The following is a 576,716-nucleotide window of genomic DNA, read 5'->3' as shown; positions in this document are numbered from 1 at the left end:
ATGTATAACTGAATCACTTTGCTGTACACCAGAAATTAACACAACATTGTAAATCAACTACACTTCATATACTTCAATAAAAAAATTTTTTTAAAGGCAAGGTTTTCATTATATATCTAATTATGTGAAAAATATGCCTCTATAAAGATAGGCCCTAAAGAGAAACATGGACCAATTAACGTGATTGACTTGTTGGGAAGCAGTATCATGGTTGAGCTCTCTTCTTGAGATTTTCTCTTCTCACACACAGGTGATGTCAAGGGCTCAGAGGAAGGTTCCAATGCCAACACGTGGGCATTCCATCCCTGGAACCGCGTTTCAAACACCTCGGCCTTCAAAAGGACGAGGCACTGGCTTTTGGAGGTGTGGCTTGTAAAACTTCACAATCACTTATCTACTCACTTCACTGAGTTTAGTCAGTTCTCAACAAAAATTTTTTTTCTCATCATGGAGAGAGTCACATTTTGTGGACTCCTTAATTCCATTTGAGTATCGGTCTTCAGAAAATTCAGCTCTGGGAGAAGTCACATGGAGGGGCATTCCCAAGGAAGTAGTGTGGCTTCTCACCTACTTCCTCCTCTGCTTGCCAATTTTGGGGAGGTTTTATGAAGGCCAGAAAGCTCTCTCCTGGCCACACACTGTAATTCAGCTTTCCTCCTAGAGGAAGTGGGTGGTTCTAGAAATTACAGCACTGCTCTCAGGGATGCCAGCCTTGGGCCTGGGCTTGTTGCTCTTTGAGAGGAAAATGGTCACAATGAACGGGAGTAGGTTTGCACCTGTTTGGAGTTGCAGTTGTTTCTGGTTTGCACCTGTCGGCCTCCCCCAGCCAGTTCTTCCTAAAGTGAGATGCGAGGCAATGAGGGCTGTGCCTTTTGGAGTATGTGCCCTGGACCAGCAGCACCAGCATGGCCTGAGCACTTTTTAGAAATGCACATTCCCTGGTGGCGCAGTGGTTAAGAATCCGCCTGCCAATGCAGGGGACACGGGTTTGAGCCCTGGTTCAGGAAGATCCCACATGCCGCGGAGCAGCAAAGCCTGCGAGCCACAACTACTGAGTCTGCATGCTGCAGCTACTGAAGCCCGCGTGCCTAGAGCCCGTGCGCTGCAACAAGAGAAGCCACTGCAATGAGAAGTACGCACACCACAACAAAGAGAAGAGTAGCTCCCGCTCGCTGCAACTAGAGAAAGCCGGCGCACAGCAATGAAGACCCAACGCAGCAAGAAAGAAAGAAAGGAGGGAGGGAGGGAGGGAGAAAGAAATGCACATTTCAAGCCCTAGCCCAGACTTACTGAATCGGTGATCTGTGTTTTAACAAGACTCCAGGAAATGCTGCTGCACGCTCAGGTGTGAGAGCCACTGTGCTCATGGCACACAGACAATTTTAAGTGGTCCGTGGACACAGCATTCGAGAATACTGGTTCACTTAGAAGGGGAAGTTAATTGCAATTTCAAACTTATTTCAGTCATTCTGATTGTAAAATCTCATTTACGGCTAATATATCTTTAACTGTTCTCTTTCTTGCGTTATTTCCCACTACAAGGAAGAGAACTGCTCAAAGAGCCTTTTGTAATCACAGATACCAACCTAGAATCCAATCACACTTCATTTTTATTGTATTTATTTTATGGTGACTTTCTTTTCATGGAAAATGAAACTAGTGTTTTATTTGAGGTGATGATGTAAAGTTTATTTTAAAAGTAAATTCATTTAGGTCTTGAAAAAATGTCGATATCAAGAAAACAAATTATGGAAGAAAAGAGTAGAGACGATATATGGTTTGTCAAGAATCCTGTATGGAAAACACGATGTTAGGACACATCATTGGGTGGATGTTGAGGAGGAGGGCTTTTAAAAGCATGGGGGCGGGGGAAACAAACAGGTAAATAGAAATAAGTAAACAGAAATATGAAATATCAACAACATGACAAATGTCACATGAAAGTAGTAAAAGAGAAAATTGAACCAAGCCTGTGTTGGAGCTGAACTCTGAGTTATTTTCTGATAACTGAATTATTCTCAGATAAGCACCTGTTCCTGGGAAGTTGCCCCCCACTGCCAGCTTACTGTCAGTCTGTGGAGAGTGTAATGACATTTAACTTGACATTCAAGGCTCCAACTCGACCTGCAACTTTCCCAATGATCTTTAACCAGACATTCTTTCTGGTTGCTGTTGTTCTTCATTACCTATAAAATGTCTCTTCCAAGAAGGAATCTTTGATCTGGCTATCTCAGGAACTATTTTCTTTATGACAAATTTGAAATAAAACTTTGGCATGCATTCATAAGCAATCTCCTGAGAGGCTGCATAGCATCAGGAGTCAGTTAGATGCTCTGATTATGGGCCTATTTTACTGAGAAGATGAAAAGAATGACAATGCTTGCTGAAGACAATGGTGTGTGGGAAACAGCCCTCATACACAGCCTTTGGGGGAAGGGACATTTGGCGATATGCATCACAGGCCTCTAACAGTGGACCTACCACTCGACCCAGCAATTCCATTCTAGGAATTTATCCTAAGGAAACAGTCAGACCTGTGCTCAAAAACATCTATACAAGGATGTATTATTCTTTATAGGAAAAAAATTTAAACTATGAAAATGTCCAAAAGCTAGAGCTTGGTCAAGACAAATTTATTGAGTTCGTGAGAAGAATATTACATAGTCACTATGACAAAGGAAATTTTCAGCAATACTGTATTTACTAAGTATAAATAAACTACAAAACAATAGATACAGTGAGGTGCTACGCGTGGGTTCCACCAGCCAGTGTCAAGTCTAGGTGTTTTCCTTCACTCACCGAACACTTTAGCACATCTACAACTGCCAGATGCTGTTCCAGGCTCTGCAGAGCAATGACCTGAAATTAGCGTTTCTGCGATAACTGTGAAGGTGCTATGCAGGGCACACGCAGGGTGGGGTGGGAGCACGTAATGGGAAGACCTCACCTTGAAACCCTCTCTGCAAAGTGCACCTGATAAGCACAACACCCAGCAGAGGCCAGCGCACATAGGCAAGCAATAAACCGCCCCCGATTGGCAGGCTTCCTTTGGAGGCAAATATCCTAATCTCTGCTCCACTCTGGGTGGCAGCTGTCATACAGGGCAGGACCAGAAACCACCCTTCCCTCTGATCTCCTGCCGTGAGGGGAGGTCTGCCTCCTCAGGGAGACTCCCCCTTCCTTTCTGGGAATTCTCTCCCACCGGCCCTGGTCCCTCTCCCCAGAAGACTCCTTGGTGTCTCTGGAAATCACAAGGATGGGGAGTGGGTGGTGGGAGGTAGGGCTGGGCAGTAGTGTCTACAGAACTTCTCTCTAGAAGTGATCTTGTCCTGGCTCCTGCTGAGTCAAGATGCCTTGTAATAATCTGCCCTGTAACTATTTGTAGTCCCTTGAAAAATATTTCTTCATCTCCCAATAATGCTTACTTAGAGGGTAGTATAAATGTGTGGGTTTGTGAATTGAAAACTAATTACCAATGGGGCACAATCTCTGGGAATCTTTTCTCCTCTGAGAAAAAGTTACGTTTTAGTGCAAATACCCTGAAGCTCTTGCAGGGCTGGGCCCCCAGGGTGTTGTTCCCACACGGACCCAGTGTGGAGTGGTGGGAAGAGTAGTTTTCCCCAGTACATCATCCCAGACAATTGAAAGTGAGCTGGATATCACTTTATCGTCACTAAGATGGCTATAAGCAAAAAGACAGATAATTGCAAGTATTGGTGAGGATGTGGGGAATTGGAATCCTCATATACTTCTGGTAGGGATGCAAAATGGTACAGCCACTCTAGACAAAAGTCTGGTAATTCCTCAAAAAGTTAGTGTTCCCATTTCACCCAGCAATTCCACCTCCAGATATATTCCTAAGGGAAGTGAAAAAAAATGTCCACACAAAAATTTGTACATGAAAGTTCATTATTCACAATAGCCAAAAGATAGAAAGAACCCAATGTCTATCAACTGATGAATGGATTAACAGAATGTGGTATATTCATACAGTGGAACATTATTCCACCATAAAAAGGAATAAAGTACAATGTGGATAAAGCTTGAAAATAATAGGCTAAGTGAAACAAACCAGTCACAAAGACCACATATCGTATAATTCCATTTATATTAAATGTCCAGAATAGGCAAATCTGTAGAGACAGAAAGTGGATCAGTTGTTGCCTAGGGCTAGGGGGAAGCGGGAGGATTAGGGGATGATGGCTAAGAAGTATGGGCTTCTTTCTGGGATGATGGAAATATTCTAAAATTGGCTGTGATGATGCATTGAATTTAAATCAGTGAACTGTATGGTATGTGAATTATATCTCAATAAACCTGCCACCAAAAAGTAAAAAATTTAAAATGCAATCTGGGATGGATTAGATGGAAATCCCTCCAGCAATTTTAAAGAGGACTGTCTTGGGCTTCCCTGGTGGCGCAGTGGTTGAGAGTCTGCCTGCCGATGCAGGGGACACGGGTTCGAGCCCTGGTCTGGGAGGATCCCACATGCCACGGAGCAACTGGGCCTGTGAGCCACAACTACTGAGCCTGCGCGTCTGGAGCCTGTGCTCCGCAACGAGAGGCCGCGACAGTGAGAGGCCCGCACACTGCGATGAAGAGTGGTCCCCGCTTGCCGCAACTAGAGAAAGCCCTTGCTCAGAAACGAAGACCCAACACAGCCAAAAATAAATAAATAAATAAATAAATAAATTTATAAAAAAAAAAAAAAAGAGAACTGTCTTAAAGGAAATTTTTATTCACCAGAGGCCTCCCTCTGCCTACAGATAACCTTTTGTAATGACCACATCTCTGCATAGTTAAGAAGTTATAGAAATATAGTTATTAATAACAACTTACACTTAAAAAGCACCTACCATGTGCCACCATTCTACACTCTTCACTTCACACTTATTAACTCAAAATCATAAAGAAGATTTACTATTATAATACATATATTATAGCTAGGAATCTGAAGCACAGGTAGAACTGTGACTTAGATCTGGGTCAGCAAACTTGTTCAATAAAAGGCTAGATAGGAAGATCTTCCTTCTCATTTTAAATTTTGACTGCAGGGGAAGTATAGAAAGTAGCTTGACATTACTTGTGAAGTATACAACATTATTAAATTGTTGTTAAAATGACTTAACCATAGTATAAAATTTGCATGTAGTGCTGTTTTACCTTGTAATTGTAAGTTGAATTCATTAAGAAGCATTACCAAGTCTTTAGCAAAAGATACCTTCAAAAGCCATTCTTGTTTGTTGACAGTGTTTGAGAGTAGTTCTTCTCACTCAGAAAGATTTTAATCTTAGCCCTGTGCTTAAAAACTTGCAATAAAACTTTACTACTGCTCGGCCATGAAACCGCTTTATAGTAGGATAAGTCAGGATGTTAGCTTCTGTATTAGACAAAGATTCACAGAACCAGCGACGGTTAAGTCCACTGACAGTGAATGACGTTCATCGTTAACAGTACCGGCTCTATAACACAGGGTATATTCAAATATTCTCCACAAAATTCTCACTCATAAATAATATAATGAATAACCATAGGCTTTAAATGTCTAACATTTTCACGAGCTTTGTAAATGAATCCAACTATAGCTTTTTCTGCTCCACACATATTTCTACCACCTTCAGTTGTAACATATCTTAGCAGATTCTACTTCAATTTATACTGAAAATAGTGTTCTCACAATTTCTTTGAAAATATTTTTTTACCAAATAGCTTTATAGAGATTTAATTTATATATCATATATTTACCCATTTAAAGTGGATAATTTCATTTTGAAAATATTATTTCTTATAGTTGTTCCACAGAAGCTATTCATAGAGGCTAATTATTCATCACTTCAAACTTGTCACTGGCTCCTTGAATAAACCACAACTGAGTAGTACTGGTAACATCTATCACCTCATCAAGAGCCAAGGAAAACCACTCAAAATTATTTGCCTTGTTTATTAATTGACCATTGACACTGAACAACTATTCTTGCTGAAACAGTCTTAAATAAATTTCTTTCATCTGGACACATTTCTTTGGCTGCTGCAATCAAAAACAATTTAATTAACTCATCCCTAATTGGCTTTCCTCGCTTGGCTAACAAATGAGCCACTTGAAAACTTGCTTTGACTGCAGCCTCATTTTCATTATTTAATTTTATGGGGAAATTTTGCTGCAATGAGATAATTCATTTAAAATTTTCTATTTTTCCTGATGGCCACTTTCCTGTGAGTTGGGAATACTGTGATACATCCTTAGTCGGGTAAAGTAACATAATCTATTAGTTTAGCCCACCAATAGTGTCGTTGCATAATAAATAATGCTTTGCCATCGAATTTGATGACAAAATAATCCATACTCCATACTACAAAATAATCCATACTGGGATTTAAAAGCATGGCACTTGAAGTCCACTTTTCTCTCCTTTTTTGACATGATGGGTATGCACTGGCCTGACTTCAGACTATACTACAAAGCTACAGTAATCAAGACAGTATGGTACTGGCACAAAAACAGAAACATAGATCAATGGAACAGGATAGAAAGCCCAGAGATAAACTCACGCACATATGGTCATCTTATCTTTGATAAAGGAGGCAAGCATATACAGTGGAGAAAAGACAGACTCTTCAATAAGAGGTGCTGGGAAAACTGGACAGGTAAATGTAAAAGTATGAAATTAGAACACTCCCTAACACCATACACAAAAATAAACTCAAAATGGATTAAAGACCTAAATGTAAGGCCAGACACTATCAAACTCTTAGAGGAAAACATAGGCAGAACACTCTCTGACATACATCACAGCAAGATTCTTTTTGACCCAGCTCCCAGAGAAATGGAAATAAGAACACAAATAAACAAATGGGACCTAATGAAACTTAAAAGCTTTTGCACAGCAAAGGAAACCATAAACAAGACCAAAAGACAACCATCAGAATGGGAGAAAATATTTGCAAATGAAGCAACTGACAAAGGATTAATCTCCAAGATTTACAAGCAGCTCATGCAGCTCAATAACAAAAAAACGAACAACCCAATCCAAAAATGGGCAGAAGACCTAAATAGACATTTCTCCAAAGAAGATATACAGATTGCCAACAGACACATGAAAGAATGCTCAACATCATTAATCATTAGAGAAATGCAAATCAAAACTACAATGAGATATCATCTCACACCGGTCAGAACGGCCATCATCAAAAAATCTATAAACAATAAATGCTGGAGAGGGTGTGGAGAAAAGGGAACACTCTTGCACTGTTGGTGGGAATGTAAATTGATACAGCCACTATGGAGAACAGTATGGAGGTTCCTTAAAAAACTAAAAATAGAACTACCATATGACCCAGCAATCCCACTACTGGACATATACCCTGAGAAAACCATAATTCAAAAAGAGTCATGTACCAAAGTGTTCATTGCAGCTCTATTTACAATAGCCAGGACATGGAAGCAACCTAAGTGTCCATCATCGGATGAATGGATAAAGAAGATGTGGCACATATATACAATGGAATATTACTCAGCCATAAAAAGAAACGAAATTGAGTTATTTGTAGTGAGGTGGATGGAGTTAGAGTCTGTCACACAGAGTGAAGTAAGTCAGAAAGAGAAAAACAAATACAGTATGCTAACACATATATACGGAATCTAAGGGAAAAAAAAAAGGTCATGAAAAACCTAGTGGCAAGACGGGAATAAAGACACAGACCTACTAGAGAATGGACATGAGGATATGGGGAGGGGGAAGGGTAAGATGTGATAAAGTGAGAGAGTGGCATGGACATATATACACTACCAAACGTAAAATAGATAGCTAGTGGGAAGCAACTGCATAGTACAGGGAGATCAGCTCTGTGATTTGTGACCACATAGAGGGGTGGGATAGGGAGGGTGGGAGGGAGGGAGATGCAAGAGGGAAGAGATATGGGAACATACGTATATGTATAACTGATTCACTTTGTTATAAAGCAGAAACTAACACACCATTGTAAAGCAATTATACTCCAATAAAGATGTTAAAAAAAAAGAAAAAAAGAAACAAAGAAAATGTTGAAGCATTGGCATTTCCTCAGGGACAAGAGATGGGACATAAAATTCATTTCCTATTGCTAATACAAAGTCTGCTATTAGGTGTGGCCAAGATGGTGGAGTAGGAAAACCCTGGGCTCACCTCCTCCCATGGACACACCAAAATTACAACTAGTTACAAAGCAACTATCGATGAGAACAACCTGAAGACCAGCAGACATAATTTTCCACAACGAAAGATATAAAGAAGGAACCACAATGAGATGGGTAGGAGGGGCGGGGAGGCAATATACTCAAGACTCACACCCTAGAGAGACAACCCACAAACAGGAGGATAATCACAATTGCTGAGGTCCTTCCCAAGCAGCAAGGGGTCTGAGCCCCACACTGGGTTACCCAGCCTAGGGGTCTGGCATGGGAAGACAAGTCCTCAGAATGTCTGGCTTGGAAGACCAGCAGGGCTTATGTTCAGGAGAGCTGGAGGGCTGTAGGAAACAGAAACTCCACTCTTAAAGAGCTCACACAAAATCTCAGATGCTCCAAGTCTCAGCATAGAGGCAATAAATTAAAATGAGCCTGGGTCATACAAACTTGTTGATCTTAGAGCACCTCCCCAAGAGGCAGGAAGCAAAGGGGAAATGCCCTGGGGACATAGATGCTGGCAGAAGCCATTTTGGGGAACTCCTTCTACCATGAGGACACCGGTGCTAGCAAGTGCAATATTGGAGTCCTCTCCCTAGCTTATTAGCACCACAGGTTTACCTACCCACCAGTGGACTGACAACAGCCCTGGGACCCGGCCCTGCCCATCAGTGGACCAGGACCAGCCCTGGGGCTCCCTGGATCCTGCAGCCAGCTGCTCCAGGAATCAGTCCCCCTCACCAGCAGGCCAGCAGCCACTGCATGAGGCAAGGCCTGGCAGAACCAGGCTGAGGGCCAGGCTTGCCTTCCATGTGCCCATGGCAGTTCACCCCTCTACAACAAATGGGCTCAGGCAGTCCACATACGGGGCACCCCTAGAGCATATAACTCTGGTGCCCAGAGGGAAGTGTGCTGCTGGGCCCCACAGGATGTCTCCTACATAAGGTCACTTCTCGATTTTGGAGAAGTGACCTACCTAATACATACAAATAAACACAGAGAGTTAGGCAAAATGGGGAGACAGAGGAATATGTTACAAATGAAGAAACAAGACAAAACCTCAGTAAAAGAACTAAGTGAAGAGGAGCTATGCAATCTACCTGATAAAGAGTTCAAGCTAATGATCATAAAGATGCTCAATGAACTCGGGATAAGAATGGATGAACACAATGAGATTTCAACAAAGAGTTAGAAGATACAAAGAAGAAACAAACAGAGCTGAGGAATATAATAACTGAAAAAAAAACCACACTGGAAGGAATCAACGGTAGATTAGATGGTACAGAGGAACAGATCAGTGGAAGACAAAGTAGTGGATATCACACACACACACAAAAATTTTTTTTAAATGAGGAACACTTAAGAGCTCTCTGGGACAACATAAAGCATACTAAAATTTGCACTGTAGAGGTCTTAGAAGGAGAAGAGAGAGAGAAAGGGGTAGAGAACTTACTTGAAGAAACAGTAACTGAAAACTTCCCTAACCTGGGAAAGGAAAAAAAATTCAGGTCCAGGAAGCACAGGCAGTTCCAAACAAGAGGAACCCAAAGAGGTCCACACCAAAACATACTGTAATTAAAATGGCAAAAATTAAAGAGAGAATCTTAAAAGCAGCAAGAGAAAAGTAACTAGTTATGTATAAAGGAACTCCCATAAGACAATAAGCTGACTTTTCAGCAGAACCTTTGCAGGCCAGAAGGAAGTGCACAGTATATTTAAAGTGACGAAAGGAAAAAAACCTATAACCAAGATCATTCCACCTGGCAGGGCTGTCATTCAAAGTTGGAGGAGAGTTTTACAAGAGTCTGTCTTGTTTTACAGACAAGCAAAACCTAAAAGAGTTCAGCACCACTAAGCTGGCTTTGCAGGAATGTTAAAGGGACTTCTCTAAGTAGAAAAGGCCACAACCAGAAATATGAAAATTACAAAGTGAAAAATTCTCATTGGTAAAAGCAAACATACAGTAAAGGTGGTAGATCAACCACTTATAAAGCTAGTAGTAAGGTTAAAAGACGAAAGTAATACAATCATTTATATCCCAATAAGTAGTAAATGGATATACAAAACAAAAAGATGTAAAATATGACACCAAAATATTAAACGTTGTGGGGAAGGAGTAAAAATGCAGGGTTGTTACAATGCATTTGAACCTAAGAGATCATCAACTTAAAAAAAAATGATATGTTGTTATATATGAATCTCATGGTAACTGCAAACCAAAAGTCTATAATAGATACACATACACAAAAGAGAAAGGAATCCAAACATAACACTAAAGATAGTCATCAAATCACAAGGGAAAAGAGCAAAAGAAGAAGAAAGGAACAAAAAAGAACTACAAAAACAAAAAGAAAACAATGAACAAAATGGCAATAAGTACGAACCTATCAATGATTACTTTAATGTAAATAGACTAAATGCTCCAATCAAGACATAGAGTGGCTGGTTAGAGGGGAAAAAAAAAAAAAAAAAAAGAACCATATAAGAGTGGCTGGTTAGATGGAAAAAAAAAAAACAACCATATATGCCTACAAGGGACTTACTTAAGATCTAAAGACACACACAGACAAAGTGAGGGGATTGAAAAGGTATTCTATGCAAACAGAAACCCAAAGAAAGCCAGGGTTGCAATATTTATGTCAGTCAAAATAGACTTTAAAACAAAGACTGTAACAAGAGACAAAGAAGGACAATACATAATGACAAAGAGACCAATCCAAAAAAAGTGGGAGCACCTCAATACATAAAGCAAATATTAACAAACCCAAAGGGAAAAATTAACAGTAGCACGATAATAGTAGGGGACTTTAACACCCCACTTACATCAAGGGACAGATCATCCAGACAGAAAATCAATAAGGAAACAGTGGCCTTAAATGATACGCTATACCAGACGGATTCCATAGATATATATAGAACATTCCATCCAAAAGTAACAGAACAGGAAAGACTTGAGGGGGCTGGATCAAGATGGAGGCATAGAAGGATGTGGAACTCACTCACCTCCTCCCACAAATATACATCAAAAATACATCTACATGTGGAACAATTCTCACAGAATAACTGCTGAATGCTGGCAGAAGTTCTCATAAAACCAAAATTGCAAAAAAGATCACCACATAACTGGGTAGCATGAAAGAAAAGGAAAAAGGAATCAGGATGGGACCTGCACCCCTGGGAGGGAGCTGTGAAAGAGGAAAGGTTCCTTTACCCTGGGAACCCCTTTCAACAGTTGGGAGATCAGTCGGAACTGAAAGGGAGCTTCAGAGGCTCAGAGGAGAGCACAGCAGCCAGCTTGTAGCAGGCAGAACAGAGAGAGGCTAGCAGAGGGTCCTGCCACATTCCTGCACCCTTCAGCCCAAGATGTGCATTTACTTGTGTGTGCAGGGGCTGGGTGCCAAAACTTGGGCTTCAGAGGACAGAACCAGGGAGAGGACTGGGGTTGGCTGTGTGGAGACAGCCTGAAGGGGCTGGAATGTGGTCCAAACCGCAACTGGGGATGGGCACAGGAAGGAGCCCGGGTCCGCCATTGAAATCTCATTGGTAACGCACACACTCGAAGGGAGGGTTGGGGCCCGTCATAGCAGACTCATTCTCACAGCAGGCGCAGCTCCACCTCCACGAGCTCTGGGAGCACTCAAGTGCTGGCGGGTTGTCCACACATGGAGGTGGAGCGAAAATCCAAGCCAATCCCTAGGGGCCTCGTGACTTCAGAAGCAGGGCTGAAATCTGAGCTGTGTCCCAGCAGCTATGTAATCTGTAGATTTATGTTCTGCTGGTGGGTTTGTAAACTCAGTGCCTGAGGGACATATGAGCATATTACTGGTGCTCCAGTCGGTGGGGCAGGTCCAGCAATAGCAGCTGCAGGCTCTGTGGGTACACATGGAGGTAGGGCTGGGGTCTGGGCTGACTCAGTAGCTACCAAACATTTAGAGAAGACTTGACACCCGTATTTCTCAGACTACTGCAAAAAACTGAAGTGGAAGGAATGTTTCTGAATGCATTCTATGAGGCCAGCATCACCCTGACACCAAAACCAGATAAAGATTCCGCACAAAAAAGAACATTACAGGCCAATATCACTGATGAACGTAGAGGCAAAAATCCTCAACAGAATATTAGCAAATTGAATTCAACAATACATTAAAAGAATCATACACCGTGATTAAGTGGGATTTTCCCAGGGATGGAAGGATGGTTCAATATCTGCAAATCAATCAGTGTGATACACCACATTAACAAACTGAAGAATAATAATCATATGATCATCTCAATAGATGCAGAAAAAGCTTTTGACAAAATTCAACATCCATTTATGATAAAAACTCTCAACCAAGTGGGTATAGAAGGAACATACCTCAACATAATAAAGCCTGTATACGACAAACCTAGATCCAACATCATACTCAATGGTGAAAAGCTGAAAGCCTTTCCACTAAAATCAGGAACAAGACAAAGATGCCCACTGTCGCTATCTTATTCAACACAATATTGGCAATTCTAGCCATAGCAATCAGGCAAGAAAAAGAAATAAAAGGAATCCAAATTTGAAAGGAAGAAGTAAAACTGTCACTATTTGCAGATGACATAATAATATATATAGAAAATCCTAAGGACGCCATCAAAAAACTATTAGAACTATTAAATAAATTCAGTAAGTTGCAGGATACAAAATTAATATACAGAAATCTGTTGTTTTTTTTCCTTTTATTTGTTGAGTGGTATTTCATTTTATAGTTGTTCCGTAATTCATCAGGTGAAGGGCTTTCTAGTATGTCTTTAAATTGTTTGGTACACAAATGCTTGATTGAACTTTGCTACAAGAGATCTTTGCTAAAGGTCCCTGTTCAGTTACATGTCATAGCTACATATTTATCTACTGTCAGCTAGTCATCAGCCTGCAGCTACTGGAGGGGGTAGATCTCCAGGAACTTTAACTTCAAAACAATATACTTCTTCTGTTGGATGATTCATCCACCCACTCACCTAGTCTTTGTTTTAGTGAATACCTGCTAGGTGCCAGGTACTGAGCATATCACGTTGAGCAGGACAGACTTGGTTCCTACCTGGACAGAGCTTACGATTTTTAACCCATTAATCCCTTCATGATATGGGGAGCAGGTTGGAGAAGGAGGGAAGGGGAAATGACAGGAAAGCTTGGATGGCAAGTCCGAGGTCTTCAGGACCAGTTACTAGTGAAATGACACATTAATCCTGTACTTGTCTGTCTTCCTTTTGGTGACAGGATGGCCCTATTGAAGAGAACCCATCTGTGTTCCGTTTCTTTGTAGTTTACAGAGTGTTTGCATATGAATTCTCCCTTTTCATCCTCACAACAACTCTGGGAGGCAACACTTATTATCCCCACTTCCCTGATCAGGACACTGAGGCTGAGAGAGCTGAGCAGACTCTTAGGCCTCACATCATGATCGGGGAAAAAGAGCCAGGAAACTGTTAGGGAGTGTCTCGTACCAGCTGTTAGAGCCCAGGCCTTCTGATGACGCTATAAGTTTTTATGATGTCAATAAAAATCCACCTGCATTTCTTTCCCCTGGCCTCTCCCTTGTATCTTTCTTATCTGAAGTCCATGCTTGCTGCGTCAGGTGGCTTCATGTCGATACCATCCAGTTCTGGGGGTTTAAAGTTGTCCTGGCTGATCAATATCCAAGACAGGAGGACACTTCCCTATATAATCTATATATTGTGCCCCTTACCTTTCATTACTTCTCAAACAATTGGAAAATGACTGTGCACTGCTGGAGTCCTTTAAGTCCAAGGGTCTAAAAATATTTTTTAGATTTTTACTTACTGGCAAATCACCTCCGGAGGTGGAGGCTGCACATTGCCAGGTGAGATGCACACGAAGGACAAGCACTAGGGCCAGCTTGTGGGTGGACAGCAGAAGGTCCTCCCGTTTTCAGTCCTAAACAGTTCCCAGGGGAGAGTGGGTATGGAAATGCTGTGATGTGTACAATGTCTAGATGAGCTTGGCAGGAACAAGAAATATTCATTGCAGCATTATTTACAATAGCCAAGATATGGAAGCAACCTAAGTGTCCTATTGATATATGAATAAAGAAGATGTGGTATATATATGGAGTGGAGTATTACTCAGCCATAAAAAACAAATGTTGCCATTTGTGACAACATGGATGGATCTAAAGGGTATTATGCTAAGTGAAATAAGCCCGAGAAAGACAAATACCGCCTTATCTCACTTATATGTGGAGTCTAAAAAGCAAAGCAATCACACAAATAAAACAAAATGAAAAGAGACTTATAGATACTGAGAATTAATGGGTGGTTGCCAGAAGGGAACGGGGTGGGGGTGAAGGAAACAGGTAAAGGGGATGAAGTGTTGTAAAACTCCAGTTATGTAATGAATAAGTCACGAGGATGTAACATACAGCATAAGGAATATGGTTAAGAATATTGTAATAACTTTGTATGAGGACAAATGATTGCTTATTTGTGGACTTATCGTGGTGGTCCTTTTATAATGTATGTAAATATCAAATCGTTATGAGGTACTCCTGAAACTAACATAATGTTGTACATCAACTATATGTCACAAAATGTCATGGTATTACTACGCATGGCATTTGAAACACTGTTGGGTTAAAACTGTACCACTGTGGTGTGTAGTGTGCTGAGCAGCAGTGTGAAGTGATCAGGGTGTCATGTCATGTCACCCATAATCTGTTATGACTGATCGACCCTGCAATGGTAGCATGAAAGCTGCTGTAGACAACATGCAAACAAATGAGTGTAGCTGTGTCCCAATAAGACTTCTTTTGTGACACTGAAATCTGGATTCCACATAATTTTCACATTTCACAAAATATGATTCTTCTTTTGATTTTTTCCAGTTAAAAAAAAAATGTAGGACTTCTCTGATGGCACAGTGGTTAAGAATCTGCCTGCCAATGCAGGGGACACGGGTTTGATCCCTGGTCTGGGAAGATCCCACATGCCACAGAGCAACTAAGCCCGTGCGCCACAACTACTGAGCCTGTGCTCTAGAGCCTGCAAGCCACAACTACTGTAGCCCGAGCACTCTAGAGCCCGTGCTCTGCAACAAGAGAAACCACCACAATGGGAAGCCCCGCTCGCCACAACTAGAGAAAGCCTGTGCACAGCAGTGAAGACCCAACACAGCCAAAAATAAATAAATAAATATTTTTTAAATGTAAAAATCACTCTTAGCTTGTGGGCCCTACAAAACAGGCAGCCGACTGTAGTTGGCCAGCCCATGCTCATGAGTGCAGTCAGACCAATGGGGACAGGTCCTCCCTCACCAAGGTAGGAGCTGTCCAGAAGCATTCTGAAGACGGACGGGGGGATGGGTGCTCACTTTTAACGTCCTAGAAGGACCCCAAGAGTTGACCTCCAAGAGGATAGCACCAATCACCATCTTCCAGAGCTCTTTCCTGGTGTTGAGTTGAAATTACATCCATTGTCTCCTTTAACTCAATTCTGAGAAGTCAGTTCTGTGAGGAAGTTTCTACAGACTGAAAACTTGGATATTAGGGAAGTAACGTAACAAGGGGACGTGTGGCAGCCCAGGGATTGAATTCCAAGTTTCAAAGGCCATGCTCGACTCACCATACCACACTGTTTTTATTTCATCCACACACTTGTCCAGATCTGCCCCACAACCCTGTCCATGCTCTCCAACCAAGCCTTCTCACAGAATCCCTGCTGACTCTGCCTTCACTATGTCAGTCGCCATGGCTGGGCATGCTGGCCTCACCATCCCCCATACACTTTTTTTTTTTTTTTTTTTAATTTTTCACATGAGAACATGGTTTCTTTTATTTATTTATTTCTTTATGGCTATGTTGGGTCTTCGTTTCTGTGCGAGGGCTTTCGCTAGTTGCAGCAAGCGGGGGCCACTCTTCATCGCGGTGCACAGGCCTCTCACTATCGCGGCCTCTCTTGTTGCGGAGCACAGGCTCCAGACGCACAGGCTCAGTAGTTGTGGCTCACGGGCCTAGTTGCTCCGTGGCATGTGGGATCTTCCCAGACCAGGGCTCGAACCCGTGTCCCCTGCATTGGCAGGCAGATTCTCAACCACTGCGCCACCAGGGAAGCCCCCCATACGCTTTTGATGACAACATGTGCCCTGGAAATCCAATGAGCTGGCTGCCTAGACCTTGGACCCTTATCCCAACCCTTCCATTAACCAGCTGTGTCACCTTGGGAAAATTTCCTCTCTCTGGTCTTCAGTTTCCTTATACGTAAAGTCAGAGTAGAGGTTGAGCCACACCACCATTTCGTGAGCTCCTTTCCAGTTTTAACTTTCTATGAGTCAACTGATTCCCCACCATGTTTTATTACCCACTTGTTACCACATCCCTCTGTTAGTGATAGTAATAGAAAGCAATTATTGTTAATAGGCCCAGAGAGGAATGGATTTTGAACCTTGCTTTAAGGTACATGACAGAAGAGTCCTTTAATAAACATAGCACCCCTGAAATGCAGACTGGTTGGCACATAAACAAGGACATTTATGAATAAATCAACTGAACAAAGATGCCAATTTTGAGACTTCCCCAGTGGTACAGTGGTTAGGAATCTGCCTGCCAATGCAGGGGACACAGGTTTGATCCCTGGTCCAGGAAGATCTCACATGCCACGGAGCAACGAAGCCCATGCGCCACAACTACTGAGCCTGCGCTCTAGAGCCCGTGAGCCACAACTACTGAGCCCGCGTGCCACAACTACTGAGCCTGTGTGCCTAGACCCCATGCTCCACAACAAGAGAAGCCACCACAATGAGAAGCCCATGCACCACAACGAAGAGTAGCCCCCACTTGCCACAACTAGAGAAAGCCCGCACGCAGCAACGAAGACCCAACACAGCCAAAAATAAATTAAAAAAAAAAAAGATGCCAACTTCAGCCAAATGCACAGATTAAAAAGGGTAGACAATGGGGCACAATGGAGTGGGATTAGCTGAAATGACAGCCAATTTTATAAATATCTATGAGGCATCTACTATATGAGTGTTAGTCATAAGGAGTAGAGGTGGATACAAAACAAAGAGATAAATAAGACTGAGGTCCCCGCCCTTGTAGAGTTCACAGTCTAGTGGGTAATAACCAAGGCACTAATAATAGAAACTTAGGATAATAGAAATGTAGAAATCAATGGCACTGAAGTTAGGGGGCCTTTGACCTACATGCCTCTGTAGAGGAGTAGGCTGAGAAAACTTGCTTTACTGTGATACCTATTAATCGGAGGACAGAGAGCTTCAGGGGACATTAATGGCCTCAAAGTTCCATTATTGCTGAAGGTTAACTGACTTAGTTCTTTGGATACAAGCCTAGTGCTGGGGGGCAAGGGAGCGAGAAGGATGTGTCTTTCTCTTTTTTTGTTTTCATTTTGTATTGTTTCCTTAGTGTAAATTCCAGGGAGTAAAACTACTAATTCAAGAATAAAAATTTTGAGGCTTCTAGAAATTGTTGCCAGATTATCTTCTTAACGATTTATATTAATTTACTCCTCTGCAGCTTTCTTTTCATCCATCAGCATAATGTATTTTCATTTTTAAAAAGTAGGCTTTTTTCCTACCATGGTAGCTGAAAAATGATACCTCAGTATTTAAATGCTCATTTCTTTGACCACTAACGAGATTGAACATTCTCCATATATTTGCTAGGTTATTTGTAGTTGCTGTTCATGATTTTTGTCTGTTGTTTCATGGGAAGGGTTATTCATAATGTTCTAAGAAAGTGTATGAGCTTTTAACATATTTTACAGATTAAAGATATGAACGTTTGTTGGCCCTTAATTTTCTGTTTTTTTTTAAATTAATTAATTAATTAATTAATTTTTGGCTGCACTGGGTCTTCATTGCTGCACGCGGGCTTTCTCTAGTTGTGGCGAGCGGGGGTTACTCTTCTTTGTGGTGCGTGGGCTTCTCATTGCAGTGGCTTCTCTTGGTGCAGAGCATGGGCTCTAGGCGTGTGGGCTTCAGTAGTTGTGGCACACGGGCTCAGTAGTTGTGACATGCAGGCTCAGTAGTTGTGGCTTGCGGGCTCTAGAGCGCAGGCTCGGTAGTTGTGGCGCACGGGCTTAGTCGCTCTGCAGCATGTGGGATCTTCCTGGACCAGGGCTCGAACCTGTGTCCCCTGCACTGGCAGGCAGATTCTTAACCACTGCGCCACCAGGGAAGTCCCAGCCCTTCATTTTCATCAAGCCTTTCCTTCTTCTAAGTCCAGACCCACAGGCATCACTCACAGTAAAGTCCTCTAGCCAGTATCCTCCCACCTGGTGCCACCTGCCAAAAACTCAATTCTGGGTCAACCCGTTGGCCCCCTTCTCTGCTCTAGTACCTACTGCTGGGTTCTGCCAGAGTAAAATTATTTCATGTGAGGGTTGCTGCTACCACAAGCCCACTGTTCTCCCTGTCTGTCCAATGCTACTCCATGTCCTGCATCAGCTTCCTCTCATTTCCCAAACAGCTACTTCAGATGCTTTCTCTCCTCCCTGCCTTTCAACACCACCACACACTTTCTTTCTCTTTCAGGAGAAGACCTTGCTTTTTTTTCCCAACTGATATATAATTGACATATAACATTGTATTAGTTTTAGGTACACAACATAATGATTTGACATGTGTTTATACTGTGAAATGACTGCTACGATAAATGTAGTTCACATCCGTCACCACACACAGTTACAAAATAATTTTTTTTCCTTGCAATGAGAACTTTTAAAATTTATTCTCTTAACAGCTTTTGTTAGAATACCTCTCTCATTATAATGTGATTCTCAACTAGTTTCATAGTTTAGGAGGTTGTCAGGAATATAATAATCAAAAAAGTAACCTGGCAGTATACGAAATCAGCTATATAAATTGTGAAATCCAAGTCATGGTTTCATAAATTTGTTCACAGTTTGAACCCAAAATGTTTTATGTTCAACAAACACTTATATAACACTTACTACATGTAAAATACTGGTGTAAACGTTTTATAGCTATTGACCCATTTAATACTTAAGACAACTCTAAGAGGTAGATTCTATTATGATTCCACCTGAGGAAACTGAGGCACAGAGCAATTAAAAATAACTTGCCCAGGACCTGAAACTAACACAGCATTATAAATCAACTATACTTCAATTAAAAAATAATAACATAAATCGCAGCAAGATCTTCTTTGACCCACCTCCTAGAGTAATGAAAATAAAAACAAAAATAAACAAATGGGACCTAATTAAACTTAAAGGCTTTTGCACAGCAAAGGAAACCATAAACAAAATGAAAAGACAACCCACAGAATGGGAGAAAATATTTGCAAATGAAGAGACCAACAAGGGATTAATCTCCAAAATACACAAACAGCTCATACAACTCAGTAACATAAAAACACAAAAACCCAATTAAAAAATGGGCAGAAGATCTAAATAGACATTTCTCCAAAGAAGACATACAGATGGCCAAAAAGCACATGAAAAGATGCTCAACATCACTAATTATTAGAGAAATGCAAATCAAAAGTATAATAAGGTATCACCTCACACCTGTCAGAATGGCCATCATCAAAAAATCTACAAACAAAAAATGCTGGCGAGGGTATGGAGAAAAGGGAACCCTCTTGCACTGTTGGTGGGAATGTAAATTGATACAGCCACTATGGAGAACAGTATGGAGGCTCCTTAAAAAACTAAAGATAGAGCTACCATACGATCCAGCATTCCCACTCCTGGGCACATATCTGCAGAAAACCATAATTTGAAAAGATACACGCATCTCAGTGTTCATTGCAGCACTATTTACAATATCCAAGACATGAAATCAACCTAAACGTCCATCAACAGATGAATGGATAAAGAAGATGTGGAATATAAATACAATGGAATATTACTCAGCCATAAGAAAGAACTAAACGATGCCATTTGCAGCAACATGGATGGACATAGAGATTGTCATACTGAGTGAAGTAAGTCAGACAGAGAAAGACAAATATCATATGATGTCACTTATATGTGGAATCTAAAAAAAAGTGTACAAATGAACTTATCTACAAAACAGATATAGAGTTATAGATGTAGAAAATAAACTTATGGTTACCAGGGGGTAAAGGGGGGGAGGGATAAACTGGAAGACTGGGATTGACATATATGCTCTACTATATATGAAATAGATAACTAATAAGGACCTACTGTATAGCACAGGAAACTCTACTCAATACACTGTAATGGCCTATATGGGAAAAGACTAAAAAACAGTGGATATATGTATAACAGATTCACTTTTCTGTACACCTGAAACTAACACAACATTGTAAATCAACTACACTCCAAATGAAAAAAAACAACAACAACAATTTGCCCAGGGTCACAGAGCTAGTAAGTAAGGATGTAACCCCAGGAAGTCTGCATGAGTGGCCAGGGTCATCTCCCCTGTCCCACTATCTTGTCAACCTCTACCCTCCCCGCACACGTCTGCAGGGATGGCTGGAGAGAAGGTTGCAGAGGTGAGCAGGAAACTCTTTCTCCCTCACATATGTTCCAAGTACTCCTGGGAGGTTGGCTGTGGTTCACCCAGAGCAGAGGAACCTGTGTGCCCAATCACTGGTATCTCTCTGCACCTGGAGCCCACCCTGCCTTCATGGAGACCTTCCTCCCCAGCCTCACTCGCCTCGTCTCTCCTGCTCAGCTCTGCTCAAATCTGTCCCTATACAGCCCTAACCTAAATTCAGTTCCTCCACCCCTGCAAGCTCCTTGCCACTCCCAAGACGACTCTCTCATCCAAGAAGGATGAAATAACTGGGTTGACAGTAGGGAGGAGCTTTCTAGCAGTTGGAGTTATTGAGATATGCAGGGGCTTCCTCAAAGCAAGGGAGCTCCCTGTTCCTGGGACATCTACTCAGATGAGACGAATTGAAGCACTTTTTTAGAGTAGCTGGAATAAACAATGGCTAAAATCGTTTTCTAACCTGAGATTCTGGGATTCCATATTTTATGTTTTCTAGCATTGTTTTAATTTGTATTTAATATTTTTTAAAGCAGAATGTCTCCTCTCTGATGTCCTGAAACACCTCTCTTCTCCAGCTGTATTAGTCCTACCTGTAGTACTGATGCTTATCACAAAGAAGGATGCTGCTGGGATACCCACTTCATTTGGAGAGGTGTCCCTGTATCTTGCTTCTCCCATAACCACCCTCTTCAAAAATCCTGAATGCCCTACTTCCTCTCAGGCTAAGGCTCGTTTTTGACATATTATTTTTCTCATCATGTCCAGGTCAATATCAACCATTAATAATTTTGCCTCGGTCACCACATGCCACTGATTTCCAGGAAGCTGAATCATAGATCTTCATCATTCAAGGGCTTCCTTCTGGCCCAGAGCTTCAACTGGGGTGGGTCCTGAGGGCAGACTGAAGGCACACAAAGGTAGGAGTCACACAGGTCAAGGCTTAATTCTAAGTGGCTGGAAATTTACTCAGCTTCCTGGAGGTTCAGTTCACTCATCTGTGACATGGAGAAAATGACCTCCTCTCAGAGACAATAAATTGCAACTATGTTTTTTTTTTTTTTTTTTTTTTTTACTGAAACCATACTTTCATTTTAGAATGACATGTTTTTCTATTATAAAACTACATCTTTAGTAATACATTACAAAGAAAATTTTAAAATAAAATGAGGGGAAAAACCCATAGTCCTTCTACTCTAATACTGTTCATATTTTGGTACGGTTATTTTCAAGCTTTTATCCTACATATTTTGCTTATTTTTTTTTTGAATTTAATTTTATTTTTATACAGCAGGTTCTTATTAGTCATCCATCTTATACACATCAGTGTATACATGTCAATCCCAATTTCCCAATTCATCACACCACCACGCCCAGCCCCCCCCCGCTTTCCCCCCTGAGTGTCCATATGCTTGTTCTCTACATCTGTGTCTCAATTTCTGTCCTGCAAACTGGTTCATCTGTACCATTTTTCTAGGTTCCACATATATGCGTTAATATATGATATTTGTTTTTCTCTTTCTGACTTACTTCACTCTGTATGACAGTCTCTGGATGCATCCACGTCTCTGCAAATGACCCAATTTCGTTTCTTTTTATGGCTGAGTAATATTCCATTGTATATAGGTACCACATCTTCTTTATCCATTCGTCTGTCGATGGGCATTTAGGTTGCTTCCATGACCTGGCTATTGTAAATAGTGCTGCAATGAACATTGGGGTGCATGTGTCTTTTTGAATTATGGTTTTCTCTGGGTGTATGCCCAGTAGTGGGATTGCTGGGTCATATGGTAATTCTGTTTTTAGTTTTTTAAGGAACCTCCATACTGTTCTCCATAGTGGCTGTATCAATTTACATTCCCACCAACAGTGCAAGAGGGTTCCCTTTTCTCCAACCCTCTCCAGCATTTGTTGCTTGTAGATTTTCTGATGATGCCCATTCTAACTGGTGTGAGGTGATACCTCATTGTAGTTTTGATTTGCATTTCTCTAATAATTAGTGATGTTGAGCATCTTTTCATGTGCTTCTTGGCCATCTGTATGTCTCCATTGGAGAAATGTCTATTTAGGTCTTCTGCCCATTTTTAGATTGGGTTGTATGTTTCTTTAATATTGAGCTGCATGAGCTGTTTATATATTTTGGAGATTAATCCTTTGTCCGTTGATTCATTTGCAAATATTTTCTCCCATTCTGAGGGTTGTCTTTTCGTCTTGTTTATGGTTTCCTTTGCTGTGCAAAAGCTTTTAAGTTTCATTAGGTCCCATTTTTTTATTTTTATTTCCATTACTCTAGGAGATGGATCAAAAAAGATCTTGCTGTGATTTATGTCAAAGAGGGTTCTTCCTATGTTTTCCTCTAAGAGTTTTATAGTGTCCAGTCTTACATTTAGGTCTCGAATCCATTTTGAGTTTATTTCTGTGTATGGTGTTAGGGAGCATTCTAATTTCATTCTTTTATATGTAGCTGTCCAGTTTTCCCAGCACCACTTATTGAAGACACTGTCTTTTGTCCATTATATACCCTTGCCTCCTTTGTCATAGATTAGTTGACCATAGGTGTGTGGGTTTATCTCTGGGCTTTCTATCTTGTTCCATTGATCTATGTTTCTGTTTCTGTGCCAGTACCATGTTGTCTTGATTACTGTAGCTTTGTAGTATAGTCTGAAGTCAGGGAGTCTGATTCCTCCAGCTCCATTTTTTTGCCTCAAGACTGCTTTGGCTATTCGGGGTCTTTTGTGTCTCCATACAAATTTAAGACTTTTTGTTCTAGTTCTGTAAAAAATGCCATTGGTAATTTGATAGGGATTGCATTGAATCTGTAGATTGCTTTGGGTAGTATACTCATTTTCAGAATATTGATTCTTCCAATCCAAGAACTTGGTATATCTCTCCTTCTGTTGGTATCATCTTTAATTTCTTTCATCAGTGGCTTATAGTTTTCTGCATACAGGTCTTTTGTCTCCTTAGGTAGGTTTATTCCTAGGTATTTTATTGTTTTTGTTGCAATGGTAAATGGGAGTGTTTCCTTAATTTCTCTTTCAGATTTTTCATCATTAGTGTATAGGAATGCAAGAGATTTCTGTGCATTAATTTTGTATCCTGCTACTTTACCAGATTCATTGATTAGCTCTAGAAGTTTTCTGGTGGCATCTTTAGGATTCTCTATGTATAGTATCATGTCATCTGCAAACAGTGACAGTTTTACTTCTTCTTTTCCAATTTGTATTCCTTTTACTTCTTTTTCTTCTCTGATTGCCGTGGCAAGGACTTCCAAAGCTATGTTGAATAATAGCGGCGAGAGGGGACATCCTTGTCTTGTTCCTGATCTTAGAGAAAATGCTTTCAGTTTTTCATCACTGAGAATGATGTTTGCTGTGGGTTTGTCATATATGGCCTTTATTATGTTGAGGTAGGTTCCTTCTATGCCCACTTTCTGGAGAGTGTTTATCATAAATGGGTGTTGAATTTTGTCAAAAGCTTTTTCTGCATCTATTGAGATCATCATATGGTTTTTATTCTTCAATTTGTTAATATGGTGTATCACATTGATTGATTTGCATATATTGAAGAATCCTTGCATCCCTGGGATAAATCCCACTTGATCGTGGTATATGATCCTTTTAATGTGTTGTTGGATTCTGTTTGCTAGTATTTTGTTGAGGATTTTTGCATCTATATTCATCAGTGATGTTGGTCTGTCATTTTCTTTTTTTATAGTATCTTTGTCTGGTTTTGGTGTCAGGGTGATGGTGGCCTCATAGAATGAGTTTGGGAGTGTTCCTTCCTCTGCAATTTTTTGGAAGAGTTTGAGAAGGATGGGTGTTAGCTCTTCTCTAAATGTTTGACAGAAGTCACCTGTGAAGCCATCTGGTCCTGGACTTTTGTTTGTTGGAAGATTTTTCATCACAGTTTCAATTTCATTACTTGTGATTGGTCTGTTCATATTTTCTATTTCTTCCTGGTTCAGTCCTGGGAGGTTATACCTTTCTAAGAATTTGTCCATTTCTTCCAGGTGGTCCATTTTATTGGCATAGAGTTGCTTGTAGTAGTCTCTTAGGATGCTTTGTATTTCTGCGGTGTCTGTTGTAACTTCTCCTTTTTCATTTCTGATTTTATTGATTTGAGTCCTCTCCCTCTTTTTCTTGATGAGTCTGGCTAATGGCTTATCAATTTTGTTTATCTTCTCAAAGAACCAGCTTTTAGTTTTGTTGATCTTGGCTATTGTTTTCTTTGTTTCTATTTCATTTATTTCTGCTCTGATCTTTATGATTTCTTTCCTTCTGCTAACTTTGAGTTTTGTTTCTTCTTCTTTCTCTAGTTCCTTTAGGTGTAAGCTTAGATTGTTTATTTGAGATTTTTCTCGTTTCTTGAGGTAGGCTTGTATAGCTATAAACTTCCCTCTTAGAACTGCTTTTGCTGCATCCCATAGGTTTTGGATTGTCGTGTTTTCATTGTCATTTGTCTCTAGGTATTTTTTGATTACCTCTTTGGTTTCTTCAGTGATCTCTTGGTTATTTAGTAACGTATTGTGTAGCCTCCATGTGTTTGTGTTTTTTACGTGTTTTTCCCTGTAATTGATTTCTAATCTCACAGCGTTGTGGTCAGAAAAGATACTTGATATGATTTCAATTTTCTTAAATTTACTGAGGCTTGATTTGTGACCCAAGATGTGATCTATCCTGGAGAATGTTCCGTTCGCACTTCCGAAGAAAGTGTAATCTGCTCTTTTTTGGATGGAATGTCCTATAAATATCAATTAAATCTATCTGGTCTATTGTGTCATTTAAAGCTTCTGTTTCCTTATTAATTTTCTGTTTGGAGGATCTGTCCATTGGTGTTAAGTGAGGTGTTAATGTCCCCCACTATTATTGTGTCACTGTCGATTTCCTCTTTTAGAGCTGTTAGCAGTTGCCTCATGTATTGAGGTGCTCCTATGTTGGGTGCATATATATTTATAATTGTTATATCTTCTTCTTGGATTGATCCCTTGATCATCATGTAGTGTCCTTCCTTGTCTCTTGTAACATTCTTTATTTTAAAGTCTATTTTATCTGATACGAGTATTGCTACTCCAGCTTTCTTTTGATTTCCATTTGCATGGAATATCTTTTTCCATCCCCTCGCTTTTAGTCTGTATGTGTCCCTTGGTGTGAAGTGGGTCTCTTGTAGACAGCATATATATGGGTCTTGTTTTTGTATCCATTCAGCGAGCCTGTGTCTTTTGGTTGGAGCATTTAATCCATTCACGTTTAAGGTAATTATCGATATGTATGTTCCTATGACCATTTTCTTAATTGTTTTGGGTTTGTTTTTGTAGGTCCTTTTCTTCTCTTGTGTTTCCCACTTAGAGAAGTTCCTTTAGCATTTGTTGTAGAGCTGGTTTGGTGGTGCTGAATTCTCTTAGCTTTTGCTTGTCTGTAAAGCTTTTGATTTCTCCATCAAATCTAAATGAGATCCTTGCTGGGTAGAGTAATCTTGGTTGTAGGTTCTTCCCTTTCATCACTTTAAGTATATCATGCCACTCCCTTCTGGCTTGCAGAGTTTCTGCTGAGAAATCAGCTGTTAACCTTATGGGAGTTCCCTTGTATGTTATTTGTCGTTTTTCCCTTGCTGCTTTCAGTAATTTTTCTTTGCCTTTAATTTTTGCCAATTTGATTACTATGTGTCTCGGTGTGTTTCTCCTTAGGTTTATCCTGTATGGCACTCTCTGTGCTTCCTGGACTTGGGTGGCTATTTCCTTTCCCATGTTAAGGAAGTTTTTGACTATAATCTCTTCAAATATTTTCTCAGGTCCTTTCTCTCTCTCTTCTCCTTCTGGGACCCCTATAATGTGAATGTTGTTGCGTTTAATGTTGTCCCAGAGCTTTCTTAGGCTGTCTTCATTTCTTTTCATTCTTTTTTCTTTATTCTGTTCTGTGGCAGTGAATTCCACCATTCTGTCTTCCAGGTCATTTATCCATTCTTCTGCCTCAGTTATTCTGCTATTGATTTCTTCTAGTGTATTTTTCATTTCAATTATTGTATTGTTAATCTCTGTTTGTTTGTTCTTTAATTCTTCTAGGCCTTTGTTAAACATTTTTTGCATCTTCTCGATCTTTGCCTCCATTCTTTTTCCGAGGTCCTGGATCATCTTCGCTATTATTATTCTGAATTCTTTTTCTGGAAGGTTGCTTATCTCCACTTCATTTAGTTGTTTTTCTGGGGTTTTTTCTTGTTCCTTCATCTGGTACATAGCCCTCTGCCTTTTCATCTTGTCTATCTTTCTATGAATGTGGTTTTTGTTCCACAGGCTGCAGGATTGTAGTTCTTCTTGCTTCTGCTGTCTGCCCTCTGGTGGATGAGGTTATCTAAAAGGCTTGTGCAGGTTTCCTGATGGGAGGGACTGGTGGTGGGTAGCTGGCTGTTGCTCTGGTAGGCAGAGCTCAGTAAAACTTTAATCCGCTTGTCTGCTGATGGGTGGGGCTGGGTCCCCTCCCTGTTGGTTGTTTGGCCTGAGGCGACCTAACACTGGAGCCTACCCGGGCTCTTTGGTGGGGCTAATGGCAGACTCTGGGAGGGCTCACGCCAAGGAGTACTTCCCAGAACTTCTGCTGCCAGTGTCCTTGTCCTCACTGTGAGACAGAGCCACTCCCCGCCTCGGCAGGAGACACCCAACACTAGCAGGTAGGTCTGGTTCAGTATCTATGGGGTCACTGCTCCTTCCCCTGGGTCCCGATGTGCACACTACTTTGTGTGTGCCCTCCAAGAGTGGAGTCTCTGTTTCCCCCAGTCCTGTTGAAGTCCTGCAATCAAATCCCGCTAGCCTTCAAAGTCTGATTCTCTAGGAATTCCTCCTCCCATGGCCAGACCCCCAGGTTCGGAAGCCTGATGTGGGGCTCAGAAACTTCACTCCAGTGGGTGGACTTCTGTGGTATAAATCTGTTCTCCAGTTTGTGGGTCACCCACCCAGCAGTTATGGGATTTGATTTTATTGTGATTGCACCCCTCCTACCGTCCCATTGTGGCTTCTCCTTTGTCTTTGGATGTGGGGTATCTTTTTTGGTGAGTTCCAGTGTCTTCCTGTCGATGATTGTTCAGCAGTTAGTTGTGATTCCAGTGTTCTTGCAAGAGGGAGTGAGAGCACGTCCTTCTACTCCGCCATCTTGAACCCCTTATTTTTTTAAATTATAAAATATTTAATTAAAAAATTCCAAGGGGAGCTCTACCCACCACCAGAGCCTCCCATCAAGCCTCTTAGATAGCCTCAACCACCAGAGTGCAGACAGCAGAAGCAAGAAAAACTACAATCCTGCAGCCTGTGGACCAAAAACCACAGTTACAGAAAGACAGAGAAGATGAAAAGGCAGAGGGCTATGTACCAGATGAAGGAACAAGAAAAAACCCCAGAAAAACAACTAAATGAAGTGGAGATAGGCAACCTTCCAGAAAAAGAATTCAGAATAATGATAGTGAAGATGATCCAGGACCTCGGAATAAGAATGGAGGCAAAGATTGAGAAGATGCAAGAAATGATTAACAAAGACCTAGAAGAATTAAAGAACAAACAAACAGAGATGACCAATACAATAACTGAAATGAAAACTACACTAGAAGGAATCAATAGCAGAATAACTGAGGCAGAAGAATGGATAAATGACCTGGAAGACAGAATGGTGGAATTCACTGCCACAGAACAGAATAAAGAAAAAAGAATGAAAAGAAATGAAGACAGCCTAAGAGACCTCTGGGACAACATTAAACGCAACAACATTCGCATTATAGGGGTCCCAGAAGGAGAAGAGAGAGAGAAAGGACCAGAGAAAATATTTGAAGAGATTATAGTCGAAAACTTCTCAAACATGGGAAAGGAAATAGCCACCCAAGTCCAGGAAGCGCAGAGAGTCCCATACAGAATAAACCCAAGGAGAAACACGCCGAGACACATAGTAATCAAAGTGGCAAAAATTAAAGACAAAGAAAAATTACTGAAAGCAGCAAGGGAAAAACGACAAATAACATACAAGGGAACTCCCATAAGGTTAACAGCTGACTTCTCAGCAGAAACTCTGCAAGCCAGAAGGGAGTGGCATGATATACTTAAAGTGATGAAAGGGAAGAACCTACAACCAAGATTACTCTACCCAGCAAGGATCTCATTTAGATTTGATGGAGAAATCAAAAGCTTTACAGACAAGCAAAAGCTAAGAGAATTCAGCACCACCAAACCAGCTCTACAACAAATGCTAAAGGAACTTCTCTAAGTGGGAAACACAAGAGAAGAAAAGGACCTACAAAAACAAACCCAAAACAATTAAGAAAATGGTCATAGGAACATACATATCGATAATTACCTTAAACATGAATGGATTAAATGCCCCAACCAAAAGACATAGACTGGCTGAATGGATCCAAAAACAAGACCCATATATATGCTGTCTACAAGAGACCCACTTCAGACTTAGGGACACATACAGACTGAAAGTGAGGGGATGGAAAAAGATATTCCATGCAAATGGAAATCAAAAGAAAGCTGGAGTAGCTATACTCGTATCAGATAAAATAGACTTTAAAATAAAGAATGTTACAAGAGACAAGGAAGGACACTACATAATGATGCAGGGATCAGTCCAAGAAGAAGATATAACAATTATAAATATATATGCACCCAACATAGGAGCACCTCAATACATAAGGCAACTGCTAACAGCTATAAAAGAGGAAATCGACAGTAACACAATAATAGTGGGGGACTTTAACACCTCACTTACACCAATGGACAGATCATCCAAAATGAAAATAAATAAGGAAACAGAAGCTTTAAATGACACAATAGACCAGATAGATTTAATTGATATATATAGGACATTCCATCCAAAAACGGCAGATTACACATTCTTCTCAAGTGCGCGTGGAACATTCTCCAGGATAGATCACATCTTGGGTCACAAATCAAGCCTCAGTAAATTTAAGAAAGTTGAAATCATATCAAGCATCTTTTCTGACCACAACGCTATGAGATTAGAAATGAATTACAGGGAAAAAAACGTAAAAAAGGCAAACACATGGAGGCTAAACAATACGGTACTAAATAACCAAGAGATCACTGAAGAAATCAAACAGGAAATAAAAAAATACCTAGAGACAAATGACAATGAAAACACGACGACCCAAAACCTATGGGATGCAGCAAAAGCAGTTCTAAGAGGGAAGTTTATAGCTATACAAGCCTACCTAAAGAAACAAGAAAAATCTCAAGTAAACAATCTAACCTTACACCTAAAGAAACTAGAGAAAGAAGAACAAACAAAACCCAAAGTTAGCAGAAGGAAAGAAATCATAAAGATCAGAGCAGAAATAAATGAAATAGAAACAAAGAAAACAATAGCCAAGATCAATAAAACTAAAAGTTGGTTCTTTGAGAAGATAAACAAAATTGATAAGCCATTAGCCAGACTCATCAAGAAAAAGAGGGAGAGGACTCAAATCAATAAAATCAGAAATGAAAAAGGAGAAGTTACAACAGACACCGCAGAAATACAAAACATCCTAAGAGACTACTACAAGCAACTCTATGCCAATAAAATGGACCACCTGGAAGAAATGGACAAATTCTTACAAAGGTATAACCTCCCAGGACTGAACCAGGAAGAAATAGAAAATATGAACAGACCAATCACAAGTAATGAAATTGAAACTGTGATGAAAAATCTTCCAACAAACAAAAGTCCAGGACCAGATGGCTTCACAGGTGAATTCTATCAAACATTTAGAGAAGAGCTAACACCCATCCTTCTCAAACTCTTCCAAAAAATTGCAGAGGGAGGAACTCTCCCAAACTCATTCTATGAGGCCACCATCACCCTGATACCAAAACCAGACAAAGACACTAAAAAAAAAAAAAATTACAGACCAATATCCCTGATGAATATAGATGCAAAAATCCTCAACAAAATACTAGCAAACAGAATCCAACAACACATTAAAAGGATCATACACCACGATCAAGTGGGATTTATCCCAGGGATGCAAGGATTCTTCAATATACGCAAATCAATCAATGTGATACACCATATTAACAAATTGAAGAATAAAAACCATATGATGATCTCAATAGATGCAGAAAAAGCTTTTGACAAAATTCAACACCCATTTATGATAAACACTCTCCAGAAAGTGGGCATAGAGGGAACCTACCTCAACATAATAAAGGCCATATATGACAAACCCACAGCAAACATCATTCTCAATGGTGAAAAACTGAAAGCATTTCCTCTAAGATCAGGAACGAGACAAGGATGTCCACTCTCACCACTATTATTCAACATAGTTCTGGAAGTCCTTGCCACGGCAATCAGAGAAGAAAAAGAAATAAAAGGAATACAAATTGGAAAAGAAGAAGTAAAACTGTCACTGTTTGCGGATGACATGATACTATACATAGAGAATCCTAAAACTGCCACCAGAAAACTGCTAGAGCTAATTAATGAATATGGTAAAGTTGCAGGTTACAAAATTAATGCACAGAAATCTCTTGCATTCCTATACACTAATGATGAAAAATCTGAAAGAGAAATTATGGAAACACTCCCATTTACCATTGCAACAAAAAGAATAAAATACCTAGGAATAAACCTACCTAGGGAGACAAAAGACCTGTATGCAGAAAACTATAAGACACTGATGAAAGAAATTAAAGATGATACCAACAGATGGAGAGATATACCATGTTCTTGGACTGGAAGAATCAACATTGTGAAAATGAGTATACTACCCAAAGCAATCTACAGATTCAATGCAATCCCTATTAAATTACCAATGGCATTTTTTACGGAGCTAGAACAAATCATCTTAAAATTTGTATGGAGACACAAAAGACCCCGAATAGCCAAAGCAGTCTTGAGGCAAAAAAATGGAGCTGGAGGAATCAGACTCCCTGACTTCAGACTATACTACAAAGCTACAGTAATCAAGACAATATGGTACTGGCACAAAAACAGAAACATAGATCAATGGAACAAGATAGAAAGCCCAGAGATTAACCCACGCACCTATGGTCAACTAATCTATGACAAAGGAGGCAAAGATATACAATGGAGAAAAGACAGTCTCTTCAATAAGTGGTGCTGGGAAAACTGGACAGCTACATGTAAAAGAATGAAATTAAAATACTCCCTAACACCATACACAAAAATAAACTCAAAATGGATTAGAGACCTAAATATAAGACTGGCCACTATAAAACTCTTAGAGGAAAACATAGGAAGAACACTCTTTGACATAAATCACAGCAAGATCTTTTTTGATCCACCTCCTAGAGTAATGGAAATAAAAACAAAAATAAACAAGTGGGACCTAATGAAACTTCAAAGCTTTTGCACAGCAAAGGAAACCATAAACAAGACCAAAAGACAACCCTCAGAATGGGAGAAAATATTTGCAAATGAATCAACGGACAAAGGATTAATCTCCAAAATATATAAACAGCTCATTCAGCTCAATATCAAAGAAACAAACACCCCAATCCAAAAATGGGCAGAAGACCTAAATAGACATTTCTCCAAAGAAGACATACAGATAGCCAAGAAGCACAAGAAAAGCTGCTCAACATCACTAATTATTAGAGAAATGCAAATCAAAACTACAATGAGGTATCACCTCACTCCTGTTAGAATGGGCATCATCAGAAAATCTACAAACAACAAATGCTGGAGAGGGTGTGGAGAAAAGGGAACCCTCTTGCACTGTTGGTGGGAATGTAAATTGATACAGCCACTATGGAGAACAATATGGAGGTTCCTTAAAAAACTAAAAATAGAATTACCATATGACCCAGCAATCCCACTACTGGGCATATACCCAGAGAAAACCGTAATTCAAAAAGACACATGCACCCGAATGTTCATTGCAGCACTATTTACAATAGCCAGGTCATGGAAGCAACCTAAATGCCCATCAACAGACGAATGGATAAAGAAGAGGTGGTACATATATACAATGGAATATTACTCAGCCATAAAAAGGAACGAAATTGAGTCATTTGTTGAGACGTGGATGGATCTAGAGACTGTCATACAGAGTGAAGTAAGTCAGAAAGAGAAAAACAAATATCGTATATTAATGCATGTATGTGGAACCTAGAAAAATGGTACAGATGAGCCAGTTTGCAGGGCAGAAGTTGAGACACAGATGTAGAGAATGGACATATGGACACCAAGGGGGGAAAACTGCGGTGAGGTGGGGATGCTGGTGTGCTGAATTGGGCGATTGGGATTGACATGTATACACTGATGTGTATAAAACTGATGCCTAATAAGAACCTGCAGTATAAAAAAACAAACAAAACAACTAATACTAAACTTTCATTGGGTTATTTGTATGGAAATATGTTAATATAAATGTTTCAGACATTACATGAAATTTCTAAAAATCTTATATTTGTATTTGTATGGAAATATGTATGGAAAAAAAAAATTCCAAGGGGAAAAAAAGAATTCCAGGGACTTCCTGGTGGCGCAGTGGTTAAGAATCTGCCCGCCAATGCTGGGGACACAGGTTCAATCCCTGGTCCGGGAAGATCCCACATGCCACGGAGCAACTAAGCCCATGCACCACAAATACTGAAGCCCGCACGCCTAGAGCCTGTGCTCCACAACAAGAGAAGCCACCATAATGAGAAGCCTACGCACCACAACGAAGAGTAGCCTCACCGCAACTAGAGAAAAGCCTGTGCACAGCAACAAAGACCCAACGTAGCCAAAAAAATAAATAAATAAAATAAAATTTTAATATTCCAGGAATATATAAATATAAAAAGTGGAAGCTCCCTCATTTCTTCACTTCTTAATCCTGATATCAAGGGGTTTATTTTAAAAACTATTTGAAAGAATTGTTTTCCTTTTTACTTCATAATATAACAAATGTTTATAATAGCTATTTAATATTCTATTAAGTGGAAAGTAAACATTTACCAGTTTAGTTAGACAATTCTCGATATTTAGGTTGTTTCCAATTGTTCACGCTTATAAATCCGTGATGAACATCTTTTTGCCCACAACTCTTTCCACATATTGAATTATTCCCTGAGAGAAGATTCCCCCAAAGTGAATGATTGGGTCAACGGAAATCAACATTTTTATGACTCTTAATAAGTCTTGACAGATTTCAAAGGGTTTTGTTAATTTACTAACCCACCCATAATCTCTTATGAGAAGGACTCTTCCATCATACTCTCATCAGCATTGGATTTTGATAATAGGTGAAAAGAGTTTGCTTCGATTCACAACAATCAATAGAGAGGCAGCTTGGTGAGTGGAAAGACCCTAGTCTTTGGAGCCTGACAGTCGTCATGGGGTCAGTTTCAGCTTTGCCAGTTGATATTGGTCAACAAGCTACCCGACTCTTCTGAACCTCAAGTTTCCTCATTTATAACTTAGATTATGGCATCTAACATGACTATGGTTGTGAGGATGAAATAAAAATGTATGCAAGATGCTTGGTGCCAAGGCAGGGGTAGTCTCCCTTCCTCTCCAGCTACAAGTGTTAATATTTTTCAGACCATGTGTCTTCTTGCACTTTCTCTTTTGTCAATCATCTGTGCATGTCCTTTGCCCGTGTACCTCTTGGATTCTTAGTGGTTTCCTTTCTTTTTAAAATTAATTTGTATGGGTTTAGGAACATCAAGATATATTAACCCTCATTCTGTCATATTTGCTGTAAATCCTTATTCTTTGATTTTTAATATTTTTCTTTATACACAGTTTATATTTTTATAAAAACTCTATCCCTAGGGGTGGGATAGGGAGGGTGGCAGGGAGATGCAAGAGGGAGGGGATATGGGGATATATGTATATGTACAGCTGATTCACTTTGTTATACAGCAGCAACTAACACAACAATGTAAAGCAATTATATTCCAATAAAGATGCTAAAAAAAAATGAAAACAAAACAAAACAAAAAACCTCTCTCCCTTTTTCAGCTAAGAATTGAGAGGTCTCTGATAACACTGTTTACATTGGATAAGGAGCCCCTTCACTGAGGTTTTAGAATTTTATAGTGGTCCTTTGGTATCTCTGGGGGGTTGGTTTGAGGACCCCACCCCCCATAGGTACCAAAATCTGAGAATGCTCAAGTTCCTTATATAAAATAATGTAATATTTTCACGTAACCTATAAGCATCCTCCTATATACTTTTTAAAATTTTTTTATTTTATTTTTTGGCCGTGCTGCACAGCTTGAGGGATCTTAGTTCCCTGACCAGGGATTGAACCCAGGCCCATGGCAGTGAAAGCGCCGAGTCCTAACCACTGGACCGCCAGGGAATTCCCCCCTCTCATATACTTTAAATCATCTCTAGATTACTTATAATACCTAATACAATGTAAATGCTATGAAAATAGCTGTAAATGCTATACGTATTGTATTTATATAAATAGTTGTCAGTGAGCAGCAAATTCAAGTTTTGCTCTTTGGAACTTTATGGAATTAAAAAAAATTTTTTTCAGTCCATGGTTGGTTGAATTCCTGGATATGAAGGGCCTACTGTACATAAATATATTTCAATGAATTAGCAGAACCTTTGAGTGAGTAAAGAACCAATATACCATAATTTTCAAGTGCTCTTGGAATCCTTTTGGTCTTTGTCTCACCAAGCTTTGTAAGGGATACTTAGGAGGTACGATCAATACTTAGGAGTGTTTGCCCTGTTTGAGACCACTCAGCACCTTGGACGACACTTCCTGTACTTGGGGATCTCCCCCATCTCAAGTCCTGCCACACCAAGATTGAGGCCAAGACCTTGCTTTCACAGCCTCTCTTGTCTGTGGGGTGCAGGCCTATGACTTAGCACCATAAACCAGTGGCACCCGCACACGACTTGTATTTAGAAGAGGAAATAAAAGGTAGCAGCACCAGATGGTCTCTACTTTTGTGTCTTTCAGACGCAGAAACCTGAGGTGCCAGTATCATGCCTGGGGGCAGTGGTGTAAGCTGTGGGGTCTGGGTGGAGCAGTGGTGGCAGAGGGGTTGTCTTTGCTGGAGGGCTCATTCCCGCAAGGTGATCTGGCCATTGTTCTCCTCTGGGGATCTTCCAAGTCCCTCCTGGAGATTCTGTGAGACATCTGATGTCCTTTAATAAGACAGAGTGGATGCTCATCTCTGCAACCAAGAACCCCAACTAACACAGGAGATTACTTCAGTCAGGATTTAACGCTTTTCTCTCCCCAAGAAAGCAATAACAATAGTGCCTCGGACCTACTGAGTGCCTACAGTATGCCAAGAACTCTGTTAGGATATCTATATCTGTATGTCTATATCCACACATATACATATATATACACATATACATACACACATATACGTTCCTTTGACAGTTCTGAAAGTTACATATTATTGTCCTCATTTCATTTTTTAAATGAATAATTTTATTGCTCTTACTAAAATAACTCATGTTTGTTAAGATAAATTCAAGCAACATGGAAAAGCATAAAGAAGAAAGGAAAAGTACCCACGATCCAGTAACCAGCGTTAACATTTAGAGGACGCCAGGTGAGACAGCTCTCTCCGTGCTTGTAGACGGACAGTGGGGGAGAGAGAGAATAGGCGGAGATAGATAGGTGAGTAGGTATAATTTTTTAAGCATGAGATCACAACATAGAAACTATTTTTCAATTGGAACAAGACATTTAGTTTTTAATTTGAATTAACAGAAGAAAAATCAGCCAAAGTGAAAATGAAATGATTGCTAAACTTCAAAAGAATGTCTTTAAGAGATATTAATTCCAAGGACACTGATCCAAGATCAAGAAAAAAATACTGTGAAAATCCATAATAGATATGTTATTTTAAAAAGCTTATTATTTAACTTTAAACAGTATGGATTGATCTACCAGCTATGAATAACAAGGGAAAGAGCACCTTATTCTCCTATACCTTCTGTTTTTGTTATTTATATTATTTTTACTTTGTCAGGGTTTTGTAACATTCATATTCTATTTCCAAATCTTAATTCTTTCATTTTCTTAATTCCATGTCTTAATTCTCTATCTAACCAGATCCAACACATATCCCTCATAGCTTCTCCATTCCCCAATTCAGTGTTTTGGTTCCTCTCTTGGTTGGCAGGACTTCACTATGGAGTGGTTTTTCTTGGGTGCTGGGTTCCCTGAAATCTTTTCTTTTGGGCGATCTCTGCCTACTGCTTTGACTAAGAGGATAACCTTATAGATATTGCTTCATGCCTTCAAGCTTTGCATGTTGCTGTGAAGAAGTGTGAGACCAGCCAGATTCAACCCTCTCACAGGGGACTTCCTTTATATACATGACACTAACCTGGTCTTAAAAATGGAAAAAAGCCAACAACTACTAAGTTGTAGGAATGACATAGCTTTTTCAAGGCATTATCCTAGTGAGTAGTTCACTGGAGCCCAGGACTTGTATCTAGATCTGTCTCTAAAACCTGCATTATTCTATCCCACTGCATGACGATGCTTCTGTCTTGCAAAGTACAACCAGTGACATTGGGAAACGTTGGGAAAAGTGACAGCCTTCAGCCTCACTGGGCCTGTTTCCTCTTTTGTAAAATCCAGGGCTGGACCAGGGCTAGATTTAAAGGTTTTAAAAAACTAGTGATGTGTCCCAAACTAGTGATGTGGAGGGGACTGACAGAGGTGCTTGCTGATGAAGCGTGGGTACTAAAAAATAAACTGCCATCTGCTATTATCATTTTTCCATAAAATAAGGGACATTTTTATAACTCAAAAAAGTAGAAAGGACATTGTCTCATAATAATGAGATTGTATTTACATTGAATAAATTAAGCTTTTTGAAAAACTCACTACTTATTCCATGCATTTGGCCCCCGCCCAGTGATGACTTCTTCCAGGACCAGAACCCCTCCACGGGCAGGATTTGTAAACCACTGCCTAGATGACCTCACTGAAAAGATTCCAGGCCTCACAGTCTATGATACTATGAGTAACAGTGAGACTTGTCCTTATTTTCCCAGGCAGGATGACTATATCCCAGTCCCTTGGTCTTTAGAAAGCAATTAGCCTCAATGTGAAATGGGGATCAACTGATAAGGAAGTGAGGGACAGGATACTCCACATTATTTGATTAATATAGTTATCACTGAGCTAAATATAGATCAAGTTCTACATGGATTATAAAGTTTTAGCATGTTTCCCCAAACAACTTTTATCTTCTTGATGGTACTAGTATTCCTATGATAATGCCTTACAATAAAGTTTGACAACTACTGTGAATTAAGCAGGAAGGAAGGGCAGAGGAATAAATATTCTAGTTTTATATGAACAACAAGACAGCTGCTTCAAGCATGCCTACCACGGAGCCTAACACACATATATTCAATGCCTGCTTCATCCCATGCTCAGAGCTAAATGATGTATTCCATCACTGAGATACACTTTAGAGACATCCTATCATTTAATCTCAGCATATCTCTGAATTAGGAACTATCACTATTGCTATTTTATAGAGGAGTAAACTCAGGATCCACTTGGTTAAGAAATCTATCAAGGGCACACAGCTAATAAGCCGTAGAGATGAGTTTCAAATCTAGGTTATTCTGGTTCAAAAGCTCATTCATACCACAAATTCTCACACAACAGGCTTGGAAAATATTAGCCACTTAATAAGTGTTTCTGATTTGAATTATTATAAAACAACTTAGTTGAAGAATTTTAATGAAATAAATGTTCCATGGTGTTGAACTAGGAATCAAGCAATTCACTCAAGGGTAATAACCAGTGTTAACGTTTTTTCTTGTTCGTGTCTAAGCCCAGTCAGCAATGAGGCTATGTTCCTCTTAGTCACGGGGTCCCAGGCCAATAATGGCTCCATCTCAATAGATATTTCCATGACTGCTGAGGCAAGAGAAATGACCACCACACACAGCTCTTCTAGTGCCTTCCCAGAAACGACACATTTCACTTCCCCTCACATTTCTTTGGCCAAAGCAAGTCACACAGCCATATTTCAAAGCGGGCGGGGAAGTTTGGCTACCAGGTGCCTGACAGGAGAAAAGCTGGAAATATTTGGTGTACAGCAGAAAGCCCCTTCCCAACCTCCAGGGAACCACTCACCTGTTTTCTGCCCCAATGATCTTGTCTTTTCCAGAATGAAATATAAATGGAATCATACAGTGTGTAGCCTTTTATGGCTGGCTCTTGTCACTCAGCACAGTGTTTTTGAGACCCGTCCATGTTGCTGCCTGTTGAGGTAGTTTGTTCCTTCTACTTCCTGAGTGGTATTTCATTGTATAGGTGTTCCATAATTCATCAGGTGAAGGGCTTTATAGTGTACCTTTAGTGTTTGGTCTGCAAATGCCTGCTTGAACTTTGCTACAAGAGATCTTTGCTAAGGGTTCCTGTTCAGTTACATGTCGTAGCTACATATTCATCCACCATCAGCTAGTCGTCAGCCTGCAGTTACTGGAGGGGGTAGGTCTCCAGGAACTTTAACTTCAATATACTTCTACTGTTGGACGATTTATCTACCCACTCACCTATTCTTTGTTTTAGTGAATACCTGCTAGGTGCCAGGTACTGAGCATATCACGTTGAGCAGGACAGACTTGGTTCCTACCTGGACAGAGCTTACGATTTTTAACCCATTAATCCCTTCATGATATGGGGAGCAGGTTGGAGAAGGAGGGAAGGGGAAATGACAAGAAAGCTTGGATGGCAAGTCCGAGGTCTTCAGGACCAGTTACTAGTGAAATGACACATTAATCCTGTACCTGTCTGTCTTCCTTTTGGTGACAGGATGGCCCTATTGAAGAGAACCCATCTGTGTTCCGTTTCTTTGTAGTTTACAGAGTGTTTGCATATGAATTCTCCCTTTTCATCCTCACAACAACTCTGGGAGGCAACACTTATTATCCCCACTTCCCTGATCAGGACACTGAGGCTGAGAGAGCTGAGAAGACTCTTAGGCCTCACATCATGATGGGGGGGGGGGGCGGGAAAAGAGCCAGGAAGCTGTTAGGGAGTGTCTCGTACCAGCCGTTAGAGCCCAGGCCTTCTGATGACGCTGTGTTTTTATGAGGTCAATAAAAATCCACCTGCATTTCTTTTCCCTGGCCTCTCCCTTGTATCTTTCTTATCTGAAGTTCACGCTTGCTGTGTCAGGTGGCTTCATGTCGATACCATCCAGTTCTGGGGGTTTAAAGTTGTCCTGGCTGATCAATATCCAAGACAGGAGGGCTCTTCCCTATATAATCTATATATTGTGCCCCTTACCTTTCATTACTTCTCAAACAATTGGAAAATGACTGTGCACTGCTGGAGTCCTTTAAGTCCAAGGGTCTAAAAATATTTTTTAGATTCTTACTTACTGGCAAATCACCTCCGGAGGTGGAGGCTGCACATTGCCAGGTGAGATGCACACGAAGGACAAGCACTAGGGCCAGCTTGTGGGTGGACAGCAGAAGGTCCTCCCGTTTTCAGTCCTAAACAGTTCCCAGGGGAGAGTGGGTATGGAAATGCTGTGATGTGTACAATGTCTGGCTGAGCTGGGCAGGAACACGAACGAGGTTCAGTACTGGGTCCTGCTAAGGTCTCAGGTGGGGATTAAATGGTGGGACAGAAAGCAGCGTAGGGGGAGCCGGGTCAGGAGAGGAAAGTGCTGCTGCTTATTTCCATTCAGAGATGTCTGATGGGCTGCCACCCCGATCTAATCCGCCAAAAGGTCACCGTCATGTCCTGAGCTGCCATTATTGGCCTCTCCTAGTGCCAAGGTTACTGTCATAAAGCATCTGAAAGGCTCATCCATCCCTGCCACAAAAGGCACTCAAATCTCCAATAAGCAATTAATTAATGAACTAATATCAGCCAAATGGCCACATTCACCGGCCACGTAAGTCTAAGGCCCATGGCCTACCACCTTAAAGTTCTAGATTCTCTCCACCATAGAGCACAGATATGCTTACTCTCCCTTCTCCTGCAAGACATGAAGAGTGATGGTGGGAGGCATTGAGGAGGAAATCTTCCACGTCTGAAAACTGGTTACTGGCTCTCTCCAACCAGCAGAAAGAAAAGTAAACAAAAGCAGGTGCTATGCCTGATCCATCTGCTCATCCATCCATCATCAAAAGCATATTTCCTGGGCTTCCCTGGTGGCGCAGTGGTTGAGAATCCGCCTGCCAATGCAGGGGACATGGGTTCGAGCCCTGGTCTGGGAAGATCCCACATGTCGCAGAGCAACTGGGCCCGTGAGTCACAATTGCTGAGCCTGCGCGTCTGGAGCCTGTGCTCCACAACAAGAGAGGCCGTGATAGTGAGAGGCCCGCGCACTGCGATGAAGAGTGGCCCCCACTTGCCGCAACTGGAGGAAGCCCTCGCACAGAGACGAGGACCCAACACAGCCATAAATGGATAAATAAATTTAAAAAATTAAAAAAAAAAAGCATATTTCCTGGGCTTCCTTGGTGGTGCAGTGGTTGAGAATCCGCCTGCCAATGCAGGGGACATGGGTTCGAGCCCTGGTCTGGGAAGATCTCACATGTCGCAGAGCAACTGGGCCCGTGAGCCACAACTACTAAGCCTGCGCGTCTGGAGCCTGTGCTCCACAACAAGAGAGGCCGCGATAGTGAGAGGCCCGCGCACCGCGATGAGGAGTGGTCCCCGCTTGCCACAACTAGAGAAAGCCCTCGCACAGAAACGAAGACCCAACACAGCCAAAAATAAATAAATAAATAAAGTCAGTTACAGTGTTTTAAATGTGCTTTATAAAAAAAAAAAAAAGCTTCTAAAAATCTTATATTTGTATTTGTATGGAAATATGTATGGAAATATGTTAATATAAATGTTTCAGACATTACAGGAAACGTCTAAAAATCTTATATGTTCTGGTATAATGTTATAAGTAATAATCCTAGTTATTACTTTAAAATGTATATCTCAGAAATAACTAATTTTCTTGTCAACTGCATTATTATGAACTTTCATCAAATCTTTAACCATGGTCATTTTTAAGTCTTTTGTCATTTACAGACAGTTCTGGGTGTACTCTGATGATTTTGCAAATATGTTCCTATAAAAGAGTTTCATCTTCAAGAAATTCATGGAAAAGACTCTGACAAGTACAGGTTTCTGGTAACTGACTGTACTGCTGAACTGAATGAATAAGCATTTTCAGAACTCTAATGAAAAACTGATGAACTCATAAAAGTGCTAACAAAAGATCAAGATGAAAAAAAAGAAATTAATTACATGGGACCGAGTGAACTGATGAGGATGAGTATAATTTTTGTGACTTTCTGTCTGAATTAAAAAAAAAAAAAAATCCCACAAGGACTCAGAGGAAAAGAATATACAAATCAATTTTCACTGCAAAGTAAAGGAGCTGTTACAGTGGAGGATTACTGGACTGAATGTCAATGTTATGACATAGTATAAGTGTGTTTCATGTTTGGTAATTGCAAAAAAAAAAAAAGAAAAAGAAGTTACCAGGTCCAGAAAGTTGCAAAAGAAAATTGAAGAAAGAACAAGAACAGTGCACAGCTGAGTTCACAACCAGAAAGGAAAATTTCCAACTGATCATCATGAAGAAAGAACATAAAAGAAAAGTAGTAAGTGATATGATGACCAAGCAGCTACTCAACTGGATGAGGTGATATTGATATAAGTTTCCAGGGAGTTTGGATTTTAAAGCCCATGTGGGTACAGGAAAGAAGCCCTTGAATCCACCTGCAGTGGAGAGTGGGAAGAGGACGCCTGCATAAAGACAGGACTCTCAAAGGGCAGCACCTTCAGAGAAAGACTAACAATAATGTGCCCATTGGCACAGAGATCAAGGAAGTGTGTCTTCACCCACATTCTGGAGACTACATTAAGATGACACTAAAGACATGAAAAAGGACAAAGTCAACAACAATGAAGAGAATCAGAAGGGACCATGGATGAATGAGAGATTTCAACACATTTACACAAGATGAAAAGTAGATAGAGACATTCACTTCTGGGAGCAGAGCGGCTCAAATATTCTGAAGCTTAAATTAAGTCTCGCATAAATTACAACAAACATGACTCTAAACGTATTGCTGAGATCACAAGAAAGTGAACAAAATCTCTAAAAGCTGAAAGCCAATAAAACATGAACAGAAGAGGAGGAGAGGAAGAGAAAAAGAGAGAGGAAGGAGCAGACAAAGAAAAGAAGTAAGTGAGCCAGACCAGTATAACAAAGCTTCATCCTTCACGCCACTTATGTGCTTGTAAAACCACCAAGCTATGGAATTTTGTGTAATAAAAGGAACAGGATATATAGGAAAGCTAAGATTGGGGAAAATACTCCAAACCTGTACAGTCTCATAAAAAATTTACTGAAATATAATACAAGTAAATAAATACATATATATATGCTAAAAAAAAAAAAAAAAAAGCATATTTCCTCACTTGTTATAGGCACTGAGGATACAGAAATGACTCATCCCCTACGTGTGCCATGTAAGAGTTCACAGTGCAGCTCTGTTGTTTAAATGATGCCCTCATAAAAATGAACTTGTTGCAGTCTGCTGTGGTTTGTTTGTTATGACGAGAAAGACACAGTGAAAATGATATTGATTTTATTGCATCATTTTACTGACTAGAACGCCAGACTTATAGTGGATATAAGTATAAAAATAATCGAATTCTTACAAATACTTTGCTGCTACAGTACTGAATAATTCGTGGAGGTTGCAATTATAATACAACTTTAAATAACATTCTCATAATGGATTTAACACAATCAACCAGGGGCTAAGGTTTAAAGGTCTGCAAGGAGAAATCTGGGACAATGTGAAAACTCAGAAGTTCATCTTCCAGCTACATGCTTCATTTAACCATAAATCCAGCAACACAAACATTAACAAAACTCACAGCAACCCATGATGAGAGATCTTTTAAGAAATAGGCGAAGTAATACAGAAACCTGGGTTAGTTTCCTAGCTAGACAGGTTCCATCCCATCCCTGTCTAGTCCCATCCTTCCTATCCAAGAACTCTGCACCTGAAGTGCATTATTATGTATCCAAGAAAAAAAGGATAAAGCTAGAATCTAATATGCAAATCCTTTTAAATATCCTCTTTAAAATGCCATGAGAACAGAGCCAGTCTAAGATGTCTTTTTTTAGACCTCAATTGTCCCCTTTGGTTTCACAGGGTTTTCTGTGAGCACTTCACACCAAATAGGATGGATTATAACACTCTTGAAAAGATACTTTAGCACAACAAATTAACTGACATTTAAAACTTTAATCTTTCTAGTAGTTTAACCAGGTTCCTTCTCTGGGGAGCCAAGAAAAGAAAAAGAAAAAAGAGCATATACTTAACAGCCAACTCTACAAAACCATATCTATTTCCAAAAATGCACATGAGAACCTCAGAATGACGCTTTGTCAAGAAGAAGGAAATGAAATGTCCCTTCTAATCCCCACAGAAGTTTTCACACAGAAAAAATATCTCTGATACTAAAGGTGGTTTTCAATAAGATACAAAATACTGAGATACTGAACTTTGCTTTCTTCCTCTCTCCAAAGAAGTGCTCTAGTTTTGAAATCAGTGTATCTTAGAACCATGGGTCAAAAACCCTAGTTTGGGGTGTGTTAGGCTAAACTAAGCCAGAAGCAGCTGGCCTGAACATTCTTGCTTCTGCAGGCAGCATTCATGGAGTTACAGGCACCCACCTGGGTGTACCACCAGTGGGCAAGATGGCTTAATGGAGGCCCCAAGAAGCCACATGTGAGGAGTGACCCTGACGTGTCTGCTCTGGGAACTTTCACATCTGAATGAATATCATCCTTCAATGACATTTTCATGGGCAGCCATCCAGCCTCATCTTGCAAAGATGTTGCCCTCCCATTGGGGCCAACATTAAGAACGACCTCTTCAAGAACTTAACGGTTACATCTTAGTTTTTGACCTCAAATGCTATCAGCCAGCTTGATTACAATATCCACTCAGCAATTTTGGCTCTAAATGACTTAGCTGCTTCTGAAAACAAACTTTTGTCAAAGGAGGAAGATTTGTCGGCATTTAAGACATTTCAACTGAATATGTTCCAGACTCGGATCATGTTCACAAAAACACGCTTCCAGTACGTGGGAAACATGGCTTCACCGCGGGAGCAGGGCAAGGCAGCCCTCAGATAGATGTCTAAGTCTGGCTGTGTCTGTCAAGCACCCAGGTCATCACCATACACCTCCCTCAACCAAAGCCACGTACCAATATGCTTCTTGCTAACAAGCATGAGCCAGCCACTGTTACCTTGATGACGACCGCAAGCATCCAAGAAATACATGTAACAACAGACCTGAAAGGACTGTTTCAACATTTTGCTTTTGTACTTCATGGCATTAGTTTAGTTACTGTTTAATAATATTAAAGTTCTTAAAATAAACAACTTTTATTTTAAGCCCGCTCTCTCCAGCTCTCTTTGACACTGGATGCTGAGGCATCTGCCAGGGAGGTGAGGCAAGAGGTACAGCGAGAAGAACAAGCCAGGCAGAAGGGTTTGAGTCCTGGCCCTCCAAGGCAAGGTACTTATCCCCTCTGAAGGGTCCCATGTCCGAGAAATGGGCTCTCTCACACCCACCTTACAAGGGTGTGGTAAGGCCACGTACGCTGCACAGAGCCGGGGTGTGGTGGGAACACATGAGATGCCCGTTGGGACTATTCAGGCTTTCTAAATTGTCTCTAGTGCCCTGGGCTGGTTCATGGGGCAAGAGGAAAAGACACCAGAAATAAGACCCTCTGGAGCTTCGACAAAACCTGCAGATGCTGGGAGGCCCCAGTGAGCATCCCCCTGCCTTGAGAGTCACCGTGCTCCGCCTGCTGCGGGACATGGGGTTCCACGTGGCCTCACTCTTCCCTGCAGACGTCTGAGTGTCTCATGGGCAGCTTCCTCCACCGCCCCCAGCTGTAGGGCTCCCACGCAGGACCCAGGCATTTCTGTGCACAGGGCTCGCACACGCCAGGTACAGGGACTGACACAGCACCTGTGCCGGAGGCGAGGGCTTCTGCTCACCAGGGGTGCAGCCAGCCTGTCCCCCATCCCAGGGGCTGCCGCCCCACCAGCTGTGTCTCGGCTCAGGGAGGACCTTCTAGAGGTATTTAACCCCAAGCAGGAACAAAGCCAGCCTCTGCCTTCCTTACCCAGGCAAGCAGCCGGCACTGGCACGGCCACCCGCCCCCAACCCTGCAAGCCTCCTAGAAACTGCAGATACGATGTGAATTCAACCTTGCACGGGGCCTCCCTTTTTCACAGTAAAAGGAAAAACAGCACTCTTAATCCACTTCACATGCACAAAAGCCACTCCCAGGAAAGCATTCTTGGAACTCACAGCACACCCTTTTCTGGATCTTGAGATTCTGCTCCAGGACGCTTTGGGGACAGAATGCTTCACGTTGTGAAGCATATAGCTTCCGGCCCTGGCACAGGCGATGATCTGTCAGCTGGAGGCGCTGGAGGCGGCAGGCGTGTATGCCTGGGGACAGCCCCCATTGTGGCTCCGGGTCCCGGGGGCAAGCGAGGCTCTGCGGCCAAAGCCCGGAAGCAGCCGCCTCCCTCAGGCCCCAGCCTGCTGGCTCACGTGTGCTGAGGGCAGGAGCTCGAGCTCTCCAGTTAGATGGGAGATCACGAGGCACAGACGGCCGTTCGGTTGCACGGAGAGAGGCCAGACCCGAGATTTCCAAAAGGGGATGCTCTGAAATTTTAAGTTGGCACCCACTAACAAAACAGAATTCTATTTGTATGTATCTCATGAGATGAATGCAATTTAAACTACTAAGTGGTATCACAGCTGACTAGTACTCCTGCTGCAGCAGGGAAATGGTGACTCGTGGAGACCACGGGACTCAGGAGTTTGCACTTAAAACTGTTTGGACGAGGATTACGTAAGACTAATGATTAGATTCATTCTGAGGAGCTTAGAGAACCTTGAAGAAACAACCATGCCCGGGACAGAACCGTCTCCAAAGGCTGCACCATTTCCAGAAGTGTGGGTGCCGCTGAGCTCCGAGCTTCAGGGTGGGAACAATTCTTTTACCTCTGTGTTCTCTTCACTTCATCCCGAACCAGGATGTTCAAAGGCAGGTGAGAACGATCACAGGTCCACAAGCAGCAGTTAAAGGCACAGCACTGGATATGCCCCCCTCGCAGGACCCACGTTTCAGCCACCGTAAGTAAGACGCGTGGAATTTCCTTCCCCAAGGCAAACACTCAACTCCCTAACTGGCCAGAAGTCTTTAGTTCTCCAATGCTGACTTGAATTATACCCATGTTTCCGGAGGGAACTCCGTAGTAGTACAAAGAGTTACAAATTACTGTTTGAGAGAAAATAAGTTATTTCTTCAATGAATAAATAGCTTTGAGTGGTTGGCTGAACCACTCAACCGACACTGAGTTTGCGGACGAGATCGGTGCTACTGGCAAAGATGCCGCACTGGTGGGTAAGCAGGCTCACGTGTAGCTCCAGCCCAGCTCCCTATTCTTCCTCAGGAACCGCACGCCCGGCTTCCCAAAGCATTGGTGTTTCAGAAAATCGAATACGCCTATTCAGCCCGTTTCCCTAACCATGTTCAGCTGCAGCAACAACAAAAGCTGCTTCTCCATTAGTGGTGAAGTACCAGCTCAGACCCAACCCGCACTGAGCTCTCCACTTCTACTCCACATGTAGCAGCCTCGGCCTCAAGGATGGAGGTCAGAGCCCACGCACCATGCACTGCCCTCAGGGACGGCACCCTTCCGCCAGGGCCTTCGTCCAGCGCTTGCTGGGCCTCACTATGGGGCAGCTGGATGCGTCTAACTAGAACCAAATGCAAGTTGTTTTGCCCTGATCCAGATGTAACTGCAAAGGGAAAAAAGATAATCCTAGATAAATGCGTCACCTTGACTAAAGAAAACAAACTGGAATTGTGTGCTGTGCCTCACAAATTTCAGTTCCTCATTTTGGGGGTTTGTTTGCAGAACGTAGCACGAGACGACGTAAGAGGGTGTGTTAACCTCCAGCATCTCCAAACACTAGTGGTGTGTCCATCGGCAACTGTCGTTCAGCACGTAGCTACTGGGCAGGAAAACAACAAAAGAGCCGGTATTTTGCTGTAAATGAATCACCAAATTGAGGCCTATGGAAGTGCCCGAGTAGAAGAGGCCTTCTTTCTGGAGCAGTCTTGAGAAACATCCAAAAGGAGACCTCCCTCCCTACTTTTGCATTTACTAAAGTGCAAACTAAGGAAAACCTGGGTCCTTGCACTGATGCCTGATGATCAGCCCTAATTAACAGTCACCCCGAAGCCACGGCCAAGCTGCAGTTATGCGGGGACTCTACCGTACTGGCCCGTGTTCACATTCACAGCAGCAATGAAGGTGCCGGATGAGCAGCCTGCAGCTCCACGTCCACGGGCTCCAGCTGTCCCCTTCCACTGTGGTCACACCCCCCCTACGCCCGTCCCCTCTCCAATGGCCGCTCAGGTGTGGCTGCACAAGTCCTGGGCGCGGCCGGCGGGAGGTGCTCCGCTGGTGCAGTCGCAGCAACGGGCCCGCTCTCTGCTGCGCTTAGAAGTAGTCTCTTCTCCTGCTCTCATCGCTGATGAAAGATGGGTTATACCGTCCGGGGAAAATGCAAGAATGCCGTGATCCTGGCAATCCAGTGTAGGCCGGGTAGAGTCCATTTCGTTCAAGTTCAGGATTCCTTACACTTGTAGGCTGGTGGCCAAAGAGAAAAGAAGAAAAGTCAGTTTATTATTCTTGGGTTTAAATTTAATAGTTAAGAAAAAAGAAACAATGAATGCTATATTTTGACGAATTTAAGATGGAGGCAGCTATACATAGCAGAGCAAGGTCTGACCTAGAAGTCAGGACCTCCCAGGTCGTCTCTTTATGGAACCTGGGATCCCTTTGCCCATATTTTAAAAGGGTTTTTTTAGAAACATTACATAATCAAGAGCAGCCCAGTCATTTTTATTTTATTTTATTAAATTTTATTTATTTATTTATTTATTTTTGGCTGTGTTGGGTCTTCGTTGTTGCGTGTGGACTTTCTCTGGTTGAGGCGAGCGGGGCTACTCTTCATTGCGGTGCGTGGGCTTCTCATTGCGGTGGCTTCTCTTGTTGCAGAGCTCGGGCTCTAGGCGTGTGGGCTTCAGCAGTTGTGGCTCGCAGGCTCTAGAGAACAGGCTCAGTAGTTGTGGCTTGCATGCTTAGTTGCTCCGCGGCATGTGGGATCTTCCCGGCCCAGGGCTCGAACCTGTGTCCCCTGCATTGGCAGGCGGATTCTTAACCACTGAGCCACCAGGGAAGTCCCAAGAGCAGCCCAGTGATTTTAGACCAACGTAGGAAAAGACCTGGGTTAATTATTATCTTGATTATTATCAAGAGTAATTATTATCTGATTATCATTTTGACTTTTAAAAAAGAGTTTCTCTGCGAAGCACAATGGCTTTAAACCCTCTCTGGTATTTAGCAGAACGCTGTTGTCCCTGCCGAGAATGGGGGACTGACCTTCACAAGGCCACCTGTCGGAGGTGGAGTTAGGACCCCAAAGCAGGAGGCCAGCTGATTCTCAGGTGTCTCTGACCAGATCCCAGCTTAGTGGGTTGTGACTACCTACCTAACACAAAAGGAGCCCCTGGGGAAGGCCCTGGCTACTTTGAGGAGGCCCTCCTTCAGGGAGAAATGTCAGCTTATAGAAACAAAACACTAGTTTCTGCTTATTATAATGTGGATCCCAGGAGAGCCCAGTGTACACCTGAGACCACTGTGAGGGACAGCCCACTCCCTCAGGTGACAGCTTAGGCTCTGCTTCTACAGACTGCTCAGCCTACTGTCTGAAATGAAAATGCACCCACTTAGATTCCCACCGCCTTGTCCCGTAACACAGCAGGTCCTGCCTCATTGAGGGGGAACAGGCCCCTTTACACTTAGTCCAGCCAAAATGACAAAAATAGTACAAAAAGGAAAGAAAGAAAAAAAAAAACTGATCGATCTTCTTCAGGCATAAGAAAATCCTAAATCAGGTAGTGTCGCACCAAATCCACAGTGTACCAAAAGAAGCCAGCACAGCCCTTAAAGAAGAATACATCCCAGGAATACAATGTCAGCTTAGGATATGGGAAATCCATTAATTCAATATATCCACTAGTAGGTCAAGTAAGAAAAAAGCATATCACCTCAGGAGGTAATAAAAAGGCATTTGATCAAATTCAAAATCCATCCCTGATATTTAAATAAAATCAGAAACTAAGATTAGAAGGAAACTTCTTTATTGCTATAAACGTCACTTATTTCAAGCCCAGGCCAGTACCTCCTCCACCCCGTCCCTGTGCCATTCATCTGGGGAGGGGCCTCCCGAGGCAGGCTCAACTGTGGTACTGAGGTTAAAGCCCTTGTCCCCTCTCCTCCCCCACCTCCCTACCTCACTCTATCCCCCCTCCAGCTCCCACCCCAACAGCAAAGACATTCTTTGTGAAACTTAGCATCCAGTTCTTTTTCTTCCTTTCTGAAACATCCCGGACAGATTTCTTTTGACCAAGAGCAGAACTGGTTGGTTTTTCTCTGAATAGAAATAACTTTATTTGGTCCTCACAGCACTAACAGACCCACTGGTCTCTTCTGGTTATTGCCTAGGGGCACAGCAGATAAATAGAAGAAAGAAAAACCCAGGGCCACCAGCCCTAGGAAGAAGGGCTTAGACCATAAAGGGGAAAAAAAGAGTCAACGAGATTAACAAGAGAGAGTAGAGGAGAAAACACCGGGAGGTGGAGACTATTCCCTAGCTCCACAAAACAACATAATATTGGTTGTAAGACATCTTAAAACTGTAACATTTCCCTAATTTGCTAATTTTAACTCTCTGCTTCTTCTTTGTCACTAGCAGTGAAAAGCCACAGAAATTGGGTGACACAGGAAGCTGCACTGTGTCACCCCACAGTAGAGGGAACAAATACCATTTGGGATAAGAATGGCAGCTGGGATGGAACCCGAGGTGCTAGGAAGAAAGGCAGGGCAGCTTTGGGAGCCCACAGAGGGCGAGAATGATGGTTTTCCCCAGCCAGACCCCATCCTGAACCCTCCCCACCAGCCATCGCCCTGTTGGGACCCCTGCCTCATACCCCTGGAGCTGGGGGACCACAATCTCATTGCCAGGCCTACAGCAGGACCTCCTGGGTGCAGTGCTGGACCCAGAACACACTTTCCAGGAGAAACAAGCTGGAACCAACCACCGTGCACACCTCATTTCAGAAGGAAGAGTCCTTTCCAGGTCCCAAACACTCACAAAGGAGGTCTTAGAATCCAGCCCATGGGGAAGTTGGGCTTGCCTGCCTCCTGCCTGCCTTGACAACCTCCTTTCTCATTTTAAAATGAATCCACTCACTTGGAGACTTTCAGATAGGAACTTTTTTTTTTTAATTGAAGGCAAGCTTTTTTTTTTTTAATTTATTTTATTTATTTATTTATGGCTGTGTTGAGTCCTCATTTCTGTGTGAGGGCTTTCTCTAGTTGTGGCAAGCGGGGGCCACTCTTCATCGCGGTGCACGGGCCGCGGCTTCACTTGTTGCGGACCACAGGCTCCAGACGCACAGGCTCAGTATTTGTGGCTCACGGGCCCAGCCGCTCTGCGGCATGCGGGATCCTCCCAGACCAGGGCTCAAACCCGTGTCCCCTGCATTGGCAGGCAGACTCTCAACCACTGCACCACCAGGGAAGCCCCAGATAGGAACTTTTTAAAACACCTTTTAAATAATGCCATTTGCAGCAACATGGATGGTCCTAGAGATTGTCATACTGAGTAAAGTAAGTCAGACAGAGAAAGACAAATATCATATGATATCGCTTATATATGGAATCTAAAAAAAGGCTACAAATGAACTTATCTACAAAACAGAAATAGAGTTACAGATGTAGAAAATAAACTTATAGTTACCGAGGGATAAGGGGGGAGGGGAGGGATAATAAATAAATAAATAAATAGAATTAAAACATAATAAAATAAAAAAGCCTTTTAAAAAAGAGAATGATGGCAGGAAAAGTTTCAAAATGCCAGTTCCATGTTTTGGTCAAAGCTCCTTACCTGAATCACTTTGCTGTACAGCAGAAATAAACACAACATTGTAAATCAACTATACTTCAATTAAAAAAAAAAAAATTCCCCAGAATACTTAGCTGGAAGTATTGACATTAAATAAATAGATGTGGATAACTGAAAAAAAAAAAAAAATCTCCTTACCTGTCAGAAACCACTACCTGAGGGGGTGAAAAAAATCAAAACTAGAATGAAAGTGACTTTTCTCCTGCTCTCCTCAACCTTATCAAGTACACACTCAGGCCCTCGTGGCATGTCATTTGCTTTGATGTATAAAATCATTTCTATAAAAATAATGGAATTGCAGAACCTTGGAGCTAGAAATGCTTTAGCATGAGCTCATCAAGTCACCTCATTTTACAGTTGAAAACATGAGAAAACAAGAGTGACTTGAAAGAAGGAGCCCAGTCTACAAGTAAGAGGTCAGAAGGGGCACTGGCCGGCAAGTGCTCACATAGGGTACCTGCCTGGGGATCCCTGCACCATCCCAGACGCAGGCCATGTGACCAGTGAGCTCCCAGGTCCTCCGGAGAAGAGAAGTCCAACAGGCCCTCAGTCAGAAAGGAATTTGAGATTGGATGTCTCATTTATGTTTCTGCCCTAATCAACATAAATTCACAAACACCACTTTCTAAATACCAGGGGCTCATCACTGAGCTCTGGGACCTTGGGTCGGGGGTCTCGGGTTCACAGCATTAAGGGCTCCTCCGTTCTGACCCATATCAGACTGGGCTCTGGTCTTCTGCTTTGTCAGCCTGAAAGACCTTGGACATAATCCTGAAGATGCTCCAAGGATGTGACAGGCATCTGGTATGAAAACATACTGAACAACTGTAAAATATTTGTCATCCTTAATTGTTTCTGTTACTCTTACATATTCACATGCAATAGTAAAGTAGCTTCCCTGCACTCAAAATGATTCCTCTAAAATCACACTGCTATAATTTGTAATAACTGTAAATGGAAAGTAACCTTGAAAAATTGTATAAAAATTTATTTTAAATATAAAAATAAAATTAGGCTGCTGTTGGGACACATTAAAATTCAGGAAACCCTGTTCTAAGCATGTCCCAAACGCCAAGCACTGGACTAGGGGATGCTAGAGATACAGAGATGAATGACCCAGGCCTTGCTCCCCAGGAGCTCACAGTCTGCCAGGGACCAGGTAGCAGCCAGGAACTCAGGGAACCAGAAGCATAGACTGTGTGCTGATATGAGCCACAGTGCCAGCCTTACTCCCTCTGGCATCTCTCCTCTTTCCACCTATTAATATTTCAGTAAGCTTGGATTTGGCTGGATGAGTCACTTGGCACCAATAGCATTTTGAAAGGAAGGAAGCAATGAAAAAAACATTAAACAGCTGCAGTTCACAAATGTCAGAGTGTTGTGTCTAGGTCGTGGTAATAGGTGCTAGCGGCCCAGACAGTGGCCACAACTTTTCTTGGTTACTGTTTGCACAGTGACCATTCCAGCTCAACGTCAACTGCCTGCAGCCCTTAATGTCTCTGAAGCCGGGGGTTTACTGCAAACCATCATCTAAAAACATGCTCTCCTTCCAAAACTCATTGACTCATCCTTGCCTGTCATCAATCATATCCAGGCAGCCGTCATGTCCGGCCGATCCTTCCTTCAAGATGCATGAAATGTTTCTCCTAATCCAACCATTCCTGTCTGTACCCTCCTCCAGCCAGGTGAGAGAAACACAATCCCGAATTACATTTTACTCATTGTTTTCCAAGACAACAGAAAATAAAAACATTTCATCATTCTTGTTTGGGGGCGGTGGGGGGGGGGGGAGTGTTAAGGCACTGGAGTGCCTCTCCCCACGCCCTGAACCACAATCCCCACGTGTGACAAAGTCTTTCCAGTGCTGATTCTAGCAATTAAAGAGTCATCAGTCTAAAGATGTTACCATGAAGTGTAAATACGCCCTAGGAAGGATCTGTATTGTTTATATCTTTACTGCCTTTCTGAACAGCAGACATCTGCAAAACACACGACAACGTGGGCTTTACAGATATGACTTGTTTTTTTAAAACACCAATTCAAACACTAGAATACTACATGGCTTTAAAAAAGAATGTGCATGCTCCCTATTCCCTGCATACTGATACGAAGCTCACTCTGATTTACTTATCGCTAAGTTAACATAAAAGGCAAGGTACAGAACAGTGTGTTTAGTGCTGCGTTTCAATAAAACTGGGGGAGGGAGATTTGTAATAAATGTACAGAAAACACTATGAATCCATAAGAAACTGACAGGGATGGTCTGAGCAGGCAAGGGGGTCGGGGCAATGTCCCAGACTAACAGGCAACAAGAATGGAAGAGAGATCTCTCACCCTACACTTGTTATGCTTTAAAAAAGTATGTGAATATATTACCTATTCAAAAATTTATTTTTAAAAAGACAACTGGGGACTTTTCTGGTGGCACAGTGGTTAAGAATCTGCCTTCCAATGCAGGGGATGTGGATTCGATCCCTGGTCAGGGAGCTAGATCCCACATGCCGCAACTAAGGAGCCCTGGATTTTAGTTTATAATAACATATTGATGTGGTTCATTAATTGTAACAAATATGCCATATGAATGCAAGATGTAAATAACAGGCAAAACTGGAAGTGGGGCATATGGGAACTCTCTATACTACCTTCTCAATTTTTCTGTAACTAAAATTGTTTTACATGTTTAGAAAGTTGAGGTTTTTGTTTTTAAGGTCATTGAAACCACGGTAGGAGTGGCCGGGCGGGGAGGACTCAACTGAGTACCAATCATTGTGTCCGTATCAGGGACCTAAAGGTAAGTGAGACCCGGCAATTCACCACGTAGCACATGAGGCAGCCCCCAGTCTCTCTAACAGACAGAATATGCTATGAGAGCAAGGGAAGGAGAGGCCAACTCTGCTCCACCCAAGGGATGCAGACAAGGCTTCACAGAGGACGGGACATTTGGGCTGGAGTCATGGGTTGAGGAAAGGATATCCTGGCACGAAAGATCCAAGTACTTGTTGTGTCACTTATTGGCTACAAGTCATTTAACCTTTCCTGGCCTCAGCATCTTCCTGCAAACAATTCCGGGGGTGGACTAAATGGCCTCTATCATAGATTCCAGCTCAAAAAATCTTGACCCACTCAAATGAGTTCTCTCCCTCGCACGATGAATGTTTCCTCCTAATAAGTTACATGCATAGTCCCTGACCTCAAAGCTAGTTGTAGAAGGAGGCAAGGAGGTGAGGATGGGACACTCCGCCTCCAGCACACACACACACTACCAAGACTCGTGTTCATCCATTCATTCAACAAGTATGAGTCAGGCACTGTTCTAGGCACAGAGGATACAGTGTCAAAGAGAACGGACAAAACTCCCTGCCCTCACGGAGCTTACGTCCTGGTGAGGGGCAGAATGCTCAGAAGAGAAGATGGACAATAAGCCAGATACGGAAGTACATTAGATGGTGATAAGTGCCAGGTAGAAAACTCAAAGAAGGCAAGGAGACAGGAAGAACGTGGGGCGGGAGGCTGCAGCTCTGGCTGAGCTGGAGACACTGAGAAAAGGCTGGTGAGGGGGGAGGGAGGGGGGGAGGCAGCCCACCGTGCAGAGATCTGCAGGGAGAGCATTCCAGGCAGAGGGAAGGCCTGCAGCTGAGCTCAAAGACAACGAGGCCCTCGGTGCTGGACTGAAGTGCATGAGGGGAAGTGGTGAGAGGCAAGGGGGGCAGGGGGCGTTCATGGAGAGCCTGGCAGGACACTGGCAGGACTTCTGGAAGCCACTAGAGGGTTTGAAGCAGAGCGACACGATCTAACTTGAGTTTTAACAGGATCACTCTGAGCGAGAGTTGAGAATAACTCTCCAAGAGACAAGCAACCATCTTTGAAAAACTCGGGGGGGGGGGGAGGACGGGGGGGGGGAGGGAACTAGCCTGGAGGTGGGGAGGGGCACTCTACAGCCCTGCCTCAAGCATCCATCACAGGGCAGGTGTCAAGGCCTGTCTGGGAGCAAACTTTTCACCATGTGGCCCAGGAATCAAACCCTGCATTCAATAGAAGCAGCAGCCTCACAAACAAATGGGCACCTATAAATAAAGTGTTCCTTTACATTTATAAAGGCCATTAATCCCATTCCAACTAGAAAGAAAGAGAACACACCACAGCCCTCCACCCCGGCCAACTGAAAATACCTGTGAAGCGACCCCACCCCATTAACACAGCTCCACACGGCCACGTGAAAGGGGCACTATCATTTAAGTACTGTGTAATCGTCCCACACGATGTTAAAACTTCTCAGAATGTTTCCATGAGCTGGCTGGAGGAGAAAAAGTAGTTACCAGGGTAGGCAGGCACAAAGGGCCTTCTGCCAACTACTTAGATATTTTAATTCTCCGTTGCCTCAGTAGCTACATAAGCATGGAGAACAAGCAGGAGAGGAATACTAATTAGAGCTAATTAGGCCCTGCCCTCTTCTGCCTCAATCCCCTTTATTGAAAGTCCCCCTAATTCAAGGATGATGGCCCTAAAGTGTAAATACCTAGGGTAAACAGCAGCCGACACACCAAACCCACTGTTTGCATTTCTGAACCTTTGCCTGGTTACCTGAGGAGGGCTGCAAACCCAAGGCCAAATTCCAACAGCCCCAGCAGAGACCACGGAATCATGGGGGGAGGGAGTGCTGCCAACAGGAGTGCAGTAAATAGGATAAAGGGCTCTCCTAGGATTTCGAGCATTCTAACGTGCAGGACATTCACCAGAAGAACATTTGATTTTTTTCCTTTTAATAAACAATGATAGCAAACATGACTCCAGTTCCGCAGCCCGATCAATGCCACACTCCTCCCTCCTTCTTAGTAGAGATCAAGGGCCTCACCCCAGAGAAACCCTTTCCTGGTTATGCGGGAAGACCATATCTTCGGGTCCTGTCTGGAGGCCCTCGGCAAGGGGATAATAAGGAGAGCAGATAACCCTGGGATGGGGGTTGTCAGCCTGCCAGGGACTTGTTTGAAGTGAGCCCCCTTAAATTAGAAGTCTGTTTCCTGCTGGATTAAACACACAGATGAAAGATGTATACAAACTTTGAAAAACAGAAATCACAACGCAAATGGAAAATAATGTATTGAAAGAATTATTTGCAACTGGAAGTATTTAAGGTTTTACTAAAATCAGAATGTCAAACTGTAAGGAAACTAAGAAGTCATCTCCTTCAGCAGTTCCCAAACTTTTGGATTTCACAGATCATTAGGGTCATTATGATTTAAAAAGAAAACAAAAAGAGAAGGTAAAATGTATATAGGATTACCAGATTTTTTCTTTTGCTCAAAATGAAAATCTACTCTCTATTATCATTACAAAATATATATTAAAAGAAGTTTTCCCACCAAAAATAAAAAAGACATAATTTCAAATTAAAGGACAGTCCTTGGGAAGCAGGGGGCTGTTGGCAATGATATACTCCTGTGTGTGACACAGGATACATCCTTCTCTTTGCCTTTCCCTGGGGACCCAGGAAAACATCAGCAATGGGCACTGGTTGCCAGATGGGTGTTTGGAAACCGGTGATCTACCCCAAGCTCTGGAGTGAAAAAAGAAACCTGCTACAGTAATAAGTTTGAATTAGGCCCTGAAGAAAGTTTTTGTTTGCCCACACCTCTCCTCTCTGACAGAAACCTCCACTGCCTTCATGTAAATGAGACACGGCAGGGGACAGTCCTTCCCTCCCTCGCAGCCAGACATTTGCTTCACGAGAGCAATCAAGAATCTCGGGCTTGAAAGTGAATTGAGCACCCCAACACAATTATCTCCTACGGGAAAGGAGAAAGTTTGGAGCTTCCTGCTTTTAGGGGGGGGGAAGGGATGGCGGTAGCTCATCTGCCTGGCAGCCCCAGCGCCCAACAGAGCATCCCTCCGCTGCGGCCTCCCAGCTGCCACATCCAGCCCCCTCCCAACTCCGAAAACCTAAAGCAGGTAACGGAGGGCTCCTCACGCAGCCGCCGGCCCCGGGCAGTATCGCGCGAGTGCAACTGCACACCCCCTGCCCTCCGTTCCAGAATCAATCCTCCAGAATTAAGGCAGTGTGCTGCACGGGGTGTTTGTAAACTCCGGGATAAAGCCAGGCAGAAGGAATCAGATCGGGATGTTCCAGCTGGGACTTGGTTCCCAGCTGGAGCTTGGTTCCCAGGTGGGGCTGTGGTTTGGGACGCGGGTCTCCCCTCGGGTATGCGAGGGCTTGGGGGAGGAAAGAGGGGGTTACATCTTTAAAGGAAGGCGGCTGGCCTAGGCACGGTGAAACTCTAGGATTCGCTACGAGGGCCTGAACACCCGCGCTTCCAGGAGACTAGCCCCCTCGGGAGTAGCCCTGGCCCCCACGCTTTGACTCCAGCGAAAACTCCGGGTCACGCGCCTCCAGCTGCCCTTCGTCTCCCCGGGACCAGGGTACCGGCGGCATCACTCGGCGCCTCCCAGCAGCCAGGCCGCCCCCGGCCGGCCACAAGGGCCGCTTTGTGCCGGGAGTGCAGAGCCCCGATCCCGACGCGGGGCTGGCGGCGGCCCTCCCCGCGCAATGGGCGCGGGCGCTCGCAGGCTGGGTCAGCAGACGGGCAGGGCTGTTTACACAGGAAGGCTCCTCCTCGCCCGGGAGGGGACCGGAGGCCGACGACAGCCCTGCGGGGCTGCCGCGGGCCGCGTGCAGGGTGGCGCCCGCAGTACGGAAGCCCCCCACCAGGCCGTCCCCAGCGGCTCGCCACCTGGGAGTGCCCCGAGGATGCCTCCCACCTTCAGACAACGGCCCGGGGCCCTGCGCCTCCGAGACGCCAAGGGCGGCTCCGTGCGCCACAAAGTTTCTTTGCACCGCCAGCGGCACGGCTTACCTGGGAGCCGGGGCACGAGCGCGCAGAGCCCGAGGAGGCAGGCGTACAGGGGCGCGGGGGCCCGCGGCATGGTGGGGCGCCCGGCTCAGCTGCGGCGCGGGCGGCGGACTCCGCGGGGGCGTGCGGCCGGGGGCCGCGGCCTGGCGGGAGGCGGGGGCGGCTGCGCTGGCCCGCGCCCCGCCGCCACCATCCTTCCCGCAGCGCTTGCCGCCGAGTCCCGGGGCCGCCGCTGCGCCGGCTCCCCGGCCGGGACGCCCGGGGTGTCGCCGCTCGGGACGGTCCCGGCGGGCGGCTCTGTGCAGGGAGGACTCCGGCTCCGGGACGCACCGCGGGCTGAGGCTCCCCCGCGCGCCGGTACACTGTGCCCGTTGCCTCCGCCCCTTCCCTTTTCTTCCTCCCTCCAGCCCGCGGGGCTCCACTTTCCTCCTCTCCTTACTCCTCCCCTTCTCTCCCCGTCCCGGCCCCCGCCCCGCTGCCACAAGGTCAGTTTACGGCGAGGCGGGGCGGGCCGAGCTCCGCCCCTCCCGGGGACCGGCCGGCAAGGGAGGCCGAGGGCATCCAGGTGGAAGTTGCTTCCGGCGCACCTGGCGGCCAGGGCAGGGGTCGAAATCCTGGGGTAGCGTCTGGCCCGGCTTCCCTAGCAGCTGGGGGCTACGGGAAGGGGGAGGGGCACGCTGCACGGGCGAGCCGAGATTATACTTGGGGTTGCTGGATTTAAGGAGAGAGAGCGGGTCCGCGGCGGGGAGCGGGGAATCGTGCCGTGGCAGTCTAGTCCTCCCGAAGCCGCGCTCGCCGGAGGGACGGAGCACCGGCGAGTGTTACCGCGAGGCGACGCGCTCTGTGGGGGAGTGAGGGCACGTGGGGCGTGGAGGCACACACAAAACGCACTTTTCCTTCATTAAAGTTTTGCCCCTTACGCGGATTCGAGACTGGCCAATATGTCACTATTCTGCGTTTTTCTTATCTCAATACGCTGGCGGTTTCCGTGAAGCCGAACAAATAAACTGAAGAACAGATGCTCAGACTTTCACCTTATCCTTTACACCTGAGCTGGTTCTAAAATTGACTGTAAGGAGCGGGGGTGGGGAGCTTCCCCTAACAGCACGTGCAAAGGACCAGGTGGGCTTGGGCTGGGCCACGATGAGTGGGTTAAGACTGGAATGGTTAGGCAGGAGAAGAGGCAGCCTTCACGTACCAATAGAAGGAAATAATAGTAGGATGCCTAACACGTACAGTACAGAAAGCACACAGCTAGCCAGGCACTGAAATGTAAATACTTACCTTGTTAATTCACGAAATCCTCCCCACAACCCTACTGTTATCCAGCTGAGAAAACTGAGGCACAAAGGGGTTAACTTGCCAGAAGTGACAGAGCTGGATTCATTGTCCAAAAGTTCAGAATGCCTCGACTGAAAACAGAAGCAGTAAGAAGTAAAGAGCAAAGTGATCTGAACTTTGCAGATCAGGAACCAGTTGGCGAGATGGCTCTGAGTGGGCCAGCAGTTCTAACTGCCCAGGTTAGGGAGCTGCAGTTTAACTGTGCACTCCCACCCCACACTCTACCAGGGTGGTGCCCTAATGCCAGAGAAAATAAACTTATTCTTGTGGTATCGTGTGCATAGAGGCCAAGCTCCAACTTCCACTTGAAGGACAGTGTTTTATGCTTAAACTCCATGGAAAATATCATCGTACTCTAAATATTCCCCATGTTTATTGTGATGTAAGAGTTATGCTTGTCCCCAAACATTTTCCAGTAAAATTTGTGCTGCAGGGGCTGCCCCAGGTTTATCTTGGGTCTTTCTGCCTCAGTAGAATGGCCTTGGGGCTACTTTTATCCAAGCTTGAGAGGCAATGATTATAAATAATGGGCAGCCAGTGAAAGAGTTTGAACTGCGAGGTGTCAGTGCCAAGTGGTGATTTTAAGATTTTTCTCGTAGGGATGTGATGGATGGATTAGATGCAAGGAAAGTTAAGTTGCAGAAACTGGGTAAATATTGCATTGATAAGTACCAAAAAAATCTTGCATTTATCAAGCATCCTCTAAGTTTAGGCCCTGTGTTGTCTGATCTGTGCATCACCTTCCCCAGCCCAACATGGCGCTTTACTGTTCAGACCCAACACACACCCCTGTTTACCTGGACTGCACCTGGAAAGTGCTGCAACCCAATCTGCCCTCCTCCTGTCCCACCTGGCAGTTTCCAACCTGCCCAGACCTGCCATAAACAGCTGAATCCCAAGTGATGACAACATTCTTCCACATTCCATTATCTCAGAACTAGGTTGGAGATGATAGACGGCTCTTCTAATTCCTCCCAAGCTTTTGTTTTCTGGTTTGTGGCTTTTTCTTGTCCAGTCATCCTTCATTCTTTGTACTAAGCTGGAGAGTGGAAGTGCCTTTTAAATGCTTTGACTTCCTCTGACTGGCAAAGTCAGCGTGCACTGATGGCCTCCGTCGGTGCTTCTCACAGCCGCTGGAACAGTTCCCTTTGTGGCTGCCTCCACAGCATCCCATTTCTGATCATTGCTGAGCTTCTGGGCCCAAAGGAGGCTGCTGCTTGCATTGAGTTTGCGTCTCAAGGTTTGAACACAGATAACCCAGAGGAATTTTATGTTTCTTATTAGTTTTAAAATAAGATGAATTCCTCAAGAAGTTAAATATAGAATTACCATATGATCCACAAACTCCATCTCCCAACTCCCAAAAGAATTGAAAGCAGGGCCTCAAACAGATGGTTATATACCCACGTTCACAGTGGCATTATTCACAGTCACCAAAAGGTGGAAATAACTCAAACATCCATCAACAGATGAATGGATAAATAAAATGCAGTATGTACATACAATGGAATATTATCCAGTCTTAAAAAGGAATTAAATACTGACACATGTTACAACACATATGAACCTTGAAAACATTAAGCTAAGTGAAATAAGCAAGACACAAAAGGACAAATATTGTATGATTCTACTTGTATAAGCAAATTCATAGAGTCAGAAAGGATAAAAGAGGTTACCAGGGGCTGGACAGAGGGGCAAACAGAAAGTTATTAATTAATGGGTACAGAGTTTCAGTTTGGGATAATGGAAAAGTTCTGAAAATGGATCATGGTGATGTTTGCAAAACATTGTGAGAATACTTAATGCCACTGACCTGTACACTTAAAAATTATTAAAATGGTAACTTTTGTGTTATGTGTATTTTACCATAATTTAAAAAAACTTGAAATCGGATTAGTTAAAACTTTTCTATTTCATAATTCAGATTTGCATGCTAATTCACTCCCACGGTGAGTTGCCATATTGTGCAACTCAATCTATAATCCAAGTCAAAAATATTTTACTGAGGGGCTTCCCTGGTGGCGCAGTGGTTGAGAGTCTGGCTGCCAATGCAGGGTTCACGGGTTCGAGCCCTGGTCTGGGAAGATCCCACATGCCGCGGAGCAACTGGGCCCGTGAGCCACAACTACTGAGCCTGCGCGTCTGGAGCCTGTGCTCCGCAACAAGAGGCCGCGATAGTGAGAGGCCCGCACATCGCGATGAAGAGTGGCCCCCGCTTGCCGCAACTAGAGAAAGCCCTCGCACAGAAACGAAGACCCAACACAGCCATAAATAAATAAATAAATAAATAAATAATATTTTACTGATATATAGTTGCAATGTTATATGCAGGGGAAAAAAAGTTGGAGGGGGAAAAGACAACAACCCTACAGTATTCACCTTCGTTTAGGTAATATGCTTAATTTACTCTGCTTTTAATAGTCATGCCTGGGGTTTGTCACAGTGCCAGAAATGAATGACCCTGATGACAGAATATTATAAAATTCTTTTGCAGCAATTGATAGGGCTATGAAACATGTATACAATTTTCTTTAATGTTAATTTTCACTTTTTTTTTTTTTTTTGGCCACACCGCACGGCTTGTGGGATCTCAGTCTTTGACCGGGATTGAACCTGGGCCACGGCAGTGAAAGCCCGGAATCCTAACCACTGGGCCACCAGGGAACTCCCTAACTTTTTATTTTAAAAATATAAAATTATATTCTTTTTTATAGGAAAATGTTCTTTATAGGTTTTTCTCCCCCTATGTGACATGGTGTTGGTTAGGAAAAAATACTCCCCATGACAGCCCTCAGAGTTTGCAGCCCATACAGGACGGCCAAGGACAGACCTAAAGGCACCATCCACATAATGGATGAACACAGGAGATGGGCAGATGACAGGCCATGGTGAGCACAGCGGGTTCCATTTTGGTGAAAATAGCCTATTATGTTAACTGGCATATAGTAGATCTCTCAGCAATTTTTGTTTGTTTATTTTGGGGTTAAGCATGGACATCGTGGTCACGCCACAGCTGAGACGGCTGGAATTTCATATTGAGAGACGGATACAAAACAAGTCTTGATGGAAATTTTCAACAATGAGGAAAGGTGTTTCTCTTTGTTGTTGTTGCTTTTAATGTACAAATGTGTCATAGAAATGTACCATTTCTCTGAAGCTGAGAAGCACATACAAACATTTTAACCTTATTTATGGAACAGCTAGCACACCCTCGATAAATAAGTCGTGTGCTTTCAACCTCTCTATTCATAGAATTATCAATTCTGAAAACGCTCGTGAATTATTATATCTTTCTGTAACCAATTTTCAAAGGTTAGTTTTGAAAATATTTTTAAGATTATATATTCCAGAGGGAATGTATGTTTTCCAGCTTTCATGAACTGAAATATTTTAAAACAGTGTCCATTAATAAAATTACAGTAAAAGTTGTGATATTTTTCAATGAATTTTGGCATATGTTTCCTTTTTTTTTTTTTTCCTTTTTAGAAAACTTTTCTTTAAAATTGTCTGTAGAGGGGATTCCCTGGTGGCGCAGTGGTTGAGAATCTGCCTGCCAATGCAGGGGACACGGGTTCGAGCCCTGGTCTGGGAAGATCCCACATGTCGCGGAGCAACTATGCCCGTGAGCCACAACTACTGAGCCTGCGCTCTAGAGCCTGTGCTCCGCAACAAGAGAGGCCGTGATAGTGAGAGGCCCACGCACCGCGATGAAGAGTGGCCCCCGCTTGCCGCAACTAGAGAAAGCCCTCACACAGAAACGAAGACCCAACACAGCCAAAGATAAAAATAACAAATAAATCAAAAAAAAAAAAAAAAGATGTCATCTTTAAAAAAAAGAAAATTGTCTGTAGAGCTTAGACCCAGAGGAGACTGCTAGAGTCTTTCTCTAAATGCCCCTTTTCCACTCTGGCAAAGCCATTACAATTTGTTTCTCTTTTCCTAGAAGTTATCTCACACCACCTAAAGGGCACAGATGCTTTTCCAGTTATTTAAATAAAAAGTACAATGAATGAAGACAAGTACACAGACACACACAGACACACTCACACATGCATACCCCTTTTTAATCATATCTAGATACTTCTAGCGTAAATACCAGGAAACAAGGAGTGAGTAGGGAATGGGGAAGGAGCACAGAACAGGTATGGTCCATGCAGATGTGGCCTGGGAAGAAATGCCACAGAATGAGGGGGGTGTGATGGGATAGAGGGAAGTGAACACCATAGACGCTGGCAAGAATGGAGATATCTGAAGAGCAGAGGAAGCGGCGGGAACTTGGGAATGCTCTTGGAGGCTGAGCCAGCATTCTGCCTCGGCCACTTGAGTACCACTTTTTTTTAATCCTCCTTTTCACCTACAATCCCCTCTGTGCCAACCCCCACTTTCGTCTTGCCTTTCTCTTCTGCCTTGTCTTAGCTCTATCAGTGGTCCTTCAGACAACGCTGGAGCTAGGAATTCAACAGCTTTTCAAAAGGTAGGACAAGCTTCTGACCCTTACCCCTTTCTGGGGGCCAGGTTTGGGGATATGATGGGGGGGTGGAGGCTGAGCAGCTTGCTGAAGGACCAGGTCTACAGAAGTCAAGGGCCAACAGCCCTGCAAAAAGCCTCCAGCCCAGGACCCAACTTTGGCCTGTGTACAGGGGCTACTGCACCTTTTGTAGACTATAGCTCTTCATATTTGATTGCTAGCAGAGGAAAACTATAAATCTGGACTCAGAAGAATTCAGTTCTGGTCCTCAGTGCTATCAACTAGCTGAGCAACCATGCAATTACCTGCCCCGCTCTGGACCTCAGTTTGCTCAGCTGGAAAGCAAAGGATCTGGTCCATGCCAGAGCTGGCTCTATAATTACTTCTTGTGAACTCAAATGTGTTTGGCACTTGGCAGCAGGCTCTGGTTTACATAACCTGTTCTACCAACTAAAAATTGTCCTTCGAAAAACTACTGCCCTTTAATAGGATACAGGACTTGGTTGAACACATTTGCTATTTGGGAAGATTGTGAGGGCCTGTCTTGAGAGTAGACTCTGAAAATGACCATTTCACCTCTTTAAGGGATGTCCCAAGGAGCCTCCATCAGCTCCCTGGCTAATCTACTCCGATTATTTAATCATCAATCAGAGCAAGTTCTTCATTCCATGTAACCCAAGTTCCTTCTTTGGTAGTTTCCGCTTCCCCAGCCTCACTGGAGATAGGCCACTATCTGCTCCAACATTTCAGAGACGATACAATAAAACATGATGGCTGCAGTACCCACCAGAGGTTCCTCCGAGGGTCAACTCAATATTCAGACTCACAAGCCTTCTAGAGGTCACACTTGGCTTTAAAAGTCAAGACAATGTAGGGAGGAACCACAGCTGGCCAGCCTGGCAGCATTGAGAGTTCATCTCATGGGAGCTCTGCTCTCAGTCTAGCATAGCAGTCAGCTCAGGTGCAGGAGCTAAGAGCCTCATTGCTCAGGTGTAGGCCCCTCCCCAGCTTAGAAGCCATCATATTTTGTAATAACTCTAGGAGTAGAGTTTCCAGGTTCCTCACAAAGACAAGCACAGCTCAAAAAGTCCCCACACTCAGAGAGAATGGAGCCCAGCCAAGTATTTATAGCTCAGTCAGGTATTTACAGTACAAATCAATGCTGTAAAACATACCTCATTCTCCCCATTTGGACGCTGGGGCTTAGAGAAGGGATAAGTGATAGAGCCAAGATCTCCTGACTCCAAGGTCCACAGTTCTTTCTGTTCTATCACAGCTGCCTCATTTTGAATGGAACTCTGATCTTCACTATGACTATGACATAGTCTTGATTCGAGTGTACTTAAAAGAAATATATCTTAATATGTTCGAAAGTGCAATGTTATCTCATAATTGGGCTTATTTGTGATCATTTCAGAAAATATTTACATGCAAATTAGCAAATACATCTGAAAATACCTGGCACACAGTAGGCATTCAATAACTATTTATTGAATCTGCCTTGTACTTCCTAAATTGGGTCCCCACCTGATTTCTTAGGGTGACAGCTTTGACCCACTATTCTTCGGAGCCATGTTATGTTATACAGGGTGGCCATCCAGGGGGACAGCGGACCTTTCATGACATGGAGCCCCATGCTTTATAACTACCCATGTAACATTCATCCCCAAACCACAATTAACAGCAAACACAGGGCCTTTTACCCTTAGGTCAATAGGCTGAAGTGTAGTTAGCTGTGGAGATCTGTGACTCCCCAGACTAGGGCACCCAAATCATGTTTTCCAAATGCAGCTGAAGGACAAAGCCAAGCCAGACCCAAAGCAGGATGCCTGCAAACTATAACTTGAGGTAGCTGGGCTCCCTCCTTCCAAAGAGACCAGGGAGGGCATTGCAATTGTCTCCACACAAGAAGGCAGGACTTGAGTGAATGCCTTATTAGGTATAGTTGTTCAGCCTTCTCTTCAGAAAAAGCAGGTAGGGCACATAGTTGGTATAACTGAAAGATCAGCACACCAGGAATCAGATGATTATGCAACACACAAGGCCCTTCAGAGCCTGGCCCCGACACCCACCCTCACAAACACATTCCCACCTTTGCACATCATGTTTCTTCTCCATAGATGGTCATGTTCCTGCTCTTTCCAGCTAGTAAACTTGACTCTTCTTTCCATACCCAGCTCAAGCCTTCCAGAACTGATGTTCATAGAACGTTTTCCTCCATGTTCTCAAACGGCTTGGTCCTTGCTCTATCAGATGAGTTGAATTTGAAATTACTTGCTTAGGGCACAACTGACTCTCTGACTTAATTGAGAATTAAGAGAGTAGGCACTTAAGTATCTGTGGGATAAACAACAAGGTCCTACTGTATCGCATAGGGAACTATTAATATGTTCAATATCCTGTAACAAACCATAATGGAAAAGAATATGAAAAAGAATATATATGTATATGTATAACTGAATCACTTTGCTGTACAGCAGAAACTAACCCAACATTGTAAATCAACTATACTTCAATAAAATAAATTTTTAAAAAAGTATTTGTGGAATGCCTCATTTTTTAAACAAATATTTATTGAGTGTATACTCTGTGCTAGATACTGCTCTAGGTTAGGGATGGGATTGTGATATTTATGCAGAATCTTGAAGGGTGAGATAATGTTGTAAGGTAGAGGGAGGGAGAGGAACAGAGACGGGATAGATGTTCACAAAGCACCCATTTCCTGGTCTTCCTGGACATGGAGCTCTCCTATATTCCTCTGTCTCCCTGGGTGTGTTGGGTGTAGTTATGTGACTACGTTCTAAGCCAACGTGATGTGGGAAAAAATGAGAGGTATTAACACCAGACCTGACCCATAAAAATCTCTCTTGCATGATCCTCCATGCTTTTTCCCTTTCCAGTAGATTGATGCGGATGAGTACAGTGTGACCTTGGGAAACATGTTCAAAATGAGGAAGCCGTAGCAGGAAGGAGCCTGGATCACCACTTAGAGGAGAGCAGAGGGCTCATGAGGAGCACCCAGGAGCAAGAATAGACGTCTCTGGACTATAATGCAGTCCACTGTCCAAATGTCTATTTGTGTTGACCCTTTTGAGGTGTGCGTTTTGTTTTAAGCTTGAGACTTAGAATAATAACAATAGAAAATTTTAAAAGATTAGTTTAAAATGATAGACATTCTATTATGGAATAAGAATTACGTACAATTTAGAGGGTATTGTATAAGTTAATTCCTCTCAAGAAAATGGTAAAGCTGGTTAGTTAGGGCTGGCTAAGAGAGGCTTTCTGTTATGGACTAAGCTTAAAAAAAAAAAAAATACTTCAGAGGTGTCATTACAAATAGACATTTGGACAATTGACCCTATTATAATCCAGAGACTTCTCCTCTTGTTTTGCCCTAATTCTATTCTTTGCTTCCATAGTCCAGGATATTCCTTGCTCGAGGATGTTACTTCACTGAAATAGGGCCTTCATTCTTTCTTGTTTTGTTGAGGACCTTCTACATACCAGAGAAATAAGACAGAGGGTTTTTCTCCAGAAGCTCAGGAGCAGAGAAGGACTGGCTGATAAAGGTGGTACTAAGCAGGGGTGGGGGTTGGAGGTGTTCAGTGTCAACCCAGCGGGGCCTTGGACCCTGTCAGGAGGTTATTGTTTCCAGCATAAGGAAAGAAGCCTCAAAGATTCCTCTGTTGCCACATACGGGCAGGATGCCACAGCTGGGCCGAGAGAGAATGGAGAGACTTTTCATTAGAGAGAAGCTGGAGGCCCCACACCCAAACAGAGAGGGAAGCCACAGCCACAGCTGGGGCCATCAGTAATGCACAGCAGGCATTTTGCAGATGATTTTAGATGAATTACTTTAACGGAGAGAGTATGTTCTGAAATCTGAACAATTACATAAGGACAGAATTTTTCATTTTTGGTAATAAAGGCCCATTAAGCTATACACTCCAGGAAGATCTGTTTGTATCTGGCCCCAGGCCTAGTAAATATAGGCCACTCTCAGTTTCAAATATACGTCTCATAGTCTCTACGAACCATTGAAATATCCTGCATGTGTTAATATTTTGGCATTAAATGACAGAGAGCTGTGCTAATTACTACCCACAAAACTTTGGGCAAGTTTCTTGCCTCTATCTCCCCAACTATTGAACAAGGGTAATAAGAGTATTACTTCACAATTATTGTGAGAATGAAAGGAAGAGTTGTGCCTGGCCTATATTAAATACTCCGTAATATATTGACTATTACTATTGTTGTTTTTTCAATCTGGCTCTCATCTGGAAGCAGGAGAGAATTCTTTCATTAGACCACATGTTCTGATTGTGGGCTCAGAAAATGTTACTGAGCCTGCAGGAATAATGAAGCCTTCGATGGTTTGCTCCAAGCTTTGTCTTTGAATAAAAGTGCACACGTGTCACAACCTGGAGGTTGAAGAAAAGTTCCCCATACAGTGCTCCAGGGCTCTTCGCAACCTCATTCTCTAAAAAATCCAGCCAGACCTTGCTCACCTCGTAAAAGCTGATGAAAGACAGAAATCTCCCACTGTTGGCATTTTTTTTTAAACCTAAAATGAAGAATTTTTCAATGCAAATTGATTTATCTTCTTTTTTATTTTGGAAAGCCATTAAATAAAACATTGATTATCCGAGTAATTGTACCAAATTGTATGCATCATTAAGATGACATTAACATTACTTCAATTCTTAAGTTATTATAGGACCACTGGAAAGAAACAATGTATGATTCTAATGATCCAGTAAAAATTATGCAAATGTGCCACAAGAGTGAACTGATAACATTCATGTTTCCCTGGCACAAGAGCAAGGAATGAAGAGACCAAGAAAAAGTCAAGGGGGAATTGTTTAGAATTGTTGCATTAAAAGTGAATGATTTCCAACAAGGCTTTTAAAACAACTGTCCCACCGGAAGTTGGGTTTTTGCAAGCCATAGGAGACAGCACCACCTACTGGCTGCAGAATTTGCCCAGCGGCTAGGAAGAAGGAAGAGGGTGGTGGGTAGTTCAGGGGTAAAATTGCCCCAAAGATTTAAGTTTCAAGCTGTTTTGGTGTTGATGCCACCTGGACGATTGACCTCCTCCTCCATAAGGAAGCTCAGAGACCACTGAAGCTTCTTATGCATAATAGATTCCTGGTTTCTAGAATCTCTGGGGAAGGAATGGGAAATGATGTGATCTGGGGCTTGACCTCAAGGAGCCAAACCGCTGGTCGAGAGTAGTGATTCTCAAACTCCCCTGCACATGCGAATCACTTGCGGAGCTTAACCCAGCCGGATGCTCTAGACCAATGAAGTGCTCTGGGATGGGACCCAGGCATCAGTGATTTTTAAATCTTCTCCAGTGACTCCAGTGTACAGCCAAGACCTGCTGCTGTCAGGGCAATGGTCCATCCCCAGCTGGTTTTACCCAATGCTGACCTCAGAGAGCCTTCAGGCTGAAGCAGAGATCAGCAGAATATGTATGTGCTCCTGTGCTGTCTGAGGGCAGTGATCAGAGGATGCCTCCCTCAAGGTCAGAGAGGCTCCCGCAGGAGTGTCCACACCCCACTTAAAAAAAAAACAAAAACAGCTCAATTGAGGTATATATACAATAAACTGTACATATGTAACGTTTGTACTTTAAGTTTTGCTATACCTGTGGTAACCTTCACCACCATCAAGATAATGAACATACCCTTCATGATTGAGCTGGAAGAGTCCCGCTTTATACTGTTTCATAACTATTTAATATCCTATGCCAGGCATTGTGCTGGGTGAGAAAGAAACACAGACTTACCATGCAGGACCTCTTTACCAGGGAAATGAGTTCCAGGACCCGGCTGACATGAAAGAGGCGATACTTCTGCTTGAGAGGGCTGTGTGGAGAAGGGGAGGATTCAAAAAAGCTGGTCAGAAGAGATGGTGTTTTAGCTGATCTAGACAGTTGGAGATGTTTATTAGGCAGTTGAAGGAAAGGGGCATTTCAAGTGCAGGGCACAGCACAGGCAAAAAAATGGAGGTAGTATAAAATAGATAACTAATAAGAACCTGCTGTATAAAAAAAATAAAATAAAATGAATTCAAAAATTCAGAAAAAAATGGCAGTAGGAGGAGGTGGCATGTTTAGGGAATAGCAGGTATGCCAGTGTTAGTGCACTGCGGGGGGTGGGGGGATGGGGACGGGGGAGGAGAGGCAACTCTGGAGCACTTGAGCCACAAGGAGTCTGGCTTGAATCTCTGAGCTTGATTCTCTCAGTGGAGAACCCCTGAGAGCCTTAAGCAAGGGAGTGTCATGATCAGATTCACATCTTAGAAAGTTCATTCTGACAGCCCTCCAAGGTTGCAGGACAGTCAGTTAGAAAACCTTTGCAAAGGTCCCAGTGAGTGGAAGCAAATGAATTACACGTCCTATTATGTAAGATCAAAAGCAACTTTGGAGGCAAAAGCCATTTTCATAAATATTACACATATACATATTTGGAGCATTATTTTTATTCAAACAATAGCAATGAAATTCTCCCAAGAATGGATGTACTCTGGTCCATGAAACCCAGAGTTTTGTATGGCCCAGGACCTTTGAGAAGTGACGGAAACTGACATGGTGTAGTGCAGAGGGGCACGAGAAAGGAGGGACTCTTTAGAAAAGAGGTTCAGGGACTTCCCTGGAGGCGCAGTGGATAAGACACTGCGCTCCCAATGCAGGGGGCCCGGGTTTGATCCCTGGTCAGGGAACTAGATCCCACAGGCATGCTGCAACTAAAAGTTTGCATGCCACAACTAAGGAGCCAGTGAGCCGCAACTAAGGAGCCCACGAGCCGCAACTAAGGAGCCCACCTACCGCAACTAAGGAGCCCACCTGCTGCAACTAAGACCCGGTGCAACCAAATAAATAAATAAATAAATATTTTTTTTAAAAAAAGAAAGAAAAAAGAAAAGAGGTTCAAATAGCCTACTTTTAGCGCTAAATCCAGAATCATCTTCAAATGTAAAGAAGGTAACATGCAGGTCAGAACTAGAGTCTGTGATGTCAAGTTACAGTGGTCAGCCAATTTTAAGTTATGTCTTCATTAATTCTGTTAACCTATTGATTGCTGACTAATATTTTTACTGTGGGCATTAAAAGGTCATACGAGTTTCTTTTATTACGTTCACCAGCTAGCCTTGAGAACACAAGAGTAATCACAAGCTGTATCAGTGAGGATGCTCTCACCTGCAAAAACAGAAGCAACTACTCAAACTGTCCTAACAGTAAAGTCCAGAGCCTTCAGGGATGGTCTGATCAGAGCACCAGCTCCATTTTTCCATGGTTCTCTCAGCTTTGCCCTCCTCTATGTGTCAGCTCAGCAAAACTGAAGCAGTTCGAGGCCTCACATCCTCAACCCCACTCTCCAGAACAACGAGTTTCTCCTCCTCCAAGCCTCCTACCAACATTTGAGATTTATTCTAATCGTATCCACTTGTGCCATGTGCTTGCTAAGTCAATCACTGTGGCAAGAGGGCATGGGATTCCACTGATTGGCTTGGGCCAACCAAGGCCTACATTTGGAGCTAGGGGTTGGATCAATCCCACCCAAAATGCTTGGTTGCTTCATAATGGAAGAGTTGTGGGATATGCATGGGGAAGCAGCCAAAAATGTCTATTCCATGATAAAAAAAAATTACCTTGGGTAATCCAACAGCCCCCAATGAGCAGATGTTAATCAATTCGGTTTACCATGTGTCATGTTTGCTATTGAAAGTGAAATTTAACTGCTACGTGCATCACCCAAAGTCCCAAACACAAGGGAGGACACCATCTATTAAAGACACTTTATTTGTTACTGTTTATAGTTAACAGTCAAGGACAAATAATAACAACAAATAACAATAACTTGCAAAAGACCAGATATTAGACATAAACAAGGATACTACTAACATTAAAGAAAGCTGTGCCGGAGGTGCTGCCCCCATGCTTGGCTGTGTGTGTCAGTGACCACGGCTAAGGCTCTGTCCCCAGGGAAGGCTGAGGTTTTGGTGGAATACCTCTGGAGTCTGTATCACGAGGCTGAACATTTGGATCCAGAGCACAAGCTCCCTCACTCACCATCAGCCAGTCAGAATGTCTACAATTTCAAAGTGACTTCAAGCTCTTGCTCTGGGGGGTTTGTCTTCACATCCTCTCCTAGGTTCTAAATCTTGGGTAGGGCATGAGTTAGAGGAAATGCCCATTTGCTCATTGAGGATGAAGGTGGGCCCTGGGAACCTTCTCCCTTACTCAGCCTACCAGCCCAGCTTCCTTCTACCTCTGTTCCTCCTACTCCTGGTCACATTTGTCCCCACTGACCCCCCTACCTACCGGCATTTCAAAACCTCTAGAATGTACCCCCGCAGAGGACATTTCTAGTTCAGGCCTTCCAGTTGACATTAAGAAGGCCCTGGGTTGCCAGTAACTGCTCCCAAAAAGCTAAGAGACCTGTCTCTTTTTATCTGTCCTCTTGATTTGAGCCCAGGTCACAAGCTCCTGGCAGTTCAAGGGTAATGAAATCCCTACATTTGAGGAAAAGAAGCAGCTTCCCTGTTTTTTTTCTTTTTTTAAAATACCATTCTTTTGACATAAAGTGTAACACACCACTTCTTTTTTTTTTTTAATTTATTTATTTTTTATTTTCATTTTTGGCTGTGTTGGGTCTCCATTGCTGTGCGCAGGCTTTCTCTAGTTGCGGTGAGCGGGGGCCACTCTTCGCTGCGGTGCGCGGGCTTCTCATTGCGGTGGCTTCTCTCGTTGAGGAGCATGGGCTCTAGGCGCGCGGGCTTCAGTAGTTGTGGCGCACAGGCTTAGTTGCTCCGCGGCATGTGGGATCTTCCCGGGCCAGGGCTTGAACCCGTGTCCCCTGCATTGGCAGGCGGATTCTTAACCACTGCGCCACCAGGGAAGCCCCAGCTTCCCTGTTTTAACTTGCCAGAGAATGAACCTGAGCATCTTCAAGGATGGTATCTCCTCCCATCTCCTGGGACGTCCACAGCTGATGTGTAAGAGTCTCCCAGAATACGTCAATTATCTACAGGGTATCAACTCAAAGCAACAGTCTTCTAGACTCTTTCAGGAGTGAAAAATCCTGGGGAGCTTCCCTCTAGATAGATAGAATGATTACTGTTGCACGGCCAGGAAAAACAAACCTAACCATTGTACTGATTGGAGTAAATCAACTATCTTAAGTATAGATGCTTACTAATAGCATCTATGTGCATTTAATGTCATAGGTACTTAGTTAGCAAACAAGCTGTATTCATTGCAAACAGTCACAACTCCCATTCAGAGAGGCTGGATGGAAGAGAAATACCAAAGGCCAGATCTTCATGGCTGCTCCCTTCTCCATCAGTCTTTGAAACACTCAAAATAAAAGCTCATATGTTGGGTTGAGGGGGTGGATGGTTCCAAATTTTTACCGTTCTAGACAAAACGAGAGAGAGAGAAAGAGAGGGGGAAAAACTCTTAGAAAAGAAGTATTCCAACAGAAACATATGAGAAAATTTAGATTCATAAATGATTAACATTACTGTAATTAACACAATTTGAATACTATTATTCAAATTAGAACCCATCGTGCTGTGTTCTTTATGCATTTTGACTTATTTGATCTTTACCCTCTGAGGTAGGCTTCATTTTAACCATTTCACAGATGAGAAAACAAACCCAGAGAAGTCAAATAACTTGTCTGAGATCACACAGCTCGTAGCAGGAAGGGCCAGGCTGTGAACACAGGTCTGTCCGATTCTAAATCCCATGCCTGCTCAGCCACTAAAGAGCTTTCTTCAGAGGTTATACTTGAAGTAAGGGCTCCACTGTGGGGAAAGGGAGGTTTGAAATGAGTTCCATGGTTAAGGTTCACCTCAGGTAGGACCAAAGGGAGGTCCATTCTCGGCTCTTGCTGGCTAGACCCTGTGTCCGACCCTACATGGTGCATTTTGTGCAAGTCATCCCTTCGTGCATGCATGGAACACTTAGATTCCATGACTGAAGGAAACTTGATATGTAAAATCAACCGTGGGATTTCAAACGAAAAATAAGTCAGATTTTCCCAGAATATTCAAAGTGCGTTAAGATCCGCAAAGGATGACCCGCTCACCTGGGCCGCCTGCAGAAGCAAAGCTCACACACAGGGAGTGGGGATACTGTTCTCCCCTTCCCCGGCCCCTCTACCACCCTCCAGGGTCCCCCTTCTCTTTCAGCCTCTTTATTTTTCTTCTCTCCTGGGGATAACTTACTCCTCCTTCTTTCCCTTTCTCCCCACTCTTCCTCTTTTAAACAAGTCATTTCTCTCCTTTCCTCTCTTCTTCCCCCTCTCTCTTCTCTGGCCACTTTTCCTCTTCCTTCTGTCTTGTCACTCCTCCCCGAGGGAGTCCTCTCTGACAGGCTTTCTCCTTTCAGCATTTCATTTGGTCACACTGAGCAATGCCAGCTACGATTCTCCAAAACAAATCTAACAAGGACAAGCTACTTGCCTTGAAAGTCCTCCCAAGGGAAAGAAAATATTATCAGCCTCACTTGCCTTGTCGCTTTAGAAATTGATCGGGTGGCCTTGTGGTCTGGGGTGGGGCGGGGAGGAAAGGAGAGATTTGCCTTCATGTGGGCTGGCTGGAAAGGATCCATGTAAACAGAACCATGTTTACATCCAACAGTCCTCCCCGGGCCTGACCTAGGTCCTAGGCCCTTCAGTCTGGGAATTGTCATCACAACCACTGGAGTTGTATCCCAAGAAACATATAATTTAAGGAGACCTTAAGGGCATCTGAATTAAGCTTCCTTTTTTATAGCTGAGGAAATAGATGAATAGAGAAATTAAGTGGTGTGTCTAAAGTCACATAGATGGTCAGTGTTAGGGACCAAGTGGTGGCTATTTTCAATAGCTTTCGATTAAAAAAAAAAAGTCTACTGGGCAGCCAGGGCTGCTGATGATACAACAGTCAGGTCCCAAGTCGGCCCTGGGAAATTTCACTCTGCAAAGGCAAACAGAAAGCATGCAAAGACTCACCTAATAGTCTGCGCGGGGTAGACCACCCTGGACTATGTAGGGATTCTGTGGCTGACTCTCTTTGGGTAGGTTCACCCTGATCTTAGGGAAGATGCTCCCATCTGCTCCTAGATTGCTAAAGCCGGTCTCCCACAGTTTCAGATTTCGAAAATCGTTCTCAATCAAGTTCTCTTCTTCTGCATTCCTGCTTTTGTTCTTTGATCTGTAATCAGTAACAGGAATTAGGATCTGACAATGGCGGCAAGTTCCTTGAAGCAAATGTTAATATTCTTTCTTCAAAATGTTTTAAATTTTTGAAATAATTTCAAATTTACATGTAAGTTACCAAAAAAAAAAAAAAAATTACACAGAGCTCCCATACATCTATCACCCAGATTCCCTGACTGTTAACATTTCTGAACCATTTAAGAATAAGCTGCAGACCTGATGTCCATTACTGGTAATACTTCATTACTTCATTCAGTGTAGATTCCCTAAGTCTCCTCATAAGCTCCATGTAACCATCAAAACCAGAATGTTAACCCTGATCCAACATTACCATCTAATTCCTCCAGTCCCATTTACATTTTGCTAATAATGTTAGAATTTTTCAGTGTGCCTTTGCATTATTTATGGAAATGATAATAAAAGTCAAAGAAAAAGATGATTTGTGATACAATTTTTCATTCAGGCAAAGTCAATGTCTACAGAAGCACCTCAATGAATAAAATGAGTTCAAGGCATAAAGGTCTTAAGGAGAAATAGGAGTTTCCCAGGTTGTTCTGTGGGCCCTCAAGGATCTCAGGTGTAAGCATTCAAAGGCAAGTGGGAGGACTTGCAGGTGAGGGAGGCACCTGTCCCCCAATTAACTCTGATCATGACCCTTCTCTCCTTCTGGCCTGCAGCGACAGTCCTGCCCTGTTAGAATATGGGTAATGGGGCCAGAGGCATCTATTATGGCCACAGGGCAGTTCTGGGGTGACTTTCAGACACTGGAATGTCAGAAAGGAAGACCCACTCACCTGGTGACCCTGATGGTCAGCCCAGCCCACCACTGAGTTCCTGCCCTGTGACAGCACTCCCATCTAAGGTAACTGACAAGAGGCTTCCTTCCCTTTGGAATGGGCAAGAAATTATAATTCTTGGAGAGCTCCCAAGAGTCATGAATCTGTGGCTGAGCAAAGAGCAAATGGGGCTCTGCAGCAGGAAGGGGAACCGAGAACCGAGGCTCTCAAGGGGCACAAGCTCTATCACAGTCCCTGAGGACCCTGGAGACTGGGGCGGTGAGCCGGTCCACTGTGGAGGAAGCAGCCTTGCTCCAGAGTCGAAATGTCCTGTCCCCCATACCCCCACCCCTGGAAAAGGGGAAGTCGTGTTCTCAGTTCCCAGCTTGGCATCCTTATAATCAAGTCTCTGGGGAAGAGTTAATATCAAAATGGAGTAAAAGAAGAAAAAAAAAAGAAACAAAATATTTTAGGAATGTAAACTCTATCCTTTCACATTACAGTGCAAAAAAACCTATTTTGCCAAAATATAAGATATTAGCTAAAGGTAATTTTCAAAAAGTAGCTTTTTTTAAAATCAGAGTGGTTCCTCACTTGGCACATTTAGAATGGAGTAGATGATAGTATTCCATCTCTATTAATGGAGGGAACTTTATCTAAATGTTTGTAGAATAAATGAATGGACCCTACTTAATTTTTAAGAAGGTCACTTAAGGCACAAGCTGAGAAAAGGCCATGCAGAGATAACGTTTCTACTTAAAACCCAGGCGGCTCAGTTGAGGTGGACGTTAGGCTATTTGCAGCGAGGTCCTGGGCAGGGGAGTGACTTAATGAAAATTATATCTGACAACATCAGTGGAGTTAAATACTGCTAACAAAAGAGTGTTTTGTTTTGTTTTGTTTTGTTTTTGAGCAGATAAAGGTTTATTGCAGGGCCAAGCAAGGAGAATGGGTGGCTTGTGCTCAAAAAAAAAAAAAACCTGAACTCTCAAAAGAGTTTTTAATGACATCAGAAAATGGTTGCTATGTCACTTTATAGTATTAAGCAAAAACAAACCTCAACAAAAAAAATTTTAAAGCACAAAAGATACTAAATTACATATATAACATCATTTTAAAAAGTAGCGAAAAACCTGGAAGGATGTATGCCAAAATGTTGGTTGCTTCAGGGTGGTGGGTTTTGTGGATGACTTTTTAGTCTGCTCCTTTACACATTTTCTATTTTCTTCAGTGATCATGTGTAGCTTATAGAATCAGAAGAAAATTCAGGTAAGACAACAAGGGCAATGGTATTAGAGAGGCCTCGCCCTATTTTTCTTCTCTTGCCCAGGAAAGGCTGGGCGTGTTTGGAAACCAGAGTGTAATGCCAGTGGCACTGTGCCCCAGGAAAGGGACACTTCACCCCGTACCTCACTGAGAAGATGAGTGCAATCACCATGCCGAGAAAGAGGATGCCAGCAACGGTGCCCACGATCGTGAGGATCAGCTGAAATGCTGAAAGGGAAAAGAGAAGAGTAGGAACGGCTTCCCCCAAGCAGACTCCCACTGTCTACTGCACAGGTACGTGTGTTCCCAGTGGTTCCTGGCCAAGAGGACAATTGGGCTCTGGTTTCTGACCCTCTTCCAGGACCAGGATGGGTGGGTGGCTCACCTCCTTTAGCCCTCTATCTGCCCACCCCCAACTGTGTCTTCAGAACCCAATCAAAAGAGGCAACCTTGCCAGATAAAAGAAGTCCATAGCACAGAGGAGGCCATGGTGGCAGGACCTTCCTGGGCTTTGTGGGGGGTGAGATCTCATCAGAGGTCCACACTACCTCCTTACCTCTGCTGCCTTTGCCTGCCTGCCATAACGGACTTTGCTGATAAACCAGGGGAACTAGGTTGGAGTTAAATTTGTCACTAACAGAGGAGCTTGATGGAATTGATGAGGGAAGAGTCTGGAGGTTCATTACCACCCACTCTCCTCTAGATCTGCTTGTTTAACGCTCTTGAGCACTTGAAATATGGCTATGGGGTGGCATGTAAGTGCAATTTTAACATACACAGCAGATTTCAAACACACAGTATAAAAAAATGTAAAATATCTCATTAATCATGCTTGTATTGATTGCCTATTGAAATGATATTATTTTCTATATGTTGAATGAAATAAAATGTTATTAAAATCAATTTCACCTATTCCTCTTTACTTTTTAAATTTTACTTAGAGCTTTTAAAATCTGAAATTAAATCTGAAGCTCGTGTTACATTTCTATTGGACAGTGCTGCTCTAGATCCCTTTGATTCTTTCTGCTACATGACTGCCATATATGCCACCTCTAACCAGGATGCAAGGGGTCATCGACTATTAAGTCTGGAAAATCCCTCAAAGGTTAGCTGATCCAAACTTCTCATTTTATAGGTGTAGACACTGAAAGCCCAGAAGAAAGAAATGTCTTAACAAATCCAGCCTTACAACAAAATACAGTAGAAATTAAAAGCATTTCTTATCACTAACTTTGTGGCTGGCTGGGAGGCTAACAGGAATACTCCCTTCATCTTGGATCATTGATCTTTTAGTTCATTATATAAAATTTAAAATATGAAATCATTTAAAATATACAGTTAGTATTGTCCCAATCTGGTGGGGGTAGGGCCTGGGAGGGAACCAAGCAACTGAATTTATGACAACACATCCCAAATTAGTAAATAGCTCTGAGACAAAAAGATGATTTGAGTATTTGAACGTCTGGTTTCTAGTTCTGCTCTACTGTGAACATAAACATTTTTGGAATATACTGGTCTTTATCCTTTTTAGTAACAGACAATGCATATTTAATCTAATGTAGGAAATGAATATAATGTTGGGACAACCTTCTTTGGCCTGGGACAAGTCCAGAGGCACCAGCCCACCTCTTGGGCTGAGTTCTATTATTTCCCATAACAGAGAGGCTCTGCCCACAACCTAAGTGTGAGCATGGAGTGGCCTGACCCAGAAGACAAACTCCCAGGTAGATTTTCTCTCTCTTTATGAAACAAGCCAGAGACTTTGGGGAACTGGACAGAATTTTGAATGTGGTCAATGTCTGTTTCTTAGAAGCTTATTAACAAAGCAAGACTCTTCTACTCACAGTCTTCACAATCAACTCCGCTGTAGCCAAACGCACACCTAAAATACAAGGAGTAGGAGACCATGGTAAGGAGCCTTGTGGGAGCAGGTCAGAGTTCCCACCCAACCTCCATGTCTTCCTTGCATCTTTCTTTCATTCTCTCCTCCCCGTTCTGTCTCCCCTTTCTCTTTTCTTCCTTACGCTCCCATTCTTCCAGGTGAGCGCCTTTCATGGCACTCTGGAAGGTTGAGGGGGTACACAATCCCGTGTGGTTCTATTTGCTAGCAACTGAATGCTCCATCTTCTGAGCGCCAGGAGGATTCAGCAGTTTGGGCGAAGCCGAGTCCCAGAGGCATGGAGCTTAGTGGGACCCCCTCGGGCTGCGAGACCACCTGCCTCGGCCATTTATTTGCTGCCCTGTGAGTGGGGACATGTCATTTATATTCTCCGAGCTTCAGTTTCCTCACTTGAAAATGGGGAATAAATACATTCCTGACTGTTGTTGTATGAGAAGCATTACCTGCTGTGGTTCCCAGCACACGGAGAATGTTCAGAAACTGATGATGATGATGATGGTGGTGATGGTGATGCTCTGTACCTACCAACTTATGCCAGCGAACCAACTTCCAGACCCTAAACTCACACATATGTGACAAGCGCTATCCTTTTTGCCTAGCTTCAGCTATGACAAGATGAAAAAGGAGTGATTTCTCTTACGGTTGACAGATCCCACGATTATCTTCCTTGTAGCCTGGCAGGCACACGCATTTAGCTTCCCTGCTGTTCTTCACTAGGCATTGCTTCTTGTTCTCTGTGTTGCAGTTACCAGGACACTTTGGATCCAAAGCTTCAAAAGAGAGTGATTTCTGGGTAATTTTCAGAAACAACCCCTTCAACACCAAAGTGACACATCACAGAATACAATTTTTTCACGTTGCTTTTTCTGGGTAAAACAAGGTGCTCAGTGGCTCTGCACTTGACGTGCGCCCTGTGAAGTGGCACGTGGGCCTCCTCACCAGCTCTTAGCCAAGGCCCTATCCAGGCCCACAGGACTAAAGCCAAAATTTACATCCCTCGGACTCTGAAATGCACATGGAAACCTGAGCAGGAAAGTGTGTACTTTGCAAATGCAAAAGGAGAGAGTGGAGGAGGCATGAAGAACATTTAGAAGCAGGTGGAACACTTACCAACACACAGAGGGATCTGTGGTCTCGGTCTCTGCAGCCCCGGTTTGCACTGACATAGTAAACCACTGGCGCAGTCATCTTGTGCATCCTTTTTCTTACAACCATAATAATCACACCGATCTTGCTCTAAGAGGTACAAATAATTCAAAGACATATTTAGCAAGACAATATGGATAAGGTAACTTGTGAAAGCACCCCATTCCATTGTGGTTATTGTTGCCTTTTAACACATTTTGGGATTCAACCAATGAAAATCTGAGATTCTGAAATTCAACTCCCCAGGGGATCTCTTCTATAACTATTTCCTTATATTATTCAATTAAAATTAATTCAATCCAGTGCAATGCAATGATGTTCCAAATCTCTTTTGCACCTACCTCTTTGCTAGGTTCCACAAAGGACACAGTAGCTGCATAAGTTTTGGACCCCATCTTTGGAGACTTACCTGTTTACACCCTTAGAGAGTTGCATCCAGCAACTCATAATACAGACTTTAAGTACAGTGGGAATTCAGGGGCTCAGGTAGCTAAAGGTAACATCGTGGAGGAGGTGGAAATTGGGCTAAGTCTTGAAAGATAGGAAAGATTTGAACAGTCAAAGGAGAGGCAAGGTCTAAGTGGAGTAAACAAGGCATGAAAAGAAGTAAGGATTCTTATCCGGGAGTGATGGAGTTGTACTTGGGCAGGGGAGAGGCAGTGTGGTGAGGAGGAACAAAAGTGAGAACTCTTGGCTCTACCGTTGTTTGGCCGTGGGCTTTTTGTTCAATCTTTTAATTTGTGGTGGGTCCAAGTTCCCTCCATCTATGAAATGGGCTAATGATTCTTGTTTCACATGATTGTTGTGAGAACTGAATGAACTAATGTAAATGCAATTGTCCACTATAAGATACTCAACAAGTAATCGTTCTTTTGTTCACTCATTGGTATAGCAGGGTTTGAATGTCAGGTTACGGACACTGACTTTTATCCTACAAGCCTGAGAATCCATTGATAGATTCTGAACAGCATGAGAAGCATGGCATGAGAAAGCCATCTTTTAAGAATGTTAGTCTAGAAGCAGATTGGAAGACATTAGGGACAAAAAGATGAATCTGAGAATAGATTAGGGGGAGAGAATAGGAGCAGGTAGAACAGATATGTGGTTACTCTCTTCTAAACATCCCAAACCTGTAACTAACCTTCCTTCATTACCTGCCATTTGAAAATGCCTCTAAATAAAAAACAGAGAAAGAGATTCTACAACTTTTGACACAGAAAAGAGAATCTGTCTTTGCAGCAGAAGCAAGAGAGCAGGAAAAGGTGTTTTTCTCTAAAAGTTCTGAGCTCTCCCTTCCATGTGCTGGGCAGCTCATGCTCCTGTGGCCATCTCTAGCTGGCATCATTTGGTAATCTGTTAATGTACCTAAGAGCACATGCCTGGTGTCAGAGTGGAGAGATGTTGAGAAGAGTTGTCCAAAAACAGAGCAATTCTCAGCACTGAGACCAGATGGTTTCAAGTCTTCCAGGGCTCAGAACCAAGGCAGTTACTAAGTAGAGCCAAATGAGAGAATTGCAAGGGTCCCCAACTTTATTTTGAAGAATGCACTGGTTATTTTCATCTGACAACCACTTGGAGTGGTCAGTCCCCATGCTGATGGGGATCCTCAACTTCCTCACACTTGCCAGAAGTCTCATTCAGCCAAAAGCAGAGCATATGATAAGGTTTTTGTCTTGCCTTGCTGACAATTTCATCTTCCGGGGATAGAGGTTCTGACGGCATGAATTGCTACTCTGGACCAAATTCTGACCCTGAGGAGAAATTTATTGGCAGGTAGAAGTGATGAGTCCCTTGGAAGACAAGGACCAAGTGATAGCCAGAAAGAGGAGTATGACTTTGAGAGAGTAAATATTGAAATGTTCAAAAAGGATAAGGTGTAGTTCCATGGCATGAGACTCTGGAAGATGAAAACAGTTCAGGAAAGTAAGAAGCTCTGAAAATGTAATTCTAACTGTGCAGCTGCAGATGATCCCAACAAGCTATAAAGAAAAAAAAAAAATGGGAGAGGGCCAGGTAATATAAGAAACTGGCATAGTTTGCACAGGAAGCTCTCAGATGAGAGACATAAAATATAAAAAGAAGGTCCCATAACCAAAAATGGAATATTAAAAGTGTGACAGAGACAGTCTAGAGTCCCAAATGAGCTCAGGCTTGCCACAAACAAAACCCAAAACAACAACAAAAATCCAACAACAAAGAGCAAAGGGTTAAAAATTAAAAATGGGCAAATGAGAAATGAAAAAGGAGAAGTAACCACTGACACTGCAGAAATACAAAAGATCATGAGAGATTACTACAAGCAACTCTATGCCAATAAAATGGACAACCTGGAAGAAACGGACAGATTCTTAGAAATGCACAAACTGCCGAGACTGAACCAGGAAGAAATAGAAAATATGAACAGACCAATCACAAGCACTGAAATTGAAACTGTGATTAAAAACCTTCCAACAAACAAAAGCCCAGGACCAGATGGCTTCACAGGTGAATTCTATCAAACATTTAGAGAAGAGCTAACACCTATCCTTCTCAAACTCTTCCAAAATATTGCAGAGGGAGGAACACTCCCAAACTCATTCTACGAGGCCACCATCACCCTGATACCAAAACCAGACAAAGATGTCACAAAGAAAGAAAACTACAGGCCAATATCACTGATGAACATAGATGCAAAAATCCTCAAGAAAATACTAGCAAACAGAATCCAACAGCACATTAAAAGGATCATACACCATGATCAAGTGGGGTTTATCCCAGGAATGCAAGGATTCTTCAATATACGCAAATCAATCAATGAGATACACCATATTAACAAATTGAAGGAGAAAAACCATATGATCATCTCAATAGATGCAGAGAAAGCTTTCGACAAAATTCAACACCCATTTATGATAAAAGCCCTGCAGAGAGTAGGCATAGAGGGAACTTTCCTCAACATAATAAAGGCCATATATGACAAACCCACAGCCAACATTGTCCTCAATGGTGAAAAACTGAAACCATTTCCACTAAGATCAGGAACAAGACAAGGATGCCCACTCTCACCACTATTACTCAACATAGTTTTGGAATTGTTAGCCACAGCAATCAGAGAAGACAAAGAAATAAAAGGAATCCAAATCGGAAAAGAAGAAGTAAAGCTGTCACTGTTTGCAGATGACATGATACTATACATAGAGAATCCTAAAGATGCTACCAGAAAACTCCTAGAGCTAATCAATGAATTTGGTAAAGTAGCAGGATACAAAATTAATGCACAGAAATCTCTTGCATTTCTATACACTAATGACGAAAAATCTGAAAGTGAAATTAAGAAAACACTCCTGTTTACCATTGCAACAAAAAGAATAAAATATCTAGGAATAAACCTACCTAAGGAGACAAAAGACCTGTATGCAGAAAATTATAAGACACTGATGAAAGAAATTAAAGATGATACAAATAGATGGAGAGATATACCATGTTCCTGGATTGGAAGAATCAACATTGTGAAAATGACTCTACTACCCAAAGCAATCTACAGATTCAATGCAATCCCTATCAAACTACCACTGGCATTTTTCACAGAACTAGAACAAAAAATTTCACAATTTGTATGGAAACACAAAAGACCTCGAATAGCCAAAGCAATCTTGAGAACGAAAAATGGAGCTGGGGGAATCAGTCTCCCTGACTTCAGACTATATTACAAAGCTACAGTAATCAAGACAGTTTGGTACTGGTACAAAAACAGAAATATAGATCAATGGAACAGGATAGAAAGCCCAGAGATAAACCCACGCACATATGGTCACCTTATCTTTGATAAAGGAGGCAAGCAAATACAGTGGAGAAAAGACAGCCTCTTCAATAAGTGGTGCTGGGAAAATTGGACGGATACATGTAAAAGTATGAAATTAGAACACTCCCTGACACCATGCACAAAAATAAACTCAAAATGGATTAAAGACCTAAGTGTAAGGCCAGACACTATCAAACTCTTAGAGGAAAACATAGGCAGAACACTCTATGACATACATCACAGCAAGATTCTTTTTGACCCAGCTCCCAGAGAAATGGAAATAAGAACACAAATAAACAAATGGGACCTAATGAAACTTAAAAGCTTTTGCACAGCAAAGGAAACCATAAACAAGACCAAAAGACAACCATCAGAATGGGAGAAAATATTTGCAAATGAAGCAACTGACAAAGGATTAATCTCGAAGATTTACAAGCAGCTCATGCAGCTCAATAACAAAAAAACGAACAACCCAATCCAAAAATGGGCAGAAGACCTAAATAGACATTTCTCCAAAGAAGATATACAGATTGCCAACAGACACATGAAAGAATGCTCAACATCATTAATCATTAGAGAAATGCAAATCAAAACTACAATGAGGGGCTTCCCTGGTGGCGCAGTGGTTGAGAATCTGCCTGCCAATGCAGGGGAGACGGGTTCGAGCCCCGGTCTGGGAAGATCCCACATGCCACGGAGCAACTGGGCCCGTGAGCCACAATTACTGAGCCTGAGAGTCTGGAGCCTGTGCTCCGCAACAAGAGAGGCCGCGATAGTGAGAGGCCCGCGCACCGCGATGAAGAGTGGACCCCACTTGCCGCAACTGGAGAAAGCCCTCGCACAGAAACGAAGACCCAACACAGCCAAAAATAAATAAATTAAAAAAAAAAAAAAAAACTACAATGAGATATCATCTCATACCGGTCAGAATGGCCATCATCAAAAAATCTAGAAACAATAAATGCTGGAGAGGGTGTGGAGGAAAGGGAACACTCTTGCGCTGTTCGTGGGAATGTAAATTGATACAGCCACTATGGAGAACAGTATGGAGGTTCCTTAAAAAACTAAAAATAGAACTACCATACGACCCAGCAATCCCACTACTGGGCATATACCCTGAGAAAATCATAGTTCAAAAAGAGTCATGTACCAAAATGTTCATTGCAGCTCTATCTACAATAGCCAGGGCATGGAAGCAACCTAAATGTCCATCGACAGATGAATGGGTAAAGAAGATGTGGCACATATATACAATGGAATATTACTCAGCCATAAAAAGAAATGAAATGGAGGTATTTGTAATGAGGTGGATGGAGTTAGAGTCTGTCATACAGAGTGAAGTAAGTCAGAAAGAGAAAAACAAATACAGTATGCTAACACATATATACGGAATCTAAGGGAAAAAAAAAAAAGGTCATGAAGAACCTAGTGGCAAGACGGGAATAAAGACACAGACCTACTAGAGAATGGACTTGAGGATATGGGGAGGGGGTGGGGTGAGATGTGACAGGGTGAGAGAGTGTCATGGACATATATACACTACCAAATGTAAAAGAGATAGCTAGTGGGAAGCAGCCGCATAGCACAGGGAGATCAGCTCGGTGCTTTGTGACCACCTAGAGGGGTGGGATGGGGAGGATGGGAGGGAGGGAGATGCAAGAGGGAAGAGATATGGGAACATATTGTATATGTATAACTGATTCACTTTGTTATAAAGCAGAAGCTAACACACCATTGTAAGGCAATTATACTTCAATAAAGATGTTTAAAAAAAAAAAAGATAAAAAAATGGGCAAATGAATGAAAGGGTGTGTATGTTTTCCATGTTACAGGGGCTCATGGAAAGGCCAGGCCTGGTTGGTGTAATGTTGATGAATGACATGAAAAAAACAGAATGGCTTCAGAACAATTTTTCTCCAGTCTCTTCTGCCAGGAAATAATACTTGGATGGAAAAGAGTTGAATGGACATTGCTAAAGGGACCACAGCCCATGGAGAGGGTACAGTGCAGGGGAGCCCCCATCCTTTCTGATAGAATTTTAAGTGTTTTATTCCAGAGCATTTACATTCCAGGTCCTGAGAGAACAGTGAGCATCTGTGAAATCTCGAAAAAGAGAGAAGGTGCTAGAAAACTATAAATGAACAGAATTTGATTATATTTTCAAAAAGAGAAATACGTTTTGCAAACTAGGACATGGAGGTTACAATAAGCCAAAAGCAAAAATTTAAGAGACTAAAGAAGGAGTCGTAGAAGGATCAAAAGGAAAGATGAAGAAGGCAGAATGGGATCAGGAGAATGGTGAGTGGAGGTCCAGAGAGAAGAGGACTTCAGGAATGGGAGGATACTAGTATCAAATGCTACAGAAAAGTCAGATAAGTTGTGTCTCAACAGAGGCCTTTGGGTTTGGCAACCAGGACTGAGAACCAGTTGCACAGAGCTGCCTCCAGGGCTGGCGCTGGACACCTCTGAGATGAGGAACTCCTGATGACTGCTGTGGTGACTGCAGTAATAGTGCCAGTTTATTCCTGCCTTCCTGTGTCCATGCCCCTTGGTAGGGCCTGCCACACTGTGCTTTGTCATGTGAATTGCTTTGGCCATCAGGACAGTTGTAAATATAACATTAGCAGAGAGTGAGAAGCACCTGTGTACTGAAATGTGCCCTCTTGCTGCTCTTGAAACCCTTTTGGACTAACCTGCTGGAGGATGAGAGATCATGCGGAGCAGAGACAAACCATCCAGCTGAGCCATTTTAGATCAGTCTGCCCTCAGCTGACCTACCTGGCAGCTAATGGCTGATGCCTAAGTGAGCCCAGCAGAGATCAGCCGAGCCCCACCTAGATGAGCAGAACCGCCCAGGTAAGCCCAGCCCAAATTCTGACCCACAGAATTATAGCATTATAATAAATAAATGGTTGTTGTTTAGGCCACTAAGATTTGGGGTGTTTGTAACACAGTAAAAATGAACTGTTAACAGCTGTCCTGTGGGGGGGGTGTGTCTGCCTAAAGGGGAAACAGTATAGATAAAACTTTCTATAGTATTTGGAAAGCTAAAACTTGGTATAGAGCCCTCTTGTTTCTCCTTTCTTCATCTTTCCTGGTTCAGAGGCTATTTGTCCAAGACTACCTTCCAAGAAGAGGAACAAACTAGTCAGTCTGACGACTTGGGGGATGGTTATAAAGGAGCAGAATCCAAATGACAGGGGAAAGGGAGGGAGGAAGAAAGGACAGATTCAAAGGAAACTGGGAAATGTCCGTGGATTCAATTATCCAGTGCTTCTGGCCCCCTTCAAACATATAATAGAAAAATTTATGAAAAAGTAGATAGGTCTTCAGGTAATCATTGTATAAAATTATTTCATACTTACTGGTGTATCCTGTAAACTCAGTTGTGCTGTTTGCAATTGCTTTTTTAATGGCACATGTTATGTTTTCTTCAGTTTCTTTTGTAGTATCTGTAAAAATGTTTACTACTTCTACGCCAACAGTACGAATTTCAGATCTTGCTGAAGGAGATGGGCTAAAAATGAAATGAATCCATCACTTGATGAATTGAACTGAAGCATCAACAAATTAGTCTTCACAGCAGAAGCAAGAAGAAATACAATTCTGCAGCCTGTGGAAGGAAAACCACATTCACAGAAAGATAGACAAAATGAAAAGGCAGAGGACTTTGTACCAGATGAAAGAACAAGATAAAACCCCAGAAAAACAACTAAATGAAGTGGAAATAGGCAACCTTCCAGAAAAAGAATTCAGAATAATGATAGTGAAGATGATCCAGGACCTAGGAAAAAGAATGGAGGCAAAGATCAAGAAGATGCAAGAAATGTTTAACAAAGACCTAGAAGAATTACAGAACAAAAACCTAGAAGAATTATAGAACAAACAAAGTGAGGTGAACAATACAATAACTGAAATGAAAAATACACTAGAAGGAATCAATAGCAGAATAACTGAGGCAGAAGAACAGATAAGTGACCTGGAAGACAGAATGATGGAATTCACTGCTGCAGAACAGAATAAAGAAAAAAGAATGAAAAGAAATGAAGGCAGCCCAAGAGACCTCTGAGACATTAAACACAACAACATTTGCATTATAGGGGTTCCAGAAGAAGAGAGAGAGAAAGGACCAGAGAAAATATTTGAAGAGATTATAGTCAAAAACTTCCCTAACATGGGAAAGGAAAGAGCCACCCAAGTCCAGGAAGTGCAGAGAGTCCCATAGAGGATAAACACAAGAAGAAACATGCTGAGACACATAGTAATCAAATTGACAAAAATTAAAGACAAAGAAAAATTATTGAAAGCAAAAAGGGAAAAACGACAAATAACATACAAGGGAACTCCCATAAGGTTAACAGCTGATTTCTCAGCAGAAACTCTACAAGCCAGAAGGGAGTGGCATGATATATTTAAAGTGATGAAACGGAAGAACCTACAACCAAGATTACTCTACCCAGCAAGGATCTCATTCAGATTCAATGGAGAAGTCAAAAGCTTTACAGACAAACAAAAGCTAAGAGAACTCAGCACCACCAAACCAGCTCTACAACAAATGCTAAAGGAACTTCTCTAAGTGGGAAACACAAGAGAAGAAAAGGACCTACAAAAACAAACCCAAAACAATTAAGAAAATGGTCATAGGAACATACATAATTAGCTTAAACATGAATGGATTAAATGCTTCAACCAAAAGATACAGGCTTGCTGAATGGATACAAAAACAAGACCCATATATATGCTGTCTACAAGAGACCCACTTCACACCAAGGGACACATACAGACTGAAAGCGAGGGAATGGAAAAAGATATTCCATGCAAATGGAAATCAAAAGAAAGCTGGAGTAGCAATACTTGTATCAGATAAAATAGACTTTAAAATAAAGAATGTTACAAGAGACAAGGAAGGACACTACATAATGATCAAGGGATCAATCCAAGAAGAAGATATAACAATTATAAATATATATGCACCCAACATAGGAGCACCTCAATACATAAGGCAACTGCTAACAGCTCTAAAAGAGGAAATCGACAGTAACACAATCATAGTGGGGAACTTTAACATCTCACTTACACCAATGGACAGATCATCCAGACAGAAAATTAATAAGGAAACATAAGTTTTAAATGACACAATAGACCAGATAGATTTAATTGATATTTATAGGACATTCCATCCAAAAAAGAGCAGATTACACTTTCTTCTCAAGTGCACCAGAATATTCTCCAGGATAGATCACATCTTGGGTCACAAATCAAGCTTCGGTAAATTTAAGAAAATTGAAATCATATCAAGCATCTTTCGTGACCACAATGCTATGAGATTAGAAATCAATTACAGGGGGAAAAAAATGTAAAAAACACAAACACATGGAGGCTAAACAATATGTTACTAAATAACCAAGAGATCACTGAAGAAACCAAAGAGGAAATCAAAAAATACCTAGAGACAAATGACAATGAAAACACGATGATCCAAAACCTATGGGATGCAGCAAAAGCAGTTCTAAGAGGGAAGCTTATAACTATAAAAGCCTACCTCAAGAAACGAGAAAAATCTCAAATAAACAATCTAAGCTTACACCTACAGGAACTAGAGAAAGAAGAACAAACAAAACTCAAAGTTAGCAGAAGGAAAGAAATCATAAAGATCAGAGCAGAAATAAATGAAATAGAAACAAAGAAAACAATAGCCAAGATCAACAAAACTAAAAGCTGGTTCTTTGAGAACATAAAAAAAATTGATAAACCATTAGCCAGACTCATCAAGAAAAAGAAGGAGAGTACTCAAATCAATAAAATTAGAAATGAAAAAGGAGAAGTTACAACAGACACCACAGAAATACAAAGCATCCTAAGAGACTACTACAAGCAACTCTATGCCAATAAAATGGACCACCTGGAAGAAATGGACAAATTCTTAGGAAGGTATAACCTCCCAGGACTGAACCAGGAAGAAATAGAAAATATGAACAGACCAATCACAAGTAATGAAATTGAAACTGTGATTAAAAATCTTCCAACAAACAAAAGTCCAGGAGCAGATGGCTTCACAGGTGACTTCTGTCAAACATTTAGAGAAGAGCTAACACCCATCCTTCTCAAACTCTTCCAAAAAATTCAGAGGAAGGAGCACTCCCAAACTCATTCTATGAGGCCACCATCACCCTGATACCAAAACCAGACAAAGACACTACAAAAAAAGAAAATGACAGACCAATATCACTGATGAATATAGATGCAAAAATCCTCAACAAAATACTAGCAAACAGTATCCAACAACACATTAAAAGGATCATACACCATGATCAAGTGGGATTTATCCCAGGGGTGCAAGGATTCTTCAATATATGCAAATCAATCAATGTGATACACCATATTAACAAATTGAAGAAGAAAAACCATATGATCATCTCAATAGATGCAGAAAAAGCTTTTGACAAAATTCAACACCCATTTATGATAAACACTCTCCAGAAAGTGGGCATAGAGGGAACCTACCTCAACATAATAAAGGCCATATATGACAAACCCACAGCAAACATCATTCTCAATGGTGAAAAACTGAAAACATTTCCTCTAAGATCAGGAGCAAGACAAGGATGTCCACTCTCACTGCTATTATTCAGCATAGCTTTGGAAGTCCTAGCCACAGCAATCAGAGAAGAAAAAGAAATAAAAGGAATACAAATTGGAAAAGAAGAAGTAGAACTGTCACTGTTTGCAGATGACATGATACTATACATAGAGAATCCTAAAGATGCCACCAGAAAACTCCTGGAGCTAATCCATGAATTTGGTAAAGTTGCAGGATACAAAATTAATGCAAAGAAATCTCTTGCATTCCTATACACTAATGATGAAAAATCTGAAAGAGAAATTAAGGAAACACTCCCATTAAACACTGCAACAAAAAGAATAAAATACCTAGGAATAAACCTACCTAGGGAGACAAAAGACCTGTATGCAGAAAACTATAAGACACTGATGAAAGAAATTAAAGATGATACAAATAGATGGAGAGATATACCATGTTCCTGGATTGGAAGAATCAATATTGTGAAAATGACTCTACTACCCAAAGCAATCTACAGATTCAGTGCAATCCCTATCAAATTACCAGTGGCATTTTTTACAGAACTAGAACAAAAAATCTTAAAATTTGTATGGAAACACAAAAGACCCTGAATAGCCAAAGCAGTCTCGAGGGAAAAAAACGGAGCTGGAGGAATCAGACTCCCTGACTTCAGACTATACTACAAAGCTACAGTAATCAAGACAATATGGTACTGGCACAAAAACAGAAATATAGATCAATGGAACAGGATAGAAAGCCCAGAGATAAACCTACGCACCTATGGTCAACTAATCTATGACAAAGGAGGCAAGGATATACAATGGAGAAAAGACAGTCTCTTCAATAAGTGGTGCTGGGGAAACTGGACAGTTACATGTAAAAGAATGAAATTAGAACACTCCCTAACACCATACACAAAAATAAACTCAAAGTAGATTAGAGACCTAAATGTAAGACTGGACACTATAAAACTCTTAGAGGAAAACATAGGAAGAACACTCTTTGACATAAGTCACAGCAAGATTTTTTTTGATCTATCTCCTAGAGTAATGGAAATAAAATCAAAAATAATCAAATGGGACCTAATGAAACTTAAAAGCTTTTGCAAAGCAAAGGAAACTACAAACAAGATGAAAAGACAACCCTCAGAATGGGAGAAAATATTTGCAAATGAATCAACAGAAAAAGGATTAATCTCCAAAATATATAAACAGCTCATGCAGCTTAATATTAAAAACACAAACAACCCAATCAAAAAATGGGCAGAAGATCTAAACAGACATTTCTCCAAAGAAGACGTACAGATAGCCAAGAAGCACAAGAAAAGCTGCTCAACATCACTAATTATTAGAGAAATGCAAATCAAAACTACAATGAGGTATCACCTCACACCAGTTAGAATGGGCATCATCAGAAAATCTACAAACAACAAATGCTGGAGAGGGTGTGGAGAAAAGGGAACCCTCTTGCACTGTTGGTGGGAATGTAAATTGATACAGCCACTATGGAGAACAATATGGAGGTTCCTTAAAAAACTAAAAATAGAATTACCATATGACCCAGCAATCCCACTACTGGGCATATACCCTGAGAAAACCATAATTCAAAAAGACACATGCACCCCAATGTTCATTGCAGCACTATTTACAATAGCCAGGTCATGGAAGCAACCTAAATGCCCATCGACAGATGAATGGATAAAGAAGAGGTGGTACATATATACAATGGAATATTACTCAGCCATAGAAAGGAACTAAATTGGGTCATTTGTAGAGACGTGGATGGATCTAGAGACTGTCATACAGAGTGAAGTAAGTCAGAAAGAGAAAAGCAAATATCGCATATTAACGCATATATGTGGAACCTAGAAAAATGGTACAGATTAAGCAGTTTGCAGGGCAGAAATAGAGACACAGATGTAGAGAACAAACGTATGGACACCAAGGGGGAAACTGGAGGGGTGGGGGGTGGTGGTGGTGGGATGAATTGGGAGATTTTGATTGACATATATACACTAGTATGTATAAAATAGATAACTAATAAGAACCTGCTGTATATAAAATAAATAAAATTCCAAAAAGAAAAAAAAATTGGTCTTCAGACCTCCCAGACTCTCAGATCTCCCAGCACTAGTCCCTACCCATTGTTTTATATCCACCGTTGAGGCTCACATAGGGAGGCATGGGGTTGCCATAAGATGGCCATTTATAGGCCTAGAGATCTCTATTCGGCATGCATTTGGAGGAAATCTAGGGCTATAGCAAGGTCTTGTTGGAAGATACTCAGAAAAATTGTGGACAATCATTCTTAGGATTGAGGAGCCTGGAGTGAACCAGAAGTAGAATAAGTGACATCTGAAATAGTAAGCTGTCACTTTCTGCAGAAAGTCAAGAGTAGGTCTCTTGATGAGCTGTAAAATCTCAGATTTGTGCTTTGAGACAGAGGGGTGTGTGTTCCTCCCTGTGCACAAAGAGAGCAGTAATCAACCATACAGAGTCTGGATCATTCCCAGAAGGGGCCCAGGAAGCCAGAAGTCAGCTTCAAAGTGTGTGTGTGTGTGTGTGTGTGTGTGTGTGTGTGTGTGTGATTGGACCTGGGCACACCTGACCCAGAAGAGAACTGATCCCAACGAGGGATGGGATGGTGAGAAGCATCAGAATATAATACCAAATCATTTCACCAGATACTAAGTGCTTGCTATGAGCAAGACATCATAAGAATCTCTCTAATCAGCGCTGCAACTTGGGGCCCTGAGATCAGCTGTACCAAGTTCTAATTCTTTCATTATCCAAAAAAGAATCAAGTGATACAACCACTGAGAGAAAAAAAAGGACTTTAAAAAACTTCTTCCCGCCATTCGCCCCACGATGGGCGGTTACCACAGCTGGTTTAGGGCCCCGACCACTGGGGCCCCCTGTCAGGAGGAGGCAGCCTCCGGGCTGGGGAGAAGCCGCTGCCACCTCGGGCGGCCGACGTGGTGCCCTGGGACAGTGCACTTCCTGGCCTCGGTTCCCGGCCGAGTTCGGTCTCCGGGGTTCAGGCCCGGCTCCCCTTCCTGGTCTCTCTTCTCTCGCTGGGCCAGTTTATCAGGAGAAGACTGTTTTCCAGGGCTAGAAATTGGACTTCTGATGATGTTTGACCCAGCGGAAGCAATATCAGGCAACGTGATTTCAAAGCTGGGCTCAGCTTTTGTTTCTTCCCTCTTGTAATCACAAAACCCATTTTGGACCAGGAATTCCAATCATGTCTGTGATGGTGGTGAGAAAGAAGGTGACACGGAAATGGGAGAAACTCCTAGGCAGGAACACCTTCTGTTGTGATGGCCGCGTGATGATGGCCTGGCAAAAGGGCATCTTCTATTTGACCCTCTTCCTCATCCTGGGGACACGTACGTACACTCTTCTTCGCCTTCGAATGCCGCTACCTGGCTATCTAGCTGTCTCCTGCCATCCCTGTGTTTGCTGCCATGCTCTTCCTTTTCTCCATGGCTACACTGTTGAGGACCAGCTTCAGTGATCCTGGAGTGATCCCTTGGGCCCTACCAGATGAAGCAACTTTCATAGAAATGGAGATAGAAGGAAAAGGACTTCCCTGGTGGCACAGTGGTTAAGAATCCGCCTGCCAATGCAGGGGACACGGGTTCAAGCCCTGGTCCGGGAAGATCCCACATGCCGTGGAGCAACTAAGCCCGTGAGCCACAACTACTGAGCCTGCGCTCTACAGCCCGCGAGCCACAACTACTGAAGCCCACGCGACTAGAACCCATGCTCTGCAACAAGAGAAGCCACTGCAATGAGAAGCCCATGTACCGCAACAAAGAGTAGCCCCTGCTCGCTGCAACTAGAGAAAGCCTGCACACAGCAACGAAGACCCAATGCAGCCAAAAATAAATAAATAAATAAATAAAAATTTATTTAAAAAAAAAAAAGAGTAGAAGGAAATATACCAAAATGCATAAATATCCCTGAGTTGAGAGACCGTCAGTGATTTTTTTTTTTTTTTTTTTTTAAATACTTTCTATTTTTTTTTAAATTTATTTATGGCTGTGTTGGGTCTTCGTTTCTATGTGAGGGCTTTCTCTAGTTGCGGCAAGTGGGGGCCACTCTTCATCGCAGTGCGCGGGCCTCTCACTATCGCGGCCTCTCTTGTTGCGGGGCACAGGCTCCAGACGCGCAGGCTCAGTAATTGTGGCTCACGGGCCCAGTTGCTCCGCGGCATGTGGGATCTTCCCAGACCAGGGCTCGAACCCGTGTCCCCTGCATTGGCAGGCAGATTCTCAACCACTGCACCACCAGGGAAGCCCCCGTCAGTGATTTTTTTGTCTTCTATTCATATTTTCTGTTTTTTCCAAATTTTTTTACAATAAGCGTATATTACTCTTATTTTTAAATAATTGTTTTTCTGATTCTAAATATTACCAGTCTTTTTTCATGCATATATTTTACTTTTGCAAGGTAAAATCCTTTATACAAGCTTCTTTTTAGCATACATTTTCATTTTTTGGTACGTTGTGAATATCTTCCTGTCATCATTTAAAATGTGTACATCATTTGAAATGGCTACATAATATTCCATCCCATGCATGTATCATAATGTACTTAACCAACCTCCTATTATGATATTGAGGTTATTTTCAGTCTTTCACTAGTAAAAGGGACTCTGTGACAAAAACAAAAACAAAAAACCACCACAACAAAAAAAACTTCCCTCTCTGATTTGTGGCTGTGTGTTTTTAAGACTCAGGATATATTTTTCCTGTCCAATTGTTTTCCGATACTCCTTTCTGACTTTTAAAGAAATAGAGAAGCTTGAAAACATAGCCAGCCTACTTAGAAAATGTTCACAGCCATGTGGGTTCTGCAGAACAATCCAGAAAATCCAAAACACGAACCAAATTCTGTTTTTAGGAATGATCACCTCAAAAGGGAGTCTAAAAAGCAAAATGGGCTTCAGAATTCTAATTTAACATTTCCTATCATGATTTGTTCGTGATGGGATTAGGAGGTGACAGTGGAAGGTATAGGGCAGTGAGAAAGGGGTACTTGATACAAGCTTTCTTTATCAGTTGAAAGATGACCAGAGATCTATGGTATAATTTTGCAGTGGGGCTAGGAAAGAAATGCCATCCATAATTCATTCATTTAAAGAACCTGCTAGCATACTCTCAATTCAGGAGACAAGACATGACACTTACAGAACAGTTCAAGAAATGATGGAGCGGCCGTGTTCTTAAGTGACAAAAAGCTGTAGTATAAATGACTAGAGCACTAGCCTCTGAGTTAAGAGCCCAGAGATCTAGACCCAGGATAGCCACCATCTTTTGTGGTCCAAGACCAGTCCCAGCTTCCCTCAGCCTGAGTGTCCTCCTCTGTCCAAAGAGAGGTTTGAGTGTTAGAGAAATTCTGAGGATCCTTCCAATTCCAACATTTGGATGGTAAATAAAGAGCTTGGGGATTCAGAGGAGAGGGCACTGGTATGGAGCCTAAGAAATGCCTTCTGAGGTGAGACTGAGGTCTATCTGACTGCCATGGCCCCCCTGCTGGGGGAGTCCCTCCTGTCAGGACACTGAGCTCACAGGTAAGGGGTTGCCTCCAAACTCCCCTTTCAGTAACTCCTTAAGAATGCAAGGAGTGCCACAGTTTCCCCAAGTGACTCTGTGGGACCAGCTCTCCATCATACATGCAGGGTCCCATATTCTGGAAGGGAAACAAAAGGGGAACTAACTTGTTGAAACTGATTATGTGCCAGGCACTTTGCGCAGGGAATCTTTCCAAAGGTATCTCATTTGCTCCTCCCAGGGTTCTGGGAAGGTTGATCAGATTATCCCAGTTACAGAGATGAGGCAACAAAAGTTCAGAGAGGTTAAAATGCCTACCCAGTCACACAGCAATAATGTGCCAAGGCAGGGATCCAAGCACAGATTTACACCTCACTGTTACTGTTTTTATCCAGTCATCCCGACGCATGAACTCCCTGTTGTCCCCTAAATCAAACCTGATGCCCTTCAACAATGCATAGACCTTCAGCAGTCTGCTGTACCTCCAGCTTCCAGCCTCTGCGTTGGGGCCCAGCCTCTCTGCCTGCTGCTTGCACCGTGCCTCCCATTAAGCTGCCTGCTGGCCTTCTGGCTACCCATCACATGTGCACCTTGCTCACCGCCAAGATCAAAACTCACCACTTTTAGGAGCTCTTCTCTGAATTCACATATCTAAATATATATAGTATGTTTTTCCACAAAGGACTTGACAAAGTTTATAAAGATAGATGCAATAGTAAAGCCATAAAATATAAATACATTAAAGCTGCTCTTTCTGCATGGTTCTGTTCACCTTAGAGCCGCGGTCCCCAGCGTTTTTGGCACCAGGCACCGGTTTCATGGAAGACAATTTTTCCACCGATGGGGCGGGGATGGTTCAGACGGTAATTCGAGCCATGGGGAGCCATGGGGAGCAATGGGGAGCGATGGGGAGCGATGGGGAGCGGCAGATGAAGCTTTGCTCGCTTGCCGCTCACCTTCTGCTGTGCTGCCCCCGGGGGGTTGGGGACCCCTGCCTTAGAGCATTCTTTCCTCAGCCTGTAGCACACGTGTATCAATACGTTTCAGAGAAGGCCAAGATGGAATCACTAACTTCTTGAGAATCCTCTGCCTCTTTGGGTTCCCAAATAGCATGCAACCCTGGTCACTGCATGTTGATAAGCTCACTGTATGCTTGTTCTTACTGTAGAAAGAGCTCACGACAGGCCCTTCAGTAGCCAGGTGCATGACTGGGGTCTTCCTGTCTGCCTCATTCCCCCCTATGAGGGAAGAGATGGCCGTGAGCCATTCATTCTCCTCCTGACCCCCTGGAATGCACATTCCAGGGATTGACCAGGTGTGGTTTGTAGCCAAGGCATCAAACCAAACAAACAGAACCAGGTAATACCCTGGACTATATGTGCAAGTTGCTGAGTAGCCAATCACAGGCAGCATCTTGCTATCCCCAGGTTACACCCTGCCCACCCAGGCCAGGGTCAATGTGACATCAGAGGCAGGGCCCTCCGTGGTACTCAGACTAATCATCTCTTCTTGATCTGTGACTAGCCATCCTAGGGCCTCAGTGCCACATGGGGTATGCAAGAGAACACAGAAGTTAGGCAAACACAACCTGCTTCCAAAGTACCCCATCGGTCCACAGCAAACTTACCTTAATTTACCAATTACAGTCTGTCCGTAATCAGTATTGTTAAATGCATTTTTAAACTGTGGAGAAGAAGAACAGAATTAAGAACAACTACAAAGGGGGAGGACAAGTGATATTACATCTAGGTTTTAACATAAATCCATTTCTAAACTCATTATGTAACTATAACACAACAAATTATTTATTCTTTCCACGCGCTCTAATACCTTTCAGTAATTTTTGCTCTAACATAGGAAGATTCTGATATAATTCAGAGCCACCCAGGAAGAAGATGGAAACCTGAAGCACCCAGCCAAATCAATATTCTTAAAAATAACGTGACTGACTTGTTTTGTCTTTTCAAAGTTACTGTTAGACTTACCTATATGCATACTTTATACACTCATCAATTTACCTAAGGAAGACTTAAATGCCTACCTTACCAAGGCATCATGCCTGAGACATAGAGATTACCAAGATGGGCAGACCCAGCCTCTGATCAAATAAGAGGTTACACCATGAAGTTGAGAGAGGTAAGTGCCAGAGAGAGTAGAATCTACCGTGGAAGTGCAAAGAAACTCTCATCTAGTCGCAGAGAACCAGAGAGGGCTTCATAGAGGAGATGGGCTGTAAAGCATTTCAGTAGGTAGTGCGGGGCCAGGAAGTGGAAGAAGGAGCAGCCCACACCAATGCTCAGAAGCAGTGCGGCTCAGAAGGCAGCAGGCTGAAGTGCCAAACTTCTCCGCTTAGCTTTTGCAAAATTTAACTGCTTTGAACCTCACTTTCTCATTGGAAAATTTGAGATAGCAGTAATTCCCACCACATATTGCTATCATGTGGAGAAAGTGAGATAGAATATATGATACATGGCTTTGTGAGCTGGAAGGGGCTCCAGCACAGGTAGATCTTCTTAGGCCTGAGTTGCGTTCTAAGAGCAGAAACAATTCTAGACACTTGTTAACATGTGGCCAGAGATTAAGCTGGGACCTCTGGCAGGGGTGAGGTGGAGGTAGGATGGGGGTCTCAATTAGAACATAAGTTCTTTGATGCCAAGAATGGGGTTCGTTTTCTCTTTCTTATGACACCCCCTACCGCCTGCCCATCCCCATCCCTATTCCATAGCACTCAGCACAGGGCAATCCCTAGGAAACACTCATCAAACACCAGTTGACCGATGATTGAATGACTTAACTGTGAAAGACATGACCTTGGACATGTCTTCCTCTCTTTGGACCCCATCTCCATATTTATTACATGAATGTTGAATTGGGTTGGTGCAAATGTTTTTATTATATAATCCAAAAATTTTATTATTTTTCTCCCATGGGGACCCCACATTTTAAAAAATCATGGCAACCAATGTCATTTAAAAAGATGTTAAATCATTTCTCTTTTATTCTGGTCAAATTCAAATATATTGATGCTCTAGTTAGTCTGGGCAACCTTGTATCCAGAATATGTCCATATTCCTTTTAATTCTTTTAAATATCAGGAAGAGCAGGTATTTCTGTAAACCATCAGGGCCCTGGGAATCTACTTAGGAACAAGTTCACTGGATGACCTCCAAGGTTCTATCCAGCTCCCCTACTGACCATTGCACTTTTAATTTTCTGAATCCCAAAAAATGAGATTGCAAAATTAGCATCTGGCATAGGAAAAAGGTTTTCCATTTTTCTTCTTCTATCAGGTCACCCTTTGAGGATTTGGGGATATACACCTCTCAGTCTGAAGGGCTGCAAGACTGGGCAGGAGGGCATGAACTATGCTAACAGGCCTGCCCGGACCTCATTGCACAACGGAGCCAGCAGGGAAGGAGAAGCAGCCCTGAGGTCAGGCAGGTCTGGGTTCAAATCCCCCATCCTCACTCATCAGCTGGATGACCTTCGGTCAGTTACTTAGCCTTCCTGATCCTTGACTGTTATTCTGTACTTTCTGGTCCATTTTCATGGCCACCGTGCTTCCTAGGCCCCCATTAAGATGTTAGTTTTTTAAAGTGTTTCTCCAAGAGAACCCTCTTGCACTGTTGGTGGGAATGTAAATTGATAGAGCCACTATGGAGAACAGTATGCAGGTTCCTTAAAAAACTAGAAATAGAACTACCCATACCACCCAGCAATCCCACTACTGGGCATATACCCTGAGAAAACCATAATTCAAAAAGAGGCATGTACCAAAGTGTTCATTGCAGCTCTATTTACAATAGCCAGGACATGGAAGCAACCTAAGTGTCCATCGACAGATGAATGGATAAAGAAAATGTGGCACATATATACAATGGAATATTCCTCAGCCATAAAAAGAACCGAAATTGAGTTATCCATAGTGAGGTGGATGGACCTAGAGTCTGTCATACAGAGTGAAGTAAGTCAGAAAGAGAAAAACAAATACAGTATGCTAACACACATATATGGAATCTAAAAAAAAAAAAAAAAAAGGTCATGAAGAACCTAGGAGCAGGACGGGAATAAAGATGCAGATGTAGAGAATGGACTTGAGGACGTGGGGAGGGGGAAGGGTAAGCTGGGACGAAGTGAGAGAGTGGCACGGACATATATACACTACCAAATGTAAAATAGATAGCTAGTGGGAAGCAGCCGCATAGCACAGGGAATCAGCTCGGTGCTTTGTGACCACCTAGAGGGGTGGGATAGGGAGGGTGGGAGGGAGACGCAAGAGGGAGGAGATATGGGGATATATGTATATGTATAGCTGATTCACTTTGTTATAAAGCAGAAACTAACACACCATTGTAAAGCAATTATACTCCAATAAAGATGTTAAAACAAAAATAAAGTGTTTCTCCACCTAGAGTTCTAAGACATATTTCCAAGCTAACATTTTTCCCTTCAAAACTAAATTTTGAGAAACACTGGCTGGACACCCTCTCTAAGACCTTCCAGGTCTGACATCTGTGGTTCCAGAATAGAGATCTCCATCTCTTTCATGTCGACACACTCACAATAATCAAAATGACATGAAGCTGTTGTTCATTTTGACATTTTTGACAGTGGGAAAAAGAAGTAACATATTAATTCAGATGGAGTTCCTCTTCCAGACATGAAAAAAGCCAGACTAGTATGCAAATTTGATTGTAAAAAGGAAAAAAAAATCATCATCTTTAATTTTTTTTTCTCTTCAATTCTATGGAAGTAATTTATTTTAAAACAGCATTACCTTTCTCTGTCCACTTACAAATATTTAAGAATATTTCTGTATGAATGAGTATGGCATGGCTGGAGGTGGCTTCTAAAGGCCTTCTGCTGTGCCAGGTGTTACCCCTCTAGGTGCAGGATCACGGTGAGGACCCAGGGCCCCAGAGGAGGAGCCTGGGCAACCAGGAAGCAGTGGCCCCCAGGAGTCTGGAACAGCTACTGTTTACAAACCAATAAGCATGCATTTCACTACTTGAACCACCGGATCAGCTGTACCAGCATGTACCACCTGAACACCGGTCTACACTCTACAAGTCAGTGTTAGAATAAAGAATATTTATAGAGGAAGGATGTTTGGAAAATACTTACAAATGTAGTAATATTAAGGTATAATTCCTGATAGGCCACAGAATTTTCATCTTCCAAGATGGATGTAGATGATATTTTGACCGTAATTGTACCAGGGAATATCGTTCCTGAAATTCAAGCAGAATCTCTCTGTGATATTTAATGTAAAGAGGGTCATTTCCATTTTGTTTAAAACATAGTTTATTTTTAAAAATTCTAAACGTATGATGATACTACAGGAAATCTGGAAATACGAAAAACATTACCCCAAACCTGACCTAACCTACCACAACTATTCTCATTTTGGTATATTTCTCCCAGCTGTGTGTGTGTGTGTGTGTGTGCTTAATTTACATCGTTATAATTCCAAGTTTGTATCATGAGTCTTCTTTACTTATTATTAATAGTAAACATTTTTCCAAATCATTACTTAGTCTTCATAATTAACTTAAATGCTACATAATATTCTGTGAAATACATCTTTCCTTCATTGATGCAGTCATTTTTTTGTTTTCAGTGCTTTAATCATTTAAGAGGGAAAAAAACAGTTGCAATGAACATCTTCATGCACAAACCTTTCTACATATGGAGTCATTTATTTAGAGTGGATCCCCAGAAATGAGAGTATTAGTGCTAAAAACAGGAACATTCTTTTGGCTTTGGGGATATCTCTAATTTCTGTGGCCAACACAATGCATTCATTTCCTGTACAGTTGGTCTGTTCTGGCAAGGAGGGATAGTTCTCATTCATAAAACAGACAAAAACATGTAACTCAGGAAACAGCCTTGGACTTTCATAGCACCCAGCTGATATAACCAAAAAAGTATAGGGTCGATTTGCTCTTAAAGTTCATTTCCAGAGCTGAGAGGCTCTTAAGTCTCCAAAAATAGGGTTTGCTGTTATAGAACAAGCAAATCCTATGACAGAGAACTGAACCAAGGTCAGAGACCAGGTTCCTGGTTTGTCTGACTCTGTGGTTTTAGGAAATCACCTTATGCTGCATCAGTGTCCCCATGTAACAGCACCACTTTGTATTTATGCAGCCTGTGTACTTTTCCAGGGACTCCGACATCTCTCATTCTCATTCTGACCCCATGGCACCCTTCCCTTGAACAGTTTAAGTGAAGGGACCCATCTACTCCCGTACCTCTAGGACTAGCTCACAAATCTGAATTGGTCTATTGCCTCTCCCACTGGGTTCCACTGAGATAAAGACAGGAACCTTTTTTCTACTTGGCTGGCCTTTGTTGCCTCTAAATTTTCCTCTAACTTTAGTTATTATGGAAGCTCTTTTTGCCATTATTTTAAGTTTTCTATTCCACTCAGGTCTGAGGTACAGCTCTCCATGATTCATCCTTTGTAACTCACCTTTATTGCATGTAGAAGAGTTATAGTAATACCCTTCTGAACACAGGCAAAAATGTCTATCATGCAGATTAACACATGAAGAACCACCCTCACAGGGATCCACTTGGCAAGGTTTGCTGGGACCTGAGATACAGTAGAAAGAGATTAAAAATCCATAGGATGACAACAAAAAACACCAAGAAACATACTTTTTTTTTTTTCCCCCCTACTTTATTTATTTATTTATTTATTTTTGGCTGTGTTGGGTCTTCGGTTCGTGCGAGGGCTTTCTCTAGTTGCGGCAAGTGGGGGCCACTCTTCATCGCGGTGCGGGGACCGCTCTTCATCGCGGTGCGCGGGCCTCTCACTATCGCGGCCCCTCCCGTTGCGGGGCACAGGCTCCAGACGCGCAGGCTCAGCAGCTGTGGCTCACGGGCCCAGCCGCTCCGCGGCATGTGGGATCTTCCCAGACCAGGGCTCGAACCCGTGTCCCCTGCATTAGCAGGCAGACTCTCAACCACTGCGCCACCAGGGAAGCCCAAGAAACATACTTTTAAATCTCCCGGGCACTTTCTATTCCTTGGCTGTGTTACTCCATGGCACACCCTTCGAACAGCTGAAACAAATACATATTTTCTTATGTTTCTAGGAAGCTTGTTGCTAAAATTCTGGAGCCAAGCACCTGTCAACAGTAAAGGTCAGAGGTTGGTGGGTAAGAGTCTGCTCAGAGAGAGACAGCAGTCTTCTAACTCCAAGGAGTAAAGAAACACTTTGGACCTCAAGGATCCTCCAGAACCTTGATGTCTGGTTCTCTAACACTAGGTAGAGCTCTCCAAAACCATTTTAGAGAAAGCATCATATTTGTTTTTGGAAGATATGAATAATTGACTTATAGGGAAGACCATGCCAAAAGCTCCCCAAAGAAACTAGATATTCTGGTTAGCATACCTGGTATACAGACCCACGAGGAAAGGCAAGGGAGAGTAAGGGAACAACGTGGATTAACTCAGTGAAAATTCTAAGAGGAAGTGATGAAGGGCCACTCTACTCTCTGGCTTTCTGAGTGGATGACCTGAATAAATGGAGAGAAGAATATTACAATGGTTTCTATACCACTGGCCAGGACTCCTAGAGCAGGCAGGGTGAAGCATCTTTCTTATCTTTGGAGAACTGATGGGATCCAAGAAGGGAAGTTAGGTCAGTGGCCAAATGGTGATCTTGGCTAGCCATTTCCTTTATCTCTGTCAAATGAAATGATCCTGAGCTTTGATTTCAGAATAGATCAAGTAACTGACAACCTTCAGAACTGTCTTAAGATTCTAATAATCCTGCAAATCGTTGCTTAAAAAAAAAAAAAAGAGACTACATATGAGGTACAATGTGTATAACATGGTCTCTTTTTTTTTGAAGTATAGTTGATTTACAATATTACATTAGTTTCAAGTATACAGTACAGTGATTCAGTATTTTTGGAGATTATACTACATTATAAGTTATGACAAGATAATGGCTATAATTCCCTGTGCTATATAATATATATAATATATCATTGTTGCTTATCTATTTTATACATAGTAGTTTGTATCTGTTAATCCCATACCCCTAATTTGTCCCTCTCCCCTTTGGTAACCATAAGTTTGTTTTCTCTATCTGTGAGTCGTTTTTTGTTTTGCATATACACTCATTTGTATTATTTTTTAGATTCCACATATAAGTGATATCATACAGTATTTGTCTTTCTCTGACTTATTTCACTAAGCGTAATATTCTCTAGGTCCGTCCACAATGCTGCAAAAGGCAGAATTTCATTCTTTTTATGGCTGAGTAATATTCTATCATGGGCATGTATCTTTTCAAATTGGTGTTTTCGTTTCTCTGGATATATACCCGGGAATGGAATTGCTGGATCATGTGGTAAAAATTGAAAATAGAACTACCATATGATCCAGCAATTCCATTCCTGGGTATATAGCCAGAAATAACATGCTCTCTCTTATGATAAAAAAAAAAAGGCGGGGGGACTTTCCTGGTGGCACAGTGGTTAAGAATCCGCCTGCCAATGCAGGGGACACGGGTTCGAGCCCTGGTCTGGGAAGATTCCACATGCCGCAGATCAACTAAGCCCGTGCGCCATAACTACTGAGCCTGTGCTCTAGAGCCCGCAAGCCACAACTACTGAGCCCGCATGCCACAACTACTGAAGCCCACGCGCCTAGAGCCCGTGCTCCACAATAAGAGAAGCCACCGCAATGAGAAGCCCGCGCACCATAACAAAGAGTAGCCCCTGCTCACCGCAACTAGAGAAAAGCCTGCATGCAGCAACGAAGACCCAATGCAGCCAAAGCTAACTAACTAACTAAATAAATATTTTTTAAAAAGGAGGGAATACATAGAAACATATAAGTCTATGTGTTTGTATTTGCACAAACACAAAAAACTGGCCACAGAAGTTGCCTCTGGGGAAGAAAACTGGGGGTCTGGGTCCTAGGGGTCTAGGATAGGAGGGATACTTAGTTTTTACTGCATATACTTTTGCCCCATTTAAGCTTCTTTTTCCATAACTATGGGCCTAATTGACTTTTATAAAAAATAAATAAAACAGTACTGGTGAGGAGCTCTGATACCGGTTGGGAGTGTAAAATGGTGCAGCCACTTTAGAAGACAGGCAGGCAGTTTCCTACAGAACTAAACATACTCTTAACTATAGGACCCCACAAGTGCACGCTTTAGTATTTACTCAGTGTAAATGCTAAGTAATCACTTATTATTTATCAACTTACATCCACTCAAAACCCTACAAACGAATACTTATAGCCGTTTTCTTCATGACTGCCAAAACCTGGAAGCAACCAACATGTCCTTCAGTAGGTGAGTGGATAAACAAACTGGTACAGCCAGACAGTGGAATATTATTCAGTGTTCAAGCCTTGAAAATCGACATGGAGGAATCTTAAATGCATATTACTAAATGAAAGAAGCCAATCTGAAAACGCTACATACTGTGTGATTCCAACTACATGACGTTCTGAAAAAGGCAAAACTATGGCAACAGTAAAAAGATCAGGGGTTGCCAGGGGTTAGCAGGGAGGAAGGGATGAATGGGCAGAGTACAGTAGATTGTTAGGAAGGTGAAAATAGTCTTTATGATACCATAATGATGGATACATGTCATTATACGTTTGTCCAAACCTACAGAATATACAACACCAACAGTAAACCCTAATGTAAACTGGACTTGGGGGTGATTATTATGTGTCAATGTAGATTCATCAATTGTCACAAATGTACCCTCTGGTGAGGAAAGTTGATAATAAGGGAGGCTATGCAGCTGTGGGGGTAGGGAAATATGCGAACTCTACCTTCCTTTTGATTTTGCTGTGAATCTAAAACTGCTCTAAAAACAAAGTCTATTGAAAATAAAATTTTTAAGAGTGAAAAAAACAGTCTACATGGGACACAGGAGGCGTAGTGCAGTACCTCATAAACAACAGTAAGGGTCACCTCTCTGAGAAGGTGTAAACCAATATTCTAAGTAAAGTAAATGGCTTTTTAAAAAGCCTCAGCCACATTGCAAGGATGATTTGGCAAATCCTAGGGAAGAAATTGAGGGCAGCTCCATTCTGGATATACTGGTCAGATAACTCCTGGTGTGCTTTCTCCCTGGCAATAGAGGACAGACTTGTTAGTTTTTCTGTGTGCCAGGAATAAAATCACAGGATGTTACAGTGGGAAAAGGATTTTGGTGGCTATTTAGTTCAATCACATCTTATTACCATTGAGTATGTTGAAGCCAAGAGAGAAGTGATTTGGCCCATGCCCCATAGTTAGTGTAGGGTCAGAGCACAAGAAGACTGCCTTACTCTGAGAGAGTGTCTGGGGAAGCAGAAATAGCTTAGAAAAGCTCCCTTTCCTGACTGCAGGAGAACTGATTGTGTAGCTGTGTCCCTCTTGACCTAGCCTTCAGAGCGGCCCCTGCAAACATGAAAGAAGATTGGGAACCAGGTTTTGATACAGGCTCTGGCTCCATTTGCTTAATCATCCATTTCTTAGATCTATTGCAGAACACTGGGGAAGCCAAAAGAAGAAAGTATAGGGAAACATCAACTTGCTCTTTGACCCTGGGCAAGTTGCTGCCCTCACTGGGCCTCAGTTTCCCTAACTGAGAATAACAGGGTTTATCTAGACCCTTTAAGCCTAGGTTTGAGGATTCTTTAAGACCAGGGGTTGGCAAACTATAACTTGTGAGCCAATTCTGGCCAGTCCTCTGTTTTTGTAAATAAAGTTTTATTGATACACAATCAGGCACATTCATTTGTATATTGTCCATGGCTGCTTTGATGCTAATATGTCAGAGTGGAGTAGTTTTAAGAGAGACCTTATCATGGCCCACAAAACCTGAAATATTTATTAGTTTGCCTTCACTGATAAGGTTTACTGACCCCTGCTCTAAACTTTGGTAAATGAGGCAAGTGCTTTCTGTTTCAGTAACTTGGGCTTGAGGTCAATCGTCATCTCTTAGATAGTATCCCCAAACATCTGTCCTTTGGACCATGGCTCTGATCATGTCTAGGACTGTTTGAGTACTGCTGTTGTTTGGCTTTTTAATCTCTCAGGCTCAAATTCCATGAATTAACTCAAATTCTAAATTGTAATCAGCTACCTTTGTAATGTCATATTTTTCCATAACATTTGATGAAGAATCAGGGTAGAAGTGACTCTTTCCTTCAGTAGACCAGGGATCTAGACCAGTGGGGCTGGAGAATCAGTGCTTATTTGCACCTGACCTCAGAGAAGCTGAAACTATTTGCAAAAATCTACTAGGGAGAGGGAAGCTGGAAAAGTAGCTTTTATAAAGTCCAAGTTCATAAAAATATTCCACATCTGGCAAATAACTTGAGGAAAGGAGAATGGAACTTCAGGTAATCTTTTAGCATGTCTGCCATTACTATTAGCCTGTGCGACCCAGACTTTTTAATTCCAGGGGTTCATATCCAAGGACACCTTGGGTCTCTTTATACGCACTTCCCTACGCTGGTAGAACAAACTTACCTACCATCCTCCACAATACTGTGACTCCTCAGTGAGAAGCTCTGAGGGAATTGCTCTTACCTGGGATACTTGTGGAGGGAGTAGGTGTACTCGTTTTGGTGGTAGGAGGGGTGGTGCCTGTGGTAGAAGCAGTTGCGCTCGTGGCGGCGGCGGGAGGGGTGGTGCCTGTTGCGGTAGAAGCAGTTGCGCTCGTGGCGGCGGCGGGAGGGGTGGTGCCTGTTGCGGTAGAAGCAGTTGCGCTCGTGGCGGCGGCGGGAGGGGTGGTGCCTGTTGCGGTAGAAGCAGTTGCGCTCGTGGCGGCGGCGGGAGGGGTGGTGCCTGTTGCGGTAGAAGCAGTTGCGCTCGTGGCGGCGGCGGGAGGGGTGGTGCCTGTTGCGGTAGAAGCAGTTGCGCTCGTGGCGGCGGCGGGAGGGGTGGTGCCTGTTGCGGTAGAAGCAGTTGCGCTCGTGGCGGCGGCGGGAGGGGTGGTGCCTGTTGCGGTAGAAGCAGTTGCGCTCGTGGCGGCGGCGGGACGGGTGGTGCCTGCGGTAGAAGCAGTTGCGCTCGTGGCGGCGGCGGGACGGGTGGTGCCTGCGGTAGAAGCAGTTGCGCTCGTGGCGGCGGCGGGAGGGGTGGTGCCTGTTGCGGTAGAAGCAGTTGCGCTCGTGGCGGCGGCGGGAGGGGTGGTGCCTGTTGCGGTAGAAGCAGTTGCGCTCGTGGCGGCGGCGGGAGGGGTGGTGCCTGCGGTAGAAGCAGTTGCGCTCGTGGCGGCGGCGGGACGGGTGGTGCCTGCGGTAGAAGCAGTTGCGCTCGTGGCGGCGGCGGGAGGGGTGGTGCCTGCGGTAGAAGCAGTTGCGCTCGTGGCGGCGGCGGGAGGGGTGGTGCCTGCGGTAGAAGCAGTTGCGCTCGTGGCGGCGGCGGGAGGGGTGGTGCCTGCGGTAGAAGCAGTTGCGCTCGTGGCGGTGGCGGGAGGGGTGGTGCCTGCGGTAGAAGCAGTTGCGCTCGTGGCGGTGGTAGCAGCTGTAGGAACACCTGTGGCAGAAAAGGCAGCTGAGGTTGAAACAGTTTGGTTCTCGGCCGGAGGAACAAAGATATTAAGTTTCAGAAGACATAACATTGAATATATAATGACAGTTGCTATTATTTAATACTAATTAGTACCTAATCCGTTTTTTTTTCTGAAAAATAAATGTAGTGGATTACATTAACAATGAAAATACATGACTACTTCTTAAAAAAAAACCCACAATAAATGAAATTAAAAATTAAACAGACAGAACTGGAAAAATGTTACTAGGGAGTTCCCTGGTGGCCTAGTGGTTAGGATTCCAGGCTTTCACTGCCGTGGCCCAGGTTCCATTCCTGGTCAGGGAATTGAGATCCCGCAAGCCGCGAGACACGGCAAAAAAAAAAAGTTACTGAAAAATATGATGGTATCTGGCCTGTTAGCTCAACTTGTAGAAAAATATGATGGAAGAGTTAATATTATTTATTGTATTATTATTAATTATAATAGATTAATATAATTTGTAATATGAAATATTAATTATATATTAATATCAACATGTCATATTATTACAAGATGTAATATCATTTATGCCTGTAGTTGCAGAACTGTCAATCTGAGTTTAATATTCCTCAGAGCAGTTCTCAGTGAGGGCAATTGAAAATGCCACCAGGTGGAGCTGTTTACTACCTCACATGGCCTCCTTTTGTCTTCTTACAGTTTATAGCAATTGCCCCAATTTTCCATTACATTGCTTATTAGCTGAGGGATGGTAGGGAAGGGGTTGTGTTTAAAGAATGATGAAATAAAAATACCTCATTAAGGTATTTAATGTATTAAACTTCTTCAAAATGTTTTCTAGTGATGCTTACCCATTCATAATTCTAGAGACATGAACTTTTTAAAGAATAAGATGAATATAGATGGTTTTTGCCTTAAGGGCTATGCTGATCATCAAAGCTGCCTTTTTTCAAATCTTAGGAACCCCTGGACACATGGGGTAGTGTACTCTTAGTGATCCTATAATCACTTTTCTAGAACGCTTAATTGTCTCTAAGAGCTCTAACAATGATAATCGGTTAAAAAAATTAAAAGGAAAAGTTTTAGTGAGGAAGCTATTCGTAAACCTTTGGATATAGAAAACTGCTGAAGATGTTACCTAATTACCCCTTGGGTCTGGAAGCCCCTGGATGACAGAATCTGGCTCTTCACCTTGAACAGGGCTGGGCTTAACCAGTCATTCATAGGCAAATGCTCTCCCAGGAGCAAGAAAATAGTTCACCAGCTGGCCATCTCGACAGCTGCTACCCCGTTCCTCCTACTACTCTCACTTATCAAGGGCTTACCCTGTGCCCAGCAGGCCTGTGGAATAGATATGAGCATCCACATTTGACAGGAATGCCCACCAATACTCAAAGGGATTAAGGGATTTGCCCAGAGGTAAGCCTTGACCCCCATGAGTAAGGGGCAAAAAAGAACTCTTGATGCCACATTCAGGGATTAAACCAGGTCCCTGCTCTGCATTAGGACCCAAATGACATCTGGAGGTTAAAGAGAAGGAGATTCTAGGGCACTGAGCCCTTGGAACTACCAAGTTGTTCTTGTCTGGCCTCAGGATTCTCAGGGACAAATCTCTGGCTTGCTGAACCCCAAATCTTAGTCCAGAAGCCTCTTTTACTACTCTTCTATCTGCCTTCATCACAGACTGAAATGCCTTGTGTCTTTGAGCCCAGTTGGAGAGGAAACTTCATCCACAAAATAGTCCACCTAATGGGGCCGTGGGAATTAAGCTTAAGCCTGCTGATTCTATCCCAGAGACAACAAACATGATTAAAAGAATTTTAAAATTTTAAATGTTCCTTACCTGAGATTAGAGAAAGGAGGAGGGCAAGAAGACTGAGGTGAGTGAAGGCTTTCATTTGAGATGTTCTTGCTAGGTAATCCAGGGAGAAAATGATTTCCCTCCAGCTATCTTTCTTTTTAACTCTCTCTCAGGTTCAAAGTCCAGTAATTAACTGACGTCAAACCAGACAAAGGCAATTACTAGTTAGGGTTTGGTCATATAGCGTAGGTCCCTTCCGAGCTTTTGAGATAGAAGAGGCGAACCAGGAGTTACGGATTATTTTTGTCTCATAGCCCAAAATAACTCAGGACAGTCCAAACATCCTTGGGAGATTGGGGGGCAGAGGAGGGGTGTCAGTTAATCTCTTTATATTCCAAACATCCCCAAGCTACCACCTTTTAGGAGGTCACCATTCCTTTAAACACCCAGTAATATAGTCTGTGCTCTTCTCACTCCACTGGAGTGCAGGAAATCCATAGTTTCCTCCAACTATAGTTCTGAGAATCCCTGAGGAGTCCTCATGTGTTTCTCCAGACTGTTTGTTGCTGAGCTTTTATCACCTTTCGCTGTGGACCACCACTCTGGGCCTCTCTGACGGTCACTTCTAGCAACTTTGTATTCATGTCTCCAAGCTTCCCTGGCTCCCCACATATCACTGTACCTGGACATGACCCCCCATTAATGTCCTCAAAAGCAGTGAATATCAAATTGTAACCTTTAACCTAACTTTACTGAGAGTTTGTGTGTGACAGATCAAGGAGGGGAAAATACAGTGCAGAAAGAGAATACCTTAAAACAGATGACTTGATCTCTTGACTCGTGGTTGTTCATGGGCCAGGTCCCCCCTCGCAGGTCCTCTACTCACCTCTTATTCCTCAGCCCCTGACCTCTCACCACGTTTCCGGAACCAGCTTTATTACTTGGATGAAGGTCTTCTTAATCCAGTCCTCCCTCTTTAAAATCCAGGACCCCCACCCCCCTGCATTTGGCCCCAGGCAGAGGAATGAAGCCAATAACACCTCGTGAATATTAGCCAGAGTTTTCACTCTAACCTTAGTGAAAACAAAAATTTTTATATTACACAGCAGGCGAGTTCCCTGTTGTCCCAAAAATCTTCATTCAGGAATAGGATTTGGGATTTACTCTTCACAGCTGAGAGGCTCATTTAAATATTTTTCCCGAGCAAAGACACCTCTTGGGCCCATACGTGGTACATTATTCTCAGCTTGAATGATTCCTGGCAGCAAGAGTTAAACAAAGGCCTTTTAAAATTCTTTTTGTCTTTTTTTTTTTTTTTTTTTAATTTATTTATTTATGGCTGTGTTGGGTCTTCATTTCTGTGCGAGGGCTTTCTCTAGTTGTGGTAAGTGGGGGCCACTCTTCATCGCGGTGCGCAGGCCTTTCACTGTCGTGGCCTCTCTTATTGCGGAGCACAGGCTCCAGATGCGCAGGCTCAGTAGTTGTGGCTCACGGGCCTAGTTGCTCCGTGGCACGTGGGATCCTCCCAGACCAGGGCTCGAACCTGTGTCTCCTGCATTAGCAGGCAGATTCTCAACCACTGCGCCACCAGGGAAGCCCCTCTTTTTGTCTTTTAAAACTCACTTTATTTAGGTAGGTATAATTTACTTCAATAAATCAATCCATTTGAAATGTAAAACTCAATGAGCTTTGATAGATGTATATTCATGTCAAACCACCATTACAATCAAGATACAGAACATTTCTATCACACCCAAAAGTTTCCTCTTGCCCTTTTGCAGTCTATTCTTTCCTCCACCCCCAACCCCAGGCAACTGCCAACCTGCTTTCTGTCACTAGAGATTAGTTTGCTTTTTCTAGAATTGTATATAAACGGAGTCGTACAGTATGTGTTATTTTATGTCCAGCTTATCTCCCTCAGCACGATGTTTTGTGAAATCCATCCGTGTTACTGTGTCAGTTCTTCCTCCTTCCCTGCTTCCTTTCTTTATTTTTCCCTTCTTTTGCAACTTTATTGAGGTACAATTTATGTAAACTCACATATTTAAAGCGTTGACACGTACACACACCCATGAAACCATCACCATAATCAAGATATCAAATGTTCTCATAACTCCCCAAAGTTTTCTTGTGTTCATCCTTCCCCACACCTCCAGTCTAAGGTAACCACTGATTGCTTTCTGTCACTACAGATTAATTTGTATTTTCTAGAATTTGATACAAATGGAGTCATACAGATGCACTGCATTTGGGACGGGGTTATTCTTTGGTCTGGCTTCTTTGACTCAGCACAATTATTTTGAGAGTCATCCATGTTATTGTATATATTAATAGTTTGTTTTTTCCTATTTCTGAAGAGTATTCCATTGTATAGATATGGTGAACATACTATGGTTTGTTTATCTAGTCATCTGTTGATGGACATTTGGGTTGTTTCCAGGTTTTAACTATTACAAAGGTGCTATGAATATTCATGCACAGGCCTTTGTGTGGTCATATGCTTTCATTTCTCTTGAGTAAGTACTTAGGTGTGGAATGGCTGTAGCATATGACAGGTATGTGTTTAACTTTTAACAAACTCTCAAACTGTTTTCCAAAGCTGTTCCATTTTACATTCCCATCAGCAACATATGAGTTCCAGTTGCTACCCATCCTTGCCAACACTTGGTTACTCTCAGTCTTTATAATATTAACCATTCTAAAGGGTATGTAGTGGTATCTCACTTTGGTTTTAATTTGCATCTCCTGATGACAAATGATATGGAGCACCTTATCATGTGCTTCTTAGCCACTCATATCGCTTCTTTTTAAAAATATTTGTTTCAAATCATTTGTCCATTTTTAGTGGAGTTGTCTCCTTATTTTTGAGTTGTCAAGTGTTCTTTATATACGTGTTGCAAATATGTTCTCCCTTTCTGCCATTTTTACATGGCATTTCAACCTAGTGCATTCATTTTATAAAAGGCTAACCAGGAATTTAGGAAAATTGAGAAAGTGGCCTGAGGTCACATAATTAGCTGCAGGGTCTCAAATCCTGTCTCCTAAACCAGGAAGAGCCCACTGCTCTACCTTTTTCTGGTTTCAAGATATCAAGAGAGTAGTATCCACAGAGCACTACCGCCAGTGTCCGCTAATGCCACTCTATTACAACAGTGTCGATATCTACTGTGGTTTTCTACTCCACTTCTCTGCTGAGGACGCAAGGAAGTATGACCAGGAAGGGATGGAGGTCTGCTAGGCACATGCTTTCCTGACTCTTCCCTGGCCTTACCTGGCAAAACGTGTGCAACAAGAAGGTCAGGTAGTCCTGAACGTATGAATCCACAGTCATCTTTTCTTAGGCCTCTTTGAACCCAGGCCACACCAGACTGTAACACGCCAGGACTATAGAGACAAGTACATAGAGCTTCTCAGTTGTGGAAATGCTTCTTCCTCATTGCTGATGTTTCCTTCCCTGTGGAGCAGCTCAGTGAGCGCCACGCTCCTGGCCTCTCAGTGCCTTTACTGACTCTGCCCTAAGTGAGGTGTGCTGACTTATTTCAGAAGCATAAACTGGGAATACTAATCTCCAATCCTGCTTTACCCTTCTGGGAGAGAACCTGGGTATTCAGGACTGTTGTAGCTGGGAGGTAAGGATTCAATATTAGAAAGCCCTAAATCACATTCTCCAAAATAAGCTCCTGTTGAAAGTGATATTTTGTCTCCATCTGCCATATTCTTTGCCTCAATTCTCACATGATTCAAAATGTGGGCAAGGAAAAGGGGTGATATTTATTAGCACCACACCAGCTATATTCTAGATACCTGTAAGTGGAAAACACAGACTCCATTTTCCCATAGAAACAACGGCCTGTTTAGGTGACTTTGTCACAGAATCATCTAAAAAGAGCTAAGTTTACCCACAATTACCTGGTCACCAGAGAACTACACTTCAGCAGGGACCTTATCAATGATCTACTGGCTATGGAGAGGGACAGGACGGGCCCATTAATTTAAATTATATCCGACTATCCAGACATAGGGTAAACAGAAGAGAGCTGTGTCAAAGCCATTTAGGATTGGAATTTGATTTGCCAAGAGCCCCTCTTCAGCTACTTTGATTCTGCAACATGGTGGTATCATCATAAGGCTCCAAGGCTTTGGAGAATCATTAGAAACCTAAAATCTCTATCGAGATTAAATAACTAGGCCCACAGAATTTTTTGTCTACAGAATCAAATGTTGCAAGAAATTTCAACTGCCCTTAACTGCTTCTCATTAATTCTAGTCCCTTGATACATAGTCTTCTCAGATTCACTAATACTGATTATCAATATCATGCTTGGATAATAAATGAAGCTGATCAGTTATTTTCCTCTCTAATTCAGTAAACCATTCCCAGAGAAATGGCTGTGGGAAAGCGATATTCCCAACTCAAGTGCTGAACTGGTGACACTTTGACAAAACCATTTCCAATCCTGGCATTCATATCTACTGAAATTAACTTTTCACCTAATGGATACTTTACAGGAATGAAGTTCAGGTGGCTGCGCAATTGATATCAGATGTTTGAGGCACTTCTGTACATCTGTCAGGCACATCTATGAAGCAGTGAACAAGATGGTGGTGGTCTCTATTCTCCTGGACCTTACAGGGGCCAAGGGCTGGGTAGAAAACAAAATAATTTCAGAGCGTGATAAATGCTATGAAGAAAATAAAACATAACGGGATAGTGACCTGTGGGGTAGAAGGTACTTCTTTATTATATAAAGGATGGTAAGCAGAATCTTCTCATGGGAGCTGATGTCTGAACTCAGACCTGATATTAAGAAAGAGGCTACCATTCAAACATCGGAGAAGAACATTGAAGGCAGAGGGAACAATGAGTACAACTTTGGTGTTTGAGGAGCACTGTCATTTTGGAGGAGATTGGAAGGAGGTAACGTCAGAGAGGCACACTGTGGCCTGATCCTGCAGGGAATGCGTATTTTATCCTACGTGCAAAACCAGGAAGCTTTGGGGACATTTAAGCAGGAGAATGACAGGAGGGTTCTTCTTGGTGGTCTCGTCTAAAAGAGACACCTGACTATCCAAGCCCAGTTCATTTCCTCGATGGCCTCAATATGTATGAAATGACTTTGTCTCTTTGTTGTTTTGGTTGTCTATTGCCCATGAGAGCCATCTCATGCCACATCTCCCATGAGAGCTTCCCTGCCACGTTCACTCCTCCGTCCCCAGCACCCAGAACACCTGGCACATAGCAGGTGCTCAGGAAATGTTTATGGATTAAAGGAAAGAATGGACGAACGACATCCAGTTTGTTGAAGGTGCAGGGAGCAGGGAATGCAAGTAAGTAAGATATCGTTCTGGGTCTTCAGACTCACCATGCATTTGGATAATTTCTTTTCCAGAAGTTGATTGTCATAATCAAATTATTCACAGAGAGAAAATAAAGTTAGTAAAGAAATACGGGATAAAGTGGATAACTAATAAGAACCTGCTGTATAAAAAAATAAATAAAATAACATTTAAAAAAAAAGAAATATGGGGAAAATACTCAACTTTTCACTCATTTTAAAGACATGCTACTAACTAGAACAAAAAAGAAATGACATTTTACATCTGTTAAAAGTGTTCACACTGATGATGTTCAGTTCTGGTGAGGGTGCAGATAATTTAACATGCTTGCAAATGCTACACCACCCCCCTCCAAAAGGCAATTCAGCAACAAGTATTAAGAGCCATAAAAATGTTCTTACCTTTTGACTGAGAAATTCACTTCTAAGACTGTATCCTAAGGAAATGTTTTCAGTTCAAGGGAAAAGTATATGTACAAATACATTTGCTGCACTATTATGTATATTATAAAAAGTTTAAGACAACTTTTAATATTCAAGAACAGAGCAATAAATGTGGTGACTATCCTTGATGAAACACATGACAGCATTGCACAAGGGAAGCCTAGATACAGCAATAAGGGAGAGTGCTTCTTCTACTGTGACAGTGTGTGAAAAAGGCAGGGTTCTCTCTCCTACACTGACTGTTGGTGGGAATGTAAATTGGTGCAGCCACTATGGAGAACAGTATGGAGGTTCCTTAAAACACCAGAAATAGAGTTGCCATATGATCCAACAAATCCCACTCCTGGGCATATGTCTGGAGAAAACTCTAATTCGAAAATATAAATGCATCCCAATGTTCATAGCAGCACTAGTTACAGTAGCCAAGACATGGAAGCAACCTAAATGTCCATCAACAGATGAATGGATAAAGAAGAAGTGGTACATATCTACAATGGAATATTACTTAGCCATAAAAATGAATGAAATAATGTCATTTGCAGCAACTGGGATGGACCTAGAGATTATAATGCTAAGTGAAGTAAGTCAGACAGAGAAAGACAAATACCAGATGATATCATTTACATGTGGAATCTAAAATATGATACATATGACCGTATTTACAAAACAGAAACAGACTCACAGACATAGAGAACAAACTTATGTTTACCAAAGGGGAAAGGGGGAGGAGGAGGGATAAATTAGGAGTTTGGGATTAGCAGATACAAACTACTATATATAAAATAGGCAAACAACAACGTCCTACTGCATAGCACAGGGAACATCAACACATACACATAGCACAGGGAATAGTCAACATCCTGTGATAAAACATAATGGGAAAGAATAAATATGTATAACTGAATCACTTTGCTGTACACCAGAAATTAACACAACATTGTAAATCAACTACACTTCATATACTTCAATAAAAAAATTTTTTTAAAGGCAAGGTTTTCATTATATATCTAATTATGTGAAAAATATGCCTCTATAAAGATAGGCCCTAAAGAGAAACATGGACCAATTAACGTGATTGACTTGTTGGGAAGCAGTATCATGGTTGAGCTCTCTTCTTGAGATTTTCTCTTCTCACACACAGGTGATGTCAAGGGCTCAGAGGAAGGTTCCAATGCCAACACGTGGGCATTCCATCCCTGGAACCGCGTTTCAAACACCTCGGCCTTCAAAAGGACGAGGCACTGGCTTTTGGAGGTGTGGCTTGTAAAACTTCACAATCACTTATCTACTCACTTCACTGAGTTTAGTCAGTTCTCAACAAAAATTTTTTTTCTCATCATGGAGAGAGTCACATTTTGTGGACTCCTTAATTCCATTTGAGTATCGGTCTTCAGAAAATTCAGCTCTGGGAGAAGTCACATGGAGGGGCATTCCCAAGGAAGTAGTGTGGCTTCTCACCTACTTCCTCCTCTGCTTGCCAATTTTGGGGAGGTTTTATGAAGGCCAGAAAGCTCTCTCCTGGCCACACACTGTAATTCAGCTTTCCTCCTAGAGGAAGTGGGTGGTTCTAGAAATTACAGCACTGCTCTCAGGGATGCCAGCCTTGGGCCTGGGCTTGTTGCTCTTTGAGAGGAAAATGGTCACAATGAACGGGAGTAGGTTTGCACCTGTTTGGAGTTGCAGTTGTTTCTGGTTTGCACCTGTCGGCCTCCCCCAGCCAGTTCTTCCTAAAGTGAGATGCGAGGCAATGAGGGCTGTGCCTTTTGGAGTATGTGCCCTGGACCAGCAGCACCAGCATGGCCTGAGCACTTTTTAGAAATGCACATTCCCTGGTGGCGCAGTGGTTAAGAATCCGCCTGCCAATGCAGGGGACACGGGTTTGAGCCCTGGTTCAGGAAGATCCCACATGCCGCGGAGCAGCAAAGCCTGCGAGCCACAACTACTGAGTCTGCATGCTGCAGCTACTGAAGCCCGCGTGCCTAGAGCCCGTGCGCTGCAACAAGAGAAGCCACTGCAATGAGAAGTACGCACACCACAACAAAGAGAAGAGTAGCTCCCGCTCGCTGCAACTAGAGAAAGCCGGCGCACAGCAATGAAGACCCAACGCAGCAAGAAAGAAAGAAAGGAGGGAGGGAGGGAGGGAGAAAGAAATGCACATTTCAAGCCCTAGCCCAGACTTACTGAATCGGTGATCTGTGTTTTAACAAGACTCCAGGAAATGCTGCTGCACGCTCAGGTGTGAGAGCCACTGTGCTCATGGCACACAGACAATTTTAAGTGGTCCGTGGACACAGCATTCGAGAATACTGGTTCACTTAGAAGGGGAAGTTAATTGCAATTTCAAACTTATTTCAGTCATTCTGATTGTAAAATCTCATTTACGGCTAATATATCTTTAACTGTTCTCTTTCTTGCGTTATTTCCCACTACAAGGAAGAGAACTGCTCAAAGAGCCTTTTGTAATCACAGATACCAACCTAGAATCCAATCACACTTCATTTTTATTGTATTTATTTTATGGTGACTTTCTTTTCATGGAAAATGAAACTAGTGTTTTATTTGAGGTGATGATGTAAAGTTTATTTTAAAAGTAAATTCATTTAGGTCTTGAAAAAATGTCGATATCAAGAAAACAAATTATGGAAGAAAAGAGTAGAGACGATATATGGTTTGTCAAGAATCCTGTATGGAAAACACGATGTTAGGACACATCATTGGGTGGATGTTGAGGAGGAGGGCTTTTAAAAGCATGGGGGCGGGGGAAACAAACAGGTAAATAGAAATAAGTAAACAGAAATATGAAATATCAACAACATGACAAATGTCACATGAAAGTAGTAAAAGAGAAAATTGAACCAAGCCTGTGTTGGAGCTGAACTCTGAGTTATTTTCTGATAACTGAATTATTCTCAGATAAGCACCTGTTCCTGGGAAGTTGCCCCCCACTGCCAGCTTACTGTCAGTCTGTGGAGAGTGTAATGACATTTAACTTGACATTCAAGGCTCTAACTCGACCTGCAACTTTCCCAATGATCTTTAACCAGACATTCTTTCTGGTTGCTGTTGTTCTTCATTACCTATAAAATGTCTCTTCCAAGAAGGAATCTTTGATCTGGCTATCTCAGGAACTATTTTCTTTATGACAAATTTGAAATAAAACTTTGGCATGCATTCATAAGCAATCTCCTGAGAGGCTGCATAGCATCAGGAGTCAGTTAGATGCTCTGATTATGGGCCTATTTTACTGAGAAGATGAAAAGAATGACAATGCTTGCTGAAGACAATGGTGTGTGGGAAACAGCCCTCATACACAGCCTTTGGGGGAAGGGACATTTGGCGATATGCATCACAGGCCTCTAACAGTGGACCTACCACTCGACCCAGCAATTCCATTCTAGGAATTTATCCTAAGGAAACAGTCAGACCTGTGCTCAAAAACATCTATACAAGGATGTATTATTCTTTATAGGAAAAAAATTTAAACTATGAAAATGTCCAAAAGCTAGAGCTTGGTCAAGACAAATTTATTGAGTTCGTGAGAAGAATATTACATAGTCACTATGACAAAGGAAATTTTCAGCAATACTGTATTTACTAAGTATAAATAAACTACAAAACAATAGATACAGTGAGGTGCTACGCGTGGGTTCCACCAGCCAGTGTCAAGTCTAGGTGTTTTCCTTCACTCACCGAACACTTTAGCACATCTACAACTGCCAGATGCTGTTCCAGGCTCTGCGGAGCAATGACCTGAAATTAGCGTTTCTGCGATAACTGTGAAGGTGCTATGCAGGGCACACGCAGGGTGGGGTGGGAGCACGTAATGGGAAGACCTCACCTTGAAACCCTCTCTGCAAAGTGCACCTGATAAGCACAACACCCAGCAGAGGCCAGCGCACATAGGCAAGCAATAAACCGCCCCCGATTGGCAGGCTTCCTTTGGAGGCAAATATCCTAATCTCTGCTCCACTCTGGGTGGCAGCTGTCATACAGGGCAGGACCAGAAACCACCCTTCCCTCTGATCTCCTGCCGTGAGGGGAGGTCTGCCTCCTCAGGGAGACTCCCCCTTCCTTTCTGGGAATTCTCTCCCACCGGCCCTGGTCCCTCTCCCCAGAAGACTCCTTGGTGTCTCTGGAAATCACAAGGATGGGGAGTGGGTGGTGGGAGGTAGGGCTGGGCAGTAGTGTCTACAGAACTTCTCTCTAGAAGTGATCTTGTCCTGGCTCCTGCTGAGTCAAGATGCCTTGTAATAATCTGCCCTGTAACTATTTGTAGTCCCTTGAAAAATATTTCTTCATCTCCCAATAATGCTTACTTAGAGGGTAGTATAAATGTGTGGGTTTGTGAATTGAAAACTAATTACCAATGGGGCACAATCTCTGGGAATCTTTTCTCCTCTGAGAAAAAGTTACGTTTTAGTGCAAATACCCTGAAGCTCTTGCAGGGCTGGGCCCCCAGGGTGTTGTTCCCACACGGACCCAGTGTGGAGTGGTGGGAAGAGTAGTTTTCCCCAGTACATCATCCCAGACAATTGAAAGTGAGCTGGATATCACTTTATCGTCACTAAGATGGCTATAAGCAAAAAGACAGATAATTGCAAGTATTGGTGAGGATGTGGGGAATTGGAATCCTCATATACTTCTGGTAGGGATGCAAAATGGTACAGCCACTCTAGACAAAAGTCTGGTAATTCCTCAAAAAGTTAGTGTTCCCATTTCACCCAGCAATTCCACCTCCAGATATATTCCTAAGGGAAGTGAAAAAAAATGTCCACACAAAAATTTGTACATGAAAGTTCATTATTCACAATAGCCAAAAGATAGAAAGAACCCAATGTCTATCAACTGATGAATGGATTAACAGAATGTGGTATATTCATACAGTGGAACATTATTCCACCATAAAAAGGAATAAAGTACAATGTGGATAAAGCTTGAAAATAATAGGCTAAGTGAAACAAACCAGTCACAAAGACCACATATCGTATAATTCCATTTATATTAAATGTCCAGAATAGGCAAATCTGTAGAGACAGAAAGTGGATCAGTTGTTGCCTAGGGCTAGGGGGAAGCGGGAGGATTAGGGGATGATGGCTAAGAAGTATGGGCTTCTTTCTGGGATGATGGAAATATTCTAAAATTGGCTGTGATGATGCATTGAATTTAAATCAGTGAACTGTATGGTATGTGAATTATATCTCAATAAACCTGCCACCAAAAAGTAAAAAATTTAAAATGCAATCTGGGATGGATTAGATGGAAATCCCTCCAGCAATTTTAAAGAGGACTGTCTTGGGCTTCCCTGGTGGCGCAGTGGTTGAGAGTCTGCCTGCCGATGCAGGGGACACGGGTTCGAGCCCTGGTCTGGGAGGATCCCACATGCCACGGAGCAACTGGGCCTGTGAGCCACAACTACTGAGCCTGCGCGTCTGGAGCCTGTGCTCCGCAACGAGAGGCCGCGACAGTGAGAGGCCCGCACACTGCGATGAAGAGTGGTCCCCGCTTGCCGCAACTAGAGAAAGCCCTTGCTCAGAAACGAAGACCCAACACAGCCAAAAATAAATAAATAAATAAATAAATAAATTTATAAAAAAAAAAAAAAAGAGAACTGTCTTAAAGGAAATTTTTATTCACCAGAGGCCTCCCTCTGCCTACAGATAACCTTTTGTAATGACCACATCTCTGCATAGTTAAGAAGTTATAGAAATATAGTTATTAATAACAACTTACACTTAAAAAGCACCTACCATGTGCCACCATTCTACACTCTTCACTTCACACTTATTAACTCAAAATCATAAAGAAGATTTACTATTATAATACATATATTATAGCTAGGAATCTGAAGCACAGGTAGAACTGTGACTTAGATCTGGGTCAGCAAACTTGTTCAATAAAAGGCTAGATAGGAAGATCTTCCTTCTCATTTTAAATTTTGACTGCAGGGGAAGTATAGAAAGTAGCTTGACATTACTTGTGAAGTATACAACATTATTAAATTGTTGTTAAAATGACTTAACCATAGTATAAAATTTGCATGTAGTGCTGTTTTACCTTGTAATTGTAAGTTGAATTCATTAAGAAGCATTACCAAGTCTTTAGCAAAAGATACCTTCAAAAGCCATTCTTGTTTGTTGACAGTGTTTGAGAGTAGTTCTTCTCACTCAGAAAGATTTTAATCTTAGCCCTGTGCTTAAAAACTTGCAATAAAACTTTACTACTGCTCGGCCATGAAACCGCTTTATAGTAGGATAAGTCAGGATGTTAGCTTCTGTATTAGACAAAGATTCACAGAACCAGCGACGGTTAAGTCCACTGACAGTGAATGACGTTCATCGTTAACAGTACCGGCTCTATAACACAGGGTATATTCAAATATTCTCCACAAAATTCTCACTCATAAATAATATAATGAATAACCATAGGCTTTAAATGTCTAACATTTTCACGAGCTTTGTAAATGAATCCAACTATAGCTTTTTCTGCTCCACACATATTTCTACCACCTTCAGTTGTAACATATCTTAGCAGATTCTACTTCAATTTATACTGAAAATAGTGTTCTCACAATTTCTTTGAAAATATTTTTTTACCAAATAGCTTTATAGAGATTTAATTTATATATCATATATTTACCCATTTAAAGTGGATAATTTCATTTTGAAAATATTATTTCTTATAGTTGTTCCACAGAAGCTATTCATAGAGGCTAATTATTCATCACTTCAAACTTGTCACTGGCTCCTTGAATAAACCACAACTGAGTAGTACTGGTAACATCTATCACCTCATCAAGAGCCAAGGAAAACCACTCAAAATTATTTGCCTTGTTTATTAATTGACCATTGACACTGAACAACTATTCTTGCTGAAACAGTCTTAAATAAATTTCTTTCATCTGGACACATTTCTTTGGCTGCTGCAATCAAAAACAATTTAATTAACTCATCCCTAATTGGCTTTCCTCGCTTGGCTAACAAATGAGCCACTTGAAAACTTGCTTTGACTGCAGCCTCATTTTCATTATTTAATTTTATGGGGAAATTTTGCTGCAATGAGATAATTCATTTAAAATTTTCTATTTTTCCTGATGGCCACTTTCCTGTGAGTTGGGAATACTGTGATACATCCTTAGTCGGGTAAAGTAACATAATCTATTAGTTTAGCCCACCAATAGTGTCGTTGCATAATAAATAATGCTTTGCCATCGAATTTGATGACAAAATAATCCATACTCCATACTACAAAATAATCCATACTGGGATTTAAAAGCATGGCACTTGAAGTCCACTTTTCTCTCCTTTTTTGACATGATGGGTATGCACTGGCCTGACTTCAGACTATACTACAAAGCTACAGTAATCAAGACAGTATGGTACTGGCACAAAAACAGAAACATAGATCAATGGAACAGGATAGAAAGCCCAGAGATAAACTCACGCACATATGGTCATCTTATCTTTGATAAAGGAGGCAAGCATATACAGTGGAGAAAAGACAGACTCTTCAATAAGAGGTGCTGGGAAAACTGGACAGGTAAATGTAAAAGTATGAAATTAGAACACTCCCTAACACCATACACAAAAATAAACTCAAAATGGATTAAAGACCTAAATGTAAGGCCAGACACTATCAAACTCTTAGAGGAAAACATAGGCAGAACACTCTCTGACATACATCACAGCAAGATTCTTTTTGACCCAGCTCCCAGAGAAATGGAAATAAGAACACAAATAAACAAATGGGACCTAATGAAACTTAAAAGCTTTTGCACAGCAAAGGAAACCATAAACAAGACCAAAAGACAACCATCAGAATGGGAGAAAATATTTGCAAATGAAGCAACTGACAAAGGATTAATCTCCAAGATTTACAAGCAGCTCATGCAGCTCAATAACAAAAAAACGAACAACCCAATCCAAAAATGGGCAGAAGACCTAAATAGACATTTCTCCAAAGAAGATATACAGATTGCCAACAGACACATGAAAGAATGCTCAACATCATTAATCATTAGAGAAATGCAAATCAAAACTACAATGAGATATCATCTCACACCGGTCAGAACGGCCATCATCAAAAAATCTATAAACAATAAATGCTGGAGAGGGTGTGGAGAAAAGGGAACACTCTTGCACTGTTGGTGGGAATGTAAATTGATACAGCCACTATGGAGAACAGTATGGAGGTTCCTTAAAAAACTAAAAATAGAACTACCATATGACCCAGCAATCCCACTACTGGACATATACCCTGAGAAAACCATAATTCAAAAAGAGGCATGTACCAAAGTGTTCATTGCAGCTCTATTTACAATAGCCAGGACATGGAAGCAACCTAAGTGTCCATCATCGGATGAATGGATAAAGAAGATGTGGCACATATATACAATGGAATATTACTCAGCCATAAAAAGAAACGAAATTGAGTTATTTGTAGTGAGGTGGATGGAGTTAGAGTCTGTCACACAGAGTGAAGTAAGTCAGAAAGAGAAAAACAAATACAGTATGCTAACACATATATACGGAATCTAAGGGAAAAAAAAAAGGTCATGAAAAACCTAGTGGCAAGACGGGAATAAAGACACAGACCTACTAGAGAATGGACATGAGGATATGGGGAGGGGGAAGGGTAAGATGTGATAAAGTGAGAGAGTGGCATGGACATATATACACTACCAAACGTAAAATAGATAGCTAGTGGGAAGCAACTGCATAGTACAGGGAGATCAGCTCTGTGATTTGTGACCACGTAGAGGGGTGGGATAGGGAGGGTGGGAGGGAGGGAGATGCAAGAGGGAAGAGATATGGGAACATACGTATATGTATAACTGATTCACTTTGTTATAAAGCAGGAACTAACACACCATTGTAAAGCAATTATACTCCAATAAAGATGTTAAAAAAAAAGAAAAATGAAACAAAGAAAATGTTGAAGCATTGGCATTTCCTCAGGGACAAGAGATGGGACATAAAATTCATTTCCTATTGCTAATACAAAGTCTGCTATTAGGTGTGGCCAAGATGGTGGAGTAGGAAAACCCTGGGCTCACCTCCTCCCATGGACACACCAAAATTACAACTAGTTACAAAGCAACTATCGATGAGAACAACCTGAAGACCAGCAGACATAATTTTCCACAACGAAAGATATAAAGAAGGAACCACAATGAGATGGGTAGGAGGGGCGGGGAGGCAATATACTCAAGACTCACACCCTAGAGAGACAACCCACAAACAGGAGGATAATCACAATTGCTGAGGTCCTTCCCAAGCAGCAAGGGGTCTGAGCCCCACACTGGGTTACCCAGCCTAGGGGTCTGGCATGGGAAGACAAGTCCTCAGAATGTCTGGCTTGGAAGACCAGCAGGGCTTATGTTCAGGAGAGCTGGAGGGCTGTAGGAAACAGAAACTCCACTCTTAAAGAGCTCACACAAAATCTCAGATGCTCCAAGTCTCAGCATAGAGGCAATAAATTAAAATGAGCCTGGGTCATACAAACTTGTTGATCTTAGAGCACCTCCCCAAGAGGCAGGAAGCAAAGGGGAAATGCCCTGGGGACATAGATGCTGGCAGAAGCCATTTTGGGGAACTCCTTCTACCATGAGGACACCGGTGCTAGCAAGTGCAATATTGGAGTCCTCTCCCTAGCTTATTAGCACCACAGGTTTACCTACCCACCAGTGGACTGACAACAGCCCTGGGACCCGGCCCTGCCCATCAGTGGACCAGGACCAGCCCTGGGGCTCCCTGGATCCTGCAGCCAGCTGCTCCAGGAATCAGTCCCCCTCACCAGCAGGCCAGCAGCCACTGCATGAGGCAAGGCCTGGCAGAACCAGGCTGAGGGCCAGGCTTGCCTTCCATGTGCCCATGGCAGTTCACCCCTCTACAACAAATGGGCTCAGGCAGTCCACATACGGGGCACCCCTAGAGCATATAACTCTGGTGCCCAGAGGGAAGTGTGCTGCTGGGCCCCACAGGATGTCTCCTACATAAGGTCACTTCTCGATTTTGGAGAAGTGACCTACCTAATACATACAAATAAACACAGAGAGTTAGGCAAAATGGGGAGACAGAGGAATATGTTACAAATGAAGAAACAAGACAAAACCTCAGTAAAAGAACTAAGTGAAGAGGAGCTATGCAATCTACCTGATAAAGAGTTCAAGCTAATGATCATAAAGATGCTCAATGAACTCGGGATAAGAATGGATGAACACAATGAGATTTCAACAAAGAGTTAGAAGATACAAAGAAGAAACAAACAGAGCTGAGGAATATAATAACTGAAAAAAAAACCACACTGGAAGGAATCAACGGTAGATTAGATGGTACAGAGGAACAGATCAGTGGAAGACAAAGTAGTGGATATCACACACACACACAAAAATTTTTTTTAAATGAGGAACACTTAAGAGCTCTCTGGGACAACATAAAGCATACTAAAATTTGCACTGTAGAGGTCTTAGAAGGAGAAGAGAGAGAGAAAGGGGTAGAGAACTTACTTGAAGAAACAGTAACTGAAAACTTCCCTAACCTGGGAAAGGAAAAAAAATTCAGGTCCAGGAAGCACAGGCAGTTCCAAACAAGAGGAACCCAAAGAGGTCCACACCAAAACATACTGTAATTAAAATGGCAAAAATTAAAGAGAGAATCTTAAAAGCAGCAAGAGAAAAGTAACTAGTTATGTATAAAGGAACTCCCATAAGACAATAAGCTGACTTTTCAGCAGAACCTTTGCAGGCCAGAAGGAAGTGCACAGTATATTTAAAGTGACGAAAGGAAAAAAACCTATAACCAAGATCATTCCACCTGGCAGGGCTGTCATTCAAAGTTGGAGGAGAGTTTTACAAGAGTCTGTCTTGTTTTACAGACAAGCAAAACCTAAAAGAGTTCAGCACCACTAAGCTGGCTTTGCAGGAATGTTAAAGGGACTTCTCTAAGTAGAAAAGGCCACAACCAGAAATATGAAAATTACAAAGTGAAAAATTCTCATTGGTAAAAGCAAACATACAGTAAAGGTGGTAGATCAACCACTTATAAAGCTAGTAGTAAGGTTAAAAGACGAAAGTAATACAATCATTTATATCCCAATAAGTAGTAAATGGATATACAAAACAAAAAGATGTAAAATATGACACCAAAATATTAAACGTTGTGGGGAAGGAGTAAAAATGCAGGGTTGTTACAATGCATTTGAACCTAAGAGATCATCAACTTAAAAAAAAATGATATGTTGTTATATATGAATCTCATGGTAACTGCAAACCAAAAGTCTATAATAGATACACATACACAAAAGAGAAAGGAATCCAAACATAACACTAAAGATAGTCATCAAATCACAAGGGAAAAGAGCAAAAGAAGAAGAAAGGAACAAAAAAGAACTACAAAAACAAAAAGAAAACAATGAACAAAATGGCAATAAGTACGAACCTATCAATGATTACTTTAATGTAAATAGACTAAATGCTCCAATCAAGACATAGAGTGGCTGGTTAGAGGGGAAAAAAAAAAAAAAAAAGAACCATATAAGAGTGGCTGGTTAGATGGAAAAAAAAAAAACAACCATATATGCCTACAAGGGACTTACTTAAGATCTAAAGACACACACAGACAAAGTGAGGGGATTGAAAAGGTATTCTATGCAAACAGAAACCCAAAGAAAGCCAGGGTTGCAATATTTATGTCAGTCAAAATAGACTTTAAAACAAAGACTGTAACAAGAGACAAAGAAGGACAATACATAATGACAAAGAGACCAATCCAAAAAAAGTGGGAGCACCTCAATACATAAAGCAAATATTAACAAACCCAAAGGGAAAAATTAACAGTAGCACGATAATAGTAGGGGACTTTAACACCCCACTTACATCAAGGGACAGATCATCCAGACAGAAAATCAATAAGGAAACAGTGGCCTTAAATGATACGCTATACCAGACGGATTCCATAGATATATATAGAACATTCCATCCAAAAGTAACAGAACAGGAAAGACTTGAGGGGGCTGGATCAAGATGGAGGCATAGAAGGATGTGGAACTCACTCACCTCCTCCCACAAATATACATCAAAAATACATCTACATGTGGAACAATTCTCACAGAATAACTGCTGAATGCTGGCAGAAGTTCTCATAAAACCAAAATTGCAAAAAAGATCACCACATAACTGGGTAGCATGAAAGAAAAGGAAAAAGGAATCAGGATGGGACCTGCACCCCTGGGAGGGAGCTGTGAAAGAGGAAAGGTTCCTTTACCCTGGGAACCCCTTTCAACAGTTGGGAGATCAGTCGGAACTGAAAGGGAGCTTCAGAGGCTCAGAGGAGAGCACAGCAGCCAGCTTGTAGCAGGCAGAACAGAGAGAGGCTAGCAGAGGGTCCTGCCACATTCCTGCACCCTTCAGCCCAAGATGTGCATTTACTTGTGTGTGCAGGGGCTGGGTGCCAAAACTTGGGCTTCAGAGGACAGAACCAGGGAGAGGACTGGGGTTGGCTGTGTGGAGACAGCCTGAAGGGGCTGGAATGTGGTCCAAACCGCAACTGGGGATGGGCACAGGAAGGAGCCCGGGTCCGCCATTGAAATCTCATTGGTAACGCACACACTCGAAGGGAGGGTTGGGGCCCGTCATAGCAGACTCATTCTCACAGCAGGCGCAGCTCCACCTCCACGAGCTCTGGGAGCACTCAAGTGCTGGCGGGTTGTCCACACATGGAGGTGGAGCGAAAATCCAAGCCAATCCCTAGGGGCCTCGTGACTTCAGAAGCAGGGCTGAAATCTGAGCTGTGTCCCAGCAGCTATGTAATCTGTAGATTTATGTTCTGCTGGTGGGTTTGTAAACTCAGTGCCTGAGGGACATATGAGCATATTACTGGTGCTCCAGTCGGTGGGGCAGGTCCAGCAATAGCAGCTGCAGGCTCTGTGGGTACACATGGAGGTAGGGCTGGGGTCTGGGCTGACTCAGTAGCTACCAAACATTTAGAGAAGACTTGACACCCGTATTTCTCAGACTACTGCAAAAAACTGAAGTGGAAGGAATGTTTCTGAATGCATTCTATGAGGCCAGCATCACCCTGACACCAAAACCAGATAAAGATTCCGCACAAAAAAGAACATTACAGGCCAATATCACTGATGAACGTAGAGGCAAAAATCCTCAACAGAATATTAGCAAATTGAATTCAACAATACATTAAAAGAATCATACACCGTGATTAAGTGGGATTTTCCCAGGGATGGAAGGATGGTTCAATATCTGCAAATCAATCAGTGTGATACACCACATTAACAAACTGAAGAATAATAATCATATGATCATCTCAATAGATGCAGAAAAAGCTTTTGACAAAATTCAACATCCATTTATGATAAAAACTCTCAACCAAGTGGGTATAGAAGGAACATACCTCAACATAATAAAGCCTGTATACGACAAACCTAGATCCAACATCATACTCAATGGTGAAAAGCTGAAAGCCTTTCCACTAAAATCAGGAACAAGACAAAGATGCCCACTGTCGCTATCTTATTCAACACAATATTGGAAATTCTAGCCATAGCAATCAGGCAAGAAAAAGAAATAAAAGGAATCCAAATTTGAAAGGAAGAAGTAAAACTGTCACTATTTGCAGATGACATAATAATATATATAGAAAATCCTAAGGACGCCATCAAAAAACTATTAGAACTATTAAATAAATTCAGTAAGTTGCAGGATACAAAATTAATATACAGAAATCTGTTGTTTTTTTTCCTTTTATTTGTTGAGTGGTATTTCATTTTATAGTTGTTCTGTAATTCATCAGGTGAAGGGCTTTCTAGTATGTCTTTAAATTGTTTGGTACACAAATGCTTGCTTGAACTTTGCTACAAGAGATCTTTGCTAAAGGTCCCTGTTCAGTTACATGTCATAGCTACATATTTATCTACTGTCAGCTAGTCATCAGCCTGCAGCTACTGGAGGGGGTAGATCTCCAGGAACTTTAACTTCAATATACTTCTTCTGTTGGATGATTCATCCACCCACTCACCTAGTCTTTGTTTTAGTGAATACCTGCTAGGTGCCAGGTACTGAGCATATCACGTTGAGCAGGACAGACTTGGTTCCTACCTGGACAGAGCTTACGATTTTTAACCCATTAATCCCTTCATGATATGGGGAGCAGGTTGGAGAAGGAGGGAAGGGGAAATGACAGGAAAGCTTGGATGGCAAGTCCGAGGTCTTCAGGACCAGTTACTAGTGAAATGACACATTAATCCTGTACCTGTCTGTCTTCCTTTTGGTGACAGGATGGCCCTATTGAAGAGAACCCATCTGTGTTCCGTTTCTTTGTAGTTTACAGAGTGTTTGCATATGAATTCTCCCTTTTCATCCTCACAACAACTCTGGGAGGCAACACTTATTATCCCCACTTCCCTGATCAGGACACTGAGGCTGAGAGAGCTGAGCAGACTCTTAGGCCTCACATCATGATCGGGGAAAAAGAGCCAGGAAACTGTTAGGGAGTGTCTCGTACCAGCTGTTAGAGCCCAGGCCTTCTGATGACGCTATAAGTTTTTATGATGTCAATAAAAATCCACCTGCATTTCTTTCCCCTGGCCTCTCCCTTGTATCTTTCTTATCTGAAGTCCATGCTTGCTGCGTCAGGTGGCTTCATGTCGATACCATCCAGTTCTGGGGGTTTAAAGTTGTCCTGGCTGATCAATATCCAAGACAGGAGGACACTTCCCTATATAATCTATATATTGTGCCCCTTACCTTTCATTACTTCTCAAACAATTGGAAAATGACTGTGCACTGCTGGAGTCCTTTAAGTCCAAGGGTCTAAAAATATTTTTTAGATTTTTACTTACTGGCAAATCACCTCCGGAGGTGGAGGCTGCACATTGCCAGGTGAGATGCACACGAAGGACAAGCACTAGGGCCAGCTTGTGGGTGGACAGCAGAAGGTCCTCCCGTTTTCAGTCCTAAACAGTTCCCAGGGGAGAGTGGGTATGGAAATGCTGTGATGTGTACAATGTCTAGATGAGCTTGGCAGGAACAAGAAATATTCATTGCAGCATTATTTACAATAGCCAAGATATGGAAGCAACCTAAGTGTCCTATTGATATATGAATAAAGAAGATGTGGTATATATATGGAGTGGAGTATTACTCAGCCATAAAAAACAAATGTTGCCATTTGTGACAACATGGATGGATCTAAAGGGTATTATGCTAAGTGAAATAAGCCCGAGAAAGACAAATACCGCCTTATCTCACTTATATGTGGAGTCTAAAAAGCAAAGCAATCACACAAATAAAACAAAATGAAAAGAGACTTATAGATACTGAGAATTAATGGGTGGTTGCCAGAAGGGAACGGGGTGGGGGTGAAGGAAACAGGTAAAGGGGATGAAGTGTTGTAAAACTCCAGTTATGTAATGAATAAGTCACGAGGATGTAACATACAGCATAAGGAATATGGTTAAGAATATTGTAATAACTTTGTATGAGGACAAATGATTGCTTATTTGTGGACTTATCGTGGTGGTCCTTTTATAATGTATGTAAATATCAAATCGTTATGAGGTACTCCTGAAACTAACATAATGTTGTACATCAACTATATGTCACAAAATGTCATGGTATTACTACGCATGGCATTTGAAACACTGTTGGGTTAAAACTGTACCACTGTGGTGTGTAGTGTGCTGAGCAGCAGTGTGAAGTGATCAGGGTGTCATGTCATGTCACCCATAATCTGTTATGACTGATCGACCCTGCAATGGTAGCATGAAAGCTGCTGTAGACAACATGCAAACAAATGAGTGTAGCTGTGTCCCAATAAGACTTCTTTTGTGACACTGAAATCTGGATTCCACATAATTTTCACATTTCACAAAATATGATTCTTCTTTTGATTTTTTCCAGTTAAAAAAAAAATGTAGGACTTCTCTGATGGCACAGTGGTTAAGAATCTGCCTGCCAATGCAGGGGACACGGGTTTGATCCCTGGTCTGGGAAGATCCCACATGCCACAGAGCAACTAAGCCCGTGCGCCACAACTACTGAGCCTGTGCTCTAGAGCCTGCAAGCCACAACTACTGTAGCCCGAGCACTCTAGAGCCCGTGCTCTGCAACAAGAGAAACCACCACAATGGGAAGCCCCGCTCGCCACAACTAGAGAAAGCCTGTGCACAGCAGTGAAGACCCAACACAGCCAAAAATAAATAAATAAATATTTTTTAAATGTAAAAATCACTCTTAGCTTGTGGGCCCTACAAAACAGGCAGCCGACTGTAGTTGGCCAGCCCATGCTCATGAGTGCAGTCAGACCAATGGGGACAGGTCCTCCCTCACCAAGGTAGGAGCTGTCCAGAAGCATTCTGAAGACGGACGGGGGGATGGGTGCTCACTTTTAACGTCCTAGAAGGACCCCAAGAGTTGACCTCCAAGAGGATAGCACCAATCACCATCTTCCAGAGCTCTTTCCTGGTGTTGAGTTGAAATTACATCCATTGTCTCCTTTAACTCAATTCTGAGAAGTCAGTTCTGTGAGGAAGTTTCTACAGACTGAAAACTTGGATATTAGGGAAGTAACGTAACAAGGGGACGTGTGGCAGCCCAGGGATTGAATTCCAAGTTTCAAAGGCCATGCTCGACTCACCATACCACACTGTTTTTATTTCATCCACACACTTGTCCAGATCTGCCCCACAACCCTGTCCATGCTCTCCAACCAAGCCTTCTCACAGAATCCCTGCTGACTCTGCCTTCACTATGTCAGTCGCCATGGCTGGGCATGCTGGCCTCACCATCCCCCATACACTTTTTTTTTTTTTTTTTTTAATTTTTCACATGAGAACATGGTTTCTTTTATTTATTTATTTCTTTATGGCTATGTTGGGTCTTCGTTTCTGTGCGAGGGCTTTCGCTAGTTGCAGCAAGCGGGGGCCACTCTTCATCGCGGTGCACAGGCCTCTCACTATCGCGGCCTCTCTTGTTGCGGAGCACAGGCTCCAGACGCACAGGCTCAGTAGTTGTGGCTCACGGGCCTAGTTGCTCCGTGGCATGTGGGATCTTCCCAGACCAGGGCTCGAACCCGTGTCCCCTGCATTGGCAGGCAGATTCTCAACCACTGCGCCACCAGGGAAGCCCCCCATACGCTTTTGATGACAACATGTGCCCTGGAAATCCAATGAGCTGGCTGCCTAGACCTTGGACCCTTATCCCAACCCTTCCATTAACCAGCTGTGTCACCTTGGGAAAATTTCCTCTCTCTGGTCTTCAGTTTCCTTATACGTAAAGTCAGAGTAGAGGTTGAGCCACACCACCATTTCGTGAGCTCCTTTCCAGTTTTAACTTTCTATGAGTCAACTGATTCCCCACCATGTTTTATTACCCACTTGTTACCACATCCCTCTGTTAGTGATAGTAATAGAAAGCAATTATTGTTAATAGGCCCAGAGAGGAATGGATTTTGAACCTTGCTTTAAGGTACATGACAGAAGAGTCCTTTAATAAACATAGCACCCCTGAAATGCAGACTGGTTGGCACATAAACAAGGACATTTATGAATAAATCAACTGAACAAAGATGCCAATTTTGAGACTTCCCCAGTGGTGCAGTGGTTAGGAATCTGCCTGCCAATGCAGGGGACACAGGTTTGATCCCTGGTCCAGGAAGATCTCACATGCCACGGAGCAACGAAGCCCATGCGCCACAACTACTGAGCCTGCGCTCTAGAGCCCGTGAGCCACAACTACTGAGCCCGCGTGCCACAACTACTGAGCCTGTGTGCCTAGACCGCATGCTCCACAACAAGAGAAGCCACCACAATGAGAAGCCCATGCACCACAACGAAGAGTAGCCCCCACTTGCCACAACTAGAGAAAGCCCGCACGCAGCAACGAAGACCCAACACAGCCAAAAATAAATTAAAAAAAAAAAAGATGCCAACTTCAGCCAAATGCACAGATTAAAAAGGGTAGACAATGGGGCACAATGGAGTGGGATTAGCTGAAATGACAGCCAATTTTATAAATATCTATGAGGCATCTACTATATGAGTGTTAGTCATAAGGAGTAGAGGTGGATACAAAACAAAGAGATAAATAAGACTGAGGTCCCCGCCCTTGAAGAGTTCACAGTCTAGTGGGTAATAACCAAGGCACTAATAATAGAAACTTAGGATAATAGAAATGTAGAAATCAATGGCAATGAAGTTAGGGGGCCTTTGACCTACATGCCTCTGTAGAGGAGTAGGCTGAGAAAACTTGCTTTACTGTGATACCTATTAATCGGAGGACAGAGAGCTTCAGGGGACATTAATGGCCTCAAAGTTCCATTATTGCTGAAGGTTAACTGACTTAGTTCTTTGGATACAAGCCTAGTGCTGGGGGGCAAGGGAGCGAGAAGGATGTGTCTTTCTCTTTTTTTGTTTTCATTTTGTATTGTTTCCTTAGTGTAAATTCCAGGGAGTAAAACTACTAATTCAAGAATAAAAATTTTGAGGCTTCTAGAAATTGTTGCCAGATTATCTTCTTAACGATTTATATTAATTTACTCCTCTGCAGCTTTCTTTTCATCCATCAGCATAATGTATTTTCATTTTTAAAAAGTAGGCTTTTTTCCTACCATGGTAGCTGAAAAATGATACCTCAGTATTTAAATGCTCATTTCTTTGACCACTAATGAGATTGAACATTCTCCATATATTTGCTAGGTTATTTGTAGTTGCTGTTCATGATTTTTGTCTGTTGTTTCATGGGAAGGGTTATTCATAATGTTCTAAGAAAGTGTATGAGCTTTTAACATATTTTACAGATTAAAGATATGAACGTTTGTTGGCCCTTAATTTTCTGTTTTTTTTTAAATTAATTAATTAATTAATTTTTGGCTGCACTGGGTCTTCATTGCTGCATGCGGGCTTTCTCTAGTTGTGGCGAGCGGGCGTTACTCTTCTTTGTGGTGCGTGGGCTTCTCATTGCAGTGGCTTCTCTTGTTGCAGAGCACGGGCTCTAGGCGTGTGGGCTTCAGTAGTTGTGGCACACGGGCTCAGTAGTTGTGACATGCAGGCTCAGTAGTTGTGGCTTGCGGGCTCTAGAGCGCAGGCTCGGTAGTTGTGGCGCACGGGCTTAGTCGCTCTGCGGCATGTGGGATCTTCCTGGACCAGGGCTCGAACCTGTGTCCCCTGCACTGGCAGGCAGATTCTTAACCACTGCGCCACCAGGGAAGTCCCAGCCCTTCATTTTCATCAAGCCTTTCCTTCTTCTAAGTCCAGACCCACAGGCATCACTCACAGTAAAGTCCTCTAGCCAGTATCCTCCCACCTGGTGCCACCTGCCAAAAACTCAATTCTGGGTCAACCCGTTGGCCCCCTTCTCTGCTCTAGTACCTACTGCTGGGTTCTGCTAGAGTAAAATTATTTCATGTGAGGGTTGCTGCTACCACAAGCCCACTGTTCTCCCTGTCTGTCCAATGCTACTCCATGTCCTGCATCAGCTTCCTCTCATTTCCCAAACAGCTACTTCAGATGCTTTCTCTCCTCCCTGCCTTTCAACACCACCACACACTTTCTTTCTCTTTCAGGAGAAGACCTTGCTTTTTTTCCCCAACTGATATATAATTGACATATAACATTGTATTAGTTTTAGGTACACAACATAATGATTTGACATGTGTTTATACTGTGAAATGACTGCTACGATAAATGTAGTTCACATCCGTCACCACACACAGTTACAAAATAATTTTTTTTCCTTGCAATGAGAACTTTTAAAATTTATTCTCTTAACAGCTTTTGTTAGAATACCTCTCTCATTATAATGTGATTCTCAACTAGTTTCATAGTTTAGGAGGTTGTCAGGAATATAATAATCAAAAAAGTAACCTGGCAGTATACGAAATCAGCTATATAAATTGTGAAATCCAAGTCATGGTTTCATAAATTTGTTCACAGTTTGAACCCAAAATGTTTTATGTTCAACAAACACTTATATAACACTTACTACATGTAAAATACTGGTGTAAACGTTTTATAGATATTGACCCATTTAATACTTAAGACAACTCTAAGAGGTAGATTCTATTATGATTCCACCTGAGGAAACTGAGGCACAGAGCAATTAAAAATAACTTGCCCAGGACCTGAAACTAACACAGCATTATAAATCAACTATACTTCAATTAAAAAATAATAACATAAATCGCAGCAAGATCTTCTTTGACCCACCTCCTAGAGTAATGAAAATAAAAACAAAAATAAACAAATGGGACCTAATTAAACTTAAAGGCTTTTGCACAGCAAAGGAAACCATAAACAAAATGAAAAGACAACCCACAGAATGGGAGAAAATATTTGCAAATGAAGAGACCAACAAGGGATTAATCTCCAAAATACACAAACAGCTCATACAACTCAGTAACATAAAAACACAAAAACCCAATTAAAAAATGGGCAGAAGATCTAAATAGACATTTCTCCAAAGAAGACACACAGATGGCCAAAAAGCACATGAAAAGATGCTCAACATCACTAATTATTAGAGAAATGCAAATCAAAAGTATAATAAGGTATCACCTCACACCTGTCAGAATGGCCATCATCAAAAAATCTACAAACAAAAAATGCTGGCGAGGGTATGGAGAAAAGGGAACCCTCTTGCACTGTTGGTGGGAATGTAAATTGATACAGCCACTATGGAGAACAGTATGGAGGCTCCTTAAAAAACTAAAGATAGAGCTACCATACGATCCAGCATTCCCACTCCTGGGCACATATCTGCAGAAAACCATAATTTGAAAAGATACACGCATCTCAGTGTTCATTGCAGCACTATTTACAATATCCAAGACATGAAATCAACCTAAACGTCCATCAACAGATGAATGGATAAAGAAGATGTGGAATATAAATACAATGGAATATTACTCAGCCATAAGAAAGAACTAAACGATGCCATTTGCAGCAACATGGATGGACATAGAGATTGTCATACTGAGTGAAGTAAGTCAGACAGAGAAAGACAAATATCATATGATGTCACTTATATGTGGAATCTAAAAAAAAGTGTACAAATGAACTTATCTACAAAACAGATATAGAGTTATAGATGTAGAAAATAAACTTATGGTTACCAGGGGGTAAAGGGGGGGAGGGATAAACTGGAAGACTGGGATTGACATATATGCTCTACTATATATGAAATAGATAACTAATAAGGACCTACTGTATAGCACAGGAAACTCTACTCAATACACTGTAATGGCCTATATGGGAAAAGACTAAAAAACAGTGGATATATGTATAACAGATTCACTTTTCTGTACATCTGAAACTAACACAACATTGTAAATCAACTACACTCCAAATGAAAAACAACAACAACAACAATTTGCCCAGGGTCACAGAGCTAGTAAGTAAGGATGTAACCCCAGGAAGTCTGCATGAGTGGCCAGGGTCATCTCCCCTGTCCCACTATCTTGTCAACCTCTACCCTCCCCGCACACGTCTGCAGGGATGGCTGGAGAGAAGGTTGCAGAGGTGAGCAGGAAACTCTTTCTCCCTCACACATGTTCCAAGTACTCCTGGGAGGTTGGCTGTGGTTCACCCAGAGCAGAGGAACCTGTGTGCCCAATCACTGGTATCTCTCTGCACCTGGAGCCCACCCTGCCTTCATGGAGACCTTCCTCCCCAGCCTCACTCGCCTCGTCTCTCCTGCTCAGCTCTGCTCAAATCTGTCCCTATACAGCCCTAACCTAAATTCAGTTCCTCCACCCCTGCAAGCTCCTTGCCACTCCCAAGACGACTCTCTCATCCAAGAAGGATGAAATAACTGGGTTGACAGTAGGGAGGAGCTTTCTAGCAGTTGGAGTTATTGAGATATGCAGGGGCTTCCTCAAAGCAAGGGAGCTCCCTGTTCCTGGGACATCTACTCAGATGAGACGAATTGAAGCACTTTTTTAGAGTAGCTGGAATAAACAATGGCTAAAATCGTTTTCTAACCTGAGATTCTGGGATTCCATATTTTATGTTTTCTAGCATTGTTTTAATTTGTATTTAATATTTTTTAAAGCAGAATGTCTCCTCTCTGATGTCCTGAAACACCTCTCTTCTCCAGCTGTATTAGTCCTACCTGTAGTACTGATGCTTATCACAAAGAAGGATGCTGCTGGGATACCCACTTCATTTGGAGAGGTGTCCCTGTATCTTGCTTCTCCCATAACCACCCTCTTCAAAAATCCTGAATGCCCTACTTCCTCTCAGGCTAAGGCTCGTTTTTGACATATTATTTTTCTCATCATGTCCAGGTCAATATCAACCATTAATAATTTTGCCTCGGTCACCACATGCCACTGATTTCCAGGAAGCTGAATCATAGATCTTCATCATTCAAGGGCTTCCTTCTGGCCCAGAGCTTCAACTGGGGTGGGTCCTGAGGGCAGACTGAAGGCACACAAAGGTAGGAGTCACACAGGTCAAGGCTTAATTCTAAGTGGCTGGAAATTTACTCAGCTTCCTGGAGGTTCAGTTCACTCATCTGTGACATGGAGAAAATGACCTCCTCTCAGAGACAATAAATTGCAACTATGTTTTTTTTTTTTTTTTTTTTTTTTTTTACTGAAACCATACTTTCATTTTAGAATGACATGTTTTTCTATTATAAAACTACATCTTTAGTAATACATTACAAAGAAAATTTTAAAATAAAATGAGGGGAAAAACCCATAGTCCTTCTACTCTAATACTGTTCATATTTTGGTACGGTTATTTTCAAGCTTTTATCCTACATATTTTGCTTATTTTTTTTTTGAATTTAATTTTATTTTTATACAGCAGGTTCTTATTAGTCATCCATCTTATACACATCAGTGTATACATGTCAATCCCAATTTCCCAATTCATCACACCACCACGCCCAGCCCCCCCCCCCCCCCGCTTTCCCCCCTGAGTGTCCATATGCTTGTTCTCTACATCTGTGTCTCAATTTCTGTCCTGCAAACTGGTTCATCTGTACCATTTTTCTAGGTTCCACATATATGCGTTAATATATGATATTTGTTTTTCTCTTTCTGACTTACTTCACTCTGTATGACAGTCTCTGGATGCATCCACGTCTCTGCAAATGACCCAATTTCGTTTCTTTTTATGGCTGAGTAATATTCCATTGTATATAGGTACCACATCTTCTTTATCCATTCGTCTGTCGATGGGCATTTAGGTTGCTTCCATGACCTGGCTATTGTAAATAGTGCTGCAATGAACATTGGGGTGCATGTGTCTTTTTGAATTATGGTTTTCTCTGGGTGTATGCCCAGTAGTGGGATTGCTGGGTCATATGGTAATTCTGTTTTTAGTTTTTTAAGGAACCTCCATACTGTTCTCCATAGTGGCTGTATCAATTTACATTCCCACCAACAGTGCAAGAGGGTTCCCTTTTCTCCAACCCTCTCCAGCATTTGTTGCTTGTAGATTTTCTGATGATGCCCATTCTAACTGGTGTGAGGTGATACCTCATTGTAGTTTTGATTTGCATTTCTCTAATAATTAGTGATGTTCAGCAGCTTTTCATGTGCTTCTTGGCCATCTGTATGTCTCCATTGGAGAAATGTCTATTTAGGTCTTCTGCCCATTTTTAGATTGGGTTGTATGTTTCTTTAATATTGAGCTGCATGAGCTGTTTATATATTTTGGAGATTAATCCTTTGTCCGTTGATTCATTTGCAAATATTTTCTCCCATTCTGAGGGTTGTCTTTTCGTCTTGTTTATGGTTTCCTTTGCTGTGCAAAAGCTTTTAAGTTTCATTAGGTCCCATTTTTTTATTTTTATTTCCATTACTCTAGGAGATGGATCAAAAAAGATCTTGCTGTGATTTATGTCAAAGAGGGTTCTTCCTATGTTTTCCTCTAAGAGTTTTATAGTGTCCAGTCTTACATTTAGGTCTCGAATCCATTTTGAGTTTATTTCTGTGTATGGTGTTAGGGAGCATTCTAATTTCATTCTTTTATATGTAGCTGTCCAGTTTTCCCAGCACCACTTATTGAAGACACTGTCTTTTGTCCATTATATACCCTTGCCTCCTTTGTCATAGATTAGTTGACCATAGGTGTGTGGGTTTATCTCTGGGCTTTCTATCTTGTTCCATTGATCTATGTTTCTGTTTCTGTGCCAGTACCATGTTGTCTTGATTACTGTAGCTTTGTAGTATAGTCTGAAGTCAGGGAGTCTGATTCCTCCAGCTCCATTTTTTTGCCTCAAGACTGCTTTGGCTATTCGGGGTCTTTTGTGTCTCCATACAAATTTAAGACTTTTTGTTCTAGTTCTGTAAAAAATGCCATTGGTAATTTGATAGGGATTGCATTGAATCTGTAGATTGCTTTGGGTAGTATACTCATTTTCAGAATATTGATTCTTCCAATCCAAGAACTTGGTATATCTCTCCTTCTGTTGGTATCATCTTTAATTTCTTTCATCAGTGGCTTATAGTTTTCTGCATACAGGTCTTTTGTCTCCTTAGGTAGGTTTATTCCTAGGTATTTTATTGTTTTTGTTGCAATGGTAAATGGGAGTGTTTCCTTAATTTCTCTTTCAGATTTTTCATCATTAGTGTATAGGAATGCAAGAGATTTCTGTGCATTAATTTTGTATCCTGCTACTTTACCAGATTCATTGATTAGCTCTAGAAGTTTTCTGGTGGCATCTTTAGGATTCTCTATGTATAGTATCATGTCATCTGCAAACAGTGACAGTTTTACTTCTTCTTTTCCAATTTGTATTCCTTTTACTTCTTTTTCTTCTCTGATTGCCGTGGCAAGGACTTCCAAAGCTATGTTGAATAATAGCGGCGAGAGGGGACATCCTTGTCTTGTTCCTGATCTTAGAGAAAATGCTTTCAGTTTTTCATCACTGAGAATGATGTTTGCTGTGGGTTTGTCATATATGGCCTTTATTATGTTGAGGTAGGTTCCTTCTATGCCCACTTTCTGGAGAGTGTTTATCATAAATGGGTGTTGAATTTTGTCAAAAGCTTTTTCTGCATCTATTGAGATCATCATATGGTTTTTATTCTTCAATTTGTTAATATGGTGTATCACATTGATTGATTTGCATATATTGAAGAATCCTTGCATCCCTGGGATAAATCCCACTTGATCGTGGTATATGATCCTTTTAATGTGTTGTTGGATTCTGTTTGCTAGTATTTTGTTGAGGATTTTTGCATCTATATTCATCAGTGATGTTGGTCTGTCATTTTCTTTTTTTATAGTATCTTTGTCTGGTTTTGGTGTCAGGGTGATGGTGGCCTCATAGAATGAGTTTGGGAGTGTTCCTTCCTCTGCAATTTTTTGGAAGAGTTTGAGAAGGATGGGTGTTAGCTCTTCTCTAAATGTTTGACAGAAGTCACCTGTGAAGCCATCTGGTCCTGGACTTTTGTTTGTTGGAAGATTTTTCATCACAGTTTCAATTTCATTACTTGTGATTGGTCTGTTCATATTTTCTATTTCTTCCTGGTTCAGTCCTGGGAGGTTATACCTTTGTAAGAATTTGTCCATTTCTTCCAGGTGGTCCATTTTATTGGCATAGAGGTGCTTGTAGTAGTCTCTTAGGATGTTTTGTATTTCTGCGGTGTCTGTTGTAACTTCTCCTTTTTCATTTCTGATTTTATTGATTTGAGTCCTCTCCCTCTTTTTCTTGATGAGTCTGGCTAATGGCTTATCAATTTTGTTTATCTTCTCAAAGAACCAGCTTTCAGTTTTGTTGATCTTGGCTATTGTTTTCTTTGTTTCTATTTCATTTATTTCTGCTCTGATCTTTATGATTTCTTTCCTTCTGCTAACTTTGAGTTTTGTTTCTTCTTCTTTCTCTAGTTCCTTTAGGTGTAAGCTTAGATTGTTTATTTGAGATTTTTCTCGTTTCTTGAGGTAGGCTTGTATAGCTATAAACTTCCCTCTTAGAACTGCTTTTGCTGCATCCCATAGGTTTTGGATTGTCGTGTTTTCATTGTCATTTGTCTCTAGGTATTTTTTGATTACCTCTTTGGTTTCTTCAGTGATCTCTTGGTTATTTAGTAACGTATTGTGTAGCCTCCATGTGTTTGTGTTTTTTACGTGTTTTTCCCTGTAATTGATTTCTAATCTCACAGCGTTGTGGTCAGAAAAGATACTTGATATGATTTCAATTTTCTTAAATTTACTGAGGCTTGATTTGTGACCCAAGATGTGATCTATCCTGGAGAATGTTCCGTTCGCACTTCCGAAGAAAGTGTAATCTGCTCTTTCTTGGATGGAATGTCCTATAAATATCAATTAAATCTATCTGGTCTATTGTGTCATTTAAAGCTTCTGTTTCCTTATTAATTTTCTGTTTGGAGGATCTGTCCATTGGTGTTAAGTGAGGTGTTAATGTCCCCCACTATTATTGTGTCACTGTCGATTTCCTCTTTTAGAGCTGTTAGCAGTTGCCTCATGTATTGAGGTGCTCCTATGTTGGGTGCATATATATTTATAATTGTTATATCTTCTTCTTGGATTGATCCCTTGATCATCATGTAGTGTCCTTCCTTGTCTCTTGTAACATTCTTTATTTTAAAGTCTATTTTATCTGATACGAGTATTGCTACTCCAGCTTTCTTTTGATTTCCATTTGCATGGAATATCTTTTTCCATCCCCTCGCTTTTAGTCTGTATGTGTCCCTTGGTGTGAAGTGGGTCTCTTGTAGACAGCATATATATGGGTCTTGTTTTTGTATCCATTCAGCGAGCCTGTGTCTTTTGGTTGGAGCATTTAATCCATTCACGTTTAAGGTAATTATCGATATGTATGTTCCTATGACCATTTTCTTAATTGTTTTGGGTTTGTTTTTGTAGGTCCTTTTCTTCTCTTGTGTTTCCCACTTAGAGAAGTTCCTTTAGCATTTGTTGTAGAGCTGGTTTGGTGGTGCTGAATTCTCTTAGCTTTTGCTTGTCTGTAAAGCTTTTGATTTCTCCATCAAATCTAAATGAGATCCTTGCTGGGTAGAGTAATCTTGGTTGTAGGTTCTTCCCTTTCATCACTTTAAGTATATCATGCCACTCCCTTCTGGCTTGCAGAGTTTCTGCTGAGAAATCAGCTGTTAACCTTATGGGAGTTCCCTTGTATGTTATTTGTCGTTTTTCCCTTGCTGCTTTCAGTAATTTTTCTTTGCCTTTAATTTTTGCCAATTTGATTACTATGTGTCTCGGTGTGTTTCTCCTTAGGTTTATCCTGTATGGCACTCTCTGTGCTTCCTGGACTTGGGTGGCTATTTCCTTTCCCATGTTAAGGAAGTTTTTGACTATAATCTCTTCAAATATTTTCTCAGGTCCTTTCTCTCTCTCTTCTCCTTCTGGGACCCCTATAATGTGAATGTTGTTGCGTTTAATGTTGTCCCAGAGCTTTCTTAGGCTGTCTTCATTTCTTTTCATTCTTTTTTCTTTATTCTGTTCTGTGGCAGTGAATTCCACCATTCTGTCTTCCAGGTCATTTATCCATTCTTCTGCCTCAGTTATTCTGCTATTGATTTCTTCTAGTGTATTTTTCATTTCAATTATTGTATTGTTAATCTCTGTTTGTTTGTTCTTTAATTCTTCTAGGCCTTTGTTAAACATTTTTTGCATCTTCTCGATCTTTGCCTCCATTCTTTTTCCGAGGTCCTGGATCATCTTCGCTATTATTATTCTGAATTCTTTTTCTGGAAGGTTGCTTATCTCCACTTCATTTAGTTGTTTTTCTGGGGTTTTTTCTTGTTCCTTCATCTGGTACATAGCCCTCTGCCTTTTCATCTTGTCTATCTTTCTATGAATGTGGTTTTTGTTCCACAGGCTGCAGGATTGTAGTTCTTCTTGCTTCTGCTGTCTGCCCTCTGGTGGATGAGGTTATCTAAAAGGCTTGTGCAGGTTTCCTGATGGGAGGGACTGGTGGTGGGTAGCTGGCTGTTGCTCTGGTAGGCAGAGCTCAGTAAAACTTTAATCCGCTTGTCTGCTGATGGGTGGGGCTGGGTCCCCTCCCTGTTGGTTGTTTGGCCTGAGGCGACCTAACACTGGAGCCTACCCGGGCTCTTTGGTGGGGCTAATGGCAGACTCTGGGAGGGCTCACGCCAAGGAGTACTTCCCAGAACTTCTGCTGCCAGTGTCCTTGTCCTCACTGTGAGACAGAGCCACTCCCCGCCTCGGCAGGAGACACCCAACACTAGCAGGTAGGTCTGGTTCAGTATCTATGGGGTCACTGCTCCTTCCCCTGGGTCCCGATGTGCACACTACTTTGTGTGTGCCCTCCAAGAGTGGAGTCTCTGTTTCCCCCAGTCCTGTTGAAGTCCTGCAATCAAATCCCGCTAGCCTTCAAAGTCTGATTCTCTAGGAATTCCTCCTCCCATGGCCAGACCCCCAGGTTCGGAAGCCTGATGTGGGGCTCAGAAACTTCACTCCAGTGGGTGGACTTCTGTGGTATAAATCTGTTCTCCAGTTTGTGGGTCACCCACCCAGCAGTTATGGGATTTGATTTTATTGTGATTGCACCCCTCCTACCGTCCCATTGTGGCTTCTCCTTTGTCTTTGGATGTGGGGTATCTTTTTTGGTGAGTTCCAGTGTCTTCCTGTCGATGATTGTTCAGCAGTTAGTTGTGATTCCAGTGTTCTTGCAAGAGGGAGTGAGAGCACGTCCTTCTACTCCGCCATCTTGAACCCCTTATTTTTTTAAATTATAAAATATTTAATTAAAAAATTCCAAGGGGAGCTCTACCCACCACCAGAGCCTCCCATCAAGCCTCTTAGATAGCCTCAACCACCAGAGTGCAGACAGCAGAAGCAAGAAAAACTACAATCCTGCAGCCTGTGGACCAAAAACCACAGTTACAGAAAGACAGAGAAGATGAAAAGGCAGAGGGCTATGTACCAGATGAAGGAACAAGAAAAAACCCCAGAAAAACAACTAAATGAAGTGGAGATAGGCAACCTTCCAGAAAAAGAATTCAGAATAATGATAGTGAAGATGATCCAGGACCTCGGAATAAGAATGGAGGCAAAGATTGAGAAGATGCAAGAAATGATTAACAAAGACCTAGAAGAATTAAAGAACAAACAAACAGAGATGACCAATACAATAACTGAAATGAAAACTACACTAGAAGGAATCAATAGCAGAATAACTGAGGCAGAAGAATGGATAAATGACCTGGAAGACAGAATGGTGGAATTCACTGCCACAGAACAGAATAAAGAAAAAAGAATGAAAAGAAATGAAGAGGGGCTTCCCTAGTGGCACAGCGGTTGAGAGTCTGCCTGCCAATGCAGGGGACACAGGTTCGAGCCCTGGTCTGGGAAGATCCCACATGCCGCGGAGCAACTAGGCCCGTGAGCCACAACTACTGAGCCTGCGCGTCTGGAGCCTGTGCTCCGCAACAAGAGAGGCTGCGATAGTGAGAGGCCCGCGCACCGCGATGAGGAGTGGCCCCCGCTTGCCGCAACTAGAGAAAGCCCTCGCACAGAAACGAAGACCCAACACAGCCAAAAATAAATAAATAAATAAAAAAAAAAAAAAAAAAAAAAAAAAAAAAGAAATGAAGACAGCCTAAGAGACCTCTGGGACAACATTAAACGCAACAACATTCGCATTATAGGGGTCCCAGAAGGAGAAGAGAGAGAGAAAGGACCAGAGAAAATATTTGAAGAGATTATAGTCGAAAACTTCTCAAACATGGGAAAGGAAATAGCCACCCAAGTCCAGGAAGCGCAGAGAGTCCCATACAGAATAAACCCAAGGAGAAACACGCCGAGACACATAGTAATCAAAGTGGCAAAAATTAAAGACAAAGAAAAATTACTGAAAGCAGCAAGGGAAAAACGACAAATAACATACAAGGGAACTCCCATAAGGTTAACAGCTGACTTCTCAGCAGAAACTCTGCAAGCCAGAAGGGAGTGGCATGATATACTTAAAGTGATGAAAGGGAAGAACCTACAACCAAGATTACTCTACCCAGCAAGGATCTCATTTAGATTTGATGGAGAAATCAAAAGCTTTACAGACAAGCAAAAGCTAAGAGAATTCAGCACCACCAAACCAGCTCTACAACAAATGCTAAAGGAACTTCTCTAAGTGGGAAACACAAGAGAAGAAAAGGACCTACAAAAACAAACCCAAAACAATTAAGAAAATGGTCATAGGAACATACATATCGATAATTACCTTAAACATGAATGGATTAAATGCCCCAACCAAAAGACATAGACTGGCTGAATGGATCCAAAAACAAGACCCATATATATGCTGTCTACAAGAGACCCACTTCAGACTTAGGGACACATACAGACTGAAAGTGAGGGGATGGAAAAAGATATTCCATGCAAATGGAAATCAAAAGAAAGCTGGAGTAGCTATACTCGTATCAGATAAAATAGACTTTAAAATAAAGAATGTTACAAGAGACAAGGAAGGACACTACATAATGATGCAGGGATCAGTCCAAGAAGAAGATATAACAATTATAAATATATATGCACCCAACATAGGAGCACCTCAATACATAAGGCAACTGCTAACAGCTATAAAAGAGGAAATCGACAGTAACACAATAATAGTGGGGGACTTTAACACCTCACTTACACCAATGGACAGATCATCCAAAATGAAAATAAATAAGGAAACAGAAGCTTTAAATGACACAATAGACCAGATAGATTTAATTGATATATATAGGACATTCCATCCAAAAACGGCAGATTACACATTCTTCTCAAGTGCGCGTGGAACATTCTCCAGGATAGATCACATCTTGGGTCACAAATCAAGCCTCAGTAAATTTAAGAAAGTTGAAATCATATCAAGCATCTTTTCTGACCACAACGCTATGAGATTAGAAATGAATTACAGGGAAAAAAACGTAAAAAAGGCAAACACATGGAGGCTAAACAATACGGTACTAAATAACCAAGAGATCACTGAAGAAATCAAACAGGAAATAAAAAAATACCTAGAGACAAATGACAATGAAAACACGACGACCCAAAACCTATGGGATGCAGCAAAAGCAGTTCTAAGAGGGAAGTTTATAGCTATACAAGCCTACCTAAAGAAACAAGAAAAATCTCAAGTAAACAATCTAACCTTACACCTAAAGAAACTAGAGAAAGAAGAACAAACAAAACCCAAAGTTAGCAGAAGGAAAGAAATCATAAAGATCAGAGCAGAAATAAATGAAATAGAAACAAAGAAAACAATAGCCAAGATCAATAAAACTAAAAGTTGGTTCTTTGAGAAGATAAACAAAATTGATAAGCCATTAGCCAGACTCATCAAGAAAAAGAGGGAGAGGACTCAAATCAATAAAATCAGAAATGAAAAAGGAGAAGTTACAACAGACACCGCAGAAATACAAAACATCCTAAGAGACTACTACAAGCAACTCTATGCCAATAAAATGGACCACCTGGAAGAAATGGACAAATTCTTACAAAGGTATAACCTCCCAGGACTGAACCAGGAAGAAATAGAAAATATGAACAGACCAATCACAAGTAATGAAATTGAAACTGTGATGAAAAATCTTCCAACAAACAAAAGTCCAGGACCAGATGGCTTCACAGGTGAATTCTATCAAACATTTAGAGAAGAGCTAACACCCATCCTTCTCAAACTCTTCCAAAAAATTGCAGAGGGAGGAACTCTCCCAAACTCATTCTATGAGGCCACCATCACCCTGATACCAAAACCAGACAAAGACACTAAAAAAAAAAAAAATTACAGACCAATATCCCTGATGAATATAGATGCAAAAATCCTCAACAAAATACTAGCAAACAGAATCCAACAACACATTAAAAGGATCATACACCACGATCAAGTGGGATTTATCCCAGGGATGCAAGGATTCTTCAATATACGCAAATCAATCAATGTGATACACCATATTAACAAATTGAAGAATAAAAACCATATGATGATCTCAATAGATGCAGAAAAAGCTTTTGACAAAATTCAACACCCATTTATGATAAACACTCTCCAGAAAGTGGGCATAGAAGGAACCTACCTCAACATAATAAAGGCCATATATGACAAACCCACAGCAAACATCATTCTCAATGGTGAAAAACTGAAAGCATTTCCTCTAAGATCAGGAACGAGACAAGGATGTCCACTCTCACCACTATTATTCAACATAGTTCTGGAAGTCCTTGCCACGGCAATCAGAGAAGAAAAAGAAATAAAAGGAATACAAATTGGAAAAGAAGAAGTAAAACTGTCACTGTTTGCGGATGACATGATACTATACATAGAGAATCCTAAAACTGCCACCAGAAAACTGCTAGAGCTAATTAATGAATATGGTAAAGTTGCAGGTTACAAAATTAATGCACAGAAATCTCTTGCATTCCTATACACTAATGATGAAAAATCTGAAAGAGAAATTATGGAAACACTCCCATTTACCATTGCAACAAAAAGAATAAAATACCTAGGAATAAACCTACCTAGGGAGACAAAAGACCTGTATGCAGAAAACTATAAGACACTGATGAAAGAAATTAAAGATGATACCAACAGATGGAGAGATATACCATGTTCTTGGACTGGAAGAATCAACATTGTGAAAATGAGTATACTACCCAAAGCAATCTACAGATTCAATGCAATCCCTATTAAATTACCAATGGCATTTTTTACGGAGCTAGAACAAATCATCTTAAAATTTGTATGGAGACACAAAAGACCCCGAATAGCCAAAGCAGTCTTGAGGCAAAAAAATGGAGCTGGAGGAATCAGACTCCCTGACTTCAGACTATACTACAAAGCTACAGTAATCAAGACAATATGGTACTGGCACAAAAACAGAAACATAGATCAATGGAACAAGATAGAAAGCCCAGAGATTAACCCACGCACCTATGGTCAACTAATCTATGACAAAGGAGGCAAAGATATACAATGGAGAAAAGACAGTCTCTTCAATAAGTGGTGCTGGGAAAACTGGACAGCTACATGTAAAAGAATGAAATTAAAATACTCCCTAACACCATACACAAAAATAAACTCAAAATGGATTAGAGACCTAAATATAAGACTGGCCACTATAAAACTCTTAGAGGAAAACATAGGAAGAACACTCTTTGACATAAATCACAGCAAGATCTTTTTTGATCCACCTCCTAGAGTAATGGAAATAAAAACAAAAATAAACAAGTGGGACCTAATGAAACTTCAAAGCTTTTGCACAGCAAAGGAAACCATAAACAAGACGAAAAGACAACCCTCAGAATGGGAGAAAATATTTGCAAATGAATCAACGGACAAAGGATTAATCTCCAAAATATATAAACAGCTCATTCAGCTCAATATCAAAGAAACAAACACCCCAATCCAAAAATGGGCAGAAGACCTAAATAGACATTTCTCCAAAGAAGACATACAGATAGCCAAGAAGCACAAGAAAAGCTGCTCAACATCACTAATTATTAGAGAAATGCAAATCAAAACTACAATGAGGTATCACCTCACTCCTGTTAGAATGGGCTCATCAGAAAATCTACAAACAACAAATGCTGGAGAGGGTGTGGAGAAAAGGGAACCCTCTTGCACTGTTGGTGGGAATGTAAATTGATACAGCCACTATGGAGAACAATATGGAGGTTCCTTAAAAAACTAAAAATAGAATTACCATATGACCCAGCAATCCCACTACTGGGCATATACCCAGAGAAAACCGTAATTCAAAAAGACACATGCACCCGAATGTTCATTGCAGCACTATTTACAATAGCCAGGTCATGGAAGCAACCTAAATGCCCATCAACAGACGAATGGATAAAGAAGAGGTGGTACATATATACAATGGAATATTACTCAGCCATAAAAAGGAACGAAATTGAGTCATTTGTTGAGACGTGGATGGATCTAGAGACTGTCATACAGAGTGAAGTAAGTCAGAAAGAGAAAAACAAATATCGTATATTAATGCATGTATGTGGAACCTAGAAAAATGGTACAGATGAGCCAGTTTGCAGGGCAGAAGTTGAGACACAGATGTAGAGAATGGACATATGGACACCAAGGGGGGAAAACTGCGGTGAGGTGGGGATGCTGGTGTGCTGAATTGGGCGATTGGGATTGACATGTATACACTGATGTGTATAAAACTGATGCCTAATAAGAACCTGCAGTATAAAAAAACAAACAAAACAACTAATACTAAACTTTCATTGGGTTATTTGTATGGAAATATGTTAATATAAATGTTTCAGACATTACATGAAATTTCTAAAAATCTTATATTTGTATTTGTATGGAAATATGTATGGAAAAAAAAAATTCCAAGGGGAAAAAAAGAATTCCAGGGACTTCCTGGTGGCGCAGTGGTTAAGAATCTGCCCGCCAATGCTGGGGACACAGGTTCAATCCCTGGTCCGGGAAGATCCCACATGCCACGGAGCAACTAAGCCCATGCACCACAAATACTGAAGCCCGCACGCCTAGAGCCTGTGCTCCACAACAAGAGAAGCCACCATAATGAGAAGCCTACGCACCACAACGAAGAGTAGCCTCACCGCAACTAGAGAAAAGCCTGTGCACAGCAACAAAGACCCAACGTAGCCAAAAAAATAAATAAATAAAATAAAATTTTAATATTCCAGGAATATATAAATATAAAAAGTGGAAGCTCCCTCATTTCTTCACTTCTTAATCCTGATATCAAGGGGTTTATTTTAAAAACTATTTGAAAGAATTGTTTTCCTTTTTACTTCATAATATAACAAATGTTTATAATAGCTATTTAATATTCTATTAAGTGGAAAGTAAACATTTACCAGTTTAGTTAGACAATTCTCGATATTTAGGTTGTTTCCAATTGTTCACGCTTATAAATCCGTGATGAACATCTTTTTGCCCACAACTCTTTCCACATATTGAATTATTCCCTGAGAGAAGATTCCCCCAAAGTGAATGATTGGGTCAACGGAAATCAACATTTTTATGACTCTTAATAAGTCTTGACAGATTTCAAAGGGTTTTGTTAATTTACTAACCCACCCATAATCTCTTATGAGAAGGACTCTTCCATCATACTCTCATCAGCATTGGATTTTGATAATAGGTGAAAAGAGTTTGCTTCGATTCACAACAATCAATAGAGAGGCAGCTTGGTGAGTGGAAAGACCCTAGTCTTTGGAGCCTGACAGTCGTCATGGGGTCAGTTTCAGCTTTGCCAGTTGATATTGGTCAACAAGCTACCCGACTCTTCTGAACCTCAAGTTTCCTCATTTATAACTTAGATTATGGCATCTAACATGACTATGGTTGTGAGGATGAAATAAAAATGTATGCAAGATGCTTGGTGCCAAGGCAGGGGTAGTCTCCCTTCCTCTCCAGCTACAAGTGTTAATATTTTTCAGACCATGTGTCTTCTTGCACTTTCTCTTTTGTCAATCATCTGTGCATGTCCTTTGCCCGTGTACCTCTTGGATTCTTAGTGGTTTCCTTTCTTTTTAAAATTAATTTGTATGGGTTTAGGAACATCAAGATATATTAACCCTCATTCTGTCATATTTGCTGTAAATCCTTATTCTTTGATTTTTAATATTTTTCTTTATACACAGTTTATATTTTTATAAAAACTCTATCCCTAGGGGTGGGATAGGGAGGGTGGCAGGGAGATGCAAGAGGGAGGGGATATGGGGATATATGTATATGTACAGCTGATTCACTTTGTTATACAGCAGCAACTAACACAACAATGTAAAGCAATTATATTCCAATAAAGATGCTAAAAAAAAATGAAAACAAAACAAAACAAAAAACCTCTCTCCCTTTTTCAGCTAAGAATTGAGAGGTCTCTGATAACACTGTTTACATTGGATAAGGAGCCCCTTCACTGAGGTTTTAGAATTTTATAGTGGTCCTTTGGTATCTCTGGGGGGTTGGTTTGAGGACCCCACCCCCCATAGGTACCAAAATCTGAGAATGCTCAAGTTCCTTATATAAAATAATGTAATATTTTCACGTAACCTATAAGCATCCTCCTATATACTTTTTAAAATTTTTTTATTTTATTTTTTGGCCGTGCTGCACAGCTTGAGGGATCTTAGTTCCCTGACCAGGGATTGAACCCAGGCCCATGGCAGTGAAAGCGCCGAGTCCTAACCACTGGACCGCCAGGGAATTCCCCCCTCTCATATACTTTAAATCATCTCTAGATTACTTATAATACCTAATACAATGTAAATGCTATGAAAATAGCTGTAAATGCTATACGTATTGTATTTATATAAATAGTTGTCAGTGAGCAGCAAATTCAAGTTTTGCTCTTTGGAACTTTATGGAATTAAAAAAAATTTTTTTCAGTCCATGGTTGGTTGAATTCCTGGATATGAAGGGCCTACTGTACATAAATATATTTCAATGAATTAGCAGAACCTTTGAGTGAGTAAAGAACCAATATACCATAATTTTCAAGTGCTCTTGGAATCCTTTTGGTCTTTGTCTCACCAAGCTTTGTAAGGGATACTTAGGAGGTACGATCAATACTTAGGAGTGTTTGCCCTGTTTGAGACCACTCAGCACCTTGGACGACACTTCCTGTACTTGGGGATCTCCCCCATCTCAAGTCCTGCCACACCAAGATTGAGGCCAAGACCTTGCTTTCACAGCCTCTCTTGTCTGTGGGGTGCAGGCCTATGACTTAGCACCATAAACCAGTGGCACCCGCACACGACTTGTATTTAGAAGAGGAAATAAAAGGTAGCAGCACCAGATGGTCTCTACTTTTGTGTCTTTCAGACGCAGAAACCTGAGGTGCCAGTATCATGCCTGGGGGCAGTGGTGTAAGCTGTGGGGTCTGGGTGGAGCAGTGGTGGCAGAGGGGTTGTCTTTGCTGGAGGGCTCATTCCCGCAAGGTGATCTGGCCATTGTTCTCCTCTGGGGATCTTCCAAGTCCCTCCTGGAGATTCTGTGAGACATCTGATGTCCTTTAATAAGACAGAGTGGATGCTCATCTCTGCAACCAAGAACCCCAACTAACACAGGAGATTACTTCAGTCAGGATTTAACGCTTTTCTCTCCCCAAGAAAGCAATAACAATAGTGCCTCGGACCTACTGAGTGCCTACAGTATGCCAAGAACTCTGTTAGGATATCTATATCTGTATGTCTATATCCACACATATACATATATATACACATATACATACACACATATACGTTCCTTTGACAGTTCTGAAAGTTACATATTATTGTCCTCATTTCATTTTTTAAATGAATAATTTTATTGCTCTTACTAAAATAACTCATGTTTGTTAAGATAAATTCAAGCAACATGGAAAAGCATAAAGAAGAAAGGAAAAGTACCCACGATCCAGTAACCAGCGTTAACATTTAGAGGACGCCAGGTGAGACAGCTCTCTCCGTGCTTGTAGACGGACAGTGGGGGAGAGAGAGAATAGGCGGAGATAGATAGGTGAGTAGGTATAATTTTTTAAGCATGAGATCACAACATAGAAACTATTTTTCAATTGGAACAAGACATTTAGTTTTTAATTTGAATTAACAGAAGAAAAATCAGCCAAAGTGAAAATGAAATGATTGCTAAACTTCAAAAGAATGTCTTTAAGAGATATTAATTCCAAGGACACTGATCCAAGATCAAGAAAAAAATACTGTGAAAATCCATAATAGATATGTTATTTTAAAAAGCTTATTATTTAACTTTAAACAGTATGGATTGATCTACCAGCTATGAATAACAAGGGAAAGAGCACCTTATTCTCCTATACCTTCTGTTTTTGTTATTTATATTATTTTTACTTTGTCAGGGTTTTGTAACATTCATATTCTATTTCCAAATCTTAATTCTTTCATTTTCTTAATTCCATGTCTTAATTCTCTATCTAACCAGATCCAACACATATCCCTCATAGCTTCTCCATTCCCCAATTCAGTGTTTTGGTTCCTCTCTTGGTTAGCAGGACTTCACTATGGAGTGGTTTTTCTTGGGTGCTGGGTTCCCTGAAATCTTTTCTTTTGGGCGATCTCTGCCTACTGCTTTGACTAAGAGGATAACCTTATAGATATTGCTTCATGCCTTCAAGCTTTGCATGTTGCTGTGAAGAAGTGTGAGACCAGCCAGATTCAACCCTCTCACAGGGGACTTCCTTTATATACATGACACTAACCTGGTCTTAAAAATGGAAAAAAGCCAACAACTACTAAGTTGTAGGAATGACATAGCTTTTTCAAGGCATTATCCTAGTGAGTAGTTCACTGGAGCCCAGGACTTGTATCTAGATCTGTCTCTAAAACCTGCATTATTCTATCCCACTGCATGACGATGCTTCTGTCTTGCAAAGTACAACCAGTGACATTGGGAAACGTTGGGAAAAGTGACAGCCTTCAGCCTCACTGGGCCTGTTTCCTCTTTTGTAAAATCCAGGGCTGGACCAGGGCTAGATTTAAAGGTTTTAAAAAACTAGTGATGTGTCCCAAACTAGTGATGTGGAGGGGACTGACAGAGGTGCTTGCTGATGAAGCGTGGGTACTAAAAAATAAACTGCCATCTGCTATTATCATTTTTCCATAAAATAAGGGACATTTTTATAACTCAAAAAAGTAGAAAGGACATTGTCTCATAATAATGAGATTGTATTTACATTGAATAAATTAAGCTTTTTGAAAAACTCACTACTTATTCCATGCATTTGGCCCCCGCCCAGTGATGACTTCTTCCAGGACCAGAACCCCTCCACGGGCAGGATTTGTAAACCACTGCCTAGATGACCTCACTGAAAAGATTCCAGGCCTCACAGTCTATGATACTATGAGTAACAGTGAGACTTGTCCTTATTTTCCCAGGCAGGATGACTATATCCCAGTCCCTTGGTCTTTAGAAAGCAATTAGCCTCAATGTGAAATGGGGATCAACTGATAAGGAAGTGAGGGACAGGATACTCCACATTATTTGATTAATATAGTTATCACTGAGCTAAATATAGATCAAGTTCTACATGGATTATAAAGTTTTAGCATGTTTCCCCAAACAACTTTTATCTTCTTGATGGTACTAGTATTCCTATGATAATGCCTTACAATAAAGTTTGACAACTACTGTGAATTAAGCAGGAAGGAAGGGCAGAGGAATAAATATTCTAGTTTTATATGAACAACAAGACAGCTGCTTCAAGCATGCCTACCACGGAGCCTAACACACATATATTCAATGCCTGCTTCATCCCATGCTCAGAGCTAAATGATGTATTCCATCACTGAGATACACTTTAGAGACATCCTATCATTTAATCTCAGCATATCTCTGAATTAGGAACTATCACTATTGCTATTTTATAGAGGAGTAAACTCAGGATCCACTTGGTTAAGAAATCTATCAAGGGCACACAGCTAATAAGCCGTAGAGATGAGTTTCAAATCTAGGTTATTCTGGTTCAAAAGCTCATTCATACCACAAATTCTCACACAACAGGCTTGGAAAATATTAGCCACTTAATAAGTGTTTCTGATTTGAATTATTATAAAACAACTTAGTTGAAGAATTTTAATGAAATAAATGTTCCATGGTGTTGAACTAGGAATCAAGCAATTCACTCAAGGGTAATAACCAGTGTTAACGTTTTTTCTTGTTCGTGTCTAAGCCCAGTCAGCAATGAGGCTATGTTCCTCTTAGTCACGGGGTCCCAGGCCAATAATGGCTCCATCTCAATAGATATTTCCATGACTGCTGAGGCAAGAGAAATGACCACCACACACAGCTCTTCTAGTGCCTTCCCAGAAACGACACATTTCACTTCCCCTCACATTTCTTTGGCCAAAGCAAGTCACACAGCCATATTTCAAAGCGGGCGGGGAAGTTTGGCTACCAGGTGCCTGACAGGAGAAAAGCTGGAAATATTTGGTGTACAGCAGAAAGCCCCTTCCCAACCTCCAGGGAACCACTCACCTGTTTTCTGCCCCAATGATCTTGTCTTTTCCAGAATGAAATATAAATGGAATCATACAGTGTGTAGCCTTTTATGGCTGGCTCTTGTCACTCAGCACAGTGTTTTTGAGACCCGTCCATGTTGCTGCCTGTTGAGGTAGTTTGTTCCTTCTACTTCCTGAGTGGTATTTCATTGTATAGGTGTTCCATAATTCATCAGGTGAAGGGCTTTATAGTGTACCTTTAGTGTTTGGTCTGCAAATGCCTGCTTGAACTTTGCTACAAGAGATCTTTGCTAAGGGTTCCTGTTCAGTTACATGTCGTAGCTACATATTCATCCACCATCAGCTAGTCGTCAGCCTGCAGTTACTGGAGGGGGTAGGTCTCCAGGAACTTTAACTTCAATATACTTCTACTGTTGGACGATTTATCTACCCACTCACCTATTCTTTGTTTTAGTGAATACCTGCTAGGTGCCAGGTACTGAGCATATCACGTTGAGCAGGACAGACTTGGTTCCTACCTGGACAGAGCTTACGATTTTTAACCCATTAATCCCTTCATGATATGGGGAGCAGGTTGGAGAAGGAGGGAAGGGGAAATGACAAGAAAGCTTGGATGGCAAGTCCGAGGTCTTCAGGACCAGTTACTAGTGAAATGACACATTAATCCTGTACCTGTCTGTCTTCCTTTTGGTGACAGGATGGCCCTATTGAAGAGAACCCATCTGTGTTCCGTTTCTTTGTAGTTTACAGAGTGTTTGCATATGAATTCTCCCTTTTCATCCTCACAACAACTCTGGGAGGCAACACTTATTATCCCCACTTCCCTGATCAGGACACTGAGGCTGAGAGAGCTGAGAAGACTCTTAGGCCTCACATCATGATGGGGGGGGGGGCGGGAAAAGAGCCAGGAAGCTGTTAGGGAGTGTCTCGTACCAGCCGTTAGAGCCCAGGCCTTCTGATGACGCTGTGTTTTTATGAGGTCAATAAAAATCCACCTGCATTTCTTTTCCCTGGCCTCTCCCTTGTATCTTTCTTATCTGAAGTTCACGCTTGCTGTGTCAGGTGGCTTCATGTCGATACCATCCAGTTCTGGGGGTTTAAAGTTGTCCTGGCTGATCAATATCCAAGACAGGAGGGCTCTTCCCTATATAATCTATATATTGTGCCCCTTACCTTTCATTACTTCTCAAACAATTGGAAAATGACTGTGCACTGCTGGAGTCCTTTAAGTCCAAGGGTCTAAAAATATTTTTTAGATTCTTACTTACTGGCAAATCACCTCCGGAGGTGGAGGCTGCACATTGCCAGGTGAGATGCACACGAAGGACAAGCACTAGGGCCAGCTTGTGGGTGGACAGCAGAAGGTCCTCCCGTTTTCAGTCCTAAACAGTTCCCAGGGGAGAGTGGGTATGGAAATGCTGTGATGTGTACAATGTCTGGCTGAGCTGGGCAGGAACACGAACGAGGTTCAGTACTGGGTCCTGCTAAGGTCTCAGGTGGGGATTAAATGGTGGGACAGAAAGCAGCGTAGGGGGAGCCGGGTCAGGAGAGGAAAGTGCTGCTGCTTATTTCCATTCAGAGATGTCTGATGGGCTGCCACCCCGATCTAATCCGCCAAAAGGTCACCGTCATGTCCTGAGCTGCCATTATTGGCCTCTCCTAGTGCCAAGGTTACTGTCATAAAGCATCTGAAAGGCTCATCCATCCCTGCCACAAAAGGCACTCAAATCTCCAATAAGCAATTAATTAATGAACTAATATCAGCCAAATGGCCACATTCACCGGCCACGTAAGTCTAAGGCCCATGGCCTACCACCTTAAAGTTCTAGATTCTCTCCACCATAGAGCACAGATATGCTTACTCTCCCTTCTCCTGCAAGACATGAAGAGTGATGGTGGGAGGCATTGAGGAGGAAATCTTCCACGTCTGAAAACTGGTTACTGGCTCTCTCCAACCAGCAGAAAGAAAAGTAAACAAAAGCAGGTGCTATGCCTGATCCATCTGCTCATCCATCCATCATCAAAAGCATATTTCCTGGGCTTCCCTGGTGGCGCAGTGGTTGAGAATCCGCCTGCCAATGCAGGGGACATGGGTTCGAGCCCTGGTCTGGGAAGATCCCACATGTCGCAGAGCAACTGGGCCCGTGAGTCACAATTGCTGAGCCTGCGCGTCTGGAGCCTGTGCTCCACAACAAGAGAGGCCGTGATAGTGAGAGGCCCGCGCACTGCGATGAAGAGTGGCCCCCACTTGCCGCAACTGGAGGAAGCCCTCGCACAGAGACGAGGACCCAACACAGCCATAAATGGATAAATAAATTAAAAAAATTAAAAAAAAAAAGCATATTTCCTGGGCTTCCTTGGTGGTGCAGTGGTTGAGAATCCGCCTGCCAATGCAGGGGACATGGGTTCGAGCCCTGGTCTGGGAAGATCTCACATGTCGCAGAGCAACTGGGCCCGTGAGCCACAACTACTAAGCCTGCGCGTCTGGAGCCTGTGCTCCACAACAAGAGAGGCCGCGATAGTGAGAGGCCCGCGCACCGCGATGAGGAGTGGTCCCCGCTTGCCACAACTAGAGAAAGCCCTCGCACAGAAACGAAGACCCAACACAGCCAAAAATAAATAAATAAATAAAGTCAGTTACAGTGTTTTAAATGTGCTTTATAAAAAAAAAAAAAGCATATTTCCTCACTTGTTATAGGCACTGAGGATACAGAAATGACTCATCCCCTACGTGTGCCATGTAAGAGTTCACAGTGCAGCTCTGTTGTTTAAATGATGCCCTCATAAAAATGAACTTGTTGCAGTCTGCTGTGGTTTGTTTGTTATGACGAGAAAGACACAGTGAAAATGATATTGATTTTATTGCATCATTTTACTGACTAGAACGCCAGACTTATAGTGGATATAAGTATAAAAATAATCGAATTCTTACAAATACTTTGCTGCTACAGTACTGAATAATTCGTGGAGGTTGCAATTATAATACAACTTTAAATAACATTCTCATAATGGATTTAACACAATCAACCAGGGGCTAAGGTTTAAAGGTCTGCAAGGAGAAATCTGGGACAATGTGAAAACTCAGAAGTTCATCTTCCAGCTACATGCTTCATTTAACCATAAATCCAGCAACACAAACATTAACAAAACTCACAGCAACCCATGATGAGAGATCTTTTAAGAAATAGGCGAAGTAATACAGAAACCTGGGTTAGTTTCCCAGCTAGACAGGTTCCATCCCATCCCTGTCTAGTCCCATCCTTCCTATCCAAGAACTCTGCACCTGAAGTGCATTATTATGTATCCAAGAAAAAAAGGATAAAGCTAGAATCTAATATGCAAATCCTTTTAAATATCCTCTTTAAAATGCCATGAGAACAGAGCCAGTCTAAGATGTCTTTTTTTAGACCTCAATTGTCCCCTTTGGTTTCACAGGGTTTTCTGTGAGCACTTCACACCAAATAGGATGGATTATAACACTCTTGAAAAGATACTTTAGCACAACAAATTAACTGACATTTAAAACTTTAATCTTTCTAGTAGTTTAACCAGGTTCCTTCTCTGGGGAGCCAAGAAAAGAAAAAGAAAAAAGAGCATATACTTAACAGCCAACTCTACAAAACCATATCTATTTCCAAAAATGCACATGAGAACCTCAGAATGACGCTTTGTCAAGAAGAAGGAAATGAAATGTCCCTTCTAATCCCCACAGAAGTTTTCACACAGAAAAAATATCTCTGATACTAAAGGTGGTTTTCAATAAGATACAAAATACTGAGATACTGAACTTTGCTTTCTTCCTCTCTCCAAAGAAGTGCTCTAGTTTTGAAATCAGTGTATCTTAGAACCATGGGTCAAAACCCTAGTTTGGGGTGTGTTAGGCTAAACTAAGCCAGAAGCAGCTGGCCTGAACATTCTTGCTTCTGCAGGCAGCATTCATGGAGTTACAGGCACCCACCTGGGTGTACCACCAGTGGGCAAGATGGCTTAATGGAGGCCCCAAGAAGCCACATGTGAGGAGTGACCCTGACGTGTCTGCTCTGGGAACTTTCACATCTGAATGAATATCATCCTTCAATGACATTTTCATGGGCAGCCATCCAGCCTCATCTTGCAAAGATGTTGCCCTCCCATTGGGGCCAACATTAAGAACGACCTCTTCAAGAACTTAACGGTTACATCTTAGTTTTTGACCTCAAATGCTATCAGCGAGCTTGATTACACTATCCACTCAGCAATTTTGGCTCTAAATGACTTAGCTGCTTCTGAAAACAAACTTTTGTCAAAGGAGGAAGATTTGTCAGCATTTAAGACATTTCAACTGAATATGTTCCAGACTCGGATCATGTTCACAAAAACATGCTTCCAGTACGTGGGAAACATGGCTTCACCGCGGGAGCAGGGCAAGGCAGCCCTCAGATAGATGTCTAAGTCTGGCCGTGTCTGTCAAGCACCCAGGTCATCACCATACACCTCCCTCAACCAAAGCCACGTACCAATATGCTTCTTGCTAACAAGCATGAGCCAGCCACTGTTACCTTGATGACGACCGCAAGCATCCAAGAAATACATGTAACAACAGACCTGAAAGGACTGTTTCAACATTTTGCTTTTGTACTTCATGGCATTAGTTTAGTTACTGTTTAATAATATTAAAGTTCTTAAAATAAACAACTTTTATTTTAAGCCCGCTCTCTCCAGCTCTCTTTGACACTGGATGCTGAGGCATCTGCCAGGGAGGTGAGGCAAGAGGTACAGCGAGAAGAACAAGCCAGGCAGAAGGGTTTGAGTCCTGGCCCTCCAAGGCAAGGTACTTATCCCCTCTGAAGGGTCCCATGTCCGAGAAATGGGCTCTCTCACACCCACCTTACAAGGGTGCGGTAAGGCCACGTACGCTGCACAGAGCCGGGGTGTGGTGGGAACACATGAGATGCCCGTTGGGACTATTCAGGCTTTCTAAATTGTCTCTAGTGCCCTGGGCTGGCTCATGGGGCAAGAGGAAAAGACACCAGAAATAAGACCCTCTGGAGCTTCGACAAAACCTGCAGATGCTGGGAGGCCCCAGTGAGCATCCCCCTGCCTTGAGAGTCACCGTGCTCCGCCTGCTGCAGGACATGGGGTTCCACGCGGCCTCACTCTTCCCTGCAGACGTCTGAGTGTCTCATGGGCAGCTTCCTCCACCGCCCCCAGCTGTGGGGCTCCCACGCAGGACCCAGGCATTTCTGTGCACAGGGCTCGCACATGCCAGGTACAGGGACTGACACAGCACCTGTGCCGGAGGCGAGGGCTTCTGCTCACCAGGGGTGCAGCCCGCCTGCCCCCATCCCAGGGGCTGCTGCCCCACCAGCTGTGTCTCGGCTCAGGGAGGACCCTCTATAGAGGTATTTAACCCCAAGCAGGAACAAAGCCAGCCTCTGCCTTCCTTACCCAGGCGAGCAGCCGGCACTGGCACGGCCCCCCAACCCTGCAAGCCTCCTAGAAACTGCAGATACGATGTGAACTCAACCTTGCAGGGGGCCTCCCTTTTTCACAGTAAAAGGAAAAACAGCACTCTTAATCCACTTCACATGCACAAAAGCCACTCCCAGGAAAGCATTCTTGGAACTCACAGCACACTCTTTTCTGGATCTTGAGATTCTGCTCCAGGACGCTTTGGGGACAGAATGCTTCACGTCGTGAAGCATATAGCTTCCCGCCCTGGCACAGGCGATGATCTGTCAGCTGGAGGCGCTGGAGGCGGCAGGCGTGTATGCCTGGGGACAGCCCCCATTGTGGCTCCGGGTCCCGGGGGCAAGCGAGGCTCTGCGGCCAAAGCCCGGAAGCAGCCGCCTCCCTCAGGCCCCAGCCTGCTGGCTCAGGTGTGCTGAGGGCAGGAGCTCGAGCTCTCCAGTTAGATGGGAGATCACGAGGCACAGACGGCCGTTCGGTTGCACGGAGAGAGGCCAGACCCGAGATTTCCAAAAGGGGATGCTCTGAAATTTTAAGTTGGCACCCACTAACAAAACAGAATTCTATTTGTATGTATCTCATGAGATGAATGCAATTTAAACTACTAAGTGGTATCACAGCTGACTAGTACTCCTGCTGCAGCAGGGAAATGGTGACTCGTGGAGACCACGGGACTCAGGAGTTTGCACTTAAAACTGTTTGGACGAGGATTACGTAAGACTAATGATTAGATTCATTCTGAGGAGCTTAGAGAACCTTGAAGAAACAACCATGCCCGGGACAGAACCGTCTCCAAAGGCTGCACCATTTCCAGAAGTGTGGGTGCCGCTGAGCTCCGAGCTTCAGGGTGGGAACAATTCTTTTACCTCTGTGTTCTCTTCACTTCATCCCGAACCAGGATGTTCAAAGGCAGGTGAGAACGATCACAGGTCCACAAGCAGCAGTTAAAGGCACAGCACTGGATATGCCCCCCTCGCAGGACCCACGTTTCAGCCACCGTAAGTAAGACGCGTGGAATTTCCTTCCCCAAGGCAAACACTCAACTCCCTAACTGGCCAGAAGTCTTTAGTTCTCCAATGCTGACTTGAATTATACCCATGTTTCTGGAGGGAACTCCGTAGTAGTACAAAGAGTTACAAATTACTGTTTGAGAGAAAATAAGTTATTTCTTCAATGAATAAATAGCTTTGAGTGGTTGGCTGAACCACTCAACCGACACTGAGTTTGCGGACGAGATCGGTGCTACTGGCAAAGATGCCGCACTGGTGGGTAAGCAGGCTCACGTGTAGCTCCAGCCCAGCTCCCTATTCTTCCTCAGGAACCGCACGCCCGGCTTCCCAAAGCATTGGTGTTTCAGAAAATCGAATACGCCTATTCAGCCCGTTTCCCTAACCATGTTCAGCTGCAGCAACAACAAAAGCTGCTTCTCCATTAGTGGTGAAGTACCAGCTCAGACCCAACCCGCACTGAGCTCTCCACTTCTACTCCACATGTAGCAGCCTCGGCCTCAAGGATGGAGGTCAGAGCCCACGCACCATGCACTGCCCTCAGGGACGGCACCCTTCCGCCAGGGCCTTCGTCCAGCGCTTGCTGGGCCTCACTATGGGGCAGCTGGATGCGTCTAACTAGAACCAAATGCAAGTTGTTTTGCCCTGATCCAGATGTAACTGCAAAGGGAAAAAAGATAATCCTAGATAAATGCGTCACCTTGACTAAAGAAAACAAACTGGAATTGTGTGCTGTGCCTCACAAATTTCAGTTCCTCACTTTGGGGGTTTGTTTGGAGAATGTAGCATGAGACGACGTAAGAGGGTGTGTTAACCTCCAGCATCTCCAAACACTAGTGGTGTGTCCATCGGCATCTGTCGTTCAGCACGTAGCTACTGGGCAGGAAAACAACAAAAGAGCCGGTATTTTGCTGTAAATGAATCACCAAATTGAGGCCTATGGAAGTGCCCGAGTAGAAGAGGCCTTCTTTCTGGAGCAGTCTTGAGAAACATCCAAAAGGAGACCTCCCTCCCTACTTTTGCATTTACTAAAGTGCAAACTAAGGAAAACCTGGGTCCTTGCACTGATGCCTGATGATCAGCCCTAATTAACAGTCACCCCGAAGCCACGGCCAAGCTGCAGTCATGCGGGGACTCTACCGTACTGGCCCGTGTTCACATTCACAGCAGCAATGAAGGTGCCGGATGAGCAGCCTGCAGCTGCACGTCCACGGGCTCCAGCTGTCCCCTTCCACTGTGGTCACACCCCACCCCACGCCCGTCCCCTCTCCGCTGGCCGCTCAGGTGTGGCTGCACAAGTCCTGGGCGCGGCCGGCGGGAGGTGCTCCGCTGGTGCAGTCGCAGCAACGGGCCCGCTCTCTGCTGCGCTTAGAAGTAGTCTCTTCTCCTGCTCTCATCGCTGATGAAAGATGGGTTATACTGTCCGGGGAAAATGCAAGAATGCCGTGATCCTGGCAATCCAGTGTAGGCCGGGTAGAGTCCATTTCGTTCAAGTTCAGGATTCCTTACACTTGTAGGCTGGTGGCCAAAGAGAAAAGAAGAAAAGTCAGTTTATTATTCTTGGGTTTAAATTTAATAGTTAAGAAACAAGAAACAATGAATGCTATATTTTGACGAATTTAAGATGGAGGCAGCTATACATAGCAGAGCAAGGTCTGACCTAGAAGTCAGGACCTCCCAGGTCGTCTCTCTATGGAACCTGGGATCTCTTTGCCCATATTTTAAAAGGGGGTTTTTAGAAACATTACATAATCAAGAGCAGCCCAGCCATTTTTATTTTATTTTATTTTATTAAATTTTATTTATTTATTTATTTATTTTTGGCTGTGTTGGGTCTTCGTTGCTGCGTGCGGGCTTTCTCTGGTTGCGGCGAGCGGGGCTGCTCTTCGTTGCGGTGCGTGGGCTTCTCATTGCGGTGGCTTCTCTTGTTGCGGAGCACGGGCTCTAGGCGTGTGGGCTTCAGTAGTTGTGGCTCGCAGGCTCTACAGAACAGGCTCAGTAGTTGTGGCTTGCATGCTTAGTTGCTCCACGGCATGTGGGATCTTCCCGGCCCAGGGCTCGAACCCGTGTCCCCTGCATTGGCAGGCGGATTCTTAACCACTGCGCCACCAGGGAAGTCCCAAGAGCAGCCCAGTGATTTTGGACCAACGTAGGAAAAGACCTGGGTTAATTATTATCTTGATTATTATCAAGAGTAATTATTATCTGATTATCATTTTGACTTTTAAAAAAGAGTTTCTCTGCGAAGCACAATGGCTTTAAACCCTCTCTGGTATTTAGCAGAACGCTATTGTCCCTGCCGAGAATGGGGGACTGACCTTCACAAGGCCACCTGTCGGAGGTGGAGTTAGGACCCCAAAGCAGGAGGCCAGCTGATTCTCAGGTGTCTCTGACCAGATCCCAGCTTAGTGGGTTGTGACTACCTACCTAACGCAAAAGGAGCCCCTGGGGAAGGCCCTGGCTACTTTGAGGAGGCCCTCCTTCAGGGAGAAATGTCGGCTTATAGAAACAAAACACTAATTTCTGCTTATTATAATGTGGATCCTAGGAGAGCCCAGTGTACACCTGAGACCACTGTGAGGGACAGCCCACTCCCTCAGGTGACAGCTTAGGCTCTGCTTCTGCAGAGTGCTCAGCCTACTGTCTGAAATGAAAATGGGGTTCGTGTAAGTTTGTGAGTGCATCTACTTAAGACAACTCTTCAGCTAATGGCCTGGGAATACGCAGCAAAGGTGGGTCCTGTGATGCTGTAGGCCTGTCAGTTGCTCTGTCCTGGTGCTGCCTGGGGGCTGAGGAGGGCCTAGTGAAGGTTGTAAGTGTGCAGGTACCCCTGGGAGAGATACCTGCTTAGTTACGGCTGCAGTTATCAGAGGAAAAAGACTTTCCTGACAAACAGAGGGTAAGGCAAAGCCCCTATGCAAAAATATCAACGGAAACATTCAAACTAGATCTATCTTTGTATGTACATTTATCTTTCCCCTTATTTCTTTTTGTTCTTCCTCCAAGCCAGGTTCAAATTTTTCAGAGTCCATTGAAACTACAGCTTCCTTAGCATGAATGCCCCTCCCATCCAAAGTCTGAACATGCAGGTTAATCTCCATAGCAACCAGAGTGGTTGTTCAGTCTGTTAACAGGATTGCCTAAAGCTATTAAGTCCCTTGAAACCTTAGGGCAAGGTTTCACGTTTACTGCTATACTTCTAACAGCTCCGCAAGGCAGGAGAAGTCACTTGACAGCTGTTTATTTTTCAGCTCAGGTATCACCGCCTGTGTTTGCGTTATGGCTGATGCAGTATAACATGAAAGAACTGAGCAGGCATGGGAATATGACATGGGTTATTCAATGTGGGACAGAAGAAGCAAGGGTTCAAGGTGGTCTTCCATCTTTCCAAATGATGCACTCCAGGGCTGGACATAGCAAATTATTAAAGACCTATTGAATCTTCCAAACCTCTGACAAGTGCTGGTTGAGGATGACACTGAATTGTTCTCTTTATACCTTTTCCCAATCCCTCAGTTTCAACTACCCAACCACATGATGTAAAGCATGGCAGACAAGAGATAAAAATGAAAGGGCCAAAGGCTAAATATCACTAAATTCTTTGTCTATCTTTTACCTTCCAATCCTGTAACTTAAAAGCAAGTTCAGTGTGACAAGAGGGTTACTGCTACAACCTCATAAAGTATATACTGTGCTCTGTGGAAATACTCTTCATATCTCAATGTTGAAACTAATAAATCTCATGCAAATAGATAGTAAGTAAATTGAATATTAAACTATGTGAATAAGAGGCGTACGCCACCATTCTTTTTAACCCTTAATGAGCTGGAGTGCTTTTACTACAGCAAAATAGAATCCCTTGGGAGTTCTCTGGTTGCCTAGTGGTTAGGACTCCGGGCTTTCACTGCTGTGGCCCGGATTTAATCCCAGGTCAGGGAACTGAGATCCCGAAAGCCACGTGTCAAGACCAGAAAAACAAAACCAAGAAAAACCCAGAACAAACAGAAAAAACAGAATCCCTTTAATTCTCCGAGGAAACTGGAGCCGAGAGGTCACCTGGGCGTGGGAATACACACCGAGTAATAGACATCCGTCATCTGGAGGAGGTTTTTGGTGCTTCCATTCTCATGCATTTCAATAGCTTCTCGGCCCCATTCTTGTGAGCGAGGGTTCTTGGGGTACTCAGCATATGGGGACATTTGGAAATCCCCACTTTTGAAGATGAGCTTGCTTATGTCGTTTTTATTCTTTCTGCAAGGTAAAAAAATTTTGAAAACTGAAATAAGTTCTGTGAAGAAATGCTATCTGTGAAAGCACCATCTAGTTTTTGGCAAGGAAAATTAGACCTAAAGATACCACTGTATTTTTTTGTAGCTGCCCACTGAGGAATGTTATTATTGTTGCTATTATTTTTAGTATTTGCCTATAAAAATGCAATTAGGTGCAAAAAAAAGATGCAAAAAATCTTCCAACCCAAAGGGTCAGGTTATCGGGGGTAGAGAGGACAAAGACAGCTGCAGTGGAGCAGATTTAGACTGTTCTGGGGGACAGAGATCGCTGCACCGTGGGGTCAGCCAGGGAAACAAGAGTCATAAATTCATAAGATGTTGCAGCGGGAAGGGCCTTTAGGGTTCTTTAGTCCAGCAGTTCCCAACCTGCTTGAGGAGCTCTGGGGATGGGGCAACTCTGGCTTTGTGAAGGATGTGACTTGTCCTGGGGTCACAGTTTGCTACTAGTAAAGCTGGGGCCAGAATTCAGGCCTCCCAACTCCCCGGCCAGTGCTGTTCCACTACATGAAGCTACTTCATGAACCATGAAAATAGTATGTTTTGTTTGCAGAAATGCCCACCTGTGTATATACCCATACAGATTCTCATGTCAGCAGGGCAGGGAAACCCTAGGACAAGTTCCCTAGTGGTGAGAGTTCTCTGACTGGAAACTGTTGGAGGATGTGTTATTCACCTTCTGTAATGGGCCTCGAATCAGACATTTTTAGTGATATTTGTCCTGGGTAAGATAATCTGGAGTTTCCTGCCTCTACACCTGGCTTTCCTGTAAATAAACGTTCTAGGGAAGGCACCAAATCATTCAGGATCTTAAAACCAAACGTCCAGCATGGGGCTTAGGCGTTGTCCCTTCTTACGAGTTGAGAACAGACCTGCCATTGTGTTGCTCCCTGGGGGCTGGAGCATCTTGTCTCAAACAATGACTTATGATCCACAGCCACCTTCTCCCAGGGACCAATAGTCACAGGCTCTCTTTCCCCAGACGGCTATACTACCTGGTACAGGACACTGAGCAGATAGGAGGCTTCTGTCTCCTGGAGCGCTCAAAGTCTATCTCTCTAGCTCCTAGTCTCATACCCAGATTTTTCTTTCCACTCACACAGTTTATCTCTGATGCTTTGATTGCAATGTTGTAAGTGACAGGCATGGGCTGAACCATGAGGCCTGCATCCCTGGATGGGCAGTTGGAGCAGCTTGCTCTCTGCAGCATTCCTGGAGATAGAGGATACCTTAAAATGTCCTTCAGGTCAATGGTTGAAAAGATCACTTGCTATTTTGTAGGTCCCCTCCATCTGCTATGTTAGGATAATTCCTGCCATTTATTATCATCTAAATCAAAAGTCTGAGTTTTCCCTTATCTGAATAACCACAGAGAAGGGAACCAATTCCTTTCTTTTTCTTCCTTTTCCAATCAAAACCCAATCCCACTGCTGTCCAGGAAGCCTAGAGCCAAGTTTACTACTGTCTGCCCATCCACATGCCTGCCACCTCTCCACTGTTAAATATTCCAGGCAATCCCTTTCGTCTTTGTTTGCTTCTTAATTTTCCCATTTAAAGTGTAAAAGTCGGGCTTCCCTGGTGGCGCAGCGGTTAGGAATCTGCCTGCCAATGCAGGGGACACGGGTTAGAGCCCTGGTCCTGGAAGGTCCCACATGCCGCGGAGCAACTAAGCCCATGTGCCACAACTACTGAACCTGTGCTCTGGAGCCCACGAGCCATAGCTACCGAGCCCGCGTGCCGCAACTACTGAAGCCCGCGCACCCTAGAGGCCGTGCTCCGCAACAGGAAAGGCCACCGCAATGAGAAGCCCGCACACCGCAGCGAAGAGTGGCCCACGCTCGCCGCAACTAGAGAACAGCCTGCGTGCGGCAATGAAGACTCAACGCAGTCAAAAATTTTATTTAAAAAGTGTAGAAGTCAATGGCTTTTAGTATATTCAGAGTTGTGCAACCGTCAGTTGTGCAACTTTGGAACAATTTCATCACCCCAGAAAGAAACCCCACACGCCTTAGCCATTACTCCCCAGTTCTCCCCCTGCCCATCCAGGCCTAGGCAACTGACAATCTACTTTCTGTCTCTATTTGATTTGCCTATTTTGGACATTCAAATAAATGGAACCATACATGTGTGGTCTTTTGTGACTGGCTTAATTCACATAGCATACTATTTTCAAGGTTCATGCATGTTACAGCGCGTTTCAGTATTTCATTCCTTTTTATGGCAAATAATATTCCATTGTATGGATATATCACGTTTTGTTTAGCTATCCATCAGTTGATGGATATTGGGGTTATTTTCACCTTTTGGCTGTTACGAACAATGCTGCTGTGAATACTTGTGTACATGGTTCTGTGTGAACACCCGTTTTCATTTCTCTTGGTAGAAGAGTGGAAATGCTGGGTCGGATGGCAATTCTGCTTAACGTTCTGAGGAACTGCCAGACTTTTTCGAAGTGACTACACCATTTTATGTTTCCACCAGCAGTGTCTGAGCGTTCTACTTTTCCCACATTCTCACCAACACTTGTTATTTTCTGGTTTTTGTTGGTTTGCTTTAGTAGCCATCTCAGTGGGTGTGAAGTGGTATCTGAGGTTAGTTTTGACAGCACTTCCCTGACGGATAATGACATTGAACATCTTTGCATATATTTATTGGGCATTTGTGTATCTTCTTTGGAGGAATGACTATTCAAGTTCTTTGCCCACTTTTAATTGGGTTGCCTTTGATAGGGACAGAGTAAAGGGACAAAATAGGTGATTAAATAGTTGATCCCACTAAGGGATAAGTAAAGAAAAAAGCATGGGAGACCCCTGTAAGTTAATGATCACTCAAGAAAGCAGGTTTACTTAACCACAAAACGAAGCTGGCTTGCTTAGCAACAGACGTGTGAGGCATGCCCCCAAACAGTAAAACAATGGTCAAATGAGACCCACATCCTGCCCAGTAAGGTCAGTAAGTTAATAATTCCTAGGACATGCTCCTTTGCATGCACTAAAAACAAACATACAGGGCAAAGATGACATTGTACTAAAACCTGAGATGATGTACCATTTTTAGCATATGTTACCACCCTTCTGCTTATTTAAATAGTGCCATGACAGTCCCGGCTTCACCATGTAGGGACAAGAAAACTCCCCCGCCTGATGTGGAGGAGGAGCTGATGATGGAAGCTTGACATCCACCCAACAGTGGTCTTCTCCCCCTCCCCATTCTTCCTTTGATTATAAAACTGTAGCCCACTAAGTTCTTAGTGTGGCGCCCTCTTGCCCGCCGGCTTGTAAACCTCACAAGCATCCTATTCTGATAAATCACTTCTTATCTATCACTTTGCTGAATTCTTTCTGCACCAAGACAGAAGAACCTACGCTCTACTAAGTCCCAAAATGCGTTCTGCGGTTTCACCTTTTTATTACTGAGTTGTAAGGATTCCTTATATATTTTAGATACAAGTCTTTTATTAGACATATGATTTGCAAATAGTTTCTCCCCTTCTGTGGGTTGTCTTTTTCACTTTCTTGATAGTGTTCTTTGAAGCAGAGAAGTTTTAATTTTGATGAAGTCCAATCTATCTTTCTTTTGTTGCTTGTGCTTTTGTGCTTTTTAGTAAAAATCCCATTTGCTGTCCTTTTCTTTCCCAGATGGTACTACCTATCATGAATTTCCCTTTTTCCTTCTTTTAAATGGTTCAGTCATTCATTACGATTTAATACTGTAAACCACCCCAGAAAATTCTTTAAAAGGGGTAAAAATGACCCTTGCTTAGCACAGGCAAAGAAGGAGAATTAAAATGTGGACTCTTGCCACTCACCTGCAACAGGTAACAATCAGTGCGATGCCCAGGATGAGTAGAAGCCCACCTCCCGCTGCCGCGATCACCACAGTGATAAGCTGATAGGCTAAACAGGTTTAAAAAGGAAAAAAGTGGACTGGTAAGAGGTAATGAATGAATAAAGGAATACCAAAAAATGGTCCCCTTCCCCGCCCCACGGCTACCCCATGCCTCAGCTGGTGACCACTTTTCATTTTCTGGGCCCCCAGCAAAGGCTGCTTGGGACTAGCTCTGCATTCTCTCAGTTGAAGGGGAGCAGAATGCACCATCCCCAAATATGCCTCTTTGGTATATTTATTATTTTGAGCTGATATTTTTGAGAAACTGCAGACACAGGAGAAACTCTGAAAACTGAGTATTAATTACCCTTTTGTAAGGGAAATTTACATTAGAAAGAGGCTTGTACCAGGAAGAGAGCTAATACCAGAGATAACTTTTTTCACCTGAGAGACTTATCTGCTTGGCACGCAACCTTTGTGTCCCAAACATTTCCTCTTCTCACTTTCCTGTAAATTGCATCTTCCCCTTTGAAGCCCTAGATCCCTGGCCCTTTCCTTAGCTCAGGAGGGTATATGAGCCTCAATCATCTGGCTGCCTTTTGAGTCTCATATCTTTGTGGGGCTCCCGTGTGTATGCGCATAACTAAAATTGTTTTTTCTCCTGTTACTCTGGCTTTTAATGGGAGTGGGGGGGTGTCAGCCAAGAATCTAGAAGGGTAGAGGGAAAATGATTATCCCTCCCCTATACTATTTTGAGCAGAGTTTCTCTTTCTCAGCCACTCCTAGAATGGGGGCTCCCAAATTCTACCTGCAGACCAGCCCGATGACATTGTTACCAATCCATGATCAGAAGAGAAAAATAAAAGAAACGCATACATTTTTCAAAAACTAAACTCGTTTGGGTTGTTTTTTCCCTAGTTTTAATACCTTCTAAAATTTGGTCCTTCCTACTTTTTTTCCTCACTTAATACAGATGCATTTTATCATGTGTAAATTATGCCTCCAGTAAAGCTGCTTTTGAAAAAGTAATTGGAAAAAAAGAGAATATTTTCTTGGCTACTTCCCACCCTTGGTGGTTAATTGTTTTTTAAATTTTTTGAATTGATGGTGATAGTAGATGTAAAATTTTTTTAATTTGGTTTTAGGTTCTTACTTGATAAAATAAAAAGAAGGCAACCCTAGGCTAGATTTCACAATTTTATAAGAAATGTTACCCAGAGTCTGGGAATCACTGCATAACCCATGCTAGAAACTGGGTAGTCTCAGCACATACACATTGAATTTAATTACCAGAAATTAGCAGTCACATAAGCAAGCACATATCATTATATAATAAACAATATTAAAATTTTAATTAATTGGTTTTATACCTATATATTTCTGGAAAACATATTTTCAATAAAATCTATTAAATATTCAGATTGTTTTTTGCTGTGGAAATATGATTATAATTGTGCTCTCAGGTTGTAAGGTCCAGGATGAAAAAAAAAAAAAGAGCCAATAACCAGGTTTCCTATAGTAAATTAGGATGGAACCATACTCTCTAGGTATTCAGGTAAAGTCAAAGGATAATGCACAGAGCTGACAATGAGCAGACTGTGAGAGAAGAGCAAATACAAGTCATGCGACCATTTACCTGTCCTTTCTTGAAATAAATGGCACAGAAACCTGATTACTATGAAAAACCATCAGTATTAAGATATCCAGGAAACAAAGCCAAACCAAGGAATGAGTTAATTCTCTCCCTCACCTCCTGACACATCTACTCAAGCTTCATTTTTTTTTTTATAAAGGTTTTACTCTTTTTTTTTTTTTTAATTTTATTTATTTATTTATTTATTTATGGCTGTGTTGGGTCTTCGTTTCTGTGCAAGGGCTTTCTCTAGTTGCGGCGAGCGGGGGCCACTCTTCATCGTGGTGCGCGGGCCTCTCACTATCGCGGCCTCTCTTGTTGCGGAGCACAGGCTCCAGACGCGCAGGCTCAGTAATTGTGGCTCACGGGCCTAGTTGCTCCGCTGCTCCGCGGCATGTGGGATCTTCCCAGACCAGGGCTCGAACCCGTGTCCTCTGCATTGGCAGGAGGATTCTCAACCACTGCGCCACCAAGGAAGCCCTCAAGCTTCATTTTTTAAAAAGTGAGGACAAAAGACAAATCTCTTGAATTTGTCGACTTCCCTTTATCTCCACCAACGCTACCCTAAGCCACCATCGACTGCTGACCAGACAACTGTAATCACCTCCTAACTCATGCTCCCATGCCCAGTCTTGCCCACTCACTGCAAAAACCGAATCTGACCGTGCCATTTCCCTGCCTCAAAAAACCTACAGTAGCTGCCTTTGTCCCTAACCAGAGACCAAAGTCTAGTTCTTGCTTATTCCTCCACACCAAGTTCATGTTTTGTCGCTTCCGGCAAAACAAACGAGCACTCATTTTAGAAGTGACCCTTGCAAGTTGCTGCAGCTGTGGCAGGTTTCCCTTTGAAACAAGCACCTGTGTTGTGTCTAAAAAGAGACAAAGGCAGTGTAGACCAGTGCTTTCCAAACTATCTGTGGTCAAGGACCAGTTCTTCTTGGCCTGTGCTTTTGGATATTATTTTTAAATGAAGAAAATAAAGTCTCATTTGTTTCTCTTGTCTTTCCCCCCAGGCACCAACTATCATGAATTTCCTTCTCTCCTTTTTTCAAGGCATCTACTTCAGACCGATACTTCCGTAAAATACAACAAAGCTATTTATTTTACAAAGGATCCCATGCTTGGGTGTCACAGCCATGTTGGCGTAAACGATTCTAAGTGCTTACTCTCCGTTTCTGTATCATCTTGTCGCTGTCCTGTCCCAGTTCACAGCTCCCACACTTTAAGGGGTGCCGTGTTATGAGGTGGTTTTATATGATTTCAGGTCCCCTTGTTTGTGACAAGAATGAAGTTGTTTTTAAGAATGAAGTTATTGGGGAACTCCCTGGCAGTCCAGTGGTTAGAACTTGGCACTTTCACTGCTGGGGCCAGGGTTCAATCGCTGGTTGGGGAACTAAGATCCCGCAAGCCACTGGGCACGGCCAAAAAAAAAAAAAAAAAAAAAATGAATGAAGTTATTGTTTTGATATAAAAGTGAAAATGTATTTCAGGATGTCAGCATCCACATCTGTGGCTGCCGACAGCACTTACTAGTGCGGCTGGGGGCTTAATAAGAACCTATGAAGAAGCAACATGAGCAAGGGGACATTTAGACTCTAAATACTCAGAGTTTGTGGGGACTCTTGTGAGTGTTCGGTCTGGACAAGACTATCCTTTGCTGATCTAAATAGCTCTCCGAAGACCCTGGGGCACCAGCTCCTCCCACGGTAAAGGGGGCTCTTCTACCAGTAGTGGTAGAAGCCGGGCAGCGCGGTGGCCTCACAAAGATCATCTTGCCTGTCAACACGAGTGTCCTGATTCCCTAGCAACATGCTCTGGAAACAAGGATTGTGGTTTTTGCACTGACAGTTGGAAATCTGCTGAACCGTCTCTCCTGAGAACCAACTTGTTGAAAGGTACACCTCAATTAAGTTTGGACTTTATTCCTTCCATCTCCCCTTTCCTGGAACAACAGTGTGATAAGTATGTCATTAGTTTGGACTGTTATTTCTTTATTGACTTATTAAGAGACATCCTGTATGTTACTGCCCTGTGAAATAGTTCCCACAGTCAACCTGTGTTTAAATAAAATGTTGGTAAAGATCACCTCTTGGTTTCTGAGCATAATTTGCCCCCTTGAAACAAAACACACTGATATAGACAAGTGCTTCTCAAACTTTTCCTGCACATCTGACTCACCCAGAGGACTTGTTAAAACTCAGATGCCTGGTCCCCACCCCAAGAGATTTGATTCAGCAGGTCTGGGCTAGGCCAAGAAGTTGTATCTCCAGTAAGCTTCTGGGGGATGGAGACACTGCCAACTGGAAGGCCAGACCTTGGCTGGCACTGGCTTAAATTATGTAGGAGAGAAAAGAATGCTGGACTGCAAGCCGAAGACCTCTGTGCACATGAGCACAGAGAAAGCGCCTGGGAGGGAACTCACAAAAATGTTCACAAACTTTAGCACTGCCTCAGGTAATAATGGACTGGTACTTTCTTCTTCATGTTTTTCTCTATTTCCCAAATTTTATTCATGTGTTTATATAAACACGCAGATACACACAACCTCCTCTAAAACTAGAAATTGTATGTGTATATATGTACATATATAATTTACTTTATACACATACATTTTTTAAAGAGTCGTTTGTTGTTCTTTGGCAGCCAGGTCACTGGAAACTTGTAATAAGCTTGTGGACAATATAACCCACAGATCTTTTTTCTCATACCTATGGTCAAGTCAGCTCATGAACTACAACTGATCTTTCACACTTGAGGACTGACTTTAGATTTATTATGAGGCCACATGATGATGTACAGTGCATGGGACTGTAAATCAACCCCTACTGTAACGTTCACTAGTCCTGTAGGTTCCCTGAATGTTTGTTTATTAAGGTGAGAACGAAGGCCATGTGTGCTGTCTTAGGTTCATCTGTCCTATCCTTCCTACTTTGAAGAGATCCTGCAGAATGATGAACCTGGAATTCTTCACTTACTTTGTCTTGGACATTTGCTGACATTTCACAGTCTTTCCCAAGCAATGGCTCTATCTTTACGTTATTCTTCCTGTGGTTTGATCATAGGTTGATGTTGCTGTCGTCGCTGTTGCCGTTTTTCATTAAACCAACCCATTCTGGGCCTTAGTCTATCCCGGAGGCTATATCTGTCCTTGCTTATATGCTTATTTGGATGGAATCTACAGGACTGTCTGCTTAGTCAACCCCCTTGTGGGAACTGTCCACCCCCCTCCACATGCAGGGTACAGTGGGGTGGTCATGCTTATACATGTAACACCATCCCCAGCCATAGGGGTTTGGTCTGGGAGTAAGCACAAGATCCAAACTGGATCAATTCGTTCCTTCCCAGGAATCTCATTCTGGGAGAGAGACAGAACCTTCTATTTCAAAATGACTAAGCCAGTGACACGCACTCGAAGCTCTTTGGTGAGCCTATTTTCCATTGTGAGGCAGAAAGCCTGTGCACAGACCCAGAGCACGAGTAGAGACAGGGATGAAGACGGATCCATGTTAACGTGTGCTCTGAAAAGAAGGCGCCAATCTCCTGTTGCTGTGACTCTCCACAACTCCCTGATTCTTGCCATTCCTGATGCTGGAATTCCATGACTTACGCCAGGAGCCTTCCAATAAACCATCTTTGTTGTTCAAGCCAGCTAGGTTTACTTACTCCAGAATAACCTTAGTCAACTGTGATACTGATTTATAAGAAATACGTTTCTGTTCCTGGTCCTTGTTCCAAGCACAGCTCCTAAAACCCTGGGAATTTCCTAAGCCTGGAGAGCAGAGGTGTCTTTTGTTATGTTAATGAGGTGACTTTTGGAAAGCCCTTAGGAAACCTTTGGATGGAGATTGGTTGCCAGGGAAACCAAACTCATGATTAGCTGGTTAGAACTGTTGGTCCTACCCCCCTAACCTCCTGGGAGGGGAGAGGGGCTGGAGACTGACTTCAGTCACCAATGGCCAATGATTTAATCAACCGAGCCTGTGTCATGAAGCTGCCATGAAAAGCCAGAAGGACGGGGTTCAGAGAGCTCCAGGTTGGTGAACGCTGGGAGATGAGGGGAAGGTGCTGCGCTGGGAGAGGGCATGGACATTCCGGGCCCTTCCCCCAACCTGGCCCTGAGTATCTCTTCCATCCGGATGTTCCTGAGTTCTATCCTTTCATAATAAACTGGTAATCTACTAAAATGTTTCCTGAGTTCTGCGAGCCAGTACAGCAAATTAATGGAACGCAGGGAGGGGGGTCACTGGAACCTCCATCTACAGCCCGTTGGTCAGAAGCACAGGTGACAACCTGGACGTGGGATTGGCGTCCGTTGGGGGAGTGGGGTGGGGAAGTCTTGTGGACCGAGCCCTTAAGCTGTGGGATCTACCTGGAGATAGTGTCAGAACTGAGATAACTGACTTAGTGATGTGGAAAAACACACATTGGAATTGGTGTCAGGATCGTACTAACCGGTAGGCTGTAGGCCTTCCTTTAAAACTCTTGAACTCATTACAGACCTTTCCAGGTGGCCACATTCATTTTATTTTAAAATTCATTTAGTTCTCTTCCCTTCCCCCTCACTGTGTTCATTAGTGATGTGTGGTTAGAATTCTGCCTTTTAAATCTTTCCACTCCTCTTGCATCATCTTTCCTTTAGAACCCTGTTCACAGCATTCTTTTTTTTGTTTGTTTTTTCCTCTGTACCTCTTGAAATTTGCCTTTCGCACATCTACAGGCTGTAGTGCGGCCATAACACTCAAGAGTAGGGACAGGGCAGCATTCCCCTCTCCCAAGGCTGCTTCCTTTCAGTTCCGGCACAAAGTGAGTTGTTTGCTTTTAGCTGCATGAGACTTCCAGCTGACTGCTGGATAATTAATGATCTCTTCGTCCTCCTAAGCAGTTTGTTACGAGTGACTCTTGCCAACACATAGCATTTCCACTGGTTTGAGTTCTAAGCCCAATGTAACAACAAGGTGAAGACCATTAAAGGACACTTTCTACACCTGCCACCAGACTGTGGGGTGGGAAGACATGGCAGGAGGACCTTTAAGGTGAATGTCTGCTTTCACTGGAAGAGGAGGAAGAGGTCCAGCCACGGGGAAAGAGACTCCACATCCCCACTGGAGAGACGCAGGACACCCGAATGGAAAGGATGACCTGCAGAGGACGTGGTGTGGATAAGAAGGAGGGATGGATAAAAATGTCTGCGGCCAGAAGAAGGTAATCTGGGAAAATTATGTGTGTTCTATCATCACAAAGTGACACTAACCACAAACAGAAGAACGGCTTAGAGGATGGGACTGTAAAGAAAGATGTAAAATTGATCATAAGAGGGGAGTGGTTATGTAAATTAGGACATATCCAGAGAGTAGAACTCCACAGAACTATCAAAAGTGGCCTTATAAAATTATGTAAATGAAAACCCTGCACAGTTGACTAGGTTTAAAGGCAGGTTACAAAACAGTTTATTCTGTGAGACCCGATTTCCATTAAAAAGACACACACATACATACCTCTGGTATACTGCTTCCTAAACTTTGATATGTATACAAATCTGCATATTAACCAAATCTAGGGGTCTGGTTAAAATTCAGATTCTGATTCAGTAGGTCTGGAGTGGAGAGGCCTGAAATGCTGCATCTCTAACAAGGTCCTAGGTGCTGTGGCTTTTGCTGGTCCTACTGACCAGCGTTAGTAGCAAGGATATACACCAGGGTATTGAGTGATGTGTTTAATGGGTGATAAGGCTTGGTTTTAGTTTTCTTCTTCCCTTGTATCTATTTTCTAATTAATTTGGGTTAAAGAAGGAAAATTAATGGGCATGTGTTGTTTTTACGTTATGAAAAGACAAAATTCACTTACTTTAAAAAGAGAAAAAAGGTGAAGCAAACCACAAGGTCATGAGAGATATAATAAAACTGTGAGGAGGAACCTCTATAAAATTCAAGCCAAGGAGGAAACACGCACACCTAAAAAAGGCTGGAGGGGCAAGGTGAAGTGAGGGGCATTGTGACAACAAGTCTGTAAGAATTCTGGGGCCATCGGACGAGTGGTATCAGAGGACAGGATTGTTGGAATCTGCGGCATAAAGAGGCATATTTTACATGGAAAGAAAATTAAAACGAGCAGTGATAAGACAGGTGCAGCCCTGCTCTGCCTGGTGTGGGCAGCCCTGCCAGGTGCACAGAGGGGTCCAGCTAGGCCCGCACCACCTCAGGGACTCAGGGACTTGAGAGGAGAGCTTGTCCTGCCGGCTCCAGTTTGAAGGATGTTCTCTATGAGGAGCGACGAGTGAAATCTGGGCACCACTAGAAAGCGAATAGGGACTTTTAGAAAGGCAGGTCAGAGGTTATGCCTGCCGCCAGAATGTATTAGAGCTGGCTGACTCCCAGGAATGTAGGCGTGAGGGAATCGCAGGGCCACGTGCGTGGCTGGACAGAGCTGGGCTCCCCGTCTCACGGGGCTTGGGCAGCAGAGTGTGTGTCCCCAGAAGCCTGCAGAGAGCAGTGTTTCTTTTCTATAAAAGATCCAGCCTGAGCCAGACCTCTAAGAAGGCACTTACTGTCTCTGGTGGTGACAGCAGAAGGGACAGGGGTGGGTGGTAGAGCTCTGCTATTTGGCACAAAACACTGAGTGACAAGCCACAGAACTCACACGGTGTTATTGCCATAGGTGGGGATGAAATCAGGTGCTCCGGATTCCTTAACCCACACCAGGGCTGATATGAGACTGCAGAGAAAGGGGCTGTTGGCAGGTGCTATTTATTATCAGTGACTATTAATTGCTTTGCAACACTGACACTAAGACTGATATCAAAGTCATAAAGTGGTATTCACACCCTCAGAGTTAACCAGAGTCACCCACAAAAGGTGGCCGGGAGCTAGCCCTGCAGGCTGGAGTCTGCCCTCTGCTGGACATCATCGTGATGACTCGGATAAAAGGGAGCAAAAAGAAGTCTCAGGAACAGAGAGAAATTCTGCTGCTTCCAAGACCCCGACCCACATAACGCGGAGACACAGGAACTCACAGAACAGTCAGTGGATGTAGTGGTATATCCTCTCCACATATACAGTAGTTAACGATCTCTGAAAAGCAAATCACTCACTGCCACTTAGAACAACGCCCGGCAGCTCACTCCCCTTTCCTTCAACCCTTTCTAGGGCTTTTCCCTGTATCCATTTTCACTCTTCCATTTCCTGAGAAATATGAAGCATTTTCTAGTAAAACCTATTTAGGGAGCTGTTTGACTACAAGCAGGTTAGAAGTACTGCCTCATCCTATGAGAGGCCTGTCAGGGCCAAGGGGCCCCGGGAGGACTGGCAGGTGGGCTCTCTCACCTCCTGCTCCCTACCCCGAGATGGTCACATCTCCACACGCGTCACCCTGTCTCACTCACGCTCTTATAAAACCAAGTACACCTGTGATATTGTGCCATAATAAGAAATATCTAGGGCTTCCCTGGTGGTGCAGTGGTTAAGAATCCGCCTGCCAATGCAGGGGATGTGGGTTCGAGCCCTGGTCCGGGAAGATCCCACATGCCGCAGAGCAACTAAGCCCGTGCACCACAACTACTGAGCCTGAGCTCTAGAGCCTGTGTGCCACAACTACTGAAGCCCGCGTGCCCTAGAGCCTGTGCTCCGCAACAAGAGAAGCCAGTGCGATGAGAAGCCCGCGCACCGCAACGTAGAGTGGCCCCCGCTCGCTGCAACTAGAGAAAGCCTGCGCGCAGCAATGAAGACCCAACACAGCCAAATAAATTAATTAATTTAAATAAATAAATAAAATCAATAATTAAAAAAAAAAAGAAATATCTATCTAGTCTTCACCCCCCACCCCATTTCTGGCATAAGAGCTTTTAAAACACTTGGAATTTCTGACTGATGGGGTGAGAGGAGCATCTCTTGTTAAATAAAGTCATGTCTACTTGTGGTCTAGTAAACTTAGAATATGGACTGTTGGCAGATTCTATGGAATGAGGGACAAAGCTGTCCTAAAATAGTGAGTGTTACTATTCCTGCTACATCCTGTATCCCAGAATTTCTTTCAACAATTTTGAGGGTGACTGTAATTTCTCAGGTCTCAGTATAAGAAAATGTCAGTGAAAGTGATCTGGAATGAATCCCAACCGCTTCTCTCAAGGAAGTGAATTAACTGTGAAACTCGCCACGGGCACAGTCACCGCCACTCAACCCTCTTGTACCCAGGAGCACTGACGTCAGCTAGCAGCAGGGGACCCCCCCAAGTCTGCGTCCAGCCCTGACCCCCGCCCCAACGATACTGGTCTAAACGGCCCCACGTTCTCCTCTGTCCTCTGTCCTCCTCACGGCAGCCCGACTTGATTTTCTTGATCAAACTGCTTTCTTGCTCTAAGACTCTTGCTAGTGCCACAGTGGCTACTGATTAAAACCGAAACTCTCAGACTCCATCGAAAGTCCCAACAGTTTGGTCCCCACATACTCTGCCAACCTAATCCCCCATTCTCCGCCTTCCTCTCTTTCTGTCCTCAGCCACACCCACTTACACACTGTCCCTGAAAACCACGGGCCCAAGCTGCCCCAAGACCTTTGTTTAGGTTGTTCCCTCTGCCTGGATTCCTTCTCCCTCCATACCTGCCAGTCAAAGTCTTCCCAAACCTCCAATTCCATCCCCTCCAAGAAACTACCCAGGAGGCTCTTCTATTCTCCTTGGGTGTGGTCCATCCCTCTCTGCCTCAAACCTCATGCCTAATGTACTGATTAACACTCCACAGTCAGGCTATTTAGGAAAGTGTTTATCTCCCCTACAAACCTCCCGCCCCTGGAGAGCGCTCTGCTTTCCTCCCAGCACAGGAGCTGGGAAGACAGCAGATGTGAACTGAGGACAAGAGGAGGGGACAGACACCCTGTGTGCCAACAGCCGTGCTAGCCCTGCCCACGCAGAACTCGGGACTTCTGCATACTTACGGTTTCCACAGTTGAGACCACCAAGGCCGAATGGGCAACTGCAAGTCAACAAAGAAAAAGAATAAGGATTAGTTTCAAATATCAAAAGAAATAACTGAGGCAATTTACCTAAGTAACTTCTAAATAAGGTTTGGAACAAATTCATCAGAATAAATGAACACAGAGCCTACCTCATGCAGGTTTCATTTTCAAGCCTATATCCATCTTCACAGGCTGAAAGAGAAAAGGAAAATCCAGGAACATGTCTATTGACTTCCCTTGGTCCAAACTGACAGTTAATAAAACCAGCCACCCTAAAGGCCACAACAGTATTCTAGATCCAGCAGGCTACAAACAGCTTTAGAATTACCTAAAACCTGGCCTAAATACTGTTGCCAGCTCAACTCAATTTTATCAAGAAAATTCTTAACCTCTTAGTGATTCTCAGTTTCCCAGCTATAAAAAAGAGGATAATAATAATATCTGTTTTATAGTTTCTTGGTTAAATTAACCAAGATTAAGTAAAATAAGGCATGCAAATGACTTAGCGCAGCACCTAGCACATAGTAACCGCTAACTGTTTGTAGCTGTAATTATTATCCAACATATGCAATTATTTTTGGAAGTTCTCCGTGGCCCCTGTGTAACATCCTTCCGTAAACACAAAGACAACTGCTTTACCTTCTTTAACGTAAGTCAAACCTTTAACCAGCTGTTGGCTCCATCAACCCCCTTCCATGAGGAAGTGAGAGCTGTGACACCTTCAGAGCCATGGTCCTGGTGGGGGCCTCAGTTTCCATAAGAGAACGCTCACCTTGTGGTCTGTGTAGTGGATTCTAGACATACCTAGATGAGCCCTGATCGGCACATCACGCAAGACCATAGCTTTGAACCCTCTGGCAGTGCGGCTCATGGACCACTGCTTCACTGAAGGCCTGTGGGCCAGCCATTCCCCTAGATCAGCAGTTCCTGAATTGATCTGATCACAGAACATTTTCAGCATTACAATAAGCTGACAGAACACCATGAGCTGTAATGCATGCTTGGATGAAAGTAGACAATAAAAAATCTCCTCTCGGACAAATTCACTGCTGCAAGGAATGACAGAAATTTGATTCATGATTAATGTATGCCATGCGCTGCATACAAGAATCACAGGTAAGAAAAGGTACATAGCGTAGAGCAGCGATCTCTGGACAGATAGCACACACGCTGATGGTGAGACGTGAGTGCCAGCAGCACACGTGGCTCAGAGGCTGCACGCCCTGCAGGCTGGGATGGGAGATCTCTCACAGACCTCCCGCATCCTCCTTTAAGGATCAGTGCATAATAATATTAACTACATAGATGTGCTTAACTTTTTTCTTCCTTCTATTTTTTAATGTTAGACACTAAATGTTTCTAGTATCTATTTCGTTGTCATAGACGATCGATATATCACTAGAGTTTTGTGGAATGGTTTGGAAAACACTGTTCTAAATGATCTAAATTCTCTCACAGCAGATCATGAGAGCTGTGAGCCAGCACTGCATTGTTTGGCCCCCTGGAATCACTGTTCCTGAGCTCTGCCCTCTTTATTAAGGGCAATCTATTACTAGCAGCAGCCCCAGGCAAGCCCCCAGGGTATTTATCACAGGCTGTCATGGACCACATTGCCACAATACCACTCAGTAACCTCAACCTCGTGATGTGGATGCTGCAGAGAAACTTCTCTTGGGCCCTGGGGCCTAGAAAAGTGCGGATGGGCCTAAAGAACTGTACTTTATTTGATGGTCGCCACTTCTTTCAAAATCATGTTGCTCTCTGCCTCAGTGTCCAGGAAGCTCAGAACTTGAGTGAGTGGCCTATCTTTAGGAAACATGCGGGAACTTAAGGTATATCTTTCTGCATATTCATTTTCCTTCTAGTCTCAACAAAGTAGTCATTTTATTTCTCCTTCAACCTGATTTACCTTTTAAATTAAATCTCATTTTGTTACCATGAATTTTCATTAGGCACTTCAAATCTTTTTTGCAACAAGGTAGAGCATAATCATATCCCACTTCAGGAAACAGTAATGAGGCCCCTCTCCCAAATCTTTGATACCTTTGAGTTCTCTGAGTTCTCTAAGCTGGCCTTACTCAGCTGGGGCCTTGTCTAAGGAACAAGCTGAGACCTCCTGTCTCCCTGGCGTGGAAAGCACCACGCCCTGGCAGTCCCTGTGCTATGGCCGGGTCGTGGGAGCAGGGGAAGCCGCCCCTGGGTAAGCCATGGCTCTGTCTGCAGGGCCGCTACACGGGGACTGCTGGCATCCCAGTGACTCTTCCCCACCCATCTCAGCACTGAGGCAGGCTGATGTCACACTAGTCTGTTCTATTCTGAACACTTCTTCCTGGAAATATTTTTACATCAGATCTACCCACCCAACCCTCATCTGCTGGGTGGGAGCTTTCCACCCTGTGGCTGTCATCCAGCCAGACGTAAGGTCCATCTCTTGTCCTGCCTGTGAGCTGATGGGCTGGGCTGTTTTCACTTAGCTTCAGAAGTGGCCCGGCTCCCTGGTGTAATGATATTTCCTTATTTCAGATGGGTTCATTCAGTCATTCATCAAAGACTGAGTGCTACCGTGGGCCTGGTGCTGCTCTAGGGGCTCTTGGAGGGAAACCTTGTCATAAGGCACTCCAGTGCGCCTTGGGATCCAGCTCCTCATCTCCATGCCCTAGAGGGACCCTGACCCGCAGAACACTGAAGATGAAATGAATGTGGCAACAGCCAGCATATACACCCAAAGTGGGCTTCCCCTATTGATATGGAACACAAGCAAATTTGAGCCTTCTGGTCTTTTAAATAAAAGACCAGAAGTACATGGTGGAGACCTGCCAATCTTGTCCTATCATATATGCTGCCCTATCATCCAATTGTTCATTCAACAGACATTTATGGAATCCCATAATGTGCAAGCATATTCTAGAGACAGGCACCCAAGGTATCTGCAGTCTAGTCAGAGAAAGAGACCTGCAAACAGGTGGCTGGAATTCATCAGGATATCTGCATGATGGAAGGAAGCTAAGACATCTACGGGAAGGACACCTACTTTAATTTTACATGATGCTTTGAAAGTCTGGTGAAGACATTTTATGTGAGACACTGAGAAGCTGTGTGTGTGCATACAATAAAGAACAATATACAGTTGCTAATGTACAACTGCTAACTGCAGAGATTTAGAAAACACACACCCACATGCCGTTATCCTCGAGTTACACCAGGGACTGACCCCGGATTTGAGGTGTCCGAGAGGGTACTTCTTTTAACTATCCCCGTGCTCCAGCACCAATGGCCAGAAGATGTCACTGTAACCCCTCAGAACCCAGCTGACCGGGCTGTGGCCCAGGGAGCTCCGGGATCCATTCATGGAGCTCTGATGGCCATGGGTGAAAATCTAACCAACAGGATACCGCAGAAAGCAGGCTGCACAGGGCCTCAGCCACAAGCCCAAAAGCTAACCACGGTTTTCTTATGCCGATTCTCCGGTCATTACTTGATAGACATAAGGTTTCCGGTGCCTGTGTCACTGCATCTGGTAAATCTTTGACAGCTGCTATTGCTAATGCTAGTCTGTAAGCGACACAATTATAGAACTACTGACTTGGAAAGAGAGGGAAATGACTCATGCCAGCCAGAAGCAAAGGTGGCAGGGCTGCTCTTGAGGCCGCCTGAAATTGCAGAGGCACTGCGTACAGAAAGGACTGCTACTCTACCCCGCGTAGCCACACAGCCTCCAGCACACATGGACGTCAGCAGAGGTTACCTTCACACATGAAGTGGGCTCAGTGTCCCAGTTTCTAAGACGGGCCAGGAGCACTTTGCATGAAACCAGATAAGAGGGAACTAAGAAGCATCACCTCGGTATCAAAGCGGCAGACTGACAGGGCACTGAGAAGCGCTGTGAGCTTCAGAATCAGGCCTGTTGCCCCACAGAGTTGGTCCCCCTCTTTAAACCCCACCCAGGGCCTGTGTGCAGAGCTGAGGAGGTGCACTTTCAAAGCACCTAAGTCAGAGGGTCTGAAGCTCAGGATGAGAGCACTGCCCTGAAATGTATTTTTATCCTCTCCTCTAATGGGAAGTCCTGACAGAAATAAGTGGCATGTCATCTTTCCCCAGGATGCCATTTTAACTCAGATTCCAGTACATCTGTCACCAGCAGGCATTGACTGAGCAGGAAAACTGGGCCATACACGTTCTCATGTGATGCGAGGCCTAAGGCTACGTGATGCCTTTATGTTGCTAGTTTTCCTGTGATCATGAATTGCAGCAGGGTTTCGTAAGTCAGGGTACCCAGTGCTCTGGACTTGAATTCATTTTATTTTAAAGCAGTATTCTTGCACTGCACTCACTGACCAGCCTTCGTCTCAAACTGGATGAAGTTAATCCTCACCTAAGAGATTAGCAGAACTAGGTTTCTGCCTTGAAACCTTTAAAACCAGAACTCATTGGTTCAACAACCACCTGGGTAAAATACAAGAGCAAAGGCTGATGGCTTACAAAGTACCTCCATAACCACTGCCCTCTTTAATTCTTAGAATATCCAATGAAGTATCACTGCACCCATTTCACAGAAGAGGAAACTCAAGCTCAGCGAAGCAAAGTGACTTGCCCGAGATGATACAGGACGGGCAGGCAGAGTGGGGCTCTGACTCAGCCCCACTGGCAGCTGGGCTGCCGGCTACCACTAAAAGGTACAGCCCTGCTTCCGTGCTGGTTATTTTCATTTTAAAAGATTAGCAAACAATATAATAAAGCGTTGGGAATTAAAACAGTAATTTTTCTAATTTCCTCTAATTAGGAGAAAAAAAAAAAAAGGCCTGGCCACCCCAGGCATTCCATTCTCTTTTCTTTTCCTTTGAATCTGGTTGGCCAGACCAGTGTGCACCAGTCAGAGATAATGCTATTATTCCAGGGAGATAACGTATTCAACTCTGCTGGGAGCCAAATAACTAGGACCGGTTACCCCCAGATTAGAACAGTCACCCCTAGAGCAGAGAGAGTGCCCCGGGCAGAGAAAAGCACCTTCCCCGCCCCCTGGGCCACAGAGCCCCAGACCTGCCGGTACCTCGGCAGGAGTGGTCCATCTTGTTGAACTGGAAGTAGCCAGACTTGCACTGGCACAGCGCGACCCCGTCCAGATCGGTGCAGATGGAGGTCTCTTTGTCGCATTCTGGAGTCTTCCGCTTGCACAAGCTGCCCGCTAGAATGGAAAAACAAGACAGTGAAACAGAACAAAACCTCTTCCACCTCGAGCATTAAGATGCGTGAACTTTCTATTTCAAGAGGCTCGGAGAACAGTTTCCAAAAGAGCCTGCGTGGTGCGCCGCCCCTCCCGGAGGGCACTTCGCACCGCCTTCTGCCGCTCCTCCCCCGAGTCGGCCCCCCCGGGTCTGTTAGTAAAAGTTCACAGGGCAGAAAACAAACCCAGAAGAAACGGGGTGCCGTCGCCACCTCCAGCGTCCCCTGCAAACACAACCCTCAACAGGTGGGATCCTCTGCACCTTCACGCTCTAGGGCTGCAGGGGAGAATCTGCACAAACCCAGAAAACGTGACCCGCCCTCTTAGGAGGAAGGCCTGTCACGGCTGAGGTGTGTCCCGGCTCTGTGTCCATCTGGCCTCAAGGGACGCAGCGCCTGCTGTGGCGGGTAGCCTGCTGCCGGGCGGACTGTCTCCGAGGAGAGGTGTGGAAGGTAAGCCGGGCTCTATGTGTTCTGTCACTGCCTGCCTGCACACTATACTGACGCCCGCCTGGGGCTTGCTTGGCTCTGGGTCGTCAGCACCTGGCCATGTGGGCCATGCTCATTTCATGGATGACAAAGAACTCTTTCATTATTATCAGAAAGCATTCATTGTTGGGCATGTGGCCCTGTCTGAGGTTGTACACAGTGAACCCTCTCTCGGGTTGTATACAGCAGGCCCGCTCTGAGTTTGTATGCAGTGGGCTCTCTTTGAGGTTATGTACAGCAGACCCTCTCTGAAGTTGTAAACAGTGAACCCTCTCTCAGGTTGTATACAGCAGGCCCTCTCTGAGATTGTATACAGTGGACACAACGAGGGTGCTTTTTACCATCTAAGGTAGGTCTAACAAAAAAACATACGTAATTGGGGTATACAGACAATAGAACAAAAATATGAAATCACTTGGATGGTGGACAGTAGCTTATTTACACTATGTACAGGGTGAGACTGATCTACGCCGCTGTTTTTGGCGGGCGTGAGCAAGGTCAGCGTGAGGAGAGAGCCGAGGAAGGGCCACGTGTACACTGGGCAGTGAGGTGTGGGCTCCCTTCTCCCACCTTAAGGAAAACACCAACCAGTTCAGAAACCAGGTGCCAGCTCTTAACACAGCAAAGCTATACCCCCACCCCACCCCAGGCAGGTTCTGGTGACAGGGACCCCGGCATCTGCCTCCTTGTCTGAGTCTCGAGAGCTCGGGGCCAGTGGGTGGCTTGGTCACAGGAGGTTAGTTTAGGACACAACTTCAGCTCTCAGAGCTGAATTTCCTGCCTTTATCAGTGGAGGCTGGCATGCTAAATCAGAACCTATTGGTGTGTGTGATACAATTTCCTTTGTTTATTGTGAAAGGTTTGTATTTAAGGGAGAAAAATGAAAAATGGAAAATCTCACCAGGCAAACACGGTGAAGCTGGCACAGAGGGGCACTAAACGGCCACAATCTCTCATCTAAAGCCGTAATATAAAGAAATATCTCCAGCACAGAAGGCCGTCCAGACTGGTACTAGTTGGTGCAGCCGCCAGCCTGAGTTGCCTGGCCTGATTAGATATTTTCTGGAAGCCAATGTCATGTTTTCCCTCCACCCTGCCCACGAATCCCGCCTGCTGGCAAATACTGCTCGCCCTGCTGAAGCAACTCTTCCCCGCACAGAAGCAGATTCACTTGAAGGCAGGGAGAGCTGGCCCCGCCTTTGCGATGGAGGGGTTGCTATCCTCAAAATTCTTAAAGAACATTCTGTCATCAGTCCATCCAATGGAACCACGTATAATGATGCCGTGTTCATTTTAAGCCTGGCGATGTGATTTTTCTGCATCTACAATTCCCATGGTCCTTCCTGGGCATAACATCCGCCAAACAGACAATGAGAATTTATGTGAATCTAAGGCTGGGACGCTCCCTGGGGGATTTCCAAGGACTCTAAACCTCTGGAGAGATGAGAGCTACAGTTCTCTGAAAGGCGAGGAAGTAGATGTTTTGTGAATTGAAGGGGAAAAACCTGCCCTTGCAAGGGCAGCGTCCAGAGTGGCCCGGCGCCTCCCACGTGTTGGGAACACGCAGATGTCAGAAGCTGACAGCTCCCCCTGGTCCACCCTGCCTCTCTAGCACTCAGAGGGGTGAGTGAGAGACCAAGCAGTGTGTTGGCAAAACCTGGAGAAGCCCTGGGAGGGAAAACAGAGAGGTGAGGCTGTTTTCAGCCAAGACGCGTGGCCGTCTTTGTCCTCAGGGGCTTGGAAAGCAGAGGCAAAGAATGGGCACCAGAACACGTGGGGACAGGAGGTCTGTGGGAAATCTCTGTACCTGCTTCTTAATTTTGCTGGGAACCTAACACTGCTCTAGAAAAAAGTCTTTAAAAAAAAAAAAAAAAAAAGGGACCTTGGCAAGGAAGACAGGAGCTTTCCCGTAAGCTACATCTGAGCAGTTGGAAGAATGGGGGTCAGAGAGTGGGCAGGGCTGCCACGGGCATGGCCCTTAAAATCCAAATATCTTGCCACTTGATTTGCAAAACATGAAATACGTTTACTAAGGACAAAAAAGTAACCTAATATAATGCTGACCACGTAGCATGTATTCCACACGTGTTTAGTGAACTGCAAGGTCCCCTTCCTACTTTCTGGGGAGGAAAAATTGGAACCTTTAAATCACTGGCAAGAGAAAGAAACTAAAATCAAAGCAGAGTACAGTGTGATGGGGCAGGAATTTTTTAACCATTTCCCCATTGAAGCTGAATGATAGCAACTTGAACTCCAGAATGCTTAGCTCCCTTTTTTTTTTCTTCAAGTGAATAGCCCTTAAATGGGCAAAGCTCTAGCATTTATCCCTGAGCAAAAGGTTAACTGCCAGCTCTGTAATGCACGGTCCACAAGGAGGGCTCTCCAGACCTGCTCTTACAAAGCTCTGGCTCATCGGGAACGTCCTGGATCTCCAGCAGGCAGAGCACCAAACCTGCCACCTACAACTTAGTCTAGCATCTGGGCACCAGATGGGGAGGTTCCCTCCGACTCTGCATCCCTCACCAGTCCTATGTGTAGTAAAATGAGCCAACCAGAGCCAGCTCTGACCACTTATGAGACACAGCAGGGGCAAGGCCCCCTGCATGAGGAAGCACTTTTGATTCCAGCAGAGTTTTCCCATCCCAGAGGCGAAACCTCCCCTCCAAGACCCGAATTTGCCTTCCAAACTTGTTTCTAATCCCTTACTTCAGCTGCTTCACATCAGATGCACTGTAGAAGCTTTCAACAAAAACAGATAAAGAACAAGAAAAGAGAAATCACAGACTGTGAGCAGTTTGGCCTCTAATCTTCTAGTCTTGTTTCTGTGCATTTAGAATTTGCAAACAAATACACAGAAAGACGGGTGATTCTGCACATGCTTTTTTTTTTAACCAAATGGTATGTCATGATCAAGGTTTGGAGCCATTGACAAGCATGTACATTCTGTGTGTGAATTTCTATCTCCCCAGATAGAGTAGGAACGTTTCAAGGGAAAGAAGAGTGGTTTTTGCTCCATTACATCAGCTCCTACATCCCTTCCAATACTAATGCTGTAGAGAAGAAATAGAAACAGTATGCCAAGGACTGGGGGCCTTCAAGGCTGTGTGTACAGGACTCCGTGTGTGTGTGTGTGTGTGTGTGCGCGCGCGCGTGCCCACGTATGTATGTGTGTGTGTCCGTTCATGTGTACACAAAGATGCACACACACAAAGGCCTTGTGCTAAACGCCCATTTCAAAGACAGGCTGGTTCTGTGACAAGTTTCTTGGACCTGAGCCCTGAATGCCTTACACTTCTACCCTCGGTCTGTGCCTAACTGAATGGGTGGGGTTCTCCCAGAGGGCCTCTTACCTCTAAAGATCCGCCTCTGAGACCCCAAGAGCTGGCAGACCTCAGCAGAGGCCCTGCAGGAGTTGACACATTTCTGCATCCCATCGGCCAGGTCGAACAGCGTCACGTTGGAGGCCAGGGAAAAGGTGGTTTGCAGTGATATCACCACCACGCTGGGCTCCCTACAGGCAAAATATGTAGGTTTTAATTGTCCTAAGATGACATGTGGGCCCCAGGGCTTCTGGAAAATGAGTGTCCTCCCCATTCTCCAGTGAGGGCCTGGGAGAGCATGAAGTTCCAGTGACCTTGGCCCTGGATCACCCTATGGCCCAATCAAAACAAGGCCCAGTTTTGTTGCCATCACCCATGTTAGAACATCCTTCCCTTTCTATAGACTGGTTCACAAACTAATATAATCCTGTTACTTACCTAGAAGCATGAGCTGTGGATCGGGTATAACCAGGTAATGTTGAAAAACACACATTTAACTGAAAGGAAGAACAGGTTTATCGTTAACTGTGAGTCAGACAAAAGCCTTGAACCTAGAACGAATTTCCTATTTTCAGGATCAAATAGGCGTTTTCCAGCCATCAAGTTGTCAGCAGGCGGCCTTACGCAGGAGTGGTGTCTTTTTTGTTCCTTTCTTAAATGCCTTTCTGCTCTTATTCTGTTGTTCCATGAGTACAAAGGGAGAGAGGCAGATAGTAAATCAGTGGGGAAAATCTTGGCAGGAAATGATGTTCGGAACAGCACCCTTGGATGCAAAACATCTTCAAAGGAGCAGATCTCTTCTAAGACCCAGGGTTTCAAAAACCTCAGAGGCAACTGTTTATTTGGACTTTGCATAGTGAACAAGCCTCACTGAAAAGGCTGGGTTCCTTTCAGCTACCCCAGGTCTGGCAGGCCTGACACAGACCCCTCATAATCTACAATGAGTTGACCTAACTCACAGATAGGTCCTCTTCAATAAGGCTCTCCATAGGAAATTACATTACATGGGTCAAGAGCCCTTTTGTTGAGAGCAAATTAAGAGCGACTCTCCCTGTGTTTGCCTTGTGCCCTCGGAAAGAGCAGAAAATCCCTGTGGGGCATGAAGTACATGCCTGCTTCTCCACTCCCCCCCACAGTAGGGGCTGGGGATTCCTTTTATGCAGCAGAGGGTCTCAATACCTTGACCAATGCAACCCACCTGTCTTCAAAGCCTGTGTGTCAGACACATCTCACCCTTCACAAGGTGGATTCAAACACGGGATGCTATCAAACCCTTTTTTGGCTTTGTATGACATTGCTTTATATTCACAAGGTAATGATTTATTATTATTATTACTTAAACTTTTTTTCCCACGAAGAAACAGAAATAGCACATTTCAGAACAGAACGGCACCTTGGGAAAGGCTACTTGAGTCATAGCCTAAATCTTCTCTAGTCATAACCAAATCTTCACTATATCCTGGGGGTGGGGATGTCACATCACTAATAAATTATATGTTGATACCGGGTAAAAATCAGCAAATCTGATAAGTCACTGAGCACCATGTAATGGGAAGGACTGTACCTCTGCACGAGTTTCTGAGCCCCTGTACTATCTTAGAAGGAAATACTGACCTACAACCGAACTAAGAGGCAGCTGCGGTGCAGTGCCAAGAACACCAGGAACAGGGTTAGTAGACGTAAAACCCTGTCATATAGTAAGGAATTTGACCTTATGCAAAGAGAGGTCTGGCCCTTGACTACTGGGAGGTAATTTCTAAGCCTTTGGAATGTCCTGCCTTTGTTTACCTGGAGACCCTGGGCTGCTCCAGATAATCTAACAGTGTGATTTATGGTGGGGTTTGGGGTTACAAGGTAACCCAAAGGGTTACCTGTCCAGAGGGGCTGGAGACTGAGGTCAGCCATATGGGCAGCTGATTCTCTGTGTTTTGGCTCTAGACACCAAGGCTCGGGTGAATCTCCCTGGTTGGTGATACTCTATGAATATTGTACACATCATTGCTGAGAGGAGTTAACCCTGTCCATGACCCCATGGGGAGAGGACGGCTGGGAGCCCTGAATTTGAATCCCTCCTGGACTCTGCCCCATGCATCTCTTCCCTTAGCTGACTGTAACCTGGATCTTTTCACTGCAATAAACCGTAACCACAAGTAGAACAGCTTTCAGTGAGATCTGTGAGTCCTTCTAGTGCATTATCAAAACTGAGGGTTTCTTGGGGACCCCCAAACTCGCAATTGGTGTCAGAAGTGAGAGTGGTCTCTAACTTTGCACCTGCTCTGTGTAAACTCAGGCAATGTCACTCACTTCCAGAGCCTGCCAGTTTTCCCTCTGTAAAAGTGTTGGCAATACCTCTTATAAGAGTGACGCATCTGGTAAAGTGCCTGTCAAAGAGTAGATGCTCAGTAGATACAGAAATGGAATTGGAATCTACATGTTACACAGATAAAACCCATGGTCCCATAAAATCCTATAGGTGTTGGCTAATATACTCTTACCCATAAAGAACAAGTAAAATTAAAATCAGAAAGCAATCTCTAAAACTTATTTTGATGGCAAATTTCAATTTTCTGAGCACCAAATCTTAGACTATGGTAGCAGCTGAGAGGCAAAATTTACTATCTGAGCTTCATTTCTATCTCTTCTTCTTTCCTCTCCATTTTTCTTTCTTGCCTTTTTCCTGGCAAAAAGCAGGCAAGGAGGGAAAGAAGAAGAATCAAAGGCCCCTAGATAATCTACTCAGTGAATTCTCAACCCTGGATAATAGGATTAACTGTTCCACCTTTGGCATTCCCTTGAGAAAAAAGCATCATTCTCTCCAGGTTCCAAAACACAGACAGAAAAATCACACAGCATGTCAACAGCAGATGGGACCGTAGGATTTTCTGGGTCTTTCCGCTTCACCAACAGCTCTTATTGGTGCATGTCACCTAAATGTCTGTAACTATGAGTCTGAACATGGAAAAGAAATGCCAAGGCACCGATAAAGGCTGCATGGGAAGACACATTAGAAGAAATGCTCCTACCGGCATCACTGGTTCTCAACACCTCCCTTCTATTTCTGAGAGGCCTTTAATTTTACCCTAAAGTTCACCTTCCAAGTATAATAGAAATGAACTGCCCAGGAGATACAGCTGATCCCCAGGAGGTTCCCGATTCTGAATAAAATCTGTTCTAGAAAACAAAGGACTAGCAGGAAGATGCCTTTCGGGAAACCTACCGTTTTGGTGATCTCATTTTCAACTTCACGGAGGTCTGAATGTTTTTCCACGGTGGTATTAAGAAACATTTTCTTTAATTTAAATTCTGTCACGAAGGTTCTAACTGAAAATGAAAACATAACCTGTTAGACCTCACAAGGTCCACCTACGCAAGGCTGAGTGTCTGTAAATCTCAAGGCACCCAGCTTTCCTCCACCTCCCAGGATGCTCTCTGTGCATTTCTTTCTCCTGGAGGGTGGAGACCACTCCTCCCTCTTTGGGGCTCCTCTAGCAATGGGAGCACCGACTGAGCTGAGCTGAAGACTCAGTCTGAGCAGACCTTTGGGTGAGAGGCTCCAAAGGGCCCTTTGCGTATGTGCGAGGGCTCTGAGAGAGGGAGCTTTCCTCGTCTCTCCAGTGGCCTCCCACATCTTAGATGCTCAGTGAAGCCGTAACAGAGAAGAGAGATGAGCTGGTCTAAAGAACGCATTTCCAGGAAGAGGGGAGGGAGACGTGGGTTGGAAAGACAAATGCTCGTGGGCCCCTATAAAGCTTCGGATGGAGGAAAGCTCTTTCTCTCTAGGTCTTTTACCAAGTTAGTCAGCCCTCCACTTCAAGGGCGTGCTCTGGTTTCCTCTTCTCATGAGAGTCACCTCCATCCATTCCCCATTCCTCTTGCTCAGAGGAAATGCCTGTTCTATCATTGATAAAAGAGGCTTCCAGAAGCCAGGTTACTTCCCAAGATCACCCAGCTCCCAAGGGCCAAAATTAACATTTAACGTCATGTGTGTCCATCTTCCAAGTTCTTCTTTCCCCCTAAACCCCCAGTCCCCTGAGGAATCTCATAGTCTAAGGACAACCAAGTGGCTACAGAGAAAGGTGTCAAACATCTGTAGCAGGACTCCGCTCAGGGGGCTGCCAGACTCCACGACTACAAGCCACATAATGAAAACAACCCATATTCAAGATACTGTTGGGTTCAGACATGAAAGAAAGTAGCCCCATTTTCACGGCCCATTTCACTCATAAAATAAAATTCTAGTTAACATCAACTTGTGCTGATTGGGCATGAGAGTGATAGAACTTACAAATGGGCAGGCAATCAAAAATTAGGACAGCCTGCTTTATACCTGGCTCTTATCTTCCTTTAGATTCAATTCTTATCTTTCCCTCTGGACAAGAAAAAAATATAAATAAACCCAAACACAGAAACACATGAAGCTGCTCTTTCATAGAAAGCTTGCCTGCTGAATTAAGAAAAAGGCCCACAAATGAGCCAGGGAAAACATTTAACATCTTATACTTATTGTCTAAAGCCCTTAATCCTTATTTAACATCTTTTTGCTTGTTCTACAGTTCAGTGAAGCCAGCTGCTTAGGACTCTTTCTGAGAAGCAGGGAGCTCTTTGAAAACATTCCTGGCCAAATGAAAGCGTTTCAGCATGCTCTAATTTGCATATTCCTCTGATGTTTATGAACAATGAAGCTAAATGACTTGAAAAGGGAAAGATGATTGTTAACACAATAAGTGGCTCTCCTCCTGATGCATGGTGCCTGTGGGACCCTCCACACACAGGCTTCCAGAACAGTCACCCCACCCCTTCGTCCTCCCATCTCACAGGTCTAGGTCTGTGCCCAGACTCTGTGCAGAAACATATATATGGTAACCATCAGGTACACAGATCTCTTCTGAACCAGGACAGTAAATGTGGCCTCTGCATCTGTGAGAATACGAATAAGGCACCGCAGTGTCCCCCCCAGCCCTGCCCTCTCCCAGACACATTCCCATCTTCACGCTGCAGTTACATCATCTGGCTTTAGGGCAATTTTTAACTGTTGATTTACACAGGTTATCTAAATGATTTTTTAAAGATCCAAAATTATTGTTTTATATTCAAAGTAGTTTATCATTTTCATTGCTTTCAGCTCTGGTCCAAGAGATTAGAAGACTAATGTCAAAGGATACCTCCCATCTGGAGACCCCTACCATTTTCCAAGCTTGCTCAAATATATTATTTATTTGATCTTCATAATAACCCTGAGTGGGAAGCAGAGCAGGTGGTAATCTGATTTTACAGATGAGGAAATTGATGCTCAGGGGTCAGTGAGCTGTAGGTGCGGGACATGGAGCTGGAAGCCTGGCATTTGAGTCCCTGGCAAGTGTACTTTCATACTGTTTCAAAATAAAATCATTTCCATCATCTCCATTCTCAAACTGAAAACTCCTTGCTGATTTCTTACAGGGTGTAGCTAAATGGAATAGGTGACCCAACTGCAAATAATCTATTAGAATATGAGGACTTCTCAACTTTGACTGATGTCTATATTCCCAGATTTTTCTTCCTTAAAAATAACGCTTTTGGTGAGGGACGACTTGAATTCCGTTTGGAGGCACCTTTGAGCTCCTCGAGTAGACATCATGAGCAAAGCTCACCCTCCCGAGTTGAAGAAATTTATGGACAAGAAGTTATCATTGAAATTAAATGGTGGCAGACATGTCCAAGGAATATTGAAGGGATTTGATCCCTTTATGAATCTTGTGATAGATGAATGTGTGGAGATGGCAACTAGTGGGCAACAGAACAATATTGGAATGGTGGTAATACGAGGAAATAGTATCATCTTGTTAGAAGCTTTGGAACGAGTGTGAACAATGGCTGTCTTCACCAGAGAAATCAACTGCTTCCACATGTCCCCTCTCCACATTTTACTACGATGAAAATTGGGTTGTGTACATTTTCTTACTGAACTTTTTTGTTAAATAAACTTCTGTAATAGTCAAAAAAAAAATAATGCTTTGACTTGATCCTTGTATTTTAAACAATTTTCTAAATTCTACCACTATTTTAGTAGGGTACCAACTATTGAAATACATTTCTAGCCCCAAGATGGAGCTGCACCTGCCTGGGGTGCCACGTCAGCAAGTCAAACTTTAGAGTTCCTGTAAACCCTCCCCTTGACCAGTAATGCAGCATATCAGTCAGCCAATCCCCAACAGCGAAGCCAACTCTGGGCTCTATACTTATTTCCTTGTTCCTTGATCTTTCTAAATAAGGTCAGATATGCAACCCCAGCCAATCATGCCCTGTGTCCGCGTTGCTGCTTCTACGCGCTATAAATCTCACTCTTGCCCATAGTGGCTCAGAAAGAGTGTTCCTTCCACTGCTGTGAGGCCCTGTACTTCCCCAGTCCATGGACTGCTTTCCCTTGAGTAAAGGACATCAAACTCATTACCAAATTGTTTTAGTTTTGTCATTTGACACCACCTTCTTAAAAACTCTGATTATTCCCCTCAGCCTATGGGCAATGCAAGTCATGCAAATAACACTTTCAAAGGACACAGACATTTGCTCTCTCAAAAAAACATTTACTGAGCACTTTTTCTGTGTTGAGTATGACACTGGGCAATATAAGATGATTCCAAGTTGAGTCACTGTACCCACCAGCGCCCTATCCAGCTTAGATAACTCTATCTCCCTCACTTGTAATTTCTTCAAGTTCTTCATTGACCTCGGCACTCTAACACAGATTACACACCCTGTGTGCAAGAAAGCTCCCAGAACGAACACTGCATTGTGTGATGGAAGGACTGTGGGCTGCAAACCTGGCGTCTCACCAAGCGGTTGTACAAGCTGGGCCACTTAGTACTTTGTCAGGGCCTTAGTTTTCATTTGGGTTGTTTGCTTTTTAACCTGTAAAATGGAGATTATATCTAAAACCAACCATCTTCATAAAATCTATTAAATTCGGGATCAAAATGTGACAAATTGTATGATACAATTATGGCAGTAGCTTTGTAAAAACTGTATCTTGCCTGTGGACAAGAACATGAAGATCGTTTTTTTTTAAATTAATTAATTAATTTATTTATTTTTGGCTGAGTTGGGTCTTCGTTGCCGTGTGCAGGCTTCTCATTGTGGTGGCTTCTCTTGTTGCGGAGCGCGGGCTCTAGGCACGCGGGCTTCAGTAGTTGTGGCTCACGGGCTCTAGAGCGCAGGCTAAGTAGTTGTGGCGCACGGGCTTAGTCGCTCCATGGCCTGTGGGATCTTCCTGGCCCAGGGCTCGAACCTGTGTCCCCTGCACTGGCAGGTAGATTCTTAACCACTGCGCCACCAGGGAAGCCCATGAAGATTGTTTTTAAAAATGAAAAGAATGTGTGAATGTGGTAGGATAATCAGGGTTTTATTCTCTTTTTTCTCTCCCTAAATTTTTTTTTTTTACTCTTTGGTTAGAATATTCTTTTGATTTTTTTCCCCCTAACTATAGGGTGGAATGGTTAAGCAAATAGTGTTATACACAGATAATGGCATATTTATGCAGTCATTACAAAGTTTGTATAATAGTTTCAATAACATGGAAAAATGTTTAAGGTATAAAGTTTGTACAAATACCGTATGACTTCAACTATATCAAAATATAATACACACTAAAAAAGACTGCAAATAAGGTGCTACATCTCTGAGTGGTGGAATAATAGGCAGTGTCTTCCACTCCCTTCTATATTCCTTAAATTTATTCCTTGGGCAAATACTGATTTTGATTAGGGAGAAAATCAATAAATGTTATTTTGCAAAATACATTGTGGTGCAGAGAAAATTCCAAGATAGACAAACTCTCTTACCCAAATTGCATATCCCTTTTTCCAGCTGGTACCCCACTGGGCATCTGCAGGTGAAGGATCCCTGAGTATTGTTGCACATGGCCAGGGGTGGGCAGGGGTTTGAGAGGCATTCATTCACATCTGCGGAGAAGGGAACACAAGGTCACAGTGAATCTGCAGGAGGCAGCACAATCATAATCCAGTACAAGGGGCACTTCTAAGGGCCAAATGGCACTGGGCGTGATGGGGCCTGGAAACGAGTAGACACTACCCTTGTTCTCAAGGCGCTACCAGTCTACTGAGGGTGGGGGCAGCCATAAGTACAACTAACTATAAATATAAGGCAGGATTTGAAAGTAAAGAGAAAGTAGTGATTTTGATGGAAGGGAGAATTAAGGACTATTTCAAATAACATCTGGACTAAGATTGGAAGAATTTTAATCAGCAGATGTGGGTAGGGGGATTCTAGGCTGGGGCACCAGCACAGTGAAGGTCTGGAGCAGGAAAGCATAGGGGTTTTCAGGGAGTGGTGGGTGGTCCAGCGTGGCAGGGATGGAGGGAGCCCGCATAAGGGAGCCAGATCGTGGAGGCTCGTCAATGTCATTGTCTGACGACGTTGCTCTGCAGACAACACATAAGCATGCTAATTCTCAAGTAAGCAGGGTATGAATTTTAAAATCTTACTCCCCTACCTTTTGGAGGAAAAGGGAGTTTACTGCCTATCTCAATGTGATACTGTATTGTAGACCATTGCAGATGACTCTTCCTCTTACCCACGTTGCAGTCATCTCCTTGCCAGGAAGGTGAGCACACACACTGGTACCCACGGCTGGTGGGGTCCACAACGCATTTCCCATCATGAAGACAAGGGTTAGTGGCACAGCTGTTAACTGAAAACACATTGCAGATATAGAGCAGTTAATCACACAGGAAAGGTAAGGGCAGTGCTAGGTAAATATTTAATTCTCCCAGCTAATATTTGATTCTTGCTTATTTCTGTGTACTTGCCCTGAGAGGCCACACTATGAAACAGAATGGGTTCCCAGAGGTGCAGAAGAGATGTATTGGGACTGGATGTTGGCACTAGCTGTGTACATACACATGTGTTAGACAGTTGGATCCCTAAATGCAGGAGCTGGTTCAAATCCAAATACTGCTTACAAGTCCCTCGGCTCGGGAATGATGATTACATTGCCTTGGGATACTTAAATTCTACTTGAATCAATGCCAATTTAAAACACACGTTAAGGAGAAAATGATGCCTGATCAACCATCCTCCCTGCTCCAAGTTTTCTCTTTTCTAAAGGTCTCACACTGTAACCGGGCCGCCACACAACATGCAATCATTCAGAACAATGCCTGCAGGTGAGCACTACGACACCCTCTCTTTACGCGGTGTGACCATGAGCCTGTCTAATTCATCCAGGCCCTGGCGATGCACAAGCTCCACTGAACTCTTGGACTCCCAGCTCCCAGGTGCAGTGAGCACACTCTCTGTTTGGGTCTGTATAACTGGCCTTGTCATGCTACAGTTATACAATAACTGCCTAATAAAGGTTTCTAAAGCACATTTAGAAAAGCCAAAACTCATAACAGAAGGAGAAAAATCATCTCCAAGGAGAAAAGTCAGTGGTAGAATGAGAAAGAGAAGGCAGAAGTCAAGAGTTCTTACTCCAGAATAACCCTGAAGACAAATGGGCTAAACCTGAAGATGGTGTCCCTGCTCCTCATTGCTACTTCATATCTACCTAAGATCACCTGCATGAGCATAGCACCTATATGTACAAACACTGCACCCATGGACTCTGTCACAAAACACACAGCAACAGCCAGTAACAATGTTCCTAATACTCACCTATAGTTATCACTGCAATGGCTATAATTGGCTTTAAGGGACACTTGTGAATTATGTTCTACCTGGTATTGGAGTATATTTGGCAGCTGGAAATGAAGCCTGTGAGTCCTGAAGCAGGGATCCCAAACTTGCCAGAAGAAGGAGCCAGTTTCCATTTCCCAGCAATGCTCGGACCACTGGCATGAAGGGGGCACCAATGCATCAGGGCTCTGCGGGGCTGCGTGGGGTCCATGGCCCTCCAACCACGAGCTGGATGATGGCTGCCTGGTTGGAACTCTGCTTCTAACTCCCTTCCCTTCTCCCCTCCTCCCTTCAGTCCCCATTTCACCCCTTCACCAACAGGAGTTTTCCTTTCCTGAGTCTGGACAAGCTAAATATCCAGCAAATTTTGACCCTGACATCAAAGGAGGTATCATCCTACTTCCTTCTACCTTTCCTTAAGTGATAAAGAATCATGTGGATGGCTTTATTTCCCTTGTCCCAGCAACTTCAACATGGATATAAAGATATATAACCTCAAGGGAAATGTCACACAGTCACTATGGGAAAGGTTAGTTCATCATCCTCTCACTGAACACATCTCTCCACCCACATTTATCCACTGACATCATAATCTTAGGGAGACAAAGGAGCCTGGGCTCCCCTGGATCAAGAGAAGTTTCCCCAGTGACTGGGGGGCTGGCTGACTAACTCAGAAGCTCGTGGCCCTGATCCGGGAGCAGGCACCCGCTCACTCTGTGTCTCAGACAGGCCACCTAAAGCCTCTTGACTCCAGTTTTCCACCCTTCAGGCCTGCTTCACTACCCCACTCTGGCCTTGCTAGAGTTAAAGGCATGCTTGAAAAGCTCTTGCAATTACAGGGCATTACAAGTTACAATGGCACTACTACTGATGTCACACATGGCCAACGGCATCCTCTCCTCTTTCTCCAGGAAGAATTCTGAAACTCAGGGGTGAGGAAACTGTCACCGTGACATTCTTTTCTGATTTAAGTGCTTCAACAGAAAGTATCTGAGATCACAAAGCAGACCCTGTCCTATGGCGGATACCAGCCACCCCGAGCCCCGTGCGGTCTCAGTGTGCTTGTGTGACTGTGTCCTACCTGAGGCTGGAGATGACGGGGCTGTGGACGACTGGGTGCTGCTCTGAGCAGTGAAGGTGGTCGATGTAGATGTCAACACCTTAGCTGTAGAAACAGGTGTGCTTTGGGGGGAAGGAGATGTTCTGAGAAAACGTGAAGCCAGGCTGTGCTCTTCTGTAGGGGCAAGCCCCGTGGTCCATTCTTCTGCTGACGTGGGCGCACTGGGCAGGGCGATCGATCCGGTGGCAGCATCTCTATTCACTGGGTTCCTTTCTGTGGTGACGGCACCTTCTGTTGAGGTGCGTACCACTAGAATTTCAGGACTGGTTGGCGGGAGCCGTTTTCCAGCCACTGTCTGTACTGTGGTAGGACCACCCGTCAGAGATGCTGTGCTTGACGGGGGTTGGGGGCTGGGCGCGGGGGGATGAGAGGTCTGGAGAGTGGTAGCTACCAAAGCTGGAGACGTCTGGGCTAAGCTGGTGCTCGTGGCTGGAAGGGTTTGCTCAGCGGAGGACTCCGTTAAGGCCAGGGGCGAACGGATCCCCAGAGTAGACCTCACTGTTACAGTTTCCGTGGCCTCCACGGGCACAGTCTCCAGGCTCTGTGGCTTTGATTCCGTAACGATCTTCTCAAGGTGTGGGCTGCTCTGGTTCTTAGGATCTGCTGTTTGACTGCTGGGGAGCGTTGCCACGGATGATGCCATTATCGACGTCCAAGCTGAAGTCACAGGAGTGTCCCTTGCCTTGGGCAGGACCAGGGTAGAAGATGAAGGTGGGAGGACTGTCTGTGAGACAGACGGCGAGACAGGGGCAGATGCTGTCAGGGATACTAGTGAGGGTGGTGGCGAGGAAGACGAAGGTGTGGGCACATCAGGGGCGGACTGCGGTGGGTGAGTGGAGGCCCTGGCCGATGGCAAGGATGACGAGAACCGGTAGGGCTGTGACACTGAGGGCTGGGGCAAGGGGGGCCCTGACGAAGAAGACAATGACGTATCACCAACAGATTCAGCATCCGGGTCCAGAAGAACCAGAGTGGTCAGCATATTAACGGTGGGTGTGCGGGATGGAGGGCTGGCCGTGCGCAGAACTAGTGCCTCAGTGGAAGACTGAGCGTATTCCCCACCGTGGGATGAGACGTTGCTTCTCTCTGTCTGAGCCTGAGAAGGGGAAGAAGAGTCTGAATGCAAAGAGCCTGAGATCTTAACAGAAGAGGTGGAACTCTCCCTTACGTCCAAGGATGAGCTGTGGTCTGCAATGGACAGCAGTGCCCGCTCCCCTTTGGTGAAAGGAGCCGAGACGTAGGTGTGGGCTGTGTAGTCACTGGACGCCCCATGTTCAGGGTGGGTGCCACTCACTGCATCGTAGCTCATTCCAGTGACTGCAAAGGGAAAAACCAAAGTTAGGTCAAACTGAACGGACATCTGTGAACCTGCACTATGAGACAGACTTTCAGCGTCCCACCCTTGAACGCCTGGGGGTGACACACTTTCTCTGGATAGAGACAGTACGGGGAGGCAGGCAGGGTTTGAGTCCGCAGTGAGCGGACCTGCCCTCCTGTGAGGAGCACAGCGGCAGCAGGGGAAACGGTAATAAAAGAGAAGAGGGGCCAGGGGCCGAAGAATAGGGAACAGGTCCGGATTCCTTCCACAGGCCTTTTTTGATGAAAGCAAATTAGTATCTGAAAAGCTCTTAAGACCCCAAATAGAACAATTGTTATGCCTAAATGGAAAAAGGAAAACCCTCCCAACTTTCCATTCTGTACAATGAGATATTTCTTTCCCAGGAGACTGGCCTAAGCCACAACATGGCCAGGTTTCTTTATTGCAAGCATCCTGGCAGACAGCACCGCAAATGCCTGGGGCAAGTGTTGGGGAGGTGGGAGAACCCGGAAAGTCCTCTTCTCAGGGAGCCGGTAAGGCACTTTCTGGGTCGACAGCAAACTCAATCACTCTAGGATCACAAGCAAATTGACAGATGAGCTGAGGGAATGTGGCAAGAGATCCTGCCCCTCACCTCCGTCACCTCCGAGGACTCGCGAGGCTGCCAGTGAACCCGAGACCGGGTGGGCATCCCAGGTCGCCGCCACGTTCCCCCGCTGAGTGGGGCGCTCCGCGTCTCTGGGCGTCGCTGCTGAGCGCCCCACATCCCCAGGAGTCGTGCTGCCCTTGGTGAGAGATCGCAGCGTGCGCTCTCCGACTCCAGTGAAAGTAGCCCAGGTGTGCGGGCTGTGAGCGCGGGCTCCGGGCGCCCCCTCAGAAGCGCCCTCCTCCACTTCGGAACTGACGGCCAGCTCAGGACTGTCTTCGGTGGCTGCGAGAGGGCCAAGAAGGGGAGGGCCGGTCACTCGGGGCGTGGAGCTGGGCTGTGTGAGCCAGACGCTTCCCTACGCTTTCTCAGTGTTTTTATTTGAAACTGACAAGGTGAAAACCCAAAATGTGTGTTGTTCTTGCAAAGGTACCAGCGACCGAAACCTCAGGAAGCAGTGTGGGGGTCAGCGTTGCTGTTCAGGTGGCTTGGATTTATGGGAAGGTTTATTACTTAGTGAACAGGATTGATACGGTATTTCTGCTCGGTGATAACATAATAAATAGTGTTTATGTCAGGGAAATTGGTGGTGGCAGTGGGAGAGGTGAACAGTGGGCAAAAGACTAACAACCCTGCTGGGGCTTTAGACCCGACAAGGCCTGGGAGGGAGGCCAGTATCACCTGGAAGGCTTTTACCTCCTGGTAGGACCAGCGATACACGACCGACACAGGGCCTGTCGCTCTATAGTGTCTGTCATTCTATAGTGTAGTTCTTCACCCTAGCACATCAGTGAGAAATGGCATTGTGGTCGGAGGTTACGGGTGGGCTTGTTTTTTTTTTTTTTTAAATGTATATGTTTTATTTCCTTGGTAGGGATGGAACACGGACAGGTGACACATGAATAAGTATCCTTTTCCTCCTTTCTTGGGTATATGTTTTATGCTATAAACTTAAAGAATCTTAGATTATTATATTAAATTATCAAATAAATCCTTCTTTTCAGAAATGATGGAAATGAGGTCCAATTCTTCTTGGCCTACATATCTGGATCTAATGAGACAAACAGGCTCTTTTCTGATTCTTATTCCCAGACCAGTCTAGCCCTTGACACCCCATGGACCTACCTTGGTGGAAAATGGATACAAAGCTGAGTGTAGGTTCTCTTCATGATAGGTTTGCATTAACTGACAGACAGGAATGGGGACAGGGACACACAGTGACCTGGGGCAGCACTGAGAAAGCCAGGACCCAGTCACAGATGTGGTCTGACCCAGGCAGCAGGACTTAAGAGACCCACAGAAAGTCCGCCAGGAGAGGCTGGAGAGTTGAGTGTACCCGAGCACAATTTCCCTGGCAAAGAGGACAGGGCTGGGACGGACAATGATGGTTGGGGCTCTGTTACACAAGACTTAGGCCAACAACCCTGTCAGGCTGACAGACTTAACACAGGGGAAAGTCATGCCCTGAAACAGAGGGGCTGCATTTGAACCCAGAAAAAGGAACGAACCAAGAACTCTGAAAGCTGGATGGCAGAATCAGTCAGCTGTGGGCTATTCAGAGGAAAAGAGAGAAAGCATTATGTTAACCCAGAGTGAGGTAGTTTCAGGAACGAGGCTGTTCCTTATCTGGTGCTTTAGAACTGAACCCCAAGGTCCACTCACACTGAGATCACATTTTCCACACCAATCAACTGCACTCTGACTGCAGAGTGCAGGGTACTGAAGAGATGGAAGAGGTAAAGGCTATGAGACATGAGCTCCTGGTCTGAGATGGCAAAAATTCTGAGTGCCACAGGGGTAGGGCGGAAAGGATTCCTTGTGCTTAGGAGACAGATAGTGTGTTTTCCATTCACAGACATAAAAGAACACAAATAGCCTCCACCCATACATGTGGTATTCTTTACGATAAAGTGTACGCTTTTCCACATCACATCAGTAGTGATAAATGTTAATTTTCCTCATCAATTAGGGTACTAATAGCGGGGGAAAAGAGCTGCTATTATGAATGGTGGAGAAGTAAGAATTTAAACCTATTATAAGCTTATATGAAAAGTTACTGCATTTTTGCTTTAGTCAGCATACAATTACATTGATAAGGCTGTTGAGAATTGTTTTTAAATATTTTCCAAAAACATTATTAAAAAGGAGTATCAAAGGAAAAGCTTTCTCAAATTGATAGATTGGACTTCATCAAAATTAAAAAATTTGTGCTGCAGATGACAACATCAAGGAAGTGAAAAGACAACCCACAGAATGGGAGAAAATGTCTGCAAATCGTATCTCTGATAAAGGACGAGTACCCAGAATATACAAAGAACTCTTACAGTGCAATTAAAGAAAGAAAAATAACCCAATTTAAAAGCCGTCAAAAGATCTAAATAGACTTTTCCAAAGAAGATATACAAATGGTCAATGAGCACATGAAAAGATGCTCACCATCATTAGTTAGCGGGGAAAACTGCACACCAACACCACTTGAGACACCAGTTCACACCCACTAAGATGGTTAGAATCAAAAAAGCTGGACGATAACAAGTGGTGGTAAAGGTGTTAAGAAACTGGAACCCTCGTACTTTGCTGGTGGGAATATAAAACGGTGCAGTCACTCTGGAAAACAGTTTGGCAGTTCCTCAAAGGTCAGAAATAGAGCTACCATATAACCTGGCAATTCCAGGAGCACACAAAAACTTGTACCTGAATGTTCACAACAGTACTATTCATAATAGCCAGAAGGTGGGAACAACCCACCCATCCAATAATGGATAAAAGCATAAACAAAATGTGGTACATCCATACGATGGAATAGTATTTGGCTATACAAAGGAACGAAGCACTGACATGCTGCAATGTGGATGAACCTTGAAAACATGATGCTAAGTGAAAAATACAAAAGGCCACATATTGTATGATTCCATGTATAAGAAACGTCTAGAAGAGGCAAGTCCATAAAGACAAAAAGTAAATTAGTGGATGTCAGAGGCTGGGCATAGCAGAGAATGGGGAGAGACTGCTCATGAGCTCAGAGTTTTTTGGGGGTGATGAAAATGTTCTGGCATTAGATAGTGGTGATGGTTGCCCAACTTTGTCAATATACTAAAACCCACTGAACTGTACACTTTAAGTGGGTGAATTGTATAGAATGTGCATTATATCTCAATAAAGCCGTTTAAAAGGGGGTGAAAGGAGAATTTCTCTCGATGAAAGCCCAGACCTGGGGTGAACAACCACTCACGAGAAGGTGATACTTTCACCTTCCAGAAGCTGTGTGATCGCGGCAGGCATGGGGGTACGGCGGGGGGCGGGGGCGCTATACCGTGTGGAAGGACACGGCAGAGAAGTCCCCGAGCTGTGCGTGGGAGGGGCACGTGCCAACAGCAGCATCTTGGAGATGGAACAGAAGAACTGGGGGATATACAGGGATATCGGTATCAACCAGCTAGAAGGATGGCCCGGGAACAATGAGGGGCCCACGGAGCTATTTCATTAACGCGGCAGAAGATCGCAGCCCAGGCACCCCTCCACCGTCCGCGGGGTGCGGTTCCGTGAACGGAGACTCACTGGAGCGCTCTCCGCGTGGTGCCGAGGAGCCCAGGCTTTCTGAGGAGGATGAAGACAAGGAGTCGGTGGCCGGTTCAGAGTAGTTCCTCTCACCAGGCGCTGGGTCACTTCCTCGAGACTGTGGGGCGGAGGCTGAAAACCGGGTCAAATCTGAAGCGTTCACAACCTCAGGATGGGAAGTGGAGCTTCCGGTCGCGTTTGCGAACGGCTCGCTGTCGGTCAAGAACCAGCGAGCAGTGCTCCCTCCACCTCTTGCCGGCGGGACTGACCGAGACACAGTCGCTGTCTGAGACACGGGGCTGCCACTCCCCGCACCAGAGCTGCTGGCGAGTTGGTGTCCTCTGGAGGCTGAAAGGTCAGAGAGAAAAGGCCATCACATGGATGCAAGAGAGATCCCTCCACAACCGAGACACGAGTCCTCCCTAGGAGAAGGTACCCTTTGCAAGGACCTTGTATAGTATTTACTGTACGTGCAACCTGACGTGCATTTTCAGGTTCTAAATAATTATTTCAAAACTCTTCAGTGTCAGTAAGAGATCAATACTAAAAACAAAAATTGGTGAAGACAGGAGCTTTTAAACAGTATGTGCAAAGCAGAGTAACTTATAGGCTTGAGTGTTTTATTCTCTTTCCCCAAAAACATGGGGTGGTATGAGCCAGTGAGTATGCTGTTATGTCCATCAAATACAATGTGCCCAAATATTGTGCTTAGAGCATTTTTCTAAGACAGTTCTATTATTAATAAAACTAATTTGGGGGACTTCCCTGGTGGTCCAGCAGTTAAGACTCTGTGCTCCCAGTGCAGGGGGCCTGGGTTCCATCCCTGGTCAGGGAACTAGATCCCGCATGCCGCAACTAAAAAGATCCCGCACACCACAACGAAGATCTCACATGCTGCAACTAAGACCCGGTGCGGCCAAATAAATAAATAGATTTTTTTTTTTAAAAAAGATTATTCTAATTTTGAAGTAGAGCAAACAAAAAATCAACTATAGGCAGTACACTAAAACCATGAATTTAGGGAGTATGTTTATATCTGCACATTTTCTTTGTAAAGATGATCTGTACGTAAGATAACTGAAGCTAGCTTTAAAGAACAGGCCAGCTCTCAGTTTGAAGATATGCTGCAGAGTGACAAGATGCACCAGCAGTGGGAGCTCAAGGCGGGGGTCTCAACTCTGTGGTGAGTGAGCTAAAGACCACGCACTCACTACTTAAACCCGCTGAACCTCAGTTTCCTCATCTACAAGAACGCAGGAGGAATGACACCTGTTTGACTAATTTCACAACATTGTCATGAGGATGAAAATCAAAATGAGATAATGTGGTATACCAGATAAAGGAGATGGTGTTATTCAAGAACACAGTGGTTTTTTTTTTTAAAGGTTGCAAATGGTCTTAAAGTGATTCCTTGAGAAAATGCAACAATTTAAAAATGTCCATAATAAATCAAATAAAGATCAAAGACTTACTTGGGGAATCATTCTGCCAAAATTCCCCTGAGACCTTGGAAGACGTAAGGTCAACTCCATTTTCCGTGGATGGCTCAGTGAGTTCCCCATCCCCTGGGCTCCTGACTACTCCACTGTTTCTTCTCCACCCTGCCTCAGAGGGTGAAGAATGGACTGATGCTGAAGTTGTGGTCATTTCAGAGTCCTCAGGGAAACGCTCTGTCTCATTTAGAGGTCCTGGACTGATGGCTAAAGACTGGAGCGTCCTTGGGACACCGTCGGGGAACGTGGCAGCAACATGGACACTCTTTGTCCCACTGACCGAGGGGCTGTGGACAGCAGTGGAGTTGTTTAAATCCTCCGTACTTCCAGAAGCTAAAATGGAAGAAAATATGCTTCAAGATTAGTTGGGGTGTATCTGGATACAAATGATGTTAATTACATTTCAGTAGATGAATATAGATAAGGTGGATCTAATAGATAAACACACATAACACACTCGTCCGCCCTCTCCTCACAGAGCTAAGTGGAGAAGCATGAGGTCCTTCACCGAGCACGATAAAAGCTTCAGATCAAGCTAAGAGGAAGACAGGAGAAAGCCTCTAGACATGATTTGCATTTGTCTTTATAGAGGAAGCTAAAGACTTCTGCTCTTGAATCCCACTTTATTACTTACACAGGACAGACCATTGTAACAAGGTGCAGGATTTGTTTTCTTTTGTTTTAGCAGTGTAACCCTTTTGTTCAAATGCTATTATAGATTAAAACCCACACATATGGGCTTCCCTGGTGGCGCAGTGGTTGAGAATCCACCTGCCAATGCAGGGGACACGGGTTCAAGCCCTGGTCCGGGAAGATCCCACATGCTGCGGAGCAACTAAGCCCGTACGCCACAACTACTGAGCCTGCGCTCTAGAGCCCGCGAGCCACAACTACTGAGCCCGCATGCCATGACTACTGAAGCCCGTGCGCCTAGAGCCCGTGCTCCGCAACAAGAGAAGCCACCGCAATGAGAAGCCTGCGCAGTGCAACGAAGAGTAGCCCCTGCTCGTTGCAACTAGAGAAAGCCCACAGCAAGAAGACCCAATGCAGCCAAACATAAATAAATAAAATAAATAATTTAAAAAAAAAACCCATACATAAAAATGAATCAAAGTGGGTGCCTTGCAGGGGGCCCAGTCACCACTGAGGAGGCCTAGGGATCTGCAGACCACAGTCAGAACAATGCTGGCCTAGAATAGTAATTCCCAGCCTTGCCACCATCAAGTGTTCTTTATTATTCCCCACCTCATGGCCATAGTAAACCTTATGTTTTGAAAGACTATTAACCGAGCTGCATTTATTAAGTAACAGAGCTTCTAATCAGCAGGAGATACTGATTGTTACCCCACTGATTTGATTTAATTCCATCCAAAAGCAACAGGCTCCATTACTATAGTTAGCTCATTAGGCTTGGGAGACCAGCTCTCGAGCTCACATACTACTCCAGGAGGTCAGGGACTCCAGGTCGAGACAGCTTTTCTGATGAAATGGATGGCAGACACTGGATCAATTGTCAAGAACCTCAAGAACTGAAATACACCACTGGTCAAAATGTGCAGTGTGCTCTGCAGAAGTACTGTGGCTTGCTGGTGGCTCCCTTCCACAAAGAACCTTCCAAAGGACACCCTGAGAAATGACCTCCAGAAGGGCACATTGAAATCTTCATTCCAAACAGGAATAAACTGCGGGAAAGCTTGGTGAGTGGGCAAGATCCAAAGGTAAGAAGGAAGAGTGCTTTTTTTTCTTTTTAAGCCAAAATTTTTTTAAAAAGTACTCTCTATACTTATATAATGAAAGGTTTCAAATTGTTAATTATGACTCAGGAAAGTAAAAAATAAAGTTCTCATTATAAACGGTTCCCTGAAGATAAGTCCAATGTGCAGTCATGACCAAAAGCACAAATAAATATCAAATATACACATATAGGGAGAGCACAGGAAACAGAAAGGTTCTTTTCACCTTTGCACAAAACCATAGAACCAGGTGTACCTAGAACATAGGCCGCAGGTCTGGTCACTGGACCTTCATGGAGACAAGGAAGATGCAGGCAATCCATAAAACTAGTAATTAAAACATGGGAATATGGGCTTCCCTGGTGGCGCAGTGGTTGGGAAATCAGCCTGCTAATGCAGGGGACATGGGTTCGAGCCCTGGTCCAGGAGGATCCCACATGCCGCAGAGCAACTAAGCCCGTGCGCCACAACTACTGAGCCTGCGCTCTAGAGCCCGTGCTCCGAAACAAGGAAAGCCACCGCAATGAGAGACCCGCGCACCTCAACAAAGAGTGGCCCCCGCTCGCCGCAACTGGAGAAAGCCCGCGCGCAGCAACGAAGACCTAACGCAGCCAAAAATAAATAAATAAATAAATTTAAAAAAAAAACAAAAAACAAAAAAACATGGGAATATAAAGACCTGGACACAAAAATAGTTTCATCCTATAGCCATACCTACTTAAAAACAAAAACAAATGGACCTGGAGTTTTTGAGCACAAGCCACCCATTCTCCTTGCTTGACCCTGCGATAAACCTTTCTCTGCTCCAAACAAACAAACAAACAAAAAAGTTTCAGTATAAAAAAAGGAAAGCACAACACAAACATGCCCCAAATCCTCACTTGCCCGCTTAGCTTCTCAGGCCTAACTTCATCAGAGTCACCATCTATATCCACCAATTACAGCCTCATCAGATTGCTGAGTGCTCTTTCAAAACACTTTTATGCCCAGTAAATTGCATTATTTCATCAATTCAATGCACAGTGAGGTTTTATTGGACTCGGCATGAACACCCGTCCAGCAGAGCAATGGCCTCAGAAATACAATTGTAAAAGTCACAACTGCTGGAAGTCACAAAAGGAAAACGGCTAGGTTTTCCCTGACCCTGAGGGCTCTGTGGAACACTGCTTCACCATCTCATTATCATCAGTATTAAAAGCTCTGCCTTTTACTAACCAATTACGATATGCCACTACTTCATGTACACCTCCATATATTGTGCTAAGTAAGTACTTTATATCTATAATCTTGTTCAGTCCTCACAGTAAAGCTAGGAAGCAGTGTGAATACTTCTGCAGAGCTGGTGCTTCTTAATAAAAAGAGAAAATGCTTGCTCAAACTAACCTACAGTCACCACTTACGTTACTAAATGAGCGCCTGCTAAATACATCTAGGGTGAAATGTACCATGTTTCTAATCAGCAGACCAGCACTATTGATTATTTAATAATTGCCTTTCCTTGCTCATTTTCTACCCTTGAAGCAGCCATTCAAAAATGGGAAGACCATCCATTAGGGAGCAGAAAAAAACTAAATTCCCTAATCTTTATAATAGGAGGTGAAAAGAACGCCTACTCCTCTGAGAAAACTATATGGGTCACTTTCCCATCACAACACAACATACTGGAGCCTCAGGCATGCATCACAGAGCTCACCCTTGGCTTGGCTGCTATCCAGAACTTGCCAAAAATCTGGCAGGAGCGGCTGATATTTGGGAAAGATATGCTAAATCTACAACCTTCTGAGTTATTTATATCCGCTTCCTTTACAAAGTGAAATCACCGCGAAGCAATTTACCTGGACCACATTAGCTCAGCTACCCATAGAAACACTTCCATGAGTTGAGATCCATTATTACGCCCTCAGCTCCTATTGAGCATCGACAGAAAATATCACCTTTTAAAGAACATCAGCACAGTTTCCACAAAACAGCAATTGAAGGCATTTTCCGTTATGAGCCTCAACATTCCTTATATAAATACTCCTCTTAGAATGTACTGCCCCCAAAACACTGAAGCCTATGGATGAAATTGTATACTCACTTTATCTGACAATAATATCATGCCTCACCTGGTTTCCCTTTGTGCCCTGGCTTCCAGGAAGCTCAGTACTAAATTCAGTGCTCAATTGTAGCCATTTTCACATAATTCAACATACACATATCTCTTTTTGCCTTTAAAAGATAACTTTTTTCCCTATTAGTTGCTTTGCTTACTTTTCCCCCTAATTATCAAATAGTACATGGTCATTATAGAAAATGTAAAAAGTACAGAAGGGAAAAAAGCAACAAAAGATCTAAAGCAGCAAGCAAAATAATTTCAAACAGCTTCCGATCTCTTTTTTTAAAATCTGAGTTAGCTGTCTGGGCTTTTACCTGCTTTAACACATACATTTATTAGCATGCAATTTATTTTTGGAAGCAGGTAACCCTGACTACCTGAGCCTCAGAAGAGGTTGTGCTGTGTGTATGTTTCTATGTAGCAGAATGAGAAGTGAAAGGAGTCACCGAATACAAAGGCTGATGTGTCTGGAATAACAGATGCTGGAACTAGAAAGGATCTTTAGGATCAACTGGTCTAATCCCTTCATGTTTCAAATAAGGACTCCCATCCTCCCCAGGCCAGGCTCCTGGCTGGAATCCTAGCGCTCACCTAGTGAGAAGCATCACTCATCTGACTGGTCCAAGTGCCAGGACTTTCACTGGGTCACGTTTACTACTGGACAGAGCAGCCAAGTGTCACAAAGCACGTGCCCCTACCCCACTCCCTCTTGGCTTCGATTCCCTACAGAGAGGCCAGTTGGGCTGGGTGACTCCCGGTCTGCCTCGGGCAAGTCCTGCTGGCTTTCTCAGCACTCTTGCCTGCATGCCTAGCGCTCCTAGATCCTGTGCTCAGAAAATCTAAATCTCAAGATTTGGATTTTAGGGGAGGTAGGAGGTACACCAGAGCTCTGGTTAACAGGGTAGAAGGTACCGGCCCAGCATTAAAAGTAAAGCAGAGCTTCGTTTCCCATGTGGCTTCGGATCCTCGTTCATGTCCCCTCTGCATCCCTGCAGGGAGGAGAGCAGGGGCTGTCAGGCTAGATCCAGACAGTCCTGGATGCCTGGCTATCCCCTCATTTAACAGCACACAAAGCGCCCTCCAGTATCTAAGAGGGAGGTGGGACCCTACCTAGCACAGGACATCCAGTTCACTAAGAAGAAATAGAAATGCTCAGTGAAACTCAAGGAAGAGGAGCGATATGGTAGAACTCTTCAAAAATTAAAAGTATAAGGTTCTAAAAGAATGAATGCTCAAGGAATGGGAGGGCTAATTATTTTTTTCATGTTAAAAAGTATAGGTGACTACAGAGTCAAGGCCGGTAGTTGGAAACGTAGGCTGATTTTCAAATATACCACAGTATATATACCACAGTAGTGGGTTGAATTTAAAGTATAAATATTAAAAAAAAAAAAAAAATAAAGTATAAATATTAAATGACCCTGAGCAGAATCAAGTTTAGCTTCCTAGAAAATGCTTCCTTTCCACCATTTCATAAAGCTGATTATAAACCACTGAACCACAGAACTTTGAAGCTGGAAAGGATCGTAGCTTTTATCCTATCTAACCAATGTTTAATAATCTTAAAAACCAATCTCCTAAAAATATGAATCATAAATTATATATATACCCAGTCAGCAGGAAACTGTATACAGAGTATATGGAAGGGGAATGGGCTGCTTTAAACAGGCATTCCAGAAAGGACCTCTGGGTTCTGTTTTTGCTTTGATGACATAAACCTGAACCCCTAGTCTTGTAAAGTACTTCTAAAAACCTCTGACCTATGAAAATTTTGAAATGGCAATTTCTGAAGCCACCTATTTCCCAAGAATATTTCCAACCCTCTCTGTCCTGCTCCCCATGGCATGGAGATGAAAACACAAGAAGCATGCACAGGCTCGGTATAAAACCTTGGAAAAGAGAAACAGTGGGCAGAGTTTCCAACACTGGCCTGTGGCTGGATGACCCCTGTCATATTTGGGTACATGTTCATCTCCTTACTCATCAACTTTACCTCATTGTGGGGCAGGGGAACCTAAGAGAAGTAATAAACACAATCTGTGTCTTCAGGCAGATTACAGTCTCTCTGGGTAGAAGGCATCAGACAAGCTGGTGTGACAAGGTACATGGCACAGAGGCTCAGAGGGTTGACAAAAGGCTCAGTGGAGATGGAAGGCCTGCGCAGAGACGTAACTGATGACTAGGGGTTGGAACGCAGAGAGGCCAGTGCTCCACTGCTGCAGTCTTGCAAACACCTGCCTGTATAGTTTTTTTGAACTGATGAGACAGAAAAATGTCTATCTATGTTATCTTTGCCATTGAAAGAAACATTTTTGCAATAATGAAGGAATACAAATATAACTCCTCATCAAATGAAACAATGTTCACCATTTCATTCACCCCAGAACGTGGCCCCTTGTGCAAGACCACACACCAGCCGCACTCAGTCTCTGTTATGTGTGTATGTGTGTATGTGTGGGGAGACGGGAAAAGCAGGGGTTGGTGGACGGAAAGGCCTAGAGCAGCCACCAGACCAACTATTATTTTCCTCCTTATACAGTTAAAGAAAATACATTTTAAAATACACTTTAAACATGAACTTCAACACTGAGATAAATTGGGCAGGTTGTACTTTGAACCAACACTTTGCATTGGTGCTTAAAGTCCTTTCCCTTTGGCCCCTGTGATGAGCGGTAACTAGCTGGCGATCCGGGGCCATTTATTTCTATTCCGAATGACTTCAGAGGGTGCAGCTGGGATAGCAGTACTCACATGCGGACTGGTCTGAGGGAGAGAAGTAAGCCGGTGTCCTGGAAAGAGGCAGCCAGGAGAGCTCTGGTCCTGAGGAATTTCTCTGCCTGGGGAGTGTGGTCTCTCCTCCCCCCTCCACAGCAGGAAGAGAAGACTGGGTCAAAACTGAAGTGGCAGCCACTTGGGTGTGCACAGTCACTTCTTCAGGGAGCCCCTGCCCCCTTGCCGGGGAACCCCAGGATGTTCCGCTTTCCGTGTGAGGAGGAGCGGTTCTTCCTCCTGACCCAGAACTGCTGGACGGCGGGTGACGCCTTCCCAAGGCTGAAAGCAGACAGCAACAATTAAAATTCCACCAGCAGACTTCCAAATGTCTGAACAATCTTTGAGTGGGCTCACCTCTGACCTCTATAAAATAGACACGAGAAGAAATTAGGAGCCATTGTTCATTCTATGAAAAATCACCTCCTGAAGGAGAGACCACAAACCAAGACAAAGACTGTTTTCAGAGCTCACAAACAAAGATTCTGCATTTTGTGGTAAAATTATCAGCAAAGGGGCACAATGAAGCTAAGTATCAGAGGATAAAGAACCAGAGGTCGGCTTCTGATCATCATGACTCATCACTCACATTCCACAAAGTTGGTCCCAGAATTTACTTGAATTTAACATAAACAAAATTTCCACTATCTGGATGACCAACAAACCCAGGCCGCATCACGTGCAGTTTCTAAGCTCTATATCCATCATTCACGAATGGAACTTAAAATACTGTCCTATGTACTCTTTACAGAACTGAGTCCCCCAACCAGACCTCCCATCACTAGGGTGTGAAACCATGGGGTTATCTTTGATGGCTTCAGCCTCTACTTTTAGGCCATCACATCACCAAGCTGTATCGATTTTATCAAGTCTTTACCAATCCCTTCCTCTCCATCCCTGAGGCCAGCAGGCCACATGTTAGCACCTGGTATCTGGATTTCTGTGTCTGCCTGGGTGGTCCCCTGGACTCCAGGTTCCTTCTGCCCCATCTCTCACCCCAGACATCTTACACCCACGTGCTAAGTGAACCCTGCCCAAATTCACTTTAATCATGTCACTGCCTGTTCAAAAACCTCCAGTGACTTTTCCCACCACACCGAATCAAAACTGCTTGGTTTTCAAAGTCCTCAGTAATTGTGCCTAACCCCACCCACATGACTGTCCTACCCGCTGCTCCTCTCCTCTGTGTGTGACTTATGTCTGCTCCGAGGGAGGCTGCTGGCCTTGCCACCCACGAAGGGGCCACACTTCTCTTCCTTCCTCTGTATCTTTGCTCATATGGTCCAGGCATCCCACTCCTCAGCCACCCTTCCCACCTCGCTCAGATATACAGGCTTAGGCCAAATCTCAGCTCTGAAACCTGTTTGACCTACACACGTTGGATTGATTAATTTCTCTAGCTTCAGTTTCCCAATTCCTGAAATGAGAGTAATGTGACCTCACCACTTGCTGTGAGAATTGAGAGACATGTTGGTATAGCGTAGGTACCCAGTTGGTGCTAGCTTTCTTTGTCTTCCCTTCCTCAATCAAATCTTGCTCATCCAGCCCCAGCCCCTTCTTGAAATCCTTTGCTGAAAATGGCAAACCACAGAGCTGTGCGGACCGCAGCGAGAACAGCCATCTGAGCTACATTAACACAAACACGCAGCCAAGCAGCCCACCAGACCCGGTACCTAGGAGACTGCAGCGTGTGGCAGGACCGCTGATGTTGTGTGGATTCAGTCTGGCCATGGAATGTAGATTCCATGGCACTGGTCAGGCCACTCAGCAAAACTGCACCCTCACCTGGTCTAGGCTTACAACTCAATTAACCACAGAGAGCCACAGGTGGAGCCCAAGGCACAGGTCTGGTTCACCCCGGCCCAGGACCCTTGGCCGAGCACTGCGGCTCAGGATGGGGGAAGGCAGAGACCAGCAGACATTAGGTTTTCCAGGACTGGACATACATGCATGACATGACTGTCATCAGCATAAACTCACCTAAGGTGCTGCTCTGGGAAGTCAGAGCGGCTGCTCTCTCAGGCCCCACAGGGGAAATGGTGAAATCTGTCCTCCTTGAAGAGTCACTTCTTCCTGTAGCTGCTGTTTCAGTTTGTGGAGTGAAGTTTTCTGGAGCATCTGAAGAAGCGTGGCTCTTCCTGGGGGTCGGAACCATCACATCCTCTTTGGAGACCACTGTTGAAAAGTCCACTTGATTCTGATCAAAGGTAATATTTTCTGTGTGGAGTTGTTCAGTGTTGCTTTCTAGCCAGTGGTTTTTTACAGCAGCTGAAACAATAGGAAAATGGATCAGTGAGGACTTGTTGGCTTCTGAAAAGAGAAGTAAACCTTCAGAAAAGGTATATGAGCAGATATATCAGTGCAGAAGTGGATTCAAGGAGAATGATCTCACCTTTCTTTTTTCCAACAGTAATTATTCTTGCAATCCAGGGGAAGAAATTATGAAGCAACAATACTATATAGGGTTAAGTTTTATAATAAGTGGAATAAGTGAGGAAAATGGATAGAAAGAGACCAATTTGAAGTTATTGCTGATCACATGGGTCCTTGAAAAAACCCGTTTTTATTTTCCCATTTGGGAATGATATTTTTCTTTCTGCTTAGGATCTGGGGCTGTTGAGAAAGCTCTGCAGGGATGAATGAAGTCACTTCTATCTATACGAGTCAGGCAAAAATGGCCAACCATCGGACCAGTAAAGGCTGCAGGCAGAACCTACAGTTCAACTCAAAATATCATACGCACATGCACACGCACACACACACACACACAATCCCAAAGGAGCAAGTTATCTTCTAGATCAGCCCTGTCCAAGAGATGTATAAAGTAAGCCACAAATGCAAGCCACGTAGGTAACTTTAAATTCTGTAGTAGCCACATTTTTAAAAGTAAAAAGAAATGGGTGAAATTAACTTTAATAAATATTTTATTTACTCCAACATATTCAAAATGGTACTTCAATATGTAATTGACATAAAAATTACTGAGATATTTTGCATTCTTTTTTTGGTATTAAACCTTTAAAATCCAGAGAGTATTTTGCTGGCCACACTTCAAGAGCACGCTAGCCACATGTGGCTAGTGGCTGCTATATGGACAGTGCAATTCTAGAGCAATGGTTCTCAACACCGTCCCCAAGCTGGTCCACTCCAACCCGAAGCAGTGGCTCACTTACTGGAGTTGGAGGGGTGGTGATTATAAATTCTTCTGTAAAGAGATTTTGACAAACTTTCCTAAGGGAATCATTTCCTCCACAAGCCCCTTGAGAATTACTGTTTTCATGCTTCCTATTCTGTTTCCTGTAAGTGATAATTAACAGAAGCTTCCTAAGGAGGAGGGAGCTTCCTAGGCATCTGGGCTCCTCTGGGGCCCAGGCCGAGACAGGCAAGGTCCACAGTCAGCTAGAAATGGGATGTGGAGGGGTGTTTCTGGGGCAGCCACCAAGTCCACAAGTTCAACTTGGGACTCTGGGGTTATGGACAGCAGTGAGTGACCCACACAGCATGTAACCTTTGTTCTTCCTCTCTGAGCTGCAAAGGCAAGCTGGCCTCCAAAGAGGAAGGGAAATGATTTGAGGATGCCTTCCCTACCCTCTTGGTCAACTTGGCACAATGAGAGAAGTTATTCTCAAAAGAAGCCTGAAAAAAAGTGATTGTGGGGAGGCAGAAGGGACTTAAAACCCATGCTCCAAAACTGGTAAGCCATGAGCAAAGGGAAGGAAATGGATTTAGCTCTATTACAGCCTCAAGATGAGTGTGAGACTTGGCCAATGGTGAGTGTGGCTGGGCCTCTGGAAGCAGCCATGTCCCCTTCTTCAGGGAACAAAGGATGGATATCCCAAGATCCAGTCTGCTCAAGGAATTCCAGTCTTCAAAAGGAAAAGAATGGCCACATGAAGACAGGACATGGTTAGCACTGAACCATGCTGTCTCCCTGGAGGGTTGACTAAAAATGGAAGGCAGGAAAAATGCACTCTATAAACAAAACTAAAAGGTAGACAATAGTCCTGCAGTATCCTGAATAACCCTGCCACTAACAACAACTAAAAATGCTGAATAAAATGTTTTTTTTTTTTTTAAAAATACTTCTAAATGCATTGCTGAGTTGGCACACAAATCTTGTGAGGTCAAAAATGAACTGAGAGTTGGAATTCAGAGTTGAGCTAACTCTGAAGCTGGCAGCTGCCCTGGGGCATCTGCTCAATATTTGTGACCTTGAACTTCTGTTCTGATGGCCACAGGGATGCAGGAGATAAGAGACAAAATTCTTAAGGAGGGAGTCTGAGAGGAAACTCCTATATGAAGTTAGGACCAGGGCTATACCTTGGATGTAAGGCAAATAGAAACAAACCTGCCCTGCAAAAGAGGACAGCAAGGAAATCTGGAAAAAATAACTCTCACTCAAGAATTTATAACCATAAAGCTAGCCCTCATACGGGGGTGCAGCGCATAGTCACAATACCTGTGTGGTCTAAACCTCAAGCCAAGGGTGTGTTTAAAAGTGGTCCTATAGAGATTACCATACTAAGTGAAGTAAATCAGACAGAGAAAGATAAATATCATATGATATCACTCATATGTGGAATCTAATTTTTTTTTTTTTGGCCATGCCTCACAGCATGTGGGATCTTAGTTCCCCGACCAGGGATCGAACCTGCCTCTGTTGCATTGGAAGTACAGAGTCTTAACCAATGGACCACCAGGGAAGTCCTGGAATCTAATTTTTTAAAAATAATACAAATGTACTTATTTACAAGACAAACAGTCTTACAGATATCGAAAACAAACTTATGGTTGTCAAAGGGGAAATGTAGGGGGGAGGGATAAATCAGGAGCTTGGGATGAACATACACACATTACTATATATAAGATAGATAACCAACAAGGACAACTGTATACCACAGGGAACTCAACTCAATATTCTGTGATAACCTATAAGAGAAAAGAATCTAAAAAAGAATGAATATATGTATATGTATAACTGAATCACTTTGCTGTACACCTGAAACTAACAACACTGTAAATCAACTATACACCAATAAAATTAAAATTTTTTAAAAAGTAGTCCTGAACCTTGTGAATACACTAAAAACAAGTGAATTATATACAGGCATACTTCATTTTATTGTGCCTCACAGATACTGCATTTTTTTACAAATTCAAAGTTTGTGGTAACCCCGTATCAAGCAAGTCTATTGGTACCAACAGCATTATTTTTAACTAAGATATGTACATTGTATCTTTTAGACATCATGCTATTGCACACTTAACATACTACAGTATGGTTTAAACATAACTTTTATATGCACTAGGAAACCAAAAATTTCGTGTGACTTGCTTTATTGTGATATTCGCTTTATTGCAGCCGCCTGGAATTGAACCCACAATATCTCTGAGGTATGCCTGTACTTTAAAAGGCTGAATTTTATGGTATATAAATTATATCGCAAACCACACACACACACACGCATATTCTGTTACTGGGGAGGAAAAGTGGTCCTGATATACAGCACCTCTGGGTACGTGGCAGAAACAAATGTGAATTCTCTCTAGATGAACATACCTTCAATCCAATTTTATTATTTACTGATAAAATCCTAAGGAATAAGAGATCACAGTAAAAAAAAAAAAAATCACAAAATAAACAAGAAAAAGGCATCTGTAGGCAAAAGTCAGCAAACTAGACAAGCAAAGACTTCAACTACTAGAATTATCAAAGAATGTAAGTATATAAAACTCCATGAAAAGAAATAAGAAGAAATTGAAAATGAGAGAAAAAGAGACTATACATAATGGCCAAAAAATTTGAAAGAAATCTGAATGGAAACTCTAGAATTGAAAAAATAATAATAATTAAAATTAGGAAACTTAACAGCAGATTAGATACAGCTGAAAAGAGAATTAAGAATTACAAGACAGGGCTTCCCTGGTGGCGCAGTGGTTGGGAATCCGCCTGCCAATGCAGGGGACACGGGTTCGAGCCCTGGTCTGGGAGGATCCGACATGCCGCAGAGCAGCTGGGCCCGTGAGCCACAGCTGCTGAGCCTGCACGTCTGGAGCCTGTGCTCCGCAACGGGAGAGGCCGCAGAGGTGATGGGCCCACACACCGTGATGAAGAGTGGCCCCTGCTCGCCGCAGCTGGAGAAAGCCCTCGCACAGAGACAAAGACCCAACACAGCCATAAATAAATAAATAAATAAATTTATTAAAAAAAAAAAAAAAGAATTACAAGACAGATGACAAGAGAATGCTGAGATGATATGAAAATACAGAAACTATGAAAAAGAGGTGAAGAGACAAGGAAGATAGAGTGAGAAAGCCCAACATATACCTAATTGGAGTTCTAGGAGGAGAAATGAGAAAAAGGAGAAATGGCTATATTCAAAAAGGTAATGGCGGACTTCCCTGGTGGTGCAGTGTCTAAGAATCTGTCTGCCAATGCAGGGGACATGGGTTCAAGCCCTGGTCCAGGAAGATCCCACATGCCGCAGAGCAACTAAGCCCGTACACCACAACTACTGAGCCTGCACTCTAGACCCCGTGAGCCACAACTACTGAAGCCTGCAAGCCACAACTACTGAGCCCACGTACCACAACTACTGAAGCCCACGTGCCTAGAGCCCATGCTCCACAACAAGAGAAGCCACTACAATGAGAAGGCCGAGCACCGCAACGAAGAGTAGCCCCCGAGCACCGCAACTAAAGTCCACGCACAGCAATGAAGACCCAACACAGCCAAAAATAAATAAAATTAAATTAAAAAAAAAAAAAGAAAGAAAACAAGACAGAGCAAATCCTGGATAACAATAGCACATAAGTTGGGAGGGGATGATCAGAATCATGTTGTATAGGAGATGGTAACTTTAAGCTGTGTCAAAAATGTACTTTAAAGTTCCTCAAGCTGACCCTAAAGAATAAAAGTGGTAGAGCTTGGAATGATATAAAATTTCCATTGAGAGAAATCAATGAACATTACCTAAAACCAAAACCAAAAATAAATAAATAAATAAACAGTCACATAAGCATGTTATTTAGAGATATGGACATAATTCCTAAAAGAATCAGTTGAAAGGGTTGAAAGTGGGAAGCAGAAAATGATAATGGTAGGAGTGGTCAGGGTTTTTATAATAGCCTTATAAAACATATTTGATCTTTAAACCATGCATAAGTTTGATAAAAATAAAAATTAAATTTTACAAGACAAGCCCCTGATGTCACTGGCCTGGTATTCCAAAAGAACAGTATCCCACTGCCCCCTGTTTAGCTCTGGATGTGCCTCTACTCCTTTGATTGCATGTGAACTGTTCCTCAGAAAAGGGATTAACAAACCATGCAGGCTGGGGCAGGCAGCACCCCAGGCCACACTCTCTGCCGTTCAAGGTCTTGTTTGATTGTGAACATCAAGTGCTTTACACCATTCCAGGCTGTATCTCAGGAAGAACAATGAGTCAAACGCTAAAATATTTACTTAAGTCCAAGGACGAGTCCTTGCAGAAGCCCTGAGTTGTCTAGGGCTCCTGTGGCTGAATTTTGTCTGTGGTGTGGCTTCCTATTCAGCGCAGGTGTAAACCCTGAGGGGGAGAGCAATTCAGAGTAAAGTGCACAGGACTGGACAGGGACCTACCACGTGCAGGGGAAGGTATCGGGGAACCTGCTCTTCCTCTTTGTGGAGAAGAGAAATTGGCCCTCGAGAGAGGAGGAGGTATGCCTCAGGCTGTGGAGCCTGGGCCAGCCGGGCAGTGAGGAGAAGAGGCTGTGTGCCAGCAGACACTCAGGGGCAGCCTTGGGGGCAGGAAGGGGCGTCCCGAGGCTCAGGGGAGGCTGGCACTCGTCACCTCATCCATCCCTCTCCCCAGAGGGTCAGAGGCGATTGCTCAAGCCCCACTCACATCCCGTGGCAACTGAGCCACACCGACCAGCCTCATACTGGAGTTTAGATGTCCCAATTTCCCAGGTGTTTTTTGAGCTGGAAATACCATCCTTCCCTCTGCACTCAGCCCCCTGTGTCAGGCCATCACTTTCCCTCGTACCATGAATGGAGATTAAATTAACGAGAGTTTTACTGCTTTGCCTGTTTCTTTTTTTTTTTCCAAGTTGACAACTTCCACTTCTGTAATGTCTTAATGTTCCAAAACATCTGTTTGTGAACCAGCAACATCAGGGATGCTAGCACGGCCCAGGAGGATTTCCTAATTAGCAGCTGCTAGAGAGTCAACTCCTCGCCACCCACCCCGTGATTTGGGGTTTTTCAGCTTGCATTGTTCCTGAGCAGTGTAGTGGGTGTTTGCGGGGAGTGTGCCGTCATCCAAAGAGGCGATTTCTTCCCGGCGGCCCGGCCGCCCCCATGCTGCACCATCTACCGCTGCGGTGGCCCCACGTCAAATGCCGCCAGCTACACTCTCGCTTCTGGGGCACAGTGTTGAAGCACAAGCGCTTTATTTTCGTTTCCCTCCATTGAGATTCAGATCTCACCACCCAGTGCTAAGTGTTTTCACCTGTGTTATCTCATTCGATGCACGTGACAGCTGGTCAAGTAGGTGTCATGGCACATGGAGAGACTGAGGGGCAGAAAGATTGATTGTTCAAGGTCACAGGCTCAACAGCAGAGAGAAAAGAATCTGAATCCAGGTCCCCTTCCATCACACCCCCACTTATTCGGTGACACGGGGCCTCCAAGGCACTAACCAATGAGCAGGGCCAAAGAAAGTCTCACCAGCCTCCAAACTTCAGCCTTAAAACCAACTGCACTCCCTGTTTCTAAGAGGAACGAGATGGTGCCTATCACGTGGGCTTTGGAATCGGACAGACTTGGCTTGACAGCAGCTGCATGTTATTAGCTGGAAGACTGATCAAGAGGACTTCTAAATTAGCTTCTAACTCAGAGATGAATTTCACGGGTAATGAAAAGAATGATAACAAAGAAGTAGTGCCTGGATGGAGAATGAATTTATGGGAGAAGAAAAGTCTGTTTTCAAAATATGAAGTTTGGGGTGATATTATAACTCCCAGGTGGAAATGTCTGACAGGCAGTTAAGATGTGGGCTATTGATCAGGAGGAAGGACAAAGAGGTGGCAGATGAAGGGGAAAGTAGGGGTCAAGGACTGAATTGAGGGGAAAACTTGAATTGGGCGGGAGGACAAGAGCCAGTGAAAGACACACGGATGACAAGGGAAGGATAGGATGACATTAAAAGTAGGAGTCAGGAAGGCTGTGCATGCAGAGATACAGCAGAGAGAGGCCATGCACACCAGGCCTGCAAAAGTCCAGAGATGAGTCAACCAAAGTCCCCAGGACTTTCCCGAGTGTTGCTTGGAAGATGGAAGATGAAGGTCAGATGGCTAGGGGTTAAGGTTCACGAGGGAGAGGTTCTGGAAGGTCAGTAAGACACTGACCCCTAGCTGTGGAATTCCCCATTCCTGTCCCCCCACCCCTTGGAGCTTTCCTGGGATCCTCAACTTGCGAAACACTCTTCAGAGTGCTGTGGAGCTAGGTGCCTTGAATCTGCACGGTTGTATCTTAGAACTATGATCGCAGGTTTCTTTGTAATTTTAAAAGATTTTCCTAAAATTCAATTGCTCACACAGAGAGGGAAGAAAAGAGACTTTAAAAAGAAAGAGAGACTGCAACCCCCCCCCTTTCTTTTTAATCCCTTTGGTGTGACGGATGTGGAAACCACAAGAGGAGGAAGGTACTGTTCACAGGAGCTTTAAGGGAGAAGGAAATTAGGCTCCTCTTCTCAGAGAGGAACTGAAGAAATCCCACCCGTTCACAATCTGCAAAGCACTTTTTACAGGATAATTTCGGGGGGGGGGGGCTAAGTTATCCTGTTAGATCCTGACATTCTGAGTGGCAGGTAGGCTAGGAATTCTTGCCCCATTTTATAGAAGAAAAAACTGAGTGAGGCTCAGTACTGAGGTCACTTGCCCAGAATAACCCAGAAAATAAGTGGCAGAGCAGAGACTAGAGGCCAGCTCTTTCATTCCAGTGCCCTTCCTAATTAACACACCCACATGGACACCAGTATGGACCAAGAGAGAAGCTCAGCCAGCTCTTCCCAAGCTAACGTATGGTGTGTGTGGCCTGCTTCGCTAGCTAGCACCCACAGGGCTTTGCATCATTCATTCTGGGCGGAGTTGGGAAATCGGCTGGGTGGTCTGTGGTGCCCCCATCCCTCTCCAGAGGCGACCTCTGTCCTTAGGGACCCCAGCAACCAACTACTCTGACCCTCACATGACAGGACTGGGGCCCAAAGGGGTAGTAACAGTTCCAAATCCACAATGTGGTCAGTGAGTGGCATTTATAAATTTTTTTTAAATGTTCACTTTCACACTCATTAGGATAGCTATTATCAAAAAAATGAAAAATAAGTAGTGTTAGCAAGGATGTGGAGAAATTGGAACCTTAGTGCTTTGCTGGTGGGAATATAAAATGATGCAGTTACTGTGGAAAACATTTTGGTGGTTCCTCAAAAACTGAGACATAAAATTACCAGATGTTCCGGCAATTCCACTGCTAGGCATATATACAAAAGAACAGACAGCAGGGAATCAGATACTTGTATACCCATGTTCATAGCAGCATTATTCACAATAGCCAAAAGGTGGAAGCAACCCAAGTGCCCGTCAACGGGTAGATGGATAAACAAAATGTGGTATATGCATACAATGGAATATTATTCAGCCTTACAAGGGAAGGAAATTCCGACACATGTTACAACATGGGTGAACCTTGAAAACATTATGGTAAGTGAAGTGAGCCAAACGCAAAAGGAAAAATATTACATAATTCCACTTATCTGAGGTACCTAGAATAGGTAAAGTCATAGAGACAGAAAGTAGAATAGAGGTTAGCAGGGGCCGGAGGGAGGGAGGAATGGGGAATTATTACTTAATGAGTTTCTATTTGGAAAATGAAAAAGTTCTGGAAATGGGTGGTGGTGATGCTTGTATAACATTATGAATGTAATCAATGCCAGTGAACTGTACACTTAAAGTAGTAAAAATGGTAAATGTTATGTTACATATAGTTTACCGCAATAAAAAATACATTTACTGAGCATCAACCACACACAAGACATGGTAGAATCTGCTCCAGGGAGCTTCCTGCTTCCAAGAGAGCTGAACCATGGAAATAAATCCCTATGATGCTGCTGGAGCGAAGGAAGTGGCCCAGCAAGGCAGAGGGGGCGCCCGGGGAGTCTGGAAGGCACAGCGCTAAGACCAGAATCCCATCCTCCCTCCCCCAGCTGCCGCCCCCTCCTCCAAACATCCCCGGCCTTCCATAGCAGAGCCCTCACGGCCTCACTGTCTGCACCCCAGGAATCCTCCAGATGAGGGGGATTTCAGGCCAGATGGCCAGCGGCAGGATATTTTGGGGCAGGCAGGAACCTTGGGCGCTTGGGGGGAGGGTGGCTGCAATCTCACCAGAAAGGCAGCCGCCTACTCAGCTCGGCCACTCTGGGCAGTGTTTTGAAACGCTGCGCTGCTGCGGATGTAATGATTCTGGGTGGAGGACATTTAGGAGCCAAATGAGTTTGTGTGAACAAAAGACTCAGCTCTCGATCTGGACTGTCCAGGGCTCTCGGGGAGTTTCGTTTCCTTCCTTGTTCTTACCCTGAGAGGAGCGGCCCCAAGAAAAAACATACACATTGAGAAGTGTTTGGACTTAAACTCCGATGATGTGATTTTTAAAAAGATTCCCCTGGAACAGCCCCTCGTAATGCAAAGCATGAAGTTTACAAGGCACATTATCCTCCCCTCCCCATGAGAGAGTCAGCTTTTGTCCAGATGACCATCCTCCAGGACAAAGGCTGAGCCGTGACCCAGAGTCGGCTGACCTGGAGCCCCTGGGGGTGGGGTCAGGCTTCCAGAAAGGGAATCAGCCCTGAGGCGGCCTCAGGGGCACTAAGGAAAGAGGCTGCCTATCCAGGCAGGAATGAAAGATGAAGGACCTTGGTGTGACCTCATGCTCCTTGCTTTAAAAATAATTCTATAGGTTTAAGGGGAAAAAAAGACCTTGAGAAACAGCCCTAGGGTCAAAGGTCAGAAGATTCCCATTCAATTAAATAAGTAAACAAAAAGGCTTTCTCTGGGGGGCCTATACCTTGTGCCTCGGTTTTCTTTGCCCCTCTTACCCTCTGAAAAATAAACACCCATGGAGGGGCTGAAGAAGAGGCTCCTTAGCAGAGAGGCAGTCTTGAGAAAGAGGCCGAAGCAAGCGGCGCCAGAGGCGAAGGTTGGGGTTGGGGGGGGGCCCGGGGAGCCAGCCTCCCTGCCTCCCGCGAGGTCACCCTGACATTCGCTCACACCCAAAGAGGAAGCCTGGTGGCAGGGCTCCACCAAAGGAGGCCTGCCAGGTTAGTGAAACAATAAAGAGGCAAGGAAAACATCCTGGTTCCGAGGAGGAAGGGGGAGAGGCGTGGGAAGGGGGCAGGAAGCGCCGCTACCGGGGCGGCGGGCGAACTGAGCCAGACGCCGGTGCCTTTAGACGTTCTGGGGTCCATTTACTCCACTGACTTGTGAGAAGTGGCCCGGGACTTTAAGGAAACCAGAGAAGCATCATTTGTCTGGAAAGTTTACAGCATTAGAAAATGTACACATTGGACTGATGTTGAGGCCTGGACTGGGGAAGGGGAGGAAGGTGGTCGCCAAGGTCACTGCCTCTCAAGGGATGGGGGATGGGGGTCGGGGGTGGGGTAGGGGGGCTCAGCGTGGCAACGCCAGGAGCCCACAGGGGTTTAAGTAAAATCTATTTCAGAAGATACATTAAAGGTTTACTGATAGCCTTTTAAAATTAAGATTGGGAAACATGACACTTTTAAAATTAAGATTGGGAAACATGACACTCTATTCAATCATAACCAATATTTAAAAAATCAGTTGTATGCCATAGACAGTGAAGAGAAAAGATAAAATAGAGGGAGAAGAAAGGAAGACAGGAAGGGGGCTGGAAAGAGAAATAAAACAAAAGGGAGAAATTTACAGAGGGAGGGAGAAATAAAGGTTTTTTAAAAAGATGCCCACCAGAGTAGGGTCATGATTGGCTATTATTATGGCAGCCCAAATGAGGGGAGCACTTGCTCCCTGCAGGCACGCGCTCAGCATTTCACAGGGACTGTCCCAGTTAATCCTCTTGGCAATCCTGGGAGGTAGGCACCATTATTATCCCTATTTTCTGATAAGGACACTGAGGTATAGTGAGGTAAGTAAATTGGCCAAGGTTGCACAGCAAATAGTAGCACTTGGTATCAACCCAGGTCTATCTGACTCCAAAGACCAATTTAAAAAGACAGAAATAAAGAATGAAGGATAGGAAAGGAAGGAGCAAAACAAAGACAGCTTCTGAAAGAGAAAGCAGGGAAGGGCTGAGGAGGACCTCCTGGTGTGCTTCCAGGATGACCTCCAAGGGACTCCAGGGTCCACACTGCGGCTTCACAACCCAAATGGGGTAACACACCTTGACAGCCTAGGTCGCCCACTGTCCAAATGGAATTACGTGTACTTAATTCCATCTGATTAACAAGTGATGGGATTTAGGAGGTGGAAGGAAGAAAGGGAGGAAGTGAGGATGGGAGGAAAGAAGGGAGGGAAGAGTCCACACTTATTACCTGTGAGTGAGAAAAGGCAATGAGACAAAGATGATGGAGGTTTTGAATGTGCAATGGAGAGATTAACAGGACCATTATCAGGCAAAGGGTGGTAGGGTCTAGGGGAGGAAAGGGCGACATGTCTGCGTTTATAACCGCTATCTGTGCTGTTGAAAGTGAAGCAGGATAAACGAATGTGTCAACGTCTGACTGGTGGCTGAAGGCTTGGAACTGGGTTTCTGCAGAGAAGAAAGAGGAGGATCTCCCCCTCCGAGAAAATAGGTGAAGCCCTGCTGTCTTCCCTCCATGCCTTCCTTCCTGCAGTCCTCCTACCTAGAGTGCCCTGCTTCCTTCCCCTTGGCCTTCTGGCAAAATGTGACTCATTTCTCACACCCAGCTCAGAGGCCACCACCTCCAGGAAGCCTTCCCAGAGACAACTCTCTCCCTCAACACCACTGTTTTACCTTGTTATACAATTATAACTTATATGATCCCATTTCTGTGTCCCTTATGAGAGACTGTGGCTCACAGGAGATGCTCAATAAATGTTCACTTCACTGAGTTGGAGGGACAAGGCCAAGGGCAGAGCTGTGAGGAACATCCCATTTGGTGGGAGCGGCAGAGATGGGAAGGAGCTATTTAGCCAGTGCCAGCTGAGAGGACAAAGAGAAGGAGGCTTGAAAAAGGCCACTGAAATTTCCTAGAATGTTCTCCCACTTTCTTCTCACCTCCTGCATCTACCTTCTCCATAGAGCCCCACCTCACTTAGAGTAATGACACTGCCCGATGTGTTCCAGGGAAGCATTCATGACTAACCCATACACAGCACATGCATGTTTACAAAGCTCGTCCATGTGGATTGATTCATGTCACCCCTACAACAACACTGTGAGGTGGACACAACTGGTATTATCCTCTCCATTTTACAGATATGGAAGTTGGCTCAGAGATGAAACTGCTTGCCCAAGGTCACAGTCAGTTCATTGTATTATAACTCATTACTTGCTATGTCTACATTTAAACATGTTTTCACAGTCATAATTATATCTGCTTCTCCTCAAAAGCCTTGTTAAGGAAGCAGAATAGACATTATCATCTTCATTTTTAACATAAGGAAAGGAAGACCCAGAGATGTTAGGCAGCTGCCCAGTGCCACATACCTAGAAAGCAAAGGGGTTAAGAGCAGAAGTCCTCTGACCCCGTCACAGCCCTTGAGCCACCACTGGCATCTGTCTTCCCAGCTCTGCCAGCGGCATTCCATTACCACAAGGCACAAGTATACTATAAATAATTCCTAGCAAACCACAAGAATTCACCTACCCAGTGAGTCTGATCCCCTTCAGGGAGGTCCCATCAAGACCACACTTATTCCAACAATGCTGTCATTGCTCGAGCTGTTTTCTAAAAATCTCTAATTTTCAATAGAGCCTGCAGAATATTATTCTCTTGAGTTTCCTGGATAACGACAATTTTTTCATCCTTTGATAAGGCGTTTAGATTATTTTGGACACAGACACAAATTCAAAGCCCAATCTAGTGACTGATGAAGGCGATCAAAATGAGTGAACCCATTTTGGATCCAGGAGGAGGTTTAACTGCAGAAGTTCAGCAGTGAGTCGCTTGTGCCCCACACACTGGTTCTAAAGGTAGCTCCTAACTCCTTCAAACACTTTGGAGGCGTGTCAATAACCTCCAAAGGTTCTGACCTGGAGGAGAACACTCATTGGCCACAGAGGTCCAACTATGACTGATTTTTCAAAGGCTTATTATTTTGGAGTCACATATACCTCATATTCTGTTTTTGTTGAATCCTAATAGCTTCACGTGTGTTAACTGGGTCTCCTCAGATGATTATAGGCAAGGGCTGTGGCACTGAGTTTTTCTGACTTCAAATCTTGCTCTTTTCTCTGAAGCTAAGGAGAGAGAGAGAGTTCTAGAAGACCACAGGTGAAGTTGGCAGGGGTCCAGGGTAAAAGCGGACTAGGTAACAGAGGTCCTTGGAAGGTGGCCTTGAGCCCTTTGCATTCAGAACTTGTCTCCTGGCCAATGAGCCTGGAGGTGAAGGGTGCGTTGTCACCAATACAATGGTCAGTATTAATAGACACTGGTTTCAGGAGAGTCATTGTGGCCAGTATTTATCAGGCACCTCGCAATCTGCTCCACAGGGGATTACGACACTATATTCCCTGAGCAGGGGCCTATTAATAGCCCATTTGACAGATGAGAACCTGAAGGCGCAAAGAGGCTGAATAACCTACCAGGGTCCCACAGCTGGCCAGTGGCATTGTTAGGGTTTGGACTGAGGCTATCTGACCCCCCAGCCAGGACCTCCCCAGGTCTGTGACTGCAAAGCCAGGAGGGCTCTCATCCACACCTGGCACAAGATGATCCCAGAAAGTCTCACCCATGGCATCAACGAACGTCCTGGTGGCCCCAGAGGCTACAGGAGTGACAACTCATCCCCACGTTGAAGCTGCTTCCATCTCCTCCTACCGCCCGGGGAAGGAAAATGGAGTGGTTTTCAATACTAGCCTAACATATGGTAATCACTAGTCACGACCTTTCCCAAAGAACAAAAATCCCACCAGATTACAACTGGGTGTCCCTCTTCCGTATCCTTGCGACTCCTTCCTCCAACATGACCGCCTCAGTTCAGAGGCCCAGGATGGCGCAGGGCCAGCTGGAGAGCTTGACCTTGGCCTCTGCCCTCTTCTCGTCACCCATCTTCCTCCCTGGTCTTCGCCTCCCAACTTATCAAAGACATCGAGCAGAAACTTGTCAAACTCATCAAATCCATCTCCTTGCCTCCAGCAGCCCAGCTCCCTCCCAGCCCAGGGAGGCAGGGTCTGCTGTTATTCAGGGTCTCCAGTGAGTTGAGAGCCTCCCCTCCAGCACTCCCAACAACTCCAGGAACTGGGAACACAGAGCCTTGCCCGCTTCCTACACCACCTGACCTGCCAGCTTTCCTCACACACTCACATGGCATGAAGTTCACGTCCCCCAAACCAAAATATAGCTCAAAAACAATGTGTGTATTTTGAACAGCCTCTGTAGCCTTGCCGGCTCCTTAAGAGATCTTATACCAGGAGCCCTCGACCACGTGGCGGTGCAGGTGCTTCTGCAGTAGGACCCGGGCAGTGGTGGCCGCAGGCTGGACAGGGTCTGTGCTGGGCGCTAGGGCACAAAGAGGGGTAAAATCTACTGCTTCCTCCCGAGGAGCTGCAGGTCTAGTGGGCTCACAAGTGCACATTCAGAGCCACCGTGCGGCCCTTCCCTGTCCCTCACACAGGCTCCGAAAGCTCCTGGACCTCAAGCTAAGGAGCCTGGTGTTGAACCTCCTCACATTTTATACCAGCATCAGGGAAGTCGAGAGGTGTTCACAGGATAAAGATGGGCCCTCTCAGAAAGGGAGCTTTTAGCATGGGATGGACCATCATTTCATAAAGAAATGGAGGCCCGGGGGGGAGTGATATGCCCAAAGTCACATGGTGACTAAGTGGCAGAGCCAAAACTTGACCCCGGACCTTTTGGACCAGTTTTCACCTCTAGCCACTCCAGTTGCTGGAGCACCATTTCTACCCCCAACTACAGCTCTGTCACTGTGATGGTTGTGAAACTGCTTCACCAGTTTCTAGAACCTTTCCAGGAATACCTATGTCTATGAGCTGCAGCCATCACATCATTCATTGGACGCATCTGGATTTGTCAGATAATCTCCCAATCTAAGGGGACCTCACATCTTGCATCGCACCCTGAACAAAGAGACCAAAAGTTTCTGAGCACAAAGTGAAATTACTGACTCTGGCTGGAAATCAACCAGGGTAGATGAGGCAAAAGAGTGAGAGCCCTAAAACGAAATGGAGAGTCTTCTTTTTCCTCCTTATTTTGGACATAAGCCTATCATTTAATGAATAAAGATGGATCTTCTAAGGTCTTTTCTAATCCTGAGGATGCAGGATTTTCTGAACGTAAAGAGAATTCTCAAAGTGCTGTTATAGACTCCAAACAAAACACTAATTTTGCCCAGTACTCCACAATTTAAGGGATCAATTATTGCCAATGAACTGACTCTAATTTAGAAAGATGCAAAGTCCCTGTGGCATTCTCTTGCCCCATCCCTAATTCTGTATTCTAGTTCCTTCTAAAATACTGTACTTCCCTTCCGTCTGGTCACTTAGCCAAGGCACTGTGCTAGGCTACCTCCCTTCCCAGATGCAGGCTCCCTGGACACAGAGTGGTGGACAGCTTGCCAGCCTGCTCTGGAGGGACCCACTTCCCTCAGCAGCGTCCACCAAACTTCCTGCTTGTCAGATGCCCTGCACAGTCAGTCACCCACAGAAACATCTTCTCCTCAACTGCTGGTGAAAGTATAATTTGGTACAATTCAAAGGGGCCATTTGGTAGTACTGCCAAGGATCTTAAAATTGTCCACATCCAGGAATTAACATGCAGTAAATAATCAGATATAAATGCAAAAATCTTTGCACAAAGATATTTAGTCACAGCATTATTTATGACAATGAAAAACTGAAAACAGTCTACATATCCAATAAAGAAATAGCTAGAAAAAAGTTACCATATAGTGGAATAATATCTTTTCTGGATATTCATACAGCTATACACATGGATTGATATGTAGATAGATAAATGGATAGATATAGTTAGATAACTTTATATTCCATGTAAATGAGAAATAATAACAATTGCTAATATTTTAATACACTTTTAGTAGTTGGAATATAGGTGATAATTTGTTGCTTTTACTTCTCTATAACTTCCAAATGTTATATGATAAACATATATTAACCCTTATAATGAGGAAAAAAAACATTTAAAAAGGAAAGACAAGCATGCAGCTTGGAAGTACTGAATGCTAGCACTTTATCCTGAGCCTAAGTTAAAAATGTCACCTCATGGCCTCACTGTTGACGGACAGCAAGCCAGGCATCTCTGGCCTGAGGGTCCCTGCTCTGGCAGGGGAAACAAACGTCAGGGAGGAGGGGCCCCTGCCTGATGAGAGGGAAGCATCCTCACCCTCTGACAGCTCCTGGGCCAACAAGGGAAGGGGCAACACAATAAGCAAAAGGCGAACACTCTGGGGCTTCCCTGGTGGCGCAGTGGCTGAGAATCTGCCTGCCAATGCAGGGGACACGGGTTCGAGCCCTGGTCTGGGAAGATCCCACATGCCACGGAGCAACTGGGCCCGTGAGCCACAACTGCTGAGCCTGCGCGTCTGGAGCCTGTGCCCCGCAACGGGAGGGGCCGCGATAGTGAAAGGCCCGCGCACCGCGATGAAGAGCGGCCCCCGCACCGCGATGAAGAGTGGCCCCCACTTGCCGCAACTAGAGAAAGCCCTCACACGAAAACTAAGAGACCCAACACAGTCATAAATAAATAAATAAAAAAAAAAAAAAAAAAAAAGGCGAACACTCCCGAAACGTGCATCCAAACCCTTGTCTCCAGAGATCCCGCCGCAGCAGCTCCCCAGCCACGGACCCCGACCACACCCCACCCCACAGAAAGGATGCAGGCCTCTCTGCTCCACCAGCAGCCCCTCTGCCCTCTCCCTCCCCTGGAGAAGACTGTCCAGTCCACTGTCCCACTGCACGGGGGGGGGGTGGGGTAAAGCAGGGGGGAGGTGTTGGCTTGCCGACCCTGTGTTTTGCTGATCCAGGAACGTGAGGACAGCTCCGTCACAGAGACAGTACTGCAAGCATGAGTCCCTCTTCCCACTTCCCACTCTCACATCTGAAGCAATCATTTACTCCACAAATCCATGAGTACTTACCACGTGTCAGGCCCTCAACTAGCCCTGGCTTCCCGCCATCTATTCTCCACATCACTCCTCTGCTTAACACCCCTCCTGGGGCCTAGAAGACAGTCTGCCCTCCTCACCGCCTTCTCCTGGTCCCACATGACCCAGTCACCGTGGCCTTCCTTTCTCCATCCTGAAACCTGCAAGCTCGTTCCAGCCTTGGGGCATTTGCACTGGTTGCTCCCTCTGCCGGCAAGGCTGGTTCCACTACAGCCCGGGGACACCCTGTGCCTCGTCTCCAGGACAGCAAGGAGCTGGGCATGTAGAAACAACAGTCTGGTGGGTGAGGACGGGGAGTGGAGTGAGAAGAGGCCAGAGAGCTAACAGGGTCAGACCTGCGGACCTCGTGTGAGTTTATCTCAGCACAACGGCACAGCCGTCGGAGGGTGTTCAGCCCAAGAGTGAGGTGACCTGAATTACATTTTAAGAAGATCACTCTGGCTCCTGTGAGCATGAAGTAGAGGGAGACCATGAGTGGATGCAAGGAGAACAGAAGAGAGCAGCGGAGATGAAGAGGGCAGATTCGGGATATATTCTGGAAACAGAAGCAACTGGAGTAACCACACATACACACACACACACAAAGATGTAGAGGGTGAGGACAAAAAGCATGGAGGGTGGCTTTTAGGCTTCTCCTTTAAGTAACTAGGTGGATGGTGTTGCCAACTCCTGACATGGGAGGATCTGGGAGTCAACAATGGGTTTGGGGGTGGGAATCAAGGGTTCTAGGTCTCTGACTTTCTTCCTCTTTCACATCACTGTTAAACTTTGCCCAGGGAGACCAACATCTGCCGTCTCCCACACGGTAAACAGGCTCCTTCCTGCTCTCCTAAAGGCTCCCGCGAATTCTCAGAATGAAAGCCAGGGGCCTGCCCTCAGCCTCATTCTCCCCATCCCCCTTTCCTTTCAACTGGGACAGTACCCAGCTGAGACAAGACCCAGCAGATACACCTTAGCTTACACGTTCCTTCACAAACCATCGCCTTTTTTTTTAACATCTTTGTTGGAGTATAATTGCTTTACATTGTTGTGTTAGTTTCTGCTGTATAACAAAGTGAATCAGCTATATGTATACATACATCCCCATATCTCCTCCCTCTTGCGTCTCCCTCCCTCCCACCCTCCCTATCCCACCCCTCTAGGTGGTCACAAAGCACCGAGCTGATCTCCCTGTGCTATGTGGCTGCTTCCCACTAGCTATCTATTTTACATTTGGGAGTGTATATATGTCCATGCCCCTCGCTCACTTCGTCCCAGCTTACCCTTCCCCCTCCCCATGTCCTCAAGTCCATTCTCTACGTCTGCATCTTTATTCCTGTCCTGCCCCTAAGACCGTTGCCTTTTATGCATACACTGTGCACTAACTCTAATCACCTGCGCACCCACAGCCAGCCCCCGAGCTGCCAGGCCCTCACGGCACCCTCAGGCCGGCCTGACCCCCTGCCTGGCACTGCTTCTTCCTCACCATCTATGCTGGATGTTCTCCACCCGGTCAGAGCTGGCTGCCTCTTCTCCCGTGACGTTCCCTGCTGCTGGGGCTCACCCTCCAGGCTGAATCAGCCCTGACCTCGTCCGAGTTCGGTTCTGCATTCTCAACTGGCTTCACTGGGACAGGCTGCAGCCTTTACGGTGAAGGTACCTCACCTGACGCAAACCAGCTCCTCTCCATCCACCGCGCCCCATCGTCCCTGCAGCCAGGTGGTCACCGGGTCCTCCTGCCTGGGCCCCCGCATTGCTCCCTTTCAATTTCCGCTCCCCTACGTTCTCGTCCTGCTCTGTTTTCACCCTTTTCCTCCCAGGGTGTTGATATACTGCCCACCAGCACTCTGATATCTCTGAAATTACTGCTGGGCTGTAGTAAGGGCAGATCTGTATGTGATTCATCCACGAGGCTCCAGCACCAAGCACACTGAACACCGAACAAGAAAACGATACTGCTCCTTTCTCACGAGCCCTCAGGGGCTCCTCAACGCGCATGAGACAAACACGGATGCCTTCCCAATCTGACCCAATCCTCCTTTCTAGTCCCGTCTAATGACTCCCGTTATGCTGCAGCCTAACTAGTCTCCCCAGGTCCTCTCCCCCCACCTTCCTGGCTGTTAACCTGCATTTAAAATATCCTGAGCGGGGCTTCCCTGGTGGCGCAGTGGTTGAGAATCTGCCTGCTAATGCAGGGGACACGGGTTCGAGCCCTGGTCTGGGAGGATCCCACATGCCACGGCGCAGCTGGGCCCGTGAGCCACAATTGCTGAGCCTGCGCGTCTGGAGCCTGTGCCCCGCAACGGGAGGGGCCGCGATGGAGAAAGGCCCGCGCACCGCGATGAAGAGCGGTCCCCGCACCGCGATGAAGAGTGGCCCCCGCTTGCCGCAACTGGAGAAAGCCCTCGCACGAACCGAAGACCCAATACAGACAAAAATAAATTAATTAATTAATTAAAAAGAAAATCCTTAAAAAAAAAAAAAATATCCTGAGCGTTTCAGTATTTGGGATTTTGCTGATGTCAATACCCGCCTCTCTGTCTATCCACATCCAAACAACTCTCTCCTTCTCCCCAACGTGTCTCCCGGGGCTGCCGGCCCCATCCGTCTCTCCATCTCTGCGTGCTGCAGCCCATCTCCAGCCCCGCCATTCCCTGGGTCAGTATGATCTCGTGACACTTCTTCACCGATGAATCACTCGTACATCATCATTTCACTTTTTAGACATTTGGATCTCGTGCTCCAACAAGACTGCATGCTCGCCGGGGGCACGGCAGGCTTGCACCTCACCCTCCCTATCACCTGGCACAGCTCCTCTCACAGAGAAAGAGCTCTGTACAGATTTTCTGATTTACAGATCAGTCAAACGTGATGCAGACAGAGCCATATACCGCACTCCAACAAAAGAAGAGAGAGAAGACAGGACAGAAACATCTGCGTTTCTATCTACTCGAGATGCACGATGAGTGGGTAGAAGAGGGCATAGAAGTTAAAAAGAAAACAATTTTACAGCCTCTGAATAGGGTACCATTTGACGTCTCCTCCTACTGAAGAAGTACTCATAACACTTCCTCAGAATACCAGCCCTGTTCCCAGGAGAGCCCACTGAGAACATCACCAATTCATTTCAGTTTGGTTGCTAATGAATGTAGCTACCTCTGGCATCAATAACCTTATGGATTGGCATAGAAACAGGGCGTAATTCACAATCTCCAAATAAAATACCATCTTACACATGTAGAAAGACTTGCAGTCCCATCTTCTATTAGATCTCTACTCTGCAGGTTGTCCCCACTACTGCTGCCATCTCCTCGTTCTCTCATTCCAATCCTAGTCCTTACTCTCGAAAAAAGGGCAAGAGCAAGGATCCGAGGAAGAGAGGAAGAAGAACGATGCACTGGAGAGGATCTTAGAGATCTAGGCAACTATCACCCCATTTAACCCATGAGAAAACCGAGGCTGCATGATATTGTGGAAAGAGCAAACAGATTTGGTCAAATCGATTTAAATTCCTCCTTCTCCATTTACTGTCTGATCTAACATCACCAGGCTTCAGTTTCCACGACTGTAAAAGGTCAGTAATATCCCTCACAGGGTTGTTCTGAGGGTTAAATGGGACGAGGAATAAGTTCCAACCACACAGGTGCTCAAAGGCTAGAAGCCAAAGAGGGAGCAAAACTGATCTCCTTCCTTGTTGCTTCCTTCCTTAGGATTCTTGAAGGGGGGCACGTTTATTGCAGCTGAAACCTCCCGTTCACACAAAAGGGGGTGGGGACAGAGGGCAGCCACTGAAGGAGGCACTAAGGGCTCAGAAACTTCAACTGCCATCTGTGCTTTGCTTTCTTTCTGAGCAGCTCTGAGACAACAGGCCAATTCTGAGAACACCGTTTTCAGCCAGCTGGGCAGGGCTGCTGGAAGGCAGAGGGGATCACTGGGAGGGCAGAGGCTCCTTCCCCAGCTGTCCAGGACTAGGGGTGCAGTAACTGGCTGGCTGGGCAGCAAACACCTTTCGTTCTCACCCTACCCACACCATTCAGCTCTCGGGCAGGAAATAGCTGTTCAGCATTTGCAAGCATGAAGTTAAAAGGACCTGGCTTTTAAACACACACAGGCCAGGGTGAGTCCCTTTCCCCACATCCCTCCTTCTATTTGGGGCACCCTCCATCAAAGCAAGAGGGCTTCTCAGAAATCCCCACCACCACCGCCGCCAGCCTCGGCCAGGACATGCCCGGAGGAAAGCTCTCTCTCGTGCCAGGGGGCTGCCTCCTGCCCGGCCCAGGTCTTCACTGCACTGTGTAAGGGTTCCCCTTCAGCGAAAGCTAAATGACAAGTTGGCCCACAAAGTTACAGCAATTCAGGGGACAGCTATGTAACAGCCCAGAAGGGGCTGGGCTCACAGCGCTTCCTTTCCTCTAGGGAGCTGCATTTTTCTCAGATTATTATTCCTCGGTCTGGCTGCTCAGCTCCTTAGCGTCATTTCCCCTTTGGGTGGGAAAGTGCTTTCCTTCTGCACTGATTTTCATTATGACTTAGGCCTCCTCCTCCCCACCCCCGCTCATCTGTGGATCTCACAGTGAAAGCACGGACTGAGAAGTACAAAAGTCAAAGCGTATCAACTTAAGCACTCAGAACTGTGGCTCGGAAACCCTGAGTTGTTAAAAAAAAAAACAAAAACAAAAACAGCAAGAAAAAGGAAACCTCGAGGACTTGGCATCCTCTCTACCTCCACTGGCTGAAACACCAGCAACAAGTTTAGCTTAACAGCCCGCGGGTGACAGGTGGGTGCAAAAGCTTAACAAAGGCCAAACAAAGGGGGGCAGTGCTGCCATCCAGGGACTTAAGGTCTAAGGCAGGCAAACAACCCACAGACAGAACACAAGCACGGTTACTTGGGGCTAAAAATGGCCCCAGGGAAGAAAAGGACATTCTCTGGTCCCTGCTGTTGACATCATATTTGGAAGCCCAGGCCATGAGGACCAAGCACTGACCACCAGCATCTCCGCAACACAAGGGGCTACAGGCAGTTTCCCCAACGATCAAACGAAGCACCTTATTTGTAAGACTCAGAGCTCATAACCAGCAGCAAGCACCTCCCCAAACATTAAAAGATTGGTGCAGAGCCTGGGTGGCCATCTGTCAGCGGTGCTGAGAGGGCAGATAACCACATGGGACGCTGTGTGGACCAGAGGGCTTCCGGAAGCCCCTGCAGTGTTGAGACTTGGCCGCCTTGGGAAATAACTGATTGTACCTTGTGATACATGGTGGCCGATCAAAAAGGGTCCAGAGAAAATCTCAGAGGTTATTAGGAAACTTGGACTCACTGAAATCACTTGATGCTGACTTTCTTGTTCATTGTTTCTTCTTCCCTCTAAGTGATGTTATGTGGGCCACCAGAACAGCAGCACAGGTCCTGCCTGAATCCTAAGCCATGTTAGTAGCTTCTAGAAGTTTTCAATAGGTAATCAATTTCCTCTTTTCTCATCTCACCTTCCTAACATCCTACCTGAGATCTCGCCTCAGCTCAGGTGAAGTGCAGACACTCCTTGGGTGGTCTCTGTGCACAGTGCAGGGGAGGGGGTGGTGGTCCCAGGGGAGATCCTCTTAGGTAAGAGAAGTTTTGGACAACCCCAGCTCCTGCCTACCTGCTCTCTGGGACTCTCAAGTGCTTTCCTCCAGAGCCTCACGCACCTGAAACCTCCATTGCTCTCACCTCCCCAGATGAATCTTTGCAACCGGGAAGGTTGCAAAAGCCAAGATTAGCAGTTACCTGCCACACCTGTGAGGAAGTGTGGCTCACATATGGCGGTCGGGGCGGAGGGGTGTCTGTGACCAGCAAGGGAGATCAGCCCCAGCTCTTACCTGCTGAGTCCCTAAGCCAACTGCCTCCACTGTCCCTCTCCCCGTAACACCTAGCTCTCTATGATGTGTGGGGATTCTCAGCCACAAGAGAAGGAGGGAGACTCCTGTACCAGCCTCATCCAGCCAGGCCCCCCACAAGTCAGCATCCCTCCCACCCCTCCACTAACAAGATCAGGCCCTACAGCTAAGAAAGCCTGACTTCCAGCCAGAGAAACTGCTTTTAGTTCCTGAGATGGCCTCAATCCCCTGCACTCCACTTCCCATTTAGAAGACACACAAATTTCTGCACAGTATTCTTTGGTTACTCTTGTAGTGTGAGAAAGCCAGGAAATATTGTCTTTTATGTTTTTGATTCCTTCCTGTGGAACTTAAAATGATGGATGCTGTAAGTCACCTAGAGTTGCAGTCATGGTGACTGTGTCTCTCGTAGGTCTGGAAGCTTCTTTCTCCTCTCTCTTCCCTTACAGTTCCTCAGTGTCTCAATCTTGTGCCAGTGATGGAGAAGTTCACGAGGACAAGGCATTTGCAATGACGGGATTACTACTGAATGTGGAATTGAGTTTTTGCTGGAGGATCTGAGTTTTTTTTTTTTTTTTTAAAGCTTTCTTCTTATTTAATTAGAGGAAGCATCCCTAGGTGCAATGAAGCAAGCTAATTCCTATCCCAGAAAGTTTGTGTGATATGAGAGACTTAAATGAAGTATCCATTAGAAAGATGAAATCTTTTCAGCCTTCACCTAAACTCCAAGACAATACCTACTGTTTCAAGCGACCTGGCTTCTCCGGATAACCCGCGAGAACATATGCCTTGTGTCACTCACAGGAAGGCAGTGGCTTTACACCACCGCATTGCTGGCTTTGTTCAAAGCACTTTCCACTTATTTTTACTTTCATTTTGTCACATCATCACCAGGAGGCTGGGAAGAGCAGGGATCATTACTTCCATTTCACAGATGGACAGACTGAGATCAAAAGAGGTGACATTCCCTAGGTCACAATGGTATTACGGTTGGAATTCCACTCGGTCCTTAGGTCCTTAGCATTTCTTGCAGACCCAAAGAAGGAATTGGATAAAAAGGTCCGGAGGAGAGAGGGCAGGTCCCTCTGAGTGGACAGGCGGGGACTGTGCATGAAGCTGCAGCTCACGGGGAAAGGAAAGGGGAGGAAAGGCTCGGGGACAGCCCTGTGGCAGCGTCTGCCTTGCAGGGCTTCACCTTGGAGCCCCACCTCCACACAGTTCCTGGAGTCTCTCTGCTTTAGAGAGAGCCAGCAGAGTGTTTGGTTTCCAACTACATCCTTTGTCCTTTACAAATATCCTCAGGGCTAGAACCCTTTTTTAAAAATCAGTTATTTACATTTGAAAGTCAGGCTCTGTACCAGAAGAGGCCCATTTCTGTACCTATAGGAAAAGAATGGGATTGGGGAATGGACCCGTCGGACGTTATCACCTCCGAAGTGGGAGAGGTGCTTTGTGAAGGTGTGGATTTTTTTAAAATTTATTTCTTTTAAGGTAGGTGTATATGGGGTCCGGGGTACACCATGGGAGATAAGTTTTCTTCCAAGGGGATGGGGGGAGAACAGGATGGTCACACCCCCAAGTCCAGCCACCCGCGAAAGCGGCTAGGAAACCACTCTCCCGGCTCGCTGCCCTCCCCCCCGCCCGGTCCCAGCGCGCCCCGGGGAAGCGGAGCCCCCTCCGGGGTCGAGCGGCGCCAGGGCCTAGGGCGGGGGATGCGGCCCCGGGCGCGCCCACGCCCCCAGCCCGAGGCTCGCGCGGCGCCAGTCCCCGGCTCTCACTCACCCGCGCTCCTGCCTCCAGGTGCCCGGCCCGAGGGTCCCGGCCGCGTCGCGACGCCCGGCGCAGGGGTCGTCTGGCGGTGGCCGGGGGGCGCGGGCCCGTGGCGCTCCGGGGGCAGCGGCAGCTCGCGCTCGGGGCCGGTCTCGGGCGACCCCGCCGGCCCCGCGCCTCCCGGGGAGGGCGACTGGCCCCGCGTCCCGGGGGCGGCCGGCGGCAGCAGCAGCAGCAGCGGCAGCAGCAGCAGCAGGAGCGGAGGCGGCGGCGAGGCCATGGTGGCGGCGCCCGCCCGCGCTCACATGCCCGGCGCGCGGGGCGGGCGCGGGGCCGGCGCGGGTGCGAGGGAAGCGAGCGGCGGGTGCTGCCCGGGGCCGGGGAAGTGAGCGAAGTGAGACTGCGAGCGCGGTCCCCGCCTCAAAAGTTGTGGGGAGCCGCAGGAGGGAGGCCGAGGGCCGGGCGGGCGCGGCGGAGGCGGCCCCGGCGCCGCTACATGCTGATTAGCCCGGGCGGGTCGCGGGGCGGGCGGCTCCTCCTCGGGTTGACATCACCGGCCGAGCGCGGCCGGGCCGGGGCGGGGAGAGGGCAGGAAGGGGGCGGGGGCCGGGCCCGCGAGCGCCGGCCTGGGACCGTGGAGGGAGGTCCTAGGAGCTGGCAACCTCGGGCACACACACACACATACACACACACACACACACGCACCGCCCCCTCCCCCCGCCCCCAATTAGTATTGCACACACACACACACACACACACACACACACACACACGCCGCCCCCTCCCCCCCCCGCCCCCAATTAGTATTGCCCTGCCATGTGCAGAAAATTTAGAAAATCTGAGTCTTCCGAATCTGGAACCAGAATTTCCCAACTCCTTAAATGCACAGTCCATGGGTGAAAAGCAGGTGCTGGTGAACATAATTAGCACCAACTAGATCATACAAAGCGCTTTGCTATGCGAGAGCAGTGGAACCTGGGGCCCTGCTCCCCACCCTTACTAATCTGACACCCCCCCACCCCTCCCACCACCTCTCCTCCAGTCCCCAGGGCTGGGGCTGAGCTGGCGGTGGCCAAGCCTAACACTTTACCCTGCAGCCAACTCGGGAGTCATCCTATGCCCCTCCCTGCGCCCTCTCAAGCCCGGATTCCATCCGCATCCCCATCCCACCACTGCCTTTGGCTCACACCAGAGTTCTTCAGAAATGTCACCGCCAGGACACCCAAACAGGCTGCAGGGAAAAGAAAACTGTGAATTCAGGCAGGGCTAGGGCAAACTCATATCCGGAAAAGGGCTGCAGATCGCAAATTAAACAGAAGGATGCACAGAGATCCCTGAATTTTAAATGGACACTTCCGGAGGAGAGATTCAGAGATTTCGTGTAAACAGACTTTCTTGGTAAATAAAGGATAAAATGTCTAAATTTTTGGACTGTAAGCCTCTGCATTTCTAGGTGAAGAAAGAAGGGCTCAAAATGAAAGAATAACTTGCTCAAGATTCTGAAGCTAGACCCAAAGATTAAGGGATTTATCTGTGAACGACCATGTGGCATCATTAATTCTGTCCCACAATTATGAATTTGCAATAATCCCGATAAAGTCTCAACTGAAATGAATACTGGAGCTCCTTGGGGATCTCGTCAGTTCCACTGGGGACCATGTCTGACCACCAGATGCTCGGGAAACGATGAGTGTGGACTTCCCTTTCAGGCCTGTCTCCACCCCATTTCTCTGCTCCTCTCAGTTGCTGTCTCTGAGCCCCATGACTTCCCCTTCAGGTTAATGAGCAGATTGTGGTGTCCAGGGCAGCTGCAGATGGACCCAGGCCCACTCTGGTGATTCAGTCCAAGTGAGTCACTTGGCAGAAAACATAAAGGATGCTCTCTATGTACAAGCTCACCTTAAATTGTGGAGTGAGGAGTAACGATTTGGTTTTATTTTGTTTTGTTTTTAAAGAACCACAAAACAAACCCAACTTTCCAGTGCTCTCACATGGAATTTCCAGGTCTTTCCAAGAAAGTACCATACAATAACACCCCTGTAAGAAACCTGGTTTGCGCTCATGGCCCCAGTTCAACTTCTTGGGATCCTGCTCTCATATTAACAGGGCAGGACTGCCCCCAGCTGCCCAGAGGCAGCCAGACAAACCCCAATAAGCCAAGAAACTGTGTTCAGAGGTTCTGGTCACTACTGCTCCCTTCCTTCCTCAGACAACATTTCACATAGCCCAGTTTGCCCTCCTGGGCAACCAGTAATATTTAAGGATTTAATGACCCTTACAGGCTTCTGGTGTGGATTCAGAGATGTCTTCACTACCAAGGCCCAAGGAGCAAACATGCACCTGTCACACGTGCCTCCCCTTTAGGCATAGATTCACCTCTCTGATCTTCTCTCTGCCTCCTAAGAGAAGGACCTATTTCGGGTTAGCTGGGTAGGTGAGGGGAGGGGTGAAGGGAGAAACACAGGAGAACCTGGAAAGATTGATCACAGTGAAGATGGACCCCAGCATATTTTCATCTCCTCCCAGGCAGAACATGAGAAAACAGCAAGGGAGAGTTAGAGGCAGATAGAACCCTGGAAAGAGTAGTCAAATTGATCTTAGGGCCCTTGCTTCCTGTCCTGACTTTGCCACTATTTGTGTGATCTAGGCCTCAGTGTCCTCATCTGTAAAACAAAGATTGTCCTAGATGATTGCTAAGGAATGCTCCAGCTCTGCTGTTTTAGGGTTCAGTAAAGAACCTTCTGACACAGTAGCAAGGAAGTATAAAACAAGTGTCTAAGGAATTTGGAGTGTTTCCTTCCCAGGGATATAAAAATCCAGACAAGATTTTTGGTCATCTCAGATGGCTTAGAAAAGGCCCTGTCGGGAGCCAAGGGGATAAATCAGATGACATTCCCAGGTCCATTCCAGCCCTGGGAGTCTATTGATCTAGAATTAAACAGGTAGGAAGCCAGCTCAGACCAAATTCCTGGATTGAGTGAGTTAGGAGCCAGGTCCCTAGCCTTTCCAGAGGGGCCACTCCAAAGTGGTTGACAGTGAAATCATCAGTGAGCCTCTATCTCCATTACCCAATGCTGTATGTAGTCAGAGCTTTTGCAGGGGCCTTCCTGTCTCTACTTGTATGAGACAGGAAAGCCCCTGCAGTAACAGACAGGCTCCCCAAATGCAGCAACTTTATGTGGTAGATATTTTATTCTCCCTGTTCACTTAACAGCCTTAGGCACTGATGTTCAGGTCAGGGGGTGGCTTTCTCCCATATAGCCTTTCAGGGCTTCGGCATTGTGGCAGCTCTGCCATTCTCTAATGCATAGCTTCCAAAGTTGCCCTTGGAATTGACATCCCAATCAGCCAGAGGTGAAAAAGAATACGGAGATGTGAGGATGGGAGGTTTTGATGGGCCAGGCTTCACTTTCTCATATATCTCACTAGAGAGAACATGGTCTCATGCCTCACCAAACCGCAAAGGAGTCTGGGAAATATAGTCTAGGCATATAGGCTAGAAGGCGAGAAGAGATTTGGGTAAACAGCTAGCAGTCTCTGCCCTACTGCTCAGCATCAGTTGGGCAGGGAAAGGAAAGGGAGGGGAAGGGAGATTCATATCTCTGGCCTCAGTTTCCTCCCTCATTAAACAAGGGTGTCGGATCAGATGATCTCTTAGGGCCCATCTGTTTTAACATTCTGTGGTTCCAAGAGGTGATGAAATGTCCTTCTGCACCAAAGTAAACAAGCCTGCAGGCTCCTGCTACAATGTACGCTCGGTCTGGGGTGTCCTCCTCTGCCAGTTGGTCTGGGGGGCGGACCCCGCAGAGAGGGCCTTGGGTTCTCTCCAAGTTCTCTTCCTGAGCTGTTCTCAGTCCTTGGCCAAGAAAAGTGATCTCTGCTGACCTCAGTCTCCCCAGCTGTACAGTGGGGAGAAAAATCATTACCCTTTGCTGCCTCCCAGGGCTGATCTGAGGCTATGATGAAATCACTGTCTGGAAGGCATCAGGAGCCCATCGGACGCAAATGCTGCACATGATGCTCTTGCTGTAACCAGAGCCTTTAATAACGCTGCCCTTGGAACAGGCCCAAAGTGTGCCCGTTCCTGAGGACAGTGCCCCTGCAGGGTTTGTGGCGGTAGACACGGTGGTGACTGCATATCAGTAACATCACGGGACTAGGGTCCCTGAGGGCTGAGAAACCAGTCAACAGACTCCTGGATTGAGCTTCATCTGGAGGTGGGACACTGGGACCGGCCATCACTGTCTCCTCTGGCCTGCTCCTCTGCTATGTGTTCATCACATTTTTACACCCTGGGTCTGTTTACTCATCCTCTCATCTGCTTGTCCGTTCCCACCCCTCATCAATGAGCTGCTTTCTGGGAAGTCCTGGGCCTTGTTCTTCTTTGTATCTCCAGAACCCAACACAGTGCCTTCTTTCTTTTATTTAGTCATTCAACAAATATTTACTAAGTGACTACTCTGTGCCTAGCACTGTGCTGGGTGTTGGGTGAGTCTCAGACCTCACAGAGCTTAAAGGTTTGGAGGAGACAGATAGTTATCAAAGAATGTAAATGTAAACTTGTCACTGTAGAAAGTGCCCTGAAGGAGGGCGAGAGGGTTGGGTTTCCCTGTACACATGAGATTGAGCTACTATCTGAAAGCTCTGTAGGCCATTAACATGTAGGCTGTTAATCAGGCAAAGGAGAGTGGGGAGCATATGTGCAAAGACCCTGAGGCAGGAAGGATTGGGATAAATGGAAAGGACCACAGAAAGCCAACATGGCTGGAGCACAGAGAGCGAGGAAGAGTGTGGAGGGAAGTGAGGCCAGAGACTTTCAGAGTGACCAGATCAGGCAGACCCTAACAGCCCATTTTTAAGATTTTTGCTTTATCTTAAGAATTTAGAGAAGTCATTTCAAGGTTTTAGCTTAGTGAGGTGGGAATGGAAAGCACCATTCTGGCTATGATAAGGGGAATGATTTAGAAAGAAACAAGCGCTGATGCCTGAACTCTTGGAGTCCACATAAGAAATGATAATTCTTGGATGAAGGTGATAGAAATGAGTTCAGAGAAGAGTGTGGACTTGAGACTGTGCGAGGTAAAATCCACAAGCTATGCGGACAGATATGGAGGGTGAGGAAAAGAGGTCAAAAGTTTCCTGAGTTTCTGGCCTTCATGATTGGATGGATGGTGGTACCATTCACAAGGAAGCGGGAACAGTGAATGAGAATTAGGTCTTTGAGGTCAAGATCATTAACTTTGTCTTGGACTTGGGACGTCTTTGAGCTTGTCCACGTGGCCATGTCACGTGTGCATTTCGATCTGCAGACTTGGAGCTGAGAGGGGAGGTCCAAGTTTGAGGTCTAGATCTGCATAACTGGGAATGAGATCATCTAGAGAGGGCTGTAGGCAGTGAAGGGAGCCTAAGAATGAGCGCTGAGGACACACCATGAGATGGCTGGGGAGGGGGGACTCTGCCAGAAGGGAGACTGGGCAGGAGCCATGGAGATGTGGGACGAAGTCCAGGAGAAAGTTGCGTCACTGGAGCAAAGGGAGGGAGATCGTGGTTAACAGCGTGTAACGTGGCGAAAGGTCCAGCAAGGGGAAGACCCGAAAACCCACTGGTTTTAGCCCCATGGAAGTCACCGGTGACCATACTAAGAAAGGTGTCAGTGGAGCAGAAGGGACAATGGAGCGAGCTGGGAAGAATGGGAAGTGAGGAAACCAAGCCGGTCAAGATAACTTCAAGAGAGCTTGGCTTTGAAGAGGAAGAGTGCGTTAGGACAGGAACTACAGGGGAATTAGGAGTAAGGGAGTTTTTCTCGCTTTTAGTGGGAGAATTTGAACATAGAAAGGGTCTACTTGGGAGAGAGAAAAATCAAAGGTCTAAGAAAGAGAAAAGATGACTGACAGGAAAGGGCTTCTGAGAAGCAGGAGAAGATGGAATCCGTAGCGCAGGTGGAGGGACCGGCCTTGGGAGGAGGGAAAGAGGAGCGGGGTGAGGGGATCTGGATTTCTGCCTGAGGACTTGAATTTTTTTTTTTTTGGTAAGATAGCAAATACAAAGCTATTTGTTAAGAGCGGGGGACTGAAGGGGTGGGACCTCAGGATTTGAAATTTGGAGGAACATGAATATATTCATTTCCTAGGCCTACTGTAAACAAAGTACCTACAAACTTGGTGACTTAAAACAACAGGAGTTTATCCTCTCACAGATCTGGAGGCCGGAAGTCCAAAGTCAAGGTGTCAGCCGGGCCATGCTCCCTCTGAAGGTTCGGAGAGAGAATTCTCCCTTGCCTCTTCCTCAGTCCCAGTGGCTGCCGGCAATCCTCGGTGTTCCTTGGCTTGTAGACATACCACTCCAGTCTCTGCCTCCATTGCCATGTGGGCTTCTTCCTTCCGTGTGTGTCTGTGTCTTCACCTGGCCTTCTTATAAGGACACAGTCATTGGATTTAGAGCCCAGCTTAATTCAGTCTGATCTCATTTTAACTTGATGACATCTACAAAGATCTTTTCAAATAAAGTCACATTCCCAGGCACCAGAGGTTAGGGGTTGAACGTATCTTTCTGGGGACACAATTCTACCCATCAGAATGAAGAAGTTTAGAAAGCTGTGGAGAGTGAGACCAATGTGCTAGCACACCCACCCTGTTCAGGGCTCCCAGAGACTGGCGGGCAGTGTCCAGCAGCTCCAGCTCTTTCCAGTGTGCTCCTCTCCGCTGACCGGCGCCCAGCATCCTTGGCCTGAGCCGGGGCACATCGGCTCTCTCCCATTTCAGGATAGATTCCCTCCTACCAGGTACAAAGACTTCTGCCCTCTCTTGACCCCGCCTCTCTTCCCATCTCAGCCTCGTCTCTGCATCCCACGCCGTCCTTTTCTCTGCGCAATGATACATCAAGAGCCCCTGCAGACAGAAGCTGCTGAGCCAGCCCTGACAGCACCAGGGTTATAACAGAAGAGAGAGGGTGCAGGCCCCCCAGGGAACACCTGCTACACCTGCACTGTTTTGTTCAGAGTTCCAGGAAGCAGAGCGCCTTGGGATTTTGACGAAAGAACTGAAGGAATAAACCCATCTCCCTATTTCTGACCTCCCAGGAGAAGCCTTACAGTCCCTTTCTGGTATGTCACGAATGGTTTTGTTTTGTCCAGGCCAAGCTGGGCTGCTTGCTGGACCCCAGGGCTAGGGAGCTCTTGCTGCTTCTCCGCCCGCTGGCGCAGGGTTCCAGAGGCCTTTGCTTTGGAGGGCCAAGGTGAGAATGTAAACACAGCAAGGCAAGCCCGCTGCAAACAGGCTGGGACCTCCTTCAGGGAGGAAGGCTTGCTCACAGCTTGGCCAAGCTCCCAAGCATCATGTATGGCAACCCTGAGTTCCAACTTCAACAGCTTGGGGTGGGTCCTCAAATGACCTTCCGTTTCTTGCCTGCTCATCTGAGACGACCATTCCTTTCCAAACAACATTCCTTCGATAAAATCAGTTATACACTGTAAACATCAAGGAGCCAGGAACATTCTCCAGTGCAACAGGATTCTGATAAAGTGGTCTGATTTTGCAAAACCTTCTAGTGTGAAAAATCCTTCCCAGAGCAGGCAGGGAAATTCCTGGGATGCCAGGACACCAGGCAAAGCGGCCAGGGCCCTAAGGAAGGAGCAGAAAACCCAGGGTGACGCTCCCACTGTGATCAGAGGGGCCTGGGTTTGCAGGCATCATCTCATTCAATCCATCAGTCAACACATATTTGACAAGACTTTCCAAGTGCTGGGCCCTGATCTGGAGTCACTGGGAAGGCAACTGCTAAGCGTCCCTGTCTTTCAAAAAGCAGTGATCACTTGCTGCCCTCACACAGCCCAGGTCAGCAATCAGGGGCAAGTCCGCGGCTTCACCTCCACACCGACTCCCCCCTACTCCCTCTGGCCATCCTCTCTGCCTCACCCTGTGAGGCTGGAGCCTCCATTTTCTTCTATATCCCATTGGGCCCCCCATTCTTTTGACCTTTATGTCGCTTTCTGCTTGCAGGGGTCTCCTCCATGGGCTGGGCATCACAATCTCCACTTTTCTTCACGTCTCACTTTGCATCAGAGTGCCTCCCAGCCCGCCCCTTTCTCTGCGTCTCCATCAGACTCTCTTTTCCTGCCTTTCCTCTAATCAGCTCATCCCCTTTTTTTTCCTTCATCCCTTTTCTGTTTCTTCTCTCTAACAAACTGTTGCACAGAACTAAATACATTTAAAAATATATATTTGTGGAATAAACTTTTACATTCTCTGTGTTTTATTCTTAAAACTGGCTGAAGAATATGTGTCCTTCTCTGCGTCATCTGCATTTCTTACAAGAGCATGAGTAACTATTTACAACTTTTTATTAAGTGCGATGTGCATAGACGACAGTGCAAGTGTAGCGGCGGTAAGCGCCACGCAGAGCTCATCGCTACCAGAGCGCGGGTAGAGGCAGCACCCACGTGGAGAGAGGCCACGTCCCCTCCACTCATCCTCCCACACAGTCACCACCATCCTGACTTCTTTCAGCAGAGACTAGTAGTTTCTGATAAAATACAGAACACCCGGTTTTATATTTTCTATCAGTGGAGTGCTGTAGGATGTACCCTTTTGTGTCTGGCTTTTATTGCTCAGAATCTGATGGTAGATTCACTCACATCATTACATGTAGTTATAAACCCTTCATTCTCCTTGCTTCATAGCACCCGGGGCGGGGCCATCCCACAATTTGTTTTCCCTTCTATTGTTAATGGGCAACTGAGTGGTTTCCATGAGCAGCTATTACAAATAATGCTGCTATTAACTTTCATGTATGTGTCTTTTGATGGCATCTATTACTTTTATAATCAGGAAAAGAGAGGAAAACTATTTCCGTTTTAAGAGATGGAGGTGGCCAAGTGGGATGTTTTAGAAAAGGGCTCTGGAGTAGGAAGCAGAACACATGAGCCCTTGTTCTGGCTTCTCTATTCTCTATTTCTACAACTTTGAGCCAATCAATTAACCTCAGTGAGTCTCAGTTTTCTCATCCGCAAAAGATGGACAGTAATCTCTGCCATTGGGAGGCATGACCACCTCACAGGGAAACTATGACAATCAAGTAAGATGATGGATACGAGGGAAAGAGTGTCATGGAAAAATAAAATACATTATTATTTCTCGTATTAAAGAAAAAATAACAGATACATTATGAGGCTCTTGATTTACCTGTTTTTAAAATTTGAGAAAACAAATTTGAACCTAGGGCCTTAGACAAAAGGCCCTTATTACCCACTTGGGCAATAAAAGATAAATACATGTCTCAAAGGTAAGAAATAACAAATAAAAGATAATAAATGTCTCAAAATGCCCTGTCTCCAAAAGTCTTTGTTTCACATGAGCGACTGGGAACAGGTGGTCTGTGACATCTTTTGTCCCTTCCAAATGCCCTTGGCTCAGAGCAGATGGGGGTCCCTGGTCTAGACAAACCACAAAAAGCCTCACTGACTGAGCTGTAGGGACCTGGGGATGGACTTAGGACCCGCAGGAGAAGGGATGTGCCCACAGAGTACACACCGAAGGCCAGGACTAGACTTGCCTTCAGATAGCAACCGGTGCCCCGTCCCATCCCCTGCACTGTCCCCTCATAAGGAGAGCATCAGACAAACGTGCGGAGCAGGAAACAGGGCCGCATGTCTGCTGAGCATATCTGAGGCTCTGAGCTCTCTGCCAGCGTGGGGTCATTTGTTGGTGTCAGGCAGCGGGGGCTGTCCACACGCTGGTGTGGATGCAGGCTAGGCACCGCCACCAGCTCCCACCCAGTGCTTCCCCCCCGCCACCCCAAACAAACCCTGTGCTTGAAGCTCCCGCCCTGCAGCGAGCTCTCACAACACTGGCAGCCCTGTGCTTTGTGTCCGAGCATGCAAACCTACAGGGTCTCTGCCCTCGTCTGGGTGGGGAGGGAAGTGTGGCCCAAAGGAGAGAAAGGGATCTGGGAAGGAAGCCACTTGTTCAAGAGGGGTTCTGAGCAGGAACTCCTAAGGAGGTGGAGGAATGAATGAGAGCCATGAAAACTAGGCATTAGACTAATGATTCTCAACCCTGGCTGAATATTAGAATTGCCAAGGGAATTTTTACAAAATGTCGGTGCCTGGAACCCGCCTACCTAGTTAGAATCTCTGGTATGGGGCATCAGTATTCTTTAAAAGCTCCCCAGGTGATCTCATGTACAGCCAGGGTTGAGAACCACTGCCTTAACCTAAGTGCAGTGGGAATACTCACTGTAAGCTTCCAGCAGTAGAGGGACATGATCAAAGTGGTTGCTCAAGAAGCATTTACTGAGTACCTCTGTATACCAGCAGGCACTGTGCTAGGCTCTGGGTACACAGAGATGTGGAAGATGTATATCGTCCCTGCCCTTGACTAGCCAGCAAATTAGGAGAAGAGACAGATCCATAAATAAGTATAATATAAAGGAGGTTGTTTTACATAAGTATGAACCAAGCGCTCTAAGAACACTGAGGATTTGCTAGAGAAAGCTTTCTTAGGGAGGTGACATTAGAATTCTTTCCTGAAGGGTGCTTAGGAGTTTACCAAACACAGGAAACAGAGGAGAACATTCTAAGTGGAAGAAAACGTGTTATACAGGTGCTGAGTCCTATGAAGACTCCCTGTGTTCAGCATAACATGGGGAGTGTGGGGAGAAGAGGCTGGAAAGAAGGACAAAGGGAAGCACCAAGGGCCTGATACTACTTGAGCTCTCAGTATGTGAAAATTGAGCTAGAGACAGCAGATTAGAAAACAGAGAGAGCGAGGTAGGGAGAACAGTCAGGAGCCACTGTAGAGATCCCAGCACGAAGTGATGAAGGCCTGGACCGAGGAATTGATGGTGGGAATGAGGAAGAGAGCAACCCAAGAGATATTGCCCAAAAGGCAACAGAATTTGGGAAGAGAACAGATGTAAGGAAAGAGAAGGGCAAAGATGGCCTCACAGTAACTGATTTGAGACAGCAAGATAACAGGATAACATGACCTTAGCAAAGATGGGATGCCAGGTAGATTACTTGAATTTCATGTAACTCCAAGACATCCATGTGGAGATGTATGCAAAAGGCTAGCTGAAGGGCACAAGTTGGGTTGTAGAGGTAAGGAGGGAAAATATAAGGAGAGAAAGTGGAATGTCCAGGTATAAATCATCTACATCAGGCATTTATCAGGGGAAGAAAGAAAAATGGGATGGCAGCCAGGAAATCAGGCACAAGGTGTGTGTTTGCCAGGACTGACCTGCGTGTGTGTGGAGACAGGAGGAAGAAAGAGGAATCAGCGGTAGCTGAGGAGCTAGGTCCATGAGGTGCATCCAACACAGGAGGAGAGTTTATCCTCAGGAAGGAGAGGCATTCCTTAACGGAGACAGAGATGGAGATAGTGAGGAAACTCACTCCCAAGGGCCTGGATCCAGATCAAAACCCTCTAAAGCAGGTGCCAGGAAACTTCTTCCATAAGGGGCCAGATAGTCAATATTTTAGGCTTTGTGCACCATGTGGCCTCGGTCACAGCTACTCAACTCTGCCATAGACTGTCTAAGGCAGCCATAGACAATGCGTGAATGAATGGGCCTGGCTGTGTGCCAATAAGACTTTATTTTCAAAAACAGGCAGTGGTTATAAGGGTTAATTTTATTTTATATGAATTTCACCTCAATTTAAAAAATAGCAGGCTCTGGGCTTGATTCCGCCCACGGGGCTAGCGTTTGCCAACACCTGCTCTAGAGGTGAAGGAGGAGCTGTTGGGGACTTAGGGTCTAGGCTGGCATCCACAGGACCATGAACAGTGAATGATGTGAGTTCAAATCCAGTATTACCACTTACTAGCTAATAACTTAACTTTCCTGAGCCTCAGTTTCTTCATCTGTAAAACGGAGGAAATAACAGTCCTACCTCACTGAGTTGTTCTGAGGATCAAATGAAACAATGAATATGGGTATCTAGCGTAACACCTGGCTCAGTGAAGATTTTTTTATTTATAAAGATTGACCATGAATTGCAGGATGACACCTGCAGGTGGGACTGGAAGGAAGGAAGGAAGGAGGTGGGGGCTGGGCTGAGAGGTAAGGGGTGGGGCTGCACCACCTGGTGGCAGAGAGAACAAAATCTGTATGGCCAGGGCTACAAACAGACCCACAGGTGCAAACACACACACCTGTGCACACACAGGCACACCAAGGTCATGTAGCCCAACTCCACTGTTCTTAGTGGAACGAGGTTCTGCAGCGCTTTGTCTCTGGCTAAGTGTGCGGCCCATGGACGTGCCCCCCGCAGTTTGGTTTATCAGGCCCCAGCACGGACCAGCATGCCTCGCTAGCACATAGCATACGGAGCTCTGGTCTGGGACCACTGCTGCCCATCACAGAGCCTGGAGCTCATGGAGACCAGAGGCCTCAGACTCAGGTCAGCTCAAAGCCTTTCCACCTGTGCTTCTCAAACTTTAGAAAGTCACCTGCGGGAGGGGTTACTTTAAAATGTATGTCCTGGGGCTTCCCTGGTGGCGCAGTGGTCGAGAATCTGCCTGCTAATGCAGAGGACACGGGTTCGAGCCCAGGTCTGGGAAGATCCCACATGCCGCGGAGCAACTAGGCCCGTGAGGCACAACTACTGAGCCTGCGCGTCTGGAGTCTGTGCTCCGCAACAAGAGAGGCCGCGATAGTGAGAGGCCCATGCACCGCGATGAAGAGTGGCCCCCGCTTGCCGCGACTAGAAAAAGCCCTAGCGCGGAAACGAAGACCCAACACAGCCAAAAATAAATAAATAAATAAATAAATTTAAAATGTATGTCCTAGTTGTAAAGCAACTCTACTCCAATAAAAATTAATAGTAAACAAAGTATGTCCTAGGCCTCACCCAAGAAATTCTGGTTTAGTAAGTCTGAGAAGGGCCCGGGAAACTGCATTTTAGCAAGCATCCCAGGTCATTTTTTACACCAGTGAGCTGAGAACCACGCTTTCAGAAATAAGACTTTGTCATCTCTGAACGCGGCTGCGTGATGAAACAATGGGATCCCCAACTTTGTCCCTAGAACTGCAGCCATAGAACAGGGTCCACCCCTATCCATTAAACTTCCTCCTACTGCTCACGAGGAAAAGAGAAACTCAGGTTGGATGTCTTGGGGTAACATGACTAATTCTAAAACAGATGTGAAGATTTTCCAGGGCACTGTATTTACCCAGGAATTTTTTACCATCACCCAGAGAAGAGGTGATGCATTGTCCTCAGTCCGTGAAAATGTGAATAATTACTCTTCTCAGAACATTTTGGTTGAACCATCCGAGTGCAGTCTATTCCAAGTCCCATTTCCTTTCCTCCTAGCCAGCCAAGAAGTCTGTGCCCATTTCCTGCTTCTTAATCCTAGAATACTCCTAAAAACTGAGCTGCAGGCTACTGGGGGAGCAATTGCTGTCATCTGTTTTCACAGTTTCTGAATCAAAAAAAAAAAACAAACACGTGGCTTTGCACACATAGACATTCAATAAATACTTGCTAAGTGAGTGACTGAATGAATCCGTGATGAGTTGGATGGGTTGACAGGGCACAGAAAAAATACTTAAAGCCATGAATTGGGATGATTTATAACTGAAGATACACCTCTACTACTGAAGGTCTTTCAATCTGGTTGGGCAGAAAAAGACCAACACAGATCATTAATAAAAGATGAGCAGAACCAAAACTACAGAGTCACTCAGTACACACACACACACACACACGTACAGTTTATCTAAATAAATGTTGTTCCTTCAAATCAGCACCTTGAGAGGCCTTATAAAATTATTCCAGTGACACTGTCAGTCCTCAAAACGTGTTGTGTTGGCATCTCATCTTTAGAAATTGCTTCAGGAGTCAGTTTGCTTTATGGTCACACCTCATTTTTGACCCAAAGAGACGATTTAGCTTGATCAGTCCCCTCATTCCCAGATTTGGTTCCAAATGATTTTTGATGCTTCCAGAAATCAAATGAACCCTCAAAGGACAAAAACTTGTCATTCATGAGACTATTCAAAGGCTCAGAAGAGAATATTGAAAATGGAATTCCAAGCATGATTTAAGGAATGGCAGAATCATTGGATCAAATGTGTAAATTCTCACAAAAGACAGAGCTCTGAAGGGGCAAACCTACTCAGGGCAGATCAGGAGACTCACTCCACTGCCATCAGTGAAGAACCCAATCCAGCTGTTCTCATCCTGAGCACAGTGGCACAGACTGGCCAGATGCCCACCAAACCTGGTCCCTTGTCTCCCTGAGCACAGAGCTGGCCCACATTTCCCAGCCAGCCTCTTAATGGAAAGTGGAAGGAAGTGATATGAGCCCTTTTAGCCCCTGAAACTGCCACAGCAGCCTCCCTTTCTTCTCTCACCTGCCAACGGGGTGCTGAGAATTCAGGGGAAGATTCCGAGGGCCTAGAAGATGTTCAACTACAAAACAGAATGACAGTGGTCCCTGAACGACAGTGTGGGGCAGAGCTCCCCTCCCCCTTCTGACTTGTATCAGACTGGAACAGAAGCCAGAAATAAATTTATGAAGTGTCAAGTCACTGAGATTTGAGGGCTGTTTGTTGCAGCAGCAAGCCCACCCTGACCAATACAGACACACAGAGTTACACAGAGTTGCCCGTCTGCCAAGCAGTTCACTTAAAAATTGACACTGCCGTTGCCAGTGTCTGTCCTTGTGATTTTCAGTTTGGGGTTCATATTTGAACCTCAGCCTCTTAACACATATGGTCTATGTCACATTGCACAGATCAGCATTCATCGAGCCCTCTTGCTGGCGGCTGGGGGATGACTGCTAATCCTTTGAAATGCTACTCACCCTCAGGGCTGCCCAAAGTGAATCTGATGTAGACCACATGGCCCATAATTCAAGCCAGTCTTCACATGTGGTAAGTCCAGCTTCTTTTTATAGAGAGGCATCTCTAACAAACACAAACAGTCAGGAAAGTGCACATGCACACACACACATACACGTGTGTGTGTGTTTTCAAAGAAACACAATTTTCCCCTTTTTTCTGTTTTTTTTTTTTTCCTGGAGTAAAACTTGGAAAAAAAGAAACACAATTTAAAAAGGGAGGAAAAAAAAAACAGGCTCTCCATTATTTTAGAGACTCCCATTTAGAGACCCGCCCTGCCTCTTTCAGAAGGAGGCTGTGGCCACCCTCACCTCAATGAATGGTGGTGAGTAGTCAACCACTATCTGCCGTGCACTCACCTAGCCCAGCAGCCTCGGGGACAGGTAAGGGCACCAGCCTTGGTGCTGCGAGATGGGCTGCACACCCAGGACCACAGCCAGCTGCGGACCCCCTGATGCTGGTGGACCTTCCTTGCCGTCTGCTTCACCCTTGACTTGCATGTGACCTTCCCCTCCAAGAAGAGTACCTTGTCAAGAGTCAGGGGCTTACACCTCTACTTCCTTCCTCAGACTGACAAACTGGCATCTATTTTCCTTTGTGAGCGCCTTCGAAGGAGCCCAGGCACACCTCCCCGATGCAGGGATGTTGAGCAGCGTGTGACGAGCACAGACTTCTGCATTTGCCTGTCTGCAGAGAAGTGCAAACAGTATGGACTAACAAGGTCACGCAACCGCCACTTCTGATCCTCTCCTCCAGGGCACCCATGTGGACATGGAGGAGATAAGACATAGCAAAAAGCAGGTTGTCTGCTCTCCAGTAAACCTTGCTTCAAAAGAACTGGAGATGGGATAGGTTTTCTGATGTTTAAGAAAATTCCCCAAGGCTCTGGGAAGGGAATGGAGAAGGCTGAGAGCAGTGGTATAGGGACGTGGCCAAATGGGTCTGATTAGCCAAGGGAGTGGAGGGGGAGGCAGAGCTGAAACGGTGGCCAGCAAGTGGCGACTGCCAGCTCCCCGCGCCCTGACTACGCATGCCGCAGAGAGTGCCTGCTGGTGGCTGGAGAAGAGGTCCCACTTTGTCTGCCACTGACAAGATATAGCGTGGCCTGCTGAAGCAGGAGAACTCCACCCTGCTCTGAAACTTCAGGCTAGCAGATGCCAAGAACCACTACAGTTCCCACTGATTTTTTTTCTTTCTATGTTGTCCACATTAAGTGACATGGAATTAGTAGGGGTGGTGGGAGAACACTTACGACACTGCCTCCACCTTGACTTCCTCCAAAAAAGATGTGAGTCTCACTTTACTAAGTACTCACAAATTCACTTGGAGGCAGGCAGGAATTATAATTCCCATTTTACAGAGAAGGAAATCAAGGCACAGAGAGGTTAAGAAGCCTACCCAAGGTCACGGAGCTAGTAAATGGTGGCGCTAATCCCCAGATCCTATGTAATAGTTACTTATATGGCCAAAGGAACTCTGCAGATGTGATTAAATTAAGGCTCTTGAGGTGGGGATATTATGCTAGATTATCCAGGTGGGCCCATCTAATCACATGGGTCCTTAAAAGCTCGAGGGAGGCAGGAGAGTTAGAGAAGATGTGATGACAGAAGCAGAGGAGGGAGACAATGGGACTGCGGACTGCTGGCTTTGAAGACGGAAGGCGCAACCACCAAGGAATGCAGGCAGCCTCTAGATGCTGGAAAGAGCGAGGAAAGAGATTCTCCCCTAGACCCTGCAGAAAGAACCCAGCTCTGCTGATGCCTTGATTTTAGCCCCGTGAGACCCATTTCGGACTTCTGACCTCCAGAACTGTAGGAGAGTATTTCTGTGTTGTTTTAAGCTACTAAATTTGTGGCAATTTGTTACAGCAGCAATAGGAAAGTAGTACATCAGGACTGCATGTTCTAATTGTTTTGCTCCTATCTCCACCCCGCTCCTCCCACCCAACAACCCACACCCACTAGGCACTGGGACAGCTGGTACTCAGCATACAGGGAGTGATGGGGGGGGGGGCCTCTGGGAACCTCCAACGACCAGTCCCTGCCCCTGCAAAGTTCAGGGTTGGTTCCTCCTCCCCTCCTCCCACGTGCTCTGACCTCAGGAGGGACGCCCCCCACTGGCCCTCTCTCCCCTCCCCAGTAAGGAGAGCAGGAACAGCAACACAATGTCAGCGAAAGAGCAGATCGAAGCTGGATTGTTTCTGAGCCTGGATCACGCCCACTGAATTCTTACAAGGGTCTTCTGGTAAAGCCCTAGAAAAGGCTGAGGATGGATTTTTATGATCATTCTTCAGCTTTACCTCCTCGTTCCCGTAGCACACACAGAGAGGTAGCAAGCCCCTTCCAGACCTGACCCTTGCCTGCCTTTCCAGTACTTCCCCTGCCTTGCACTGCCCCACCCGGACACTCTTGAAATCCTCAATTACCCTTCAGCCCCTAGACACCTTTGATCATGCTGATCTCTCCATTGAGAATGTCCTGCCCCTCCTCTCTGCCCGTGAAGTGCTTGAATGAGGTCAGATATGTCTTCCTCCAGGGAGCCCTCCCTGACTACTGTCAGAATGGCTTAGAGCTCCTCTGTCCACCCACAGACCCTGTGTCTGCCTCTGTCACTACTCTCACTGCTACTGGGGTTCCTTTAGCTCTCCTCACTTTCCTCCTCCATGGAGAGGACGGAGCTACCACCCAAGCTCCCTGCTGCTATACCAGAGGCAGAGGGAACACCTCTGCCCCCACCACCAGTCTATCAGTCAGTATTAGCTCCTCCCCATGGGAGGGGGGAGGCCAGTCTGATTGGTCAGGTCTGGGGCCACAGTTCATTGGCAGGTAGAGCCTGGAGCTGAAAGGTGATCACTTTATGATCTCTGCCCACGTGTTATATTAGGTGATGAGCCCAGCTGGTCATTCTCTCTCTTGATTCCAGCTCCTCATCCAAGGGTCTGAGAGAAGTGGATTCTTAGATTCAAGAGGAAGAAAGTTAGACATTACAGGCTTTGCTTCAACCTTCTGACCTCAGCTGCATTCTCTGCTACCACCCTTGTACCCTTGTCCAGGTATCAATACGTAAACTGGCACAGTGTTTCCCATCCTTAAATATACTTCCTCAATCAGAAACCTGGACGGAAGGTAGGATGATGAAATCCTGAACCTCAAACTTCCACACTGACTTATCATCGTTCGTGCAGGATGCACCCTATTGTGTAGGTCAGAGGACTTGTTAGCGTGACTCCCAGAGACATCTGAGAAAATGACCCCTGTTCTGGTTCCTAGTCCTGAGTTCAAGAATGCTCTAGAACTGGGCGGTACTCACCTTGAAAGTTTGAGGGTGGTGACTGAGGAGTTAGTTCATTTCTGTCTGAATGGCCTGCAATCATATTTTTACATTGTAAAGCTCTGAGATTGGTGAGGTGTACTCGGCTCAGGTGAGGTGGTCTCAGGCACGTGTACAATTGCTCCAGCCATGGAAGGGTGCGTGGATGGGTAGACCAACGGGTGGGTCAGAGGGTGGGTGGATGGCTGAGTGAATGGTTGGATCAATGGGTGAGTGGGTAGATGGTTAGATGGCCTGGTGGATGGATGGATCATTAGACGGATAAATTCGTAAACAGTGTGGCCTGAAGGGAGACATTCGTGGTCCCAGAAGATCTAATATGACCCTCACTCCTTCCGACGTTTTCCCCTACAACTGTGCACGCCTTGGTTAGACCTTTAGTCTAGGGATCCATCCCTTTGTCTTTTTAAGAAAATGTTGCTAGTCTCACTGCCAAATATCCTGACTGTGCTGGCATTTTTAGCATTCTTTAGATAACCGAACTCTCTCTGAATGATCCAGTGTCGTCTGTCTCACTTATCTGACAACCTGAACTTACTGCTGACCTCCGTCATACACGGACAGTACACGATACCTCTTATATGCCACCTCAGGTCCCCTCTGCCCCACCTGATTCTGGAGCTGAGGCTGGTCTATCTCAGCCAACACCACAGCAACCAGTTCTACCGGGCTCCAGTCAATTTAATGCACACAAATCCAACAGTGCCTCATGCCCACAGGGTAGCTGCTTGCAGCAGAACTCGCTAGGTACTCACACAAGTTCAAATCACAAGTGCGGGGTGGCGGGGGGCGCGTGTTAATGCCCCTCAAGGCTAGCCTTTGACTATGGGAAACAGGAACCAGTGGATGAATTCTCATCCCTTCCTCCCTCTGCAAGGGGGTCATGAGACACAGGTATTCCTATCATCTCTCAGAAGGGTCCTCTGAGACTAAGTGTCCCGTTGCACATGATACTAAAGGGTCACTAATCCAATGTCATGCCTCCTCACCTGTACCACTCTTTTCTCTCACTCCTTCCCTGGATGTACACCCCAGTAAAGCAATAGCACATGAACTTCTGCTTTCTGGGGAGCCCAGGCTATGACTCCGTTACTGCTTTACTGATTACTATTACTATTTATACAATATAATTTTGTTTAAATACAAGATATTTGGACCTAAGTAGAGGTTCGACTGTTTAGCGTCTGCCATTTCAGTACCCTCAACACCGAGTCAAATGCTGGAATTCTCTCTCATACCCATTCTTCTCTTACTCTTTTCCATAAAGTTAATCATACTGGGAAAGTTCTCATCTTGGATACTTGAATCTTCTGCTGTATATGGTTTTCAAACTCAGGACCATCTTTTTCAGAGGGGATACTTTTTTAGCTTGTTATCCAGAATTCAAAAAAGCAAAAAGCTGAATCAGTAAAGCCTTCTGTGGCTGGCTGAAAAATGGCTCCCCCCAATATATCCACAACCCAATCTCTGTTACCTAGGAATGTTTCCTCATTTGCCAAGGCCTTTGCAGGCTTCACGAAGTTAAGACTCTTGAGATGAGGAGATTATCCTGGATTATCTGGGTGGACCCTAAATGCAATCACATGTATCCTTATAAGAGGGAGGCAGAGGCCCACGTCAGGGGCACACAGGAGAAGGCAATGTGGTCACACTGAGTGAGATGTGCAGGTGTTGGTCTTAAAGATGGGAGTGATGTGGCCACAAGTCACGGAATGCCAGCAGCCACCAGAAGCTGGGACACGCAAGGACCAAATTCTCCCCTAGAGCCTCTGGAGGGAGCAGAGTCCCGCTAACACCTTGATTTCAGCTCAGTGATACCGATTTTGGACATCTGGTCTCCAGAACTGTGAGTGAATAAATTTCTGTTGATTTAAGCTACTCAGTTTGTATAATTTGTTACAGCAGCTACAGGAAACTAGTGCTGCTTCTTCTTAAAAAGGGCCTTCAGAGAACACCAACTCAGCCCTTCATGAATATTGTCTTTAATGATTTCCCATATGCCTATAGTTAACTCAGTGTTTGCTTTCTTTACATTGTTTCTAATGATGTTTGGAAGTGTGGTATTTAACCCCAAAGGTGCATGAACAGTAATTATAAACTAGATCTCACTGTGAACAGTAAGCATAAACTATCAACAGGTCTCACTTTCTAAGAGAGAAGGGTGAGACCTAACTGGCCCCTAATCATGACGTTCCCACCCCCCACTTGCTTTAAGCCCGTTTCATCCAACAGGTCAGCGTTTTTCAAAATGGTGTCCAAGGGTCACCTGTGTTGAGTCACCTGAGGCACTCATGAAAAATGTAAAGTCCACGACTCGCCCCCAAGCTTTACCTCCAGGATTGAGCTGCAGAAATATGCACTTTTAACAAGCTTCCCAGGTTTCTTAGCACACTGACTTTGAGAAGCTCTATTACAGAAGAAAGAGGTCAGATCTGATCCAACAGTACCTCCCTCCATGGTTCAGTGGTGAAACCACCAACTCTGGACCAGGGCTGAACTCACGCAGGCGCAGCCACGGCCCCGGCCCCCAGACTGGATGCTTGTGATGAATGCCACACTGAGCTCATAGAGGAACCAAAATTGTCCTGTCCCCTCATGTGTTCATACTGCAAAACAGCTGCAAAGGTGTCCAGAGTGCGGGGCACCACACGTGCTTTTGAGAATGTGAGTCACCATTAAGTAATTCATGGTAATTTAACTTTTTAATTAAAAAGTCCTTCACTAAACAATAATAGCTTACAAATGCATGTACCTTTTGATCTTGCAATTCCACTTTTGGGAGTTTATCCTACAGATATTCGTCACGCTTGTACATATGAACACGATTATTCACTGCAGAACTGATTGTAATAGTAAAAGACTGGAAACAATCCAAATGCCATCATTGTGGAACTGATGAAATAAATTATAGCACATTCATATAATGAAAAATAATGAGGACACGGCATGTGTATTGATATGGAAATGTCTCCAAGATAGATTGTTAAGGGGAAAGGCAAGATACAGAACACATGTATGATATGCTACCTTTTGTGGATGAAAAGGGAGTAATAAAAATCCACATTCCTATTTGCTTGTACATTCGTAACGAAATGTGGGGAGCATTAGCTAAGAATAGTGGTTATCTCTGGGGCAGGGGTTGGGAACTGAGCAGATGACAAACAAGGATGGGAGGGAGACTTTTCACTATATATACGATTCTACTTTGGGGTTTGGAACCATGTAAGCATATTATTTATGCAAGGAATAAATAATAAAATAAAATTTAAAATAACCATTTATTGTGGCACTCAGAACAAGCAATCTGGTCTGGACATCTGCAGGTCTTGGTGTCCACATGGAGCTCTTCAGACTGGAGGCGTGTTTCAGGGGCCACCGCCACTGCAGTGGGTCCCCTGGTTAGCCGCGGTGCTCCAGACCAGAATGCACATTTCCATCATCCAAAATGACAGGGGGAGGACAGGTCTTTGAGATTCTTACCGAGGAGAACCAGCTTCACAAAGGTTCTGGGATTTGGGTCCACTGTATCCTGGACAGCTACACGAGGGGAGGGTCCCAGGCTGCCTAGTACTGACGACTCAGTACTCTAGTACCGAGGCATCATCAGCTGTTCCCGGCTCACGAGGGAGGAGTGGTGGTAGCGATCCCGGGTGGCGAAGTCTGCGTTCTCCTGGGTGAGCTGAGTCATCTCCATGTCAACCCTAGCCAGGGACGGCGCCAAAATTATCTGCTCTCGGGGGGATCGCAGGTTCCTTTGGTGAGAGAAACACGGAGGACGGTCAGAAGGAAAGACCAAACGCTAACCAGTGGCAGTAAGTCTCCTCTGGGATGGAGAAATGATTTGCAAAAATGTCATCGTGTTTATTACTAAACATGTATTAAACAACATAACTGTTGAAAGCTATATGTACAATACTTCATGAACCCAAAGTATGAGAAATAAGCATCAAAGAGTGATACTTACCTTCTTTTAGTAGAAATGTAAAAAACTATAAAAATAACCTTCCAAATGCTGTTGTGTTGGGGCTCTGTAGCTTTACTTGGCTTTCTTGTCAAATGAAATAATGGAATGGAGAGGCTGGAAAGCTGAGGTGAGTAGAAAGAGAAACTTTCGCTTTGGTTCACTGGAAAGAAAGTTGAGTGAGGAATGATCTCCAGAGCCGAGGTTTATAGAGCAAGCAGCTACGCGGTAAAGTGCAAACGCTTTTGGCACCAAGCTGGCCTAAGGCAAAGAGCAAGTCCCAATACGGATTCCACTGTCACTGAAGGGTCCACATAAGAGTTGGAGCTGGAATAAACTGGTAAAGAAAAATGTTAGGGATGCGTGAAGAAAGTGCTGACAGCAGAAAGGAGTAAGGAAAGACCATCCTGGCAGCCAGGGTATCTATAGAAGACAGAGACAGTCACAGCTTTGCCACGAATCAGGCTGGTGGCCTCAGGCAAACCTCTTCACCTCCTTGTGCCTCTATTTCCTCACCTTCTCAGGCCCCTTCTAGTTCCTTCCACCTATGCTAGGTCCTGAAATCACACCTTAGGCATAGATTTTCTCTTAAAACTTTACCCTAAGAGAATCATTTGCTTTATAAGTAGCAGCGTTCAACTGTTTAAATAAGGAATATATTTGATACATGTAAAAAACTGGTAGAAACCTTGTTATAAATCTGTGGAACTTAAGCAGAAAGCTTCACTGACTAGAAAAACGTGCTGTTATAGAAGTTTGGATCACACAACTAAGGCTTTGCAGCTGCTTGATGAGAACACATCTAAATTAGGTGGGTTGAGGTTTTCTGAGAAATGAATTAACTTCTATAAAGGTTGAATCTTCAAGAAGTAAGGTTAGGAAGTGACAGAAATGCCATACCAGTCAACATGTGTTTTTGCCAGTGAACTTTCTTGTAAATGCTTTCTTTTTTTTTTTTTTTTTAAGGTAAAACCATCGTATTTTTCTGAGTTCAGGGAAATAGCACACTTCACTTTCTAGTCTAGAATGGCCTAAGAGTTCTCACCTGGGCAGTTGCTAGGACTTCAGGAAAGAAAGCTTTCTTAAGGTCAGGCTTAATTTCACATAATTCTGGGAACTGTAGGTGTAACAAAGGAAGTAACAGCCAAATTCCTTTGCCCACAACACCCTACAATATTATTCTTCTTTGGTTTTGAAGAGCATCTGGGGCAACAGGTGTGAAAAAAACTCAAAATTACAAAAGAGAAAACACAGCTACCAGTTTCTACTTTTAAATGGATCACCATTTCTTGGTCCTTTCACCCCCCTGAACAACTATCACAAAATATCGCTCAGTCACCATGATGAGGCCAGCAAATTTGACACTGAGACTTAGCTGAGGCCTCCACCAACCACCCCACAAGCCCACAGAGCTATGAATAGTGTGGACTAGGTTCTCTTCCAACCAAAGTACTGCCCTTTTCTAAGAATAATCTCCTCCTAATACATTCTTCTTTCCACATTGCACAACAGTGACCTCAGAGGTGAAATTCCAGAAATTCAGAGTCCAAAAAAGAGCAGTGACCTCCCATGGTCATTTGTAGGCTTTCAAAGCCTACAATACCTAAAAATATTCATGTAAAATCAGATAAGGCTAAATATTCTCAACCACACACCAGCTGTAGCTCCAGAATCTGCAGGCAGCTTTCACACAGAATCTATTTCCACTTAAACTCTGCTTGCCCTCAGGCCTAGGAGGCTGGGGAAAGTGGATCAGTGCAGTGATCTCAGATCAGTGCTGTGATCTGAGTCACCCAACCTGGTGCCTCAGCCTGGAAGAGAGGCAGAGAGGTGACACACCCACACCACAGCTCCACACAGGACGTTTAGCCCAGCTTCCAAGCAAACAGCAGGGAATTACCCCCCTACACACCACTCTCCCTGCCAGCCCTCTCCCTGTTGGTTTCCATGGCTCCTGCTCCTTTCATCATCATTTCTCTAGCATCCAGCCTTCATTTCTGGGGCCAACTTGAACAGATTGGCAGCGCTTATAAAGAGTTGTCTTAAGAAGGATTCTTGGGAGGGAGGAATGGGGAGTTATTGTTTGATGGGTATAGAGTTTCCATTTTGCAAGATGAAGAGTTCTGGAGGTGCCTGGAGGTGACGGTTGCATAACAGTATGAATGTACTTAATACCATTAAACTGTATACTTTAAAATGGTTAAGATGATAAGTTTTATGGTATGTGTATTTTACCACAATAAAAAAAATGGGGAAAAAAATTCTGAACTTACATCTGGGATCAATGGGAAAGGGTCCCATAATCCATCAGCAACGTCTGGGCATAGAAGGTGCAAATATTGGCAAGGGCAACCCAGACTTCTAGAGTTTCAAAAACAAACCAACAAAATGAAACCAAATAAACACTTAGTTGGGTTCTGCCTGGATTTTCCCAGCCTGTAGCTTTGGCTCCTCACTGATATTGAAAGGGGAGGGAGGTAATTTCCCAGAGTCTTGAGGCCTTCAAAGGTGAGGAGGCATTGGCACTGGAAGGGTAGAGGAGGAGGAGAGAGATCAGGGCACTCATGAAAGCTTCCCTTCCCTGTGAGGCCTTCTCCTGTTTCTCAGGAAAGTTTGTTCTTCCCTTTCCCTGAATATTTGAACATGGAGGTCCCACAGAAATCCTGCAGGACCGCTACTCTGTTTCTGTACTTGGCCTCTGCACTTTCACCAATACAGTCATGTCAACTACCTCTGACTTGAGATGGAAGAATGGGAGTTCTCTGGGCCTTGGTCTTGTGTGTGAGCACTAATGCTAGTGTGTCTTAGACTGTGAACTCACTGACAGTAACTCTCTTGACTTATATCACTCTGCAACCAGATTCTAAAGAAAGCCTCTGTTCATGATTCCTGAGGATAAGAAGACAAGAAGACATGGGCCAGAGGAAGCTTCTGAGAAGCTAAAGCAGGGAGGCTGGGTGGTGGAGGGCAGTGGGGAGCAGTCTGAGTTTCCCTGAGGTTCTCAATTGTCAGGTATTCACACCGCAATTCACCCAAGCCCAGCTAGAAATGGAACACCCTTAGCACGTCCCAGGCCCCTCATCCAGGCCCCAGATTGGCACAGACCTGTAGGAGGGGATCAGAAGAGACCTCATCCATCTGAAAAGGCTGAAGTTGGAGGCTAAACCTGCAGGGAAGACACAGACATAAATATTTATGAAGGCTCTATGTATGCATCTAGAATCCCAGGTTTAATGGGATAAATATACCTCCCCCGACACACACACACAATAGCACAAAAAATTTTTTTTTCCTTTTTCAGTCTAACCAAACAACATTCATTGTAATACTCTGACAGCAACCTGCTAAGGACTTCATACTTATATGTAGTTTCCAAAAGTTGATTTCTAAACTCCAAAATCCCAAGAAAGAAACTGGATGCATTTATAGAGAAAGAAGCAGAGGACTTGCTAACTTCAGTCTTAGGAATTTAAAATTTTTTTAAATTTTGATACTTTGTTTCCTTAGATTCAAACTGATTATGTGTTTAAGTAGATACTATAAAGTCGCCTACTAGACCATACACTCTTTGAGGACAGGAAGCACATCTTTTTCGCCTGGTAACACTCACAACAGCCACAGGATCTGGCCCTTAGGAAGTTTTCTTCAGGTGCTGGGTGAATCAAATAGCGCCACATGTGGAAATGTTAGTGCTGAAGTTTGAAATGAGATTGTTGTGGATAGTGACCAAATATCCTGACATCAGACACACTGTCTAGAATATGGTTTATCAACTTTTTTTAAAAAGCTTTTTTTTTTAAATCCATTCCTCCTTTGGTGTGAGTTTTTTTTTAAATCTCACAAAATGAATTATATATAACTTTAGGAAAGCAAATTAAATGTAATTTTATAAAATGCTTTTCCAAATTATATATATTCACTCCACCAGATACATATTTTATATATATATGTATGAGTGTGTGTGTGTGTGTATATATATATATGGCTGGTTGAAAATTGGTTAATTAGATCATGTTCAATATATGATCAGGAAGTGAGCATTATTTTAAGAGGCTTATGTTAGAATCTTGACTAATGTCAACAGTATGCTGCTGATAACATGTATGTAGAAAATAAACATAAATATTCTATTCACTGGTCCTACCTATTTATGCTCATTTAGATTCTAAATTATCTAAATTTTAGATGAAGATTGGCCTGAAATTTGATTTCATACTTTCCTGTAAATAAATTTCTGGGAAATATTTAAATTTCTTAGGATCAAACTAACTTCTAAGAAATTCAGAAGCAATCACTGATGTAATCACTATTTTAATTAAAATATATTCTCTCCATTAAATTAGCTGATATAAGGACCCTTAGTATGACTTTTTCTAAAGCATTATTTTTAATGTACATGTGATTCAAGTGTTTGAAGCGCATTTCTTTCAAAAATGTATATCAGAACGAAACTGAGTCATTTGTTGAGACGTGGATGGATCTAGAGACTGTCATACAAAGTGAAGTAAGTCAGAAAGAGAAAAACAAATATCGTATATTAACGCATGTATGTGGAACCTAGAAAAATGGTACAGATGAGCCGGTTTGCAGGGCAGAAGTTGAGACACAGATGTAGAGAACAGACATATGGACACCAAGGGGGGAAAACTGCGGTGGGGTGGGGATGGTGGTGTGCTGAATTGGGCGATTGGGATTGACATGTATACACTGATGTGTATAAAACTGATGACTAATAAGAACCTGCAGTATAAAAAAACAAACAAACAAAACAACTAATACTAAACTTTCATTGGGTTATTTGTATGGAAATATGTTAATATAAATGTTTCAGACATTACATGAAATTTCTAAAAATCTTATATGTTCTGGTATAATGTTATAAGTCATAATTCTAGTTATTACTTTAAAATGTATATCTCAGAAATAACTAAATTTCCTTGTCAATTGCATTATTATGAACTTTCATCAAAAAAAAATGTATATCAGACTATTCTAATTTGGAAGCATTTTTTTCCAGTTTGCCTGGATTGTTACGGTCCATCTGATTTAGTTAGGACTTAAAACTACGTAATTACTTTATTTTAAAAATTGGGACATTGTAGAATTTTGATGAAAAGGGCTCTTGAATGTATTTTAAAAACAGCTTTATTATTGAGGAATAACTGACATACAGTAAACAGAGTATTGATAATATTTTCTTCCTTTCCTTATTCTTTTTTTTTTTTAACATCTTTATTGGAGTATAATTGCTTTACAATGGTGTGTTAGTTTCTGCTTTATAACAAAGTAAATCAGTTATACATATACATATGTCCCCATATCTCCTCCCTCTTGCATCTCCCTCCCTCCCACCCTCCCTATCCCACCCCTCTAGGCGGTCACAAAGCACAGAGCTCATCTCCCTGTGCCATGCGGTTGCTTCCCACTAGCTATCTATTTCACTGGGGTCTTGATCCTAGAGGTGTTAATTCCTAGAGATAGGAAACAACTCCCCTACGAGCACACCTTTGATATACAAACCGACCAATCCAGAGCCCACACCCCCAACCATCTCCTTTATCAAGCTCTCACACATCAAGCCAATATTCCCCTGCCTTAAATCACCCCAGGGCCAAAAACCAGACAACTAGAGACCACCCCTATAACCTAGAGTCTGCTGAAATTATTCAAACTACCTAATCCTAAACTTACTCAGCTACCTACCTGCCTTGTCCATTCTTTCCCACTAAAAGCCTAATAAAGGCTATGGGCCATGCTCTCCCCGCTTCCTCTTTTGCCTCCTGACCAACCCTGGTCCTCTCCGTTGTGGCCCTGCATGATCCTCCTGTTCCTAGGCATGTGAGTATAAACTTCTTTCTTCATGATAATAATTTCTGTGTCTGTGTGTCTTATCATACCTGATTAAAACAAATCCCAGGTACATTTTTAGAACAAACTACATGCATTTAAAGTGTACAATTTGGTAAGTGTTGACACATGCGTATACTGTGAAATCATCACTAAAAGCAAGATAATGAACATATCCATCACCTCCAAAAGCTCCCTCAAGCCACGTCAGAAGACCTCCCTCCCTCGTATCCACCTCCCAACCCTCATCCAAAGGCAACCGCTGATAGTGCTGTCATCAGAGATTAGTTTGCATTTTAATAATTACATATGTATATATGTAAAATATTACATTATGTACTCATTTTGTCTGGTTTCTTTCACTCAGCACAGTTATTTTGAGATTCATGCTATTGCATATATCGATAGTTCATTCTTTTTATTACGAAATAGTATTCCGTTGTATGGCTATACTATACTTATAGAGTAACCTGTTGATGGATTGTGAACTGTTTTCAGTTTTTGACTATTACAAACTAAGCTGCTATAGATATTCATATACACGTTTTTGTATGCCCGTATGCTTTTAATTCTCTTTGGTAAATACCTAGGAGTATAGTGGCTAATTCATATAGCAGATATATATTTTTTTAATACACTGCCAAATGGTTTCACAAAGTGATCGTATTATTTTTACATTTTCATCAGCTATATATGATAGCTCTAGCTGCTCCACATCCTTGCCAACATTTGGCATGATCAGTATTTTTAATTTTAATCACCCTGATAGGTGTATAATAATATTATATTGTGGTTTTAATTTGCATTTCTTAATGACTAATCACAGTGAGTACCTTTTCACGTGCTTATTTGTCAACGATATATGTTCTTTGCTGAAACCTATTTAAAACTTATGCCCATTTAAAATTTTTTGTTTTCTTATTACTGAGTTTTGAGGGTTTTTATATATTCTAGATACAAGTCCTTTTCAAACATGTGATTTGCTAATATTTTCTCATAGTCTATGGCTTGCCTTTGCATTCCTTTACCGGTGTGTTTGGAGGAACAGTCCTTAATTTTGATGAAGTCCAATTTATCAAATGTTTTTCCTGCTTTTGGTGTTATATCTAAGAAATCTTTGTCTCACTCATAGTCACAATTTTTTTCCCTATATTTTCTAGGATCCATTTTGAGCTATTTTTACATTGTATGATGTATGAAGTTTGTTTTTTGCTTGTAGATTTCCAATTGTTCCAGCAGCATTTGCTGAAAAGACTATTTTTTTCCTCCACTGAATTGCCTTTGCAATTTCTGGACTCTCTACTCTGTTCATTGATTTTTTTTTATCTACCTTGATTCCAATACCATACTGTCTTGATTACTTTAGCTTTACAGTTAGTTTTGAAATCAGGTAGTGTTAAGTCTTGCAACTTTGTTTTTCTTTTACGAAGTTGCTTGGGCTATTCTAGGTCCTTTGAATTTCCATATAAATACTTTAGGATCTGCTTTCCAATTTCTACAAAAAAGGCAGCTGTGATTTTGATTGGGATTATATCTAATCTATAGAAAATTCTGAGGTGAAATGTCATCTTAAGAATATTGAATCTTCGATTCATGAATATCGTATAAATCTTCATTTATTTCTTTAATTTCCTCTCAAAATGTTTTGTAGTTTTCCTCTTCTAGTCTGTAAATATGGTGAATTACATTGATTGATTAAGAATGTTAAACCAGGGCCTAGAGACTGTCATACAGAATGAAGTAAGTCAGAAAGAGAAAAACAAATATTGTATATTAATGCATATATGTGGAATCTAGAAAAATGGTACAGATGAACCTATTTGCAAAGCAGAAATAGAGACACAGATGTAGAGAACAAATGTATGGACACCAAGGTGGGGAAGGAGAGGTGGGATGAATTGGGAGATTGGGATTGACATATATACACTACTATGTACAAAACAGATAACTACTGAGAACTGATAGATAACTAAAATAGATAACTAATGAGAACCTACTGTATAGCACAGGGAACTCTACTCAGTGCTCTGTGGTGACCTAAATGGGAAGGAAATCCAAAAAAGAGGGGATATATGTATACATATAACTGATTCACTTTGCTGTACAGACACAAACTAATACAACACTGTAAAGCAACTATACGCCAATAAAAATTTTAAAAAAGAGAGAGAGAATGTTAAACTAACCTTGAATTCCTAGGATAACCCACTTGGTTATGATGTATTATTATGCTTTTTATATTATTTTGTATTCAATTTGTCTTGTTAAGAAGTTTTATAACTATGTTCATGAGGGATTTTGGTGTGCAGTCTTCTGAAGAATTTGTATCAAATTGATATTCTTCCTTCCTTAAGTGTTAGATAGGTTTCATTAGTGATGCCATCTGGGCCCAAGGTTTTCTTTATGGGAAGGTTTTTTAATGACAAGTTTAATTTCTTTCATAAGATGACCTAAACAGCCCTATATGTCTTCTAGAGTGAGCTTTGATATTTGATAGTTTGTATCTTTTGAGGAATTTGTCCAATTCATCTGTCAAATTTATTGCATAAAGCTGTTTAAAATACTTCCTTATTTTCCTTTTTAATGTCTGTAGACTCTCCAGTTATGTCATTTCTCTCACTCCTGGTGTTGATCATTTGTGTTTCCTCTCCTTTTATTCTGATCAGTCTGGCTAGAGGTTTGTGAATTTTATTGATCTCACATAACCAGCTTTTTGTTTCACTGGCATTCTCTATTTTTCCCTGTTTTATATTTTATTGATTTCTACTTTGATCTTCATTGTTTCCCTGTTTCTTCTTACTTGGGTTTAATTTGCTCTTTTTCTCTAGTGTCTTAAGTGGGAAACTGGGGTTATTATTTTGAGACATTTTTTTCTTTTCCAATATAAGCATTTGACGCAGTAAATTTCCCTCTAAGTAGTGAGTTAGCTGTGCCCCACAATTTTGATGTTATATTTTCATTTTTATTCAGTTCAAAATACTTTTTAATTTTACTTATTTCTCCTTTGAACCATGAGTTAGTTTCTTTAGTTTACTTAGTGCTCTTTAGTGTTCTTAGTCATTTAGTGTTATTCAGTGTTCTTTAGTTTCTAAATATTTGGGAATTTTCCAGATATCTTTCTGGTATTTATTTCTAATTTACTTCCCCTTTTGTTCTTGAATTGACTTGAATACCCTTAAACTTTCTGAGACTTTAAAAAATGTCCTAGAATATGGTTTATGCTCGTAAATGTTTCATGTACACTTAAAAATATATATTCTGCTGTTGTTAGGTTGAATATTCTATAAATATCAATTTGGCCAGGTTTACTGATAACGTTATTCAAGTCTTCTAAAGCCCTACTGATTTTTTGCCTACTTGTTTTATCAATTATTGAGAGAGAGGTGGTGAAATCTCTGACTGTAATTGAGAATTTTTCTACTTATTATTGCAGATCTATCAGGCTTTGTTTTTTATATTTCAAAGCTCTGTTTTTAAGAGCATAAATGTTAAGATTTATTATGTCCTCTTGATTAATTTTCCCTTTGTCTTTATGAAATGATCCTCTTTATCCCTGGTAATATTCTTTTTTATTTTTTTTAAATACATTTATTTATTTATTTATTTATTTATGGCTGTGTTGGGTCTTCGTTTCTGCGCGAGAGCTTTCTCTAGTTGCGGCAAGCGGGGGCCACTCTTCATCACGGTGCGTGGGCCTCTCACTATCGTGGCCTCTCTTGTTGCAGAGCACAGGCTTCAGAGGCGCAGGCTCAGTAGTTGTGGCTCACGGGCCTAGTTGCTCCGCGGCATGTGGGATCTTCCCAGACCTGGGCTCGAACCCGTGTCCCCTGCATTGGCAGGCAGATTCTCAACCACTGCACCACCAGGGAAGACCCCCTGGTAATATTCTTTTCTCTGAAATCTACTTTGTCTGATGTTAATATAGTCACTCCAGCTTTGTCTGATTTATCTTACCATGATGTACTTTTTTCCATCCTTTTAACTTATTTGTGTCTTTATACTGAAAGTAGGTTTCCTGTAGATAGCATATAGTTGGATCATGCTTTTTTATTCAATCTGACAATCTCAGTGCTTGGACCTTTTAATTGGGAGTGTTTATTTCATTTTATTTTTTTAATTATCTTTTTAAAAAATTTTTAATTATTTTTATTTTTGGCTGCGTTGGGTCTTCGTTGCTGCATGTGGGCTTTCTCTAGTTGCCTTGAGTTGGGGCTACTCTTCATTGCAGTGCTCGGGCTTCTCGTTGTGGTGGCTTCTCTTGTCACAGAGCATGGGATCTAGGTGCGCGGGCTTCAGTAGTTGTGGCATGCAGGCTTCAGTAGTTGTCGCTCATGGGCTCTAGAGCGCAGGCTCAGTAGTTGTGGCGCACGGGCTTAGTTGTTCCACGGCATGTGGGATCTTCCTGGACCAGGGCTCAAACCCGTGTCCCCTGCATTGGCAGGCGGATTCTTAACTACTGTGCCACCAGGGAAGTCCCTGATTGGGAGTGTTTAGACTATTTAAAATTAGTGTGGTTACTGATATGGCTAGATTTATATAAACCACCTTGCTATTTGTTTTTGGTCTATTATCTTTTTCTCTTTTTTCTAATTAACGTTGATCTGAGTATTTTTAATTCAATTTTATCCCCTTTATTGACTTATTACTTGTAATTCTTTGCTGTGTTAGAGGCATACCTCATTTTACTGCACTTTGTTTACTGTGCTTCTCAGTATTGCATCTTTTACAAGTTGAAGGTTTGTGGCAACCCTGGATCAAGCAAGTCTATCAGGGCCATTTCCCCAACAGCATTTGCTCACTTTCTGTGTCTGTGTCACATTTTGGTAATTCTTACAATATTTCAAACTTTTTCATTATTATTATATTTCTCATGGTGATCTGCAATCAGTCATCTTTAATGTTACTATTATGACTCGATGAAGGCTCAGGTGACAGTTAGCCTTTTTTAGCGATAAAGTATTTTAAAATTAAGTTATGTACATTGTTTTTTGAGACATAATGCTATTGCACACTTAACAGACTACCGTATAGTGTAAACATAACTTTTATATGTACTAGGAAACAAAAATATTTGTCTGACTCTCATTATTGCAATATTCCAGTGATCTGGAACTGAACTCACAATATTTCCAAGGTATACTGGTAGTTTAGTAGTTGCTTTAGGGTTTGTAGTACACATTTTTAACTTATCACAGTCTACCTTTAAGTGATGTTTTAGTACTTCACATATACTATAAGAAACTTCCAACAGTATATCCCCATTTCTTCCCTCCTGGCCCTTGTGCTATTGTTGTCATCCATTTTACTTCTACATGTCTTATAAACCTCACGATTTATTATTATTTTTCATTTGTTATCATTTATGCGCATGCCATATTTTTTCTCCTAGACTGTCAGCTCCTTGAAAGCGGGATTTGTATCTGAGTCAGTGTTGGCATTTAATAGGTGTTTGAAACAGGTTTTTTTCAATAAATGCTAAAAGAGAAGAAAGGAGGTGGTGGCAAAATGGCTCTGTTGCTTACCAAGGTGAAGCCCAGAACTTGTCCAACCAATGTAGAAATACACAATGGCAGCAACACCCATGTTAACCAGGGTATAGACCCATTGGATCACAAACATGATGAGAAGGGACCCAACAGCCTGTTCAAACAGAAGGAAGTGCAAGTCAGCTAATGGTTTAAACACATGGTAAGCAAGCCACAAGGCTAGGGCCTTAAGAAACAACAGTCCTCTCGTCAACCTCTGAACACTCTACAAGTCTGAATAACTGAAGTTCACTCATAATTCAAAAAACCCCTCTAAAGTAGATATTTGAGAAGACATCCCTGAAAGTACCCTCTAATCAAAACAATCAATCAATAGACATTCTATCCTAGCTCCTTGTTCTACTCCTTTCTAGGAGAAACAAGTTAGAGTAAAATTATGCTAATATGGTGTATCTAGAAATTAGGTGATCCAGAGTTTATCAGGGATGATTAATTATTTAAAAAGTAAACCATTGATTAAAATAAGTGGTTCATTAAATGTATTCTTGCCATATGTAGCCTCATCTAAATTCTAATGTAACAGGCAGTTACATCACATTGCTCCTAATGAAGACTCTCCTCTTTCCTCCCCCAACTCCCACCCCAAGATCACACATGTATCCACCTGAATTAAGTCTCAAGGACAGTTGAGATCAAAATGAACTTACTCACCCCCAACAGGGAGACCCAGGGGTTGCATATGCTAGTGTAGAAAGAAGTTGGTCTCCTCTGGATATCTTGTTCCTGGAGCCTGGACTTGAGGAAGAAATCTAAAAAATAAATGAGCCAAAATCCTTGGTTACTAATTTGTTACCAAACCCTCTAGTGTTTTTACTAGCAAATACTTATGAGCTCCTCTTCTCCAATTTTGTAACTCAGCCTAAAAGACAACTTCCACTCACCTCAACCATTAATGCCCTTTGCCACAACTGAGGCTTGTCTTTACCAGAAAGCTTACACCTCCTAAATTGTGATTTCAATCAATCTACTCTCAGCCCATCACCTCCATTTTTTCTCATTTGCTCTGCTGTCTCCCACCCCAACTATTCATAGACCACAGAGGGACCTTCCGTCAACTTGCCCTAGTATGTTTTTCTTCCTATCACCTACCTCCTCTTTTCACTACCCTCTTACCTAGCTTAGATTCCATGATCCAAGACTATCAGCAAGTACTCCCTTGGATATGTTATCTGCTTCCACACTTCAGCACCACTCAGAAGTCTTATACCTAGTCAACTCATTCTCCTTCTCTCTGATGTAACAAATTTCCAACCTCTCCTCTCAAAAGACAGCTTTCATATCCTCTCATCACCAAGTCTACCAACCCACTTTCATCTGTACCCTCTCTTCTGCCTTTCTGTTTTCAGAGTAGATGAACAGTTCTGGCTCCTACCTAAGGCCCATCCCTATATTTGTGCCCTGCTCAAGGATTTTGCTTTTGCTTCGTCAGTTTTTCCATAGTCTACTAGATCATCCCCATCAAATACAAATACACTGTAATTTCTCCCAACTAAAGAAATACCTTCTGGTCACCCTTTAGCTACTGTCCTATTTTTTGGTCTCCCTTATAGCAAAACTTCTCAAAAGAATTGCCTATATGGTTTCTACCTTCCATTGTTTCCTCAACCTACTTTTAGGGTTGTATACACCATTCCACTAAAACGACTCCTCCTAAGGTTGGCAATGACTTGAATCTTTTCAAATTCAATGGTCAGCTCCTCATCTTACTTGACCTTTCAGATAGCACCTGACACATGTGATCACTTTCTTCTTCTTGAAACACATTCTTCTCTTGGTTTCTAGGATGCCTCAGTTTCCTAGTTTTCCTCCTATCTCACTGCCCACTTCTTCTCAGTCTCCTTTGCTGGCTCACCTCCTCCTTCCAACCCCCAAATATTGGAGAATCCTAGCATTCATTCAGTCCTCAGCACTGTTCTTTATTGCAGTTAGGTGTGGCCATGTGACTAAGTTCTCACCAATGGAATGTGAACACAAGTGGTGAGTGTCACTTCTGCACCAGAGTCTTTGAGAGAGTAGGTGTGCTTCTTCTCTGTGCCCGAAATCTGAACATGGTAACTCAGTCTTGATTTTGCTCACTATAAGGACTTAGGGGATGGTAAAGTCATAAAAATGGAAGGACCCTGGGTCCCTGAAGCAATGCATGGAGGAGAGCCTCCCACTGATTTGGAACACCCTTCCTGGACTGTTAGTGCAAGTGAAAAATAAATTTCCATTGTATTTGAGCCACTGTGTTTTCGCTTATTTGTTATAGCAGTTTAGCCTCCCGTAATTAATATACCTCAAAACAGGCTTTAGGTCCTTCTCTTACTTCTATACAATCTATTCCTTACGAAGCCAGTGATCTTCTTAAGGCTGGATCTGATCATATCACACCTCTAGCTACAACCTTCTGTGACCTTCTGTCATAATCACCATGGAGTGCATGGCCCTACACAGGACTGACCTCTGCTTTCCTTGCTATACTCATCTCCTACCTCTCTCCCCCCACCCACTCCTCTCCACTCACCGCTGGACTTCTGCTCTTCTTGGAATTTGCCAATCCAATTTCCATCTGTACCTTTATACATGCCATTTCCTCTGCCTGTAACTCTTCTCCCACATCTCTGCATGGTTCACTACTTTATAAAATTCAGTTCTCCATTAAAATATCCTCTTCTCAAAGAGATCTTTTCTGAAAAACCTATCTGAAACAGAACCACCCTCCCCACTCCAGTCTCTATCCTGTTACCCCACTTTATTATTCATCATACTATTTATCACTTACTGACATCATAGTATGTGTGTTTGCTTATTTTGTGTCTTTCCTGCTAGAATGCAAGTTCAATGACAGCAGAGACCTTCTATGTCTATTCAGCATGTTCCCCACCCCCAGCACCTAGAACAGCACTTGGAATGTAGTAAATGTCCCATACATGAGGCTAAATGAATGACCAATCATCCTAGGTCCCAGAGAAGTCTTCATCCTCTCAACATGTCTGCCTTTACCATATACTTCCAACTATTATACTTAACTTTTATACTTCCATATCTTGAGGGCAAGGGCTGTCTTTTGTACCTCTAAATACCAAATCTAGGCATGTAGGAGTTTGTGTATAGGAAGTGCTCAAGAAGTATCTCCTTATTCATTGTGGATTAAAATAAACTCTGCCAGAAGACATAAATAGACATTTCTCCAAAGAAGACATACAGATGGCCAACAAGCACATGAAAAGATGCTCATCATCGCTAATTATTAGGAAAATGCAAATCAAAACTACCATGAGGTATCACCTCATATGTCAGAATGGCCATCATTAAAAAGTCTACAAATAACAAATGCTGGAGAGGGTGTAGAGAAAAGGGAACCCTCCTATACTGTTGGTGGGAATGTAGATTGGTGCAGCCATTATGGAAAACAGCATGGAGGTTCCTCAAAAAACTAAAAATAGAGTTGCATATGATCCAGCAATCCCAATCCTGGGCATGTATCTGGACAAAACTATAATTCAAAAAGATACATGTACCCCTATGTTCATTGCGGCACTATTCACAATAGCCAAGACATGGGAACAACCTAAATGTCCAACAACAAATGAATGGATGAAGAAGATGTGGCACACATATACAATGGAATACTACTCAGCCATAAAAAAGAATGAAATAATGCCATTTGCAGCAACATGGATGGGCCTAGAGATTAACATACTAAGTGAAGTCAGACAGAGAAAGACAAATACCAAATGATATCACATATATGTGGAATCTAAAATATGACACAAATGAACTTATCTACAAAACAGAAATAGACTCACAGACATAGAGAACAGACATGGTTGTCAAGGGGGAGGGGGGTGACGGAGGGATGGATTGGGAGTTTGGGATTAGCAGGTGCAAACTATTATATATAGAATGGATAAACAGCAAGGTCCTACTGTATAGCACAGGGAACTATATTCAATATCCTGTGATAAACCGTAATAGAAAAGAATATGAAAAAGAATGGATATATACATATAACTGAATCACTTTGCTGTACAGTAGAAATTAATACATTATAAACCAACTATACTTCAATAAAATAAATTTTAAAGAACTCTGCCAAGGTGCATGACTGATTTGAATTGATGGCTCTATTACTTCTTTTTTTTTTTTAAAGAAAAGACACTGTTAAGCTTGTCTTTGATTACACTGTATACTTTCAACATGTGCAATGCATGATTCATTTTTTCAATCACAGGCTTAGTGAAATACAGCTGCTCCACTGATTATTAAGAAGAAACACTATTGGTGAAGAACTTAGATTTTTGCCTCTCTGAGGTTTGCCAAATGTGAAGCTCACTGTTTCACACTTGATCTTGACCTTGCACCAACTCAATTACACTGTACCCAAGGGAGTTGTGTGTATGTGTATGTGTCTGTGTTTTCTGAGGAACTCCAGGGAGAGTCATAGGAAGGGGTGTGTCTTCCAGGCAAGCACAGTGCAGTTTTACACATCAGCAATGCAAGGGAGAATTCAGTCAATGATGCTCAATGACTCTGAATAGGTATGACAGACAATGCAGGCGGGCAATTATTCAGAATTCTGAACAGCTATGGTTTCAAAACCCTTCCAAAATGACAGAAGGAATTTTTTTTCTCTTTTCAAGGATTATGCTGGAAGAAATAAGTCTTACAGACTAGTGGTGTGAGGAGACCGCTTCTCGTGTTAGAAGTACTAGAATAACAACTGGGAAGGCAACTTTATCAAGCTTTAGTCACAAAACAAACAAACAGGTAAGCAGAACCATGCATTAGGCATGCTAAAAATATCAACTATAATAAACATAATGCATAACATTAAATTGTCTTTTAAAATCTAGTGGTATGTCTAACAAGTTCTAGGTTCACAAAACCCATGCAGAAATAAAGACTTTTTAAGCATGAAGGGGGAAGACAATTATGTCAATTTTTAAAATCACGAATTGAAATAATTTTACAGAAATTACTTAAAAATCAATATTAAACCATCTCTGGAAATACACTCCATACCTTTATCAGGATAAATAAACACATAGTTCTAGCTGGCACGTACAAACCAAGAATGTGCGTTGATGTGGTTCACAAAGGATCAAGTTTCAGGTTCATGTGGTATCTTATCATGTTGATTCTATAATCTTTTAACCACTTTCCAAATGCTGCACATTTAAGTTATTTCTAGGTTGTCATTAGCACCAACAATGCAGCTGTGAGACTCTTGTACATACTTACGGTTTGTTGTTTGGTTTAGGGTTGTTTCCTTGAGATACAATCCCCCTAAGTAGATTTACTAAGTCAGAGCAATTAGACAGTTTTATATTTCTTGTTACATCTTGAAAGCTCACTCTCCAGAAAGAATGAACCAGAGGGACTTCCAGCTACCGCAATGTAAAGAGGTCAGTGAATCCTCTCTGTAAGAGATAGATATACAACTAGACAAAATCATCAAAAACAATCACTTGGGGCTCTAGAAATTTACCAAACGGAGACAACAAACCAGGAAGTGTTTATTTTTTCAAAAACTGCTGGAGCTGAGGGTAAGAACAGTGAGAGTCTACAGCCTTCTTCCTGGGCTGCTCCCACCCCCACCCCAGTTCTTACCAGCATGGAGCTGGCCTGTGTCCGTGTGGCCCAGGAGGCTCCCACCCTCTGCCAGCAGATCTGTGTGTGGCTTGGGAAGCACAGTCGAAGCTGCTGCTCTCCAGTCTCCCTGGCTTTGACTTTTGTCAGTCTCTCTGAGGCTCCCCAAGCAGGGGAATGCGGGGAGATGTAGTCCTTCTGCAGCTCTCTGATTTCTAGGATCTTCCCATTAAATTTCTGGCTCTTCCACTGCTCACCCTAGCTGGGTCCGCTCCCTCAGGCTAGCAAAGCTGAGGATCTCCCCATTCCATTTTCTACTTTGCTCACCACATTGAGCTTATAAAGGCACAACCCACAAGTTTGCTCCCTCTGGCAGCAAAACTGCTGATTTCTGAAGAAATCATGGCCAAAAACCTCCCAAATTTGATGAAAAACTTTAATCAATGGATCCAAAAGGAATGAATCCATCGACATTGCTTCCAGCAATGTGTACATATACCCGATTACCACTGACCTGCTATTTTTTATCTAAATTTTTGACAGCTTAACAGATATGAAATATCTCAATGGTGGTTTATTTTATTTTATTTTTTTTTAGAAATTCACGTTCTTTTATTTATTTATTTATTTATTTATGACTGTGTTGAGTCTTCGTTTCTGTGCGAGGGCTTTCTCTAGTTGCGGCAAGTGGGGACCACTCTTCATCGCGGTGCGCGGGCCTCTCACCATCGCGGCCTCTCTTGTTGCGGAGCACAGGCTCCAGACGCGCAGGCTCAGTAATTGTGGCTCACGGGCCCAGTTGCTCCGTGGCATGTGGGATCTTCCCAGACCAGGGCTCGAACCCGTGTCCCCTGCATTGGCAGGCAGATTCTCAACCACTGCGCCACCAGGGAAGCCCTCAATGGTGGTTTAAATTGGACTCATTTAATCAGTACCATGGCCTAGTTCATAATAGACACTGGCCCCAAGCAGCATACACTTTGTGTAGTGGTTAAGAACACAGGTTCTAAAATGAGATGGACCTGGGTTCAAATTCCAGCTGTCTCCTATCCTGAGCAAGTGTTTAACTTCCCTAAGCCTCACCTTTGTCATCTGGAAAAAGGTAACAACAATGCCTAGATCTGAGCTGAGCTGAGCTAATCCGTGTTAACTGATTATCTCTGTGCCAGGCACCTGGGACAGACTCAATAAATGCTGCCTATTTTTAGCTACAAACAGCATTCAACACTTAAACATAAAAGTTACTTTGTTGAATGCACAGTGAACGAGTCTGGTTTTTCAAATGTAAACTGCGTGTTCATCTCTTCTGACCTCTCTTTAGTAGAATCTGGATTTTGACCTTCCTGTCTTTAAAAATAATATGCTTTGGAAGGTATGCTTTTATCAGTTGTGTTTGTCAGAATAATTGTTTCCTTCTGTGACACTGTGCTGTGCTAATGTTTTTTATTTCTGTTTAATCAGATCCTTTTTGTCTTTGATGATGTCTTCAGTAGTCAGAACTCGCTCTCTTGCGCAGCTGTTATAAATAAGGAATTTGTGGCTATATAAGGTATCAAATATGGCCCCAAGTTAATTTTTTGATCCATTTGCTCTCAACAATATTTATTCAATAGTGACTTGATTCTTATTATTTTACAGCATCTGGTTTGTCACACATTAGGTTCTTATAATAGTTGAACTCTTTCTATTCTACTTTACCTGTCAATGTTTAAAATTTTTAGCCAATATTTGTACAACTGCTCATCAATTTAATTAGCCTTTACTGAGTGTCTGTCGAAGCCATGTACTGTGTGGGAATATTGCTGATGAATACAAGGTAGAAAGACATGGTTTGTAACTAAAGGAAGCTCACAGACTGGAGGCAAAGCGATAAAACTAGTATTTCTTCTCCTTAAGACAGGCAAACGACAAGCAGGCCTGAAGACAAATGTGTAAACAAATGTATAAAACAATGTGATAAGTGTTTATACCACTAGTGTGACTCAAATGTTATGCTTGCACAGGAGAGGAAATCAGGGAATCCTTCTCAGAGGGGGGTCTGAAAAGTCAAATGGATTTTAAACCCTAAGTCGGTGTTTCTCAGATGGAAGCGGGGTGTGATGCAATGTGCAAAGTCAGGAAGGAATAAAGAACATGATGTGTTTGGGGCATGTGTCTGGGTATAGCTGGACATATGTACATGGCAGCTGTCATGAGAAAAGTGGCCAGGAAGGTAGGGCAGGGCAGGGTTGCCAAGAATCTTGCAAATCACACCGGGATGGAGGTAATAGATTCCAATGAAGGTTTTTAAGTAAGAGAGACATGATGAGAGTTTTATTTTAGAAAGATCATTCAGTGGACAATGAAAAGGAGAAACAGGATATGGGAGAATCTGGAGGCTGGAGATGAGTGGGGAGATTAACAAGAGTCTGGGCACCAGATGATGAGGGTCTGAACCAAGGTGAAGGCAGCAAGGATGGAGGAGACGGAGGGGTTTGCAAGAGTTCGGGACATTTCTAAGATAGGGCAGCTTCAATGATTAAACGTTGCAAACTGACCACACATCTCTCCTGATAACCCACTGAGAAAACAGAAAAGGCATTAAATAGGCATAAACCTACAAACACAAGGAGAATGAGAGAGGAAAGATAAAAACAAGTCTTGGAAGGTGGAGCAGTGACGGAGGAGTGGTAACAGACAGCAGAGCCGAGGAGGGCCAACTCTAGGGCCCACAGAGAGGGTGCCAGCAATGAGCAGCCCAATGCACCCCAGTAGACCTCACAAAGTTCAGGACCAGGAAGTACCCGCCCTTGGGAAGTGATACAGTGCAGGGGACTTGTTGCAAGACTGTATATGAACCAGTTGGACATCAAGTTCCTTTCCTCTGGCCATGTAGCTAGGAAATAATTCCCTCTTTGCCTGACCCCCTCCCCAAGGTATGTGAGGGTTCCTCTGAAGAAATCAAACCAGAGAGGGCCTGAACTTGGAACACCAGGCATAGCAAAGAGTGGGGGGAATGGAGCTAGAAACTGGGGAATTCAATGAAGTCTCTGTCCTAAAGAGTGGGAGGCCCCCAACTTCCTTTTGTCACCCGGCTCCCTGAATACAAACAGCCATATGGGGGACCCCCAGGCAAGAGATTAAAGGACTTTTCTCTGGAGGAAACCTCTAGCTAATCACATTTGGGGATCCTCCCATGAAAAAGCCAGCTTCTTGATCATTCTACAGTGAGGTGCCCCAACCAATAAGCTCTGCCCAGGATGCAGGTCTTCTAAACAGCTTTTCACTACTTACTTCTGAATAGGAAAAGAAATCAAAAGATCAACAGACATTTTAGTTAAGCCAATATAGAAGAGAGAGTGAGACCAAGCCAAAGAGAAAAGAATCTAAAGAACATAGGGCAGAAGAAGACTTTAAAGGGAGAATAAGTAATATTACCAGAAAAATAAGACAAGCGTTATACCTCTAAAACAAGAATGAGATGATGTTCAACATTTTTTTAAAAAGATAAAGACAAATCAGGTTACAACCAAGAGCTCCTGGAAATTAAGAACAGGAGAGCTGTGGCATAGACTCATTGTTGTTACCCAATCTCCCCTTCCTCCTTAGGGAAAAAAAAAAACCCACAGGATTTCATGTGAAGCAGCAATAAAGCCAGCTATAAAGACATTTCCCAGCCTCTGAGAATACCTAGAAAGGCTAGCGAATCAAGTTCAGAGCTATATAGCCAGGGACAACACTCAAAATATGTCAGAGCAGTCTAGTGGGGACACCACAGTGGCATGCACCAAGGTCTAGACACTTCTGACCCTGAAAAGCCCTGATGGTGGAGCCAGGAATGTAGTCATCCTGCAGCCACTATCATGCTTCCAGAGAGTTCCTCAAAGTCCCCATTTCTTCAGGCTCCCAGTTCCCAGTATATGGAGGGCTCATCTAATTAGCCGAGCCTTGGTCCCGTGCCTGAACTCTGGCTGCAGGAGGGGCGGGAAAACTGAGTATCTGACATTTTCAGTTTCAAGAGTGAAAGGCTTGCTGTGCCTCCCACCAAGACTCATAACACTGGAAATTCTTCAAACACAGGGAGGTCATTCAAGGCTGAGTAGGGAAAAAAAAAAAGACGGAAGTCTACCATGATATCACACCCAACAAATCTTGTCCCCTGGATCTGACAGAGAAGTGTGATAGAGGAATTCTAAGACAACAGCTTTGTAGCAGACCGAAAGAACTGACAGACTAGAGTGGATCAGGATAAGAACCATAGGACAGAGGGGGAAAAAAACAAATGGATATGATAAATTTCTGAAGAATTCGAGCATTTGGAAAATAACATTGAGAGGCGTTTGCCATATCTGCCAGAACATCTAGAAAAAAATGATGACACAAAACCAAGCAAATAAAAAACCAAGGCTATTATTAACCCCAGGAAACAGAAAAAGTTGGACAAAAAAGGAAATGTAATCATAGCATAATATATGGCTCAGAGTTAAGCAATATTTACTTAATCATGATAATATGAATACTAGCTATTAGATTAATTTAAAAACTGTGATGTAATTATACTGGGGACATTGGATGAGAAATCAAGAGTGGCATAAATGAGCTAGTCTTCATTTATCATAATAGGAAATCAAGAGATGATACCTGAAACTGACATATCAAGAAGTAGCAATACAAATATATTATCTATGAACATGAAGGTTAACAGAAGAAGCAACTTTTTGGTTGAAAGTGGGATTTTCTGGGAGCGGGACTAGGGGAGGCAGAAGAGTCAGAGGGATGGTATGGAAGAGTGGAAACTACTATCTCTGATTATGTGACTTTTCACTCCACTTGGCTTATTAAACTGTACTCATTACTTTGGCAAAAATAACATAATTTTTAAATTTTTAATAATGCTCCTACCATTAAAAACCACCCACTAGGGCTTCCCTGGTGGCGCAGTGGTTGGGGGTCTGCCTGCTAATGCAGGGGACACGGGTTCGGGCCCTGGTCTGGGAGGATCCCACATGCCGCGGAGCGGCTGGGCCCGTGAGCCACAACTGCTGAGCCTGCGCGTCTGGAGCCTGTGCCCCGCAACGGGAGGGGCCGCAATAGTGAGGGGCCCGCGCACCGCGATGAAGAGCGGTCCCCACACCGCGATGAGGAGTGGCCCCCACTTGCCGCAACTGGAGAAAGCCCTCGCACGAACCGAAGACCCAACACAGCCAAAAATAAATAAATAAATAAATAAAGTAGCTATAAAAAAATAAAAAAAAAACAAAAAAAAAAACCACCCACTAATTTGGAGGTAAAGAAGGAAAAGCAGGTGTACGGAAGAACGTAAAGCATTTATTTTTGGACATCTCCTTCTGTGTCGCCTGTCTCCTCCTCTCTGCCCACACTTGTCTGTACAGATCTCAGGAAGCAGGTTAATGGGCTTCAAATACAGGGAGACCTGGGTGTGATGTCCAGCTGTGCAAGGTATCAGCTCTGAGCATAGTATCGGCATCATCTCTGTGACCTCACTGGGACTCAGGGTTTTCATTGGTAAAATAGAAAATGCTAATATCTATTATATTACATGCAATAATATATGTAAAGCACCTAGAATATGGAAGACTAAAAAATTCTGAGTTCTTTCTCTCGGAATTTCTCATGCCCCGAAGCCTCCCTTTGAGAGTCTCTCCCTGTGTCTCTGTGCCTACAGATCTGAGGGAGCAAAGAAAAGCTGTGCTCCTAAAGCACATCTTCTTTCTCTCCATTCCCTCCTGCCTGGTTTGGGAGATTCACCTTCCAGAGACAAAACACACTGAGTCCTTGCCAGGCAGTTTGTCAAAACACATCTCCACTTCCCTTGAAAGGAGAAACTGGTTTCATTCATGTTGGCTTATTTTTGAGTAAAATGAAATTAATATTTGATTATTAGCCATGGCTCCCAGCTCTAACATACAGGAGTACATAGAAATTTCTGTTTAAAATTAACTATCTATACCAGAGTAGAATTACAAATTCAACTGATATCTGACCATAACTTTTAAAAGTAAATACCAAAAAAATTCGCAAGGATTTTAAACCCAGCTATAAAATGAACTAAGGACTTGAAAGAGGGTGGTGATAACTGAGTAGTCACCCAAATTAGGAGGCCCCATGTGATTCCCAAGCACGCACCTTCTCTACTCGGCCTGGGCTGATTACTGGGCTCAGGGATGAGTTGCCCTCCGCAGGCTCCCCCAGGCCGAGCCCCTTCACTTCTGGAACTCGCCATGTTCCCATGGGGCCCCTGCCCCTCCCAGGAGGCAGTAGGCCATCCGTCAGAGCCTTCAGGAGGGAAGGAAGCAGGAGACCTGCGGCCCAAGAGGAAGCTCTCTTGGAGGGTTTGCTTGGTGGCCTTCTTGGTCTTCCCCTTCTCATTCTCTGGGATCCCGTGGCTCTCTCCTCCCCCGGGCTGGCTACTCTCAAGCTTCCTGGTTAGCTGGAGGAGCTGATCCATGTCCTTGGTGAATTCTAGCAGAGTGCCCTCAGAGAGGTTCCAGGCAACGCCCTCCGAGCCACAGCTGGGAGCCTTCTCCAGGAGCAGGTGCTCAGAGCAGTGGGGAGCTCCCAGGCCCTCCCCGGGCACCGACTCAGGCACCTGTGGGAGGCTGCAGGCGCCCATGGACAGGGAGAAGTAAGAGTAGTCCACCGCGATGTATGTCAGCATGAAGTTGATGGTGACGATGGGGGCCAGGACGTTTACCTGACCCACAAGGACAAAGGCCATGGTCACCAAGCTGGTCAGGCAGATGGCAGCTACCGGCGTTTTACTTGGCCCTTTCTGCAGAAACAAAAATAACATGCAAGACCATGAAATTTCAGAAGAAAATCACAGTATATGATAGAAACAACTCATCATGACTCAGCCACTTCTCCCATGTGACTCTTGGTGTGTTAATAACTGGTCATCTACAAACTTGGGATAATGACAGCCGACCCATGGGGTTATTGTGAGATCCGAGCTAATGCACATAAAACGCTTGACGCGGCCCTGGCACACAGTGGGCACCCAACACATCCAACAGGCATTAACCGTATTAGTAACTATTAATATGGGACAATACTATAGAACATGGATTGCACAAATATTTCTCCTTTTGTCTTTCACTGGGTTTAACACCAGCCTTGGAAATCAAAGAAGTGCAAAATTGATTCTTCCCATGCTTTAATGGAGAAAATGACCTTAAGGGGAGTGGCAGCAGAATCATTGGTGGCTGAGGTGGGGGAGTTCTGATACTAAACATGCACATGCATGTTCTCATACACACACATTTATGCGCATCTGTTATTAATGGAGGGGAGTATGGTGACTTTCAGAAGGACAGGAGTGGAGAAAATGCATTAACTCCATATAACCTGTCACTCCACAGGAGCTATTCCTTACAGTCACCGACACAGTTCTTGGGCCAGAAGCAATAGTCGCTTCTCAGTCCTTATCTTCTTTGGCCTAAGGATTACATTTGACCCAGCTGCTCACTCCCTGGCCTCCTCGCTTCTCTTGGTTCGCCTCCTTGTCATTGACTGCTCCTTAGTCTCTGTCGCTGGCCACTCCACATCTCTGAAATCTGCATTTAGAGCAATCCCCAGCTCCAACCTCAGTCTATGTTCCCTTCTCTTCTCTGTCTATGTTCCCCCTCTAGGATTTCAATCAGGCTCGTGGCTTTAAATACTAGCTTAATGCTCTCAGCTCCCAAATTTGAATCTCCAGCCTGAAATGTTCCCCTGAAATCCAGACTTAAATATTCAACTATCTGCTCAACATTTCCGGGTGATGTCTAATAGGATCTCAAACCTAATATTTCCAAAACCAAACTGTTGATCCTCCAATGTCCTGCCTGTCAAATCTACTCCTCTGCATTTTCTCCACCTCAGAAAATGGCCACTCCATCCTTCTAGTTGCTCAGTCAAGCAAAATTCTTGATGCCTCTTCTCACTCACTCATTCTCCTCCAGTAAATACTGTCAGTCTTACACTCAGGATAGACACAGGATCTAACCACTGCTCCCATCTCCTTTATACCAGCACTCTGTGATGGAAGGGGCAGGCACGTCAGCCACTTTCAGATCTGACCTGTGAACCTCCCAGGTATGTTCCTCCAAGCGCGTTCCCCTTACTGAGGGTTGGAACAGAGTGCAATCTTCAAAGTCACAAGATGAAGATAGTGAAGTCATCATGGCCTGAGTCTCTGAGGATCAGAGGCCCTGTTGACCTGAAACACCTTCCCTAGAACCTCAGAGTAAAATTTTTTCTAGAAAAATGAGTAAAAATACATTTTATTGTTTCTGAAAATTACATTTTGGGGTATATTTGCTACAGCTATTTAGCATACTCTAACAATAAAACTACCAAGGATAAAGTAAATCCTCATAAACTAACAAAAATTTAAAAGGAGGGTCTTAGGTAAGCGGAAGGAGGTCTTAGGTAAACTGTTAGGAAATGCAAGTGGTCCAGGAAAGGACTTTGACAAGGGTGGGTTGGAAAGTGATAAAATAGTCACACATGAACTTCTGTTACCAAAAGACACCATAAAGAAAAGTCAAGTCACAGAATGGGAAAAGATATTTGTGACACATGTAACTGACAAAGGGTAATCCAGAATATACAAAGAATCCCTACAAAATAACTAGAAGACAGACAACCCACCAAAAAAAATGTGCAAAAGAATGTCTATTAAACATATGAAAGATGCCCAACCTCATTAGTAATCAGGGAAATGCAAATTAAAACTACAGTGAGATACCATTAAACACCCACCAGATTGGCAAAAATTAAAACATCTAATAATCTCAAGTATTGGCAAGAACACAGAGGAATGGGAACACTCACTCACTGCTGATATGAGTGTAAATTAACACAACTACTTTGGAAAAAGAGTTTGGTGTTATCTAGTAAGTGAAGATATACACACCTTACAATTGAGCAATTCCACTAATGGGCGGGTACAGGGTCTGGAAGAACTCCATACGTGAACCAGTCTCCTACAAGAATGTTTGCTGCACTGACTGTTACAGTCCCAAACTGGGACATATCATGACAGCAAGATGAGTAAATAAACTGCAGCAAATGAGGAAATGTTATATAGAGATGATAATAAACAAGCCACTGTTATAAGCAAAAACACGGATAAATCACATACACATAATGATGCATGAAAGAAGCATGCCACATTTATATAAAGTTTAAAAAACTGGCAACACTGAACTAGGATGTAATCCAGAGTTGGCAAACCAGGGCCCCTGGGCCAGATCTGGCCACCATCTGTTTATGTATGCCCATGAGCTAAAGATGGTTTTACATTTTTAAAGAGTTAGGAAAAAAATCAAAGAAGAGTAATATTTTGTGACACCTGAAAATTACATGAAATTCTCATTTCAGTGTCCACAAATAAAGTTTTATTGGAAGACAGCCACACTTACCCCGTTAGGTATTGTCTGTGGCAACTTTTGAGCTACAACAGCAGAGTTGAGTAGTTGTGACAGAGACCATAGGGCCTGCAAAGCCTAAAATATTTACTATTTGGCCCTTTTCAGAAAAAGTTTCCGGAGTAAAACCACAGAGAAATCAAGGAAATTATCACAGGAGTATGGATAGTAGCTTCCACAGTGAGAGGGACGGGGCTCCGACCAGAGAGGGTACGTAGAGGGTGGCATCAGGGGCTGGCAGTGTTCTTGGGTGGAGGTTACACGATGTTCACTTCATAGTCATTGTTTAAGCTGTTCATATTGGTTTTATGCCCTTTTCTGTACGCTGAATATACCTCAAAAAATTTTTAAAGTTTCCTCTCTCCCCCATTAAAAGAAAAAATGTACTAGTAAAATTTAATCATATGTAAAGAAGCTTTGACAAAAAATATTCCTCCAAAAGGCATGTGACAACTAGAGAATATATTTGTAACACATATAACAAAGAAACAGCATCTGTCAATTCAAAAGAAAAAGATGAACAATCACAGAAAAAAAAAATATGCAAATGACTCTTAGGGGAAAAGGTGTTCAACACCTTTCCTAATAAGGGTAATGCAGATCACAAGTATCTTAAGATGCCATGTCTCACCGCACAACTGGCAAAAATTCATATCTGACACTGAGCCGTAGACGGGCTCATCTGACACTGTGGTGCTCAGGCACGAGCGCAAATGGCGAGCCACACGCCCTGTGTCCAGATACGCACAATTATAAACCAAGCTCATAACCATTAAATCAAGTATGTTCTATCTTCCTTCCTCGGCAAATATACCTTCAGGACGATGGGGAAGGCCAGGTTCAAGTTTAGAGTTCTTGCACTCCCTGGAGCTCCTCACTGCAGGATCCAGCTCACAGCCCACCCCCAACTCTTGTCTTCCTAGACCACACTGCAGGGTGGGCTCACACCCACATGTGGATTCTCAGCCCACACCCTAGCCCTAAAATGGACAGGTTCAGGGAAGATGCCCTGGCAGACCCTGCATTTACGCTAGGGGACATCTGGGAAGGAAATTCCAGGGTGTAGGATACCTGGACCATGGTCTAGAAGGTGGGTATGGGATCTAGAAGGGCAGGTCCCCTTGACCTCATGAATTTCTTAAGAGACCAGAACAGAGTCCTATAAGGCAGGGTCTTTTGGCCTGAATCTAACAGTCATGATGGCTATTGGGAAACAGTAACTCTCACACATTGCTGGTAGAAGTACAAAATGATACAAATTCCATGGAAGGTGTTTTGGCAATATCTATTAATGTTAAAAATGCATTTACCCTTTGATCAGCAAACCCACCTATGAAAATTTATCCTATATCTAATTGCACATGTACAAAATTGTACACATACACACACACACACACACACACACACAAGAGTATCCTTTGTAGCACTGTTTACTGGAAGCCATACTATCTATAGGGAACTGGTTAATAAACTATGGCATATACACATGATGGAAAAAGAATGAGAAAGTTCTCTCTATATTTATGTGAAAAGATAGATTTCCAAGCTATATTATATGAAGAAAAGCAAGGTATAGAACAATGTATATAGAACACAATCTTTTTTTTTTAAACGTATTGGAGTATAATTGCTTTACAGTGGTATGTTAGTTTCTGCTGTATAACAAAGTGAATCAGCTAAACGTATACATATATCCCCATATCTCCTCCCTCTTGCATCTCCCTTCCACCCTCCCTATCCCACCCCTCTAGGTGGTCACAAAGCACGGAGCTGATCTCCCTGTGCTATGCAGCTGCTTCCCACTAGCTACATTTTACATTTGGTAGTGTATATATGTCAATACCACTCTCTCACTTCATCCCAGCTTACCCTTCCCCCTCCCCGTGTCCTCAAGTCCATTCTCTACGTCTGCGTCTTTATTCCTGTCCTGCCCCTAGGTTCTTCAGAACCATTTTTTTTTTAAGATGCCATATATATGTGTTAGCATACGGTATTTGTCTTTCTCTTTCTGACTTACTTCACTCTGTATGACAAGACTCTAGGTCCATCCACCTCACTACAAATAACTCAATTTTATTTCTCTTTATGGCTGAGTAATATTCCATTGTATATATGTGCCACATCTTCTTTATCCATTCATCTGTCGATGGACACCTAGGTTGCTTCCATGTCCTGGCTATTGTAAATAGTGCTGCAATGAAAATTGTGGTACATGACTCTTTTTGAATTATGGTTTTCTCAGGGTATATGCACATAAGTGGGATTGCTGGGTCATATGGTAGTTCTATTTTTTGTTTCTTAAGGAACCTCCATACTGTTCTCCATAGTGGCTGTATCAATTTACATTCCCACCAACCGTGCAAGAGGGTAGAACACCATCTTTGTAAAAATAGAAGAGAGAAGGATTCCTAAAAAACTAATAAAACCAGCTACTGGTAAGGCATGGGTGCAGATGAAGAAAGAGTAGGAAGACTCATGACAGGAGCAAAAATTCTCAGGGTGCCTTTTATATCATTTTTAGTTTTGAACCCTGTACACATATTATCTAATAAAAAATAAATGAAATTAAAATAAAATAAAAGGCATATACCACATGGAAGGTTAATAGAGATGGCAGTCATTTGTCCTACCCGCCCACGCTGACTGGCGGATAAGAAGTGGAAGAAGGTAAAGGGAGGAATTAAAGGTGACTTGTAACTATGTGGCCCCAAACAAGAGGGGGGATGGGCATGGGAAGGGGGTGGGGAGGACCCCTGTGGTGCGCCAACAACACAGAAATCAACTACAGCTTGCAAACACACGATTGGGAAGTGGGGTTCTGTTTCTTTCTCCTGTCACCCCTTCGGTTTTAGGAACGTCTCATTTGATTGTTCCATGACTCAACCAAGTTGTATTAGGGTTTGGGCCGTGATGACTAACAGAGAGCCCAGAGACCAGAGGTGTGAGAAGTCATCCTAAAGCAACCGCAAAGGGAAGCTGAACCTCCAGGATACAGTTAGAACTGCAAGGACCAGCTCCCCTCCTCACCAAGAGATTCTTCCCTCTAGGCTAACCTTGGAGGATCCAGAATTTATTTTTATTAAAGGTTGTGGCACTCCCTCTCCCTGCTGTGCAGGGTCCACAGTGCTACGGTGACGGTTAGCTAACCCAGCGCTAAAGGGCCCTGGGTGGTTGTGACACTGACAGACACTTTGTCCATTGGCCCCAGACTAAAGCAGCCAGAGGACAGGGGTGCATTCTTGTTTCTCCCCACCGGAAGCGGACCAGCGGCTCTTATCAGAAAGACTTAAGCAATTTATTGGCCGACGATCAGGTTAGTGGCAAAATGTACATTTCTCAAAGAAAAGGTCACTCACCCCTTGCCCCAGACAGGCCAGCGCAGGAATCACTTTCTCCTGGGCAATGCACTGCAGGATCCGGGGTGCTCCGTACAGGCCTCCCATACAGGAGGCCAGGGACGAGATGTATAAGCCCAAAAGGAACAGGAAGCCCACCAGGGACACCTATATGAGGAAGCAGTTTCATTATCCAGTGTCAGACCTGCTTACGTACCTTTCTCTCCCCTGGCACCCGCCCACCCACACCCCATCTGACCATACATCCTCTAGATTCAACATCCCGGATATATTTCCAATACCCCAGCCCCATCCCACTTCCTTGGCGCTGCTACCATTTGAGTTTGACCCACCATCACTTCTTGTATGGACTACACAGAGGTTCTGAAACTTGAGTGTGCGTCAGATTCATCCGGAGTGCTTGTTAAAACACAGATTTCTGGACCTTACCTCAGAGTTTCTGATTCAGTAGGTCTGGGGTAGGGCCCCAAATCTGGATTTCTAACAAGTGCCCAGGTGATGCTGATGTAGATGGTCTGGGGACGATCCTTTGAGAACCACCACCACCACCAATGCTAAGTGGCTACGCTCTGTCCCCAAGCCTCTGCCAGTGTGACCTAAATGCACATCTGATCATAATGCCCCTGCCATAAAAACACCAATGGCTCTCCACCCCCCCGACACACCTGGTTCTTCCTGGTCTGTGACTCTTCCAGCCCCACACCCTGCACACTCAGAGTCTATCAGCATGATTTCTCTGCCTGCTGGAACCCTCTGTCCACACTCCTAATCTACTCATTGTCTGTCTCTTAAACTCCCAACTGTGCTTCAAGACTCAGCACCAATCTCCGCTCCTCCATGAGGCCACCCGCAGCCCGTTACCAGGCATGCCTGGCGCGCCTCAGGGCTCCGCTGCACCTCGGCGTGAGGTTGGGGAGCCCCGGGCACGCCATCGCTTCCACTGGCCTCCTTTCTGCAGGGCTCCTGTCTGGTTCATCCTGGTCCACTTGGTGCCAACACAGAAATATAAATGCTGAGCAAGAGAATGAGATCCAGGACCCACATGGCCCAGAAGGCACCGACAACAGATAGAATAAGAGAGGGCAGAGTTGTTCTGCTTGGGGTCGCCTCGCACAGATCAGTGCTGCTGGCCATGCAGCTGTGTCCCACACTGTCTGTCATGAACCTCTCTCTCCCTCCTGAGCTGGACCTCATCTGTACCCACAGGGAAGTCTCTCTCTTTTCTTGAGTATTTGAGGTACCTTCTCCTTTCTACTTTACTTTAGGCAAATGCCCCGAACTGTGTACTCTAAGTGCTTAATTGTCCAACTATCACAGTTGGGTTAGATTTCATTTTCAGTTTTGTTACTTACACCCTTCTCCATGAAGACTCTCCTCACCTCAGTTTTTACTTCCTTGCTTTAGCAATGCACTGGGTCAGTGGCATCAAGCTATATTGAACACTGGCTAGACCTCTTTCCTGGCCCATAAATTATCACCAGAAACCTGCATCAGCCAGGATTCTTGACTGGAAATATTTTTTTCTAACAAAAATTTTGTAAACTGTATTTTAATTAATTTTTCTTTTTTGGCTGAGTCGGGTCTTAGTTGCGGCACACGGGATCTGTTGTTGCAGCACACAGGCTTCTCTCTAGCTGTGGCATGCAGGTTTTCTCTCCCTAGTTGTGGCATGTGGGCTCCAGGGTGTGTGGGCTCTGTAGTTTGCGGAGCGTGAGCTCAGTAGTTGTGGCACGCAGGCTTAGTTGCCCCGCGGCATGTGGGATCTTAGTTCCCCGACCAGGAATCGAACCCACGTCCCCTGCATCGGAAGGCGGATTCTTTACCCCTGGACCACCAGAGGAGTCCCTGGAAATATTTTTTTAAGAATATATTTGTAGGATACTAGAGGGTCACAGGATCGATCATCAGGAGACTGAAAGATCAGGCTTGGGTAAAGGCAAGACCCAAGGCTGGAGGCACATTCAGACTCCTGAACAGGGGCAGTCTGACCAAGCTGCGACCAGCACCTGCTGCCCTAAAGATGAATTCTCACCATCCCTTTAGCTTTGCCTCATTCATTACATTTGGAGCATCTGATGGGTCCAGCCTCAGTCACATGCCCTACCAGGGCCACAGAGGGACAGGCAAGTGAGAGTCTGGTCATTTGGACTCCTACAATATTAAATGGGGCTCACTCCCTTCAAGATCTCACACAGGGGGAATAACCCCCAAATGGTCAGGGAGGACAGAAGTTTGATGGACAAGACTAAGGTCCACTATAGAGCCTACATTTTCCTTAATTCAGTGTGGATGACTTCTCCCTAAATGCATGACCTCATCTTCATCCCCAATGAATCTCTCCTCTTTTCTTCAATGTCATGGGTATCTTATGACTATCCCACTCACACCCTTCTTACCACTTTACTACTAGAAGAAATTAACGTCATCTAACGTTTCCCTCACTTTATTTGTATGCTCCAATGGCATGTTATTTCCTACCCTGTGGTACAGTTAATTACGCTCACAGCCCATCTTGCCAGCATGCCATAAACTCCTGAGTCTCATGCATCTTGGCCCCTCCCTGCCACACCTAACTGAGTCTGGCACACAGGGTTCAGCAAATGCCCGCTGAAGTCATAAAGCTTCACGACTTCACTGTGACTCGTGCCCTGGATGTCTTATAAAATTGTCAAATAATCTGGTCCCAGTATCAATCCCTGATCCATCCTGAGATACAATCATTCATCTGTAACCTTTGTTTCTGTCTTCTCTGTCTGTTGACTTTTTTTTTTTTTTAATGGACTCTGTGATGAAATTTTATCAAAAGCTTTTTTTTGAAAATCTGACCTAGTAGTTCTACACTCTGGCTATACACGAGTCACCCCCAGAAATTCTGCTTTAATTAGTATATGGGACACAGACATGGTTGATTTTTCAAAAGGCCTCCAGTGATTCTAATGTGCAGTGAGGGTGAAAGCCACTGGGCATGGTACACTGTCTTCACTGCATCCTCCCCTCAGAGAATTCTCCAGCACAGGCAGGCGTGGTATTTCCTTGCAGAAATTTTACTGCTTCTTATCCAAAAGGTTATATACATTTGAGTTTAAAAAAAAATTCTTGGGACTTCCCTGGTGGTACAGTGGTTAGGAATCCGCTTGCCAATGCAGGGGACACGGGCTCGAGCCCTGGCCCGGGAAGATCCCACATGCCGTGGAGCAACTAAGCCTGTGCACCACAACTACCGAGCTTGCGCTCTAGAGCCCGCGAGCCACAACAACTGAGCCCGTGTGCCACAACTACTGAAGCCCGCGTGCCTAGAGACCGTGCTCCGCAACAAGAGAAGCCACCGCAATAAGAAGCCTGCACACTGCAACAAAGAGTAGCCCCCGCTCACAACTAGAGAAAGCCCACACGTAGCAACAAACACTCAACGCAGCCAAAAATAAATAAATAATTTTTTTAAAAAAATTCTTTTTCAGGGACTTCCCTGGTGGTCCACAGTGATTAAGACTCAGTCTTGCAATGCAGGGGACACCGGTTCAACCCCTGGTCGGGGGAACTAAGATCCCACATGCTACAGGGCAACTAAGCCTGCACGCCACAACCAGAGAGCCCACGTGCCGCAACTACAGAGCCCACACACTCTGGAGCCTGCATGACACAACCAGAGTCTGCGTGCTGCAACTGATAAGCCCACGTGCTCTGGAGCCTGCGTGCCACAACTAAGACCCGACACAGACAAAAAAGTAATAATAATAAAAACAAATAAATAAATAAATATGTAAAAATAATTCTTTTTCATTTATAGCCTGCCCATTTGCAGTGGACATGAGTGGGAAGAAGACCACCCAGGCTGGCATCCTTCAGTGATGGAACTGACCAGAGGAAGTCTCTGGCAACATGAGATTGTGATATGGTGACCTCCATCCTGGCCAGCCTCCCCAGGATCCCTGCAGAGCCCTGGGGCTGAGGGCCAGAGGGACAACTGTCCAGGTGTCAATTGTGGACTTATGTCCAGTTTGTCAATTGTGTTTAGAATGGCCTGCTCACTTGCCACTCTTTTATATAAAACTGTTATTCAGTCAATTTTCTGAAAAATAAATGAAATGTTGGTCCTCGTGGTTGGATATATTATAGCAACTCCATTCTCTCTCTCTCTCTCTCCCACCTGAGTCCTGCCCCTTCCTTTCTCTCATCCATCCACCCATGTAGGGAGCATTTCCTGAGGACCGCGTAGATACCTGGCATAGGGCAAGGTTTTACAGGTACAACAGTAAACTCCACAGCTTTGCTCCCAGCCGCGTAGAATGTAATCATTTTCTCTATTTATATGCGGCTGTAAACTTGTTACCTGTGCCAGTGGAGGTGGAAGTAAGAATCTATTTGAGCAGATGTGTGTCAACAGTTCTTCAGGAAAAAGTAAAATGTGCCCTTCTGTCATCCACCGGTGTGAGTCACCACAAAAAGCTGTCTTTCTAAAATATTATCTGGGGTGTGAACTACCCTAATTTCTCTTTTCGTAACTACTGATGAAAATCATTAATTCGTCTCTCTGCTCTTGGTATTTGATCCCAGCTCCCATTAAAGCTCCAGTCATTGAGAGAGCCCACCAACCTACTGGCTGCTCTCTTCTCTTGAAGGACTGAATTTAAAGTCATTTCCAAGGTACTCACTCTGCCTCACCTAATTCCTGTGGCCCCTTGACATTACTGAGGAGTACATCCTGACACCTGTACGATCCCAAATGTACGACTATGGCGATGCCTCAGCAGTTCCCTCTTTCTGGAGACATGAGTTTTCTAATACTGTCCTCATTCCAGGAGTTGACCAATGTCACAACTTTCAGGCAAGTTTTCTCTCTCACTTGATAGACACTTTCCAGAAGGAAACAAAGTTGGCTTCACTTCCTGAGAGGCAGAGCTGTGTCCATGATGGAGAGCAGAGGACAGGCAGGCGGGGCTGGGCGGCGGATGCTGGGCTGGGCTCAACCCCCCCAGCCACGAGCCCTGCCTCACCCCGACTTCCCAGGCATAGCTTGTGAACGTGGGAAGCAGTGACTGTCTAATCCAAGGGTGATGAGAGTTTTCCCCGCAGGATACCCCATGTTTCACAAACATGCTTTGAGCATACTGTTCCTACTTAGTCTGTTCTTATTTTGCTAGTTAGCAAGCCTCAGGGCTCCTAAAATACTTGGTCTTTTTGATGTGTAATAAACATTTTTTCTTGGGCTGCATACAAGTTTATTCTGAAAAAATTATTCAATCTATTTAATTTTACCCCTACTAATACCTGCTCTTTATACAACTCCTTTTTCTATAACCGAATAACATTGGAATTGACGCTTTCGGGGCTTTTCCTATTCAGTTAAACATGTGGATTCATAGGAAAAAATGTCCCCACCCCAAAATGTGTCCTATCTGTAAGGGAATCCCCACAAGGAGTGTGTAGGGAGTCAAAATGTAATAAGCACCTACTATGCACCAGGTATTGTGCTTTACACAGACTACCTCAGAGCCACCTTGACGTACTCAGGGTTTTTTAGAAAGTGTAACATTAGTGAGACTGACACCCAACATCCAGGAAAAAGTTCCTCTGGGGTAGGGATATAAAGTGAAAAGAAACTTCTGAGAGAAACCATGGGCTGGGAAGCCAAATAATTAGAAATAGATCAGAGAAGCTGCAGGAAACCCAGCAAGAAACAGATGAACTGACCAGCTGCAGGTCAGTGGAAAGGAATCCAGGGCAGCCAGCGGCCACTGAAGATAATTGTTCTGGCAGAAAAAGCTCGCGAGAAAGAGAGGGACGTGCTCAGAGGAGCTTCATGAGAAGGAACGCCAAGGGGCAGGATGCTGGAGGAGGTCCGTGCCCAGCCCTCGGGGCACACAGACCAGTCGGAAGAGGCCTTGCTTCCTCGGGCCCAGGAGAGCTCAGAGAGGGGCCAGCTCAGAACCCAGGCCACAGCTGAGACGTGAGGGAGAGGTGAGCAGCTTATTAAAACCACATCAGGGTGGCAGGTTGTGTCAAGGGACCGCGTGAGGAGGCCACACCTGTACCTGCCAGCCTCTCGTGCTGCACCCTCCCATCCTCCAGGTGCCCTGAGTACAACTGTCTGTGGCCCAACTTACTGCCCAAGTATAGTCCCTGCTACTGCAGCCTGGTCAGTCCCAAGGAGGGATGCTGAAGGGCAAGAAAGGAGAAAAGCCGGGTTTCATGGCTTTGGGGGGGAAATCCCACATGGTCCCCTTTGTAGGGGGACCACAGGGGGCAGCGCATCAGGGCGCTGCTGTTGTGGAGCTGCCCTGGCTGGTTCCGTCTCTTCCCTCACTTGCTGCGCTGGCCCCTGCTTGCTACTGACAATCAAGAACACTATCTTTTCTTTCTTTCATAGGTTTTACAACAGCCTGTTCCGGGAAACAGTCTCCTGTCCTCTCCAAAAACCAACTGTCCACCTCTCACCCGGTATGCGCATAGTGACATTCCCACACGCATTTGCCAGGCATGGTTTGGCAGGTGTCCCCAACCCCAGAAGGGCTTGCCTGCCTAGCTGTTTTAGTGCCTGGGACAGGTGGCATTTCAAACAAACTCCACCCCCTCCCTGACCCCATTCACGAGTCTATTATTAGTGGTGGAATCTCCACCCACGAAGTCTCCCCTGCGCTGTCCGTGGAGACGTTCTTACTCGCTTGCCGTTGTGGCCTTCCTCGGACACAGGCTGCCCATGCTCCCACACACCCGCTCTTAGCTTCCCTGCAAAGCAGGGGAAGGAGCGGAGAAAGGAGACCCCGCCCAGGGATCACTGGCCTCCCTCCATCCAGATTAGAGTCTCTGGTGGTTAAGGGGCCTCCGTGGGGGAATCCACGAGGAAGAACCGGCTCGTGAAGGGGCAGAGCTAGCTGGCCACTGGCACGGTGCAGACAGCAGCCAGCAGCTCCCTCGGGCCAAGGCCCAGCTGCTCCTGGAGGCCTTTAATCCCTCTGACTGCGGCCAAGCTTTTCCTTCCACAGTTAGAGAAGAGGCCCCTGGGAGATGAAACGCAAGATGGCAGCGAGCACGGAGGTATAAATGGGGGAAGCTGATGTTGATTCCTCCCGAGAGTAAACCTTGCTTGCCTGGGGGGGGTCTAAGACCTTGGGCCCTGGGAGGTGGGTGTCAGCGCTCTCACTACCCGAACTGCTCCGCCTTTTAAAACCTGCTTACACGGTAAGGCCAAGACCCCCCCATCCCCCAAAAACAAATATCACCTTGACACCGGCGTCTACATGCCTGAAAAAGAAACCTGTGGTAACGTGAAAATCAAGCCCAAACGTAGCTGTAAAATGTAAGTCCAGAGTTTCCGGCCCCAGGTTGCCCCAAGCAGTGCCCCTCCACGTATCTGCAAGGCTGCTTCGCAAAGCCTCACACCAGAGAAAAGGGTACTTTCTCCTACATATGAGCAGTGACACTCAGGAGTTAACTGAGTGAGAAGACCTCCCTAGCCTGGTGCATCTCTCTGATACATGACAGCAATCTCAGGGCCCACCTCCCCCCCCCGGGAACTGAAGGGAAGATAGGAGTTTTTGGGGATTTCCAGAAGAATGTGTGGAAGTCTTATTCTCCTGGGTTCTAGAGATGCCAAGTGAGTGTCCTTGACTGTCACATGACCTCCAGCCTGTTATGGGGCTGCTGTGGAACATCAGGAATTCGCTAATCTTCTGCGGGCAGGGTGCAGGGCTCAGGAAACAAAGATACTGCAGCCAAATCCAGCCGGGGCCACCTCCCTGGGGAGCCCGAGGGGACAAGGGGCCTCCAGCCCTGCCTCTCACCGCCCTTCACCTTGGCGCTGGGCTTCCGCCATCTGCCTCCACCTTGCCACCCTCTTTTCCATCCATCAGCCTCCTCCTTCTTACCTGTTTCCTGCAAGTAGCACTTCCTGCTTGTGGTGGAAGGGGAGGCTACCAGCAAAAATGAAGGGCTGTTGGAGCTGGGGATTTCGGGGGACAAGATTGTTTGTTTCCGCCCTGATTTTCGACATGAAGGGATGCTTGTGTCCCCATTACTTAGCACCTGCATGCATGTGCCTTTTCAGGTGTTGTTACCCGGGTCTAGGGATCCATACGAAGGACCTGTATCTTCCCCATGGTTTTGGCCGCCGTACTTCAGTCCTGAGCCCAGACTACGTGGATCCCCAGGCAGGGCTGCAAGGGGGAGGCAGCCACTGCTGCTCAGAGCCGACCAATGACCCGCAGCCTGAGCCTGTCGGGCAGTGCAGGACTCACCCACCTTTTCTGCTATCAGGAAGTCATAGCGCAGGGCCCCTCGGGTGCAGATGGCGCCCAGCAGGAGGACAAAGACGATGTACAGAAACCACCTGCAAGAAACCCAAGAGCGGAGCAGAGCTGCCACCTGCCCTTGCCCAACCCCGTCCCAACCCACCCCACCCCACCCAGCCTACGGGTTCCCGAGGAGACCTGTCCCAGAGGACAGAGAAAGGCCCATCATGAAGCCTCCCCAGCTTGTCTGGGGGACACTTCCAGTACTTTTTCTCCTCTAGCATATTCTATATATATAGACACACACACAAACACACACACACACATATATAAACGTATCATTGTTTTGCCTCTTTCTTACATCACAGAGATTGCTGGGGGTGAGCAGCGGCCCACCAGGCCTCTAGGTGGCCAGGATGCAGGCCGGGGCTGACTGGCAGCCCTGCACCCCATTATCCTGCAGCAGAACAAGCTGATCATCTTTCAGGCCTCGGAGTCCTGCTGTTCCTTGGCCCCCAGGTGACAGAGAGCCAAGTCGAATGTGAAAGGCCAGCAGGGACCTGGCTCTGCCCTCAGAAGCCCTGTGACCTCGATCAAGTCACATGATCCCTGTGCCCTCATCCCCATCTGGACAGCGGGAGGATGGGCTAAAGGCTCCTCCCGGGACCTCCCAGCTGTGCCCAAAACCGAGACAGGGCTCTTTCTTTCCCTTCCTGCCTGACACCCAACCTTCTCTCTGTCAGCCTCATTTTCTTCCCGACGAGATCACCTTATTTAGCGCAAAATAGAGACAGGTGCTGTGTACCTGGCTAGAAGCAACAGTGCCATCATGACAAGCTAAAAGCAAACTCAGCATCGGTGAAACAGACACAGTAATATTGTTTAAAACATCACAGTTAAAATAATACAGGCACTTTAACCCTCTTGGGCCCTTGTCATGTCTGGGATCTCATTACCTTTCACGCCTACCCAGTGAAGGCAGAGGAGCTTCTTCCCGTGTACAGAGAGAAAACAGAAGATTCTAGAAGGTCAGAAACAGACCCAAGGCACCCAGCCTGCTTGCGTGGGTGGCAGAGTACGAACTAAAACAGGGACGCCTGACAGCCTTGGGGCAGCGCCAGGGAGGCGAGCCGGGGGAAGAGGAGAGTCAGCCTCTGAGTCCCTACTACGTGCTGTCACACAGCACCTCCTCCACAATCTATGGGGCACACATGCTCTCATTACCTCCATTTTACAGAGAAGAAAAAGGAGGCTCAGAAAGCTAAGTAAATTGCCTGAAGTCACACAGCCAATCAGCGGCAGGGCTGGGATGCAAATCGTAGTCTGTCTGATCGCAAAATTCTTCCTCTTTATATTCCCTGCAATGACCCTGGAAACTCAACGGTTACAAAATGCCCAAGTTCAAAATGGGGGTGGGGGAGGGGGAGGGACAGGAGTCTGAGGAAAAAGGAAAGAAAGGATTTCATCTTGGTTAACAACCCTCCTCCGTGCTGCATTCCCAGGCAGCGAGTAGGAAAGGGCAATCGTCTGAACCCACCAGATGTGAATTTTCCAGCTGGCTGAGTGTTAAAAGGAGGATTGGAATATAGAATAGATAGGTCACAGTTGGGGCACTCTTAGAACAAAAGGAGCAATCCCCTCTTTTGCCTGGGGTTCTCTCTCCCTCTCTCCAGCTGATTGCCACGAGGGGAACTTACGAGATGCCAACAGCTGCTAGGGAGCCCAGGGGGATGCTGGCAGCAGGTTCCCTGAGGTCGCCCCCCATGTTGAAGCCGGCCATGACTCCTGAAAGACACCCAGATGGGAGAGAAGGGTGAGCTGCACACTCCACGAATCATCTGCCCCTCCTCGGGGCCCTCTCCTGGAAGGGATCCCAGGGCAAGCCCTCCCATATGCAGCTCTGCAAACTGTACTTCTCAATCTCCCCTGGCAACTGGGGAGGCATCCTCGAGGCATGAAAGGGACCTTTGTGGGTTGGGTGAGTTTGGAAGGAAAGCCCTGTTGGCTACAAAAGCATCTTATGGCTCAGTGCAAAGTAATGAGGGCCAGGGAGGCGTCTGGCAGGCCACACAAAGGTCCCAAGGCCACATGCTGAGCTCTGAGCTCTGCTTTCCAGATGGACAACATCCAGGAGAGGCTCAGCCTTAGCAAAGTGCCCACCACTGCCTGCTCAGCAGAGTTCCCTTCCTCTGCTGCCCACAGACTACACTGGGGTTCAGGGGTCCCAGGGGCAGGTCTCAACCAATATTCAGAGCCAGCTACCATGTTCAAAGCTCCTGAGCGGCCAAAAGGCTCTAAACAAACTCCAAAGAACCATCCTGACGCTACCAACACTGAGTGGCAAGCTCCTTTTCATCATGGACTCTATTCCCCACGAACACTCATGAAAAGCAGTTAGTTAGTCAAAATAAGGAGGGACAGCACAGTGCGGGATGGTGAGGACATCGTTTCAGTCCAAACACACACACACAGGAAACCAACAAGACAATGTGTTCTGAACATCACATGTGGGTCCAGCCCACATGTGCTCTACAAGCCCACAGGAGTGGGTGCATCTTCAATGTGGCCTTGAAGGAAGATTCGCAAGGGCTTAGGGAGAGGAATGGGTCTAACCCCGTCATTACAGATTTATGAACCCTTTGAACCTGACAGAGCCTGTGTTAAGCACTTTTCATGCATTTTTTATCTTGTTTAATCCTCACAACAACCACATCAGAAAAGTAGAATTACTTCCCCAATTTTATAGAAAAGGAAACTAGTGCTCAAAGAGGTTAATTAAAATAGCCTACACACATTTAGCAAGTGGCAAAGCTAAGATTCAACCCTGGTCTGTGTGATTCCAAAAATTGTACTCTTAACGCCCTTGCTATAATGCTTGAGAGAACTCAAGTGCAGTGGAGTGAAGTGAAAGTTTGGGCCCAGAAAGTTAAAGCAGAGCTATTTCAAAGAGTACTGTGAATGTTGGACCAAGGCGGGGACCTGCATAAACTTTGACGCAGCAATTCCACTACTAGGGTTGTATCCTAAGTAAACAGTCAAGGATATGAGTAACGATTTATCCAAAAATGTTTATAAATGCTTGTTTATAATAGTGAAAATTATAAACAACCTAATGTCTAAAAATAGAGGATTGGCTAAGTAAGTGATGATACATCTTTCAGTAAATACCAGGTCACCATTATTGTCAGGGATATGTTGTGACATGAAAAGAGATTTCAAAGCTATTGTTTCAATTTCAGAGGCATATTCTAAAGCAGGACATATGGTAGGATGCTATTGTTATAAAAGAAAAAAACAAATAAATAGATGTGTAGAAAAATGAAAAAGGAAATAGAACATGTTTCAAAATCTTAACAATGTTATTGCTGGGTGATGGAAAAACAGATCATTTTCTATTTTATTGTCTATCTCTACTTTCTTAATTTTCTATAGTGATCATTTTGAAATAAGGGAAAAGTAATTCTTAAAGGTCTTTTTGTTTAAAATAGCATGCTAGGCACATTTTCTTTCTTCTCGTTCCCCTCCCTCCCAAGATCCTATTAAAAGGGTAGTTAAGGGGAAAAATGGATACATGCCTATAAGCAAAGAGGATTAGGAGGGGGAGCCTTAAGTAGATGAAAAGTTTCTACAAATGTCTCGAACATAGAAAATAGAGAAAATGATACAGAGTAAAAGGGAAGGAAAAGAAAGCCTTGGAATGTTTCTCTAGAAGATCTAAATAAACTGCCCAAGGAAAACCAGGGCTGCTAGTGTGGATGTTCACACGCCAAATGAAGCCCTCCTCAAGAGCCAGCCACACCCACAAATGTGCTGCAGTCAGCTCTCCCATGAAGGAAGAACCCCATCAGGGAGACAGACCCACATACACTATAACAGGGGATCCACACCAGCAACCAAAGATCGCCAAGAGTGTAACAAAAACCAGCAACAAATACACAAATACATGCATGATTAAAAACAGAACAACCTGGGCTGGAAGAAACATATAAATCAGGACCCAGAAGAGAACTTTGAAGAAAACACTAATTAGTGGCCCCAGACACATCCAAGAAGAATATTCTACCTATAAAGTGAGATGCTATGAAAAACAAAAAATAATCTAAGAACAAGAAAGAAGTTTTGGAAACTAAAAACATGATCACTAAAACAAAAAAATGCAGTGGAAGATCTAGAAGATAAAGTTAAGTAAATACCCCAGAATTTAGAACAGAAAAATAAAGGGGTAGAAATTTTGAGCAAAGAATAGGAGAAATAGAGGAGAAATCTTGGCGTTACAACATCCAACTAACAGGAGGTCCAGAAAGAGAGAACAGAGAAAATAAAAGAAAATAACCAGGTAAACAATAGAAATAAATGTCTTCAAACTGAGGCAGACAAAAGTCTCTATGTTGAAATATCCCATAAAGTAAACAACAACAAAGAAGTCCACACCTAAATGCATCATTGTGCAATTTCAGGAGAAATCCTAAATGTTTCCAAAGATAAAAACTGGGGCTTCCCTGGTGGCGCAGTGGTTGAGAATCTGCCTGCTAATGCAGGGGACACGGGTTCGAGCCCTGGTCTGGGAAGATCCCACATGCCACGGAGCAACTGGGCCCGTGAGCCACAGCTACTGAGCCTGCGCGTCTGGAGCCTGTGCCCCGCAACGGGAGGGGCCGCGATAGTGAGGGGCCCGCGCACCGCGATGAAGAGCGGTCCCCGCACCGCGATGAAGAGTGGCCCCCACTTGCCGTAACCAGAGAAAGCCCTCGCACGAACCGAAGACCCAACACAGCCAAAAATAAATAAATAAATAAATAAAGTAGCTATAAAATTAAAAAAAAAAAAAAAAAACAAGCATAATTTAAAAAAAAAAAAAAAAACTGAACACTTACAAAGGAACAAAAATTAGACTGGCATCAGACTTCTCATCAGCAACCATGAATGCTACAAAACAATGGAGCACTGATTTTTAAATTCTGAGGAAAAGCTATTTTGAAACTAGAGTTTCAGCCAGATAACCAGTTAAGTGAAAGTAAAGCTAACAAGGGCTCAGAAAATTTACCTCCCACATATGGTTTCTTTCTTTTTTTAAATTAATTAATTAATTTTTGGCTGCGTTGGGTCTTCATTGCTGCACACGGGCTTTTTCTAGTTGCAGCAAGCGTGGCCTACTCTTCGCTGTGGTGCGTAAGCTTCTCATTGCAGTGGCTTCTCTTGTTGCGGAGCATGGGCTCTAGAGCACAGGCTCAGTAGTTGTGGCGCACGGGCTTAGTTGCTCCGTGGCACGTGGGATCTTCCCGGACCAGGGATTGAACCCGTGTCCCCCTGCATTGGCAGGTGGATTCTTAACCACTGCACCACCAGGGAAGTCCCCACATATGGTTTCTGAGGAAGATACTAAAGCAACTACTCCAGCAAAATGAGGATATAAACTGTGAAGGAGAAAAACACATGATTCAGAAAGCAGTGATAATAACTCAGGAACTTATAAAGTCCCAGAATAACAGTTGTACAGCAGAGAAACCAGTAGGGATTGAAGCAGAAGAATGGAGGCCCCAGTAGGGATGCCTCTGGATAGGAACTGGATTCAACACAATGGACAGTATGAATTATTTTAAGAATATGCTGACTGCATATTTTGGCAACAAGAAAAAAAAGCTTATTGAAACTCTAGGAAAAGTGAACAAGGAAGTCAACACTTAAACATGAAGCAAACTAAAATATGACATGATTTTAAACAACTAATAAAATTTTTTTTTAATTAACCCATTTGGCTGTGATATTCGGAACATTCTCCCCTAAATGACACAAGGACCACATCAGAATAGCAGTAAAGGAAATGGAATTCTACCCCACCACTTTGGTCTTCAGTAAACAGCTACATAGTCATAGTAGTATATATGTTTATTGCTTTTTAGCTTCTAAGATTGACCTATAGACATAGCACAGAGGACTTAACTATAGCTACAAAGTAGAATACAAATATTATCTACCTTGACGAAGTAAGAGTAAAGCTATAGCTAATGGCTATTTGGAAATGAAAAGAGGGAAGAGAAGTAGAGGAAAGAGAAAAGGCACTTATATTTTTGTTGTAGTAGTGTGGGAAACAAAAGTCCCATGACCTTCACTCAGGACTGGCTTGAATGTTAGAAGCTTCGATTAGTTTAATAAGAAAACCTGAAAGGTGAGTTAGCCATTAAATTTGTTAGGTCAATAAGGAAACGGCTAGCAAATATTTATATATCAGTTGCAATAAATTTTAAGTTAATGCTATAACTTATTCTGTATCTTGTCATCATAAAGGGGAGTTTCTAAGTGTTTGCTAAAACGAGCAAGAAATTTCCAAGAATACTGAAGTTTGTCTTTGAAGTTCCAAAGCCTTTTGACTTGCAATCTTAAGACAAAAAAAAATTTTTAGTAGAGTGTGTGTTTGAGTGAAACTGTGTTCACTTCAAGCTGTAAACTACAGCTTTCATGAGATTTTGCCCATTCATCTGCTAATAATCAACTTACAGCTTCCCTGATATTGCTCTAAAACACAAATATAAAAGGATTATTCAGATTCCCTTAAAATTAGGGATTCCCTTAAGATAACTAAAGCATTCCTTGTAAAAATATTTTACACATAAAATAAATATGACCCTAATACATTAATCTTAAAACACAACACAGAATATTAATTTCCCATACCAACAATAAGGAGTGAAGGGATGTAGCCTAGAATTGATAACAGAAATTCAAGAGTATTATTTAAAGTTGTAAAGGCAATCAAAAAAGAACTAAATATTAAAATATAACTATCGGGCTTCCCTGGTGGCGCAGTGGTTGAGAATCTGCCTGCCAATGCAGGGGACACGGGTTCGAGCCCTGGTCTGGGAATATCCCACATGCCGCAGAGCAACAAAGCCCGTGAGCCACAACTACTGAGCCTGCGCGTCTGGAGCCTGTGCTCCGCAACAAGAGAGGCTGCGATAGTGAGAGGCCCGCGCACCGCGATGAAGAGTGGCCCCCGCTCGCCGCAACTAGAGAAAGCCCTCGCACAGAAACGAAGACCCAACACAGCCAAAAAATAATTAATTAATTAAAAAAATATATATATATATAACTATCAAAAATTGGGAAGTGGATGGAGGAACATGTAAATAAGCTAAATCTTCTCTATTTCTTAGCATGGAGTCAATAAATTACGTCTGACTTTGGTTAATCAGGTTACAGGTATAGGCATATTGCTTGGTAACATAGTTAGCTCCCAAAGTATGAAAAATGGTTGCCCCCATGGAGGGGCTCTTTGGGTTGTGGCAGTAGGGGGATGAGAGACTACTGCTTTATGTTATAAGCACCTCTGCACTATTTTTTTTTTTAATCACGTGCAGGTCTTATTTGGATCAGAAGAGGAATGCCCAGGACCTGCCTTACTCTGACCAGCGCTCCTGGGACCACGTCCTGTCACCGAGGCTCTGCTTGAGGGCTAGGGCCCCACTGCTTGCTGCCAGAACAATCTGGTACCAAGGCCAACCCCGGCCGGATCTCCATGTTTACCTGATTCCCAGGCCCCACTAACTTCAATCATTAACACCACCCCTTTCTGGACCTCCCAAATTCTGACCGTTTTTCCGAGGTTCTCACCTGTCCCCAGGTTTACTGGTGTTTCACCTGCCTGGCCACATTGCTTCCACCATCTGCAGTGACCTCATTCTGCCCCCAAGCCCCTGGCAATTTTATGCAATTTTATTCATTCAGCTTTGTGAGATTACACACTGCTATTTACTCTTTGCCATTTTAGTACCTCCTATAGTTTGTCGTGTCATTCTGTACTCCTTCCTTCACATCATTTACAAAAGTTAAGAAATGAGGACCCACGAGAACTCCATTCCTATAGATGCTTCTGTCTAGGAAAGTGATTGATTAATCCTAATGGCTTCCCGCTTCCAAACAGGTTCTGTATGCATAACAAACAAACGCCCTTTTCTTCTCCCCACCACAATCCGTTACACAGTCAATGACCCCGCCCTTGATCAGAGGTCCCACTAGCTGGCCTGCTGTGGGGTACATGGGGATCCTGGTCAGTGGGAGCAGAGACAGCTGACCCTGACACAGGCCACCCTCAGAAATGGGTCCGACCCAGACAACCAGGAAGTCGGCTTCTGAGACAAAACAGAGAAGCCAGAAAATAAGTAGCCAGTACTATACACAAAAAACCCCAGAGACAAGGAAATGGCGGCACCTTGCACTCCAGACAGGAAGCCTCAGGGTGACTCCCGTGGGTGTTCCGGGCACACCTGTTAGATTGTTTTGCACACTGTGGCTCCCAGAATTTTGCCCTTGCACGACTACACGATTCTTGAGCAGATGATCTCTAGTTCTAGTGGACGATAAATGTCTTGTTTGCCAGTTAGATTTAGAAAAATTATTTGGATTTCATATTTTTTCACCCATGCTTGTCAACTATTATAGAGATTCCCTAGTTTGCTTTCTTTCTGCTTCTGGTGCAATTTAAAAATACTATTATTAATGTTAGAGCTAGATTTGGGGTTGGGGGCATGTAGTAGAACAGATACTATTTCCCAGAGATATTTATAAATACGGCACTAAAACAAAAAAAGGTTCCATGCGGGGGTGGGGGGAGTTGGGAAAACATTGATTAAACAAGATTAGAGAGATTCTTGCTGCTGGACTTAACCATATAACATGCTGGTTTTCATTGTCCATCTCTAAGAAGAGAAACGTAGCACACAGTATTTCCCAAAACTTATTTGACATTGAACACTTTTTAAAAAAATGAAACACTTTATTCACTGTTAGTGTTCCATGGAGCACAGTCTGGAAAACGTCAAGTGTCCATTTTGGAATTCCTATTTGATCTTTACACTCTTCTTGGCAGGCTTCCTAAAATTCTTTAAAGTGGCTATTTAGAATCAATGATTCTTAAAGCTGGAAGGTGTCCTAGAGATCACTGACTCCAGCCTTCTATTTTACAGATGAGGAAACCGAGTCCCAAAGAGGGGGAGGCGATTTTGCACATGTTTTCAAGCTAGTTGCTTGCAGAACCAGCAGAACTCATCTTCAGGTTTCCTGATCTCAAGTCAGTGTTACTTCCTCCACATCATACAGTCTCTCCGTTTCTTTCTAACACCCATGCTTTTTTTGGATTTTTCTTTTTAAAACAGAGTAACTGCATGATTAATTTGGGGTAACCCCTCCCCCCCCCCCAAGAGTGTTGAACTTAGTTATAATCAGCATCAGTTTACTCACAGGAACTTCTGTCACCAGTTCTGAATCACTAGTCTGTCCTGGTCCAGGGCATTTATTTCCCCTCCTCGTTTGTCTTGAACTGCCAGTTCCAGGAAGCAGTTAATTGCTTTACCCCAAACCACGTCCTCGCCCTGTATCAGGATGATGACATGGGCTGCACCTTGTTTCCCTATGACTTAGGAAACAGCTTCCTTCATATGGGTAAAGCCTTCTGACTTGCTCGTCCACCCTAGTCCTAAGGCCTTTTGGCACATCCTCACCGTCTCAGCTTTAACACGTGAGGGTGACGGTACTGGCCATCACTTTACCAGCCCGGGTTGAGAAGGCTAAACCTCCAGCGCCATCCAGACCTTCCTGAGCATTGCCATGGTGCTTACGGTGTGGGTAGGTGGCACCAGGTGAACTGGGGCTTGGCGCCCAGGCTCTGATGTCTGTGACAACAGACATGGATGGCCAGGAGAGGAACTGACCCCTTAGACATCTCTAAAATCAGCTCTTGATTAAAATAACCAGTATAAATGTCAATTAACCACTTACCAGCATCTGCGAAATAGTGGTCATCTTTTCCTCGCCACCCCCTTCACCAACCATGGCGCACAGAGATCAAAGTCTTCACCTGTTGCCTATTATCACAATCCCACTCCCACCCTATTTTCTTTTTTGATCCTGAAAATGAGAATTCGTAAGGAAAAAAAAAAGTCTAATCGTTTTTTCTAGGCTTTTCTGGTTTCTGTTAGTTGGTCATTAAAGGACCACTTAACTCTTTCTTAAGGAACTTCCAAGCTTCCTCCTGGGAGCTTCTTGATCCAAATCTGTGACCTTAGAAAACTTCCATTTTCTCTTTCCATTTAGAGCTTGTTTCTCGGCTGCCTATTTTTTTTTCTTTTTTAAGTTCATAAATTTATTTTTCTTTTTCATTAGGGTAGAATATCCATGCACTAAAGTGACTTAACCTTATCCGCCACCTTTTGTTGTTATTTGGAGGCAGCGTGGCTCTGAGCCTTGGTCTCCTCACCTGCAAACGGGGATAAGATGATTTACCTCGCAGGACTGTCATAAAGTTGGAAAGAACATTTATAAGGTGCCTAGCACGGTGCCTTTCACCTGGAAGGTGCTAAACAAATGTCCACTGGGGGCAGATGGGCTCTGTCCCTCACTCACAACTCCCTTGGGCTCCGAAGGACTCTGGCTGCCTGTCCTTACCTTCCACCTGATTTCCAAAACCCCACTCCTTCTCCATAGCTGACTGGTTTGTTTATTTAGCTGTTCTGGTGGGACTCTTTCATGCCCTCTTTGCTCTGTTCTTGGAGGCGGCACTTGTCGGTACCCCGCCCTCTCGATGCCTCAGAGATGCTGCTGAGTCAGACAGTGTGGAATAACGGGACCTGCAAACACTGGGGCTCCAGCAAGATTGGCTGGCTTCTGGGTCAGGGGCAGCTCCAGACAAACATGTGCCCTCGCTTCCAGCAGCCTCTCCAAAGCACGTGGGAAGTGACGGGGTTCATCACTTCTGTCAGGTGACCTTGGGAAATCACCTCTCTGTGTCTTTGTTTCCTCATCTGTAAAATGGATTAATAATAGAACCTATGGAAGGATACAGGGTCTATGGGGCCTAAAACTTTAAAAAAAAAATACAAAATTATGAATATGAAATTAGGAGTGGGGCTTTAGAAGGAGGTCACACAAGCGAGGGACCCTGAAGCCTGGGCTTCATTAGCTTCGTGGTAACTCTGCATCTGATAGAAGCAGTGGAGCCATGGTGAGGTTTAAACAAAAGACTGTAAAGTGCTCAGCACAGTGCCTGATAGTGTAGGCTATTGCAATGATAATAATTATTATAGACATTGTAATAATTTTGATAAAATTATACATTAATTCTATAAATGAAACTACAAAAATAAACACGTATAATAATTATAAAGCTTCTTTTTCTCCTGTTCCTGCTCACAAGTCCATCAGAGTGCAGCAGGGTGAGCCCCATCTTCAGGGTGTCCTTACTTGGGGCTCTCTTCCTTAAAACAGGACCCGGTTGTGGCCGAGCAGGTCCCTGTTCTCTCACCCACAGACACATAACTTAGGAGGAGACCTGGGGATACCCCGGGAGGGGGGATGTGGGCTGAGCTAAGGGTCCTGGAGAGAGCCGGCCAACCCAAGACGCCAGCACAGCAGACTCCAGAGCCTCTCGGGGTGGCGGGGGCGGGGGGGGTGCGGCGGCAGGTGGGGGGTGGGTAGAATCAGGTCCAGGGAGGTCAAAGGACGTCACAGAAACAGCAGGGCTCTTGACCACGGAGGTAACCTGGACGTTCTGGCAAAGGCTGCTGGTTTCCCTGCTACATTTTTATGCTGGGTGTGGTCAACCACAAGAGGCCCTTATCCCTTCCAGTAAGAGCCTGAGATTTGGGAACAGGGGTTACATGACTTCACACAATGGTATTATTCCCAGTGAATTTCCATTTCCTAGTTCCTCCATGTACTGTGGTCCTGGATCCCCAGAGTGGCTGCCTATGTGTGTCTGTGAAAACCCTGCAGGGAGAGATGTTTGTTTTTCAGAGAAAGTTTGGTGGTGTAGCTCGGAGAAGGAGAGTGCTATCAGAAACAAAGCACACGCAGAGTCTACTCCAAGGCCCTGGCCCCACCCTGCAGCCATCACCACAGGGTGTGGTGGCGTGCAGTGAGGAGGATGGGACAGGAGACCTCGTTTCATAAATCCAGAGGAGCCACCGAAACCTAGGCTTCAGCTGCTCTTCCCAGGATGTCTCCTGCCCTTGGGATAAAATCTCTAAAGTAACCTAAATAACATGCTGCTGGCCAGAGATGAGGATGCAGGGTGGGGGCACTGGAAAGTGTTTGTTCTTCCAAACTCCTCTCCCCTCTCCACAGCCTGGAGGTTCTCTTGTTCCAGAAAAGGATGGCGTTGGAGGGAGCCCCAGCCATGACTCACTCAGAGCTAAGCCTTGGCAAATCCATCACCATGGAAACTGCCAATCATCCATGCTTTTCATAGCTTAATGGAACATCTGCCAGGGGAAAGCCAAGTGATACAAATTGCCTGTCCTGTCTACTGTGTTTACACTGGGGCCCCTGCAAAAGAGAGAGAGCCAGGAAAGGCAACCCTCCACAGAGGGATGGTGACCCAACTCCGGTCACTAAAGCTGGGTGACCTTCCTCAATCCTTCATAAACTCCTCTGTGCTCCTCCTTTCCCAGTTGGTCAAACAAAGGATCAGCTCAGTGATTCTCAACCTGGTTGGGCCAGGGGGGATGGGAGGGACAGTAAAGCACATGCCCTAAGAGGGCTGGGGTAAAAGAGACCTGTGTAGACAGTTTGTTCAATATTATAATTTTATATTTGGAATATTACAAAACAATATTTTCGTAATTTAAACCACAGAAAATAAAGAAACTTGGCTAATATTCTTAGGTAGCAATCTTTCTCGAACAAAGGACCAAGATACCCCTCTCTGATCCAGCGAGGCACATCAGAATTTCCAGGGTAGTGAGGGTTTTAGTGATTATCAAAAATGAATATGGATTCAAAGACGAAAAGTTGCGAGTCGCTGGACTAGCTGATCTCAAATGTTAGTCCAGCTCAAATTCTGGGCTCCTGGGTGGCATCTTCCAACCTCGAGCCACTGCTAATTCCTTAACGGAGGGAGAAGTACCAGAGGGGAGGCTAGCCACCCCTGCCCCTCTCTCACTCCAGGCATCCCCTCTCTGACAAGATGCAGGGCCTGGAGAGGCAAAGGAGGGAAGCCAAGGGAGCAGCACGGAGCGGGGCCGGCAGGGTCACATGCCTGAGGCAGCCTCCTGGTGGTCCTGCCTGCCTTGAAGGCCCACAGCCCTGCCTCAGGTGGAACTGCTAACCTGGCGCCTGCAAGCATGGGCTTTTGACTTGGCATCAGGACTCACTGCCAGGCCTAAGGAAACAAACACTCAGGTGGGAAGCGGGAGGGGGACGAAGATCGGGGTAGCGGGGGTGGGGAGTGGGAGGGGCCAGAAGATATTTTCAGATGTTAACTTTTAAAATTTTTCCTCTTTTTGATTTTCCCCTTCCCTTTTTTGTCCATTCAAAAGGAACCTGACCTTTATTTTATTGCCTTGGAGGAAATATGCAGCAGGGGAGAAGTAGAATTTGCCTGCACACTGTTTTGGGTTCTGTTTCTCAAAGGCCTGAGCCCTTAGGAGATTTCCGAGGATTGAGGAAGCAGAAAAGAAGCTGCAGAAAGACTGGGGAGAGCCTGCGGGGACAAAACCAATTTGCTACATAGTTTGCAGGGCCCAGCACAAATAAAAATGTAGGGTACGTTGTTCAAAAACTATTAAGAATTTTAGCAACAGCAAAGCATTAAACCAAGTGTGTGGCCCTTCCAAGCCTGGGGCCCAGTGTGAATGCGTAAATCCATGCTCACGAAGCTGGCCCTGGACGGCACTGTCCCCCGTCCGTATTAGAACAGAAGACTGCCTCTCAAGCTGGGGCAGGAAGAGAAAGGCCCACGAGATCTGGAACAACGGGGACCTGGGGCCTACTCCCTGGCAGCACTGGTGGGGATCCAGCAAGACCACAGAAAGGAGGGTCTGAGAAGTACACAGACTCTAAGCATAGGGTTCCCAGGCTCAGCAGATTTCCAGTCCCCAAAAGTGGCTCAGAAGCAGCAGAGAGCATAAACCCGAAGGGATCTGCAGACAGGACAATAGGAGGGCCTGGTTCTTGTGCACAGATGATGAATAGCCAGGGCCCCCTAACATGCCTTGGTACTTGGTAAGACCCTGAGATCCTGAAACAGAATGACAGGGCAAGGCGGAGGCATGATGAATGACTGACATCAGTTTTGTCATCCTGGCAGAATGAAGGCTTAGAGTCAGAAACTGACTCTCTTTCCATTTCATTAAGGTGAAAGAAATGCACTATTTCTGGCACACCTGGATTTGTAGAACAGGATTCTACCTGCCACTACCAAGGCCTAGCTCCAGCCTCATACCTGTGACCAAGCCTCAAGAGGGGACAGGTCAGAGCCACTGCAATCAACCAGGTAAGGGATGAAGCTTGGACCAGTGTGGTCAGGTGGTAGAGATGGAGAGAAGCAGGAGGTATAGGCAGGTAAGTTTAGGAGGTAAAACTGACAGAACTTGGAGGGTACTGGTAAGGAAGAAGAAGGAGTCAGGAGTAACCCCCATTACCAGCTTGAGCAACTGCGGGGATGCAGGTGCCATTCCTGAGCTCAGGAGTAGAGAAGAACCAGTTGGCGGGTAGGTGGGATGGGTTGGGTTCTGAACATGCTGGGTTTGAGATACCAACAGAAGATGTCACGTAGGCACTTGAATATATGACGTGAAGCTTAGAGAAGTCTGGGCTGGGGGTGTAAATCTGGGAGTCGTCAGCTTTGGGTGTGGTCCCTGAACAATGGACACGGATGCGATCCCAAGGGAAAGAGTAGAGAAAGAAGAGAGGGGGGCCTAGGCACGGGCTGACGAAAACCAACATTTAATGGGCAGGCAGAAGAGGATGCCCCTAGAAAGCAGGTCAGAGAGGCAGGAGAGAGACGAGGAGAAGAAGGCACGAGAAAAGAAGGAGAAAGTGGGACGCAGCCGAGAGGTCAAACACACCGAGGGACTGCAAATGCCCACTGAACTGAGTGACGTAGAAGCCACTAATGACTTTGGAAAGAATCATTTCACTGGAGAGACAGGCCTGGAATTGCAAAAGGAGAGAGTGGACGAGCAGGAGGCAGGAAAACGGAGTCGGGAGGGCAAAGACTGGTGGGTGGCTGTGCTGAGGGCAGAAAGGGGCCGCTGCTAGAGGGAGAAGCGGGGTTCAGGAAAGTTGTTAAAGGTGATTAAAGTCATTAATATGTTTTTTTCATTTTAACAGTTTTACTGAGGTATAACTAATGTACAATAAGCTGCACGTTTAAAGTGTAACAATCTGAAAAGTTTGACATGAACACATCTGTGAGATCATCACCACGGTCAGAAACACATTTTTTCATCCCCCGAAATCTGCTTGCCCTCCCTCCTGCTCCTCTCACCCCTATTCCCAGACATTCACTGACCTGCTTTCTGTTACTAAAGTTTGCATTTTCTAGAATTTTCTATAAATGGATTTTTATATACTTTTAACCTTTTAAAAAAGGTACTCGTTTTTGTCTGACTTCACACAGCATAATTATTTTGAGATTCATCTATGTTGTCACAGGTTATCAATAGTTCATTTTTTCTAATTGCTGAGTAGTTTTATATTGCACGGTGATACCATAACTTGTCTCTCCATTCACCTGCTGATGAATATTTGAGTTGTTTCCAGTTTGGGACTATTACAAACTAAGTTGCTTTGAACTTTCATATACAAGTCTTTATATGGATACACGTTTTTGTTCCTCGGTAGGAGATAACTAGAAGTGGAATGGTATATGTTTGGTTTTTAAGAAACTGTCAAACCATCTTCCAAAATGGTTGTGCCATTTTACATTCCCGTCAGCAGTGTATGCGAGTTCCAGCTTCTCTGAATCCTTGCCCACATTCGATACGGACAGTTTTTAAAATTTTCAACAATCTAGTAGCTTTTCCTCCTTTCTCTATGGAGGAAGGCAGAGGGAGGAGAAAAAGGAGACAAAATCAGCCACACTCCAGGGCATCGACACTGCCTTGATCGAGAATGAAATGTGTTGCTCAGTCTGTGTCCTGGGAACAAACCCAGTCCCTCACAAAGGGTTATTTCTTATGGAGCATTTGGTAAACATGTTAGCTTACTGCCTTCTAGGCTGGGGCCCTGAGCAGGAGACAAGACGTCTACAGGGACCTCCACTGTGGAAGACTCCTGCAGCCACTGTAGAGCAGGAAAGCAGGAAAGGGAGGGGAAGGAGACTCAGTCATTGCCCATGGGGATCCTGGTTTCACCCACACCCAGTGTGATAAGAGGACAATAGCATTTCTCTGCCCCCCTGGGAGAAGGCACATGGGTTGGGTTAGGGGAAGGGGAGTTTCTAGACCAAGCCTGCACTCATTCCAAGGTGGAAAGAGCAGCTTGTCCTGTTGAGGAATCCATCCTGTTCAGCCCTAAGAGAAATACGTCCTCTCTATTAACTTGGCCAAGAGGTGTCAACATATGAGTATAAGGGGTAAGGAGGATTAAATCGTGTTGGGGGCTTTCAGGAATTATGAACAAGTAAACTCTCTGTTAAAATAACAGATTTTTAGTTAAAGCTAAAGTCATCGATAAAGTCAGATATATATATCCTAAGAGCACATGCAGGTCAATTATGATACTGAGTTTTGGGAACCAAGCATTTACTTATACCCCTAATGTGAGAGTGAAAAAGAATGCCAACGCCAATACCTGTAGCTGCTGGGAAGAACACCCCGAAGACAGTGAAAAAGGACTCGCCGGGGCTGTAATCTGGCAGAGTGTTGTTCCGCAGCAGTTCTGGTGAATATCCAATAAAACCATGTTCTGAAATAAAACAAAGGAAAGCAAAATGAGCCAAGTGACAAGATATATAGCACAGGCTTCCCTAGATTACAGTCCTCACTTATGTAACTTTAAATAGCAAAAGGTAGGTGCGATTGGGGGCGGGGAGCAGGGAGAGAAAACAGAAGATGACAGAACCATCTTCCTTCCCACTTCTAGGGCTTGATTTTTATGTATCTGTATCTACGGATATAGGTAAATAAAATGACATGAAGAAGAACAGTAGCTACCTCTAGGAAGGGTAGCGTTTTTATTGTTCTGCTTACAGTACAGCTGAAATCTTTCAATGAGTATGTATTGAAGTGTTTGCTTCTGATTTAAAAAATTAAGTTACCTCCCTGCTCAAAAACCTTCCCACGGATCCCCATTAGCTACAGAGTAAAGTCCAAGCTCCTTAAGATGAGTGTGAAAGCCCTCCACAGCCTGGCAACAGCCCACCATTTCCTATTCGTCCTTTGCCTTTTCCTCTCCCCAACAGTGACGCAGATGACTCTGCCCAAGAACGCCACTAATACCCAGCCCTGTGTCCCCTGCTTCCAGACCCTTCCCCCATATCTCTGAGCATCAATATGATACTCACTCTTCAAGCCCAACTCAAACTCTGCTTCCTCTGGGCTTTACATGAACTCCCTGATCAGAATCCTTCTCCTAAGTGCCCTCCATGACTAGCCACATTAGGTCTTTCCCCAACCAGACTCCTTGGGGCTAGAGATCCGGTCTTAAACACTTCTGTCCCCCAGGGTCAACCACTGTGCCTGCCACACAGCACACAGGGTGCCAATATGGATCACACCGAAAGAATCTTGCTCTTGGATCTTCTGATGCCATGCTTTCAGTCTGACTGGTTCACAGACTACGGCAGGAACATCTCAGATATGATTTTTTCAAAGCATGTTAAACATTTTTTACATTGCCTTAAATGAAAGTTTTCAAGAGGTTTCAGTCCTACAGACACTTTGCTTTTTTGTCAAAGGAGGTCACCTTGAACAGCACCTGTGGATATGTTAGTGGGCTGTGGAGTTTTAAGATACAAGTCAAGTGTCCTTGGGCTCAGGGACATCCAGAATATCCAGCCTCTGCCTCTGGAGAATGAGTTGGTTTTTTCCTGTGAACTCCAGTCCAAGAGAACTGGGTCCTGCTCCTTTTCCCTCCAACCCCACAGCTACGTAGGATGAGTTCTCAGCCGTCAGTCACGCCACGCCGTAGCTGACCCCCAGGGCTGCGGTGACCATCTCCTGCCAGCCTGTCCTCCACCGCCCTCGGGGCTTAACTTCACCCTGAGCTTCCTTCCACAGAAGAGCGCCGTCTCGCTGATGACTCCAATGATAGCGCCAGCACTACTCACAGCTTCCAAGATTCATATCTTCATAGGAAAAGTATTTTTCAAAAAAAAAAAATAGTAAAATGAAAGCTCAGTGAAGTACAAGGGACCCTGGGGAGTCCAGTCAGGACTTAAGATCATTGTCGACTGCTCTTTTTCTCCTGAACCTTAAATCCCAAGGACTGTGCAACATTTCCGAATGGTTTGGCATCTTCACAGCCGGTCCTCCCCTCATTAACAAAACAGCAATAATAGCTAAGTTAACTTTAGTTTATCCGCTGGCTGACCCTGCTGACTAGACTTTCTGAGGAGAAAACCAGCCCAGGCTGCCTCGGAAGGGAGCTCGGCCAAGCTGGATGACGCATAGGCCTGAGCACGTTTGAGCGCAGGGCTGCGTGCTGGGCAGGCCGGCCATGCGGGACACAAACACTCCATCAGGCTCCACTGATCTCCGCCGTCCCGAGGCCGCCCTGACATGGGCGGGTATTTGGTCACCAGGCCTGAAGGGCTTGGCCCCCGGTCAGCCTGAAGGGTCAGAGGGATTGCAGGCGCCATAGATGAGTCACTGGAAAGCTTTCTCTCTCCCTCCATACCACCACCAAGATCCACAGAGTGAGGGAATGAGTCACTGGGCTCACTCGGGGATGGGGGTGGGGTCCATTCTCTGCAGGGCCACCGCAAGGGCAGCCCTCACACGTTCGCGAGCACACGCTCGCGCTGACAATTGCCGCTGGCCCCAGCCCTCTCCCCTCAAGTCCAGTTCTGAGCTGTTCTCAAGGAAATAACCGTAACTTTGAAAAGAACTTTATGGCCAAAGATGTTTGTCAATGAATTATTTATAATAGTGTAAATGGGGCAGTGGGGGGTCTAAATGTCTAACTCTGAAAGCCTGAGGTATTTCAAACGCTTAAAAAGACTTTTTAGGGACTTCCCTGGTGGCACAGTGGTTAAGAATCCGCCTCCCAAGGCAGGAGACGCGGGTTCAATCCCTGGTCAGGGAACTAGATCCCACGTGCATGCTGCAGCTAAGAGTTCGCATGCCGCAACTAAGGAGCCCACCTGCTGCAACTAAGACCCAGCACAACCAAGATAAATAAATAAAATAAATTTAAAACATTTAAAGAAAGACTTTTTAGTGCCAAAGAAAACTCTCCATGTTATATATGATATATGTTAAGTAAGAAAACTGGATACCATTTACAGGATGAATACAAAAAAAAGTTTTAATGTATATATGTAGGAAAAGGAAGCATACCAAAATACTAATTGTGGTTGTTCGTATAATGCAATTATGGACTTCTTTTTCTTTTTTTTATGTTTACAAATTTTCCACCTATCTTTAATGAGCATAATCAACTTATCAAAAATTAAAGTCTTTTAGAAAAACAAACAAACATCCTACAACTGAAAGCCTACTTTCTCCAGATAGCTTTTCTATAAACGAATTCATTTCTTTTTTTTCTTTCCATTTATCCTCTCCCTGCTTTTCAAAATGAGTTAAGTGACTTATGAGCAAAACATAAGGGCAAGTAAAATTAGGCGCAAAAAAAGAAAGAAAAAGAAATTGAGCAAAAGAGAGAGAGGGCACACCTACAGCCCACAGCCTGAGGTCTCTGAATAGGCTCTGAGGTAAGATCCTGCAGTGATTTTCTTCAAACTGGAATTCAAGGCCTAGAGAGATCGTTTTACTTTCTGACCTTAAGGACTTTCTGACCTTTCTGACCAAGCCCACTCCAGCAGGGGAGGACCCTAGGGCCCACCCTTCACGTGTGCCCCATTCCAGTGGATGAGAAGGAGCCCTAGGCTCGCCTGGTGGACCTACCTCATTTCCTCTGCCCCTACCTTCCCGGGCCCTTATGACTTCCACCCACCCGACACCCCGCCTCGCGTCAGGCTCCCCAGTCCTGATCCAGCCCCGCCAGAGGTTTGGCCCACTGGCCTTCGCCCTGACTCCCGGGTCTCCAGTCTCTCGCCCAGACCCTTAACCAGTGGTCCAGCTGGATCTCAAGCTTATGCAGAGTGGGTGTCCAGGCCAGGCACTGATGTCTCTGGCTGGCTTGTACTTGAGGCATGGGGCGAGGTCAGCTGGCCATGCCCAGCGTTGCAGGGCAGAGCAGACACCACCTGCCGTGGCTTCTCACAGTGGGTCTTGCTGTCTGATTTGCTGAACAAAGGTCCCTAATTCTTCTAGTCATGGCCCTGTTTGAGAATCTGATGAATGCCCATTTTGCATACCATTTGGGGGTTCCCTGAAGCCTCTATGGGGGGAATGGACCCTGAGGTTCAGGACCTCTACTCCAGGGGCTGCCTCTGTACCTGAGACTTCTGGCAGGCCCTGCAGGCACCTACGCTGTCCCAAGCCCTGAGCGACACCACGCCCTGCCTCAGGGTGAACAGAGGTCAACGTTTCCTGCTGCAGTCGGTGCCAAGCAACGAGGAGTCTCTGTGTGCATGGGGACAGTGCAGGTCCCCCAGGGACATCCCGGGCAATTTTCTTCTGAACATAATCGCCAGTGGCCGTTTACTGAGCACCTCCTACCTGCCGGTCACTGGGCGCCAATTAATTTACATCATCCTCGATCCTCACAACCACCCTGCAAGATCAAAGGTGAGAAAACCAAGCTCACGAAGGTGAAGAATCTTGTCCAAGGTCACACAGCAGACCTGCCTGTATCACAGCCCTTGCCTCTCCCCCAGAAGGCCAGTCTCCAGGTCCCTAGCACCACCCTCCCTCACAGAGACACGCATACAGCCCAGGTTTCCTTCAACCCCGCAAAACGCCGCCGGAGATCATGGCATCTCCCCTTCTCCACCTGTGGGGGGCCGACAGGGTGTCTCCCTATGGAATGCCACACTGAGGGGGTGTGTGCACAGCTAGGAAGAAGCAGAGCCCACCCTCGACCCCAGGTCTGTCGGAAGTCAATTTTCCATCGACCATGCCGTCTCCCTGGAATTCATCCTGAGTTGTTTCCCCAGAGATTTCTAGAGCATGTGTCTGCCTCTGTGGGCCTTTCAGCTACTCTGCTGGTAACATGAGGGGCCGGGATGCTCTCAGCTGATGTCTCCCGACTCTTGAGAGGCCTGGGATGCCCAGTGCCTGCAGCTGCTGCACGTGACTGTATCTGGGTTTGACCTGAACATCTGTTTCTGTACCCACAGAAAAAAATACTTTGGTCCCATGTGAGCTATGAGCTTTTAGGAAGAACAAAGACAGAACAGAGTGAGGAAAGAGAAAACGAATCACAACAAAAACCAGGCAAGAACAGGCAGAGGGAAGATACTTGAAGGCGTGGCCTTCCTCCTCAGCATTCGGGTAACACGGCTTCTTGGGATGCCACCAGGGTGCCTGTGGTTCTGCAGGGTCCAGGGGGTCTGTGCCCAAGGGATACCATGGGATCCCACCTACCATGCCTGGGCCAAAGGGGCCAGCCCGGGTCACAAGTTGCTACAGAGCACAGCTGCCTCGGGGCCGGGCCCCGCGCCCTCTGGCGAGGTGGCTTCTGGGAAGCTCCGTGTGGCACCTGTGGCTTCCCACCCGTGCTGCCCCGCCTCTGGGGTCGGTCTGCTGAAATTAGAAGAGGCAGCAGGAAGTCATCAGCCCCCACGTGTGGGTGTCGGATTGTGGCCGCTGACTAACTTAGAAAGTGAGACTGCTAAAAATGACGCTGGCACCGTGGGCCCTGCCACCCCTCCGTGAGCCGCGGGTCCGGCGAGGCGGGGGCTTCTGGCCCGGCTTTCTTCTTGGCTCGGGTCCCCCCACCCCTCGCCCAGCGAGACAGCCCTTTCCTGGGAACGACAATGGGAGAGGCTGGTCCAACCAGGAATAGAAAGAGCAGAGGAAGGGCCCGCAAGAGAGGAAGGCAGGGAGGGGCACGCCGCCCAGACCCCGGGAGATCACAGGAAGAGCAGCCCTGCAAGGAAAAGGAAAGGAGAGGCCGAGGTTCTGGGAAGGGACACACACACCAAAACAACGCCTGGGGGTGGGGAGGGCAAGAGAAGGCCAGCGGAGCCAGCCGGAGGAGGGTCCCCAGAGGAGCAGGAAGTACAGTAGGGTGTGCAGCAAGGGAAACGCGGATTGGGCGCCTTTTGCGAGGGCCAAGCCTCGCCCTGGACACAAGGCCCCTCCGGAGGGTCTCCTGCGCAGCGGAGCCCGCCTGGGACCCAGGATGGTATGCCCAGCACCCGGCACTGCCTTGGCTACTCCAGGACCCTGCCTCACAGGGACGGAGACCCGCAGTTTGGGGGAGGGACAACAAATCTGGAATGGCCTGACATAGAGAGGTCAGTGACAAGGAAAGAAAGGCGTGTCCGGGCCGCATCCTGTCACCAAGGCCCTCACAGAGCTCCTGCCCATGCCGTCCCCATGCTTACTCAGACACGGCCCAACCCCAGACGGTCTGAGGTGGACACAGATGGGCAGTTAGGCCCGGCAAACCCCGGCGGCCTGGGCTGGTCCGTGGAGTTTTCCTCCCCTGGGCTTTGCTGTTAGGTCTGGGAGCTGCAATGGGCGAGGCAGCCTCAGTCATAAGAAGGATGTGCCCAAACCTGAGCTCAGAGAGCATCGATTCAGGAGAAGCCCAGGTTATTCTCCTCCTCCTTGGGGTGGAGCACGAGGCCCTGAAGATCTCTGCGAGGAAGGGGAGAACGGTGACAGGACCAAGACTCACGACACCTGGGTTCACGCCCCGGTGCTGCCACGGACTCGCTGCAAATTCTGACTGTCCATCTGGGATGGGCCCGAGATTCTGCAATCTAAATGGGCGCCCAGGTGATGTAGATCACGCTCCCAGTAGCAGGTATTAAATGGTTTTTCAGAACCCTTCTAATTCTGAAAGCTGCCAGCCAGAAGCCCATTCTCAAGACTCAGGGCACATCGTCCAAATACACCATTGATTTCCAGTGGCAGATGTAAAATCCCAAACTAGCTTCCAAAGCTTGTCAGTGCTGCCCCCTACCTCCCTGCTACCCCTTCCCTTTCTCTGTGGCTGTGGATACAATGTGTGCTCCAGACTGTGAGACAAGGTCACTGTCACATTTTTCATCTGTTAATGAAACAAAGCAATTATGAATTACAAGTCCTGCCACTAGGTCTTACATTATTACAGTCAGGCGTGCCCTCCGTGAGTGCAGATACTGAAAGCTTCCTGGTCTAATTCATTGGTCCATTTTAACAACGGAGGGAACTGATAGAAGCCAGCTACTCAAAAGGCATGGGAACTGAAAGTGGGAAAGTAACCCCAGCTTAGAGTCCCATTTGGAGTCCGCAAAACACCAAGTCCCCATTTGCTGGATTCTCCCATTGAACTGGGTCGTAACCATCCTGGTCCACTACAGGTGCTCCACAGAAATATTCTGAAATTGAACTGGATCAGGCTGTATTGACTTGGACTGTCAATGGAAAGGGATGGAAGGGGCAATAATGATAGGTTCAGAAGAGGCCCCCAAGGCCCCCGCCCTCAGCTCGGATTTCCTTCCCTGCAGGACTTCTGGGCAGTGAGCTGGGAGCCTTCTCCAGACCACAACCCCCTCTCTGGCTTCAGCCCTAGTGAGTTTGGTCCTCCAAAGAGAGGGTGGAGAGAGGATGTGAGCAGGGTTTCCAGCTCCCAGGCCCCCACCCAGAGAGAAAATACACAGAGGGAAGGCCGGGCATTCTAGCAGTGGCCAGAAGGGAAGTCTGAAGTGGGGTTGGGCCTGTCCAGAGGCCCCCGGGGAAGGCCTCCACCCTCCGGGACAACTGGATGGTGGGAACAGCCGGAAAAGCCCCCAGGGCTGGGTAACCCAGGGGATGAAGGGCCTGGGTTGGAGGGATGTCAGGGCAGCCCCCTTGGGAGGGGATGGCTGAAAGTTTCCAGTAAGAAGAGAAGCTCCTGCCAACCCCTACAATCTAGGACAGGCAGTCCTGGAGTTCCTTCTGAGAAAAGGATTTCTCACTTGTGAAAGGGAGGATTTCTAACATCCAAGAAATTGTTCCATCCTCTGACATGGTCTCTATTTTAAATGCTTAACAAAACTTTTTTTTATAATGGCCTTGGGGTCAGCAAGTTGAGATGAGATGAGATTTTTCACCTGGGGAGGCCGACCGAGCAAAGGACTGCCAAATGCCCCAGAACATTAAGGAACTCGCAGTTCACCTACCCAAGAAACAAAGAGGTATCTCAGGATAATAACCTGGATTGCCACAAATGCTGAGCAAGGGTTTGTGCCAGGCACCGTTCCAAGTGCATTATATATATTTGCTCACAACCACCCCATGAAGTAGTGCATTTTTTAGGTAAGGAAGCTGAAGCACAGAGAGGAGACTGGATTCAACCCTTGGCTGCCGCTGCCGCCGGGGTCGGTGCTCACGCAAGGCTGCAGGGAGTCTGGGAGGGGAGCCAGGAGCCCAGCTGGTCAGGCCAGGGCCAGACGGAAGGGACTGCAGAGCCCCCAGCACCCCCGCCCTCGGAGCCCCCAGTGGGCTGCCCAACACTGCTCTCAGCTCAAAGGAGCCCTGAGAAAGGAAAAAAATCTGGCTTTCTTATCTCCTGGGGGAAAGGAATGCACTCTCCCGCCAGGATAAGTGGCTGTTTTGACAGGAAGTCTCCACCCAGGCTGTGGGTTCCTCCCAGCCACCATTTACTCCTTCTGGCCGTCCCTGACTCTGGCATCCCAACTCCCATCCTACTTAAACCCCACACACACCCCTACACCCCCCAAATCTAACCCAACTGGGGGTCCCCCCACGTCGGCTGCCCGCCCCACAGCTCCGGCCTCCATGGGGGTCCAGAGTTCCGACATGGGAGTCACGCCTCAGCCCCACTGTTGCCTGGACACCGTCTCCAGGCAGGCAGCTGAGAAGGGGGCGGGAGGACAAGGGGCTCCCTGCAGGGGGCAGTCAGCATCGACGTGGTTATGCAAGCAGGGCCCCCCCTCCTGTCCAGCACCATGCTGGAAGTATTCAGACTCCATACGCCCCAGCTCTGCAGCCAAGGGCAGTTCTCCCCAACCCCAACCAAGCCCTACCCAAGAAAGAAATGCAGCAGACGCTCTCTTAGAATCCCATGGCAGAAGATTCAGTATCACAGGACTATAGAATGATAATGCCACCGGGGTCTTTTGTCTCAAGTCCATTTTACACATGGGAAGGCTGAGGCCCGAAAAAGGAGAAGCCCATGCCACACAGTCAGCAGCTGGTCAGGCAAGACCAGAACCCAGTGTGGCCGAGCCACCTCCAACGTGTGCCCTGCAATGGCACTCAGGTCTCTGTTGTCACTGCCTGCTACCTGCCAGGTCAGGATAGGAACCGTACTGTCTTATTTCTTGGTGTGTCTCCATTGCCTAGACCCAGGAGGTAAGCAAAAAACTTAATACTTTATTAATAAATAATGGAAACAACTCAAGTGTCCATCAACAGATGAGTGGACAAACAGCATGTGGTCTATCCATACATAGAGTACTATTCAGCCATTGAAAGGAACGAAGTATCGACACTTGCTACAACACAGATGAATCTGGAAAACATGCTAAGTGAAAAAAACAGAAAAGGACAAATACTGCGTGATCCATTCATATGAAATATCTGAAATAGGCATATTCACAGAAACAGAAAACAGAACAGAGGTTATCAGGGCCTAAGGGGAGGAATGGGGAGTTATTGGTCCATAGACACAGTTTTTGTTTGGGGTGATGAAAATGTTTTAGAAGCAGACAGTTATGATGGTTGTACAACATGGTGAATGGAGTTAATGCCACTTAATTGCACACTTTAAGATTTTTTTTTAATGTTATACATATTTTGCCATTAAAAAAAAAAACAAACACAAGCCGTTTCTTTCCATAGTACCCCCTGCAGGGACCACCTCCAGCATCCTTGTTTCTGGCCTGGGCTCCTCTCTGCTTTGCAGATGTGGAATAGAGGATAAAGGGAGCTTCCTGGCCAAGGCCGATCAGAGAGGGAGGAACAAAGCCACAGGTACAGACTAGTCCTAGTCTCAGACTCTGATTCCCCCACCAAAGCAAGCTGCCTCCTCAGATGACGGACGCTTCAGCTCTTGGCCGCTGCAAGGCGAGTGGGCACCCCCAGCGAGCCATCTGACCACACACGACTCCTCCCCGATGGAACTGGGCAGAAAGCACCATGTTCTCAGGGGTTCAGGCGGAAATCACAACTCCCTTTGTTGACTTCTAGAACTTACAGGATTTTATTCAGGGGTCACAGGTTGGGGTGTGGGCCTTTAAGGCAGAGCTGTCCAGAAGCACAGACTGTGGTTTCTCGATATCAACCGTGCCCAGATCCCACGGAAAACCTCAGCAAAGTCAAGGGCGCGGCTGTCCCAGTCTTGTTTTTGACACCTTCCCGCTTTCCTGGTCACTGGAACCCCAGGCCTGGGAGCAGTGTTTAACACCAGTCCTGCTTAATAAGAGCTGGCCTGGAATGAGTGTGCCTTTACCCTGGGCTGCCCTGGGCAAGTGCAAAGAGAAAGCAGGCCGGGCCGCTGCTCTAGGGGACTTGGATGCTGGGGCCCTACCTGGTCTTGGGCCAGCAGCGTCAGCATCAGCACCACCTGAGAGCTTGTTAGACCCGCAGAGCCTCAGCTCTCCCCTCCCCCAGCCCCCACCCGTGGAACTGAAACCTTCATCGTTACAAGATCCCCAGGTCTTGAAGTTTGAGAAGCATTGCCTTGGAGTATAACCCAGGGGCCTCCAGAGACCTATTCTTCCAGGATAAACAATGATAATCATAATAATTATTTATTAAGCACCCACTTCGTACCAGCTATGACTCTAGGCCTCTTACCTATACTATTTTATGCTCTGACAACCCAGTAAAGTAGGATTACCTGCTTTTCAGAACTGAGGAGAGCAGTCAGAAAGTTGACCAAGTCCATGCAATGAGTTACAGCTGAGCTGGAATTTGAACACAGGGGTCTGAGTCCAAAGCCACGGCTCTGACAACTGTGGTATGATGCAATCTTTCAAATTGGGCCAACAGTTACAGCCACTTGTCAACTCTCTATGGGGCTCAGAAATTCACTGGCAAATGCAATCCCCAGGAAGGTATTCTAGGGGCTGCCCCGCTGCCTGGAGCCGGCCTGGGCTCCGGGTGTCCGTGCGCTTGGGCTGGGCAGCCTGTGGCAGAGGGCTCTCTATTTCTTCAGGACACGTCCCTGACGATGAATTTGCGTGGCCTGGCCCCCAGTAAGCATTAAGTCTGGGACTGGAGGGACAAATAAATTAGATGGTACGCAGGCTTGGGGCCCCTTCTGCCGCAAGCCCGGAAACCTCCCGCACTGACCTCGTCTGGGCCCTGGAGTTTATGACTCGGGGCTTCATCTCCTGCCGGCCCCCAGGAGGCAGCACTCTCCTGCCAAAGGCACCCGTGGCAAGCTCCGCTCTCCCCTCCAGCCAGCATCCACAGGCTCCTCAGGTCACGGAACCCGGCCCAGCTCCATGAAGCCCAGCCCAGCCCAGCTCAGCCCAGCCCAGCCCAGCCCAGCCCAGCCCAGCCGGGCCTGAGATTGTCTATCTGATTCTGTGTGTCTGTACATGGCCACCTCATCCCTCACCCAAATGTGTGACTTGAGGGCATGTCTCCCTGCCTTTGTGTCCCTCACAGACCCACTAAAATGCGTCTCAACCCAATAGGTGCCCCCAAAACGCTTGAGCCAGAAAGTGCCGTCATTCGCCCTTCCACAGCCGTGCAGAGGGCACCCCGCTCACCTCCCACAGCCAGAGGACCCCTTCCTGCAGTGAGGGGCGCACGAGGCCCAGCGGGGCGGAGCTGGGGGCACAGGCAGGGTATGCTAGCCCACCCCTCAGTGTGTCGCCCTCCACCTCCTTGGAACCCCCAGCTGCTCAGGGCTGAGGCAGGCAGCCCAGCAAGGCGAGGGCCCTCCCAAGCCAGTGATTTCATGCTTCAGGCATCTATCCCCAGAACACCGGCTGGCCGGGGAGCCTGGCAGGACAAGCCCGCTGCTGCTCACAGAGCTGGAGCAGACACAGGGAGAGAGCCGGGCAGTGTTAGCTCTGGTTCCCTTCTGTAGCTGTGACCAGGTCCCCATGGCCTCCTTGGCCTAGCGGTTCCTTTCTCTGCTTTCCACAGCCAAAGTCAGCAAATGAAAATAATACGATGGAGAGGGTGGCAGGGCCTTGGAGCCGGGGCCCTGGGATTCTGGTCAGTCATTCTCTTCATCAGAGACAAACTCAGAACAAGAGGAAGGCTTGAGGGTGCCTGCCCCTGCCCTCCTCCAGCCAGACAGGAGTGAGGACCACTGCCCCCAGAAAACCTCCTATTGAGGGCTGAACCCCAAAAGCTGGGAAGTCACAGTACCTAGAGTATTATGTTCTCCCTCTACCAGAGAAATGGTAAATGTTCAACTCACCTAATTTTAAAAATAAGAACCACCAACCTAAAGTGGTATTCAAAAAAAAAAAAGTTATTCCATAGGTAGAACAAATAGAAGAACGTGCTTTGCTTTTTACTTAGGTCAGTCACTGAGCAGACGGGAGGGGGAGTGGATGGCGAGGAGGGATGACCAGATGGACACAGAGAGGAAAAAGAGGGGAAAAGACTGGGGAGGAAAAAGAGACAAACCTAAAGGAAGAAAGCATGAGGCAGGAAGAAGAGAGGAGAAAAACGAGGTACGTTTTGAGGAATGCTGGAGATCACAATTTTGTTGGTTCGGTTTGCAAAAGTTCAGAAATCCTTACCCAGACCTGAGCCTTTGTTTACAATTCTTCACTGTTCTAATCCTTAAAAATTCCTCTGTTCAAATCCTTAATCTTTCCCCTTTCAGGGTCAAAGATTCCTTTGAGAATCTGGCAGTAGTTCTGGACCCTCTCCTAGAAAAATATATTTATTCACATAAAATTTTTCCTGCAGTTTCAGGGGTTCATGGATCCTGTTAAAAACTAGTTATTCTAGAAGCTCCACTCTGACTGAGAAACTCATAAAGACCAAAGCAAAAACACCCCCCACAGCCAGATTAAACTAAGATAAGGGAGGATATGTTGAATCTTATTCAAGCCATCATATCAGGTTTTTAATTATACCATTTGCTTCACTGATAGAATTTTGGGGCCTAAACACCCTTCTTTAGTTACTACCCCAATGGTGGTACTAGAAGCAAGGTTACTTACTCGAAGGAGTCAGCTGTGTGTAGGGACGGTTATGATGCAGTAAAAGGTCTGCCTTTGACCCAGGTAACAATGTCTGTGCTTACCTTGAAATTAACCCTTTGCAGATCAATGGAATTATTAAATCACACATATGCAGTAGTTCCCCAATCTGAATGCGCATAAGCATTACCAATGCACTGGTTTAAAATGTAGATTACTAGGCCACAATTTCAGAGTCTGATTCAGACTTTTTAAATGAGTTACTAGGTGATTCTGATGCAGGCAGTTCCCAGACCAAACTCTGAGATATACTGTTCTCGTAGAAAATTGCAAGCTTCTGGCCCAGCAGATCTGCAGATTCCCTACTCATTGTGGTGTCCTCCTCATACACCAGAGGCAGGGCTAGGCATGTATGGAAGGGTGCTCTGCGACTAGGTTTGGACCACTGCATCAGAAAGGCTACCTTGAGATTAACCAAGATGGCGGAGTAGAAGGACGTGCTCTCACTCCCTCTTGCGAGAGCACCAGAATCACAACTGGCTGCTGGACAATCATTGACAGGAAGACCCTGGACTTCACCAAGGAGGACACCCCACGTCCAAGGACAGAGGAGAAGCCACAGTGAGACGGTAGGAGGGGCTCAATCAGAGTAAAATCAAATCCCATAACTGCTGGGTGGGTGACTCACAGACTGGCGAACACTTATACCACAGAAGTCCACCCACTGGAGTGAAGGTTCTGAGCCCCACCTCAGGCTTCCCAACCTGGGGGTCCGGCAAAGGGAGGAGGAATTCCTAGAGAATCAGACTTTGAAGTCTAGTGGGAATTGATTGCAGGACTGTGACAGGACTGGGGGAAACAGAGACCCCACTCTTGGAGGGCACACACAAAGTAATGTGTGCATCGGGACCCAGGGGAAGGAGCAGTGACCCTGGGGGAGACTGAACCAGACGTACCTGCTGGTGTTGGGGGGTCTCCTGCAGAGGCGAGTGGTGGCTCTGTTTCACCGTGGGGATAAGGACACTGGCAGCAGAGGTCCTGGGAAGTTCTCCTTGGCGTGAGCCCTCCCAGAGTCTGCCATTAACCCCACCAAAGAGCACGGGTAGGCTCCAGTGTTGGGTTGCCTCAGGCAAAACAACCAACAGGGAGGGAACCCAGCCCCACCCATCAACAGTCAAGTGGATTAAGGTTTTACTGGGCTCTGATCGCCACAGCAACAGGGAGGGAACCCAGCTCCACCCATCAACAGTCAAGTGGATTAAGGTTTTACTGAGCTCTGACCGCCACAGCAACAGTCAGCTCTACCCACCACCAGAGCCTCCCATCAAGCCTCTTAGATAGCCTCAACCACCAGAGGGCAGACAACAGAAGCAAGAAAAACTACAATCCTGCAGCCTGTGGACCAAAAACCACAGTTACAGAAAGACAGAGAAGATGAAAAGGCAGAGGGCTATGTACCAGATGAAGGAACAAGAAAAAACCCCAGAAAAACAACTAAATGAAGTGGAGATAGGCAACCTTCCAGAAAAAGAATTCAGAATAATGATAGTGAAGATGATCCAGGACCTCGGAATAAGAATGGAGGCAAAGATTGAGAAGATGCAAGAAATGATTAACAAAGACCTAGAAGAATTAAAGAACAAACAAACAGAGATGACCAATACAATAACTGAAATGAAAACTACACTAGAAGGAATCAATAGCAGAATAACTGAGGCAGAAGAACGGATAAGTGACCTGGAAGACAGAATGGTGGAATTCACTGCTGCGGAACAGACTAAAGAAAAAAGAATAAAAAGAAATGAAGACAGCCTAAGAGACCTCTGGGACAACATTAAACGCAACAACATTCGCATTATAGGGGTCCCAGAAGGAGAAGAGAGAGAGAAAGGACCAGAGAAAATATTTGAAGAGATTATAATCGAAAACTTCCCTAACATGGGAAAGGAAATAGCCACCCAAGTCCAGGAAGCGCAGAGAGTCCCATACAGAATAAACCCAAGGAGAAACACGCCGAGACACATAGTAATCAAAGTGGCAAAAATTAAAGACAAAGAAAAATTATTGAAAGCAGCAAGGGAAAAACGACAAATAACATACAAGGGAACCCCCATAAGGTTAACAGCTGATTTCTCAGCAGAAACTCTGCAAGCCAGAAGGGAGTGGCATGAAATACTTAAAGTGATGAAAGGGAAGAACCTACAACCAAGATTACTCTACCCAGCAAGGATCTCATTTAGATTTGATGGAGAAATCAAAAGCTTTACAGACAAGCAAAAGCTAAGAGAATTCAGCACCACCAAACCAGCTCTACAACAAATGCTAAAGGAACTTCTCTAAGTGGGAAACACAAGAGAAGAAAAGGACCTACAAAAACAAACCCAAAACAATTAAGAAAATGGTCATAGGAACATACATATCGATAATTACCTTAAACGTGAATGGATTAAATGCCCCAACCAAAAGACATAGACTGGCTGAATGGATACAAAAACAAGACCCATATATATGCTGTCTACAAGAGACCCACTTCAGACCTAGGGACACATACAGACTGAAAGTGAGGGGATGGAAAAAGATATTCCATGCAAATGGAAATCAAAAGAAAGCTGGAGTAGCTATACTCATATCAGATAAAATAGACTTTAAAATAAAGAATGTTACAAGAGACAAGGAAGGACACTACATAATGATCCAGGGATCAATCCAAGAAGAAGATATAACAATTATAAATATATATGCACCCAACATAGGAGCACCTCAATACATAAGGCAACTGCTAACAGCTATAAAAGAGGAAATCGACAGTAACACAATAATAGTGGGGGACTTTAACACCTCACTTACACCAATGGACAGATCATCCAAAATGAAAATAAATAAGGAAACAGAAGCTTTAAATGACACAATAGACCAGATAGATTTAATTGATATATATAGGACATTCCATCCAAAAACGGCAGATTACACGTTCTTCTCAAGTGCACACGGAACATTCTCCAGGATAGATCACATCTTGGGTCACAAATCAAGCCTCAGTAAATTTAAGAAAATTGAAATCATATCAAGCATCTTTTCTGACCACAACGCTATGAGATTAGAAATGAATTACAGGGAAAAAAACGTAAAAAAGACAAACACATGGAGGCTAAACAATACGTTACTAAATAACCAAGAGATCACTGAAGAAATCAAACAGGAAATAAAAAAATACCTAGAGACAAATGACAATGAAAACACGACGACCCAAAACCTATGGGATGCAGCAAAAGCGGTTCTAAGAGGGAAGTTTATAGCTATACAAGCCTACCTAAAGAAACAAGAAAAATCTCAAGTAAACAATCTAACTTTACACCTAAAGAAACTAGAGAAAGAAGAACAAACAAAACCCAAAGTTAGCAGAAGGAAAGAAATCATAAAGATCAGAGCAGAAATAAATGAAATAGAAACAAAGAAAACAATAGCAAAGATCAATAAAACTAAAAGTTGGTTCTTTGAGAAGATAAACAAAATTGATAAGCCATTAGCCAGACTCATCAAGAAAAAGAGGGAGAGGACTCAAATCAATAAAATCAGAAATGAAAAAGGAGAAGTTACAACAGACACCGCAGAAATACAAAACATCCTAAGAGACTACTACAAGCAACTTTATGCCAATAAAATGGACAACCTGGAAGAAATGGACAAATTCTTAGAAAGGTATAACCTTCCAAGACTGAACCAGGAAGAAACAGAAAATATCAACAGACCAATCACAAGTAATGAAATTGAAACTGTGATTAAAAATCTTCCAACAAACAAAAGTCCAGGACCAGATGGCTTCACAGGTGAATTCTATCAAACATTTAGAGAAGAGCTAACACCCATCCTTCTCAAACTCTTCCAAAAAATTGCAGAGGAAGGAACTCTCCCAAACTCATTCTATGAGGCCACCATCACCCTGATACCAAAACCAGACAAAGACACTACAAAAAAAGAAAATTACAGACCAATATCACTGATGAATATAGATGCAAAAATCCTCAACAAAATACTAGCAAACAGAATCCAACAACACATTAAAAGAATCATACACCACGATCAAGTGGGATTTATCCCAGGGATGCAAGGATTCTTCAATATACGCAAATCAATCAATGTGATACACCATATTAACAAATTGAAGAATAAAAACCATATGATCATCTCAATAGATGCAGAAAAAGCTTTTGACAAAATTCAACACCCATTTATGATAAAAACTCTCCAGAAAGTGGGCATAGAGGGAACCTACCTCAACATAATAAAGGCCATATATGACAAACCCACAGCAAACATCATTCTCAATGGTGAAAAACTGAAAGCATTTCCTCTAAGATCAGGAACGAGACAAGGATGTCCACTCTCACCACTATTATTCAACATAGTTCTGGAAGTCCTAGCCACGGCAATCAGAGAAGAAAAAGAAATAAAAGGAATACAAATTGGAAAAGAAGAAGTAAAACTGTCACTGTTTGCGGATGACATGATACTATACATAGAGAATCCTAAAACTGCCACCAGAAAACTGCTAGAGCTAATTAATGAATATGGTAAAGTTGCAGGTTACAAAATTAATGCACAGAAATCTCTTGCATTCCTATACACTAATGATGAAAAATCTGAAAGAGAAATTATGGAAACACTCCCATTTACCATTGCAACAAAAAGAATAAAATACCTAGGAATAAACCTACCTAGGGAGACAAAAGACCTGTATGCAGAAAACTATAAGACACTGATGAAAGAAATTAAAGATGATACCAACAGATGGAGAGATATACCATGTTCTTGGATTGGAAGAATCAACATTGTGAAAATGAGTATACTACCCAAAGCAATCTACAGATTCAATGCAATCCCTATCAAATTACCAATGGCATTTTTTACGGAGCTAGAACAAATCATCTTAAAATTTGTATGGAGACACAAAAGACCCCGAATAGCCAAAGCAGTCTTGAGGCAAAAAAATGGAGCTGGAGGAATCAGACTCCCTGACTTCAGACTATACTACAAAGCTACAGTAATCAAGACAATATGGTACTGGCACAAAAACAGAAACATAGATCAATGGAACAAGATAGAAAGCCCAGAGATTAACCCACGCACCTATGGTCAACTAATCTATGACAAAGGAGGCAAAGATATACAATGGAGAAAAGACAGTCTCTTCAATAAGTGGTGCTGGGAAAACTGGACAGCCACATGTAAAAGAATGAAATTAGAATACTCCCTAACACCATACACAAAAATAAACTCAAAATGGATTAGAGACCTAAATATAAGACTGGACACTATAAAACTCTTAGAGGAAAACATAGGAAGAACACTCTTTGACATAAATCACAGCAAGATCTTTTTCGATCCACCTCCTAGAGTAATGGAAATAAAAACAAAAATAAACAAGTGGGACCTAATGAAACTTCAAAGCTTTTGCACAGCAAAGGAAACCATAAACAAGACGAAAAGACAACCCTCAGAATGGGAGAAAATATTTGCAAATGAATCAACGGACAAAGGATTAATCTCCAAAATATATAAACAGCTCATTCAGCTCAATATCAAAGAAACAAACACCCCAATCCAAAAATGGGCAGAAGACCTAAATAGACATTTCTCCAAAGAAGACATACAGACGGCCACGAAGCACATGAAAAGATGCTCAACATCACTAATTATTAGAGAAATGCAAATCAAAACTACAATGAGGTATCACCTCACTCCTGTTAGAATGGGCATCATCAGAAAATCTACAAACAACAAATGCTGGAGAGGGTGTGGAGAAAAGGGAACCCTCTTGCACTGTTGGTGGGAATGTAAATTGATACAGCCACTATGGAGAACAATATGGAGGTTCCTTAAAAAACTAAAAATAGAATTACCATATGACCCAGCAATCCCACTACTGGGCATATACCCAGAGAAAACCGTAATTCAAAAAGACACGTGCACCCGAATGTTCATTGCAGCACTATTTACAATAGCCAGGTCATGGAAGCAACCTAAATGCCCATCAACAGACGAATGGATAAAGAAGTTGTGGTACATATATACGATGGAATATTATTCAGCCATAAAAAGGAACGAAATTGAGTCATTTGTTGAGAAGTGGATGGATCTAGAGACTGTCATACAGAGTGAAGTAAGTCAGAAAGAGAAAAACAAATATCGTATGTTAATGCATGTATGTGGAACGTAGAAAAATGGTACAGATGAGCCAGTTTGCAGGGCAGAAGTTGAGACACAGATGTAGAGAATGGACATATGGACACCAAGGGGGGAAAACTGCGATGAGGTGGGGATGGTGATGTGCTGAATTGGGCGATTGGGATTGACATGTATACACTGATGTGTATAAAACTGATGCCTAATAAGAACCTGCAGTATAAAAAAACAAACAAAACAACTAATACTAAACTTTCATTGGGTTATTTGTATGGAAATATGTTAATATAAATGTTTCAGACATTACATGAAATTTCTAAAAATCTTATATTTGTATTTGTATGGAAATATGTATGGAAATATGTTAATATAAATGTTTCAGACAGTACATGAAATTTCTAAAAATCTTATATTTGTATTTGTATGGAAATAGGTATGGAAATATGTTAATATAAATGTTTCAGACATTACATGAAATTTCTAAAAATCTTATATTTGTATTTGTATGGAAATATGTATGGAAATATGTTAATATAAATGTTTCAGACATTACATGAAATTTCTAAAAATCTTATATTTGTATTTGTATGGAAATATGTATGGAGATATGTTAATATAAATGTTTCAGACATTACATGAAATTTCTAAAAATCTTATATTTGTATTTGTATGGAAATATGTATGGAGATATGTTAATATAAATGTTTCAGACATTACATGAAATTTCTAAAAATCTTATATTTGTATTTGTATGGAAATATGTATGGAAATATGTTAATATAAATGTTTCAGACATTACATGAAATTTCTAAAAATCTTATATTTGTATTTGTATGGAAATATGTATGGAAATATGTTAATATAAATGTTTCAGACATTACATGAAATTTCTAAAAATCTTATATTTGTATTTGTATGGAAATATGTATGGAAATATGTTAATATAAATGTTTCAGACATTACATGAAATTTCTAAAAATCTTATATTTGTATTTGTATGGAAATATGTATGGAAATATGTTAATATAAATGTTTCAGACATTACATGAAATTTCTAAAAATCTTATATTTGTATTTGTATGGAAATATGTATGGAAATATGTTAATATAAATGTTTCAGACATTACATGAAATTTCTAAAAATCTTATATTTGTATTTGTATGGAAATATGTATGGAAATATGTTAATATAAATGTTTCAGACATTACAGGAAACGTCTAAAAATCTTATATGTTCTGGTATAATGTTATAAGTAATAATCCTAGTTATTACTTTAAAATGTATATCTCAGAAATAACTAATTTTCTTGTCAACTGCATTATTATGAACTTTCATCAAATCTTTAACCATGGTCATTTTTAAGTCTTTTGTCATTTACAGACAGTTCTGGGTGTACTCTGATGATTTTGCAAATATGTTCCTATAAAAGAGTTTCATCTTCAAGAAATTCATGGAAAAGACTCTGACAAGTACAGGTTTCTGGTAACTGACTGTACTGCTGAACTGAATGAATAAGCATTTTCAGAACTCTAATGAAAAACTGATGAACTCATAAAAGTGCTAACAAAAGATCAAGATGAAAAAAAGGAAATTAATTACATGGGACTGAGTGAACTGATGAGGATGAGTATAATTTTTGTGACTTTCTGTCTGAATTTAAAAAAAAAAAAAATCCCACAAGGACTCAGAGGAAAAGAATATACAAATCAATTTTCACTGCAAAGTAAAGGAGCTGTTACAGTGGAGGATTACTGGACTGAATGTCAATGTTATGACATAGTATAAGTGTGTTTCATGTTTGGTAATTGCAATCATTGTTGCTTTTGTTGTGGTCATCCATGTACAATGCTTGGTGTCAGTCTATCTATCTCTTGTAAAAATAAAATACAGTGTGTGTGTGTGGAAAAAAAAAAAAAAAAAAGGGACATGATTAAATATCCACTTCACTCAGGCTCACACTTGTCCATGATCCAGTGAGACTGCTCGTCAAGGTCACAGATGACATCCACGTTGCTAAATCCAGCCCTCATTGTACTAACCAGTCATCAGCATTCGACACAAGTGATCACTCTCCCTCTCTAGAAATGCTCTGATCATTTGGCCTCACACATTTCCCTAACCCAGACCAGGAGCTTATAGAAAAGCAAACCCAGAGGCTTCCCTGCAAGGACCTGCAGGCTCAAAACTGGGGGGAAGCTTAACACTGGCCCCACCCACTCATTACCTTCCATTCAAGTTGGAGACAGAAGCCAACCTGGGCTGCACCTGGCTCCAGGGCTAATCACAGGCTTCACCCTCAGCTCTCCCTTATCCATAAGGTCACACTAGCCAAACTGAGATGAATTCATGACGGCAGGTAATCCAATAACTTCAACTGGGGCTTGGAGATAGAAAGTGTATGTCAGGTTCACCCAGTTCTGTCTGACTTGGACTATAAAAACTAAGTTGCATTTCCTGACTGTGGAGTAATTATTGGGGAAAACATCCCAGAAGTATGCTTCACAAGGGAGGGATGCAAACTAAGGAGGTCATAATTGGCACAGCTGATTCATATAAAGGATGAGTAACTCTAAGTAGGAAATAGGCTCCTAGAAAGGAGTCATACAATGTAGAACATCTCCTCTCACTCCCCCCCGAGTTTTAGAAAAGAGCCAATCAGGAGCAAGCTGCCCAGACATTTCATCCTGGGGAAGGCCAAGTGCCTGAAGAAGGAGTCCTAGGCCAAGTGCCTGAAGAAGGAGTCCTAGGACTCCTTGATAACCTTTACTTACTCCATAGTAAATAAAGGTTATCAAGTACAGAGACTCCAGGGCCTGGGTGTCCTGAGAGCCAGGCTGTAGGGATGTCTCAACCGAAGCCACACGAACAAGAGCAGGAACAGTGAGCACCTATATAACACTTGTTGTGCGCCCTGTATCATCCAAGCACGGTAAATATATTAACTCAATCGTCTTCAAAGCAGATACTATTATTTTCATAACTAAGTGGCAGAGCTGCCTTTAAATCCAGGCAGTGTTGTTCCAGTGCTCTTAACCATTATGTAACATATAACAAAACCTTTAACACAAACACCCCAGTCATCAGAGGAAAGTTCCATGGTGTTCGCAAGGCCAGGGCGCCCACAGTTCTTGATACCCAATTTGGGAAGTGACTCTTCTGTCACAGGGAGCAAAACACTCCCTCCACTCCCCACAGAGAACACTGATCACTACAGAAAATTCAGGTAAAAGCCGCAGAGTCCTCAGATGGGAGCACAAACACCAGTTCTCGAGTTAATAAGTAAATATTGATAGGCATTTTGCCAAGTACACTGGAAAAAATAAAACTCTATAAAAATCAAAAAAAAAAAAAAAAAAAAGAAAGGCTACCTTTACAGGGTAAAAAAGGTAAATGAACAGTGCGGGGCATAAAAGGTATAGAGCCAGGTGAAACCCTCCAAGGGCCTTTAAGGCTGTGGTTCCTAGATCAGTCAGCACAAAAACAATCACCTGGAGTACTTCTGCATTTCAGATTCCCAGGCCTCGGGCCATTAGGGAATACATATATGATACTACTAACAAGCTTCCCCATTGGTTCTGACACATGGAGCTTGTTTACGGTATATGGTATTATGAAATACTTGAGGGTATTTCAATCAAGCTATCAGACCATTATTGTAAAAATGCTTTGAAAAAATTGTAAAATGCTCTTAAAATTCTCCAGCGAAAACCAGTGAACACTACCAGGGGTTCCTTTTTCTTCTCTCCTCCTCCTCCTCCTCCTTGTTCATTGTAGAAACTAACTGGAGAAGGTGGGCCACACTGGAATGGCCTGAATGGGTTCCAGATGACGAGGATTTGGTCCTCTTGGCCTGACTGCTTCTCCCTTTACCCTGGAGTCCTGTACAAATATTAACATTTTCTGGCTGTGCAGTGACGTGAAAATGGTTAGGAGGCACTAGGTCAGGTGTAAAAAAAACTCATGGAAGGAGAGAGACCGCTTGGTCCAGAAGCGATTGCTGATGTATTTTCGGATTCTCTACAAGGTGGAACGTCCACACAAACAGGAAGCCACGACGTGCCCAAGCTCACCCACACTGGGCTTGGCATCCGATCGGCGGCGGTGGGGCATCAGGAGAATTGCTGAAAAGGCAGCCCATTTCAGACTGCTCGGCAGAGTGGCCCTAACAGGGGCTTCTGGGCACAGATCACAGCTCCTCAAACAGAGAGGACGTCCCCAATAACAAGACTGCCCTACCTTGGTCTAGAATCCCTCAATTTAGTGTAATTTTTTTTTTTTTTTTTTTTACATTTTGATTTCTTGAAACTTGGCTGTCTTGCATTCAACATGTAGATGTAAGGTAACTTTTTTTTCCACCTGAAAATTTGGTGTATTGTAAAATTGATGGTATCTTAGAATTGAGGAAATAGGGTTTATCACCTCATTTAATCTTGAAACAATCTGTGAGGGAGGTATCATTATTCTCTACATTAAGTCCCCTACATACGAACCTTCAAGTTGCGAACTTTCAAAGATACAAACATGCGTTCGAATGTCCAATCACGTGAAGTTTGTTCACGTGTCTGGTATACATTGTCACGTGCGTGCATCCTCTACAAGTGGTTGTGCTTTTGTGTACTTTACTGTACAGTACTTCATGGAGTACAGTAGCACGGTATCTTTATTTCAAGCTAGATCTGCAAGAGGACGACTTCATTGAACTCCTTGCTGTGCAACACGAGGAGCTTACTAATGAAAACCTGATGGAATTGGAGGCCCAGAGAAAGGACGAAGAGAGACAAGAGGAAGAAGAAGTAGCTGAAGAACCGAAGAGATTCATGATGCAGGAAATGACAAGGGGATTTTCTTTATTTGAGGAGGCACTGTTAGTTTTGAGGCACAGGACCTGAACGAAGAATGGTACACAAAGGTTGCAGCAGCCGTTCAGAATGCAATCCAGTGCTACCGTGTCATCTATGATGAGAAAAAAAGAGCTACTACCCAGACATCACTGGATTGTTTTTTCAAGAGGGTAGATAGAACTGAATCCAGCAAGGAACGAGAACCTGTGCCATCAACGTCAGGCGTGAGTGAAACTGCAGCTTGCCCTCCATCTCCTATTGCTGATAATCCTTCGGCTCTACCATCTCCCACCTCCTCTCCCTCCTCCAGTCAGTAACTCTTCTTGCCTGTTCACTTGATGCCAGCCCCTGGATGCCAGCTGTTGTACTGTACTACTGTACTTTTCAAGGTACTGTACTGTGAGATTAAAAATGTTTTATTTTTTGTGTTTGTTTTTTATCTATTATTTGTATGAAAAGTATTATAAACCTATTACAGTACATACTATCTAGCCGATTGTGTTAGTTGGGTACCTAGGCTAACTTTGTTGGACTTTGGAACAAACTGGACTTACAAACACACTTTTGGAACGGAACTCATTTGCATGTAGGGGACTAACTATATCTTCTAGACGAGGAAACTGGAGCACAGACAGTTGATTTGCCCAAGGTCACAGAGTGAGGAAGCGATGGGGCCGGGACTGGAGGCCAGTGCCCCACACCTCCTTACAGCCCCTCCCCGGCACCCCGCATGCTGTGTGAGCACATGTGTCCACACAGTAGGAGCTGGGGTCGTGGAGTAGCTGCTGAGGGGGAAGTGCTCTGAAAAGTGGCTTCCACCAGAGTCACCGCAGCATGAGAAAGCAAAAAAGTGATCTTCATCTTACTTCAAATACAGACTTGAGAAAAAAAAAAAAAAAATATATATATATATATATATGGCTTGTCTGGTGCAATTATTAGCCTATTTTAGGCCCTAACTCCACCTCCTCTCTGACGGCAGGAACTTAAGGGTGTGCCGTGCGTAACTACTCATATAACGATCATATTTGGCAGATTTAAGTTTTAAATGGTGCTCGTTTGGACAGTAATTACAGATTTACTGTTCCAATGTATTATTTTATTTACTTTTGAATGTTTCTGATGATTTCTTGCAATTGGGATATAAGGTGTTGTACCTTAAGAAATCTCACATTTTGGCTTCTGCCAGTTTAAGAGGAGCAGGAAGTAGTTTAGCAGAAGAAATCACTGTCAAAGTAATAAAACTGAAAAGTTATTCTCTATGATATTCAGTAAGTGTTCATTTTCTGGAAAGCAGCTGGGGGCAGAAAGAGAAGCCCCATCCCTGCCCCCCGCCCCCAATACACACACACAAACTCAAAGAAAGAAACCCACAATTGACATGTACTATGATTTATAATCCTTAAAAACACCCACCCCATTTTACAGATGAGAGAACTCAGAGAGTGTCTGTGAGTTGCCTACAGTCACACAGCTGGTAAGGAGCCTGCGTTCTGGTGAAACTAATCTTAAAGCACGCACTGTCATCAGCAGTGATCTTCCCTAGTCATCGCCATGTTGCATGAGGACAGGGACCACATGCATTTTATTCTCCACTAGATCCTGGAGCCCAGCTCCTGGTACCCCACGGGCTTTGGGAACTGCTGGTTGGGCGGGTGGGTGGATGGAAGGAGGATAGAAAGGGAGACAGGAAGAGGTATGTGCCCGGTGGGCCAGCCCCTCCAGCAGGTGCTCTTCTTACCCCCATCCCCACTTCTTTGCCGACTGTGCTCCTACAACGCCTATCCCGCTTCTGATCAGCGTTTCCTAGGACTGCGTTCCCCTGCCTTACTGGTGCCTGCTCGCTCTAATTCCTTTCCCAGTCAGTCATTCAACAAAGCGTAACTGAGAGCCAGCCGCGCGCCAGGTACCCTCTAAAACACTGGGCGAAAGGCAGTAAGATGCGATTCCCATCCTGGAGGCTCCCACGGCTTAGAACAATGACCTCGGTATTTCCCAGCAGCTCTGGGCACCCTCAGAATCCAAAGTAGAGAGGGTTTCCTGAAGCTGCCTACCACACCCTCTCACCTTCCACCAGCACTTCTGCTGTTTCCGAAGTTTTGTCTTGTATTTTCCGAGACATCAAAGGACAGCCCACAGTGAGATTCTCCTCTCTACCTTTTAGCACATTCTTGTACTTTTCTACTTGGGGCATGTTTCGCATGCTGGGAGGCACAAGAGAAGCACGAGGAGTTAGGCAGGTGGTGTCATACAAAGTTCTGCCCTCAGTTATGAGATGGATATGACTGGAATCACCAGCCTCAGGAGCTAGAAGAAGCCTCCTTGTCTCACAGGTGAGGAAACAAAGGTAAACGCCCTCCTACCCCATCCCTGGTGGAGTGGGCTGCTCTCGGCCAGTGTCCTTTCGTGACACCTACTCTGCACACCAACAGATGAGGGGCTAGATCGGGAAGGAACCACAGCCCACTGACTTCTAATAAATGATGAATCTAAAACCAAGTTTTATTATGAGGCGACTGAGACCCACAGAGGGTAGGGTCCTGGCCCAGAGTCCCATAGACAGTGGTTGAGAGGCCCTGGCTTCATCTCTCCCAATGCAAAACACTGTAACTATAGTAGTCCTTTCACTTTCCTATTTAGCAACATCTCAAAAGCCATGTTAAATATCACGCCCTAAGTGTACTGCTTGCTCCCTTACTCAGTCATTAGCGTGGCTAGGAGCAGTGTGAGCTTGATGGCTACAAAGGACGTGGACCCTGAGGTCAGCCGCCAGGGTGCAAATCCTGGCTCCACGGCTTCCTAGCTGTGTGACGGGCAAGATAACCTCTCTGAACCTCAGTTTTCTCATCTTTATGGTAGGGACAATAATAGCACATGGACCCCACAGATATTGTCAGAATAAAGTGAGGTGTAAAATGCTCAGTACAGCACCTGGCACATAGAGGGCGATCAATAAACATGACCTTCCTTGGTCACTATGCTGTCTTCAGATCTTATATTCAAGAAATCTGTATCAATGTGAATTGACCCACAACTTTTTTCTCTTCTTAATAAATTATTTCACTTTATTTTTTTCTCTACTTACAAGCAGAAATATACTTAGTGTTTCAAAAAGTATTACCTACATCTGGGCCATTTGATAAAGAATGTCTGAACAAGGGCATGGCAAGATTTCTAATGCACCAACTGATGCAGACATAAAAATCTGATGGCCTATTAGAAATAAGTGTGAAAAGAGTCATGTACCACAATGTTCACTGCAGCTCTATTTACAATAGCCAGGACATGGAACCAACCTAAGTGTCCATCAACAGATGAATGGATAAAGAAGATGTGGCACATATATACAATGGAATATTACTCAGCCATAAAAAGAAACAAAATTGGGTCATTTGTAGGAGGTGGATGGACCCAGAGTCTGTCATACAGAGTGAAGTAAGTCAGAAAAACAAATACCGTATGCTAACACATATATATGGAATCTAAAAAAAAAAACCAAAAAAATGGTTCTGAAGAACCTAGGGGCAGGACAGGAATAAAGACACAGACGTAGAGAATGGACTTGAGGACATGGGGAGGGGGAAGGGTAAGCTGGGACGAAGTGAGAGAGTGGCATGGACTTATATATACTACCCAGTGTAGAATAGACAGCTAGTGGGAAGCAGCCTCATAGCACAGGGAGATCAGCTAGGTGCTTTGTGACCACCTACAGGGGTGGGATAGGGAGGGTGGGAGGGAGACGCAAGAGGGAGGAGATATGGGGATATATGTGTATGTACAGCTGATTCACTTTGTTATAAAGCAGAAACTTAACACACCATTGTAAAGCAATTATACTCCAATAAAGATGTTAAAAAAAGAAAGAAGTGTGAAAGTACTGAGAGCTGAACCACTTTTCCTAATCATTAGGCTTACTCATGCAAGAAAAAAAAAAACAAAAAAACTTCCTAACCCAATATTTTCAATTTTTCCGGAAAGGGACACAAATTCTTGGAGAAATGGGAAATTCTCCCCTTCACATCTCTAGACCCTGTGTTCAGGGTGAAAGGGACTGTTGTTTGGGCCACAGACTTGTGAGGCAGATGCTATTTTCACATGCAAATGATGGCCACATAGAGTGATAATCTAGGCCTGGGGGCAAGCAGAGACCTCAGCCCGGGCTGTCTAGTCATGCTCTCATGGTGCATGTGGGTGAGTTAATTAGGGAGCCCGCTGTCCAATGGGAGAAGGTACGTGTGAGAAAGACTAAAAGTACAAAGCGTACTAGAAACCATGCAAATGAGTTTAGTTCAGAGTGAGCAGGCTTTCGTCACTGGATCCTGGCTGGGGCTGGCCAAGGCTTACAGGAAGAAGTGAGATGTTTGGGTTCGTGTGCCAGGCACTGTGCTGGGTGCTTTGTATAGAGTATTTCAGGTGGCCAGTTCAGCAGTGCATGTGGCCCTGTGTGGGTTTATGTGTGTGTCCATTCACACAGCTGGTGGTGTGGGCTCAGACAAATATTTACAGCAGGATCTTTGTTTATTATTTTGGATCATAAACTAACAAGAGAAAAATCAATCAAGGGTCTCACTGGTTAAAATAAATTTTGTTTGATTGCATTTAAGGAGTGTGTGCATGTTCCTCAGGGTGGTGGTAGCCTGAGCACAGGGTGGGAGGTGGGGTGGGGAGGGAGGAGATGGAAAAAATAAAGAGGTATTTAGGAACAAGTCAAGAGAATGAGATCATGAAATTGTTTCCCGAATTACATCTGGTCCTCATCTCTACCCCACCTCTACTGCGTCTGTCCAGGCTGTGTTTTCTCTTGCCTGGATGACTGCAGACTTCACTGACTGGCTCCGTCTGCCTTTAGCCCCTCTCCGTTTGCACCCACTCTAACCCCAGGCAGGATTCCCGAAGAGGGAATCTGATCTGCAACTTCCCCACTTAAAAGAAAAACCTATTGACCTTGCTCAGCTTTTATGTTTTCCGCATCTTTAAAACTCATGTGGAGTTTTCCCTGGTTATTTTGTTTATTTGTTTGCTTTTCTAACTATAAAGACTAAGAAAATCCTCAAGATAAGTCATGAAGCCTATGTTTATATTACATTCCATCTGGGACTTCTGAATGTTGCTATATTAATTTTAACTTTAAAAATACTATACATTGTGTGAGCTCAATTATGTAAAAAAAAAGATAGAAAAAAAGACTATAAAGAAATAGACTTTATACTTCATATTTTAAAATGAAATGTGTTATTCTCAATAAAAATAAATTAGAATTATAATTTAGAGTACACCAGCTGTTATGGACTGAATGTTTGTATCCCTACCCCACCCCCTAAATTCATATCCCTAACCCCTAATGTGGCTATATTTGGAGATGGGGGCCTCCATCTCCAAAGGTGAAGGTTAGGGGAGGTCATAAGAGTGGGGCCCTGATCAGATGGGATTAGTGTCCTAATCAGAAAAGACACCAGAGAGCTCGTGTGCACACGCTCTCACTCTCTCCCTACCCAACCCATACGTGTGCAAGTGCATGCACGCACACACAAACACACACACACACACACACACATACACTGAGGAAAAGCCATGTGAGGACACAGAGAGAAGGTGACCATCTGCAAGCCAGGGAGGGTCCCTCATCAGGAGCTGAATCAGCTGGAATCTTGATCTTGGACTCCTAGCCTTTAGAACTGTCAGAAAATTAATTACTGTTGTTTAAGAAACAGTTTTCAGATTGGCTAGCTCCTCCTAGCCCATGGGATAAACCCGGCCTCTCTGTACTGGACAATACAGGAAACACTTGATGCCTCCATGCTTATGTCTTTCAAGGATATGGGCCATGAGAACTGATTTCCACACCAAGATCTCCTTGTACCCTATGCCTCTGACTTCCTGGACACAACCTCTGAAACAGATTTGGGAGCCGAGCCAAAGGTGACTACACAGAGGCTGATCCTGAGGGAGTCCACTGTCCAAGAGACTTCCCATGAGACCTGGCCCAACCAGGGTCCTCTCAGCGAGAATGGAGAGGGAGACCCTCAGAGGAGGCAGCAGGGGACAGTACGTGTCAACTACAGCTGTGATCCCAACAGAGACAAGCTAATGCTCCATTTGTCACCAAGGCCTGTGGCACAAGCTAATCTTGGAAGCACTGGGATGCACAGGGGCTACACCACTGCTGCTGAGAGTTTCCTGAGCTTCCCTCTGCCTTCTCACATTCAACCACCATCACCCCAGGACATGACTCTTCCTTGAACCTGAAAGAGCCTTATTTCCTTCTGGCCCTCTCTCTCCCACCCTGCCCCAGCATCCGAAGCTCCAGCACACCTAACTTCTTGAACTCTCTGAAATTTTCCAGGCACTTCTCACCTCTGTGTCTTCACTTATGCTGTTCCCTTTCCTTGGGATCACCCTCCCCAATTCACCACTAGGCGAACCCCTGCACAGCCTCCAAGGTCTACTGAAATGTCGCCTTCTCCTTGAAGACCTCTACAACACCCAAAGGAAACCGTGCTTCTACTATCCTCCAATGGTGATGCGTATATTTTCCTTTACAACATTTAACCAACATATGATGATTATTTGGCTAGGGGAGAGACTGTGCCGTATCCTTGTGTATATCTTAAACTTCTAGCATTGGGTCTGCACACAGTGACACTCAGGAAAAGTTTTTGGTTAATTGATTAGAGTGAGACAGAAAGAGAAATAAAGGTGGAGTGGGGACAATGAGAGACAGAGATAAAGAGACAAAGGGCAAAGGAAGAACAAGGTGGCAATGAAGGAATCACAGAAAGAATGTTAACAAGACAAAACTTTAAAATGCACGGTGACAGATGGCCAATAGGCACATGAAAAGATGCTCATCATCGCTAATTACTAGAGAAATGCAAATCAAAACTACAATGAGGTACCATCGCACACCAGTCAGAATGGCCATCATCAAAAAGTCTACAAATAACAAATGCTGGAGAGGGTGTGGAGAAAAGAAAACCCTCCTACACTGTTGGTGGGAATGTAAATTGGTGCAGCCACTATGGAGAACAGTATGGAGGGTCCTCAGAAAACTAAAAATAGAACTCCCATATGATCCAGCAATACCACTCCTGGGCATATATCCAGACAAAACAATAATTTGAAAAGATACATACACCCCAATATTCATAGCAGCACTATTTACAATAGCCAAGACATGGGAACAACCTAAATATCCATCAACAGATGAATGGATAAAGAAGGTGTGGTGTGTATATATATATATATGTATATATATGTGTGTGTATATATATGTGTATATGTGTGTGTATATATATATACACATATACACACACACACACACACACAATAGAATACTACTCAGCCATAAAAAAGAATGAAATAATGCCATTTGCAACAACATGGATGGACCTAGGGATTATTATACTAAGTGAAGTAAGTCAGAAAGAAAAAGACAAATATTACATATCACTTATATGTGGAATCTAAAACACGACACAGATGAACTTATCTATGAAACAGAAACAGACTCACAGGCATACAGAACAGACTTGTGGTTACCATGGGGGAGGAAGGGTGGAAGAGGGAAGGATTGGGAGTTTGGGATTAGCTGATACAAACTATTATATATCGAATGGATAAACAAGGTCCTACTGTATAGCACAAGGAACTATATTCAACATCCTGTGATAAACCGTAATGGAAAAGAATATCAAAAAGAATATATACATATATGTATAACTGAATCACTTTGCTATTCAGTAGAAATTAACACAACATTGTAAATCAACTGTATTTCAACAAAATTTTTAAAACAATAAAATGCACAGTGAAAAATCTTTTCAGGAATAAGTGCATTTTCCCATTTCAACCTAAGGTTTCGTTTCTAAGTAAACTGTTTCTTTGCTTATTTTCAGTCCTAGTGAGCCCTGATACCCATTATAGGATCCCCTTTAGACAACTCAAGCTTTTTCTTACATACTATTCCCACATATTTCAAGCATGGAGTCACTGTTTTCCCTAGAGCAAAGCCTAAAACTTTTTTCTCTATAGCCTGCAAGCTCTCAAAAGTAGGGGAGGAAAGCTCTCACAGTCACTTAGGAGGGTTTTCACAATGCTAAGTCACAGCTTCTGACTGCTATGATGAAGTAGCAACCCATAAGGTCACACGTACTGGAGATAACAAGTGTATTCAAATATTTTTTGTAACACCAGGTCAAAAATCATATTGCAGCAATCCACCAAGAGAAAATACCTTCTTCATATCTCTTCTACAATATCACCCAAGCGACTTCAAAAAAAAAAAATCTCTGTTTAAAAAAGCATCATTCAGGTTTTCACAAGTGGTCCCGCGAACCATAGCTATAATCCACACAGTGATTACAGTCCTGAGTACAGGACTTTAAAGTTTGCCAGAGCAAGAGAGACAATGGTCTTTCTCAAAAAGATATACTAATATTCTTTTATACATGGGAAAAATGCTAATTTTTAGAGGGGGGAAAAAAGTAAATAAAATTCTCTAATTAAAAAAATTTTTAAATATAGTCAATTTGTCATTTAAAAATATTAGCACTAGACCTCTGGGGTAGGATGGCAGACTGAATACATGTACCTAATTTTGTTCTCTCCCCAAATCCCACTTACAGACAGTAAAGGTTTTTTTTTTTTTTTTAAAGGATGTAAATCCATAAGAATAGAGAAAACAGCAACAAAGTTTTGGAAGCTAAAGAGTAGATGGCCCAGTGGAACTAGGATCAGACCTGAGAAAATGGAATCTCAAGTCTGCAGAGGGGAAAGCAAGAACCAACCTGACTGACCCCACACAGTTCTCAAAGGTCTCAGCCTGGGCAGTACCAGGTGTCTGGACATGGGAGTGAGAGTGAGAGTTGGTGGGTGGAAACAAGGAAGACCAAGGTGGGAACTCTGAGAAGTCACTCGTGCTACCAGGCACCTGGTGCTCCCCAACCTGCAGAAGTCTGGAGGTTTATTCTCTGGAAAGGTTAAGCCAAGGGCTTTGACAGGGGTGCCAGGCCCAGCTGAGGGAAATCGAGTCTATATTTACAGAATACTGGAAGCAGAGACCCCCTCCCCAGTCCCCCGAACTCAGCTCCCACAACAAGGGCAGCCAGAAACATCCTTCAGCCAGACTGGAAGGCTCCTCTCTAGAGAAAGTAAAACAATTCCAGAAGCACATAAATGTATGAACCTAGGAGAGGGTCCCCAACAACTAGTCTATCCAAACTATCTCATGTAGCTCAGAATTGACAGGACTCAACTGTGTGCTCAGTATTTCCAATCAGCTTTTTACCCCCCAACTTTTAATCATGAACAGAAAGCCAAGAACTACCAGATATATGATAAATTCCTCTATTATAGAAGCTAAAACCCAAACAAAGAGGAAAAGGGAGCTTAGGGAAAGCAGAAACTATGCAGAGATTTTTTTTTAAATTTTTAATATATCAATAAATCTTTTGAGAGCTGAGAGAAAATATTGCATCCATGAAATAACAACAACAAAAAGATGTTATTAAAATAAAAAGTAACATTCAGAAAACTAAAAAAAGTCTTGATTAGTAAAAACATGGTAGCAAAATGAGGAAGTTGATAGAAAGAATGGCGGATCAAGCTGAGGGAAACTCTCAGAAAGTGAAGATAAAAATAGGTGAGAAAAAAATCAGAGAATCCAAATAGCAGAAGTACCAGAAAGAGAGCACAGAAAATACACGGAAAAAATCATCATTGAAATAATTCAAGAAGATTTCCTAGAACTGAAAGACGTAAGTTATCAGAAAGAACCCAACAAGTGCCCAGCATAACATAAATAGAATCTCATAATAACGTAACATTTTGAAATTTCAGAAAACTGGGGGCAAGAAGAACTTCCTCCTAATTCACAGTTACATATAAAGGATTATGAGTCAAAATGACTTTAGACTACTCAGCAGCAACACTAGAAGCATGGAGGTAAGCAATCAGAAACCTAAGAGAAAATAATATCCAACCTAGAATTTCATACCCAGCCAAACTATCAGTCAAGTATAAGCATAGGAAAAAGAATTTTCAGACATAGAAAATCTCAAACAATTGATCTCCCATATGCTCATTCACAAGAAGTTACTAGAAGATGACCTCTATCAAAATGAGAGAGCAGACTAGGATGGCACTGTATTCAGAAACAGGAGTTCCAACAGAGAAGAGAGATAAAGGAGGATGAATGGAGATCCTGGGATGACAGCTATGCACAGGAGTAGAGGGTGACCACCCAGACTGGAGCAATGTGACTAAGGACACGTTGAAAGCCGTCATCATCAAGACCCCCACAGCCGCTGCACCTAGTTTCTAACCTGAGGTCAGAACACTGGGGTGAACTTATCTCAGAGTCTTAGCTGTGCTTGGCTCATCTTGACCATGAACTTGGCCATGAAGCTGCTGCTCTCCCCTCCTCAGACTGCTGCTTCACCCCCCAGAAGTGCTCTGTTTTGACCTACTCCTGAGGGCTAGAGGAAGGCAATGATCAGTTTAGACATTTAAATAGAAAGCTGCTCAGTCCTCTAAAGCATCCCTCTGGATATTTAGTACCTGACATATATTACAACCGTGAGAAAGGCAGGCACCTAAAGTCAGATAGTGATTACTTCTGGTGGGGAAGGAGAGATGCACTTGGGGAGGAAGGAACAGGGAGCTCCTATGGGACCAGCAATCTTCTGATTCTTAACCTGGGACTAGATGACATTTTCCTAGTCTATAACCAGGACATACGTTTTTACATACTCTTCCATATGCAAGATATGTTTTACAATAAAGTAATTTAAGAGATTAATTCTAATGTAAATGTTGGAAGCAGGAATGTTTTCCCTCCTGTTTAGGGGTAACCCCCCTGCCTTGTTCTTCCTCTGTAAAGTCCTGCACTTCATTTCACAGAGAAAAACATAATTGTTTACCTTTATGGAGTAATATCTCCATCTGTGAGATCTGGGTATACTTTCTGTAAAAACTTTGAGAATCTCCTTTGCATTTTCACAATTTCAGGCATAAATTATATCACCTCTTAAAATTGATGTGAAGACCAGATTAAATTAAGGACCAGAAGTTCCCCATCTCTGGCTTAAGGCCTAGGTCTAGGGTCATTAGACTTTCAAGAAGCGTGCAATGTACTGATTAAGAGTTTGGGCTCTGGGAGTTCCCTGGTGGCCTAGTGGTTAGGATTCGGCGCGTTCACTACAGAGGCCCAGGTTCAATCCCTGGTCAGGGAACCATCCCGCACGCCACACAGCATGGCCAAAATACAAAGAGAAATAAATAAACAAACAAACATTAAAAAATAATAGAGTTTGGGCTCTGGAACTAGACTATCTGGGGTGATTATCAACTCTACCAATGGTGTAACCTTAAGGCAAGATACCACTCGCAACCTCAGTTTCCCAATTTGTAAAACAGAAATAGTCATACTACCTACCTCTTGTTGCAAGAAGTAAATGAATTAACACATGTGAAGTACATGAAACAATGCTTGACATATATTAAGTGCTCAATAAAGACTAGTTGCTATTATTATTACTATCAGATAGATAAGCAACTGTCTTACTATGTGTGGCAACCATCTTTCTACAAAAGAAGTTATTTCCATCCAAAGGTCCACAAGTGCTGGGCCTTGCTGTGGTCAGTCCCTCTCCCCATGGCCTCTTGGTGTTCCACAACTATCACTGTCTTTTAATCCGCCCCTGCTTGCAGATGCAAGTTTGGATGAAGCAGGTGGTGTTTATAACAACTTGTCTAAGCCTTCTCACACTCAGGACTGAGACGTGGTAGAAGTGGCAGACTTAACTTGCAGGTGGGCTGTCCGAACAGCATCACTGCCTCCTTCACCAACTGGCATCATAAGGGGCCTCCTCTTGGCAGAGCCAACACACAGGTGTGAGAGATGACTCCCTGTAAACACACAGGACTCAGGGCCACAGTGGGGTCCAGGGCAAACAGCACTGGACTGGGAGTTGGGAGAACTGGGTTCCAACTGCAGCTCTGTGTGACTCAGCCAAGGCCAGTCAACCTCTCTGTGCCTGTTTTCTCACCCACAGAATCAGGCACACCATTCAACATTCCCGAGTTCTGGAATTCTCAGTGCACGTTGGTTTACCCTTAAATATGAAACAATTAGTTCAGGGGGGAAAGGGAGGTCAGTCACAGGGCAGTGAGTCTTCTGAAAACACAACCCATCGTCCAAAACTGACTTTGGAGCTGGTGCTGACCTGCGTGGGCTTCCATCCCCATGTCTAGGCAGGGCCTGTAACAATGTTATCACTTTTTAAAACATATGCCTAAACTAGTTCCTATTGCAGACAACTGGCAGGTGCCCAGTTAATAGATTATTCCACCAGACAGTTGAATGCATTGGCCATTGGTCAAAAATGAGGTCACTGCAATCCTATGTGCTATAATTGGAAAAGCCTGATGAGAAACAATTGTCTATTTTGTAACAAATAGGAACCCATATTCTGGTCCCCCTAAATCTGCCTTGCTTGGTGTGTGGTTCCGGAGCAAAGGAAGATCGTGTTCAAGGTCAAGTTGGCTCTGCTCTTTGACTCATCTGTTGTGCACCTGACTGTCCGTGTGTGTTTCACATCAGCAAATCCCCAACCAGATTCCAGATGACCTGCTGGCATTTCTGGCCAACATCGCCAGATCCCTGGTCTTTCTCTCAAACCTGCACAGTTGGAAAAAACGGGTCAGGAGACTCCTGTCCCAGCCATCTGGACACACATACTCAGGGGATATGCATAATATGAAGCACATGTGCTTTTCTGAAAAACAAAAATAAAAAAAGGTTTTAAGGGACACAGAGCTCTTATTACTGGAGGCTGTGGTGTCCTTCCAGCAGGCAGGCAGGCAGGCATTCCCAGACAGAACTATCCCTGCTGACCCGCTGCAGGTGAGACCTGCACTTTGATTTTACCAGTAATTCAACCACACATTTTTGTCAAGTATTTAATGTCTACCTAAGTAAGCATCTCTACTCACTGCAAACAAAAATCCAGGAGGAAAACTTTCAAAGCCACAGTTTCTTCTCGGCTGCAACCCTTCCTTCCTTCCTCCTTCCCAAGACCGTCTGACTGAACTTGAATCTGACCCTGCCCTGGGCTGGGCCCTCCACACAGGCATTGTGGTTCCTCCCGCCAGCTGCAGCCTGTGCAGACAGAATACCTGAGAACCATGGCCAAAACAGGAAGGCCGGCGCCTCTCTGAAGGGAGGCCTGGGGAGTATCCGTCTCCCAGGCGACTGCAGATAAGAGATGAAGGGGCCGGACTTTCCACACCTCCAGTTACGTTCCAGAGCTTTCCCTTGCCCAGTCAGCCCATCTGATTCATTCTTCATTCATTCACCCAACACACGTATTGAGCACCACTGGTGTAAAGCCCTGAGCTGGGGCGTGGGCACAAAGCAGGTTAAGAGGAACCTCTATCTCAGGGGCCCTCGTGTTGTGACAGCCACTTGGGGCGCCCCTGGCACCCTGCATGCCTCGGGGGCCTCCAGGGAAGCCTCTGCAATCCCAGCGCAGATCCCACCAGCAGGGTCCCTGAGACAATATCATGACAAGCAAAGCAAACAGAGGGCTTGAGTAGGGGAGTGGGCAGAAGATCACCCTGCCCAGCCCCCTCTCCCAGGTTACACCTTTTTCCCTTAGCACAAGCTGGGGCTTCCAGATGCAGGTCCACTTCCTGGTCCCAAGAACATGTCCTGTCACAGAAGACTGGCAGGCTGGCGGTGGTGAATAAACTTTTCAAGACTAAATCATCAACACTGCCCAATTCTGGATCCTCCAAAAGCCTGCTCATTACCAGTCTGCAACAGAGAGTGCCTTTAACTAGACAGTAACTAACTTCTATCCATGATGGCAAAGTCTGTGTTTTACAGAGAGGGATTCGGGCAGTAATAAGGACCCCAGGCTGGGCCAGAAAGCCCCATATAGTAGCTCATTCCAAGGATCCAGCCATGGATAGAGGTAGAGGGAAGGAAGGAAGGGGATCAGAGGAGGAAATGAGAAAATGAGGGAGGAAAAAAAAGGAGTCAGAAAGGGATGGGGAGCAAGAAAAAGAAGACAGCAGGAGCAATCTAAAGGGCTTAAAATGCTACTTGCTGCTTCCCATCCCTCTATGGCCACAAATTCCAGCAGACAGTCTGATGCCCCCACCAGGAGCCCCGTGGTCCTCGTACAGTTCTGAATTAACACAACTTCCCAAGGAATCACCTGAGAAAGTGGCGGAAGTTCCCACCCATGCTAGGGTCAGGTTGTCTGAGGCCAACAATGTGGAGGGCAGAGGGCTGAGCATCCTGGCTCCCAGACGCGCCTCACCCCATGCTCTCCAGGGAGAGGGGCGGTGCCTGAGGATCAGAGGGGAGCGTCGGGCTGCGTAGGGAGCAGCCCCCAGCCCTGACCGACACCAGGCCCTGCCTTGAAATCGGTCCTGGTCAGCTAGCTTCTGCTGCCTCTGTCCCTGGTGGCATGTGGGAACCACGTTTTAGCCACTGCAGTACCTGGTTCCAGCTCCTGAACTCGCCTCACAGTGCTCTACCTCCACAGTCTCCTGCTTCCCCGGCAAGCTCTGAGCCCTCATAGTTCTTTTTTTAAAATAAATAAATAAATAAATTATTTATTTATTTATTTATGGCTGCATTGTGTCTTCATTGCTGCACGCGGGCTTTCTCTAGTTGCGGCGAGCAGGGGCTACTCCTCGTTGTGGTGCACGGGCTTATTGCGGTGGCTTTTCTTGTTGCGGAGCACGGGCTCTGGGTGCACAGGCTTTAGTAGTTGTGGCACATGGGCTCAGTAGTTGTGGCTCATGGGCTCTAGAGTGCAGGCTCAGTAGTTGTGGCTCGCGGGCTCTAGAGCGCAGGCTCAGTAGTTGTGGCGCACGGGCTTAGCTGCTCTGCGGCATGTGGGATCTTCCCGGACCAGGGCTCGAACCTGTGTCCCCTGCATTGGCAGGTGGATTCTTAACCACTGCGCTGCCAGGGAAGCCCTGAGCCCTCATAGTTCTGAGCAGGCCGGAGAGAGCCCACAGAGGCTGGCAGGGTCTCAGGAGACCCTTCCTCTTCCTCTGCAGGAGAAGGGGAGCAGTAGAGAATTCTTGGTGGAGGAGAACAATTCCACCACCTTCCTCCAAGGGTATGCCCAGAGCCAGGAAGTAACTGGAAGCACCATGGAATAGCACTTTGGAGCCCAGAGTTCTGGGTTCAAAGTTTAGCTGAGCCACTGACTTTGCAATCTCAGGAAAGTTGCATAACCTCTCAGGACTTCGACTTCCTTGTCTGTAAAATGGGAATAACCATCTCACCCATAGTACTAGGCTGTTTCAAGAATAAAATAGAATAGTATGTGTGAAGTATCTGACACAGAGCTGGCGCTCATTACATCCATACACACAAATAAGCAGGTTCTGCCTCATATATGGCCCTTGGCTGAGTGCTGGTCAAGTGGAAAGAGGAGAAAGTCCTCGCGTTCAGGGGCTAAGAGTGAGTTCTTCGGTCTGGTCTCCAGGACTCTGCCAGCCTGAGCAGTGAGGTGCTTGGCCCATCATGTTTGGTTTCTACTCCACTGAGCCTGAGTCAGAGAGTAGAGCAAAGCCTACATGACCAGGGCTCTCAACCCTGGCTGCACATGGAATCATCTGGAACACTTGAAGATACAGACCAACAGGCCCCACCCTGGTGATGCTCATCCACTTGGTCTGGCGTGAGGCCTGGGATTCTTTTTTTCCCTGAGGCTTCCCTGGCGCTTCTAATGTGCAGGCAGGGTTGAGAACCCCAGGGACAGAGGCTGGGGCCCTCATTTAAAGAGCTCATCAGCAGGGCTGAGAAGACATTGTTCCCTCTCTGCTGGACCAGGAAAGGGGCTGGGTACCAAGGCCTGGGTTCTTGGAAATTACTTCACCTCTCGGGGCCGCTGTTCCTGCATCTGTGAGATGGAGAAATTAACCCTGCCCAGCCTCCCTCACAGGGTCACCTGTGAGGGTTACATGAGATGGCGTGCACACAGCACCACCTCCTAAGTAAAATGCAGACGCCAGGACTCCACAAACCATTCTGCGTGAAGGAGTCCAGGTTTCCTCCTAGTCCCTCTGTGGGCGGAGAGGAAAGGCTGAGGGAGCTGCCCCGGGACAAGGCTCCCCAGCCCTCAGAGGCCAGAAAACAAACAGCCAGAATCACGACTCCACACAGAGGCCATCCTGGGCACTGCAAGGCCCCTCCAGGCAGGCCTTCCTCAGCGGTGCCTGGAAAACCCTTCCCAGCAAAGCCACGCAGCCCTGCGGAGATGCCCTCGCACATGAGGGAGAGAAGCCCACAAGGAAGGCTCGGGAAGCTGCCCAGAGGGGAGGATGGTGCTACAGGGTCACGGTGGCAGCTGGGCCACTGTCTTCATCTCAGGAGGAGAATGGTGTCCCAGGAAAGGGGGCCCCCGGGCAGACGTTCCAGAGTGAGGGTGTCCGCAGACGAGCCATCTTCATATGCTGGGGCAGAAGAGGCTGCAGTGTGGCATCACCATCTTGCACTCAGTGTGCTCGTTCCTGCACAAATATTTACTCAGCGTCTGCTATATGCCAGGCACTGTGCTTCCCAGGAAGGCCCCAAGTCTCTCCTCAGTGGCCACAAGTGCAAGCCGACAGCGAGTTCCAGAGAACAGCCAAAGCATTTATGTGTTCATTACACCCTGAGTGGAACAGGGAACAGTCACCTGAAGAGTTTCTGGGGTGTATTCTTGAGTAAAGAATACACATTTTGGGCTTCCCTGGTGGCGCAGTGGTTAAGAATCCGCCTGCCAATGCAGGGGATATGGGTTCGAGCCCTGGTCCGGGAAGATCCCACATGCTGCAGAGCAACTAAGCCCATGCACCACAACTACCGAGCCTGCGCTCTAGAGCCCGTGCACCACAACTACCGAGCCTGCGCTCTAGAGCCCGTGAGCCGCAACTACTGAGCCCACGTGCTGCAACTACTGAAGCCTGCGTGCCTAGAGCTCGTGCTCCACAACAAGAGAAGCCACCGCAATGAGAAGCCCGCGCACCGCAATGAGAAGCTCGCGCACCGCAACGAAGAGTAGCCCCCACTCGCCACAATTAGAGAAAGCCCGTGTGCAGCAATGAAGACCCAACGCAGCCAAAAAAAAAAAAAAGATAAACCCCAAGTCCCTTAGCTTGGCAGACAAGGCCTTCCGTGAGCTGGCTCTGCTTGCTCCTCACACCCTGGGCGCTCTCACTGTTTAATAACATATAACTCTCTTGGGTCTTTGTATAAGCTGCCCTTCTTGCAAGATTTGCTTCCTTCTCTTCTTCTGCTGGCTAAATCCTGTCTCCCCTCAACACTCAGCTCAGAGGGAATCTCCTTTCCTGACTCTCAGGCTGGGTTGGGAGCCTCACCCCACCCCCAGAAGCTCCCAGATTCCCTGTGTAAACCCCTGTCATATTACTTGCCACTACTTAGTAACGGTTTACTTGTCTGAGTCTCCCATGACACTGTGAGCAATTAAAATAAATGAAATGACACATGTCATAACATGGATAAATCTCAAAAACATGTTGGCAGAGAAAAGCAAATTACAAGATAATTCATTCATCTACCATTCAAATATTTATCAAATGAAAGGATCCATGCAGTATGATTAAATGTATGCAACAATGAAATTTTCAAACACTAAACAATAGTAGAAATTAACTGTGCCTGTCTACATACGGTGGAAAAATTAAAACGTACAGGCAGGACATACATCAGCCTCAGGATAGTGGTCGCCTGGGGAGAAGAGGGAGTGGATAAGAGTGCAGCTTAAACTATGTCTGTAATGCTTCATTTATTTTTATTTTTAATAGAGATCTGAAGCAAAACTGGCAAAATATTATCCATGAAGTTTGGGGTGTGGATAGATAAGTCTCTGTTATATTATTTCCTGTATAGTTGAAGTACTTCATCAGTATATTTTAAAAATTTTAATGAGGAACCAGAGTCTCAAGTGCCCTCATGAACATCCCTGGGGGTCTGAGCAGACTGCTGCAGTCTCTTACCTCAACTGAACTCCCCGGGCCTGACTGCCGCACTGAGCTGGGCAGGAAGGCAACCTGGAGATGTAAACATTACTTTTATCCTCATTTTTACCGATGAGAAAACCGAGGCTCAGAACATCTGACATTGCTCAGGCCACACACAGAGGCTCCTAGATTTTAGACCGTGTCATCTGCTTGTACTTTCTCCCCTACTATTTCACCGAAGAGCAAGAATTTAGGTTAAATAGAACACGGTAAAGAGAATTCCAGAAATAGAAACAGAGCTTCATTCATATGTATTTATAAACCAGTGAGTAGACACATTCTGGGGAAGAAGAGGGTTCAGAGAGGTGCCAAGCTGGAGATACAACCAATAAGTAATTTAGAGCTTACTGAATGAAATAATGAAGCTTACTGAATGAAAACCAAATGGGTTTGGGTTTTGTCCTATAGGCAATAGAAAACTACTGGAGATGCTTAAGCCGGGGAGCGACATAAGCAAGGCACTGTTTTAGGAAAAGTAACCTGGCTTCAGTACACAGGAGATGTTGGTTGCCTACAGGAGATGGGTGGGAAGGTTCTGGAGGGATAAAGTTAGATTTGCAAATCATCTAAGTGGCCCACGTAAGAAATGACATCTGCTGATCTAAGGTGAGAGCTGTGGGATTGAAAAAGATAGGAGGATTTAAGCTAGACAGAGAAATAAAAGTTAACACCAAGCTTTCCAGGCTTGGGGAAATTCAGAAGATAAGCTAATTATTTGCTTATTGTTTTTTGTGGGGGAAGAGGGTGAGGAGGAGACGATAAATAGAGGGAAGAGAAAGAAATTGAGTAGTTCAGCCTTGCTTGTCTCTAATTCAAGGTGATGCTCACACATCCAGGTAGTGATCCACTAGGAGCTGGCGCTACGGGAGCTGAGTTCAAGGAAGCTGGAGAAGCAGGTGAGAGCCCCCTGAGCGTCAGTGATGGCGGAAGGCTCTCTGAGGAAGAGAACACAGAGAGAAGTACTGACGGCAGAGGACTGACCCTGGGCCCCCTGCCCACATCAGGGGACAGGAAGACTAAAAGGAGAGCCAAGACAGTGCTGTGTCCTAGAAGAAATAGGAAGACTGAAGGTCTGTGTCTGCCCACCTCCAGATTCACATGTTGAAACCTCACCCTCCATGTGATGGCATTAGGATGCGAGGCCTTTGGGAGGTGATTAGTTCACGAAAGTGGAATCCTCATGAATCGGATCAGTGCCCTTATAAAAGAGACCCCAAAAGGCTTCCTCACCCTTCCTCCATGCGAGGACACAGTGAGAAGACAGCTGTCTATGAAGCAGGAAGCACGCCTGCACCACACATCAAATCTGCCGGTGCCTTGGACTTCCAGCTCTGGAACTGTGAGAAATAAATGTCTGGTATTTATAAGCCACCCAGTCTACGGTACTTTGTTACAGCAGCCTGAATAGACTGAGACAGATGTCAGTGGTACAAAAGGGGTCAAGAATAAGAAAGAGCAAAGGTTCTGGATTTGGGGATCGAGAGGTTCTGGATTTGGGAAATTTCACAGACAGCAGGGTCAGGCATGTTGGACCCGCTCCTTCTATAGCTCCTGAGCAGTGGCCCTGGCCTTCTTACAGGCAAGCACAAGCCCCCTCCCTCACCGAGCAGAACCAGCTCCCACCCGCCGGCTCAGCACAAGGGAAGCCGTGCTGGCCACGGCTGTGCACTGTCCGGCAAGCCACCCCAGTGGAGGTGACCAAGGCAGACCGCCGTGTACAACATGGGCCTGGGAGTGGAGGGTACTGCAGAGCCGGGCCAGGCAGCAGTCTTCCTAGAGAGCCAAAAAGTGAGGCTTGGAGACGCACCATTTCATTTTTAAATTCAGAACAAAGAATTAAAATGTGCCACATGTCACTTTATTTTCTAAAATGTATTTTCTCTCTATCGGCCTGACTTCTCCAGCAATAAAATCATTTTGGCATGACACTCATCTCACATAAATGAAAATATAATCCAAGAAAACGGTGTTGTAGGAACTTTAAGCCAAGCAAATGCTTGACAGTACCTTGTTTAAATTAAGTTGTCATGCTGTTTAGCTTTTTACAGTAATGGAGCTCTGTGTCTCCACAGAGCCTTCTGCAATGATGTATGTTTTGGAAGAAACGGGCGAGGAGGTGGGAAAGGAAGAGGCCCCGAGCTGCCTGCCTGCAGGCTAAGGAGTCAGGAGGTGAGGAAATGGAGGTGATGCGAAGATCCACTGTCATGGGAAGCTTGGAGATGATATAAGAGATATGACACAGGGGCTTGAGACGTAAGGATGAGATACGACATAGTGGTTTGAGTGGAGGGGAGGACGTGCCGGGTGAAAAACATCAGACTAAAGGAAAGTCTGCATCCTGAACGTGAGGCCCCCAGCACTGTCCCCCACCTCCACCCTGCTCTCAGGACTGTGGCAGCCAGGCGTGCCCCTGGCAGGAGACTGGAGAACTTTCTGGAGAATACGAACTGCACCAGAGGAAAGACCTACAGAAATTGACATTTGGAAGACTTCTGATGAAAGAGCCCACTTTGCCACAGGATCACCCCACAGTGATGCCCTCCTGCCAACCGCCACCCACTCTGCACGTAGAACTTCGAATCAGCCTTTCAGGGCCTCTTTCTTAAAAATGAAGGAACGACCAAGGACTATAAGAAAGCTTTGAAGAAAGCTTGCAGCAATTAACTCAGAAAACAGAATAGGATCTAACAGAAACAAAGAAGCCTGGAAAAACACAGACAATATAGAGAGCAGAAGAAAATTTCAAAAGAAAATAAAACCCCTATAATTTATAGGTTGAAAGAGTCAAAAGGAGATATTATAACCATAAAACAAGAACAGGATACGATTTTAAAATTAACAGAACAATAAAGAGCTCTTGGAAATTAAGGATAGCCAAACAAAAAATTCAGTTGAAAGGTTGTAAGTAAAGGTGAAGAACTCTCCCATAAAGTAAGGAGGAAAAAAAGGAATCAACTATAGAAGAAAGATTAGAAATATAATGATAACAGAAGGTTCAAACCAGGCACTCCAATATCCATCCAACTAGCCAGAATTCAAGAAAATTTTAAAAAACGAAGCCAGAGAAAACAAAGAAGAAACTGTCACAGAAATCACTGAAAATTCCAGATGGAAAGTGCCTGGCCCAATTAATAAAAAATTTCATTACGCAATTTTAAATCTCAGGGTAAAGGGAAGATCTTAAGCACTTTGAGGAGAAGAAACAGGTTACCTACCAAGAGGAGAAATCAGAATAGCACCAAACTCCTAGATGCTGCTGAATGGTAGAAGGTAGAGCAACAATGACGTCAAAATTCATGGTTCATGTTTATTTCCCCACAGCAAGCAATCCTCTGGAAATTCAGTGTGGTATCCCACAATTCAACTTAATTCTGACACTATCTACCTGGAGACAGCATCAGATCCCACAACTAAGGGCTCCATCCTACAAGACTGTCCCCTCCCCTTCAGATGGCACTCGCAAGTCCAGGCTGTCTGTCACCTGTGCTTCTGACCCACAGGCTATAGACTGGAGGTTCCAAAGATCCCTTCCTTGGGTTCAGTTAATTTGCTAGAGTGGCTCACAGAACTCAGAGAAACACGTTTCTTAGTAGATCACCGGTTTATTACAAAGGGATATAACTCAAGGACAGTCAGATGGAAGAGACGCGCAGGGCAAGGTACGGAGCTTCCATGCTTTCTCTGAAATCCACTCTCCCCTCATCTCCATGTGTTTGCCAACCCAGAAGCTCTTCACACCCAGTCCTTTAAGGTTTTTATGGAGGCTTCACTACACAGGCACGACTGATTAGATCACTGGTCACTGGCGTTTGAACTCAATCTCCAACCACTCTTCTCTCCCCTGAGGTGGGGGAGGGAGGGGGCCTGAAAGTTCCAACCCCCAGATCACAAGGTTGGCTCCACTGGTAACCAGTCCCCAACCTGAGGTGCTTTCCAAAAGTCACCTCGTTAACATAAAAAAAAGATACCTTATAGTTCTCATCACTGGAAAGTCTAAGGTTTTTAGGAGCTCTAAGCCAGGAACGGATGAAGACCAAATATATACATATCTTATTGTAAATCACAATATTACATAAGGGAAAATGATTTTCAGCCTACATTTTTATATCTCCTACCAATCACATGTGAAAGTGGAAAAGTGACATATTCCATTGTAGACAGAAGAGGGTGATCTGGGATCCAGACAGCAGGGGCCAACACCAGGGAGCAGGGGAGGCAAGTACCAGTATAACAGCTGTGATCAGGCCCGAGACGTTCATCCAGGAGAAGGACAGTGAGGAGGGAGTCTCCGAGAGAAAACATAACATAGGGAGCACTGAGGAAAATGCCTATAAGGATTCGAAAGCTCTACAGAGAATTTTTTAGAATAGCAATAATCACCTAGAAAAGAAAGCAAATGAAAAAATGGAATGTAGTGGGTCGACTGGTGGCCCCCCAAAAGATATGCCCACGTCCTAATGCTGGGAACCTGTGAATGTGACCTTATATGGAAAGAAGAAAAGCTCTATGCAGATATAATTAAGGCTCTTGAGATGAGATTATCCTGGATTATCCAAGTTGGACCTATTTCCAGTGACAAGTTTTCCTTATAAGATACACACAGAGGAGAGACAAGAGGAGGAGAAGGCCATGTGAAGACAGAGGCACAGACTGGAGTGATGCAGCCACAAGCCAAGGAACTCCTGGAGCCATCAGAAGCTAGAAGAGACAAGGAAGCATTCTCCACAGGCTTTGAAGGGAGTGCGGCCCTGCCAACACCTTGATTTCAGACTCTTAGCCTCCAAAACTGTGAGGGAATAAATTTCTATTGTTTTAAGTCACCAAGTTTGTGGTAATTTGTTAAAGCAGCTTTATGAAACTAATGCACAGAGTAAATTTAGTTTTAGGAAAAGCTGAAAAATATACAAAAAGAAAGCAATCAGAGTACACGATATGACTCAAAAATTAGTATTTTTACTATCCGTATTACTTTACTACATATAAAAATTAATTTTAGGGCTTCCCTGGTGGTGCGGTGGTTGAGGGTCCGCCTGCCAATGCAGGAGACACGGGTTCGAGCCCTGGTCTGGGAGGATCCCGCATGCCACAGAGCAACTGGGCCCGTGAGCCACAATTACTGAGCCTGCGCGTCTGGAGCTTGTGCTCCGCAACAAGAGAGGCCGCGATAGTGAGAGGTCCGCGCACCGCGATGAAGAGTGGCCCCCGCTCGCCGCAACTGGAGAAAGCCCTGGCACAGAAACGAAGACCCAACACAGCCAAAAATAAATTAATTAATTAATTTAAAAAAAAATTAATTTTAAAAGAACAAATGACATGTTAGGAAAATTTTTTCAACATATATAACAAACATTGTCTAGCACTGATATAAAGCTAAACAAATATTTGTTTTATGTTAAATTAATTGCTAAGGTAGAAGAGCTATAAATCATTAAAAAGTAAGAAAACCTAAAGGAAAAATAGGGAAAGAGTACAGACAATTCAAAGAAAAATAAATACAAGTGGCAATAAAAATATGAATAATATTACCCTCATTAATGATTTAAGAAAAGCAAATTTTTAAAAAGATCACAATTTTTGCCCATCACGTGGCAGAAATTTAAAAGATTTAACATATCCAATATTGTCAAGGGTTTGGGGAATCAATAACTCTTACATACGGTTACTGGGAGTTCAGAGTGGAAAAACATTATTTCAAGGCCATTTGGTAGAACCTAAAAAAATTTTAAATGTGCTTGACCTATGTCCTATGAGTTCTATTGATAAGCCTTGATCCTCCAGAAATAATCCTTCAAATTTTGTACAAGGATATTCATGTCAGCCACTTGTAACAACAACAAACTGGAAAAACCTAAATATCCATCAATAAATTAATGTTTTATATGGAATATGGAATACTAGGCAGGCGTTAAAAAAAAAAAAAGAGGGAATCCTAAATGTACTGACATTGCAGGGTGTCCATGATATGTTATTGGTTGGGAGAGAAAGAGCAGCAAAACAATGTAGAATTACATTTTTACAAAAAACTATGTTTACATGTTTATGTATGTGCACATGTGCGTATGTGCTTGTACATGTATAGAAAATAGACTGGAAAGATGTTCACCAATCTCCCTCTGGGGATGGCAGTGCGAAAATGAAATAAGGGGAAAGAATTTTCACTTTTTACTTTATATTTCACATTTAAAAAAAATTTTTACAACATAAAAACATTAATTTTGTCTGAAATAAAAGGAAAAATAAAATTTGACAAGTGTATTGAATTTGTTTTCTGATTTTAAAATGAACTGTTGTGGTTTTGAAATGTGTCTGCAAATTCTTTGACACTTCTCCATTCAAAAGGTGGAAACTAAATCCCCTCCCTTTGAATGAGGGCCTAAGTAACTCATTTCTAACAAATAGCTTGTGGTAAAAGTGCTGCTATGTGATTTCTGAGGCTAGATCATAAAAAGGATGACGCATTCTTTCTCTCTCTCTTTCTCTCTCTCTCTCCCCCTCCCTCCCTCCCTCGCTCTCTCACTCTCACTCTCTCGTTTGTTCTTGAGGAATCCGGTCACCCCATGACTTGAGGACACTTAAGCAGCTCTCTGGAAAGGACCTCATGGAGAGGAACTGAAGCCTCCTGCCAACAACCAATAAAACTTGCCAGTCAGATCCACCAGCTCCAGTTAAGCCTTCATATGTCCACAGCCCCTGAACCTTATGAGAAACCCTGAGCCAGAACCATTGACCAAGCTATATGCAAATTCCTGGCCCACAGAAAAGGCAAGAAATAATAAGTGTTTATTTTTTATTGTTTATATTTTATTGTTGTTCTGTGCCACTAAATTTGGGGGTAATCTGTTCAACAGCAATAGCAATGAATACCTACCAATCTCCCTCTGGAGAGTAGAAGTGGGGAAATGTAGGATTTGTTTTTTTTCACTTCCTACATTTTTACTTTATACATTTAAGATTGTTTGGATCTTTAAAGTCATTTATATTTAAGGAAAGGGAAAGGAATAAAGTTAGACTTAAAAGTATTTCAAAAACTTTTTTTTCCGACCTTAAAAATAACACTAGTGAAAAAGGACAAAGTTGGAGGACTGACACTACCCACCTCCAAGATTCACTATAAAGCTATAATAATCATAAAAGAGTGGTACTGGAGAATAGATAAATAGAGCAATAAAACAGAACAAAGAGCCCAGAAATAGATTCACACAAATACAGGCTACTGATCTTTGACAAAGGAGCAAAGGCAATTCAATGAAAACAGGATAGTCTCTTTAACAAATGGTGCTGGAACGACTGAACATCCACATGCCAAAAAAAAGAAAAAATCTAGATATTCACCGTATATTTTCCACAAAAATTAACTCAAAATGGATCATAGACCTAAATGTAAAACATAAAATTATAAACCTTCTAGAAGATAACATAGAAGAAAATCTAGGTGATTTTGGGTTTAGTAGTGAGTTTTTAGGTACACCACCAAGAGCATAATCCAAGAAAGAAAAAAACTGATGTTAGACGTCATTACAATTAGAAACTTCTGCTCTGCAAAAGGCTCTGCTAAAAGAATGAACAGACAAGTCACAGACTGTGAAAAATATTTGTAAAACATATATCTGATAAAGGGCTTATATCCAAAATATAAAAAGACTTCTTGGGTTTCCCTGGTGGCGCAGTGGTTGAGAATCTGCCTGCCAATGCAGGGGACACGGGTTCGAGCCCTGGTCTGGGAAGATCCCACATGCTGCGGAGCAACTGGGCCCGTGAGCCACAACGACTGTGCCTGCGCGTCTGGAGCCTGTGCTCCGCAACAAGAGAGGCCGCGACAGTGAGAGGCCCGTGCACCGCGATGAAGAGTGGCCCCCGCTCGCCGCAACTAGAGAAAGCCCTTGCACAGAAACGAAGACCCAACACAGCCATAAATAAATAAATAAATAAATAAATAAAAAGAAGGAAAAAAAAAAAAGACTTCTTAAAACTCAACAATAAGAGGACAACCCAATTAAAAAATGGGACCTCACCAAAAATGATATACAGATGTCAAATAAGCGTATGAAAACATGCTCAATATCATATATCCTAGGGAATTACAAATTAAAGTAACAATGAGATATCACTATGCCCCTATCAGAATGGCTAAGATCCAAGAAACTGACACCACCAAATGCTGACGAGGATGTGGAGCAATAGGAACTCTCATTTGTTGCTAATGGGAATGCAGAACAGTACAGCTACTTTGGAAGACAGTTTGGCAGTTTCTTACAAACCAAATATAGTCTTATCATATGATCTAGCAACTCTGCTCCTAGGTATTTATTCAAATGGGTTTAAAAGTTATATCTTCATTAAAAACCTGCATACAAATGTTTATAGAAGTCTTATTCATAATTGCCAAAAGCTGGAAGCAACAAAAATGTCCTTCAATAGGTGAATGGACCAAAAAAAAAAACCAAACTGTAGTACACCTACACAATGGAATATTTCTCACTAATAGAACGATATGAGCTATCAAGGCACACACACACAAAAACAAAACAAAAAACATGGAGAAACCTTGAATGCATAATACTTAGTGAAAAAAAGCCAGGCTGAAAAGGCTCTATACTGTTTGATTTCAACTATATGACGTTCTGGGAAAGGCAAAAGTATAGAGGCAATAAAAAGATCAGTGGTTGCCAGGAGTTTGGGAGTAGGGGTAGGGGATGGGGGTGAAATATATGGAGCCCAGGAACTTTTAAGGCATTAAAACTATTCTGTATGATACCGTAATGATGGATACATGTCAATATATATTTGTCAAAACCCATAGAACTATACAACACAAAGGATGAATCCTCATCTAAACCATGAATTTTAGTTAATAATAATGTGTTACTATTGGTTCACCAATTATAACAAATGTATCACACTGATGCAAGGTTTTATAGGGGAAACTGGTACGGAAAGGAGAGAGAAAGGATATGGGGACTTCTGTACTCTGTGCTAATTTTCTATAAACCTAAAACTGTTCTAAAAACTGAAGTCTATTAATTTTTTTTTAAATAGCACTAACTAATTGAAGGAAAAGTAGAAACAAGGTAATACAGCCACCCATAATCTCAGCAGAAAGATGACCACTGTTAACACTTGGGCTTAGTTCCTTCCAGTCTCTTTTCTAGTTTTTTTTCCAAATGTCTACATGTATGTCATTTTTTAAAAGGGTTGAAATAATTCTGCTAAACCCATTCTGAAGGTTTATGGTCTAGTTTCAGTTTGGATTTTTAACTGCAAAGAAAGTAGCCCATATAAAACACCAGTGATACCAAAAACAGATTCTAGAGGGGCCAGTTACTATGGGAATAATTGAAAATAAATTTCATTTCGCACTACACCCTGGTCATGTACTGACCAGAAGGAAAGAGAAATATCTGGAGTAAGTCAGAAGAGCAGCCAAGAAAACCTCTAATCAAGAAGGCAAATATGACAGCCTGCTGAGGTTTCAAAGACTCCAGGAGCATCACCGTGCAATTTAACTACTTATGCTCTGGCGGCAACCATGTCAGCGGGCGGAAAGGACCCAGGCATGAAGTCTGGAGTGCGCTCTCTCTCTCTCTCTCTCTCTCTCTTTCCTTCACTGACAGTTTGATGGCCAAACAGCCAGCAGGTCACTCTCAGGATGTGGGCTGTCTCTGCAGCGTGGTGCAAAGCCAGGAAAAAAATCACTCCTTCCCCCCAGTGGAGATGCTCCAAATGTTCAGCAAGCTGCAAGGCTCAGGCTGGAGGGATCAGGCTGGACACTGCATTGGCCCTTAGCACTGCAGTGGGCCCTGGGGGCCCCCCGATGTACAGGGGTTAACACTGTAGATGCTACATCATGGGGCAGTCTGGAGGTTCTGGGGGACGGACCAGGATGCCAGAGGGTAGGGGGCACGCAGGGAGCTCAGATGAGTGACTTTTCCCACAGAAGAATCTTAATAGATGAAAAAGCAATAAGGCCAGATGAAGGTGTACCAACTGAACTGTCACCTTCCTGCAACCAACACTTTCATGAAAGATGAGACTGTTTAGAACACACCCCAGGGGCAGCCTTGAAGGGGAAAAGAAGAGCCGCTATCATAGAAAGACAGTGGTAGCGTTCCCACCTCAGGAAAGAGCTCAGCTTTACAGTCAAACAGATCCAGTTTCACACCCAGATCTGCCATGCGTTACTACAAATTATGTAATCCCCGCTTTCCTCATCTGTTAAATGGGTATAACTGCTCCTCCCCCACGAGGTTATGATAATGAGATAAGCCCTGTGAGGGGCTAGCCAAAATGCCTGGCACAGAAGTGCTCATCCAATACAGTGGCCGTCGCCACCACCACCACTATCAGAGGTGGCTGGTCTGTGCTCTTGATCTCTTCCCTTTCTCTTTGTTAACACAGCTGTTGGTCCCAGCTCCCTTTCTCTGTCCATATTCCAATGTAGACACCTACTAACTATTGCCATAAAAAGACAAAGCCCCCAAAGTGTGAAATATCAGGCAGTTATCTTTTTCCTACAGCATCCCAGGAATACTTCCGTACTCTGGAGAGAAACAAAGACTTCTGATGCCAAACCACCCCAAATCACAAAGCTACAAAATTATGGACACTTTGGGTAATAGCGTCTCACTCAAAGCATAGGATTTAGGATTAGAGTTGCCAGGTATCCTCAAGGCTGCGGAAAATCCAGGGTTAGAGTAAACAGTGATTGACTGATTATCAATATATGACACCATTTCCAAATGGTGCAAAAGAATACCCTGCTGTTTATTTTCTTTCTTTAAGCTTAGTTAATAGATTCATAGTTTTGTTTTGAAAAAAGGTAATATTGAAAACTATAGACAATCACATATCTGTCCCGCTCTCCCAGAAATGACAATTGTTAACATTTGTTATGTTTGCATCAAGTCCTTTTTTAAAAAGAAATAAAATATGACAGATAAAATTAAAATCTATTTCCTTCCCAAATCTATTTCTTGCGTATAATCACTATCATGAATCGATCTTTGTCAAATTCAGTTCTACTTAATTCTGGCCTTTATCTAAATTTTCCTGTTTTTTGGGGTTTTTTTTAACGGCAAGTAAATAAAAAGAAACAGGGGAAACGTGCCCAGTGAAGACGTCTACGTGAGGAGGGGTTTTCCGGCCTCTGAAACGGCACCATGACACACCCTTCACCTGCTCGGGAGCAGCACACACTCACTGCAGAGAAAGGCTATTGGGGGTCGTCTTGCAAACCCAGACCTACAAACATCTAGAAAGCAGTGCAGACCCCCATGAGGCCATCTACTGAACTCCAAAAGGCTTACCTGGGTCCAGGTGTGTGAAAGAGCCCACCACGAAGTCCAGCGTGGACACGGCCAGCAGAAGCAACAGCAGCAGCTGGAGGCGGATTATCCACTTGACGCCTGCTAGGTTAATCCCCAGCAAGGCCAGAAGCACCGCAACTGAAACTCCTCGCACGGCCCAGAGATTCCTGAGGCTCAGCAGGTCTGAGATGGATTCAGCGAAGCCAGTGATGTACATGGCACCTGCAACACACTGACAGGCAATTGGAGGTAGGAAGAGTCAGCAAGAGAAAAAAGCATCAGGGCTGCCCGGCACCGAGGACCCTGCTCACCTTCGGAATTCAACACCCAGGAATCATCATGGGGGTTAAAGGAGCCCTTCCTGCTCAAGAGTCCTGCCTGGGGCCCCCTTTCTTCTCGTCTACATCTCTCCCACCATCCAGAGGGGAGAATGATTGTCGGTGGTAACTAAGATGAAAAGATTATGGAAGGAAGGAGATGGGATTCTGGGCCAAAGAGACCTATAGATGCCCCTGTGAAGAACTAAATAGAGAAGAGAAGCACAAGGGGGAGTCCCATCTCAAACCTTAGAAGGGCACTGGAGCAAACCCCGGTTTTTTCTCTATTTCTCTGCATGTCACTATTATTTTTAAAATTACCTAAAACTTAGAAATAAGAAAAAAAAGTGGGCAGCACATCCTTCCAATGTCATATGGAACAAAGGCTACCCAAGGACTATCTAAGTGAATGTACTTAGTTCTACTCACTGTTCACTATTGATCAAATGTATTAAATGTCCCAGACTTAGTGAAGTTACATGTTAACTTATGGATTTTTTTTTTTCCTGCAGAGATGTACAGAACTCCTGCCTGGTGGAACAGATAACACAAAAGATTAGGGTTTGTGGTCCTGTAAGACATTAACCGGTTTTGTGTCTAACCTAGCAATCTTATCCTTATATTTATTTATGAAATTGCTGAACTAGGAAGTTATGGATTGGATCTGTATCCATCGAGGGTCCATACCTCACTTCTCAACCTTAACATCTTACTGGCTCCTCCACTAATTACTGAGTTAAATAAACCCTTTGGCACATGTTTATTTTATATTTGCCTGAGAGTCATGATGCTACCTCTTAAAAAACCTGAAACATAATTTCAAATAAATATTTGAAAATAACACCAACCTCATTTACCATAGGTCCTCAGCCCCCTTCTCTTATCGGGTTGGTCCCTTTACCCTCCCCCAGGGCCAGCAGGGCACTCTTATCACTGTCGCTCTGCACCTGTTGCTCTCTCAGGAAATAAATTCTACTCAAACCTCAGCCAAGTTCCTCCTTTTCCATGAAGCCTTTCCTCATCCTCCGTTTTTGAATAAATACTATGCTTACTGTTGGTACCTTGCAATTAATTATCTGGCTCTGTATTCTATTATTATTTCATGCATATAAGTTTGCCCCCCCCACCAAGAATGCAAACATCTTTAAAAAAATTTTATGCTGATTGCGCCTTCTAAAATCCCCTGCATTTGCTAACTACGTTGCAAGCAATCTATAAATACTTTATGATACGTTGACTGTATGAAAAGTGCTCCAGGAAGCAGACACCATTAAGTTCTAGTCCTTTTATATAAAGACAGGAAGGCTTATACGATTTCTGTGTCTGAGAGGAGCTCACGAAGGAGGCTCCATTCTTCACTGAGATCGGCTCACTCTGCAGCTAGACATAGCATCATTGTCGGTATTCCCCAAATTTAGAGTAGGCATTTCTGTCTGTATTTGGGTGAGGGGGGAAGCCCAATAAATGCAGGGGAAAGACAATCAGAGGAGGGAGGGAGGGAGGGAGGAAGACAGAGAGAGAGAGAGAGGAATCTATATTTTTCTGCATTCACCTCAGAATTCAAACTTACTCTTGACTAAATGCCAAGAGTGTGATGGTGACAATGATGCTATTTCATCAGTATTTGGCCAGATCAACAGGACTCCTCATGGTCAGATATATCTGAGTTTTATAAACAAATGTTAAAAATGTAGTACTGATTATCGTTTGTACAGGCATCACTTTCCCAGGTGTCTGAGGTCTCTCACATGCAGAGGGTGATGCCAGAACTTGAATATGACTGTTTGCACCTGGAGCTTCCAAACCGATTACTGAAGTAACCCCAGTAGCGCCCCTCTCTCAGGTTTGTACCTAAAATCACTTTTTAGCCCAAAGATGCCAGTAACAAAAAAAGTAAAAGCTCTGGAGGATACGTGACAAGGGCACAGGGGTCGGAAGCATAGCCTATGAAACCAAACTACCTAAGGCCTAATGCTGTGGCTCCCAGCCTTAGCTGTGTGACTTGGGAAAGTGTTTCAACCTCTCTGTGGTTCACGTCTGCCTCTGTGAAACACAGACAATAATAGTACTTACTTCAAAAGGTTATTGTGAGGAATAGAGAGCCCAGAAATAAACCCACACACCTACGTTCAATTAACCTTCAACAAAGGAGGCAAAAATATACAAGGGGAAAAAGGACACTCTCTTCAGCAAGTGGTGTTGGGAAAGATGGACAGCCGCATGTAAATCAATGAAGTTAGAACACCCCCCTCTCACCTTACACAAAAATAAACTCAAAATGGCTTAAAGACTTAAACATAAGACATGATACCATAAAACTCCTAGAAGAGATCATAGATGAAACATTCTCTGACATAAATCATACAAATGTTTTCTTAGGTCAGTCTCCCAAGGCAACAGAAATAAAAACAAAAATAAACAAACAGGACCTAATCAAACTTACAAGCTTTTGCACAGCAAAGGAAACTATAAGCAAAATGAAAAGACAACCTACAGAATGGGAAAAAATATTTGCAAATGATGCGACCAACAAGGGCTTAATTTCCAAAATATACAAACAGCTCATACAACTCAACAACAAAAAAAACAAACAACGCAATTGAAAAATGGGCAGAAGACCTAAACAGACATTTCTCCAAAGAAGAAACACAAATAGCCAATAAGCACATGAAAAGATGCTCAAATCACAAATTATTAGAGAAATGCAAACCAAAACTACAATGAAGTACCACCTCACAATGGTCAGAATGGTCATCATTAAAAACTCTACAAATAACATATGCTAGAGAGGATGTGGAAAAAAGGGAAACCTCCTACACTTATTGGGAATATAAGTTGAGGTACCCACTATGGAAAACAGTATGGAGGTTCCTCAGAAAACAAAAAACAGAATTACCATATGATCCAGCAATCCCACTCCTGGGCATATACCCAGACAAAACTCTAATGCAAAAAGATATATGCACCCCTATGTTCACAGCAGCACTATTCACAATAGCCAAGACATGGAAACAACCTAAATGTCCATCAACAGATGAATGGATAAAGAAGATGTGGTACATATATACAATGGAATACTACTCAGCCATAAAAAAGGATGAAATAATGCCATTTGCAGCAACATGGATGGACTTAGAGGTTACCATACTAAGTGAAGTAAGTCAGAAAGAGAAAGACAAATAATATCACTTATATGTGCAATCTCAAATATGACACAAATGAACCTATCTACGAAATAGAAACAGACTCACGGACATAGAGAACAGACTTGTGGTAGCCAAGGGGGAGGTGATTGAGGGAGGGATGGAGTGGGAGGCTGGGGTTAGCAGATGTAGGCTATAATATACAGAATGGATAAAGGTCCTACTGTATAGCACAGAGAACTAAACTCAATATCCTATGATAAACCATAATGGAAAAGAATATTAAAAAAAAAAGAATGGGGGCTTCCCTGGTGGCGCAGTGGTTGAGAGTCTGCCTGCCAATGCAGGGGACACGGGTTCGAGCCCTGGTCTGGGAAGATCCCACATGCCGCGGAGCGGCTGGGCCCGTGAGCCACGACTGCTGAGCCTGCGCGTCTGGAGCCCGTGCTCCGCAACAAGGGAGGCCGCGACAGTGAGAGGCCCGCGCACCGCAATGAAGAGTGGACCCCGCTCGCTGGAACTGGAGAAAGCCCTCGCACAGAAACGAAGACCCAACACACCCATAAATAAATAAATTAATTAAAAAAAAAAAAAAAGAAAGAAACCCACAAATAAGAGTTCCACACGGTCACAGGAAGAGGGGCTCTATAAATAAAAAAAAAATACATATAAAAAAAAAAAAGAATGGATGTGTATATGTGTGTGTATATACATACACACACACACACACACACACAACTGAATCACTTTGTACAGCAGAAATTAACACAATTAATTATTACAATTAATATTGTAAATCAACTATACTTCAATTAAAAAAAAGAGAATTTAAATAGCAACAAAAAGAAGAAGAAGAAACGACCTTTAAAAAAAAAAGGTTAGGGGGCTTCCCTGGTGGCGCAGTGGTTGAGAGTCTGCCTGCCAATGCAGGGGACACGGGTTCGAGCCCTGGTCTGGGAGGATCCCACATGCCGCGGAGCAACTAGGCCCGTAAGCCGCAATTACTGAGCCTGCGCGATTGGAGCCTGTGCTCCGCAACAAGAGAGGCCGCGATAATGAGAGGCCCGCGCACCGCGATGAAGAGTGGCCCCCACTTGCCACAACTGGAGAAAGCCCTCGCACAGAAATGAAGACCCAACACAGCCATAAATAAAATAAATAAATAAATAAAATAAACCCAAAAAAGTTAAAAAAAAAAAAATTAAAAAAAAAAAAAAAAAAAAAGGTTATTGTGAGGATTAAATGAGATAATTCGTGTAAAGTCCTAGAACAATACCTGGCTCATAGTTAGAGTTGGAGAAATAATAGCCATTGGCATTATCATTATTACTTTATTATTAGCTACTGATGTAAAGGAAACAGTAGTTAGCCATGAATTTCATAAAATACTTTGTTAATGCTAAATAGATGATGGTAATGTCACTGGAAATTTGCAACATAAGTTGTAAGTAAGAATTCTTGAAACTGAAGAGACTTACTTTTAAGGGAAAGCTATAACAGCCCAAAATTAAACCACCTTTTCAAAAATCGAAGGATTTGGGGGTAAGAGGTAAGGGTAATTATGGAATGTAGGTAAGTAAAAGTATCATAGAGATTTCGTATTTGGTATGTGGAGGAGCTAACAAGTAATGTTTTTGTTTGGGAAGTATAGAAAAAGTATAATTATAGCTTCTAAAAGTAGATAATAACTACCCACAGAATGAAAAGCATAGTATCAATAGAACTTTCAAATCAACAAGGGGGAAAATACAACAGAAATAAATTTGAGCCACATTGGCAAAATATGGAGAAATTTTTAAAATTTCAAATTATCTAGAAAGTAATAAAAAGGATTGATTCTAAAACTTGGGAAGCACATTAATCCTGCATTCAGAAGGGGAAAAAAGTATAATTCTAAATGTTTATATTAGTTTAAAAATGCAGAAAAATACATGAACTAAGTATTAACTTAAGAAGTGACTTTAAAAATCATTATAAATAAAAAGACAGTAGGAAGAAGTATTTAATAAAAGGATATATGAAATTAATGAAATGAAAGGAAAAAAATGAAAGGATAAAAAGAACAAAAGCTGATTTTTTTTTTGAGATCAATTAAATATATAAACACCTGGCAACCTGATTAAGAGGAAAAGAGAATGAGCAAAATTACAGACTTTTAGAAATGAGAAAAGGAATATAACTACTCTTACATAAGAGAGTAAAAACATGAATAGAGAATATGCCACAAATTACCGTACATCCATATTATACAATACTAAGCAACTACTTTAAAAGCATGGATTCAAAGCATTGACCTAGAAGAATGTCTATGACTTATTGTTCAGCGATAAATAAAAGTCATGGAATAGAGCATGAAATTTGTCCCCATTTTTGTAAAAACAAGCAAGCACTTCAAAAATCCATAAATTCATGTAGATGAGCCCAGGGAAAGGTGCTGAAGAGGATGCTAGGTGTTCACACTGGTTACTGCAGGAGGGGAGGGAAACTACGTTTTCTTTAAATTATCTCTGATATGCTAACTAGCTACAATGAACATCATTTTGTAATTTTAAAGCAATTTTATAAAGGAACATAAAAACAAGCATATTGAGAGTATTATTCTGTTTATGCAAAAACTGTATCTGGGCACATAGAGCGCAGCGCATCTAGGATGCAAGGCTCCCCAACAGCCGGCTCTCAGCCAGTGAGCTCGGGCCTGGCCCGGGCTCCGGCCTCCCCTCAGGAGAGGTGTGGACAACAGTGGCTGTCAGCCCTTCCCCAGAGCAATCCAACCACCCTAGACATGGTCTCCCTTCCAACCATGAAGCTCCTCTTCACTGGAAAACATCCCTTTCGATCTGTTTAATGTATAAACCTCCCCAGAATTTATTATATTAAAAAAATTTTTTTTATCTGTTCTTAAAGTTTATAATCACAGGCATTCGTTTTTCTCTTTCGTCCTCTACAGAGCATTTCTAACCCTCTGCCACAGGAAGCAGGGGGTGTCACCGCTATATTTTCAGGGTGTAACGCTTCCCTTCCAAGGCCTCTGTTTTTAAAAAATTGCATTTTCACAATCATAGGCAATTTTCTTTCCATCTTTGGGTACCTACCTAGAAAACCAGAGTTGTCCCTCCACACCCCTTCCCTTCTCACACGAAATCCCTCGTTTAAAGTTTGAATTGGTTGGCTGTATGTCCTACATATGGGTTCCCTCCCACAATGCAAACCCCAGGTCCCTGAAAGTTTTCCAGTCCTCCACTGTTTTTACAGAGCCTAGCAAAGAGCAGGTAAGCCATGAATAAATGCTTTTAGACAGGACAGTGCAGGCTGAAGCTGGATATTCTGGTGTCCAGGGTAAGCAGCCCCGAAGAAGTGCTCAGGTGAGTGGGGCAGGGAGTGAGGACAGACCCCAGTTCATCGCCTCCTCCACTGGCCCAGGGGTCTGACCCCACACTACAGGCCCAGCACCAACGTCTCAGACAGATGAATGGAGAAGGGTTTAGGAGGATGCAAGGCAATGGAAAGATTTTGTAAGCTTTAAAAATCATTATTTTAAGCATCTGTATCTCCTAAACGTTGATGCTCTGGGGCAAGGGCCGGCAAACTTTGGCCCTCTGACCAAATCCTGCTGCCGCCTGCTTTGGGCATAAGTTTGATTGGCACACAGCCATGCCCGCTTCAAACTGTCTATGGCTGCTTTCATACTTATACAGCAGAGTTGAGTCACTGTGACAGAGACCTATGACACCCTCACAAAAAACTAAAACATTTACTATCTAGCCCTTTATAGAAGAAGTTTGCTGACCCTGCTCCGGGGCACAACAGGCCATCTCCTCTGGCAATTACTAAAAACACATGAGTGCGTGAATGCCCTTGGATGAGGGAATTAGGGGTAATAAGAACCAGGAATAAGGACCCTCAGAAAACCCAACCACATCCTGGAAGAAAAAGATCTCAAATCAATGACATAACCTTCCACCTTAAGAAACTAGAAAAAGAAGAGTGAACTAAACCCACAGCAAGCAGAAGGAAGGAAATAATAGAGACTGGAGCAGAAATAAATGAAATAGAGGTCAGAAAAAGAATAGAGAAAAGCAACAAAACCAAAAATTGCTTCTTTGCAGACAAACCTTTAACTAGACTGACTAAGAAAAAAAGAGAGAAGACTCAAATGATTAAAATCAGGAATGAAAGGGAGGCCATTGCTACCAATCTTACAAAAACAAAAAAAAGATTATAAGGGAATCTATGAATGATTATATGCCAAAACATTAGATAACCCAGATAAAATGGACAAATTGCTAGAAAGACACAACCTACCAAAACTCAAGAAGAAACAGAAAATCAGAATACGCCTATATAAGTAAAGAGACTGAATTAGTAATCAAAAGACTTCCTGCAAAGAAAAGCCCAGGACCATATGGTTTCACCACCAAATTCTACCAAACATTTAAAGAAGAATTAACACCAATCCTTCACAAACTCTTCCCAAAAATAGAAGAGGAGGGAACACCTCCCAACTCATTCTGTGAGGCCAGCATGAACATGACACCAAAACTAGACAAAGATATCACGAGAAAGCTACAGACCAACATCCCTCATAATATATAGGCAAAAATCCTCAACAAAATACTAGCAAACTGAATCTAGCAACATATAAAAAGGATTATGCAGCAGCCAAACCCTGATTAGAAAGCCCACCCAGCTCAACTGCCGAAGAAGCAGAGGCATGGAGAGGACACTGACCAGAGGGGCACCAATGTTTCTGGCTTTTCTTAGAAGTTTTTTGATTACTAATTCAATCTCTTTACTTATGTAGGTGTATTCTGATTTTCTGTTTCTTCTTGAGTTTTGGTAGCTTGTGTCTTTCTTTGTGAGCACCTTTCCTCCAAGTCACCTCACATACAGGAGGCTTCCTCTCTCTGGGAGGTGGGGAGGCCCAAACATCAGCGCTGGTCCCCTGTCTGTGGTATCTGTTTCAAGAGTGGAGCTTTTTGTCTACCCAGAGAGCAGGGAAAGTGAGGACTGCTGTTTGTCCATCTTGCAGCCTGCTTGGCTATAAAATAGCAGAGAAGTTAAAAAAAAAAATCGATATACAAATCCCCAGGGTAATAAAGTAAACTGACAGTTTATTACTCACCTCCAAACTACCATGCTTAAAGATGTTTCTCCAAAAAGGCAAGTGGTTTTTAAGAGTGCACTGACCATGTGTCTGCCTTCCACACATCTCTCCTACACACACACACACACACACACACACAGCTTTGTGCTGTTGGAGAATCAGATGTATCTTTGCTACAATACCCTGCCCCTGCTGCTTTAAAAATAAAAGAAACAGACCGATACTTTCTTTGAGGAGACTCTTATACTCTTACTTAGGCAGATTCTTTTGACTGTTTTTCCGGCCACCCACCACCCTTTGCACCATCATTAAAGCCTTTTTCAGTCCAAGAAGTGCTTACAAAGAGCTGCTTCTTAATGTCTGCATTTGCTTCCTCAGCATTAGGTCACCGTCCCTGTGTTTTAGCTAAACACGCTTCAGTACTTCTCCCTGCTCAGTGGTTTTCTGAGGGCCTCCGTCCACTCTGGTGAAGGGCCTCCTCATTAGTATTCTCCTTCTCAGACAGAGCATCCACACAGGGGCTTTCAGCCTCCCTGTTCAGGCCATCAAGCTATCAATGCGCCTAGAGCTCCGGTTCATTTGAGAACAGCCTGCTTCTAAGGAAGTCCTTGGCACAGGCAAAATGTCCCCTTTTCAGTGTAAAAGTGCCCCCGGGACCGGGCCACCCAGCTGCCACCCCGGCTCTGGCCACTGCTGTACACTCCGCTCCCTAGAACAGCCTATAAGGACGGTCCCAGCCCAGACCCAGCTCCCTGGTGGAAGCAGGACTCCAGAGGCAAAGGGGGCGGAAAGGAAGGAGCCCTGGACTAAGGGTGAGGGCCCCGGACTACCAGCTTGGTTCCACTCTGAGCTCCCCGCAACTGCCCCCTTGCCCGTCACCAGGTCAGAGGGGAACGTGGATGAGAAGAAGGTGGCAGAAAGAAAGGCAAGGTAAGCGATTCCACTGGCCAGTGGCCTCACCTGTCCAAACACGTACAGCAGCCCGATGGCGCCTCCGGTCTGCCCGCCGAGGACCGCCGCGATCATGGAGTAGACGCCGCCGGTGCCCACGTCGCAGTGCTCCCCAACCCCGATGCCGGACAGCACTGTGACCAGGGCCACCAGGGCGACGAAGGACACCAGAAACACACCCATGAGCACTCCCGTGTTTCCCTGCGGCGGAACAGCAAGGAGCCAGGTCAGGGTTAGGGCACGGAGGGAGCACTGCCCACCGCTCCCACGCCCCCGGGGGTGGGCCCGCTGGAAAAGGACGAAGGCAGGGCCACAGGAGTAAGGCCTGGAAGGGACTCCAGACGAACGTAGGGTCCCTGCAGCGAACTCTTAGAGCCTTCCCAGCGCCGACAATGTCACGTCGAAGCCACGCCATACCCTCTTGAAGCCCCTCCTGGTCTCTCCCCTCTCCACCTCCCCAGGCCCCCTCATCGCTCTGCCGACAGCCCTCCCCCAGACGCACGCGGCGCCCCAGCGTAAAGTCACGTGCCCCCTCGCCCCACCCCCTCCTCCTACTCATGCGGATCCCCTGGCTGGAATGCTTTTCTGCCCATTCCTCCTCCTTGGCAGGTTCACTCCAACGCATCCCTCGAGACAGGGGTTAGCGTTTCCTCCTGCAGGAAGCTGTCCCTGGGAGCCTTCCTCTGGCTCCAGTAGTGCCCAGGGCTTAGTGCTTATCACAGCACTTGTCACACTGAGTCCTGTCCCCAAGCCCGTCTTTACCTCTGGGCTGCCAAGAGAGCAGGATTAGGTTTGGGGTTTTTTTCCTAGCTTTCCCCATTTCTCTTTCATTTGTGTGCACAGCATTCTTCCCGCCCATACTCCATCTACTCTCTTCTCGCACTTCTGACATTTAAAAATGCTTATATCACCTGCAAGTTATTTGAACGTTTAGAAGTTCACTGCATTGAAAAATTGGTTTATTTATATGAAAGACATTTTATAAATGAGTAGAGAAGCATGGGGAGGGGGGAGAAAAAGAGGTAAATATTTTCTTTATTTCTATTTTGACATCTATTGATATTTAGATGGAGGTTGGAGAATGAAGTGGGATTATTGTATTTGTTAATCTGTTGGATTTTCAGCTGAGAGTAATGCCATACCAAGCAAAATTATGATTCTGTTAATAGAGAAGGGGGAAAAAATGGATCTAAAGTTTGCCACGGTAGACTATATGGTACCTAAAGGATTAGGTTATATTCAGTTATGTTTTATTCAGTTACTTATTTTGCTGTTTTTATATTTTTAATGAACTTATATAATTACTATTTTCTTCCTTTGTTTGTGCTTTTAAATTGTCTACATGGGATAATTTTTAAAAGTCTGTACCAGTCTTTAAGTTTTCATACCCAAACTGCCACTTTAACGTTTTTCAGATTATAAATATGCTGCCAAATTATTCTTTAGAATTAATATTTTCTATTTAAAAATGACTTGGGCATGACCTCTACTTATTTTAATTTTATGCTATCCCCTAGAAGCTCTACCTTATTTTTGGCATTTCACATTTACCTTTATTTCCATGTTCAAATATGATTTCTCAGGTAAAACTAATGTCAGAATTGAAAAGGAGAGATCATTTTAGGGCAAAAGGATGTATTTGTGTGGTAGCAGCCTCAAAGATGGTCCCAGTGGTCCCCACCTCCTGGCATTCGTGCCCTTGTGTAATCTGCTCCCCTTGAGCGGGGGCTGGATGGAGTGACTCACTTTTAATGAGCAGAGCCCTGCAGAAGTGATGGGATGTCACTTTTGAGATGAGCATATGAGAAGACCGTGGCTTTCATCTTGGGCACTTGCTCCCTCCCTCTCTCTTAGGTTGCTGGCCCTGGGGGAAGCCAGCTGCAGTTACTGAGGCAACCCTATGAAGAGGCCCACGTGACAAAGCCTGACAACAACCTCACAAGTGATCCTGGAAACAGACCCTCTGCCAGTGGAGCCTTCAGATGAGAGTGCAGCCCTGACTGACAGCTTGGCTGCAACCCCATGAGAAACCCTGAGCCAGAGGCACCCAGCTAAGTTGCTCCTGGATCCCTGAACCACAGTAATGACAAGACAACACATATTTGTTGCTTTAAGCCACTAAGTGTTGGGATAATTTGTTATGCAGCAATAAATAATTAATACAACTTGTACTTGACTTTGGGGATGGGACTGACACTTCTGGATAGCCATTTCTCAAAAAAGTGACTCAGCGAGAGGGTTCAGAGGAGGCCCTAAGATTTAAGAATAGAAATAGAGAGAGCTTACCCTTCTCTCCTTCCACTGTTCCATAAGCAGCCCCTGCATGAGGCAGAGCCCAGGGGCCCAGGCTGTCACTGCCAGGCCTTCCTCTGCCACAGCAGTCAGGTTGCTGGGCCTCCCCTGGACACAGGCTGGAGAGGTGCTGGGCAGCGAGGTGGCTCCCAGGAAGGGGAAAAATCAGAGGTTGATCCCAGGAGCCTGAGAATGCCTGCCAGGACAAGGCATCTGAGTGGAGGATTTGTGCTTTTGTAAGTGGGGGCCCCTGTAAGTTTGAGAGGACCATGAGAGGCATTCACACCAGAGAGGTTGCTAACCTTGCTCTAAGCTTTCCACACATTAATAAAGAAAACTTTCAGACCTATCCTGGCTATGGCTAAGGCTGAACCCTGAGCTAAGGGCCTGGGTATGGAGTAGAGCAAGAGCTGAGGAAGGTGTGGCCTCAACCAGGCCTCCTAAGAGGACTAAGAACCCCATACACCCCACTACAGTGAAGCTTTCATCCCCTGGAATTTGCAAATGTGATGGTTAACTTTATGTGCCAACTTGGCTAGATTATGGTGACCAGTTGTTTAATCAAACACTAGTCTAGGAGTTGCTGTAAATGTATTTTTAAGATGTGATTAACATGTACAATCAGTTGACTTTTTTTTTTTTTCTTATCTTCTGGCCACACCACGTGGCATGTGGGATCTTAGTTCCCTGACCAGGGATTGAACCCGCGGCCCCTGCATTGGAAGCGCGAAGTCTTAACCGCTGGCCCGCCAGGGAAGTCCCACAATCAGCTGACTTTAAGTAAAGGAAATTACCCACCATAATGTGGGTGGTTCTCATGCAATCAGTTGAAGGCCTTAAAAGCAAAGACTGAGGTTTCCCAAAGAAGGAATTTGGTCTCCAGACTGCAACACAGTAGTTCTGCCTGAGTTTCTAGGTTTTGGACTCAAAAAGCTGCAACATCTATTCTTACCTGCATCTCACTTATCCTACAGATTTGGGACTTGCCAGCACCCATAATCGTATGAGCCAATTTCTTACCATAAACACACACCCCTCTCTCTCTCTACCTCCATGAGATGATAGAAAATATATACAGCTGTCCCTAGGTATCCACAGGGGATTAATTCCGGGACTGGTCTCGGCTACCAAAATCTGCGGATGCTCAAGTCCCATAGTCAGCTCTTCCTATCTGCAGTTTCCCTTCCACGGATTCAAGCAACCCTGGACCGTGTAGTACTGTATTATTTATTGAAAAAAACCCGAGCTTAAGTGGACCGTGCAGTTCAAACCCATGTTGTTCAAGGGTCAACTGTATATTGGTCTCTGCACGTGGTTCCTGGCACAGAGTTCCCGAAACCTTGTCATTTCTTAAGTGATAAGCGCACTAGAAGCATCTCTTGTTCTAACATTTGTCTTTGACCCCATCCCTGACACAGGGCTCCTAAAACCCTTGTAAATTCCTAAGCGATAAAAACACAAGGAGCATCTTTTGTTCTAACGAGGTGGCTGTCAGTGGGCTCCTGGATGGCTCCTGGATGGGGGCTGGTCACCAGAAAGACCAAGCTACCATTAGAAGCTTCGAGTTTTCACCCCCACCACCCCCAACACACATATACACACTTCTCTAGAGAGGGGAGAGGGGCTAGAAATGGAGTTAACAATTGATCATGTGTGATGAAGCTGCTATAAAAATCCCCAAAGAATGGGGTTTGGGAAGCTTCCAGGTGGGTGACCATAGCCACACACCAGGAGAGTGATGCACCCCAACTCCACGGGGACAGAAGCCCCTGCTCTTGGGACCTTTGCAGACCTTGCCCTAGGTATCTCTTCATCGGTCTTTATCATAATCCTTTAATAAGCTAATAAACATAAATAAGTGTTTCCCTGAGTTCTGTGAGCTGCTCTTGCAAATTAATGGAATCTGAGGGGGGGTGGGGTGGGTCGTGGGAATGGGGTGGGTCGTGGGAACCCCGGATGCGCAGCCTCGGTCAGAAGCATAGGTGACAACCTGGACTTGTGATTGGCAGCTGAAGTGGGTGGGGGCAGCTTTATGGGATGGGGCCCCTAACCTGTGGGATCTGATGCTCTCTCCAGGTAGTGTCAGAATTGAGTTACATTGTAGGACACTCAGCTGGTGCCACAGAACTGCTTGACGTGGGGAAAAATCTAGTGACCAGCAGTGTCAAGTGAAGTGTTCCGTGTGAAAGTAAGGAGAAGGGCATGGAGGAGAACCGTAGGTGTTTACAATTTCTTCTCCCTCTCCCCCTCCCCCTCCCCCTCTCTAGGCAGGGCATCAGACGGGTTAAAGAACACCAGGAAAGCTGGAGAGGGTCACAAACTGGAGGCAAACTTGCCATCAGCCTGCTCTCTCTGACCCACCTCTAGTCCCACCCACAATGTGCCCTGACTTCTGTGCTCATATTCCTGTAGGTAAATCCATGGTGAGGCTTCCACAGGAACCTCTGTCTGAGGCCCAGGTTCTCAGGATTCTCATTTAAAAAGCAATACTAGCTACTCCATGTACTTGACCTTGCTCTGTGCTTCCGGAGCATCGGTGCTTCAGGAATCTGTTGACTACACTGTGGAATACCCAAGGGTGACAGAGCTTTCCATGTCCCAGGCCCACAAGAGGCTCCAGGGCCACCAGCTCATCACTCACCACCAGCCAGCCAGTCCTCAAGAAAAGGACAACCCCAAAAATGTTGATCATGCAGGACGTGAACACACCATCCCAGGTCCCGAACAGCACTGGTTCCCATATGAACAGCTGGATCTTCCACCAGGGCTGGGGCTGGGCCAGGGCCTCCTAAAAACAGGGCACACAGGAGTCAGCTCAGCAGCAGTGGGGAGGGCTGGCGCGGGGAGGGGAACAGAGGTGGGTGCTGGGAGAACTCAGCTTTAAAGCTCTCCTGTTGGGCCATGCCCTGCAGGCCTGTGCGCATAGCAACTCCTGTGCTGTGCGCAGCGCAGACAAGCTGTTCAGCAAACTCGGTTCCCTTTCCTTCTGGCCACTCGGGAGACTGCATTTCCCAGTCTCTTTACAGGCGGTGTGGCCACGTGACTGAGTCCTGGCCACTGGGATGCGGGTGAGCGCGGGATGCTGGGCTCCAGCTCTGACGTCGGTCAGGAGCTCTGGGTGACGCCATCCTCCCTTTCAGTCTCTCCCTTCCTGGCGGGAAGAGCAGCTTCCAGCGGTTACTAATCTTTGGGGAACCTTCCTTTACTTACCTTTTTCTCCTCTGGCCCTTCTAACACTTCTGTAATGAGTTCTATGTATTAAATTCCCTCTGTTTAAAAAATCTAGGGCAGTTTCTGTGCTCCTGACTGAACACTGGCTGGTACGGTGATCCCTGAGTGCCCTTCCATCCCATACCCCAGGATCCCAAGGCATCATTTGGCAGTTGTCTAGAATCACAGGCTAACAAGTGGTGAAACAGACGCTTTCCTCATTTTTCCAATTCAAAAATAACAAAGGCACTTACAGTACACTCATACAGAAACTCTTTACTAAAAAGACTAAACCTTATGGAAATACTAAAACGATCTCAAACAAAATCAGTAGCCACTCATACGATGAACTGCTCCTGCATAGGTTTAGTAATTAATCTAAATTCAGACATCACTGGAGTCTTCCAATGGCCTCAAACTACTGCAGCAGTGATGAAATGATTCTCACCTCGGGGTGGGGAAGGGAGGCACCCAGCTAAGACCCACTGTGTGCACTAAGCCTAACTGGTGCATGTATGTGATCTATAACCTCAGGGAGACGGCAGAAAAGTCAAGGGACAGGGGAAATCTAAGGTCCAGAGTCAGGGGCAGGGGCCCTGAACAGCTGAGAACGATGGGTGCGCTCATGATCTAGGACCAAGGCCAGAGGCCAACTATGCTCAGTCAAAACAAAAGGAGAGGATCCCAGCTTCCCCCCTTGTATCGTACACCTACAGATGAAAAAAGGGCCTCAAGAAATCATCAGGGCCATCAGTGAAGCCACGCAGGACAGATGGGCCGGGGGACTCCTGACACCAGCTGGAACACGTTTCATCTCTGTATATTTCTGTGCATCTGTCTTTTGCAAACCACTAATGAGGAATCTCCTGAAAGTCAATAAACATGAGAACAGTGATCGTGGCTCAGAGCGAAGACCCTGCCAACCTATGCTTATCTTTGAACGAACGGTACCAAGGGAATCTGTGGTAAGTAAGATTGTTTTCCAGGATTCTAATCTCAAAACTCAGGACCTGGCCCAACTTCCCGTCTCTGCTTGTGTTCGCTTCCTACGATGGCTTGTTACAGGCCTACTATTTATTAGAAACAGTCATAACAATAGCAACTATCAGCAACAAAGAGTAATAATTTAGGGAGTGCTTTCAGCTTCCACATCAATTCCCCCCTTTGGTGCTCAGGTCACCCCGGGAGCGAGGCAGGGAGAGGGCCCCTGTCTACAGCCAGCCGAGGAAAGCGAGCCCTGGAGAAGAGACACAACCAGCCTAGGTCCACAGTTGGGGTTTGAATTCCCCAACCCAGACTGTAAAACCTGCACCACAGGTCACAGGCCCTTTTCTCTCCTAAATTTCAATGTTTCAGGTGCAATTTCTAACATCCTGGATTTCGCTTAATTGTGAGTACCTCTGCTTTACCCTTAAAATTCCTGTTGTGATTTTAGAAACTGTATTCCTCTGTCATCACAGCCTTCATATTTCCCCTGTAAAACCTGTTTTGTTTATTTGTTTATTTACCTAATGGGGGTATGAAAAGCCTTTCACTCCCTGGATCTCACTGGACTAAATCAGCCTTAAATGTGCTTCACAGATGAATGAGGCCGGAACTTTAGGAGACTCTTTACCCTGAGAATAAAGGTGTAAATGAAGGTATACATGGTTTGAAGGTATACATGTAGTCAAATGGGTTTGGTGCCCAAGTCATGACAGTTTATTTCAGGACATTTAGAGGAGTGCACATACCTTTTCTTAGCAAGTGACACAAGAACACAACTAAGTCTTCCCAAAGCCTGCTCATCTGATACTGGCAAGAAGCACCTAAGTTTGACCCAAGGTTGGGGCCCTGATGTTTTGAGAGAGAGAGAGACATAAGCCAGTGAGAGAAAAGGAAGAAGAAACAAAAGCACCAGAAAGGGGAGCTAGGATGAGATGGAGAACCCTAGAATAAAATGCCAAATAGGTACTCGGGAGACCCCAAGGGACAATTTCCAGCCCCCCCCCCCCCCCCCCCCGCAGACACGCTGCCGCCAACATCAATACAGGACGCCAGCCCGGGGCCCATGCTTGTCACCTCTCCCTGGCCCACCGCACCCTCCAGCCTCCCCACTTACAGGACGTCCTCAGCCTTCCGCACTGCCCCAGGGTTGGCCTTGTGGAGAGTACCGGCCTGACAGGCAGCTCAAACCAGCTCCCTTGCATAGTAACTACCATCGGGCCGGCCCAATTCTGACACCAGTGCCAGTGGGGGGCGGTTTCTCCTACACCGAGCAATCCTCTGACACCAGTGGGTGTCCCATAGTTCAAGACAACTCCGACACTGCCCGCCCAGAGACGGTGCCAGTCCTACCAGACTGCCCCTCAGATGCCAATCCCAAGTCCACGTTGTCACTATGCTTCTGACCCACGGGCTACTGATCAGAGGTTCCCACCACCCCCGTCTTGGGTTCAGTTAATTTGCTAGAGCGGCTCACAGAACTCAGACAAACATTTTACTTACTAGATTACCAGCTTATTACGAAAGGATATGACTCAGAAGCCAACAGATGAGGGGGGCGTTTAGGGAAAGGTTTGAGGTCTATGCCCTCTCCCAGCGCAGCACTCTCCCATCATCTCCATGTGGTCACCAACCCAGAAGCTCTCCAAACCCTCTTTTTTGGGTTTTTCTGGAGGCTTCATCACATAGGCATGACTGATTAAATCACTGGCCCTTGGTGACTGATTTAACCTCCGGCTCCTTTCCCCTACCCTGAAAGTTCCAACCCTCCAATCACATGGCTGGTTCCTCTGCAACCAGCCTCCGTCCTAGGTGATTCTAAAAGTCACCTCGCTAATATAAACCCAGTGGTGGCTGAAGGTATTTGTTATGAATATCAAGACACCTTATCACTCTTATCACTTAGGAGATTCCAAGGGTTTTAGGAGCTCTGTGCCAAATATCTATTTATTATAAATCACAGTATCACAACTGGCTACTCCCCAACCCTGCTGTCTGTCTGTCCTGTCAGCTTTCTCTGATCCCCTTCAGCTCTTGCTCAGATAGGCTGCAGGCAGAGCCATGTCTGCAGCATAAGCAGACATCCAATAGGAGGACAGAATTCTCCCCCCCCACTCAGGGACCACATGCCAAAGCCCCTCCTTTATGGGAGGGTAAGGAAGCTCATCTCGTCTCAAATATGCCCTCCCACAAAGGCCGTGGCTCACAGACTCTCTCTTTGTGCCTCTCCCTAGTCATTTCTGTTGCCCAGGGAGAGGGCGGTGGAATAGCTGGGGTGACAGGGGGTGATAGTTGGGCCAGTTCTGGGCTATCTTGTGCTTGGTACCAACTGTTGATAACTGTCTTAGAACCTCATTGTCTTCAGATTTGGGCCCCAGTCATCAATTCCAAAATAACAAGAGTCTCATTCAACACTCTATGACACAGACACGACAGGTTGCGGGCAAAGGCAGGTGGCAGTAGGATGTGTGCTATGCCCAGGATGGAGGCTACTGGGAAGCAGGGGTGGACACTAAGAAAGAAGGGACAGAAAAGTGAGGGGCAAAGCAATCCCTCAGAAAGGGGACCACAAACATCCTCAAGGGGCAGGTTCCTCTCTTTCCTGAGGACCCTCAGGTTGTCCGGGACAACTTGGCAGGTTTCAGGGCACAGAGACTTGGAGTCTGGCCGCGGGTGATCGCACCTGTGTGCTGCTCGTTGCTAGGGCTTTCCTTCCCAACCTCCCAGAACAAGGAGCCAGGCCCTCTAAGCCCAGGGCTGCACCCCACACTGGAGACACCACGGCCACCTCGTGGGTGTTTTAGTTCAGAGGTGGAAGTCTTTCTCCTGTGAGAATCTTCACACTTGAGCAGGGCATCTAGAAAGACAGGAAAATCACACCTGAAACGTGTCCAGAGTGGGAAACACGTGACTTCCTGCATCCAGCAAGTGGAGCCGAGTAAGACAGAGAAAAGCTCTGCTACAGGCAATGATGCGAGCTCCCACCCAGGAGCCTCTTGTCTCAAACAGCCACCGCCCTGCCACAGGCCACCCTCCAGGCCTTACTGAACACATCCGAAATGTGAGAAGACACCTATTCTCTCTCCTGGCAGCTGGAGGAAAGGAGACTGGTAAGAAACTCTGCTTCTGCCCACTTGGGTCAGGAGCGGATCAGAGCAAGACACAGCCTGCCCCTTCCTCCCAAAGACTGGCTCTACCTGGAGCACGCACACGTGCGCCAGCAGCTTGCTTTCTGGAAGCTAATTATTTAATTATTACACATCAGAGAATGTCCCAAGCTGCTGCTGATCTGTGACGCACTGAGCAGAGTGGGTGCCACATTCCTCTCCTCGGGCTCTGAACAGGCACCACAAGCTACGGGCCAGCGGCCGCCTGTGGTACCCGCATCCGATGCAAGTAGCTACATACCCGCCTCAAGGTGGGCTGCACAGTTTAGATGAGGTGATAACCGTGAAAGTTTTTTTGGTAAGCATGAAGCACATCAGGCAGTTTTAAATGGGGGTGAGGATTTCTTCAGGAAAGTTGGGAGGAAAGGAAAGAAGAGAGGTCTTACTGACTGTGCATCTTCTATCTGCCCTGGTACCTCGTCCTCATGTTTCAGGTGACTCCTTGCTCTACAGCTCAGCCTGAAAGCTGCCTCTCTCCAACCCCTGCCCAGTCCCAGCGCTGGGGCAGCCGGCCCCTTCTGTATTATACTAGGAGTTCGAGAATGGGTGTCCGACAAGTGCTCTGCTACCCTGACTGAAGCTGGTAATGGGAGCTGCTCCGCAGGACCCACATGGAGTGGTCAAAGCCTGATTTCCCTGGATTCGAATCTGGGCAGCACGCTTGGTCAGCACCGATTTAGGCACTCCTAGAAATGTGAGATCTTCGTGGCTGTGCGGATCTCTTCTGCACAGAACAGGTTCAAAAGCCAGTGTCTCCGTAACAGTAGTTCCCGGTGCTTGATCTGCGGCTCTTCCATATTGTGCATTCTGATCCCGGTCCAAGGCCGGGAACCTCCCAAGGCACAACCTGGTCAAGCAACCACACAGGCCCAGGAGTGGCAAGACCCGCGGACGCTGTGACAGCGTTGATGTTGGTGGGACCCCCTGCCCGAGCTCTGCCTCTCAGAGCTATACAGCAGCTCATTCCCCACAGAGCGGCCACCTCTGTGCTCAGAATGCAGAACCCAAAGACACAATGCTCTGGGCACCTGACAGCACCCCACAGATCTAAATTCCCACAGCAGCGATGCCATGGCCACCTAAACAAGAGCTTCCCCTTCCCTTCCCATCCTCCTTGGCAAAAGGACAGAGCCCTCCTGCGAGACTCAGGCTGCCACTAGACAGTCTACCTCAGTTTAACATCAGGAGGAGAAACACAGACCCTAATTCCCTCCCCAGTAACAGGCAAACCAGCTAAAAATCAACTGCAAAAGATTTATTTTTCTAGGTGCTTCAGTGGATCAGACAATACTATACCCATTTAAGAATTCTTATGTACTAAGTACTTTTGATGTGTGGAATCACATCAATGTTTTATATACTCAAAATTAAACAAAATCAAATCAAATCGACAGGATGAGAGAGAAAAATTAAAACAGAATGCAAAGAGAAACAAATTAACCTAACTATAATTCTAATGAATAATATAACCACACCAAAGGTGGAAAAAACTGAGCAGAGTTAACTTTTGAACATAGTGCTTTGACTATGTGCTCTCAGTCTAAAGACAAATAACTAACTACAAACTAATACAAATTCTAGATAGAAAGTTTGTTTTTTGCAGGGGTAGGAGTTACCACTCCTGAATCTACTTTCCATGAATTGTAGGACTGAGCAAATAAGTAAATATACCGACTGGGAGTCAAGTTTCTCACTGTTGGAGAAGGCAGTTAAAACTAAGAAAAGAGGAAAGAAGAATGAACCCTGGCATGATAAATTAGAATTAGAGGTATCAGTTTGAATTTATAGTTTTTAATATATAGAGAAAGATATATATATAGAGAGAGAGACATATCTATACATATCTATATATCTATATCTATATACATGTATATATATATATCTGTCTACTTAAAGGGTCTGTAAGTCAAGACACCCCAGTAGCAATGAACATACCTAGCACCCAGATCTTGGTCTCTAAATACCATTTCTCACTTTAAGGAGCCAGAGCTCTTTGGAGAAATAGCTGATTCAGGGCTGGGGCAGAAAAAGTACAAAATGAGCCTACAATATTTTGTGCCAGAAAGTAAGGAAGGGCCCCTAAAAATGATGAGGATGTGTCATAAGGACATAGAAGCCAGCTTGAAGGGGCACCTGCTGGCCAAATCTGGAACAATTTGAGCATCAAAATCAATAATAATAGCAATAGAAAACACATGGAAAAAATAAGAATCTGAGTCCATACAGATATAAGCAAATGAATAAACTAAAGTAAGAGGAAGGAGGGAAAATTCTTCTTTATAGAAGACCAAGTAATATATGTAGAAGAAATGAGGATGTTAGAACATCACCATTCTGCAACCATCACAGTAATAACTGAGTCTGCCAAGAATCATCAATGTATGCTAAAGCTAATGGGTAGAAAATTGATGAGGAACTGGATATTTCCATAGTCTCAAAGTATCCCCAACAAATTATTTATTAGTTACAAAGGGGAAATTAGTAACTTTAGAGTGGATTAACCTAGTGGGCACCACCTTAAATAAGTAACCAAAGTTAACATTACCAATAATGGGACAAGTGGAAACCCTGTACCTCCCTCCTGATATGACGCCTGGAAAAGAACACAATATAATTCTATGGGTTCCTGCCAAAAATGCAAAATCTGAATCTAATCATGAGAGTTCATGTCCCAAACTGAGAAATATTCTACAAAAAAAACTAGCCTGTGTTTTGCAAAAAAATGTCAAGATCACGAAAGACAAAGAAAGGCTAAGGAACCATTCCGGATTAAATGAGACTAGAGAGGCGTGATGACTAAATGCACTGCGTGATGCTGGACTGGCTCCCGGGCCGGGAGAAAAAGCTACAGGATATTAGTGAGATAACTGGCCAAAGTGGATGTGAAACTGTGGATTTAGATAATAGAATTTATCAATGTTAAATGTCTTGATCTTTTTTTTTTTTTTAAATATTCCATAGTCCAGTCATCCAGGCATGGACTATGGTTATTTTATTTTATTTTATTTTATTTTATTTTATTTGACCACACCAAGCAGCTTGTGGGATCTTAGTTCCCCGACAAGGGGTCAAACCCAGGCCCTTGACCATGAAAATGTGGAGTCCTACCCACTGGACCAGGGAATTCCCTAAGTGACTTGATCTTGATAAATATCATGTGGTTAGGTAAAAGAAAAGTCCTATTCTCAGGAAATAGACAATGAAGTATTTATGGATAAGGGGACATGATGTCTACAAATTAGTTCCAAATGGTTCAGTAAAATATATATATATAATCAAATATAATAGGTATTAAAATATATATTATATATATGGAATAGAAATATATGTATATATATAGAGAGAGCACACAAATAATAAAGCAAAAGGACAAAATGTTAATAACTGGTAAATCTGAGTCAAGAGTATACGGCGGTTGTTTGTCCTGCTGCGACTTTCTATAAGTGTGAAATGTTATCAAAATTTCAATAGTTTAAAAATAAATAAATAGTAAAAGCAATTTTTATTTTTTAAAAGAAGCCCAGACATATTTAAAGAACAGCTTGTTCACTCTTGTACCTCTAGCGCCTAACATGGAACAGGTACTTACTAAATGTGTTAGTTAAATGAATGAATGAATGAATACAATGTGCTTTAGAGAGTGACATTAGACCCTCTTTTAAGGAAGCAGAATATGCACTTTTCTACCTTCCAAATTACCATGACAATGACAGAAAAGATGTGTTGTTTATTTTTAAAGTATGAAACTATAGTTATAACTAGAAAGGGAAAAAAACCAAGTGCTACTAGCAGATCAGATATTTGGAGAGATTCCTGCAGATAGGCTTGGAGGGGCAAAAAAAAAGCAAGTGATAGAGCAGCCCAGGGCAGCCAAGAGAAGAGCTGTCTTCCAAGGCACCTGAGAAGTTCCAAGTTCAGAGCCAGCAAATGCTAGGAGAAGACATAGGCCACAGCAATCATTGGGCATAACATTATCTTGGAGGTGTTATCATGTAGATGGAAGTAACATATATAGCATAAAAGACTGGAGGGCAGGGTTGGTAAACACGCCTATGTGATTGTCAAGTTCCTACATTTTACGTTTAAGTGGTACAATATTAACTCTAAACAAACTGAAAGTTTTTAAATGTATATTTAATCTCTAGAGCAGCCATTCTCAAACTTTTTGATCTCCAGACCCCTTTACATTCTTAAAAATTACTGAGGATCCCAAAAAGCTTTTGTTTATGTGTGCTACAATTATCAGTATTCACCATATTAGAAACTTAAAGGGAGATATTTTCAAATACTTATTAATCATTTAAACATAATAATAATAAACCCATTATCTGTTTAAATAAGTAACATGTTTGCATGAAAAATAACTACTTTCCCAAACAAAAACATTCAGTGAAAAGAGATGCCTTGTTATACATTTTGCAAATCATTTTAATGTCTGGCTTGATAGAATACAGCTGGATTCCCATATCTACTTCTGCATCCAATCTGTTGTAAAATGTTGTTTTTTAAATACATGAAAACAATTTGGCCTTCTGTACTTCTATAGTTAGAAAAGGAAAGAGTAATTTACTACCACTATCCCATAAATGAAAAAAATTCCTGTCACCCAAAAGATAAGAGAATTACACTCAAAAAAAGGTGACATGGGATATAAGAAACAGCAGTAGCTGCATATGAACCAGAAGAATTAAAGGGAACTTGAAAAAAATTAAGACTCTATAGCTCAGAAGCAGCAAAGCCTTAACAACTTATGCTTGTGTTTTCTTCTCCATGAGTCTAATAACATCACTTGGTTATTCAGTTAAACACACACATATACATCTTACTATTGTAAATTTATAGTACTATTTATATGTGTAAAATTTTTATAACCAACTATAACAAACATGGAAATACTCACAATTACAGAAAAATATATAAATTTTATAAACCTTTACAATGTAAAAATAATAATCCAACTAACAAAAAATTCGAAATGAAATGAGAGAAATGGAAGGAACAGTAAATGTGCCAATGTCCTCTTTTTTCATATCAGGAAGCAATAAGTAAACTGATAATAAACTGATAACTTAGTCTAGAAATTAAGGTATAAATAAATTATTTAAAGTTATAATGATAACCACTAGGGAAAATGAAAACCAGAAACCAGAAACCATTAGTGACTGTCTCTGGGGAATGGTGGTGAAGGAAGAGAGGAAGAAGGCTTTTAATTTTATATAATTCTCTCATTTAAAAAATTTTTTTTACTGCATGCATGTAGTACTTCTATGATAAAAATAGTAACATCTTTATTTGAAGAAAAATTTACCACTTTATTAGAAGTATTTGAAAAATAAAATGCTGACCTCTAGTAATTTATTTATAACTCAACTTCATTTTATGCAGTGGATGGATTCACCAAAAGATGCCTGTGATTTGAATCACATTTTAAATGTACTGGAAATACAGTCCACTTAAAAATAGTGAAGTCTTTGGTAAAATTAATGTCTGTCCCTAACATCTGTGTATCTTTTTTAAAAATTAGAATTTGCCTTCGCTTTGTGTTGTTGTTGTTTTTTGGTTTTGGGGTTTGTTTATTTGTTGGGTTTTGGTTTTTTTTTTAACTGATAATTGCCTAAAATAAAAAGGGAAAGCTACTCAAAATGAGTCACAGCTTTCTGTTTTAAGTTTTATGAACACTGGGATTCACTTTAGAGCAAATTTATCACCTGGATCAGACATAACTATTTTTGGCTAAATGAGGGTCGCTAGGCTACCATGGCTTCAAATTCATCAGTGAGCACCTAAATTCTGTAACTGCTGACAGAGACTGTGGATGTGATTTACAAGGTATCTGCAGATTGGGAAAAGAACATCACAGAATTTTTTACACAGATCAGTGGTTTTTACTTCACTATCTTTTTCTCTTTCATTATGCCTATTCATGTAAAGAAGAAAACACTCACACATCAAAACAAAAACAAAAGAAATGTATCCTTCTCCTGAGAAGTGGTAACGACAACAATATCCTACTAGATAGGCATTCAAGCCAGAATAGGTACTACCTCTGGAGACTGCTCATGCCAAGCTATTCTGAAGCACACCACTATCACTACAACCACCACAGTCTTTTGATGAAGTTATTAAACTCAGAAGGAAAGAAAACAAATTTTAAGAATCAGATTACATTACTACTTGATAATGATTAATGAGCAAAAAGAGATATTGAATTACACTCAATAAGGTAGGTATATTTCTTTAAATCTTACTACGCTTATTTGATATTGTCCTATGAATACACATCTATCTAGTATTTAAACTGTTATCCTGAAGAGATATATTTTGGTCAGAGAAAGAATAAAATGAATGGAAAAATAAGCTAAAGTTCAGTTATCCACTCCTATATGAAGCCAGGTTGTTCAACAGGCCAGACCAGAGTCTAAGCACCACCTAGTGGCCTCTTGCTCAAATTACAAGAAAAGTACTTCAGAGTCATTAACACAGCATCTAGGATTCTCCTTGCAACCCCAAACTATTAAATAATGGCAAGGACTGCATTTTTTCTATATCTGACCATGGATGAAATATACCCTAAGGCAGTAAGAAATTTTTAAGTCATCTAGTCCATTCATTCATAGCTAGGCAGAATGTATTAATCACGTTTTTTCCTTTCTATATCTTATGACATTATGACTCTTAAAAGTCTTGCAGGACTTCCCTGGTGGTGTAGTGGTTAAGAATCCGCCAGCCAATGCAGGGGACACAGTTTCGAGTCCTGGTCCAGGAAGATCCCACATGCCGTGGAGCAACTAAGCCCGTGTGCTACAACTACTGAGCCTGCGCTCTAGAGCCCGCGAGCCACAACTACTGAGCCCGCGTGCCACAACTACTGAAGCCCGAGCACCTAGAGCCCATGCTCCACAGCAAGAGAAGCCACCACAATGAGAAGCCTGTGAACGTCAACAAAGAGTAGTCCCTGCTCGCCACAACTAGAGAAAGCCTGCATGCAGCAATGAAGACCTAACACAGCCAAAAATAAATAAATAAAATAAATAAATTTTAAAAAATTTAAAAAAAGAATCCGCCTGCCAATGCAAGGTACACAGGTTTGAGCCCTGGTCTGGGAAGATCCCACATGCTGCGGAGAAACTAAGCCTGTGCACCACAACTACTGAGCCAGCGTGCCACAACTACTGAAGCCCGCGTGCCTAGAGCCCATGCTCCGCAACAAGAGAAGCCACCGCAATGAGAAGCCCGTGCACCACAACGAAGAGTAGCCCCCGCTCTCTGCAACTAGAGAACGCCTGTGCACAGCAACGAAGACCCAAGGCAGCCAAAAATATCAATCAATCAATCACTCTTACCGGCCAGGGAAGAGATGAACCTTCCCAGGGCTAACCGGTTCTTATAGATATGAAACAGCTGGCCAGGAGCATGTCTTTCATATGCAAACTTACCAATTCTGAGTATATTCCCCAAGCCACCCCCTTTATCTAATTCTCACACAACAAGCCAGTATTTCTCCTGCCCTAAATCATCCCCAGGCCAGGTGCTAGGAAACTAGAGACCATCTCTATAGCCAAAGCCCACCAGAACTATTCAAACCAGCCAGTCTTAAGCTGTTTGCTCTGCCCTGCCCTGCCCCGCCCTACCCTGCCCTGCCCACCAAAAGCACAACAAAGGCTCTGGCCCAGGCTTTCCCATCATTCCTGCTTTTGTCTCCTGACCAGAGCCTGACACTTCCCCTGTGGCCCTGCATGGCATTCCTCCTTCTCTTGGGAAATGTAAGCAGTAAATTCTTCTTTCAATGGCACTGATCTCTCTGTGTCGTCACTCAGTCACCTCTACAAATGAAGATCCTGTGGGTACAAGTGAGACAATCCCACCTAATTCATTTCAGTGAAGAATCACTTTCATTCTAGTTTCTAGGGCACCTTCATCCAGAAAATGTCTCCATTCCACTTTTTACAAATATGAAGCATTTTCAGAGCATTGTCATTTTCGGGGTTGACCTCCTAGGCTAAGTGATACACAGAGCTGTAAAGTGGAAAGGGGTGAAGATAACAGAGAAAGAGCAGAAAAGGGCGACAGAGCCCACATGAAAGCTGCAGACTTATCTCAACCCTGAGAGTGGTTTCTGCGCTTTCTTCTCTCCCAGGTTCCAGGACCGTAGCCTCTTTTCTTCTGTCGCCTCACATAGGTGGTTCTATCCGGATACCACTGGTCTTTCACAGTGAAGCTAATAGCTTAAGTCTCCAACACCCTTCACTTGCATTAAGTCCCTCCCAAAGATTACACCTAATTTTGTATTTGTAATTTGTATCCTTTTTACTAAAGAGAAACGCTAAAAACTTTACAAGCTTCATGCCCTATAGAAGCTGGGAGGGTGATAGTGGTCATGGCTCCAGGAATCCCAGATGTGAGCTTTTCTCTTCCACCCAACCACCCTGGACCCCAGTTTCCCTATCTGTACAAGAGGTGCTAACAAGACGGTCTTGTCCTAGGTTCCCTTTTCTTTTCTCCTCAGATGCATTCATTTCTCTATATTCTAACAAAGCAATATGCTGTTACCTAGCATGTGGCTGCCAAGGCTTGCTTTGCATATTGGCTTTTCAAAGATGCTAAAACGGGCCTGAAAAACACATAGCAAAAATATAAGTCAGTTCGTCACTGTACACTGGCTAATAAGGGCACAGAAAAGAAGAGCAAAGCTTTTGCGATGAAGCCTGAGACCAATGCTCAAAATTATAACCTAAAGATTGACTGCATTAAGATCAACCAGAGCCGTATTATGGGGTCAGGGGGTCATGGGCTTGGGTCCCACCAGGGTCTGCCACTCTTTGTATGTATCTTTGGGCAAGTCATTAAACATCTCTAGGCTTCTTTTCTGACAAGCTAAGCAAGGGGCCTGGACCAGAGGATCTCTAAGGACCACTCTGTCTCTTTCTTCTTTTGAGTTTGAGAGTTATTCGCTGCAATAATTTGTACCCCCTCTGTCTCTTAACATGTTCGCTTCCTTCTGCCTCTCTTGCTGGTGCCACTCAGCCTCACAACTCGACCAGACTCTCTTTCTTTCTCTTGCCACGCTGAGCTAACCTAGGTTAAGCCACTGAACTGAGGAGGGGGAAGACAGGGAAAGAGCAAAGGAGAGCACAGAGAAGGGAAAGGCAAGGCAGGGAGTCTGGCGGAGCGGAGTCGTGGTGCAGGGTCAGAGGCGGCTCGCACCCTGGCTCAAACGTGGACCAGAGGCCACAGCTGGGTCTGCATCAGGCTTGTTTCTAGGGCGATTAGCTCAGGCCAGCCTGAAGCTATCCCACAGACTTCCTAGAAAAGGGTCCTCACAGACCCACTCCTGCTGGAGCTCAAGTCTCCAGCCAGATAAAGAAGAAAGAATATGAGTTGCACCAGCTAATCTGAGGCTTTGGGTGACCCACTCTCGGACCACAGCATGACACTGCTTCCCTTTAACTTTTTCTGGAGACTGTCCAACCCTGAGAGAAGGTAAATAGCACATCAGATTAGTGGAAGCCATCCCTTATTCCACCGTTATTAAGAGGGTTCTGTTTTAATATCTGCAACACTAGCTGGAAATCCTGGCAAGACCAGGCACTCAATAAATACCTGGTACACTGAGCTGACTTTTCCCCATTTCCCACGCTAAGAGCGCTGGATCCTGCTGGACTTCAGACCTCGCACAGACGTCTACTTTCCATCTCTCCCTGTCTCCAGCCACCTGCTTTCTCCTGCCAGCTTCATCTTCCTGACACACTGTGCCTGTCACAGTCCTCTCTGTCCAGCGACTGATGGAGACACGCATGGAATCGAAGGTCGTTAGCCTTCCATTCACCTCCCTCTGTCACCAGCTGCTCCTTAGCTTTCCAGCCCCATGTTTCACAAACAGCCTACTCGACTGGGTTTCAATGTGAAATCTGCTTCATCCAATCACTGAACATGCATTGTATTTAGTGCTCACCATGTGACAGGCACTGGGCCAGATCCTTCTGCATATGGCATAAGAACCCTGAAAACCAGGTACGCTCACCCCATCTCGCAGTTGTAGAAACAGACTGCAAGCCCAAGGGTAACTTGCCCAAGGGCCCAGCACATCTAGTGGCACAGTCAGAATTCGGAACCCAGGTTTCCAGGTTCAAGTCCACCACCCAACCACACTGCACATCAATGAAGTGCCTGGGGACAGAGGCTCCTGGAACAAGACTCGTACCTCCACAAGTTCAACAGGTCCTCAAATACACACACACACACACACACACACATTCCCAAACTGCTCCAGACCCATCTAGGCCCAGAAAGCACCCCATCTTCCTCAATGGACTGCCCACCCCACATTGTCCATAGTGTCTTGCACAATGTGCCACACTCTGGTTTTGGCCAAGGGGATCATTCCGGACTTGGGACTCCTGCCTTAGGTTTTTTACCTGACTTTGCTGTGCTGAGTCATGCATTCATTTGCCAACTGAACCCTCTGATCATCCATCTCACCACCTCGTGGACCAAATACATACTCCCCGCATTAGTTTTATTATTAGCCAACATTTACAGACTGCTTCCTATGAACTGAGCGCTACACTAAACATTTACATGAATTATCTCTGTTAATCTTCATAATTCTCTAAGGTACGTTCTATTACTGTAGTCGTTTTATAGGTGAGGATACGAAGCCTTAGCCAGGTGAAGTAACTTGCCCAAAGTCACAAAGGGTTAGAGCCAGTACTTGAACCCAGGCAGCACCATCAACTCTCAGATCTACAGCCTCTTCTCATTTGGTCCCCTTGACCAACACACACACACACACAGAACTACCCCATCTGGTCCTGAGATGAGTAAAGCCAAACCAAGAATCCATTCATTCACCCCTCCACCTAACTCACAAGCATCCCCACTCCTGCCAAATCTCCTGAGAGCTACTTTCCAGTCACAGTGATCAAGAGAAGAGCAGATCTGAACTGAAGGGTTTAGGGTAACACCCCCCCCCGCCACCCACCCAGCCTGTCTTCCCACTGGGCACTGCCTTCTTAGACCCGTGCTCTTCAGGCCTCAAAGCTCTTAGCAGAATTCCTGCCTCCCAGACCTGGAGTAAAGGGAGAAAAAGTTCATGGGAAACTTCTAGAGGGCCAGCCACTTCAAACATATCAGCCATCCAGCCTGCTATCTGTTCCCATACAGGCTTTGCTCGGGCCACTGGGGCAGGAGGCATAAAGCAGAAAGGATTAAAACCCGGACCTTGGCAATAACTATGCCTGGGTTCAAAGTACCCCGATTTTTCATCTGTCAACCAAAATAATCATATCTACTTCAGAATGTTGTTGTGAAGACTAAACAAGATAATGCATAGTAAATGTTCAGCCCGTAATAAGGTGGTAGTTATTATCATTGTCTTACCCTCTCAGCCTCAGGGATGTGCTTCCCAACTTTACCACTGATACTTCCAAGACGTAATACAAAGAGCAGCTCCCCCAATCCCTGACCAGGTGAGTTCCGTTAAGCAGAGCCAGCACTGACTGAGCATCTTCCATATGCTGAGCACTAAGGGCAGGGACTGAGGACACAAAAATGAATAAGACATGCCCCTGAACTTCAGGAGTTCACAGCCTCAAGGAAGACAGGAAAGAAACAGCTTACTTCAATGCCACACGGCAGGTGCAGTGACAGAGCATGCTGCCAGAGGGAGCAGGGGAAGCCAGTCAGATCACAGGGGACTGTGGGGGCCAGGGCAAGGAGTCGGAACTGAATTCTAAAGGCAGTGAGAAGCCACTGAAAAGCTTTAAGCAGAGGAGGCAAATGCACAGACTTATGCTTTAAAAAGGGATCACTTTAGAAGAGATGTGAGGAAAGAAGTTAGGAAGGTATGAACAATTCAATTAAGATGTAATACCTTGGACAAGACAGTGCAAGGGAGACAAAGGGATAGATCTCAAAGATGTCTAGATAATGAACAGCAAAGGCCATGGCATAGAACACTGTCTAATCCCTCAATGTTCAGAGATTGAGGGAGAGGGAGATGGAGAGGGAGGTGACGCACAGGCCTTTACATCCATCACTTTAAAAATCAACTCTCGGGACTTCCCTGGCTGTTCAGTGGTTAAGACTCCGCGCTTCCACTTCAGGGGGCATGGGTTCGATCCCTGGTCGGGGAACTAAGATCCTGCATGCCGCATGGTGCGGCCAAAATATATAAATAAAAATTTTTTAAAATAAAAATCAACTGTCTCTTAAGACACTCATAGCAATTTAGCTTGCACTAACATTTACTGACCACTTGACTGCCAGGCACTGCCTTAGGTACTTGGAGGGTTCCAGTGACAAATCAGCTGAGAGAGAAGTATCAGCAAAGACCAGCATAGGGGAAAGACACAAGCACAGAGCCTCGGGAATGGTGACCTTTGTCTAGAAGGTGGGGTAAAAGGAGTAAGATGCAGGGGACCAGGCTCGAAACTCAGGCTGGGCCAGACTGTGCAGGACCTAGCCTAAGGAGTTTGAACTCTGAGTGGTGGACACGGGGAGCCATTGAAGGTTTTAAACAGAAAGAGGATCACAGCTGAGCCTTAACAGATCCCTCTCACAGAGATGAAACAAGCGCTCTCATTTTGGAATCCCTGGAGACAAGTGCCTCACGTTTTCCATCTGATTACCTTTTTCATGCCTAACACAGTACCCATTATTTAGGAAGTAGTCCACAAATACATGTTAGGGGCATAAACACTCATGTACAGTCTTGCAAACACAAAGAAAATGCATTGCCGGTATGATATGAGACTGGTCAAGCTAAATAAATTTTTTAAATAAAATAAAGTAAATAAATCAAGGTTCTCTAAGGGTCCTTGACCACATTCAAAACTTGGCCACCGGCCTTTTCATCCAGGAGCAAACAGCCCTGGGCAAGAGTTCTGAAATATCTCTGAGGAGCTACTCCAGGCCTCTAGTCACTCATTCCTAAGCAGATTGAATACTTCAGGGGCTGGATACAAGGAGCTCAGTACAGGATGAAGGATACAGCTGTGGGCCTGCCAGGGTGAAGGGGAGCAGTACCTTTTGCTGAGCACTTGCCACCTGCCAGCCGCCATGCTGCCTTTTTCACGTGTACCCATGTACGTGAAGAGGGGGTAACTAGCCAGTTTGGATTCCCCCACCAACCCCGAACCCCATCTGCCTCACTAGCCTCTGCCCTTTGGCTCAGGACTCCCGGGTGTTGGACCCTGCTCTCTTGCTATTGTGTGAGGCTATGAGTTGATTCTCTCTCCCTCTGGGGGGCTCATTCCCCCCTGTTATAATGCCAGAAAACCCTCCTACCCCTCTCTATAAAGATGAGAGAAATCCAAGGGACAGTAAAAACCTCATGGTTGAGTGATCATTACAGAGCAAAGGCCCTGGGTGCAAGTAGCTTCCTGATAAATGCCTAAGTATGGTTGGTTGGTTTGTTTTTAAGGGGCAGCCACTTCAATTCCATACCTACATTGAATATTTACTATAGCTAATGATCAGCAGGGAGAGGATAAAGAAAGAAAGAAAAAACGAAACCTGCAGATATCACAGAATCCAGAAATCTATTTGGCTTCAGCATATATGAGTTTTTCAGAAATAGAATTACCTACTTACATTGGTTTGATTCAATATTAACAGGAGTTCATACTATCTGAGTCCTCACTCTGTTCATGGAAAACCTCCATGGGTGGGACGGGGTGGGAAGAGGAGTGTCCAGGATTCAAAATCCACTACAAATACCAAAGAAGATTTTTTGCGCACAGATGGTTAGGAATTGGCTGTAACATCTTCTCGATTAAGCTGGCATACCAAAATAAACTTCTGAGATCATTACTTTTAAAATAGTGCACTGTAATGTTTCCATTCAGCTTCCTGCCTGGTGACCTTTGCTCATGACCCCCACACCGCCCAGGCCTACCTGCTGGGCTGCCTCATGGAAGAGTTCCTGCACTTGAGACATCTGGGCCATTCTCCGGAAAGGGGGGTCCTGGTAGTCTGGGTGGGGAGACCCCTCTGGAAGGTAAACAGGATTCTGGGTCAGGCTGGCTCCTCCTTCCCTGGATCCTTATGGCCCATCCTTCCTCTATACCAGACAAGGCCCTGGCTGAGGGAGGGACCTTACCTTGTTCTGCCTCATCTGGAAACACCTCCTTCCCTCTTTGGTACCCAGATAGATCCCACCCATTCTTCAGAGCCTCCCTGTGCTCAAATGTTGCTGTTCTTTGAAAGCCACCGCTGCCTGCAGCTCTCTGTTTCTCCCCGAGCTCCTTCAATACGGGGGTCAGAGCCAACTGCCTAGCTGCCCAGCCCCTGAGGACAGTTTTACACTCCTCTCCATCCTCGTGAACCCCTTTGTCCAGGGCAAGGGCACCATCGGCTCACTAGGACCGGTTGCAGGTGGTGAAAGACTTACCAAGACCCGCTCCGGAGCCGCAGCACCGACCCTTCGCGTCTGAGTCAGCGCTGGGACCCGCGTCCCTCAGGCACCCCTACTTACGGGAACCCCATACAACGCAGCGCACGCCCCCTCCAGCCTCGGCCCCGCCCGTACCGAGTTCTCAGGAACCCCTGGGCCCGGCGGGAGGCTCGTGTCCCAGTGGCCGTGTGTAGACGCGCCAGGGGACGGCGAGGGGGTCTACCTGAGCAGGCGGGCAAAGGTGACCCAAGCCGGCCCCCTGACTACAGGACAGAGCTCCCCGAGGAGAGGAGCCGCCCCGAGACCACCCTGCACATGCCCACCCACCAGCCGCTTGGCGTCCGCCCTCACCGGTTCCCGGGACGCCCGCTCCTAGCGCTGGGCCCGCCCAGTCCCCGCCCCGCCGCCACGTGGCTGACCAGGTGTGCGCTGCGCGGGTCCCAGCTGTCCCGCTGACGAGGCATCCCGCCCGGGCTCGGGCACCTGGGCCACGACTCTCGGGTCCAGGTGGAGAAGGACGGGGCTGCAGACACTTCCCCTCCCCAAGGGTGGTGCCCGTGCACCCGCCGCCGCCCAGGAGGGCTCCCAGAAGAAGGGAACAGCAATCTTAACACGGGTGGGAAGGGACTGGGCGGGGGCGGGGGTGAGGGTGCGGGGGTGGACTAGGGGGAGGGTCCGCATGCTCTCAAACGTAACAGCCACTGCCTCCACCGCCCTCGACAGCTCGCTCACCGCACCCCCGCTGAGGTGCCCAGCCCTGGGATTAGGGGGACAGGACGCGAGCCTACTCACTGCAGTTGCTTCTAAGGACCTGCGCGTCACACAGCACGCAGGAGTGAGAAAGGCTGGGGAGCGGGGGAGCCCGCGGCTCCCACTGGTCCGCAGCCCCCTAGACAGGTGCAGAAGCGTCTGAACAGGAGACCGTGACTGCGCTCCGGGGATGCCAAAGTGCAGCGGCCACGCGACCAGGTGACCCTCAGACTCGCAGGAAGTGGAATTCTTTTGCCAAGAAAGTGCCCTCGGGCATGCTGAGGTGTGGGGAGGAATTACCCTCGTCACCTTCAGCAATTCCCAGAACCGGCTTGGAGGGGCGGGGAGTGAAGTTAAGGTTTCCAGGGTCCCCGGCTTGCAGGGAAAAAAAGAAATTAACATACAGAGAGATTAAATTATCGCTATTTCCAATCTGGCATATTTCCTAAGCCTGAAATAACTTGCTAGGCCTCCATCTGGGCTTCTGAGAAACAGAAGGGCAGCTGGGAGTACTTCCCACGCCCACATGAGCCTTTGTGTGAAAATCCCTAAAAATAGAGGTTGTTCTTTTAAAAACAAAAGGGAAGGCAAAGCCATGGGAACAGTGACAGAGCCCCAACCTCTCCTGCTCCAGCAAAGGGTTTTTTGTTTTTTGTGGGGTTTTTGGTGTGGAAATATATATAACATAAAATGTGCCATTTAAACCATTTTTAAGTGTACAATTCAGTAGCGTTATTTATATTCACCATGTGGTGCAGCCATAACCGCTATTTCCAAAACTTTTTCATCACCCCAAACTGAGACTCTGTACCCCTAAGCAATAAGTCCCCGCACCCCTCTACTCCCAGACAGTGGTAACCTCTAATCTATTTTCTGTCTCTGTAAATTTGCTTCTTCAAGCCTATTTCACATAAGTGAAATCAGATAATATTTGTCCTTTTTAAGTCTGGCTTATTTCACTTAGCTTCATGTCCTCAAAGTTCATCCATGTTGTGGCATGTGTCAAAACTTCATTCCTAGCAAAGAAGTTTTTAATAACCCATCTCTGTAAGAGGAAAGAACCCCAGGATAAATTACAGATTAGCCACCTGTGAACAAAGCATGGCTAGGTGGGCATATTACTGGAATCCACTATATGTCCATGTATTACATCTGTACAGAGAGTAGTAGTGCCATCTTTATTATTCACTTTGGGGTCACACATGACACTGTTTTTTTGCCTCAAGCTGGTTTCCAGTTTGCTGTCACCTTCTGATGAGCCTCTCTCAAAGTGTCAATGTGAACTTTGAAGAATCCACATTCAATTCCATATCAGCCTGAGCTAAAAACATTAAAAAAGGAAATCAACCCCTCTGTTCATAACCACCTACTTCCTGTCACTCATCATTTTCTAAACAAATGAAAAGTTCCCTTTGAAACTTATGAGCATCTTCTACACCTAAGAACAAATGTTTGATTCTTTGCTTCATGTTAAGGCTAGAGAAGCCTGTCCATTTGCAAAGAAAAAAAGTGTACCCTGCTTAATGTAGATTTATAAAAATGATACTAACTGTAAACAAACAAAAAACCACTCTTAATATATCAAGAAATAGCATACTGCATAACCTTTGAACAGAACAATTCCATTTTTAAGATACTACCCTACATGACCTAGTACAAAGATGTTCACTGCATCATTACTTTGTAATAGTTTTTTAAAATTGTAACATCCTAACTGTCTACTAATAGAAGACTGATTACCTAAGTTATGGTACAGCCATACTATGACAACCAGCACTAGAAAGAATTAGGTGTTTTTATATGTACTAACATGAAACTTGGTTCATCACATAATAATGAGTAAAAACAGCAAGTTGTAGAATAATGTTCTTCTTTAAAAAGTGCATATATGTATATAGTTTGTATGGAAAAATACACATCAATTTGTTAATAGTGGTTATCTCTAGGGAGGGGGATTGAGATAGTGAGTAAAATGGGAGAGGAAATCTAGTTTAATGTACAAATTCTGGATTTTTATTGAATTTTTCTTCTTACAATGAGCACATGTTATTTTTGGAATCTGAAAAAAAATGAGTAAGAAAATTAAGACAAACAATGTAGTGCAGATTGCATTTTCCAAAGATAACTGCACTAACATATTCCATCCCATATGCTCTTCTTGCAATACGACATTGACATTCCTTCAAAAAGAGATGGGAGTCTGTGTTCCCTCCGCTTGAGCCAGAACGCATCTTTGTAAGTGCCTCAACCAATAGGAGAAATGGAAGAAATGACACTGTTTGACTTCCTAGGTTAGGTCATAAAGGCAGTGGGGAGTCCATCTGGCTTCCTTGCTCTCGGAGCACTTACCCTTGGAATTCAGCCACCATGTTGTGAGGAAGCCCAGGCCACATGGGGAAGCCACATGTTCCACCAGTAGCCAGCATCAACTGCCAGACATGTGAGTGAAACAAGCCTTTAGACAATGATTCAAGTCCCCAGCCTTAGATTCTTCCAGCTGAGGTCCCAGACACTGCAGAGCAAAGACAAGCAGCCCTTGCTGGTATCTGTCTGAATTCCTGACCACAGAAACCATGAGAGATAATAAATTATTGTTGTTTTAAGCCACTAAGTTTTGGGGTAATCTGTTATTCAGCAATAGATAGCAAATACATAGTACATCTAACCAAGGTAAAAAATATTTTGTTTCCTTTCATAGTATTTTTAGTCATTTCAAATCGTTCAAAATTACTATTATTGCAGTACCATTATATAAAAAAAAATCATAATGTTGTTCTTAAACTCACCTCTTTTTTTCTATTCAGGAACCACTCCAGCTAGAGCTGAAGCCCACAATAGTGAGGTTGTTGCTCTGTGTGTCTTACCCTGCTCAGCTGCAGACAGAAGATCCTTCATTGCATTCCTTTCCAGTGGTTGGTGCTGGGAATTGCCTTCTGTGTGAAAACTGGAGAAGAGACCATGTCTTGAAAAATGATCTCATTTGTCAGAAAGTCTGAACCCTGGGGAGGGATCAGAGCGTGGACAAAGTCCAAGAAATAGAAATGTGAAAACAGTTTGAAAACATTAGATCAGAATGTAAATATGTATAATTACAAAAACATATCTCACAGCCTATGCCGTAGAACCAGAGTCAGAAGGGCCACAAAGAGTGGGTCAGCTAGTCTGGTGGTCCTCTCCTAGGCTGTACTTTACAATCACCTGGTGTAGTTTAAGGAAATACCCGAGTCTGGGGTGGGGCCTGGACATCAGTATTTTCTTTAAACTCCTCAGGTGATTCTAAGGTACAGCCAAGGTTGAAGACTACGGAATTTCTAGCTCAATCTTTTTTTTGTTTCTTTTTTTTCCCCTTCTTTAAAATACCTGAGAGAGAGCATACATCCTGTCCACATTGGTGTCTTACTCCAGTTATAATCTTCAAGGACAAGGAGAAAGCATGAAATATATCACTCAGAGAACACAGGTAATATAAAATACGTATATTTTTTTCTTTTTAGTTGGTCATTATGATGCACCTCCCTGGGGCATGCCTGCCTATCTAAAAAATCACAGATATTCTGCACACAGAAAAGCTTGCTGGCTCTGAGGAGACAGTCAGGATTTGAACCTAAACCAGGTTTAGTTCCAATACCAGCCTCTCTCCTGTACACAATACAACTTCTCTAATCCAGGTGAAGAGATGAGGCAGAAAAAGATTTTCCTTCTTCCTGGACTTTAAAATGCTTTTCCAAGAACCCCAGACCCAAAAAGGAAGTCAGTCAGAAGGGCTGTCAGGTGTTACTGGGAGTTGGAAGGGCGTGAATCAGGAGATGCAAACCTGATGGAGGTACCAGCCCCTCACACAGCCTGAGAGCTCTCCATTCCCAGAGAGGTGGGGAAAGGACCCTGGGAAGACAAGCCTTGCTCTGGCTTCCCTGGTTGGGCTCAGCGGGGAGGGAGGGGCCGACAATGTCCTGCTGCCGGTGTCCCCAGCTCCTGTTGAGCAGGTTTCTCCTCCAGGATCTAAGCTATTTGTTGACTCTGGGGGTTTGCCCTCAGACAAGAGAAAGTCATTCTCCCTCTATCAGCCACCTGGCATCTGGCATGAGCCAGGACCTGGTGGGACCATGAGAAAATATGGGTTGCAGAGAGAAGCCTAATGAACAGGGTACAGTTTATTTTATGGATGACGGTGGCAGCCTTACTGAACTGCGACAACAGTGCAATTAGCATTCAGCCTTTGTTTGAGTATCATATACGTTAAGACCCAATCACAGACCTTCAAGAGTCTAGATGAGAAAATTTAGGTCTGAATTTGAGTCCCGGATCTTCTCTTCCACTATGTGACCTTGTCCAAGGTGTTTAATGTGTCTCAGCCTCAGTGTCATTTGTTAACACAGGGTTAATGATAAGACCTGTCAAGCCTACCTGGCAGAGTTGTTATGAACCCTCTAGAATTTGCTGGGGACTGAAATCCAACTCAGCTATCTGTTGTGTTCAAAATCCACTCTCTTTCCTCCCATTTTGAAATTCACATGACCAGTTTTCTGGTCCCACAGCTGCTATCCACAGAGCCTCAAACTCCCTGGCAGTGCTTCTTCTACACCACCTGCAAGCTCTCTTGGCATCCTCAGGTGTAACTCATAGGGCCTGGATGCCCTCTTTTAACTATATTCTCCAGACATCTGTTGATCACCAAACTGTGCCCAGTGCTGATATACAATGGGGAGCAAGATGGCTCTGGACAGGCAGGAAATCAAATCAAATTCCCACACTAATAAGCAGATCATTACAAACAGCCAACCATGCTAGGAAAGAACTGTACAGGGTGGTCCAAGACTCAGGGTGGCACAAGGGGGAGGGTGGTTATGACCTGATCAGGGAGACCAGGATAGGCTTTTCTGAGAAAGTGATGCTGCAGCTGAAATTGGGGTGGGGAGGTTAATAGAGAAAACTGTGTCAGTGGCAGAAAGGGTCATAACCAAGTATGAGAGGCTGAAAGCAGTTCAGTAGTGAAAGCAGAGGGCAGAGGATGAGAGGCTCACTGCGGGTGAGGCGTGGGCTAATGGCTACGGAAAACCATGAGGGCCAAGGTGAGAGCTTAGTATTTACCCAAGTAGCAACTGAGACACTTCTGAAGGTTTTGTGCATGGCGTTAATCTAGAGAAAGTACTGGAGGCCATCAAGACTCATTGTGCAGAAACTTGAAGGAGCCTGGGCAAGACTTGAAGGTAGCTTGGGCTGTGGTAGTGATGAAGGGAGGGGGGGGTTCAAAAGGATTTGAGAAATATTAACAAGCCCTGCCTCCATGACTTGCCAATCTGATTGATTAGATCATAGAACATTTATTGGGCCACACCCAGCAGTGAGTGAGGTCATTTTCCATTAACAGGTCACACATGTGGACCTGGTTCTTTGTTCCTATGCAACTAGGGTGAGGAAAGGGCTGGGACTCACTTGCTCATTGATGAAGTCCTGGCTGTCCTGTTTCTTACTCTTCTCATGTATTGAGATGTTCTCATTTCTTTGCAGCCAGAGCATTGTTAAGGTGCCAAGGGGAAGGAAATGGCTCTGGGGCCTGTAGTCCTGGCCACGTCCTCTGGCACATTTCTACATGAGGGTATGGGAAACAGGTCTAGCACGTGAGAAGATACCTTGTTTCCTACTAGCCATTGATCCTTGCATGCATCTCCTTTGGGGATTTTGTTAGAAGTCTGTGGTTGAGTGCAGAAACCCATCATTTCCAGGCTCCCTGATCATAGCATCATCTTAACGCCATCAAATCCCCACCACCATTTCTAATATTGTCACTGCTAACGCCTCTTTTACCCCATAACATTGTTCATTCATTCACTCATATCTGCTTATGGGTGAGGCACGGTTCTATATTCTGTGAACAAAATGCCCTCAAGGAGCCTACAAACTAATCCAGGAGTCCCACAGTCTTTTCCTGATAAAGTTTTGAATTCTCCTGAAACATTAATACTAAAAAACATTTATGATAAATAAATCTAACTTGTATGAAAGGCCGGGCACCACATACCATCAGTCCGTTGTTTCTGGTTGATGTATACCTGTTACGGCACATGCCATACAGCCATTCAGGAGGAAGAAAACAAAGGAGGTAGCAGAGAAGAAACAGAAACGGTGAAAGAAAAATAAATGTAAGATGAAAAGGTGAGCGAGCAGACCCATCGCATCCACACAGACACGCGTCCCTCCCTCCCGCCTGGTGAGGCTGGCTACGGTGCTCCAATCTTACTGTCCGTGACTCTGCTCTGGCCACGTGGGCAGCCAGGTCCCTGCTCACAATTAACCAACAGCTTGGGATTCAAAAGTTCAATATATTCTTGCTTTTGTAAGATGATTTTTTTCTTCCTCTGCAAGTCTACTGATTTTGTTTCTCATTCACAGCAACATATGCCGCTCTCCATCCCTCCCAGGGTCTCAGATAATGGAATCATAAATTTACAAAATTTATGTCATTTCCACCTCACTAACTAGTTATTCTTTGCTGGTCAATGAAATCCAGACAGACAGATCCTATCACATCTTCTTTAATCTTTTGAAAGATATTGTCAGCAAGTCAGGAATTTACTCCATGTGCTGCTTTACATGAAATGAAGCTTCCATTTGTCCAGTTCTGCTCTATTTTGCCTTTGTGCTACTTCCAAAATCTAAACTAGGGAATATTTGTTTGTGCTTTTGTAAGTTTACAAATTATCTCAAATGATTTGATAGTCACAGCAACTCGCATAGGGGTTTTTATTATGCCAGTCTTACAGATGAAAAAAACACTGAGACTCAGGAAAGATAAATGACTTGTACAATGTTACACAGAAAGATCAAGGTAGAGCCAGAACTTGAAGGTCTAAGTTCCTTGCTTATTTCACTGCTCCTTAACTGCCCATGCAGAATATTACCAAACTATACGCCTGCTGTCTCACAATCATCCTCAGCAAAATCACACACAGCTTATTTAAAGCTGTCCCATGCAGCACTGGTTATGCTGCCTTTTGAGTGCCATCACCCGCTCCCAAATCCTGAGGGCCAACTCCACAAACTGCACGGGACAACTGCTCTCAGCCAAGGCCTCCTGTGGAGCCCTAAGTTGTTCTGAACTCATTTACTCAGTTGTGTCCTCTTCCTAACATTTAATTTTGTGCTCTAGCAATCAGTCTTAACCCTCATATTGCCACTGACAAAAGCTACAAGATAGTGCTGGAGTTCCCACAAAGAAACAAAGGAAAACTACTGTATTGGAGGTTTAAAGATAAATTTTACAGCGGCCTAAACACCTTGAAGGAAATGGCTAAGGAAAAGAGAATACCGGATAATTAGAAGCTAGTGGAAGTTATTTGACATAAAGAGTATCATAATCACATCTGGGAGTACTGACTAGTAGTGTATGATTTCAATATATTTAAAATAATATTAATACAGTTTCATGAAGACTGTGCTAGAATGACTAAAAGCATTGGTTCTCCTACTTCTGGGAAAGAATCCTCCAGCATCCATTTCCAAACCCCCAACGAGGGGTAGGTGATTCTCTCGTGCATTTTTACCCTCAGGTTTGTGAATCCCTACAGAGTATTAATCTTCCATTTCTGTAATAGGTCAGTTCCTTCTGAACAAAGCCTACTATCTCATTTCCACAGCCCAGGTTTGAATCCTATTCATAAGTTTGATATTTTAATTAGGGGATAATTTTTACGACTGTAATTTTTACCACTGTATTTGTATATATTTTCTGTCTTCTGGAACCAATTTATTAAAATTGTCTAGAAAACTATTCTAATATAAGAAACACTATTACTTACCCATTTGTTGAGGAATGACATATAAATGACTCAGCACAGCGCCCAACACATCTTAACACTGAATATTTGCTTTAATAACCTAAAGTACAGTCCTGCATCCTGCAATTGATACCATCCTGCAACTGATACCTTTCAGATGCTCAAATAAAGACACTAGTAGCCTCAACCACCTATTATTTGCATCTAGCACAAAGCCTGTTACTAAGTAGGTGATCCATGCTGAATACCATGCCCCCACAAGTAAGGATTCAAATCAACAGAAAACACAATTACTATCGCAGATAATACATTCTTTGGGCCCCTTCACCACCTTGACACAGGCATCATAGTTTCAGAATCTTATTAACAATGGGATAAGCTAGGAAAAATTAAGAAAGTTATAACTTTGAGTTCATCTGTATAAATTGATAAATATGCAAAGGCTCAAATGTTCTCTACTTCACAATTCAAGTCCATTTCTAAACTTGAGTTTTCCCAGTAGTTTGAAAAATCACTTTGAAAATGTCACTCTCATTTACAGTATCACATCCCAGCTCTTACTCGTATGCATATACAACTGCATGAGTGTGTTCGTAAAATGTTTTTACTATAAATGTCCTTTTAAGGACATTTGAAAATGATAAAAGAACTAAAATCATGAGACTCAAAATTTACCTTTAGTTCACTTAAAACTCTTCTGCTCCATTGATTCTTTATCCATCAAATGTATATAATTTATTCCAATACCATCATCAGTTACATCAAAGTGGAGGGGAAAATTGCCAGCACTCTGAAAAACAATTTTTAATTCCATCCAAATGTATAATCATCAAAATCTTCATACTCCCTTTGTGCATGATAAATTGTCAAGTACTTAAGACTCAATAATGTAACATTAATTCAAATGACTTCAATTTTTTCTGTAATCTTCAGAAGGTGGGAGAACTATCATGTAGAGTATCTCACCACTCCTCTCCCTACCATTCCTAATCATTCAAGAAAAAGTGTGATCTAGAAAATGGGTTAGTAGACTATAGGTGGTATTATGTATAATTGGTTAAAGCACCATGCTAATAAAGTCAGGGTCCTAGGATTAATCTTTGCAAAAGCCAGTTAGTTTCTATTTGTCCCAAGGACCCAAACTGCACCCCTAGCTGCAGACAGCTTTCTTACAATGTGTCCCACTGGTCACAAAATAGGGAGGGGGGACTGGCAAGGAGGTAAATGGATGAAAACAAATCTTCATTAACGGGGGGAAAAAAAAAATTCCCATGTATGATGATAATTGAATCTTATCTACAAAGAAAAAAAATCATATATGTTCTTCTGCCCTTATTCTTGGCTCTATGTTAAGTTTATCTCAAGTCTAAAATACTGGGTGACTAACACTTGACTCCTGTATTTTAGAACTGCATGATAAATAATGTTCTGCACAAAGCTACAGTAAAGGCCCTGCTAACTGTTACCCAATTTGTGTAACAAACTGTTCATTCCATATAGACATCCTTTTTCCCTTTTTAATATTGATCTTTCCACAGTTTTAAAATATTTTCCATTAGTTATTTGGTTCAGAATATTGTGAAAAATTCAGCTAGGAAATTATTCATAAAACTGTATTCTGATTTTATTTTTCAAACAGCCAGTGTCCACATTTAAAATGCAGAATTTGCAAATATAAATTATCTAATAATTCAATTAAAAATAAAACAAAAACAACTTCCTTTAGTATCATAATACATAAAATGGTATTATAAACTCCAAATGGCAAGGTTAACTACATGACAATAATGCCAGAAGCTGTGAAACTCATTAAACCTCTAAATGAATAGGTCAGTTTAAAGAACATTTCTGTGTTCCATGATTATGCATGAAACAAACTTTCATTGTATTATAAAGGCTCAGCAATTCATTCAGCATAATATGGGGTCAAGCAAAATTTTATTTTTACAATGACAATAAAAAACGCATTTAAACAACAACAAAAAATCCTCCCAATTGTTTAAAAACAATTCTGTTTGGAGGGTAAAATGTATTTTAAAATATATTGACTTACTGAATTTCAATTGCCAGGCTGCTGACTACCAATGTGAAAGTTTGTATTTAAAAATATCACAAATATCTTTTGACAGTGAAAATTTCAATGTGATAAGTTTCATTGCAAAGCAATTTTCACCTGAGTAGACTTTGAAATTTAGTGCTCATATATTTGAAGGGGAGGTGGGGAAGGAAAGACCCACTTGTGTCAGATACTGAGTTTGTAGTTCTTTCACACTGATTTCCCAGAGGGCTGAAGAAACATCGGCTATGACCTTTCAGGACATACATGATGCTCCCCTTTTTCCTATAAATTTGTTCTGGCATTTTATGAATTCCCAGTATCCATATTTCCACTTAGTTACCCACTCAAGCATAGCAACCCAATTCATTCAATTCTATACAACAGTGTCTATATTATGTACATGTTTAATTATCAATAGGAAATAGAAAATAAAATTTACAGTGATTGAGAAAGGGTCAGAAAATGGGATAGGAAAAGTAATACTGTATATTCAGAATATCCTATTATCCTACCAGTTTCAATGACAAGGTTTTTCCTTTATTAGTTGAAATACAAAGAAGGCATAGGGGATCCCAGGAAAATAACACTATATATCAGAAAATTCAACGTGCTCCACCATCAGGATTTCCATTACATTTAATTTCTTCTGTACAATTTTTATAAACTTGTTTTTCTTTTCAAAATCATCAGATTTCCAGATTAAATTCAGCACTACACAGTATGCCCTTGAAGTAAAATGAGGTTACCTGCTTTATTTGGATACCAAGTTCCCTTCCAGACAGCATTAAAATAAAGACAAGTAAGACTACACAGATAAAATCCAGTATAATTCAAATCCAACAATGAAAAATTTCCCCCATATTGTTGCAAAATTCTTTCTACTGAAATGCTCTGCTACAATAATAAAAAGCATACATTACATATAAAAGATACCAGTGTACTAAAAAGTGACAGAAGTGGACTAGCAAATCCTTCAAAGCACATTATATAAATGACTAGCATTTAAAAACATTTTTCCTATAAAATGTAGGTCATATACATTTATAAATTGGCGGTTTTATTTCTAAAGCAGTGATGTGTGTGTTCAAATAGTTAGCTGTTCTGTACAGTATAATATCTACTCAAATCAAACTACAATAGGTTTGTCTTTCTTTGTATTGAAGTTGAATAAATTCATCTGATCAGCTGAGAAATCAAGGTTGAAAAATAAGTATCTAAAAATCAAAGTAGAAAGTTTAGAATTATTGAAATGTAGCTATGAAATATGAAGAGAACTATTTCACAATGGAGCTGAAGTCACCTCAAAACTTATGGGCTTGAATCTAAAACAGAAACAAATATTAAAATCCAAAGCAAACCACAAAGTTAGGTAGCAGTACAGAAGCAGGCAAAAAAACACACCCCCTTCCTTCAGTGTGATGGGCACTAAGTTTTGCAGTCTTCCTCCATCTTGCAGAAGAGTGGTAAGGCCATTCAATGCTTAGTGAAAGTGAGTACAGACGAAGGCAGATTTAGCCTGTCTCCCCTGCAACTTCAATTATGCTGTGTAAACAGTGTTACGTTCCAATAGGAGGAACAATGGAATTTGCTTATAAAAACTGATTAAAGATAATTATTAAATGAAATAAAGATAATTAATAACTCTGAAATGTTTTTAGAACTTTCCTGATGCTACTCTTAAAGTTAGCACTGCTATGTATTATTGCTTACATACAGTACAACATCATATGCCTTCTAACATAAAGCAGTACTGTGATTTGTTTGTACATATTTACAGATTCTTAAAAACAAGCTGTAAAAACATTACATACTTTCAGACAATACAAATTAGCACATTGGTACTCACTTCAAAACAAATGGAATGCATAACATTAATAAACATCATAAAGGAAGACTCACATAAAAGTCCTTGATTGTCAAGACACGTTTATATATAAACTCTAACTGTGCAGAATTAAAGATTCAATCATAGGTACATCCTTATTTGATGAACCATATTTACAGCATGGTATTGCATAAAAAAATAAAATAATGTTTACAGGGTTTTACTTTTTTATCCATTGGATTAAAGAAAGCAACAAACACAACAAGAAATGTTTGTCTGCTTTAGTTTGTTTCCTACCAAAGTTTAAGTGAAAAAGGAAACATACGTTTTTTTATTTGCAGAATACAGCAAAAACAACTGGAAAATTATTTCCCTGAAATAAAGCAATTTGAAACGGAAAATGTTTAAATTAAATTGCAGAGTCAAAAAGTTTCTCATTGATTATAATAGTGCTTCTTCAAGTAAATATACTGTGAAAAAACGAGTTCTAGTTTAAAATGTTCTAAGTCTAAGAAATGTAGTTTTACAGTAATGCCTACTTTTAAGTTTCCCGGCTTTTTTTTTTTTTTTTTAACAGCCCTTTAAAAACCCAAATTAATAAAATGAAAGAAGTGGCAAAAGATCTAACCTAGCTGGCACTTTGCAAGTTTCTCTGGCCTGTGGAAATGAAAGCCTACCCTGAGCACAAGGCCTCTTTTGCCTCTCAAAACGAGAAAAATTACCCGACCATGGACAGTCCTCACTCAGCCAGAGCTAAAATTAGGATGGATTTCTATGGTATCAACTAGAAAATCTGCAAGTAGATCCAAAAAGTTTAAGAGCCACTTCAAATATTCTGAACCAAATGAAATATGTGTGCAATAAGTTTAAAAAAAAAAACCACGCTTTTAGAAGATGTTCAAGAGATATTACTTCATCTAATGTGATCTGTTTCCAATCTTCAAACATGAGAACAGGTCCTAAGAAAGCACACCTCACTCACACTGCCAAGTTTAAGGGTGTAAGAGTATGTTTTCATAGAACAATTTGCTCACCAAGAGAAATGAAAAAAAAATTGCAAAAGGATATCCTCAATATTGATTTAAAGCAGCACAAAAGGCTACTTGCTTTCTCTATTAATGCCCAGATAGAAATTAAGTAACTTTCTGAACCAAAGTGGGGAAACCCAAACTGCTGAGATGTTTATCATATGATGATAATACAAGGTAACTCTGGTAGGCATGTAGAATTTCACAGTAAGAGAGCAATGACTATACTTAAAAAGTGGTAAGTCAGTAAATTATGCCAAAGTATCATTTATCTCAAAATACGCTTATAATGTGGTAGAAAAGTCTGCCATTATGTAGATGTAAAGAAATGTGGTGAACACAGGAATTCAACACCTGAACTGCTTGCATGACTGCCACTTTCAAAGGCCTTCCCTCCTTAGCTTACTGCTCAGCAGTAGAGCCACATTCTAAAAACTGTGCTGGTGATGTTAACACAAACAAAAAACCTTATTCTGTACCAAGTTCTCCACAGAACAGAAATTCTAACCAGGCTCAAAACAAAAACAAAAAAACAAAATAAATGCCTACCATCATCCAATAGTAGTATGAGAAAAACAAAAATGCCTATACCTAGGGAGAGCACAGTTCCATTGTTAACATCTTGCCTGAATGAAGCCTTCTTGAGGTTGTAATGTGCAACGCAAGACACACCATTCTTAAGAGTCAATAATGGCAGAACTTCAATATCTACTTCAAAGAAGTCTAAAATTCTTGAAAAATTTGGCAGCAAAGAAAGCTGTCAAATGGGAAAATATTTCAAGCAAAGTTTAATAACCAAAGTGTAGAGGAAACCCATATTAAACATAATTTATATTCCTTATCATAAAAACACCATATATTCAAAATAAATGCAAAAAATGTTAAGGGTAGGTATTTCTTTGTTCCCTTTCTTTATGAGAACAGTCTTGGGATAACATTAAATAAAAGAAAAAAATAATTTAAATGTATAACATTCTATACTGAAACAAAGACTGCAGATCTATAAGGCCAATACAAAAGTTAAAATGGAAATTAACAATAAAGTTGCATCTTCCAAGGGTTTTAATTTTAGATTATCACTGGTGCTATATCAGTACGTGTGCATTGTGACAAAGATGGTGGAAATTTAAAATAAAAAACCAAAAAGGTGGAAGAAATTAAACAGGATAATAAAATCAATATAACTAATGTTACTTTCCAAAAATTAAAACTGTCCAATGTGTAACTCAAACCATCATTCTTTAGAAAAGTATATATATAATATGTATATATATAAAAGCACTATTTATTGTACCATGCTGTATTATTTTAAGACAAAGAATTAAAAAAAAAAACATTCGTGGATTAAGGATAAAGTCTGTAGTTTATTTAGATTTTGAAATGCAACAAAAAGTTTCCGATCACTCATCTAGCTGAAAAAGAAACTGTAGTTACTAGAATTAGTAAACACTCTTGGTTTGTAAAATTGTAATGAGCAGTGTTCATTAAAAAGTAACTCAAGATAAAATAAGCAATTAAAATGCCCATTTCTTTAGTTTCTCTGGATACTGTTTAATTATCCAATCTATCAAGATTCTAGAAAGAGAAGGATTAAACCAGGTTTTACAGTTCCAAAGATATCCAATTTCCTTTTATTGCCAAAAATTAAAAATTTCAATTATGAGATGATTATGACACAACCATATCAAACCTAAAAATCTAAATTTTTTTTTTTACTTTGAGAAATCAAAAATACCAAATAGATTCTAAGTGCTCTATGTTAACTGAAGTGTATATGTAAAGTAAAATACAATTAAGCTTTAAAATGTGGAATATACATTTTGTATAAGCATTATGTTCTTGGGAATGTAATCTACAGAATATCTTTTTACTAAAACTTCAAAACCTTGATACTTGCACATGAAAAATCATAAAAAATATCTAGGTACAACTGTACAAAGAAACTGACACCAATATGCATACTTCCATAGAGAAGTGAATGCTTCAACAGTTATGTATTTTGGTAAAAGTTTTGAAAGTATGCATATTTTTAAAGTAATTAGGCTTTTAAATAGTGGAATCTTAGACTATCAGATTTTTATTACTTTTTTCTCAAAAAAAAAAATGTCAATATAATGCAAAATGAAAATCAAGGGTATATGGCATATCATTCTTTTTAAAAGGTGGTTTCCTTTTTTCCCCCTATAGGACACACTAATTTTTTTAAGCCATAATCTCTTGACATTTAAACTTTTAAGTTCACTCTGTCTATAAAGTATATTCAGATTCCCTGCTGAAGTGCCATGACTATGCTGAAAAACTTAGAAACAGTATGAGTAAATTTCACACAATTACTAATCTCCTAAAAATGTACAATATTATCAGTTAGGAAACAATTGTGCGAAAGTCTTTTTTTTCCTTTTAAACTTGGTGTAGGTGGAATAGCAAGTTTCTGATCTAAAACAAGTAATGCATTGCTTCTATAAAGGTGACAACATGTAAGGCAGTTCAAAGAATGCTGACTAACCAAACAAAATGCAGTTATTGGATTATCTTGCTATTCATATCAGCTTAACTTGTTTTAACGCATTGCTCTTAAATCTGTACAGCACTCCATTTTTCACAGAGTAACCCCACTCTTGATTAATCTGTTCTAAAGTGCCAGTATTATTTACACATTTTTTTTAGCCAAAAGTCTGGCCAGTTGTGGCATCAGGTGAGGATGTCATCCCAGCTCTATTATCATTTACATTCACCAAGGGAAATTCTGGAAATTCAGCACTTGTCCCTGGTCCCCGAAGGTTCACCTGTCCATTGGCAGTGCTAAACTGAGTAGCTATTCCAGCTCTGGATCCATGATATGGAGCACGGAAGGGTTGTTCAAAAGAGCTCATTTGGTAAGCTTGGTGGACAGGCTGAGCCTCAGCTTTCTTCTGAGAAGTCACTTGATCCAAAAAGTCCTGTGTTGATGTGGCAGAAGCATGGTTTGTCTCATCACCTGAAAAGGGAAATGAGTGCTGTGAATCACCAACTATTAGTCCAAAGTGGGACTTATCTGGAGTTGTTCTTAGTGGAGAATTCATTCCTGATCGAAAGCTATTGATGGGCATGGCTGCATAGACTTGCTTGTCTATGGAAGAGAATGCTGGCTGATTTGGAAGGGTCTGGTTATCGGTCACAAAGTTAAGGCTCGGGCTATTCAAATAGGCATCATTTTGGCTAGTTCTGTCCAAAGCCTGCTGCAGAAACTTTGAGTATTCCTGCAACATGTTGGCTTTATCTGATGAGGATGCTTGGGAGCTTGATCCAACATTCTCCGACTGGGTAACCTCAGGTACTTCGGAAGAATTTATTGATATGCTAGAAGTCACCTCAGTGTCCGCAACACTGAATGATATCTCATGTTGTCCATTCGCTTTATGAGAATAATGATCCAACAGAGTCTGCAGTACCTCATCTGGAATAACATTTTTGTCATGATTACTCTTTATCTCCACATTCAGTGCCTGTGAATCTAATATGGATGCTGTGGTACTCTCATCAATGACACTTGCCACAGCTGCCTGTGTTACAGAAGGCTGAGAAGCTATGGTACCCACATTCAGCGCATACTCCCTACTATTGTTACTTGCTGCCTGAAGATATCGCTTCTTCTTCAAAAACTGCATGGCATCATCATAATTAGTGCTACTGTGCACAGGTTTACTAGGCCCCTCTTGCAAATTGTCAACCTGGTCAATGTCAGCATTGCCTTCTGAGTCCAGTAAAGCTTGTTTGTCCACAAGTTCAAAAGCATACTTTGAAACTTTGCTCTCTTCATATGTGGATAAAGGCGAAATTGTTTGATTTTGCTCCAACGGCTGTTTCAGACTTCTCTTACTATTAATTTTTTTGAGAACCAACTTAGGTGGATGTATTTCTCCTGATGCATCTTCTAAATGCGATCCCCCAACTGAAGAATGCGGCATTTCAACAGCATACTCTGCTACCATATACTCATCTTTTACTTTAGTACTTGAAGAGTAAAGAGGCAAGTAATCATTTTTGTCTTTCTTCAGGTCAGATTTGTCCAAAGAACTCTCTTTGTCCACCCCAGACGATTTTTTCTCAGCTTTCTGCCTTTTCTTTTTTGGCAGCGAGTTATCTTTTGGTGATGTAGAAAAGCCGGAATCTTCCTCGGACGTCAGAAGGCCACCTTTGATGGCACATCTGTTTAGTTTTTTGTCATGATTTTCATGGCACATACGTTTATGTTTCAGTACACGATCTGTTCTGGAAAAATACTGTCGAATTCAAAGTTCGGAAGTGAGTTTTTTTGTTTTAGTTTGTATTTTGGTCAACCAAGAAAAGAAAAGAAAAGAAACGGAATTAATATAAAGATAGATATAAGTATAATAATATGAGCAACGCCAAATTAATTTGCTGAGCCAACTGTATATTGCAAATTGAATCAACAGCAGTTAGGAAGTTCTTCAAATAGTTTTAGTAGTAACATTTTCTAATTTAACTTATTAGAATTGTTTTATAATTTAATTTCAGATAGAAGAGTTTCAATGTCACTCATACCACAGTAAAGTGATTTTTTTAAAAAAATTCTAACCACATCTTACCTGTAAACAGTATTCACACTGGTAGGGTTTTTCTCCACTATGAGTTCTCTTATGCCTTTCCATATGATATTTTTGAATGAATCTCATACCACATTCATCACAGCGAAATGGTTTTTCACCTAGCACATGATACAGAAAGTTTAAAACAAAACAAATACTGTAAAATAATGAATTACTTTACCACAAGAACCTCTAAATAAATGGCTTTTGAACGTTGCCATACTTTGTTCTTTTTAAATGACAAAAGTCTCCCTTATACTAAACATATCTTCCAGTTTAATTTGTCAAGAATATCTTGCTTTGTAAAAATGAAAGATTGGTACACGCCATTGGAAAGAAAAGGTTGAAAGCAGGCATACTCAATTTCCCTTTTACTGTATGTGTACATAATATACTCCTTCCATAGAGACTGGTATTATTACCAGGACCTTAACAGTAATATGAACAGGGTTTCAGTAGAGTGGCTGATGTTTCTAATCCTTTTTTCAATCATACAAAAAGTATTCCAGAAAATTTTTTGAAAAAACAAAATGTTACCCATACATAGTCCAACACAGTTCTTGGGTATACCTTTTTAATTCTTCATGTCTTTTCAAAGATATGTGTGGTTAAATGAAATCTGAATCCTAGGAAAATATTTTTTAAATCTAATTTATTAAAACATAAGAAGAGGGCTTCCCTGGTGGCGCAGTGGTTGAGAATCTGCCTGCCAATGCAGGGGACACGGGTTCGAGCCCTGGTCTGGGAAGATCCCACATGCTGCGGAGCAACTGGGCCCGTGAGCCACAACTACTGAGCCTGCACGTCTGGAGCCTGTGCTCCGCAACAAGAGAGGCCGCGATAGTGAGAGGACCGCGCACCGCGATGAAGAGTGGCCCCTGCTTGCCGCAGCTAGAGAAAGCCCTCGCACAGAAACGAAGACCCAACGCAGCCATAAAAATATATATATAAATTAATTAATTAAAAAAAAAAAGAATGGGGCCTCCTAAAGATACCCATTTAAAAATAAATAAATAAATAAAATAAAACATAAGAAGAGTTTAAATTAGAGACTAAGTTTTAAAAGTAAGGTTTGTTTATACTGATTCTCTTTTCCTCAACTCAAACCAGCGTTTCTCATGTCCTTTCGGGAGCGAATTAAATTGAGGGCTGTTAACTGGGCACACGACCCCCACAACACCCCCAGTTTTTTTTTTTTTTTAAATCACATAAGGACTTCTCAGCTTTAATGAACCATTACTAAGAAGATCTAAAATAGCTTTTACTGATAAAGCCACAGCCTAAGTAAATAGAAGGGTGTGACAAGAAGTTATCTTAAATAATGCTTGTTTGGGAAACCACTGTTTCTACCTTTCATACAGTCAACAAAACTTTACTGAATACTTCTCCTCTACCCATAAAAGTATAAGACATGTTACTTGTCCTCAAAGAGTTTATGACATAATTGGGAAAACAAGAAAGAAACAACTAACAGAACTATATCCAGCTCTGGTTTACCTTTATAACTTTATAACCCACTAGTTATCTTCTTAACATTTTCCTCCAGCCAAATCGAAGAACCTACCATCTCATGCTTTCCTACTTCTGCCTTGATTCACGCAGCTCCCTCAGTCCACCTCTGTGTGTTCTGGTACTACGCTCCCCTCAAGGCCCAACCCATCTCCTCTGGGATACTTTGCCCTATTCCCCTAGAGGAAAGGCATCTTTATCTTCTTTAACTTTCCACAGAACTTCAGCTGTACCTCTCCAATGGCACTCATTACTATCATTCCAATAATTATTTTGTACAACTCTATTCTTTTAACTAAATTACATTTCTTTAGGTCAGAATCTGGACCTAAATTATCTTTATGTAGCTCAAAATACTTTGGGCAACTTTTAAGGGCCACATGAATGGCATAAAGGATTATTACAGTGGATTATAATTGGAAAAAATGTTATTATGAGCTGGTATGATTTGGGAAAGCTTCTTGTGTTAGAATCTAAGCTGAGTAGCCCTTTAAGGGATTGTGTGTATGAGATTAAAGCCAAGGAAAGAAAATTTAGTGAGGAATAACAGAGCAACTAAGGGTTTAGATACTATAAAATATACCGGAGAACTGGTACCTAAAAAGACAATTTAATTTGGCAACAAATAAATTATTTGAAACTTTCAAGAATTGCAACTTCTGTAACTGCTATGGAGTTATCAAATTTTAGGGCCGAAGGGGCTTTGAAATGGCTTCAAACTGTGCTCTTGGGGGCTCCACAGAGGCCCCCAAAGGATCATCCTGGTGTGGCAAATGGCTCTAAGGTTGCCACCCAAAATTCAGGACACAACAGCTCCCCTTCTGTACACAGGGAATCTGAGTAAGGACTCCAGGATTCAAAGGCTAGAATGGAGACCTAACACAACTAATCTCGACCAATTTACTTATTTTTACAAAAAAGAAAGTCCAGAAAAATTAAGATACTTGTCCAAGGGGTTAGTAAGTGGATAACTAATGAAGCAACAAAAGCTGGAAGAGAAGACCACTTATTTAGGAAGTTTGAAAGTGAAAGAAATGAGAAAAAGGAGGTGAGAAGTAATAGGAGGCAATCCATTCGAGATTAAGAATTGGTAAGGGTGGGAAACTGAACTAAAATGGAATATTATGGTGAATAATCAAAATAACAAGATCCCAGAAGAACTAGGATGAAAAGGGAAGGAGAGTACAAGTATTATTTTATAAAGAAGTTTAAGAATAGGTGCATATTTTGAAATAAAGACTGTATATGATAGAGCTCATTAAGATCAGAAGTTAAAGTCATTCTTCAAAAGTTAGAGAGGATAAAAGAGAAAATTAGTGAACTTTTTAGAATTCAATTAATTCTACATGATATTCATGAACTGGAAGACTTTAATGTTAAAAATGATAATATACTCCACATTGGTCAAAGCAGAAGCTGACAACCTGATCCTAAAATTCATATGGAAATGCAAGGGATCCATAACAGCTAAAGCAATCTTGAAAAAGAAGAACTAAGTAGGAAGACTCAGACTTCCCAACTTCAAAACTTACAATCAAGCTACAGTAGTAAGATAGTGTGGTAATGGCATAAGGATAGACATACATATCGAGTAATAGAATTGAGAGTCTAGAAACAAACCTTTACATTTATAGTCGACTGACTTCAGTGGGGAAAAAACAGTCTTTTCAACAATGACACTGGGACAATTTGATACTCATATGCAAAAGAATGGGGTTGGACCCCAACCTCACACTGTATACAAAAATTAACTCAAAATGGATCATAGGCCTAAATGTGGGAACTAAAACCGTAAAACTCTTGGAAGAAAATATAGGAATACATCTTGACTTTGGATTAGGCAATGATTTCTTAGATACAACACCAAAAGCACAAGCAAACAAACAAAAAATAAATAAAATATACCTCATCAAAATTAAAAACTTTTGTGCTTCAAAGGACACTATCAAGAAAGTAAAAAGACAAAATGCTGTAGTAGCTGCTGTGGGAAATAGTTTGGCAATTCCTCAAAATGTTAAACTTAGAATTACCATACAAGCCAACTGTTCTACTCCTAGGTATATACCCTAAAGAACTGCAAACAGGGATTCACTCAGAGACTTGTATACCAATGCTCACAGCAGCATTATTCACAACAACCAAAATATGGAAGCAACCCAAGTGTTGACTGGATAAACAACATGTGATATATACAGACAATGGAATATTTTTCAGCCATAAAAAGGAATGAAATTCTGATACATGATACAACATGGATGAACCCTGAATAAATTATGCTAAGTGAAAGAAACCAGGCACAAAAAGGACAAATACTTCGTGATTCCATTTATATGAAATACCTAGAATAGGCAAATTCACAGGGATAGAAAGTAGAATAAAGGTTACCAGGGACTGGCAGAGGAAGGAAAGGGGAGTTACTGCTTAATGGCTACAGGTTTTTGTTTGTGTACAATTCTGTTACACAATGTTATAAATGTACTTCACTACACTACATTGTATGCTTGAAAATGATTAAATGATAAACTTCAAGTTACGGTTTTTTTTTAAAAAAGGTGAAAAGGCAATCCATGGAATGGGAAAAAATATTTGCAGATCATATGTCTGATAAGGGATGTATATCCAGTATGTTAAAAAAAACTCTTACAACTCAACAATAAAAAGACAAATAAACTAATTTAATAACAGGTAATGGATCTGAATGAACATTTCTCCAAAGAATATATACAAATAGCCAATAAGTACATGAAAAGATGCTTAACATCACTACTCATTAGGGAAATGCAAATCAGTATCACGAGATACCACTTCACACCCAATAGGACAGTTAAAACAGAAAGGACAGTAACAAGGGTTAGCATGGATGCAGAGAAACTGGAACCCTCATACTTGGATGGTAGGACTGTAAAGTGGTACAGCTGCTTCAGAAAACAATTTTGCAGATCCTTAAAATGCTAAACATAAGAGTTACCGTATGACTTGGCAATTCCACTCCAAAGCATATACCCAAGAGTACTGAAAACATTATTTCCACACAAAAACAAATATGCCTAACAGCATTATTCATAATAGCCAAAAAGTAAAAACAACCCAAATGTCCCTGAACTAATGAATGAAATATGGTATATTCATAAATGGAATATTATTTAGCTATAAAAAGTAATAGAAGTACATGCTACAACATGAATGAACCTTTAAAACATTATGCTAAGTGAAAGGAACTAGACAAAAAAGACCACCTACTGTATGATTCCATTCATAAGAAATGTCCAGAACAGGGAAATCCATAGAGACAGAAAGGAGAGTAAAGATTGCCTAGTGTTGGGAGGAAGGGGTATGGGGTTTTAGAATGGTGAAAGTTATTCTAAAAATTAGACTGTGGTGACAGCTGTGCAACTCTGTGAATATACCATAAACTACTGAATTGTACACTTTAAAGGGGTGGATTTTTTGATATTGTCAATTATATCTCGATAAAGTTGCAACTTTAATACTGCATGATAACACAACTGACACCATGCAAAGTGAATGAGAAATGATTTCTTCCCACAAGGAGCTAGCAATTAAATTTAAAATAAATTAAATGGGGCTTCCCTGGTGGCGCAGTGGTTAAGAATCTGCCTGCCGATGCAGGGGACACGGGTTTGAGCCCTGGTCTGGGAAGATCCCACATGCCGCGGAGCAACTAAGCCCGTGAGCCACAACGACTGAGCCTGCGCGTCTGGAGCCTGTGCTCCTCCACGGGAGAGGCCGCGACAGTGAGAGGCCCGCGCGCCGCGATGAAGAGTGGCCCCCGCTCGCCGCCAACTGGAGAAAGCCCTCGCACAGAAACGAAGACCCAACACAGCCATAAATAAATATAAATAAAAAGGAGACTGATATTTAAAATAAATAAATAAAAAATAATAAATTAATTAATTAAATGGAGAAAAATCGTGCTTAAATTATTTGCTACATATTAGAAGATCAAGAATTAAAAGCTTATTTAACCAGAAGCAACATTAAGAAATTTACTTTAACAAACATTAATGCCTTAAAAGCAATTTGTAAAAATGTTCCTTTGTTGCTTAAAACAAAACACTTTCACGGCCCCCTAAATAGAACAATCATGACGGCTAAGTCAGCCAGAAATGAATGTAAACACAAATTTATCTTCCGTAGTCATTTATTTTTTGATTACCCACTTCTGTTATCCTTATTTCTAATCCTTTGTCTTTTGTTCTGCTTTAGAATTTATTTCCCTTTTTTACTCTACCATCTTTCTTTGCATCTTGTTCTCCCTCTCCCATTTTTTCCCCTTCTTCTCTCTCTCCCTTTTTAACTAGCCATTCCAGAATAAAACTTTTTAAGTTTTGCCATTTAAGGATCCTTGTTTGTTTATGGATTAGATCACATACTTAAATGATTCCCCCCCAAAAATCAAAACAACATAGAGAAGTATACAGGAAAAAGTCTTCCTCTTATCTTTGCCCCTCCATAGGTAACTACATTCGTTTGGGTCTGTTTCTTTCCAGAGTTTCTTGACACAGGCATAAGCAAAAATAAGTACATATTCTTTTTGTAATTTTTCCCTCTTTCTTACATGAAGATAGCGTATTTTATTGTGTTCTGCATCTTTTTTTTAAATTCAGTAATTTGGAGATCTTATCAGTAGAAAAAGAGCTAGCTCATTTGTTCTGACAGCTGATACCGTTCACTGATGGATAGACATACAATTTATTTAACCAATCCCCTATTATTTCCAAACATTTCCTGTTATAAATAGTGCTGTAATAGATACCCTGTCAATACAAAATTTACAGGTACATCTGTAGGATAAATTCTCAAAAACAGAATTCCCGGTCAAATAATAAATATATTTGTGATTTTGAAATACACTGCCAAAATTGGTCTCCACAGGAGATATTAATATGTACCCCGCCAGCCATGTATGAGTGACTGTTTCCCTATAACCTCGCCATATACTACTATGTTGTTAAACTTCCTGATGACTACAAATCTAATATGTGAAAAAACAATATTTCAGTATGATGTTGACCATCTTACATGTCATTTTCTAAGAACTGTCTGCACCTATCTTTCACCTTTTTTTTTTTTTTTAACCAGGTTGCTGATCTTTTTCTTGATGATTTATAAGAGCTTTATTAAAGAGACTGGTCATTTGTCTGTATGAGTTCCAGTTTTGTTTTGTTTTTTTTTAAATAGTGGGGGTGGAGTTGTTTGGCTACTAGGGGTTTTAATTTTTACATAGATGAATTTATCAATCATTTATTTTATGGATATTAAATTTTGAGTGTTATTTAGAAAGAACATTCCTGTTCCAATCTGTCCATATTTTTAATGACACGTATGTAGTTTCAAGTTTTACATTAAATCACATACATTTGGAGTTCATCCTGAGGTAGAATGTGATGGATAAAACTCTGTCTTTCCAGATGGCTATCCAGTTTTTCCAACATCATTTACTGCAAGGTTCATCTTTTCTTGATCACATTTTTTATCACAATCGTACACTAATAAGTTCCATGGGTCTATTTCTAGACCTTCTATTCTGTTCTATGGGACTATTCATAAGCCAGAACCAACAAGTTTTAGTTATTAAGACTTTATAATATACTTCATCATTTGGTAGGACTAATCCCCCTCACTGTTCTTCTTTTGTTTTTCTCTGGTTTGTCTACTTTCCAAATCATTTCTGAATTAGCTTGTCTAATATCTGTGGTGGGGGGAAGGAAGAGTTGCCTGAAATGTTTATGTTAACTTATGGAAAATTGATACACTTTATGTGCTTTATGATGTTAACTCTTCTCACTGAAAAAAGTGGGGGTGGGGTTGTTTTGTTTTGTGTCCTCAGTAGTGTTTTCATAATTTCCTAATATGGAATTTTCCACATTTCTTGTTGCTGATATTATAAAAAGGGTGTTTACTTCCATTAAATCTTCTACTCTGTGTGTGTACACATACAAAGTATATGGTTTTCTGCAATTTTAATGAATTTGCTGGTTTTTAGCCATTTTCAGTTGACTCGCACGGGTTTTCCAAGTTTACAATAATACAGTTATTTTTAACCTATAATAGTTTTCCTACTTTTGCTGGCTACTATTCTCAAATATTATGTTAAAAGTAACGGTGATAACGTGCTCTTTATCTTGTTCCCAACTTTGGTACTTTGGTATGTCTCTTGAATGGAAATGAAAATAAAAGTTGATATATATTTCCTTAAGAAATATAAAAACACTTAAGTGAAATTTCTTTAGGAGAAAATCCCGTTATTGTTTTTCCCCTTAAGGACCAGAGCCCCTCTACTGGAAAAGGAAGACAATCTATACAGCACTTGAGTGATTTTAAGATGAACAGGAAAGGCTTACATGAAAAATACCAAGGATTTTGTAAATACTGTTTACAATTTAGGAAAGCAATAACATGGTGAAGAAGAAACAATTTCAAGGTGTTCCACCAATACCCAAGGAGCCTGGAGTTTCAATTCTAACGGTTATCAATGAGACCACACTTTTCCCCCACTGCAGTGTTTCTCCCTGGTAACTCTGACATTGCACACACTGAGTTGTTTACGGGTAAGAATTCTTACTTAAAATGTGAGTAATTATTAGGGCAAGTTATATAGAAGAAACTGATAAGGACATAAGCTTTATGCATAAACTAGCTCACTATGACTTGATACATCAATCTCATTTTTGGTAGTTTCAACTAATCCTCTTCTTCCTTTTCAACCATTCTAACCTGGCTTCTGCATTTACTTCATCAAAACGGTTCTTGTAAATCACCTTCAGGTTACCAAATACAATCAAATGTTTTCAGTTATCTTAGACCTCTCAACAGCATTCAGCTTAGGTGATCCCTTTCTTTTTCCTTGAATTCACTTTTCCCTTGACTTCTATGACATTCATACTCTTTCAACCTCTCTGACTGCTCCTTCTCAATACTCTTTCCAGCTCACTCTCCTCCCTCCAACCATGAAATATTTTAGTTCTTCATGGCTTCCTCCTAAGCTCCCTGCTTTTCTCCTTCTATATTCTTTTCTCTGGCAAAAAGGGAAACACCTATTTCCATAGCTTTAATTACTCTCTAATCTGAGCCCCAGACCACACATCCAAACTGCCTACTGAACATAACTACTTCCATGACAATTAGGGATCTCTAATACTTCATATCCCACACTAAACTTGTGATCTTCAACCCACAGCTTAGTCCTTATCCAGATTCCCTCTTTGTATGAATGGCATCTAGTTTTGCAAGCCAGAGGCCTGCACAGCTTTTCTATATACCCGTCTCCATATTCAACTGGTTAACATGTTACTGACCTACTGATTCTACCCACTAAATACCTGTCAAATCTGCCCACTTCTTTCCACTTTCCACTGTCATCACCCAAGTTCAAGATACTATCATCCCCTGACCTGGACTACTATTTAATATCTTCCTAACAGTAGTCTCTATGGGATTCACTCTCATCTCTTCCTAATTCTACATCAAAGCGAGATTTTGTTAACATTAAGTATATCTCATCATGTTGAAAGCCTACTGTTCCTAGGATTAACACACACACACACACTCCCTCCCTCTCTCTCTCTCTGGGTCCACTACCATCTGGCCCCTACCTTTTTATCTCATGTCTGATCTTTCTTCACAACCCTCCCCTTCACTTTCTGAGCTCTAGTCAAAGTGGTCTTTCAATTCCTAGTACTGTCATGCTTTTTCTCCTCCCCCAGGATCATTTTCTCCTATAACTCCTCCCCAAAACCAATTCTTTGTCATGATAGTGGATCTAAAGTGCTTTACACTCAAGAAATGGTATCTACTGTTCTTAGTAATCAGAATGAAAGTGGCAATTATTTTAATAATGAAGTCTTCATAAAATCTAGGTCAAAATATTTATATTATTTAGATATTATGACATCTAATATAATAATATATAATAAAATACTATAATATTTAGGTATTATGGTATCTGTGACAATGTTCACATGGCCTAGTAAAACATACTTGATAATAGAAGGGATTTTCTATCTTTAATAAGTCATAAAAAAGGAAGATCAGACAAAATTCACAAGTATAATAAATACTACACTAACCAAAAAATATCATTCACTATTATGAAAAGCACTATAAGTACTTAAGAGTACAGGTTTTCGAGCCAGACTAGCCAGGTTATAGTGCTGGTCTCAGCATTTCTTAACTGTGAGACACTGAGGATGTTATTTAAACTCTTAAGACTTAATATTCTCATCCATAAAGTGAAAATATTAATAAAACATATATCAGAACCAAATGTTAAATGAGATAACGTGTGTGAGTAACCTGTCTTTGCTTAAGAAAAAGCCTAGCACATTTTAATAGCTCAATAAATATTAGCTATTAAAAATACAAATTAAGAGGTTGATGGTAAATGATTATCATTATATTAACATATTGATTACAGTTAAAACCCAGTGACTGGGCTATATATCCCAAATGAAAATATCCTTAAGCTAGACAATTAATTCAGAAAGACGGGAAACAAGGAGGATTACTGAAATAATTACCTGGAAACATAATCACACACCCAGTAATTTGCTTAAAACTTTAGAGCATATAAGAAATAAGGTCACTTGCTGCATGATTAAATTTATCTAACATCCTCAAAATGGCATAATTATAAAGATGGAAAACACATTAGTGTTTGTCAGGGGTTACTCATGGAGGAGAGGGAGTAGGGGAAGTAAGGTGTGACCATAAATAGGTAGTACAAGGAAACTTTCTGTAATAAAATGAAGGTACAGTAAAATTTTAAAAATAAACAAACTAAAAAGAATATCTTTGGCATATAGGAGGTTAGAAAGTTCATTTATCAGTCTAAGAAGAACCCATATACTATACAGGAAACTATATTTTATAGGAAATCATCTGAGACTAAACCACAACCTATGAAGTACAAATTAGGTTATTAAATAAAAACTGTGAAGTTGCCACAGTATCATGAAGACATGTCAGTTAAATAAAACTGGCAAAAACCCAAAAGGCCTTAAGTTAATTAATGAAAGTAGTAATTTTTCTGGGTAGCAAAATTTTTAAACCCCACTTTTCTGTAAGTATAGAGTGGTTTTCTTTCCTTAGCATGGAGGTCAGGGAGAAACTTCAATGCCTGCATTTTAAACTTTAGAAACTCTGGCAAAGTAACACACTGGGATCATCACCTCCCCCCACAAAAGAAAATGAAGAAAGAGTTCTTTCATTTTTTTTCTGGCCTTCTTTTCTTTTCTTTGAGCTGTGAAATTATACATTTACAGTGTAATCTTTTTAAGTGGTCTGGTTTCCTTAGGATGAAACAGCAAATAACAAGTGGGAAACTATTTCTTGGATACCACAGATGAGGTTTTGGACCCCTGCTTTGAGAGACAACACTGAAAATGATCAATTACCTCTAGTAAGAGCAGCATCCCAGACTCTGTTCAAATTTTTAAAGATGTGAAAGTTGGCCTAGGAATCATTTGAAGAAAACAAAACAAAACAAACAAAAACCAAAAAAACAACACTGCCCTAATTCTGAAAATAAGTGAACTTCATTAAATTATGGCAATTTCCACATTTCATTTTTCTGTCAGCCTATACACAACTGGTGCTAACATCTAAGCATATTAACCCTAAGTAATTGATGTCCCAATGACAGCACCTAGGCATACAAGACAAAGTAATAAATTAATGGTAAACACCATCTAAATGTGGCTCTATTTAAAAAAATAATTCAGAATATCACACAAGTCTATCTTCCACAGATGTGGTTTTAAAATGTTTTTAAAATTAGTAAAATGGCTGGATAGATGGGTGTCAGGATATCCCCACCAAAAAGAAATTTAAGTTAGAATCTCAAAATGTAAATAGATTTAAAATAGCAGTGAGCTAAGTTAACATTATCCTGACTTGTAGACATTTTAAATTAGTCCATCTGTTTTTGAACTTTATATATAAACCCCCAATTTCCAGCTACCTCTTGAAAAAAACTGCTGTAGAACAAAAGTTCAGCAGTTAAGACTACATTAAGCACAAAAGGGGGTTAACCAAATCAATAGACTCTATATTAAATGCCTTATATTGCATCCTGTAAAAGAAAAGAACTCATCATCAGCTTGTCTTCATAAAAGACTGGACAAATGCATATCAGCTTTCATCCTTTTTTTTTTTCTTAAATTAACTAGGATATTAAAGGGTGAAGGACCATTCTCTCAAAAACATACTCTGTTCAACAATAAAATCCTTCTCCTAACCAGAGCTAACTAATCAGGGCCCTTTACTTTTTGCCCACCCTTAAAACTGTCTCTACTGTTCTGTCACAATACAGTGATTTGCCTTTTTATATTAACTGCACCCTACACTTTTATTTCATGTACAATTCATTTGAGAAATACAGTGTAAATGCTCTAATTTTAACAAGGAGCATAACAGAACATATACGTGAAGAATTCAGGTAGTCTGACTCAATAATCAGTGATGATTTCAGCAGCTATCTTTTCTGAATTCAGCTGTCAGTTAAATAGCTAAAGAGAATGAACAAGCACTACAGGTTCCAGGGACATTTATGAAGTGATCTGCTCCAAGCACTCTATTTTTTAAAGTGTGACCTTAAAAATGCAGGTGAAATAGCATTTCAACCTAGAATATATATCTTATTTATGTCATTATCTTAAAATTTTACAGATCACCTACTATGTACCAAGCACTTGCTGGGTACCCCTACATTTAAATCAACTCTATTCTTGTCAAGTAAATTATCCCCATTTGGCAAGGCTAGGAAACTTCTGCCCAAAGTCATGGTGATAATAAACCAGGCCCAGTATTGAACCCTGGTGGCTTTGTTTTTAGCACCAAATTATGTACCTCATGGTTTATCTGAGAGCAATCTCAAACTGTGGACCAATAATACATCAAGTCTCACCCAGGCTTTCATCAATTCATTTCGCAAGTACTAAGTGTTTGTCAGTGTTGCGAAATGACAGGAAATGTCCAGGAAAATGATAGTAGTGGAATGGCTGGAACCTAAGGTTGCTTCCTTTTTTAAACTATTTGACGAATTTTCACAAATGAATACACCTTTGAAAGCATCACCATGATAATAAGAATGAATTTACCTAAAACCACAGTTTCCTGTTACTCTATAATCCCTTCCTCCTGCCCCTCTATCACTCCCTTCCGCATTCTCCAGGCAAACAATTATCCGATGTCTGTCCCTATAGTTTATCTTTATTATTATTATGTATATCTTCAAACATACACAAAAGTAGAGAAGAAGGTAGAGTCCTCAGGTACCCATCACTCAGTTTTAATAATTATCATCACTTGGCAAATTTTATTTCAACTAATTCTTTCTTTCTTCCTTTCTTATTATCAGGTAAACTTTTTACTGGAATATAACAGCCATATAGAAAAGCAAACAAATGCTCCCAACACCAGAGATTAGTTCTGCCTTAACTGCTTATTATGGAAATTTTAAAGCACATAAAAAAGTACACAGAAAGTACTCTCACCATATTTTGAAAGCAAATTTCTTGAAATGTAATATACCTACACAAAACTATACCAAACATAAATATAGTCTGATGAGTTTTCTCAAAGTGAACAGACCTGTGTAATGAGCATCCCAACCAAGAAATAGAACACTACTCTTATGAGTTACGAGCACTGCAGAAGCACTTCTACCCCTTTTCCATTAGTAATGGCTACATTGATTTCTAACAAATAATTCATTTTGCCTTGTTTATGAACTTCACATAGAGTCATACAGTATGTATTCTTCTGTGTCTGGCTTCTTTCATTCAATGTTATGCTTTTAATGCTGTCTAGTATTCCATCATATGAATGTACTGCAATTTATTCATTCAACTCTCGATGGAAAGTTTGGTCTATTCATAACAATGCTGCTTTAACATTCTGGTACATGTCTTTTGGTGAATATACGTATACTACATAAGCATTAAACTAGGAGTGAAAATGACAGATCACAGAGTTTGTGTATGAGCAGCCTTAGTAGATAGTTTACTAAAGTGGATATGCCAACTTACGTACCCACCAGCATAATATACGAGTTCCAATTGCTCCACATCCTAGCAAGTACAGTCATCCCTTAGTATCCAGTAACCAAGGAGACCCATGGATCCAGGAATCCCTGGATTTTGGATACCAAAATCCACAGATGCCAGAATTCAATCAACTGAAGATCATGGAGCATTTCTGATCTGTGACTGGCTGAATCCATGGGTGCAGAACTGCAGATACAGAGGGCCTAGTGTACTTTGTACCACCTGCATTTTTCATTTTAGCCATTCTGAAGTGTGTACAAGTGGTATCAGATTGCAATCTTAAGTAATTTTCCTGGTGGCTAATGAAACTGAGTACCCTTTCATATGTTTCCTGATCACCTTGGTATCCTTTCTTGGTGTGTGTTAAGTGTCTGTTCAACATTCTGTATGCTTTTCTACTAGCTTGTGTTTTTCTTAATAGATTAGTAGGAATCCTGTACATATTTATCAGGCTTACTTTTCACTTTCTTAATGGTGTCTTTAAGGGAAAAAGGGTCTTAATATTAATGTAACCCAATGTATTAATTTTTTCTATTATGACTAACAGTTTCTATATCCCAGTTAAGAAAGGTTATCTCCATGATCTTTTCTATTGATGTCTTCCATTTCACTAACCATCTCTTTTACTGCCTCTATTATTCCATTAAACCCATGTGCTATGTTCTCTATATCAATTACTGTATTTTTCAGTTTTAGAATTTTCATTTGCCTCTTGTTTGTAGCTTACAATTCTTTGGTAAAATTCTCCATCTTTTCTTCTATTTCCTCTGTCTTTTCTATTATTATTATTATTAATATTTTATAAATTTATTTAATTTATTTATTTATTATTTTTGGCTGCATTGGGTCTTCGTTGCTACGCACAGGCTTTCTCTAGTTGCGGCGAGCAGGGGCTACTCTTTGTTGAGGTCAGAGGGCTTCTCACTGCAGTGGTTTCTCTTGTTGCAGAGCACGGGCTGTAGGTGCAAGGGCTTCAGTAGTTGTGGCACACGAGCTTAGCTGCTCCGAGGCAAGTGGGATCTTTCCAGACCATGGCTTGAACCTGTGTCCCCTGAATTGGCAGGCGGATTCTTAACCACTGCGCCACCAGGGAAGTCCCTATTATTTTTTTAAACATATGAGTCACAGTTTAAATTGTAAAGCCCTTCTCTGGTAACTCTAATATCTAGATAACCTGAGAGATTGTTTTTATTATCTTTTTTTTCTCTTGCCTTTCGTAATTCCATCCTATCACTTGATATGCACTGTAAATTCTTGACTGAATGCAAAACACTGTATATAAAAATTTTTACAGGCTCTGGATGATGTTATCTTCTTCTAAAGAGGGTTCACCCTCTTTCTGAGCAAATAGTGTGAGGGTTGATAACCTAAATCCCCAAATGGATTAAGCCACCTTGCTTCAGTCTGGGTTATTTTACAGCAAACCCAGGACACCAGCTTTTCAAAATTAGACTATATTTATGTTCTCTTCCCCATTTCCTGTCTACTCTCAAAAATGGTCCGTGACAAGCAAACTGCCTTAGTGCTTTAAAATTTAATACTTAGTACCAACAACTATACACTTTTACAACAGTAGTTCTACATTTTTACATACCTATTCTCTCCAATATTATCAGGTCTCTATGAATTTCATTATGTACTTTTAGATTATTCAATACGAATAAGGGTCTTTGCTTACTGAGAATGCACCATTAATTTAACATATAATGTGGTAACAGCACTTTAGTTGTTGCAAGCAAAGCACAAATCTGATAAATTACATTCTATATAATTAAAGTATGTCAGATACTAAAAATATTTTCCAAAGATAATTTATTTTCCATATGATGTAAGTTAAATTCTTTTAGTGCTTCCGTTTGGTACTAACACTGATTTATATGAAATAAACAGTTTAACCAGTTTTTACATAAGAGATGTTATGTGAGAATACTTTATTACCTACTGAATATAAAAAATATCATACTGTTCTTTGAAATACATAATACAACTTATGCTCAATATAAGGAAGAAAAATAAAGCATAATATTGTTGGCAAATTTTTGTTTTTGGATTTCTGCATATTTTAGAAAATACATTAATGTAAGTATTTCATTACCATTTTACTCTTTATTTTGCAATACAGTTAGAAATATGAAGTTAATATTGTATATAAAAATAAAATTAAATGCAATGTTATCTTGGAAAATACCAAGAGGTGTATTAAGAAAACAATGGTTTTCTATCAGTGTGAAAAAAACAAGTCCATGGGAGAAAAAAAATTGTAAATCACATATCTGATATATACACACACACACACACACACACACACATACACACACATATAAAGAATACTCAAAACTCAACAATCAGAAAATTCTCTAATTTTTTTAAATGGGCAAAAGAATTGGAGAGACACTTTAGACCCCTCCCATCAAATTTTGTATATATACCTGCAGACAGCAAATAAGCACATGAAAAGATGCTCAACATGTTTGGTCCTTAGGGAAATGCAAATTAAAACCATAATTAGATGCTAGTACGCAGCTATTAGAATGGCTAACATAAAGAAATCTGACAATAGTAAGTACAGTCGATGATGTAGATCAACTGGAACTCTCGAAAAGTCATTATGGGAATGTAAAATGGTACAATCACTTTGGAAAACAGTTTGGTGGTTTCTTATAAAATTAAACATTCACTTACCATATGGCCCAGCAATTCCATTCCTAGGTAGTTTCCCAAGCAACATGAAAACATATTCACGAAAAAAGCAAATTTTTATAACAAATGTTTATGGAAGCTTTATTCATTATCACCAAAAACTGGTAACAACCCAAATACATCTCAACTGGGGGATGGATGCACCAACTGTGATATATCCATATGACAGAATACTGATCAACAACTTAAAAAAATTAATTACTCGTGCATCAACAACAGGAATGACTCTCAAATGCACTAGGATAAGTGGAAGAAGCCAGACTCAAATGGCTACATAACATATGATTCAATTTATATGATATTCTGGAAGAGGCAAAACTATATATCAGAAAAATATATCAGTTTTTGCCACAGGGTGGGGGTAGGGGAGAGGCTGACCTAAAAAAACACAGAGAAATTTTGGGGGAGTGACAGACTGTTCTATATCTTGATTGTGGTGGTGGGTTACACAAATGTGTATGTTTACACTTTTACAGACATAGTATATGTATACACTAAAAGTATATACACTAAAATTGGTAAAGCTTATTGTATGTAACTTATGACCTAATTTAAAATAATGAAAGAAAGTCGAAAGTCAACAAAATGTATTTCCCTTAAGATGAAAAAAATAATGAAAATTTAAACTATCCATACGCCTATCTATACAAAATATTGGAAAATCCTCAGCTACTTTGCAAAATAAAACAAATTACTATTAACCCATCTTCCTCCAAAAGATCAAAACCTTCCAACTCACAGATGAACAGATATGATACTAGGATAAACTTCTCTTTGATTATTTTGATTTTCTCAGTGAAACAGGAAGCAAGTAATCAGCTGAAAGTGAGAGGGAAGGAGGAAATGTTGGAGATTCATAGAAAGGAGAAAGTAAGAAATACCTGTTTGGGAAAAAGGTTGGCAAGCATAAAGCTGTAAAAGATTGGACAGTAAATATTTTAGACTTTGAGGATCATACAACCTGTCACAATTACTGGACTCGGCTATTATAGAGAGAAAACAGCCACAGCCATTACATAAAGGAATGGGTATGGCTATGTTCCAATAAAATTAACAGGCAGCAGGTGGAACTAGTCCACTGGCTGAAATATGGACCCCATCTATATGAGTGGTAGAATGAACAGACTAAGGAAATAAATTCCAGTACGCATTAAGGGCCCACTCAAAATTTAAAGTGCTCCTAATTCAAGCACAGCTTTCTGTTTTATTCTAGAGATGGAAAGAGTTAAATTTCCCACATGGGACTTCATCAAATTAAAAAGCATTTGTACAGCAAAGGAAACTATCAACAAAATGAAAAGGCCGCCTACTGAATGGGAGAAGATATTTGCAAAAGGTTTATCTGATAAGAGGTTAATATCCAAAATATACAAAGAACTCACACAACTCAACACCCCCCCCAAAATAAACAAACAAACAAACAAAAACCACAGAAAAAACAGATTAAAAAATGGGCAGAAGTCCTGATAGACATTTTTTCTGAGGAAGACACAGATGGTCAATAGGCACATGAAAAGATACTCAACATCACTAATCATCAGGGAGACGCAAATCAAAACCATAATAATGAGATATCACCTCACACCTGTCAGAATGGCTATTATCAAAAGGACAAGAAACAGTAAGTGTTGGTGAGGATGTGACGAAAAGTGAACTTTTGTGCACTGCTGGTAGGAATGTAAATTGGTGCAGCCACTATGGAAAACAGTATGAAGGTTCCTCAAAAAATTAAAAACAGAACTACCATATGACCCAGCAATTCCACTTCTGGCTATCTTTCCAAAGGAAACAAAAACACTAATATTTTGAAAAGATATATGCATCCCTATGTTCACTGCAGCATTAATCACAATAGCCAAGATAGACAAGCAACCTAAGTGCCCAACCATAGGTTACTAAATAAAGAAGATGTGGTATATAGATACACTGGAATATTACTTAGCCATTAAAAAAAAGAAATCCTGCCAGAGTGAAATACATCAGAGAAAGACAAATACCTTATGATTTCACTTATACGTGGAATCTACAAAACAAAACAAATGAACAAACATAACCAACAGAAACAGTCACAGACACAGAGAACAAAGAGGTGGCTGCCAGGGTAGGGGGGTGGGGGATGGGTTAAAAATGTGATGGAAATTAACAGGTACAAACCTCCAGTTACAAAATTAGATGAGTCATAGGGATGAAATGTATTATGCAGGGAAAATACACAATAATAATGTAGTATCTTTGTATGGTGATGAAGGTGGTGAAAAGGTAGAACCTTCAGTTATAAGTACTAGGGATATAATATACAACACGATTTATATAATTAACACTGCTGTATGTTATATATGAAAGTTCCTAAGACAGTAAATCCTAAAAGTTCTTATCACAAGGAAAAAATAATTTTTTTCTTTTCCTTTTATTTTGTGTCTATATGAGATGACAGATGTTCACTAAACATTGTCATAATCATTTCATGATGTATGTAAGTCAAATCATTAAGCTGTACACCTTAAACTTACACAGTACTGCATGTCAATTAATAAAACGGGAAGAACAAATAAAAGATCAACCTATTGAACTCTATAAAAATAATAATTTAAAAACTAATAAATTTCCCAAAGTCGTAACTTAAGCCAAGTGAATACTATATACAAGAGAGCACAAGAGGTCTGAGTGTAAGCAAGGGAGTGATTACAATAAATGACGACAGAATTTACACTGGGTAAGAAAAGTAATGAAGATATGAGGAAAACAGGGATAGTGAAAAGGAGGTAGAAACACTGGACTGAAGGCACTAGTGGAGACAAAAGATTGTTGAAACCTAAGTACTAGAAGGCATGAGCAGGAAGTATGCTTGCAAAAAGAAAAACTGAAATCATGAGGAGACTAAAGTTTAGTAACCACTTGTCCAAGAGTGAGGAAGAATGAATGACAAGATCACCAACAAAGCAGAAGTCTGAGTAGGACGTTCAAGGAATAAACTTTTACAGAGATCGGCAAACTTGTTCTAAAAGGGCAGAGAGGTACAATCAAGGATATTGTATACATACTAGTACAACGAGAGAAAAAAACTTCCATATACTGGATTGGCCAAAAAGTTTGTTCGGATTTTTCCACAAAATGTCATGGAAAAGCTCAAACCAACTTTTTGGCCAACCCAATATTTTATTGGTGAAATTCAAAATATAATGATAATAATACTGATGATAATGATGATGATAATAGAATACAATTTTTCACCATACAGATGTACTAATGAGAAGACTGGAATTATTTTTTAAAGGAGGTGGTAGCATTTTGCTGAATTGGGATTCAAAGTTAGTGTTCCCTGTCATCAAAGTCAATTGCAAATGTTTATCTGCTAATGCTAATCTGCAATGAGATTTTACAAGTATTCTACCTTTGCAATTGTTTTGTTACAAAGATAGGTACTGATATCCATGAAAATATAATTTTAAGAACTATTCATCAGTTGGAAGGGATTTATGGAATTCTATTAGATTCTTTTCTTGATATGTGCCTTTTAACACGCCATCACATTACAGATTAATTACTTCCGAATGAAGATTAGGTGAAGTTAACAATTTAATGAATTTTGAAATATGGAAATTTCCTTTGCACTTGCATCAAGGTCCAAAAACTGATCAAAGTGTGGTCTGAACTTGGAAAATGATCTGCCCCATATTTGTGTGGGAATAGAGATTGTGCTTCTTGAAACTTGTAAACAACAATGGAAAGTGTATAAAGCAGCATTTTGTGATTCAACACTAACAGCTGTCAAAACGACTTTGCCATAGTAGAAGTGTCACTGTAAGTACCGTTTTCCCCTTGTAATATTAGGATGAATTTATTAAGAAACATTTTCAAGTCTTCAGCAAAAGCTAATTTTCCAAAGCCATTCTTCAGTATTCAAATAACAGTGGTTGAGAGTGGTTGTTCTCATTCAAAAAAATTTTAACCTTGGTTCTACACTCAAAAACTCCCAATAAAACTTTACCAATTTTAAGATATTAAACTGCTGTATAGTAAAATAAGTCAGGATATTCAGTTTCTATATAAGAAAGAAATTCATGGTTAAGTCTGCCAGAGCAAATGAAGTTTGCTGTTGATCCTACTTGGTTCAATGACACATAATATATTCAAATGTCTTCCACAAAATTCTGCTCACATCATACAATGAATAGCCATAAGCTTTAAATGCTTTACATTTTCTCAAGCTTTGTAAATTAGGCCAACTAAACTTTTTTCTGCTCCACACGTATTTCTGCCACCATCAGCTGCAACACATCTTAGTGTAGTCCATGTCACATTTACATTGAAATAATGTTTTCTCATATATTCATTAAAAAAAAAAAGCTTTATTAAGATCTAATTCACATACCATACAATTCAACCATTTAAAGTGTATGTAATTCCATTTTGAAAATATTGCCTATAGTTGTTCCACAGAGGCTAATTCTTCAGTCACTTCAAATTTGGCATTGTCTCCTTGAATAAATAACAACTAAGTAGTACTGGTAACATCTGTCAACTTATCAAGAGCCAAGGAAACCACTTGAAATCATCTGTCTTGTTTTTTAATTGACTACTGATGTTGCTTCATGTAGGATTTCACTTGAAAACCAGGGTTCCACAATAAAAGCTTAAAATCACTACCCTGTATTAGTTTTGCTCCTTTAGTTCCTTCCATTTAAATTGTTATTAAATTTCATCTATATTTATTCTTCCTTTGAAATGTCTTTCATAGCCATTTCATTCGATTTCTAGTCTCAATGCCTTGTTCGTAAGCTCAGACCCTCATCATCTCATTATAAAAGCAATTCTTTCAATGAAGGAGAAAAAGTAAGATTGGGATTTGTTTCAGAAGTTAATTTCCTGCAGTGAAAAAAAATTTAATAGCTAATTAATTACTCTAAAACCCAAACACTGCTAAGCAAATAAATCGGGACTGTTACAGAGCAGTAGCTTCAACTCAATTCAGTACAGTTAATGATTTAATGCAAACTTTAAGTTTACACACAATATTCAGGGACATATTTACTATTCAAGAACTTTCATCCAAGACATAAAAACAATGCAAATGCAATAGCTTAGAAATAGAAAATACCACATACAAGGGAAGAAATGACCCAAAATGCTATTATTCTGCTAAAAGAGTCTGTTATAGTTGTCTATTTCTTGGCTGCAACCTTTTTCTTAATATCATAAAAAGCCTAGGTAATATTAGTTAGTCACTGAGCAAATTCTCCTACTAAATAATAATCTAGAAGTCTCAGTGATTAAGCAGAGCATCAAGCAATACTTTTGGTAAGGTAGTCTCTACCACTCACTGTAACAATCATTCTCTTCTCCACCCTTGCTTAGCATCTCATCCCCTTAATCACAGCCCCTCAAATGTCTCCTGGCCAGTACCTCATATTTATGTCCACGGCTTCCGCATAAGGGAAAACCCTTGCATTTGTCACTGAATCCTAACATTTTAAAATGATCTTTCAGTTCCGGGTTCCCATGAGTCTGCTGTCCATTTCCCCCAATTCTCATACAAAAAAATAAAGTATCTTAATAACAGGGATATTTTTCTATAGGAATAAAGTTAGACCTTCTCAAGACTCTAGAGTTTCAGCTGATCAGACTCCATGTCCCTCCCCTCTATACAAGTATGAAGAACTAAAAGCTCGATGAAGTAGGCAAGAACAGGGCTTCCCTGGTGGCGCAGTGGTTGAGAATCTGCCTGCCAATGCAGGGGACACGGGTTCGAGCCCTGGTCTGGGAAGATCCCACATGCCGTGGAGCAACTAGGCCCGTGAGCCACAATTACTGAGCCTGCGCGTCTGGAGCCTGTGCTCCGCAACAAGAGAGGCCGCGATAGTGAGAGGCCCGCGCACCGCGATGAAGAGTGGTCCCCACTTGCCGCAATTAGAGAAAGCCCTCGCACAGAAACGAAGACCCAACACAGCCATAAATAAATAAGTAAATAAATAAAAATTAAAAAAAAGTAGGCAAGAACATATCCGATTGATTTTTAAGGATGAAGAGTGTTTATTATTAAGCACAACACAGAACACTATGTTATTCAAACAACAGCAATAAATATGTTGCTCTTTTTGTGTTGGTAATCATTTTATTTTTTCACAACTGCATTTGTCAATCTGGTCAATTCCCTAAGGAAATTAAGAGTTGACAATATATTTTCTGGAATAATTAAAAATGAACACTGAAAGCAGTAATTCTTTAAACACCCTTAGAAAGGCAAAGTCAAAATAGATAATGAAATGTAGGTAAAGAAGAACAAATTAAGCCCTGTAAAGAATTTACAGAGGGGTGAAAATATATGGGGGGAGGGGGGGTTGAACAATAAACTTAATTTGTCTATCAGCTTTTTAACATAGCTATGAAGAGGAGACAACTCAGACTTCTACAGGAAATAAAGAGCAAGAAGTACTTGCATCAATGACTAATAATGCAAACAGCATAAAAGCAGCCCTGGGAGATAAAGCTGGATAGGTAAGTACCTAGTACTGCCTTAGGATATCAATCCTATGACCTCCATTTGCTTTGCAACAGTATCAAGAAGTTAGACTCTCTCCAAAAGATCTACAGAAGAGCAAAACAAATTACAAAATATGCAGAAGCTGTTATTATTATTGTGGCTGCTTTCAAAGAATGTCAAGATGCTTTCAACAAATTCAAATTGGGGTTGAAAATGATGATGACACTTTAGGCATTTTTTTTTAAAACAGAAACTCTTCAGAGATAACAACATCTAAAGATCTTAAAAAGTATCCAGAAAAATTAAAATGAATGACCTTGAAAAGTAAATTTAGGTTGCCCTAAATATTTTAAATCCAATTTCTTCACCATTCCTGAGTCCAAATCAGACAGTACATTTTGTCAGCCACTCTTCCACCAAAGGCCCAAATAAAATATATGAATTCTGAGCCTAAAGTGTCATTCAAAGTCAGTCAGTGAAATGAAAAACTTTATCAACAAATTTTTAAAATGTGTTGTCAGCCAATCCAGACATCTGAAACTTAATGAATTCAAGATCTGAAAGGCAAGAATGTTGGTCATTCACTCAACTGGGCTCTGGAATAATAAGTAGTAGTTGTTGTCAAAAAGCCAGCTTCAATATTGGAGAATCCTGAAGGTGTATGACTTCAAGGAATGACTTCAAGGAAGTAACTGAGTATTTTTCCAAAAGAATATGGTGCCAAAGGATTTGTAAAACAAAACATCAGATCTAGACTCAACTGTCTTAAAGCTTCATCTTCTGCAGAATGTAAAATAATTTGGGGGGTGGGGAGGAAGCAGGGAAAAAGCCACATTAAGGGAAGGCAAACTAACAAGGGAAAGAGTAGAGAAACTTACATCATTCTAGACTAACCATATTTTCTAAAGTAATTGAAAACGGTTAAAAAAAGAAAAACCAAAACATCAAAAATGAGAAACTGGGCTTCCCTGGTGGCGCAGTGGTTGAGAATCTGCCTGCTAATGCAGGGGACACGGGTTCGAGCCCTGGCCTGGGAAGATCCCACATGCCGCAGAGCGGCTGGGCCCGTGAGCCACAACTGCTGAGCCTGCGCGTCTGGAGCCTGTGCTCCGCAACGAGAGAGGCCCGCGCATCGCGATGAAGAGTGGCCCCCGCTTGCCACAACTGGAGAAAGCCCTCGCACAGAAACGAAGACCCAACACAGCCAAAATCAATCAATCAATCAATCAATCAAACATACGCATCTGAATCAAGATCCTCATTAAAAAAAAAAAAAATGAGAAACTGCTGTCAGAAGTAACATTTAAAAAATCAGAAAGTTCTATGTGTGAAATTAAATTTTGGGAGTCCCTTTTCAGCTCTTTTTCTGAAAATTAGTTCATCCTATACTGCTCAAAGAAGAGGCTCTAAAGTCCAGAAAACTTAATCTTCTCTGTTTCACTGTAATATTCAGTGGTTTCCAAGTTTTGCCTATTTCTGATAAACTTGGTGAAAATGAAGTAATAATATATTCCATGAAGCTTAACAATGTTGTTTTATTTGTCTAAAAGATTTTTTGATACCTGAAAGTAAACTTGATTAATAAATGTGCAATTATGTGTATAAACTAAATTTTTCTTATTAATTATACATAGTTAACAAAAAAGTAACACATTTGCCAAATTTCTAGTTTTCTTCACAAAACAATAATATTCCTGCAACATGGCAGTTAAAATGCAGTTTTTTAATAATGCTTACAAGATAAATTTGACACCCCCTTATTTGGCATCAAGGTTTGACAATATAATTCTAAAATCAAGCTTTCTACTCTTATCTCCTCATTCTCACTCTACCCACCCCTTTCTGCTCTACTCAGAATGGTCATTTACATGTTGTTCATCTTGCCTTTGTTCATTCCACAGCAGGTGGAATTTCCTCTTACTCCTCCATCCATAGACTTCATCTCATTCAGACATACCAACTGCCTGCAAGCCGTAAGTCTAGGTCCAGGAGTGGCTCTGCTCTTACCTGAACAAAATAAAAACCTCCATGTTTAAAACCAAATTTTTTGTCAACTAAAAATGTTCCTGGTGCCTGATCTACTCTTTCAATAGCATAGTGGTTAAGGGCATGAACTTTGAACACCTAAATTATGTCATTAACCATCTGTGTACATTGGGGCAGATTACTTAATCATTTTGACCCTCAGTTTCCTTATCTGTTTAAAAAAAGGAGTAATAGTACCCTCTTCACAGAACTGCTGTGATGATAAAGTGAGATAATTTATGTACTGTGTTTAATACAGTGCTTCGCAGAGATTAGGTACTCAATAAATCTATCTGACAGTATTATTAGGTTTATGATAATGATGACCTTTAGAAATTTCTAGCTTTTTAACTATCCTGCAGAACCTTCCTCCTCCTGGTGCTTTTAAACTAGCAAATCTGACATACTGCTTCTCCTGTTATCCAGCACCTGCAATGATCCTAATGGCTTCTTGTCTGCCTGATCTTTAACTTGCTGCTCTGTGTGTTTCTGAACTATATGTGTATCTGTCTACCTATCCTTCCCCAAAAATTCCCAACTTCAGTACACCCCAGATTTTTTTCCTGGTCCTGGCTTCCATCATGCTTCTGCTCTATAGTTCCTGTGATGACACTTGACTCCCATGTAACACATGAACTAAATCTAACTCACAGGGCCACCAATCTGACTCCTCACTGGTCTATTTTATCTGAACCCCTAAAGCACAGGTTGTCTGTACTACTTGTATAGTTTGTCAAACTGTGAGTCGCGTGATTCACATGGTGATCCATTCAATAATTATACCTAAATAAGAATGAGACCACTTCAAGAGATTCCCAATTTGTTAAACTAGAAACTTGTCAAAACAAATGGTAAACATTCTTCTTTTAACTATAGACGCTATAAACTAACAACACTGTATATGGATTTGAGGGGGAGGGATACTCACACACACAAAATACCTACAATTAATTGAAAACTATGCAATTTTCATTTTAAAGACTCTGATTCTTTATATTTCAGTTCTAAAGTATAATGCTTAAATGGAGTTACTTTTCTGGATGACTTCTCTTATCCCCCGAAACAAAATGTTTTTTAAAAGTTACAGTATAGTTTTATATATAGGTATGTACGTATGTATGTGTATGATTTCTTTTATATCTTTTCTGGGATATTTTGTTAAATAGTCAAATTTTTTGTATGTGTTTTATGTTATCATATCTTTTAATGTGAATTATTAACAGTTTTGCAAAAAAAAAAAAAAAATCTGGCTTCTGGAAGCTTTGTTAAACCAGAGAATGTCAGTCACAGCAATCTGTACTTCCCTGCTTAATCTTTCTTGGCAAGCTCTGCCCACGCCAGTGCTGTCTGGCTTCAGCAATCAGAATGCCAGGAGCTCATACTGCAGTAGCCCAACAGTTCCTTCATCTCCACAAAGAGAGTTTAACTAGGTCTGTAACATTTTCTTTTAATAAGACTTCTCCATTATGGTTAATAAACTCTAAGTTAGGGCTTCAAAATAATGAGAGGTAAACTAATTTTTGTCAATAACTGAACCATACTGAAGGAAATACAAAGTGCTGAACAAACCTAGTCAGGGGTGAATCAACATTCTCTCTGACTCCACCTCACTAGCCCAACTGGTTTAAAAAGAAAATAATAATGCTGTTATTCAGCTATTTAACATGGTTGTGAATAAAAGTCATAGTCAAGAGGAAAAGAAGATCAATGCATGTTTTCAGGCATGAAGAATGCTAACTTAGAAGACAGATTTTCCAGTGTTTCTTGCTACATTTGTATCTACAGAATTGTGTATATTCAAGAACTAAAGCCTTAAAAAAGAACTTTGTGGGAAAAGAAACCTAATGAATATGTATAATTCTGAATGATTTGGTTTATTTTCAAAATCCCTTTTATTTTGGGGAAGAAAATCATTTTATAAAAACTTACCTATATATGGAAATAATTTTGTAACATTTTTACTAATGAAATAAAAAATAGATTATGAAAAGTGCTACAACTATTAAAAAAAAGCCATAATTTGCTATAACAGTCAGAATATTAGAATAAGTATTCTGTGGCTTACTATTTAAAGGAATTCAGAAAATTAATATAAAATTAAAATACTGAAAACTGTACTAAATACTTTACTCCTCAAACCAACACACCCTACCCATGGCAATAAGATGCCATTTCCTTAAAGTGGTGACAAAATGACTAGAAAAGAACATGCAACTGGAGATATGTCATTCTAACATTTATTTTACACATGCATTAAAAAATGCTAAGAAAAGGCACCTTAGATAAAGGTACCTGATCACATAGTAAATCTGCCAGTGACAAATGTTCAACCTTAGCTGTATACCTTACCAGTAATTCTGACTGTAACCAAAATGATCAATTAGGATTATCTGCAAGCCTGGCTTCAAGTCCTCACCTTCTCTCCCATATCCCCAAAACATACTCTCAGTAAAGGATCTATAATACATTCACAAAAGATATAAATCTCCCATAATTGCCCAAAACAGCAGTCCCAAGGATATCTGCATTTTGACAGTTTCAGTGCCTTAGGCTAAAGGAACAAAGCTTTAACCAGAAGTTCAGGGATCAGCCTTGGTACTCTCCCCTAAAATGGTATTTCATAGGCTAGCCCAAGCAATTAAGTAATAACCTGTCCACGCTGAGTTTAAAATTTATTGATTTGAAAACCAAATCAAGCTAGGTTGCTGGTTTTTAAAAGCCACATAAGATTTCTTTACTGGTAACAAGAGCAGCCAAGCAGGTAATGATTTTTAACCATGTTGCAAATGGAAAAGACAATAGGTTTGGGGGCTGGGAGACTGAAGGTGACAGTATAATGAGACCCAAAAGGATGAGGGAGGCTATAAGGAAAACAGAGCCTGTAAAAACTGGTAGTTCTTCTCACCAAACAACCTTTGAGGTTCAGTTGATAGGTGACTTATTACTTTCTTGACAATTTAAAAATGGATAGGGATCAAAAACCACATTCACAGAAAGACAGACAAGATGAAAAAGGCAGAGGGCTATGTACCAGAGGAAGGAACAAGATAAAACCCCAGAAAAACAACTAAATGAAATGGAGATAGGCAATCGTCCAGAAAAAGAATTCAGAATAAAGATAGTGAAGATGATTCAGGACCTCGGAATAAGAATGGAGGCAAAGATTGAGAAGATGCAAGAAATGATTAACAAAGACCTAGAAGAAGAATGAAAGAACAAACAAACAGAGATGACCAATACAATAAATGAAATGAAAACTACACTAGAAGGAATCAATAGCAGAATAACTGAGGCAGAAGAACAGATAAGTGACCTGGAAGACAGAATGGTGGAATTCACTGCTGCGGAACGGAATAAAGAAAAAAGAATGAAAAGAAATGAAGACAGCCTAAGAGACCTCTGGGACAACATTAAACGCAACAACATTCGCATTATAGGGGTCCCAGAAGGAGAAGAGAGAGAGAAAGGACCAGAGAAAATATTTGAAGAGATTATAGTCGAAAACTTCCCTAACACGGGAAAGGAAATAGCCACCCAAGTCCAGGAAGTGCCGAGAGTCCCAGGCAGGATAAACCCAAGGAGAAACACACTGAGACTCACAGTAATCAAATTGGCAAAAATTAAAGACAAAGAAAAATTATTGAAAGCAGCAAGGGAAAAATGACAAATAACATACAAGGGAACTCCCATAAGGTTAACAGCTGATTTCTCAGCAGAAACTCTACAAGCCAGAAGGGAGCGGCATAATATACTTAAAGTGATGAAAGGGAAGAACCTCCAACCAAGATTACTCCACCTGGCAAGGATCTCATTCAGATTCGATGGAGAAATCAAAAGCTTTACAGACAAGCAAAAGCTGAGAAAATTCAGCACCACCAAACCAGCTCTACAACAAATGCTAAAGGAACTTCTCTAAGTGGGAAACACAAGAGAAGAAAAGGACCTACAAAAAGAAACCCAAAACAATTAAGAAAATGGTCATAGGAACATACATATCGATAATTACCTTAAATGTGAATGGATTAAATGCTCCAATCAAAAGATACAGGCTTGCTGAATGGATACAATATACTGTCTACAACGGACCCACTTCAGACCTAGGGACACATACAGACTGAAAGTGAGGGGAGGGAAAAAGATACTCCATGCAAATGGAAATCCAAAGAAAGTTGGAGTAGCAATACTCATATGAGATAAAATATAGACTTTAAAATAAAGAATGTTTCAAGAGAAAAGGAAGGACACTACGTATAGATCAAGGGATCAATCCAAGAAGAAGATATAACAATTATAAATATATATGCACCCAAAACAGGAGCACCTCAATACATAAGGCAACTGCTAACAGCTCTAAAAGAGGAAATCGACAGCAACACAATCATAGTGGGGGACTTTAACACCTCACTTACACCAATGGACAGATCCTCCAAACAGAAAATTAATAAGGAAACACAAGCTTTAAATGACACAATAGACCAGATAGATTTAATTGATATTTATAGGACATTCCATCCCAAAAGAGCAGATTACACTTTCTTCGGAAGTGTGCACGGAACATTCTCCAGGATAGATCACATCTTGGGTCACAAATCAAGCCTCAGTACATTTAAGAAAATTGAAATCATATCAAGTATCTTTTCTGACCAAAACGCTATGAAATTAGAAATCAATTACAGGGAAAACAACGTAAAATACACAAACACATGGAGGCTAAACAATACTAAATAACCAAGAGATCACTGAAGAAATCAAAGAGGAAATCAAAAAATACCTAGAGACAAATGACAATGAAAACACGACGATCCAAAACCTATGGGATGCAGCAAAAGCAGGGAAGTTTATAGCAATACAAGCCTACCTCAAGAAACAAGAAACATCTCAAATAAACAATCTAACGTTACACCTAAAGGAACTAGAGTAAGAAGAACAAACAAAACCCAAAGTTAGCAGAAGGAAAGAAATCATAAAGATCAGAGCAGAAATAAATGAAATAGAAACAAAGAAAACAATAGCGAAGATCAATAAAACTAAAAGCTGGTTCTTTGAGAAGATAAACAAATTGATAAACCTTTAGCCAGACTCATCAAGAAAAAGAGGGAGAGGACTCAAATCAATAAAAATAGAAAGGAAAAAGGAGAAATTACAACAGACACCGCAGAAATACAAAGCATCCTAAGAGACTACTACAAGCAACTCTATGCCAATAAAATGGACAACCTGGAAAAAATGGAGAAATTCTTAGAAAGGTATAACCTTCCTAGACTGAACCAGGAAGAAATAGAAAATATGAACAGACCAATCACAAGTAATGAAATTGAAACTGTGATTAAAAATCTTCCAACAAACAAAAGTCCAGGACCAGATGGCTTCACAGGTGAATTCTATCAAACATTTAGAGAAGAGCTAACACCCATCCTTCTCAAACTCTTCCAAAAAATTGCAGAGGAAGGAACACTCCCAAACTCACTCTATGAGGCCACCATCACCCTGATACCAAAACCAGACAAAGATACTACAAAGAAAGAAAATGACAGACCAATATCACTGATGAATAGAGATGCAAAGATTCTCAACAAAATACTAGCAAACAGAATCCAACAACACATTAAAAGGATCATACACCATGATCAAGTGGGATTTACCCCAGGGATGAAAGGATTCTTCAATATACACAAATCAATCAATGTGATACATCATATTAACAAATTGAAGAATAAAAACCATATGATCATCTCAATAGATGCAGAAAAAGCTTTTGACAAAATTCAACACTCATTTATGATAAAAACTCTCCAGAAAGTGGGCATGGAGGGAACCTACCTCAACATAATAAAGGCCATATATGACAAATGCACAGCAAACATCATTCTCAATGGTGAAAAACTGAAAGCATTTCTTCTAAGATCAGGAACAAGACAAGGATATCCACTCTCACCACTATTATTCAACATAGTTTTGGAAGTCTTAGCCATGGCAATCAGAGAAGAAAAAGAAATAAAAGGAATACAAATTGGAAAAGAAAAAGTCAAACTGTCACTGTTTGCAGATGACATGATACTATACACAGAGAATCCTAAAGATGCCACCAGAAAACTACTAGAGCTAATCAATGAATTTGGTAAAGCTGCAGGATACAAAATTAATGCATAGAAATCTCTTGCATTCCTATACACTAATGATGAAATATCTGAAAGAGAAATTATGGAAACACTCCCATTTACCATTGCAACAAAAAGAATAAAATACCTAGGAATAAACCTACCTAGGGAGACAAAAGACCTGTATGCAGAAAACTATAAGACACTGATGAAAGAAATTAAAGATGATACCAACAGATGGAGAGATATACCATGTTCTTGGATTGGAAGAATCAACATTGTGAAAATGAGTATACTACCCAAAGCAATCTACAGATTCAATGCAATCCCTATCAAATTACCAATGGCATTTTTTACGGAGCTAGAACAAATCATCTTAAAATTTGTATGGAGACACAAAAGACCCCGAATAGCCAAAGCAATCTTGAGGGAAAAAAACGGAGCTGGAGGAATCAGACTCCCTGACTTCAGACTATACTACAAAGCTATAGTAATGAAGACAATATGGTACCGGCACAAAAACAAAAATATAGATCAATGGAACAAGATAGAAAGCCCAGAGATAAACCCACGCACCTATGGTCAACTAATCTATGACAAAGGAGGCAAGGATATACAATGGAGAAAAGACAGTCTCTTCAATAAGTGGTGCTGGGAAAACTGGACAGCTACATGTAAAAGAATGAAATTAGAACACTCCTTAACACCATACACAAAAATTAACTCAAAATGGATTAGAGATCTAAATGTAAGACCGGGCACTATTAAACTCTTAGAGGAAAACATAGGAAGAACACTCTTTGACATAAATCACAGCAAGATTTTTTTTGATCTATCTCCTAGAGTAATGGAAATAAAATAAAAAATAAACAAATGGGACCTAATGAAACTTAAAAGCTTTTGCACAGCAAAGGAAACCATAAATAAGCTGTAAAGACAACCCTCAAAATGGGAGAAAATATTTGCAAATGAACCATCGGACAAAGGATTAATCTCCAAAATATATAAACAGCTCATTCAGCTCAATATTAAAAAAACAAACAACCCAATCCAAAAATGGGTAGAAGACCTAAATAGACATTTCTCCAAAGAAGACAAACAGATGGCCAAGAAGCACATGAAAAGCTGCTCAACAGCACTAATTATTAGAGAAATGCAAATCAAAATTACACTGAGGTATCACCTCACACCAGTTAGAATGGGCATCATCAGAAAATCTACAAACAGCAAATGCTGGAGAGGGTGTGGAGAAAAGGGAACCCTCTTGCACTGCTGGTGGGAATGTAAATTGATACAGCCACTATGGAGAACAGTATGGAGGTTCCTTAAAGAACCAAAAATAGAATTACCATATGACCCAGCAATCCCACTACTGGGCATATATCCTGAGAAAACCATAATTCAAAAAGACACATGCACCTCAATGTTCACTGCAGCACTATTTACAATAGCCAGGTCATGGAAGCAACCTAAATGCCCCATCGACAGACAAATGGATAAAGAAGATGTGATACATATATACAATGGAATATTACTCAGCCATAAAAAGGAACGAAATTGGGTCATTTGTAGAGACGTGGATGGATCGAGACTGTCATACAGAGTGAAGTAAGTCAGAAAGAGAAAAACAAATATCGTATATTAATGCATATATGTGGAACTTAGAAAAATGGTACAGATGAACCGGTTTGCCGAGCAGAAATTGAGACACAGAGGTAGAGAAAAAAACATATGGACACTAAGGGGGGAAAGCGGCAGGGGCGTGGGGGTGGTGGTATGATGAATTGGGAGTTTGGGAGTGACATGTATATACTGATGTGTATAAAATGGATGACTAATAAGAAAAATAAATAAATAAAAATAAACATTAAAAAAATATATTGTTTTGCCTAAAAAAAAAAAAAGAAAAAAGAAAAGGAAAGAAAAATGGATAAACATATGCAAAACATTTTTACTGCCATAACTATTTCAATGCATTCTTCTAAACGAAGAGCCTACAGAGAGAGAAAGCCTTGACATGGGCAAACTTTAGGGCACTATTCCCCTCCAAAAATAAAAGCCATTTAAAACATGAAAGAAAGACAAAAGGACAAAATAATAAATGATGGAGAATGTATACGTGGTTCTAAATATATATCCCCAGCTCAGTACAGCTTATAAGTAACTTGATAAGACAAAAATATCTTACTATCTTCAGAAAGAGTCTATAAAAAGAATCAAGAACAATGAAGTAAAGAAGGAAAATCTATTTCCTTTGTATCAGTTCCATCTGGGAGGTGAGGGGCTGGGGACAATGAAGCAAAACTACATTTCTCTTCAAAAGAAACTTCTCTGTTAAGGAACCATAGTGACTGGTTTGCCCTGATTCCTCTCAATTCCCTATCTTCTCCATAACATGATAACTCCAGCCTTTGCTTCCATCCCTTTTAGATGTTACTAAACCCACAAGGAAGGCTAAGCCTTAACTGGCTTACTGGTAGAGCAAGAAAAACTCAAAAAGGCAAACGATATCGTTCTGCTTCTAGTCCCATTCTTCATAGTTAGCAATTTCACATTGTGTGGTCTGGAGTCGCAGAGACTTGAGCTGGAATCTTGGCTCCCCCATATACTAGGTTATACAAATTTCGGTAAGTTTCTTAACTTCTGTGTGCGTCCTACTGCCTCTTCATCTAAAAACTGGGGATAGCAATAGCGCCTCCTTTTCAAGATTAATGAGAACTAAATGAGACATTTAACAAAACATTTAGCACAATATCCGGTTTTAGTAAATTCTCAATAAACATTAACTACCCAATATAACCTGTTGAAATCCAAGATACCCCATGGCCTAGCACAATTATTTTTCCAAACTGATATTACAAAATTGTGACCAGCACTGTAAAAAAGAATTTACTACTAGAACTGAATAGAAAACAGCAGAGCACAATAAGTTAAGTATTGTTCTGAAAATCTTTTTTCAGACTCAGACACACATTCTTTCTCTCTCTGTCTCCCCCCCCCTCAACTGAGCCTCCCACAGTTTTTCTCTGTTGCCTTCACTATGTAGTCTTCAAAAGACTGCACATCTGGCTCTTCTTCAGGGTACAAGAGCATTTTGTATAAAACTCTACAACACTTACTACACTCGGCTTGTTTATATGTGTATCTCTCCCATTAAAATGTAAATTCCAACATCACTAATTATTAGAGAAATGCAAATCAAAACTACAATGAGGTACCACCTCACACCAGTCCGAATGGTCGCCATCAAAAATCTACAAACAATAAATGCTGGCGAGGGTGTGGAGAAAAGGGAACCCTCTTACACTGTTGGTGGGAATGTAAACTGGTGTAGCCACTACGGAGAACAGTATGGAGGTTCCTTAAAAAACTGAAAATAGAACTACCATAAGACCCAGCAATCCCACTACTAGGTGTATACCCAGAGAAAAATCATAGTTCGAAAAGATACATGCACCCCAATGTTCACTGCAGCACTATTTACAATAGCCAGGTCATGGAAGAAACCTAAATGTCCATCAACAGAGGAATGGATAAAGAAGATGTGGTACATACATACAATGGAATATTACTCAGCCATAAAAAAGAACAAAATAATGCCATTTGCACCAACATGGATGGACCCAAAGACTGTCATACTGAGTGAAGTAAGTCAGACACAGAAAGACAAATATCATATGATATTGCTTATATGTGCAATCTAAAAAGAGGGGTACAAATGAACTTATTTACAAAACAGAAGTAGAGTCACAGATGTAGAAAACAAACTTATGGTTACCAGGGGATTTGGGGGGGGGGGTGGTGGATAAATTGGGAGACTGGGATTGACATAAACACACTACTATATATAAAATAGATAACTAATAAAAACCTACTGTATAGCACAGGGAACTCTACTCAGTACTTTGTAATGGCCTATATAGGAAAAGAATCTAAAAAGAGTGGATATATGTATATGTATAACTGATTCACTTTGTTGTACACCTGAAACTAACACAACATTGTAAATCAACTATACTCCAATAAAAATTTTTTTTAAAAAGGTAAACTCCAAGGAAACTTCCTTTTATTATCTACTTCTGGTACATGAAAAATACTGCCAGCTCAGTAAATTTCTGTTGAATGAGTGATTAAATCATCAAAATCTAATAGGTATTAAACACATACAAAACAAAACAAACAAAAATACAAAACATTTAACCATTTTCATTTATCATTATCTGAATGGGTTTTTATTATTGTATAAACTTTAAATTTACCTATAAGTCACAAAAAAATCAATAAAGTTGGGACTTCCCTGGTGGTCCAGTGGTAAAGAATCCACCTTCCAATGCAGGGGACGCGGGTTCGATCCCTGATCAGGGAACTAAGATCCCACGTGCCACAGGGCAACTAAGCGCTCATGCCACAACTAGAAAGAAGCCTGTGTGCCAAAAGGAAGAGGACACATGCCTCAGCGAAGATCCCGCATGCCACAGCTAAGACCCAACACAGCCAAAAAAAAAAATAGAATATTAAAAAAAAAAAAAAAGGATAACAGGACTTAAAAAAATCAATACCGTTGTTCTTCCTCCCAAGTGCCTCGTATTCTCCCATCTAGAAATGGTGGAAAATGTTTACTTAAGAAACTGAAATGGGTGGTGTGCATAATGATCTTTGAAAAGTAGAACATCAAAGCATACAGATGTGCTGCACAGCTGAAGTTTTATTTAGGACACTAGCCATGTGCATGTTTGTTAGGGGCCAATAAAGCTAAGGAAAGTTATTAGGCAGAAAAGCTTGCTTCTTCTATATGACAAACTGTCCAAGGATCCCCTTTCACAGGTACTGCAGGCACCATGAGAACACATCTAAATAACAACACTGGGCAGGTACTTGCTTGACTACTTAATATAGAGATATATGAAGAACCTTAATATTTTCAATGTTCATATATTATCACCATCATTTTCAATTCTATTTAAATGTAAGAACCAAAGTTATACAAATTTACCAACTCTTTTATTCCATCACAAAAAGGCAAAATACTGGAAATAAATTCTAAAGAAACACTTTTCATCATGCTTAAGAGATGTCAAAAGTCGACAGTTTACTAAATCAAGGTTACATATAAAACTTGCTTTTACGTTCGTCAAAAAAAAAAAGAATAAATGCAAATAAACGTTTGCTCTAAAATGAGGCTCAACTTTTAAAGGTATGGGTTCCTTTATAGTGATCTTCCAAAATATTTGTTTCTAAATCCTTAACAACTTGACTGAAAAACTGGAAGTTTACAATTTGTAAGATTATAACTCTCTTGATATAGTAAGCTATATACATGAAACTGTAAGGGGGAAAAAGTGGTATCGCTATTTTAGGACTCAGGCACTTTGCTTCATCCCCCTGGCTAATTATTGCAAATGATCATTTTACCTACTCTAAACTTATTAAACATCTAAGGAAACAGCTATTTCACAAAAACTTCTTTCCATTTGTCACTTTAAACATATTTTAAGCTATTATGAAACTCTATTTCAAAGTAATTTATTAGGCTCAGACGTTAAGCCAAGTCTTAACAGTTAACATTGATTTACTGAAGGAAGAAAAAAGATAAGCTGTGATAAATACTCTTAAGAAACAAAACTGACAAAAGTTGCAACAAGTTGTTGCTCCTTATTAAAAATTCTTCCCTATATTTGAAATGGTAATTTTAATGACCCTAGTAAGGGAGGCAACACTCACCAGTATGAATCTTCTCATGTCTCTGTAGCAGGTACTTCTGTATGAAACGCATGTCACATTGACTACATTGAAATGGTTTTTCACCTTAAAATAATTTCACATCCACAAATTAGTTACTGGATAAAACACAGTTTATAGTTACTATTTCTGAGGAAAGAGAAACCTTAGAAGCCCAAATTCTGGAAATTCCAAATTATCCACACAAAGTTTTTATACTATTCATTAACAGAATTTTATTTCCTCTCAATTTCCTCCCCAAGATTTAAAAATTCACATTCTCACAACCTCACAAAAATGAGATTAAATCTCATTTATATCTTTCAAGGGAAAAAGAAGTAAATAAATAAAGCAATTTAAAATAGAATTTAAAAATCACAAGGCTAGAAAGGACTCTACAGGTTACCAAGTGTGTCTTAAACATCTCTTCTTTTTATCTGGAGGAAGATCCACCCACCTTGTTCTCCCTGGCTAACCACCACTTTATGCCCTTTCACTTATTTTCTCCAGAACCTTCAGAACTTTCTAAACATCCCCTTTAAAAAAAAAAATAATCCTGTCTCTTCAAACGTTCCCTCTCTGTTGGAGCCTTTCCTTTCAGTAGTCTACCCTATGTCTCAAATTCTTCACCACCCACTTGTCCTTTAACCCTTATGCTCTGCTTTCTGAAAAGCTACTCATGATCTCCCTGCTATTTATTCTAATGGTTTGTTCTCAGCTCTCTGTCTCTCTCTATCATCTCAGAAGGTTGTGCTATGGTTGATCCTACCCTCCTTGGAATTCTCTCCTCTTTTGGCTTCTGGGACACTGTATTTTATCAGTTCATCAAATCTACCTTATTACTCTGTCTCCCTCCCCACCCCTTAACTCAACAACGTACATGTCTAGTAATCTTTCCCCAAAGATCTGTGATCAGTCTTTAGTTCTGATCTCCACAACTTCATGTTCTTATTTTTTATATTTGATTCCCAAATTCATATTTCAAACTCCCTCTGGACATCTTACATAGAAAAATAAATGTTGACAGGCTTTTAATAGTTCATAGTTCTTTAACTGTTTCTCTAGCTAAAAAGAACACATTAAGCCAGATAAATATCCAATTAAGACTAATTTTGCACATCCATGCTAATTGTTTTCTCATTTAAAGTTTTTCCTGCTTTCCTTCTTACATCCTGGTCTATGAATTCTCTGATTTGAAATGCCAGGTTACCTAAAGTCTTAGAAATGAATGACATTTACAAGAAGATGAAAATAGCAAAGATAATAATTTTAATGGCCATAAGCCCACTTTAATTCAAGAAATACCTGTATGAATGAAGACATGTCTCTGTAAGTGATAGTTCGTTCTAAAGGCAGCATTGCAGTGCTCACAAACGTGAGATTTAGGGCTTTTCAAACCAAGTGATCCATCCTCATTTATTGTAAGGATCTGGTTTAAAAAAAAAAAAAAAAGGCGAAACAAAAGAAAGAAATTTTTAAAACATAATACTAATTTATAAAACAGATAATGCCTTTTAATGCAAACAACGGTCACCAGAAATTATGAAATATTTTTTCCTAAATAATCTTGAGAGGGCTATTAGAATAATGTTACCATTCATTTTAAGAAAGTACAATGTGACTCAGTATGGGTAAAAATCACTAATAAAACCTTGGAAGCTGGTTAGGTAAGATCTCAGCACTCTGTCCCCTCCTCTCCAAACCTGATGTCTAGTAGAGTCCCTAAGTGTTCTCTGCTAGGGTGAGTATAGCTTTATTTTCAATTTCAAAATATCACATATGCAGGGCAAAAGTCTTGTTTTAGACATGGCGTAAATATCAATCAAATAGCACTGGTTAAATAAATCATGGAAAATGAATACAATTTAATATCATGTGGCTGTAAAATAAAACGAGAAAGCTCTCTATATACTTACATAGAAAGAGCTCGAGGATTTATTCTTAAGTAAGAAAAAAAGCAAGGTCCAGAATCTAGTATATAATTTTGCTAATTTTGTATACAAGATAGTACATATAGCAATATGTATTTGTTTGCATATGCATGAAAACTATTTGAGAAGCATATACATAAAATGTATATAACCTTGGTTGTCATGGCTGGGGAACTTGGCATATAGGAGATATGGCAGGAGGAAGGTTTTACACTGTACATACTTAAAACATTTTTCTGAACCATACAAACGCTTACCTATTACATTTTCCTTTTTCTTTTTTCTTAAAGAAGAAAAAAAGAAAACTAAGTTTTTAAGTCATCCTAGAACTGAATTTTGAGTCTGGTTCAGTTTAGGACCTCTAAGGTTATTCTAGGACTACTAAACTATTGTTAAGCATATTCTTTAATAAATGAGAGTGGGTATGGGGAAGGAAGACAGGTGACAAAGACATCAACCTCATCTGCCTGTGCTTCCTGTGGTCGAGAATATCTTGGGCCAGGTCTGGACAGTGCCAGAGAGAAGCTCACCTTTGGGCTTCATGTATTCCAGTTTATCAACCATTTGTCCAACATGCAACATTTAAACTGCCTCTCTCACCAGACACGTGGCAGAGTGAAAATAACAAATAATCCCTTTTTTCATTATTGAGGAGAGAAGAAAGATGACAAAATATGACGTGAAGATAAGAAGCAGAGAAAATTAGGAGGTAAGATCAGGAAGAATATGGCAAGTGAGAGGGAAACAGTATTGGAGGTGGGGGCATACAAAGTGGGAGCCAAGAAACTGTGTACCACACAGGGTAGAGAAATCTAGCAAACATCTTAAAAAATACGAAGTCCTGTGGAAACTGATTAGGGCCTGTAAATACACAGCTATGACACCCTTCCCAAAACCTAGAAAGAGGGAGTAAGTAAGTAAAAAGGGCTTTAATTAAAAAAAAAATTTTTTTACTTTAAATTCAGGAAGACAATTCAGCCTATACTATATGTAAATCGATGGTATTTATTATGCAAATTATACAGGGCATGTGGGTTCTGGGCAAACTGCCAATGTGGTCAACAATGCTTCAAAGTCTATGTACCAAAGTCACAGAGGGAAACATTTGGCAGGAGAATGCAAGTGGGTGTCACAGCTTCCTGAAGAGTCAGTGAGAACAGAAAGTTTCATCTCTGGTCAGTCAGTCTAAAATGTTTTCAACCCCTCCAAGTCACAAAATAATATTCAAGTTAACAATGTGTAAAACAAATGAACAAAAAACCACAAAACCTTTTAAAACATGATTCAAAATATTTCTAACATAAAATAACAAAAAGATGTTAAACATTTTATATGAAACAGAATAAAAACAAGATAGCATCAGGTATTTTTTCCCATATGTTGATAACAAATAAGAAGATCCAAGTGCCAAAAACATGGCAACTCAATAGCTTTCTGTGGCATAGCAACTGCAAGGAAAGGCTTTGTAAGGAACAAATCCGGCCCAAGTTACTTAAAGTGAAACGGATGTAATCCTTGACTGTACAAAGCCCTTTTATGAAGAGTTAAGGAGTTCTAGGTCATTGTTTTCTGGCACTGGAGGTAATGCTGCCTTTCACTGTGGACTCAAGCCTTAATTCAGGGTGGATTTTATGGATGAAACAGCAAACACTGACTTGTGAATAAGCAGACTGAAAAATCTAGCATATTTATAAGTTCAATGACACAAAAATCAAATTGTTGGACATTTTGTATTTAACTTTATATTAATCTTTTTCTTTTCTTAGGCCGGGGTAACACACATCTTTGTATCGATATAAAAGAAAATTATCTTGCCTCAGAAGAACACCAGTGGCTCTTCCGATTTATAATGTTTTAAATATAACCGACAGATTTTGTCTGTTTTGTTCACCACTATAACCCCAGTATGCAAACGGTATCATAGTGAAACTCTATAAATGTCTGTTGATATGGCTGCCCACTACCCACACCGAACATCCTCCCAGCTTACCACGCTAGTCTTCGTAAAACTTTCTGCAAATTCACTAAGTAGTCCCATAGTGAAATGGGTATGTAAAGAACAAAGTTCCTTGGTGGAACAGAAATGGCTCATTAACACAGGTAAAATTATCTTCCTTGGTATAGACTTGGCTTCTTTTCTTGTTCACATCCTTTCCAGATCTTTTAGTAAAATGTGATCTACCAGGTAAGTGGATTTGCCTGAGATTAGCAGGCTTACTTGCTACTAGTACCATAAAATATTTTTGCTTTTCTTTTTCCCCTCAACATATGAACACCATTACAACTGAAGAATTTGAAATTTCCAAGTTTAAACCCTAAGGTGCCTGCTATAATATCTCCACATGATTTGTCTTGACTCCTGTCACTGCTGCTTTTGGAGAAATATGGTACATTATAAAGATCAAGCAACCGGGCTTCATCAAGAGTAAAGAAATTAGTAATAGTCTAAACAATACTCAGCATACTTGATTTTTTTTCTTAACTGTTTCATAAGTTTAAAACAGAATTTTTCAGTAGAGTATTTCAATACCAAATGGAACTCCTCAATTAATCTGCTTTCTTAACCTCACGGTCCATTAGCAGATACATTTTTTGTTCTGAGACAAATCTGTTCCCAGCTAGTTATCTATATACATAGCAATGCCTATGTTAAATAATATACCAATTTTCATCCAACGAAGCACTAACCTCTGCCTATTCAATTCAGAGATTTTTGACTCCTCAAGGGTCACTGCCACCAAATAACTGAAACCTGACACCCCTCAGTGAGAAAGTTTTATTTTCTTAAAAGGCAGATGTGATTTTCCCCATTCCATGTATATTATGTACTACTGAAATTGTTAAAGCATGTTTTAAACTAATGATAAGTTTTATCATACATTCTTAAATCAATCTAAATCAATTTCTAAACCACCAAAACCCCAAAAACAATTTGGAGGAGACAGTTTAAAATTCTCACCTATTATGAGCTGCTTTACTGCAACTGAGGGTGGGGAGTGAGATCTAAAATTCCCTTTACTCTCCAAATCCAACCAGAAATGGAAGAACAGTGCAAGCCCAAACACATACAACAAAATCACAAAGTAGCCCATAGCAATAACCACCTAAACATCTTGACCATCCATCCTACTTATCGTTAATATCCCACCCTCACATTGTCACTTTCTTTCATTCTCCATGATTTTTACTGTCTCTCAGCATTTGATTTTACTTATTAACAAATTTCATTTCTAAATGGCAAGCTTTTGCCAGTGCTAGAACATGAAATTCACTATACTATAAGCATGGTATATATAACGTGATATCAATAACTGATGTTCAGGAGAATGACCCTGAGCCTTAGAAAAGGTTATTTCTCTCATATTTCCTAAATATCAGGCAAAGAAGTATGTGAATTTTTTAAAAGAAAGATTTACATCCAAATATTTTTTAAAATTAGGGTTTGGTTTTGTGGAAAAATTATTTACCCAGAATACATAATTCCCTGCAGAAATTAGATAAATAAAATACTAATACTTTTTTTTTTAACTAATTTTCTTCTTCGTTTTTCTCTTAAGTACTACTCCGTATTTCCATCCCCAGTCTTACAATCAGTTATTTACCGTAAAGCTGCTCCTCCCACAATCAAACTAACATGTAGGAGAAAGCTTGACAAATAGCTAGTATATCTATTTCTCTCCTTCTTTCAATTAAATTTTCCTCATTTTAAATCACTCAATTTAGAATCTTTTTGATTCTAAAATCACTAATCTTTTCTGGGAACCGGTGGTGTATAATAAATTGCTGGGAATGGATTCTCTATATAATTCATAATCTATTTGATTTGTGGAAGAGGCTCTTCCTTCCTGAGTTCAGCATAACTCTGAAAAATCAATTTCTACTCAGACCACCTACAGTGTTATAACAAAAAACCCAGTTCCTTTCTTCAGTACCTGATAAGAGATCCTGGCACGTAACAGGCACTCAAATTACTTGCTGAGACAATGAAAAAGGAGATACATTTCAGAATAAGGTAATCAAAAAGCACTCTGCTCTATCTCATTCTATTACTGAAGAGTTTGAAAAGACCTATAAAGTATATATAATACTGGATTAAGATAATATTGTTATATTTTACTGAAAAGGATTCTTAGAGTTCATCAATGTTAACTCAACAATCCTCATAAAACGTTTCTGTGGTGGAAAACATTATCACCTAATTCACATAATAGCAAAGTTGGGTGGTAATACCTCATTTATCCAGAAACTTTTACTATTAAGACTTGAGATTCTCAAGCCCCAATGCAGCCAAAAAAAAAAAAAAAAAAGTGGTGCTGGGAAAACTGGACAGCTACATGTAAAAGAACGAAATTAGAACACTCCCAAACACCATACACACAAATAAAGTCAAAATGGATTAGAGACCTAAATGTAAGACCAGGCACTATAAAACTTAGAGGAAAACATAGGAAGAACACTCTTTGACATAAATCACAGCAAGATCTTTTTTGATCCACCTCCTAGAGTAATGGAAATGAAAACAAAAATAAACAAATGGGACCTAATGAAACTTAAAAGCTTTTGCAAAGCAAAGGAAACTACAAACAAGACGAAAAGACAACCCTCAGAATGGGAGAAAATATTTGCAAATGAATCAATGGACAAAGGATTAATCTCCAAAATATATAAACAGCTCATGCAGCTCAATATTAAAAAAAAAACCCAATCCAAAAATGGGCAGAAGACCTAAATAGACATTTCTCCAAAGAAGACATAGATGGCCAAGAAGCACATGAAAAGCTGCTCAACATCACTAATTATTAGAGAAATGCAAATCAAAACTACAATGACGTATCACTTCACACCAGTTAGAATGGGCATCATCAGAAAATCTACAAACAGCAAATGCTGGAGAGGGTGTGGAGAAAAGGCAACCCTCTTGCACTGTTGGTGGGAATGTAAATTGATACAGCCACTATGGAGAACAGTATGGAGGTTCCTTAAAGAACCAAAAATAGAATTACCATATGACCCAGCAATCCCACTACTGGGCATATACCCAGAGAAAACCATAATTCAAAAAGACACATGCACCCTAATGTTCACTGCAGCACTATTTACAATAGCCAGGTCATGGAAGCAACCTAAGTGCCCATTGACAGACAAATGGATAAAGAAGATGTGGTACGTATATACAATGGAATATTACTCAGCCATAAAAAGGAACGAAATTGGGTCATTTGTAGAGACGTGGATGGATCAAGACTGTCATACAGAGTGAAGTAAGTCAGAAAGAGAAAAACAAATATCGTATATTAATGCATATACGTGGAACCTAGAAAAATGGTACAGATGAACCGGTTTGCAGGGCAGAAATAAGAGACACAGAAGTAGAGAACAAACGTATGGACACCAAAGGGGGAAAGCGGCAGGGGGGTGGGTGGGGGGGTGGTGTGCTGAATTGGGCGATTGGGATTGACATGTATACACTGATGTGTATAAAACTGATGACTAATAAGGACCTGCTGTATAAAAAAATAAATAAAATAAAATTTAAAAAAAACCCAAAAAACAGTACTCAGAGTTGTTGTGAGGATTAAATGAGTTAATGATATCAAGTGTTTAGAACAGTGCCTGGCACATACTAGTGTGTGTAAGAGCACTATAAAAATAGTTATTATTACTATCAAGTTTGGAAAACAAGAAAAGCTGAGAGCAACCTTTTTAGTATGTAAAGAATGTTAAAAGAGAATGAACCAGAATAGTAGGAAAGCAATTTCATTTCTTACAATAGTGTTAAATATGGTGGAAGGGTAGACTATTTTATGTGAGGTTTTGCAAAGAACAATAAAAATAGGGTGAAAATTGACCTTGCCAAGTACTGCAGGGACATGACATTAAAGTCAGGACAATAAATTCAACAAAAAAAGACTAGGTGATCTTTAAAAAAAAAAAAAAAACACGTAAATCACAATCACCCTGGACTCTTTTAGTATAAATGGAAATCACCTGAATTAGAATCTCCGGGGATGGGGCCTGCGTATTTATAACTGGAAAAGTCCTCTGGGTGATCTAATGCAGAGCCATGAGAACCACCAACACGAATGCACTGAGACTGAATTAAGTCTACTAAAACTTTTCATACATTTCTAATAACTTTAGTTCTCTGTAGTCCTAATCCACAACAAAACAAAAAAAGAGTCAAAGGGGCAATGGAAGGTAATGTTAAGTGGCCACATAGGTATAGCAATGTAAAAATGAATAGTATATCATTAAGGAATGAGACAGTGAAGCAATTATAAGCAGTCAAAAAACTCTTAAAGTCTAGCAGTCAGGAGTTTTCAGGATGAGGGGAAAAAAGCCCTAACATCTCAGTCTTCCCAGAGGGCTTCACTATGATACGTATCATTTTTTTTTTAATGTTTACAACATCAACCCCAGAGCATTAAAAGCTGAATTATGTTCAAATGCACTATGTTTTAAAAGAAAACAACATATTAAAGATTTCCAACAAAGTGGTTAAAATAAAATTAAATTTAAACATTTAAAAGGGACAAGTTTTTATTATATAGAAAATTTGCTTTCATAAAACAACTTATTCCATGACAGTATCAAATAACTTGATCAAGATAACATTCCCTAGCTTGATTACCCTCTTCTTCAGACATGCTGCCAAACGTATTTTGGCAATTTTCAAGTATCAAATCTACCTTAAGATGACTAAGCTTTGCCATATGATAAAGGCTCAGGAAGCAACTACTGCTTAAAATTCATGGCAGCTAAAAATGACATAACATTACAGTATTTCTCACCACAAAGCTTAGTTGGAAGGGAGCCAGGTCTACATGGATGTGTAAGCTCTAATATTTTTACTAAAAGTCCGTAAGATAACTTCAGTGATACTTCCTGTACGGATCCCCAATCTAACATGACACAATGGTAACATATACTCAAATATTAGTAACGGCAAAATCCAAGATTTGGGAAAAGTGTTGGCAGAGAGTGGAGTCCTCTAAGCATAACACATTACAATTATTTGAGAAACTTAAAGCTGTTTTTAAGGAATTTAAAACAAGCAACACATTGATTTATAAACATGAGATAAGGTTTTCTTTCTCTTCATACAGAAAGGGGAGAGTTACTTTAATGAAAAATCAAAAGCGTGGGCTTCCCTGGTGGCGCAGTGGTTGAGAATCTGCCTGCCAATGCAGGGGACATGGGTTCGAGCCCTGGTCTGGGAAGATCCCACATGCCGCTGAGCAACTAGGCCCGTGAGCCACAACTACTGAGCCTGCGCGTCTGGAGCCTGTGCTCCGCAACAAGAGAGGCCGCGGTAGTGAGAGGCCTGCGCACCGCGATGAAGAGTGGCCCCCGCTTGCTGCAACTAGAGAAAGCCCTCGCACAGAAACGAAGACTCAACACAGCCAAAAATAAATAAATAAATAAATAAATTAAAAAAAAAAAAAAAAAAAAAAAAAAAAAAATCAAAAGCGTGAATGTTTAAACACATGTTCAAAGTTCTGAGACTCCAGACACAAAACCACTCATCTGGACACTGCAAGACCAGTGTTAAAAACAGACCACAACCATTCTCTGTCCTATTACATGTAACAGGTCAGGACAATCTAAAAATAACTGTTTTTGTTATTCTCACATCCACGTCTGCCATATATTATTTCCAGTCATTTCAGCCTCCTAAGAACGCTCTAAAAAGACTGCCCAAAACATTTTCTTATATACAGTATACTCAGAATAGGCCAAATCTTTCATCTAGCAACTACATAGATATATATATAAATATTTAAATAATGTCCTTAGAAATATTTTGATAATACATTATAAATGAGTTTATCTCAAATTAGATAAGCAAAAATGGCTTAAACTCTGTAAAAATCTGATCTGTACTACCTAGAACATATAAAGATTCCAAATAACACCCTACTAGAAGATAATAATCTGAGTTTTTGTCAGAATTTCAGAATTATACTCAAAAACATGGCAATAGGGCTTCCCTGGCGGCGCAGTGGTTGAGAGTCTGCCTGCCAGTGCGGGGGACACGGGTTCGGGCCCTGGTCTGGGAGGATCCCACGTGCCGCGGAGCGACTGGGCCCGTGAGCCACAATTGCTGAGCCTGCGCGTCTGGAGCCTGTGCTCCGCAACGAGAGAGGCCGCGATGGTGGGAGGCCCGCGCACCGCGATGAGGAGTGGCCCCCACTTGCCGCAGCTGGAGAAAGCCCTCGCACAGAGGCGAGGACCCAACACAGCCATAAATTAAAAAAAAAAAAAAAAAAAAAACATGGCAATAAAACATCAAGGAAAATGTACAACTTACATATATTATGTTATTTTTAAAGACTTGATACATATATTATGTTATTTTTAAAGACTTGAAATAGATTCCCCATAGATCAGCAATGAACCCAAAGTAACATAATCACTATCTCAATTTTAGAAATTAATTTTTTCCTCAAAGAACTTTATGTATTCATTAATGTAAAATTTTAAAAGTATCATATATCACTGAGAAAAACATTAACCCCAAGAAAAGAAAGGGAAGAAAGGAAGGGGGGTAAAGGGATTGCACAAAACATGAAATATAAAATGTCAATAATTATGGGAAAAAAACACAAGTTTTAGTATTACCAATAACCAAAGAAATTAAAATTTAAACTATAATAAGACACCCATCTTAAGCTACAAAAAAAACAAAGTTTCATACTCAAGGCTGGTGAGAGTATGGACAGACACACCTTAGGTCTACTGCAGGTAGCAATGTAACTGATACAACATTTCTGGAAGGAGTAACATTATCAGGAAACTTTACTTATTTTGCTTGCTTGCTTGCTTATGTACTCATTTATTTTTAAAGAAACCTTTTTAAAAGTTCACGCCCTTTGATTTAGTAGTACACGAAGATCCATACACAAATATTTCAAGAGCAGCATGATTTAAAATGAAGGCAAAGAGAAAACACCTTTCCAACAACAGAGCAATCACTGAATATAATGTGATATATCAAAAAATAATACATTCATTATGCAGGTAATAAAATCTTTATAAAAATCTTTAATAACTTTAAAAATAGCTTACATACTCTTTAAGTTACAAATCAGGAAATTCAGACAATCTACACAAATTTGAAAACAGAAAAGGAATATGGCAGAAAATTAAGGTATTCATCTCTAGGAAATGTAACTATGGGTTATTTTAGTCTCTATATTTTTCAAACAGTAGCCACGCTTATATATCCCAAAAGCAGTGGTATGTTGGTAAATGTTTAACAACAGTTTAAGGAGTCAGTGGGCTGCGTTGCTGACTTCCATGGTGTAAATATTCTCACCATGCCTAATTTCAAGCTACCAATGGTTTTAGCACCAGCTTGCAAAATTCCTGAAAACTCAGCAATCAGCTCTGGCAAGCCAGTACAAACTGGGTTCAGCACACCCAAAGTATACAAAATATACAAATAATGATGATGATTATGATTTAAATCACAAATACAAAAACAAGCAGCCCTCAAAATAAAAAGGTCATGTTATAAAATCTTTTTGAAAAAGCCTTCTTCACTATACGAGGGAAGAAAACAAAAGATGAAAAATAACTATAAAGAAATAAATTATACTATACAGAGTTCAGAGACTTCCCCAGAATACCAAAATGCTACATATATAGTCAACTACTACTGTACTAAAAAGGAAAAAAGGCAGGCAATTCCTAATAGTATTTATGGGTCACTTGTTTATTTATTAATCCATTCATTCACCCACAGTATTTATTGAGAGTCCCTTAGGCCTACTATTCCAGGCTCTTGGGATATAGCTGTGAATAAAATTAGTCCCTGCCCTCGTGGAGCTTACATTCTATTCTAGCACAGTTATCACACAACCTTTTCCTAATGAGTAATCAATACTGAATTTTCCTGAAACCATATATTAAAATAAGTAAAACTAATATGAATGAGAAGCAAGGGAACTGCATACCATCTGTTAGTTTTTAAAGAAAAGAGAGACATGAGGCAAGAAAAGTTTGTTTTCAAAAAAAAAAAAAAACAAAAACAAAACACAGTGAAAGGGAAGTGGAAAAATTGAAAGCAGTGGCCCCCCACCTCCATTCAGACAAGCATCCCTTCCTTTCTCGTGGTGAAGCTGATGCAACATTCCAACTTTACTAAGCCACATGAGACTTTTATGTTGCCTATGGTCCAGCCAGATTCCTGCCAATAAGATTAAGCAATTGTATGGGAGTAATATGTTAGGAACCACCACCTTAAAATATTCTCTTACTTTTGCAGGAGAACGTTGTTTCCGTTTCTTCTTTTTCTGTAAGTCTACTGGCTCTCTGATTTGTTTTTTGTCTCTCATCAGTTGCTCAGATACATCAGTAAAAGTAATTTCCTGCTTTACACTTATCTGTTAAAAAAAAAAAGCCAATTTTAGAAATAAACAAGAAGTCTATTGTGACAAAAAGCCATTGCATGCTTAATCCTCTGCTAAACCTACCTACAGGTGCTCCCAAAATAATTATTTGTGTGTGCAAGTAAAGGGTGTGTTGAAGAATTCATTAATATGTAATTGATATATAAGAATCAACAGTATATAAATTGAGGGAATAAACTAGGATTTTACAAAAATTTATCTGGAAAGAAAAAGACTAAAATGTCCTGGGAAAAGATAATAAGACCTCGCAGAATAAAGGAGAAGTGAGGACACAATTCCACTCCCACATTTAAGGAAACTGATGTTAAAGTTAAAGGCACAAAAAAAGGTTAAATTCCAAAATCAATAAAATACTGGGGGATAAAAGGGGTATTCAGACTTCCATGATGGGTTTCTCTTAATTTACAAAACATCACAAAAACAGCACAAAATTCTAAAAGGTAATCTCATCAAAAAAGGAATGATAAACTAACAATGAAATCTAATTATCTTTAAGTTCAATGTTTTTGGCAATATCTTAGCCAGTATTTTCCTGGCCTCTACAACAAACCATCACCAAATGTGTGTTTATAGAACTGCATATGGTTTTAGGCCCCTGCTATGTACAAGACACAATTCTAGCTACATGATAACAAGAAATGTTAAGATGTCAACAATGTTATCTCATCTTTAGATCTCAGTTCTCACAGATGTGAAGAGTTGCGTGTCCTAAAAAATAATATGGGGACTTCCCTGGTGGCACAGTGGTTAAGAATCCGTCTCCCAATGCAGAGGACGTGGGTTCAATCCCTGGTCAGGGAACTAGATCCCACATGCATGTCGCAACTAAGAGTTCGCATGCCACAACTAAGGAGCAAACATGTCACAACTAAGGAGCCCATGAGCAGCAACTAAGACCTGACACAACCAAAAATAAAAAAAAATTTTTAATTTAAAACATATATGGAGGTTCTATGACCACTAATGGTAGCATCAATTCTCATCAGAATTGATGGTGCACAGTCATCCTGCTGTGCTACATTTTCAACCTATCCTTGAAATGAAAACACAAGTATCTTAAAACTAAGAAACTTTCAACTCAACAAGCTCTGAAATACATTAAAAATCCCTGACTCTTCGACCATGTGAGGACACAACGAGAAGTCTGCACCCTGGAAGGGGACCCTCACCCGAACATACTTGCACCCTGATCACAGACTTCCAGCCTCCAGAACAGTGAGAAATAAATTTCTGTTGTTTATAAGCTTTCAAAAAAATCTTGATAATAGTCCAGGAAACACAATGTGCTAATGGCTAAATTTTCAAAAAATACACTTAAAAAGGGGGTGCAAAAGGTTATAAACATCTTACATACTCATAATGTAAAGCTGGAAGACAGAGCTGTGCAGAGGGGTTCATGAGGGAAATACAACATAAGCCAGGAATTTCAAACTAACCAAATAAAGAACTGGAAGTTTTCAAAAATTCCTGAAATGTGGGGGGCGTGAGAATTGCAAATCAAGGAGAACCTAGGCATAGAAACATGACTGTAAATGATTATTTAGCTAATAATTCTTTCTATCAGGTTAGAGAATCGTACTAATGACCATTCTTATGGCTTCTTTTGGTGTAATTATTTGAAACATAAAATAGAATGGTAAGGTCACCTCCAACAAGGCTTTGGAATACACACATGTTACCATCTTTGAAGTGATGTTTACTGAAATACAACTATTGAAGCTGGGTATGAGACAAGGAGAAATGACAACAGACTAAGCAGCTGCTGAACTGCTCTGTCTTATGTTGCAGCAAAAAGTAGTTCCAACATTTGTCAACTTATAAATTACAAAGAAACCATGAAAATATAGCATGCAGCAGTAAGAAGGAGACGGGGACTTCCTTGGTGGCACAGTGGTTAAGAACCCGCCTGCCAACGCAGGGGACACGAGTTTGAGCCCTGGTCCAGGAAGATCCCACATGCCACGGAGCAACTAAGCCTGTGCGCCACAACTGCTGAGCCTGCGCTCAGAGCCAGCGAGCCACAGCTACTGAACCCACGTGTCACAACTACTGAAGCCCGTGCGCCTAAAGCCCATGCTCCGCAACAAGAGAAGCCACCACAATGAGAAGCCCGTGCACCGCAACAAAAAGTAGCCCTTGCTCGCCACAACTAGAGAGAGCCTGCGCACAGCAACGAAGACCCAATGCAGCCATAAATTAACTAATTAATTTAAAAAAAAATGAGACGAACTTTTTTTCAGCAAAAGTGTCAAGCAGAGTGTAAGAGAGATTCACAAATAAGTTCTTCAATAAGCAGCTATTCACAAACAAAGAACCTTTATGTGCAAACAGTGAAAAACATTAATTTATATATCTGAACCTTTTACCTATTTTCACATATATGGAAAGTGATCATATTGGTACTAGCATTGACAAATATAAGGTACACTTTTAACATTATGAAAGCACAGACCAAATCCTAGAGGTATCAATGAATCAAAGCATTGTGAATACCAATAGGCACATAGCAAGTTACATTTTTAGAATAGTCCAACAGGCTTATCACTCATAAATGGAATAAAGTAATCTCTACATATAACACAACCACACACTAAAGTATATGGTCCAGCCTAAGGTGCTTAGAAAGGATGTTGGTAAATCCATAAACATAAAGAGATGGGTATGAAAATGACAAGGCAACTAGAAACAATGAGGTGCAAAAAGTCTGGGAAAATGAATCTTCTTTGGCCCAAGAAAGACTACAATAATCTATAAAAACATGTAAACTGCTTAAGCATGATAAAAGAGACAACAACTCATCTATAAGTTCCTACTATTTCCTTGAGAACTATCTTTAAAAGAAAATCAAGTACTCAGTGTTACTTTTCACCTAAAATAAACCAAAGTATAATTAATCAAAGCAGGCATCTGCAGATGTGTGATAGTTGAAAAGACAGGTTTGCTGGATTTTTGAAACACATTCATTGGAACATCAAGAAAATCAATAGGCTAGGAAGTATGTCAGATTAAAAAACAAAACCAAGAAAAACCTCTGGTTTCTTCCCCATAGCTTAATCTTTACCATTTCACCTAGTCCCATGTACAACCTCCTGCCTACATTTGAGAGCCTGAATTTCAATGCTTTTCTCACTACCAAACCAGAAATAGCATCAATACTGTCAATCACCCTACTCATACTTCTCTCATAAGATTTGACTAAACCCAGACGCTTCTCCATCTGAAGCTGTTAAGACCCCTGCTGATCAAAGCTCCCTCTGGACCTCCACTTTGAGGCTGGGGAAGCCATCAGGCATGACTCCCATGTCCTATCTACCTTGTATATTCCTCTTACTTCTTCCCCAACATCCTATCAAGAGGCAGAGCCCATGCTTCCTCACCCCTTGCCACTGCCCAAGCTGGTTCATTCTTGCTAGTTCTAATATATATTCTCTTAATGATACTGAGGTATTCCTCATTTTTTATCACTCTCTCTTTATTCTCCCAACGTTAAACATAAAGAGGCCTCTTTATATTGAAAAAATCTTTCCCTTGATTCTAATCACTAGTAAATCACGCCCAGCATCCAGAATGACTCCTTCTTTTTCAGGACTTATTTCATGTCTTTTATATTTTACTATCTCATGTACCTGTATCTTATCTTGGTATCTGAAAATAAGATAGTCTTCTTTTGTATTTCTCATAACAGCTTTCACTCACATATTCATTCAACAGCTATTAAGTACCTGCTACATGCTAAATTCAGTCAGTCTAAAGTAATACAATGGAAGCTTTAAATTTACTGAGATTCTAATATGTACAGAGCAAAACACTAGCTACTGAGAACACATTCTATGACAAGGTCTCCTTTCCAAAGGTCTTGAAATGCAGATGGGAAGTTTTGATGCCTTAAAAAAAAAAACTAGTAACACTAATAAACTAATAAAATGGCACATATTCGGCTCAATCTAAATGAATGATACAGGGAATAAGGGCAGGAACCAAATGGAGAAATTCATGAGATCTGAAATAACTGCAACTATATCTATCCCCCTTTAATTTTTTTCTTCCAAACATGCTACTCTTCCCAACAACTTTCTTCCACACTCAATACTGTTATTAAGCAATGTAACAAATTTAAACATACTCAAATAATGTTGCCAGACATATAATGTGATGAACATTTCATGTCATTTGCAAATTTTGGTCTACCCCTAACTCGCAAACAAGGTGACCTCTTACAATCATTTTGGACTCTTCTTTCGCTTCATTCTCAATATCCTACGTCCATATGCATTTCATTCCAATTAACCTTATCAACCTTGCTCCTTTAGGGCATTATCATCTACCAATGTATTCCTTCACAAATAAATTAATATAAAACTGTTTTCTTGCCATTTCCCCAATGAGGTAATCTACAATAGCTCCTTGTTGCCCATAATATCAATTATACTCTCCCCAGCTCAGCTTTCAAGATTCTACACGATCTACTTTACAGAAAAGACCTAGGTCACTTGGCAGAAGTATCTGTTCTTACCATCTCCCCATTTCTGGAGCTGTATGTTCCTTTCAATTTTCAATTTCTCTTTTAGGTATTCTCATTCATCTTCCCACCCCTGTTTAAGAAAAAAGAAAGCCATCTTGTGCTTTCCTCTATACTCTGTGCTACTGATTCCACTACCACCCATCTCTAAGGCTCTGCAGCTTCACTGCCTCTCTAAAATAATCTCCCTTACTTCACCAACTACTTCTCTGCTGAAAAGCACGCTTAAATTTACCCTATAAATTCTTGTGGGGCAAAATATTTCCAGCAACTTCCTTCCTCTTATGGCCAAACTTTTCAAAAGAATAATCTGTAGTAAGCATATAGGCAAAATAACTGCCACCAAACTTAGAGAAATGGTTATTCTGAGAGTAAAAACAGTATGTAGTCATATAAGAAGAATGTGTAACTATGGCTAGAAGGAAATTGTTCCAAAATACTGCCTAGGAAACAAATTGAATCAAAGTGACCACAAGTACTACAAGTGTTTAAATGTAAAAAGAAAGATATAAAACAATTAACTGTACTGCAAATACACTGCCTAAATAATGTAGCAATATTTAGAAATATTCATGGAGTCCAGAAAAAGAGAAATTTAACACCAAGAATACATCTCTGTGTGTATGCGTGTGTGTGTTTATTTCCAGGATGGTTTTGGAAAGAACAGTTAGATATAACCAGTCAACAGGAAGATTTCTAATTCCAAGCTCACCAAGCCACACAATAGGGCCGGGAAGAAAAGCAGCACATTGATGGACAGGCCTTTATGTGAATCATGAACCATAACCCTCCCTTTCTGCCTGACCCGACCGCATGCAAACTTCTGAAAGGAGCTACGTTTGTCAGGGTTTGACAAAGTCCATAACTATCTTTTGCTTTTGAAAAGGTTCAGGGACCCACAGTTCACAACAAACATTCTAGTGTACTTCTCTATAATATTTCTCATTATAAATTTGCATTTTGGTTGCTATATCAGCATCTTACAATTTAGATAACTATATAAGATGAAGTGGAAGAAGTGATCAAATCAAGTTATCTTACCTGAAACAGTGCTGACCACCCCCATCCTACCCAGAAATTCTATTCTTTTAACTTCTATAGCATCATGGTTTAAGTTCTTTGCTGTTCCTCACACAAGTTCTTCTGCATCCATCCTTCTACTATATATGTACCTTTATTTTGTAAGAGTTTTAGTACACCTCTATCAGTGGCTCTCAAAGTTTGGTCCAGGGACTTCTGAAGATCCCTGACACCTTTTCCAGTGGGGTGCTCCATGAGGTCAAAAATACTTTCATTATGATACCTATTTTTTTTTCACTCTCCTCTTATGAGTATATAGTGGCATTTCCTAGAAGCTAGCTAACATGTGATGTCACCAGAGACTAAATGTATTAGCAAATATTAGATAAGCCAGACAGTAAACAGATCTGTAAAATTGTAAAACAAATTCTCACAAAATTTTTTATTTATAAACAGGGTTATATTTCATTAAAAATATGCTATATGTTAACATGTAACGGGATTTGTTACTGATAAATAAATAAAATTTTAAATTTCTCAGTTTTAATTTCTAAAATGGTAAATATCGATATATATAACCAACAGAAGCAAGAGCTGTTAAGAGTCCTCAATATTTTTAAGAATAAAGGGGTCCCCAAGACCAGAAATTTTGAGTACCACTGAGCTAGATACATCTTAACTATATTTTGCATTCCCTCCCTTTTCTCCATTCAATTTCTTTCAATACAGGTGTCTGGGCCCAACCAACATAAAGAAATTAGTATAGACGTGTGTGCATGTGTGAGTTAGTAGACACACATGTACTGCCTAGCTCTGTCGGCTGAGATCACTAAGAAGCAATGAAATCCAACACACCTAGCATCCAAAACTTAGTTTCTAAATACCATTATCCAAACAAAAGGAAATGGAGCTCCTTGGAGAAGCAACTGATTTCAAAGCTGGGCAAGGAAAACTATACAATGACCTTGGAACATCTTGTGGTGCCAGAAACTAGAGTACATGTCAAAAGGACACAAAGGTCTGTCTGAAGGAGCTCCTAATAGGCAAAGCTGAAACAACTTGAGAAAAAAAATAAATGACAGTACCAGATTATAACTCAAAGAATAAGGCAATATCCATTCTGATATAAATGGAAATAATTTTTTAAATGGAGAGAAGGGACAGCTACAATTAACATAAATATAGAAGGAATGAGGAAAATACAAATTCACATTTAGGCAAACACTACATTAATAACTACAACTGGCAGGATCCACCAATGGATGCTTAAATAGGTAGGAAAAAACTTCAGTAGAAATAGGATATTTAAGCAGATTCAAACTATTTCCTACAAGATATTTGCCAATTACAAAGAAGAAAAAAGTGACTTTAAGGGAAAAACTGGCAGATATGACGTTAACAAAGTACTGAGAGTGTAATATCACCTGTAATAAGACATATCTCCACATTTTATACTCCCTGATATGATACACTGAGAAGAGCACAACATTTCTGTGGAATGTCGAAAAATGAAAGCTTCAATCTAATCATAAGAAAACATCAGGCAGGGACTTCCCTGGTGGTCCAGTGCCTAAGACTCCACACTCCCAATGCAGGGTGCCTGGGCTCGATTCCAGGTCAGGGAACTAGATCTGCATGCCACAACTAAGAGTTCACATGCCGCAACTGAAGATCCCGCATGCTGCAAACTAAGACCCAGCACAGCCAAATAAATAAATAAATATTTTAAAAAGAGGAAAAAAAAAGAAAGAAAACATCAGGCAGACGCAAATTAAGAGACAGTCTACAAATAACTAACCAATACTCATCAACTATCAAGGTCATAGAAGATAAGGAAAGACTGAACAACTGTCATGGAATGATGGAGACTCAAGAAGATACAACTAAATACAACGTGGAATCCTGAACTGAATCCTGGAACAGAAAAGGGATATTAGGGGAAAAACAGATGAAATTCAACTAAGGTCGTAGTTTATTTAATAGTATTTTACCAACATTAAGTTCCTGGTTTTGATAACTGTACTAGGGTTGCATAAGCTTTGATATTAGAGGAAGCTGGGTGATGAGTTTATGTGAACTCGGTACTACTTCTGCAACTTTGTCATAAATCTAAAATTATCTCATAATTAAGTTTTAAAAAACTATTCTATAATTTTTCTAAACTAAAAATAGAGTTGCCACATGATCCTGCAATCCCACTCCTGGGCATATATCCGAAGAAAACTATAATTCGAAAAAATATACGCACCCCAGTGTTCATAACAGCACTATGTACAATGGCCAAGACATGGAAGTAACCTAAATGTCCATCGACAGATGAATGGATGAAGAAGACGTGGTACATATACACAATGGAATACTACTCAGCCATAAAAAAGAATAAAATAATGCCATTTGCAGCAACATGGATGGATCTAGAGAATATCATACTAAGTGAAGTAAGTCAGAAAGAGAAAGACAAATATATGATATCACTTATATGTGGAATCTAAAATATGACACAAATGAACTTATTTACAAAACAGACTCAGAGACATAGAAAACAAACTTAAGGTTACCAAAGGGGAAAGGGAGCGGAGGAGGGATAAATCAGGACTTTTGGATTGGCAGATACAAACTACTATATATAAAATAAACAACAAGATCCTACTGTATAGCACAGGGAAAAGAATATAGAAAAGAATGTGAAAAAGAATATTTACATATCTATACACACACACACATATGTATATATGTATAACTGAATCACTTTGTTTTAAACCAGAAACTAACACAACATTGTAAATCAACTACTCTTCAATTTTAAAAAAACCCAGCATTTATATGGTGTTCTACAAATTTGCGATTCCTCCTCAGCATAGTAACTAAGATTTATCTGACATTTACTATGTGCCAGGCACTGTCCTAGGTACTAAGGATACAATGGTTGGGCATGCAGGGATGGAGCGGGGTGCTCGTGGTCTCTATCCTGTATAATCTATTGCATTTAATCCTACATAAGACTATGAGGTTAGCATTTTCATCCCATTTTACAAATAAGAAAGCTAAGGCTAAGAAAGGTTATTTGTCTAAGGGAAACAAAATTTACACCCAAGTCTTCCAAATCCAGCAACAGAGATCCTACTTACTGTAATCTGTGAATTATTTTTTATCCTCATGTTACCAATAAACAAATTAAAACTTCACAGACACAGACCTACTAAAGAATGGACTTGAGGATATGGGGAGGGGGAGGGGTGAGATGTGACAGGGTGAGAGAGTGTCATGGACATATACACACTACCAAATGTAAAATAGCTAGCTAGCGGGAAGCAGCTGCATAGCACAGGGAGATCAGCTCAGTGCTTTGTGACCGCCTGGGGGGGGTGGGACGGGGAGGGTGGGAGGGAGGGAGATGCAGGAGGGAGGAGATATGGGAACGTGTGTATATGTGTAGCTGATTCACTTTGTTATAAAGCAGAAACTAACACACCATTGTGAAGCAATTATACTTCAATAAAGATGTTTAAAAAAAAAAAAAAAAAAAACTTCACAGAGGTAAGTGTCTTACCCAAGCTACTGGATTTCAACCCTAGGGCTTAAACCACTATTTTGTATCTCTTAATCTGGTGTTACTTCCATTACTATTGGGATGGCCGAAAAGTTCCTTCAGTTTTTAAGTGAAAATAAAAGACACATTTTTCATTTTCACCAAGGACTTTATTGAACAACGTATTCACTGTTTTATTCCACTACCTTCTGCCATTTTTCAGGCAACTTCATAATTCCATGTTCCCAAAACTTTTTATCTTTTTGAGCAAAGAACTGTTCCAGGTGCCTTTTACAGTCTTCCAAGAAATTGAAATTTTTTCCATTAAGAGAATTTTTATTTATTTATTTATTTATGTCTGTGTTGGGTCTTCGTTTCTGTGCGAGGGCTTTCTCTAGTTGTGGCAAGCGGGGGCCACTCTTCATCGCGGTGCGCGGGCCTCTCACTATCGCGGTCTCTCTTGTTGCAGAGCACAGGCTCCAGACGCACAGGCTCAGTAATTGTGGCACAAGGGCCCAGTTGCTCTGCGGCATGTGGGATCTTCCCAGACCAGGGCTCGAACCCGTGTCCCCTGCATTGGCAGGCAGACTCTCAACCACTGCGCCACCAGGGAAGCCCTCATTAAGAGAATTTTGTAAAGACCGAAATAAATGAAAATCTGAAGGTGCAATGTCTGGTGAATATGGTGGATGAATCAGAACTTCCCAGCCAAGCTGTAACAGTTTTTGCCTGGTCATCAAAGAAACATGCAGTCTTGCATTAACCTGATGGAAGATAATGTGTTTTCTGTTGACTAATTCTGGACGCTTTTCGATGAGTGCTGCTTTCAGTTGGTCTACCTGGGAGCAGTACTTGTTGGAATGAATCGCTTGGTTTTCCGGAAGGAGCTCATAATAGAGGACTCCCTTCCAATCCCATCATATACACAACCTCACCTTCTTTGGATGAAGACCGGCCTTTGGTGTGGTTGGTGGTGGTTCATTTCGCTTGCCCCACAATCTCTTCCATTCCACATTATTGTACAGTACCCACTTTTCATCGCTCGTCACAATTTGTTTTTAAAATGGAACGTTTTCATTACGTTTAAGTAGAGAATCGTGGGACTTCCCTGGTGGCGCAGTGGTTAAGAATCCGCCTGCCATATGTACAGCTGATTCACTTTGTTATAAAGCAGAAACTAACACACCACTGTAAAGCAATTATACTCCAATAAAGATGTTAAAAAAAAAAAAAAAAAGAATCCGCCTGCCAATGCAGGGGACATGAGTTCAATCCCTGGAGGAAGATTCCACACACCTTGGAGCAACTAGGCCCGTGACAACTACTGAGCCTGTGCTCTAGAACCCGAGAGCCACAACTACTGAGCCCACGTGCCACTACTACTGAAGACTGCACGCCTAGAGCCCGTGTTCTGCAACAAGAGAAGACACTGCAATGAGAAGCCCGCGTACCACAACAAAGAGTAGCCCCCGCTCACCACAACTAGAGAAAGCCCACCCGCAGCAACAAAGACCCAACACAGCCAAAAATAAATTAGTTAATTTTTTAAAAATGCTTCCAAAAAAAAGTAGAGAATCACATGCGGAAATACAGTCAAGAAGGTTTTTTTCACTTAACTTATGTGGAACCCAAATATCAAAGCGATTAACATAGCCAAGCTGGTGCAAATGATTTTCAAAGCTTAATTTGGATATATTGAGTATGTCGGCTATCTCTCTCGTGGTATAACACTGATTGTTTTCAATTAATGTCTTGATGTGATCACTATCAACTTCAACCGGTCTACCCGACTGAGAAGCATCGTCCAGGGAGAAATCTCCAGGAAACTTCGCAAACCACTTTTGACACGTTCAATCAGTCACAGCACCTTCTCCATTTGCATTTCAGTTGGGTTTTTACCTTTCTTGAAATAATAAAGCATAATACACAGAAAATGTTGCTTTTTTTCTTCCATCTTCAATATTAAAATGGCTACACAAAAATTCACCTATTTTGATATATTTTTTTAAATGCATACTGATATGACAGCTGTCACAATACCATCAAACAAAATTGTTTCGAATGAAGTTAAAGACAACTTAGTGCTACTAGAGCCATCTTACGGAAAAAAACCGAATGAACCTTTTGGCCAACCCAATATAACTGCTTCTTAAAAATCTAAATTAATCAAACTTATTTAAAATGATTTTTACACAAACATATTTCATTTTCCCTTATATAAACTATAGTTAGGTTGCTGCCAGAATGTGGAAAGAACTTCTAGTGGTCCAAGAGAAAGGAAATAATTTTAAAAAAACCAAAGTGGAAAAATGTCAACAATATTTATTGAAGCGTAAGACTTGAGTTTCAATCCCTTCTCTTCCAATTATTATTGGGTAAACTTGGCTTCCATAAGTAGTATGGAAAAATTTTAAAAAGCAAAGGTTGGGAGTTAAAAGAAATACAATCTAATCCCAAAGAGTAATACTAGCAGCGTGAGGCTAAACAACTAAAATTTAATCATTTGGAACTTTCTTCACCTATAAATGGAGGGAATATTCTTCACAGAATTTCTGTAGAGTTAAAAGAGATTATATATGTAAAGTATCAACTATAGTACATAGCAATATATAGTTGATTTTTTGATGTTACTGATTATCATAATCATTTCCTCATCTGTTTATTAGTGGTAGTAATAATATCCAGCTTATACACATCAGACAATCAAATGAGATTACATAAAAAGCACCCTGAAAACCTTCAAGTTCTAAATAAATATCTATGGTTATTAATTATTATTACACAATTGCAGATGCGTAATTGCTTAGACGCATAGAAGATTACCAATTTATACAGAGCATCTCCACTTAGACATCCTATTATCTAAAACTCAATACTGCTAAAAATAAAACCTTTTTTCACATCAGAACCTCCTTCCAAACTCCCTGCCTTTCTTTTCTTCCCTGTGCCTTTCAATATGCTGTATTATATCCCAGTCTCCCATCTAAAGACATCTTTTAATTTTCTTCTCCACTCCCAACCCAAGACCAAGTCCAGTTGTTTTTCTTTTTTCTCAGTATCACATACAAATCTGGAAATTATATTTCACATTTCCTACTCCAGATCATTTAAAAAGACATTAAATTGGGAATCTCATACACTACTAGAGGGAGAATAAATTGATCAACATTTGTGGACTATAAATTGGCCAGTATATAATCAAGAGTCTTAAGAAAATCTGTACTAAAGAAATAATCTCACATGACAACAATGCCTACATGTAACTTCACAATATTATTTATGATCATAAATAAAGTATGAACAGTCTAATACCCAGTAAAGAAAGAGTGAGATAAATTACAATACAGCTATATGACATACAGTAATTAGAAATCTTACTTTTGAATAATATTGACATAGTGAGATGCTCATGGTTTAAGGTTAAATGATAAATATGTTGATAAATATATTTTTACAATTTTACACAAACACAAATACATATGCAGCACATTTTACATAAACACAACATATGCAGAAAAACAAACAAAAAAAGGAAACACTAAAATACTAACAACAAAATGTTAGTGATTATCCTAGAGTAGTAAGATTACAGCAATTTTTATTACCTTCTTTATAGTTTTTAAATTTTTACATTTTCTCAACAAACGTGTTACTTTATAATCCTAAAAAGACATTAAGTCCAGTCTTAGTACAAATCCCTAGTATTAATCAAAGAAAAATCTATTCATTGTTATCTTAATATATTAAGTTATTCTAAGAATTGAAACATTAAGCCAGCAAAGTGAAACTGAAAAAATTTCTATGGGTGAGTTGGAAAAAAAAAGAAAAAGAAAAAGAAAAAGCCATCAAGTAAATCTTGATCCCTATCTCACATCATCAGCAAAAATCAATTCCAAACGGATTGTTAATCTAAATGGAAAAGGAAAATCAAAGTTTCTAGAAGTTAACAAAGGAAAATATCGTCATCACCTTGGGGCAGGCAAAGAATTCTTAAATAGGACACACAAAACACCAAAAGGAAAAGACATAAATTGAACTTCATTAACACTGACTTCTGTTCATCAAAAGAGTAAAAAGGCAAATCAGAGTGGAAGAGTGGAAAAGTTAACTGATATATATATTCAACAAATATATAAAGAACTATTACAAATCTGTAAGAGAAAGAAACAACCTAATAGAAAAATGGGCAGGACTTCCCTGGTGGCGCAGTGGTTGGGAGTCTGCCTGCTAATGCGGGGGACGCGGGTTCGAGCCCTGGTCTGGGGGGATCCCACATGCCGCGGAGCGGCTGGGCCCGTGAGCCACAATTGCTGAGCCTGTGCGTCTGGAGCCTGTGCCCCGCGACGGGAGGGGCCGCGATAGAGAAAGGCCCGCGCACCGCGATGAAGAGCGGTCCCCGCACCGCGATGAAGAGTGGCCCCCACTTGCCGCAACTGGAGAAAGCCCTCGCGCGAACCGAAGACCCAACACAGCCAAAAATAGATAAATAAATAAATAAATAAATAAATAAATAAATAAAAAGAAAAAAAAAATGGGCAAAAGATGAACATGTACCTTACAAAAAAATAATATCCAACCAAATTGTCAGTAAATATGAAAGGCACTCAATTTCATTAGTTATCAGTGAAATGCAACCTAACAGATACCAAGGATACAGAGCAATTAGTATAAACTGGCAAAACCATTGAGAAAAACTTCTGACAGAAATTCCTATAGCTGAACATATCCATACCCAGTAAACTCAATCCTAAGCATAAAACCAACAGAAATGAGTGTGCACATGCACCAAAAGACACATCCATGAATATTCACAGCAGGGAATTCCCTGGCAGACCAGCGCTTAGGACTCGGAACTTTCACCACCAGGGCCTGGGGTTCAATCCCTGGTCGGGGAATTAAGATCCTGCAAGCCACTTGGCACGGCCAAAAAAAAAAAAAGACTATTCGCAGGAGCACTTTTCAGAACAGCCAACATCTTGAAACAAGACGGCTATTATATTAGATATACTAGAATGAATAAATTCTGATACATTCACACAACTGACGATTATACAGAAATGAGAATAAACAACTACCTATGCAATAACATGGACATATCTCATAAAAAATGTAAAACAAAGAAATCAGACATCAGAGTAGATAGTACATGATTCTATTTATACTGAATTCAAAGTCAGGTAAAGCTAACTGACCATGATAAAAGTGTTTGGGTAGGGGTTATCTTTAGGAATTAGAGGAGGGTTGTGACTAAACGGGGTACAAGAAGGGGAGGGCCTCTGGGATACTGATAATGTTCTATGTCTTAATGTGAGTATCGGTTACACATGTATGTTCATTTCTGAGGAAATTCGTGACTTACAATTTGTGCACTTTTCTGTATGAACGCTGTATAAAAAGACATATACCTAGAGAAAGAGCTTTACAAATATGTAGACATATAGATAGATACAAGAAACATGCTGGTATATATAGATATCTACATATATAAGCATGATCCTTTCATCATTATTTCATTCAAACAAATCTAGTAATAACATAAATATCCATCAATAGGGGAGCGGTTAAATAAAACAAGGCACATCATTTAATCATTCATTAAAATAAATAAGCAAGCTTTATATGCAATAACATGGAAATTTCTACAAAATGTTATTAAATGAATAATGCAAATTTCAAAAGTATATAAAAATAACGTTATCTAATTTGTATAAAACAAAATGTATATTTTCATAAGATATATATTTACAAAACACATTATATAGAAATAAATACAGACATATATTCTGTATGTTTGTTAAAAATTTAAAATTTCCAGGATATCAGTATTAGTGGTTATCTCTTTGGAATCAGAGCAGGAAACAAGGAACTTTTACTTTTTTCTTTGTTCTCTTCTATACTATTTTAATTTTTACAAGGACTATGTAGTCCTTTTATAATAAACTTCATCATACAATTATGAAAAAACCCCAAGTAGACATCTCTGAGACTGATCTAGCTAGACTGACCCTATCACAGCCTTGTCTATAATGATTTCCAATTGGGGCACTACTTTACATAAGAAAGAGTGTAACTCTCATTCAGTACCACTATCTCACAATTCCAAACCAAGCAATTAGACATCAAAGATCAGACAGAACTATATGAAAAGTGTTAGGAGACTGGCTATGTTATTAAAGAATCTAAAAAGAAATATTCTATTAACAATTTATGTCCACCTAAGGGGAAAAGAAAAAGATAAATTGAGTCCAACAACTTTACGAGCACTGGAGGATACTGAAAAGTAGACCATTCTGGGTTAGCTCTCTAAAACAACCTACTAGTGGAGATACCTTGATTCATCGACTTGCCAGGTGAGTTGAAATCAGTAACAATAAGCAATAATATGACTCTCACCAGGAAAAACTATAAAGCAAGATTACTCACTCCATGTTTTCTGCTAAAATATTGATTCCTATCAAATAGGACACTTTCTAAGAGCCATACAAGCAAGTAAAATCTTGTTTAAAAAAAAAAAACCCTAGAGAGCTGATATAAATTACCATCTATTTTCTTTAAAATGAGCTCAATTAATAAATGTGTTTCTGAAAATGATAGCGAAAGAGTATGCTGAAGTAAAAAGCATTTGAATGCGGGCAGGGGGAGTACCTCTTTAAGTATACAGACCCAATAAAAGCCAATGCAATCGCCTCAAAAGACAAGGACCCAAGCTGCAAGGAACATAAAATTACTTCTGAATCCCCCAAATGAACTTTAAAAGAAATACAATGGTAATAAGAACTGGCTACAACTAATAAATAACTTTGTTGAAAAAGTATACAATGTCATAGGGATAACAAGTTGGGAGTTAGCCAAAAAGAGAGGAAGAAACATATCCTACCAATGACTATTTAAGCAAATAAATAGAGCCACACAGACTTGTCACCTTCTAGGATGATTGTGAAAGATCATTTGTTACCAATAAATGTTATACAATTCTGCAACTAAAACAGTATAAAATATGTGGCAAAAATAGTTAAGTATCTTAAAATCACTGACATGGATAAAATGATTATTTTTGTTGTTGTTAAATAGGAGAGGAAAAGTCACTCATTACAGGACATATACTCAAATTCCTAGCAACAGCATATTGGAGTTTTACTGACTGGAGCAACAGGTATTTGGGGAAATATCTATACAATTCTCCTTAAACTAATGACAGGATTTAAGGCAATTTTAAAACTAAAAACGAAAGAGAGGTCTTAAAGCAAGGGCTAAATAAGTCTTGAGTTTCCTAGACCATTAAACAAAATAATCATAAATACTAAATGCATAAAAGGAGGTCTACAATTTTATTCATGCTGTTTTACAGCACAGAAATTCATGACTAAAATAAAAAAGCTACACGAGCACTGAAGTATATTTCTTCAGGAGTTGTAAATACCTGAAATACTTTACACTTTATTATATCATCAAATGACTAGAACATGATTTTTTTTTTTTTTAAATATCTGTAAAGATTTTTTTTAAAGATTTATTTATTGATTGATTCATTACTATGTTGGGTCTTCGTTTCTGTGCTAGGGTTTCCTGTAGTTGCGGCAAGCGGGGGCTACTCTTCATCGCGGTGCGCGGGCCTCTCACTATTGCGGCCTCTCTTGTTGCGGAGCCCAGGCTCCAGACGCGCAGGCTCAGTAGTTGTGGCTCACGGGCCTAGTTGCTCCGCGGCATGTGGGATCTTCCCAGACCAGGGCGCGAACCCGTGTCCCCTGCATTAGCAGGCAGATTCTCAACCGCTGCGCCACCAGGGAAGCCCCGAACATGATTTTTTATAGCTCCTGATTTATAAAATCCTTTCGTTCAAGTACAATCCAATAGCCTTCTAGAAAACAAATGTGGCATATATCGTTACGAAAGACAGTTTGCTCCATTTTGTCAATACAAACATGTCCTTTACTCTTCAACATACTTGACATCAAACTGCAAAAATACAGACCATAAAGTTCCCAATCCCTCTTCTATGGGTATAAGAATTAAAAGGATAAGCCAAATACTTTTTTTCAAATTTCTGAAATAAATTTAGTTTTTGAGTTGAGAAGCTTTCTAACACAGTGCTATCCAATAAAGCTTCCAGCAATGATGGAAATATTCTTTATCTACGCTAATACAGACGCCATTAACCACATGTGGCTACTGAGCACTTGAAATGTGGCTAATGCAATTGAGGAACTGAAATATTAGTTTTAGCTCATTTTAATTCAAATTTCTAACATCTTTGAAAACAAAGTTCTAATGAGCAAACTACGGACATTCAAAAGTTCTGCAGGACTTCCTGGTGGCGCCGTGGTTAAGAATCCACCTGCCAATGCAGGGGACACGGGTTTGAGCCCTGGTCCAGGAAGATCCCACATGCCGCGGAGCAACTAAGCCCATGCACCACAACTACTGAGCCTGCACTGTAGAGCCCACGAGCCACAACAACTGCGCCCGAATGCCGCAACTACTGAAGCCCCTCCGCCTAGAGCCCGTGCTCCACAACAAGAGAAGCCACTGCAATGAGAAGCCCGCACACCGCAACAAAGAGTAGCCCCCACTCGCCAAAACTAGAGAAAGCCCGCGCACAGCAACAAAGACCTGACGCAGCCAAAAATAAATAAATAAAACAAATTATTTTAAAAACAAGGTTGGCCTGCAGACTGCAGACTGCTGTTGAAAATGTAGAGCCACAGAGTTGAAGCTGGGTGATTGATTTAGAGTAGTAAGGTCAAGATAAATCCTGAAAACCAGCAGTTTCCACAAATGAAAAACTTTTACTTCAACTGTCACAAAACAAGGGTGTTTACATAGGCTACAGAACCTAAACTGTTATTAACAGTTTAAGAAAACACAAAACTCAACTTTTTGTTTTGCATTAACAAAAAAAAGTTAATATGAAATAAAATTCTTTGTGACTTCCAAGTGAATGAGCAAATAAAAGGAAAAAAAACACTTATATGTTCAATATCTATTTTTAAAAGACTTTTAGTACACAATCTAGAAAGGATGAAAGGCCATGTAGCTTAAGTTTTCACCTTCTGGGAGACCTGGATCATACTCTTCTACATCAATGCCCTCTATTTAACTCAAAAATGTATATTCATGATCCCAAGACATGCCCTTCACCACTATGCCTTATCAGCAGGAATGCATAAGTAATAAGTAAGGGATATAATGTCTCGTGTCTGTTATGTACTACTATAAAGCAATGTTACACAAATCCTAAATTCTGCCATTTGGTATACAGTATGAGACAACTTTTCATTGATTCATTCTCACAAGGGACTCAAATTTATCAGCATCTATTAGGAGTAACAGGACTCAATTATGGATTATCCAAAATTTGGAATATCAAGCAGGTATTTAAGAAGTATTAGAAGAGTAAGGAGTTGAGAAAAGTTCAAACCATGCTGGTAAATGAAAAGAATAGATAAAAAGCAACATGACCCTATGCATGTTAGGCATATCAAAGAAGCACTGAAGAACATACACCAAAATGTTAGGAGTGATTATATCCAGTGGCAGGGGTAATGATAGGGTATTCATCCTGGAGATATGTACACCTATGTTCACACAAAAACCTACACATGAACGTTCACAGCAGCTTTATTTGTAATAGCCAAAACATGGAAACAATTAAAATGTCTCTCGATAAGTGAATGTTTAAACTGTGGTACAACCATACCATGGAATACTACTATATAATAAAAAAGAACAAAGAATTGATATATACAACAACTCAGATGGCTCTCAAGGGCATTAAGTGAAAAAAGTCAATCTCAAAAGGTCACATACTATATGATTACACTGATATAATATTCTCAATATGACAAAGTTTTAGAGATGGAAAACAGATTAGGGTAGGATAGCCAGGGGTTAGGAATGGTGGGGGTAACAAGAAGAGGTGTGACTACAGAGGGGTAGCACCAGGAAGATCTTTGGTATGATGTTCTGTATCCTGAAAGTCATGGTAGTTACACACACCTACATGTATACTAAGAAAGGTCTAAAACAGTCATCTAAACTTCTACTTTAAGAAGCTACGAAAAGAAGAGCAAATTAAAAATAAAAAGAAGAGCAAATTAAAAAGTAAGCAGAAGGAAAGAAATAAATGAGAGTAAAGATGAAAGAAAGTTCAAATGAACGATAGTGAGCTCAATAAAACCAAACCTTAATCTTTGAAGAGACCAGTAAAACTCTACCCAGATTAATCAAGAAAAAGACAATTAGCACTATCAGGAATGTGAAAAAAGAAACTATTACAAATCCTTTAGACAATAAAAGAATTAAGAAAATATTATGCATATTTTTGTTCAATTAAAAAATAAATGAACAAATCCTTTGAAAAATATAATTTATCAAAACTAAATCAAGAATAAAATTTAAAATCTGAGTAGCCTTACATGTTTTAAAAATTATATTTGGAAGTAAAAACTTTCCCATAAAGAAAACTCAGCCAAAGATTAGCTTTATTGGTGAAGTCTACTAAATATGTATGATAGAAATAATACCAATCTTACACAAACTCTTTCAGAAAATAGAGAAGGAACTATTTCCTACCCCATTTTAAATGTGGCCAGTATACCTAAAACAAAGACTGCAAGAAAACTAGTATCCCTCATAAACATACACATAAAAATTCTTTTAAAAAAATTAGTAAACTGAATCCAGCAACTTATAAAAAAGATGACACATCATGACCAAGTGTGGTTTATCCCAGGAATGCAGGGTTGATTTAACATTTGAAAATCAATCAATAAATTCACTATATTAAGAAAAGGGAGGAGGGACTTCCCTGGTGGCACAGTGGTTGGGAATCCGCCTGCCAGTGCAGGTGACAAGGGTTCAAGCCCTGGTCCGGGAAGATCCCACATGCCGCGGAGGAACTAAGCCCGTGCGCCACAACTACTGAGCCTGCGCTCTAGAGCCCATGCTCCACAACAAGAGAAGCCACCGCAAGGAGAAGCCCACACACTGCAACGAAGAGTAGCCCCCGCTTGGCGCAACTAGAGAAAGCCCGCGTGCAGCAACGAAGACCCAACGCAGCCAAAAATAAATAAATATATTTTTAAAAAAGGGGGGGGAATCATATAATCATCTAACAGATGCAGAAAAAATATCGATGAAGTTATACATCTATTCATAGTTTAAAAAAATCTCAACAAACTAGAAAGAAAACTTCTTCCACCTAATAAATAAAGATCACCTAAGAAAAATCTAGCTAAAACAATTCTTAATGGTGAAAAGCTGAATGCAGTCCCGTAAAGATCAGGAAAAAAGCAAAGATGTCTACTTTTACCACTTCTATTCAACACGGTACTGGAGGCCTAGTCAATACAATAAGGAAGAAAAAAGAAGTTAGCTTGGAAAGGAAGATGTAAAATTTATGGATAATAGGGACTGTGAATAAACCTAAGGAATCTTACTAGAACTAATAGGTGCATATAACAAGATCACAGAATACATGGTCAATATAAAAAGAATCAACTGCATTTCTATATACCAGTCATAAACAATTACACACTGAAAATTTTTTGAACACACAGCAACGAAGACCCAACGCAGCCATAAACAAACAAATAAATAAATAAATAAATTTATATTAAAAAAATACAGCGATCAAGAGTAATACTGATGCAGGAGGGAAATCCAAAAGGGAGGGGATATATGTATATGTATGGCTGATTCATTTTGCTGTGCAGTAGAAGCTAACACAACATTATAAAGCAACTATACTCCAATAAAAATTAATTTAAAATAAAAGAGTAATACTAATGGAAAGACAGACACTAGATCAAACAAAATGAAAACAGAAGAGAAATAGTTTAACTTCTATAAAAATGTACCCAAAAGAAAAGAAAAAAGACTTGCACAACAATGTTCATAGCAGCTTTATCCATAAAGGTTGAAAACTAGAGATAATAAATAACCATAAAGAAGGAAATAAACAAAATTTTAGGATAATAAAACAACAGAATGTTAATCAACAATGAAAAGGGATGAACTACTTATACACCCAACCAACATGAAAAACTGCAAAAACACTATGCTGAGCAAAAGAAGCTGGAGAAGAAATTTTAAAATACCTACTTCATTAGTGTGACAACTAAATAACCAAGCCATCATTCTCTTTCTAATGCAACTGAAAATTAATTTAAAATACATTACAATAGACTACTGCTTTGAGGTGTTCAGTACCAACACCTGCGAAATGAAACCCTTAATCAATCTCTAACTTGTGAGATTATACTATAACACAATAGGAATGCACACTTTGTAAAGATGAATGTTACTTTTTAATATACTTATCCACAGGAAAAGCAATTATTATTTTACATTGTTTCAGTTGCTTTTCAATTAGTAAGTAAAAACTATGTGAAAAATACTGCTATTTAGTTACAGCTATTTAGTTCTTTTTTAAAAATTTTATTTATTTTCTTCGTTGCTGCACGCAGGCTTTCTGTAGTTGCGGCAACTGGGGGCTACTCTTCGTTGTGGTGCAAGGGCTTTTCATTGCAGTGGCTTCTCTTGTTGCGGAGCATGGGTTCTAGGAGTACGAGCTTCAGCAGTTGTGGCACGAGGGCTCAGTAGTTGTGGTTCGCGGGCTCTAGAGCGCAGGCTCAGTAGTTGTGGCACATGGGCTTAGTTGCTCCGCAGCATGTGGGACCAGGGCTCAAACCTGTGTCCCCTGCACTGGCAGGCAGATTCTTAACCACTGTGCCACCAGGGAAGTCCCTATTTAGTTCTATAGTAGAATTTTTTCAAATAAAATTGATATTCTATAGTGGAAAAAAAAAAAAAGAAGCTGGACACAAGAGTTACATATGATTCCATTCACATAAAGTTCTCAAAGGACAACACTAATCTATGATGGGGGGGAAAAAACCCACAACAACTGTTGTGGAGTGGACTGACCAGGAAGAAACACAAACTTTCTAGGATGATGAAAATATTCTGTACCTTGATGCCTGGTGGGTTATACAAGTTTATGCAGTTGTAAAAACTCTATAAACTATAAACTCAGGATCTCACAGCATTTCAATTTAAACTTTTTCTCAATTAAAAAAAATTTCTTTCACTCAAAAAGTATCTGACTGCCTACCATAGCCCAGTTATTGAGAACACAAAGTTAAAATACAGGTTCCAGAAAAGACACCTCATGGTCCTGCAAGCCAAGAAATGAAAAATAAGTTAGTTACTATAATGAAAATTACACAAAAGAAAGCTTTGAGAAGTGAAAAACGGTAGACTACCAAACAAAGAATATTACAGGTATATACAACATGTACAGAAGTAATAGAAAAAATCATATTGGACCTGGGCAACTAATGTAATTTCAATGTACTTAAAAGTATGAAGCGGGGAGAGGGGCTTGAAGCACCGTACACAGGAGCTGGATAAGAAGGGACCTGATCACCCTTTCAGCCCAAGCAAAAGAATACATTTCAGCTGTTTAGCAATAAGAAACCTCTGAAAAAGTTTTGGTAGGGGAGTGATAAGTATAAATATCGTTTTAGAAAGATCACTATAGGAACCATCTGAAATACAGACTGGATAAGGCTCAGGCTACAATCAGTCCAATAAGAAAGCTATTGCGGGACTTCTCTGGTGGTGCAGTGGTTAAGAATCCGCCTGCGAATGCAGGGGACACGGGTTTGAGCCCTGGTCTGGAAAGATCCCACATGCCACGGAGCAACTAAGCCCGTGCGCCACAACTACTGAGCCTGCACCCTAGAGCCCACGAGCCACAACAACTGAGCCCGAGTGCCTAGAGCCTGTGTTCTGCAACAAGAGAAGCCACCGCAATGAGAAGCTCGCACACCACAATGAAGAGTAGCCCCTGCTCACTGCAACTAGAGAAAGCCCATGTGCAGCAATGAAGACCCAATGCAGCCAAAAATAAATAATAAATCAATCAATTTATTAAAAAAAAAAGCTATTGCAATCAATATACAACTTTACCCAACAACAGCAAAACACTAATTCTTCTCAATCTCACATGGAGCATTCACCAAGACAGATGACATTCAGGGCCATAAAACACAACTTCCCAAATGTAAAAGAACAGAAAATCATATAATAAACACTCTCAGACCACAACAGGACTAAACTAGATATCAGTAACAGAAAAATAGTTGGAAAATCCCCAAATGCTTGGATATTAAACAACATACTTCCAAATAACACATGAATCAAAGAAGAAGTCTCAGAAGAAATTAAAAGATAAAATGAACTAAATGAAAATAAAAATACAACTTATCAAAATGTGAGGGACACTGAAAGCAGTGCTTAGAGAGAAATTTATATCACTGAATGCTATATTAGAATGCCATTTCTATATATGAGAAAAGATCTAAATCAATCACCTAAACTTCCACCACTGAAAACTGGAGGGGCAGACGGCAAATTAAATCCAAAATAACAGAAGAAATCATAAAAATCAGAGCAGAAATCAATGAAACTGAAAACTGGAAATCAACAGAAAAAAATCAAAAGCTAGTTCTCTATAAAATTAGTAAGTCTTTACTGGGGAGAGGTAAAAATGGGGAATTGGTGTTCAGTGGGTATAGAGATTCAGCTTTGCAAGATGAAACAGTTGTACAGTAGATCTAGAGATCTACTGTACAACAATGTGAGTATAGTTAACTGTATGCTGATACTGTATGTAATACCATATGCTTAAAAACTGTTAAGATACTTTTTTTTAAAAAAAGGCAGCAAGCCTATAGCCAGGCTAAGAAAAAAAGGTATAAATTACTGATATCAGAAATGAAAGTGGGGACATCACTACAGACCCCATAGACATTAAAAGGATAATAAAGGAATACTATGAACAACTCTATGCCCGCAAATTTGATAACCTAGATGAATTGAACCAATTCCTCGGAAGACACAATCTGTCAAAACTCACACAAGAAGAAACAGACAATCTGAATAGGTCTATAGCTATTAAAGAAATTGAATCAGTAATTAATAACCTTCCAAAAAAGAAAGTACCAGGCCCTACGGATTCACTGGTGAATTCCACCAAACATTCAAGGAAGAAATTATACCAGTTCTCTACAATCTCTCCCAGAAGACCAAAGCAGAGGGAATACTCCTAACTCATTCTATGAGGCCAGGATTACTCTAATATCCAAACCAGACAAAGATATTGCACGAAAAGAAAACTAGACCAATCTATCTCATGAACATAGATGCAAAAATCCTCAACAGCTATTAGTAATCTGAATCAAACAATGTGTAAAAAGAATTATACGCCACAACAAAGTGGAATTTCTTCCAGGTATGCAAGGCTGATTCAACCTTTAAAAATTAATTAGGGGCTTCCCTGGTGGCACAGTGGTTGAGAATCTGCCTGCCAATGCAGGGGACACGGGTTCACGCCCTGGTCTGGGAAGATCCCACATGCCGCGGAGCAACTAGGCCTGTGAGCCACAACTACTGGAGCCTGCGCGTCTGGAGCCTATGCTCCCAACAAGAGAGGCCGCGATAGTGAGAGGCCCGCGCACCGTGATGAAGAGTGGCTCCCGCTTGCTGCAACTAGAGAAAGCCCTTACACACAAACGGAGACCCAATGCAGCCAAAAATAAATAAATTAAAGAAATTCTCAAAAAAAAAAATTAATTAATGTAATCCATCACCATCAACAGGCTGAAAAAGGAAAAGGCTATTGCAATGGACTAGGTAAAAGTTGGTGAGCACATGTATTAGAACACAGCTGTAAGTAGTTATCCATTCATTCACACCATGTGCCAACACCTGGGACATAATAGAAAATAAGACAAAATTCATGCTCTCATACATAGATAGAGCCTACAATCTATCAGAGAGACAGACAGTGAACAAGTCCCTGTTGCAGGAACTACACCTAGACCAGACAGAAGTGGCAAGCTGATGATGATGAAGTTTTAACTAGGTTAAAAAACAGGGAGGGGCTATGACTGAGGGGAATATTACAAGTAGGATATACAAAGGTCCTAAAGCAAAAGAAAAAGCACAGTATATCAGAAGTACTGAAAGGATCCAGGTTTAATATCACATAAACAATAGAAGAGGATTACATTACAGTTGTAGTTTTGCTGGTCATCAGGTAAAAATAAAGATACAAGAAGGCAAAAAAAACCACTCAGCCTCCTTACCTTCGTGAGCCTCCCACACTCCCTGCCTGCATCAGCACCATGCTCAGGAAGGCCCTGCTCCTCTCTGCCTGGTTTGCCCTGGCTGTGACTTACCCCACACTACTCCCAGAATTCATCACTGACCTACAGTCAGTCAACCACTGTCCTACTACACTTGACCAGTGACCAAGATACAGAAACAACCATTGACTTGTATTTGGAGAACACACAGGATTTTTGCATTACCTACTAATGTGGAATTAAACACCCTCAGCTCTGAGGAAGAAGTCACTAAGGCCAGAGTTGATTATGAGTCACTTCACACAGAAAACTCATGGAGTAAAGATTATGAAGATGTCACTGCTGGTTATTCCAAAGAGCCCGTGACTGAAGCACCAGATGAGCCCAGCATCTTCATGGGACGCAATGAGTCCAGCTCACTGTTTTTGTTTTTTGTTAGAAAATGAAGCAGTTCTCCATTAGCTGTGACCATCACTCCGCTAACCACAACTTTCTAAAAAGATTCTGAGCCTCTGAACAAGCCTACCATTCCATTATAGGAGCTTGAATAATTGCAAAGACTGTGAGACATAGGATGTACCCACTTGAGGAAAGAGTGGCAGAAATTGTACACAGACAGAAAAGGGGCATCTCGTAATCTCTTCACCATGTCCCATTTAATGTGGGCCCAATAAATGTTCGTTTGAATTGAAAAAAAAGAAGTTATGGGTGCCTACAAAAGAGTACCTTAGGTGATGACCTATGACATCCAGGGTAAACAGACTAAAGAGCTGATATCCTTTTTAAAGATAATGAAAAAAATAAAGATGGCAGGAACTGCCAAGAGTTACAGAATTTGAAGGAAAAACTCTCAAGTGTACAATCTTTTTCCAGCTGTGCTCCAGATTCAATCTTTCTACTCTTTAAGGAGAAATCCAGAAGTTGAAACAAAGTATCTTTTTAAATTAAGCACTTAAAATTTAATACACACACACAAATTCAATACACAGTAATCCTGATAAATAAATACATAAATGTTATCCAGAAAAGGTAAGTTTCTGAAATGTATGTAATACCAAAACTTAATTTTGCCTTTTCAACTATGATTTTTACCAATATTTAATATATCTATTTAATAATGCCCATTTGAACTATTTATATTCAGCCTTTAAACACTTTCTGAAATTTCTTCAATGACTTGTATCACTTAATACAAAATTAATTATGTTTCTAACTGCAAGTTTAATATCTTATAAAGGAATTACTTACAGGGACATTAAGTGCATACTGTAGTCCTTGAGGAAGTCTTTCATGTGTCTCCATCTGCTCTTCATCATTTTTCACTGTCTCCTCATGGACCATGAGTTCATCATGTGATATCATATCCTGTTGTCTCATTTCACTTTCTTGTAACACTTCATCTGCAGCAAGGATCTCCTGGTGAGGCATACTCCGATCTTGAAGAACTGACTCCTGCAGCTCTCCAGACACAGTAGACTGGCCAGACACTCCACCCATTACAACCATTGCCCTGGAAGACTGCATTTCGTCTATGCCGCCACATTTAAGAAATAATCCTTCCAGTTTGTCGTCAATGTTCATGCTTAAGTATAACTGCCTAGAAAGACCAAGTTTGGCAACAAAGCATAATAAATTAGTTTTATATGTCTACTTGAATTTTTTAAATTTCAAATTATGAAAGGTTCACACTATAATAAAAATGTTTTATTCATATAATTCAATATTGCCTCCAATTTAAAAATTACCATGATAAATTTCCAAAGGCTGGTAGAGTAAAACACAAATTTTTATTTCTGACATTAAGACACAAAATCCTAATCTATTTCATTATGAAAAATAAGCATAACGTAAAGCAAATTGGGGGAAAGTATTTGTAACACCAGAAGGATCCACATCCTTTAATATACTAAAATGTCTTAAAAATAAAAAGAAATAACATTAAGAAATAAACTGAGAGAACAGTTTCAGGCAAATCATAAGGAAAAATTAGAAATAGTCACTAAATATATAAAATAATATTCACTTACAGTAGTAATTAAAGAAATGAACATTAAAACCATATTTTATCCACCAAACTGATAATAACTCTTAAAAAATACATCTGAGGTTGAGGTGGCAGGGGAAAAAAAAAAAAAAGACACTCATCTACTGACAGTGGGAGTATATTAGTTCAACTATTTTCAAAGGTAATTTGGTACCATATAGCAAAAGCCATAAAAATGCACATATTCTTTGAACTGGTGATTTTACTTTTAGGAACCTATCCTGATGAAATGAGAAATGCATATAAAGATATGCATGGAAAATCACTACAGCAGTACTTCAATAGTGAAAAACTGGAATTACACTGCATATTCAACAAAAGGAAACTGGTTAAATTATATTCATACATATGTTTTAAAACTAGACTTCAGTAAATTTACTAAAAATCATTGAACTGTACACTTAGGATGGGTGAATTTTATTGTATATAAATTATATCTCAATGTTTTTCTTAAAAACAGAATCAGAAAAATGGCTATCCTTGGGTGAAGAGGCTGTTGATAGGAGGTAGGAAAAGGGGGGGTGTCTGGAAACTGACAATGTTTTTCCTGAGTTGAATGCTGATTGCACAGGTGTGCTCACGTTGTAAAATTTTAAGATGTATATATCCGTGATATGCATACATTTCTGCCAGAATAAATAAATTCAAATTTACTGAATTTATACTTCAGTAAAAAGTTAAAGTCTGTTGGAATTCAAAAAATATCCATACAGTCAAAAAATATTCTTGAAAAATATTTGAAAATTTGGGGGAAAAGCCTGATATATTAAGAGAAATGTGTGTATAAATATGTGTTTGTACACAGATTTATTGAAAATGCTAACAATATTAATATTACCACTGGGTGGTGAAATTACCAGGTTTTTTTCATATTTACATTTATCTCTAATTTGAAAACTTCCTATAATAAAATTTTATTTCTTTCAAATGCTTTTAAATTTGTTAAAATGGAAAAAGTAGTATTTTCATTACTAATATATTCTTAAATAGTTGCACATGATTAAATAAATTTAAGAGGTCATGATAAGAACTAGACACTATTAAATAATTACATTATCTTATTACGTTATCTTATTTTTTCCATTATTACAGAAAAAACAGGCAACGTTAAATCTTCTAACTTTCGGTGCTGTAAATTCGCACTCCACTGTGTTACTTGAGGAACTAGCATAACAATAATCATGAAATCCAAAGAAACTTCATCTCAAAGAATGTCAGAACATTGGTACTGTTTGTTTTTTATCAGACTGTGCAAAATAAACACACACACTCGCCCAACATGATGGGCCCACAATTAGTAAATGCATTAACTATGTTTCAGTTTAGTCACCTCTTTCCCAAATCAATCAGGTAGTAATGGTTACTACTTTGATCATAGCTTTCAGAGGTACAATAAATGATCAGTTAAATTCAAATACACTACTGAAATTTAAATACTCTTTCATTTACTAAGGTTATCGTCTAGGGCGAAAACTTTACTTAAATGCACAGCTCAAAAAACAGCTCATATAAACAGCAAAGTAAATAAAAATATAATTCATACTTGCTAACCTTGTCTTCCCTGGTACCAGCTAGTATGGTAAGTCCAGAATACATACTGGACAAAGGAACAAGAATCTAATTGCTCTTTCCAAAATCTTTAAGTAGTCTAAAGGACAAACATTTAAAACATATCACCAAATAACTGTCCTCTTCAAATATTCTATTTACCACATTTCTAGAGAATAAACTATCTCACAACTAAGTGAAATTTAAGTCTCTTAGGGTTAAAATTTGCTTATTTCTTTGGAAATCCTTACCAAATCAATTATATTCTTCTAATCTGTTTATTGTTTTCCTAAAGGATTTGGAAAGCCCCCAACTTAAGAGGGACGTATATATACACAAAGCCACCCTTTATTGCTGTGACATCTGCAATTGCCACATACATTATTATTAAAAAAAAAAAAACCCACACCCTTGGGAGCTTTTAAAGAATACGGGAGAAGTAAAAGAAGTAGTTATTAAAAGAAGACATTAATAAAAGATATTAGACAAACTGACCCAGGACAGAACTTTTTTTAAAAAATTAGCTAAAGTTGAAACTGACTTACTAACCCAATGCAAGATCTATATTTCCCTAAAGTAGTGGTCCTCATCTCCAATGTTTTTTGTCATGCACCTCATCAATTTTTTTAAATTTATCATATCCTAATACATGTATACTATTTAAAACTATACCTATAATACTGTGTTAATATGTAATATGCCTATTAAAATAAACATAAAACATAATTTTTTAAAACTAACCTTATCCCTAACATCAGGCTGAAACAGTAAGTATTGAGGAAGTCAAAGGACTTTGGAGAGAGAGAATATCTGGGGGAAAAAAGGCAGGTTTGCAAAAAAGTGCCAGAATGAGGGATTTGGAACAGGAAGATACCACACCTCAATATACAGGTAGTAAATAAAACGGGAAGTGGAAATACTGTTAACGAAGGCAAACTTGACCTCCTCGAAAATTTTCTCGAGAACAGGCCATATATACGGAAAAAGGAATCGCTCTTCCTTTGCTACATATGGTTTCTTATTCCTATGACCCCAAATGAAGCCATATATTTCAAATTACTGGCTAGCCTAAAAACTGTTCTTGAGACAATTTCCCTTAAATACCAGAAACTACTAAGATTTCAACACAGATTTCAGTATCAATGAACACTGCTTTGACATGGTTTTAAAGTTAGTTTTGGAAAATCTGCCAGAATGAAAACTGTATGTACCACTGAGCCAGCAACCTCACTGCCAGGAGTATATACAATCCTATGTATGTGCTTAGTCATAAAAATTAACCAAAGATGTATGTACAAGGATGTCTGCTGCGACCTTTTAATGGAAAAAGATTGGAAACAACCTAAGCATCCACTAATAGAAGACTTGTTAAATTAATTATGATTCAACCATACACTGGAATACACACAGCCACTAAAGTGAATGAGGTAGTTATATGTGCTGGGTAAAAAGTTTTCCAAGATATATTAAGTGGAAAAAAAAAAATCAAGAAGAAGATACATAAACAAATAAGTGAGCCCCACTTGTATCACACACCTCAACCAGTGTCTGGGCAGAGTAAGCTGGACAGGAAATAAACAAGGCTCGCAAACAAAAAAAGTTAATTTCACTAAGCCCATGGTAAATGGGAAAAGGACAAAGCTACCCTAAGAAAAATGATAAAGAAAAGTATGTTTTTTATTGTCCTTGAAGCTCTCTTATATGCACTTACTATCTTTAACTTTCCCCCTTGTAACTCCTACATGATCTATGTCAAAGCTCTTATGTGCTTCTCTGCACATTCAAAAACCCAAATAGAGCAAAAGGTCCCATGCTCAAAAGTTAACACAGGCTACTTCCCTTCGCTAATTTCAATATTTTCAGGGAGGATCAGCTGAGTGTAAAGAAAGGAAACTGATGTTATCAATCTGCACTAACATGCGAATATTTAAATGTCTCTTCCTGCTAAACCTTCAAAAAGCCAACTGTTTTTTGACCCAAATGTCTATACAATTAATGGAAATTCAGGAGTTAGGAATATTACACAGGAGAGAGAAAAAAAGAAAGAATGCTTAAGTCATGTCACTTACATGAAAGGCTGCTCTGGAAGAAAAAAAGAAATAAACAACTAATCTGCATTCCCAGGAGCCTCTGTCAAATGGGGAAAAAGAAGGACTAGGTGGAGTAATAAGCAATAAGCCACCCTGAGCTCCTTGTAATGACCCATTATTCTGCAACTGAAGGAAGCTTGGGCAGCTGACAAAGAATATAAAATCGCAGAGCTGTTATGATCCAAGACAGGACGGACAGTGATGTTCTAGAACTAATTGAGCTAAAGGTAAGATGGCACTCCTTCTGGAGTTACCCAGAACAGAGATTGCTAAAAACTAAAACTTAGTAAGAGAGGGAGGGAAGGAAGGGGCCCACTTCAGGCCAATTTCTCTGAAATCCCCCTTTAGCAGATTACTTCAAACACTGCATTCTTTTCTCCCTTCCAAGTTTTGTTCTTCCCTCATCTCCATCCCTCTGCCAGAGAAGCTAGAAGGTATAGTAAAAGGGATATTGAGGAGACCACAATTCAGCTTTCTGCTCCATTCAATTCTCCCTCTCCCACACACACTCCCACCATCCTTTTGTACTGAAAAATGTTTGGTTCAGCTGTGTAAAAGTAATCCAAATTGCAGCCAATTAAGAAATCCCTAGTCATTTAAGCCTAATGGCAATGCGGTACTTAAAGAGAATATAAATTATCAGCCATCACTTTCTCCTGCCTTCCAGAAAAGACAGTTGACTCTTCTTGTTGGACCTTCTAATTTAATGCTTCTAATCAACTGTGTGCAAGCAATTAGAAACTATGCTTTATAGATTTGTATAAGCTGAAATAGAGTAAATAAGCTTTGAGTCAGGGCTTTTAATATGGAGTTAAATACATGGGCATTTGAGACAAGTATTTTCTCAGCTGAGGGGACTGTCTGGGCTTGTTTTCAGAGGACAAAGTTAACAGAAGCATAATATATGAACAAATTGGGCATTACTACTCATTTTTGATCAACTATACAATGCTTACTGTGTTTTTTATGGGAATTCTATAAATTAAAATGGGAATTCAACTTAAAAATTCTATAAATTATGGGAATTCAACTTAAAAATGCTTACTGAGGGCTTCCCTGGTGGCGCAGTGGTTGAGAATCTGCCTGCCAATGCAGGGGACACGGGTTCGAGCCCTGGTCTGGGAAGATCCCACATGCCACGGAGCAACTAGGCCCGTGAGCCACAATTACTGAGCCTGCGTGTCTGGAGCCTGTGCCCCGCAACGGGAGGGGCCGCGATGGTGAGAGGCCCGCGCACCGCGATGAAGAGTGGCCCCCGCTTGCCACAACTAGAGAAAGCCCTCGCACAGAAACGAAGACCCAACACAGCCAAAAATAAATAAATAAACAAAGTAAACAATGCCTTAAAACAAAAAACAAAAAAACCCAGAGTGCTCTGGTGTATTAAAAAAAAAAAATGCTTACTGAGTTTTTTATGGGAATTCTATGCAATTAATGAGGAAAATGTCTTTCCAAATTTATGAATAGTGTTGAGTCTATATTATAAAATTCAGAGATTATCATAACCTGGAGAAGAAAGACAACTAACATGTGTTGAGGATCTACCAGATGTAAGACACTATGCTGGGCACATTGATATGTTACTTCACTTAATATTTACAGTAACACTCAAGACAGTAATAGTAGATCCCCATTTAACAGACGAAGAAACTGGAGTTTACCCAAAGTCACAAAGCTAGCATGTAAACTGGGATTTGAAAACAGACTTACCTGGTTTAATGCACTTTTTACCATACCATACCACCTCCGTCTTGAAAAGACCCTGGACACTAAGAACTCGTTGAACTCATTCTCTTCTCACCCACCCACTCTGAAGCCACCCTGTCACCACTGCTTGGCTTGGTAAAGCAATCCTTAGTTGGCTACTCCCATCTCATGGCTACCATGGGAGAATCCTGTGTGACACAGAATCCCTTTTCTCCTTCAGCATGCATAGACACCTTCCACAATTCCTATTTTCCACTTCTACCTATTATTCACAGCTCAGTAAATTTCTCCTCGTTCTTTTTTCATGGGTTCACATATACCCCCTTAATCCTTCCATTCTTTCTTCAAACCTTTACCAAGTTACTTTAGGAAAATCTCTCTTTCTTTTTCCTTTACTTTCCCATTTTCACTTGGAAATCAAAAAAATAATCCTAAATACGGCTGATAAATGTAGGAGCTATGCTAAAGATATACCTGTATCAAAGAAAAGAGGACTGTAAGTTTTAAAGTGAAAACAGATTTGAAGGCTTGTGCCATAATCCTCTAATATTCTTGAAAGCACCTACGTTCCCCTTCAGAATGTACGTGAATATTGATCTGCCACTTTATCACCTTTAATTAAATCTGCATTCAGGTGTGAAAGAAAATATCTCACTTAAAGAGACTGCTTTTCTGTTTTATTTATTGAGTTTGGCTGTAATATTATTTTCCATCAACATTTATTGAATAATGTAAAACTTCAACTAAATGAGTCAAAACAGATTATAGTTGGCAAGCTTAGGAACCTAAACATCATTCTTTTCTATAAAAATAGTAATTTCCAACTCAAAATCTTCTCCCAAATCAATAATACCCTGCCTTGTACCAGAACCCATTCAACCTATAAAGAAACTTCACTCATAGGCAAAAGAGAAGTACTCAAAGGAACCTGAAACAGATTAAAAAAAAAGCTAGATTTCACAAATTACTTCTGATTCAAAGTATTTTCAACAAACTCCTTGCTGTCTGGAGGATGCCAGTTACATTAATTTGGATATTAATATTTCTAACCTATGTAGTCAGTGAGAAATTACACCTTACAAATATCAGCATTAGAAATACAAATATCAATCAGCCTCAAGATCAAATTGGTACTACAAAGAAACCCATGATCAAAATGGATTTAACAACTTGCCATTTGTCATTCCTCAGAAGTTTTCTATTCCCTCTCATCCTTCAAAAGTATAGTTTTGATCTAAGCAAAAACTGCTTCATCTCTAATTTAGAAACAAAATCTAGCTCTTACCTAGGGATATTCTTCATTAAGAAACCCCTTCAGATACACCTTTGTATAACTACCATTTTGCATCTATAAAGCATATTTTGTAAACTATGCCCTTTGACTTTTAAATTGTTACTATTCAAAACATCCTAATAGGAGTATCATTTACAATAATGGCAACTAGACAAAATGGCCTTTTTTATTAGTGCTAGCAACAATAAAAGATGTTTAATAAGAGAATTTACAGACTAAGATAAATCACTTTATACAATATGACAACTAAATAAAAACCTGTGATCGTCTTTTAACCACAGAAAAATAATTTATAAATATTTAAGCCAAAGTTAACAGGCATCATCTCTATATGCCCAATGCCCCGCTCAAATAAAGCAGAATCTAAGCATATTCTCCATTCCAAATACTCATCACCAGTCTTCTAAAACAATGTAACAAGAAATTAGTGGTATGTAGAAATGGTAAGACATCAAATTTATGGCAACTGTTTGTTGAGAAACAGCTATATTTTATCTTAAAAAGGAGAGGGAAAGGGAAAAGGTAAAAAAGGTCCAAGCAAAACAGAACCCTACATTCTGCTAGATCTAGTTGTTTCATCCATCTCATTTTATGCCAATACCAATAATTCAAATATTCATATTAAAAATACTCTATTAGGAAGCTATAAAATTTCTACAGTTTTGTATAATAAAAGAAACATTAAAAATACTTCTTTGGGGCTTCCCTGGTGGCGCAGTGGTTGAGAGTCTGCCTGCAGATGCAGGGGACACGGGTTCGGGCCCTGGTCTGGGAGGATCCCACATGCCGCGGAGCGACTGGGCCCGTGAGCCACAACTGCTGAGCCTGCGCGTCTGGAGCCTGTGCTCCGCACCAAGAGAGGCCACGATAGTGAGAGGCCCGCGCACCGCGATGAAGAGTGGCCCCCGCTTGCCGCAACTAGAGGAAGCCCTCGCACAGAAACAAAGACCCAATGCAGCCATAAATAAATAAATAAACAAAAATTAAAAAAAAAAAAAAAACTTCTTAAACTTCCCTATACACTAAGCTATTTTTAATATGTACTATATAATAACCAAGACTCATTCCAAAACAGAAAAGTGTTAACTATTTAAATCAAAATTTTAATTTTTAAACATTGGATAAATGCTCTCACTTAACAGTACAAACCCTATTTGTGAAGTACAATAAAACTAAAAATGCGTCTGTTGCCTTCAATGCCAAAAACACCGAAAATGTCTTATAACCATTTACTAATAAAGTTAAATCAATAGGCCTAATATAAATACTCGACACAAGTATACAAAATTTACCAAAACTAACTGTTATCTCAAGTCTCAAAAAAAAAGGTACCTAGGTTAATATATGTTGATATTGACATAAAATATGATGGAAAACTGACAACTAATTTCTAACCCTTTAATAAATTCTCTAATAGAAACATACAATATTTGATACTTGTTTCAAAATACAGTATTTACAACAGGCCAAGAACCATATAATGTAATTACAATGAAATATTTTTCATCTACAAAAATATAAAGTATATAATCTTTGGGAATAAGTTGTTCTGATGAGATCTAAACATTTAGAATAATAGATTTTTTAGAGTTAGAAGGAACCAGTTACAATCATTTAGCTTTATGTGTAGCTAAAAAGATCCTCTCACCCAAGCCCCTCATCCTTGCCTTAAGACTCTAAAACGTTAAACAAACCATTTCAACCTAATGACAGTGAAACAAAATGAGGAATTATCTCAAAAGTCACTTTTAACTTTTAAGACCTTATTCTACCTTATGACATCAAGACAGCAGTATTTAATCAAAGAACCATGATGACTATTCACAAAACTAAAACTGTCTCAGAACTCAAATAAGAACAATTTCCAAAGCATTGTCACAGGCCAAGAGTTAATATGTCTTAAGACAATAAAACTTATATTTTAATGTTAGTCCAACCAGATAAATGGAAAGTAAATCTGACAAACCCTAATGTGACAGACAACTAGCTGTCCCCCCAGATTCTGTTCTCTCCTTCTTGCCCAATAATAAAATATTAAGTGAGACACACAATGACCTAGGTAAGACTCATTTTCCAGCCTCCCATGCAGTTGGTTGTGGTCATGTAACAGTTAAAGCCAATGGGACATGAGTAGAAATGATATACACAACTCTCCTAAAAGGAAAAGAAAATGTTCTTCCCTTTTCCCTCTTTCTATTGGCAGACATGATGGTAACCCTCCTGGACCACAAGATAGAAGCCACATGTTAAGAATAGCAAAGCAAGACAAAGAAGCCTAGGTCATGATGACTCTGGAGCATCCAAACAATCCTGATATTGTTTATATGGACTTTTCAAATAAATATAAATGTATTTCTACCTTTTTAAGCACCTGTCACAGTAGACAAGTCTAAATTTTAACTAATATACTTAATATAAATGATTATTAAAATTACCTACATGACTGCTTCCTTATATTAGCATAGGCAAACATACAATATGTACAAAGGTACAGTAACATATGCTTTTTCACATTTAAAAAATTATATGCCAAACACCATTAAATTTGATTAATAGGTCTAATTTCCCCACATATGAAAATAGTTCCCCTGGAAATCCTGGAAAATTTAATGTGGGTATGTATGTGTTTATGACAGGTGAGTGAAAAATGCAATAAACCCTGCTGAGGAAAAGGGTTAAAGAAGGAAACACCTTCTCACTTAAATTTCACCTAAGATTACATAATAAGCTACACATATTTTCCTGGGCTAAACTTAAAACCCAAAGCTATATCATTACTCATCAATTTTCTCTTAACACTGTTTTCTCAAGAAAAATATTAAATCCCAAGTTTCTTCCAGATATAAATACTACAACATAAAGAAACTATTATACAAACTTAACATGAAATTCTAGCAGCCAAAAAAAAGGTTTCATATTTGAAAATTTTACTTATTCATGATTATGAAAAATAAGTATTCAAGTTACCTGAGACTAACGTAAAAATGAAGACTTCAAGGAAGGGAATGCTGTAGAGTTGAAAAAGAAATCATGGTTGAGTTTCTACCTTTCATAGGCTTCAGAGACCCTCAATACCATTCAATCACTTATGCCATCCAATTCCTACAAAAAAAAATAAAAATAAAACACAACAAACAAAACACATTACTTACGGAGACAAAAACACTGTACAAATATAACATGGACAAACTGGTATGCATAATGAAGTGATCACTCTTTGTAAATAGTAAGCTATGCCTGAATAACCAGTGCAATGACTTCTTTTTAAATCTGAAACTGCGAAAATACAATAGTGATAAGTAGTAACTGAAATAACCCTGGCCTTGTAAAGAATAATTTGCCTAGATCTGGAGTGTACAACTTCAGAGACATGGGATATTGAAGGAAATTCTGAAGGTTACAGACCTACACGTTTACAAAAGAGAAATCAGTGATTAAAAACTCACTTAATAACACTATTTTTATCTGCTTTGCAAAGGCTATGAAGTGAAGAGAGAAGCAAACACAATTCTAGGCCTTAAAAATAACAAACAGAACTAGTTCTGTACAGAATATACATGTATTCACAATAGAAAGGATTACAGTTGTAAAATCATACTAAATACCTACAGAAATATGATCACCAAGGTCATCTTTGACTAGAAAAGCTGATAAAAATGGGAATAATCATAGGGAGACTGTGTTCCATACCCAAAAAAATTAAAATGAAAAACATAAGCTATACAAAAGAAGAAAATTTCCTGTCAGTGAATATTTCTGAACATAGTAACAGACTAAAGAGTTTATGGAGTTTCCTACCATAGAGGTTTTTAAAAATATTACATTCCTACCTATTAAGAATAATTTGTATTTACTCCTCCACAGAAAGCTTGGAGACCAGATGATATGACACATCTTATGATTTTATATCAGTTTTTACAATAGTGCAAAGGTAATAAGAATAGTCTTTCTCACCTAAAACATACCAGTAATAAGTCCATCTTTGTACTTCAAAAAGTATAATATATTCACTTTTTAAAACATTTCAACACTGTATCCATATTTTTTTAAAGTTTAAATTCTGATGGAACTATTTACCCCTCAGTATCCTTTCATTTCAGAATTTTCCTGCATATTCACACATGTCTACTTTTGCAGATGAACTCTTGCTCAAAAAAAACATTTTTTTTTTCACTAGGACTGTGTCATATATAAATAAATAGCAAAATGTCAACAGTAACAATAACCTGGGCAGGCAGGGAGGGGGGAGCCACAATGTGAAATTACTCCAATATGTTATCTAAAATGCCTAGTTTTCAACAACAAATTATAAGGTGTACCAAAAAAATGAAAGAAAGAAAGAAAAGAAAAATGTGACCCACGTTAATGAAAAATAGCAATCACGACAAACAGTTTCTGAGCATCCCCAGATGTTGGTTTAAGCAAAGATTTCAAAACATTTATTATAGACATGTTAAAAAAGAACCCACCTTTAACTTTTTTTTAATTATGAAAACAATCAACAGATAAGAAATTCTCAATAAGGGTACAGAATTTATGTAAAAGAACCACATGGAAATTCTGAAGTTGAAAAGTATAATAACTAAAACAAAAAATTTACTACAGGATTCAAGATGGCAGAAGAAAATAGATGACCTTGAAGATATATCAGTAGAAACTATCCAATCTGAAGAACAGTGAGGAAAAAAAATTGAAGAAAACTGAACAGAGCCTCAGAGAACAACTTATCAACATTTCTGGAGTTCCAGAGGAGAGAAAGAGCATGGAAAAAAAAATTTTTTTAATAAACCACCACCAGAAAATTTTCAAAATTTGATTTTTTAGAAGAAATCAAATCTATGGGTCTTAGAAGTTCAATAAATCTCATGGAGAATAATTACAAAGAGACACACCTAGACACATCACAGCCAAACTGTTAAAAACAAACACAAGGAGAAAAATCATGCAAGCATAAAGAGAAAAATTACTCAGCATGTGCAGGGAACCACAATACGATTAACAGCTGACTTTCAATCAGAAACAACAGAGGCCAGAAGACAGTGGGATCACATTCTCAAAGTGCTGAAAGAAAACACCTGTCAATCAAGAAGGCAGCAAAACTACCGTTCAAATATGAAGGCATAATAAACAAAGTCTCGGATGAACAAAGACTGAGAGAATTTTTTGCAGACCTGCCATACAAGAAATACTAAAGGAAGTCCATCAAGTTGAAAGGAAATGACACCAGACTTAAATACACAGGAAGAAAAGAGCACCAGAAATGGTAAATATGTGGGTTAAACTAAAAAACTCTATAAAATACATTTTTCTCATTTCTTCTCTTAACATCTTTAAAAAACATAAGAATCTATAAAGCAATGGTTATAACACTGTATTGCTGGGTTTATAGCATATATGGATGTAATATACATATATAACAGTTGTGGCACAATAGAGGAAGGAGAAAATGGAGCTATACTGGAGCAAAGTTCCTATATTTTACTGATACTGACTTAGTGTTAATATTAAGCAAACTGTTAAAATGTATAATGTAAACACCATAGCAATCACAAAGAAAATATCTTAAATTATATTTAGAAAAGACATCAATAGAGTAATTAATATGGCACACTAAAAAACATTTAACACAAAAGAAGGCAGCAAAGGAAGCACAGAGAAACAAAAACCATAAGAGACATATATAAAACAAATGGCAAATGTAAATCCAACCATGACCATAATTAAATATGAATGTCTAGACAGCCCAATGGAAAGGCAGAGACTGTCAGATTGGACAAAAACAAGATTCAACTATGTGCTGTCAACAAGAGACACACTTTAAATTCAAGACTGAAAGTAAAAAGATTCGGAACAAGGATATATATACTATGGAAAGAGTAAACATAAGAGAGATGGCATGGTTATATTAGTATTAGACAAAATAGATTTTAAGACAAATATTACTGGAAATGAAGAAAGATATTTCAAAATGACAGTCAATAAATTAGGAAAATATTATAATAATTATAAACCCTAAAATAATGAAGAGCCCTACAAAAATAAAATAATAACTAACATTATTGAAAAGAAAAATAGAAAATTCAACAAGTAGCATTGGAGATTTCAATACCCCACTCTAAGCAATTGACAGAATAACTATACAGCAAATTAACAAACATATAGAAAACCTGAACCACACTCTCAACCAATTATACCTAGAGTTGGCATATAGAAAACTCCAGCAAACAACAGAATATGTATTGTTGTCAGGTACACACTCTCCAGGACAGACCAAATGCTAGGCCACTAAACAAGCCTCATAAATGTAAAAAGACTGAAGTCACACAAAGTATGTTCTCCAACCATAACAGAATTAAAGTAGATATCAACTAAGTTAGAAACTGGAAAATTCTCAAGTGTTTGAAAATTAAACTTCACAATTCTGAATAACATATGGGTCAAAAAAGAAATTAAAAGAGATGTTAGAGAATATTTTTAACTGAATAAATACAAACACATCAAAATCAATGGGATGCAGCTCAAGCAGTACTTAGAAGGAATTATATAACTTTAAGTATACTGAAAAAAAGAGGAGTCTCAAATCAATGACATGAGCCCCCACTTTAATAAATCAGAAAAGGAGTAAACTAGGGGACTTCCCTGGTGGTCCAGTGGTAAATAATCCACCTTCCAATGTAGGGGATGCGGGTTTGATCCCTGGTCAGGGGAACTAGGTTGCAGGGTAGAACATGCTGCAGGGTAGCTAAGCCCGTGTGCAACAACTACTGAGCTCGTGCACCTCAACTGGAAAGCCCACGTGCAGCAAACTACAGAGCCCACGCACTCTGGAGCCCACACGCCACAACTACAGAGCTCACATGTCCTGGAGCCTGCGTGCCACAACTAGAGAAGAGAAAAAACCTGCACACCACAACTAGAAAGAAGTCCACAGACCACAAGGAAAGATCCCGCACGCCTCAACGAAGATCCCACATGCTGCAACTAAGACCCGATGCAGCCATAAATAATTAATTAATCAATTAATTAATTAAAATATTTTTTTAAAAGAAAAAGAGCCAACTAAACCCTAAAGCAAGCTGAAAAATATATTGAAAATTTAGAGCAGAAATAAATAAAATACAAAACAGGAAGATAGAGAATAACTTGTTTTTTAAAAAAAGATCCAAAAAATTTACAAACTTTTAGGAAGACTGACCAACAACAAAGAGAAAAAACACAAATTACCAAAATTAGGAATGAAAGAAGGGATATTACCACTGACCTCACAAAAATTAAAAGAATTATACAGGAAGGAATATTATAAACAGATATATGCCAACAAATTAAACAACTTTTATGAAATTCCTAAAAAGACATATATTACTGACACATAAACTAATGAAAGAGGAAACAGAAAAATCTGAATATAACAAACTGAGTTAGTATTTAAAATCTGCCCACAAAGAAATGGCCTCACTGATGAATTCCATCAAATATTTTAAGGGGGAAATACCAATCCTTCACAAACTCCTTCACAAAACAGAGGAAGAATGTACATTTTGCAACTCAATCTATAAAGCCAGTTTCTTTGATATAAAGACATCACATGAAAACTACACTCCAATGTCTCTCATAAACATAGATACAATATCCTTACAAAATATTAGTAAACTGAATCTAGCAACAGATAAAAAAAGGCCTATATATACACCAAGACCAAGTAATATTTACCCCAGGAAGGCAATGGTGGTTTAACACCTGAAAATCAATTAATGTAATACACCATGTTAAGAGACTAAAGGACAAAAACCACATGGTTATCTCAATAAACAAAGAAGAATTTGACAAAATTCAACACTTACTCATGATAAAAAAAATCTCAACAAACTAAGACTAGAAGAGAACTTCCTCAAACTGATAAAAGGTATCTACAAAAAAAAACAAAAACTAACATCATGCTTACTGGTTAAACACTGAATGCTTTCCTCCTAAAAATCAGGATGTCCATTTTCACCACTTCTACTCAACATTGTATTAAAGGTTCTAGCTAGTAAAACAGAGCAGGCAAAATCAATCAATCAACCAACCAACCAACCAAGCAATCAATCGATCAAGTAATGGCATCTAGATTAGAAAAGACGAAATAAAACTGTCTTTATTCTCTAGCGATGCGATCTTGTATATAGAAATTTCCCAATGAATCCACAAAAGAGCTACAAGAACGAATAAACAAGTTCAGCAAGGCCACCGCCACTGAGAACTGATAAACAAGTTCAGCAAGGGCACAAGATATTAGATCAATAAAGAAAAATCAATTATATTTCTATAGTGAAATGACAGCTTTATATCACATCTTCCTATTAAAAATTTGAGCTGAGGGCTTCCCTAGTGGCACAGTGGTTAAGAATCCACCTGCCAATGCAAGGGACACGGGTTCGAGCCCTGGTCCAGAAGATCCCACATGCCACGGAGCAACTAAGCCTGTGTGCCACAACTATTGAGCCTGCACTCTAGAGCCCGCGAGCCACAACTACTGAAGCCCGTGCACCTAGAGCCCATGTTCCACAACAAGAGAAGCCACCGCAATGAGAAGCCCGCGCACCACAAAGAAGAGTAGCCCCCACTCGCCACAATTAGAGAATGCCTGTGCGCAGCAACAAAGACCCAATGCAGCCAAAAATAAATAAATAAAATAGACACAACATTAAAGAAATAAAAAATGTTTAAAAAAAAAATCTGAATTGATTCAAATTTTCTGTCTTATCCCTCAGTAGTTTTAAAAATTTTTTCAAGTAGATTTCTCCCAGGTATTTTATCTTTTTAGTTGTTACTGTGAATGTATACCTCTTCTTCCTTTATTAGCCCTAATTTTACTATTTGTATTAAAAAATCATTTATGTATAATTGATTTCATAAGCAGTTCCTTTACTGAATTCTCAGTACAAAAAACAAGCAGGCAGATGAACTGAACTGATTTCAGGAACAGACCCCCCCATTCAAAAAAAAAAAAAACCATGGAAATTCAGTATATGATAAATGTGGCATTTCAAATATGTAGAAAAGAAATGCATCATTCAATAACGGGAATGAGGACAAATGGTAAGCCATCTGGAAGAAAGTAAAGCTGATGTCTACATTTATTGCTTATACCAAATATATTCAATATAAATCAAGATTTTAAACAATTTAAACCATAAAAAGTAATAGAAAACCCATATAACTTTTCAAGTTCACTGAATCTAAAACTACCAAGCTAAAACTACCAATCATAAGAAACACAACTAATTTTGTCACTTAGAAAAAAACAATGCCAAACCATGACAAGCCAACAATTCACGTCATTCAGAGATGTTATAATGTGGAGGGAAAAACGAGTCCTACAATCAGTGGGGGAGACCTTTTAAACCTTACACAGGAAACCCCACCCCCACCCCAGCCCTGAAGAAAAAGATCACTAAATTCAATCATACAAAATTAAAACTTCAACAAGGCAAAAACAAAATCAAAAGATAAGCAAAACCTGAGTAAAAACCATCTGCCTAACGCATGACCAAACAGATAACTGAAAATATATATATAGCCAATAATAATGGGGAAAAAAATGCTGAAACTCACAATGAAATTTTGAAAAGCAATACTAAACAACAAAAAACTGACAAATACTAAAAGTTTGACAGTAGCTACTATTATCAAAGAGATAAAGAGATTCCCATTTTCCCAGACTACTGATGTTGGGGTAATCTTTTTAGTTGGGCAATTCAACCACCAAATTATTAAATGTACACACTTCTTGACCCAACAATTTTTCCTTTAGGAATTTATACTACAAATATATTTTTAAATAATATGTGCAAAGATGCATCCAAGAATATTCACTATATTCCCACTTATTACTGCAAAAAAACTTAACCTAAATATCCATAAATAGGAGTCTAGTTAAAATAATTACGGTACATCCAAATATAGGAATACTACACAGAATGAAATAAGAAGGAATGATATGCAAAGATACAGAAGCTAACAACAAAAAAGACATGCTGCTAATAAACAACATGTACGGTGCGATCTCATTTTTATAAAAATTATGTAAATATAGGTATACATATAAATTTCTGCATATATAATGGAAAATGTCTGTAATGATACACACACACACACACAAATGTTAACAGTAAATGGGAATAAGAAAAGACTTTTTTAAATTTTTTACATTATAAGATTCTCTACTGCATAAGTGTATATTCCTCTTATAATAAACCTGGGTAAGAAGTGAGAAGTGTTTAACGAAATCTTAAAATATGGCCACTAAAACTGCTAATAATTTCACACCTTCGCTTTAAAAGAGTTCTCAAAACAAATAAAATTTATGAGAATCTTTGAATTTTTATGATCATTAATAATGACATGAGAATATGTGCCATTGACAAATGTGTAAATACCCTGAAAACTGTGAAATATTTAATTTTCTTTCACTTTGTTTGAAAGATAAAAGCACAGGTCTAATATATGTACCAACATAGCCCAACAAGACAGGAGAGGATCACGGTTCTTCCTAAAATAAGGGAACCTGGGCCTAAAAAAGAGAAATGCAAGTAATCTTGTTAAGTGAGAAAAGATAACGGTCTTCATACAGAACTAATAACATTAATTCTTTCCAATGTATAGATGTTCATATCTGTATATAGTGATATCATGCTATGTATATGTAATATTCACGCTATATATAAGCAAGTATAAAAGAAAAAGGGAATGTCCAGTAAATGCAGAGTACTACCCAACAGCTGTGATAGGTGTGTTCATGTTCAAGTATATGGGCATCTATCACAGGTAAAAATTAGAGGTTGAGTAAAACAGCGTTGGATTACCTCTACAAAATAGGTCAGGCAAATGCCCATCCCGCCAGATCACTTGGCCGAATTTCCAAGCTGTTGATTCCTCCCTCTATCCTATAAAAGTACAAAAATACAGGTTATGCCCCCCCAAAAATCAGGATTAGACATATTCTTAAAGTCAGGTAAAATAGGTATATCAAAATGTGCTAAATCTGACAAAATTCTTTCCATGGTAGATACTCTTGGATTAAATAAAATTACTTCACTTAGAACACTTAGTTCAACTGTAATGACCCATCAGTGCTGAATGATATCATGAAGAAAAGAAATGACCCAGACACTAACTGGACTTTTCCAAATTTAACTTCTAGCTGAGGATTAGGATTTCTTTAAAATCAGGGTAATAAACTAGAATTATCATAAACAACTTAAAATAGGAAGGAAGGCACAAAATGTATTTCACTAAAATCATATGTTGATGTTCTCAATTACTCAAATAGTACTAGTTCCTGTTAAAATCCCATAGTAACATTTCCCTGAGCTCAAAGTCTAATTATTTTAAGAATATAGTTTTTGAAAATACAAAAATGTTAAGTATTTAAAATTTTCAAGGCAAAGATATTTAATAATGTTAAAATGGTCCATAAATATTTTTTTAATGTCTATAATCAATCTTTCAACAGAGACTAATACAGAAAATTAACACTCCATGTTGGTATTGCATTGATATTGGACATATATAATTTTCTTCCTGCAACTGGGATATGTTTTCCTGGTATATGAAATGGAGATAATGAGGACTGAAAGCTGAAATTTTATTAGAAACAAAGAATAGGCCAAATATAACTTTTATTCAGAAATAAAAAAGCATTTTATATAATAGCCTAAACACATTTTTAGGACTCAATAAATACCCTGCAAATAAATAAGCTATAAATATAAAAGCAGGACAATTAAAGAAACTCTAAATCTTCAGAAAATAACCAAGTATATTAATTCTAACCTGTGTTTACACAATTTTATCAAGGGATTACAAACATTACAGCATTTCTGATAATTCAGCATTTTCTAGTCCTTAGCCAGTCAGTAGCTTTGTTGCTAAACTAGTTACAAACAAAAAATCTATTTAAAATAATTTATTTCTACTAAGCTCTTAATTGCCTGCCTCAAAGTTTTGTTCCCAAGCATTCAAAAGAGCATATATGCCATTCCTCTCAGTTACTTAAAACTACTTTTAAATATATATTTTCTATAGTGTTAGTATCAAAAAGATAATAAAAGCCATAAAACTATATTATTGTGGTAGACACTATTAAAAACAGGTAAAGTAAAATAAAACTGTATCTGCACTACACTGCTATCACCATTCTACATTCTTTACTGTATTCAACTTTCAGAATTTCCAACACAGTTCACAGGAATAAAGTTGAACAGAAACGACATGGTAAAGTCTATATATGGGAAATAAAAATGTCTTTAGACATTAGCGACTTTGGTATTACATTATGAGTCTTTTAAAGTTGACTGGATTTATCTAGTCTACAATCAAAACATTATTACTTATGTCATCACATAATAATGGTAACATATACAGCTGGACAAACGTTTTTGAGATGTTAATATTCTGTTGAAAACATTTTCACAGAAAGCCTACTCACCTTGCATCACTTTTTATTGAAAGCTCTAAATTAACGCTGTCACACATCAAAGACTATAACTAGGTATGTTAAAAGAGGAGGAAACAAAAATAAAATAGTGAAGCAAGAAGGAAAAAGCAGCATGCCTCACTCCCACATACACACATCCCCCAAATGTACAAAATAATATAACCTGAAAGTCCAAATCTATAAACAGAAATTTTGGAATGTCTTTCCCATCACAACCTTTCCTCTACAATGGAAACCCAGAATTCCCCCTAACTCACCTGCCACATAGTCTCTGTCTCTGGAAACCTAATTCATTTAGCATCATCTACCAATTTCACTTATCCTTCCAAGTCTCTATCCCTCCTTCTCCTCTACCACCCCCTCTCCACCAAAAATGGGGAAAAGAAAAGAATCTACCAGGCTGGAAACTAAGACCCTGTAAGTACAAAAAGAAAGATATAAAGTTACTTGGGCAACCACCCAATGATCAGCTAAGATCTTCCTCTTTCCCTGCCCCACTTCCCCTACTTTAGGAGTGACTGAATATTCCTGCTTAGCAATTCCTCTATTTTAAGATTTTGCTGGCTAATTATTCCCTGATTATAATCACTTGTGCAGGGGCTTCCCTGGTGGCACAGTGGTTAAGAATCCGCCTGCCAATGCAGGGGACACAGGTTCGAGCCCTGGTCCGGGAAGATCCCACATGCCGCGGAGAAACTAAGCCCATGCGCCACAACCACTGAGCCTGCGCTCTAGAGCCCGCGAGCCACAACTACTGAAGCCCATGCTCTGCAACGAGAAGCAACCGCAATGAGAAGCCCGCTCACTGCAACTACAGAAAGCCCACGCACAGCAACGAAGACCCAACCAGCCAAAAATAAATAAAATAAATAAATTTATTTAAAAATAATAATAATAATCACTTGTGCAGGTATAATCAAATTAAGACAAAATACAGATTAAGGAAGAAAATAAATGAAATATTTTTCAGGGACCGTTAGCTACTACCCATCCATTATTTAGTTCTGACAAACTGGCAGGATTTCAATGTATTTACCAGCAGGTGGTCTGATTCATTATTCAGGCCAACATTTTTGTCATTAACTGAATCAACATTTTTGATCAACTGATATGTATATGCAACACTATCTAAGATTCCTAAGACATGCATAAAATATCATGGTCTCTGCCCAAAGGAGTTCATAATCTAGCAAGGATGGTAAACATACAAGAAATAATGTTAGTGATGATAATATAATGTGTTAAGCGCTATAACTGAAGTTTAAGCAATTAATCATAGGAAAATCAAAGCAGGGATCAATTAATTCTCCCTCTGTTACCTTTCCAAAAGAAAAGGAAGAAGTGACCTTTTAATGTTGGCTCCACATTTAAGAATAAAATGAATACCATATGCTTTGGACTTTGCTCAGCAGTGTTCCTAGGTCTTTGCAGATATTAACTAACTTAATACAAAAAACAAACCTATGAGGTTGGTGCTAATATTATTCACATTTCACAGAAGAAAAAACTGAAGGGTTAAGTAACTCACCAAAGGTTATAAAATTAGTAAGTGACAGAACCAAAGTCTTTATAATGGTTAGCAGGCACGCCACAATCTACTGTGCTATCACCTCCTCCTCCTCATCACTACCACCATGGCTTTAAGAATCTGAGAGGAAAAATGCTTCAAGTCCTTTAGCATCTTTTAACTAGATCATATTTGAAAGTAATTAGTTAAGTTCTACTTTTATATTAGTTTTACTTTTGTGATTTAATAATGCTTTCTGAACAATGTTTTTTTAAAAAAAAAAAAGGTAAAGGAAAAAAGTTTGTTCCAGGCAAGAGATTTCTATGAATATGGTTAGAATTTCTACAAAGTAACAAAGTAGACATATGTGTTCTTTTAATTTACACTACCTGCTTTGACAATTAAAGTTGTTAGAATGTACTATTCATGACCAGATCCATCCTAAGGAGGAATGAAAGCTCCAAAAATTCAAACCACCCACCCCAGAAACTGCCCTAACCAGGTCTTTCTAGAACAATTTTCCATTTCTACCTTCACCAAAAATTAAGTCAAAATCTTATAAATTTCACAATCAATGTAGTTAACCCACTTGATTAAGAAAGAAAATCCTACAAAGGGGTAATCAAATAAATTCTTAAAAAACAGTTGGCCGTGGGCTTCCCTGGTGGCACAGTGGTTGGGAGTCTGCCTGCCGGTGCAGGGGACACGGGTTCGATCTCTGGTCCGGGGGGATCCCACATGCCGCAAAGCGACTGAGCCTGTGCACCACAGCTGCTGAGCCTGCGCTCTGGAGCCGCGAGCCACAGCTGCTAGGCCCACATGCCACAACTACTGAAGCCTGCACACCTACAGCCCGTGCTCTGTGGCAAGGGAGGACACCGCAATCGGGGGGCCTGTGGGCCACACTGAAGAGTGGCCCCCACTCACCATAACTAGAGAAAAGCCCGCGTGCAGCAGCAAAGACCCAACGCAGCCAAAGATAAATAGATAAAATAAATTTTAAAAATAAAAAAAACCTTCACCATTAAAAAAAAAAAAAAAGTTGGCCAAAGTGAGTAAAATAAAGGCACCAACTGAAAACGTTCACCTGCCCTTGACCTTTTCAAATCACCTAACCAGTAAACATTTGTCAAATAAGAAAACAACTCTCTACCCACATTAGAAAACACAACAGTATAAGCATTTTTAGAAAATCCTTAGACTATAAACCACTAAAGAGACAAACCTAACCTTGAAATCCAAGTCACCTGTTGAGGAAAGACACCTTCCAAAAGCTAACCTTATCACAGAGGGGATAATAAACTATCAAGCAACTATGTAATCCTTCCCCAAATTCACCAATAGAAATTAGTTTTTAAGAATAGTAAACCACTAAACTCAAGGAAAAGCTGCTTTATTTTTACATGAATTTTTACTTGAATACATACCAATTTTGTAAATAATCATAAAATATTTTGCACTATGATGATCAAGATCACTCAGGTCAATTTTCAAATGATCGCCTCAAAAACGTTACAAGCATGCTCTGATTAAAGTACTTCACAGTTTAAAAAGTGCTTTCAAGTGTCATATTTCATGGGACACCCCCTACACACACAATTACCTAGGCAGGTATTATTGTTTGCCTCCATTCTATAGATGATGAAATTGAGGTTCAAGAGGTTAAGTACCCATGGTTACACAACACCTGTCATGGCAAAGACTTCAACCAGATCCTCTGCCTCCAAATAAATGTCTACTTTAACATAGCACAACAGGAAAGGTCATTCCCAAGTTAAAATATTGATATATTTAATGTTACTCTTAACAATATTCTGAGAGTCAAAAATAAATAAACATCTTTGAAGTAAGGATAAGATCAATGAACATAAACTTTGAAATTAAAATGCTATCTACAGTAATAGTTACCATGTAAATAAACAAAAAATTAAATTCATCTGATTTTCATAACACAAAAATTATCCTACTGTAATAATAACTAAGGAAACCCTAGAAAAGATTATAGGAATACCCGTTTGAAAATTAAAGTTTAACTATTTAAATTTTATTTTTAAGTGTCAATTCTTCATGCATAAAAACATGTTAAAATATTATTAAAAACCAAAAATAACAAGAGGGAACTGGAATTATTACTTCTAATATGAAATATAATTAAATACTCTCATTTAAAAACATGTAAATGGTCCATTAAAAAGCTCATTTTCTGACAATTTTACCTTATTCAATACTAGAGTCAGTCACTCTTATCTCCTCTAAAACACATGCGCAGAATTACATAAGGCACTAGACACAATGTAGAGGTGTGTCCACACATAAAAGAAATGATTTTTAATCTGATTAGAAATCTAAGATTTGCCATCAGAGTCAATCTGAGAGTACCTCAAGAAGTGGCTGCAAATTAGCCCAGTGATTTCTCTGTAACTGCAGTAACTATATTAGTTTGAACAATTCATGTAATATGTGAGATTTTTTAAAAATAGTAGTAGTTGGGACTTCCCTGGCAGTCCAGTGGTTAAGACTCTGTGCTTCCACTGCAGGGGGGCACAGTTCGATCCCTGGTCAGGGAACTAAGATCCTGCATGCCGCACGGGGCAGCCAAATAAACAGTAGTAGTTGATTTAACAAGTTAACTCATCATTTAGAAGCACTAGCTTCTACTAATGTAGAATAGACATTTTCTTATTTGGGTCCAATTTACTCTCAATTAGAAAACTAGGGAATGTAAAAAGCAGGACATTTTATCTTTCCTTTTCAACCTATGAATTAGAAACAGATTAAACTGGCTGCATAATACAAGATTTTCCAAATTTGTTTTGAAAAATATTTACTAATATTAAAATACTATTATATATTACTGGAATTATTAAATACCTTAAATACAAATAATCCATAAAATAAACACATCTTTGAAGAAAATAACAGAATTCACAATTTCATTTTAATTAACTATACTACAAAATTCAGTTTATGTGATAGATGCCTAGTAAATTGCATGCATCTATTCCCTGGCACCCTCTTGAACTGGTTATGACTGACCTTCCAAAACCCTCCTAGGGGTCCAGTACTGTGGTTTATAATTGAAGCAACATTGTGCTTAGAAGTTCACAAAGCACATGGCCATAAACCATTATTTTCAAAGCTGAAATAACTCGCTGGGTGGAGATGATGCAGGTTCACAAAAATTAAGGAATCTGAACTTCCAGTCTAGGTAAAATGGCATAGCTCTCTTTTTCCCTGCCCCTCCTCACTAAACACCATGTTAAACCAGGGGAATAACACCAGAGACAAGTGAAAGAAAACTATGAAAACTGGTAAGCAGGCAGCTAACCAGTTTGGGACTCCAAGACTACAGAAACAGAAAAGCAGCAGAGTGTTTTATGTCCCCAGACCCAACAGAAGAAGGCAACCCAGACTGGCATTTCCTGACCACCAATTCAGCAACAGAAGGTAGACCAGACAGCCACACTCCTCCCCCAAACTAAACAGGAGTCCCTCTACAATATCAAGCAAGGGATATCAACTGGAAGCCCAGTCAACAACAAAGACCAGAAAGGGGAAGCAACTCTTCCATCCCCACATGACCTGAAACTCCTGTTTTCCACCTAGAAATACTGAGGCAAGTGGGCAGAACTCAGGGACCCAGCCAGTTCAAGCATCTCAGTTTGCGCCAAGACTCTCCCTCTCACCCAGAGACATGGGGACAGGGAAGAATTGGGGGTTTGAGGTGGGTACCAGGAGGAGGATCCCACCACAATCCTCTCCCATCTAGAGACACCCAAAAGCCTGATAGGAGGTAATGTCTTCTATTCTCTCAGGCAGCATCAGCAAGGACCAGTGGGAGCCCCAACAGCATCAGATAAACCAAGCCAACCACAAAGGCTCTGAAAATTAAACTGCCATTAGAACCAAAGTCATAAAAGTGGGCCAAGACCTGTACACTAAACCTAAACAGGGTGACCGCATGCTAAAATAAAAACTGTAAATAGGGACCAGAGCCTCCTAACATAATATATAACACAGAAAATGACACAAGAAAATCCCAACATGAGTGAGAAAGGATAATCAACCAAGGCCAATACAGAGATGAGTCAGATGTTGGAATTATTTGAAAAGGATTTTAAAGCACCATAATAAAATGTCTCAGCAATTAATTATAAGTTCTCCTGAAACACGTGAAAAGAATGGAAAATCTCAGCAAAGAAACAGAAGTTATAAAAAAGAAGCAAAAGAAAATTACAGAACTAAAAATTACAGAACTAAAAAGTACTATAACGTGAAACTTTAAAACTTGCTAGATAGGCTCAATACAACCATGGAGATAACAGGGAAGAGAATCACTGAATTTGAGACAGAAAAACAGAATTAACCCAATCTGAAAAACAGATAGAAAAAAGACTGAAAAAAGAAAACTAATAGAGTCTTAGCAACCTGTGGGCCAATAACAAAAGATCCAACATTCTTATCACTGGAGTCCCAGAAACAGGAGAAACAGAGAGGGGCTGAAACAGTATTTAAAGAAAAGATGGCAAAAACCTTCTCATATGTGACAAATACAAACTTACAGATCCAAAAAAGTGAGCAAACCCAAAACAGGATAAACCCAAAGAAATTTACACCAGGACACATCATAATTAAATGTTCAAAAATTAAAAACAAAGAAAAAACTTTGAAGGCAGCCAGACAAAAATAACATATTACCTATAACGGAAGAACTGAAATGACACCAGATTTCTCATCTCAATCAAAGAGGCCAAAAAAAGTGGCAGAATATTTTTTGAATGCTAGAAAAATAAAAAAAGAACTGCCAACCAAGAATTCTATACCCAGTTGAAACTACTCTTCAGGAATGTCTTAATCTATTCAGGCTGCCATAACAAAACACCACAAAATGGATGGCTTATAAACAATAGAAATTTACTTCTCACAGTTCTGGGGGCTGGAAGTCCAAGATCAGGATGCCAACATGGTCAGGTGAAGGGCCTCTTCCAAACTGCAGACTTCTGTCTGTATTCTTACATGGCAGAAAAGGGGCAAAAGAGCTCCCTCTTTTGTGACAGCACTAATCCCATTCATGAGGGCTCTCCCCCATTACCTAACAACCTCCCAAAGGACGCAACTCCCAATACCATCATATTGGGTATTAGGATTTCAACATTTACATTTTAGGAGAATTCATTCAGACCACAGAAAGGAACAAAGGAGAAATTTTTTAAAGCATTCTCAAAAGAAGAAAAACTAAAAGACCATGTCACTAGCAACCCTACCCATAAAGACTGGCTGAAGAAAATTTTCCAAACAAGAAAAAGAATAGAGGGGCTTCCCTAGTGGTGCAGTGGTTGAGAGTCTGCACGCTAATGCAGGGGACACAGGTTCAAGCCCTGGTCCAGGAAGATCCCACATGCCACAGAGCAACTAAGCCCATGCACCACAACTACTGAGCCCGTGTGCCTAGAGCCTGTGCTCCGCAGCACAGAGAGAAGCCCGCCACTGCAAAAAAGAGTAGCCCCGCTCGCTGCAACTAGAGAAAGCCTGCGCGCAGCAATGAAGCTCAATGCAGCCAAAAATAAATAAATAAATAATTTTAAACATAAACAAATTTTTAAAAAAAGAAAGAAAAAGAATAGAAATACAAGTATACACAACAGGATATCTTTTCCATCATTAGTTTTCTAGATCATACTTACTGACAGAAACAAAAATTATACTACTACTGATACTTAAAACAATTATATTTAAAAGTCAAGTAAGTAAAAAGGTAAAAGAGAAGTAAAGTTTTCACACTTCAGTTGAAGTAGTAAAACACTGATACCAGGAGACTGTCATAAGTCATAGATACATTAGGTAACAACTACAACAACCACTATGAAAACTATACCAAGACACACTCAAAAACATTATAAATAAATCTTTTACAAATTATGAAAGAATCCTAAAAAATGTTCTAGTAATCTGCAGGAAGGCAAGAGAAGAGAAACAAAAAAATGAAAACCAGAGAAAATAAAACAAAAAACAAATAATAAAATGGCAATTTAAGTGCTAATATTTATCGATAATTACCTTAAATGCAGATGGTCTAAACAGACGAATCAAGAAAGACTGGCGGAGTAGATTTTTGAAATGCCCCACTATATGCTGCTAACAAGAAACTCAGTAACATACATTGAAAGTAAAAGAATGGAAAAGCTATGAAAACTCTTTTTTTTCCAGCAGAGAAGCTATATTAATAACACAACCAACCAATAAGGTCAGCTTGATATACATAGAATACTCCACCCAACGACAGCAGAATACATATTTCTTTTCAAGCACCCATGGAACATTCATGAAGACAGATCATATCCTGGGCCATAAAACAAGCCTCAACAAATCTAAAACAACTGAAATAATACAAGAGGTACATTATCTGACAATAATGGACTCAAACTAGAAATCAGTAACAAAGACAACAGGAAAACTTCTGAACACAAAACAATAAAGAACACTTTTTAAAAGTCCATGGGTCAAAGAGGAAATCTCGAAGAAAAAATTTAAATATATACATAAAAATGAATGAAAATAAAAACACAGCCTGTCAAAATATGTGGGATGCAGCTAAACCAGTAGTTAGAAGGAAATTTATAGCACTAAATGCTTACATTAGAAAAGAGGAGGGACTTCCCTGGTGGTCCAGTGGTAAAGAATCTGCCTTCCAATTCAGGGGACGTGGGTTCGATCTCTGGTTGGGGAACTAAGTTGCCCATATGCCACAGGGCAACTAAAACCTGCTCACCACAACTACTGAGCCCGTGTGCCACAAACTACAGAGCCCACGCACCCTGGAGCCTGTACGTCACAACTACAGGGTGCACATGCCCTGGAGCCCATGCACCACAACTAGAGAGAGAAAACCCACACGCCACAACTTGAGAGAACCCGCGCCGCAATGAAAGATCCCACACACCTCAACAAAGACCCCGTGTGCCACAACTAAGACCCGATGCAGCCCAAAAAAAACAAAGAAAATAAACAAAAATCTTTAAAAAAAAGAAAAGAGGAAAGATCTCAAATCAATAACCTAATTACTTACCACAAGAAACTTTAAGAAAAAAAAAAAGCAAAATATAAACCCAAAGCAAGCAGTAGAACAGAAACAATGAAGAGCAGAAATCAATGAAATTAAAAATAGGAAAATAGAGAAAATCAATGAAGCAAAAATTTTAAAAGCCTCTAACATGACAAATAAAAATAAAAAGAGAGAAGACACAAATCACCAATATCAAGATTGAAATAGGGATATCACTAAGATCGTACAGCACTTAAAAAGATAATAAGGGAATACTACAAAAAATTTTACACTTTTAAATTGGACATTTAGAAGAAATGGACCAATTTATCATAATCACATTACTAAAACTAAACCAAAATGAAACCAATAATCTAAATAATTCTATAACCATGAACTGGTTATAGAATAAATGAACTAGTCTATGAAATGAATGCTTAATTGACAAAGGGGCAAAAATAATTCAATGGAGGAAAGATAGCCTTTTCAACAAACAGTGCTGGAACAATTGGACATCCATATGCCAAGAAAAGAGTCTAGACCTAAACCTCACAACCACATACAAAATTATTTCAAAATGGATGATGAATGTAAACATAAAACTATAGAGTTTTTAGAATAAAAAAGAAGAGACCCTTCAAGACCTAAAGAAAAGGGTTCTTGGGCTTGGCACCAAACGCATGTTCCATAAAAGAAAATAAGCCAAACTTCATCAAAATAAAAAATATGTGCCCTATGAAAAGATGCTCATCATCACTAATGATTAGAGAAAAGCAAATCAAAACTACAATGAGGTACCACCTTACGCTAGTCAGAATGGCCATCATTAAAAACTCTACAAATAATAAATGCTGGAGAGGGTGTGGAGAAAAGGGAACCCTCTTACACTGTTGGTGGGAATGTAAATTGGTGCAGCCATTATAGAAAACAGTATGAAGTTTCCTCAAAAAATTAAAAATAGTTGCCATATGATCCAGCAATCCCACTCCTGGGCATATACCCAGACAGAACTATAATCTGGGGCTTCCCTGGTGGTGCAGTGGTTAAGAATCCACCTGCCAATGCAGGGGACATGGGTTCGAGCCCTGGTCCGGGAAGATCCCACATGCCGCAGAGCAACTAAGCCTGTGTGCCACAACTACTGAGCCTACGCTCCAGAGCCCGCGAGCCACAACTCCTGAAGCCCAGACGCCTAGAGCCCATGCTCTGAAACAAGAGAAGCACCGCAATGAGAAGCCTGCACACCACAACGAAGAGTAGCCCCTGCTCACTGCAACTAGAGAAAGCCCACACACAGCAACAAAGACCCAATGCAGCCAAAAATAAATAATTAAAATAAATAAATTAAAAAACTATAATTTGAAAAGATTACATGCACCCCTATGTTCATAGCAGCACTATTTACAATAGCCAAGACATGGAAGCAACCTAAATGTCCATCGATAGATGAATGGATAAAGAAGATGTGGTATATATACACAATGGAATACTACTCAGCCATAAAAAAGAATGAAATAATGCCATTTACAGCAACATGGATGGACCCAGAGATTATCATACTAAGTGAAGTAAGTCAAAAAGAGAAAGATCATATCACTTATATGTGGAATCTAAAATACTGAATACAACACAAATGAACATATCTACTAAACAGAAACAGACCCACAGACATAAAAAACAGACTTGTGGTTGCCAAGGGGGAGTGAAAAGTGGGGAAGGGATGGACTGGGAGTTTGTGATTAGCAGATGCAAACCAGTATATATAGGATGGATAAACAACAAGGTCCTACTGTCTAGCACAGGGAACTATATTCAATAACCTGTGACAAACCATAATGGAAAAGAATATGAGAAAGTATATGTGTGTGTATGTATATATATATATATGTATGTATAATTGAGTCACTCTGCTATACAGCGGAAATTAACACAACATAACACAACACTTAAATCAACTATACTTCAATAAAATATGTTTTAAAAATGTGCCCTGTGAAAGACCTTCTTAAGAAGATGTAGCTTATCATAGCTACAGGCTGAGAGAAAATGTCTGCAAACCATGTATCTGACAAAGGTCTTGTATTTAAAATATATGAAGAACTCTCAAATCTCAAAAGTTAAAAAAAAAACATTCTGATTAAAAAATGAGCAAAAGACATGTACAGACAACAAATAAGTACACAAAAAGACGTTTAATATCATTAGCCATTAGAGAATACAAATTAAAACTACAGTAAGATATCACTATACACCTATCAAAACGGCTAAAATAAATAGCAATAATAACAAATGCTGGCAAGGATGCAGAAAATCTCTTACATTGCTGATGGGAATGTAATATGATACACCACACTGAAAAACAGTTTGGAAGTTTCTTATAAAACTAAACATGGCCTCCCATTCAACCCAGGAAGCTCACTCTTGGGCATTTATCTCAGAGAACTATACATAAAATCCTGAACATGAATGTTCATAACCACTTTATTATTAATAGCAAAATACTGAATATACCAAAAGTCCTTCAACAGCTGAATGGTTAAACAAAGTATGTATTAATATACCATTATAAACCATTCTTGAAAAGACAAAACTATAGAGATGGAAAATATGTCACCAGGGGACAGGGAGGGATTTTGGGGTAGGGTGCAAATATAAACGGTAGCAAGAGGGATTTTCTTTGCGGTGATGGAATAGTTCTGTATCTTCGCTGTTGTGGTAGTTACATGAATTTATATATAGGAGAAAATCACACAGAACTATAAACACACAAATGAATTAGGATTAAAAAATGGTGAGAACTGATTAAGTTTGGCAATTCAGATAACAGTAGTGTACTAATGTCAATTTCCTAATTTTGATGTCTTATTCGAGCTTTACAAGATGTCACCATTGGGGGGAAGCTGGGTAAAGTATACACAGGACTCTACTATTTTTGCAACTTCCTTTGAGTCTATAATTATTTCAAAATAAAGTTTTTTTTTTTAATTATGTGAGATGGGAAATAGAGGGCAGAGATGCAGATGAAACAAGACTGTCTGTTAATTGCTAACTGTTGAGGCTAGGTCACTGGTATATAGAGGTTCATAATACTATTGTATTTTTCATCTTTTTAAATTTTTCATATTAAAAGGTTAACAAAAATATAAGATGCTGTATATTAAAATATTAACAGCAGCTTCTTCCAGTTAGTGATTTTACTCTTCTTTTTGCTAATATGCATTTTAAATTTTTTCTATAAAATAAATTTCTTATATAAAACAATTTTTGAAGAAATCTTTGCTCATAGTCTTTTGTCCTACTTGTTTTTCTCATTTTTAAAAAGCAGCACCACAGAAAAAAATTTAAACTTAAAAAGAACTCCACTGATACTTCTTTCTGACAATACAGCACTTAATTTGAAATACCCAATTTAAATCTAAATACCCAATTTATATTTCATCCAATTACATTTCACCTGAAAGTTCCAATATCTTTTTCTAAAATTAACCGAAAGGATCCTGCTAGAATAGATTTACAATCAGCACAATAACTGACCATTATAGTGATCCTCACAAAACAGAACACATGTCTAAGTTCAAGACACCCTAAGACATTTTAACAATTCCAGTTGGGTTTGCATTTGCATGTTGCCTACGGTATCATAATTAACTTCCAATTGTTTTGTTTTTAAATTGTATGTGGTCTTTTTTAATTTTTCAAACTTTTTTTTAAAAAAGCAGATGCTGAAAAGGTTATAACGGTTACAAAACCATGCTGAAGAATTCAACAATGTGTGAATCTGAAAAAAGTAACAATAATTTAGTGGATACTGAGATTCCCATGATGCAATTTTTAAAATTTTAGCTTATTTAAATTTATCAAGCAAAAATGATAAAATACCATTTCCCTCAGTAATAATTAAAATTAATTTTAATTAAATAAGTAAATTAAAATTAAATTATAATAGAAATAACGAAACCTGAACTCCACGTTATCTGTAGGACCTCGGGGTAAGTCACAATCTCTCTGAAACTCTGTTTCCTTATCTACATACTTAAAGAGTTATACTTGTGTTTCGTTGTTGTTGCTGTTTTTGTTTTTGGCCACACCACACCGCTTGCGGGATCCTAGTTCCCCAACCAGGGATCGAACCCCCTCCCCTGGCAGTGAAAGCACGGAGTTCTAACCACTGGACCGCCAGGAAAGACTTATACTTGTTAATCTTCCAGCTCCAAAATCCTATGTACTGATGCTCTAAAACATACTTCATGACCTTTTACCCATGATCATTCTAACGACAACTCTGAGAAAAGATTTATAACCTATGTGATATAGAGATGCCAATTACATTACAAATAACTTTCATAGGTAGAATATTATTCTCAACAATCAAATTGGGGCTTCTCAACATCAACACTACTGACTCTTTGCACTGGATGATTCTTTGTTGTGGGGGTTACCATGCGCATTGTAGGATGTTTAGCATCTACACACTAGATACCAATAGAATCCCCCCAGCGTGACAACCAAATACGTCTCCAGACATTGCCAAAACCACCTCTCGTGGAGAATCACTGTATTAGATTAAAAATTTCCAGGGTTCTGGGGGCTTCCCTGGTGGCACAGTGGTTGAGAATCTGCCTGCCAATGCAGGGGACACGGGTTCGAGCCCTGGTCTGGGAAGATCCCACATGCCGCGGAGCGGCTGGGCCTGTGAGCCACAATTACTGAGCCTGCGCGTCTGCAGCCTGTGCTCCGCAACAGGAGAGCCTGCGATAGTGAGAGGCCCACGCACCGCGATGAAGAGTGGCCCCCACTTGCCACAACTAGAGAAAGCCCTCGCACAGAAATTAAGACCCAACACAGCCATAAATAAATAAATAAATAAATAAATAATTAAAAAAAAAAAATTTCCAGGGTTCTTTGGAGATGGGAAGGACAAAGAAGAGAAAATGTTTTTGTGACATAGGAGGAAAGGCATAAGAAAGGCTAGGAATGAACAAAACAAATTGTAGCTAAAGTCGTGATAATAATGAAAACAGCAGTATATAAAGCAGAGGAGAAAATTCACAGGTATTCCATCTGTACCTCTGTAACCATCTTCAATAAAGAGGGCCAAAGGTTTTTTAATCAGAAATTAATGAAATTAACATAATTCCTCTTCTCCCTAGCTTTTGTGAGGAGGCTAAACATTCTCAAGTTACCCACTAACTTGTATTTCAGTGTATTCTTCAAACACTGAAAATACCCACATGAAAAACACATCCCCCCACAGTTAAATACAATAAGCATCTATCTGTTTTAATCAAATGTAAATGTGCTACAAAATGCCATGAAAAGTAACACTGAGGAATATCCTCAAGTCCTTTATGTATTTAAAGAAAGGCCGAAGACATTCAGTGTGGAGAAACTACATACATCTAAATGCTACAACGTTCACACATTCACTTTCTGACTCTTTTAACACTCACTATAAAATCAACTCAGCCATATTTTCCACCAAACAGACAAATACCCAGTTTCCTTAGTCTATTCTTGGATAGGTCACCAGACTGGGAATAAGAGACCCAGAGTCTATTCCCAGCTGCAAACAGACTGGTAATCTCAAGCAAATTATTCACTCAGGTTAAGGTTCTACACCCATTTCACGCTGACAATACTGAAAATCTGCCCAGAAACAAGCACTGAGAAACCCAGGACTTCCTTCTGCACCCAAAGGACAACTGCAAACGTATTTTTAGATTTCTTAAATCTAAAAATCTGAATAGGATTTTATTTATAGCAACATTTAACATACTTGAAATTTCAAAACTGTGTGGTGCCTTTACCAACTGCCCTTCATAAAATTAATAAGAAACGCTGTTTTTAATCACGCCATGCCCAATTGTGTAAAACTCTATATGCAAACTACACAAATCATAATTATGTATAACAAAAAAAGCTGTTTTTAATTCAAGCTCTTGGGAAGGGCTTTAACTTTTGCATTTCCTAACTATCTAGTTTTTAGTCTGCTACACAAGTAGCTCTTTCCTGGCACTGTAATCAGTGCTTCACAAAGTCTGGAGAGCCAAAGTTTGCCCTTACAGACTAATTCTGGAAAGGCCTTAGGGCTGTTCTTACCACTAAACACGCAGGTTTTAGTAGCGCCAATATACGGATACAAGCGTACATTTTCTGCTCTTGATACCAAGTAAAAAAACTGTCTAGTAGACCTAAGTTACCCGTCTGACCTTTTCGCACACCATAAAACTGTAAACACAATACAGTCCAATATAAGATTTGAAAAAAACAGGGTTAGGACGGAAAGGAGGGTGTCAATTAACGTTCGTCGGCTCCTGCTGTCAGGCAGACACTTGTTAGGCGCCGAGAAGCCACTCACAAAGTTTGCCATCTCGCTGGGGGAAGGGGCCCCGACCGCGCCGCGGGCCCCGACCCGGAAGACGGGTGTCTGGAAGGCCCCACCGCCCGCCGTGGACCGGGCGCGCCAGCCACCCCGGCAGGAAAAACCCCAGCTTCTCAGCGCTCCTCCGCCGCCTCCCTGCACACAGGCGCACTCACGCACGCGCGCGCACACTCACACACGTACACACAACAAAAGGAAGCCGTGCGAGCCGCGTGCGGAGGCTTGCTCCGGCGCTCAGGGAAGCCCCTCCTCCCGGACCCCATCGCGCCACGCGGGGCCTGCTCACTTGCTGGAGCGCCCCCCGAGGGCCCGTGGGTGCACGGATCCCCGCGGCCCGCGGCCCACCGGACCGGCCCCGCCCGGCTCGGCTCTGCTCGGCCGCGTTCGCGGGCAGCTGCGGCGGCTCTGGGCCCACCACCCGCGCAGCTCCGCCCGCCGCCGAGCCGAGCGCCGGCAAAATCCCGCCCGGGAGGGCCTGGGCTCCCAACCGGAGGGCTCCCTACTTGCCGGGTTTCTCAAGAAATAAAACTATTACACTTAATTATCCTTGGTAAAATTCCTCCCTACGTACCGTGGGATATTTAAGTCCCGTTCCTTACCGAACCACTATCAAAAGTAGTATCCAACACAACACTCCTTACAATAAGAAATCTCTTTTCAGTAACCTCTTCTTTAATCCTTCCTCTTCCTCTTACTTTTCTACACCTTAGTTTACTCATTTTAGTTTTCTCTTGCCTTCCTGTTTTCAACCTATGAGACACATTTTCCCAAAAGAATAATCTTCCCTAAACCGTCTTTCCAATTTTACCCTTTTGAAATTTACTTTTCTAATAGTAACAAGATTTCTCGTAAATCCCTTCCATTACACCTCCCACTTTATACAAAACCTCTCCACAAGTAACTTCTATCATTTTATCAGCATCTACCAAATCAATTCATAAATAACTTTCTCAAATACTGTATTTTTTGTTTGTTCCTGCATTCCCTCAAAGCTAACACTCTCCAACTTAACACACACATTTGCTCCAAATTGCCCTCAAATTTTGTGAACCTATTCCAGAGAGGCCACCAAAGTCACTGAAAAATCTATTTCCTAAACATACCCCAATAACTTAATGATCTTTCCAAATATTCTCTACCAATTCATTTGAATCACTCTTAACAAGACTACCATACATTTCCCCAAAGACTCTAATTACAGAACCTAATCAGATTAACACATTATCTCTACCATTATATGTATCTACACATGCAGGTGTATATGTATGTGTTGACAAGTATATAGGGGACCCTGCAAAACATCAAGTGTGTATTTCATTCTAATCCCTTATATATTGGCTCCTCTCAAATTTACAAGGAAAACTTCACACCAACCAAGATTTTCAAGCATCCATCCCGTCTTGTGTAGTCATTTATCTATGTTAAATTAACGTATCATTTTAAAACATACTGTCTCCACTTCTACAATAATCATTCCTCACACCTTCCTTAAGATATCCATCATGAGTCTAACCCACACAATCCACTCAAATATTCAGAATATCCCCCACTCGCCCAGGCCTAGCTACGTCTAAGGCAGGTCCTAGAAACAATTCTAGACTATTGGCAGATTACAGCAAAGTTGTGCATTGAATAAAGCAACATCCCTGGGCTGTCTCAGGCCTTCAAAGCTCTGGGTGGTCTCCATAGGTCCTTCATTATTAAATTTGGTGATTGACTAAATGTAGAAATAAAGGAAGAGAAAAAAAAAAAAAAAAGATGAATGACCCAGGGCTAGATTTTGGAACTAATTCTGAAGCAAAGCTGCAATAGGACGGAAAACCAATACTATATATTTTGTGCTTTGTCGTATTTTTCTCACTGCCACTAAATAAGCTCTCTCTCGGAAACGTGAAAGAATATCAAAAACCCTGATCTGAACAGGGAGGGTCAGAAAGTATTCTTTGCTCAGAGGTTGAAAGAGTTCATTTATCATGTGAAGAATATAATGCAAATACTAAGGATTTGAAGCATACAGTATTTTTCCCTTAATGGTTTAAAATGCCAGTTGCTAGAACCACAACGAGGCACTAGTGGAGAATCTCTAAAAGCAGTTAGGTGAGCACTTGAGAGTCAAGTCTTTCATAGTACAAGGGAAAAGTTGCCAGAAGACAAAGTCTGACAAAAATCAATGCTACTATGTAACTGGACAAGCAAAAGTTCCATAGCAGAGACAAAGCCAATGGATAAGAGGCCTGGTCTAGGTCTTAAACACCATCAATGGAAGATGATGAAGGTTTCAAGCCCTGAGGTGATAATGCTGAAGACTTAAAACAAAACAGGGACTTTCCTGGTGGCACAGTGGTTAAGAATCCGCCTGCCAACGCAGGGGACACAGGTTCGAGCCCTGGTCTGGTAAGATCCCACATGCCATGGAGCAACTAAGCCTGTGCGCCACAACTACTGAGCCTGCGCTCTAGAGCCTGTGAGCCACAACTACTGAAGCCCACGCACCTAGAGCCCGTGCTCTGCAACAAGAGAAGCCACCGCAAAGAGAAGCCCACGCACCACAACGAAGAGTAGCCCCTGCTCGCTGCAACTAGAGAAAGCCCGCACGCAGCGACGAAGACCCAACGCAGCCAAAACTAAATTAATTAATTAAAAAGAATAAAATAAAACAAAACAAAAAAAGCAATGTTTCAGTTTTAGCTCTCTTTTGGTTTTGGAATTGGCATGACAGCTCCTTTAGAAATGTTCAATAAATGATGAATAACTAGAAATAAGAAAGCATATTTAGAACCGTATACCTATATAGATAATAAATGAAATGAAAAAACAGAGCAGGCCACCCTCCTAAGAACACTAAGAAATATATGAGATAAAAGTCATAGCCAAAAGAAAAAAGAAAAAAAAACTACAGAAGCCATTTTAGATCCCTTAGGACACCTCCTTTTACCATCCACCCCATTCTTTCCACTTTTTACCTGAACCTCTTTACATATACAAGTTATCACCACACAATTTTTGCAAACAAAGTTTGATGTGGTTTTGAGGCACTCAAGTAGAGATCAAAGATCTCAATGTTTCTATCATTCATGTTATTTTTTTAAAAAGTTATGCATGACATACTATCACCTTTATAATGTCAAGGATAGCAAGGATTGTCCTTACATGCACAGAGATGGAATAGGGTCCTGGCATTGTTTCCTAGGTAGCATTATGTTTTCTCCATATTTTCTCTGTTACAAGCTACTCACTGTCCTCTTCGGCTTACTCTTATTCCTATTCAGGGCAACTCCAACCTCCTCATTCATTTCTATCCATTTACTAGCTCCTATCAGCTTATCCATGTTCTACTGTCAACAAACTGCCCCATGTCTTTTGCCTTTCATATTAGTACACCTCCACCTCACCATTTTTTTTCTTTCATTGTCTCATTTCTAATCCACGAATATCTCTCAGTTGAATTTATCTCGGTATACTACACATGAATGGAAATGATTTTGCAAGTATAATTTATTTATAAAAAATTTAAAGAACTGGTGAATGTAACAAATCCATCTTTTTATCTCCATCACCATGCCACAACAATTCAATCACTATCACCTCTTGTCTGGATCCCTCCTCATCTTATCTCAAGCTTGGCTTTTCCTCAACAACCTGCTTCTCAGGACTTAGCTATCCATTCTCCTACTCCTTCAGCTTGATAAAAGCACCAACTGCTTCTTCTTGTTCCACAAGGCCACTCCCACTGCTCTTCTATCACTAAAAAAATCTCTTTGCAGTTCCCATTACTCACTTAAACCATTCCATCTGCAACATCTACCAGGTTCCAGAATCCCTCCCACCTTCCTTCCCCAAAGACTTCAATTCTACTTTGTCCCATATTCAGTCATTATCCTCAGTGACTGAGGTGCTGAAGAACTGCACGCTGACCTTTCTCAACTCCTAAAACCTTCATCTGCACTTCAGCCACCCACACATATATACTGAAAACAGATCATCAATTGGAAGTGCTGTACCACTAGGATTGTAACTTCAGAGATCTTTTATTTATTTTTTTAACCACAACTACTTTATTTTCTAGGTCTACACCTGCTCTTCACCTCCTTCTGGCTTCACTTATCTCCCTACACAGTTTAAATTTGTCCATCAGCCATTTTAATACTGCCCTCTCCGGAATATCATGACCTCCCATTTACATTCACCATGCATCTCCCCAAAGAGAGACAATCTTCACCATCTGTTTTTTCCACACCCACACACTAGGTGTTAAGTGCCACCAGAAACCTATGAAATCTTCTACAACTGACTTATTCTAAATACAACTCTCCATCTCATTGACTAATCCAAATCAGTTTCACATTTAAGTTCTTAATCTCATCAAATACTCGATCTCTTCCATAAAATTCCCTCAGATCACAACTTCTCCACCTGTAATCAAATCCCCTTTATAGCTTCTAAAATGCTGTATCTTTTCATCCATCTGTTGCTTCTTGCCTTCAGTTTTGGAAAAAGAGTTGTTCCTCCTTCCTAAAATAAACTTAATACAGTTCCTATAGCCGATGCTTCCATATTCTCCCAACCCACTTAGCCCTTTAACCCTATGCACTCTAGTCTCCAAATTGCTCTCTTGAAGACCAAAAAACAATTCCATGACCAAATCCTATGACCCACCACCCAAGTTCTTATCCTCTCTTTGGCAATGACACTTGAACTACCTCCTTTGATTTACATCACTGTAACACGATTCTACTCTGGTCTCTGTAGTTGCTTCTTCTGTCTCCAGTGACTTCTAGTCCTCTTCTTAGCCCAAAGAGTGGGTATTTTTCCCAAGTTCTGTCCTGGAGCTATCTCCAATCCTCTCCCCTTCAGGGTTTCATCCCTTACCACTGTTTCTACATTTTCTATCCTCATATGGGTATCTTCCCCCACAGCTCCCCAAAATAATTTTTAAACCATCACCTTCTGCTACAATCTAATTTATTCCTGAGAAATTAGAATACATAATTATTGCTTTTAAACTAAATTCTTCAATTAACACCTCAATCATTAATCCAGATAATTTTACAGCCATCAGCGCCCTACCAAACCCAGAATTAGTAGCTTCAATTACCGACTCTATGTACACGTTCCCAAATCTCCACTGGAACTCTTTCCTCAGCTGAAGCCAAAATTTTTAACTCTAGCTAGATAACTCTCCTTAGATACTTCCACTGGTGCCTCACATACTGGTCAGTGTGTCTTAAAACCAAAGTAGCCATTCTTCCCCACCAAAATGGTTCTGCTAATGGATCCAATAATTTCTTTTAATGGCAGCACCATTCTCACAGTCACCCAAACTAAAGGTCCTGGAGTTTCCCTTAACTTTTCTTTTTCTCTTTTTCTTCACTGTTTCCCAAAAGCCCATATGCCATCAAATCCTTCAATTCTTTCTTTGAAATATTTCTTACATCAATCCCTTTCCTTTTATTCCCACTACCACTATCCCAACTTAGATTCTCAATACTTCACACTTCTGTCATAATCTTCTAGTTACTAGGTTCTCCTCATTGCAAAAAACAGAGAAACAAACAAAACAGGTCACCAGATTAGTATTCTTAAACCCATTCAGAAATCATCAGTGGCTCTCCACTACATACTGAGTCAAGTTAAAACTCTTTATATTTCCAAAAAGTAGGAACTACTCAATTTTCCAACAATCATGGAATGGATAAATACATTGTGGTATATTCACATAATGAACCCCACAGAGCAATGAAAAAGAATGAACTACTGCTGCACATATCATGGATGAATTTCACAGACATATGGTAAGCACAGGAAACCAGACACAGAAGTATGATTCCACTAATATGAAATTCAAAAACGTACAAAACTACTCTGTGTGATAGAGGTCAGAATAGTAGTTACTTTTGGTTGAAGGAGACATCACCTTGGAGGGGACACATGAGGAAACCTTCTGGGATGTTGGGAATGTTCTTTGTATTGAACTGGGTGGTGATTACATCAATGTAAACCTAAAAGAAAAAATTAACCTGTACTCTTAAGATTTGAGCATTCTTTTTTTTTTTGAATCTTTATTGTTTTTTTAATACAGCAGGTTCTTATTAGTTATCTATTTTATACATATTAGTGTATATATGTCAATCCCAATCTCCCAATTCATCCCACCACCACCACCACCCCACCCCCTCCACTTTCCCCCCTTGGAGAGCATTCTGTATAAGTTATTTCTCAACAAATTTTTAAAAACCAGTTTGGTCTGGATTTTTAGATGTCTACTTTACAGCTTTATTTTCTCCTCCATTCATCAACATGAACTCTAAATTCCAGCTAACGTAGACCACCAACCCCTCAGCATATCCAGAATTTTTCTCACTGTCACTCATATCACTCCTTCCTCTTGGAATGCCAACCCTCATCATCATGCCTACTATAATCCTATTTATCCTTTAAGCTCTAAGCTACATACCAATTCGTCCACAAAGTTGAACCTGCCATAGTACTTCTGTCATAGACAGGTGTGTACACATTTTTGTCCCTGGATAAGCTCCTGAAGAATATGAACATGTTTATGTCGTATATAAATGTGTATCCTTCATACTGCCTACCTGCCTACAACAGAACCTTGCACACAGTAAGTATACAAAAATATTTCCTGAATTAATAAATCCTGGCAGACCATCAAAAGCACCCTCCAATCTTTTTTTTTCTTTTTTTTTAAAAATTAATTTATTAATTTATTTATTTTTGGCTGTGTTGGGTCTTCGTTTCTGGGCGAGGGCTTTCTCTAGTTGCGGCAAGCGGGGGCCACTCTTCATCGTGGTGCGCGGGCCTCTCACTATCGCGGCCTCTCTTGTTGCGGGGCACAGGCTCCAGACGCGCAGGCTCAGTAGTTGTGGCTCGCGGGCCTAGTTGCTCAGCGGCATGTGGGATCTTCCCAGACCAGGGCTCGAACCCGTGTCCCCTGCATTGGCAGGCAGATTCTCAACCACTGCGCCACCAGGGAAGCCCAGCACCCTCCAATCTAAACCCTCCTTCTCAAACCTATCTATCGCTGTCTTCACTCACTATGCATTCCTCACCTTACATATTTAATCATTCAGCAAACAACTGAGGACCTACTACATGCAAGAAACTGTAACTATCTATTCTAATGTACCCTACCAAACTACCCAAAGATGTAACCCAATTTCAGCTGCTGCCTTTTGACTCTTTCCCCAACTCTAATTTTCTAGTCATCTTCCCCTCCTCTCTCCGTCCAGTCACATCCCACCCCCTCATTTCTAATCCTCCTGCTATCAAATTAATTCAAGCCCTTCTTAGTTTCTCCTGTAGCCTCCTAACTGGGCTTCTCACCTGCAATCATACTCTACCACCACACTGCCCGCAATCTATCCTGTATGGTATAGCTATTGTCAGATTAAGGTATCTAATATACAGTCCTTGGTTCAATTCTCTACTCAAAAAAAGTTCAATAGCTCTATGCATGCTTTAAATCCTAGACTAACATATTTTAATCCTCACAGCAACCCTTGCCAGAAGGTATAATGATTATCAATTTCCTGATGAGAAAACTGAGGTTCAGGAAGGAAGTAATTCTCTCCATAATCATAGTGGAGGTAAATAGTAGAAGGGACAAAACTAAAACCCAGCTTGTTTGCTTACCAAGCACAACACTGTGTTACATCAAATACAAACTACTTAGCTTAGCTTTCAAGGCCATCCATTTTCAACCCAACCCCAACTGAGCCTTCCTACCTTATATCAAAGTATGCCCTATTCATGAACTCTGTGTTCCAAACTACAGGTTATGATCAATTATTTAGTTCATCATGAAATCAGTTTAATGAGTGACAGCCATCTTTTCTTTTTTTCTTTTTAGCCAAACAATAATAGAAAACATAGAGTGCATCCAACATGGTAAGGACAGTTATTGTTATTGAAACCTTTTGTTTTATACATATACACAAACATTCATACATGCCTATGTTAGGTGAAGATACGACATGTTTTCCTTACTGTGGATCATAGTAAAAAAAATTAAAACCAACTCACTATTCCTCACATCTCCTTGGCTTCTCACCTCCATGCTTTTGCTTTTGCTAATCCCTTGGGTTGGAATGTTCTTTCTAATAATTTCTGCCAGTGAGAATCCTGTCCATCCCTTCAAAGACTAGCTAAAATGCCACTTCCATGCTACTAAATGCAGTCCCAGGTTTTCCCCTAATCAAATGTTTTTTCCCACCTTCTAACTTAAGTAACATTATTTTTCTCATAATACATTTGTGATCACAGTGTAGTTACTTGTGCTCAAGTCCAGCCCCTCTATTAGAATCTAAATCCCAAAGGATGTATCCCTGATTGCATCTAACAGTGCTTTTGCACATAACAAATGTGCATTACCTGCTGACTAAAAAAACTCATCCCATTATTTTCTGAAACCTCAGTTATAAATCAACATCATAAATAATTTCCACTACATTCCAAACTTCTGAAACTCTCATCCTTCAAACAGTCTTACCATCTTCCTCCCACAATTAGCCATTTCCAATAATCCTCTACCTTCAATCTTCCCTTGCTTTCCTCTAACCATAACCTGTCATATATCAATAACCTTTTTCTTCTTTCAGAATCATACTTTCCATCAAATAACACCTTTCCTTCTCCAATGCTTATCTTCCACTTTATTCTTAGTTCTCTAACATCCATAATGATAGGCCTTATATTCTTTAAACAGGTATTTCTTTCATTTTCTCTTCAACTAGACTTCAATTATTTCAATTCATCTATGGTATACATATTTTTGTCAGCCCCATTAAACCCTTTGTAGAAAAAGGCAGGTTATGAATAAATAAATTGAAACAAAACATATAGATAATTTAGATAAATTACCTCAGATACTTTCTCATTCATTCATTTATTCAACAAGCACGTGTCTACTGGACACATGTCCTCAATTCTCTTGTCTATTCTATTCTGTAATTCAGAAAGCAACTTTGAGAAAAGCATGCAGGAAACAGAGCCGAGTTGACTCATACTCTTCACTCACGGAGACTAAGTCATTTGTGGGGTACAGGCTCAAAAAAGGAAAAACTACAAGTTATACTAGACATAGATGGAAATAGAGCACCCCCCCCACCAGTTGTTTCAGGGGGCTCAAAATCTACCCAGCAAAGGTGAATTTGAAAAGGAACCAACCAGTAGGAGTAGCTAAAATGAAACAGGCAGAAAGCCTTCAGACAAAAATAGATCCAGACTCTAGGTTCATTCTAGGGCTGCAAGAGAAATTTGGAGCAATTTAGTTCCTGTCCTGAGATCCCTAAGAAATCCTTTCAAATATCCAGCTAAAGTACGGTACACTTAAATCCTTTCCCCAAACCTTAGCCAATGCTCATTTCTCCATTCTCTGAACTCCTACAGCACTTACTGTCTGTAAAACTCATGTGGGAACTTAATCATAAACTACCTTGTTCACAGTAATGAACTGTTAACAAACAGAGCCAGAATTTATTTACGTATTAAAATCAGTGTGGTCCTCTTTAAAACAGTTACCTTGGGAGGCTACCACTTACTTATTTATTCACTCCATCTATCCAACCATCTGATGCATTTAACCAAAATTCATCTTGTACCTAACTAATTACATGTGAAGCTATTGCCACTGTTCAAAATATTTCCAAATTCCTCTTTGGGAGTACTTTCCAAAGTTAGTTAATAAGTCAATCAAGAAAATCATCCCCATTTCTATGACTAACTAAATTTAAACCAAAACTATTCTTTATTCACACTACTTGATACTGACAGATCTTCAACATTTCTAAAAATCAAATCTTTCAAACTAAAAAGATTTGTCCCCAATGAGACCATTCAGAATAACATTATGCCTTGTATTATTTGTAACTGTGCCATCCTAGAGGGATTATGAACTCCTAGAGAATAGGGACCATGTTTTACTCACCTTTATAGACTCCCTCCCCTCAAGAGCACACAATAGGTACTCAATATATAAGTAAACTGTATATAATGTGCTAGACGATAAATCAGAAAAGGTGTTCTAAAAATGTTTTGAACACTAGTACTGAAAGTGACTACCAAAATACAAAAATCCTCATCTGGAGGTACTGTATACTTTTGATACTTGTTTTAAAAAATCAATTTTCTGAAAGAACTGAGGATTGTGGGAGAGAATGGAGGATTGTGGGAGAGAAACAATTGTGGGAGGGAAAGAACTGTGGAATATAATAGGGAATTTGGAGAAAGAATGGGTAATTTTGTAAAAGAAGGGGTAATTTTGTGAAAGAAGGGGTAATTGTGATAGAGTGGCAAGAAAGGGAATTTGGGGATATATGCGGAATTGTAAGAGAGATGGAGATTCTGGGAGGAAAAAGAATAGTGGAAGGGACAGGGAATTTTAGGAAAGAATGGAGGATTGTGGGGAAAACGCAGACTGTGGGAGAGCCAGGGAACTGTGGGAAAAAAGAGGAAAAAATCAATTTTCTGAAATCTTACACTGTTATAGAATTACTTCACAAATGTCTTTCTCCCCCTAAGAGAATAAAAATACCATAAATTCCTTGAGGGAAGAAACTTCACCTAACACTTTTTTATTATCCTAAAAACGAATTAAATCAGACAGATTCTTAAAACAGCTAAAGATCTCTAAACAGTCATTTAGGCCTAAGGTAAGAAAATCCAAATTAAACCAGCCCCCAGCTCCAGACCAGATTTACTCAGATTAAACTAGCCTCAGATTAGAAGAGAACCTTTGGTCCCACCCATTAGGTGTTTCTGCAGGATTGTTCCAGTCCCATTTTAATCCATTCTGCCTTCCCTTATATCTAAAGGCCTTCCCCAGTCAGATATCCCTTTGTCCTTCACTCTCTCAAATACATACACACACAATTTTGTCTGCAATACCTCCATAGTGCTCAGCAATTCCACACAGTCCCACCACCATCAGTAACGGTGAACACTACTTTCTATCAAACATTCAACAAGTACTTACTAAGCACTTAAGAATCAAGCTGGGGGGCTTCCCTGGTGGCGCAGTGGTTGAGAATCTGCCTGCCAATGCAGGGGACACAGGTTCGAGCCCTGGGCCGGGAAGATCCCACATGCCGCGGAGCAACTAAGCCCGTGCGTCACAACTACTGAGCCTGCGCTCTAGAGCCCGCGAGCCACAACTACTGAGCCCACGTGCCACAACTACTGAAGCCCGTGGTGCCTAGACCCTGTGCTCCGCAACAAGAGAAGCCACCACAATGAGAAGCCCGCGCACCGGAACAAAAGAGTAGCCCCCGCTCACCACAACTAGAGAAAGCCCGCGCACAGCAACGAAGACCCAACGCAGCCAAAAATAAATAAATAAAATAAATTAATTTAAAAAAAAATTTTTTTAAAGAATCAAGCTGGGACTTCCCTGGTGGTGCAGTGGTTAAGAATCCGCCTGCCAATGCAGGGGACACGGGTTCGATCCCTGGTCCAGGAAGATCCCACATGCCACAGAGCAACTAAGCCCATGCGCCACAACTACTGAGCCCGTGTGCCACAACTACTGAAGCCCATTAGCCTAGAGCCCACGCTCTGCAACAAGAGGAGCCATCACAATGAGAGAGCCTGAGCACCGCAAGGAAGAGTAGCCCCCGCTCGCCACAACTACAGAAAGCCCACACGCAGCAACGAAGACCCAACACAGCCAAAAATTAATTAATTAATTAATTAATTGAAAAAAACAAGCTGTTGTGAGTTTCCCCAGAGATTAAAGAAAGTCTCAGATCTAGAGCAGGTTACAATCTAGCTACCATTTGCAAAACAAAGAGAAATAATTCCCATAAACTAATATAAGATTTAGCACTATATAATCAACATATGAATGCTATTCTTATTCAAAGTAAGGAAGATTCTCAAGAGGTGGGTTTACTTAAACAAGACTCTTTTTTTTTTTTTTTTTTTTTTTGAGATTTACAAATCTACCATCATAATGGCAGTTTTAATATATCTCTCTTAGTATACCATCCGGCAACAATTTCAGTACAGCAAAGTTAACAAGTCTAATCTAATGAATATATGTCAAATACCACAGCCATCATCAGAAGACTTGATATTATTTTCAGCGATGCATCAAACATTTAGAAAAATTAACTATGTATTAATTTATAAGGCTTGGAATACAAGGGAACTTTCTTAACCTTGACAAAGGGTTTATGAAAACCACTACTAAGCACCATTTAAGCCATAAAATGTATTAGAAGAATTTCCTTTAAATAAAGAATAAGACAGAGATGCCTGCTAATGCATCTTCTATTTAACATTATTTTGGAGATCCTAGCCTGCCCAAAAGACTCTTGAAAAGAGGAGCAACATCTTTCTTTCTATACGCCCAATATCTGTCACCCTGACTCAGGGACGTTGTACCTCATACTAAATTTCAAAAACGAGTATTTTATGAATCTATCATAATACATGAGCAGCATGCTCTTTTCCACCATATTCCCAACTTATTAGTGACTTAAATATGCTAATTTCCTTAAAGACTGCCACAAATCTGTCTCACCACTGTAAAAATCTCCTTCACAGTCAACTATATCCAAATGTCCTCAGAATTCTTTACCTTTTCTTCAGCCTCCCACAAAATTATCACCATCTCCATCATACCCTGTCCCTCATCCTCCTCTCCCTCTTATCAAATTTCCCCATCCCTCCCTCTCTCCTCCACAAAGAAGAAACACATATTCACACCAATCCATTCCTTCCTAAACATAAGAACTGCCACAGAAGCCTGGAAAGAACAATCAAGGATCATTTTAATCCATTCCCAGATTCCCCACACTAAAACTCTCCTGAAGACTGTCAAAGAATTCTGCACAGTTGACCTGGTAACTACTTCCAAGATGAACAACTATCACTGCCAAGCAACTCCTCCTCATCTCTAACCAGCAACACTTATGCTGCAAAGATGCTATTTCCTACAACCTAGTCTTTCCTAAAGGTCCATCCATCAAACTTCCCTTAATCATCTCACCCAGTTTTTCCAGTCTAATTTTAAATGTTTTTCTTTAAGAATATTAAAGATATAAAGATATCAATTAAAAAGCTAAAATAATAACTATCAAAGTTTGAAAAGGAGAAAAGGTATAATGACAGTGACACAAATCCTTTCCACTCATAGTAAGAAGTCTCTTGACTCCTTTTTTAACATCATTTTGATCAATCAAGAAATAAGAGTACATGCATATTACTTGGAGACCTAGAGAAAAGCATGATAAGAACTATAAAAAGTAATGATTAAAAGTAGTCTCTGGAAAGTGGGACTGCAATGGACAGGTGAGACAGGGGTTATTGCTTTTCATTATAAGCTCCCTCAGGACAATTTTTTAAATTATGTACATGTATAATTTCATATAATTTAAAAGAGAGAAAAATAATGATATACTTTATTTAAATCCATTAAACTTACAAAAATTAAAAGAACTGATAATATACAGTGCCAAAGAGGGGAAGGAAAACAGACTTTCTCATACTATGATGACAATAAAAATGGGTACATGCTACTATGTAATACATTGAAGCCCTTAAAAAGAACAAATAACTCCAAATGTACTGACATGGAAAGTTTTCCAGATGTTTTAAAAATAATCCTGGATTATTTCTATAAGAAAAATTTTAATAAAAGCCCTTATCTACTCAAATGCTAAATTATTCTCCTTCAGAGTTATTTGCTGAAAGAATGAATGACTGAATTTTCCCATCCCTCCCCCAAATTTCTGTCTTCGCGTTTAATCCCTCCACCCTCTATATCCATAAAAGGGTTTTTCATACTACCCTCTCTTCAGTTTAATTAATTAACATATAACAACATAATGTGTATATAGTCTTTCTTAATAATATAAAAGGTGACTAATTTTCAGATACATTTTAAGGGTATGGTTCTAGCCCAGAGTTCCCTCTTCAAAATCCAGTCTGGTGTGAGCTCAGCAAATCCAACAGCCTGGGTACATTTCCTGATAGGGAAATGCTAGTACCCCCTCCAACCTGGCTCTAGAATCATCCAGTCTCTTCAGGTTCTCCTAGACCTCAAAACAACCAGTCCTGACCTCCTTGCAACTTAAGACCAAAACAGATATCCTAATCCTCCATTCTGCAGGCCCACACTTTGTAGGCTGATGCATTTTCTTCAATACCACCATGCCTCAGTGAGAGTATCCATTCAGGAACAGTGAATGGCAAAAGATCTCCCACCAGCCCCAGGGTTATGGAACCAATCCAGTCAGTTAGACTAACGTGAGCTACAAATCGAGTCTCCAAAGAAGGGCCACCAAGCATGAATTCTCCCCACCATTAATTATAACCCTGTGTACTGCAACCCAAGCTGCATAATATGGCAACAGTTCTCTTGGACCAGATAAGCTGGGCAGTGAAGAAGAAAACCGCCAAGTCAAGTAATTTCCATTCCAGCATCTGCCAGCATAGAGTTCACCCAGCCTCTGGTAAGTGATAATATTTCAAAATTGCTAAAATCTAAACTCCATGGCCTAGAGAATCCCTGTAGGCCAGGCATTTTCTTAAGGTCTGCTTCAGAGATTCTCATATTCACTGGTGCAGGTCTAAAATGTCTCAGACCAAACGACAGACTAAGGTCTAATTCTCAGTGACCCCAACCACTGCCGGTACCCGCACTTACCGGATGTCATCTACAGAAGAGCCCAAACAGGTTCGGAACTAGGCCATCCTGGCCCATCTGGAATAACTCTTTAGTCCTTGGGCCAACACTTACTAATTCTGCTACATCTGTCTATTCTATCATGCATTCTCTTCATATTCTCCAGTATTTAGCACTCCCTCTTGCTTCAAACCTACCCTTTCTATTCAGGGAAACTCCTTATATCCCTTCTTTTCTTTCCTTAGAAACGCTTCAGTTCTTTCCACAACGAAATACCTAATGTATCTGCACAATGAACACCCCCCCCAGAATCCTCAAGACTCCTCCACAGCCACCCCCTGCATTCCTCCACCTACCCGGCATCTTTCCCTCCGGCCTCTCTCCTAGTGCACGCTCCCACTACGTTTCCTGCAAGGATTCTCTTTTCTCCAACCCCTGCCCTTCCCTTCTCCCAAAGAACACATTCAGGCAGCAACAGTGACTGAGGCCTGCGGTGCATAAAGCACTGCACCAGGCACGGTGATCAGAGACCTGGTGTCTTCCTAAGCTTTTCACACCCACACCCAGCACCCTCTGGCCACCCAGTGCAACCATCCCACCTCCTTCCCTACCTCTGACACCCCCCTCAGGCCTCGGAGGCCGCCTTCTCGCTTCAGCCACCCCCGTCATTATCCTTTCTCAACCCCCCAACCCACCATCCGCGCCCTGCTTCCTCCCGTCCCCCAGCCAGCTCCTGCGTTTCCCTCGGCCTCGGCCGGTCCCCTGGCCACCCTCGGCCTCGCCACGGCCCGCTCCCCCCGGGTCAGGCCGTTACCGCCGCGCGCTCCCCCCGCGCGCCGCCCCCTCCCCCTCCCTCCCCCGGGCCCGGGCCTGCCAGGCCGAGCGCTTTACCGCGGGCGGGTGCCGAGTCGCGCGGTCACCGATTGCAGACGGCGGCAGCTTCAACCTTTCTAGGGGCCTTAAGAGGAGGGGAAGGGGGGAGGGGGGAGAACTTTTGCTGTGGCAGCTTCGGCAACAGCTCCCACCCCTGCGCCTTTCTCCTCTTCCTCCCCCTCCTCCTCCTCCTCTTCCTCCTTCTCTTCCTCCTCCCAGAGCAGTAGAGACGCAGACATGCCGCGGCTAGAGCGCCGCCGCGGTCGCCGCCACTGCCGGCGCGGTGCATTGTGGGAAGCCCCGCACGCGGGGAAGCGCTCGGCGGCGCCGGCCCTCCCTGGGCCGGGGACCAGGCTGGGAAGACCCAGCGTGGCTACGATTCCGGCGCCTGCGTGTCACCAGCCCAGTGTGGCCGGGGAAGCTGGCCCTGAGCCGCGGGGTCCCTTCGGGCTAGGCCTGGGAGGAGAGCAATTTGAAAAAGATCAGAACTGAGGAAATGTCTATGAGACGGGGGTCCGCCTTCAGCTTTAATCAGTGCTTATCGCTCTGAGAAGTGGAGGACTTGGTGGCCGGGTGCATTTCAGGCTCGGGGCAAAGGAAGGGGCGGGGACCTAAGTGAAAGGTTATCTTTCAGAAATTTTTGGCTTTTTCGTTTCTCCTCTCTTCCCCAGTCCTCTCCCCTGCGACCTCCAGTCGTTGACCACCAGCACCCCAAATGCTACCTTTTCCGAAAGCGGCAACAGAGCGCTCTTGAAACTAGCAAACCCGGTTAAGTGCCTGCAACCATATGCAGGGTGTGAGCACAGAGAAAGATCAAGAAATACGGCCCTGGACCCTGTTGCGCAAGGTCTTACATGGTATTTCCCCCTCACTTCACCTGGGGCCCAAACCTTTTCGGTCTGTATGGCAAAAGACATGGTTATGGTCTGTGTGGAACTAGAATTGCACAATTAATGTCTCAACGCTTGGAGGCCCTTTAAGTGACCTTAGCCAAACCGTGACCTCCTTAATGGTGCCTTCATTCAACTAACATTTATTGGGCGCCCTGAGGTGCTTATGCATACTGCGATGGCTTACAATTACTCATCTTTGTGTCCGCACCCTAGCACAAGGTCAGCCATGTAACATAGATGCTCAGTGAATGTTGAGTGATTATGAGCATCAGAAACGTACCATGGGATGAAACACCTTCATTAAGATTTCTTCATAATAGTCTGAAGATTTATTTAGCATCTCTCTGCAATACTTAAACATAACCTCTGAGAGGCGAGGGAAAGGAAAGGCATTAAAATATCTATATAACCATATCTGGAGTTCTCCTTCCCTTATCCACACCCACCTTCCCACCCCTTGCCAACTGAATCTTCATTTGAATAGTGCTTTTGGGCAAAACTCCAAATTCCTGCATTATGCACTTGTGATGGCACTGAATTAGATTAGTGTCTGCAAAGTTAATGTTCCCCCAGGCATTAACCTTAGTAAATTGTGATGCCTGTTTAGAAATAGCAGAAGCCCAGAGGTTCAGCTTAATTTAGACACGGGTATCCAAGAAGATCAAGGGTAAACTACAGCTCCACAATCACCTCTCCATGTGCTTTCTCCATTAAAAAATATAAATTTTAATAAGATGACAGTGCATATTCTGAATGCTAATTGCAACAAAACATCGATACAAGCTAGAGCAAGGGACAGTTATCTGGAGGACAGCCTTCTGGCAACTTCTAGCATCTGCAATGGCATCAAATTCAGATGTTAAAAAAAAAAACACACCTCTGACATCAAAGAGGCAGACTCTGAATATTAGGTAATAGGAAAACTAATAACTGAAAAGGGTTGAAGTCCTGGAGATTACACCCAGTGGGCTGAGATTGATTGGTTTATCATCAGGAATAGATCTAGTTCTCTGCTCAGCACCATAACTAAGAAACAATAGAGGAACAACTGTCTTAACATGGTCAGAATAAAGAGCACTAAAGAGGTAGTGACAGCAGAAGTGATGACTGGGAGCAAGTTTAAGCCTCTGGTAGGTTAAACTTCTGGAAATATTTCTCAGGCCCAGTTTGCCTCCTTCATGCTCCTCTTGCTCACCTCCCCAACACCAGTCCTAGGCATTCAGCCTACTTTCGTTTCCTTTATTTTTTTTAATTTTTATTTTGAAATAAAGATTCACAAGAAATTGCAAAAAATAGTACAGTATCCCATTTACCCTTCACCCAGGTTCCCCCCAATGGCAATATCTTATAAAGTTTTAGTAAGATATCAAAACCAGGAAATTGACAATGATACATTATCATTAACTAGACTACAGAACTTAGTTTTTACCATTTTTTTAAAAACATTTGTGTGTGTGTGTGCACACGAAATTTTATTCCAGGTATCATTTGTGTAACCACTACAACCAGGATATGAAACTGTTCCATCATCACAAAAAAACTCCCTCATGCCACCTACCTTTTTGTATTCACAAATCTACCTCCCCTTCTAACCCCCCTACTCTATCCTTGCCCCATAGTAAGCACTAACCTGTTTTTCATTTCTGTAGTTTTGTCATTTCAAGAATGTTATATAAATGGAATCATAGAGCATGTAAACTTTCGATGTTTTTACCTAAACATAATGCCCTTGAGTCCCATCCCTGTTGTGACAGGTATCATTCATTCCTTTTTTTTTTTTTTTTAATCATCAACAATTTTTATTTTATTTTATTTTTTTTAACAGGCAGTAAGTCTTTTTTTTTTAAATTTATTTATTTATGGCTGTGTTGGGTCTTCGTTTCCGTGCGAGGGCTTTCTCTAGTTGTGGCAAGTGGGGGCCACTCTTCATCGCGGTGCGCGGGCCTCTCACTATCGCGGCCTCTCTTGTTGCAGAGCACAGGCTCCAGACGCGCAGGCTCAGTAGTTGTGGCTCACGGGCTCAGCTGCTCTGCGGCATGTGGGATCTTCCCAGACCAGGGCTCGAACCCATGTCCCCTGCATTGGCAGGCGGATTCTTAACCACTGCGCCACCAGAGAAGTCCTTATTCAGCCTTTAAAAGGAAGGAAATCCTGCCATTTGTAACAACATGGATGAACCTGGAGGACATCATGCTAAGTGAAATAAGCCCAACAGAGAAAGACAAACACTGCATGATTCTCCTTGTATGAGGTATCCAAAATAGTCAAACCCATAGAAGCAGAGAATACAATAGTGGTTACTAGAGGCTGGAGGGGTGGGGGGCAGGGGAAATGGGGTATTGCTAGTCAATGGGTATAAAGTTTCAGTTATGCAAGATAGGTAAGTTCTAGAGATCTGCTGTACAACATAGTGCCTGTAGTTGACAATATGGTATTGTGCACTTCAAAATTTGTTTTCCTGACAAATCTCATGTTAAGTGTTCTTACCAGAGAGAGAGAGAGAGAAACATACACAAAAGGAATGTCTGAGAGGTTTTGGATGTCTCTTGCCTTAACAGTGGTGATAGTATCACTGGGGTTTGCATATGTCCAAACTCATCAAATTGTACACATAATATGTGCAGTTCTTGGTATTAATTATACTTAAATTAAGCTATGTAATAAATAAAGCTAAAGCTAATGAATGACCTATTCACTCCTACTTTGGATATTGAGTTTACACAATAAATTCTTGAGTTTAGGGAGACAAGTAGCCCTCCACCTCTCAGGAGCCTGAGGGAGGTACCGGGTTGCACTAAAGTTCATTAGCTGTGAGATAACTATAGTTTGGAGGGATCCCAGGGAAATCATGAGTGAAAGTCAAGATGTGCAAGAACACGGTGATGGATGAAAATAATGTCTTGGGCCAGGATGATATCAGTGGGAAAGGAAAAAGTAAAATGAAGCAACATTATGAGGATAAAACCTTATCAGGACCTAGAGGTTAGCCTTGTGGTTAAACTAAATCCTCCTGGGTTTGAATCCTATCTCTACCACTTACTAGCTTTGCAACCTTAGTTACTTAACTTCTCTGTGCTGTCAAGTACCCCATCTAGGAAATGAGACTAATAATAGTACCTTCCTCTTAGAGTTGTTAAGAATATTAAATGTTAATACATGTAAATTATTTAGAATAATATCTGGCACATAGTTAAATGTTCTATGTGTTATAGATATTATTGTTGTTGTTATTCTTACTATTAAAAAGCATTTAAAGATGGTGCTGAACCAAATTTCCTAAAAATAAAATTCAGTAGGGGCAAAAAATCAGTTCCTGCAAGTGTATTGAGGGAAGGGACAAGATAGAAACTATTCAAGTACAGAAAAATGATTTAAGTGGAAAAATGTCTTGGAGAATGTTTAGCGTGGGGAATAAAGAGGGTATATGATAGAGCAAGAAAAAAAAATAAGCAACTAAGCTGCAGAAAAAGATATGTAACATTATTCAGAGAATTTATTTCTAAGCATAATCGTTGCCTGAATAATTTTATTTATAAGGCTGATGAAATTGGTCTATTGTAAAGACGCTTGCTATTTTCTACTCAGCAAATACCAGCAAATCAAGTTTCTACTTCTTCTTTCCCAAAGTTTAAGCAGAATGAAGACAAGTTAACTACTGTTATATGTATTAAAACTGTGAGTTTCCTTAAAATAGAATGGCAAATGGAAAATTTTATCATTCTCGACCTTTCAAAGATTTCATACATTAGCTTATTGCCAGATAGTGCGATATAATGTGGAGATGAATTTTTTTTCTAGTTTTTACTATTTTTATAATTTAAATTTTAAAAGCATGTCAGAATTCCAGCCTTACCGGAGAATCTTAAAACTACCCTGTTGCTAAACAGTTGTGGAGATCAACACAATGAAGGAGTTTCCCCCAAAATGGCCATCTTCCTACATGCCAATGTTCAGGGTAAACATTTATTAAAAGCCCACTTGCAAGGCTCAGCAAAAGAGGTAAAAGAGATCCTGGGTTGCACTAAAGTTCATCATCTGTGAGGTAACTATGGTTTGGAGGGATTCAGGGGAAGACACAGGTGAAAGTTCAAGATGCACAAGAACACGAGAACGGAGCGCTGGGGTTGAGGCTGTGTTCCCTTTTCATTCTCAAAGTGATTTTTCATAAAGGCAATTTTACATTTTCCTGAAGATTATGCAGCTACATAAGAACACACTGCTGGGATTCAAAGAAGGCTAGGATGTGGTCTAAGCTCACACGAAGCTCTTAGACTAATAGAGGAGACCGATAAAAAGTGAGATAATTTCAGCATAATATGCTGTGATAACATAGAGGTAGGCAGAAGGTGCTTTGGGTTCCCTCACTGATGGAACCCACATATCATTCCGATACCGAAACCATACTTTCCACCTTGTTCATACATCTAAAAACTTACATGGGAAATTCTATACAAATGTCAAACATGATGCAGGTCTTTCACATTTAGAGAGGCATTTATCTCCTGGTAATTAAAAAATGTGTAAGCTTCGAAGCAAATTCTTTCCAACACACACACACACACACACACACACACACAGAGATGCACACATCTTGAAATGATGGCAGAATAATCCTCCATACTCCATGAACAAAATGTGAACAAGTAAGGCTGCAGAGAAAAATACAAGTTGAAAATTAGGTGAAAGTTATCTATGGCAGGGGTAGCAGACAGAAATGATAGCATCAGTGATAAAGTGGATAATTTTCTTGTGGGAACAGGCTGTTTTACCTTTTCATTTGCTAATTGATATTTCATAAAGACAACCATTTTACACTTTCCCAAAGAAGATTATATAGCTACATAAGCTATCTTCTTCCCTTATGAAAAAAGGGGGAAGGGGACAGCTCAGAAATCAGCTGACTTGGGGTATAGTTTTGTTTGTAAGAAAATAAGTTTCAAGGTCACCGTTAAAGTGATAGCCCAATTAGCCTCAGGGCCCATATCATCTGAGTCTGCATGTGTGCTCCCCTGACCTCTAGCACAGACAGATATGACATTCAAATAACTGGTGTCCATGGGAAGAGCCTCAAGTCAACACAGAACCATTAATATCGGGGGCATTTTTTAAAAAAGATAGAGAAGTGTGCAATATATTGGGAAAGTTCCCATCGTTTTTGTTTTTTAATGTTTTGGTGTTTACACGATTAAACATCGATATTTGGAAACTCCACTTATACCAAATATTGCATTCCCCAAGATGCCAAATAGTAGAGCTATTACAAAAGAGAAAAATAAAAGTCTTTGAGTATAATTTAGTTTCTGTAAAACCTTTATTATATATCCCTATGGCACACGTTGTTGTAAGAAACGTTGGTACCGTCAGTCTGTAAAAATTGCATAGGCTGTATTCTAGAATCTCAGAAAAGGGGGATAATGGCATCAAAGTTGGATATATAGTAAAATAGCATTAAATGCACTGAAAACCTACATGAAGCATGGATTTTTTTTTTTTTTTTCTGGTTGTGCCAGGTCTTATTTGCGGCCTGCAGGATCTTTAGTTGTGGCATGCGGACTCTTAGTTGTGGCATGCATGTGGGATCTAGTTCCCCAACCAGGAATTGATCCTAGGTCCCCTGCATTGGGAGCGTGGAGTCTTACCCACTGAACCACCAGGGAAGTCCTTGGATTTGAATATTAATTCAAATGTTTAATATTTACTCTATAGCTACTTTGCACTAAGAGAAGAGCATACAGGTATATATCCCCACTGTGCTGCAGCTTCCCTGACACTCTGCCTGCCCTCTGTCGCAGCAAGCTTGTTTATCGAGGGACCCAAAGTCTCTTAGGCCACAGATAGATATTGTGACCTCATTTCTGACCTCTTCCTGGGCAGAGAGGAGAGAATAATGTCACATAGAACAAAGCCATTCGAATCTGAGACCACCTCTCAAATAATCTTTTAAAAAGGTAATGTCACTAGAGTGAGGAGCAGCCTTTACTTCTTTCAATCACTCAACAATATTTTTTGAATGCCTAGCATGTATCGGGCAATGTGCTGAGTGTTAGTGATATTCATTTCCTTGAGAAATCCATACATTTGTTCTTCTATCCATCAACCAAATCATTCTTGAATATTTGGTATTACAGTAAATACTAAAAATACTATGGTAAATAAAATACTCTTCCCCCAGCCCTCGAAAAGGAGCTCACCGCCTTCAGTTGCAGTAAAACACATGAAGAAGCGCTTCACCTGAGGATGATACACTCTAGACAGGATAAGCACAGCCTCCTGGGGAGGACACAGCTCAGCCCCACGGCCAGGGAAGCTTGCTCTTCCCAACATGAGACTGAAGCCAAGACCTGAAAGGAGGTAGGCTGGGGTTCTGGTGGAGTCCTGGGCAGAGGAAGGAGATGGCGGGTAAAGAGTCCTAGAGCCAGAGAGAGCTTGGTGCGTTCTGGGGACCTGCCAGTCATTCAGAATGAATGAGTGCAGGAAGCGGTTAAAAAAAAAAAAAAAACGAGACTGCAGCAGAAAGCACCAGCCAGCTCCAGAGTGCCTCGTGGGCTAAGCTGAGGCATCTGACCTTTATCCCGAGAGCAGGATTCCCCAGTGTGGCTGGGTGGTGAGCAAGAAGATTTTAGATGGTGTGCTATCCAATGTTTTTTCTTTTGGTAGCTAATGAATTTTATATGCATTAGAAAATATATAATGCATGTATCCAACATATTCTATTACATTATTGCTCAAGGTAAGGCTGAGGGACAAAAGTGATTCAATTTACACAAATTTTTATATATGTTATATTATCACTGGTACATGAACAACCATAAAAGACTGACGTTTGGGAGAAATGCCTGAGACCGACAGATTGCCTTTGAATGATTTTATGCAGGGAGGTAACAGGACATGACTTCTGAGTTAGACACAACACTCTGGTTGTGGGGAATGCATCAGGGCAATGTTCGTCAAACTTCTGATTAAATTCCATTAGAGGATTCTGAAATCAAATTTAAAGTTGTAACTGGCAAGGTTTTTTTTAATGAAACATAATAGGATAGAATGAATAATATCAGACAGCTTCACACTATCAATACTTTTAAATATATTATGTTCATGTATACACATATGTGAGTCTTCACTGAATTACAGTGTAAAATGTTTTTCTTCCTGTGAGTCGAGTTCAAAGAAAGTTTAAAAGCCACTGGAAATAGACCAGTTAAGAGGCTGTTGCAGTACTTTGTTCATTTGTTCAACTGGTATTTATTGAGCACATCTTATTCGAAAAGTGCTGTTCTAGGCACTGAAAATATAGTTGGTGAACAAAACAGAAAATGTCCCTGATCTCACAAGATTTACGCATTGGTGAGGAGAGGATACAATGAACACGTAACCAAATATATACATAAGACAATTTGAGGGATGGCTAGTTTTTAAAAGCTATAAATCCAAGAGAGAAATGTAAGCTCCACACAGGCTGTTTTTTCACTGCTCTGTCCCAAGCACCGAGAATAAGGAAGGGTGCCTGGAACATAGTAGCTTCTCAACAAGTATTAGTCAATTGAGTGAAAAAGGGAAGTTGTTGGTTTGACTCAGGTAGTGACAACAGACATTAAGAGAGGTTGGATGGATTCAAGATATATTTAGGAGATAAAATAAAAGGGGCTTAGTGAGAAAAATAAAAAGATTTGGGGGCAAAGAGATAAAAAGAAGAAGAATGATTTCCCTACAGCCTATTCTAAATATACTAATCAGAGTGACTGTATGATTTCTCCACTCCAAACCCTCCCGTTGTTCCCTATTATACTCAGAGTGAAACTCAAAATCCTTACAATGGCCGGTAAGGCTGCACATGATCTAGGCTTGGGTACCTCTCTGACCTCATCTCTAATAATCTCCCCCTGGTTCTCTCTGTTCAAGCTACACTGACCACCTTGCTGTTCCTGAAACCGCCCAATTAAGTTCCTGGTCAAGGCCTTTGAACTAGCTGTCCCTCTTCTTGAAATGTTCTTCCCCCAAATATTTATTCATACAGCACAGTCCTCGCTTCCTTCAAGAGTCTCTTCCTTCAGGAGGTCTATTCTGACCATCCCATCTAATACTACAATTCACCCTCCATGACATTTAGTGCTCTGCCTGCTCAGTTTTTCCTTGATAGCATTTATTGTTGTGTATATAATATATAAAAATATATATAACATACATAAAATTTATTTATTATTTTCATTGTCTCTCTCCTCACAAGATTGTAAACACTCCTTGAGCTTAGAGCGCTGCTTAGCACATTGTAGGGGCTCCAAAAAATATCTGACTAAAGAAAATGAAAGATGACTCTCAGGTTTCTGGTTTGAGCAACTGGGTGGATGGTTGCTCACTGAGGCTTAAAACTTAGGAGGATGAGAGATTTGGTGAGAAATAACAAGTTCCGTTTCAGACATACTAAGTCTAAGAGTCTGTGAGACCAACATCCAGGTGGGAATGACCTTTAAGCAGTTGCATATATGGGCCTGGCACTCAGAAGAGCTAGAGGTATAGGGCTTCCCTGGTGGCGCAGTGGTTGAGAGTCTGCCTGCCAATGCAGGGCACACGGGTTCGAGCCCTGGTCTGGGAAGATCCCACATGCCGCAGAACAGCTGGGCCCGTGAGCCACAATTACTGAGCCTGCGCGTCTGGAGCCTGTGCTCCGCAACAAGAGAGGCCGCGATAGTGAGAGGCCCGCGCACCGCGATGAAGAGTGGCCCCCGCTTGCCACAACTAGAGAAAGCCCTCGCACAGAAACGAAGACCCAACACAGCCATAAATAAATAAATTTAAAAAAAAAAGAGCTAGAGGTATAAATCTGAGAGTCACTGGATTATAGACAGCATTTGAATGGGTGACACTGGAGAGAAAACTGTAGAGAAGGAAGAACCTTAAGAAACAGCAGGAGGTAAGAGCCGAAAAGCCAGAAGAGCTAATGAAGGAGAGAGACGATGAGGAGACAGGGAGTTAGGAGGAAAACTGAGGGTTGTGGAAGTTCATGGAAAAAAAATTTTTTTTAAATATTTATTTATTTATTTGTTTGGTTGGTTGCACTGGGTCTTAGTTGTGGCATACAGGCTCTTAGTTGCGGCATGCGTGTGAGATCTAGTTCCCTGACCAGGGATCAAATCCGGGCCCCCTGCACTGGGAGTGCAGCGTCCTAACCACTGCACCACCAGGGAAGTCCCCACCCAGGAAACTGGTTTTAAGAAGGAAGATATACTACGTATCTATTGCTGTGTAACACTTACCCCAAAACATAGTGGCTTAAAACAAAGCACATTTATTATCTCACTCTTCCTGGGGGTCAGGAATCTGTACGCTGCTCAGCTAGGGCCTCTGTTTCAGGGTATCTTAAAAGGCTGTAATCAAGCTGTTAGCCAAGGCTGTGGTCTCATCTGTAGGGTTGACTGGGAAGTAATCCTCTTCCAAACTGTTAGAAAACTGTCCAATTGTTAGCAGGATTCAGTTTTCCAAGAGGCGTTAGGATGAGGGCCTTGGATCCTTCTCACGTGGGTCTCTCCATAGGGCACCTCACAACTTGGGAGCTTGCGTCAACAGAACAAACATGCAAGAAGACTCCGAGGAAAAGTGCAAGCAAGTCTCTTACAACCTAATCTCAGAAGTGCCATGTCATCCCACCTCACTTGTGTCTTATTCTGTTCTTTAGAAGAAAGGTACTCGGCTCAGCCCACACACAAGGGGAGAGGATCGCAAAAGAGAGTGAATACCAGGAGGCGGAGATCACTGGGATCCATTTTTGAAACTGCCTCCTACAGAAGATGTGTCAGCAGTATTAAATGTTGTAGCGTGATCAAGTGTCCAGGAGATTTGGCAATCTCCTGGGAAGCCATTTGTTATTTTAGAGAGAGCTGGCTTCGGAGTCTGTGCACGCTGACGGACTGGAAGAAGTCGAGACAGCAATGCTAGACGATTCTTTCAAATGCTTCGATACGAAGGAAAGGATAGAGATAGGACGGCAGGAGGCAAGAATGGCGTCAAAGCCAGATTGTGGGTTTTTTAAAAATTGGAAGAGATTTGAATGTGTTGAAACGTTATTGGGTAGGCATCGATAGAAAGGAAGAGACTGTGGTCCAAGAGAGAGAGACGAATCCCTCAGATGTTTTTATAAGGGATGGAGAAGACCAGCAGTGATTGCAGGAGAAAGATGATGAGGGCCTCAATAGTAACTATCATTCATAAGGTCTTACTTGTCCAGGATCACTGTAAGTGCTTATTATTATTGTTAGACTTTTATACCATGCTATACACCAGGAAACAGGCCTAGAAAAACTAAGTAACTTGCCCAAGTTCACATAGTAAATAAGAGGAGCAAAATTTGAGATCAACCCCTATCCCCATGGGTCTCAAAGTGTAGCCCAGCGGCATCAGCGTCACCGAGGAACTTGTCAGAAATGCAAATTATCATGTCCCAGCCCAGACCAAGTGAATCAGAAATTCTGGGGGTGGGGTCCAGTAATCTGTGTTTTAACATGCCGCACCCTCCAGATAACTCTGAAGTTTGAGAAGCACTGCTCCAGATGATACTGCCCCTCAGGGCCCGAACTGGGGTAGGTGTGATAAAGATGAGAGAAGAGGACAGATTAGAGAATTATTTAGAAAGTTAAAGGAGAGTAACTGGGTGAAGAAATCCAGGATGACTTTCTAGCTTGAGTGACAGAGAAATCACCAAAAGAGGGAGGAAGTTTTGTAGAGAAAGGTGACAGTTTTGGACAAGCTGATTCTGAAGTTCTAGTAGGCAAACAGGTGGAGCTATCTAGTAGGCAAATGAATATATACCTCAGATGGTGGAAGGGAAGGTCATGGCAGAGAAGCCTGCCCCTAACATTTGCAGGGCCTGGGGCAAGAGTGCACATAACCTGGACCTAAATATTTAAAAGTTATAAATCAAATTGACTTATTTTTAAATAAAATACACTGTCTCCCTTTACCATGACAAATATATCTTCATAATGACAAAATTTTTAAAAACGTGTATAAAGAGATGGTTTTTATATGCCTGAAGGTTGGCAAAACGGCTGATGATTTGGGAGTTCTGTTGATGGGTCAGCAGTTGGGATGAGTCATAAAGTATATACGTAATTCATAAATTATTGTTCCTTTCCTTTATGAAATTTATTTTTCATGCCTTCATTTCAGCAAAATTTTCAATAATGTTGTTATAATGAAGATTTTCACATAACTTGTATGCAGTTGATTGTAGTGATTCAAAGGGTTAAACAGTAAATGTAACTGTATTCAAAGTACCCAAAATTTTTAATAAATTTTCATTAAAATGTAAATCAAAGAAGTGTAAAAAATTTTTAATTACCTTTCATGTACATTTCTAAAAATTCTTTTTCTTCTAAACTATTCAAGGGCTTCCCTGGTGGCGCAGTGGTTGAGAATCTGCCTGCTAATGCAGGGGACACGGGTTCGAGCCCTGGTCTGGGAAGATCCCACATGCCACGGAGCAGCTGGGCCCGTGAGCCACAATTGCTGAGCCTGCGCATCTGGAGCCTGTGCCCCGCGACGGGAGGGGCCGCGATAGAGAAAGGCCCGCGCACCGCGATGAAGAGCGGTCCCCGCACCGCGATGAAGAGTGGCCCCCGCTTGCCGCAACTGGAGAAAGCCCTCGCACGAACCGAAGACCCAACACAGCCAAAAATAAAATAAATAAATAAATAAATAAATAAGAAAATCCTTTAAACTATTCAAAACTATTAAAATTGAAAAGCAAAATACAAATTACTATGAATGAATATCAACAATTTAAATCAAAACTACTTAAGGTTGAAAGTTTTAATTTTTGGACAATTTAAATCTTATTAAATATTTTTAGAAAGATGAAACTATTAGCAACTCTAGCAATATTCACGTTTTCATTATCTCTTGCTACATAACCAATCATCTCAAAACTTAGCGGCTTCAAGTAACGAGCGCTCATCTCTCACCACTCTGTAGACTGGCTGGCTGGTTCTCCTAGTGTCTCCTGAGCTCTTCATGGGACCACGGTCATGCGGAGGCTCAGCTGGAACTGGAGGGGGACCTCATCCACATGCCTGGGGCTGTGAGAGGGTGGCTTGGAGACTGGGACTTCTCTCTCCACATGGTTTCTCATCATTCAGTGGTCTGAAGGAAGGTGGCTGGATCCCAATAGGAAAGCAGAAGCTGCTGGGCCTAAGGCCTAAGCCCTGAACGGACATAGTCACTTCTGCCACTTTCTGTTGGTCAAAGCAAGCCATAAGGTCATTCCAGATTCAAGTGGAGAGAAATGGACTCCACTTCTCTTTTTAAATTTTATTTATTTATTTATTTATTTATTTATGGCTGTGTTGGGTCTTCGTTTCTGCGCGAGGGCTTTCTCTAGTTGCGGCAAGTGGGGACCACTCTTCATCGCGGTGCGCGGGCCTCTCACTATCGCGGCCTCTCTTGTTGCGGAGCACAGACTCCAGACGCGCAGGCTCCGTAATTGTGGCTCACGGGCCTAGTTGCTCCGCGGCATGTGGGATCTTCCCAGACCAGGGCTCGAACCTGTGTCCCCTGAATTGGCAGGCAGATTCTCAACCACTGCACTACCAGGGAAGCCCCATGGACTCCACTTCTTGATGGGAGAAATGCCATGAGTGGACAGGGATGGGAGGCATTACTGGCAGCTATCTTTGCAAACAATTTACCACAGTCCATCCGGCTGCCGATGTAAAGAATTGGTTATCTTCATAGCTTCACAGATGTTATGCCTAGACCTACATACATACAAATTTAAAAGAATAGGCTATATTAAATAATAGGCTATATAATTTAATATAATATTATTGTTTAATATTGTAAAATGCTCCTCTGCCATTCTGTGCAACAAGTGTGAGTAATAGGAGAATCAGGATGTAGAACATGAAGAGAAGCAAGAAGATGGAGGCTCAGCATCCATTTTCTACTACTACTGGGAGATACTTTGTCGTGCAATAATCTATTATACTTCACGCAGTCTGAGAGGAAGGATTTGACCAGTCAGTTGTCTAAATACTTACCCTGCTCAATTCCTCTTCAAACTCAGAAGCAGCATCCATCTCTATGGCAGGAGCACTTATTTAGAGGCAGCTGCCTTTTGTTTTAGGGACATAGGGCAAGAGATGTGGAGAAGTGTTTCCTTGAGACCTGAACAGTCTTAGTAGAGTAGATGTTTAAAGATATGGGTCACATTGTACCTGTGCTGACTGCTGGATTCTGGATGACAAAGGTGCTCAGGTAGTCCTCAATTAATTTACATTGTATGTATTTGCATATGTAAGGACCTCCAAAGTACACAATCCAGGGCAGGACCCTCTTGTCTAATGAAAGTACTGAGTAGGTACCACTGGATAGCAGGTAACATGAGAGTACAGGAGAGAGAATCCAGGGAGAGTGGAGACACCAGAAAGGATAGAACTCTGGGGAATAAACACATTGTTTACAGAATGGATGGACTGAAGTATCCATCAATAGGAGAAATGATCAAATAAATTAAGATGCATTCATTCTATGAAATACTAAGGAACTCCTTTCTCTCATTCTGTCTTTGTCTCTGTCTCTCTCTACATGAATATGCATGGACTGATCTCTAAAGTAAAACACAGAATAAAACAGCCAGCAAAGTGTAGGACAATAGGTATAACATGATTTAGATTTATATCACACACACACACACACACACACACACACACACACACACATGTGACTGCATGAAAAAGGACTAAAAGCAAATATACCAAACTGCTAAGTGTTTGGAGGTGCAAAGGGGGATTTTCACATTTTATTCAGCCACCTAGAATAACTTGTTGTCTCTGAACATGAGCTTTCTGTTACGTAAAAGAGAGGTAATAATAGTAATCACTTCACAGAGTTCTTTTTTAAAAATTGAGATACAATTCATTCACCACAAAATTCACCCTTTTGTACAATTCAGTGTTTTTTAGTATGTTCACAAAGTTGTGCAGCCATCACCACTATCTAATCCAGAACATTTCATCATCCCATAATGAAGCCCCATAACCCTAAGCAGTCACTCCCCACTCCCTCTTCCTCCCATTCTTTGGTATCCACTAATCTACTTTCTGCCTCTATGTATTTGGTTATTCTGGACATTTCTTATAAATGGAATCATACAATATTTTCAAGGTTCATCCATGTTATACTATGTATTAATAACTGTATTTCTTTTTATGGCTGAAAAATAGTCCACTGGATGAGGGTATCACAATTTGTTTATCCATTCATCAGTTGACAGACATTTGGATTGTCTCCATTTTTTTGCTATTATGAATACTGTTGCTATAAACATTCCTGTACAAGTTTTTGTTGTGAGCATATGTTTTATTTCTCTTGGGTACCTATCTAGGAGTGGAATTGCTGAGTCATATGGTAACTCTGTTTAACTTTTTGAGGAACTGCCAAACTTTTCTACAGCAGCTGCACTATTTTACATTCCCGTCAACGATGTATGAGGGTTCCAATTACTCCACATCTTTGCCAACACTTGGTATTGTCTGTCTTCTTTATCACAGTCATCCCATTGGGTGTAAAGTGGTATCTCATTGTAGTTTTAATTTGCATGTCCCTGATGGCTAATGATGTTGAGCATCTTTTCACATGCTTATTGGCCATTTGTATATCTTCTTTGGAAAAATGTATATTTACATTGCCCATTTTAAAATCAGTTTATCTTTTTATTGTTGGTTTGTAAGAGTTCTTTATATGTTCTTTATATTAATCCCTTATCCGATATGTGGTTTGCAAATATCTTCTCCCATTCTGCGACAGTCTTTTCACTTTCTTGGTAGTGTTCTTTGAAACACAAAAGCTTTTAATTTTGATGAAGTCCAATTTATTATTTTTTTTATTGCATGTGCTTTTGGTGTCATATTTTTAAAAACATTGCCTAATCCAAGGTCACAAGGATTTGCAACTATGTTTTCTACCAGTTTTAGCTCTTACATTGAAGTTGTTGATCCATTTTGAGTTAATTTGTATATATGGTGATAGATCACAGAGTTCTTATGATGAGTCAATGAAATGAATATTGCATACTACGAAGCACATAGTAAGCTCTCGGTGACTGGTAGCTAGTATTATTACTGTATTATTTGTTTAACAAAACCACCAAACACACAACAATCATTGAACAAGCTTTGCAGAGAAAGATCAATCTTATTACTTTGTGGTCACATCTGCTTTTTGAGAAAAACACATCATCACCTAATTTGGTTGTCTACCTTGTTCACCATCTTTGGTAACTGCTAGTTATTTCCAGAAGATGAAGACTTGCCACGGGTAGAAATTTCAAAGCAGAAGCAGTTCCCAAGGGCAGCCCCACCACCATCCTGGATAATGAAGCACCTCTGGCACAAGCATAAAGCTCCCCTCAGTGACTATAGGAGGAAAAACATGCATTTTGACATAAGTATTTATCATGAAACTTTATGGTTTCATCCTTGTGTTTCTATGTCCATGTGCATATAAATTTTTGCACCTGACTTTATGTAGAATTAATTAACTTCTGAGTATTCACCCACTACCCAAATGTTCCAATTCAGTCAGGGCCCCAACTACCCAAATACGCCAAATATCTTCTCTGGATCTTCAGTATTCACAGTGACTCCATATTGGTCTTTCTTTGAGACAGTCTCCCTGAAATCTCAGTGTTTTTAATGCGGGTGGAGGGGTTGCTCCCAGGTTACAATTGGCAACATCTGGAGATATTTTTGGTTGTCACAACTGAGTGGACACTACTGGCATCTAGTGGGTAGAGGCCAGGGACACTGCTAAACATTCTACAATGCACAGGGCAATCCCCCAAAACAAAAACTTATCCAGCCCCAAATGTCAGCTGTGCTATGGTTGAGAAACCCTGGCTAGATATATGAGTTGATTATGCTTACATCTTGAACTAGGGCAGCAAGATGTGAAAGCTGTGGAATCAGACACAGCTGGATTCAAATCTGAGCTCTTCCACTTACCCCACTCTGTGACCTTGAGCAAGTTTCTTAACCTCTCTGAGCCTTAGTTTCCTCAGCTAATAATCACTCTAATATACATACGTATGTATAATCATCTTATATATATATATACCTAAAATCATCTAATATATAACGTGTGGCATAGTGACTGACACACAGTAAATATTCTAATATTAGATCACATAAACACAGTTGATAATGATATCCTAATAAAAATAATACCTTAGAGGTTTTTTTTAAAAAAGTCAGGTTTATTGGGCTTCCCTGGTGGAGCAGTGGTTAAGAATCCGCCTGCCAATGCAGGGGACATGGGTTCGAGCCCTGGTCCAGGAAGATCCCACATGCCGCGGAGCAACTAAGCCCGTGCGCCGCAACTACTGAGCCTGCGCTCTAGAGCCCGCAAGCCACAACTGCTGAGCCTGTGAGCCACAACTACTGAGCCTGAGTGCCACAACTACTGAAGCCCGCGTGCCTAGAGCCTGTACTCTGCAACAGGAGAAGCCACCCAATGAGAAGCCTGCGCACCGCAATGAAGAGTAGCCCCCACTCGCCACAACTAGAGAAAAGCCCATGCGCAGCAACAGAGACCTAACGCAGCCAAAAATAAAAATAAATAAATTTAAATAAATAAACAAAATTCATAAAAAAAAAAAAAAGTCAGGTTTATTGAGTTAATTTACATAGGGTAAAATCATCCTTCTTTTTTTTTTTTTTTTTTTTAATTATTTATTTATTTATTTATTTTTGGCTCTGTTGGGTCTTCGTTTCTGTGCGAGGGCTTTCTCCAGTTGCGGCGAGCGGGGGCCACTTTCATCACGGTGCGCGGGCCTTTCACTATCGCGGCCTCTCTTGTTGCGGAGAACAGGCTCCAGACGCGCAGGCTCAGCAGTTGTGGCTCACGGGCCCAGTTGGTCCGCGGCATGTGGGATCCTCCCGGACCAGGGCTCGAACCCGTGTCCCCTGCATTGGCAGGCAGATTCTCAACCACTGCGCCACCAGGGAAGCCCAAAATCATCCTTCTTTTAGTATACAGTTCAATGAGTTTTGACAAATGTACACAATTGTGTAACCACCACACAATCATGATATTGAACAGCTTTATCACCCCCAAGTTCCCTCATACCCCTTTGTACAAATTCTCCACCCCACTGATCTACCTTCTGTACCTATCGGGGTTTTTTGGCTCTTTTAAAACATCATATAAATGGAACCGTAGAGCATGTAGCCTTTGAGTCCGGTTTCTTTTGCTTACATAATGCTTTTGCAATTTATCTATGTTTTTGCACGCGTCAGTAGCCTTGGTCCTTTATACTGCTGAGTAGTATTTCATTGTTTGGATGTGCCACAGTTTGCTTATCCATTTACCAATTGACGAACTTTTTGTTGTTGCCAATTTTTTGGTTATTATGAACACAGTTGCTGTGAACATTAGCATACAGGTATTTCTGTGGACATCGTTTTTGTTTCCCTTGTAACTGACAAGTTTAATACCAGGAGTGAGGCTTCTGGGTGCTGTGGTAAGTGTATGTTTAACTTTGTAAGAAGCAGCCAAACTGTTTTCCAAAGTGACTGTGTCATTTTGCATTGCTGGTCTACAACCTGGCTAGCACGTGATGTTGTCAGTTTTTGTTTTGTTTTATAATTTAATTTTAGTTAGTCTCGAAAGTAGGTAGTGGTATCTTACTGTGTTTTTAATTTGCATTTTCCCTAATAACGAGCAATGTTGAGTTCCTTTGTTTTGACTTCATGTTTTAACATACAGATGATTTTGGATGCTTTAAATCTCACATAAACTATATTAGGTGGGTAGAAATAAACAACATGTTTATACTGATGAGAATTAAATGCATGCCTTCTCTCCACCCCACGATCACCAAAGTGACGGCTTCCCCATTTCCCATAAGAAAAGAAACGTCTGGTTTTGTACACTCTAGCAACCCGGAGCTGCAGCCAATCTGCGTCATCCTCACTGTGTAATTAGAGGCTGGAGGTGCCCACGTGTCTCATTTTTAGGATGCTGTGGGCTACATTTGGCCCAGATTAGGTTATACTTTAGGCATTTCACTGCATATCTCTTTTTCCCCTCAATGTTCTGGTTCTCAGAAGGCTCTTAAAAGAACAAACAGCTCAACTAACACACCACTGTAAAGCAATTATACGCCAATAAAGGTGTTAAAAAAAAAAAAGAACGAACAGCTCTAGGTTGGAGTGAAGAGTCTCCCTCTCTGAGGACAGTGGGGTGATAGAGACTTCCCTCAGGCACGCTCTCTAAAGCAGGAAAGGAAAGAAAAACAAGCCCCACCAGCCCTTGAGGGCGCAGTGTCTTAGGCTCAAACCCAGCCACAGCATGCTGCTTCATATACTAAAATCGTCTGTCCACAAGAATTCTGTTTGTTTCACCAAGTGGACATTGTCCTGCCCTCCCTTCTTCTCACATGGAACCCATCACCATCACCAATTTTCCTTGCTCTCCTAGTTATGGCTGCCAGAGAAAATAGAGGATCCCCAGTTAAATTTGAATTTCAGGTAAACAACACATAAATTTTTAGTGTAAGTATACCCCGCATAATATTTGGAGTCTTCTTCCACTGCCAGTGTTGGAGGCACTAGCATATTTTTATTAAGGGAGTCAAGGTCTTCCTTGGGGAGGGAACTAAGAACCTACCTGATTTCTTTTTAGCCCTATGCTTGTTCTTCTCCCCCTCCAAGAGGCAGGGTATATAGACAACTACTTATTTTCTCCACCACTGCATCAGTTAGGGGACTTCAGAAGCATAAAAGACCAGAGCCAGATGGCAATGACGTACCTTTCAGTAGCAATTCCTGTTAAAAAAAAAAAAAAAAAAAAAAGGAAAGCTCCTTCTGGGCTGGCTCTGTGTATAGTCAGATGAAAAAACTGACCACCCCACTTGTTCAACACAGCATGGCTGGGGAAGGAAGCAGGCCAATCCTTATTAAAGGGTCACTTAAACTCATTTCTGGAAACAGCCTGATATAAGTTCATTCATTTAATATTAAACTTTTTGAGTCAGTGCACTGCTAGAAAACCCACTAAGAGTGAGCTTCTCCTGCAGAGAAGGGCACAAGCAACGTCAAACCCTTTAGCCTCTCGTATAAGGTTAACGGGATAATATAAATATTTATAAATAAATATAAATATAAATAAAAGTAAATGGAATAAATGCTAGTTTTAAAATAAGAGAAAAAAATGTATTGACTGCCTCCTATGTCCAAGTTCCCTACGTGCATTGCCTGAATGCGTCCAATTTTACTTAACACACTTGTGGGCTGGGTGTTATGAAATTCTGAATAGTTAAATAATTTCCCCAATGCTAGTGGAGTAGCTTGGATTTTTATTAGGATCAGTCTGATTCTAGAATTAGGTCTCCCTACTAATCCACATAAGTCTGACAACCATAATTACCCGAGAGAAGGAAAGAGAAACTTCCCAGTGAAAATGCTCGGTAGTGTATGGGAATTCTCACAATGAATCAGCCCCACAGTACAAGGCCTATGATTCCAACAGCCAAGCAGAATCCACGCAGGCAGCTTTGACAGTGACATGAAGGATGGGCTCCAGGTGCCACGGCCGTGGATAATTTAAGCCCCTTCATTGGAGCTCCAGTGAAGGGCCAGGACTGGAGATTGGTGTCAAAAGTCATTGACACAAAGGGAAATAAAACTATCTTGTAATTTCCAGAGACCAGGGAAGGGAGGAGATCAGGAATCCAGGCACGTGGAGAAATCCAATCATGTTTCTAGCCACCAAAGCACCATGAGTGACTATGACTCTGAGGTAACGTCTGGGCCAACCGCAGCTTGGTCCTGTGGCCTGGGACCTGTGTCCTCAGGTGTGATGCCAACAACGAGAGTTAACATTTACATGGCACTGTCCAGGTGCCAGGCTCTGCTCTAGCTGCTGCACAACTTTGAACCCATTCAATCATCACAATAACCCTTTGAGATAAGTACTCTTATTATCTTCCTTTCATCCTTGAGGAAACGATGGCAGAGAGAGGTTAAGTAACTTGCCCAAGATCCCTCAATGAGTAAGTGGCAGAACTGGAATTCAAACAGAACAGTCTGGCTCCGGAGCCTGTGCTCTTAACCATCACACCACACCACTGTGTGCTAAGTATCTGCACCTGTCCACGAGGCAGACCAAGGCAGTGCTGGTAAATTCTGAGGAAAGGATTGAAATTAGCAGCTGGGATCAGCTTTGCAAAGGAGGCCACTGAATATAGAGGAGAAAGTCAGTGGAGAAAACCATGGTGAAAGGAGGGATAGAGAAGGGAAAGCCACAGAGGTAGACAAAGAAGGAACAATCAGAGAGATGGGAAGGGAAGCAGGACTGTGCAAAAGCAGGGGAGCACAAGGAGGAGGAAGTTTCAGGAAGACAGGCCATCCACAGTGCCCAGTGCTGCAGAGAGAGCAAGAAGGGTGGGGCCTGAGAAACAGACGTTGGAATTGGCACTTTGAAGCTTGTGTTGATGAAGGTGTGGGTTATTCTTGAAGGATACATACTTGGCTGCTGTAATAAAGGCCAAAATAACAATGCGAAGCACACTTCCCCTCATATGACAGTCCAGCATAAGCAGTTCCAGGCTAATACGGCCCACCATCTTATCTTGGCGCATGAGGTTTCTATCTCATGCATGAGGTTTCTCATTTTGAGCATGAGGTTTCTATCTCAGGTCTAAAAGTACGGTTCCTGTCATCCCTCCACAGTCTAGGCAGCATAAAGGTTAAAAGTTTCACGGAAAACGTACCCTTTCCTTTCAAGGGGATGGTCCAGAAGTTATGAACATGGCAACACCTAGCTGCAAGGGAACCTGGAAAATGCAGTCTTTAGCTGAGAAGTTTGGTACTCAGCTAAAACTGACGGGTTCTATTTCTAAAGGAAGAAAAAGATGACAGACATTGGGACACAACTCTCTACCACAGAGGTCACTGGTCACCTTTGCAGCTAGTTTCACCTAGTGGGCTGTAGGGAGTTCACAGGGAGAGGGTGGAGTGAATAGAGAGGAAGAAGGACCATGTGAGATTAGTGGTCACTGGAAATAGAGAAAAGAGATGGAGTTTGAGGAGTAGCAGAATAGAAAGATGGTCAGTACAAAAGGCAGGGAACTAGGTATGTTTGTGGAGAGCAGAAAAAAATCAAGAGGGAAGAGAGAGACCAGATGCTGAAGAGATCAGCCTTGGACATTTCTTTCTTTGAAACAAGAGGGCAGGAGAAGACAGTGAGTAAAGATGTACATTTCAACGTGGAGTGTAGGGAAGTTGAACAAGCCTGGGTTCATGTGGCCCCGACGCCAGCCACGTAGGTGAGATCATCTCCATAACTGTGTGTTTCCAAATATGAAGGCTGCCGGGAGCTTACAAAACGTAAGGGTGATGCCTCATGTGCTTGACTACTGTCCTGTCGCCTGCCTCTCAGGGGGACATGAGTAACTATGCACTATGTCTCTCCTACAGAGTTAGAAACCTACACAGAGCTCCTTCTCACCTGGAAAGCCAAACAGACACTGTGGATACAGAGATGGCCCCCAATAAATATCTGTTAAATCAGTGAATAAATGAATGGGTGAATAAGCAAATGAACAAACACACTTCACGACTCCGAATAGTTGCATATGGCAGAACATTTAAATTCCTCTTCAAGCAGCGTAATTCCTTACAGGCTGACATTCGTTTCAGCAGATTCCATTTCCAAACTTGCTTCCTTCTTCTCTAAAACATGAGAAGGATACGTCCCCTGGAATTTCTGAGATGTTGTGGTATTATTAGGCAATATCTATCCAGGTTTTTGTTTGCGCTGTTAGAGGAGCTCATGAGGATCCACTCAGGCTAAATGTTGACTCCTTCCAGTTTAAAGAAATACCACCAAAAATAGGCTGCTTTTTCCCCAAGAGGAAAATATCCTTCCATGGAAGTTCTTTGCATGTATTTGTTTCCAATTGCCATAATGTCATATTGTTTCAGATGTCAGGCCAGCCATGTCAGAACTCAAGAATCCAGATATTTCAGATGAGGAAACTGCCCCTCCCCTCTCTCCCTCACCCTCAGTTTTTACAGTTAATTGTTCATCATCTCTACTTTGTATTTCAGGAGATTACTTCTAGGAAGATGGTGAAATTAACAGGAGAAAATCAGATCAGAAGTGGCCGTATCAGCCATCAAGTCCCCACAAAATCAGAAAGTCTTTCATCATGAAGTTATTGTACGTGGTAATGTGTTGAGGACTAAACAAAATGACAAAGAGCTAGCGGCTGCTGCCTGCGCTGGTGACAACATAGGTTCAGAAGCCTCCTGCTGTAGGACGGTCCCAACCACATGACCACTTGAGACCCTGCCCTGAGTTTTTTCTGAAACAAGCCCGTTCTGTTGGTGAGTCACAGAACACCTTCACTGTAGAGGGAGAATCTCCAAGTTCAACTATTACAATCGCAGAAATTATAAGCAAGCAGAACGATTCCCTCACTTCTAATTACAATTCCTCTTTCTGGCTCCAACATGAGGAAACAGTGTGCTAGCTTTTATCCTCACCTCCAGATTGCCAGCTCCCCAAGCAGCCCTAACCTTCTGAAGGACAAAGCTGCCTCTGGTTTTCTACCCTTGGAAATCTCCCTTAACTTGTCTCTCTCCAAGACAAGACATTCTTTGAAGCATTCTTTAAAGCCCAGACTCTCTGGCACGAGACAGAAATAGGGGTGCAAGGGACGTGAAATAACTGTCCTCTTCCTTCTCCAGGAAAAGTGGCTTTTGGTGAATATATTTAGGCACCACCTCGCCTCCTCCGTGCTCTCCTTGAACACTGAGCTTCCCACTGTTCTTGGCAGGGGACAGGGCACTAACACCAGTACCCACTATTGGTCTCAATCCCCCCCTGCCTTCCAGATTACTCTACTAGCTCTGGGGGACTACGAGTCCTCCCGTATCACTTTTGTTTGACATCAGAGCCTCTGACTTCTCAGCCCACATGCCAGAGCGGCCAACAGGGTTCTTCCTGCCCAGGGCACAGGGAGCACTGTCCTACCTTGCTCTTCCTTCTTTTCCATCTGTGACCTCCCTTTTCCCATACTACAAAGATACCACACAGAGCAGACCACACATTTTCAAGATGTTTACTAAAGAAAATTAAAGGAGTGATTGTACTAAAATTACAAAGTAGCATTTGTGTATAATCCTTGGTTACAAATCAGTGCTAAATCCTGTCCATCCTTCTCTGATCACGCAGTTATGGTCACCCAAGATTTGTGTCTCTCCCAGGTCTATCTCAGACGATGCCAGAGAGTCCCCATGCTGACCCGGTCTGGGCCCGTCCTCCTCTTGTAATTACAGAGAAGCTAGACTGTGGTGGTCTTGTGTCTGAATCTTGCCACTTGATGCACCTGATATTTCACACCCCGTGTTTAGTCCTGGGTGTCATCGTTTAAAAAGTACATTGACAAACTTGAGAGAACAACCAAGTGGTGAGGGATCTGAAAGCCATCTTACACCCAGAATGGTCAGAGAAACTGAGGACATGGGCTAGAGAAGAGAGGTCTTGGGGAGTGGACACGGCTGTCATAGAGACTGATGAGATACCTTTGCTGCTTTCAGCCCAACCCAAAGATGTACCTTTCTTACACTAACTCAGCTACACTAAAGGGGTGCAGACTGTTCTAGAAAACAGTGTTTCTTTATCTAAATTGTTCTAGCAGCAATGTTCCTTCCAGCAGAGATGTTCCACACAAGATTCGTGTGCTGGGTGAGGGCTGGCCTTCCAACTCCATAATTGTCTATTTCTATAGAGAACACAGAGAGAGGGTGCAGAGGTTTTTGGTTACTATAATCCTGTTAAACCTTGCTGCCTGTTTGACACTAGACATCAGTCAGCTTTCACCTATTATTGTTAGCTTTTGAAATTCTGACACGCTCTCCAGGAGTTTAAAATATTCCCTTCTACAGGACGGCACAGCTTGCTAGCTTTAAGTTTCAAACTTCAAAGCTGCTTTGGAAATAAAATTTGCTTTTACAATTTTAAAGGTTTCTAGCCACAAGAAAGGTGACTTGAACTTTGGAAACTGGCTTTTGAAATGTACACCTATTGACCAATTTAGTGGTGAGCTTGGAAGTCCCTCTGCCAGCAGCCTGTTTAACTTACCTTTGTCCTCTGGTAGGTCAGCCCACCTCCTGTCTGGAGCAGACTACAGCAGTGGTTCCCAACTGGGCTGGGATTGGGTCAGGCATCGGTCATTTTTAAAAATTCTTTGGGTCATTCTAATGTGCAGCTAGGGATGAGAAGTTCTGTTCTTGAAGGTTTGAGAATTGCCATTTTAAGCCATGTTCCTCTCAGACATCATTTCGGAACAAGCCAGTTTGCTTATGTTCTAGAAACTTAACAGTGTTATCATATCGCAAAACACCATTCCAGAATCAATGGATGAATTCTTTTTATCTGTTGTCCTGACTCTCAGAGGACCTCGTGCCTCAGGTCCACTAGACCCAACTATGATGGTGGAGTGAGAGTGGAGGTTGAGGGATGTTTTTATATTTCTAATGACAAAATTCCGGGGCAGGGCAGGGGAGGGTGCTCAAGCTACACTCACCTACAGGTGTTTTGAGAGTTTCTCTTGGGTGCCCCTTGCTAACACACAGCCTCCCCAGGCCTGAACAAAAACATCTTTCTCTGAAGCTTCCACAGTCTCAGACAAGAGAGCATTGCTTTAAGGAGGCTTTTGACATGCTGATTCACAGCTGTTTATAGTCAAGAATAGCTACCCACGGGGGAAATCACATCTGTGCTGACTATTGGAATAAAACTGCCCACAGAAGTTGATGAGCCAGCAGACTCATCCTTTTGGATGGTGCTAGATCCCTGTCATCCCCGCACAAAAGTAAACTCTATGAAGGCACAGATCCCATGGGTCTTCTACACCCTTGTGACCTCAAAGCCTAGAACAACATCTGACATGAAGGGGGTGCTCAAGAAATGTATTCAATGGTTGTATAAATGGATCATGAATCAAATGTCAATCAGGGCCCAGAGAGAACGCCAGAGACTATCAATATTACGTAAAAATAAATGAGTAAAGGGACTTCCCTGGTTAAGAATCCGCCTGCCAATGCAGGGGACACGGGTTCGAGCCCTGGTCCAGGAAGATCTCATATGCTGCGGAGCAGCTAAGCCCATGCACCACAACTACTGAGCCCACGTGCCACAGCTGCTGAAGCCTGCGCGCCTAGAGCCCGTGCTCCACAGCAAGAGAAGCCACCGCAATGAGAAGCCCGTGCACCGCAACGAAGAGTAGCCCCCGCTCGCGGCAACTAGAGAAAGCCCGCATGCAGCAACGAAGACCCAACGTAGCCAAAAATAAAAAAAAAAATTTTAATACATTTATATAAATAAATAAATAAATGAGTAAAATATTTATTTCCAGATTCTGATTTCCCTAGATCTTCACAGAAATGCTCAGATACTAGCAGAAGAAGACCTTCTGGACAACTTTACACGTTAACTTAGGGAGGAACAGACAAAGACGGCTCAACCTCTATGAAGCCTTAGATCTACTTCTAAATGACCAGCCCAAACGCTCTCATTGCCAAGAGTTCAACAACCTCCACCCCCTTCAGCCTGAGCATCAGGAAGCACCCCTCCACAGAGCTGCCTCTCCCAACTCCGGGATTCCCTGATATTAGCCGTACTAACTAACGACCCCACCCTCAGGGAGGGCCCCTCTCAAATCCATTCCTTGTGCCCCAGGTCTCAAGCCCGACCCCTCACACCCTTGCATAATTCCAGTTTTACCAATCATAGAACATCCTGCCCTGCCCAGCTGGGTGATGCATCACCAAGCCCTTTTCCTCCTCCTCAGAAGCAGCTTAGAAAATCTTTTTCAATTTTTTTTTTTTTTTTTTTTGTGCCTCAAGAAATTAGAACTAGGCTTGTCCAGCCCTGCCAGTGTTAGCAATCATCTGCTGGAGAAGCATGCAAATTTGAGGGAAAAAAGCCAAGCAGCTGCATTCTCCCAATCCCCAGGGCCCTAGAACACACCCCATAGAGAGTATAAATCCTTTCTTGGAATATGGAATGCGGGATTAAATGAAGAGATTCTGACCTAACCACCTTTCTCCTGGGCTCTCACATCATCCTCCCACCCCCAGAAGCAGCCTGGGTATAAAGGGAAGTGTTCACATCCATTGCTTTTGAGTTTCCCCGTGAGCCTGGCCACCGACCACGTGACTTGGCAGAGCCTAACAGTTTTCCCTGAGCCTCTGACTGGTACAATAAGGAATTTTTACTTTGAGGCTCAGTCAGCTTTCTGATGAAAAGAATTCACTATGTCTCGGTATAAGCACTGCCTGTATCAAAATGCACACATGGAAAAATCAGGTGCTTGCACTCAATAGTTCATGTGTTGGATCTCTTGTATTTATCACATTCTCTGGCTGAGATTCAAAATGAGGGATTAAATGCTGGTGACCTGGGAGCTAGCATCATCAGTGGCTCTAGAGAAGTCCACTCTATGATGTATTATTTAGACTGGGAAGATTGTTCCCTATGGACCACACCTCTAAGGATGTGCATCTTAAATGAAGAAGGAAATATTCAAGCAGCTCAATCTGTAACAATAACCTGTGACTGTTAACTACAGTTTAATGCTTTAAGAAGAGCAGCGTTCCAATTTCTA

General features: G+C 42.2%; 5 protein-coding genes across 12 annotated transcripts; 1 reads left to right on the top strand and 4 right to left on the bottom strand.

Annotated features, from left to right (window-relative positions):
- Window positions 1-72,247: 72,247 nt before the first annotated feature.
- Window positions 72,248-110,362, bottom strand: LOC103001176 (mucin-13-like). Its single transcript, XM_057544929.1, has 13 exons — window positions 110,352-110,362; window positions 108,257-109,095; window positions 108,145-108,201; window positions 103,057-103,179; window positions 101,709-101,815; window positions 98,212-98,267; window positions 87,813-87,964; window positions 80,631-80,756; window positions 80,161-80,290; window positions 79,465-79,502; window positions 77,764-77,848; window positions 75,372-75,573; window positions 72,248-73,789 (listed from the first exon to the last, which is right to left on the bottom strand). The coding sequence occupies exons 1-12, from the start codon at window positions 110,360-110,362 to the stop codon at window positions 75,372-75,374; spliced, it is 1,926 nt and encodes a 641-aa protein (XP_057400912.1). The 3' UTR covers window positions 72,248-73,789.
- Window positions 110,363-159,434: 49,072 nt separating this feature from the next.
- Window positions 159,435-242,705, bottom strand: HEG1 (heart development protein with EGF like domains 1). 4 transcript variants are annotated; one of them, XM_057545336.1, is made up of 18 exons: window positions 242,212-242,704; window positions 217,156-217,443; window positions 215,158-215,457; window positions 208,555-208,908; window positions 207,083-207,430; window positions 203,513-203,809; window positions 201,522-202,877; window positions 199,338-199,454; window positions 198,586-198,705; window positions 193,986-194,089; window positions 191,207-191,265; window positions 190,799-190,959; window positions 186,787-186,921; window positions 181,889-181,931; window positions 181,719-181,756; window positions 171,142-171,229; window positions 167,124-167,298; window positions 159,435-164,565 (listed from the first exon to the last, which is right to left on the bottom strand). In XM_057545336.1, exons 1-18 carry the CDS (start codon window positions 242,477-242,479, stop codon window positions 164,416-164,418), a joined length of 4,401 nt encoding a protein of 1,466 aa, XP_057401319.1. In that variant the 5' UTR covers window positions 242,480-242,704; the 3' UTR covers window positions 159,435-164,415. The 4 variants fall into 4 exon arrangements, with proteins under 4 accessions (XP_057401319.1, XP_057401322.1, XP_057401320.1 ...); XM_057545337.1 differs by lacking the exon at window positions 159,435-164,565 and adding an exon at window positions 164,875-165,208 and having other exon boundaries at window positions 242,212-242,705; XM_057545338.1 differs by lacking the exon at window positions 159,435-164,565 and adding an exon at window positions 164,875-165,147 and having other exon boundaries at window positions 242,212-242,705.
- LOC114238016 (small nuclear ribonucleoprotein G-like) lies at window positions 196,333-196,730 on the top strand. Its single transcript, XM_057545340.1, has one exon. It carries the CDS (start codon window positions 196,384-196,386, stop codon window positions 196,612-196,614), a length of 231 nt encoding a protein of 76 aa, XP_057401323.1. The 5' UTR covers window positions 196,333-196,383; the 3' UTR covers window positions 196,615-196,730.
- A 20,357-nt stretch (window positions 242,706-263,062) lies between the features above and the next one.
- SLC12A8 (solute carrier family 12 member 8) lies at window positions 263,063-406,258 on the bottom strand. 3 transcript variants are annotated; one of them, XM_007182778.3, is made up of 14 exons: window positions 406,149-406,258; window positions 404,859-404,953; window positions 386,242-386,388; window positions 381,318-381,509; window positions 371,794-372,025; window positions 318,865-318,978; window positions 303,996-304,083; window positions 302,309-302,396; window positions 294,071-294,217; window positions 287,428-288,073; window positions 276,379-276,476; window positions 275,704-275,821; window positions 267,440-267,500; window positions 263,063-264,125 (listed from the first exon to the last, which is right to left on the bottom strand). In XM_007182778.3, the coding sequence occupies exons 2-14, from the start codon at window positions 404,907-404,909 to the stop codon at window positions 263,960-263,962; spliced, it is 2,148 nt and encodes a 715-aa protein (XP_007182840.1). In that variant the 5' UTR covers window positions 404,910-404,953; window positions 406,149-406,258; the 3' UTR covers window positions 263,063-263,959. The 3 variants fall into 3 exon arrangements, with proteins under 3 accessions (XP_007182840.1, XP_057401940.1, XP_007182843.1); XM_057545957.1 differs by lacking the exon at window positions 406,149-406,258 and adding an exon at window positions 405,354-405,413; XM_007182781.3 differs by lacking the exons at window positions 381,318-381,509; window positions 386,242-386,388.
- Window positions 406,259-415,802: 9,544 nt separating this feature from the next.
- On the bottom strand, window positions 415,803-549,389 carry ZNF148 (zinc finger protein 148). 3 transcript variants are annotated; one of them, XM_057545334.1, is made up of 9 exons: window positions 549,177-549,389; window positions 517,077-517,157; window positions 509,200-509,334; window positions 498,798-499,146; window positions 472,175-472,300; window positions 461,287-461,410; window positions 459,985-460,068; window positions 423,383-423,501; window positions 415,803-423,055 (listed from the first exon to the last, which is right to left on the bottom strand). In XM_057545334.1, the coding sequence occupies exons 4-9, from the start codon at window positions 499,128-499,130 to the stop codon at window positions 421,457-421,459; spliced, it is 2,385 nt and encodes a 794-aa protein (XP_057401317.1). In that variant the 5' UTR covers window positions 499,131-499,146; window positions 509,200-509,334; window positions 517,077-517,157; window positions 549,177-549,389; the 3' UTR covers window positions 415,803-421,456. The 3 variants fall into 3 exon arrangements, with proteins under 3 accessions (XP_057401317.1, XP_057401318.1, XP_007182844.2); XM_057545335.1 differs by lacking the exon at window positions 549,177-549,389 and adding an exon at window positions 533,618-533,784; XM_007182782.2 differs by lacking the exon at window positions 517,077-517,157.
- Window positions 549,390-576,716: the final 27,327 nt, after the last annotated feature.

Source organism: Balaenoptera acutorostrata, chromosome 4, assembly GCF_949987535.1.
Source record: "Balaenoptera acutorostrata chromosome 4, mBalAcu1.1, whole genome shotgun sequence".
Taxonomy (NCBI): Eukaryota; Metazoa; Chordata; class Mammalia; order Artiodactyla; family Balaenopteridae; genus Balaenoptera; species Balaenoptera acutorostrata.
Note: the sequence above shows the minus strand (reverse complement) of the source record. Positions and strands in the feature narration are given on the sequence as shown.

What these genes read in the sequence shown, in the direction of transcription:
- LOC103001176 (XM_057544929.1), bottom strand. An exon ending in CTCTTCTACATGCAATAAAG is followed by an intron (nt 101,816 to 103,056) that starts GTGAGTTACAAA and finishes CTTGAATTTCAG; the next exon opens with GAACGATATTCCCTGGTACA. An exon ending in ACTGTAATTGGTAAATTAAG is followed by an intron (nt 87,965 to 98,211) that starts GTAAGTTTGCTG and finishes TTTCATTTTTAG; the next exon opens with CCCATCTCCTTCAGCAAGAT.
- LOC114238016 (XM_057545340.1), top strand. Translation starts at nt 196,384, where the DNA reads ATGAGCAAAGCTCACCCTCCCGAGTTGAAGAAATTTATGGACAAGAAG.
- HEG1 (XM_057545336.1), bottom strand. Translation starts at nt 242,479, where the DNA reads ATGGCCTCGCCGCCGCCTCCGCTCCTGCTGCTGCTGCTGCCGCTGCTG. An exon ending in ACCACGCGGAGAGCGCTCCA is followed by an intron (nt 203,810 to 207,082) that starts GTGAGTCTCCGT and finishes GCCCTCTCGCAG; the next exon opens with CCACCGAAGACAGTCCTGAG. An exon ending in AGTCCTCGGAGGTGACGGAG is followed by an intron (nt 202,878 to 203,512) that starts GTGAGGGGCAGG and finishes TTCCCTTTGCAG; the next exon opens with TCACTGGAATGAGCTACGAT.
- SLC12A8 (XM_007182778.3), bottom strand. Translation starts at nt 404,909, where the DNA reads ATGGCCCAGATGTCTCAAGTGCAGGAACTCTTCCATGAGGCAGCCCAG. An exon ending in TCCATGAGGCAGCCCAGCAG is followed by an intron (nt 386,389 to 404,858) that starts GTAGGCCTGGGC and finishes CCCTGTTTTTAG; the next exon opens with GAGGCCCTGGCCCAGCCCCA. An exon ending in GTTCTTCCCAGCAGCTACAG is followed by an intron (nt 304,084 to 318,864) that starts GTATTGGCGTTG and finishes GGTGTCTTTCAG; the next exon opens with GAGTCATGGCCGGCTTCAAC.
- ZNF148 (XM_057545334.1), bottom strand. Translation starts at nt 499,130, where the DNA reads ATGAACATTGACGACAAACTGGAAGGATTATTTCTTAAATGTGGCGGC. An exon ending in AGTATGCACTTAATGTCCCT is followed by an intron (nt 472,301 to 498,797) that starts GTAAGTAATTCC and finishes TTTTTTTAACAG; the next exon opens with ATAAGTGTAAAGCAGGAAAT. An exon ending in ACATGTCTTCATTCATACAG is followed by an intron (nt 460,069 to 461,286) that starts GTATTTCTTGAA and finishes AATTATTTTAAG; the next exon opens with GTGAAAAACCATTTCAATGT.